At 42.6% G+C, this 550,883-nt stretch overlaps 4 protein-coding genes across 6 annotated transcripts; 3 read left to right on the top strand and 1 right to left on the bottom strand.

Moving 5' to 3' along the window:
• The first annotated feature begins 26,888 nt into the window (after positions 1 to 26,888).
• On the top strand, positions 26,889 to 63,554 carry LOC145347968 (nucleus accumbens-associated protein 1-like). Its single transcript, XM_080195994.1, has 6 exons — positions 26,889 to 27,005; positions 42,012 to 42,809; positions 45,542 to 45,715; positions 47,704 to 47,809; positions 51,821 to 51,918; positions 60,293 to 63,554. The coding sequence occupies exons 2-6, from the start codon at positions 42,035 to 42,037 to the stop codon at positions 60,625 to 60,627; spliced, it is 1,488 nt and encodes a 495-aa protein (XP_080052120.1). The 5' UTR covers positions 26,889 to 27,005; positions 42,012 to 42,034; the 3' UTR covers positions 60,628 to 63,554.
• A 27,955-nt stretch (positions 63,555 to 91,509) lies between these two features.
• LOC145347967 (solute carrier family 53 member 1-like) lies at positions 91,510 to 419,758 on the bottom strand. The gene is made up of 15 exons (XM_080195993.1): positions 419,438 to 419,758; positions 401,407 to 401,458; positions 259,744 to 259,845; positions 232,170 to 232,390; positions 206,425 to 206,574; positions 203,540 to 203,623; positions 191,940 to 192,021; positions 184,855 to 185,036; positions 182,401 to 182,580; positions 167,567 to 167,732; positions 162,879 to 163,073; positions 109,821 to 109,987; positions 106,545 to 106,684; positions 102,760 to 102,969; positions 91,510 to 93,645 (listed from the first exon to the last, which is right to left on the bottom strand). The coding sequence occupies exons 1-15, from the start codon at positions 419,504 to 419,506 to the stop codon at positions 93,585 to 93,587; spliced, it is 2,061 nt and encodes a 686-aa protein (XP_080052119.1). The 5' UTR covers positions 419,507 to 419,758; the 3' UTR covers positions 91,510 to 93,584.
• Positions 419,759 to 427,967: 8,209 nt separating this feature from the next.
• LOC145348426 (interferon-inducible protein AIM2-like) lies at positions 427,968 to 458,871 on the top strand. Its single transcript, XM_080196644.1, has 6 exons — positions 427,968 to 428,068; positions 439,755 to 440,023; positions 444,153 to 444,244; positions 446,636 to 447,052; positions 451,957 to 452,160; positions 458,027 to 458,871. The coding sequence occupies exons 2-6, from the start codon at positions 439,774 to 439,776 to the stop codon at positions 458,033 to 458,035; spliced, it is 972 nt and encodes a 323-aa protein (XP_080052770.1). The 5' UTR covers positions 427,968 to 428,068; positions 439,755 to 439,773; the 3' UTR covers positions 458,036 to 458,871.
• Positions 458,872 to 489,281: 30,410 nt separating this feature from the next.
• On the top strand, positions 489,282 to 544,594 carry kiaa1614 (KIAA1614 ortholog). 3 transcript variants are annotated; one of them, XM_080195991.1, is made up of 10 exons: positions 489,282 to 489,345; positions 498,995 to 500,078; positions 506,667 to 506,739; positions 509,018 to 509,158; positions 515,652 to 517,564; positions 524,362 to 524,575; positions 525,703 to 525,940; positions 533,049 to 533,170; positions 539,259 to 539,440; positions 543,474 to 544,594. In XM_080195991.1, exons 2-10 carry the CDS (start codon positions 499,049 to 499,051, stop codon positions 543,683 to 543,685), a joined length of 4,125 nt encoding a protein of 1,374 aa, XP_080052117.1. In that variant the 5' UTR covers positions 489,282 to 489,345; positions 498,995 to 499,048; the 3' UTR covers positions 543,686 to 544,594. The 3 variants fall into 3 exon arrangements, with proteins under 3 accessions (XP_080052117.1, XP_080052116.1, XP_080052118.1); XM_080195990.1 differs by lacking the exon at positions 489,282 to 489,345 and adding an exon at positions 491,129 to 491,240; XM_080195992.1 differs by lacking the exons at positions 489,282 to 489,345; positions 533,049 to 533,170; positions 543,474 to 544,594 and adding an exon at positions 491,129 to 491,240 and having other exon boundaries at positions 539,259 to 539,346.
• The last annotated feature ends 6,289 nt before the right edge of the window (positions 544,595 to 550,883 follow it).

Here is a 550,883-nt window from a genome sequence, read left to right as displayed (position 1 = left end):
TAATCCAGCACCTAAATTTAGCACCAGCTGAATATGGGAAGCTTCTGACATGTCTGGGAACATAGTGTGAAGCAGCTGTCTAATGTTGAGTCAGCTATTCACAGTTGCCCCCTCCCTTTCTCCCTCGCTCTCTTTTTTACCCTCCCAATTTCAAAACGGCATGAGAAGACATTAGACATTCACTCCTTAGGTGATAAGAATTTAAATGAAGACGAGGAGCAAAGCGATCTGGACATGGAGATACATAAATCACTAAAAGTAACAAGGCAGGTTAATAAGGCCACAAAAATAATGTACGAAGATATGCCTCTGTAAGGACAGGGGAGGAATTATGTTAAACTTGTACAGAACCTTGGTTAGACCACACTTGGAGTACTGTGAGCAGTTCTGGTCTCTATATTATAAACAGGATGTTGAGACACTGGCAAAGGTGCAAAAAATATTTTACAAGGGTGATACCAGACGTGAGAGGGCATGGCGGTCTGGAAAGATTAAATAGGCTGAGGTTCTGTTACCAGGAACAAGAATGTCTGAATAACTTGACAAAGATCGTTAAAATTATAAAAAGTTTGTTAGGGTAAGCATGGAGAAACTGTTTCCAGGGGACTGCAAAACTAGGGCCATAAATATGAAGTGCTCACAAATAAATCCAACAGGAAGCATGTTTCCTTCTGATGATCTTGTTCTGATGAAAGGTCACCCCACCCTGAAATTTTAGCTCTGTTTCTCTCCACAGATGCTGCCTGCAAATCTGCTGAGCTTTTCCAGCATTTTTTGTTTCTATTTCAGATTTCCAGCATTGGTAGGATTTTGCTTTGATGCTTCAGCTGACCTTGGCTAAACTTCTAGTGGAAGAACCAAGAATAAGGAAAGAAAAAGATTTGCATTTGTGTAGCGTCTTTCATGCCCTCAGCATATCCCAAAACATTTTACTGCTAATGAAGTACTTTTGAAGTGTAGTGATTTTTATAATGATGGAAATGCAGCACATAATTTGATCCTCTGTGAGATTTGCAGTAACATCTTCTTCAGTGAAGACAATGCAAAGTGCTCAATAGGTACCTCAGCCTTTTGCTCTCCCTCTACAAGAAGGTGGATGTAGGAACTCCATACTTACCTGGCACTTACTGGGGTACGATTACACAAAAACAAAAATGCACACACCCACTCACACACTCATTCACGCATATTCACTCTCACACACTCATGTTCACTCACACACACTCAAATTCACATGTACTCACACTCAATCACACACACAGTCGTAAGGACGTATATTTGCGGTTACCAACATACTCAAATACATAATCCCACACACACATAAACTCAGGCATATTCAAATACATCCAAACTTGCATGTACTGAAACAGATATCCTCAGGGATATAGCCACAGACACACATTCTGACAGACACACACACTCACACACACACACACACATCTCATGCAGTCTTGCAACCACTTGCCATCCTGATTTGGAAATATATTTCTGTTCCTTCACTATCAGTGAGTCAAAATCCTGGAACTCTCTCTCTCTCTAAAAGCACCATGGGTGTACCTACACTACATGGACTGTAGATTCAAGAAGGCAGCTCGCCACCACCTTCTCAAGGGAATCCCTAGTGGGCAATAAGTATTGACTCTGCCAGCGAAGTCCACATCCCATGAACGAAGAATCTAAACTCCCCACGCTCAGAGACTTAAGCGCACATATTCACACTTAAACCCACAATATTTTGTCACACTGTCAGCAGCTGGAGCATTAGTCAGATCCAATGCTTATAATGGGTTTGAGTTTCTGTTGGTTTCCATTCGTTTTCTGCCCAGGTTCCAGCAGAATCATCTGAACCAGCGCAAAAGATTGGGGAATTTTAAATGTAAGTGAGTTATACCCACCATCTTATTAATGCATTTATTCTGAGATCTTTTCTGTTGGTTCGATATTCACTTTTATGAATCAACTCTGACAACACGAAACTTACCATGACTCTGGCACACAGGCACATTATAAACATTTTTCCATAATAAAACTTACTACACTATAGGTTACTCAGACACTGACCTGAGTATTCCAATGCAACTACCATTGTATCCTTTTTTTTAATGCTCATTTTCAAAGGTTTTAGATCAGGTCACTTGAAGGTGGAGGAGAGGATATTCTAATTAAAAATCCTCACTCTTTGCAAGTGTTCTTGTGACACGGTGGGTATCATCCCTGCCTTTGAGTCAGGGTCCAATTCCCACTCCAGAATGTGCATTCATAATGTGACCAAACATGCTGGGTATCAACTTGTGAATCCTCCCAATACACATCAATGATGAGCCGAGGAAATTCATGGTCAGCCATGTGATGGAAAAGAAAATTGAGCCTCTACCATCACTATTCATAGTTCCAGACTACAAAATGCATGGAAACGTGTGTTACCATAGCAACTTGGGCTCTTTAGATGACTACTGTCAATCTGACTGGGGCCAACAATGTGAAGTTTGATCCCTGTTCTGGATGGGGTAGATTTCGGAGTTGCCTCTTTTCCCTACCTATTTTGGAGACTGTAGTATTGTGGAGTGAAGGAAGAAGTTTTTTTGCAAATAAGCCCCTTTTCATAGTGTTAATGTTGTAACCAATATTGTCACCACTTTTAAATGCATCAAAGGAATACGTTTATATGAGGATAAAATGCATTCTTTCATACTGTCTATTTGCATGGACTCAGAAGATTTTACTATTGTAATTATTCAAATTAACTCGAGTGGAACATGAACTGTTATCTGAAACTATGCAATTTGGAGCCCATGTTGTGTGCAATTTCCTGACTATGCCCATAGTGGAATCTCTATCCCAATCTCTTTATCATAGAACCTTTACAGTGCAGGGGAAAGCTATTCGGACCATTGAGTCTGTATTGACTCTCCAAAAGAGTATCCCAGCCAGACCCTCCCGTCCACCCTGTCCTCATATCCCCACGCATTTACCATGGCTAATCCACCTAACTTACACATCATTGGACTGTAGGGGAAATTTAGCATGGCGAGTTCACCTAACCTGCACATCTTTAGACTGTGAGAGAAAACCAGAGCACCCAGAGGAAACTCACGCAGACATGGGGAGGGCATGCAAACTCCACACAAACAATCACCTAAGGCTAAAATCGAACCCAGGTCCCTGACGCTATGAAGCAGCAATGCTAACCAATGCCACTCTTTGGCCCAGGTTGCTGCCATGTCTGAGAGCCTCTCCATCATGGTAAAATAGCAGAATTGCCCAGAAATCGCAAGCCCTGTCCCTCCTGAACACGGCACATTTTTGCCAGGGGCAGGAATGGAGTGATTCACGTTTCATGCATGCACAGTTTAAGGGGGTGCAGCTGCCACTTAAATCATCAGCTGCCTTTGAAGTGGGATTTTGATACCTAGGAATGTGAAACCCGAAATAAAAGTAGAAAATGCTGGAAAATCACAGCAGGTCTAGCATCATCTGTGCGGAGAGAAATTGAGTGAACACTTCAAGGTGAAGAACTTCCAGCTCTGAAGAAGAGTCATTCAGACTCAAAACATTAGCTCTGTTCCTCTCTCCAGCAATTGAGGCAGAATTCCAGCATCTGCAGTAATTTGCTTTTATTTCAGTGTGAAACCCAAAGTGAGCAGAGTAGACTAGATTTGAATTTTGTGGATTCCTTTGGTTAGCCAGGGAAACCTTTTGGTAAGGCAAGGTACCACTTTGGAAATGGTGACAGCACTTATTATTGGGAAGTAAGGTGCCCTTTGCTGGAGGTCAGGTGCCCTTTGGGGGAATTAAGGTGCCTTTGGAATTGTTAAAATAGGCATAAAAAGTGCATAAATTCATTAACTGTCAACTGATGAACTGTCAACAAAACTGTCAAAATCAGCTGTCAAGACTATTAACGTGTTTAGAAGTCCTACCATTTAAATCATGAAAAAATGTCTGTAGTATTAAAAATAAATTTGCTCACTCTTTCACTCAGTCTGCTGACATACACCTGAGGATTTCCATTACTGGATTAGCACAACATGACCGATTTCACAACCATCCATTATCACAGTACTGTGCCCGCCATTTTATAGTTTTAACAAAAGTTACAAGTGGTTGCAAACTCTTTGAAAGGTGACTCTGAATTCCAGTACCTGTTGGTATTAGGGATTGTGGACTTGAATGAACAGTTTGATGTCAAAAAGCTTTACATAGTTGAAGGAATGTAACAGTAATAAATGTTTTTGTTATGAATAAACGTTTTTCAATGTATTGAGGTTTGCAATAGACACTTAGAACTTTACGTTATAAAACTTTACTCCATCCTAGTGTGGGTCCTGAGGTTTGTCAACAGTGGATACCAGGTGAATTGGCATGGTTGGTATAAGGGCAAAGGATGGTGACTGTGTCATGAGTTGGCACTAAGTTGGCATTGGGATTGTAAAGGGCCGTGTGGAATGGGTACAGGGGCCATAAGTGGCATGGATGAGGTATGGGGATTGTGGGCATAGAGAGTTTGTGGGGTGAAAGGTGAAAACTGGACACATTCCACCCAGACTGCCTCCATACACTCAAGCCTCCTCAGTTCTTCCGGCGTCAACTACCCCAACTTCTAATTGAGCCCCCCCCACTCCTAAATCCAACATACAGGCAGCTGTAAATTGGGATCACCAAGCATGGAATCCTCCCCATCTCTACTCATCTAAATCATGTACAAAATGTGGGGACGATCTTACCATCTCACCCCACTGGCCGATGACCAGCCTGTAAGATGACAAGAGAGCCGAGAAATTAGGTTCAGTTGCACCCAAGAAGTGCTCTCTTTTTGCAATCTTACCAGCACTTGATATCTGGCAAGATCAGCCCTTTCCAGTCTTTAAATTCAATGATAGTGGTGCCTGAGGAACTGGACCAACTGGGATGGGGCATGAACATGCGGGCCAATGGGGGTGGGGTGCTGTACACTCTGCAAACATGATTGAGGGGAATGGGGGCACAATGTGTGTTCTGCAACTTTAATCTGGGAACATATGGTGCGCTCTTCAATAAACAATTAGCCTGTCTGCCCACGGAGGGATGGGGAATGAGGGTGATCGAGCAGTCTTTCCAGGGTGAGAATTAGCTGCAGAGCACTACGACTGGGGGAGGGCTGCAATCAGCCATGAAAGCCAGCAGTAACTAGGGGAAACAGTGACACAGTCACAGACATATCTCTCTACTCACAGAACACAGAGATCTGCACGTTTGCAATTACGCCCTCTGCTGCAAGCTGCCAGCTTTTGGTGAACTTAGGCCCCGTCCCCTCCCTTGCTGCTGGGATACAGATCTTGTATTTTCTTTTGCAAAGTGAGTAAAGATTATATTTTGAACCCACTCTAAAAAAAAATTGTGATTCTTTCCCATTTTCACTTCCATTCAGCACTTAGAATTTTTTGGTAAGATTGGTCTCTTTGTGTTGGAAAGTGTTATTAAGAAAAAGGAGCAATTTCTTGTAACAATCTGTGGCCTCTATCTTTAAGGACGTTGAGATGTGACCCCTACCAGAGAGTATGGGCCATGTTACCGGATCACTGCCCGTTTGTGGACTCCTTATGTTTACCTCACCAGTGAGTGGGGTCAGTGGTGTGACACCTTACCCCACCTCCCCAACCTCCCAACGCAGTGCCCCAGGTAACTGAGTAACTCCGCTTCTCCCCGCACCCCCGCCCCGCCTCAAAATTGACTTTAAAAAGACCTAAACATCAAACCATCTCAAGGAGTTTTACACAAGGATCAGGAGACAGAGCCAGATGAAGGAACGTCAGCACCAATTGTGGGAGTGCCAGGCCTCTACTTGCCAGGAGTCAGAGAGGGAGAACTATTTTCTTGGGAGGCAGCCTTCCAATTGGTCACCTGCTTGTATTAGGAAACCTAAGGTAGTTTCAAGGGATTTATATTTTTATGGGTAGACCATGGGGCAGCGTGGTTCAGAAATCAGGGCTTGAGTCAGTCACTCAGGACTCGCTCAGTTTTGAATTACCAGCGTCAAGTTTTTAAAAAATTTTGATCGACCCCAGAGCAGCCGTCGAAGAAATTCTGAGCAAAGATTCAGAGTGCAAACTTGGAAACAACCCTGTTATGTGAGTTAGAAACTAGTGAGGAGGTAGGAGGAGAGAGAGGGCGGGTGTTAAAGTGGATGTGCTCAGTGTGGTCATTCAGCCAAGGCCAGTTTCCCATCACCAGAAACCCTTTATTGGAAACCAAAGGAAGAGCCGCATCCTCAATTACAGCAAACAAGTCTGAACCCAGGGACCTATGACAACAGTACTTGTTAGAGCGACTGTTTAACCTCCTGATGCTCACTTCCCATTGGGTGAACCTTCACTCCCTCAGTAATGGGAACTTGCACTCCACAAAGCCCATGGGGAGATCTATCGATGATTTCCCCCATGCCCTTCCTGACCATCGTAACACACGGATTGATAGCGCAGTGATTGTGGTGTCTGCCTCTTCAAGACACAACAGCACAAGACGGACACCAGGCTTGATGGACCAAAGGGAACAAACAGCGAGTGATCACCCCAGAGGGTGGAGTCCTTTCTCGGGCAGAATACATTGAGCAGCCATGTAGCCAACATGTAAAGGCTGGAGCTTTGCTCCAGGCAGCCTAGGGCTGTAATCCCCTGTACCTGATTTCTATTCATCGATAAATACATTTTGTTTCTAACCAAGCCTGAAGTGTCTTGACATTAGCAGAGGAGTGCCGTTCTATTACAGATAGAATGGGACAAGTTGTGCACTTTACAGTAGATAGTTTTCAGTCTTTCACATTTTTTATCAATGACTTGAATAAAAGAATAGTGAGCTGTGTATCTAAGTTTACCGGAAAACACTATGTTAGGAGGAGCAGCAAGTAGTGTGGATGGAACCAGCAAGTTACAAAGCGCCACAGTCAGATGGAACGAGTGGGAAAAACATTAGGTCCATGAAAGACCAATTGGAATATATCCTAAATGGTGAGAAACTAGGAATTGTGGAGCAATAGAGATTGAGGAGCTCGTGTACACAAAGAACAAAGAACAAAATCAGCCCGGGAAACAGGCCCTTCAGCCCAACGAGCCCGCACTGCCATCTCAACACCACCAGTCCCCCTCTCCCCCCACGACCCCTGTCTAATGTTTTATGATGTGGGTATGCCGGTGTTGGACATTGGGCATTGCTGCGACTGCCTCAATACTCAATGCTGACAACTGCCAGTTTCCAGATGCAATTTTACAACTCATCCGCTTTATCCTGGACCACAATGTCTTCACCTTCAACAACCAGTTTTTCATCCAGACACATGAAACAGCCATGGGGACCAAATCTGTACCTCAATATGCCAACATCTTCATGCACAGGTTCGAACAAGACTTCTTCACTGCACAGAATCTTCAACCGATGCTGTACACTAGATACATCGATGACATTTTCTTCCTTTGGCCTCATGGTGAACAATCACTGAAACAACTATATGATGATATCAACAAATTCCACCCCACCATCAGACTCACCATGGACTATTCCCCAGAATCAGTTGCATTCTTGGACACACGCATCTCCACTAAGGACGGTCACCTCAGCACCTCACTGTACCGCAAGCCCACAGACAATCTCACAATGCTCCACTTCTCCAGTTTCCACCCTAAACATGTTAAAGAAGCCATTCCCTATGGACAAGCCCTCCGTATACACAGGATTTGCTCAGATGAGGAGGATCGTGACAGACACCTCCAGACCCTGAAAGATGCCCTCATAAGAACAGGATATGGTGCTCGACTCATAGATCGGCAGTTCCGATGCGCCACAGCGAAAAACCGCACCGATCTCCTCAGAAGGCAAACACGGGACACAGTGGACAGAGTACCCTTCGTCGTCCAGTACTTCCCCGGAGCGGAGAAGCTACGACATCTTCTCCGGAGTCTTCAACATATCATTGATGAAGACGAACATCTTGCCAGGGCTATCCCCACACCCCCACTTCTTGCTTTCAGACAACCACACAACCTCAAACAGACCATTGTTCGCAGCAAACTACCCAGCCTTCAGGAGAACAGTGACCACAATACCACACAACCCTGCCACAGCAACCTCTGCAAGACATGCCGGATCATCGACATGGATACCATCATCACACGTGAGAATACCATCCACCAGGTACATGGTAAATACTCTTGCAACTTGGCCAACATTGTCTACCTGATACGTTGCAAGAAAGGATGTCCCGAAGCATGGTACATTGGGGAGACCATGCAGACGCTACGACAACGGATGAATGAACATCGCTCGACAGTCACCAGGCAAGACTGTTCCCTTCCTGTTGGCAAACACTTCAGTGGTCACGGGCATTCAGCCTCTGACCTTCGGGTAAGCATTCTCCAAGGCGGCCTTCACGACACACGACAGCGCAGAGTCGCTGAGCAGAGACTGATAGCCAAGTTCCGCACACATGAGGACGGTCTCAACAGGGATCTTGGGTTCATGTCGCACTATCTGTAACCCCCGTGACTTGCCTGGGTTTGCAAAACCTCACTTACAGTACTGTCTGGAGACAATCTCTTTAAACTGTGATCAGTGCTCCTTCCACTCACATTATCAGCCACTTCAGGTCTTGAACAGCAGGTTAGGTGTAAGGATTCGCATTCTAATCAGTAATCTCTAAACTGTCTGTGCTTTATATGCTCTGTCTGAGGCCAGAACTCTCCATTCACCTGACAAAGGGGCTAACCCCGAAAGCTAGTGAGTATATTATCAAATAAATAGGTTGGACTAAAGCCTGGTGTTGTCAGACTTTTCACTAATGTTTTATGGCCATCCAGACTGAGGGAAGCTGAGGAAAGTTAGTGGACAGGTACAGGCAGGAAGTAATCAAAAAGGTTAGGGGAACATTGGCCTCTATCAAGGTTATCAATTATCATGGGGCTAAATTGGGTAAATGGAGTTAAGGTACAGATCGGCCATGATATATTTGCTGGACCAGTAATCCAGAATCCTGCTCTAATGTGTCCATAAATGAATATCCCACAGCAGTTTGAGAATTTGAATTTAGATTTCAAGAAATAAAATGATTGTGAATTGTAAGGCTTGTGCAGTATAGACCTGATGGATTAAATATCCTGTAAAATTTTATCTAATGTAAAAGTCATCATGAAGCTGTTATTAAAAACTGAGCTATTTAATAAACATCCTTCAGGAAGGGAATCAGCTGTTCTTACCCTGTCCGGCATATATGTGTCTCCAATCCCACTCGAATGTGGTTGATTCTTGTGATAAGTAATATCTAAAGAGATCCCGTTCACCTCAGCCCCAAGCAGGATGAACATTGATTGTTGTCACCACGACAAAGGAGGCCGGTCACCGGGGCAACAAGAAATAAAATGCTTACAGAACAGAAGGTGGCCATTCAGCCCATTGTTGATTCAAGCCCCATTCCAGAAACTGGAGAGTATAGTCCAGATCAACATGATGCTACATGACTGAAGGAGTACTGCATTCATTTGGGTGATGTGTTAAAATGAGATCCTGTCTGCCCATGCTGATAGACACAAAAAATCTCCCTGGCATTTTTCTTTCAAAGAAAGAGCAGAGTAATTCTCCATCTCCCGGGTGATATTGATCCATTGTCCAACATCATGAAAACCATGGTCATGATCACAATGCAGCTTGTGGGATCTTGCTGTGCACAGCTTTTGCTCCTACATTTGCTGGATAAAGAGAAAGCCAGCCATTGAAAGTGCTGAAATTCTCAAACTAAAAGCAAAAAGGAGAAATGACATGTTTATTTTTCATCTGCAGACTATCCTGCAGAGGTTTTGTACTGGAGCCTAGGTCTCAAACATAAATATAACTGTCCTCCACACAGGTATTCAAAGCAGGAGTAGGCTTTTCGGCCCCTCAAAACTGCTCTGTCATTCAATAAGATCATGATCCCCAACTGCCTAGCCTCGATTCACCTCATTGCTTATCAAGAATTTATTTAGCTCTGCCTTAAAGATATTCAAAGACTCTGCTTCCAATGCCTTTTGAGGAAGAAACTCGCGACCCACCATTTCCAAATCCAACATCCAGGCAGCCATAAGTTGGGATCACCAAGCATGGAATTCTCCCATCTCTACTCATCGAAATCATGTACAAAATGTGGGGACGATCTTACCATCTCACCCCGCTGGCCAATGACCAGCTGGTAAGATCACCAGAGAGCCAAGAAATTAGGTTCAGTTGCACCAAAGTGCTCTCTTTTTTTGCAATCTTACCAGCACTTGATATCTGGCAAGATCAGCCCTTTCCAGTCTTTAAATTCTATGATAGTGGGGCCTGAGGAACTGGAACAACTGGGATGGGGCATGAACATGCGGGCCAATGGGAGTGGGGTGCCATACGGTCTGCAAACATGATTGAGGGGAATGGGGGCACAATGTGTGTTCTGCAACTTTAATCTGGGAACATATGGTGTGCTCTGCCAACAATTACCCTGTCTGTCCACGGAGGGATGGGGGGTGAGGGTAATTGAACAGTCCTTCCAGGGTGGGAATTAGCTGCAGAGCACTACGACTGGGGGAGGGCTGCAATCAGCCATGAAAGCCAGCAATAACTAGGGGAAACAGTGACACAGTCACAGACACATCTCTCTACTCACAGAACACAGAGATCTGCACGTTCGCATTTACGCCCTCTGCTGCAAGCTGCCAGCTTTTGGTGAACTTAGGCCCCATCCCCTCCCTTGCTGCTGGGATACAGATCTTGTATTTTTTTTACAAAGTGAATAAAGATTATATTTTGAACCCACTCTAAAAAAAAATTGTGCTTCTTTCCCATTTTCACTTCCATTCAGCACTTAAGAATTTTTTGGTAAGATCATCCTCTTTGTGTTAGGAAATGTTATTAAGTTTAAAGGAGCAATGTCTTGTAACAATCTGTGGCCTCTATTTTTAAGGATGTTGAGATGTGACCCCTACCAGAGACTATGGGCCATGTTCCTGGATCACTGCCCATTTGTGGGCTCCTCATGTTTACCTCACCAGTCATTGGGGTCAGTGATGTGACACCTTACCCCACCCCCCTGACCTCCTATCCCAGTGCCCCCGATAACTGAGTAACCCACTCCCCAGCCTCAAAACTGACTTTAAAAAGACAGTGGGAGTGCCAGGACTCAACTTGCCGGGAGTCAGAGAGGGAGAACTATTTTCCTGGGAGGCAGCCTCCCAATTGGTCACCTGCTTGTATTAGGAAACCAAAGGTAGTTTCAGGAATTTATGTTTGTATGGTTAAACATTAGAAGTAAGGTATAGTTTTTGGTAGGTGTACGGGTGCTCCTTGAGCTCAGCGGCCAGCCATGGGGTGGGAACAAAGCAAGGGGATGGGGTAAAAGGATGTCCTGGGAATATGTATTACATGTTCATATAGGTTGTGCAAAGTTGACTCTCTGAAGGGAGTGCTCCTCAATTTCTGGTTGCTCTTCAGCCACATGCTCCTGACCTTTGGCCGTTGGATGTGTGGGAAGTGGGAAATGGGCAGACCAGAGGATCTACTCTTGGGTGTACTCCTGGGTCAGGCCAAGGTTCAGGCAGCAGCTGTCGAGGGGTTTGTCTGGTCTGACTGTCTACCCCACTTCCAGAACTGCATTGTCACAGGGGAAGTGGGAGAAGTGCATTTGTCACTCCCTCACTCCTGTAAGCAACAATTTACATAATCTGATTTTGCATGCAGAGTATTATCAGCTCACTCTTGTGCCACTATTTGTGGGATCTTGCTATGCCTGCTGCATTTCCCTGCATTCCCACAGTGCTGATACCTTTAAACACTTCAATGGTTCTCCTGAGACAGGGAGACCCTCCAGGTTCCATTCTCTTCAGCTTCCAAGATGGTGGATCCCTCACCAAGCAGACCATGGGGCAGTGTGGTTCAGTTTGGAGTTTCCAGCTTCAAGTTTTTTAAAATTTTGATCAACACCAGAGCGGCCGTCGAAGAAATTCTGAGCAAAGATTCAGAGTGCAAACTTGGAAACAACCCTGTTATGTGAGTTAGAAACTAGTGAGGAGGTAGGAGGAGAGAGAGGGCGGGTGTTAAAGTGGATGTGCTCAGTGTGGTCATTCAGCCAAGGCCAGTTTCCCATCACCAGAAACCCTTTATTGGAAACCAAAGGAAGAGCCGCATCCTCAATTACAGCAAACAAGTCTGAACCCAGGGACCTATGACAACAGTACTAGTTAGAGCAACTGTTTAACCTCCTGATGCTCACTTCCCATTGGGTGAACCTTCACTCCCTCAGTAATGGGAACTTGCACTCCACAAAGCCCATGGGGAGATCTATCGATGATTTCCCCCATGCCCTTCCTGACCATCGTAACACACGGATTGATAGCGCGGTGATTGTGGTGTCTGCCTCTTCAAGACACAACAGCACAAGACGGACACCAGGCTTGAGGGACCAAAGGGAACCAACAGCGAGAGATCACCCCAGAGGGTGGAGTCCTCTCTCGGGCAGAATACATTGAGCAGCCATGTAGCCAACATGTAAAGGCTGGAGCTTTGCTCCAGGCAGCCTAGGGCTGTAATCCCCTGTACCTGATTTCTATTCATCGATAAATACATTTTGTTTCTAACCAAGCCTGAAGTGTCTTGACATTAGCAGAGGAGTGCCGTTCTATTACAGATAGAATGGGACAAGTTGTGCACTTTAGAGTAGGTGGTTCTCAGTCTTTCACATTTTTTATCAATGACTTGAATAAAAGAATAGTGAGCTGTGTATCCAAGTTTACCGGAAAACGCTATGTTAGGAGGAGCAGCAAGTAGTGTGGATGGAACCAGCAAGTTACAAAGCGCCACAGTCAGATGGAACGAGTGGGAAAAACATTAGGTCCATGAAAGACCAATTGGAATATATCCTAAATGGTGAGAAACTAGGAATTGTGGAGCAATAGAGATTGAGGAGCTCGTGTACACAAATGAGAAAAGTTAGTGGACAGGTACGGGCAGGAAGTAATCAAAAAGGTTAGGGGAACATTGGCCTCTATCAAGGTTATCAATTATCATGGGGCTAAATTGGGTAAATGGAGTTAAGGTACAGATCAGCCATGATCTATTTGCTGGACCAGTAATCCAGAATCCTGCACTAACGTGTCCATAAATGAATATCCCACAGCAGTTTGAGAATTTGAATTTAGATTTCAAGGAATAAAATGATTGTGAATTGTAAGGCTTGTGCAGTATAGAACTGATGGATTAAATATCCTGTAAAATTTTATCTAATGTAAAAGTCATCATGAAGCTGTTATTAAAAACTGAGCTATTTAATAAACATCCTTCAGGAAGGGAATCAGCTGTTCTTACCCTGTCCGGCATATATGTGTCTCCAATCCCACTCGAATGTGGTTGATTCTTGTGATAACTAATATCTAAAGAGATCCCGTTCACCTCAGCCCCAAGCAGGATGAACATTGATTGTTGTCACCACGACAAAGGAGGCCCGTCACCGGGGCAACAAGAAATAAAATGCTTACAGAACAGAAGGTGGCCATTCAGCCCATTGTTGATTCAAGCCCCATTCCAGAAACTGGAGAGAATAATCCAGACCAACATGATGCTACATGACTGAAGGGGTAGTGCATACATTTGGGTGATGTGTTAAATAAAAGCCCTGTCTGCCCATGCTGATAGACACAAAAAATCTCCCTGGCATTTTTCTTTCAAAGGAAGAGCAGAGTAATTCTCCATCTCCCAGGTGATATTGATCCATCATCCAACATCACGAAAACTATGGTCATGATCACAATGCAGCTTGTGGGATCTGGCACTGTCCAGCTTTTGCTCCTACGTTTGCTGGATAAAGAGAAAGCCAGACATTGAAAGTGCTGAAATTCTCAAACTAAAAGCAAAAAGGAGAAATGACATGTTTATTTTTCATCTGCAGACTATCCTGCAGAGGTTTTGTACTGGAGCCTTTGTTATGCACACAGGTATTCAAAGCAGGAGCAGGCCATTCAGCCCTTCAAGCCTGCTTTGTCATCAGTAAGATCATGATCCTCAACTGCCTACCCTCGATAACTTTTCACCCCAATGTTTATCAAGAATTTATTTAGCTCTGCCTTAAAGGTGTTCAAGGACTCTGCTTCCACTGCCCTTTGAGGAAGAGACTCATGACCCTCAGAGAAAAAACATTTCTCCTCAAGCCTGTCTTAAATAGGCACCCCCTGATTTTTAAACAATGGCCGCTATTCTGGATTCTCCCTCAAGAGATAACATTCTCTGCACATCAACCCTGTTAATACCCATCAAATGCTTAATGTGCTGATTGGCCCTTAGCTCTCAGCGAATGCGTCAAAATCAGATTATCTGGTCATTGTTACACTGCTATTTGTGGATCTTTCTGTTTCCAGGTTTGGCTGCCACATTTCGTACATTTGTAACAGTGGCTATACTTCATTGGCTGTAAAGCTCTTAGGGATACCTCGGTGGTTGGGAAAGGTAATATATAAATGCAAGACTTTTAGAGAGTGTTTTAAATGTGGAACCTACTGCAACAGGGATTAGTTGAGGTGAATTATATTAATGCTTGAGGGGTCTTATAGCTCAGTGGGCAGTGTCTCTAATTCTGGACCAAAAGCCCTGGGTTCAAGTCCCACTCCAGGACTTGATGACCATGGAATTCATAACGCAATCAAACAGGTTGATTATCAGCTTGTTAATCCTCTCAACATGCCTAATGGCAGGGAGTAAGAGCCATACTATACAGAAGACCACAGCAAACCATGGCAATAGTTCAGCAAGCATAAGTCTGCACCAATAAAAACACTAGAATTAGAAGCAGGAATTAGGAACTCCCCCATTCTATAAGTGCATGGTTGATCTGACTATAAACTCAGTCCCACATCCCAGCCTATCCCACTAACTTTTCACTCCCTGGTTAATCCATTGGAAACCCATGGGGGTGAAAGGTTATTAAGGCTAGTTAGGTTATTGAGGGTGAGCCCTCTTCAGGAATGGTACCTGGAGGAGGAGGATATAGGTTCTTTTGAGGGAGGCTGGAGGAGAAGGGAATAAAAGGCTATGTAGATCTGGTTAGATGAAGCAAAATCATCAAAGAGAAGACTTCTGTGCAGCATAAACAATAGCACAGATCAGATGGGCTAAAGGGTCAGATGCTCTGCTTCAATGTAAAGATACTGCCTGGACTGGGTGTTTTGGCAGGTGAAAGCGAGGGAAGTGAAATTCATATCAGTGCCACCAGGTGGAGCACCATCATGGTTCCTGTGGCACTATTCTCAATACACCGGGTTTCCCAAACCTTTCCAGCCACAGAACCCTTTTGACTTCCCAAGAAGGCTGACAGAATCCCGAAGAAACATTCCTCTTAGGCTAAATAATTATAACACAAAAATAATTGGTTTTACTGAACAATACAAAGATATAAAAACAGTTAAAAGGCTTGTCTACTTCTTTTGTGCATACATTCATTATAATTAAAAACTGCTCTTAGTCAACAAATGGATTCATAGAATCCCCACAGAGCAGACAGGGGCCATTCAGCCCACTGAGGCCCCACAACCCCACGTATTTACCCTGCTAATCCCCAAGACACTAAGGGCCAATTTATCATAGCCAATCAGCCTATCTCTAATCTGTGGGAAAAAACCAGAGCATTTGGAGGTAACCCACACAGACACGGGGAGAACATGCAAACATACAGTTACTCAAGGCCGGAATTGAACATGGAACCCTGGTGCTGTGAGGCAGCAGTTCTAACCACTGTGCTGCTGTCCAGGATATCCTCCGTCTCCAGGTGGGACAGGATGTCTGCCAGAGGAGGTGCAAAGGAGGAGGTGCAAAGGTGTGGCAGAGGAGGTCAACATAAAGAATGTAGCTCCAAGGACAATAGATTTGGTGCAGCCAGAACTTCAACAATCACACACAAGTTGTCGAGGTGGGTAAGTTCATCACCAGCTACCATATCCCAACAATTGGCCTCGTCTACTGCTCAAATCACTGCATCCCCACCAGCCACCGACCAACAATCTCTAACAATCAGCACACAACCCATCATTTCATTTGTTTTATCTCTGCCTATCACACTGAGTCCACCCCAAACTCACAGGTTACACTCACACACGCACACACACTAACAAACATACGCACAGATAGATACCAGCTATGACCTCTCAGCCCTCATGGATCCTTCTTTCTTGCAGAAGAAGGTAACACAAATCAAAGCAAATAAGAAAGATCTGAAGCAGGATAGTTGCTGATGGGTCTCTTCATCCTCACAGCTGACAATGTGTTGACCATCATGGGAAGGGGCACCACTGAGGTCATGACCACTGGCTGCAGTGATTGATGAGTAGATACGTAATCTTCCTCCTCTCATTTTCCAGCGTCTCTTCTGACTGAGCAGCTGCACAACCTGACCCTTGACCCTTTCTCATTTCAGGTACCCAATCAGTAGAAGTAGAGGCAGACAGTTCCAATAAACAGACAAATCACTTGATTGGACATTTGCTCGCAGACACCAACTCAGAGATTCAAACTGTGCATAGAGGCTGCAATGGAAGACATTCTTTGGTGGTAAGACACCAGGTACAAGTTCACAAGGCCAGAGAGCCACAAATCAGAGTGTGGATGACATTTTACAAGACAGCAAAGTTTCACACAAGCTCACACGATGATTTCAATGGGCCAGGTGACAGAATGGATGCATAGAACTAAATACTTAATGAACTCAAAAGCCTATGTACAATGTCAAGGAGATGGTGGCATAGTGATAATGCCATAGGACTAGTAATTCAGGAAGCCATGCTAATCCTCTGGGGACCCTGGGACCATGGGTTCAAATCCCACAATGGCAGCTGGTGGAATTTGAATTCAATTAATAAAAACATTCTGGAATTGTAATCTAGTCTACGGTGACCAAGAAACCATCATCGATTGATGTAAAAACCCTTCTAGTTCATTCATGTCCCTTTAGTGAAGGAAATCTGTCACCCTTCCTTCTCTGGTTTGGCCTACGTGTGACTCCAGACCCACAGCAATGTGGTTGACTCTTAATTTCCCCCTGAAATGATCAAGCAAGCCACTCAGTTCAAGAGCAATCAGGATGGGCAACAAATGCTGGCCTTGACAGCCATGACCCTATCCCTAGAAAGAAGATACTTAAAATGGGAGCATAGAGGAGTACAAGTTAGCTCAGCACCTTGAGAAGAGCTTGGAGCCCATGTCTTCCAACATGGGGACCATTTCCCATTTGTACAAATGCATTTTCTACATACATTCAATGACAAGGACACATCTTGAGAATGTCTACAATATTACCAGTCCCTTGGTGTACTGTGGAGGAAAGGCCTTAGGCAATGACCTTCCCACATTGCGTTTCTGCAGCAGCTGGCCCAAGCTTTACTGCATCTCTCAACATGTAGTCCTGGATCTTGGAATTTACCAGTCTGCAGTACTCAGTCGAGGATAATTCAACAAATTTTGAGTAGAGCAAACAGTGTTTTACGCTGAGTTGATGATCCTCCAGCAGCAGAAGTTGTGGTGTTTGTCTCGATGTGTGTCCCTGGGAACAGGCCTTACAGCAGAGAGTCATGCATCATGGATCTGCTCGGGATGAACGTTCGTACATTCCAGAAGGATGTGCACAATGATCTCTTACCCAGGGTGGCCGTTTCAGGGACAGTGTGTGGTGACTCAGAGATTTTACACAAATATGAAGGAGCTGACAGGGAGCACCCTTCTCACCATCAGCCAGTTGGTTCCAGCAGGATGTCAGCTGTAGTTGGCAGCTGGAACATCATCCATTATATCCTGGTTGATGTTCTGCCTGCATGCCCATACAAACCCCTTGACAACATCAGAAGTATGCATGCACATGTCAAAATTCATTTTTGAGTCTTATTATTTATTGGGTAAACTGGGGCTCTTCTCCTTAGAAAGACAGAGATTAAGGGGGGATCTGATAGAGGTGTATAAAATAATGAAGGGTATAGACAGAGTCAACAGTGGCAGGCTTTTTCCTAGATTGGAGACAAATATCACGAGGGGTCACGAGCTAAGGGTGAGGGGGGAGAAGTATAATTTGGATACTAGAGGGAGGTTTTTCACACAGAGGGTCGTGGGGGTATGGAATGCACTACCAAGTAAGGTGGTGGAGGCAGGCACGCTAGACTTGTTTAAGGTTTACTTAGATAGGCACATGAGTGACACAGGGATGGAGGGTTATAGGCAACGGTTTTAAAAAGGGTCAGAGCCTTGGGGCGTTCCTGGAAATCTAATGCTGCATGTTAATGTTTTGTCTCTTTTAATCCGCAGGTGTGTCGGTCCACCTTGTTGTCTAATGAGGGGCATGCACACGATGGGTCGTGCGTGGGCTGCTCTTGGATGTTTCGAGAGTGGCCTAGAACTTCGCGTCGTTGTGTGTGCTTAAAACTGGACCAGCAGATGGGCACCACAACAGCTCAGTGACTATCGCTGCTAGCTGTGCAGATACATGGATTTGGGCCAGTGTCTGTGGGAGTTTGCGCATTCTCCCTGTGGTTGCGTGGGTTTCCTCCGGGTGCTCCGGTTTCCTCCCATGCCCCAAAGATGTGTTCTTAGGCTGACTGGTGTAACAAATTGACCCTACACTATTCTCTCCTGAATCTGGTTACAATAGGGGTAAAATACGCATACACACGGGTCAAGGTAGGTGTAGGAAAATGCTTTGTTAAGATGGCGGCGTGGGCTCGTTGGGCCGAAGGGCCTGTTTCCTGTGCTGGGTTGTTCTTTGTTCTTTGTTCTATTAACTATCCGAGAAAGAGATGCTACAGGATCCAATCCAGCCCTCACTGAAGTGAGAATTGTGGGAAACCTGAAGCTAAATAAATAATCAGTCCTGGAAGCAAATCTATCTAATGGCAGTGTACCACACTTGAGCCCCTTCTCCCTGGCAAAGGTGAAGGTGTTTCACTAAAGATTGTGATCCATGGGGAGATCTTAAGATGGAGATTGTCAAGGTCCCAAACCTGTTTTTGATGTCTAATGGACACTACAATGTCAAAAGCCTTGGGAAAAAAGTTTAAACAAGGTCTTGTCTGCCATCCTCCTCCTCTCTTGAACAGTCCTCTGACACTATTTAAAAGGCAAAGGTGTTTCCTGTTGGCCCGGCCAACATTGTCACAAACAAAAGAAGACGATCTAGTCAATCACCTTGGCCAGAATTTTATGTCCTCTGCCTGGATGGGTTCAGAAATGGCGGCGTGGAACATGAAATTGCATAGGCAGGATTCCTTCTGGGTTCCAGTCCGCCCTGACTTGCTATTGACTTATGCTGATGAGTAGGGCCTTGGATGGGAAGCCCACGCTTGCACCAACTAATGGTCACTTATGGGCTGTTTTCTGCCTAGCATCAATGGCAGCTCGGGGCTGGGGAGGGGGGGAGGGGGTGCATGGGGAGGGGGCACAAATATAATTTGATCTGAGGGCTGAATGGGATGGGGCTTCCCTCAGAGTTCGCTTCTAACTGGGGCACCCTCCCCTAGGCTCGTTGACCTACACTCATTCCTTCCTCCTGGGCCTTTCTGGAGACCCTGATCATGTATGTAGCCAGGCATTCCATACCTTCCCATCCTGGGACCCCTGCCACTTACTTTGCCTTCCGGCTCCCAGGACTTAGTGCCAAGCAACTCTCGGCAGTGCCCCTTAGCTCCCTACTGATGGCAATTTGATTTACCGGCAGCTCTCCAGGTCAGGACTTGCTCCTGAGTGAGGTATCCCTGCCAATCACATTGATGCTTCTTGTCCAAGGCCCCACCTTGGAAAATCACCACCGGGTCAGGGCAGGTGAGAGCCTGGAGAGAATCCCGTCCGTGTAGGTTCACTCTCTGGCCTCTGCCTCAGAACCCACTGGGGAAGAGGGGGTAAATTCTGGCCAAGGTGATTGGCCAGATCATTAACTTTTGGGCGTTGTATGGCCATGGGCTTTTGGAATCAGAGGGAATTTGTTTCCTGCCAACTCAACGGGAAAATTCAGGCGTTTGGTGCTGTCTGTGGGATCCTACTGTGCATAAGTTGCATCTTGGGAAAAATGGATCAGACATTGTTAATGAACAATGTCAACTCGTATTGTGGGGAAGGTGAATGAGACCGGGGAATGATCTAGTCATCCCAGATTATCCTGGAATTACCTGGCATAGAAGATTAGCCTCCCAGACAACCATGGGAAGAAGATAAACAATTTGCAGCACTTTCTGCTTGAGAAGCAGCTGATTGTGCCACAAGCAGCACAGTAGAATTATTGAATCATAGAGTGGCACAGCAGAGAAGGAGGCCATTCGTCTCACTGTGCCTGTGACAGCTCATCAAACATTTGTCAAATTTCCTTTTGAAAGTTATTGTTGAATCAGCCTCCACCCACTTTTCAGGCAGCACACCCCAGATCACAATAACACAGCGAATTAAAACATAAATTTACTCATGTCAACTTTGCTTTTTCTGCTTAATTATCTATCCTTCCTGCCACTGGAAAAGTTTGTCCTCATTTACTCATAAAACCCCTTAGGATTTTGAGTATCTCTTACTAAATCTCCTTTTCACCTTCTCTGCTGTAAGGAGAGCAACCCCAACTTCTCCTGTCTCTCCACATCCCTGCTTCCAGTCTAGTATTACACTCAGATGAGGGATGGGCCGAATGGCTCCCCTCTTTTTCCCTCTCCTCATTTGACCGCAACAGGTTATTTTGAAAATGACATAATTGCCAATTTAGTGAATAGTTGAGTGTTTACCCACTGTGATCATAAAAGAACCAGACGGGTTTTAAAAGAGATTAACTTCATTATATTTAAACCAATCAAAGTAAAATATTAAAATACACTCCAGATTTCACACCACACACACACACACACACACACACACACACACACACACAGCAGCATGGATGTCCCTAGCTGTCTACAGTCAGAAAACAGGGTTCAAAGTTTCCAAGGTGGATTGGAGAGAGAGAGAGGGAGGAAACAATGAACTCGGGCCACCTCTCGTCAGTATCTCAGCTGCTTGTCCTCTTATTGCAGAGAAAGCAGGAGTTTAAACGCACAAAAGTGGGCTACTCACATGGCCATCACCCAATGATTCAAATGTGATCATGATTAGCGTATTCCCCCGTGTAACTTTTAATCAGTTCATGTCTGGGGACCCTCTCTTTCTCAGTGTCCCATTGTTCAAGTGATTAGTTTTTCCCACTGCAACTTGATGAGTTCATGTCTGGGAACTCCCGGTTGACTCTGCCAGGTGGTTGCCTTGATGCCTTGCTAATGGGGACAGGACATGTAGCTCATTCATATTCTCTTGAGGCCATTGCCCAATCCATAGCTTTGAAAACATGAACAGTAATCAGTGTGGAACCTTCTGGAACTGAGTTTCCTTTTAAAAATGGATCTTAAAACATAGCAAAAGGTAGCTGCCAAGAACCAGCTGATTTGGTCACTGGATTCAAACTACCACACTGTCTCGAAAGGACATAAGGATGCATTCTCCACTAAGAAGCATTGCCACTCATCTCCTGAAACCACACAAGAAGTGTTCCTTGACTTGAATGGGTGATTCTGAAATGAAGATGGTGGTTTTCTCAAACCCCCAGAGTGAATGGCTGCAAGCAATACCCAAGGTAATGGCAAACCCACTGAAACCCAACACTCCAATTGGAAAAGGGAAATGTGAGGCAGCCATGTTGCTCTCCCTTTTAATCTTCAAGTGCAATTGGCAAGATACAAAAAGGGCAGAAATAGCAGCAACAGAAAGGGCTACAACATATATGCCTTAAGGTCTAGAGACTGCAACATCATAAGACCTCCAAGCCTGTTTCTTTTCAAGTCCACTGATACAGAAAACTGATCTGCTGGTAATATAAAAATAGTTGACTTCATGACCTGCAGAAAGCCCATCTCTTCAGAGATTCCTGCAGTAACACTGGTACTCAATGTCAGGCTTTCAATTCAAGGATGTGGAGGCTTTGGAGAGGGTTCAAAAAAGATTTACCAGGGTGTTGCCTGGTATGGAGGGCATTAGGTATGAGGAGAGGTTGGAGAAACTTGGTTTGTTTTCACTGGAACAACAGAGGTTGAGGGGTGACCTGATGGAAGTCTACAAGATTATGAGAGAAAGTGCATAGTCAGAAGCTTTTTCCCAGGGTGGAAGAGTCAATTACCAGGGGGCACAGGTTTGAGGTGTGAGGGGCAAGGTTTAAAGGAGATGTACGAGGCAGATTTTTTTACACAGAAGGCGATGGGTGCATGGGACTTGTTACTGGGGGAAGTAGTGAAAGCAGATACAATAGTGACTTTTAAGGGGCGTCTTGACGAATACATGAATAGAATGGGAATCGAGGGATATGGTCCCCGGAAGGGTAGGGGGTTTTACTTAAGTTGGGTAGCATCGATGGTGCAGCCTTGGGGAGCCGAAGAGCCTGCTCTTGCACTGTAATTTTCTTTGTTCTTTGTTCTAACTACATTTCTGGAATGAGGAAAAACCTCACCAGGCCTGCACCGTGTGTTTTCCAAGTTGACCTCGTCTGCCTGTACCTTCTAAAAGTGCACTATTCTCTTTACCTGTACTTTCCTAGAGTCTGTATGGGTATATGAGAAGGTGAATGAATGACGTGCTGATAGATATCAAGGTGAATATATGAATAATAATCCTCTTTATTTAAAGCCACAAACGCTTGCTGCTGGCCGTTCAAATTTTCACATGCTCAGGGATTAAGAAACAAACAACACTCCCTTTTCAAATACACATTGATGACAAATGAAACAAGGGTTTCAGTTCTCTTTTATCCCTGTGTAACAGTCTCTGATTTGCTCTTGTAGTCACAGTATTTCTGTAGCTAGGCCAGTTCAGTTTCTGGTCAATGGAACCATTGGGCTATTGATAGTGGTGGATTCAGCAATGGTAATGCTATTGAATGTCAAGAGGTTAGAGTCTCTCTTGGTGGAGATGGTCATTGCCTGGCACTTGGGTGCCGCAAATATTTTTTGCTACTTATTAGCCTAAGACTTGATATTGTTCACAAGTTCATAAGATATAGGAGCAGAATTCAACCATTCGGCCCATCATGTCCACTTTGCCATTCGATCATGGCTGATATTCTCCTCATCCCCATTTTCCTGCCTTCTCCCCATGACCCTTCAACCCATTACCAGTTAAAAATCTGTCTAATCCCTCCTTAAATTTACTGACTGTTCCAGCATCCATTGCACTTTGGGGCAGCAAACTCCAGAGATTCACAACCCTTTGTAAGAAGTAGTTTCTCCTCAATTCTGTTTTAAATTTGCTACCCCTTATCCTAAGACTATGACCTCTTGTCCCAGAAAGCCCCACCAGGAGAAGCATCCACTCCACATCTACTTTATCCGTACCTTTTATCATCTTGTATACCTCGATTTGATCTCCCCTCATTCTTCTAAATTCCAGAGGCCTAAACTGTTCAATCTCTCTTCATGCAACAAACCCTTCATCTCTGGAATCAAGGTCTAGATCTTGCTATATTTGGGCATGGACTGCTTCAGTATCTATGGAGATGTGAATGTTTCTGAACAGTGTGCAGTTATCAGCGAATATCCCCACTTCTGATCTTACAGAGTCATACAACACAGAAAAGGCCCTTTGGCCCATCGATTCTGCATTGACAATAATTACCACTAAAGGCATGCTAATCCCATTTCCTGCGCTTGTTCCATATCGTTCAATGTAATGATATTTCAAGTGATCATCCAAATATTTTTTAAAGGTTGTAAAGTTTCCGGCCTCCACTACCTTCCCAGGCAGTGCGTCCCAGATTCCCACTACCCTCTACATGAAATCTGTTTTCCCTCAAATTCTTTCTGGAATCTCCTGCCACTCACCCTAAAACCATGGCCCCTTGTGATTGACTCCACAAACCAGGGGGACAGCTGCTCCCTGCTCACCCTATCCATACTCCTCAAAATCTTGTACACCTCAGTCATGCCTCCCCTCAGCCTTCTCTGTTCTAAAGAAAACAATCCAAGCCTATCCAGTCTCTCCTTATAGCTCAAATGCTCCATCCTAGGCAAAATCCTGGTAAACCTCCTCGCTTCCCTTTCTAGTGCTATCACATCCTTCCTATAGTGAGATGACCAGAACTGCACACAGTACTCCAGCTGCGGCCTGACCAACACTCTGTACAACTCCAGCATTTTCTCCTTGCTGTTATACTCTATACAACGACTGATGAAAGCAAGTGTCCCATATGTCTTCTTGACAATTCTATTCAAGTGCTTTGCCGCCTTCAAGGATCTTTGAATAAGTATCCAAGATCCATCTGTTCTTCTGAGCTTCCCAATCTCCCACCATTCATTGAATATTCCCCAATCTTGTTTCTTCTTCCACAGTGCATCACCTCACATCAATCAGGGTTAAATACCATTATCATGTTGCTGATTGTGGGAGCTTGCTGAGTGCTAACTGGCTGCCGCATTAGCTACATCACAACAGTGGTGACACTTTGTACTTCATTGGCCGTAAAGCTCTTTGAGACATCTTCTGCTTGTGAAAAGCCCTACATAAATGCAATTTTTTTTGTTTATGGGGAGGAGGAAGTGGCCAGCATTGACAGGGGAGGAGAAGAATATCAAGGGCAGCAGGAATATTTAGGGGTGGTTGAGGGAAGGAGAGGAAGCACTCAGGAGTACATAGAACACAGAACACTACAGCACAAACAGGCCCTTCGGCCCACAATTTGTGCCGATCATATCCATACCTACCAGGGCTATCTATAACTCTCAATCCCATTAAATCCCATGTACTCGTCCAGAAGTCTCTTAAAAGACCCCAACAAGTTTGCCTCTAACACCGCCAATGGCAGCCGATTCCACTCAGTCACCACTCTCTGAGTGAAAAACTTAGCCCTGACATCCACTCTGTGCCTACTCTCCAGCACCTTAAACCTGTGTCCTCTCGTAATGGCCATTTCAGCCTTGGGAAATAGCCTCTGAGAATCCACCCTATCTATACCTCTCAACATCTTATAAACCTCTATCAAGTTGCCTCTCAACCTTCGTCTCTCCAGGGAGAAAAGACCTAGCTCCCTCAACCTATCCTCATAAGGCATGCCACCCAATCCAGGCAACATCCTTGTAAATCTCCTCTGGACCCTCTCAATAGCCTCCACATCCTTTCTGTAGTGAGGCGACCAGAACTGCGCACAGTACTCCAACTGGGGTCTGACAAGGGTCTTATAAAGTTGCAGCATTACCTCCCGTAAGTAAGTAAGGCAAGGGGAGAGGGAATTTGAAGTGTCAAGAGAAGGAAAGGGGGAATAGGAGTGTCAAGGAATGTGTCAGGGGTGATTGGAGTTCTGGGTGAATAGGAGAAGGTAATGTAAGTGTCAAAGGAAACAAAGGTGGCACAGTGGTTAGCACTGCTGCCTCACAATGCCAGGGACCTGGATTCACAATACCGACCTTGGGTAACTGTCTGCGTGGAGTTTGCACATTCTCCCTGTGTCTGTGTGGATTTCTCTGGGTGTTACGGTTTCCTCCCACAGTCCAAAGATGGGCGGGTTAGATGCCATGCTAAATTGCCCCTTGGTGTCAGAGGGGCTATTCAGATAAATGCATGGATTATGGGGATCGGGCGTGGATGGGCTTGCTGTTGGTGCAGATGTGATGGGCCGAATGGCCTCCTTCTATACTGTAGATACTCTATGAAATATGAAATAGTATGTAATGGTGTGTAAAGGAAAGGGGAGAGGTAATTAGGAGTGGCATTAAATAAAGAGGAGAAAAGGGTAGGGGTAATGGGTGTGTGAGGGGGAAGAAGATAGTGGTGTGTGTCAAGGGAAAAAGAGGACGTCATGGGAGTGTGTGAATTGGGAGCACAGAGAGAAAGATATGGGACTGACAGTGGCGAGGGAGGAGGAAGGGGAAGTATTAAATATCAAAGAAAGTGGAAGGAAATGGGGCAGGATCTAGAGGATTAGGGCAGCAACAATACAGTTGTATTCTCTGGTGCCAGGCAGAAATTAGAAATGCCAACTTTCAGAGGTAGATTTAAGTGCTTAGCGCAGGCTGAACACACAAACAATTGCTTCTGCCTCACAAAAATAAATTGGGAGACAGGGTGGAAAAAATTTCCATTGGAAAATCAGACTTTTTTTTCATAAGCTTCCAGTCAATTAATTATTATTAACATCATCCAAGAAGAAAACTGAGAATGAGCCTCGAAACAGTGGCCAGGAGATTTGTGACTCTGTGCAGACATTTTGAGGAAGGATTTGAGGACAGCACACAGCACCACAGGGACCTGGCATGGCTGGCCTGTTATTGTCAGCACTCTGCCATGTCTGAGCTCATCACACTCGCAGAAAAAGTTACCCATTCCTAAAAGTTACAGAAATTATTTTGGGGAGTTAAAAAAAGGGATTTTTTTTTGTTTCCAAATCTTGCTTTCCAGTGGTTGATTGTCTAAAAGTATTCTGGAAATACCAGCCCCACACAAACAGAAGGACCTCTGTGCTGTACAGCAGAGGGAAAGATGTCAGGGCATTATGCAGACAGGAAAAGGCAAGTTGAATAGTTTTTGCACAAATTCTGAGAGGGGAGGATTTGCAAGGAGGTTTCCTGCCCACCTTGCTACATCTTGTATAAGATGTCCCTACTCATTGGCTCTCCCTTTCTCTCTCTCCTGTGCCATCTTGTTTAACATGGGCACTGGAGAGAGCGAGAGAGAGAGAGAGAGAGGGATGGGGAAAGACTGCCAGCCCCTGGGAGCAGCTATTGCGCAGACGCCGCCCGCCGCGATGGCCGCCGGGAGTAGTAGTTCGGGGACGGCCGGTTGCGCTGGGAGGAGGGGGGCGGGAAGACTACAGACCCCGGCGGCCCCTGCGGCTGGTTCTCCACCGCCCACCTCCTCCCCCTCTTGTGTGTGTGTGTGTGTGTATACCCTCACTGCAAGGATCGGCAGCAATGAAGGAAGACAGGAATTAACATCCAGCAGGAAAGAAACGGAGGAGCTGGCACAAGAGGGTAAGTGTAATGAGGGCACCCCAGGGTGGGGGGAGAGGGGGAAGGCTGGGGGTGGGGTGGTGTTGTGGTGTGGGGAGGCTGGGTGCTGGGTACAAGTGCCAGCTCCAGCAGGAATTACAATGTCTCACAGACTGGATACCTTTTATATACCTGCACCAGGGTGAGGTACATTATATTCACTCACCAAGAGGCAGACAGAGGGGGAGAGAGGAGACTAGTGTCCCACTCCCAAATCAAACTTCACAACTTCTCACAGCTCTCCCTCCTCCCAAACATACAGGTGTTTCCATCATTTGCTTCATGACAGGCCTCTCCTGTATACTTTCTTTCCATTTGTTATTTCCAGTATCTTAGTCCCAATTTTTTTTATTCCCCAACATTTTCCACAATTGAAACAGCAGTTTTATTACATGTCTTGTTCCATTAAATTGTCATAGAATCATAGAATCCCTACAGTATAAAAGTAGGCCATTTGGCCCATCAAGTCTGTACTGATCACAATCCAGGCCCTATTCCTGCAACCCCGCATAACTTACCCTGACACTAGGGGTAATTTAGCACGGCCAATCAACCTAAGCTGCACATCCTTGGACTGTGGGAACAAATCGGAACACCCAGAGGAAACCTATGCAGACATGGGGAGAATGTGCAAACTCCACACAGACAGTGACCCAAGGCCAGAATTGAACCTGGGTCCCTGGCGCTGTAAGGCAGAAATGCTAACCACGGTGCCGTCCCACTTGGGATGTGCTTCATGCACATTTCTTTTTGTAAACCCAGGATTTTGTTTTGTTCTTTCATGGGGTATGGGTGTCACAGGGTAGGTCGGCATTTGTTGTCAATCTTGAATTTCCCCTGAATGGATGGTGGTGAGTCTGCTCCTGAACTCCTCCAATCCATGTGGTGTAGGTGCACCTACAGTACTGTTAGGGAGCGAGTTCCAGGATTTTGACCCAGCAACAGTGAAGGAACAGAGATATATTTCCAAATCAAGATGGTGGTGACTTGGAGGGGAACTTCCAGATGGTGGTGTCCCATGTGTTTGCTTGCTCTTGTCCTTCTAGAAGGTAGGGTTTGGGAGATGGTTTGGAAGATGCTGCTGAAGGAGAATTCCTTCAGTGCATCCTGTAGATGGTACACACGGCTGCCGCTGTGTGACAGTGATGGAGCAAGTGAATGTTTGTGATTGGAGTGCCAATCAAACAGGTTGCTTTGTCCTGGATTTGTTTCACTTCTTGTGTTTTTAGAGTTGCACCCATCCAGGCCATTGAGGAGTATTCCATCAGACTCCCCACTTGTGCCTTGTAAATGGTGAACAGGCTTTGGGGAGTCAGAAGGTGAGTTACACACTGCAGGATTCCTACCCACTAACTTGATCGTGCACTATTTATATGGCTAATCCAGTTTGGTTTCTGGTCAATAGTAATCCCCAAGTTGTTAATAGTGGGGGATTCAGTGATGATAATGGCATTGAATAACAAGGGGCAATGGTGAGATTCAGTGTTGTTGGAGATGGTCATTGCCAGCAAGTAGATAAACTCTAATAGAGCTCTTTGGCCGAGTGGTAATACCCTCACCTTGTGTGATTGTTTTGGTAATAAATGCATGACCTGTTGCTGCTGCTAGTTGAATTAAAACTTGCAGTGGATGACACTTAAAACCATCCCCCTAGCACGCATGCATTCACCACCCTAACAATGACTATAACACCTGCGTCCTCTCCTTTCCTTCTCTATGTACGGTACGCTTTGTCTGTACAGCATGCAAAAAACAATACTTTTTACTGTAAACTAATACATGTGACAAATTAAATCAAATCAAAAACATATATACAGTCACTCTCCATGCAGTCACTGCTCATGTATAATACATATCATATAATATATAGAGATTAATGTCCTTTAGAAAAGGAAATCTGCTGTCCTTACCTTGTCTGGCCCTGGGCGGCACGGTAGCACAGTGGTTAGCACTGCTGCTTCACAGCTCCAGGGGCCTTGGTTCAGTTTCCGGCTTGGGTCGCTGTCTGTGTGGAATTTGCACATTCTCCTCGTGCCTGCGTGGGTTTCCTCCGGGTGCTCCGGTTTCCTCCCACAGTCTAACCCATGTGCGGGTTAGGTTGATTGGCCATGCTAAAAATTGCCCCTTAGAGTCGTGAGATGCATAGATTAGAGGGATTAGCGGGTAAATATGTAGGGATATGGGGGCAGGGCCTAGGTGGGTTATGGTCAGTGCAGACTCAATGGGCCAAATGGCCTCCTTTTGCACTGTAGGGCTTCTGTGATTTCTATGATTTTTACATCTGACCTCTCATCCACAGCACTTTGGTTAACTCTTAACTGCTGTCTGAAGCAAACCACTCAGTTCAAAGGCAATTAGGGATGAGCAACAAATGCTGGCCCTGCCAGCGAAACCCAGTCTGTAGAGATAAGAGATTGACTGCTGTCGTTATTGTTGTTGCACGTGAATGATACATTGGGGGAAGCGAACCAGGTGTAACTTGGACCATTACATCTAGAGGTTTCTATGTTACTGAAAGTCACATCTACTCCAGACATGGAAAAGTTGGGGCCAAGTACATGAGTCACTGTTTTGGGTATTTTATGAAGATTCTGCTCAGAACATTAATGGGCAAATGTCTTTCTCAAAGTGGGGGATGTTAGGGTGTCCAGTCCAACATTTTGTTGATATAATTGCTTACGTAGCCTTGCCTTCCTTTTCTCACTGATCTACATAAGCCCAGGTCTAACTTCAATTTTAAAATTCTCAACCTTGTTTTCAACTCCCTGCATGACTTCACACCTCTCATTTGTCATAATCTCCTCCACCCAACATTCCTCAGATCTCTGCCCTCCTGCAATTTTGGCCTCTTGAATATTGCTGGTTATAATTGCTCCACCACTGGCATCCGTGCCTTCAGCTGCTGAGGCCCTGAGCTCTAGAATTCCCTCCCTAAACCTCTCTACCTCTCTCTCTCTCTCCCCTAAACCACCTCCATGAGCCTAGCTTTAGATTCCCTGTCCTGCCAAGCCCTTGATGTGGCTTGGCACCAGACTTTGTTTGCTAACCCTCCTGGGAAAGGCCTTGAGACATTTTACTGCATGGTGGCGCAGTGATTAACACTGCTGTCTTACAGCGCCAGGAATCCGGGTTTGATTCCTGGCTTGGATCATTGTCTGTGCAGAGTCTGCATGTTCTCCCTGTGTCTGCATGGGTTTCTTCCGAGTGCCCTGGTTTCCCCTCTCAGTCCAAAGATGTGCTGGTTAGGTGCATTGGCCCTTAGTGTCAGGTGGTTAATTATATGGGGTTATGGGGATAAGATTTGGGTAGGATTCGGGTGCAGACTTGAAGGGCCAAATTGCCTCCTTTTATACTGTAGGGATTCTGTGATTCTAAAGAAAACATTTAAATGCAAGGTGTTGTTGTATTTGAGTCACAGTCACTTTGTGCCTTTCCAGCTCAGATAGCACATTGGTTTTACAAAGGAAGTCTACCTGAATATTATACCCAGCCTACAGAGCACCCAATACTGGCATAGCCTGTTGAGAATCTGAGAGAGAGATTGAGTGCCTAGTTCACTGTGAGGACCTTTTTTTGCAGGAAGATTCTCAGTCAGCTTTTGTCCCTAACCTTTCACCTTATAAAATCTTTGATTCCAAACAAAAGTATTTAGTATTGATTTAAAGCCTCTGTGGACAAGGCTGCCATTCTGTGCATGGTTTAAGATTAATGCCCTTGAGCTGCAACTTTCCACAAAGTTCTGATGGTTGACAAAGTCTGTGAGCTACTCTATGATGAGAGACTGAGTAAAGTGGGCTTATATTCTCCAGAGTTTATAAGAATGAGGGGGGTTAGACAGGGCGGACACTGAGAGATTGTTTCTGCTGGTTGGGGAATCCAAAACACGGGGCTACAATCTCGGGATAAGGGGCCGATCATTTAGGACTGAGAGCGGGAGAAATTTCTTCACTTAAAGGGTGAATTTTTGGAATTCTCTACCCCTGGAGTATTGTAGATGCTCCATCGGTGAATATATTTCAGGCTGGGGTAGACAGATTTTTGGTGTCCCAAGAAATCATGGGATCTGGGAAGCGGGTGGAAAAATGGAGTTGAAGCTTGAGATCAGCCATGATCTTTTAAATAGTGCAGCAAACCTGATGGGCCAAATGGGCTACTCCTGTTCCTATTCCTTGTGTGTTCTTATGCACTCTTGCTTAGGCTTACTGGTGGGGCATTTGAAGGGGAGGAGGTGAGGGGAATGTCACATTTTGTGCTTATGGCTCACTATCTGGAAATGCTCGCTAATTTGTTACCTCTGTTTCAGAACTTTCTCACTGTGTCTGCAGTGCCCTCCCTGCCTCCCTCACCTATGAGATTTCAAAAGGTGTGACTGCAGAAGAATAGCTCAACCTTCTTTCTCCTTCTGCTACCCTTTTGCAATGGCTCAGAAGGTCAGGGTTAGGTCAGGTCCCACCAGAAACTTAAGCACAACCTTCAGGCTGAGACTCCCGCTGAGGGAGTGTTGCACTGTCAGAGGTGCTGTCTTTCAAATGAGCCAAACTGATGTCTGTCCTCTCAGCGTGTAAAAGATCCCATGGCACTATTAGAAGAAGAGCAGGCGAATTCTTCAAGTGTACTGGTCAATCAACATCACTAAAATATCTTTTTATCTGGGCATTATCGCTTTGCATTTTGTCTGACCTTCCTGTGGACAGAGCGACTGCCACATTTCCTTCATTACTTCACTCGTACTTTGTTGGTTGTGAAGGACTCTGGGATACAATATAAATGCAAGTCTCTTTGACAATGATCTTGCTTTTTAAGTTCAGCCACAAATCCCTGACCTTCGCTCTTGGTTGCACATTGAATATTATTAACTTGTGCCTATTGTAATCCCAGTGTTGATGAATATGCGTATGTTCATTTAACCCTGAATAAACTGCAAATGCTTGTCTCTCTGTCCAAAACCTGATCCTTGATATGAACATAGATCTGCAGTCTCTGTTAATATTATTGCAAAATTAAACATTCTAACACAACCCTATCCTGTCCTTTGTTGGGTCCACCCCATGTTCATAAACCTGCTTCAGTGTATGCACTCTTGACTGACAGTATCTTTGTTTCCGAACTGTCCTCCAATGGATCAAAGATGGTTTTGTGCCATTCTATTTTCAGAGGTAGTTTTTTGTGTTTTTTTTGTCTTGTAACTCCTCTTCTTGGTGTCGACTTGTAATCTTGATGATTCCTTCTCCATTCTGGACTCATCAACTCATCCGACCTGAATGGACCTCACATATCACCTCAATGACTGGAACTGCCCCCAAGAAGTTCAATCCTCTGTCCCATGCCAAGCACTTTGTTTTAAACTCAGCCCTTTGTACAAAGTTCAGGTTTTCCCAAATCTATTTGAGGACGCTGATTATCTTGTCTCCTTGCACATGGAACTCAATGTGAGATTGAAAAATGAACTGTTTCTCTCTCTGTCTCTCCCTTTCTTGCTTACTAAGGACATCATATTTCCACAACATATTTCCATTAGTGTTGGCACTGGTTTATCTTTCTTTCAATCCTCAACTCCAACTTACTGACCTCCTCACTTTTCCTTCTACCTATATCCTCACTGTGTTGAAATCAGGACTGGTCACACAGTCTGCTTTTTATAACGTGTCATTTTGTTAACCAGTGAAACTCTGCCTCACTCCATCTCCTTTTTGACAGTCTCCAGAAACTCAACTCGGGCAACCAGATCAGTTCCTTAGTCAGAGGCTGAATGGGAATTTAATCTGGACATGGACTGCTTCAGTATCTGAGGAGTTGCGAACGGTGCTGGACATTGTGCAGTCATCAACAAACATCCCCACTTCTGACTTTATAGTGGAGGGAAGGTCACTAATGAAGCAGCCTTAACAAAGGGTCAGCTGAACTCAAAACATCAGCTCTTTGCTTTCCTCACAGATACTGCCAGACCTGCTGAGATTTTCCAGCATTTTCTCCTTTGGTTTCAGATTCCGCAGTAGTTTGCTTTTATCCAGCTGAAGATGGTTGTGCCTAGAACATTCCCCTGAAGACCCGCTGCAGTGATGTTCTGGGACCGAAATGATTGATCTCCAACCAGCACAACCATCTTCCTTTGTGCCAGGTGTGACTCCAGCCAGCAGAGAGTTTTTCCCGTGATTCTCATTGACTGCTGTATTGCGAGGGCTCCGTGATGCCACACTTGGTCAAATGCTGCCTTGATGTCAAGAGCAGTCATTCTCACCTCACCTCTGGAGTTCAGCTCTTTTGTCTATGTTTAAACCAAGGCTGTAATGAGGTCAAGAGCTGAGTGACCCTGGCAGAACACAAACTGAGTGTCAGTGAGCAGGTTATTGCTCAATAAGAGCTATTTGATAGAACTGTTAATGACCCCTTCCATCACTTTGCTGATGATCGAGAATAGACTGATGGGACGGTGATTGGCTGGATTGAATTTGCCCTGCTTTTTGTGTACAGGACATACCTGGTCAATTTATGAACGCACAAACAAAGAAGTAGGCCATTAAGCCTCGTGAGCCTGCTCTGCCATTTAGTAAGATCTTGGCTGATCTGATAGTAACCTCAAATCTGCATTCCACCCTACCACCACTACCGCTGCCACACACGCATGCACACCACCACCACCACCCCCCGCCGCCAACTTAACTGGAAGCTATCCGCTCTGCCATAAAAATATTCAAAGAGTCTGCTTTCCACCAGCTGTTCAGGAAGACTTCTGATTCTCTGAGAGAAAATATGTTACCTCATCTCTATTTTAAATAGCTGACCCTTTATTTGTAAACAGCGACTCCTAGTTCTAAATTCTTCAACAAGATCAAACATCCTCCCCACATCCACCATATTGAGACCCCTCAGAATGTTGAACTGTCAGAAAATGCTGGAAAATTGGTGTAGGCCTGACAGCAGAGAGAACAGAGTAAATCATAAAATCCCTACAGTACAAAGGAAGCCATTTAGCCATCGAACCTATACCAACCACAATCCCATCCAGGCCCTATTCCCAAAACCCTCATTTACCCTGCTGGTCCCCCTGACACGAGGGTCAATTTAGTTTGGCCAATCAACCTAATCGTCTTTGAAGTGTGGGGGGAAACCAGAGCACCCAGAGAAAATCCACACAGACACAGGGAGAAAGTGCAAACTCCACACAGTGACCCGAGGCTGGAATTGAATTCGGGGCCTTACTTTGCATGTAACACTGTGCTGTACTCGTCTTGGAAGTGTTTATTTTCCTACTTGTTACCCTTAACAAACTCAAGATTCACAAAGTAAATATTGAACTAAATGGGAAGTGGAATTTGGATGGAACACCTGCTAGATCCTGAGGGGAAATGGTGAAAATTGTGTTGTTATTGTGAAATCAGCTCTTGGCCCAATTAGACTTCCTCCCCTGTTGTGCGAAAACTTTCAACATTGTCGCGTGAACCGAGGCTACAAAGTATCCCAAAGGATGTATTGCATTGCCAGGTTTCATACAGCTGCTGAAAGGTAGCAAAAGGGAAAATGCTGGAAAATCTCAGAGGGTCTGGCAACATCTGTAAGGAGAGAAAAGAGTTGACGTTTTGAGTCCAAATGACCCTTTGTCAAAGCTAAAAGGCATAGAAGATAGGTATTTATAATGCAGGGTGAGGGAATGAAAGATGAGTTATTGCCACAGAAACCAGGGGAAAAGACTAATAATGGCTGTCCACAGGGAGAATAAAAGGTGTGAATGGCCAAACGGCAGAGAAGCTAAATTGTGAGGATAAGCTGTGACGGATTGTGTGTGTGTGTGTGTGTTGGAAGTACAACTTGGAAAAGGGGAAGGAAAGGTAAGGGAAGGGGGATAAAGTCAGGGGAAAGAGTGAGGAGGGAAGAAAAATGAAGAAATACAATAAAGAAGTAAAAGGTAGAAAACAGTAAAAAAATTAATTAAAATAGAATGAAAACAAAGGGGTCAAGGTAGCGTAGAAGAGCAAATTATCTGAAGTTGCTGAATTTGATGCTGGGACCAGAAAGTTGTAAAGTGCCTAGCTGGAAGATGAGATGCTGTTCCTCCAGATGGTGTTGTTCTTCACTGGAACATTGCAGCAAGCCAAGGACAGACATGTGGACATGGGAGCAGGAGCGTGTGTTAAAATGGCAAGCAACCAGAAGGTCAGGGTTGTGATTGCTTTGCTGAGCACCTTCTGTCAGTGCGCAATCACCCAGTCTACGCTTGGTCTCTCCAATATAGAGGAGATGACATTGGGAACAGTGTATGCAATGCACCATATTGAAAGAGGTGCAAGCAAAATGCTGCTTAACCTGGAATGAATGTTTTGGACCTTGGATGATAAGCTTAGAAGATGTAAAGGGACAGGGGTTACACCTTCTGCGATTGCATGGGAAGGTGCCATGAGTGATGGGAGAGGTGTTGAATATAGTGGAGGAGTGAACTAGGTTGGCCTGGGGAGAATGGTCTCTGTGGAATGCTGACAGAGGGAGTGAAGGGAAGATGTGTTTGGTGGTGGCATAACGCTGGAGTTGGCTAAAATGGCTCCTGGGTAGCTGTCTCTGAGTTTGTAATGCAGAGGAGGTTACACACTGGAAAGGGGAATGATATTATAAAACAGTCTGTCCAATGTATGTTCTCCCCCGTGTCTGCATGGATTCCCTCCAGGTGCTCCTGTTTCTTCCCACAGTCCAAAGATGCGCAGGTTAGGTTGATTAGCAATGCTAAATTGTCCCTCAGTGTCAGGGGGATTAGTAGGGTAAATATGTGGGGTTACAGGGATAGGACCTGGGTGGCATTGTTGTTGGGGCAGGCTGACTGGGCCAAATGGCCTCCTTCAGCACTGTCGATTCTATGAAAATACAAGAGCTTGATTGTGACACAATTTATCACAGAACTTGCAAGAAGTATGCGGCCACACATAGAATTGCTACATTACATACTGCCCCTCACATGCAAAATCCTGCCACCCTCGGCCTGCCCCTAGTGCCCTCGGGGAGGGGGCACCCCTCCCCCTGCTCCCTCTGGGGTCACGCCCCCCCCATTCTCTTGGGGGGCACCACCCCTTCGCTCCCTCGGGGGGGGGGCCTCCGTGCGCATCCACTCTTGACCACTCACACTTCTGCCAATATCACATGCGCACATTCTCTTCCACACATATATACTTCTTGGCACAGAAAGAACACACGTTCTTACACCCACATAGGCATATGCACACACTTAAACTCTTGCACATGGTCATTACCTGACATTTGTGTGGCATGAAATAACATTTGCACTACAACAGCCAGGTTGTGCCCATCTCTAACAAGGGTAAATCTAATTGTTAGAATGGGGAAATACTGTCTGTGCTGGGGACTACAGAGGCAGGCAGGATTTAGAACCAGTTGGAGATGGAAGAATACAGTAGGAGGCAGGAAAAAGAGAGCAGTGCGAATGTCAAAGCCAATGCAAACGAAATGGTTTAATGGCCATTTTCTGTGATTCCAATTTGATCACCATAGTTAGAAGCACAACACTTGCGTACAACTATGGGTCAGATCTCCCAGCCCCAATACTGGGAATTTGGAGAGCCATTATTGTCCAGATGTTTCCGCTCTGCCCATGACGATTCCTGCAAGTGTTGGAGCTGGAAAATGCCACCCTATATCTTCTGTAAAGCAGTCATTGTATGAGTGGTGCTTGGACCTGTATTTTTTAAACACATTATTATTTGACTATTCTTTCTCCTTTGGGCAGCATGGTGGCACAGTGATTAGCCTTGCTGCCTCGCAGCACCAGGGACCTGAGTTCAATTCCCAGCCTTGCGTTTGTGTGGAGTCTGAATATTCTCCTGTGTCTCTGTTTATTTCCTCTGGATTCCTCCCACAGTCCAAAAGCAGTGCTGGTTAGGTGCATTAGCCATGCTAAATTCTCCCTCAGTGTACCCAAACAGGTGCCAGAGTTTGCGACTGGGGGTTTTCACAGTGACTTCATTGCGGTGTTCATGTAAGCCTACTTGCAACCAATAAATAAACTTTAAAACTCAACCAATAAATAAACTTTAAAACTAGGCAATGATCAATTTTTTTCTGAATCACAGGGCTTTACCACGATTACAATCATTTTTTGAACAGGGACAAGCAGGTGGTGGGGGTAAAGCCATCACAGGCAGTTTCCTCCCCAGATGGTCAACTTTCAAATGGGAAGGAACAACCCTTAATCCAAAAGAGAGAGTGGGAGGGCTGAAAGGGTGATTTCTCAAAAGGTTTTGAGCGGGAGATGGCTAGGTTCCTGATTCTGTTGGAGATGTGAAGTCGGTGGGGGAGAAATGGGGGTGTGGGGGGGGTGGTGGTGGTGGTGCGTGTACAGTATTAAACCAGCAAATGGGAATGATTCCCCTGGTTAAACCTCCACCCTCAGAAAACAGAAACAAATCTTTGAGGCAGATTTGGAGTTCATTGACAGTCTACATTTGTATAGTGCCTGTTAGTGTGGTAAAACATCCCAATGGGCTTCACAGGATGGTACCCAAACAGATAGCAACGCTGAAGGCAGCTAGTCAAAAGCTTGGTCAAAACGGAGCATCTTTAAAGGAAAACAGATTGAGAGGCAGAGAGGTTCAGTAAAGGAGTGCCAGGGCTTAGGGCCCAGACTTGACCACTAATAGCAGAGTGATTAAAAAGAATCAGGGTTGGAGAATTATTCAAAATTAGAGGAGTGTAGGTATCTCGGAGGCTGGAGGGGAGTGGATATACAGAGTAAAACTCCCTCCACACTGTCCCCGTCAAACACTCCCAGGACTGGTGCAGCACAGGGTTAGATACAGAGTAAACCTCCCTTTACACGGCCCCCATCAAACATTCTCATTCTAATCAGTAATCTCTAAACTGTCTGTGCTTTATATGCTCTGTCTGAGGCCAGAACTCTCCATTCACCTGACGAAGGGGCTAACCCCGAAAGCTTGTGAGTCTATTATCAAATAAATCAGTTGGACTAAAACCTGGTTTTGTCAGACTTTTTACTGTGTTTACACCAGTCCAACGCCGGCATACCCACATCATGCCCGTCAAACACTCCAAGGACAGGTACAGCACGGGGTTAGATGCAGAGTAATGTTTTTCTACACTGTACTGTACCGGTCCTGGGAGTGTTTGATAGGACAATAGAGAGGGAATTTTACTCTGTATCATGAAACAGTCCCAGGAAAGGTATAGCACGGGCTTAGATAGAAAGTAAAACTCCCTCTACAGCGTCCCCAGTAGTTTTCAAATACTCCCAGGGCAGGTACAGCATGGTGTGAGACGCAGAATTATACTCAACCATAGAGTAGGGATATGTCAACCTCATGGCCTGACATATCCCTACACTACTGCTATCATAAAGCCAAGGGATCAAACCTCGTTCATTGAAGAATGCAGGAGGACATGCCAGGAGCAACACCAGGCAAAGCTAAAAATGAGGTGTTAACCTGGTAAAGCTACAACACAGGACTGTGTGCCGAATAGCAGAAGCAACAAACGACAGACAAAACTAAACCATTCTTCAACCAATGGATCTGACCTAAGCTCTGCAGTCCGACCACATCCAGCTGTGAATGGTGGTGGATAATGAAACAACTGGCTGCAGGGGGAGTCTCCACAAATATCCCCATCCTCAATGATTGAGGAGCCCATCCGTGCAAACAATAAGCCTGAAGCATTCACAAAAATCTTCAGCCAGAAGTGGCGAGTGGATGATCCATCTTGGCCTTCTCCGGAAATCCCCAGCATCACAGTTCCAGTCTTCAGTCATTTCAATTCACTCCACGTGATATGAAGAAACAGCCGAAGACACTGGATACTGCAAAGACTATGGGCCCTGACAATATTCTGGCAATAGTACTGAAGACTTGTGCTCCAGAACTTGCTGCATCCCTAGCCAAGCTTTTCCAGTGCAGCTACAACACTGACATCTACCCAGGTATGTCCTGTACACAAATTGCAGGACAAATCCGATCCACCAATTACCACCCCATCAATCAACTCTCGGACATCAGTAAATCGATGGAAGGGGTCATCAACAGCGTTATCAAGTCGTATTTAAGAACAAAGAACTTACTCGGCAATAACCTGCTCAGTGATGCTCAATTTGCCAGGGGTACTCAACTCCTGACCTCATTACAGCCTTGGTTCAAACATGGACAAAAGAGCTGAATTCCAGAGGTGAGGTAAGAGTGACAGCCCTTGACATCAAGGCAGTGTGTAACTGAGTAAAGCATCATAGAGCCATCGCAAAACTGGAGTCAATGGGAATCAAGGGGGAACTCTCCGCTGGTTGGAGTCACACCAGCACAAAGGAAAATGTTTGTGGTGGTTGGAGCTTAATCATCTCAGCTCCAGGACATCTTTGCAGGAGTTCCTCAGGGTGGTGTCCTAGGCGCAGCCATCTTCAGTTGCTTTATCAATAACCTTCCCTCCATCATAAGGTCGGAAGTGGGAATGTTCACTGATGACTGCACAATGCTCAGCATTTGGGACTCCTCAGATACTGGAATATTCCATGTCTAAATGCAGCGAGACCCGGACAATATTCAGGCTTGGGCTGACAAATGACAGGTAATATCTATGCCATTCAATTGCCGGGCAATGGCCATTTCCAACAAGAGGGAATCTAACCACTGCTCCTTGACATTAAATTTCATTGCCGTAGCTGAATCCCCCACTATCAACAACCTGGGGCGGGGGGTACCATTGACCAGAGAATGAATTGGAGTAGCCATAGAAATACTGTGGCTACCAGAGCAGGTCAGAGATTGGGAATCCTGCGGTGAGTGATTCACCTCCTGACTCCCCAAAGTTTGTTCACCATCAACAAGACACAAGTCAGGAGTGTAATGGAATACTGTCCACTTGCCTGATAAGTGCAGCTCCAACAACACTCTAGACGCTCAACACCATGCAGGGCAAAGCAGCCCACTTGATTTGCACCCCATCCACAAATACTGAATCCGTCCATCACTGATGCACAATTTTAGCAGTGTGTACCATCTACAAGGTGCCCTGCAGGAACTCACCAAGGTTTCTTAGACAGCACCTTTCAAATCCATGACCACTACCACCTAGAAGGACAAGGGCAACAGATACCTGGAAACACCACCACCTGGAGATTCCCCCTCCAAACCACACACCATCCTGACTTGGAAATATATCATTACTCCTTCACTGTCGCTGGGTCAGAATTCTGGCACTTCCTCCTGTGGGTGTATCAATACCATATTGGACTGCAGCAGGTCAAGAAGACAGCTCAAAGGCAACTAGTGATGGGCAATAAATGCTGGCTTAGCCAGTGACACCGCATCCCAGAATGGCCTCAGAATGAGGAAATTGTGAATGTTTAAGATGTTGGACATGCCGGATATTCCATGCTGAAGGTAACGAATTCAGAGCATGATGAGGAGGAAGTTCTGTCCCTGTTCCTGGTGAAGATACAAAGCTGTGCTGCTCTGTTTAATGTTAATGCAGTCAGTATAACCGTGTCAGACTCTGTTCAGTACAGACAGAATGAATACTGTAGGACTACTTTACCTGATTGGTGTAGCATGTGGGAAAAGGCGTGATGGTTTTTCAGAGAAATAATTAGACATTCATTTACCGTCATCTCAGTTGAGGCCCTCATTTGTTGAGGCCCGCATTTGATCACCCTTCCCAACCCGTCAATGAGCTCCACAGGGAGATAACTTAGTGATTCCCCATGGATCTCATAGGGTTATCACAGCATTACATGACTTCCACATACGTAAACTTTGGTTGCACAGTTCAAACTGTTGCCAAGTCCAACCGGGTTCACCAGAGAATCATACGCCACAGAGGAAGTTTGTTCAGCCAATCTTGTCAATACTGGCTTTTTGGAAAAGCTAACCACTCTGTCCCAAGTCCTGCTCCTTCCTCAATAGTTATTGATTAAGATGGAACCTTTTTCATTTTACCTGCTTGTCACAATGTTTCCAGAGTGTGGGATTCATCCTGTGCTGGGTCATCCATCAGCCACCAGTAGAAACTCTGCTCACTCTCTCCCTCCAGTGGTGGAAAGCAGACTGTGCAGCTGCATGACAATTGGATATTTTCGCTGATGTGGGTATGCCAGCGTTGGACTGGGCTGGGCACAGTAAGAAATCTCACAACACTAGGTTGAAGTCCAGCAGGTTTATTTGATAGCAGGAGCTTTTGGAGCGCTGCTCCTTCATCAGGTGAGTCTGATAAAGGGGCAGCGCTTTGAAAGCTCTGGTTACCAAATAAACCAGTTGGACTTTAACTTAATGTGGTGTGACTTCTTATTAGACAGGAATCTGAGACCAACTCCTCCCCAGTAGTGACCAAAGATGCTTTTTCTGTGTCCTGACACCACAAATACTGCAGACTCAGGATACAAACTACAGTATTACATAGTGCTCTGCATTGAAATATCAGCTTCCCCTCACACTCTTATCCACTTTCACTTTGTTTGTGACACCAGCAGATGTCCCTCAAAAACTGGGAGTGAGTTACAGACTGGAATCTAATTGAGCAATTTGGATGGTTTACATACTGCCGTCTCCCAGTCATGAACCCGGGTTTAATTCTGGCCTCGGGTCACGGTCTGTGTGGAGTTTGCGCATTCTCCCTGTATCTACGTGGGTTTCCTCTGGCTGTCCTGTCGTGGGCTCGGTGAGGGGGTGGGGGGTGGGGGGGGGGGCAGCAGGGTGGGGCGGGGGGACGGTGGGGCGGGGGGGGGGGGTGGTGCAGGGTGCCGACCTGTTGTGGGCTCGGTGCAGGGGGGGGGTGTGCTGCCCTGTCGTGGGCTCAGTGTGTGGGGGGGTGCAGGGTGCCGTCCTGTTGTGGGGTGGCGGGGGGGGCTGCGGTGCACCACCCTGCCGTGGGCTTGGTGCAGGGGGGTGTGCCGCCCTGCTGTGGGCTCGGTGCTTGTTGAGTGGGGGGGGGGGGGGGGGGGTGCTGCGTTATCACGCGAGGATTAATATGGATTTCACTTTTGCTACTTTGTAGGTTTTGAAGTCGTCCTCCCGACAATGGCTCAAACACTGCAGCTGGAGATTCCCAACTTTGGGAATACGGTGCTGGAATGCCTGAATGAGCAGCGGTTGCAGGGTCTGTACTGCGACACCTCGATTGTGGTGAAGGGGCAGACGTTCAAGGCTCACCGAGCAGTGCTGGCTGCCAACAGCTCTTACTTCCGGGATCTCTTCGCTGGGACCTCGCGGGCAGCCTTTGAGCTGCCGGCAGCCGTGCAGCCGCAGAGCTTCCAGAACATTCTCAACTTCTGCTACACGGGGAGGCTGTGTATGAAGGCGGGTGAGCAGTTCATGCTGATGTACACGGCGGGTTTCCTGCAGATACAGCGCATCGTGGAGAGAGGCACCGAGCTCCTGTCGAAGGTCAGCTCCCCCCGGTGTGACTCTCAAGGGCTGAGCGCCGAAGACCCCAGCTGGGAGCCTCAGAGCCCAGCTGCGCCCCTCCCCCTCCCCCTCGCCTCCCGCGTCAAAGTAGAGCAGAGCGAGGCGGGCCTCGGCCGTGCCAGACGTGCCCCTGAGGGCCCAACCCTGGGCGGTGCCAAGTCAGCCCGCCTGGCCCTTGAGGGAGCCAGCGGGCAGGCTTGCCCGGTCAGCGTACCCCGCGATATTGCCAGTCCCGGAGCCAGCAGTGTGCACCCCAGTGACAGCCCCTTCTCCTGCCAGAACGAGGAGGAGGAGGAGGAGGCAGAGGAGGAGAGCCTGGAAGACATGACGGAAGAGCAGTACGTCCAGATGTGCAGCATGTACAACATCATGAGTGTCCCACATGTTGGTAAGTTGCAGGAATTCCTAGTCTCAGCTAAGTACAGTCCGTAGGCAGGAGTCTCCCATCTCACCCACGGTGGGCGAGAAAACGGGGTCAACTGAAAATGTTCAGACTTAGCTTGATCGGATTTTCTTACACAAGGCGATTGAGCGTGAGGGAGGAAGCTGGAGAAATGGAGTTAAGGTGCTGATCAGCCAAGATTTGGTTGTTTGGTGAGGGGCTGAATGGCCTCCTCCTGTCCCTGTGCATAATCAGAGTCTGAAAGTGATTACCTCATTGCCTTGCTGGTTTTAGAATGATCAGCCTGCGATTTCAGTGAGGATATGTATCTTATCTGGCTGTGGTCAGGGGGGTTTTTAATAAATGAATATCTTTTGAAACAGTGCCGTGCTCAGTGCCCTGAATCTCAGTTAAAGAGAGGGAGGGACAAGGCAAATGACCTTGGATTAAACTCCAACCAGCTTTTCTATCTCTGAATTGTAACACCAGAAGGAGTTTGGGCACAGTGAGTAAATCAGCAGCAAGACTATCAGCAGTGGAAAGATTTATTCAGTCAATTTAACAGATTATACTTCCCTCTTGCAGCTATGGACAACAGGGAGCAGGAGGAGCCAGACAGGGTTTGTTTTGTTAACTTCCTTTTCTGACAATTTAAATTCTTGTAATTCCCTTTGGACTTCTGTCCCCTGTTAGGACTTCTTATCGGATCCAGGGGACAGCATATTTGAATCTGTTTACTCTCTGCTGCGCAAGAATGCAGGAAATAGGACCAGGACTTGACCATTTGGCCCATCGAACTTGCTCCACCATTCAGTGCAATCATGGCTGACCTTGGCCTTCAACTCCATTTTCCTGCCCATTCCCCGTATCCCTGAATTCCCGAACAGACCAAAGATCTGTCATTCCCAGCCTGAAATATATTCAACGATGGAGCATCCACAACCCTCTGGGCTAGGGAATTCCAAAGATTCACAATGCTTTGAGTGAGGAAATTTCTCTTCATCTCAGTCCTAAATGACCTGCCCCTTATCCTGACACTGTGCCCCTATGTTTTAGATTCCCCGACCAGCAGAAACAGTCACGCCATGTCCACCCTATTAAACCCCTTCAGAATCTTGCATGTTTCAATGAGGTCACTTCACAGTGGCACAGTGGTTAGCACTGCCGTCTCACAGCGCCAGGGACCCACGTTCGATTCCCTGTCTCCACACTGTCTCTTTGGAGTTTGTACTTTCTGCCCATGTCTACGTGTGTTTCCTCCTGCAGTCCTAAAAATGTGCTGGTTAGGTGCATTGGCCGTGCTAAATTCTCCCTCAGTGTACCAAGCAGGTACCAGAGTGTGGTGACTGGGGGATTTTCACAGTAACTTCATTGGCGTGTTAATATAAGCCTACTTGTGATGCTAATAAGTAAACTTTAATTCTTTGAAACTCCAAAGAAGCTCATCCCAAATTGCTCAGTTTTGCATCAACCTCTTCATCCCACGAACCAGTCTAATGAGCCACCGAACATAGTTTTGTTCTTATTTCTTAAAGCGTGAAGAGTTAATTAATTTCACTCTATGCCAGTTCAGTATATGCCAGTTCAATTAATAGTAATTTAATATACACAAGTTCATTAAATACTAGTTCTAATCAGACTGGTATATTTTTGTGCAGTTAGAACAATTATGCAAGCCAAGGTTACAAATGTTCAATTTAATTCTAAACTATAGTGTTTACATTTTTACAGAAATGTGTTAAAGCAACCGAATTTGAATACATTGGTTGATTCTTTCACATAGTATGGTTGTGAGGCATGCTTTTCTCTCAGTGCTGTGTCACACATCCGCCCACCCACCCAAAACATCCTGTTTGAAAGTGCATGTTAATGGGATACTAACGTCAGCCTGTCATGCTTGACTAACCCAAAGGTTCTCCCTGAAGGCTGGTCACCAGCGTGCTGTTAATGCTGTGTGACTGCAAGATACGTCCCTTCGCTCCTACAGGAGGGTCTACTGGAGGTGAAAGAGAGAATGGGGTACTGTGGAGCATCACTGAAAGGTATAAGTACCATAAGTTCAGAAGCTTCAGCAAGGCAGAAGTAGCGCTGCCTGGGCCCTGGGGGTAGGTTGACTGGCTCAGTCCTTGGGGGGAGGTTGACTGGCTCAGTCCTTGGGGGGAGGTTGACTGGCTCAGTCCTTGGGGGGAGGTTGACTGGCTCAGTCCTTGGGGGGAGGTTGACTGGCTCAGGCATAGGGGAGGAAGCTGTGTCTGACTGGGCCTGGGGAGGCTGTGTTGGGTCCCAAAGATTCATGAATCTATATCCAGCTGGTTTGACTTCAGCTGAAAGTGAAAGTCCTGTGGAGGGATTGTAGCCACTGTTTCCTTGGTTGATGTATATATACACTGACTGATGAAGATTCTGTTGTAAACTCCCAGAGCTGTCTTTGCTTGTTGCCAGCCTGCGGTAATGAAGACACAGATTCAAGGAGAGAGGGAATTCACAACACAGGAGGTGTCCCTAGCAGCTTCCTGCTTGTTTTACCATGTGTGGTATTTGGATTTAATTGTATAGAAGGAACCGTTGATCCCACTGGTTTGCTCTCATCATCTTCTTTGAGGCACATTGGCTATTTTATTAATGAGGGAACCACTTGGTATACAGACTGGGCAGTTCTCAGTCCTGGCTCTAATCCATTTGCCTTTGGCTAGTTTGAGCTTTTTTTTAACCTTTTCTATGTTGTTTTGCCCTTTCAGCCACCCCAGAGAGGGTGGAAGCTCTGCCTGATCATGTGGATGGTCGGTCCAGGATGAGGATTCGACATGACCTGGCGGTCTTGCCCGCTGACCTGATTAACCAAATTGGTCATCGCTGTCATCCCAAGCTGTACGTGGAGGGTGACCCATCGGAGAAACTCGAGCTGGTGACAGGTGAGAGCGCAAACCAAAGTACTGTCCAGCAATCAGCACAGGCCCACAGTGTACACCGTGTCAAACCCTAATAACCCAGACAGGACCGGGTTAAACTATCCCAGTCATTTTGGTGCGGGTGGGGTTGAGTTTGAATGTGAGTTTTGAACTGCTTTGTTGAGCAGGAGGGGACTTTTTTTTTTTGCAGGGGTTAGGGTATCAAATGCCCAATGAGATTAATGTGTGATGATGCACATCATGAGACAGAAATGGGTTTGGGAGGGGAAGAAGTATCAGCCAGCTTTCCTACTCCTGATGCAAAGTGCTGGAGTCTGTGTGCATGTGGGAACGTCAAGTTGCACTTTGCAGTTACAGCAGCAAGTTGTGTTTATATGTTGTTACAATCGCCCTGGAGATCAATAACTTTTCAGCAAGGTGAATACTCCCAAACAAATGCATGGACATAACCAAAGGCAAGGTTTCACATTTTAAGCCTTTTACAGTAGCACACAACGTAAAGTCAACATAATTCAAATATTAACTCAGGCAAATCATACATTAGTTTAACAAATAGGTAAATTTCTTTAACTTGGGTAATATCAAAGGGAAAGTCCAAAAGCTTCTCCCAGCCCTCTGGCTGAGATCAATTAGCCCTCCATGTATGGGGTCAAGTTGTCCAATGTCCTTTGCCAATCACTCCACTCACACTTGGTAAGGGGCTGCTCGTCCCTTACCAAGGCTGATGCATCCCACGTGGGTGGGATCTGATACTTATGCTGTACCTGTAGAACGTCTGATTATCACCAGCAATGTACACCTCAATGAATCTTCCTCTCCCTCAGGTCACGACCATCCAGAATTCCAGAGATTCTGGTATCCGGCCGTCTTAAATGCTCGGGTGAAACTGTTCTTCCCGAGACTTTCACTTCTGCTGTCCATCACCGTCTACAGAACAGAGATGATTTGTTCCTTGGAGGGTTCGAATTCCATCCTTCCCTGCTTCTTATCAACAGTTGTTTCTCTGATCTGTGAGCTTCTGTGAGAGGTGTTTAAAAGCTGCAATTTTTAGGTGGATTGGCCATGCTAAATTGTCATTTAGTGTCAGGAGGACTAGCAGATTAAATGCGTGGGGTTATGGGGCTATGGGGATAGGGACTGGGTAATAATGGAGCAATGAAAATTGGGGATAGTGAAGAGTCAGTAATGGGGGAAAACAGAGTCTTTGGTGGTTGAAGGGTTGGTGGAGATTACCAAGATAGGGACAGGAGAGGTATCTTGAAATTTGGAAACGGGTGAGTGCTTTATAGTTCACATGTTGGGAGCCAGTGTCAGTCAGCAAGCGCAGGGGTGATGGGCGAATGGGACTTAATGCCATTTAAGACATGGGTAACAGAGTTTCATGTGACCTCGAGTTTACAGATTGTTGAAAGTACGAAAGCAGCCAGTGGTTCATTGGAATAGTCAGGGTCTAGAGGTTAGAAAAGTATGAGCGAGGGTTTCAGCAGGGCTAAACTGTGACAGAAGTAGAATTAGCTGATGGTACAGGGTTAGTGACAGCCTTAGTGATGGCACAAATGTAAGGTTGGAAGTTGATCTTGGGATTGAATATGACAGTGAGATTGCGAAAGTGGTTTAATCTCAGGAAGAGGAATCTAGTTGGTAGGTAGGGAATGGGGCTTTTAGTGTGATTTTTAAAAAACAAGAACTTTCATTTCCATCTTCCCAATATTCAATTGGAAGGAATTTCTGCTCCTACAGCACTAGATGTAAGAGAAGCAGTCTAATAATTTTGAAGTGTTAAGAGAGGAAGAGATGAGGTTGAGCTGGGTGTTACAGGAACATGTGGTGACTAATGCTGTTTTCAAGCAATGCCATACAGTTGAGTGAAATTAGAGTGATTGTCCTAAGAGTTGGCTTGGAGATGAGTCAGTGGATAGTTACTCCACCTTGTGTGGACCTTCAGGAAGATCACTGTTGACCAACGGTTGCTGCTGCTGTTGAACCTGCAGGTACGAGCGTGTACATCACAAGAGCTCAGCTGATGAATTGTCATATCTGTGCGGGGACCAGACACAAGGTTTTGCTGCGGAGATTGCTGGCTGCATTCTTTGATCGGTGAGTTTAAACTTGGCAGTTGTCACTTGGGTCTGTGAAGTTCACTTGGTCCAGCAGTGTTACCACAACAAAACACTTGCTGAACTGTGTCAGTGTTTACAAAACATTTGTGTCTCCATGATGGGCTTGCCATCTCTGCATGGGGCAATGCCTGGAGGTTTCATCACACGATTCAGCGCCACACACCCACCGTTGATCCATCCTCCAGGGACACGGTCTTCCTGCAGGACAGGGATCATAATCTTTGTTATCCAATTGGATTAATATTGACCATTACTGAAAAAGTATGTCTGCATCTCTTTAGAACTAAGTAATGAAAAAACAGATTTTTAATTTCCTGATGATTTTTCTTCGGGGATTTTCAAATTACTGCATTGTCTTGGAAGTTAAATTTCAAATTTCAGAGATTCCTAGAGACAGTCTAGCACAATTGGCAACTTGATTCTGCAAAGTATAACTTTCCAAACCAATTATCGATTCAGGGACATCGTGACAAACTGATCTTTTTTTCACACCGTGTAGGATTTGGAAGTCTTTAGCGTATGATATGAATTCAGCTCTTTTGTCCATGTTTGAACCAAGGCTGTAATGAGGTCAGGAGCTGAGTAACCCTGGTGAAACCCAAATTGAACATCAGTGAACAAGTTATTGCTGAGTAAGTGCCATTTGATAGCACTGTTGATGACCCCCTTCCATCGCTTTACCTGATGTTTAAGAGTAGACTGAGTTGAATTTGTAAAGTAAGAAGTCTCACAACACCAGGTTAAAGTCCAACAGGTTTATTTGGTAGCAAAAGCCACAAGCTTTTGGAACACTGCCCCTTCATCAGGTGAGCGGGAATTGTGTTCACAGACAGGCATACATAGACAGAAACTCAATTTACAAGATAATGGTTGGAGCACGAGTCTTTACAGGTAATCAAGTCTTAAAGGTACAGACAACGTGAGTGGAGAGAGGGTTAAGCACAGGTTAAAGAGATGTATATTGTCTCCAGCCAGGACAGTTAGTGAGATTTTGCAAGCCCAGGCAAGTCGGGGGAGATTACAGATAGTGTGACATGAACCCTAGATCCCAGTTGAGGCCGTCCTCGTGTGGAACTTGGCTATCAGTTTCTGCTCAGCAATTCTGCATTGTCGTGTGTTGTGAAGGCTGCCTCGGAGAACGCTTAGCCGAAGAGCAGAGGCCGAATGCCTGTAACTGCTGAGGTGTTCCCCAACAGGAAGAGAACACTCCTGCCTGGTGACTGTCGAGCAGTGTTCATTTATCCGTTGTAGCATCTGTATGGTCTCCCCAATGTAACATGCCTCGGGACATCCTTTCCTGTGGCGTATCAGGTAGACAACGCTGGCTAAGTTGCAAGAGTATGTACCATGTACCTGGTGAATGGTGTTCTCACGCGAGATGATGGCATCCGTGTCGATGATCCGGCACATCTTGCAGAGGTTGCTGTGGCAGGGTTGTGTGGTGTTGTGGTCACTGTTCTCTTGAAGGCTGGGTACTTCCCCGGAGTGGAGAAGCTACGACATCTTCTCCGAGTTTTCAATATGTCATTGATGAAGACGAACATCTCACCAAGGCTGTCCCTATACCTCCACGTCTTGCCTCCAAACAACTGCACAACCTCAAACAGACTATTGTCTGCAGCAAACTACCCAGCTTGCAACTCATGCAAGCCAACATTGCCTACCTGATACGCTGCAGGAAAGGATGCCCCGAGGCATGGTACACTGGGGAGACCATGCTGACGCTATGACAATGGATGACTGAATACTGCTCAATAATCACCAGGTGTGAGTGTTCTCTTCCTGTTGGGGAACACCTCAGCAGTCATGGGCATTCAGTCTCTGATCTTTGGGTAAACGTTCTCCAAGGTGGCCTTCACGACACTTGACGACGCAGAATCGCTGAGCAGAAACTGATAGACAAGTTCTGCACACATGAGGATGGCCTCACCCCGATCTTGGGTTCATGTCACACTATCTGTAACTCCCATGACTTGCCTGGGTTGCAAAATCTCACTAACTGTCCAGGCTGGAGACAATACATATCTCTTTAGCCTGTGTTTAACCCACTCTCCACTCACATTGTCTGTACCTTTAAGACTTGATTATCTGTAAAGCCTCGTATTCCAACTATTATTTTGTAAATTGAGTTTGAGTCTATATATGCCCTGTTTGCGAACACAACTCCCACTCATCTGATGAAGAGGCAATGTTCCGAAAGCTTGTGGCTTTTGCTACGAAATAAACCTGTTGGACTTTAACCTGGTGTTGTGAGACTTCTTAATGTGCTTACCCCAGTCCAACGCTGGCATCTCCACATCCTGTGTAAAGGACAGACCTGGGCAATTTTCCACATTGCCGGGTAGATGCCCCAGTCGTGTATCTGTACTGGAACAGCTTGGTTAGGTCAACAGCTCGTTCTGAAGCACAAGCCATCAGTACTATTTCCAGAATTTTGTCAGGACCTATAGTCTTTGCAGTATCCAGTGCCCTCAGCCTTTTCTTGATATCACATGGAGTGAATTGAATTGGCTGGAGACTGACATCTGTGATGCTGGGGACCTCTGGAGGAGGCCAAGATAGATCTTCCGCATGGTATTCTGGCCAAAGATTGCTGCAAATGCTTCAACCTTATCTTGTGCACCAATGTGCTGGGCTCCTCCATCATAGAGGATGGGGATATTTGTGGAACCTCCAGTAAGTCATTTAATTGTCCACCACCATTCACAGCTGGATATGAAGGACTACAGAGCTTTGATCTGATCCATTGGTTATGGGATGGTTTAGCTCAGTCTATCATTTGCTGCTTCTGCTCTTTGGCACACAGTCCTGTGTTGTAGCTTCACCAGGTTAACTCCTCATTTTTCAGTATATTTGCTGTTGCTCCTGGCATGCCGTCCTGCACTCTTCATTGAACCAGGGTTGATCCCCTGGCTTGGGGTAATGGTAGAGTGGGGGATATGCTGGGCCATGAGGTTACAGATTGTGGTTGAGTACAATTCTGCTGCTGCTGCTGATGGCCCACAGTAGCTCATGGATGCCCAGTCTCAAGATGCTCAACCTGTTCTGAACTCATCCCATTTTACATGGTGGGCGTGCCACACAATATGATTGAGGGTGTTCCTGTGTGAAGATCGCTCATACCAGTACTATCGTGGTCAGATGTATCAGTGACAGGTTGATATAGAGTGGGAGCAGGGGGAGAAGGACAGATGGTAACATAGAAACCCTCAGTGCAGGAGGAGGCCATTCGGCCAATCAATCCCACTCAGGCCCTATCCCCACTTAGTTATCCCTAATCCCTATAACCTATTCACATCTCAGGACACTAAGAGTTAATTTAGAATGTCCAGTTAACCTAACCTGCACATTTTTGGGCTGTGGGAGAAAACTCACACAGGCATGGGAGAACGTGCAAACTTCACATAGACAGTGACCAAGTCTGGAATTGAACCCAGGTCCCTGGAGCTGTGAGGCAGCAGTGCTGACCACTGTGCCACCCCACGACTCACTGGCAGAACAAGGAAGTTGATGGAGGTGTCTGGGACATTGGCTGTAAGAAACGGCTCAGTGAGTGTAAGTATGTCTGTGGACAGCTCTCCAAAACTGACACAAGCTCTCAGTTATGAGTAAGAAGGGCTTTGCAGGGCTGATGTGCCTTTGTCCTTCCTAGTGCTGAGATAAACACCAGTTGGTGTGACTGGTTTCATTCTTATTTGATGTCCTGTGGCAGTTTGATTGCTTGTCCATTTTAGAGGGCAGTTAAGAGTCAATTACATTGCTATGGGATTGAAGTCACATCAGCACATTAATTGGGGCCTCTGGGTTGTTAGTCTGGTAATGTTACCACTGTGCTACCCTTCTTGTACTGCTTATTTGTGCCCATCACAGAAGCTAACTCCAAGGCTACATGAAGGATAGTCACTGGAAACCATCAGCTAGTTTTGTAAAGATGTGTCTGTGAATGTCGCTCACTTGTTTTGACTGCCTAATCTTCTGGATCCACTAGGAATACTCTGGCTAACAGCTGCGGCACTGGAATCCGTTCTTCACTCTGCGATCCCAGTCGGAAACCACTGGATAGCAGGATACTCAACGCCATTAAAGGTAAACAGGGCAGTGCTGTGTTTATGGAGAGGTGTTAATGGTGAAAAGGGCAGTGAGGAGAGGAACGGGCATTGAGTTGTCCAGAGAGGCAGAAACGGGTACAGTGAATGGGCTGAAGGGCTTTACGATGGGTGTGGGCTTGAGACACTCAGAGGCACGGACACTGATATCATAGCTGGAGGGTGTGAGGAGGGAGTCAGAGAGGTAGGAAGGGGCCAGACTGAATGAGGACAAGGGGTTTAAATTTGATGCCTGAGTCGAGGGAGGGGGGAGTGGTTTAGTCAGTCAGTCAGTAGGCGGAAGGATAATGGGGGGAGCCACATTACACCCTGGACAGTGAGAACAGCTGAATGTATCAGCCTCAGGAACCGCTGAAAGAGAGATGTCAAAGTAATGTTAGTGTTTCTGTCCCTAATCCAAGGGCCCATCACCACCCAGTGGAACCTTGACTGCCCAAGAGACCATTAATAGTCCTGCTCTGGTCACAGCCCCATGGGCTTGATCTCCACGAAGGCGCACGTGTGGAGATGTTGAATATGACTTGTCAGGTTTGGCTGTGATGCACTCTGCAGTCAAATAGCCACAGTCACATTCCCTATTGGATTTCTTGGTGACTATCTTATATTGGTGGCCTCTAGTTCTCCCCCACGAGGGGAAATAATCTCTCTTCATCCCCTCTATCAAAACTTTTCAGAATTTTAAAGATCTCTGTTAGATCACCCCTCAGTCTTCTTTTCACGAGAAAACAGACCCAACCTGTCAATCCCTTCCTGATTTCATACCCACACATTTCTGGTATCAGTCTGGTACATTTTCTCTGCACTCTCTTCACTGTTTCTATATCCTTTTTATAACATGGTGACCTGAACCACAGACAGTGTCTAATTGTGCGCTTAACAAAAGTTCAATACAGGTTTAGTATAACTCCCCTTCTTTTCAATTCTATCCTTCTAGAAATAAACCCTTATTCTTAGTTTGATCTTTTTCAGGCCTTGTTAATCTGTGACGCACCTTCTGGTCATTGATATATTTATATTCTGAGATCTCTTTGTTCCTCTACCCCACAGACACTGGCACCTTCCAAATTATCAGTGACCTCACTATTCTTCCCATCAAAATGAACTATGTCACATTTATCTGCGTTGATCTGCCAAAGTATTTGCCCATTCTGCAACTTAAGGGCCTTTTGAAACCCCAGATAAATTACATCTACTGCATTACCAATGTCTACTCTCTCTCTCTTCTCTTTCAGATCTTCAAAATATTCAATGAGCAAGATTTTCCCCATGTGAAATCAATATTGATTTCATTATTATATTTCTCATTTCTAAATATTCTCTCCTTTAGTCATGATTTCTTTATTTCTCCCACCTATTGTATTAAGCTAACTGACATATAATTACCTGGACAAATTTTGCCCCCCTTCTTAATCAGAATGCCATTATCTATCTGTTAGTCCCCTGGTACAACACCTTCATCTAATGAATTTTTAAATGCGAGTAATAATGTCTTTCCTATCTCTTCCCATGGAATTGTTAAACATATGTGAATACAGTCCATCTGCACCAGGAGTTTCACACTCTTTGAATTTGTTAGTTTATTCAGTACATCTGCTATTTCCTTTAAAATCATTTACCTTATTGTTTATCACATCTTTCAATTGCTATTTTCTTTTATGTGCTTTGATAATTTTATACATAGTTCCTCTTTGCCTTCCTAATTGTTTTTTGACTTCTCTCCTAATCTTTTTGTATTCTCACTTATCCCACACTCCAATCCTGTTTCTCTACTTAATGTCTGCTGCTTCCCAAGCCCTTAGTTCTTTCCATATGTCCATATTAATCCTCGGAGTCTCATTAGTGTTTAATGTTTAGTAATCCTTAAGCGCTTCAATTTGTGTCAACTTCAGTGTGTCTGCAGGTGCTTGGGATTCCTCCCACAGTCCAAAGATGTACAGGTTAGGTGGATTGAAAATGTTAAATTACCCCTTAGTGTCCCAAGATGTGCAGGTTAGGCGGATTAGCCACGGTAAATTCACGGGTTTTAGGGATGGAGTGAGGGAGGGCCTGGGTGGGAAGCTCTTTTGGAGAGTTGGTGCAGACTCAGTGGGCTGACTGGCCCCCTTCTGCATCGTATGGCTTCTATCGTCTTTGATTTATAGGAACCATCTGATAAGGTTCCACGTAACAAGTAGCAAATCTCATGGTATTGAAAGCCAAGTATTGACCTGGCTGGGAGATTGCTTGTTTAGATGGGAGAAGATGGGGATATAATGGAAATGGAAGGGATTGACTAGTGGTGACCCACCAGGATTTGTACCAAGACCTCTACTGTACACTGTGATTACTAATGATTTGGATATCACTTTACAGAGTCGCAGCTCCACATTTTTGCTGATGTACCAAAGACTGGTGGATTAATACGTAGTGTAGATAATAGCATAAAACTACAAAGCAGACAACAATAGATAAGACTATAAGACATAGGAGCAGAATTAGGCCACTCAGCCCATTGAGTCTGTTCCGCCATTCAATCATGGCTGATATTTTTCTCATCCCCATTCTCCTGCCTTTTCCCCAATACCCCAGACCCCTTTATTAATTAAGAATCTATCTATCTCTATCTTAAAGACACTCAATGACCTGGCCTTCACAGCCTTCTTCGGCAAAGAGTTCCACAGATTCACCACTCTCTGGCTGAAGAAATCCTTCCTCATCTCTGTTTTAAAGGATCATCCCATTAGCCTCAGGTTGTGCCCTCTGGTTCTGGTTTCTCCTACTAGTCAAAACATCTTCTCTACGTCCACTCTATCCAGGCCTCTCAATTTCCTGTAAGCCCACTCTCTTAACCTGTGGTACAGGGAGGCGTTCAAGTGGGGGGAGAAAAAGGAAATGTACTTGTAATTGGGGATGGTACAGTTAGAGGCATTGACACTGTTCTCTGTGATCAGGATCAAGAATCCTGAAGGCTATGTTGCCTGCCTGCTGTTCAAGTTAGGGATATCTCATCTGGGCTGCAGGGGAACTTAGAGTGGGAGTGTAAAGACCCAGTTATCGTGGTCCACAAAGGTAACAATGACATAGATAGAACAGGAGCAAATGTTCTGCTAAGGGAGTATGAACACCTAGGAGCTAAATTAAAAAGCAGAACCAAAAAGGTAATAATCCAGAGATGATTACCTAAGCGGTAATTACGAGCTAATTGGCACAGGGTCAAGATTAAGGAGGTAAATGCGTGGCTCAAAGATTGGTGGGGGAGGAATGGGTTTGAATTCATGGGATTTGGCACCAGTATTGGGGAAGACTTGTTCTGATGGGGCAGTCTTCATCTGAATCATGCTGGGACCAGAATTCTGTAGATAGGGCTTTAAACTAAATAATGGGGGAGACGCTTCAGTTGTCTGGAAAATTAGAAAATCAAAGTTAAAGGAGAGGGTAGCAGTGCAGGTTAATGGAATTGAAGGCTCAGGAGAGGTTAGTAAAGTTTCCAGACAACATAATAGAACAGAGAGTGTAGAAGGTGGCAGGAATCTAACCTCAGGCAGAGCTGCACAATAGAAATTCATTCCACGCAGGAGGAAACATGCTAAGGGGAGGGCAAGGCATCCATGGCTGGCGAGAGAAGTCAAGGACAGCATAAAAGCAAAAGAAAAAGCGTGCAAAGTTGCAAGAATTAATGGGAAGCCAAAGGATTGGGAAGCCTTTAAAAGTGAGCGGAGGACAACTAAAAATGCAATAAGGGGGGAGAAGATGAAATATGAGTGTAAGCTAGCTAGTAATATAAAAAGAAGATAGGAAGAGTTTTTTTTTCAATATATAAAAGGTAGGAGAGAGGCAAAAATTGACATTGGACCACTGGAAAATGAGGCTGGAGAAATAATAATAGGAAACAAAGAAACAGCAGAGGAACTGAATAGTTACTTTGCATCAGTCTTCACGGTGGAAGACACCAGTGAGACACCAGAGCTCCAGGAGAGTCAGGGGACACAGTTGAGTGCAGTGGCTATCACCAAGGAGAAGGTTCTGGGGAAACTTAAAGGTCTGAAGGTGGATAAATTACCTGAACCTGATGGACTGCATCCCAGAATTCTAAAAGAGATAGCTGAGGAAATTGTGGAGGCATTGGTGGTAATCTTTTAAGAATTACTGGAAGCAGGGAGGCTCCCAAAGGACTGGAAAGTAGCTAATGTAACACCGCTGTTTAAGAAGGGAGGAAGGCAGCAGAAGGGAAATTATAGGCCTGTTAGCCTGACTTTGATCATTGGCAAGATTTTAGAATTCATTATTAAAGATGAGATCATGGAGTACTTGGAAATGCATGATAAAGTAGGACTGAGTCAGCACAGCTTTGTCAAGGGGAGGTCATGTCTGACAAATCTGTCAGAGTTCTTTCAGGAGGTAACATGAGAGTTAGATAAAGGAGAACCAGTGGACATGATTTATCAGATTTCCAGACGGCCTCAAGCCCCCTAACATCCATGCTTTTCTCAACAGTAAATACTGATGAGAAATATTAGGATCTCACTCATCTCTTGTGGATCCACACATAGATGACCATGTTGATCCTTAAGAGGCCCTACTGTCTCTGTTACTCTTTTGCCCTTTATATATTTGTAGAATTTCTTTGGATTCTCCTTTGCCTGATGTGCCAAAACAATCTTGTGTCCCCTTTTTGCCCTCCTGATTTCTCTCTTAGCTCTACTCCCACACCCCCTATACTCTTCAAGGCATCCCAACTGCCTATGCATGTTATGTGCCTCCTCCTCCTCCTTGACCAGAGCCTCAATATCCTGAGTCATCTGGGATTCCCTACTTCTACCAGCCTTGTCTTTCACTTTAAGAAGAATGTGCTTATCCTGAATCTTAGTTAGCACGCTTTCAAAAGTCTCCCATTTACCCGATGTTTCTGTCTGATACCATCAAAATTGGCCTTAGGAGTTCCATGTACACAGATCTCTAAAATGGAGTAGGCAGGTGTTAAAACATAATCAAAAAGACTAAAGGAATGTTCAACTTTATGCCAAGGTGGATGGAATCTTTTTCCAAAAGAGAAAATGCTGGAAACTGTCAGCATGTCTGGCTGCATCTATAAAGCTTTGATTAAGGGTCATCTGGACTCAACACCAGCTCTTTTCTTTGTTTACAGATGCTACCAGACCTGCTGAGATTTTCCAGCATTTTCTCTTTTGGTTTCAGATTCCAGCATCTGCAATAATTTGCTTCTATCTAGAATTTCTTTTTGTTCATTCATGGGACATGAACATCGCTGGTTGGTCAGCATTTATTGCCCATCCTTAGTTGTCCTTGAAATTATGTTGATGAGCTGTCTTCTTGAATTGCTGCAGCACAAGTGCTGTGGGTTGACCCACAATGCCATTAGGGAGGTAATTCCAGGATTTTGACCCAGCAACTATGAAGGAATGGTGATATATTTCCAAATCAGGATGGTGAGTGTTTAGAAGGGAACTTGCAGGTGGTGGTGTTCCCATGTATCTGCTGCCCTTGTCCTTCTAGATGGAAGTGGTCGTGGGTTTGGAAAGTGCTGTCTAAGGATCTTTGGTGAATGTAAAGGGAGGAAGCTCTGCTTATTATACTGTGTACAGGTCTGGGGTCCACAGCTTAGGAAGGGTACGTTGGCCTTGGGAATAATGCAGTGCCAGTCCAGAATGTTATCAAGGGCTAGAGTAAGTTAGAGTAATGATAATTAGATGATTTTTAAAGAAGTTACAACAAAACTTGTATTCCCTGGGAGTGATTTGACTGAAGTTTTTGGATTTTGAAAGGCATAAATAGATGATTAGAATGGTTTTTCACTGGTAGGGGAGTGGAGGACAGGCGGCCATTTGGGCGAGAGGTTAGGAAACACTCTTTCCACACAGGAGGGTATAAGTCTGGAGCACGCTGTCACAAAAACAGTGGGTGATAGATCTATTAATTTTAAACCTGAGACCCATGCATTTTTGCCAGTCAGGATGTAAAAGAATATGAAGTCAAGGCAGGTTATTGAATTTAAGATGCAGATCAACCATGATTGCATGGAATGGGCAGAACAGGCTTAAGGGGCTGAATGGCCTCCTCCTTTGTAGATCACCTTCTCATCTATATACAAGCCTAACCCATGCGAGCTGGCTTCCTAAATTAACCCATTAAACAGACTACCATTCTGGTGAATCTACATGCTAGCCCCACTAAGAAGTGGTATAAAGGAGGGAGTGGATGATGGAAAGCTGGATCATTCCAGAGTTCAGTTGAAAAGAACAGTACTTGAGAACCGTGACTAGGACTGACCTTTCCTGTGTGTGAGAGGCTAATGCAGAAGTAGTGTTATGATCTCAGTCAATGTTATAACTGGAAGGGAAGATACCAGAATGGAACCCTGCCTCAAAGGACTGTAAACTTTTAATCAAACACAGAAGAAGAAAGTCACAGGACCACTAATTATTTTAACAACAAGAAAAAGTAATTTATTAAACATGAAAAATGGATTATAATACAAGACTCCTTCACTCCTCCTCTAACTTAACCAATAACACGGTTTTAAGTTTAACATAGATGACAAAGTACATTTGAAGCCACAATGGACTTGTTAGCGCACACACTTAATGTTTGTGGATTTGTCCTCAGAATTCCCCCAGATGATTATCATTTGGGAGTTTCCAAAATCCACTCCCAACATATTCCACGCCACATTTTCCAAAGGATTCATTTGACCAGAGCTTTCGCTCCACTTTTAGCAGTAAACCCATGCCAGGAGTTTGGATTAATCCTTTCAGGTTTTGACTGTTACACCAATTCTGATATCCAGTCAATACTTTATAATTTGTTTCATTTCAAACTTTAGGATTACTTGTAGAAAACCTTTCTCTAGTATCCTCACCAATCAATGTCTTCTCAGCCTTTTCTGGTATCCCTGAACAGAATCCTTTTCTATTTTTCTTCTTTTCTATAATTTTTTTCTATTTTCTATAGTTTCTTCTTTGTTCCCTTTAAGTCCACACCTTCTGGAAACCTTTTTTTTAATTTCTTTAGCTCCTTAACTTGTTGACCTTTAGATCTTTGGCACTGGTTATCTGAACCGTTACTACATTGTAGGATTTTTCTTACAGCAAAGCTAAAAAAGCTAGTTCCTCTTTAGTTTCCCCTAGCAGAGCTGAGAGAGTTGTTTATTGCTTCATGCTCTTTCTACAACTGCTTCTCGCTTTCAACTGAAACTAAAAAAAGAAACTGTTTGATTAACCTTAAGGAACCCCAAGTTGCTAAGCAATGATATTTATTCTTAATGCCGTAGCGCTTTCTGTCACAATCAAATCTCAGCTAGGACTGAAACTATCCTCCACACAAACACTTTTGTTCAGCATGAAATCTAACTATAGGTTTTTTTCCCTCTGGCACAGAAATATTAAATAAAACCTACCTAAACTAGACCTAACTAAACCTAATGTTTGCCCACGCAAGTATAAATCTGTTAAAACGATCTTTGCTTTCCAACAGCAGATGGAATAGAATTATTATGTAAGAAGCTGAGACTTTACTCTATCCCCAAAGAATGTTTCATGCTTGATGGTGGTGTTAGAATAACTAACAGTTGTAGGGTTTGGATAGTGAACACAGGGCAAAAACTGATAGATTAGCCAGTGACCAGAGGGCACAGACTTATTAGCATTGGTGAAAGAACAGAGAGGACAAGAGGAGAACTTTTATAACATAGCAAGGGTTATGATCTGAAATGCACTGCCTGAAAGCAGATTCAAAAATAACCTCCCAAAGGCAATTGGGTAAGCACCTGAACAGGAACAATTTAAAGGGCTGTGGGGTAAGGGCAGAGGTGTGGGACTAATTGGAGAGCTCTGAGATACAATGTGAATGGCCTCCTCTTATGCTGTCTGGGCCAGCTCCTTGCTTAAACACTGTTCCTTTTGTGAGACATCTCCTCTGTTAGCTGGGGCTGAGTGCGTAGAATTCTGACTTCTGAGTCAAGCCTCGCAGAGACCCAAGCAAATAATCCAGGCCGACACACTCCCTGCACTGTACTGAGGGAGTGCTACATTGCTGCAGGTGCCGCCTGTCTCCCAGGTGAGACATTAAACTGAGGTCTCTGTGCCCACTCAGATGGGTATAAGAGATTTCATGGCACTACATGGGAAGTTCCCATCGGTGCATCTGCACAATATTTGTCCCTTAACCCATACTATTAAAAACGGATTATCTGGTCATGACCTCATTGATGATTGTGGGAGCTTGCTGTGCATAAATAGCCTGCCACATTCCAATAGCAGGCCCACGTTAAATGTTTTGTTGACGGTACTGCGTGTTGGGACATGCTGAGATTGTGAAAGGTGCGAGATAAATGCAAGCTTTTGTCTTCTCTTTTGCAGTTTACTGTCAGAACTTTGCTCCAAATTTCAAGGAGAGCGAGATGAACGCCATCGCTGCGGACATGTGCACCAACGCCAGGAGGGTGGTCCGCAAACACTGGATCCCCAAGCTCAAACTGATGCTGGCTGAGGGAGACGGTGTTTATCGCTCGGTCATTACTGATGGAGCAACGGGGGCTTTGCCAGATGGGAGCCAAGAAATGGAGCTGCCAGGCGCCGGGCAGAGGCCTGATACCAATGGGATGAGGCCTGGTGCTTCTGGCCACCGTTACGAGACGGGTTTCCCAGAGGGTCTGGAAGACACTGGGAGCGGTATCATGGAGGCTCCAAACTAGTGGAGCCCAACAGTCATTCCCAGAAAAGGACACAATGCTGCGTAGGGGGTCAGTCATGTGGTGGGGCTTAGTGCTTGGGGATTGTTAGCGGTGACTCTATCTGGAAATTAGATAGGCAGTGTGTACTGGGCAAGGGCAAGGAGGGCATCACTGCACTGTGCCCGAAGCTTAACCCTCTCACTGCTGGATACCCTCATAATGCTTTGGATAAATTGCAACTGGGGTGGGATTGTCATGAATGTAAATTAAGAAAGACTTGCATTTCTATAGCGCCTTTCACCTCAAGACATCCCAAAGAGCTTCAGCCAATGAAGTATGTTTGAAATGTCGTCACTGTTGTAGGAAACGTAGCAGCCAGTTTGCACACAGCAAGATCCCACATACAGCATTGTGATAATGACCAGATAATGTTTCTGTGATGGTGATTGAGGGTTAGAAGTTGGCCGGGACACAGGGAGAACACCCTGCTCTTCTCATGGTGCAAAGAGATATTCTACATTCGCTTGAGAAGAGATACAGGTAATAATTCATCTGAAAGAGGGTACGCCTGACAGTGAAGCATTCCCTCAGTATTGACACTCTGACAGTGCAGCACTCCCCTCAGTACTGGCCTGCTAACAGTGCAGTACTCCCTCAGTACTGTTCTGGAGTGTCAGCCTGGGTTATGTGACCAAGTCTCTGAAGTGAGATGCACTCCCACAATATTGCAATCTGAGGCATGTGGTACTCACTGAGATTTGGCTGATACGTTAATGGACTTGACGATGCTGTAAAGGACAAGGCTGCAGATCTCTCATCACTAATGCCTGATAACTCGAAGTGTGTTGTGAGTAAATCACCAGAAATGCATAGTAATGTTTCCCCAGCCATATCCTGCATTTCCAATATTGCATACGTTAAATTACATTGAATTTACTGTGTAAAATTCAGGCCATTCTTCCCATATTCACCTGCTATCTCCATCAATATATCCTTTTCCTTTTTCCTTGATGAGCTTACCCACCTTCCCCTTAAGCACACCAACACCACACTGATGATTGGCACAGGTTTGGAGGGCCGAAGGGCCTGTTCTTGTGCTGTATTTTTCTTTGTTCTGTTTGCCTCAACCACTTGCTGTGATAGTGAGTTCTCACCACTGTCTGAGTACAGATGCTTCCCCTGAGCTGTTTATTGAATTTACTGGTACTTATCTCATTACTTCTGATGTACAGATATTGTGTCAACTCGCATGTAACTATTGTTTGGGTGTTTTTGTACATGCTTCCATTGTAGCTCCCCCAAACCAGTGGAGATCTACAAATGAAATAACAGATTGTACTTTTTTTTGTGGTGGGGGACAGCGTAACTATGAAGCAAGACTGTGCAGTGACTCTCGTAAATCAAAACAACAGAACAGCTGGGGAGAGTACTGTGGGATGTGCCCACCAAACCCCGGTCCTGTCTGTCTATTCAGCTGGGTGATGAAGAGAGGTTGGGTAGACTTGAGTTATTTCCCTTGGAGCAGAAAGGGCGGAGGGGTGACCTGATCAAGGTGTACAAAATGATGAGAGACATGGACAGAGTGGATAAGGAGCAGCTCCAGAGAATGGTGATAGTCTGGAATGCGCTGACTGGGAGGATGGTTCCCTCATATCCTTTAAAAAGTACCTAAATGAGCACTTCGCACATCATAACATTCAGGGCTGTGGGCCAAGTGCTGGCAGGTGGGGTTAGGTGGGAGTTCAGGTGTTTATCATGCATTGGTGCAGACTCGAGCTGAAGGGCCTATTTCTGCACTGTGTTATTCTATGATAGTGCTGTGGTACCATTTGAGAAACAGCAGGGATTTTGCGGTGGAGGCATTCATAGAACCCAAGCAAAACTTCATTTAAAGTGTTGCTGTTGTGGGATCTTGCTTGTACAAAGCAGCTCCCATTTTCACTTGTGTGATTGCAGTCAGTCAAAGAAGTAATTCATTGTCAGGCACTTTTGAGATGTTTGAGGGATGTAATAAAATGCCTTATAAATGCAAGTTTCTGTCTTTTCAAATGAGCAGGTATGTAATGCCTTCTAAAATTCATTTTGCTTGGCGATCTTCACTGTAAACAAACAACCTTGTGATAATTTATGGCCTGGTCATTGGGTCTTGTCTAGTTTCTCTCTGGTGCCATTGGCAAGTTTCCTGGCCCGACCCTTTCTTCCTGTCTAAAATACTAACAATTAAATATGTTGCTCACAAAACATATGTAATCCAAACCAGCACCATGGCTACTCCAGGTAAAATGGTGGTGGTGGTGGGATGGGGAGAGGAAGAACTTTAATATTGGCAGCAGGAGTAGACCTGGCAGAGGTGGGAAACATGTTGGCTTGTTTGGCAGAACATGTTGGAATGAATGGAGACGATGCCCAATCAGTGAAGGTGGAATGCTGCACTACTTCAGGGGGCTCCTAGCTTACACCACAGGTATGACTGGACATTGAAACATACCCCGCCTTGCTGTGTGAAATGTTTCTGGGACGTGCGTTGCACGTAGACTTGACACATTTTGGGCTTGGGGGTGAGAAACTGCCTCTGTTGCAATTCAGAATGGTTTTCACTCCTTGTTTATGTGGATGGGCCGTCAGCAGTGAAAACCTGTGTTTTTGACAATTTGGATTGTGAAGTGTATTTTGAACTCCGGTTTCTGATGAACGCAGACAATTTTGAGCTTTAGTGTTTGGAAGCCCTTTCCTTTATTGGAAGATTGACTGTGAGACATGCTTCGTGAGTTCTCCCTTTTCTACAGCTGCGCGTGGGTGTTCAAATCACTCTGATGGACACATTCAATCTCACATCCCTTTTCCAGTGGCCTTATTGACAGAATGGGACAGCAGCCCATTTATTCCTGGTATGGAATAACCCGCTAATTGTTAGTGCGACTCTCTCATGGTGCTGCAGTTAATGTTTGTGTATGTATGATTTTAAACAAGTAACATGTATAAATACAAATGTAACACAGCAGTTCCATACAGCCTGGTGCTTCACACTTTAAGCTTTAGCCAAGCATTGGTGTTTCATGGTGTTGCCCTGTGGCAACGCGGTAGCTTCCTCCTATGGATCATTCTGGATGTGCTGTGGGAGCAAGTTATAAGGTGCAGGATGCTTTTGCATCTCAGTATTGCCACCCCCCCCTCAAATCACCACTGAAACACAACCCAGAAACTGGGCCAAGCAAACAATTCGTGCTCATTGTGCCTTATTGCAGTTGAGCAGGGATGCGGGTGAGACTTTGGTTAACTGTTCCCTACAAGGAAAACAGACTGAGTGCCTGAGCTTGTGAGGCTCAACTGCATTGAGTTTATAGGATTTTTAAATCCATTTTTGGGATGTGGTTCTTCACTGGCAACATTTCTATTTATTACCCAACCCTGATCACCCTGACTGAGTCACAGAGAGTCAACCAATTGTTGTTGGTCTGGAGTCGCGTATAGATCTTTCTGAGGGATGAGGAAGTCATTTACTTAGAAACTTGATGAGACTACACCTGGTGTATTCAGCGGAGTTTTCGCTTCCTTATTACAAGATAATGTGACAGTGAGTGCAACTAAGTTTTATTAGACTGAGGATGGTGAGTAAAACATTTTGGAGAGAGAGGTGATCTTAATGAAACATACAAGAATGTTAAAGGATATGATGAGGCAAATGTAGAGTTCCTATTTCCATCCGGGCTGAAGAGTCAAGAGATGGGGGTAAGACACCAGACATTTAGGATTGAAATGAAGTGAAAATTCTTCACGCGAGGTTATGAATTTTTTTGGCATTCTCTACCCAAGAAAGCTGCATATGCTCCATTATTGAATGTATTTGAAACAGAGATTGCAAAGCTTTTGGTCACAAAGGGATAGGAGGAAAAGTGGAGTTGATCTTATTGAATGGCAGAGCAGGATCTGCCTACACCAGTTCCTGTTTCTTATGTCAACTACATTGGGTAAGGATGGCCTGTTTTCTCAGGGCATTAGGGAGCTGACTGTTTTTGCAACAGTCCAACAGTGGTCACTCTTACTGATTTCAGTCATTCAGACTTCTAAAAACATTCCAATTTCCAAAATACTACAGGGGCATTTGAACCCTCATTCACTGGGTGATTAGTCTACGCTCTGGCTTACTAGTCCAATAACTACTACTTACAATACCACACCAGATTTGAATACCACAAAATCAATTGAATGTCGGCTGAAGAAGATACATTGCTGACTAATAAAATGCTCACCACACTGTTACGTCTACCTACAGCATGATTTGGTCAATTCAAATAGTCAGGCTTGCTTATATGTAGCGCCTTTTCTGACTCGGGGCAACCAAAATACCAATCGAATACATTTTTGAAGTGTGGTCACTATTGCAACTTAGAGAGATAGCGGTGAGTACACAAAAAAGCAATGTGATCATCTAGATATGGTGGAGTTTTTTTTTCAAAAATATTCTTTCACACAATATAAGCATCACTGCTTAGACCAACATTTATTGCCCATCCCTAGTTACTGTCAAGAAGATGGAGGTGAACCATTTCTTGAACCACTGCAGTCCATGTGGTGTGAGTACCCCTGTTAGGGAGGGAGTTCCAAGATTTTGATCTAGCGATAGTGAAAGAACAGCGATATATTTCCAAGTCAGGGTGGTGAATGGCCAGGAAGGGAACTGATGTTCCCATGTATTTACTATCCTTGTCTTTCTAGATGGTAAAGGCTACGGGTTTGGAAGGTGCTGTCTAAAGAGCCTTGGTGAGCTTCTGCAGTGTATCTTGTAGCTGATACAAACTGTTGCCACTGTGTTAGTAGTGGAGGGAGTGAATGTTTAAAGTGGTAGATGGGGTGCCAATCAAATGGGCTGCTTTGTGCTGGGTGGTTTTGAGCTTCTTGAGTTGTTGGGAGCTGCACTCATCCAGGCAAGTATGCCCATTCATGTTCTTGAATTGTGCCTTGTTGATGGTGGACAGGCTATGGGGAGCCAGGAGGTGTTACTTGCCACAGAATTTTCAGCCTTTGACCTGATCTTGTAACCATAGTATTTCTATGGCAAGCTCAGTTCAGTGGTGGATTCAGCAATGGTAATGCCAGTGAATATCAAAGAGAGATATTTTAGTTGGAGATGATACTTTTGTGCCTAAAATGTTACTTGCCATTTATCAACCCAAGCCTGAATATTATCCAGATTTTGCTGCATATTGGCATGGATTGCTTCAGTATCTAAATATGGTGCTGAACATTTGTGCAGTCATTAGCAAACAACCCCCTTATGATGAAGGGCAGGTCATTGATGAAGCAGCTGAAGATGGTTGGGCCGCGGACACTACCTTTAGGAACTCCTGTTGTGATATCCTGGACCTGACTGCCAATCACCACACCACCACCTTCCTATGTGTCAGGAATGACTCCAACCAGCAGAGAATTTTCCTCAATTCCTATTGGCCCTAGTTTTGCTGGGATTCATTGAGGCCACACTTAGGCAAATGCTGTCTTGATGCCACAGGCAGTCACTCTGGAGTTTAGCTCTTTTGTCCATGTTTGAACCAAGGCTACAATGAAGTCAGGAGCTGAATGATCTTGGCAGAGCCAAAATGTGTCAGTGAACAGGTTATTGCTGAGTAGATGCTGTTTGATCGCAATGTTAATGACCCCTACCATCACTTTACTGATGATCAAGAATAGGTGGCTGTGATGGTAATTTTTTTGGATTCAATTTGTCCTGTTTCTTGCGTACAGATATAGCAGGGCAATTTTCCACATTGCTAATGTTGTAGCTTACTGTAACAACTTGGTTAGGAGTGGGTAAGTTCTAGAGCACAATATTCAGTATTATTGCTGGAATATGGTCAGGGCATTAGTCTTTGCGGTATCAGTGGCTTCAGCCATTTCTTGATAGCAAGAAGCAGCCCTTCTGGTTGAGGCTGCCATATCTTATGCATGGATGTGCTGCACTCCTGCATCAGGGGGTGTGGACATTTGTGGAGCCTCCTCCTCCAGTGAGTTGTTTAATTGTCCACCACCATTCTGGGTTAGATGGGGGCAGGACTGCAGAGCTCAGATCTGATCAATTTATTGTGGGATGTGTATTATTTGCTGTTTGGCACAGTCAATGCAGAGGACGCCCAGGGCAATTTGCTCCCACCTCTCTCTTGCTGGTGCAACAAGACACATGCATGGACATTGGTGGTTGTGTCTGAGACATTATCCGTAAAGTATGATTCCATGTATGTGACTGTGTCAGGTTGTTCCTCAACTGGTCTGTCAGACACCACTCCCAATTTTGGTACAAGCTCCATCTCTAAGGAAGACTTACAAACAAGGGAGGTCAGTCATTCAGTCCCCTCAAATCTGCATCTGACCCTACTCCCCAATAACTTATCACCCCCTTGCTTACCAAGAAGCTATCAAGTTCTGCCTTAAAAATATTCAAAGGCTCTGCTTCCACTGACTTTTCAGGATGAGAGTTCCAAAAACTTAACACTCTGATTACAGAAATTTCACGATCTCTATTTGAAATAGCTGACCCCTTACTGTTAAACAGTGACCCCAAGTTCAAGGTTCTTCCACAAGAGAAAACATCCTCTCCGCATCCACCCTGTCTATATCTCTCACGCTCTTAAATGTTTCAATCATACCATTCTCTTCTAAACTCCAGGAAATACAAGTCTAACCTGATTAACTTTTCCTCATAAGACAACTCATTCATTCCATGGATTACTTTAGTAAACCATCTCTGAATTGCTTCCAATGCATTTACACCTTTTCTGAAACAAGGTAATATTGTACACAGTACTTAGGGGATCAGTTTTGTTCAGTTGGCTGGAAGGCTAATGGCTAGTTTGTGATGTAAAGCGATGCCAACAGCATGGGTTCAATTCCTGTAGTGATAGTTATTAATTAAGGCTCTGCTTTCACAACCTTGCCCCTCATCTAAAGTGCAGTGATCCTCCAATTAAATCATCACCAATCACCATATCTAATCATCTGGGCCCATGCAAACACGTATAAGGGAATAGTTTGCTAGGCCATTTCTGAGTTAACCATGTTCCTGTAGATCTGGAGTCACATGTAGGCCAGCCCAGGTAAGGACAGGAGATTTCCTTCCCTTAGGTACATTAGTGAACCAAATAGGTTTTTAATGACAATCGGCAATGGTTTCATCATCACCGTTACTGAGACCAGCATTTAATTTCAGTTTTAACTGAATTTAAATTCCATCAGCTGCCATGGCGGGATTTGAACCTTTTGACCCCAGAGCATTAGTCTAGGGCTCTGGATTTGACTTCACCACCACCGTCCCTAAAGGCCCGGCCACAAGCAATAAGTTGCCAGTTCTTCCCCATTCTATTTTACCTGAAAGGGCAGCTGATGCTGTGGGTTAATGTCTGATTTAAAAGAGAACGCCTCTGACAGTGCAGTACTCTGTCAGTACTGCACAGGGAGCAGCAGCATTTGTTGTGTGTTTAAATCTCTGGAAAGGGACTTGGAAGGTGCTCACAACTGCGTGAAGACTAACTTGGAAACTGAGGTAATAACTTATTTACTGCCAGCAACATATCAGCTATGAAGAGCGGCTGGATAGAATCACTACGGTGTAGGAGGAGGCCATTCAGCCCATCGAGTCTGCACAAATCTCCATCACAGCATCTTACCCAGGTCCACCCCAACCCTATCCATAACACCATAAGACACAGGAGTAGACTTAGGCCACTTGACCCATCAAGTCTGCTCTGCCATTCCATCATGGCTAATTTTTTTTCTCATCCCCAATCTCCTGCCTTTTTCCTATAACCCCTGATCCCCTTATTAATCAAGAACCTATTTATTTCTGTCTTAAAGACACTCAATGACCTGGCCTCCACAGCCTTCTGCAGCAAACAGTTCTACATATTCACCACTGGCTGAAGAAATTCCTCCTTATCTCTGTTCTAAAGGATCATCCCTTTAGTCTGAGGTTGTCCCCTCTGGCTCTAGTTTTTCCTACTAGTGGAAATATCCTCTCCACGTCCACTCTAAATAGGCCTCACAGTATCCTGTAAGTTTCAATAAAAGCCCCCCCTCATTCTTCAAAACTCTAAAGACTCAGAGTCCTCAACTGTTCCTCATATGACAAGCTCTTCATTCCAGAGATCATCCTTGTGAACCTCCTCTGGACCCTTTCCAAGATCAGCACATTCTTCCTTATATTCAGGGCCCAAAACTGCCCACAATCCTCCAGATGGGTGCCTTTGACAGCTTCAAAAGTATATCCCTGCTCCTGTATTCTAGCCCTCTCAACATGAATGCTAACAACACTGCGTTTGCCTTCCTAACTGTCAGCTGAACCTGCACGTAACCTTAAGATAATCTTGAACAAGAACTCCCAAGTCCCTTTGTGCTTCTGATTTCCTCATTTAGAAAATAGTCTATGCCTCCATCCCTCCTTCCAAAGTGCATAACCAAACACTTTTCCACATTGTATTCCATCTGCCACTTCTTTGCCCACTCCCTTAGCCTGTCCAAGTCCTTCTGCAGAAACCGCCCCCCCCCCTCACTTTCTCAATACTACCTGTCCCTCTACAGATCTTTGTATCATCTGCAAACTTACTAACAGTGCCTTCAGTTCCTTCTTTCAAATCATTAGTGTATATTGTGAAAAGTTGTAGTTCCAGCACTGACCCCTGAGGCACACCACTAGGCATCGGCTGCCATCCTGAAAAAGACCCCTTTTATCCCCACCCTCTGCCTTCTGCTAATCAGCCAATCCTCTATCCATGCCAGGATCTTTCCCTTAACACTATGGGCTCTTAATTTATTTAAGTCTCCTAGGCAGCACTTGTCAAAGGCCTTCTGGAAATCTAATTAAATCACATCCACTGGTTCTCCTTTAACTAACTTTCTCATTATCCCTGCAACCCCATATATTTACCCTCTATTCCCCTAACCTACACATCTCTGGACTGTGGGAGGAAACTGGAAAACCCAGAGGAAACCCATGCAGAGATACAGGGAGAACGTGCACTGTCATAAGGCCAGAATTGAACTTGGGTCCCTGGCGCTGAGAGGCAGAACTGCTAACCAGTGTGCCACCATGCTGCCCACTTGGGTATTCTTAGGACAGTAAAGGCTGAGGGGGGATCTCATTAAGTTGTACAAAATTGAGGGATATTTATAGGGTAACCAGGAAGAAACACTCCCTTTAAAGAGGAACAGATATGTAAGCAGATTTCAGCAAGATGTAAAAGTAAAGGATTGTTGTGGTGGGAAATTTTAACTTTTCCTATATTGACTGGGACTCACTTAGTGCTAGGGGCATGGATGGGGCAGAGTTTGTAAGGAGCATCCAGGAAGTCTTCTTGAAACAGTATGTAGATAACCCAACTAGGGAAGGGGCAATATTGGACCTGGTACTGGGGAATGAGCCTGGCCAGTGGTTGATGTTTCAGTAGGAAAGCAGTTCTGGAACAGTGACTGCAATTCAGCAAGTTTTAAGGTAGTGATAGATAAAGAAAAGTGTAGTCCTCCCGTTAAGGTGCTAAACGGGGGGAAGGCTAATTACAACAGTATTAGGCGGGAACTGAAGAATGTAGATTAAGGGCAGATGTCTGAAGGAAAATCAACATCTGGCATGTGAATAGCTTTCAGGTATAAGTTGACAGGACCGGCACTTTCCTGTAAGGATGAAGGAAAAGTATCGCAAGTTGTGGGAACCTTGGATAACGAGAGATATTTTGAGCCTAGTCAAAGAAAAAAAGGAAGCATTTGTCAAAGCTAAGAGGCTGGAAACACACAAAGCAAGTGTGGAATATAAGGGAAATAGAAAGAAGCTTAAGCAAGGAGTGAGAAAAAAAAATCATTGGCCAGTAGGATTAAGGAAAATCCCAAGTCTTTTTACATACGCATAAAGAACAAGAAGGTAGCCAGGCAGAGGGTTGGCCCACTCAAGGACAGGGGAGGGAATCTATGTATGGAGCCAGAAGAAATGAGCGAGGTATTAAATGAGTACTTTGCGTCAGTATTCACCAAAGAGAAGGACTTAGTGGATGATGAATCTGGGAAAGGGTGTGTGGATAATTTGAGTCATGTTGAGATCAAGAAGGTGGTGGTATTGGGGTTCTTGAGAAACATAAGGTAGACAAGTACCCAAGGGCTGATGGCACATACCCTAAAATACTGAGAGAGGCAAGGAAGGAAATTGCTGGGGCCTTGAGAGAAATCTTTGTATCCTCACTGGCTGCAGGGGATTTGGGTGCTGGGTTCGGGTTTGAGTGCTGGTTTGGCTGGATAGACTGGGACTTTTCTCTCTGGAGTGTAGAAGGCTGAGGGGTGAACTTATAGAGGTCTATAAAATAATGAGAGGCACAGATCGGTCAAATAGCCAATATCTTTTCCCAAAGGTAGGGGAGTCTAAAACTAGAGGCTATAGGTTTAAGATGAGAGGAGGGAGATGCAAAAGTGTCCAGAAGGGCAATTTTTTTCACACAGATGGTTGAGTGTGTCTGGAACAAGCTGCCAGATGTAGCAGTAAAGGCGGGTACAATTTTGTTGTTTAAAAGCTTTTAGCTAGTTACTTGGGTAAGATGGTTATAGAGGTATATGGGCCAAATGCGGACAATTGGGATTAGCTTAGGGGTTAAAAAAAAGGGCAGCATGGACAAGTTGGGCCTTAGGGCCTGTTTCCACGCTGTAGATCTCTATGATTCTTTTACTCCGCAGGTGTGTCGGTCCACCTTGTTGTCTAACAAGGGGCATGCATGCAGTGGGTCGTGCGTGGGCTGCTCTTGGATGTTTCGAGAGTAGCCTAGTACTTTGCGTCGTTTGTGTATGCTTAAAACTGGACCAACAGATGGGCACCACAACAGCTCAGTGACTATCACTGTTAGCTGTGCAGATACATGGATTTGGGCCAGTGTCTGTGGGAATTTGCGCATTCTCCCTGTGGTTGCATGGGTTTCCTCTGGGTGCTCCGGTTTCCTCCCACACCCCAAAGATGTGCTCTTAGGCTGATTGGTGTAACAAATTGTCCCTAAATTATCCTCCCCTTAATCTGGTTTCCAATGGGGGTACCATGGGGGTAACATGGGTCAAGGGTGGAGGAGGAAAAACACGTTGTTAAGTTGGTGGCGTGGGCTCGTTGGGCCGAAGGGCCTGTTTCCCGTGCTGTGTTGTTCTTTGATCTTTGTTCTTCTTTGACTTTATGATTGGAGAATAGCCAATGTTGTTCCTTTGTTTAAGAAGGGTAGCAAGAATAATCCAGGTAATTACAGGTCGGTGAGCATCATGTCAGTGGTAGGGAAATTATTGGAGAGGATTCTTCAAGGCTGGATTTCCTCCCACTTGAAAATAAGTGGACGTATTAGCGAGAGGCAATATGGTTTTGTGAAGAGGAGGTCGTGTCTCACGAACTTGATCAAGTTTTTCGAGGAAGTGATGAAGATGATTGATGAGCGTAGGGCAGTGGATGTTGTCTACATGGACTTCAGAAAGGCCTTTGACAAGGTCCCTCATGGCAGACTGGTGCAGAAGGTGAAGTCGCATGAGATCAGAGATGAGCTGGCAAGGTGGACACAGAAGTGACTCGGTCATAGAAGACAGAGGTTAGCAGTGGAAGGATGTGTTCCTGAATGGAGGGCTGTAACAAGTGGCATTCCTCAGGCATCAGTGCTGGGACCTCTGTTGTTTACAATATATATAAATAATTTGGAGGAAAACGTAACAGATTAGTAAGTTTGCAGACAACACAAAGGTTGGCGGATTTGCAGATAGTGATGAGGACTATCAGAGGATACGGCAGGATATAGGTTGGTTGGTGGCTTGGGTGGAGAGATAGCAGATGAAGTTTAATCCAGACAAATGTGAGATAATGCATTTTGGAAGGTCTAATATGAATAGGAAATATACAGTAAATGGCAGAACCCTGAAGAATATTGATAGGCACAGGGATCTGGGTGTACAGGTACACAGGTCACTGAAAGTGACAACGTAGGTGGAGAAGATAGTCAAGAAGGCATATGGCATGATTGCCTTCATCGGCCAGGGTATTGAGTTTAAAAATTGGCAAGTCATGTTGCAGCTTTATACAACCTTAAGCCGCACTTGAAATATAGTATTCAATTCTGGTTGCCACACTGCCAGAAAGATGTGGAGAGTTTGGAGGGGGTACAGAAAAGATTTACCAGTATGTTGCCTGGCATGGAGGGCATTAGCTATGAGGAGAGGTTGGAGAAACTTGGTTTTCTTCTCACTGGAACGACAGATTGAAGGGCGACCTGATAGAAATCTACAAGATCATGAGAGGCATGGACAGAATGCAGAGTAAGGAGCTTCTTCCCAGGGTGGAAGAGTCAATTACTAGGGGCATAAGTTTAATGCTCGAGGGACAAGGTTTAAAAGAGATGTACGAGGCAATTTTTTTTTACAGATGGTGATGGGTGACTGGAACTTGCTGTCGGGGGAGGTAGTGGAAGCAGATATGATAGTGACTTAAGGGGTGTCTGGACAAATACATGAATAGGATGGGAGTGGAGGGATATGGTCCCCAGAAGGGTAGGGGGTTTTAGTTCAGTCAGGCAGCAGGCTTGGAGGGCTGAAGGGCCTGCTCCTGTGCTGTAATTTTCTTTGTTCTTAGTTGAGGAGTCAATAATCCAGGGGCATAGATTTAAGGTAAATGGGCAGAAGATTTAGAAGGGATTTGAGAAAAAAAATTTCACCCACAGGATGTTGGGAATCTGGAACTCACTGCCTGAAAGAGTGGCAGAGGTGGGAGCCCTCACAACATTTAAGTATTTATTTGAGCACTTAAAACACCATAACATACAAGACTATGGACCAAGTACTGGAAAATTGAATTAGAATAGATTGGTGCCTGATGGTGGAGCAGGCTTGAGGGGCTGAACTGCCTGCCCCCTCTCCTGGTTTTTATGTTTGTATAAGTTTCTAATTAAATGCAGGTAGTTCTATCAACCTACTGGTGTCTCTTAGTTGTACTGGCTAGTGTGATCTGAAGTTTATTAAATGCAAGATGGCAGGTACTGATTACAAAGTCTGCTTGGCACATTTAGCACATGCATCAGTATTTAATTGAATGATGCCAGATGATAATTCCAGGTAATAATTGTTTTTAAAGTTCTTTTAATCCAGACTGTAAATGTAAATTGAATTAGAATAGATTGGTGCCCGACGGTAGATGTGGGAACCCTCACAGCATTTAAGTAGTATTTAGATGAGCACTTGAAATGCTGTAACATACATGACTATGGACCAAGTGCTGCAAAACTGAATTAGAATAGATTGGTGCCTGATGGTGCAGTGCAGGTATGATAGGCCAAAAGATGTCTTTGTGTGCTGTAAAACTCTATGACTCTGTCAGAACCATTTACAACCTGGATTAAAAGAACTTTAAAAACGATTATTACCTGGAATGATCATCTGGCATCACTCAATTAAATACTGGTGCATGTACTAAATGTGCCAAGCAGACTTTGTAATCGGTACCTGTCATAAAGTCTTTAATAAACTTCAGGTCACACCAGCCAGTACAACTAAGGGTTCACCAATAAGCTGATAGAACTACCTGCATTTAATTAGAAACTTTCATAAACATAAGAACTAGGAGTTGGTGGGGGGGGGGGCGGGGTGCGGGAGGGCAATTCAGCCCCTTGAGCCTGCTCCACCAATCAATTCAATCATGGCTGATTTTATCTATGTCCGAATTCCACCTTCATCCCTTATTAAAATCTATCTCCACTGCACTCTAGGATAGAGAATTTCACAGATTCACCACCCTTTGCATGAAAAATTCCTCCTCATTTTTGTTTCAATCCATCACCCCTTAGTTTAAAACCACATCCTCTTGTTCTAGAATGTCAACAAGGGGAAACATCCACTACATGTCAACCCTACCAATTCCCTTTAACATCTTATATATCTCAATTACATTTCCGTCTCATTCTAAACTCTGGCAAAGATGGGCCTAAACTGCTTGATCTCTCTTTGTAAGACAAGTCTTTCATCCCTGGCATCAATCTAGTGAACCTTCTCCAAACTGCTTCTGATGCATCTACATCCTTCCTCAAGTAAAGGGACCAAAACAGTGCACAGTACTCCAGATGCAGTCTCGTTAATGCCCTGTACAATTGAAACAGCACTTTCCTACTTTTATACTGTTAGCAATAAATATCAAAATTCCATTTGAATTTCTCATTACCTGCTGTACCTGCATACTAACTTTCTGTGATTCATGCACGAGGACACCCAGATCTTTCTGCACTGAAGCATTTTGGAGCTTTTCTCCACTTAGATAAGTTGCCTTTTTATTCCTCCAACCAAACAGATAACTTCCACTTTTCCATGTTAAATTCCATCCGCCAAATTTTGGCCCATTCACTTAAGAAATTTACAATTGGATATGGATTGGTTATTTCCTCATTGCAACTTGCTTTCCCACCTAGTTTAGTGCCATCTGCAATTTTTTAAAATTAATTTATGGAATGTGGGCATTACTGGCTGCGTTGGCATTTATTGCTTATCCGCAAGGACATTTAAGAATGGGTCTAGAGTCACATGTAAGCCAGACCTCGTAAGGATGGCAGATTTCCTTCCTTAAAGATCATTAGTGAACCAGATGGGTTTTTATGACAGTCAGAAATGGTTTCATGGTCATCATCAAGTCATCATAAACTTTCAGTTCCAGATTTTTATTGAATTCAAATTTCTGCTGTGGGGTCCCCTTGGATTAGTGGTCCAGTAACAATACCAATACACCATTGCCTGCCCTGCAGCCAAGCCATTAAAATAGATTGTAAACAGCTGGGGCCTGTAGCACAGCACAAATTACATCTTGCCAATCAGTAAAAGACTCTTTTATTCTCACTCTGTGCTTTCTGTTGGCTGCCATTCCTCTATCCAAGCTAATATATTACCCCTGGCCCCATGGGATTTTACCCTGTGTATTAAACTTTTGTGCGGCACCTTATCAAATGCCTTTTGGAAGTCCAGATACACTACATCTACAGGATCCCCATAGTAACAACACATTACTTGTATCATCAAATAACTATAATTACATCTGCAGCAGATAAACCACTCTTTACATTTACCACACTTTAAATATCTTAGACATGCCAATCAAGATTAATACCCTCCTCCCACTGTAATGGAGACAGAATGACCTCATTATAAAGTGTGAAATTTGATCAGGATTTGTGTAAGCACCCCAGAAATCCCAGATCAAAACCATACTCTACACTGAAATTTACAAATATTTAATATTTCAATACATCTAATTTTTAAAACTACTGATGGAAATCAATGTCTTGTTGTAACCACTGATCAGTATAAACTCAATCCTTACAAACTGCACAACTTTGTAATGCCAAAAAGCAACTATTCCAAATAGCTGCTTTACAACAACTCAACATCAATTAACAAAATTATTGGGACAAGTTAATTCAGAAACATCATAACTCTGGTGGAATATGCATTAAATAAAAGGAATGTGGAGAACTACAGCCAACAACCTTATTTTCAAAGAAGACTGATTACACAGACAATGGAGAAGAAATCTCAGCTCAGGCCAAAGTGTCCTGTTTGAAAATTTTCAAACATCCAACTTTTTTTTAAGAGTTCCAGATTTCTACCGTCCTTTATGAGCAAAAGTGGAAATTGAAAATTACATTGCAAATAGAATTTTGGCATTTATTGCTAAAGGAACAGAGTATAAAAGTAGACAAGTGTTGCTGCAACTGTACAAGACATTAGTGAGACTGCACCTGGAGTATTGTGCACAATTTTGGTCCCCTTACTTGAGGAGGGATGTAGTTGCATTGGAGACAGTTAGGTTCACCAGATTGATTCCAGATATGAGATTATTTTATGAAGACAGATTGAGCAGTTTAAGCCTAAAATCTCTAGAGTTTAGAAGAATGAGAGGAGATCTAATTGAGGTATATAAGATAAAGGAGATTGACAAAGTAGATGTAGAGAGGATGTTCCCTCTTATAGGGTAAGCTAGAACAAGAAGTCATAGTTTCAGGATGAGGTAGGAGATTTAAATCCAAGATTAGAACATAAGAACATAAGAAATAGGAGCAGGAGTAGGCCATCTAGCCCTTCGAGCCTGCCCCGCCATTCAATAAGATCATGGCTGATCTGTCGTGGCTCAGTTCCACATTCCCGCACTCTCCCCATAACCCTTAATCCCCTTGCTTATCAAAAACCCATCAACCCGCGTCTTAAAAATATTTAGCGAGGCAGCCTCCACCACCTCAACGGGCAGAGAATTCCAGAGATTCACCACCCTTTGAGTGAAGAAGTTCCTCCTCAACTCCGTTCTAAACCGCACCCCCTTTATCTTGAGGCTGTGCCCCCTAGTCCTACTGTCCTTTCTGAGCGGGAAGAGTCTCTCCACCTCTATCCTATCCATCCCATTCATCATCTTATACGTCTCAATGAGATCTCCCCTCATTCTTCTAAATTCTAACGAGTACAAGCCTAGTTTATTCAGCCTCTCCTCATAGCTCAACCCCCTCAACTCCGGTATCAGCCTAGTAAACCTCCTCTGCACTCCCTCCAAGGCCAAAATATCTTTGCGCAGGTGCGGCGCCCAAAACTGCACACAGTACTCCAGCTGCGGCCTCACCAATGCCCTATACAGCTGCAGCAAGACCTCCCTACTTTTATATTCAATCCCCCTCGCTATGAAGGCCAGCATCCCATTCACCTTCCTGACCACCTGCTGCACCTGCAAGCTGGGTTTTTGCGACTCATGCACAAGGACCCCGAGGTCCCTCTGCACCGTCGCCTGCTGCAGTTTTTCGCCACGTAAGTAATAGTCCTTCCTACCATTATTCCTACCAAAGTGGACCACCTCACACTTGCCAACATTAAATTCCATTTGCCATTTCCTGGCCCATTCGCCCAGACTATCTAGATCCTTCTGCAGACTCTCCACACCCTCCGCACAATTTGCCGTTCCCCCAATCTTGGTGTCATCAGCAAATTTCGACACCCTACACTCGGTTCCCTCCTCCAGATCATCTATGTAAATGGTAAAAAGCTGAGGCCCCAGCACCGACCCCTGGGGCACTCCACTAGTCACCATCCGCCAATCCGAATAGCACCCGTTGACCCCCACTCTCTGCCTCCTATTTGACAACCAATCCTCTATCCACGCTAACACCCTACCCCCAACTCCATGTCCCTCGACCTTCTGCAATAACCTCTTGTGAGGTTCTTTGTCAAACTCCTTCTGAAAATCTAGAAAGACCACATCCACCGGCTCTCCTCTATCCACTGCCCTAGACACATCCTCATAGAACTCCAGTAAATTTGTCAGACACGACTTCCCTTTAATGAAACCGTGCTGCGTCTGCTCTATCAAGCAATTCCCTTCAAGATGCCTCGCAATTTCCTCCTTAATGACAGATTCTAACATTTTACCTACCACAGACGTTAAACTAACCGGCCTATAATTCCCCACCTTTTGCCTGGCACCCTTCTTAAACAATGGCGTAACATTAGCCGTTTTCCAATCATCCGGCACTTCCCCAGAATCCAGCGACGTCTGGAAAAAAACCACCAAGGCATCCACTATCACCTCCGCCATTTCTTTCAGAACCCTCGGATGCATTCCATCCGGTCCTGGGGACTTGTCCACAATCAGCCCCTCCAGTCTGTCGAGCACCGCCTCTCTAGTAACAGTAACGTCATTAAGACCCTCCAGTCCTACCACCTTTCCATCGCTAACACCCGGCAAATTATTCACGTCCTCCTCCGTGAAGACAGAAACAAAAAAGTTATTCAATACCTTAGCCATATCCCCATCCCCTACCACTAGGTCCCCTTTCTCATCCTCTAAAGGACCAAAGTTCACCCTAGCCAGCCTCTTCCTTTTTATATATTTATAAAAACTCTTGCTATCCTTTTTTATATTAAGCGCTAGCCCAGCTTCATAGTTTCTCCTACCCTTCTTTATCAACTTCTTTGTCAATCTTTGTTGACGTTTAAACCTCTCCCAATCCTCTTCTCGCCCACTACTCTTAGCTACTCTGAATTCCTCCGCTTTTAATTTTACACTTTCCTTCACCTCCTTCGTTATCCACGGCTTATTACCTCTCCTCCTACGGTCCTTTTTGACCATCGGAATAAATTTCCGCTGAGCACCAAGAAAGATCTCCTTAAAGGTCCTCCACTGCTCCTCAGCAGACCCTCCCTCCAACGCGCTCCCCCAGTCCACATTTGCCAATTCTTCTCTCATCCTACCGTACTCCCCTCTATTCAAACAAAGTACGCGTGTCCGGGAACTCACTTTCTCCTCCTCCATCTGCACCAGAAACTCCACCATACAATGATCACTCTCCCCAAGAGGATCCTTCACCGCAAGGTCCCTAATTCTACCCACCTCATTACATAGCACCAGATCCAAGATAGCTCGCTCCCTCGTCGGCTCCAACACACACTGTTCCAGGAAACTATCCCAGCAGCATTCCAAGAACTCCTCCTCGAGCCCACCGCGTCCAACATGGGTCGACCAATCAATATGCAGATTGAAATCCCCCATAACTGCGGCCGCCCCATTCCTGCACGCCACACTTATTTGCGCGTTAACAGCCCGCCTCACCTCCAGATCATGATTCGGGGGCCTATAGACGACACCCACCAGCGTCTTCCTCCCTTTGCTGTTCCTAATCTCTACCCACAACGATTCCACGTTCTGCTCCCTGGCTCCAATATCATCCCTTGCTACCACCGTGATGCTATCCTTAATCAGCAGAGCTACGCCCCCCACTTTTCCCTCCTGCCTATCCTTCCTAAACACTTGATAGCCCTGTACATTCAGCTCCCAGTCTCTGTCACCCTGCAGCCACCTGTAATGAAGGAACAACTTCTTTCAAAAGGTCATGAAACTGTGGAATCCATTACCCCAGAGTGTAGTGGATGCTGGGTCATTGAGTAAATTTGAGGAGCTGAAAATATTAATTAGTAATAAATTGAAGGGTTATGGAGAATGGATAGGAAATTTGAGTCGACACCAAGATGAGACCAGCCATGATTGTACTTCTACTCCTACTTTTTATGTTCTTATTTAAGTGTCTTCTGTTCTGGACTGTCCCAGCAGACAAGGCAATTTCCATCTACTATATCAATTTAAACATCATAAACACCTCAATCAGATCACCCCCTAATTTGCTATATTCAAGGGAATAGAAGTCTGGTCTAAGCAATCTAAATTCATAACTTAATCCATTTGCACTGGCATTATTCTGGTGAATGTGTATTGCACCCCCTCAAATATATCCTTCCTGAGGCTCAGAACTTAATGAAGTATTCCAGAGAGGACTGAAACAGAGTTTAGTTTTAAAGTCAATGTAACATCCACCCTATTGTACTCCAGCTCTCCAACTTTCCATTCATTTTTAAACAATTTCTTTGATCAAAATCCAGTGGAGGTTGAAGGTAAGGTTGCCAACTGTAATTAAATATATGCACATGACTTACCTTTGTGCTCCAGCCACGTGTTGGCTAACACATTCATCCTTGTGATGTACTGCCTTACTGAGCCAATTAGAAAGTAAAAAGATTTATTACCCAACTAGATGTTGTGTGACTATCGGCCAAACATCCATTTTCAATATTGTTATACCCGCTAAAGAGAAATGTGCAAAGAAATTTTTAGAAATATATCTTTAGTGTCCTGATGATTTTTCTCCAGGGTCAAATAAACTGTGCTGGAGATTGATCTTCAATCCATGGAGACTGCAGGAGAATCCTGAACTGCTCCAGCTAGGATTATCGAGGCTCCAGGACAATCCTGGAGTCTCAATAATCCTAGCTGGAACAGTTCAAGTAGAACAGAATCAGAAGGCACAAGGTTAAATTAAATGATTAGTGATGCCAGGGAATTGATATATAATCCCTTTGCAAAAGTTGAGATGTGCTGAAATGGAAATGTTCTCATGAGAAGTTGAGTAGGCTGAGGCTAACTTAGAAGAACGAGAGGCAGTCTTTCTGGGACATAGAGGATTCTCAGGGGGCTTGACAGAGTAGATACTGAAGTTGTTTCCCCTTGTTGGAGAGTCTAGGACAACAGGGCATAATCTCTGAATGAGGGGTCACCCATTTAGAATCCATGAAATCCCTACAGTGCAGAAAGAGGCCATCTGCTCATCGAATCTGCACTGACTCTCTGAAAGAGCATCTCATCCAGGCCTACCCCTCTGTCCCATAACCCTGTACATTTACCATGGCTAATCCCCCTAACCTACCCATTTTGGAAACTATGGGGCAATTTAGCAAGGCCAATCCACCTAACCTGCACATCTTTGGACTGTGGGAACACCTGGAAGAAACCCATGCAGATAAGGGGAGAATATACAAATTCCAAACAGTCACCCAAGGTGAGATTGAATCCGGGTCTCTGGTGCTGAGGGAGCAGTGCTAACCACTGTGTCACCATGCCGTTTGAAGACAGAGGAGGAATTTCTTCTCTCAGAAGATAGTGAACCTGTGGAATTGTTTATTGCAGAGGGCTGTGGTGGTTGGGTTAAGTATGTTCGTGTCTGAGATGGATTTTTAATCAGTAATAAATCAAGGGTTAAGGGGTTAAAGCTGAAAAGTGAAGTTGAAGATCATATCTCATTGAATGGTGGAGCAGAGTCAAGGGGCTGAATGGTCTACTTCTGCTCCTATGACTTATGGTCTTCACTTATGTTTTCTCTTACGTGTGCTCATCTCACCTGCAATGTTCTCTGATTGTGCCTCAAAACATGGCCACACTTTGGTTGTGTTTTTGTACCTGGCGAGCCATAACTACTCAATATCACAACACTGCTTACCATTTCTGTAACTGACCTTTGTTGAGATTCGGATATAAATGTGAATGGTTGATGATGACTCTTTTGCAACACCAGTGGGGAAAGGCATGTGACATCAGGTCAATTATTCCAATTCCGAATGCAGGAGTAAAATTTTATTTCAGAACTAACGGGTAACAATTTGTGGTAGTAAAAATCCCGTTCAGCAGAATAAGATGCAGAGACGGTACAATATAAAATTTCACAAGTGTTAACATCGAAATCAGAACAAAATCTTCCCCTCATTGTCACCAGCACATCTCTGAGACTGAGAGAAAGTTGGGATCAGAGACACAGTCATCCCAAGGTAACATTAACCGGTTAAAGAGTAACTGAATAAATACAGATGGCATCAGGACAATTCTATTGAAACTAAAGACTATCAGAAATAGTACTAGGAATGTCAGAATGCTGTGATATATAAAATCAATCATGATCATCCCTATTTCTTGAAGAACATTTTTATAACATTCTAACTTTGAGGAACTGAACATTCAACGCTTCATACGTTGACCATCTCCCCAATTTGGGACTTGATTAGTTGGGGGAAGGTGAATGGCACTTTCCAATATTTGTTATTAGAAATGAAACAAGCCAAAAGCATTGTATCCTGACAGCTTGCATTAGCTTGCTAATTATTTACAAATCAAAAGAAAATTACAATCACTCCTGACTTTTAGAGGATTAAAATGTTGTACAAGAAAATACAGGTGACGAAGAGAAACAACTTCATTTCCTAGAAAGGATGGGAGTGGTTTGAAAAACCCACATATAGATCATCTAAAAACAAACTAACAAGAACAAATTTTACACCAATCTTTGTACATTAGAGGTAATACTGATTGCTGATCATTGATACTTTGTACAAACAAACACTGATTACAGCTGTACGATAGAAACCTTCACTAGTACAGGTTTATTTTTGATTGTAACCTCTTGAATTTTCTGGTGGGTTGTATTAAAAAATTGGCAAAAACAAAAGAAAAACTTGTCTGTTTAAGTGGACCACAGGAAGGTGAAAGGCAGTGCTGGCAAGATACACGCACTCGTGGCAATGGGAAAAGCTTTTCAAAGGGAACATATGCAATATACAACTCCAAGTTAGGCAGATGCACCAGTTAATGATATGGGAAAAGATTGGCATGAGGAAATATGTCATCACTTTACACTGGTCAAATCATGCTATGGCTACTCTTATAGTCCAACCATAGAAACTATCAGAGCGCTAAAAGGTTAAGGTGGAAACTTGAGAGGATGAACCTAAGTGGATTCTGGAGCAAAGTAGAGAGAGATTCCATCCTCGATTATCCTTTTACTCTACTTCCCTCCAACAGCACTCTGGAATCTATGTTATACGTCTAGCAACCCAATGCTGCAGTCATGATGTGCAGGCAGATTCATGCTGAATAGCTGTCTAAGAACCTCAGTGGTGGGGATACATGCTTAAGGTTAGATGACTTCCCTCAACAAGATAGACGGAACAGGAACTAATGGAAGGGATGAGCAAATCAAATGTCCTGCAATTTTTGTTTGGTCACTGGGAACGGGTTATCAACTTTGGCAAGTAAACTTGATTATTTAGATTTGCCACATCATCCTTACGGAATTTATTACATCAAATCCACGTTAGCTTGTCAAAAGAGCCATTTTAAATCAAACCTAACCATTGAAATTTGAAGATTATAGGATTCTCTTCAGGATAAAAATTCTACAGAATAGCCTTTATGGGGTTCCAATTGCCATAGAGTAAGGTCAGACCTGGTATTGCTGCCTTGTGGTGTACAACCCTAAGGGTATCAACTATCCCCAGTGCCTTGGCCAGTGAGTACCAGTGCATATTTGAGCACAAGGGCTTCTGATTGCCCATACTCACACATGGAGCTCCAACAGGACTTTCTGGATTAACCAGATTTCAAAAGCTGAGTCTTTTCCTCTTCCTAAGGCTTAGGCATTGAGGCCAACTATATGCCCCCTACTCCAGACCAAGAACTCAATTTGGAGACTATACTGTCCAATATCCTCAGCAACACTGCTTTCTGCAAAAAAAAACTATTGGTGCATGTGAGAGATTACATTCCAGATATAAATCTGGGTTTGCAACATTGCCATTATATAATTTTTTTTAAACACTTGACATTTTAAGGAAAAGTTAGCTAAATACAAGAGAGAAAGTAGGATTAGCGGAAGAATGATGATGGTGGCTCATTTGGATTCTGTTGAAAGTTGTCTATCAGCACTCTGACCTTTGGGATTTGGTTTTTCATAAAGATCTCAAGTTCCCTTTTATTGCAAATCACATTCCTTTCAACAGGTTAACAATAAAGTCAATATCTGATATAAAACTAAACCATGTAGAACAACTGGTTCCTGTGCTTGATTCTCAGTCTGCTGGTTGGTAACTGCAGGTAACAATTGGCATTAGACCATTCTTCACACTGTTAGTTTAGATAGCGACTGAAGTAGTTACATGGTACCAGAGTCCAGTCTAATCCTGTTCTCTCACACAAGCATGTTTGAGTGAGGAGCAGTAACCCTTTGTGGGTCTGCAGAACAGAAAACTTGCTCAGGAAATCCCACCATAGAAACAGACAGAGTGATGGGGAATTAATTGAAGCGGTATTACTGGGTTCACCTTAATTAGTGTAGGTGTTGGCATGTTCACAAGTCAGCTACAACTAGGGACTGACATTAGTACTAAAGTACTTTAGTATAATTACAGTAAAATAACATTTGCATAAAGAAGTTCAGGATAGCCAAAAGAAAATGAGGAAGGAGTTGTACATTTCAAGTGTTCCCCACTAAAAGAAAAATAAACAAAGGGGCTTATAAAACCAACAATGCCAGGATTGTGGTGTGTACAGAAATACAACTCAAGATCACCAGAAACCATCTGAATACAGTGGAGAAACCAATCACCATTTTTACAAGCTATTCTATTAAAGGGAAGTGGAGAAATTGCATCCTTCTCCAAGATAAACACTTAAACCACAGAAATCTATTCACCATCTATCTTCCACAGACATCAATTATCACAATGTGCATCATCAACAGGGCACGCCACAGACTACAAAGACCGCATGACAAGCTTTGCTTTTACATTATGGAATTGCAAGCAACTAGTCAGCAATAGTGAGGGGAGCAGGAAAAGAGAGCACCAATATAGGACGAATCACATTCCATATTCACTTTGTTCAATTAACAGGACTCAAAAGCATCATACTATCAACAGTGCTGTTGGCAGGGAAAAGCTACTGTACAAGTCAAACATGGAATAGTGTCCTTCAAAAAACAGATGAAATAGCCAAGGACACAAGTATATATATATATATTTGTTAAAATGCACTAAAATGTACTGCTGCATTTTTTAATAATCTATTCGTCATCTGGGCTCTGAATTTTGTTCTGTGGATGCTTGTAACTATCTGTGTGGTGGACACACTGGGATTATCTTACAGGGACTGGCAGTAAGTGCTAAGAGGAAATTTCAACACTCACTGAGTTTAAAAATTGTGTGTGCAGGAAAAGGAGCAAGGTGATCCAGATCTGAAATGATATAGCAATGATCACTAATTGAATTAAGATCCCCCTATCCCTGTACCAGCCCTGGGAGGCATCCTATAATTGGACTTCTGTGTCTGTGCTTAATGATTTTACCCGCTAATACAACCATATACTTTTGAAAATATTTCAGTTTTGTATCTGCAAGGTTACTGAATGTTGTTACTGATTTCTCTTTTAAAAAGTTACGGATCAGTGAATGGAGGCTGTGCTTTTAAAAAAAAGGATTGTATCCCTTTAATGATTGACTTTACTCCTACCAAGATGATCACAATCACCCTGTGCTGTTTAATCCCACGTGAATTATTAGTGCATTAGGAGCTGGGAATTCCAGAAAGGGAAGGACACAATTAAATTAATGTGGTGAGAATATTCAACATGATGTAATTTAGCAAGTGCTGTGATAATGTGAAATTTCCCTTTACTAAACCACTTTAAGAGAACTGTTCAAGCAGAGTTCCAAGCATTTTGGTAAAGCCTACATAGAAATTCAGGCAACTCTCCTGGAGTAAGCCGGTAGTTAGATAATGTGAGGTGTTTTTAGATGGATTTATTTTAGTGTGTGAAGAGAATCGTGGGTGTTTGGTGGTCCCAATTAGTCACTCCAGGGTTACTAACCTCACTATAGGAGGGGGGCAATAAGACGTTGGGATACAGGAACATATGAGCAGAGTGGTTTGAGGCTTTTAGTTAACATGTGATCCAGGACTGCTAAAAGCTTGCACAAAAAAGAAGCAAGTTAGGTGGGACAAAAATGGAAATCGTGCATTTACGCAGAAAATCCCAAAGTGACATCCCAAAGTGATTTTCAGCCAATGAAGCAGTTTTGAAACGTACTTAATGCTATAATTTGTAGGAAACAACTAATCTTGCTGAGCATCAATAAATATTTACACCATCAACTTACGTATATTAGTATAATAATAAGCTTCTTAAAGACCACCATCTAACCCAATTTAGTGAAAATTTGACCATTAGGACCATGTTCTAACTGATGATCATCTTGTCATTTTATTAACCGAAACTCAAGAGTTATTGACTTTCACTGGTCATGTGACAATTTTCTCCATTTAAAGAATAGCATAAGGATGTCAGCTTTCGAGCACTGTATTCATAAAACACTGTGGTCACTCATTTTGACCCCTAGGATCATAAGTAATGATTAATCAGTTCAGATGGTGGCTCAAGGGTGCAATGCCAAATCATAAGATAGAAACATGACCATATTACTTTCTAAACTCTCTATTAAAATGCAAATACTATAGATTAAATTACCATAGTGATGCAAATCAACCATGATGGCAGCATGTTTGGTTTGCTGACTTTTGACCTGTGCTGTTGGAGTGGCACTTATAGCTCCTATTAACATGGATCAGATCTATAGAAACCTATTCTACTCAACCTCAGAACTAAACCAGTGCCAGACAATGCATCGAGGAATCTTGCAACCTAATTGAAAATATTACAAATAAGCAAAAAGAATGTGGAAATATTTAGATCTAGGAAGCACTAGTTACGACTCAAAGGCAACAACCTGCAGGAACATTCTCAATTAAAAAAAAACTTAAAACTAGTCTGTACTCCTTCTCAAGATAGCTACAAGAGTATTATCCCCAGTGCAGGTTCTAACCCAATACTGACTGACCTGTACATTAATTTGGATAGTAGACCAGAGCATGTGTGTTTGTGTGTGTGTGTAGTGTCATCACTAAGTTGGTTATTAATTTAATTGTGTTGGGGGGAGTGGTTGGGCAGGACAATGATTAGGTATTTAGGAAAATAACAGCTGCAATTATACAGGGGAAGGCGAGACAAAGGAAGTGATTCAGAGAGTGGGGGTAAAGCAAACACATCATTAACCATTTTTCATATTTAAGATCCCATTCCCTTTTACAGAGCTTTATGGAGATGCACTTGCAAATTTTGAGGCCAGTGTCAGCAGCATTGGTGAGGTGCAATTGAATGATGTGGTTTAATTCCAATCTCCGAAGGACCCCCACCACCCCTTCCTTTCTTCAAATTCTCAAACCTTCCATGCCAGTCTAATACTAGATTGTGGGTGCCTGGGCACTCTGAACCAGTGCTCAGTAGTATCCTGGCTGAAGTTGTCCTCTTAATTCTCAGTGTGACTACCTTTTTTCCTTTGTTAACATGCAGCTGTATATTTAGAGCCCAGATGTTAAATGATTACACAGCTCTTCATTCTTCTGCTCATCCTGTGTTTAAGGAATCTAAACACTACATTTTAAATAAATATAAACTAAAGAGAGAAAAAAAAACAGGGGTATCAGCTGTCTTCTCAGGTTACAGTGCTGCTGGTAGCTACAGCTGTCCCATCGCAGTATAGCTGTAAGTAACTTTGAAATGCATGTTTTTTTGCTGATGGGAAATCCTTAAAGATAAAGGCAACAGATTGAAGTTGAAAATAATAATTGAGATACTGCTACATTGGTGCAGTCTAGGAACATATCGCTCTGGTGTTAGCAATAGCTACAAGCAAAAATTATCCTAACTCCACAACTAAAGCTCTACAATTTGTTTGTCAACAGAGACAGACACAGAAAAAGCAGATTTTCGTTTAGGACATTTGCATCTGGTGAAGCGAAAGCAATGTTTAGAGCATAGGTGACAAAGAACAAAAGCAAAAGTCAGGCGTCCCAATAGAGAGTGATAACATTAGTAGAGGTGAAAGATGTGGGCCACTATTGGGAAAATCACTGACCCTGCTTTTTGCAAGGCTCAAGTCTTCTGTAATCTGTGCAGCACCATATAGCAGCATGAATACCCAAGACTACAGTTGGAACTAAAGCTGGCTTCAGAATATTTACAGATGAGACTTGCTGTTTTATTAGTAACTTTTTTTTTGCAGTTTTTGAGAACCAGCTCAACTCCTGAGACACTGATTTAATGCAGTATAAATGGTCCAGCTATCAGAGACTAATGAGTGAGCACCTTTAAGGTTAAAAAGGTCCAGTAGCTTAGCAGCCAGGGTCTTCTGGATAAGACAACTAGACTCTAATGCCACTTTGCACAGCCGAGCCAAATTCATGTTTCTGCTCTTCATTCTACACTCCAGGGTTGGGGGAACGAGGATGGAAATGATGTTGTACTGAGCCCAGGCTCTTCCCAAGAGAGACAAAGGGTCAGAACCCCAGATTGCATACCTCCCAGAACTGGCTTAGCAGTATCAGGAACTGAAGTGCTGTGCCAGGTTCATCCCTAGTGTCTGAGGATGTGGTGCTTGTTGGTAAGGTGAAAAGGCATTTGTGGGGAAGGAGTACGGCCAGTTTAGCAGACTTTCTAAAGCCAAGTCCATTTAAAACCAGACAAGTGAATCAGAATAGAACACCAAGAGGGAGTGATCAATACGACTGCACCAGTAATAAAGCTGAGCTTTCGTCATTTGGGTTTTCAAATTGGTTATAACTGTGTTAGTTCTGTCACATAACTGGAGTTAAGGATGTATTAATTACAGTACAGGTGAATTAGGACAAGCTGACTGCTCAGGAGGTTATGATCCTTTGCAGCTCAGCAAGGCTTAGTACCATACAAGTGAATTAAGTTTTTCATGCACCAAATAGCAGCTCAAAAATGCTCACTGTGGATGTTTGGTAGAAGATTAACAAAGGTATATTTTTGGGACCAAGAGTGGATGCACAAGGTCTCCAAACTTGCATCTTGTTTTCACAATAACATCCAGTTTCATTTATTTAACATTAGGTAAACGATTTTGCAGGGTTAATTTTTGAGTTAGGTTATTAAGCAGGTTGGCACTTAACCAACTGAAAATAATGACTTTGTGAAAACACCAAATTATCTGTATGGACCAGATCATATCTTTGCATTGTGTGATCATTTAGGTTTTAGCCTTAAATCTCTATCTCCCAAGATAATTTGCCACTGTTTTGGGTGGAATGGAATGATCACAATTGTGGACAGCTTTGATAATGCTTGTGCTTCTCTGCTGCTATCCAATGCCAAAAAAGGGAGAACTGCTATCCTGCAGCTGTCCAAATTTATTATTTGCACTCTTAATTTCAGACAGAGTTACTGCATTCTTAGGTCCTTCGGCAGGAAAGTGTGGTGAATGGTACTGACGTTACTTATGAAATCACATCAAGCCAGGCGTCCCTTGCTTTCGTTTCTACTTGCACTCCAGGACTGGTCAATGGAGTTTTTTTTTGGAGGGGCATGGTTTAGGGTGTAAGTTTCGTCCAAGTCCAACTGATTTAGAAACCAATGAGCCAAAGAGGGAGACATGGCAGATTTTTTTTGAAAAGGGGACAACTTTATATCAATAATTGAAGCGACTTACCTTCTAGTGCTGATGTCACAGCTTCAAGGCTCCCTCTGTCTGTGCTCCAACCCTGCCATATTGCAGTAGGAACATTTGGTGGTCACAGAATCAAGCTTCTCTAAGTAATTTCACATCTTTATAAAGAGTCGTTAGAATCGTCAAACACAATGTCAGTTCATAGATTTCTCCCTTTCCCTGGAGTAGAATGTTCCAGCTTGTGGCCTACTTAATAGTGACCATTCTCTCAGTTGATCAGAAATATGATATACTGACTATGGGCTGACAGTTGATGAGAGGTAGCTCATGAAATAGAGCACAGCCGTCTAAAGAATAGGCAAAACCAGTGACTCAATCAAACAATATGCCCATCTCAAAGGTAATTAGGAATGGGCAAGTTTTTGGTTATAGAGGGGTATGTGTAATAGAATAGGCCAGTTACTAATTACAGAGGAGTGTGTTTAGAATGGATCAGTCACCGGTTACAGAGGGGTGTTTTTAGAATAGATCAGTCACTGGTTACAGAGGGATGTGTTTAGAATGGGCCAGTCACTGGTTACAGAGGGATGTGTTTAGAATGGATCAGTCACTGGTTACAGAGGATGTGTGTTTTAGAATGGGCCAGTCACAGGTTCTAAAGAGGGGTGAAGTCATTTAGAATGGGCCAGTTGCAGGCTCTAGAGAGGGGTGTGTTTTAAAATGGTCCTATCACTGGTTATAGAAAGATGAGTAGTTCAGAATGGACTAGTTGTACCTCTGTCCAAGAACAGAAGTCATCAATGCTCATGGATTTGATTCTCATTTTGTTGAAGTCTGAATGAATTTATTTAGGTTTCCGGTTTTCTACACACAACAAAGCTTTGTAGATTGAGCCTGCCCTCCACAGTGACTTCAAGCAATGCTGTGGTACTATCCCCTTCAACTGTATGAAGTATAATTATTCCCATCCTGAAGGATTATGTGTCTTTGTATATTAACAACAAAAAGGAGACTGATCCTACACTTGGTCTCCTTGTTCAAAGCTTCCAACAATGAAAGCTTCCAACAAGCAAGGTGATGAATTTAGGTTTTGGGTGGCTGTGCAAAGCAGGCACTGGAATGCTCCATGTCCCTCAATCAAAAATTATCCAGTCTCTGTGAGGAACTAATAAAGAAGGGAGAGGGATGAGACATGAGTTCAGTAACCTTCAAATATCAACAGCTCTTCTGCTGCTCCCCATTATTACCTTCACCATTACAGTATGCTACCCACAGATCTAGGATTTTGTAACTAGCGAGTCTGCAAAGGTTTCCTGGCTTTTATTTGTACCTGTGGGTGGAAGGAGACCGGAAGGGTACACTGTATAGATTGGGCCTGTCAGAAATTCAGCAAACCATAGCCCCAATTCAGAAAAGAAAAAATACCATGCTTGTTTAGATTTTTTTAGTGAAAGCTAATCATTCTGTGTCACAATTCAATTTAGCAAATTGAGCCCCAGATTAAAATAAAGGAAGGAAAGATACAAAATTGCTCCCCGAAAGATATTTGGCAATCTAGGCTTGCGGTTCACTTTTTGTACTTACATTTAAGTTTAGGTTGAGCCTCATTCATAAGTTGGTTACGATGCTGGATTGAACCCAAACAGAGATCAAATAATGCCCATTCATACTGCATTAATTCTGAACTTTTGAATGGCTTCACCAAACCTCAACTCCATTGTTGGTCACAGAGCACTGTATTTGTCATAATGGTTGCCTAACACAGCAACATAAATAATGCTAGAGCGCATACATATCTTTCCCTGGCTAGCTTTCTCAAGGTAATATAAGCTCCCTTCTAGCTCTGCTTCTTAGCATCACATACAGGACTTACTCTACATACATTTGCCCTATTGCTAAGCAGTACAAAGCTTCATCCAGCATTCATGTGAGGCTGGATTTACCAATCTGACTGGCTGCTTTAGTCTGCACAATTGCCCCTTATTGTTGAGTCTTCCCCCACAATATAAAGAAGTCAGATTCAACAATAACAGGAACTCACTCCATTATGGAAGTGCTTTCAATGGAAGCAGTCCCAGGATATAAAAAGAAGTTCCCAATGCTTACACTGTGGAACTGCCTGAATCTGGTTTGTTGAGCTACCATGTTCACAGACACGTTCAAATTCAGCCTAGTGACATGGTATCCCTTTTCTTCCCCCTTCCTCTGTAGGTATCACAATATGACTTAATCACATCCATTTTCCGTACACTTTATTAACAGAAGGCAACAGGAATGTGAAAATTTTGTATAAAACAAGCTATTGCTGCAAACCGAAACATGGGTGAATGTTGTGAATTTCTGCCAGTGAGATTTGGAAAGGGTTTTTTTAAAGCCGTTATTTTGTTTATGAATGATTCATTCACCAAAAACTTTGATCATATCCAATGCTCACGCATTTGCTTCAACTTACAGTTCCAAATGATTGTGCTAAGTTATACTCTGTTGTGAAGGCAGTCCTGCATCCAAGCATGCCAAACTCATGGATCCTTTACAATGAAGTCTTCCCCTACCCATGTGACATCTGTAACAAAGTTTGTTCTACGAGGCTCAGCCATGAGATGTAGAGTTCTTCTGACACAGAGCCAGAACTTACCTTGATCGCCTTTGTGTACGTCCAGGATCACAGGTTCTTTGTTACAATGGAGCCCTCTTAAGACTATCAGAAGAGAATCATTATTATACTTTCTGAATGTCCCAATCCAGCTAAATCAACTACATTTAAAAAAATCCCTGTAAAGATTAGATAAATGGAATGAATTCAGAACGTGACATGAGCGATTAATGAACAATTCCCAACTTCACTATTACTAATTTTCACAGTGACATACATTAATAGCAAATTCTGAACCCTGAAATGTGCAGCCAATCATTGGCACAATGGTCATAACCCACTGCATTGAAATCTCTCCACTGATCTAGGTTTTGGCCAACTGAATTGCATCTTAAGATGGCTCCACTGAAACATCCGCCCACGGGGCTAAGGGTCACATGCTGCCATGAATCTAAGTTACTGGAGAAACTCATTGTGGCACTCTCTCCAGGAAGTGAGAAGGGCAGCTCTTACAACGATAGCACTGATGGTTCCTGGGAAAATCTTCACTGCACCAATCAACATTCCAGCTCCTATGACAGGTTGGGCATGTAGCAAGAAAGCAGCGGGATCCAGCAGTGGTATCAGAAAATGAACAACAAGATTGACAGATTAAACTGATGCACTGAGGGAATCCATCATTTGACATTCAAACTTTGGCCAAAAACTTTATTCATGCGAATTTCCAACTAAATTTCTGGGGTATGTAAATTGTTAAATTTCACAAAAAGAAGAATTTGAAATGAAGAATAATTTCTTTGCAACAGTCCTTGATACCACTGGCTGTAAATATGGGCCAGAATTTTCTGGTCTTGTATGGCCCAGTGAGAACAGAGAATTTGACATTCAGTCAAATCTCCATTCACTGCAGCAGGACCAGAGAATCCCAGCCGCATGTGAGGTTAGAGAATTCTGGCCATGATTTATAAATAATACAAACATATTTTGTGGTATCTGCAAAGTTTTTTGTTAAGCTAGCCTGTCATAGGTAACTTGTACCAGTGGAATGTAGCTTGGTGGTCTGTGTTGGATGCAGGACTTCTGCATTTGACAATTCTGCAGGAAGAGCACTTCAAAGAAAGCTTTGAAGTGCTCTTAATAAAGATGCTTAGCTTTCTTGCAAGAGGAAAGCTAACCACTGACCGAAACACAAAAATAAAGTTCAACGAACATTGACACTAAGTTCTGCATCAACAGACAGGACACAAGTTTCTTTCATAAATAATATGAACATTTCCAATTGGAACAGAACAAATGCATATCAAAATGAATTTTTTAAACACCATAACTTCACGTAGGAAGTACAATTAAGTGCACTTTCCCTGCAAGTGCAACCAGGGCCATGAGCCAGTCAGAAAGACTTGAAGAAACCAGTTTAAACCAGCCCTAGCTATACTGAGCCTGAGAGAGAGAAAAAAAGTACAAGACAAAACAAAAAGAAAATTGGTATTTTCCAGCACAGAGTTTGTTCTGTTTGATTTGATCCTTGTGGATATGTTTTGCTGTCAGTTGTAAAATTGTTCGTTACAACACTTATTTTTAAATCGGTTTAAATTAATATATTAAAACAAAGGGGAAAAAATGGAATCGAGTCTATTGCCACGCACAGTGGCAGATTGTGTTCAGTGCCTGGTAGAACTGGAACGTGTGAAGGACAGTGACTGCTTGGTGTTGACTTTCATGTGTACGCTTCATCATCTGTGTCTTCGATTAACACGGCCGCATCACGGGGCCTCACTCTGGGGGTGAGAAACAGGTCAATGTAAGAATTAAAGACCAGAATTCATAGCATCAATCAAATCACTTTCGTACCTACACCTTGCTCTCCTGAAATCTCTGCTCTCTCATGGAATTACAGGGAATTTATGGCACAGAAACAGCCCATTCAGCCCATGTGAACTATGTCAATGTCTATCCTCCACGCGAGCTTCCCTTTCAGTTCACCCTGTCAGTACATCTTCCTAATCCTTTCTCTCTTACTTACTTAGCTAGTTTTCTCTTAAATGCATCCTATTTGATTTTACTATTCCATGAGCTTGTGAGTTCCACATTTGAACTACTCTCTGGGTAACTAGGTTTATTCTGAATTTCCTATTGAATTTACCAGTGACCATCTTACATTTAATTGCTCTTAGTTTTGAACTTTCTTACAAGTGGAAACAATTTCTGTGTACCTACCCTATCAAGTCCCTTCCTAATTTTATAACCTTGATTTGGTGGCTTCCTAAAGGAAATGGGACCCTACCTGTTTAGTCTTTCCTGGTAGTTATTTATTTCCAGTTCTTGTATCATCCTTGCAAATCTTCTTTGCATCCTCTCTAATGTTCCTGTATCCTTTTTTGTAGTAGAGAAGACCAGACCTGACATGGTGTTCTGAAGTGCATCTAAATAAGGTTCTTTATAAATTTAACTTGACTTCTCAGCTTTTGATTTCTACTTCTCTAGTCTTGAACCACAGTGCTTTGTTTGGGCTTTTTACAACTTTGGTTTGACTTTTGCCAGGGGTTCAGCGAACTTGGCTGCCCATTTGTGCCTTGCCAACAGAAAACTTCCTCATCTGTGAAATGACACACCCAAGCTATGCAGTCGAGGTATTTAGGATGTTAGAAGTAGATGCAGGCAATCAAATGCTTGTGATAGGGAAGGGCACAGGCTTAAAATTCGTGTCAGGCCACCAAGAGTGAAAACACAAAACTGTTAAAATCTGAAACTCTTTCCCCCAAAAGGCTGTGGATGCTAGAAGTCAATTAAAATTTAGAAGACTAAGATAGACATATTTTTGTTAGGTTACAATCTTAAGGATTATGGTGCAAAAGCAGGCAAATGGAGATGAGGTACAGATTTTCCATGATCTAATTCAGGAGTGTCAAAAATATGGCTTGGAATACAGTTGTTTCCTGCAGCAAACTGAGCTAATATTGTTGTGAATTGAACCTAAAAACCCTGGAATTTAGGGGATGTCAGGTGATCTCATTCAAACAAGTATATTTCTTAAAGAGATTGACAGTGCAGATACTGGAAGGGTGTTTCTCCTGGCCAGGTAGTGCATCTTGTAGATGGAACACACTGCTGCTACTGTATGTCAATGGTTAAGGGAGTGAATGTTTGCAGATGGAGTGCCAATCAAGCAGGCTATTTTGTCCTGGATGGTGTCAAGCATCTTGACTGTTGGAGCTACACTCATCCAGACAAGAGAGTATTCCATCACAATCCTGAATTGGTTCACAGGTTCTGGTGAGTCAAGAGGCAAGTTACTGAATTCCTAGCCTCTTACCTGCTCTTGTAGCCACAGCATTTGTATGGCAAGTTCAGTTCAGATTATGGTCAATGTTAACCCCCAGGATGTTTATAGTGGGGGATTCAGTGACAGTAATGTCACAGAATGTTGAGGTGCGATGTTTAGATTCTGTCTTGTTGGAGAAGGTCATTGTCTGACACGTGTTATGCAGGCAGAGGTCAATCGTTCAAGGGAACTGAGAGATATGGGGATAGTCCAGGCAAGGAAACTGAGGTAGAAGATCAGCCATAAATGTCAGAACAGGCTCAAAGAGCCAAATGGTCTTCTTCTATTTTTCACATCCTCCCGAGTGCTGCTTGTAAATGCTGTGTAGGACTACAGCTGACTGAAACCTGCAGATTTTGCAAAAGGCAAACAATAAAAGATTGTGACTACAGGTAGATGAATGGATGTGGAAGAAGAGGAAGGAGGCCAAAGATTCTCACTGAGCTCCAGAAACATCTTATGCTCCAATAAATGGGGGAATGAGATACAGGAGGGTAAAGTATGGGTTGGCAGCAGTGAGGTGGAGCTGGGAACAGCACTCTTGCTTTTCCATGGTCTATATAAGGAAGTTTAAAAATAAACTTCCATTATTTTTTCAGCAGCTACTGGTTAGGCTGTATAGCTGGAAAAACTGGTAGCTTAACAGTGCATGCTCCAGCATGTCCTTGATATGTGCTGTAGACGAGTTTTGAAATAGATGCAAGGTCCTTCTTTTCATGTTTGAAGTGACCAATGCTGATCACAGGCAACCATCAAGGGTCAGTAAGATGGCAGCCATGTATTTGTTGAACATTAGATTCAGGGTATACATTGTACATGTTCTTTCCCCGAAGACAAACACCTACACCTGGTGTGTCTAAATAGCTGTTACTGAACGTGACCCTCACTGAGTGCTGGGAGATTAAATCAGGTCTGCCATGTATATGGAGTGTGACTGAATTGAATGATGGACCGGGCTCAAGGGGCTCCTGTTCCAAATGAGCAAGTACCACAGGCAAATGGTACTAATGGGAGATTTGCAGAGCACAAGACCCTACTAGTATCACATACTAGTAGGAAGATGATTTCAGATTATCTACAGCATTTAAACTGCACGAAAAGCAATTTAATTGCTTGATTGTTTTAGTTTTCAGATCAATGCCATTTAAAAAGTCTATTTGAATTGGGTACAATGGAAAATACTCTTCTTCTGAGTTGAGACAGTAAATATAAATCCAGTAGTGTGTTAAAACTGCCAGTGGACTTAGAGAATCAGGTTCTCATTTCAGCCTTAGTCTCGCAGGGAAATTTACACTTTCACATATGATACCATTTAGATAAGGGACATTCCTGCACCTGAAGGGCTCTCATTCACAAATACAACAGTCATCAAAACAAATGGTTTCATTAAGAGAACTGCTTTTCCCTTCCATTTCCATTGGTCTCCTGAGGATGCTTAGTGCCTTGCTCACCCTCACTGGCAATCATATTAGGAGGTAAACTAGTGTAAAATGTACATCAAAGTGAGCAATTGGCAGGATGTTTGAATGAAATGGTATCACTGATCCTGATCTCTCTCGTTGTTCACAAATCCTCGAGCTTTAGGAGGAAACAACCCTGGATAGCAATCAACAGTGGGAACTCTATTCTCTCTTTACTAATCTGGGAGTGTTGTGGCCAGCTTTAGAATTCTTATTGCCAGCTCTATGCACACACGAGAATCTGCATTCCACATTCAGACTAATACTCCCCAGAGAAGTGTGAAGGAAGTAAATCATGGATCTTACAAATTTCAACATACAATTTTGTTTTTTCAAAACAATAAATAAAGAGAACTTTAAAAAGTACCCCTCTGAATAAATCATATAAACTCTGGAAAAAAATGATTATGCAGAACAGACTGCCACTGCAGTGCAGATTCGCACCATATGGTGCCAGTATGTTCCCTCCAAATTGCACTAAAGAAAGAACTCACATTTACATAACATTTTTCACATTGTCATTCAAAGCCCTTGACAGCTAATATGTACTTCAGAAATGCAGTGTAAATATACCTCAAAGCAACTTAAGGCAGGAAAGAGGGAATAGATTGGAAGGAAGGGATGGTGCAATCAGTGAGAACAACAACTTGTATTTACATAGTGCTTTTAACTTGATAAAATATCCCAATGTGCATCACAGGGGCATTAAAAAACAACTTGACATGAGCTACATAAAAAGAAATTGGACGCATGACCAGAAAGTTTACCAAAGAGCTAAGTTTTAAGGCCAGAGAAGTGGAGATGTAGGGAGGGAACGCCATAGTTTAGGGCCTAGTCAGCCAAGGCCATGACCGCCCTCAGTGCATAATTAGAACAGAGCATGTTCAAAAAGCCCAGAATTAGAGGAGCACAGATATCTTGGGAAGTTTTTGGGGGCTGGAGGGGATTATAGAGCTGGGGAGGAGTGAGGCATTGGAGAGATTTAAAAACAAGGATGAGAATGTTAAAATCAACGTATTATGTAACTGGAGACAGTGTAGATCAGTGAGCACCGAGGCGATGGATGACTGGAATTTGGTGCGAGTTAGGACACAGGCAATTGAGTTTTGGATGACCTTAAGTCTACCGAGTGTAAAACATGGAAGGCTGACGAGTAGAAACATAGAAACTAGAAGCAGGAGTAGACCATTTGGTGCTTCAAGCCTGCTCTGCCATTTATTCTGATCATGGCTGATCATCGAATTCAATATCCTCATCTCCCCTTCTCCCCATATCTCTTGATTCCTCTAGCTCCAAGAGTTACATCTAATTTCTTCTTGAAATCAGACAATGTTTTGGCCTGAACTACATTCTGTGATAGTGAATTTCACACATTCACCACCCTCTGGATGTTAAGGAACTTGGGGATTAAACACTGATGTCTTGAGGAGTGTACATATTACAGAGGTGGTGGTGCTGGAAGTCTTAAAGCGCATCAAGGTAGATAAATCTACGGGACCTGATGAGATATATCCCAGGACGTTGTGGGAGGCGAGGGAGGAAATTACGGGTCCCCTAGCTGAGATATCTGAATCATCGATAGTCACGGGTGAGATGCCTGAAGATTGGAGAGTGGTAAATGTTGTGCCTTTGTTTAAAAAGGGCCGCAGGGAAAAGCCTGGGAACTACAGGCCAGTGAGCCTCACATCTGTGGTGGGTAAATTGTTGGAAGGTATTTTGAGAGACAGGATCTGCAGGCATTTAGAGATGCAAGGACTGATTAAGGACAGTCAGCATGGCTTTTTGAGTGAAAAATCATGTCTCGCAAATTTAATTGAGTTTTTTGAAGGGGTAACCAAGAAGGTAGATGAGGGCAGTGCAGTTGATGTTGTCTACATGGATTTCAGCAAGGCCTTTGACAAGGTACCGCATGGTAGGTTGTTGCATAAAGTTAAATCTCATGGGATCCAGGGTGAGGTATCTAAATGGATACAAAATTGGCTTCTTGGCAGAAACCAGAGGGTGGTTGTAGAGAATTGTTTTTCAAACTGGGGGCCTGTGACCAGCGGTGTGCCTCAGCAATCTGTGCTGGGCCCACTGTTATTTGTCATTTATATTAATGATTTGGATGAGAATATAGGAGGCATGGTTAGTAAATTTGCAGATGTCACCAAGATTGGTGGCATGGTGGACAGTGAGGAAGACAATTATCTCCAATTGCAATGGGATCTTGATCAATTGGGCCAGTGGGCTGACAAATGGCAGATGGAGTTTAATTTAGACAAATGCATTTTGGTAGATTCAACCAGGGCAGGGCTTACTCAGTTAATGTTAGGGCACTGGAAAGAGTTACAGACCAAATAGATCTAGGGGTACATGTTCATAGTTCCTTGAAAGTGGAGTCAGAGGTGGACAGTGGTGAAGAAGGCATTCGGCATGCTTGGTTTCATCAGTCAGAACATTGAATACAGGAGTTGGGACATCTTGTTGAAGTTGTACAAAACATTGGTAAGGACACATTTGGAATACTGTATGCAATTCTGGTCACCCTATTATAGGAAGGATATTATTAAATTAGAAAGAATGCAGAAAAGATTTACTAAGATGCTACCGGGACTCGATGGATTGAGCTATAAGGAGTGGCTGAATAGACTGGGACTTTTTTCTCTGGACAGTAGGAGACTGAGGGGTGAACTTATAGAGGTCTACAAAATAATGAGGGACATAGACAAGGTAGGTAGTCAATATCTTTTCCCAAAGGTAAGGGAGTCTAAAACTAGAAGGCATAGGTTTAGTGCAAGAGGATAGAGATACAAAAGTGTCCAGAGAGGCAATTTTTTCACACAGAGGGCAGTGAGTGTCTGGAACAAGCTGCCAGAAGTAGTAGTAGAGGCGGGTACAATTTTATCTTTTAAAAAGCATTTAGATAGTTACATGGGTACGATGGGTATGGGCCAAACGCAGGCAACTGGGATTAGTTTAGGGATTAAAAAAAGGGCAGCATGGACAAGTTGGGCCGAAGGGCCTGTTTCCATGCTGTAAACCCCTATGGCTCTGGCTGAAGGAATTTCTCCTCCCCTCAGTTCTAAAAGGTTTACCCCTTATCCACAAAGTATGACCCCTAGTTTTGGACTCCCCCACCATTAGGAACATTTTTTCTGAATCTACCTTGTCTAACCCCGTTAGAATTTTAAAAGTTTCTATGAGATCCCTTTTCACTCTTCTGAACTCCAGTGAATATAATCCTAACCGACTTAGTCCCTCCTCATATGACAGACCTACCATCCCAGATATCAGCCTGGTAAACCTTCGCTGTACCTCCTCTATAGCAAGGACATCCTTCCTCAAATAAGGACACCAAAACTGCACAAAATAGTCAAGGTGCGACTGCACCAATGCCTGTACAATTGCAGCAAAGCATCCCTATCCTTATACTCAATATATGAAGTCCAACGTACCATTGCCTTCTTTGCTGCCTGCTATAACTGTGCACTTACTTTCAGCATCTGATGCACAAGGACTTCAAGGTCTCGCTGAGTATCCACCTCTTTCAATTTACACCCATTCAAGTAGCAATCTGTTTTCCTATTATCATTACCAAAGCAGATAGCCTCACATTATCCACATTATGCTGCATCTGCCGTGCACATGCCCACACACAAAGCCTGTCCAAATCACACTGAAGCATCTTTGCATTGCGTTGGAATATCATGTTTACAGGCTTCGAACTGCTGCTTCACAGCGTCAGGGACCCGGGTTCGATTCCCGGCTTGGGTCACTGTCAGTGCAGAGTCTCCATGTTCTCCCTGTGTCCATGCGGGTTTCCTCCAGGTGCTCCGGTTTCATCCCACAGTCCGAAAGACGTGCTGGTTAGGTGCACTGGCCATGCTAAATTGTCCCTCAGTGTACCCGAACAGGTATCAGAGTGTGGCGGCTAGGGGATTTTCACAGTAACTTCATTACAGTGTTAATATAAGTTTATTGTGACACTAATAAACTTCAAACAAAGAGGACTTCAGATGTTGAAAAGTTGAAGCAAATGTGGAAATAGGTGGTCTTATGGATTGATGGTATGAATATTTGATTAATAGTTCTTCTCAGGATCAAATATCAAGATTATGAGCAATCTGATTCAGACAATAACCAAGGAGAAGGAAAGTGTTGGTGTCAAGGGATTGAGTTTCAAGTGCAGTGGGAAAAGATGGTGGAAGAGGAAATTCCTGCTAATCCAGTGTTAAACCAGTAGTTTGACAATTTTGACAATGGAGAGGTCAAGAGGGGCAGTGGTGAGGTTGAGCCAGTTGTCGTACATTTGAAAGCTAATGCTGGGTTTTCAGATGTTACTGTTGAGTTGCAGCCTGTACTGTAGATGAGAAATAGAAGGAGCCAAGGATTGATTCCTGGGGGACACTGGTGTGGGAGCAGGAAGAAAAGCAACTGCAACTGATACTCTTTTTCTGGTTAGATGAAGAAGAGTGGAACCAGGCAAGTGAAGGTCCACTCAGCTGCACGACGATGGAACAGAGTTAGAGGAGGATGGTGTGGTGAAAGGCTCCAGACAGATCAAAAAAGAGGGATAAGTTGCCTTTGTCACAGTTACATAGGGTATCATTTGTGACTTTGCTGAGAGCTGTTTTGGTACTTTGACAGGGGGGACTCAATTGATTGGAAGAACTCAAATATAAAGACAAACATGTATTTGGGAGGTGACTGCACATTAAAGGGCTTGAGAGAAAAGACAGTTGGAGATAGGGCTAACGTTCACAAGGATGGAGGATAATCATGGGGTGTTTTTTGAGAGAGGTGAAGACAGCAGATTTGCAGGACAAGCCATGAACAGAGTGCTACTTACAGTATCGGCTAACAAGGAGGAGCTGGGTGGTCAACCGTTTAGTGGGAATAGTTGGAGGGAGCGGGAGGTGAGTTTGGAGAGGGTATGAGCAGAGATAGGAGAGAAAGAAAGGATGCAAGTTCAGGGCTAGGAAAGGGATGGATCCTTAGAAGAGGACTTCCAGCTTGGTTGGCCAAGGGGATGCAAGGAAGTGGCAGAGGCAGCTGACCAGATGATCTCAATTTTTCATGACAGAGAAGTCATTGGACAGGATTTTCTGGCCACACTCACCCCAAGGCGAGGGAAATTCCCACCCAAGGTCAACAGAAATTGCACGGTCCACCCCTGCCTGCTGTGATTCCAGTAGTGCACAGGACAGGAAAATTTCAACCCTTGAGTTTTAAAGCAAATATTTAGGAGAAAGAAAGCAGAGGATCATAGTAAGGAGTACCGCAGGCAAAGACACAGTACTTTGAAAAGTGACAATAACAAGGAGTAACCTGGAGTCAGAATGTGGAAATGGCCAGCTGAACAAGGCCACAAAGATTTCAAATTAAATGAATGAAGTTCATTTACTGCGAGTCTGGGAAGCTGAAGGGCTTGGGAAGGACAGAGCTGACGGGAGTGCAGTAAGGTTGAAGATATGGGACATGTTGTTGCACAGAAATATGATTTGTGCAGCCAGATGAAGTAGCTATGGAGAAGTCAAAGACTTAGTCTCCAGGGCTATCAATTTTCCATCCTTACACTGACAGCCCCCATCAGATGGAATGGGATGGTAGTCTCCCTTCAATTGTGCACCATCCCGTCCAACTGCTGCTTTCCTGTCTCTTGATTTCCCACCCTCTCCTAATCTTCAAACATTGCAATGATAAAGAAAGTTCCTTTATCATAGTGCATGCTATCTGGGAGGCAAGCTATTTGTGAATGGAGTACAGTGTATTTCACTGCAGCCAGGGACAGCACCTTTTGGGAAGTGGGATTAAACCTAAAAGGCGATCATGGGGCTAGTGTGATTTCAGTTCTCCCTGAGACATGACCAAAATTTGTCAGCAGCACTAACAAAGATTATTTGCAAGTTATTGCTGTGTACAAACGGTTTGCTGCATCTTCTATGTCACAACAGTGATTGCTTTAATTGGCTGGAAAACACTAGCTGAGGTAGAGAAAGGTGCAGAACAACTAAGTTAATTTGTTGTTTAGCATGTTCTGTAAAAGTGTTATTCTTTCCCTTCCGAGTTCTCTCGGTGCTGCAGTTACTGTGCAACCTGAGAGTGAATCCCTTGAAATCAATACGTACAATGTTTTACGCAGAGAGATGCTATAAGTGCGTTTCCACACTCTGCTTTTTTGGCGATTTCGCACTCCATCCTCAAGGTCCATCATCTGCTCCAGCACAGTCTGGTCATCGGCATTGAGGGGTGCCACCGAGATATCACGTACGGCACGGAATTCACCACAGTTGTTCAGGTGTTCGTTCTCCAGACGGAAGAAATTCCACACAAACCGGCTGTAGTGAAACACAATTCAGTATTAGTGAGCAGCAGTGTGGTGATGGCAACCACAAAATGCAAAGTACTATGAAGTGACTCATGTGTTTGCTCAAATGTTTGAGCCAAGTCTTAAATGCAGCTAGCTGCAGAGACTAAAATCCTTAAAAATTGTCCATAAGCTGGCTCACTCTACTCTATTATCATAGAAACCCTATAGTACAGAAAGAGGCCATTCAGCCCATCGAGTCTGCACCGACCACAATCCCACCCAGTCCCTATCCCCATATCCCTACATATTTACATCCCCACTAATCCCTCTAACCTACGTATCTCAGGACACTAAGGGCAATTTTAACATGGCCAATCAACCTAACCAGAACATCTTTGGACTGTGGGAGGAAACCGGAGCACCCGGAGGAAACTCATGCAGACACGAGGAGAATGTGCAAACTCCACACAGATAGTGACCCAAGCCAGGAATTGAACCCAGATCCCTGGAGCTGTGAAGCAGCCGTGCTAACCACTGTGCTACCATGCCACCCTATTGTGATAACTCAGCAGAGGAGAAATGTTTTAGCTTGCAGTATACACCAACCTGTTCATAAACAGTTCGACATTATACTGGTTGCTGTTGCAAGCCAATCTAAGGGTGCGAGCACTTAGTGTACTTATGAGTTTTAACAAATTCTGGCTTCCTTTTAACACAAAATGTCTGCTAGCAGCTTTATTCTCCAGGCCTTTTTTGCTTATTCTTCAGGGACTGGGCACAATGCTTTTTATTTTTACATTAAGAAGTTTTTTTTGTAATATATTGGGAGATTGAGTGTACTCCATCCACCAGTGGAACCCAACCTTGCTTTGTCTGTTCCCATTTCTGCATTCTTCTTCCAAAGCTATTGTCTACAAAAACATCAAAATCACGTAACTGGTCATCACCTTCAACATCAACATCGTAAATGCTCACTTCCAGGATCTCCATTGCCATTAGGGCTTTCCCATCATGTCCTCATAATTTTTCTTTCCACTACATCCTTCTCAAGGCCTCAATTCTCCTTTTTACTCCTGACTATTTTTCTTCCCAGCTCCCCCTTAACTACCAACACAAATTTCCAACTCTACCCAAGAGCACTGAATCCTTGTTGACAAGACTGGGTTTTCAATGCCCTCATTACCAGAGTCCTGATGGTTTCTCAGCCACAAAACAGCCCCAATAAAACAGCCACCTCATGCACGGTCTATCTATGGTAAACTAGCATGTACATATTGAGATATTTGACAATTCCTGGCACATCTGACCAAGGAAGATTGAAACACGGGTAGGCAATTAAGTCCCTTGAACTTGATCTGCAATTCAGTGAAGTTATGGTTGATCTGTGATCTAACTCCATCTTCCTGTCTCTGTCTGTTATCCCTTAATATCTTTGGTTTACAAATATAAATCAAACCCACTTCTAAAACGAATTGATCTAGTATCAAATCATCCAAAACCTTCTGAAGTCCAGGGAACACATCTCCAGTTTGTGTCATCTCTCCTCATGATTTAACCTACATATTACTCTAATAAATCTATGCTGTATTCCCCTCCCACAATTATTCAGTGTTCCACATGTGTGTAACAAAGGCTGTGTATAACTGAAGCACAATGTCTACCCTCTTGTATTCAAGTACTCTAGATATAAAGACCAGCATTCCATTAGCCTTTTTGATCAGTTCCTTGGGCTCTATTGTTTCTTTTCTTTTGCCATCTGTAAAGTACTCTGTTCTATTCTTTTTAGATCCAAAGTGAATGGCCTCACATTTGACTTTATTGAAATCAATTGGTCCCAGTCATTTAATCTGTAATATTGCTTTGTAATTCTGTGTTTCCATCTATGTTGTTTACAATGCTGCCTATCTTTGTGTCATCAAAAAAATTGGATATGTGGCTTTTTAATATTGGATACATGACTTTTTAATCCAAACATTTAAGTTGTTAATTAAGACGATGAATAGTTGAGGTCCCAACACATATCCTTACAGGACACTAGTCACAGCTTGCTAATTAATGCGTTATTCCAATCTCCTGCTGCTGAGTCAATTTCCTTATCAGTTTATTAATTTGGCTTCAATTCCATGAGCATCAATTTTTGTTAATAGTCTCTACTGAGGGATTTATCAAATTCCATCTGGAATTCCATATAAATATCATCCATGGGCATTGCATGTTCACTCCTTTAGACACCTCTTCAAAATAAGCTCAATCAGATTCCTCCCTTTGTGAATCATGTTGTCTCTTCTTGATCAGCTGCAAGTTTTCAAGGTATTCCTTAATTGTAGACTCTAGTAATTTCCTGATTCCAGATATTATTCTAACGGGTCTATAATTCCCTGACTTTACCTGAGAAAGCTTTGGAAGATTACATAGTCAGAGCATCTGCAGTATTCTCAACTATTTCCTTTAACATCCTAGGACGGAAACTATATGGTCCTAGGGATTTATTACTCACTAGTGTCATTTTTAAAATTATTGTTATTTTGTTTAAGTTAATCTTGGTGAGTTTTCATCCCTAACTCAATATTAGTTTCATTGGAATGGCCAGTTGACATCTTCCTCCACTGTAAGTAATGATGCAAAGTATTCAACATGACCAGCATTCCCTTTTCTTTGACAAAATTCACCAATATCAGTTTTTGAAGGGACCACATTGCTCCTGACCGCACTTTAATAACCTAATAGTAAAATCGTTTTAATTCTGATATTGCTTGCAAGTTTCTCTTCATACACCCTTTCTGCAGTTCTTCAAATAAGTTTGGTCATCTATAGTTCCCTTTGCATCTTCCCCAGTTGCCAGGTTGTGGTTTTAAAAAAAGTGCATGATCTACCTTTTCATTTTATATTGCTCTTAGCTCTTTAGTTGCTCATGGCTGCTTTTGACAAGTAAATCTCTTGCTGGTTCTGCATCATATTATTTTTTTAAAACCCCTCCCATTAATCCGTCATTTTAACAATTAACAGATTTTCCTAGTTTACAGTGGACAGTCTATGTCTCATTCCATTGAAGCCAGCCGTATCTAAATCTAGAATCTTCGTAGCTGTTTTGAGTTTTTTTTCAAACATTTCATTGATTGCATTATGTTTGCTGTTAGATAAACCTTTTTGCAGTTAGGCTATTAAATAAATCTGGTTCACGGCCTGTCCGTGTTGGCTCTGGGATATAATGCTGCATGAAACTACCTCAGACAGGATCCTCACTGTGCTGCCAAACCATTTTGTAGGACAAGAACACAAGAACTCTGCTCCATCTGAAGCTGCCTACTCTAACCCACCTACTCTTGCTCTCCATCCTTACTTCTGACATTCAACTCCGACATCTCATGGATTTGGTGGGTTTTAAAAATCTGCTTTGGATGCAAAATTCTAGAATAGTTGCAAAAGAAAAAAGGCTTTCTACTCTCACATAATATCCTTAATCTGGCACCCTTCCAGGCTGCAGCAGGCTAGGGATCACCCTGTTCTACACTGAATTTAATCAATATTATCGCTATTGTCCATATCACTTCCACACCTAACCGAGCATCAATTTATTCATCACAAGGTTTTAAATTATGTTACCGGAAGACTTCCAATGGGGCCAGCACAGTGGAAATTATGTCTCCTGCTGAAGCAAAAGTGCTCATTGAGGTGATGGAAATCTGCACAGTCCAAGCAAATCGCAGGATGACATCCTCTACTATGGCACAGTAGTAATAACTCTGTAAATAAAAGAAAAATATCAATTCCTCAGTACACTTTCAGGTTGTAATGGGATATAAGTGCAAGTCTGAACAAACCAATTTCCTTTCCTTTTCTTCCAAGCTTGAGTAAACCAGTAGCAGAGAGCTTACTCATAGTCCTCTCAAAATGTTTCTTAATAACCAACAAAAACTTCCATTTTAGCAGCTTTGATATATTAAAACATTCCAAAGCATTTCCATTGAAGCATTGTCAAAACAAATGTGATATTAAACAACATAAACTGATGTTATGATAGAAAGATTGGCTAAAGAGGTATGGTTAAAGGAGCATATAAAGGAAGAGTGGCAGGTGGAGAGGTTTACGTAGACAATTCCAGAGCTTCGGGCCTTCACAACTCAAAATATGACCACCAATGGTGGGACAAAGGAAGCTGGCAACAAGGTGTGACAGCAATACATTCAACAATCTTGTACTTATTATGTAATAATAACTACAACTGAGAATTTGATCGACATCAAAGATGTTGCATTGAAAATTTTGCCTCTCAATCTATATATCATGAAGGCTATTACTACATCCAACCTGGTGTTGGCTTCAGGAAACTTCAACCAAGCTTGAATCTGGGGTGATTCATATACAGAAATTCTTCACTAAGTCATCCCACTTAGTCATTTCACTTTAATGTTTAGTCTCTAGGGCCCTGTTATTGATTCATGCCACTATTTTTACATTTATGTTGTCTGAACTCTGACTGTACCCACCCTACGGTCATGTACTAATGCCATAGGCACCAGAATCCCAAGCTGCTGGGAGACTGAGCCTTGAGATCCAGGAACTGGATTCAAGAGCAGGGACAGAAAGCTGCTGGCCACTGATCATGTGATGAACTGAGAATAATCTAGGAGAGAGGGAGAATCAAGGGCTTCAAGCTACTTCTCACCTCTCCCTGCCCCCCACCCCCACAAAACACCCGCAGAGAGTGGGAAAGGAGAGACACAGACATACATGCAGAGTGAAAAAAGAGAGGAATTAAGTATTACAAAGAGGAGGCAGGAAAGTGGGCTTAATGAGTGTTAGCAGCCATGGTCTTACTAAATGGCGGAGCAGGCTCAAAAGGCTGAATGGCCTACTACAGTTCCAGTTCTTATGGAGCGAGGTAAAAGCAGAGTGGGAAAGAAAAGCAAACAAAAAGTTAAGCAAGTTTCAGGAGTGCTCTGGGTGAGACACAGAAGCTGTAATGTTCAGGTCTTTTTTGGGTGATTTTGTGTTATCTAATTTAAATGTATATAGTATTTCTTTTATATTCAGTGATTTATTTCATATTCTAGCTAGGATGCGCAGTGCTGCATGTATGGTACAGTATTTCAACTTGTACATTGCTTTTTTACAGGCAAGAAATGTATGAAGGAACCTAACTCCAGCTTTAACATTAATTTCTATAGGAACCCATGAGATGTGAACTACAGGAATGCCACCACAACTACGCTTACTGTATTATGAAGCAATGTTTGGTAAACTGAAGCTAATATCAACATCTTGCAATAATATAATGCCCTTAATGCAGTAAGACATTACAAGAGGCAACTGATCAAAATTTCACACCAAACTACCAATGTTCCCTCTAATTATTTTGTTTTGAGAGGATATGCAGACACGGTAAATTAGAAAAATCAATTTATGCTTGGCTTGTGCAAGGTCTTCTGGGTTGTTGCACAGTTGCGCAGTTTAGAATTAACATTGCAAGCTATGCAAGAAGATAGGTCAGGTGATCAAAAGCATGATCAAGCAGGCAGATTTTAAGGAACACCATAATCTGAGAGCAGAGGTAGAGAGGAGGAGCAGATTAAGGGAGGAATTGTAGTTCCTGGTGCCTAAGCAGCTAAGACACAGCCACCAATGGCAGAGCGATGAAAATTGGGTTTGCGCAAGAGACCAGATTGAAGATAGTAAAGTTTCATAATGCTGCCGGAGAGGTACCTGGTTATGGGCTCTGAAAGAGATCTGGAGGTTCAACACAATCATACCTCAATGGTTGTATTATGGTCTAATGGAAGACATGACTTTGCCTTGTTCTTTCTAAAGATGACCTCGCACACTGTGTGGATAACAACAGAGCAGAGGGAGGTCGGGAAAAGTGAAAGGGCTACTGTTGTCGGTGCTTTCAGAGTGTGCACACTGGCAGATAGTGTGGGGGAACATTGATGCGCAAAATATGCATGAGGGAAAAAACGGTCTTTCAACTGGTTCCAGGTAGATATTCTGACGAGAGACTGGGAAATGGATGACAATCCATAAGTGTTACACAGCTTAGGGTCGAAATTGCAGCCCAGGGATGGGTGTCTCATTCCTATGAGGGCACAATATATATTAAGCAGAAGTGGTCCAGCTTCTTAATTGCAGGCAATATGAGGGCATAATACAGAACTTTGAAATGAGAATTTGTGCGCTAAAACACTATGTCTAGTCAGTAATGAGTTACGGATGTGAAGCTTAGAGCATTAGGAAAGAAAATCAAGAGCTTCGAAATGTGGTGCATAAGAATGATCCTAAGGATAAGTTGGCTGGTGAAAATGATTAATGAAGATGTACTGAATGAGACAGATAAAGCAAGAGAATTCCAAATAAAATCAAAAGAAAATAAACGGAGTTCTTCAGACACATTATCCATGTAGAAGGGCTGGAGTGTCTAATTACCACTGGAAGGATTAAGTTAAGAGCACAGTAAACAGTGGAAAGGCGAAACACATCTCAACTGTGGAAAGTCTCTGTTCCAACATTAAAGTGCCAATATTTGCCTAAAGATAATGTCCTTGACTTCTGCTGATCTGTTCCCCGGTTTTCTCTCCACCTTCAAGGCACGGACTCCTGTCAAGATACAAAAGCTAACCTTTGGCAACTGTGATGCCAGGAAGGAGGAGAGCATCAGACAACTTACTCATCATGTGGAGGTGTATCACAGCCAAAAATACCCTCCTGTGTATACAGGTACACTTCCCACTAAGAGTCGCCCATATTAATTTGGATCTTGATAAATGTTTGGAAATACCTAGCTACATATTAGTCTGTACACCATGTTCCACAATATTGTTGGCCCAGGTTTCTACTAACCCAGAAGCCAGAATGAGCAATGCTTGGAATGGTTCAAACACATACTTTCTGAGGGTACACAATCTCCTCACGCAGGAAGGTATTCTCTCCAGCATTTTTGTCAAAGAGACCCCAGTCCATCTTCAGGTCCCAGGTGAGAGTGTAACAGGAGCTGACCAACAAACAAGCGATCCACAGGTAGAGAAACACCACTGCGTCGTCATGTTTCTGTTCTAAAAGACAAACATAAGCAACACCATTATCTTCTGTCATATGGACATAGCCTTTACATTCAACTCATGTGAGTCATAAAAGAAGGTACACTGTGGAGTTCCCCAGGAGCTGCACCACAGTTTTCCTGATCTATATTACTGACATAGACTGGGGTGAGCAGGGCACAATTTCAATATCTGTAAATGACATAAAACTTGGAAGTACTGTGAACAGTAAAGATGCTACTAAGAGCACAAAAACATGCTAGTGCAATGGGTGATCACATGATACATGAAATTCAATGCAGAAAATTGATGCGTTTGTGTCAGAAACCATTTAAAAAAAAGTTTATGGGATGTGGACATCACAGGCTAGGCCACCATTTATTGCCATCCCTAAATGCCCTTGAGAATTTGGTACTGAGCTGCCTTCTTGAATCACTGCAGCCCATGTGATGTAGGTACACCCACAGTGGTGGTAGGGAGCGTTCAGGATTTTGAACCAGCGACAGTGAAGGAACATTGATATATTTATAGATTAGGATGATGTGTGGCTTGGAGGGGAACTTGCAAGTGGTGGTGTCCCTATGTATTTGTTACCCTAGTCCTTCTAGATGGCAGCACAGAACATAGAACATAGGACCCTACAGTGCAGAAACAGGCCCTTCAGCCCATCAAGTCAGCACCAACCACAATTCCACCCAGGCACTACCCCCATATCTCTACACATTTACCTGCTAATCTCTCTAATCTACGCATCCCAGGACACTAAAGGAAAATTTTGGCATGGCGAATCAACCTAACTCGCACATCTTTGGACTGGGAGAGGAAACCGGAGCACCCGGAGGAAACCCACGCAGACACGAGGAGAACGTGCAAACTCTACACAGACAGTGACCCGAGCTGGGAATCGAACCCAGGTCCTTGGAGCTGTGAAGCAGCAATGCTAACCACTGTGCTACTGTGCCGCCCGTGCCGTGCAGCAGCTATGGGATTGGGAAGTTCCAGAGAAGGAGGCTTGATGATTTCTGCAGTTCATTTTGCAGCTGGTACACATTGCTGCCATTATGCATTGATGGTGAAGGGAGTGAATGTTGAAGGTGGTGGATCGGGTGCTGATCAAGTGCGCTGCTTTGTCTGGATCTTTTTGAGTGTTACTGTTGGAGCTGCACTCATCCAGGGAAGTGGAGAGTATTCCATCACACTCCCGCCTTGTGCCTTGTAGATGATGGACAGGCTTTGGGGAATCAGGAAGTGAGTTACTAGCTGCAAGATCCCTTGACTCTGACCTGTTGTTGTGGTCACAGTATCTACATAGCTAGTCCAGTTCACTTTCTGGTCAATAGTAACCCCATAATGTTGCTAGTGGGGGATTCAATGATGGTTATGCCATTGAATGTCAAAGGACAATGGTTAGATTTTGGTTTATTTGAAGATAGTCATTGCCTGGCACTAGTGCAGCACAAATGTTACTTACTCCTTGTCAACCCAAACCCGAAAATCGTCCACATTTTGCCACATTTGGACATGTATCTGAGGAGTTGCATTATGATACTGAACTTTGTGGAATTGTCAGTGAACATCTCAACCTCTGACCTTACAATGGAAGAAAAATCATTGAAGAAGCAGCTGAAGGGAGTTAGGCCTAGGAACTCCTACAATAAAAATGAAGGATAAAGGGGATGCAGGAGCAGAGGAATCTCAAACTGTTGAAGGTGGCTGGGCAGGTTGACAAGCGGTTAGAAAAGCATATGGTATCCTGTACTTTATACGCAGAAGCATAGAGTATAAAAAGCAAGGAAGTTATAGTGACCCTTTGCAAAGCATCGGTTTGGTCACAACAGGAGCACAGCGTCCAATTAGGGAGACTTTTTAAAAATGAGCAATTTGCCTAATATGAGCTTGAAATACTTAATAGGCAAGTTTGTTTTTTCTGGAAACTCCTCAATGTTTTGTTTCTCTAGGAACCAGCAAGAGGAACAATAAGAGAAATAGTTGAATCCAACGGCACCTAGCCCAAAAAGGGGGCCATGGAAAATGAGACCTAATGGGAGGAAAAACAGAAACATAGGACAAAACTGCCTTTGACTTTTCATTCAATTTTGCTTGATTGAATGCTGGAATGTAAGCTAATTAGTGCATGAAAGTGGAATTGAACTTAGTGAATCACTTCATAGTTCAAGTTTCATAAGAAATAAGAACACTGCAACTGAACTGCCATTATGAAAAGCTTGTTAACAGGTCTTACAAACAGCCCGAGACATAAATAATTGCTGGTGAAAGAAACAGAAATAATGAAACTACTGTGCCAGAGTTGACCAGGGAAACTAGATAAGGAATGGATGAGGTAAGAATGATTTATTAAACACCAATGCAATTTGTATATGCAGCTTCAGCAATCATTCCTCATAAAAAATATAGTATATAAAACCACTTCCAAGTAATTGAACAAAGTTTACTCCCAGAACTAAAATATTGACTTATTTGCACCACAAATTTATGTATTAAAAACAGAAATAATGTTTTGATTCCTTCTTCCAATTCTACGGTTCTATTTGTAAAGAATGAACTTACACCTTTCATAACCTCAGAGAATCCCAGTGTTTCACAGCCAATGAAATGTTTTTTGAAATGTAGGGCCTATTGTAATGCAGGAAATGCAGCAAGCAATTAAAACACAGCCAAGGTCCCACAAACAGCAATAAAAAAAATGACCAGATAATTTTGGTGGTGTTTATTGAGGGATAAAAATTGAAGACTTCTCCTGCTCTTCAGGGGATCATTTACATCCACCTGTGGGGTCAGACAGAACCTCGGTTGAATATCTTATCCAAACAAAAAAAATGACACCATCTGACAGTGAAACACACTCTCAATGCAGCACTGAAGTGTTAGCCTCAATTATGTGCTTAGGTCTTTGGACTGTAATAGGAATACATGACCTCTGACTCGGAAACAAATACACTAAGGGTGACTCAGGTTGACTCTAAATTTCCAGACCTTTGTAGTGACAATTGGAATAACATTTCGTACTTTATCTGGTCAAACACATCACATTTTTTATACTTTTACTGGATATATTTTAAAAGCAAGTTATTGTGTCCTGCACTGTTAATCACTAGTTATGCAAAGTAGATAATATTAAGTCTCAAAAGAGGTTGAAACAATAACATTCGGTGTTTGAAAATGTGAATTTGAATTTGGCACATATTTCAGTGGGTGGAATGTACATCCAGGATGGTATTCCTCATCCAGTAGATCAGCTTGACTGGTTAATCTCTGGATAAGAGTCAGAGACCAAGTTTTTTGGCAAAGAAAGGATGGACAGAAACATACATGGGATGGGTTATCAAACTTTGTAAGGAAGTTAGACGTAAACTCTTTCCTTAAGCTTAAGTTACGTGGTAGGAAAATGCTCTTCAGTAATCAACAGGACAGTGTAGCATGCTTTGTTATTTTCAGTTACGAGAAGCATAAATATAGCTTTGCTCAAATTATTTCAAAATAAACTGACTTGTCAATTTATAATTGGCCTGATCTCACCAAGGTATCTTCCAAGGCAACAGTCTGCCTTGGAAGGTAGCAGTAAAGTGCATGTATTTGATACATACTCACAAGGCATTTATTCAGTCCCAATAATACTATTATGCAACTAGCAATGGGCAACGAAAACAAATTCCTGATGCTAAGATATAGAATATAGAACATTACAGCGCAGTACCGGCCCTCGATGTTGCGCTGACCAGTGGAACGAATCAAAAGACCCTCTTACCTAAACTATTCCAATGTTATCTATATGCCTATCCACTGCCCTTAAAGTTGGTAAGTCCACAACTGCTGCAGGCAGGGCATTCCACGCCCTTACTACCCTCTGAGTAAAGAACCTACCTCTGACATCCGTCCTATAATTACCACCCCTCAATTTAAAGTTAGCCATCACTATCCGAGGAAAAAGGCTCTCACTGTCCACCCTATCTAACCCTCTGATCACCTTGTATGCCTCAATTAGGTCACCTCTTAACCTTCTTCTCTCTAACGAAAATAACCTCAAGTCCTTCCGCCTTTCCTCATAAGACCTTCCTACCATACCAGGCAACATCTTGGTAAACCTCCTCTGCACCCTTTCCAATGCTTCCACATCTTTCTTATAATGCGGTGGCCAGAACTGTATGTAATACTCAAAGTGCAGCTGCACCAGAGTTTTGTACAGTTGCAACATGATCTGACAGCTGCAAAATGCAATCCCTCTACCAATAAAAGCTAACACACCGTACGCCTTCTTAACAACCCGTATCAACCTGGGTGCCAGCTTTCAGGGATCTATGCACATGTACACCAAGATCTCTCTGCTCGTCGACACTACCAAGAGTCCTTTCATTAGCCCTATATTCTGTACTGCTGTTGCTCTTACCAAAGTGAATCACCTCACACTTTTCCGCATTAAACTCCATTTGCCACCTCTCAGCCCAGCTCCGCAGCTTATCTATATCCCTATGCAAACTGTAACATCCATCCTCACTGTCTACAACTCCTCCGACTTTGGTGTCGTCAGCAAATTTACTAACCCACCCTTCTACATCCTCATCTAGGTCATTTATAAAAATGACAAACAGCAGTGACCCCAAAACAGATCCCTGAGGTACACCACTTGTAACTGAACTCCAGGCTGAATATTTCCCATGAACCATCAGCTAGCCAATTCCTGATCCAAACAGCTAAATCACCCTCAATCCCATGCATCTGCATTTTCTGCAGTAGCCTACCATGGGGAACCTTATCAAACGCTTTGCTAAAATCCATGTACACCACGTCAACTGCCTTACCCTTATCCACCTCTTTGGTCACCTTTTCAAAAAACTCGATAAGGTTTGTGAGGCCGACCTACCCTTCACAAAACCGTGTTGACTATCCCTAATCAATTTATTTCTCTCTAGATGATTATAAATCCTATCCCTTATAATTCTTTCCAAAACTTTGCCCACAACAGAAGTAAGGCTCACCGGTCTATAATTCCCAGGATGATCTCTACTCCCCTTCTTAAACAAGGGGACAACATTTGCTCTCCTCCAGTCTTCCGGCACTATACCTGTAGCCAATGACAACATGAAGATCAAAGCCAAAGGCTCTGCGATCTCCTCCCTAGCCTCCCAGAGAATCCTCAGGTAAATCCCATCCGGCCCAGGGGACTTATCTATTTTTATACTCTCAAGAATTGCTAACTCCTCCTCCTTATGTACCTCAATCCCGTCTAGTCTAAAAGCCCGTATCTCAGTATTCTCCTCGACTACATTGACATTTTCCTGCGTGAATACTGATGAAAAGTATTCATTTAGTGCCTCTGCTATCTCTTCAGGCTCCACACACAACTTCCCACTACTGTCCCTGACTGGCCCTAACCAATCTTTTATTCTTGAATCTTGCCCTAACCGATCTTTTATTCTTGTGTGAAATATGGAGTGAAATCTTCCCAGGCAGACTTCTGGCATGCCCTTCTGTCATGACAACCCTTTGCATAGCCCTCCCTGCCCCAACTCCCCCCTTGTATATCACCCTCTGCATGTCATCCCACTGACAATTCCCCCTTGCAGAGTTCACCCCTTCATAAGCCCCCTTTTGTTGTGCAAAGAACAAAGAACAACCCAGCACGGGAAACAGGCCCTTCGGCCCAACGAACCCGCACCGCCATCTTAACAAAGCATTTTCCTACACCTACCTTGCCCCGTGTGTATGCCAATTGTACCCCTATTGTAGCCAGATTCAGGGGAGAATAGTGTAGGGTCAATTTGGTACACCAGTCAGCCTAAGAGCACATCTTTGGGGTGTGGGAGGAAACCGGAGCACCCGGAGGAAACCCATGCAACCACAGGGAGAATGCGCAAACTCCCACAGACACTGGCCCAAATCCATGTATCTGCACAGCTAGCAGTGATAGTCACTGAGCTGTTGTGGTGCCTGTCTGCTGGTCCAGGTTTAAGCACACACAATGACGCGAAGTACTAAGCCACTCTCGAAACATCCAAGAGCAACCCACGCACGACCCACCATGTGCATGCCCCTCGTTTGACAACAAGGTGGACCGACACACCTGTAGATTAAAAGAGACAAAACATTAACATGTGGTATTACATTTCCAGTATCATCCTGAGGCTTTGACCCTTTTTAAAACTGTCTTCTATAACCCTCCATCCCTGTTTCACTCATGTGCCTATCTAAGTAAACCTTAAACAAGTCCAGCGTGCCTGCCTCCACCACCTTACTTGGTAGCGCATTCCATACCCCCATGACCCTCTGTGTGAAAAACCTTCCTCTAGTATCCAAATTGTACTTCTCCCCCCTCACCCTTAGCTCGTGACCTCTCGTGATAGTTGTCTCCAATCTAGGGAAAAGCCTGCCACCGTTGAATCTATCTATACCCTTCATTATTTTATACACCTCTATCAGATCCCCCCTTAATCTCCATCTTTCTAAGGAGAAGAGCCCCAGTTTACCCAATCTTTCCTCATAACCCAGTCCTTCCATACCAGGCAGCATCCTGCTAAACCTCCTCTGTACTCTCTCCAGAGTCTCCACGTCCTTCCGGTAGTAAGGTGACCAAAACTGGACGCAGTACTCCAAATGCGGTCTAACCAACATTCTGTACAACTGAAGCATTAGGCGACAGCTCTTATACTCTATACCCCTTCCTGTAAAGGCTAGCATTCCATAAGCTTTCTTTGCAACCTTCTCCACCTGTGTTTCCACCTTCAGACACTTGTGCACTTGCACTTCCAGGTCCCTCTGCATTTCTATACTCTTAATTGGTCTACCTTCTATCACGTAACTCCTCCCTGCATTATTCCTTCCAAAATGCATCACCTCGCATTTGTCAGGATTAAATTCCATCTGCCATCTGTCTGCCCAGTATACCAACCTATCTATATCCTGCTGTGTCACCTGACAATCTTCCTCGCTATCCGCCAATCCTGCCATCTTGGTGTCATCTGCAAACTTGCTGATCACACCACGTACGCCCCCTTCCAAGTCGTTCATATATATTACGAAGAGAAGAGGTCCCAGTACTGAGCCCTGCGGCACACCACTGGTGACAGGCCTCCTTCCACTACTACTCTCTGTCTCCTGTTGCCTAGCCAGTTTTCAATCCATCTAGATACCTGTCCCTGTATCCCATGTGCCTTAACTTTTTCTACCAGCCTACCGTGAGGGACTTTGTCAAACGCCTTACTAAAATCCATATAGATGACATCAACGGCTCGCCCATCGTCAACCGTTCTTGTCACCTCCTCAAAAAATTCTACCAGATTTGTAAGGCAAGACCTCCCCTGAACAAAGCCATGTTGCGTATCCCTAATCAGATCGCAACGTTCCAAATGCTTATACATCCTATCCCTAAGAATTTTTTCCAATAATTTTCCTACCACTGATGTCAAACTCACTGGCCTATAATTACCAGGGCTATCCCTATTGCCCTTTTTAAACAGCGGTACCACATTAGCTATCCTCCAGTCCTCTGGGACCTCACCTGTGTCCAAAGAAGAGACAAAGATTTGCATCAGAGGCCCAGCAATTTCATCTTTCACCTCCCTAAGCAGCCTGGGATAAATACCATCAGGCCCCAGAGCTTTATCAGTTTTAATGCTACCTAAAAACCCTAACACTTCTTCCCTTGTAACGGATATTTCTTTCAGCTGATCTACAGCTCCCTCCAAGACATTACAAGACACCAAGCCCTTCTCCTTTGTGAATACCGACGCAAAGTATTCATTCAGGATCTCCCCCATTCCCTCAGACTCGATGCATAGCTCCCCTCCTTTGTCCCTAAGAGGACCAATTTTCCCTCTAACCACTCTCTTGTTCCTTATATAAGAGTAAAATGCCTTTGGATTTTCCTTAATCCTATCAGCCAAAGCCATTTCATGCCCCCTTTTTGCCCTTCTAACTCCCCTTTTAAGCTCCCTCCTGCTCTCTCTATATTCCAGCGCTCTCTCCGTTCCCAGTTGTTTAGACCTAACATATGCCGCTCTCTTCTTCCTGACCAAGCCCTCAATATCCCCTGTAATCCACGGCTCTCTAATCCTGCCTTTCCCATCCTTGCACATCCAGGTCACCTTATAGCACCGCCTCCATAGGCCCCACTCCATTAGCACTGCCCCTGGCATGCTTATGGTGCCTAACCAAGACAGCCAGACTGCCACGTGAGCACTGCCCAGCCATACCCTCTGGAGACTTCCATGGCTTATGATCTCCCAGTGTGGCCCTGGTGCCTGGCCGCCCCCTACTAAGGTCACGCCAGCAAGGCAGAAGATTCCAGAAGGTGGGAACTAGCCATGCAGGGGAAGGTAAGTTCTTCTAACTTAGATCAGTTTTATGTAAATGTTCGCCAGCAAAACCGTCCAAGAGGATAAAAAGGCAATTTGCATTTTTTTACCCTCACCTGCTATCTTCCTGGCTCGCCACACTGATTGACCAGCATAGCAAGCCGGTAAGATCACACCTATGCAATCCACCAAAAGGTGATATTTATTGATATAATAGCAGAACTAAGTTATGCATACTAGAAGTTTCAATTCGATGACACAGTGGTTACCACTACAGCCTCACAACACCAGGGACCCGAGTTCAGTACTGGCCTCAGGTCACTGTCTGTGTGGAGTCTGCACGTTCTCCCCGTTTCTTCATGTGCTTCCTCTGGGTGTTCCAGTTTCCTCCCAAATTCCAAAGATATGCTGGTTAGGCTGACTGACCAGGATAAATTGTCCCTTTGTATCAGCAGGACTAGCAAGGTAAATATGTGGGGTTATGGGAATAGCGCCTGGGTGGGATTGTTGTCAGTGGGACTTGCGCAAGGATATACTGGCCTTGGAAGGAGTGCAGAGGAGGTTCACTAGGCTGATACCGGAGATGAGGGGGTTGGACTATGAAGAGAGACTAAATAGACTGGGTCTGTACTCGGAGTTTAGAAGGATAAGGGGGGATCTTATAGAGACGTATAAGATAATGTAAGGGATGGATAGGGTAGAAGTAGAGAGATTCTTCCCGCTTAGAAAGGATAGCAGGACTAGAGGGCACAGCCTCAAGATAAAGGGGGGAGGCAGTTTAGATCGGAGTTGAGGAGGAACTTCTTCACTCAAAGGGTAGTGAATCTCTGGAATTCTCTGCCCGTTGAAGTGGTGGAGGCTACCTTGCTAAATATATTTAAGTCATGGGTAGATAGGTTTTTGACAGACAAGGGAATTAAGGGTTATGGGGAGAAAGCAGGAAAGTGGAACTGATCCACTTCAGATCAGCCATGATCTTATTGAATGGCGGGGCAGGCTCAAAGGGCTAGATGGCCTACTCCGGCTCCTATTTCTTATGTTCTTATGTCAGTGCAGCTCAATGGGCCGATTGGCCTCCTTCTGCACTGCAGGGCTTCTATGAATTCCAGTCCTCTATTGAGTCAGCTGATCGCAGCTGTGAAGGGGAAATAATGATGATGGTTTATTGTAACAATTTATTAGAGAAAGAATGGGTATGACTTACTAAGGTATTCTGTTTTTAAGGGTTAAATGATTGCATCAGAAGGGGCTAGGGCATCTATGTAATTTACTAAAGGGACTTCTAGCAGGAATTGATGAATATATGGTTGTATTACGAAAGACTTTAAGTAATTTTCTGCACTTGGTGAAAGACACCAGCCAGTTAACATGCTGACGTGATCAAGACAGTAGCACTACTAGCTGGATGCTTACGTAGTTAAACAGCCTAGTATCAGTAAACTTTGGACGCCTTCACGGCTGGATATTTACCTGGTTAAACAGCCTAGTTTCAGTAAACCGCAGATGTCTGCAGGGCCAATATCAATAGCCTGAGTATCTGCTGATCTTTGTAATCCTCAAACACCTGATTTAGCAAACCAGTTCAAAAGAACAAGGCCAAGCCTGGTAGCAACAGACACTGGAAAAAAGATTAAGATTAATCTGTGGGAAATTTGGGGGGAAGTTGTGGGGGTGGGGGGAGGAAACAGATAATGCCTGGGATAGTAGACATTCTACAATCAAAGATATTAAACAAACAATGTTGGAATCTAAGCAATGTACTGCTTATACACTTCTCAATGTACAAATGACCTCATACGAAAAAGGCATATGGGACACCCGTCTTTATCAATCGAGGCATAGATTACAAAAGCAGGGAAGTCATGTTGGAGTTGTAAAGAACTCTGGGAGGCCACAGCTAGAGTAGTCTGTGTGCAATTCTGGTTGCCATTATTATCTGAAGGATGTGGTTGCACTGGAGGGGGTGCAGAGGAGATTCACCAGGATGCTGCCTGGGATAGAACATTCAAGTTATGGATAGAGGTTGTGTAGGCTTGGGTTGTTTTCATTGGAGCAGAGAAGATTGAGGGGCAACCTGACTGAGGTGTACAAGATCATAAGAGACATGGTCAAAGTGGATAAGAAGCGACAATTCCCCTCAGTTGAAAGTCAGTCACAAAGGAACCTGGTCCAGGTGGGATGTGACGATAAACTTTTTTTTAACCCAGAGGATGGTGATGGTCTGGAATGTGCTGTCTTGGAGAGTGGTAGAGGCAGGTTGCCTCACATCCTTTAAAAAGTATCTGGATGAGCACTTGACACATCATAACATTCAGAGCAATGGCTTCTAATGTGCGATCTTGATGGGCTGAAGGGCCTCTTCTGCACTGTACAATTCTATGATAGAGGGAAGGATGAAGCAATTGAGTATGATTCAGCCTAGGCCTCTACTCCGAAGAACTACTGCGGCGTTGCCCTGGGACTGAGATGATTGACCAACAACCACAACCATCTTCCTTTATTCTAGTTAGGATTTTAACCAGTGGAGAGTTTCCCTTAATTGCCAATTACTTCAATTTTGTTAGGGCTCTTTGAGGCCACACTCAGTTAAATTCTGCCGTGATGTCAAGGGCAGTTGCTCTCACCTTATGACTTGAGTTCAGCTCTTCTGTCCATGCTCGGATCAAGACTGTAATGAAGTAAAGAGCTGAGTGGCCCTGACAGAAGCCAAACTGAACATCAGTGAGCAGGTGTAAGTGCCTTTTGACTGTCATCACTTTGTTGATGATCAAGAGTAGAATCCAGGGTGATAATTTGTAATCAAATGCTATAAACGAAAAGTAGTGGTTCAAACAGAAGGTCCATTACGATCTTGGGGAACTAGGATTGGCAATAATGCCGAATTTGCCATAGAGAGGAAAATGAAATTAAAAAAAAATTATTTTGAAATTACCTTCACAACAGCCAGCAAAGGGCAGCTTCAAGCAAGGTTTAGTTTAAGCTAAAGACTGTTCAGAAAATATTTTCTTGTCGTTGTATGTATATATCTATTTGAAAGATGAAGCCATCTTGTAAAACAGAACCTAACAACAAATCAAAAGGCTAAAAACTGTTCCTATGTTGAGATAGAGAAAGAGCAATACTTAAATTTTAAAACAATGACACAAAATAAGCCATTGTGATGAATCATTTAGATGTTGAGGTAGAATTAACAGAGCAATAAAGGCAGGGGAGAAGGGGGAGAAGACAAATGATAGCTGAAAGAAAAGAAAACTGGGTGAAGTTTGGTGAAATCAATGTAGTGAAACATTTGTATTATTGCAACCAGTTAATTCAATAACGTAAGTTCTTGAGATGGAACAAAACAATAGGTTATAAGCACGTGTACAAAATATCCTGAAAGAAATTTCCAGAAGGTGCTTGATAAGCGAGGGAAGCAAAATAATGATTGGGGAAGGTATAATCTAGATGGAAAGATGGTAGGACAGGAGGGTCTCAATGACATTATTGTTACTAGAGAGGCAGTGCTTGACAGACTGGAGGGACTGATTGTGGACAAGTCCCCAGGACCGGATGGAATGCATCCAAGGGTTCTGAAGGAAATGGTGGAGGTGATAGTGGATGCCTTGGTGGTTATTTTCCAAACGTCGCTGGATTCCGGGGAAGTGCCGGAAGATTGGAAAATGGCTAATGTTACGCCGTTGTTTAAGAAGGGTGGCAGGCAAAAGGCAGGGGATTATAGGCCGGTTAGTTTAACGTCTATTGTAGGTAAAATGTTAGAATCCGTCATCAAGGAGGAAATAGCGAGGCATCTTGAGGGGAATTGCTTGATAGAGCAGACGCAGCATGGTTTCGTTAAGGGGAAGTTGTGTCTGACAAATTTATTGGATTCTATGAGGATGTGTCTAGGGCGGTGGATAGAGGAGAGCCGGTGGATGTGGTCTTTCTGGATTTTCAGAAGGCGTTTGACAAGGTACCTCACAAGAGGTTATTGCAGAAGGTAAGGGGGCATGGAGTTGGGGGTAGGGTGTTAGCATGGATAGGGGATTGGCTGTCAAATAGGAGGCAGAGAGTGGGGGTTAATGGGTGCTATTCAGATTGGTGGTTGGTGACTAGTGGAGTGACCCAGGGGTCGGTACTGGGGCCTCAGCTATTTACCATTTATATAGATGATCTGGAGGAGGGAACCGAGTGTCTGGTGTCGAAATTTGCTGATGACACCAAGATTGGTGGAACGGCAAATTGCGCGGAGGGTGTGGAGAGTCTGCAGAAGGATCTAGATAGGCTGGGCAAATGGGCCAGGAACTGGCAAATGGAATTTAATGTTGGCAAGTGCGAGGTGGTCCACTTTGGTAGGAATAATGATAGGAAGGACTATTACTTATGTGGCGAAAAACTGCAGCAGGCGACGGTGCAGAGGGACCTCGGGGTCCTTGTGCATGGGTCGCAAAAACCCAGCCTGCAGGTGCAGCAGGTGGTCAGGAAGGCTAATGGGATGCTGGCCTTCATAGCGAGGGGGATTGAATATAAAAGTAGGGAGGTCTTGCTGCAGCTGTATAGGGCACTGGTGAGGCTGCAGCTGGAGTACTGTGTGCAGTTTTGGTCGCCGCACTAACGCAAGGATATTTTGGCCTTGGAGGGAGTGCAGAGGAGGTTTACTAGGCTGATGCCAGAGTTGAGGGGGTTGAGCTATGAGGAGAGGCTGAATAAACTAGGCTTGTACTCGTTAGAGTTTAGAAGAATGAGGGGAGATCTCATTGAGACATATAAGATGATGAATGGGATGGATAGGATAGAGGTGGAGAGACTCTTCCCGCTCAGAAAGGACAGTAGGACTAGGGGGCACAGCCTCAAGATAAAGGGGGGGGCGGTTTAAAACGGAGTTGAGGAGGAACGTCTTCACTCAAAGGGTGGTGAATCTCTGGAATTCTCTGCCCGTTGAAGTGGTGGAGGCTGCCTCGCTAAATATTTCTAAGACGCGGGTTGATGGGTTTTTGATAAGCGAGGGGATTAAGGGTTATGGGGAGAGGGCGGGAAAGTGGAACTGAGCCACGACAGATCAGCCATGATCTTACTGAATGGTGGGGCAGGCTCGAAGGGCTAGATGGCCTACTCCTGCTCCTATTTCTTATGTTCTTATGTCATAACTGGTTCATCTCTGAATCAGAAAACTAAATTGCACAGGATGATTCAATACTGACCAGGTGGTCCAGCTTCATCGTCATAACTATTTTTAATAGCATTATTAATTTAAGTAGAAATTAACATCACCATCAGGTACAATTCATAAACTACATGAGAAACCGTTTTTTTAAACCAGCAGAACGTACTGGGGAGTCACGATTGTGCTGCATCTAATTTTCTGCCCATTAATATTAATGGTGGACAACGTACCAATTATTTCCTGATATCAAGGTTCTTCTTTGGCAGCACAGAAGAAATTTGCACCGTACTCCTCAAAACTAAATTTTGAATTGAGTTACATCATTTAAAGCTGAACCAAACTAAGCTGAAAAATGCATTGTTAACTTAAGTGTGTTATTAGGTAGAGCCTAGTTTGTTACTTAGCCCACTTTTTGCACGCGTTATATCAAAATGGAATACACTTGTCAACCTGACTTGCATTATACTAATGTTACTACATTGTTAAACCTAGTTAAGTTATACTCAGATGGAGTCTGCTTCATTCTCCTGAACCTGGTGTAATCAAGTTCAGTAAGTGGTGTGGATTATTCCAAAATGGAGTCTGCAACACTAACCTGAGTGTGTTATACAAAGCTAACCCCAACTGTGCATGGAATTTGGATTTCAACCTTAGTAAGCGGTTTGGTTTACCAAACAGGTGTACAATTCTTTGACCACAGCATTAACAGTAACTTGCTACAGTGCCTTTAAGCTAGTAAAATATCCATGGCTCTTTACAACAGCATAAATGCTGAACCAAAGGAGATGTTAGGACAAGTAACCTAATATTTGGTTAGGTTTTAAACAGCATCTTACTGAGGACAGAGAGGCCAGAATATTTGGGACCTCATCATTAAATCTGCCCCATCAGAAAAACTACACCACACTGGACATCAACTATTAAGTCAGTGTCTTGCAGTTGATGCATCAAATTTGACATAGTGGATGGCGTTCTTGCTCAAGTCCCACAACAAAGACTTTCTGGTCCTGACGCTAGTGCACTACTGAAGGAGTGCTGCATTGTTTTGAATGACACATTAAACCAGGCCCAGTTTGCTCTCTCAGGTGGAAGTACAGGTTTCTGTGAGGCTATTCAAAGAACGGCAGGGCGGTTTTCCTGCTTTCCATGATTCATTTCTGTTGGAATGAACTTGCCAAATGCAACTGGCCTAAACCGTGACATTCACAGCATTTTGAAATGCGAATACCAACATCTCTGAGACTGATTAAATGAACCAAATCAAGAGCACTGGATTATGGCATTGATGATATACCCAAAGTATCAAGTGACCCCCCTATTGCTAAAAAGAATCAAACAATGGGAAAAAGTGCATCTTTTCATTCATGAAAATAACATAGGACTGTAGACAACTAGAAATGTCCATCGTTGTTCATCTGGCCAATCAGTTTCTATAGATAATATCTTTGGAAAGATACAGTTTAATTCGGGATAGTCAGCACGGTTTCGTGAGGGGTAAGTCCTGCCTCATAAATCTGATTGAATTCTTTGAGGAGGTAACTAAGTGTGTGGATGAAGGTAGACCAGTTGATGTCATATACATGGATTTTAGTAAGGCGTTTGATAAGGTTCCCCATGGTAGGCTCATGAAGATAAGGATGTCTGGGATAGAAGGAAATTTGGCCGACTGGATAAGTAACTGGCTGTATCATAGAAGGTGGTGCTGGAAAATTTTCAGACTGGAGGCCAATTACCAGTCGTGTACCACAGGGGTCAGTGCTGGATCCTCTGCTATTTGTGATTTTTATCAATGACTTGGAAGAGGGGTTTGAAGGGTGGGTCAGTAAATTTGCTGACGATACCAAGATTGGTGGAGTAGCAGATGAGGTGGAGGGCTTTTGCAGGCTGCAAAGAAACATTGATAGGATGCAGAGCAGGGCTGAAAAGTGGCAGACAGAGTTTAACCCTGATAAGTGTTAGGTGATTCATTTTGGTAGGACAAACTTGAATGCAGATTACAGCGTCAACAGCAGGGTTCTGAGGAATGTGGAGGAACAGAGAGATCTTGGGGTTTATATCCACAGATCTCTGAAGGTTGCCACTCAAGTGGATAGAGCCGTGAAGAAGGCTTACAGTATGTTAGCATTTATTAACAGGGGGTTTGAGTTTAAGAGCAGTGGGGTTATGCTGCAACTATATCAGATGTTGGTGAGACCACGTTTGGAATACTGTGTTCAGTTCTGGTCACCTCACTATAAGAAGGACGTGGAAGCATTGGAGAGAGTGCACAGGAGATTTACCAGGATGCTGCCTGGTTTGGAGGGTAGGTCTTATGAGGAAAGGTTGAGGGAGCTGGGGCTTTTCTCTTTGGAGCACAGGAGGATGAGAGGTGACTTAATAGAGGTTTATAAGATGATGAGAGGGATCGATAGAGTGGACGTGCAGAGACTATTTCCTCGGGTGGATGTAGCTGTTGCTAGGGGGCATAACTTTAAGGTTCATGGTGGGAGATATTGGAGAGACGTCCGAGGTAGACTGTTTACCCAGAGAGTGGTTGGCGTGTGGAATAGACTGCTTACTGTGATAGTGAAATCGGACACTTTAGGAACTTTCAAGTGGTTATTGGATAGGCACATGGAGCACACCAAAATGATAGAGAGGGGATAGCTTGATCTTGGGATTGGACATAGCTCGGCACAACGTTGAGGGCCGAAGGGCCTGTACTGTGCTGTCATGTTCTATGTTCTATCTCATGACACTGCTCATATCATGTACCAAATATAAGAACATAAGAAATAGGAGCAGGAGTAGGCCATCTGGCCCTTCGAGCCTGCCCCGCCATTCAGTAAGATCATGGCTGATCTGTCGTGGCTCAGTTCCACTTTCCCGCCCTCTCCCCATAACCCTTAATCCCCTCTCTTATCAAAAACCCATCAACCCACGTCTTAAAAATATTTAGCGAGGTAGCCTCCACCACTTCAACGGGCAGAGAATTCCAGAGATTCACCACCCTTTGAGTGAAGAAGTTCCTCCTCAACTCCGTTCTAAACCGCTCCCCCTTTATCTTGAGGCTGTGCCCCCTAGTCCTACTGTCCTTTCTGAGCGGGAAGAGACTCTCCACCTCTATCCTATCCATCCCATTCATCATCTTATATGTCTCAATGAGATCTCCCCTCATTCTTCTAAACTCTAACGAGTACAAGCCTAGTTTATTCAGCCTCTCCTCATAGCTCAATCCCCTCAACTCCGGCATCAGCCTAGTAAACCTCCTCTGCACTCCCTCCAAGGCCAAAATATCCTTGCGTAAGTACGGCGCCCAAAACTGCACACAGTACTCCAGCTGCGGCCTCACCAATGCCCTATACAGCCGCAGCAAGACCTCCCTACTTTTATATTCAATCCCCCTCGCTATGAAGGCCAGCATTCCATTCACCTTCCTGACCACCTGCTGCACCTGCAAGCTGGGTTTTTGCGACTCATGCACAAGGACCCCGAGGTCCCTCTGCACTGTCGCCTGCTGCAGTTTTTCTCCACGTAAGTAATAATCCTTCCTACCATTATTCCTACCAAAGTGGACCACCTCGCACTTGCCAACATTATCTTTCCAGGTACATATCTTTCCAGGTACTCAACCAAGTCTCTTAGCTGATGTTGTTTGGGCTGTTCTTCTTCGATTCATAGCCCTCTTTGTAAATATATGAAATGAGTGAAATACTATTAGCCAATTCCAGAGATTTAGATGGCAACTGCAGAAAACAACTGACATAGCAGTATCTTTCCATGTTGAATCTGTTGAAGGATAGTTCAAGGGTTGGTAATCCCTCTGATATCTCAACAAAGTGATTCAGGAAAAGATGCGGACAACAAAAGGTGTACTCACCTAAATCACAAGGACACATCTTCCAGCCAGAGCTGCTGGATAGCATTCAGGAGTGGAAAATTTGGTTGACTTCTAATTCCCTGTCCAAGAGTTCAACTGTAGTGCCCCTAACTGCTGCTATGACAGTGTTTGCAGTAAGATGTTGTTGCAAGTGAACACAAAGCCCCACTGTCCAATGCAAATATCAATACATTGCTGCAGCTTTGGAAGGAGTTGCCATTTACTATAAACAACTTTGGGTGGACCTTCTGCTAGTTTAAGTTGGAGCAGGTAAGGCCACCAGAGAGCAAATTCATGTCAAGTGAAAGAAACACTTACACTGATAATGTTTTACCCTCTTTTTACTTAAATTTCTAGAAATCAACATATTTTTCTTCCGAACAATGCATTTCCAAAAGCTATGATTGATTGACTATGCATAAGCAAAATTTTAAATTCTAAATGTTCATTGAGGCAGATGCCTGGTAATGGTAATGAGCCTTTGTATTTGTCACCTCATCTCATATTATTAGCCTTGTTCTACCTTGAGATAGGAATTTAAATCCCATGTCCTACTTTTCTAATAAAACAATTCTAAGAACTTGGGCTTCACTAGCATAACCAACATTCATTCTCCATCCGTAGTTGTCCTGAGCAGGTAGTGGTGGGCCTTCTTTTTGCATGAGGTTTGATACAACCGAGTAGTTAGGTAGGCCACTTCGAAGGGCAGCTAAATGATAAAGTTTAAAATACAGTGCGGCCTGTTATAATGGCTGGGGTTCATAAAATGTTATCGCGAAAGAAGTGGGGTCGTGCTAAATCGGGGTTCAAGAAAATCAGCATTCAAACTGATTAAGCAGAAATGGAGGAGAACAAAAGCATCTTTCACTGTAATTGTGATTTGTGACAGAATCACTGATTGTACCCTAAGCAGAAGCTCTATCTCACTACTCTTGTATTCATTTACTACAAAATAGATACAGTGCGGCCCCGTTATAAGAAAGAGCAGAAAAAAGGTCCAATGATTCATAGCATTATATCCAAATTCACGCTAAATTGGGGCACGTAAAATCGGGGTTCCACTGAATATTATTTTTAATATTTTAACTCACATTCTTGGAATTTGTAGCCCAGGATTACTGGTTTCATAACCTAATCATCAGACTAACATGCCCACTTATCTTAGTTTTACAACTATGATGTTATAAGACCTTGGCAACCTGTCTCGGCACAACGTCCAAGCTTGAACCACCTAACCTGTTGTGCATCCCTATTCCCATCTCCTGAATGCTCCATTAGCTGTGGCAGAACTATAATTAATAACAAGCATTATTAGTAATTAACTATGGATTATAATTATTGTAAAAAGAAAACTTTCCAGAAACATTGCAGAAGTAACTGTAAGACACTTTGGTCTGACTCATCCTTTAAATTCCTTGTTGGCACTATTAGTTAGACTGATGCCCGAACTTTTCAGCTTGAGGTTTTTTTCTAACCTGCTGCAAGTTTAAGCTTATAAAATTTCTGGACCTTGATACAAGTGGAACCACAAAACCAATGAGAATTGAATGAGAAATAAACTGAAGAATGACTGAGGAGGAGGGCAAAATTAAGTCAAACGAGCTATGTAAAGAGAAACATGGAAAGGGAACAAAATATTGGACTGAAAGAGAAAAAAGAGAATGAAAGAAAAACTACGAGCATAATGCAACAATTTAAAATTGGATATTTTTAAAAAATCTCCAGCAGCAATTTACAACCCGCAGAAATAAGATTGAACGGATTAACTGATCCTCATTCCAAGCTAGAGTGTTTGATTGGCAGCACATTAGCAATCATCATATTGTTAAAAAATAAATACGCTCACATAACAACCTTTGACGTGGGAGCAGTATGGTCTGGGGACGTGCAGAGCTCTATCAAGATGTTGCCTGGGATGGAGTATTTGAGCTATAAGGAGAGACTGGATAGGTTTGGATTGTTTTCTTTAGAGCAGAGAAGGTTGAGGGGGGCATAGCATCCCTATAGTATAGTACGGCCCATCAAAGTTGTACCAAACACAATCTCACCCAGGCCCTACTCCCGTAATCCTCATTTACCTTGCTAATCCCTCTGACATTAGGGTCAATTTAGCATGGCCAATCAACCTAACCCGCACACCTTAAAACTGTGTAAGGAAACCAGCGCAACCAGAGGAATCACACGCAGAAACAGGGAGAAAGTGCAAACTCCACACAGACAATGATCTTAGTTCTGGTCACCCTATTATAGAAAGGGTATTATTAAACTAGAAAGAGTGCAGAAAAGATTTACTAGGATGCTACCAGGACTTGATAGTTTGAGTTATAAGGAGAGGCTGGATAGACTGGGACTTTTTTCTCTGGAGCGTAGGAGGCTGAGGGGTGATCTTATAGAGGTCTATAAAATAATGAGGAGCATAGATAAGGTACATAGTCAATATCTTTTCTCAAAGGTATGGGAGTCTAAAGCTAGAGGGCATAGATTTAAGGTGAGAGGGGAGAAATATGAAAGTGTCCAGAGAGGTAATTTTTTCACACAGAGGGTGGTGAGTGTCTGGAACAAGCTGCCAGAGGTAGTAGTAGAGGGGGGTACAATTTTGTCTTTCAAAAAGCATTTAGATAGTTACGGGGGTATGATGGGTATAGAGGACAATGGGCCAAATGCGGGCAACTGGGATTAGTTTAGGGGTTTAAAAAAAAGGGCCGCAAGGACAAGTTTGGCCAAAGGGCCTATTTCCATGCTGTAAACCTCGAAGACTCCATGATGTGAGGCTGGAACTGAACCGGGTCCCTGGTGTTGTGAGGTACTGTGCTACTGTGCCTCCAGACATGACTGAGGTGAATAGGATTCCTGACCTACCCTGCATGAATAAAGATGAACACATTGTGGAAATGTGTAGATAAGTAGTGCGACTGATGCAAATGCTTGTGGTAGTACAAGATGTATCCTGGTGTATTGGCTGTTTAAAGTGAAATTTACATTTTCATTTGCCTGTTAACGAGTATAATTTCCATTCGTTCCAATGTTAAAGTAAAAGTTACAGAAGTGAGTGTGTTAGAAATTTCTTCATTTGTGGGTCATTATTTGTGACACTAATAAACTTTAAACTTTATGGGGACTGTGACATTCTTAATGACTGGACTTAATTTTCTGGTGAGTTTAATGATAAAATAACATGGAAATTCTTAATAATTGGGAGACAAATAATGAAGCAGCAAAAGCCAACCAGCAAGTTTGAGAGATTCACAACTCGTGTTGCATCTCAATCATCTGAACTTGTTGACCAGTTTGTGTGCTAACAACAGTAAGCCTTAGTCACATGCACTATTTTTCCAGTAAGATCCAGCCCATTATTGCCATCTGTTACTGGACAATGTGGCTTGCTAGAGGCAAGATGATGAAAGACTTATTGGTTACTTTATTCAAGTCAGCATTAAGTACTGTTCTGACAGATATGACAAAATCTGTTTAACCACTTTAACCACTGGAAGTGTTCAAGTTCCACAAATGCTAATGGATGATGACAGATCAGCGCCTGGACTGGGACATATTCACGCTACTTTCTACGAACCATTCTAGTTGAATAAGTGTTACTCGATCAATGGCAATTGGCTTGAAAATATGGCCCATTAGGGAAATGTAATGCACCAGGTTTTGAGACAATGGAACAAACTGACATGTCACGCAATACCACATTCAGAACCATCACTTCCTTTTCTTTTATCAAGGCAAGTTCCGACAGATCGAATCATAGCTATTTATAATTTTCAACTCACCAGGATAGATGCAGGAATAAGAGCTTGTTAAGTTGAAATTTAATTAGATAATGTTGCATGTGTGCTCTTTGCTGTTTACAACAGCAGTAGACGTGAAATGTTTAGTTCTCAGTACAGGTCATAAACTTTACATGTCAAGAGGGAGAGAAGTAGAACTAGGAGTTTATCCCTCTTTTTGTCATCTAACAAATTCTATCCTCCACCCATCACAAACCTTCTCTCACATCCCATTCTTTCCAAGGGTCTGTACTTGGTTATAAATAATTAAATCTCTCACTTCCTCCAGCTCTAATGCAAGGTCACCAACCTGAAACATTACTCCTGATTCACTCTTCACAAATGCTGCCTTGCCTCCTGAGTATTTATTTCCAGGGTTTTCTTCTTTTATTTCACATTTCCAGCATTTGAAATATTTTGCCTTTGTTCAAGAATTAGAAAATCTGACTGAGAGTGCAATGTGGGAGGGGAAGACACAACATATATTAAAAAAATCAAGGGGAAAGGGAATGAGTCACATGGCTAATGTTATTCCATTATTCAAAAAGGAAAATTCACAACACCAGGTTAAAGTCCAACAAATTAATTTGGAATCATGAGCTTTCAGAGTACTGTTCCTTCGTCAGAGTGGAGAGTGGCAATCATAATTTTGGTGGGTGGAATAAAGAGACCATCTATTCCTGAGTATCTTCCTTTAGTATGTTTTTTCTGCTGTTTAGCAAGGATGCAGTCCTGTGTTTTGGATTCACCAGGTTGGCACCTCATTTATAGGTATGCCTGGTGGGGCTTTGTTATACCCGGATTGGCTTATTAGTAATGATAGAGTGAGGGATATAGTAGACCATGAGTTTACAGATTATGCTTGAGTACAATTCTGTTGCTCATGGCCCACAGCATCTCATGGATGCCCAAACTTGGAGCTGCTAGCTACATCTGTTCTGAACATATTCCATTTAGCACAGTGGTAGTGTGACAACATGTTGCAGCATGTCCTCAACATGAAGCTGTAACTTAGTTTCCACAAGGACTGTGCGGTGCCTATTCCTATCAATTTTTGTGTATATATTTCTTACAATGTTACCATTACATTGTGGAACATGTTCATTCAGGGATAAAGCAAGATTTTGATTAAGATCGTCATTTACAAAATAAGTTCATCAAGAAACACTGAACGAAGATAGTAAACAAATATCCCTCCAACAGAATATTAACTTACTTACCTACATTATTTATAATTAATCATTTGTCAATGTTTCATTCCACAAAATCTATGCACTAAATTGGATAGTGGGCAAATTGATTTTTTTAAGATGCACTCAACAGATGTTTGTTTTGGTTTGGAAACTCTCACAATTTCCAGAAATTTCTATAAATTTAATCAGTCAACCATTGTTTGTGTGTGAATTCATTATGTAAGGTATTGATAAATCGTTTATCATTAGGAAATGAAATGGTTGGACTTTAACGACAATCCGAGATCCCATTCTCCTCTTTTCTTTTTCTGCATCCAAGTGCTGGGAGAGAATGGTAATTCCTCAGTTGAACTAAAATGTCCTACGTTGATTTTTTTTTTAATATCTAAAATATTCCACCTTAGGGTTCATCCTTGTATAGTTAATGGTATTGGGCAAATACGTATTGGGTGCTTGCTAATTATTATTTCCAACAGACTCCTGACTGTTTCAAGTTGTTCTTTCTCACTATGTTTAGAACAATATTTTCCACTTTCTCTCCGACTCTCCTAAAGCTGCTGACTCTCACTGGAGTACAATTCCATGGACCACAGTTCCCTCCTCTCCTGAAGGTGCTGACTTTCCTTGGAGTACAGTTCCATGTACCTCAGTCTTCCTCCTCTCCTGAAGGGGCTGATTCTCACTGCGATACAGTTCCATGGACCTCATTCAGTGTGGGTTCAGTTTTAGAGTTACCAGGCTGCAATTCTTTATGTGTGACCGAAGACAGCAAACATATATAGCTTATTTAATTGTGAGAGGTGCTGAGGTTTGCATCAAATCTGGTCCCAATCTATTCCTGACCCAATATTCATGCACACACATTCCAGCAGGATAAAGCAATGAAGAGTGGGAAGCTTTGTTGAATACTAATCTTCCTGGACTTGTTCTGTCATATCTTCCGTGGCTCAGATCAGTTAAATTAGCAGGAAGCAAAAACAGGTCATGAGAACTTAGCATTATGCTACATGGTCCAATTTCTCACTTGGGGGAGGGACTTGCTAAAATAGAATTCCAATGCTGTAAATAAAAGGCACATCTTTCATCAGTGGTCCATGGAACTGTACAGCAGTGAGAATCAGCAACTTCCCACTGGGAGGAAGGGAGTGGGGTGCATGGAATTGTACCCCAGTGAGACTCTCTTTAGGAGAGTCGGAGAGAAAGTGCAAAGTATTGTTCTGAACATAATGAGAAAGAACAACTTGAAACAGTCAAGAGCCTGTTGGAAATAATAAGTAGCAAGTACCCAATATTTATTTGCCCAATACCATTGACTAAAGAAGGATGAACACTAAGGTGGAATATTTTAGATACAAAAATGAACTCAACATGGGACATCTTTGTTCATCTGAGGAATTACCATCCTCTCTTAGCACCCAGAAGCAGAAAAAAAAATCAACTTACCTACTATCCAAGGGTATTGCTCTACCCTTATGCTGAAACTAGATGTTGTAAAGTACTTCTGACATTCAGCTAAATCCAGGGGTGATCCCTAAAGGATAAAACATTTATAAAGCAAATAATGCACATCAAACATGTGCTCAGGAGGGTTTAAAAATTATTTTTTATTCAGCCAGAATGTGAGGAGACAGCAGCAGAAATTCAAACATAGTGGTTTAGATCAGCCCGAGGCGAGAGCTATCCCTGGCATGGGTACTGCAATTCGTCACTATCTCTGAAGGTAGTGGTTCAGGCAGCATTCAGTGGCAGAGAGAAGTTGAAATTCTAGACAAATTTGGAGCAGACAGCAATGTTGACTGAACGTTGACATTGAATTGTTAGGGATGAGAACAGAGGAAGAGGTGGATTGCAAACACACACTTTTATTTTGTAAAACATGCACTAAAGGAGGTGCATTTTTAAATAAGAATGAACATGCCTGGCTTGAATTGAGTAAGAGATCCTCAGTCTGCACATACAACTAGAAATGAGGCTTATGTGTGGGTTTGTGTCTATCGACTGCTCTTTGATGGCAATCGCTCCATAAATATCTTGTCGTAATGAACCTTCCTAACAACTGGTGTAATTACAGCAGGCTGATGAATCTGTGAGTCAGAAGGTTGTGTGTTGAAGTTCCACACCAAAGACTTGAGCATAAAATCTAGGGTGACAGTCCAGTGCAGTACTGAGGGAGCACTGCACTACTGGAAACCAAAAGAGAAAATACTGGAAAATCTCAGCAGATCTGGTAGCACCTGTCAAAGCTTTGCCATGAGGTTGTCTGGACTCGGGGCGTCAGCTCTTTTCTCTCCTTGCAGGTACTGCCAGGTCTGCTGAGATTTTCCAGCATTTTCTCTTTTGCTTTCAGATTCCAGCATCTGCAGTACTCATCCTTCAGATGAAATCCTGAACTGCAACCTGCCTGCTCTCATGTGGGATTTAAAGATCCCATGGCATTACATGGATGGTCTGGATACTCTCTTGGGCAATAATATTCCTCAATTAGCAATAGTAAAAACAAAATCTGGTTATTATCACATTGCTGTTTCTGGGAGTTAAGGTATTTAAGGTCCATTAATTGGTTATCATATTTCCTTCAACACAACAATACTTCAAACCATTATTCCTACAAAACTCATCTCCAAACTCTGTGGCCCGGGTCTCAGCTCTTCCCTCTGCAACAGGATCCTGAACTTCCTAACCCATTGATCACAATCAGTAAGGATACACCTCCTCCATAATCATCCTCAACACTGGTGCCCCATAAGGCTGTGTTCTCACCCCCCTACTATACTCCTTATACACCATACTGTGTGGCTGGGTCCCCCTCCAACTCGACTTTCAAATTTGCTGATGACACCACCATGGTGGATCAGATCTCAAACAAAGATGAGACAGAGTACAGGCATGAGATAGAGAATCTGGTGAACTGGTGCGACAACAATAATCTCTCCTTCAATGTCAACAAAATGAATGAGATTTTCATCAACTTCAGGAAGTGTACTGATGAATATGCCTCTGTCTACATCAATGGCAATGAAGTAGAAATGGTTGAAAAATTCAAATTTTTAGATGTCCAGAACACCAACAACCTGTCCTGGTCCCTCCATATCAACACTATAGTTATGGAAGCCCACCAACCCCTCTAATTTCGCTAAAGACAAAGGAAATTTGGCATGTCAGCTATGACTCTCACCAAATTTTACAGATCTACCAAAGAAAGCATTCTTTCTGGTTGTATCACAGCTTGGTAAGGCTCCTGCTCTGCCCAAGATCGCAAGAAACTACAAAAGGTTGCGAATGTAGCCCAATCCATCACGCAAACCAGCATCCCAGCCACTGATTCTGTCTAAACTTGCTACTGCCTTGGAAAAGCAGCCAGTATAATTCAGGACTCCACACACTCTGGACATTTTCTCTTCCACCTTCTTCCATTGGGAAAGAGATACAAAAGTCTGAAGTCACATACCAACTGACTCAAGAACAGCTTCTTCCCTACTGCCATCAGACTTTTGAATGGACCTACCTTGCATTAAGTTGATCTTTCGCTGCACCCTAGCTATGACTGTAACACTACATTCTGCACTCTCTCCTTTCCTTCTCTATGAATGGTATGCTTTGTCTGTATAGCACACAAGAAACAAAATGTTTCACTTTATACTAATACATGTGACAATAATAAATCAAATCAAAGCAAAGGCTACATGTCAAAAGTACTTTAATGGTTAAAACGCCATTTGGGAAATCTTGAAGTTGTAAGAGGCATGATATAAAATTTAAGATTTTATTTCTTAATAGTAAGGATCTTCCTTCAATTAGCTTATAATTACATTACTAGCTTTCATGTCCGATCAAATGAGCCTCAGCTTTGACCCTCAGCGACAGAGCAGAAATCGGACACAGTCTCTTCCATGTTTATGGCTGTTACTACTGCTGCAGCAAGACATTTACACAAGGAACGGTAAAACCATCAGCAGTACACCCAGCTTTTGGTGCTTTCTTTTATTTAGTAATTTTCTTCCTCCATTTTATCTCATCACTATTCAGAGCAGGTTTTTAGAGCTGTTATCGCCACAGGCAAGCAATTACAACTCAATCATAGATGACTTGTCCTCGTGCCCCTGCACACTGCCAGCATTAGGGAAAAAAAACAAGAGCATTGGTATTCTGCCCTGCCATGCATTCCATTTATTACACAAAAGCTCATAAAATCATTCCATCTTTACTGCAGGGCACTTCACAGCTACACAGCTCGCTTGAATGATAATTTCCATTGCTTGTCAATCAAATAAATAACACCAAATGATTTATGCACCAGTGGCTTCTGTGCACCAGTTGAGATTTGTATTTCTTTGAGCATCTAGATTATATTTTTTATCTAAAATTGCAAATGTTAATTATAGCAAATAAGCAAGTTTTTTCAGTTTTCATATTCTATGTTGTGTAGGATCCCAGAGGCAAATAAGATGGCTTAATTTTTTTTTGATTAAAATGGTGGGTTTTAATGTGCTAATTTTGGAATATTCAGCATTTAGATTTCACCTAGGATAATCTTCCCAGAGATCTAGCAACAATAGGTACTTGTATTATTGCAAAGAAAACTAATACTTTCATTGTTCTTATTGCATCTTTGAACATCTAGGAAATGCTCTACATAGAAACACAGTGACTATTTAGCAAAGACTTCCATTTATTCAGCGGCTTTCATGGCCACCAGACGTTTCAAAGCACTTTTTAACCAATGAAGCACATTTGAAGTGTACACACTGCTGTAATGTAGAAAATGTGGCAATCAATTTGTGCACAACAAAATTCCACAAACAGCAATGATAATGCTAATGACCAGATTTTTAAAAATGATTGCTCTTAGAATCATAGAAATCATAGAAACCCTACAGTACAGGAGGAGGTCATTTGGCCCATTGAGTCTGCACCAATCACAATCCCACCCAGCCCCCACCCCCATGTTCCTACATATTTACCCACTAATCCCTCTAACCTACACATCTTCAATATATATCTATGAGGTCTCTTATGTCCACTCAAATAAGGTCTTTACATCTCATTTGGAAAATGGCACTTCCAACAGTTTGGCACTCCCTAAACAGTGTAATGGAAATGGTAGCCTTAACTCCACAACATTTTAACTCAAAGGTGATAGTACTACGCACTGAGCCATAGCCAGTAGGCTAACATTTAATTGGAAGGAATGTTAGAAATCTGAAAATGCGAGGTAATTTCAGAAGTACAAACAGGTCAACCAACAAGAGAAAAGATGGATTATGATGTTACTGAATTTGTACTCTTCATCATTTGGACAGTCAGCACATGCCTCAAAATATCAAAACCTGCCTTTTCTCTTCACAGATACTGACTGGCTTGCTTTTTATTTCCAGCATTTTCTGCTTCTACCAAATGGAAGTTTTAAGTTACTTTAGCTCTTTGTGTGTACAGTGTGCTTTAGCGGGTTCAAAACAGCTAATTTGTCAGAAAGTGAAAATATAACACTAATTTCTACTTGTACCTACTGCATCCCATCAAGTGATTGAAGCTTCCCCATTAAACCATGGATGTTAAGGAATTTGGGGAAATAACTAGTGATGACTTGAAAGTGTACATATAACCAAAGAGAAGGTGCTGGAAGTCTTAAGGCGCATCAAGGTAGATAAATCCCCAGGATCCGATGAAGTGTATCCCAGGACACTGTGAGAAGCTAGGGAGGAAATTGCGGATTTCCTAGCAGAAATATTTGTATCACCGATGGTCACAGGTGAAGTGTCTGAAGATTGGAGGGTGCCAAATGTTGTGCCTTTGTTTCAAAAGGACTGCAGGGAAAAGCCTGGAAACTACAAGCTGGTGAGCCTCACATCTGTGGTGGGTAAATTGTTGGAAGGTATTTTGAGAGACAGGATCTACAGGCATTTAGAGACACAAGGACTGATTTAGGGATAGTCAGCATTGCTTTGTGAGTGGAAAATCATGTCTCACAAATTTGATTGAATTCTTTGAAGGTAGATGTGGGCAGTGCAGCTGATATTGTCTACATGGACTTTAGCAAGGCTTTTGACAAGGTACCACATGGTAGGTTATTGCATAAGCTTAAATCTCAAGGGATCCAGGGTGAGGCATCTAAATGGATACAAAATTGGCTGGATGACAGAAGACAGAGGGTGATTGTTTTTCAAACTGGAAACCTGTGACCAGCAGTGTGCCTCAGGAATCAGTGCAGGATCCACTGTTATCTGTCATTTATATTAATATATAGGAGGCATGATTAGTAAGCTTGGAGATGATACCAAGATTGATGGCATAATTGACAGTGAAGAAGGTTATGTCGGATTGTAATGGCATCTTGATCAATGGGTCAGTGGGCTGACGAATGGCAGATGGAGTTTAATTTAGATAAATGTGAGGTGATGCACTTTGGTAGATTCAGCCAGAGCAGGACTTACTTAGTTAATGGTAGGGGACAGTTGGGGAGACTCACAGAACAAAGAGATCTAGGGGTACAGGTTCATAGCCCCTTGAAAATGGAATATAGGTGGACAGTGTGGTGAAGAAAACATTCAGCATGCTTGGTTTCATCAGTCAGAACACTGAATACAAGAGTTGGGATGTCTTGTTGAAGTTGTACAAGACATTGGTAAGGCCACACTTGAAATACTGCGTACAGTTCTGGTCACCCTATTATAGAAAGGATATTATTAAATTAGAAACAGTGCAGAAAAGATTTACTAGGATGCTACCGGCATTTGGTGGTTTGAGTTATAAGGAGAGGCTGGACAGAATGGAAATTTTTTTCTCTGGAGCATTGGAGGCTGATGGGTAATCTTATAGAGGTCTATAAAATAATGAGGGCGTAAATCAGCTAGATAGTCAATATCTTATCACAATGTAGGGTAGTCTAAAACTAGAGGATACAGGTTAAGGTGAAAGGGGAGAGATACAAAAGGATCCAGAGGGGCAATTTTTTCACAGTGGGTGGTGAGTTTCTGGAACAAGCTGCCAGAAGTAGTAGTAGAGGTGGGTACAATTTTGTCTTTTAAAAAGCATTTAGACAGTTACATAGATAAGATGGGTATAGAGGGACATGGGTCAAATGTGGGCAACTGGGACTAGCTTAGGGATTTAAAAAAGGGCAACATGGACAAGATGGGCCATGACTCTAAGACAGCAAATTTCACCAACTTTACACTGCACATCCCACAGCTGCTTCCTGTATAAATTGGATGCTAGAAATTTAGGATCTACTCACTGATATATAAGTGAACCTGAGGGCTTTATGTTTAACAGCCCTTTAATAGCACTACCTAATCATACTTGACCATAATAGAGGGGATGTAATAATAGAACTTGTATTTTGAATTGGATAGAATGCTTTTGTGTATAGTTTTCTCCAATCTTTACAAACTGGACTTATAAACATTTGGTGGTGAGGCCAAATGCAAATTGTTGCACTGTTTTATTTTACAAACAGCAAGCGAACATAGGAAGCAGCAGCATCAGTGTTAGTATGGTTCAGTTAGTAGCACAATAGCCTTTGAAGCACAAGGCTCTGGGGGCAAGTCCAACTGGGCTTGAGCACAAAAATGAAGGCTCCATAACTGAGGAGCAGAGGAGTTATCTTTGGTGTCCTGATCCTCAATTAACATAAAGAAAGATTACCTGGTCTTATCATTGCTGTTTGTCAAGTGTAAACTGGGTGCCACATTTCTTGCATTACAACAGCGGCAATACTTCAGAAAAGTATTTTATTGGCTGTAAAGCACTATATCAATGCAAGCTTTTTCCTCTTTTAAGTTCTACTTAGCGCTTTCTTCAATCAAATAGAATCAAAAATTGCACAAGTCATCCTGCCTTTCTTGGTGGTCATCAACAGTGCCATCAGGAGGCAGTTGCTCAGCAATAAACTCTCTGCTGGTACAAAAGAAGATGGTTGTAGTGATTGAAGGTCAATCATCTCAGCTCCAGGACATCACTGCAGGAGTTCTCAGGGTAGTGTCCTAGGCCCAATTATTTTTAGCTGCTTGATGCACAATGTTGAGCACCATTTGCTACTCCTCAGATACTGGAGCAGTCCATATCCAAATACATCAAGGCCTGAACAATATCCAGGCTTGGGCTAGCTGAACCAAGCCTGGATATTCACACTACACGTCAGGCAATGACCATATCCAACAAAAGAGGATCTAATCATCGTCCTTTGACTAGAAATCGAACTGGAGTAGCTATATAAGTACTGCAGCTACAACAGCAGGTCAGAGGCTAAGAATCCTGTGGTAAATAACTCACTTCCTGACTCCCCAAAGCCTGTCCACCATTGACAAGATACCTGTTAGGATTGTGAAGGAATACTCTCCACTTGCCTGGCTGAGTGTAGCTCCAACAAGAAATTCGACACCATCAAGGACAAAATAGCCTGTTCGATTGGTACCTTTTCCACAAACATTTAATCCCTCTGCCACTGTCGGACAGTAACAGGCATGTGTACTATTTACAAGGTGCAGAAACTCACCAATGCTCCACTGGTAGCACCTTCAATCACATGGTTGGTACCATCCAGAAGGACAAAGGCAGCAGATAACTGGGAACATCACCACCTGGAGATTCCCCTCCAAGTAATTCCCCTGATTTGGGAATATTTCACAACTCCTTCACTGTTGCTGGGTCAAAATCCTGGAACTCCCTCCCTATCAGGGCTCTAGATGGAGTTACACTACACAGACTGCAGCAAGTCAAGAAGGCAACTCATCATCACCTTCTCAAGCGCAACTAGTGATGACGAACAAATACTGGCCAAGCCAGTGATGCCCATATCCTGTAAGTGAATAATAAAAAAAGCTGGTTTTTGACATGACCTCTCTCTCTCTAGACAACTATCTCCTTCATGATAGCATTGGAAAGAGATAGGATCAGGCAGGCTAGGAAGGTGTTTGTCTGGAGTAAGGGGAAATATGAAGACATCAGGCAGATAATTGGATGAATAAACTGGAAGGAGGCGTTCTTGGGGAAAAGTACAGAAGGAAGGTGGCGGATATTCAAGGAACGTTTGACTGGAGCTCTGCACGATAACGTTCCAATGAGACAAGGAGGTTTTGGTAGGGCGCGGGAACTGTGGTGCACGAAGGTTGTGGTGAACATAGTCAGGAAGAAAGGAAAGGTGTATAAAAGGTTCAGAGAGCTAGGAGATGTTAAGGATCTAGAGGAGTACAAGGCTTGTAGAAAGGAGCTTAAAAAGGAAATTAGGAGAGCCAGAAGGGGTCATGAAAAGGCCTTGGCAGGTAAGATTAAGGAAAATCCCAAGGCCTTCCACAAATATGTGAAAAGTAAAAGGATGAGAAAAGAAGGGATAGGACCTATAAAAGGTGAAGGGGGAAAAGTCTGTGTGGAACCGGAAGAAATGGCAGAGGTGCTTAATGAGTACTTTGCCTCGGTATTCACGGTGGAAAGTGATCTGGGAGGTTGTACTACAGGTTTGCGGCAGTCTGAAAAGATTGAGCATGTGGATGTTAAGGAAGAGGATGTGTTAGAACTTTTAAACTCTATCAAGATAGACAATTCGCCTGGACCGGATCGGATGTACCCCAGGTTACTGTGGGAGGTGAGGGAAGTGATTGCAGAGCCCCTGGCGATGATCTTTGCGTCGTCGATGGAGATGGGAGAGGTTCCGGAGGATTGCGGATGTGGTTCCTATTTTCAAGAAAGGGAACAGGGATAGCCTGGGAAATTACCGACCGGTGAGTCTGACCTCGGTGGTTGGTAAGTTGATGGAGAGGCTTCTGAGGGACAAGAGTTATGTGCATTTGGAGAAGTTTAGAATGATCAGAAATAGTCAACATGGTTTTGTCAAGGGCAGATCGTGCCTTACGAGCCTAGTTGAGTTCTTTAAGAATGTGACTGAACACATTGATGAAGGAAGAGCGGTAGACGTGGTTTACATGGACTTCAGCAAGGCGTTTGATAAGGTCCCCCATGCAAGACTTCTTGAGAAGGTGAAAGGGCATGGGATCCAGGGGGCTTTGGCCTTGTGGATCCAGAACTGGCTTGCCTGCAGAAGGCAGAGAGTGGTTGTGGATGGGTCTTTTTCTGCATGGAGTTCAGTCACCAGTGGAGTGCCCCAGGGGCACTAGGTTCTAGGACCCTTGCTGTTTGTCATTTTCATAAACGACCTGGATGAGGAAATGGAGGCATGAGTTAGTAAGTTCGCAGACAATACGAAGGTTGGTGGTGTTGTGGATGGTCTGGAGGGATGTCAGAAGTTGCAGCGGGACACAGATAGAATGCAAGACTGGGTGGAGAAGTGGCAGATGAACTTCAACGCAGATAAATGTGTAGTGGTCCATTTTGGCAGGACCAATGGGATGAAGGAATACAATATCAAGGGTAGGAGTCTTAGCTGTGTTAAAGAGCAGAGGGATCTTGGGTCCGGGTCCATAGGACTCTTAAATCGGCCTCGCAGGTGGAGGATGTGGTCAAGAAGGTGTACGGTGTACTGGCCTTCATTAATCAAGGGATTGAGTTTAGGAGTCGGGAGGTAATGCTGCAACTTTATAAGACCCTTGTCAGGCCCCACTTGGAGTACTGTGTGCAGTTCTGGTCGCCTCACTATAGGAAGGACGTGGAAGCTATTGAAAGGGTGCAGAGCAGATTTACAAGGATGTTGCCTGGATTGGGAGGCATGCCTTATGAAGATAGGTTGAGGGAGCTGGGACTCTTCTCCCTGGAGAGACAAAGGTTGAGAGGCGACCTGATGGAGGTTTATAAGATGTTGAGAGGAATAGATAGGGTGGATTCTCACAGGCTATTTCCCCGGGCTGAAATGGTCGCTACGAGAGGACACAGATTTAAGGTGCAGGGACGCAAGTACAGAGGAGATGTTAGGGGTAAGTTTTTACTCAGAGGATGGTGAGTGAATGGAATCGGCTGCCGTCGGTGGTGGTGGAGGCGAACTCGCTGGGGTCTTTTAAAAGACTTTTGGATGAGTATATAGGATCTAATGGGATTGGGGGTTATAGATAGGTCTATGGCTTAGTAGGTATAGAAGTGATCGGCACAACTTGTGGGCCGAAGGGCCTGTTTGTGCTGTAGCGTTCTATGTTCTGTGTCCTACAACTTCTAATTGCAGGGCCTGACTGACTTCTTTGTTTTTAGCTTCCAGTTCTGGGCCCAGTTTTACACCTCTCAGCCTTCTGATTAAAAACCTGCCTGTCTCTGTATCATGTCCTTTCCATTAATTCTAACCCCTGGAAGTTTGGGAGGTTGAGGGTTGTCCCTGCATTTCCCCATAAAAACAGTCATCATTCAAGCTTTCAATCAAACGGACTACCCCTTCTCCCAGGGATATATTCTCCCTGTGAAACTTTCTATATGACTAGAATCATCCTAACCACTGTGGGCATGAATGCCTGTCAGTCCCCCACAATGAGATGGACAGCTGTTTAACTTTCCTAGCTAATGAACTCAAGATAAGTCATAAGTCATAAGAAATAGGAGCAGGAGTAGGCCAACTAGCCCTTCGAGCCTGCATGGCTGATCTGTTGTGGCTCAGTTCCACATTCCCGCCCTCTCCCCATAACCCTTAATCCCCTCTCTTATCAAAAACCCATCAACCCGCTTCTTAAAAATATTTAGTGAGGCAGCCTCCACCACTTCAACTGGCAGAGAATTCCAGAGATTCACCACCCTTTGAGTGAAGAAGTTCCTCCTCAACTCCGTTCTAAACCGCGCCCCCCCCCAATAGATCCTCATGCAATCAGTCTGAAACAGACTTACAACAATCCTCCAGGCCGATACGTCGAGTTTGATCATCTTGTGCAGCGAATTCAGCATTTCAACGCATAGGTGTGTCTACGCGTATAATTATTTTCTTATTTTATCTCATGAATTCCCAATGTGCACATGCACGCGCACACACACTCCCCTGTAGGCTTGGGGTTATAGGTTTAAGAATCACCCAATGCACCAATTTATGGCCACATCAACACTCGATAAGAATGAAACTATACAATACGAATCTGCAAATCAGGATGGGGAGATTGGGCCAGTTCAGTCCTTCCCTATACTTAAGTTACTGTAGAAAATTGGTCAAGAAAAATAAATCAAAGTATTGAGTATAAGAGTTGGAATGTAATGGTGAGGTTGTATAAGACATTGATGAGGCTGAAATTTGAGTATTGTGTGCAGTTTTGAATGCAAGCAGGCTTTTTCCACTGAGGCTAGGGGAGAAAAAAAACTAGAGGACATGGGTTAAGAGTGAAGGAGGAAAAGTTTAAAGGGAATATTGGGGGGCGGGGGGAGGTTTTCTCGCACAGTGGTGGGAGTGTGGAATGAGCTGCCAGATGAAGTGGTAAATGCGGGCTCATTTTTGTCATTTAAGAAAAACTTGGACAGGTACATGGATGAGAGGAGTGTGGAGGGATATGGTCCAGGTGCAGGTCAGTGGGACTAGGCAAAAAAATGGTTCAGCACAGCCAAGAAGGGCCAAAAAGCCTGTTTCTGTGCTGCAATGTTCTATGGTTCTTAGAATATTATCCTTGTTTTGGAATTTGTGAGAATTGAACAGTTGAAACCATTGCCTTTCAAAAGGAGCAGGGGCTCTGTCTCTCCATTCAGGCAAACACAAATTACCCCACTTTATATTCATGCTCACCTTTCAACTGAAGACGAGCATATGAAGGGAATCAGACCATTGACAAATCTGCCATTTCTCTCCTTTTGTATGCCACAGCATCCTGTGAGTACTTGTTCCATTTTTAAGCATACAGTTTCTTTGCTTTCTATTGATGTCAAAGCACTTTCCACCTTTTTTTTAGCATGTTGCTTTACTTTTTATATTGCTACTTGTTTAGGTTGCATTCTAGTACCATGCATCAGCCTGTTAGTTACATAACCAAATCTGACTCTTCCCACTGGTGGTGGATTCCCAGTCACTGCTGTTGCCATTATGTGGGATTAACATTGCACCAACATCTCTTACAATTCCGGTCTTGTGCGACAGTTACCCCAGTTTAAACCTGCTTGAATTACTAATACAAGCAATGGGGAGAGAACGAGCCTGAAAATGCAGTGTGTTAGCACCTCCTGACATGATCAAGGTGGACACAGTAAGAAGTCTAACAACACCAGGTTTAAGTCCAACAGATTTATTTGATAGTAAACTCAGAAACTTTTGGGGTTTGCCCCTTCTTCAAGGTGGACCATGTTATTTAAGCTGTTTGTTCTTTATTCTTCTATGGGATGTGGAGTCATTTGTTGCCCATCCCTAATTTCCCTTGAATGGAGTGGCTTGCTAGACCAATCCAGAGGGCACTTGGGAGTCAATCACCTAAACTATGGGCCTGGAGTCACATGTAGGCCAGACTAGGTAAAGACATCAGATTTCCTTACCTAAAGTGAACTAGATGAGTTTTTACAACAACGGTGATAGATTCATGGTCACCAGAGCTTTATATTCCAAACTTATTAAATTAATTTAAATTCTGCCAACTGCCACGGTGGGATTTGAACTAGTGTCCCCAGGTCATTACACTGGGCTTCTGGATTACTAATCCAATGACATTAGCACTAAATTCCTATCACCTGCAAAATGTCACTTGCATCAGCAGAAATGGTGTATGATTATTAATAACAGGGTGTTTATGGCTGTTGAATCCAATGCAGCTCCTCATGATTCTGTCATCAATAGCATAACTGATGGCTGAGGATATACACCAGCTATCAGACTGGCTTCAATTGAGATATAGTGGATTGCGTAAGTTTTTTACTAGAACTATATGTGGTAGGCTATGTTACTACAGTGACAGCATTGTAGAGTGGTAAGAGCACCGACACTGGGATTACAGATAAACATGCCTACTACATCCTGATAAAGAACGTAAATTCCAGCTGTCAATACAACACAAAAATGCTCGTCATCAGTCTGAAAACAAGATGGATGCATGATACACGCTGTAGGGTCACTGGCTCAATGAGAATCTATGGACTCCTCTTCCAGGGTTACACTGAGTTTACAGGCAATGTTTGATTTAAAACTTACACGTCGGCAGATTGACACGTTGTACAAGGTGCATACAATCTCTGTAAGCAGCATTCTGGTTTGTTAGGTGGTATCTAATTTTCCAGTGAATCATTTCAAGTATATAAAGAGTATAGTGTCCTAAAGTTAACTGACTCCAGCACAAAAAAACACCACTTCTCCATTTCTGAAATGGGGCCTTCTTACTTATGCTAAAACAGCTACTCATGAGGGCTGATATTACACTCATCATTCTCATGTCAGCAGGTCACCAATGATCTTTCATCTGAGGATATGCACTGGAATTCAACATAATTTTTAATAAACAGGATGCAGGTAGCCTAGTATAAGATGCTAAGTTTGACATCTGGTGTGTGTGTTGAATTAGCTGATGCCAAATCTTTAAAAGGTGTATAAATGGAAAATGATTTTAAATGTGAAGATGGAAGAGGAGGGTCATAGATAAAAGTAAATTCAAGATAGATGGTAAAGCTATTTGTGAAGGCAAGGAGAGCTCTGAAATATCCAAAGAAACTTTTAGCTTCTATAACGAGGAATGTTAAGGTCTTTCTGATGGGACAATGATAAGATGGACCAAATGACCTATCCAGCTATGAGACTTTATTATCTCAAATTTTTCTTGGCTAAGGAAGAAAAAATGTCCCAGGTTTCCTTTTCCTATCCAGCAGCATGCCACTGGAAAGCACTTTGTGTGGACCTTGTTCGAGATTAGGTGGGGCTCGGTCGCGATGACCAGTGGCACTTGCCAATGTTTATTTCTTCACCATGCTTAAAGATCCTGATTCAGTATCAGTTTCAACAGAATCATATCAATGCAGGGGTTGGTCCCTTCATTAGGGAAGGATATTAGGAGAAGCTGAATACAGATCACTGATTGTCAGGGAAGCACTACACTCTATTCATAGGGTGTGTATTTCTGCACTACTTCTAGAAAATAACCTGCCTACTTTAACAACTTTCGTGTAGATGAATGAAATGCAGCAGAAAAGCTTTTATCTTTACAAGACTCTTCATTTAACAAAACATCCCGTGGTACAAAATTGGAGCTACTATAGACAGCCTACAGGGGAATTGGCTGAAAGTGCAGTCAAATAGGTATGTTTTGGAAAAGATTTTGAAGACAAGTGATAGGACATGTAAGACTCAAGTTTTAGAATGCAAGGGGATGTGGCTGAAGGTTCCATCATCACAGTTTCCACCAATAGCGATGGATCAGGTAGAGGGAAAACATGATAGAAAAGCTCAAAAATAGAAGGCATAAGCTGTGACAGTGTTGGGGAAGATCACAAAGGTAGGACAGCACAAGACAAGGAATGAATTGAAGATGAGAAGGATTTTTAAGTCCACATATGGTGGCAGATGAGGCTGATGATGACATGCAAGCAGTGTGCTAGATAGAACATAGGATGCATCACAACTCCATATAGTTCTACTAATGTGATTTGGGTGATTGGTGGAGGGGGTTAAGCAAAACAACAAGTAGATAGGGCCATAATAAATTATAAATCAGTTCGGTGATATGACTCTTGCCTTTTTTTTAAGGACAACTAGAGACAAGAGGTGCTTAATTTAAACTGATCTGACTCCAGGAGAATCAATGATGAATATCACTGGAGATGAATGTCTTTGGTGGGGCATTAAACTGAGAATGTCTACCTCCTCAGATAGATAAAGTGAAGCAGGGATATTCTCCTCGTGGCCTGGCCAAGGATCACCTATCAACTGTAACCAGCAAAAGTAAATGAAACAGAAAAGTAGATGAACAGATGATTTTGGTAAGACTATACTATCGGATGAATATTGAGGCAATAGAATGTGTACAATGCTGATTCATTAGTATGCTGTTTAATATAAGCAAAATATAAATAAGAACACTTGAAAAATTGAGACAGCATTTGTTAGTGGAGGTTTTAGGGCAATGTATAGTGTGTGTATTACTATGATGATAATTGTTGCAATACTTTTTTATGTTTAAGAGGAATGTTTTAAAATTCTGTTTTTTTTGACAGGCAGACAATATGTCTGGCAGGACTGCAGCTCAGATGCTAGGAGAGCAGGATAATTATTCATTTTAGCCATGTACTATTTACTTAGAAGAGCTAGTGGATTTTTGTTTATAGATGAAGATTTCCCCTGGGGTTTTGATTAGATCATATAATAATATGGTTTATGGGAGAAGCTAGGCAGAGAAAACGGCTTTCAGTTCTAGCTGGGGTTTATTTAAAGACAGAGGTCTGTAAGCTGCTCTGAAACTCAATCTCACTCTGAAAGCTTCAAGACTGACTACACCTCCTTATAGCAAGTATATTTATGGTTGCTAACTGTATTTAAAGTGGGATTTTAAGGCTAAGAGAATATTGCTTATTTGGAACTCAAATAGTGATAAGTTAGAAATTAAAGTTGTTTCCTTTTTTTTAGCTATCGTTCAATGTTAAGAATTAAATTGCTTCAGTGTTATGAAATAAAGCTTGTTTTTATTATAAAAGATTTGTCAGCAGAATTACTCCTTGAATGAAGCACCCTATCCTCACATTTATGCTAAAATAGAAAAACTGTTGCGGTCTAATCTGGCTTCCTGATGTAAATTAGGACCCTGGTGTGGTTGCTAACACTACTACAAAATAATAGAATAAGTTAAATAGGAATATGCCTTGTTCTGCTATTAATGCATTCTTACTAGGCTGATACCGGAGTTGAGGGGGTTGAGCCATGAGGAGAGGCTGAATAAACTAGGCTTGTACTCGTTAGAGTTTAGAAGAATGAGAGGAGATCTCATTGAGACATATAAGATGATGAATGGGATGGATAGGATAGAGGTAGAGAGACTCCTCCCGCTCAGAAAGGACAGTAGGACTAGGGGGCACAGCCTCAAGATAAAGGGGGGGCGGTTTAGAACGGAGTTGAGGAGGAACTTCTTCACTCAAAGGGTGGTGAATCTCTGGAATTCTCTGCCCATTGAAGTGATGGAGGCTGCCTCGCTAAATATTTTTAAGACGCGGGTTGATGGGTTTTTGATAAGAGAGGGGATTAAGGGTTATGGGGAGAGGGCGGGAATGTGGAACTGAGCCACGACAGATCAGCCATGATCTTACTGAATGGCGGGGCAGGCTCGAAGGGCTAGATGGCCTACTCCTGCTCCTATTTCTTATGTTCTGAGTTACCTTTCATCATTGTTTTCACTTTATTTAGTCTTTAACATTACCATCAACACTCCCTTTGACTTGTGTCCAATGACATCTTTGGCAATCTCTCCTGCGCTTCTACTCATCCCTGACCTACTCTGCTCCACCTTCTCTGACCTAAACGAGGAATATACATAGCAATGGTATACTGAATAATGCCAAAATAATGCATTATGTACTGAATGGCATGGTGGTTAGCACTGCTGCCTCATAACTCCAGGGACCTGAATTCAATTCCTGGCTTGGGTCACTGTCTGTGTGGAGTTTACATGTTCTCCCCATGTCTGTGTGGATTTCCACCAGGTGTTCTGTTTTCCTCCCACAGTCCAAAGATATGCGGGTTACATTAATTGGCCATGTTAAATTGCCCCTTAGTGTCCTGAGATGCGTAGGTTAAAGGGGATTAGTGGAGTAAAAATGTGGGGTTACGGGGATAGGGCCTGGGTGGGATTGTTGTCGGTGCAGTCTCGATGGGTTTGAATGGCCTTGTTCTGCATTGTATGTTTCCTTCTGTTACACCACAAGGAATTTATAGGTTTGATAGTATTAAAATGTATGCTATCCTTTCCCTTTTGTCCTTTCACACTCCTCCCTACCATTAGAAAGATTCAGGCCCCTTTCAAGAGCAGTTTTGCAACTTTACCAATGTGTAGTGCCACATACTTTTAAGACTAAGGTAGCAAGGAACAGAGATTAAAAATACCTTAAATAATTGAGAACCTTATCCTCACTCTCCTCCCTCCTTTCCTAAACTCACTGTCCTTGCTGGGTTAGGAATTATTTCAGATTCTAAATCAAGGGGAATAGCTATAAAGGGTAATGAATGGGAGGAAAGACCATTGCCAGGCGTCCAAATTAATGAACAATTTCTAGTTTGTTGAAAGGGACAGCTTCACAAAATATGAGTAATAAGTACTTAAGCTATTACCATTGGATCTTGAGGGTTGAAACTTGTTGGGTTGATTTGCCTTATTCTTATTTGATATTACCTGTACAGCTCTCATGTCAGTACTATTGGTGACAGTAATTTTTCAGGGTATAATTAGAGCCAGAAGAACTCCCGAATGTTTTAGACAAAATCTTGTCCAGTCTTTTCAGAGTCTTGGATGAAGTAATTGCTATCTGAAAACACTCCCAAGTTACCTATTTAATCTTGCATCAGGGCAGATGTAGGAAGGCCTTGAATTGCATGAATACATTTGACCCATTACGAAGTTATCGAAGTGGGGGAAGGGGCACAAAAGCATACAAATAATTTTCACACACACAAATCACAAAAACTGCACATAATTTGATCTTTTGTGCAGTGTTTTACTTGCATCAGATCAAGAACAGTTTTATACGCAATTTGCATGCACTAGCAGTCCCTGATACTAGGGCTGAAGATCACTGCAACCTCTAGATCTCCTACCACATCTCTCCCCCATAGAATCCCCTTAATCCCACATTCCTCTCAATCCCTCTGTCTCCCCACTTGCTCCCTCAATCCCCTGTCTCCTCACCTGCCACCCCCTCAATGCCCTGTCTCCTCAACTGTCCCCTCTTGGTTTTAAATGTATTTTGTATAACTTCAGTGAGAGGGCGTAGGAGAGGTGTACAAGATGTTTAATTATTTGTAAAAGGTGGACCTTCACACAGCACACAGAATTATCTGAGCTGCAGCTACAGATCAATGTTACAAAAGGAAAGATAGTTTTACAAAGCTACCTCAGTTCCCGTCTCCTCACCTGCCCACACCGTCCCCCACTCTCAGTCCCCTGTCTTCTCACCTGTCCGGCTCTCAGTCCCCATCTCCTCACCTGCCCAGCTCTCAGTCCCCTATCTCCTCAGTCCCCTGTCTCCTTACTGCCCCTCGCACCTGCCAACCCCCCTCCCCCTCCCCACCCTCTCCCCGGGCCCCTCACCTGCCTGGCTCTTCCTCTTCGTTCCCTGACTCCTCACCTGCCTGGCTCCCAGTCCCCTATCTCCTCACCTGCACCCCCATTCAGTCCTGCCTCCTCACTGCCCCTCGTGCTCCGCATCCCCCCCCTCCCCACCCCCCTACCTTCCAGTCCCCTCACCTGCCTGGCTCTCAGTCCACTTTCTCCTCACCCCCTCTCCCCCAGTCCCATCTCCTCGGCTCTCAGTCTCCCCTGTCTCCTCACCTGCTCCCCACCAATTCCTCTGTCTCCTCACCTCCCCCTTTCAATCCCTTGTCTCCTCACCCCCCCCCCCCCTCAGTTCCCTAAGGTGGTGAGTTGCTTTTTTGAACTGCTGCCATCCCCAAGTGTAGGTACATCCACAGTGCAGTTAGGGTTGGAGTTCCAGGATTTTAACCCAGCAGTGAAGAAACAGCGATATGTTTCCAAGTTATGATGAGTGACTTAGAAGGAAATTTTCGGTATTCCCATGTATCTGCTGCCCTTGTCCTTCAAGGTGGTAGTGGTCGTGGATTTGGCAAGTGCAGTCCAAGGAGCCTTGGTGAATTCCTGCAGCACATTTTTTGGATGATACACACTGCTGCCACTGTTCATCAGTGGTAGGGGGATTGAATGATTATGAATGGAGTGCAATCAAGTGGGCTGCTTTGTCCTGGATGGAGTCAAGCTTCTTCAACATTGGAGCTGCACTTATTCAGACAAGTAGAGGGTATTCCATCACACTCCTGATTTGTAACTTGTAGATGATGGCGAGGTTTTGAGGAGTCAGTTGAGTTTCACATTGCAAGATTCCTAGCTTCTGACCTGCTCTTGTAGCCACAGTATTTACATAACTAGTGCAATTGTGTCTTCACCCAACATCTGTACAATTATGAGGATGCCAACTGATCTTTGTATCTTTAGCCCAATGGGACTGCGATTATTTGTAACATCCGCAGTATTTTAATACAGGTCAGTAAACCAGGGATGAACTATGTGCCCTTGTGACCAGTCTGGCTGGAGATCCTCATGGAACCGCTAGGGGGCTGAGTGTGCACGATTTGTGTCATTCTCATGATATTTTCTGATTATCTTGGATTATATTTGGCATAACAAGCCTTTGAAAGGAATTAGGACATGGCCAGTTCCTTAATACTAGGTTTTCCTGTTCGTAAATTTGCTGATGACACAAAGATGAGTGGAAAAGCAAATTGTGCGGAGGGTGTGGAAAGTCTGCAAAGGGATCTGGATAGGCTGAGCGAGTGGGCGAGGACCTGGCAGATGGAGTATAATGTTAGCAAGTGTGAGGTTATCCACTTTGGCAGAAATAATAGTAGGAGGGATTACTATTTAAAGGGCGAAAAGCTGCAGCATGCTACGGTGCAGAGGGACCTGGGGGTCCTTGTGCATGAGTCGCAAAAACCCAGTCTGCAGGTGCAGCAGGTGATCAAGAAGGCAAATGGAATGCTGGCCTTTATAGCGAGGGGGTTAGAATATAAAAGCAGGGAGGTCTTGCTGCAACTGTACAGGGCACTGGTGAGGCCGCAGCTGGAGTACTGTGTGCAGTTTTGGTTGCCGCACTTGCGCAAGGATATTTTGGTCTTGGAGGGAGTGCAGAGGAGGTTCACCAGGCTGATACTGGAGATCAGGGGGTTGGACTATGAAGAGAGACTAAATAGAGTGGGTCTGTACTTGTTGGAGTTTAGAAGGCTGAGGGGGGATCATACGGGGATGTATAAGATAATGAAAGGGATGGATAGGGTAGAGGTAGAGAGGTTCTTCCCGCTCAGAAAGGATAGCAGGACTAGAGGGCACAGCCTCAAGATAAGGGGGAGGGGTCAGTTTAGAACGGAGTTGAGGAGGAACTTCTTCACTCAAAGGGTGGTGAATCTCTGGAATTCTCTGCCCGTTGAAGTGGTGGAGGCTACCTCGCTAAATATATTTAAGTCACGGGTAGATAGGTTTTTGACAGACAAGGGAATTAAGGGTTATGGGGAGAAAGCGGGAAAGTGAAACTGATCCACTTCAGATCAGCCATGATCTGATTGAATGGCGGGGCAGGCTCGAAGGGCTAGATGGCCTACTCCTGCTCCTATTTCTTATGTTCTTATGTAAATTGATGGAAACGTATCCTTTCTGCACATATTGTACAATACCTTTCTCCCAAAGTGGTAAAAAATTGCCCAGTTGCCGCCCCAGTTAGATTACAGTATTGGTGACAATCTCCTATAGGAAAGTAGATAAATATTGCTTCTGATAAGAGAGTACCCATTCTGACACATTCCCACAGGTCACCCTTTAGCTTTGATTTCACTATGTAGCAATGGTGACTTTTTTTTCCTCATTCTACACTTTTTGTTTGACAGGCTGATTGCTTTGCCATGACCTGCATGTGGGATTGTAACTTTAAGTCCATCTATTACAAGTTCTTGCTTATTGGCTCTTTATGTATCCTGAATTTTAATCATTTGTAGCCATGGCTTCAGCTGGCTAGGTAGTCCACTCTAGAACGCCCTCCCCAAACCTCTATGTCTCTGTCTTTCTGGCCCTTCTTTCTTTTAAGGCGCATCTTAAAACTTGCCTCTTCAGCCAAGCTTTTGGGCACCTCGAGGGCCCAAAATTGCCCTCCCTAACTGCAATGTGGGTGTACCTTCACCTCATGGACTGCAGTTATTCAAAAAGACAGCTCACTACCACTTTCTCCAGGACAACGAGGGTTGGGCAATAAATGCTGGCTGAGACAGTGATGCCCACATCCCATGAATTAATTTTTAAAAAGCTGTTTTCTTGTTTCTTGTATTGGTTAGAAGCAGAGTTGGAACCAAATAATAACACATTGTGATCATTTACTTGAAAAACCAGCTTGTGTGTTTTCAGAGTGCTGTTAATGCTTAGGGAGATATGTTTTGAAGTTAGCATATAATCTTGCTTAGCAGTTGCTGCTGTGGGTCGAAGGGTGACACTGAATTTGTACTAAATGATTTTGTTAGAACCTGCAAGCAGAGGTCAGTCACCTGCTGTGAAGGGAAGGAAAATCAGTGGAACAAATCACTTTCTGTTTCACTATCTTCGGATCTAATTACAGAGCAGCTTTGAATGAAGTTTAGCAGCCAGTTCACAGTAGTAAGCAACCAAGAAACATAAGAACATAAGAACCAGGAGCAAGAACTACGCCACCTGGCCCCTCGAGCCTGCTGCGTCATTCAATAAGATCATGGTTGATCTTTCTGTGGACTCAGCTCCACCTACCCACCCAGTCACCATAACCCTTAATTCCTTTACTGTTCAAAAATTTATCTATCCTTGTTTTAAAAACATTCAATGAGGTAGCCTCAACTGCTTCACTGGGCAGGAATTCGACAGATTCACAATCCTTTGTGTAAAGAAACTCCTCCTCAACTCAGTCCTAAATCTGCTTCGCCTTATTTTGAGGCTATGCCCCCCATTTCTAGTTTCACTCGTCAGTGAAAACAACTTCCCTGCTACTATCTTATCTACTCCCTTCATAATCTTATACGTTTCTATAAGATCTCCCCTCATTCTTCTGCATTCCAATGAGTATACCCCCAGAGTACTCAGTCTCTCCTCATAAACCAACCTTCTCAACTCTGGAATCAACCTAGTGAATCTCTTCTGCACCCCCTCCAGTGCCAGTATATCCTTTCTCAAGTAAGGAGACCAAAACTGTACACAATACTCCAGGTGTGGCCTCACCAGCACCTTATACAGCTGCAACATAATCTTGCTGTTTTTAAACTCCATCCCACTAGCAATGAAGGACAAAATTCCATTTGCCTTCTTAATTATCTGCTGCACCTCCAAACCAAGCCCTTGAGATTCCTGCACAGAGATACCCAGGTCCCTCTGCACAGCAGCATGCTGCAATTTTTACCATTTAAATAATAGTCCATTTTGCTGTTATTCCTACCAAAATGGATGAACATGGGAGAACATACCTTAAAAAGATGGACAGTAGTTTTGGGTGGTACAGTGTTTAGCGCTGCTGCCTCATAGCGCCAGGGACCTAGGTTCAATTTTTGCCTCAAGTCACTGTCTGTGTGGTGTTTACACTTTCCCCCCAGTGCCTGCGTGTGTTTCCTCAGGGTGCCCTGGTTCCCTCCCACAGTCCAAAGATGTGCGGGTTTGGTTGATTGGCCATGCTAAATTGACACTAGTATCAGGGGGATTAGCAGGGTAAATGTGCGGGGTTACAGAAATAGGGCCTGGTGGGATTGTGGTTGGTACATAATCGATGAGCCGAATGGCCTCCTTCTGTTCTGTAGGGGTTCCATGAAGTTGGAGTTATTCCCTTAAAGAAGGCTGAGAAGAGATTTGATAAGGGTTTTCAGAATCATTAGGAGACTAGGCAGAGCAGATAGAGAAAAACTATTCCCATTGAACATCCCATTCAAAAGGGAATTTAAAATGCATCAGAAGAGAAAAATTTGTAGCGCTACAAGGAAAATGAAGGGAAGTGTGACTTGTTGATTTACCCTCGCAGAGAGCCAGCACAGACGCAACATGCTAACTGGACTCATTCTGTGCTATGATTTTATGAAAAGAGCAAACATTAATTGAATTTAGGAATGCAAATACCACAACTACTCAAGAATAATCGATAAAATTACAAGAAAAAACCCACACTGTTCAAATCCCACACAGCTTAGGTCAAGGCTGCATTCTCAATTTCTGAAGTACCAGTCATATGATTTTCCACTGAATTGTTGCAGCTTTCTTCCTGCTTAAGTCACACTGTTAATGTCAGGAGGTCATTTACTTATATGGAGCATCATAGTTGGAAGCTTTCATGTCAATGAAGGACAAAGTAGAGAAAGAATCTCTATTTTCTGTTTCCCTAGTCCTGTGACACAGGCACAAACTGCAGAAGCTGCACTGCTGCCATGACTGAGATCAGTTATCTCATTGCAGACTACATTTTAAATCATAAACCTTCATGGTATGTATGAAGAGTCTCACAGTTCAGAAGTAATGGATAAATTTGGACTATACATTGTACAAATCTTCTTGCATCATCATCCTGAAAACTTGTTTACAGTGCCATCTTCAAGAGCAGAACATTGCAATACTTACATTCAATTCCATTTTTATCAATGATGCAGACACAAAACACGCCTGGAATCCATTACGTATGTGCAACAGGCCTTGTCTATGTTCACATGGTTGGCTGCACATGATAGATCAAAACTGGATGTGACAATAATCCCTTCACTTACATTGTGGATTGCTTCTTTACATCAATTGAAATGTTGTTGTGCCCATCAATGCAATGAATTAAGTCATTATTGCAATCAGTGCCAGGATCAAATATTCTCATGTCACTTATTTTAAAGCCAAATATAGCAAAAAACTTAATTTATATTATGCCGATATATTTTAAATTCCTTGTACACTAACGTAAATTTTACAGCATTCCACACATCCATCCATTTATGTGACTCCTTGTGAATTAGTACTGTGTTGCCCAATGAAAACTGAGTTCAGACCGTCCTAAGTCAATTTTGTAACATAGACGAGATTTTCATCCTGTTATTAAAATCATTGCTTGTCTTTTTCAAGGAATATAAGGACAGAATCCCAGGTGTGATCTCAAAATACTGGTAATCTCATAATCCTGTGTAAGGGAAATGGAATTTGTCTTGTTCAGTCACTTTGGCCCTGCATCTAAAGTCTCTACTGTCACCAAAACGATGAGGTTATTTGAACAAGCAAATGGAAATCAACTGTCAAATTAGCTTGAAAATGATGATGAAAAATCCTCTTCCCTAATTATGCACAGAAAAGAGCAAGACCTTGAGAAAACGGTCTGAACCTTTCCAGTCCTGCACAGATGAATGTAATGCCTTTTCAAATTAAACACACCTATGACAAGATTAAATGAAGCAATTAAATGAGATCAGCTACATTTACTACACGTGTGGGTTCATGTTTGCTGCTAATGGAGGACACTCATGAAGAACTGATTGACAGCATTTTGATTTCTACAAATGAGGATACTGCAATGCATAAACAATAAAGCCATAAACAATTCTTCAAGCAAGGAGGCTGCAATCAGCATCAAAAGAGTTTGTTGTCTCATTTTTGCATTCTTTTTTTAATTTTCACTCCTCTTGAAGCTACTGATTCACGGCACTTTTAGCACACAAGGAGACCTTTCAACTCATCATACGTAGATTGCTTCTTTAAATTCTTTATTAATTCCTTTTTAAATTATCTTATAGTCTCTGCATAATAGCAACTCGTGATAAAACATTCCCTGTTCTGGGGTGGCATGGTGACACAGTGGTTAGCACTGTTGTCTCACAGCTCCAGTGATCCACATTCGATTCCTGGCTTGGGTCATCCTGTTGTGTGGAGTTTGCACGTTCTCCCTGTGTCTGCGTGGGTTTCCTGAGGGGGCGCTCTGTTTTCCTCCCACAGTCCAAAGATAGGTGGGTTAGGTTGATTGGCTACATTAAAACGCCCATAATGTCTCAGGATGTTCAGGTTAGAGGGATTAGCGGGGTAGATATGTGGGGTTGTGGGGACAGGGCCTGGGGTGGGATTGTTGTCAGGCTGAATGGCCTCCTTCAGCACTGTAGAGTTTCTATGACTTCTTTCTATGATTTCTAATCATTAATTTTAACAACAAAGGCGGGCATTAAGTATGCTGGCTATTTCAGACTGTTCTGCGCACAGAAACATAGAAAGGTTACAGCACAGAGGGAGGCTACTTAGCCTATCTTGTCCATGCCAGTCTAAGGACAGCCAGGTGCTCTTTCTGATTCCTCCTTCGTGCACCCGGCCCATAGTCCTGTAGCTTACAAATCCAGGTACTGAAAAAAAAATTTAGGGTCTCCGTCTCCACCACCAACTTGGGCAGCGAATTCCAGACACCCACTGTCTCTGCATAAACAAGTTCTTCCACAAGTCTCCCCTACACCTCTCTCACTTGTCTTGAATTTATGTCCTCTGATTGTAGAATATTTTGGCAAGGGAAACAATCTTATCCTGTCCACTCCATCTGTTCCCCTCATAATTCTGTACACCTTAATCAAGTCATCCCTCAACCTTCTTTGTTCCAGGGAAAATAGCCCCAACCTATCCAATCTCTCCTCGTAATAAACTTTTCTAGACCTGGCAACATTCCTGCAATCCTCCTCTGCAATTTCTCCACAGCAATTATGTTCTTCCTGTAATGTGAAGATCACAACTGTACAAAACTACAGTTGTGGCCTTCCCAGTGTTTTATACTATTCCAACATCATATCCTTACTTTTATTTTCTATATCTCTGCCAATGAAGGACCGCATTCCATAGGCTTCCTTTACAACCCTGTCTACTGAACTGCTGCCTTTAGGGACTTGTATACTCTACCCCTCTAAGTATATTCCTATCTAATATATACTCCCTAAATATATGACCTCACACTTCTCTATGTTAAAACACATCTGCCACTTTACCACCGACTCCACTAAACTATAGACATCAGTTTGGAGATTACAGCCATCCTCTATAGTATCAACTACTTGGCCAACCTTCCTGTCACCTGCAAATTTCCCAATCATGCCGCCCATGTTCATGTTCAAATCATTAATATATAACACAAACAGTAAGGATCCCAACACCGAATCCTGTGGACCAAAGAACAAAGAAAAATACAGCACAAGAACAGGGCCTTCGGCCCTCCAAGCCTGTGTCAATCATGATGTCTGTCTAAATTAAAACCGGATGCACTTAACGGAGTTAGTATCCTTCCATTCTCAAACTATTCATGTATTTGTCTGGTTGCCCCTTAAATGCCGCAATCATACTTGCTCCCACCACCTCCCCGAGTAGTGCATTCCAGACATTCACCACCCTGTGTAAAAAAAACTTGCCTCACGCATCTCCTCTAAACTTTTCCCCAAGCACCCTAAATCTATGTCCCCTAGTACTTAACTTTTCTACCCCAGGATAGAGTATTTGACTATCCACTCTGTCCATACCACTCATAGTCTTGCAGATTTCTATCAAGTCACCCCTCAACCTCGTTCCAGTGAGAACAAACTGAGTTTATCCAACCTCTCCTCATAGCTAATATGGTCCTCCAGACCAGGCAACATCCTGATAAACTTCTTCTGTAACCTCTCCAAAGCATCCACATCCTTCTGATAGTGTGATCAACAGAATTGTACACAATATTCTAAATGAGGCCTAACTAAGGTTCTGCATAGCTGCAGCATGACTGGCCCATTTTTATACTCAGTGCCCCGACCAATGAAGGCAAGCATGCTGCATGCCTTCTTGACTACTTTATCCAACGGCATTGCCAGTTTCAGTGATCGGTGGATATGTATGCCAGATCTCTCAGCCTGTCAATACTCCTAAGGGCTCTACCATTTACTGTATAATTCCATACGTGTTGGACCTTTCAAAATGCATCACACTTTGTCCAGATTAAACGTCATCTGCCATTTCTCCACCCATGTCTCCAACCGGTCCATATCTTGCTGTATCCACTGACAATCCTCTTCACCTTCCGCAACCCTACCAATTTTTGTGTCATCTGTGAACTTACTAACCAGGCCAGCTATATTTTCCTCCAAATCATTTATATGCACTACGGACAACAAAGGTCCCAGAACTGATCCCTGCAGAACTCGCCAGTCACAGCCTTCTATTCAGAAAAGCACCCCTCTACTGCTACCCTCTGTCTTCTATGACCAAGCCAGTTCTGCATCCATATTGCCAGCTCTCCTCTGATTCAGTGTGACTTCACCTTTCGTACCAGTCTACCATGAGGTACCTTTTCAAAGGCTTTACTGAAGTCCACATATACAACACCCATTGCCTTTCTCTCGTCTACCACCTTTGTCACTTCCTCGAAAAACTCGATCAAGTTAGTGAGGCATGACCTTGAAGCAACTTTCCATTCACAAGAGTATCCATTAACCATTACCGTTTGCTTCCCAATACTAAGCTAACTTTTGATCCAGTTTGTCACATTACGCTGAATCCCATGGGATTTTACTTTTTCCACCAATTTGTCGTGTGGAACTTTGTCAAGCACCTTGCTAAATTCTGTGTACCCAACATCCATTGTACTACCTGAATCAAACCTTCTTGTTACCTCCTCAAATAATTCAATCAAATTTGACAGGCAAACTTGTTAACAAATCCATGCTGACCATCCCTGACTAGTCCATGCTTTTCTACGTGACAGTTAATCCCATCTCTCAGGATTGATTCTACTAATTTGCCCACTACCGATGTAGGATTAATTGGCCTATAATTGTTGGTATTTCCCCGATTTCTTTATAAACAACGGAATTACGTTTGCATTTCTCCAATCCCTCCCCTGTATCTAGTGAGGATTAGAAAATCATCCTCAGAGCATTTGCTATTTCCTCCCTGACCTCCTTCAGCAGCCTCGGAAACAATCCATTGCCACAGACGTTGCTTGATCTGCTGAGTATTTCCAGCATTTTTATTATTTTGTTTTTGCCTTTTCTTCTCTATGTTTGTCAACATCTTAATTTTTAAGTTTGCGTCCTTATTTTCAAATGTTTTCAAGACCTGGCCCCTTCCTATCTCTGTAACACTATCCAGACTTAAAATCCACCAAGATATCTGAGCTCTTCCAATTCTGGCATCGTGTGTGTTTGTGTGTGTGCGTGTGCACGTATATATTATACACACACACACACACACATCCCTCCCTTACACAATCCTCAGTATATCTAATGATTGACCTCTGGAGACATAACCATAACACAAAACATTTTGGTTCTTAAGTGAACTGTTAATTTGTTTTTTATGCCAGGACATCGCATGGTATGATTTCACCTCACGAATTTATTTCAAAGCTAGTTCACTTTGATGGAATCAAAAGTCACCCATTTGTGCTTTTTTAGTCCTTCATGAGTCCTGACTGCCACTGGCAAGACCAGCATTTGTGGCCCATCCAAATTGTCCTCAAGCAGTTGGTGGTAAACCATCTTCTTGAACTGCTATAGTCCAAGTGATGTAAGTAAATCCATAAAGATGTTAGGGAGAGAGTCCTAAGGATTTTGAACCAATGACAATGAAGGAAGTGTGATATTCCAAGTTAGGATGGTGAGTAGCTTGGAGTAGAACTTGCAGGTGGTGATGCTTGTATGTATCTACTGCCCTTATCTTTCTAGGTGGTAGAGGTCATAGGTTCAGAAGGTGCTGTAGAAGGCAGCTTGACGTGCTACTACATTACATCTTGTAGATTGCACACACTGCTGTCAGCGTGCATCAATAGTGGAGAAATGTTTCATGCGGTGGATGAGGTGCTGATCAAATGGCTGCTTTGTTCTGGATGGGGTTGAGCTTTTTGAATTTTGGAACTGCAGTCATACAGGCAAATATATGGTATTTCATCCTGACTTGGGCTTTGTCAATGGTGGACAGGCTTTGAAGAGTTAGAAGGTGCATTGCTTGTTAAGGAATTCTCAGCCTCTGATCTGTTCTTGTTGATGCAAGTTTTCTGCATGAAATAACCTGAATTCTATCCCTGTTTTGTTTGATCTCACTGCTTAAAAATCTGCAAAGGCTAAATACTGTAGCAGAGATCTAAAATATAAACAGAAAACACTGGAAACACTCAACAGGTCTGACAGCTTCTGTGACAAGAGAAAACACAATTAACGTTTCCATTTATTATCTATCATCAGGATTGGAAGAAGTTTATTTACCAGTTTATTAGCAAGCAAACAGCCTGAGTAAAACTGTTAAATCCGTAACTAGTTTCACTTGAGATGAAAGAGCATCGACCTGAAATCTTAACTCTGTTCTCTCTGCACAAATGCTGCCTGGCCAACTGAGTATTTCCAGCGTTTTCTGCATATATTTCTTGTTCAACTCTTGTTCACAGACTACAGCATGGCGTATGTCGCAAGTGATACAATGGCACACTGGTACAAAAGGTGCAATGATCTGAGTGTAGGGCTGAAGCATATTGCTAGGGTACAAATTTAATTGAACCCAAAAATACTCGTTAAAACATTAATTTTCCCATTTTTATCAAACATTTTTGAATTCAGATAATAGATGGAGATGATGATTTGAGATTTTCTATAAATCTAAAACATGATCTGTAAAACTGGCACACAAGAACAAACTTGTAATGTTTTTGCAGCTGCACTAATAAGAAATTCTTATTAGCCCTGTGACTTCTAGTGGTTTATTATACATTTACACAATCCCTTTATTCTGATCTCAGGGGGACAAACCATAAGAGAAACCTACATACATCAGAACTGCCCACAGGCACTAAATGCTTTTCATCACATTGAAAGTGGATTTCAGAGACTGCGAAGGGAAATGAGAGAAACAGCAGATTAAAGATAGATCTGTTCACATCATACTATGAAGAAGGCAATATCTGAGGAACAATAACATTAGTTACCACTTTCCCTTACTGAATCACATTTATCATCACATTTTTTAAAATCATGGTCCTTGAACCAATCAGATTTCAAATTATCAGTGCATAGGGTAGGGAGAGCAATTTGCTTCTCATTGTCTTACCTTTGTGTGTACTGTAAAGAGCAGCAAAGGTCACCACAAAGAAGGTGGTGGAATACTTCCCGGCATTGACCAGATGAGGGAATGCTCGCTTGGTGTCTCGGTAGCGGCGCAGGCACTGGGTGAAACGCACCCAAGCAGGCAGACACTGGATGATGGCTCTTACTCCATAGGAGTAGCTGTGGCACACCTGATCGCCTGTAACGAGCAAAAAGGAAATAAAATCAGCAACTGCATAAACATCAGGTCTCAAAATCTTTCATTGTCCCCCTTTTGGTCTGCCCATCCTCTTTAGTCTGTTTGCAAATTAGCCATTCTCCCCATTTATATTTTGACCAAGATGCCAATATAACAGCAATAGATGGTCAGGTTAAACAAAAACGTTTTAAATCTGCACTGACTAATCTTTCCTACCACAAAGATCAACAATGCCTTGCTGCAGAAGCCAATCTCAACAACGAGTTGCTATAACTACATAATGCTTGAACTCAAGCTATGCGACCGATCTTAATTGTATTTGTTTAACAAAATAAGGAACACTTGCACAAATACTTGTAACTTGGACGGGTTCATGGATGAGAGGGGTATGGAGGGATATGGTTCAAGTGCAGGTCAGTGGGACTAGGCAAAAAATGGTTCGGCACAGACAAGAAGGGCCAAAAGGCCTGTTTCTGAGCTGTAATTTTCTATGGCTCTAATTTTCTAAATGGAAAGCTAACCAAACTGGAGAAGAACCTGATAATACTTTCCTCACACCAAATAGGCAAGTCTTCCAGTTACAACCAGCCACTTGTGCCAGTTGAAGGAGACTGTCCCATAGTTTATGCTTTTGTTCAACACTGTATAACTGTCATATCAAGAGATAATCAAGTATGGTGTAATCATGTTGTTGATTCATTTTTCTGTATCATCTGTGTCACTAAATCATAAAGGGATCTGAATAGGTTTCCAATTGAAAGCACTTAAGCTACAATAGGAGAAAGCAACAAATGAGACAAAAAAGATACAAGAGGATTTTAAACCTAGAGGAAAAGAATACCATAACCCACCCAAAGATGCTGTTACACTGGGTGCAGTTCCATGGGCACACACGATCCTCTGATACCTTTCTCAAAGTGGTCATTCTCCATGTTAGTTTGACCTTATGGATGTCAAAACATTAACATCTGGTGCATTCATCATTTTTCAAAATGGCACAGTTTGTAACCCACACAGAGTCCAACTTGACTGCACAATGTGTGTAGCTCACTTCCCTCAGACCCAGGGACCAACATAAAAAAATCCTAATGAGCACATAATATATATTTCAAGTGGATAACGCAAATGGATAGCTAATGCTTACATCCAAAATCAATTTTGAGCATTCCTCATAATAGACAGTTGAAGATCTTCTAGTCACATTCTGAAATCTGGCCACATATGCAATTATATAAATTCCCCTGGCTCCCACAATTCTGAACAGATTATGTTTAACAGTAATAAAATATACCAAGCATGAAATAACTGTGTGTTGATGACAGATGCATTTTGTATCGATTGAACCAAGTTAAACCTTCCCTTGCAATTTACAAACCCTTCCATTGGAAATCTTAATAGAATTATTGGAAGCACTGGCTCAGAATTGTTTTTGAATCACTGCTGAGATGAATTAAGCAACTAAAGCTGCATTTTTCTTAAGCTTCCTTGCATCATCCCTTTGCCAGCACAGAGGATTGACTGCTACTTAACAGAAGGCAAATGTTTGTAGTTCTGAATCATATGGATCAGCACCAATGCTCCGTCTAATCTGCATGGCAACCCAAAAGTTGGCTCCTTTTGGTCACCGTGCATGCAAGATTGTACAAAAAAATTTAAAGAGCCCACACTTTGAAATTAATAGACTGGGTACAATAAAAAAAATGGGGAATGTTGGTGAACATGCCCGCCAATCGGCAATTCCTTCTGTTTCAACAGGCACACATCTACCATGTTTCAAATAATGTGTCACCTAATGCCTTGAACATAAGAACTAGGAGCAGGAGTAGGCCATCTGACCACTTGAGCCTGCTCCGCCATTCAATAAGATCATGGCTGATCTTTTTGTGGACTGAGCTCCACTTACCCACCCACTCACCATAACCCATAATTCCTTTACCGTTCAAATATTATCTATCCTTGCCTTAAAAACATTCAATGAGATAGTCTCAACTGCTTCACTGGGCAGGGAATTCCACAGATTCACAACTCTTTGTGTGAAGAAGTTCCTCCTCAACTCAGTCCTAAATCTGCTTCCCCTTATTTTGAGGCTATGCCCTCTAGTTCTGGTTTTACCTGTCAGTGGAAACAAGTTCCCTGCTTCTATCTTATCTATTCCCTTCATAATCTTATATGTTTCCATCAGATCTCCTGTCATTCTTCTGTATTCCAATGAGTATAGCCCGAGTCTACTCAATCTCTCCTCATAAACCAACCCTCTCAACTCTGGAATCAACCTAGTGAATCTCTTCTGCACCCCCTCCAGTGCCAGTATATCCTTTCTCAAGTAAGGAGACCAAAACTCCAGTACTCCAAGTGTGGTCTCACTAGCACCTTATACAGCTGCAACATAATCTTGCTGTTCTTAAACTCCATCCCTCTAGCAATGAAGGACAAAATTCCATTTGCCTTCTTAATTATCCACTGCATCTGCAAGCCAACTCCTTGAGATTCCTGCACAAGGACACCCAGGTCCCTCTGCACAGCAGCATGCTACAATTTTTTACCATTTAAATAATAGTCCATTTTGCTGTTATTCCTACCAAAATGGATGACCTCACATTTACCAATCTGCCAGGCTCTCGCCCACTCACTCAGATTATCACTTAGATTATTCCCTTTGCAAACTTTCAGCGTCCTCTGCACACTTTGCTCTTTCACCCATCTTCGTGTCAGCTGCAAATTTTCACACACTACACTTGATCCCCAACTCCAAATCATCTATGTAAATCATAAACAATTGCGATCCCAACACTGATCCCTGAGGCACACCACTAGTCACTGATCGCCAACCAAAAAACACCTATTTACCTGTACTCTTTGCTTTCTGTTAGTTAACCAATCCTCTATCCATGCTAATACATTACCCGTAACACTGTGCACCTTTATCTTATGTAGCAGTCTTTGGTGCAGCACCTTGTCAAATGCCTTCTGGAAATCCAGATACACCACATCCACAGGTTCCCCATCGTCCACCGCACAAGTAATGTTCTCAAAGAATTCCACCAAATTAGTCAAACATGATCTGCCCTTCATGAACCCATGCTGCGTCTTACCAATGGGACAAGTTATATCCAGATTTCTTCCTTGATGATAGATTCAAGTATTTTCCCTACTACAGAAATTAAGCTAACTGGCCTATAGTTACCTGCCTTTCACCTACCTCCTTTTTTAAACAGTGGCTTTTTGAAGACTTTGGGATGGAAAAGATTTCCTTCCCTTCTCTCCTGAAAACAATCATGCTGGGGTATAGTTGTATGGGTACTTGTAGCCATCTGATACTTTAGCCAAATAGTCATGCTTGATGAATGAGTAGGAAGTAAGCTATTCCACTATGTATCTCAAAGCAAAGTTTATTTTTGTACTTGTTCAACAAATTGTGCATTTAACTAAGCGGCAAACAACAGTGGGAATTCTGGTTGCTTCTTGACTTCAATCAGATCAGCCACAGTGACCTAAAGAGCTGGGGCACCTGGTCGATTGGGGAGATACCTAACCCATCAGAAATGAAAAGGTCATTTTATTGGGAAATTCAGTGGCTTCCAAAAGGATTATTTAGTACTGGAATCTAGAATGATTGCTCGCATGTACTTAATCAATTGCACTTTATTTTAGAAGCAGTTTGAATGTTGAGTGTAATTAAATCTTTGTATTTATGTTGTAGGCATTTGCAGATGAAAAGATGTTTGGAATGCTCAGTGAAAAACTTTGATCTCCTGCAGCTGGTAAGTGAAGCTTTATTTAAAAAGAAAAACTGACCTGGGATAGCTCCATGAGTCAGATCAGCGAACTCAGGAATCAATGCCAGGAATCACAAGGAACTCAGTTGGTTTCAGTAGGTAAAACCAAATCACATTGTATACTTGACTACTCAGAAGTAGGTCATTAAGCTCCTCAAGTCTGTTCTGTTATTCACTAAGATATTAGTTGATCTTTAGTTTGATTCCATTTATTTCATTTTGCTCCATACCTCTCAATACCTTTACCTAATAATAAATATGTTGATTTTAATCTTGAAAATTTAAATTGACCTAATACCCACAGCCTTTTGGGTGAGACAGTTCCATATTCCTGCTATCCTCTAGGTATTTCCTAATTTCAATCCTGAACATCTTAGTTCAAATTGTAAGACTTTGGCTCTTCATTCTGGATTTCTCCACCAGAATAGTTCCTCTGTTTCTATTCTACTGAACCCTTCTCATTTTAAACACCTCAATCAGATTACCACTCAAACGTGTAAACACAAGGGAATACAACACATTTGTGTAACCTGTACTTATAATTTAATCCTTTAAGCTAAGGTAGAATTCTGAAGAATGTGCACTCACTTCCTCCAAGGCCAATATATCCCTCATGAGATTCAGAATTGAACACGCCAAACTGTTAGCTTTTACCAGCTATTTGTTTTAGATGCAGAAACCATACTGATTTAGAGCCCCACTGTGCCTTTACATTACCTGGAGTATTGAGAAGACCCTCACTCAAGCCCCAGTTCAGTTCAAAGCTATAAAAGCAGATCATGTACTCCAGGTCCATCAGGATCGTAGCCAGGCTGTTCAACTGGTCGGCCAGCCAAAAATCTGCAAACTCTACCTTGTGGAATGGAGCTGTGAAAACTCTGAACTATGGAAACAAAAGGAAAAAAGATATCAGCAACAGTTTGCAGGGACTGTCCCACTCCCCTTTCCCTTCATATGCTATGCTACTCCTTCAGATAGCAATACCTTGGTCACTATGCTGCCACTTGTTGGATCTGTGGACATCCTATGACTGTCAAGCAATCATAAATGTTTTGTGTGCAGCAACGACAAAAATATCAAATAAAAAATATGCTAGTAGAACGGACAACAGAGACATGTAGTTAACTAGGTGAGAATGTTACCCAGGAAGTATCTGTGAAGGTTATTTTTCCTGAAATTAAGAAAATCCCATTCTGAGAACATTTGGGTGTTTTCAGAGAAAGGAATATAGAGACTGCCAGCTTTTTGTAAATAACAAGTGTTTCAAATGATTGAAAATCATTTTTCAATATGCCACAGGTGGAATTGTTCACTCATTGGTACTCTCGTTTCTCTTGATCCTATAAATATTTTAGTGTCACAAACTGATATTGTACTAGGGAAACTTGGGCACAGCGTCCTTTCAAACCTGGGGTCTGGGTTTAAATTCAGTCCTACTAGAAGATTTTATCACTCTGCTGGCTCCAAGTTTGGATATTTCCAACTTGAAATTGGCGTATCACCCTTACATGGATGACTAGTGTGTGAAACTGAATTGCCACAACACAGAAAAATGCTATGCCAAAGCTACAGGTTTTGGTAGGTTAAGTGGAATAAAATGGATGATGATATAATCTGCAGATCCCTTGTGGAGTCTGCTTTGAAGGGTTGTATTGTCCCAGGACCAAGATAACATTCATTTTTTCAAAAACTATTTTCACTCTCAGCTGCTGAAGTAATTGACTTGCTGATGGACACTGTCCCATAGATTCCCATTATCCTATTTAACTTTGTCCCGGTACCCATTATTCTTCCACGATGTTTGATACCGAGTGTCAGCAGAGGAATCCTGCCCTCCACTTTTAAGCAAATCTGCAATGGGGAATCTGGTCATCTCCAGAATTGCAAAGCTTCTACTACAGTCACAGTTGAGAGCAGGTAACTAAGCACTGACCACAGAACAAAGCTGAGTAATGTTTGGTTACATGATCCAGCAACTCATTAGATGAGTCATTGAGCTATTGGTGGCATGGAGAACAGATAGCTTCTTAAATGTCTCTTTCTGGTAATTGTAGCTGGTTTGCGATTCAGTTTAAAAAGCCAAAATCTATTTGAAGCTTTTAATTGAAGATCATTTACTTAGAGTTCTAAAAATAGACAACTTAACAATTCACACGAAAACACACTATTTTAAGAACTAAAATGATGTCACGTCAGTGAAAGCATCACTTCATATCTCCCTACCGGATCTTCCTCTGTGGTTGAAACTGTGGCATGGATTTGTCTATGAGCTCTGGTGAACCTACTTTTATGAATCAATGGAGACATGGATTCTGTTAAACCATGGCAAAACTGCTGTCACTTTAGTATGGGTATACCCCATGATTTCTCAGTCTCTTTCGCACTGTTGTGGAAATCCAAGAATACTTCTGAAGCAAGACTGTTTCCTGAAACTTAAGATTTTTCTGATTTTCTGGATGGCTACTTCAGACTTCACACCTTCTCCCAACACAGAGCTGTTTAAGGATGACTTCCCCACACATTGCCAACACAATTCAGCTCAACATCTTTCCATAACTGTTCTTTTTTCCTTTCATCTTTAATTCCATTGCCCTCAACAGACAATTGAATTTACCATCTTTAAAATACAAATATCTTCCATGATATTCCTAATGCCTCTTCTTTCAGGTCAAAGAAAACGTAATAACCTTCCCTAGTTTACTTCGAAAACTGTAAAAGCCTTTCACTCTCCTTTAAAATTTAACAGCTGAAAAAAACAGGTCCCTATCTATCTCCTAATACTACTTTCTAAATTTTGTTCATTTATTTAGAAATTTACTTCATCTTGGTTTTGTTAAAAATGCATGCATTTAGCACCTCTACTCCTTTTCATCTCTCAACTCTCTGAATGGAGAGTTGTCTCAATTAACTTTTTCCCAGCTTTTGAATGTCTTATACTTCTTTACAGGAAAACAAAACATGCCCCCAAAATATCTGAAAAATAACATCCATCTTTTGCGTGTGTAGAAGGTAGCAAAGCTGAAAATACAAGACATCATACAACGGCATATACTTCATTACTGTAGGACAATATAGGGTTACTAGAACTTTGTAACAATAGATTAACAGGAAATACACTAACAGATTCCATAATGTATGTTCAAGAACAGCTTCCTCACTGCTGCCATCAGACTTTTGAATGGACCTACCTTGCATTAAGTTAATTTTTTTTACACTGTAACATTATATTCTGTATCCTCACTTTTCCTTCTCCCCAATGTACTCTATAAATGGTATGCTTTGTCTACATCGTACGCAAGAAACAATACTTTTCACTGTATATCAATCCATGTGATAATAATAAATCAAAGATTAGCTACCATGTTCAATTAAACTGCAGACCTTGAAATGGAATGTTTTAACTGAATACTACAAATAGTGACAGTGAGGTGGTGAATATACTTGGTTGCAATGAATAATCATTAACTGATAAGTGCATTACTTTATGAATTATAGAATGTTCCCTGCTTCATTTTTACACAAAATCGACCTGCACATGCATTCAAGAGGCGGAGGGAGTGGCCCCCCTTTGCTGACAGTATGTGCACATGCACACTGGGATTTCGTATCAGAGCTGACCCTAATGTCAAGTTAATTCTGTGAACTACGGCTACTTGGTGGCGTATCCTAATGGCGATTCTTCAGCATAAGAGGTGACAAAACATAGGAGAGATTTAAAGCAAAATGATGGCTCTTTGGAACTGCTATTCAGCGACTACTGTGGAACAGCAGTAGCGGAAAAATAACATTACTTCTAACACTACAAGGGTAGCTCAATTGTTTAGATGTTTTTTCCTCTCCATAATTTATCACCGGTTAAATACATTATTGAAGCACGTAGAAATGCTCAACAGCTTTTGCAGAATTTGTATTCTTTTAAAAAGGTACAGTGCATTCAATTCATGCAATTACTAGCCTGTCAATCATCTGCCATTGTTTGTAAATGTGCATTATTACACTCTATTAGAAATTCTGCACCCAGCCAGCTGCCACAGTGGCCTTTCAGAAAACTAATCACAAAAACGCACTCAATTCCTTTCATTCCCTCTCAGCACATTCTCTTCACACAGCATCTACAAGAACAATCTTGTGTAAATGTATTACAGATTATTGACACCTACAGATCCTGATCAAAATGGATGATCACATAGATAGCAATGCAATTTTTCAGGCTTAAAGTGCAAACTTTGGGAACTAAGGCCAGGGTTAATGCATGGGTCACTTACTCTTACCCATCCAAAGATATACAGGTTAGATTGATTGGCTATGCTCAATTGCCCTTTAGCATCAAGGATATCAGCAAGGTAAGTATTTGGGCTTACGGAGATAGGGCCTGGGTAGGATAGTTGTCAGTGCAGGCGCAATGGGCCAAATGGCCTCTTTCTGCTTTGTAGGGATCCTATGACTGTCTAGAATCTCCGGAGATTGAAGACTTATTTCATGGACATTCCTGTGGGCAAATAACCTGGGAGTTAAAAATCATTGGAGCTTTGGAAAAATGTTTTCTTTCATTTTCTTTGAACACTTTCATTTTTTAGTTATAAAAATATTGAAGATGAGGAATGAAAGCTATTTGACTGGAATAGAAGCAGATAGGAGGTTACATCAAGTAACCTGCAGGAGAGACTGTGTCAGGTTTTAATAACCTGTAGTTTAAAGTAGAAGTTGAAGCGACAGATATGGGAAGTGGGCAACACATCACTGTTCATGATGATAAAAACCAACGCCATGAGCTGGTATAATCCCTCAGGCATGAGGTCAATCACCATCATCAGTGATACAACTACTTCATGCTCATGAGATCAGTAAAAAGTCTGACAACACCAGGTTTTAGTCCAACCGATTTATTTGATAATAGACTCACAAGCTTTCAGGGTTAGCCCCTTCGTCATGAATGGAGAGTTCTGGCCTCAGACAGAGCATATAAAGCACAGACAGTTTAGAGATTATTGTCTCCAGACAGCACAGTGCTGTCTGGAGACAATACACATCTCTTTAACCTGTGATCAATGCTCCTTCCACACACATTGTCAGCCACGTTAGGACTTGAACAGCAGGTTAGGTGTAAAGATTCGCATTCTAATCAGTAATTTCTAAACTGTTTGTGCTTTATATGCTCTGTCCGAGGCCAGAACTCTCCATTCACCTGACGAAGAGGGAAACCTCGAAAGCGTGTGAGTTTACTATCAAATAAATCGGTTGGACTAAAACCTGGTGTTGTCAGACTTTTTACTGTGTTTACCCCAGTCCAACGCCGGCACATCCACATCATGACTACTATTGGCCTCACAGTGCCAGGGACCCAGGTTCTAGTGTGGAGTTTGCATATTCTCCCCACGTCTGCGTGAGTTTCCTCCGGGTGCTCTTGTTTCCGCCTGCAGTGTGAAAGATGTGCTAGTTATGTGCATTGACCATGCTAAATTCACCCTCAGTGTACCTGAACAGGTGCTGGAGTGTGGCGACTGGGAGATTTTCACAGCAATTTAACTGCAGTGTTAATGTAAGCCTACTTGTGACACTAGTAAATAAACTAAAAAAGTAAGGAAGAGGGAAATGGAGTAGGAGAGGTAAAAAGGAGGGGGAACAGGAATGGAGGGAGAGGAGGGGTAACAAGGTGGAATAGAAGAGCAAGGAATAGAACAGCTGGGAGGAAAAGAGCAAGCATGGGAGTAAAAGAGGAACCTGAGAGAATCATAGAATCCCAACAGTGCAGAAAATGACCATTCGGCCCATCGCATCTGCACCAACTCTCCAACAGAGCACCCCACTTAAGCCTATCCCTGTAGCCCCATGTATTTGCCCTGTTAATCTCCCTACTGTACATATCTTAGGACACTAAGGGGTGATTTATCATGACCTATCCACCTAACCTACACATCTTTGGGCTGTGGGAGGAAACCAGAGTACTCGCTGGAAACCCTCGGAGATACAGGGAGAATGTGCAAACTCCACACAGTCACCGAAGGCCAAAAATGAACCTGTGTCCCTGGTGCTGTGAGGCAGCAGTATTAATAATTGTGCTGCCCTTAAGAAAGGGTTGGAAGAGTGAATTGGGCCAGATAAGTACGGAAATAAGAGAAACAATAGGGAAAAAAAAGCAAGAAAAAGAAATGGACAGAGGGGAAAACACGGCGGAAAGAGTGAAAACTAGGAGGGAACGAATGGAGAGAGAAAATATGAAAGAGTAGAAGTTGGGAGAGTCAATACTGAGAATTGTTAAAGACAGGAACACGACCAATCTCATTCCCTATTGACTCCCCCTAAACAAACAAACATACACAAGGGTGGCATGGTAGCACAGTGGTTAGCACTGCTGCTTCACAGTTCCAGGGATCTGGGTTTGATTCCTGGCTCTGGTCACTGTCTGTGTGGAGTTTACACATTCTCCTCATGTCTGCATAGGTTTCCGCTGGGAGCTCCAGTTTCCTCCCACAGTCCAAAGATGTGCAGATTAGGTTGATTGGCCATGCTAAAATTGCCCCTTAATGTCTTGAGATGCTAGGTTACGGGGATTAGTGAGTAAAATATGTGGGGATTTGGCAGTAGGGCATAGGTGGAATTGTGGCTGGTGCAGACTCGATGGGCTGAATGGCCTCTTTCTGCGCTGTAGAGTTTCTATATAAAAAACACACAACACACCTTACTGACTCCTCCTACACACATGTACACACACACACTCCTGTTTTATTTTCTTAGGGTGCAGTACACACTGTGGACGAACTTGGTCTGCATTCATTTTGAATGCACACTACCTCAGGCAATTCTAATTCCATTAAATTTAAAACATCTCCAATTAGTTAAGAAAATTAAATTATAATTGCAAAGATTGTTTATATATTCATAACATGCATTGGAAGAAACAATTACAATATTGAAGATTTCCCCAGGGATGCATATACCAGCCTCACCCTTTGACATAACAACACTGTCAAAAAAAAAATCCATTGTATGAGCTGTGCGCTATTATAGTGGTCATTTAATAGATCTGCTGTGCCTGTAAAACAGTGGTTACACCCAGCTACAACTACTCTTCAGTTCATTTCAAGTAACTCCAGTAGCAGCCAGATTCTACCCTGCACAGCTCATCTGCTGTTGAAACCCTCATTCATGCCTTTGTTAATCTCTAGTCTTGTCTACTCCAAAACACTCCAGGCCAACTTTGCATGTTCAATCACCAGAAACTCAAGCTCATCCCAAACTCTGTAGAAATGCACCATAAAAAGCATTCTTTCTGGTTGTATCACAGCTTGGTATGCCTCCTGCTCTGCCCAAAACCGCAAGGAGCTACAAAAGATCGTGGATGTAACCCAATCCATCACACAAATCATCCTCCCACCCATTGACTCTGTCTACACTTCCCGCTGCCTCAGCAAAGCAGCCAGCATAAATAAGGACCCCATGCACCCCAGGCATTTTCTCTTCCATCTTCTGCTTTCAGGAAAAAGATACAAAAGCCTGAGGTCATGTACGGCTCTTGCAGGCTGCAAAGAGACATTGATAGGGTGCAGAGCTGGGCCAAAAAGTGGCAGATGGCGTTTAACCTGATAAGTGTGAGGTGATTCATTTTGGTAGGACAAACTTGAATGCAGATTACAGGGTCAACGGCAGAGTTCTGACGAATGTGGAGGAACGTGGAGAAACAGAGAGATCTTGGGGTTCATATCCACAGATCTCTGAAGGTTGCCATTCAAGTGGATAGAGCCGTGAAGAAGGCATATAGTGTGTTAGCGTTTATTAACAGGGGGTTTGAGTTTAAGAGCCATGGGGTTATGCTGCAACTATACCGGACATTGGTGAGACCACATTTGGAATATTGTGTTCAGTTCTGGTCACCTCACCATAAGAAGGATGTGGAAGCATTGGAGAGAGTGCAGAGGAGAATTATTAGGATGCTGCCTGGTTTGGAGAATAGGTCTTATGAGGAAAGGTTGAGGGAGCTGGGGCTTTTCTCTTTGGAGCTCAGGAGGATGAGAGGTGACTTAATAGAGGTTTATAAGATGATGAGAGGGATTGATAGAGTGGACGTGCAGAGACTATTTCCTCAGGTGGATGTAGCTGTTACTAGGGGGCATAATAATAAGGTTCATGGTGGGAGATATAGGAGGGATGTCCGAAGTAGATTCTTTACTCAGAGAGTGGTTGGCGTGTGGAATAGACTGCCTGCTGTGATAGTGGAGTCGGATACTTCAGGAACTTTCAAGTGGTTATTGGATAGGCACATGGAGCACACCAGACTTATAGGTAGTGGGCTAGCTTGATCTTGGGATTGGACATAGCTCGGTACAACATTGAGGGCTGAAGGGCCTGTACTGTGCTGTAATGTTCTATGTTTCTATGTACCAACCAACTCAAGAACAGCTTCTTCCCTGCTGCCGTCAGGCTTTTGAATGGACTTACCTTGCATTAAGTTGATCTTTCTCTACACCCTAGCTATGACTGTAACACTACATTCTGCACTCTCTCGTTACCTTCTCTATGAATGATATGCTCTGTCTGTATAGCACACAAGAAACAATACTTTTCACTATGTTAACACATGTGACAATAATAAATCAAATCAAATCAAACTCTGCTGCCCATGTCCTAACTTGCACCAAATTCTGTTTGCCCAACATTTCTAGTGTTTGCTGATCTGCACTGGATTTCAGTTAAGCAACACTTGATTTTAAAATTTGTATCTTTGTTTTCTGGCCTCCTCTTCTCTCTATCTCTGTAGTCTTCTCTAGCCCTACAACCCTCTGAGCTATCTGTGCCATACAATTCTGGCCGCTTGAGCATTCCCAATTTCAGCTACCAAGGCTCTAAGGTTCTTTCCCTACATTTCTCCGTCTCTGTACATCTCGTTCCTCCTTTAAGGCACTCTTTAAAACCTATCCCATTGAACAAGCTTTTGGTCATTTGTCCCGATTCTTCCTTATGTGGTTCAGCATCAGATTTGGTTTGATAGTGTTTCTGTGAAGAAAGTTTTGCTACATTAAAGACACTTTCCAAATACAAATTGTGTTCTTAATTTTGATTGGACTATAGTTATACCGGCTGCTTAGGGCACACTGCTGCATAATAACAGATAATTTCACTTCAAACCACTTTTTGTTTATAAACGTCAACTCAGTGTTACCATTAACTGTCCATTGCAATAATTTTCCTTTTAAGCACTTGACTGCTATACCATTATTGCAACAGGCAAAATAAATGTAACATTACAATTTTCCACTGTACTACAGAGGCACATCTGATAATTGTGTTCTGCACAGTTTTTGCAGTAATCACTAGCTCTGTTTTTTGATCTCCAAATTAGTGGATGCTACTCCTCCACAAAAGGCAAATTCCCTGCAATCCCAGCCTAATGGTACAGATAACATGAATTTCTTCACATTTGCTAATTTCCAATATCTGACCCATTTGGTGAGCTTGGTGTGGTTGTGTTTGAGGCTGGATGGAAATCCCATCTCCTACACATAACACTGTTCACATTGATTAGATTCATTCTTGTTAGAAATAACAAAAAACAGTACTTTGTCTGGGTTGAGTTCAGTAAGGTTTAGAACAATGTCAAGTACTTTTTAACTCTTAGAATAAATTGACAAATATGATGATCCGCTTGCGCTCATTGTTGAAGATTCTGTAGGGGATCTTTGGCTGGTTAGTGCTGAAGAATGTAAACTCCTGGTGACTATTTTCTGCTTTATCTTTCTTTTCCTTTTCTTCCCTTTCAACTGGCGCTACGGGACTTGGTCCTTCACTTGAATTACTCAATAATAAAGAACAGTGCCAAAAATCTGTGTTGAGAATAAAATCTAATGGTTGTACAGATTCCATCAACCTTTCAATCCCATGCATTTACACGCACCCAGTCAATGTGAAAAAGCAGCAATGAAATAATATTGCTCATTTAAAAGAGTAGAACACTACTGCATGCATTCTCATCATTATGATTAGTACATTAACCATGTAGAAGTTGCAACTTTGGGAGCCACAACAGAGTTAAAAAAAAGTGGTTGAGCAAAAGGACTTTTAATAAAGGGAAGCTTTAGTATTCCTCTATTAGTGAGGGGCCCATACAAACAGCACATCAATAGTTTTGCTATATTAGTGCTATAGTGATATTAGATGCTTGATTTGATTAAATCCACTCTTCCTCCCCAAAGAATCCTCACTCGTTATCATAGAAACTGCTAACTTGTCCCTCTGAAATAAATAAATCTGTTTGTCTGAATGGAGTATGCAACTATAAATATTGGCAGCTCCAAGTACTGAAATCCACAGCAGTGCCAAGTTGTTACATGCACCCAGCAAACTAAATTACCAGCAATATTGCTTCACTAATCAACCTGAGTTATTGTTGCTGAGGATTGAAAAATAATGTGTTATATGTCAAATGTAAGAACGTCATGTCAGATACAGCTGCAAGAATAAAACTCCCTTTACTGTGACTCCCAATGCAGAGCGATGCTAATAGCAAGGGTTCAATTCCTGTACCGGCTGAGGTTATTCATGAAGGCCCCGCCTTCTCAACCTTGTCTGAAGTGTGGTGATCATCAGGTTAAAATCACCACCAGCCAGCTCTCTCTCTCAAAAGGGAGGGCAGCCTATAGTCATCTGGGAATATGGTGACTTTATTTTTTTAAATTTCTTGTGGTCTGCAAATTTGCCAAATCTTTGCAGTTTCGTGTTTCGCTTCAGAAGGAATTCTTCAAATGCAGACAATAAACATAACAAAGCCTACTCCAACTTATAAATCAAAGAAAGGGTTTAATAAAGAAACTTCATTATTCCAGACTTGGGGTCTCGGTCTGGGCCAATCCATGTTCCCCACAATTCCCGACAGGTTCTTATTTATAGTGAGTCAGCTGACCATCACATAATTCTGTAACTGGTTCCATGATTTACTGGGGTCAGCTGACCCCTACAGCTTGTTACATTGGTCACATTATATTCAATACAAAGTTGTCACCGGTTATATTCTAACATTGTTCAGTGTCGCAGAAAAATTAAGATGGTGCTAATGCTGTAGCATTATAAAAATCTCCCCTTTTTGGCCCATTTTTTGCCACTCCCAGGAGATTATGCCTGTGGTAACCATGAAGGTAAGAAGAATTTAGTAGTTGGAAAAATGCTTGAATCCGTCATCAAAGAAGAAATAGCGAGGCACCTAGAAAAGAATGGTTTGATAGAGCAGATGCAGCACGGATTCGTTAAGGGGAAGTCGTGTTTGACGAATTTATTGGATTTCTATGAGGCTGTGACTAGTGCAGCAGACAGAGGGGAACAGAGGTGGATGTGGTGTTACTCGATTTTCAAAAGGCATTTGATAAGGTGCCGCACAAAAGGTTGCTTCAGAAGGTTAGGGGGCATGGAGTTGGGAGTAAGGTGTTAGCGTGGATAGAGGATTGGTTGTCTAATAGGAGGCAGAGAGTTGGTATCAATGGGTGCTAATCTGATTGGCGGTTGGTGACTAGTGGAGTGCCGCAGGGATCGGTGCTGGGGCCTCAGCTATTTAACATTTATATAGATGATCTGGAGGAGGGGGCTGAGTGTAGGGTGACGAAATTTGCTGATGACACAAAGATGAGTGGAAAAGCAAATTGTGTGGAGGGTGTAGAAAGTCTACAGTGGGATCTGGATAGGCTGAGCAAGTGGGCGAGGACCTGGCAGATGGAGTACAATGTTAGCAAGTGTGAGGTTATCCACTTTGGCAGAAATAATAGTAGGAGGGCTTACTATTTAAAGGGCGAAAAGCTGCAGCATGCTACGGTGCAGAGGGACCTGGGGGTCCTTGTGCACGAGTCGCAAAAACCCAGTCTGCAGGTGCAGCAGGTGATCAAGAAGGCAAATGGAATGCTGGCCTTTATAGCGAAGGGAGTAGGGAGGTCTTGCTGCAACTGTACAGGGCACTGGTGAGGCCGCAGCTGGAGTACTGTGTGCAGTTTTGGTCGTCGCACTTGCGCAAGGATATTTTGGCCTTGGAGGGAGTGCAGAGGAGGTTCACTAGGCTGATACCGAAGATGAGGGGGTTGGACTATGAAGAGAGATTAAATAGAGTGGGTCTGAGCTCGTTGAAGTTTAGAAGGATGAGGGGGGATCTTATAAAGACGTACAAGATAATGAAAGGAATGGATAGGGTAGAGGTAGAGATTCTTCCCGCTCAGAAAGGACAGCAGAACTAGAGGGCACAGCCTCAAGAGAAGGGGGGGTGCAGTTTAGAACGGAGTTGAGGAGGAACTTCTTCGCTCAAAGGGTGGTGAATCTCTGGAATTCTCTGCCCGTTGAAGTGGTGGAGGCTACCTTACTAAATATATTTAAGTCATGGGTAGATAGGTTTTTGACAGACAAGGGAATTAAGGGTTATGGGGAGAAAGCGGGAAAGTGGAACTGATCCACTTCAGATCAGCCATGATCTTATTGAATGGCAGGGCAGGCTCAAAGGGCTAGATGGCCTACTCCTGCTCCTATTTCTTATGTTCTTATGTAATTTAGTCATGTTGATCCTGGCCTCAAGTGAAGGACAGGAATGATGAACCAACTTTTCCTGTTCATCATTTTGGTACGTTATTAGTTAAGAAATGCTACGTTTCTGGTGTAGCTCACCTCTAGATAAAGCAAAATATGCAATGCACCCATAACCGTGTACATTCATCCTTTTCAGTCAACAGTCTAATTCCCTTCTGAATGCTTCACTTGAACCTACCTCCACTATGCCCTCAGGCAGTTGCATTCCAGACCCTAACCACTCACTGTGTCAAAAATGTTCTCTTCATTTCAATTTGCTCCTTTTACTTTAAATCTGTGTGCCCTCTTGTTGTTGATCCTCTCACCCCACCACAATGGGCCATCAGTCCTTTGTACTTAATATTACTACAGCTTGTTGCAATCTCTCTCAGTTACAGTTTAATATCTAACATGTGCTCCTTCTCTCTAACACATTGTCTCTTTAGTTCTATGGAGAATCAAAAAGATTTGAAACATTAACTCTGTTTTCTCTCCGTACAGATGCTGTCAGACCTACTAAGTTCTTCCAACATTCTCTATTCTTGTTTCAAATGCTAGCATCCACAATATTTTGCATATTTTAGGGTTTAATTCACTGCCATTTCTTTCCAGGACAACCTTTACCTGGACCTCACCCTCTGGCCTCTTACCTGCTCTTGATCTTTTCACTGAGAATTGTTGGCGTGACATCAGTTATCTCAATTTTTCTGTCCCCTCTCACTCACTCCAACCTGTTTCTGTCTGAACTTATTACACTGTGATCAAATCTGCTGACAAGGGTGGTACTGTTGTTGTCTGGCATGCTATCTCTAGAGATTGCATGTTGTCTGGCATGCTATCACTCTGAGATTGAGTGTCAATTCTCAGACACCTCCTCCTACCTCTCTCTGAACCATGACTCCAGCACCGAACATCAAGCTATGGTTTCTAAGACGGTCACTGACTTCATCACCTCTGGAGACTTTTCCCCCATAGCCTCCAACCTCTGTGAATTTTGAGGAGGAGGTAGAATCAGACCATATGGGGTTGGGAGACTGAGGTTGGAGGCTATGGGGGGGAAGATCTCCAGAGGTGATCCTCCAAAGGTGACCCCATATGGTCTGATTCTACCTCCTTCTCAAAATTCACAAACAATGATGCCCTGGTTGGCCCATCATATTAGTCTAATCCTGCTCCACGGAAATCATTTCCTCCCATCTTGACTCCATCCTCTCTCTTGTCCACTCTTCCCACCCACACTCATGATTCCTCTGATGCCCTCCATTTTCAGGCCCCATCAGCTTTCTCTTCACTCTTGATGTCCAATCACTCTACACTTCCACTCCCACTAGAAGAGTCTGAAGGCCTTCTGCTTCTTCCTTGAGTGGAGGCCTGAACAAACCCCCGCCCATCCACCACTACTGACCTCCAACTGGCTGAACTTGTTCGGTCAGTAAATAAAATTTCCTTTAACTAGTTTTGCATCTTGCAAATGAAAGGAGTGCTTATGGGTACCCATATAGGCTCCAATTATGCCTATCCATTTGTGGGTTATGTGGAACACTCCTTGTCCCTGTCCTAATTAGGCTCATTCTTATAGGTCTATCCATTACATCAATGACTGCATTGGTGCTGCTTCATATTCTTATCTGGACCTGAAAAACATGTAATGTTTGCTTTCAATTTCTACCTCTCTTTTGTCTTTACATGGTACATCTCTGACACTTCCCTTCCCAGCACCCGGAGGAACACACACAGACACAGAGAAAATGTGTAATTCCACAGTCACCCAAGGCCGGACCTGATGCTACCAGGAAATACATGTTCCCTTCACCACCACATCCTTCCCAAGAGCATTCTGCAAATGCAGAAGGTGCATCACCTGCCCTTTTACCTCCTCCCTCTTCACCATTCAATGTCCCTTTCAGGTTAAGCAGCATTTCAGTTGCATCTCCTACTATTGTATTCATTGTCCCCCATTGTGGTCTCCTCTACATTGGGGAGATTAAACGCAGACTGGGTGACTGCACTGTGGAACTCAGTGACACCAACCTTCCTTATTCTCATGCCCACATTCTGTCCTCACCCTGCTGCAATGCTCCAGTGAAACTTAAAGCAAGCTGGAGGAGCAGCATCTCATCTTCTAATTAGGCCTCAGGAATCAACACTGAGTGCAACAACTTCAGACTGTGATCTTTCTCTTTCATCTTAAACCCCTTTTAAAAAAATCCCATACATCTATTGACTCAATGCAAAAACCTCCCACTCTCTTCCACACCAGGTCATCTGTTTTTTGCTAAGGTTTCTACATCTTGTTACAATCTTTCACAACTACAGTTTAATATTTAACACATTCTTCTTTAGTTCTGATGAAGAGTCAAAAGGACTCAAAATGTTAAGAGTGTTCTCTCTCCCTACAGATGCTACCAGACCTGCTGAGTTTTTCCAGTATTTCTTGTTCTTGTTTCTGATTCCATTTTGCTTGTTCCCCTGCCTACTCTGTCCAGCCCCCTCATGATTTTAAATACCTCTAGCAATTCTCCACTAAAGAAAACAGTCCTAACTTCTCTAATCTGTCTTCATAACTAAAGGTCTTCATCCCTGGAATCACTGCTGTGTGATATCCAGAACTGAATGCAATACTCTAGCTGAGACCAAACCAGTGACTTGTGCAAATTCAACACAACCTTCTTATTCTAGTACTCTATGTCCCTATTAATAAAACCCAAGATACTGTATGGTTTATGAACTTCTCTCAACCTGTTCTGCCACCTTCAATGATTTATGCACATATACACACACATAAATATTGTTAAATAACTCTTTCACAGTGACAAATTTTCAAACCATATTCTGCTTACGACAAATGACAATCCTTCATTTACCAAGTTCACCAATAACATGTGGTTTTGAATAGATTGTCCAGTTTCTAAAAGTGGTCAAGCTGTACAGACAATTCAGTACTTTACTTTCACTATAAAAATATATTAATTCAGATAAAAATATGAATAAGCTGTAAGGAAAAAAAAAGCCTCCTAACTTACCAGAAGCTTTAACAGCCAGAACCTAGACTTGTAGTAGCAGGTTTTTGTGGGATTGATCAGAAACAGAAACATGAACCCATATAGTATGAGCGGGTTGACCTGCATTGGAATTATGTTGTATGACCCATACAAACTGATGAAAAGACTCAAACCCCAAAGGACACCTAGGAAACCAGCAATCTGTAAAAAGATAAATAGTTTTACCTATGTTGTATAGACAAACACACTTGTACATCAATAAGCCAGTTCCCCTCTACTATGCACTTGAAAATATGATGCAATTAACATCTAATCCACTTTGATTCCATTGTGTACATGGACTAGACGCCAGCAGGGCTGTGGCGAAAGGACTAAATAGCCCTCATGAAAAGAAAATTGTCTTGAATGGAACTTTACCAGATACATACGATGTAATGATCTAAGTTTAACAGAGTGTCCTGAACAAGGATACATAGATTTTGCCTTGGATGAGTAAAGGTGAATGCATGAACTTTTCTCCCCCTTTAGTTTTTGCATCTTCCAGATGTTTGCACCATTAGTGCAAGGCAACAGCTCAGTGACTATCACTGTTTGCTGTGCAGACACATGGATTTGGGCTAGTGTCTGTGGGAGTTTGCGCATTCTCCCCGTGCTTGCGTGGGTTTTCTCCGGGTGCTCCAGTTTCCTCCCACACCCCAAAGATGTGCTATTAGGCTGATTGGCAGTAATAAATTGTCCCTAAATTAGTTTCCCTCAATGTGGATGGCCATAAAACAATAGATAATGGGTGGAGGGGGGGACTGGTAGTGTTAAATTGGCGGCGCGGGCTTGATGGGCCGAAGGGCCTGTTTTTGTTCTTTGTTGTATTGTTTAATTGTTTGGATAATCATTGGTGGGCCTAACCATCTTCAGATGTGAATATATGTGTAGCACCGACATTTCCCAAATTTACAACATGGTAAAAGAAATCACAATCTGAAAATGGGAAATCTATTACCCAATAACCCTGAATAAGTATGTCCTTGATTATGCTGCTCAATGTTTATGATTTTTTTGTGCACCTACATTTTAAGGCAGGAACTTGAGCTCCAAAGTGCCTTCTATCAGGTTTAGTGAAAAAATAGATTCCTAATATGGGTGATGAAGGTAATAATTTAGAATTACTTTGTTCCTGGTCTATCTGTATTTCCAGGCCAAGAGGGTAATTAGTTCTCTCAAAAGTGTGATTTCTCATCTAATTTTTCTTTAGCCCTGTTTTTTTTAAAATCGTGCTTCAACTTTTTTCCAAATGTCATTTATACTCGATAAAAAGAAAAGTGGTCATGGTTACAAGCAATTCCACTTGCATTGAATTATTTTGTCATGGCAGCAAGGGTCACAGTTCCCAGACCCCACTTGTGGTCCTTATCTCCAAGCCATCCTCTATAGCTGCAGCAGGTTCTTTCAATTTGATGGGTGCCAGGATGCATGGATATTCTCCAAGAAAGAAACAAGGACCATAATGTTCCGAGACCTAAATATTAATTGAATTTAAACCCCAACCTCATGATAATCAGGCGTTCTTCTTTCCTGTACATGGAAGCTCTTGACACCTGCCACACAGAATTTATAAGATAGAGAAGACAGCAACTTAGTGTAACATGGGAGTGAATGTTCTGTTTTCCTGTGGAAAAAATGTCCTGCTGGAGGATAAGGCCGTGATAGCATTTATTGAAGTGTAAGACTATAAAGAAGGCAAAAAAGATCACCGTTCTTTACAGAGGATGGCTTGGAGATGAGGACCACAAGTGGGGTCTGGGAACTGTGAACCTTGCTGCTATGACAAAATAATTCAATGCAAGTGGAGTTGTTTGTAACCATGATGGGGCCCCATGCCAAACAAAGGCAACTGTTGAATGCCTCTTTGGCAGCAGGACAAGACCATGTGAAGCTTGGATAACTTTAATCCTTGACAGTGCGTTCAAGCTCTGGCATTACGTGAAGTGCTGTTGAATGATACTTTTCTAAGGTGGTCTTGTGCCCACTGGGGTTCTGTGAAAACAGTACTGTTTGAAATAAAGCCCAGAAGGAACGCATTAGATCATATGAAAATGTGAAAAACACTCTGAATAGACTACACAGACAACAAATGAAATATCCAATACAGACAGTGCACAGACACTCAGTGTCAAGGCACACATTTAAGAGAAAAATTTCCCCATTAGAAGCTGAATCTAGATTGATTGAGGATGGTTTTTCGGGGCTGACCCAAACTCATTGTCTACGAAAGTATGTGTAGCTATGATTAATACAAATAAGTAAGGTGAAATCAGTTTTAAACATGGGGGTATAAAATGTGATCATTGTAAGCATTGTAATTGTTGGCTAGGAGTACTGAGCAATTAAATTGGACCTAATGAATGAACAGATTAAGAAAACATCAAATCACTATGAAAGTTGATACTTGTGGTAGGCCTGTCATTTGAAATGACTAACCTCAAAGAGATGCTGATGAGACAAATTACTCCTGGGGTTCAGTTCAAATATTAGCACATGGTTAACTCCAGCCTGCCGCCAACCATATGTGTTGATGCCGAGCAGAAAGAGAAATTCAATCAGAAGGAATCCACCACGATAAATACGCACCAAAGGCCAAATGTTCCCATCCTTTGATTTAGCTGGAAAATGGAACAAAAAAATGTGAAAAGCAGCTGAGCTGCTAGGTAGACACTAATTACCTAGATGGAACCTGAGCTTTTCACATGACGACACAAGGACCATGCTGACAAATGTATTTTGACGCGTCACCCTCTGATCCACTTTCTCCAGCATCTAAAATTCAGTTATTTCTCCACATCACCATCTTATCAGACACTGCTTTGGTGATGAGTCGGCCTAAATGGATAGAGCAGGGGCAGGAATGGTTGCTGCAGGTCCCGGGGTTCAAATGTTTTAGTCGGAGTAGAGAAGGAGGTAGAAGGGGGGGGAGGGGTAGCATTATTGGTCAGGGACTGTATCACAGTGTCAGAGAGGACGTTTGATGAGGACTTGTCTGTTGAGGTAGTATGGGCAGAGATTAGAAATAGGAGTGGAGAGGTCACCCTGTTTGGAGTCTTTTATAGACCTCCTAAAAGTTCTAGAGAGGTTGAGGAAAGGATTGCGGAGACGATCCTGGTTAGGAGTGAAAGTAATAGGGTAATTGTTATGGGGGATTTTAACTTTACTAATATTGATTGGAATTGTTATAGCTCTAGCTCGTTAGAGGGGTCAGTTTTTGTACAAAGCGTGCAGGAAAGTTTTTTGACTCAGTATGTAGATAGGCCAACTAGAGGTGAGGCTATATTGGATTTGGTGCTGGGAAATGAGCCAGACCAGGTGCTAGACTTGGAAGTTGGTGTGCATTTTGGTGATAGTGACCACAATTCGGTTACGTTCACCTTAGTGATGGAAAGGGATTGGCATGAACCTCGGGCCAGTGGTTTTAGCTGGGGGAAGGGTAATTATGAGGCTATTAGGAGAGAATTAGGAAGCATAGGGTGGACTAGGAGATTACAGGGACTGGGAACGTCCGAAATGTGGAGTTTTTTCAAGGAGCAGCTACTGCGAGTCCGTGATAGGTATGTCCCTGTCAGGCAAGGAGGAATTGGTAGGGCTAGGGAACCGTGGTGCACCAAAAAAGTTGACTCGTTGGTTAAAAGGGAAAAGGAGGCTTATGTTCGGATGCGACGTGAGGGCTCGGGTAGTGCACTAGAAAACTTTAGATTGGCTAGGAGGGAGTTGAAGAGTGAGCTAAGAAGGGCTAAAAGAGGACATGAGAAGACTTTGGCTGATAGGGTTAAGGAGAATCCTAAGGCGTTCTATAGGTATGTCAAGAACAGAAGGTTGGTTAGGGCAAGATTAGGGCCAGTTATAGACAGCAGAGGGAAGTTATGTGTGGAACCGGAGGAGATTGGAGAGGCATTGAACCAATATTTCTCTTCGGTGTTCACGCAGGGGGACATGGATATAGCTGAGGAGGACACTGGGTTGCAGGGGAGTAGAATTGACAGTGTTACAGTTGATAAGGAGGATGTGCTGGATATTCTGGAGGGTCTGAAAATAGATAAGTCCCCTGGTCCGGATGGGATTTACCCCAGGATTCTCTGGGAGGCAAGAGAAGTGATTGCAGAGCCTCTGGCTCTGATCTTCACGTCGTCGTTGGCCTCTGGTATAGTACCGGAAGATTGGAGGTTAGCGAATGTTGTCCCATTGTTTAAGAAGGGGAACAGAGACTTCCCCGGGAATTATAGACCGGTGAGTCTCACTTCTATTGTGGGCAATGTTTTAGAAAAAATTATTAGGGATAGGATTTATAGTTATTTGGAGAGTAATGAAAGATTGGAGATAGTCAGCATGGTTTTGTGGCGGGTAGGTCGTGCCTTACTAACCTTATTGAGTTTTTTGAGAAAGTGACCAAAGAGGTGGATGGGGGTAAGGCAGTGGACGTGGTGTATATGGATTTTAGTAAGGCGTTTGATAAGGTTCACCATGGTAGGCTTCTGCAGAAAATGCAGATGTATGGGATTGGGGGTGATCTAGGGAATTGGATCAGGAATTGGCTAGCGGATAGGAGACAGAGGGTGGTGGTTGATGGTAAATATTCATCATGGAGTTCGGTTACGAGTGGTGTGCCTCAGGGATCTGTTTTGGGGCCACTGCTGTTTGTAATTTTTATTAATGATCTGGATGAGGGTATAGTTGGGTGGATTAGTAAATTTGCTGATGACACCAAAGTCGGAGGTGTGGTAGATAGTGAGGAAGGGTGTCATAGTTTGCAGGAAGACTTAGACAGGTTGCAGAGCTGGGCCGAGAGGTGGCAGATGGAGTTTAATGCGGAGAAGTGTGAGGTAATTCACTTTGGTAGGAATATCAGATGTGTCGAGTATAGGGCTAACAGGAGGACTTTGAATAGTGTAGATGAGCAGAGGGATCTAGGTGTATGTGTACATAGATCCCTGAAAGTTGGGAATCAAGTAGATAAGGTTGTTAAGAAGGCATACGGTGTCTTGGCGTTTATTGGTAGGGGGATTGAATTCAGGAGTCGCAGCATAATGTTGCAACTGTACACAACTCTGGTGCGGCCGCACTTGGAGTACTGTGTGCAGTTCTGGTCCCCACATTACAGGAAGGATGTGGAGGCTTTGGAGAGGGTGCAGAGGAGGTTTACCAGGATGTTGCCTGGTATGGAGGGGAGGTCCTATGAGGAGAGGCTGAGGGATTTGGGGTTGTTTTCGCTAGAAAGAAGGCGGCTAAGAGGGGATCTTATTGAAACATATAAGATGATTAGAGGTTTAGATAGGGTGGATAGTGATAGCCTTTTTCCTCTGATGGAGAAATCTAGCACGAGGGGGCATGGCTTTAAATTAAGGGGGGGTAGTTATAGGACGGATGTCAGGGGTAGGTTCTTTACCCAGAGGGTGGTGAGGGATTGGAATGCCCTGCCTGCTGCAGTTGTAAATGCGCCTAGTTTGGGGGCGTTTAAGAGATCCGTGGATAGGTTTATGGACGAAAAGGGATTGGTTTAGGTTAGTGGGTCATTGTTTTGTAACTGGTCGGCGCAACATCGTGGGCCGAAGGGCCTGTTCTGCGCTGTAATGTTCTATGTTCTAAATACAGCAAGGTCTTCACTTAGTCCAGCTTACACATCCTGAGTGCGCAGAATCAATGTTTCTCTCAGTAGAACTGCTGAATCACTATGTCTCAATTGCCTGCAAGTCCTTTAATTTGGCTTTGATCACTTTTTTTAACCTTGGAAGGCATGGTTATTTCAAATCTTCTGCAAATCAACAACAATTTGCATTTAAAGAGCTCATAGCAAAATGCCCATTGGTTCATTGGAACAGTGTCAACAAAATTTGAAATTCAGCCACTTCAGGCATTAGATCAAGTGGCCAAAAGTTTAGTCAAACAGGTAGGTTTTAAGGACTGTCTTAAAGGGGACCACAGTAGAAAGGCTTAGGAGAGGAAATTCAGAGCTTAGGTTGAACTCTGAAAATCAAGTGCAGGAGGGCATAACTGGAGAAGTTTAGAGGTTGGAGGGCTAGAGGAGGTTACAGAGATAGAAAGGGGCTAATTCAGCCAACAAGCTATTGTGCCTCACCTTTGATTACTTGATTCCTTTAACAAATACCCTTGGCTTATATTCTAACCTCAGGTAGAATTCCAACATTCAAAGCCTTGCTGAAACTGCTTCAAAGAAATTTGGATTCTACTTTACACAAAACATTATTTTCCCCTCAAAAACAATGAGGTTTCTGATAATTTGTACACAATGTGAATACTGTTCTCCTGTTTGGGGAGTCTGTGCTTTTATACTTTTCCTGGGCAAGACAATAAAAAGAAAGATTGGTACCTGATACTGAAAACAGAATACAGTGACCTGCTTAGTGCTTATCAATTCAACAACTCAATGTTGACTATTGTGACAAATCACAACGGCTGACAGTTGGAAATAGTTAGCTCAGTTAGGGATTTAAAATCAAATGGTGGACAATTGGAACAAAAACAGAAAATGCTGGAAAATCTTAGCAGGTCTGACAAATCTGTGGAGAGAAAATGAGGTTACGTGTTGAGTTAGGATGACCCTTTGTCAGGGCAAATTTTCCAGCATTTTCTGTTTTTGTTTCAGATTCCAGCATCCGCAGTATTTTGTCTTTATCTTAATGGATTATTGGATGTAGCTTACTTCTATTTTAAGCACATTGAATAGAACAACAAAAGAACCTAGCACGCTGGGTTCACTGTCAAAGAGTAAAAGAAGGAGCATCCCTTATTGTCAATTTGAAAGAGCGAAGAGACTAGCTTTTACCAGAAAAGAAGTACCTGACAGGTAATTTTAGAGAGATATTCAAGGTAATAAATGGTATAGACAGGGTAAATTTATAAAATTGATTATAATTAACCTGAATTAGATAGTAAGGGTAGTCAGACAAAAGTAGTAAATGATAATGCTAGAGTTGATATCACAACATAATTCCAGATGGAGAGAATATCTAATACTTGAATTGAGCTTCCAGGCAGAGCAGTGGTGATAAAGCCTCTAGAACTGTTTAATACACTATTGCAGGCAACAATGAGGTGAGTGTAAAGTCTTTTAGGATGGATGAATTAGGATCAGCCAAAAGGTGTTTCTCATCTGTGCACATTTTTTGATCTCACATTTAATGAAAAATGCCAGCAGCAGAAATTTCCTTCCCTCAACAACGTATCAAAGCATCGTATCTGTAGGAGACAGAGTTGCGGGAACTTGCAAGGAAAACTGTGCCACTGATTACTATCAGTTTCTACACATTTCTGTTATTCGTCCCAAATAAAGTCAAAAAATGTATTTTGTTCCTCTTTTTTTAATCTGTGTACTTGGGAAACTTCCTCTTTCTTCCTCCCCCTGTCCAACAATACTTCCCCACATGACATCAAAAACATGGAGTAATGTGGCACAGTGCAATACCACAGCCAAAATCCTTCATTCATCAGACCCTAATATGGGACATGGACCTAGTCACAGTAATGTTTGCACGTTGTGTGAGAATTGTCCTAGAACATCTGCTCATTCTTTTATTTTTAAGGCAGATTCAATTTTATTTCTTGTCAGTGTGCTCCAAGAGTCTTCCGCTGGGCAATTCAAAATCTGCATATAGGCTGTATAAACAATAAACTTTTCAATGTAGGCTGCAGCTGTGATTTATTACTAAGATTAGCCAACAATATTAGGGCAGGCCAAGGCAGTAAAAACTAATTGCAGGCTATTCAACCAAAGAAGCCAAACCTGGAACTGAATCACTGATTGGCAATCACAAATGAGAATACTGGTTAGTTCTCCCCTCCCTAGCTCAGTGGCCCTGAGGGCAACTTTATCTCCTCCACCAACTAATGTCTTGGCTGGGAACAGCTGATTCAGCACAGATGAAGTAATTCATCCTGGGATCTTTTTCATCTGTGTGACTCAGTATGGTTATTTTTACCTTGCTTCTGGTTTGTGGGGTCATGATGTAAAAATTATACACCACAGATTAGTCTTCTGATCTGCAAAACTGTCTTTTGGGAGGGCATAAAGATACAAAAGCCACAATATAAAGAGAGGATGCATACTACTGACTCACTGCACTGCGTGAGAGCCTGGGCACTATAATCTTGTTGGTTACCCGGTAAGGTTCATGTAATGACAGCACAGCAGAAGCTGCACCTCCGCAATTTGCTAGCTACCCTGTGTTCCTGTTAGTGATATACTTAGACAGTATTTTCTGCAGGAGAAGCAAGACTGACGTTAATGTGAATAAAATCATGACAATGATCCCCAGTTTAAAATTAGCGAACGCGGTCATCCTGATACCTTTTTCTTGAAGCTCTGGGAATGCAAGAGCATCACTATTAGCAATTAGGACAGCACGGTGCCAGGTATACGGGTTCGATTCCCAGCTTGGGCCACTGTCTGCACATTCTCTCTGTGGATTTACTCCGGATGCTCCAGTTTCCTCCCACAGTCCAAAGATATGCTGGTTAAGTGCACTGGCCATGCTAAATTCTCCCTCAGTGTACCTGAACAGGTGCCGGAGTGTGGCGCCTAGGGGATTTTCACAGTAACTTCATTGCGATGTTGATGTAATTCTCCTTGTGACACTAACAAATAAACTTTAAATAAACTTAAACTGAAGAAGTCATACAGACTCGAAAGGCTAACTCTATTTCCTCTCTCAACAGATGCTGTCAGGTCTGCTGAGTTTTCTAATGTTTTCTGTTTTTGTTATAATCAGCTTGACTCCATTACAAGCAGAACTGGGAACTTGAAATGGAACAAGAAATATGGGAAGTATAGCACACTGAAATCTTCTTAAACTGCATGACTTCAAATCATTACTGAACAGTATGTTATTATTGCTCACATTATTCGCTAGTTACTTCTGGACAGAAATTTTGCACATATTTAAAAATAATGGGGGACTGGATAAAAAGATACTGAGCTGTGCAAACCATAATTTCCTTTTTGTGTGTGCTGAGTTAGCTGGTCTCAACCCGCCATTACAATTGTTCTCAGTACTGTGGAGCTATGGCCAGGATAAATCATGGGGGGTTCTCACTCCTGATTCCAAACCAGTCATCCTTGCTGGGGAATTTGAGAATGTGTATGTCAAGTGAGGGCAGGTTAACGTTCAGCTGTATTAACATTCCCACAGTTGAATACTCAAAGACTGAGGTACCAGAAGGTGGCCAGCGCCAACACGAACTACCCCCCCAGAATGAAATGGCACCTGTATGGAAACCCAAGGAAAAACTGGTTGGAACTTGAAAGCAAATGGGAAAAAAACTTTGGTATGACTATATTAGGCAGGTCCCCAGAATATTATCCCCTATGAATTTATCAGACATATCCCTGAAGCAAGGTTGGTGGAGGGGTTGAATACCCATTCTGGTAGCACACCAATGTGAGAAATAACAGTATGCGGCATCATCACTTCAAAAAGGCTAGAAAATTTAAACAGACAGACTCACAAACCCAAATCCTTTTGAACACAGGTGACCTTTATGTACATGCTCCTGACACTTACCGACGAGTATCAGAGCAGCAAGTAGTACAACAAAAATTCCAAAGTACATTCCCACCCTGAATATGGTCCACGCAGGAGCTGGCTGTAAGAAAAGAAAGAAACAATGGAGCCACTAAGATATAGTAAAACACACAGGAACAATAACTCTTGTTAAAAGTATGAAACAACTCCAAATGTTCCTAAACAGTAATAATTCACATGCCTAAACTCCTTATACAAATCCCTGCTGAGCTTTAAGAATGCAAGGCACATTTTATTCAAATGATTTAACTAAAACAATGGGGTGAAATAACTTTGTTCTTTGCTGTAATTCTGGCATATTTGCGACATCCATGGTGACGTACCAACCAAACTTTGGAAGACAATGAAACACGTCGGGGAAGGTTTAAACTAGTTTGGCAGGGGAATGGGACCCAAAGCAGTATGGAGATAGAACAGAAGTTTGGGGACAGCACAGAAGTTAAAGAGAGCCCATTAAGTAGTAAAGGCAGTGTCAGTAATGCTAGTACCAGACAGATCAGGCAAAAGCAAGACAGAGAGCAAGGGAAGTTCATATTAAACTGCATTTATTTCAATGCAAGAGGCCTGACGGGCACGACAGATGAACTCAGGGCGTGGATGCATACGTGGGACTGGGATATTAAAGCAATGACTGAAACATGGCTAAGGGAGGGACTGGACTGGACTGGCAGCTCAATGTTCCAGGGTACAGATACTATTGGAAACATAGAACGAGGTAAAAGAGGAGGGGGTGTTGCACTTTTGATTAGGGAAATCATCATGGCCGAACTGAGAGGGGATATATCCGAGGTTCGGCCACTGAGTCTATGTGGGTAGAACTAAGTAATAAGAAGAGGGAAATCGCTTTGATAGGGTTGTAATATAGACCCTCGAATAGTCAGCAGGAAATTGAGGAGCAAAAGGGTAAGGAGATTACAGATAGCTCCAAGAAAAATTGGGTGGTAATAGTCGGAGATTTTAACTTTCCCAACATTGACCGAGACAGCCATAGTATTACAGGATTGGATGGAGAGCAATTTGTTGAATGTATTGAGGAGGAATTTGTCATTCAGTATGTGGATTGCTCGACTAGGGAGGGGGCAAAACTGTGACCTCCACTTAGGAAATAAGAAAGGGCAGGTGACAGAAGTGGTAGTGAGGGATCATGTTGGGATCTGTGACCATAATTCTATTAGTTTTAAGATAGCTATGAAGAATGATAGGTCTGGCCCAAAAGTTAAAATTCTAAATTGGGGCAAAGGCAATTTTGATGGTATCAGGCACGAACTTTCAGAAGTTAAGTGGGGGAGTCTGTGGGAAGGCAAAGGGACGTCTGGTAAATGGCAGGCTTTCAAAAGTGTGTTAATCAGGGTTCAGGATCAGCACATTCCTTTTAGAGCGAAGGGCAAGGCTGGCAGAAGTCGGGAACCCTGGATGAGTCAGGATATTGAGGCCCTGGTCAAGAGAACAAAGAGACACATGACATGCATTGGCAGCTAGGATCAAGTGATCCCTTGAAGAGTATAGGGGGTATAGGAGTAGAGTTAAGGCTCCATGTTTCATACTGGGCAATCAGGAGGGCAAAAAGGTGACATGAAATTATATTGGCAGATAAGGCAAAGGAGAATCCAAAGAGCTTCTACAAATACATGCAGGGCAAAAGAGTAACAAGGAAGAGTGTAGGGCCTCTTAAGGATCAATAAGGTCATCTACGTGTGGATTCCCAAGGAATGGGCAAGATCCTAAATGAATATTTCTCATCCGTATTTACTGTTGAGAAAAGCATGGATGTTAGGAAACTTGGGGGAATAAACAGTGATGTTTTGAGGAGTGTACATATTACAGAGAAAGAGATGCTGGAAGTCTTAAAGTGCATCGAGGTAGATAAGTTCCTGGGACCTGACAAAGTATATCCCAACATTGTGGGAGGCTAGGGAGGAAATTGCAGGTCCCCTAGCCAAGATATTTGAATCATTGATAGTCACGGGTGTGGGTGCCTGAAGACTGGAGAGTGGCAAATGTTGTGCCTTTGTTTAAAAAGGGCTGCAGGGAAAAGCCTGGGAACTTCAGGCCAGTGAACCTCACATCTGTAATGGGTAAGTTGTTGGAAGGTACTTTGAAGACAGGATCTACAGGTATTTTGAGAGGCAAGGACTGATTAGGGACAGTCTGCATGGCCTTGTGAGTGGAAAATCATGTCTCACAAATTTGATTAGAGTTTTTTGAAGGGGTAACAAAGGCAGTGCAGTTGATGTTGTCTCCATGGACTTCAGCAAGGCCTTTGACAAGGTACCGCATGGTAGGTTGTTGCATAAGGTTAAATCTCATGGGATCCAGGGTGAGATATCTAAATGGATACAAAATTAGCTTCATGCCAGAAGCCACAGGGTGGAAGCCTGTGATCAGCAGTGTGCCTCAGGGATCAATGCTGGGTGTACTGTTATTTGTCATTTATATTAATGATTTGGATGAGAATATAGGCGGCATGGTTATTACAGGAATTGGGACATCTTGTTTGAAGTTGTACAAGACATTGGTAAGGCCACACTTGGAATATTGTGTACAGTTCTGGTCACGCTATTATAGAAAGAATATTATTAAACTAGAAAGACAGTACTAGGATGCTACCTGGACTTGATGGTTTGAGTTATAAGGACAGGCTGGATAGACTGGGACCTTTTTCTCTGGAGTATAGAAGGCTGAGGGATGATCTTATAGACGTCTATAAAATAATGAGGGGCACAGATCAGCTTGATAGTCAATATCTTTTCCCAAAGGTAGGGAAGTCGAAAAGGTTTAAGATGAGAGGAGAAAGATACAGAAGAGTCCAGAGGGACAGTTTTTTCACACAGAAGGTGGTGAATGTCTGGAACAAGCTGCCAAAGATAGTAGTACAGGCGCGTACAATTTTGTCTTTTAAAAAGCATTTAGACAGTTACATGGGTAAGATGAGTACAGAGGGATAATGGGCCAAATGCAGGCAATTGGGATTAGTTTAGTGGCAAGGACAAGTTGGCCGAAGGGCCTGCTTCCATGCTGTAAACCTCTATGACTCTTATGTTTTGTCACTGTATTAGAAATGTGTGCCAAAGTGTTGTGAAGTTATAAGAAATGTTTTCCTGGATCTTTTCAAAGGTACCAATACCTGCAAGAACAAAATGGAAACCTATGGAGCTCCAAGCAGCATTTTTACACATGAAAGCTCCTGCTTTTAAAAATCCATTCATAAAATGTGGGGGTCATTGGATAGGGAAGGTTTATAACCCATCTTTAATCAGGTGGTGGTGGTGAGTTGCCTTCTGGAAATGCTGCAGTCCATGTAGTATTGGTACACTCAGTGTTGTTAGCAAGGGCTTTGCAGGATTTTGACCCAGTGACAGAAGGAACAGTGAAATATTTCAGTGACCAAAGTGAATGTTTGGGAACGGGAGCCAATCAAGCGAGTTATTTTGTTGTGGATGGTGTCAATCTTCTTGAGTTGTCAGAGCTACACTCATCCAGGGAAATGAGTATTCCATCACACTCCTGACTTATGCCTTGTAGATGATGGATAGACCTTGCAAAGTCAGGGGCTGAGTTACTCGCCACAGGATTCCTAGCCTCTGATCTGCTCTTACAGCCGCAATATTTATATGGTTAATCCAATTCAGTTGCTACTCATTGTTACTCCCAGAATTTTGGTTGGGTTGTGGGGGAATTTTGTGATGTTAATGCCATTAAATGTCAAGGGACGATGGTTAAATTTTCTCTTGTTGGAGATGGTCATTGCTTGGCACTTGAGGCGTGAATGTTACTTGCCATTCGTCAGCCCAAACCTGTATATTGTCCAGGTTTTGCTGCATTTGGACATGGACTGGTCATCTGGAGAGTCATGAATGGTGCTGAACATTGTGCAATCATCAGCGAACATTCCCACTTCTGACCTTATGATGGATGAAAGGTCATTGATGAAGATAGCTGGGCTTAGGACACAATTCTGAGAAACTCCTGCAGTGATGTCCTGGGACTGACTTGATTGACCTCCAACAACCACAAACATCTTCCTTTATGCTAGATATGTCTCCAACCAGCACTGTATTCCACTTGATTCACAGTTACTCCAGTTGTGCTAGCACACCTTGATGTCATATTTGTCAAATGCTGCCTTGCTGTCAAAAGCAGTCACTCTCACCTCTGGAATTCAGTTCTGTTGTCCATGTTTGAACAAAGGCTCTAAGGTCAGGAGCTTGGTGACTCTGGCAGAACCCAAACTGATTGCTTGTGAGAAAGTTATTGTGCTGCTTGATAGCACAGTTGATGATCCCTTCTATCACTTTACTGACGTTTGAGAGTAGACTGCTGGGGCAGATTGGATTTATCCTGTTTTTCTGTACAGGACATACTGGGCAATTTTCCACATAGCTGGGTAAATGCCAGTGTTGTAGCTGCATTAGAACAACTTGGCTAGTGAAACAGCAAGTTCTGGAGCACAAGTCTTCAGGACTACTGATAGAATATTGTCAGGACCTTTGCAGTGCTTCCAGCTGTTTTTTGATATCACATGGAATGAATCAAATTGGCTGAACACTCGCATTTGTGCTGCTGGGGACCTCAAGGGGTTGCCAAAATGGACCATTCAATCAGCACTTCTGACTGAAGATTGTTGAAGTGCTTCAGCCTTATCTTTTGCACTGATGTGCTGGGCTCCTCCATCATTGAGGATGGGGATATTTGTGCAGCCTCCTCTTCCAGTGAGTTGTTTAATTGTTCACTACCATTCACAACTGGATATGGCAGGACTGCAGAGCTTAGATCTCATTCATTGTTGTGGGATGGTTTAGCTTTGTCTATAACTTGCTATTTGGCACACAGTCCTGTGTTGGAGCTTCACCAGGTTAACACCTCATTCTTAGGTATGCCTGGTGCTGCAGCTGGCATTTCTAACTTCCTAGACTCTTCACTGAACCAGGGTGGATCCATGACTTGGTGGTAACGATAGAGTGGGTGATTTACCAGGCCATGAAGTCGCAGGTTGTGGTCAAGTACACTTCTACTGCTAATGGCCCACACTATTTCTTGGTTGCACAGTCTTCAGTTGCTAGATCTGTTCAAAATCTATCCCATTTAGCACAATGGTAATGCTACACAACATGATGGAGAGTATTCTTAATGTGAAGTTAGGACTACGTCTCCATAAGGACTGTGCAGTGGTCACTCCTTCCTTGGCTGAGGGGTCAATCATGAGGGGTAATAGTTTTAAAGTAAAGAGCAGGGGATTCAGAGGGGATTTAAGAAAAAATGTTTTCACTCAGAGGGGTGTGGGAATCCGGAGTGCACTTCTTGGGAAAGTAGTCAAGGCCGGAAATCTTGCAACCTTTAAAAAAATGTTTGGATGAGCACTTGAAATATCATAATATTCAAGGATAAGGGACAAGTGTAGGAAAATAGGATTAACATGTCTTTTGTGGTAGATATCGTCGCCGCAGATTCGATGGGTCAAAGAACCTTTTCTGCACTGTATGTCTGTATGATACTGTCATGGACAGATGCATCTGCTACAGTCAGGTTGGTGAGGATGAGGTAAAGTATGTTTTTCCCTCACCACCTGTCACAGACCCAGTTTTTTAGAACCTGGCCAGCTCAGTCTGTTATAATGCTACCTTGGTGATGGTCGCTGAAGTCCCCATTCAGAATACATTCTGCACCCTTGCCACCCTCACTGGTGTTCGACACAGACTATTGATTCATCAGCTGAGGGGGGAGGGGACATTTTTAGCAATCAACAGGAGGTTTCCTTGCCCATGTTTGACCTGATGCCATGAGACTTCAAGGGGTCCAGAGTCAACTCTCAGGGCAACTCTCTCCTAAACGTAAGCCACCTGTGGGATAGAACATAATGTGGTGATCCTGGTGTTGGACTGAGGTAAGCACAGTAAGAAGTCTCAGAACACCAGGTTAAAGTCCAACAGATTTATTTGATAACACAAGCCACATGCTTTCAGAATGCTGCTCCTTCATCAGGTGAATGGGAGTTCTGTTCACAAACAGGGCATATAAAGACATAATCTCAATCTACAAAATAATAGTTGGAATGCGAGTCTTTAGAGGTAATCAAGTCTTAAAGATACAGACAATGTGAACGGAGAGAGGACAGGTTACAGAGATGTGTATTGTCTCCAGCCAGAACAGTTAGAGAGATTTTGCAAGCCCAAGCAAGTCATGGGGCTTACAGATTGTGTGACATGTACCCAAGATCTCAGCTGAGGCCATCCTCATGTGTGTGGAATTTGGCTATCAGTTTCTGCTCAGCGATTCTGCGTTGTCATGTGTCAAGGCGGCTGCCTTGGAGAATGCTTACACGACGATCAGAGGCTGAATGCCCATGACTGCTGAAGTGTTCCCCAATAGGAAGAGAACACTCACGCCTGGTGATTGTCGAGCGGTGTTCATTCATCTGTTGTCGTAGTGTCTGATGGTCTCCCCAGTGTACCATGCCTCGAGATTTCCTTTCCTGCAGTGTATCAGGCAGACAATGTTGGCTATGTCACAAGAGTATGTACTGTGTACCTGGTGGATGGTATTCTCACATGAGATGATGGCATCCATGTTGATGATCCGGCTGGTCTTGCAGAGGTTGCTGTGCCAGGGTTGTGTGGTGTCTGGTCACTGTTCTCCTGAAGGCTGGGTAGTTTGCTGCGGACAATGGTCTGTTTGAGTTATGTGGTTCTTTGAAGGCAAGAAGTGGGGGTGGCATGTTGAAGGCTCCGGAGAAAATGTCGTAGTTTCTCTGCTCTGGAGACCCTGTGCAAGAACCTCTCCAGTACGTCATGGGCATCCTGAAACCCACTGTACAAAGGACCCCCTGCTTTTGACGTGACAAATACAGAAACTCAGCACACATGGAGCAATTGAACCAGGAGCACTCCTTGCCACAATGGATGTCTCAGCACTCTACACAAGCATCCTTTATAACGATGGCATTGCTGCAACTGCCTCAGTACTCAACATTAACAACTGCCAATCTCCACATGCAATTTTACAACTCATCCACTTCATCCTGGACCACAATGTCATCACCTTCAACAACCAGTTCTTCATCCAGACACACGGAACAGCCATGGGGACCAAATTCACACCTCAATATGCACAGGCTCGAACAAGACCTCTTCATTACACAGGAACTTCAACCGATGCTATACACTAGATACATCGATGACATTTTCTTCCTTTGGACTCATGGTGAACAATCACTGAAACAACTATATGATGACCTCAACAAGTTCAGTCCCACCATCAGACTCACCATGGACTACTCTCAGAATCGGCTGCATTCTTGTACACACGCATCTCCATCAAGGATGGTCACCTCAGCATTGCACTGTATTACAAGCCCATGGATAACTTCACAATGTTCCCATTTCTCCAGCATCCACTCGAAACACGATAAAGAAGCCATCCTCTACGGACAAACCCTCTGTATATACAGGATTTGCTAAGATGAGGAGGATTGCAACAGACACCTCCAGACGCTGGAAGATGCCCTTATAAGAACAGGATATGGCACTCGATTCATCGATCGACAGTTCTGACGTGCCACAGTGAAATACCGCACCGACCTCCTCAGAAGACACGGGACATGGCGGAGAGAGTACCCTTCATCGTCCAGTACTTCCCTGGAGCGGAGAAGCTACGACATCTTCTCCGGAACCTTCAACATGTCATTGATGAAGACGAACATCTCGCCATGGCCATCCCCACACCCGACTTCTTGCCTTCAAACAACCGGCATGGTAGCACAGTGGTTAGCACTGCTGCTTCACAGCTGCAGGGAGCTGGGTTCGATTGCCGGCTTAGATCACTGTGTGGAGTTCGCACATTCTCCTCGAATCTGCGTGGGTTTCCACTGGGTGCTCTGGTTTCCTCCCACAGTCCAAAGATGTGCAGGTTAGGTTGATTGGCCATGCTTAAAATTGCCCCTTAGTGTCCTGAGATGTGTAGGTTAGAGGGATTAGTGGGTAAAACATGGAGGGATAATGGGGTTAAGGCCTGGCTGGGATTGTGGTTGGTGCAGACTTGATGGGCCGAACGACCTCTTTCTGCGTTGTAGGGTTTCTACTTCTCTTTCTTTTAACCGCACAACCTCAAACAGATCATTGTCCGCAGCAAACTACCCAGCCTTCAGGAGAACAGTGACCACACCACACAACCCTGCCACAGTAACCTCTGCAAGATGTGCCGGATCATCGACACGGATGCCATCATCTCATGTGAGAACACCATCCACCAGGTACACGGTACATACACTTGCAACTTGGCCAACGTTGTCTACCTGACACGCTGCAGGAAAGGATGTCCCGAGGCAATGTACACTGGGAAGGCCATGCAGATGCTACGACAACAGATGAATGAACACCGCTCAACAATCTACAGGCAGGAATGCTTTCTTCCTGTTGGGGAACACTTCAGCAGTCACAGGCATTCAGCCTCTGATCTTTGGGTAAGTGTTCTCCAAGGTGGCCTTCATAACACTCGATGCAGAATCGCTAAGCAGAAACTAATAGCCAAGTTCCACACACATGAGGATGGCCTCAACCAGGATCTTGGGTTCATGTCACACTATCTGTAACCCCCACAACTTTCCTGGGCTCGCAAAATCTCTCTAACTGTCCTGGCTGGAGACAATACACATCTCTTTCACCTGTGCTTAACCTTCTCTCCACTCATACTGTCGCTACCTTTAAGACTTGATTACCTGTAAAGACTCACATTTCAACCATTATTTTGTAAATTTAGTTTATGTCTTTATATGCCCTGTTTGTGAACAGACCTCCCACTCACCTGATGCAGGAGCAGCGCTTTGAAAGCTTGTGCTATCGAATAGAACATACCCAGGGATGGTGATGGTGAGGTCTAGGAGATTATCTGCAAGATATGATTCTCTGAGTATGATTATGGCCAAGCTCTTGATTGACTAGTCTGTGGAAAAGCTTTTGGCACAAACCCCCAAATGTTAGTAAAGGTCAATAGGGCTGAGTTTACTATTGTCATTTCCGATACCTGGGCCACTGCCAGATGTTCTACTTTGTTTCATTCCTCATTGGCTTTCTCGATGTTTGATACAACTGAGTATCATTTAAGAGTAAATCTGGAGTACATGTAGGCCAGACCAGGTAAGGATGGCAGATTTCCTTCTCTGAAGGACATTAGTGAAGCAGATGGGCTTTCACAAAATCAACAACTGGACAAATCCAATCCAGCCAATTACTGTTCCATCATTAGACTTTTAATTGCAGATTTTAATTGATTGAATTCAAATTCTGCCATGGTGGGATTTAAACCCAGGTCCCCAAAGTATTACCCTCGGTCCCTCCTCCTCTGCTGCAAACTTGTACAGCAAGCTGAAGCTGCCTTCACTTGATCACGCAGTTGAATCATCAACATCTCTCAATTTATGAGGCTGACTCATTTGGATCCACATGTAGTATTACAGCACCAATCTGTATTGAATTTACCCTCAAAGGGATTTGAATCGAGTACCAAAATGGGTTTAGTGAACAATTATATCGGCAGTAATAAATATCGGCAGGGAAACACAAAATTGGTTATTCCATGAATTATACCTGTGTCTAAGAAGTAAAAGACCAGTGCATACCTACTGGTTAAAGGATCCATTGTGAGGGGAGTTTGAGTAATCTCAACCCAATTCCAAATGGGTAGAGTCATGGCTCAAAACTTTCCATAATTGGCAATCTCACTCAGATTATAGCTGGTATGGAAAATGTAAAACATCTTACTGAGTTAATCAGGGGTACTCTCCAGATGTGAGGTGCCTGAGGCACAATGTAAGGGACAGTAGAGGGAGCTTTATTTTGTGGCTATCTGTACTTTACCTGACCTGGGTGTGTTCAATAATAACAGTATATACCTGAAATTGAAATTGTGCCATTTACCAGCAAAGGAAAAAAGTTTGCATTTGTATAGCACTTTTCATATCAAGATGTCAGAGCCAACCAAGGACTTGTGAAGTGCAGTCGTTGTTGTGTATGCATACATACCTGATTGTGTGCAAATAGCAGGTTGCTCTCTCCCCAGGCAAAAGTGAGATAAGCAATCATTTAATTCATTTTGGTTGTGTTAGTTGAGGGGTAAATGCTGGTCAAGGGATAAACATTGGCCATATCACTCAGAAAACATCCCTGCTCCTTTTCTCCACAAAACTGAACTCAGCCAAAATTCTAAGATAAAAGCAAAATAATGTGGATGCTGGAATCATGATGTAGAGATGCCGGTGTTGGACTGGGGTAAACACAGTAAGGAGTCTCACAACACCAGGTTAAAGTCCAACCCGTTTATTTGATAGTAAATCCACAAGCTTTTGGGGTTTGCCCCTTCGTCAGGTGAATGGAGTGTTCTGGTCTCAGTTCTGGAATCATCAGGGCTCTGACAAAGGGTCATCCAGACTCGAAACGTTGGCTCTAGTCTTTCACCACAGATGTCATCAAATCTTCAGAGATTTTCCAGCATTTTCTGTTTTTGTTTCATTCAAAATTCTGTTGCCTTAATCCCCTGACTCATGCCAACACCCATCACCCCTGTGGTCACTGACCTACATGAGTTTGTAGTTTGCCTGAAATTCAACAATGTCATCCTAATGTTCAAATTACTTCCTCCCTATCTCTGTTACTTTCACCAGCCCTCCAAAATCTCAGTTTTCCTCCAATATGGGCCCTATTGTGCAGCCCCAAGTTCTATCTTCAGCTGCCCACACCCTCAGCCCTCGAATTCCAGAGAATAGAATCCCTATCGTGCAGAAGGTGGCCATTCAGCCTCCCTTCGCCTTATCCAGGTAACCTCACATACTTTGCATGGCCACTCCACTTAGCCAACACATATTTGGACACTAAGGGGCAAATTAGCAAGGCCAATCCACCTAACTTGCACATCTTTATACTGTGGGAGGAAACCCACGGAGAAATGGGGAGAAAGCACAAACTCCACACAGTCACCCAAGGCCGGAATTGAACCTGGCACTGTGAGGCAGCAGTACTAACCACTATGCTACAATGCATCTCCTCACTAATCCTCTCCGTCTCACTGATTTCTGTAAGATGCTCCTTAAAATCTACCTTTTTGAGAGAGCTTTTGATCACCTATCCTTATGTGGCTCAGAATGTAATTTTATCTACTAAAATTCCCGTGAAGCACGTTGTAATGTTTTACTACATTAAAGACACTATACAAAAGCAAATTGTAGTTGCACTATGGGATATTTTGTGCCTCAAGGAGGCAGATAAGGCCTCAGTTTAATAACTCATCTGAGAGATTCACCTGTGAAAATGATGCACTGCCTCAGTGCTGCATTACTTCTCAGTTTACAGTAAACCTCAGGTCCTGGGAGGGGGCATAAATCTGCAACCTACTGACTCAGGTATGTATGCCATCACTGGGCCAAGCAGATGCATCTTTCACCATGAGCACACAAAAAAAATCATTGAAAAAACCCAACTATTTAATATGCATACCATGTGAACTGACTACATCCTTAATATCACATCTCATGGCAAGAAACAATGAAAAATGAAAGCTACCTCAACTTGAAATGTAATACAACCAGGACTAACCTGAGCAGCTCCAAGGGGTGGTACTCGCAACCTCTTCATGGCTTTCTGTCTGTCACCTCCTTCCAATTCTGCGGTAACAAGAGCCTATGGAGAAAGAAGCAGATCAGGACAAGTCTCACCGGACCACATCAAATAAAAGCTGTAAATAATTGGTCGCCAAGCCTGAAGTAACTATTTCCTAACTGATACGTAATCATTACATTTCTTTTTGCAATGGTCACATTTATTGCCCAAAATTGCCAATAGCAGCTATTTCGCAAATGAATGGACATGAGTCGGTCACTAGCAGCAGGACCTGAATCAGATGCCAACATAGGTCTTTTTTGGAAAAGTGCTGCCTAACAACTGTGTGAGGCGGGGGAGGGACTCACAACTGAGCTTGCCCTGTCCACAGCTGAAATTACGGTCAATTTTTTGCTGCAATTCTGCAAATCGCTTCATCTATTCAACATCATTTCACAATCCGCCATGGTAAGTTTTGAACCTTTGGCCTCTAGGTTGCTGATCTACTATTACAACCACTACACAACTGTATTAATTTAATGTGAAGTTGTACTGCTTATGAATTTGATGAACTAAATAAAATAGTAATGTATTTTAAATTATGAGAGTCAGGTGGACTGAAATACAATTAGATAAAATAAATTAACATCCTGAACACTGGGTGTGTTTCCCTTAGAGCAGAGAAGAGTTAATAAATGTTCAAAATTATGGTTGGTTATAATAGAGAAATAGCAACCAGAGGAAACAGGTTATATAATAGGCAAAAAAATTCAGTGGAGGGCTTTTTCTTTGTACACGAAGCAAGTTGTTATGATCTGTAATGCATTGTTTGAAAGGGTTGTGGAGGTAGATTCACTAGTAAATTTGCAACAGGAAATGGGTAGATACTTTAATGGGAAAATATTGTCAGAAATGGGGAGGGGGAAATCAAAATGTTGATACAAACACAAAAGGTTGAAACATCTTTTTCTGTGCTGCATGCTTCTATAAATATTGAATACATAGCAAGCTGGACTTCAGAATGTGTACAATGGGCAGGTAGGGCATACTGTGCTCTGTAGGTTCCAGCCAATGTTTGCACTCCTAGTGGCTATCACAGTGACACACGTAATGATTTCCCTCCCTCTCACAAAGAATAGTGCACAGAAAGAGACCATTAAACCTGTTGCATCCATGCTGGCTCTCTGCAAGAACAACTCAGCTAATCCTATTCCGCCTCCCTTTTCCTGGAGCCCAGCAATTTTTCTCTCTTCAGATGCATATCCCATTCCCTTTTGAATCTGTCTCCACCACCATTTTAGGTAGTAGATTCCACATTTTAACTACTCACTGTGTAAAAAAGTTATTTGTCTTGTTGCTATTTGTTCTTTTGCCATTGTATTGCTGTCCTCTGCTTCTCAATCGTTATGGCCATGAGAATAGTTTATTTCTATACTCCTCAATCCCTAATTTTGAATACCTCAATGGAATCCCCTCTTGATCTTCTCATCTCCAACAGCATCCCAGCAACTCCAATCTGAAGTCCCTCATCCCTGGAATACTTCTGTAAATATTTTCTGTATCCTCTCGCAAGCCTTCACATTCCTCCAGAAGTATAGTTCATAAAATTGGACACAATGCTCAAGTGGAGGCCAAAACATTGTTTTATAATGATTCATATCTGCCTTTCTATGACTCTTTTTAAGATCCCATATGTCTCTTTAACCACTGTCCAATCACCTTGAATGATCTATACACATATAACCGTAGGCCTTTCTTTCCGGTACCCAACTTAGAATTGTACTCTTTGTCTTCTTCATTCTTCTTACCAAAATGAATCTCTTCACACAACTCTGCGCAGTGATCCTAATACTGACACCTGTGGAATCTCACTGTGTATAGTCCTCTAGTCAGAAAAATAGTCATTCACCACTACCCTCTGTTTTGTGTCACTATCCTAACTTAGTATCCATGTCATCACTGTTCCTTTTATTCCATGGTCTTCAACTTTGATAGTAAGTCTAGTATGTAGCACTTTGTTAAATGCCTTTTGCCTTGTACACCATATCAACCGCATTACGCTCATCAAGAGCTCAATCAAGTTAGTTGAACACATTTGGCCTTTAACGGATCTATGCTAACTTCCCTTAATTAAATCACATATCCAAGCGATTGTTAATTTGGCCCCAGATTGTTTCTAAAAACATTCCAACTAGTGAGGTTAGGCTGGCTGGCTTGTAGTTACTGGTTTCTTTTTAAATGTTTTTTTTTGAACAAGGGGATAACATTTGTGAGTCTCCAGTTCTCTGGCACCACCCCTGCATCTAAGAATGACTGGAAAATTAGGACCAGTTCCTCTGCAATTTCCCTAATTCCTTCAACATACTCAGATGCATCCCATCCAGTCCAAGTTTTACATTTAGTCAGTCTTTCCAATACTTCCACTTGATCAATTTTTAGCCCATCTAGTATCTCAACTGTCCTCTCTTTCAGTATGATTTTGGCTGCATCTTCTTCCTTAGTAAAGATAGACGCAAGGTATTGATTTAGTATCTCATCATTTCCTGTGTGCATGAATAGATCTTTTTTTGTCCCTAATTGGCCCACCCCACCTTTTTACTATTTATATGCCTATAGAAGACATTGGATTCCCTCCCTTTGTACAATTACCATTGATTCTATGTTAGGAGAATTGAAGTCCCCATTTTCATTATACATTTGTTTTTGCACATTTTTGTGATTTTCCTGCAAATCTGCTTCTCCATGTCTTTTCCATTAGTGGATGACCTATGAAATACGCCCAGAATTTGATCAAAAGACATAATACAACCTGTGGACAGAGCACTTTAAGATTATTGATTATAAGATTACTGGGCCTTCATTTTACCATACTGTGCTCTTACCTCTGTTTCACTGATCAGCTGGGTGATTTTCTTGCAGGTGTAGAATGGAGCCACCTCTACATGTGCCACTCTCCAGTCAGCACCACGACTTGTCTCCAGCATCTTATCATGCTTCTTCAGAATCTTTCTAAAACCGGTGAAATTCAGATTCTGAAAAAGTAAAACAGAGGGCATTTTATATTAGTCAGTTTGATTTTTTTCTACAGGTCTCATGTGGGCGCTCTCCAGTACTTGTGTGTCTGTGTTGTTATAGGGTTCCTTTCTGTTTCACTTCTTAGTACACAGTGCTTTCTCACAAAGCTCCTCCCAAACCAACTTTGCTCCCAATGCCCTCTACTGTACCCACAGCGTAGTCTTTTTGTAAGTGCTTTTCCAAGGACATTTTTTAGACTGCAAGTAGTGAAGTAGTACCATAGACTCAACCGTGAAATTAATAGATCTTATTAGGTAAGGACATCAAGAAGTGACAAGCAAATTAAATAGAGTTAAGGTGCAAATCGGCCATGGGTTAACTGAACGGTAGAACAGGTTTGAGGGACTGAAGGTCTCTGCCAATTCCTATGATTCTTCCTGATTGGTGGCATCATCAACAGCATACCTACAAGCACAGTTGGTTGAGATGGTTGAGTTGGTTGTGGCTCAGACAGTGAAAGGTCTAAACGTTGAGGGAAGGCTAACATTCATGTACATTGTGGTACAACAGCCAATGCACAAAAGCAATGCAGCATCCAACTGGTGTTGAGCTTGAAGTAGTCATTACAGGGTTTGTTAGCGTAATGGCTGTGCTATTAGTAACCCTGAGGTCTGGACTAATAATGCAGAGACAGGACTTTAAATTCCATAATAGCAATTTACAAAATTAAATCCAGTTAATTAAGTAAATCCAAAACTTAAAAAAAGCTAATGACCATGGAATTATCAGTCTGTCATTAAAAACCCAATGAGTCCATTCATGTCCTTTAGGGAAAAAATTTGCTACAGTCACTGTCTGGCTCCAAACCAGACAAACTTGAGCAAACTGGCTGATTCTTAACTGCCCTCTGAAATGGCTTAGCAAGTCACTCAGTTGTATAAAATCTCTACAAGAGTGCCTAGGTAACATCATTATTGATTCAACTTTCTGAATTTTGAAGGACACGGGTCTGATTGGACTTGTAGCAAATGATGACAGGACCAACTTGAATGAAGACTCAATTTAAGGAGAGATCCAACTTGATCTGCTTCTTACCAAGCTACCTGCCATAGCTGCATCGATCCATGATAGCATTGATGGAAGTGACTATTATATTCCTTGTGGAGGCAAAGCCCCCTTCTGAGGCTATCTTCCAAGATGTTGTGTAGTACTCCCACCATATAACTGGGCAGAATTAGAACAGATTGAGGAGCTCAAAACTGGGCATTTAGGTGCTGTGGTGCAGCAGCAGAACTGATTCCACCACAATTTGTTATAGTTAGACATCCACCAAGCCAGGGAAACAACCCTTACTCAATGAAGAATGTAGAAGATTATGCCAAGAGCAGCATAAGGCATAAATAAAAATGAGATGCCAACTTCATGCAGTTATAGAAAACTACATGTGCGCTAAACAGTGGAGATAAAATTCTATAAAAGAGCTAAGCAGTTCACAATCAACAGATCTGTGTCCGCCATATTCAGTAATGAATGTCAGTGGTTCCAGGAACACTATGCTGAATGTTGGTGGAGTCCAGAACACAAATGTGAGGCAAGGTTACAGTGGCCATGAGCATGTTCAGCCAAGAGTGTTGAGTGGATGATCCATTCTGACCTACTCCTGGGACTGCCATCATCATAGATGGTATTCAGCCATTTTGATATGCTCCATGTTATAGAAACTTCTGCATACAGCAAAGGCTCGGTTCGAGGACATCATTGCAGGAGTTTCTCGGTCAGTGTCCTTCCCTCAACTACCTTCACGGATGACTTCCCCATCATCATAAGATCAGAGGTGGGAATGCTTGTTGCTGATTGTTTAGTCTCTTCACAATTTCTCAGCTAATCGTACAATCCATGCCATAAGACTCTGATAACTTCCAAGGTGGGCTGAAATATAGCATTAATATCACACAAGCAACAGGCATTGGCCAGCTCAAGGAAGAAACAGTCTAACCAGCTGTCCATATTGTTCAACGGCACTACCATTATCAAGGGCGGTTAGCGATGGGCAGTACATGTTGGCTCAGCCAGTGATGCCCAAATCCCATAAATTAATTTTTAACAAAGTTACAGTTAATTTATTAGTCACAAGTAGGCTTAAAAATCTCTCAACATTCTGATAGGGTTGGCAGGTGAACATTGTCCAAAAACTTAACTGGACCATCCATGTATATACTGTGGCTACAACAGCAAATCAGAGTTTCAGCAATCTGTGGCAAGTGACTTAACTCCTGCCTACCGAAAACCTTTCAGCTAGCTACAAGGCTCCAATCACAAATGTGAAGCAATACTTGCCTCGCTGAGTGCAGCTCCAAAAAGACTCAAGCAGTTCAGTACCATCCAAGATAAAGCTGCTCATTTGATCAGCAGCTCACTTAAAACACTGACTCCCTCTACTAATGGTGCAAGAATCCTGCAATGTGCACTTACTGTCATAACTTTCCCAAGCATCTGAAACAGTAGCTTCCAAATCCTCAACCCCTACTACCTAGAAGGGCAAGGGTAGCAGGTGCATTGGAACACCACGCTCCAAGGTCTTCTCTAAGCTCTATGCCATCCTAACTTGGAAATACTTTACTGCTCCTTCATCAATACTTGTCAAAATTCTGGACCTCTCTATTTAAAAGCAGCGTGGCTGTACCCCCACTACATGAGCTATAGTGTCTCACCACCATTTTCTCAAGAGCTATTAGAGATGGCCAATAAATGTTTGCCATGCTGGTAGCACCCACATTCTGTGAATGAATAAAAAAATTGACGTGTCCAAGACTTGAAAGTACACAGACTGCTGAAAGTAACAACAGCAAGTTGAAACTGCAATTTTTCTTTCCGAAAATGGTTAAAACTTAACTGTGTTACTGAACACAGAACACTACAGCACAAACAGGCCCTTCGGCCCACAAGTTGCACCGATCATATCCCTACCTACCAGGCCTACCTATAACCCTCAATCCCATTAAATCCCATGTACTCATCCAGAAGTCTCTTAAAAGACCCCAACGAGTTCGCGTATGGAGACCCAAGCTGCAATTGAGACCCTGAGACCTTTAAACACAGTTAACATTTTTTTTTCATCCATTAGTGAATATAAGCAAATATTGTGAATGCCAAATATTGGGGAAGGGTTCCTCCAATTCTTTACAAAAAATGGACTTTTAGCAGAAAATTCACCCTGCTCAAAATTAATTGCCTACACTTTTGACAGCATTTAGAATATTAGTAAAGAATCTAAAGGGAAAAGTAATTTTTATTCATAATATTCTCCAAAAGATTTGTCTGGAAATATCTATACACAGGTACAGTTGTTACCTTTTAAATAAAGCATTATAAGATTGCAAGGAGAGGAAGGTGATTCATACCATCTTAATCCATCCTTCCAGAGACAGTCTATCTTCACATTGCAGCATCCATTTAGCTTTTATGTAAATCTAAGGTTACACTTCCATTAATCTATCTGAAAATAACTTCCTGATATCAGTCTAAATTTAACCTCACCTTTTGTCCCACAATTGCAATGCATTTTGAAGTAATTTCTCAAACTTACTTACCTGGCCCACATAATTCTTCCAGACCTCTCTACAAAATGGCCTATCAGTTATCTTCTTTTCAAGCTGAAAGGCACAAGTTTATCCAATCTTTCTTTGCAAATCAGACCTTTGACGTAGCAATCAGCCTTGTGATTCTTCTATGTACTGTCTGTCTCAATGGCTCACTTGTATCTCAGTGACCAGAATTAGTCACAGTGCTTGGGGTGCAACTTGACTCATACATTGTATAGTTTGATTAAGCCATTTTAGACGTTTACTTGACTGTTTGGCAATTTCGTAGAATCATCAAGTGAGACAAAATAGTAGACTGCCATTTGGCCCACTTTCCTTGTGCTGGACCATTAAAAGAGCATTCAAGTTAGTTCCACTCCCTTAAACTTCCCCAATAGCTCCACCAATTATTTTCCATCAACCATTTATTTAATTCCTTTACAAGAGTAACCATTGAATTTGTTTTTAATATCTTCTCAGGCAGCTTATTCCAGAACATTCTCGAACTCACTGGGTAAAATTTCATCTCAGGGCTAAAGTGTGGTTAACATTGTTGATTTTGTTAACAGGTGATCTGCATTGGGAGGACACCTTGCACAAATTGGAATTAAATTTTAAAGCAGAGTTCATACTTTGCTTAACACATTTTGTCATTTTGGGCTACCCTTCCCCGATTCAATTTTGTCTTATAGATCTGCTGCTCAATGAATTTGCTCTGGAGACGCCACTGACATGGAAGGGCCACACCATGACTGAGCTACTTTCCTTGAATGGCAACAGTGCAGCAGTTCTGAGAAAAGGAAATCCCAAAAAGGGAGCAAGTCTTCTTCCCCACCAAAAAAGATAATTGTATACTTCCATATAGCCACTACTCCACACAGAATTTCACTCCTTTGAATGCCCTATTTTCCTAGTAATTACTTTTTGATGACTGATATTAACAAGAATCTCTGCAGGAATTAAGCTGCTACTGGCATTCAAAGCACTGATGGCAATGTTACTGCAGGATTCATCAAATTGCTAGTAAAGTCACTTTGATTTACAGAAACATTCCTGGAATTGACAATGTTTTTCAAAACTTGCTGTGATTTGCTATTTACAGTGGAAGTGTCAATGTCTGGAATGGAATCTGGACTCCCACACTAGCATTCTGGAGTTAAACATCAGCATGAGGACAGATTTGGCCCTACTGGACCAGTCAGAAAGATTAAAAAATAGGACAGTTGATTGTCAGTGGTAGATGTTTAAAGAGATAGTCAATTTCTCCCAACTAAAATACATTCCAGAGAAGAAGAAAGATTGTAAAAGGGGAAAGAAGCAACCACGGTGAAGCAAGGAACTTAAAGATAACAAAGACAAAAACTAAGGCATAAAAGTACTGCAAAGGCCAGTGGCAGGCTGGAAATTGGGAAACTTAAAGATCGACAAAGGGTTACTAAAAAGTATGAAAGAAAACTAGCACAAAGTATAAAAAATAGCTAAAACTTCTATAATTATATAAAAGGGAAGAGAGTAGCTAAAGTGAATGTTGGACCCTTGCAAGATGAGGCTAGAAAGTTAATAATGGGAAACACAGAAATGGTGGAGATACTAAATTAGTATTTTGCCTCAGTTTTCACAGTGGATGACATTAGTACCATCCCAATTGTAACAAGAAATGCAGAGGCAATAGAAAGGGAGGAACTTAGAACAATCATCATCAATTGGGAAAAAGCACTGAGCAAACTATTGGGATTGAAAGCAGTTAAGTCCTCAGGACCTGATGGAAGTGACAACAGAGATAGTGGATCCACTGGTTATAATATTCCAAAATTCCCTGGATGCTGGAAATGTTCCAGTGGAATGGAAAAATGCTTATATAATGCTCTTATTCAAAAAGGGAGAGGGACAGAAAGTAGGAAATTATAGACCAATTAGTTTACCATCTGTTGTTGGGAAATTGTTAGAATCCGTTATTAAGGAAACAACAACAGGACATTTGGAAAGTCAAAACGCAATCCATCAGAGTCAGCATGGTTTTATGAAGGGCAAATCATGTTTGACTAATTTACTAGAATTCTTTAAAGATATAACAAGCAAAGTGAATAATGGGGTCCTGTTGATGTAGTGTATCTGGACTTCCAGAAGGCATTTGAAAAACATTTGTCGCACTAAATGATAGTACACAAGGTAAGGTCATAATGGGGTGGGGGTAATTTATTAACTTGGATAAACTTGGAGGACTAGCTAACTAACAGAAGGCAGAGAATCAGGATAAATGGGTCTTTTCCCGGTTGGCAAAATGTAACTAGTGGAATGTCACACAGTTCAGTCCTCAGGCTCTAACTATTTACAAACTATATTAAAGCCTCGGATGCAGGGATAGAAGGTACCACAGCCAAATTTGCAGACGACACTAAAACAGGTGGAAGTTGAGATAAAGAAATAAGCAATTTATAAATGGATATGGATAGGTTAGGTGAGTGGGCCAAAACCTGGCAGATGGACTTGACAGATGGAAAAGTGAGAGGTTATCCATTTTGGTTGGAAAAATAGAAAGGCAACTTATTATCTTAATGGAGGGAAACTTCAGAATGCTTTGGTGCAAAGGGATCTGGATGTCCTCATGCATGAATCACAGAAAACTAGTATGTAGGTATGTCAGGTACTAAGGAAGGCAAATTAATTTTTGGTATTTATTGCTAAAGATATAGAGTATAAAAGTAGGAACATGTTGCTGCAACTTTACAAGGCATTAATGAGACCGCACTGAAGTACGTACTCAGTTATGGTCCCCTACTTGAGGAGGGATGTAGTTGCATTATAGGCAATTCAGAGGAGGTTCACCAGATTGATTTCAGAGATGAGGCATTTGTTTTATGAAGCAAGATTGAGCAGTTAAACTTATACTCTCTACAGTTTAGAAGAATGAAGAGAGATTTAATTGAGGTATGTAAGATACTAAAGGGGAATGATAGGATAAACGTAGAGAGGATGTTCTCTCTTGTGGGACAATCTAGAATGAGGGGTCATAGCTTTAGGATAAGGGATAGCAGATTTAAAACAGAGATGAGGAGAAATTACTTCTCTCAAAAAGTCGTTAATCTATGAAATTCACTACTTCAGAGTGCGGTGGATGCCGGGACATGATTAAGGAGATAGACAGATTATGAAATAATAATGGGTTGAAAGGTTAACCCTTTATGGCACAGCAGGCTCAAGGGACTGAATTGCCTATTCCTGCTCCTAGTTCTTATGTTAGCTTATTTTTAAAATGTGGTGCCCAGAATTTGACACAATACTCAAACTGAGGCCCAAGCAATGTTTCATAAAGGGTTAGCACAACCTTTTGTACATTATGACCATAAAGTGATGAATCTCATATTTTAACAGCCTGATCGACTCATACCATTCCTTTAAAGATTTGTGTGAACAAATATCTGACACGTCCTTTAAAATTGTTTAAATTTAGTTTATATTCCTCATTTTTTTCTTCTAAAATGCATCATTTCATACTTTGTCACACCAAATTTCATCTGCCATGTGTCTGCTCAAAGAGATTTAATACTCAGGTATTTAGCACTTAAAAATACACAAGATACTAAAAAGCAGTCCTAATAAAGCAAACAATTTCAAAACAAAGAGAATGTTATTAAATGAGCTCAGTTTAACAAGATTTCTAGATGAACCAACATCAATAATGGTATCACAATGCATTGCTGTAGCTGTGAGGCCAAATGGGAGTCTTCGAATAAAGACTGCTCGAGACTGCATCTAGAAGACCACGTAAATGTATAGTCATTGCATATGAGAAAAATAATAACTGCAGGAGGAAGGATGTTTAGGTTACACAATTCGGGGATGCAGTAAGCTGGATGCAGCAAGGTGTTTTGTCTTGATTGCAACATAAAAGAATCAAAACAGAATTATAAAATGAAACAGCCAAAACCCAAAAACAATAAGTTATTTATGCCTCGGAAGCATTTTTCAATCAACAATGTTAGGTCTTTTAATCTGAAACACTCCTGGTTAGAAAAGTCATTGTCCTGGAACACTGAACAAACTGATAGACAAAAAGGACTTTTTACATCTAAGAACATAACAATAAGAATTAGGAGCAGGAGGAGGCCATCTAGCCCTTCAAGCCTGCCCTGCCATTCAGTCAGATCATGGCTGATCTGAAGTGGATCAGTCCCACTTTCCCACTTTCTCCCCATAACCTTTAATTCCCTTGTCTATCAGAAACCTATCTACCCATGACTTAAATATATTCGGCGAGGTAGCCTCTACCACTTCAACGGCAGAGAATTCCAGAGATTCACCACCCTTTGAGTGAAGAAGTTCCTCCTCAACTCTGATCTAAACTGCTCACCCCCCCGCCTTACTTTGAAACTGCGCCGTCTAGTCCTGCTATCCTTTCTAAGCGGGAAGAATCTCTCTACCTCTACCCTATCCATCCCCTTCATTATCTTATACGTCTCTATAAGATCCCCCCTCCGCCTTCTAAACTCCAACGAGTACAGACCCAGTCTATTCAGTCTGTCTTCATAGGCTAACCCCCTCATCTCCGGTATCAGCCTAGTGAACCTCCTCTGCACTCCCTCCAAGGCCAAAATATCCTTGCGCAAGTGCGGCGACCAAAACTGCACACAGTACTCCAGCTGCGACCTCATCAGTACCCTGTACAGTTGCAGCAAGACCTCCCTGCTTTTATATTCTATCCCCCTCGCGATAAAGGCCAACATTCCATTCGCTTTCTTGATCACCTGCTGCACCTGCAGACTGGGTTTTTGCGACTCATGCACAAGGACCCCCAGGTCCCTCTGCATCGTAGCATGCTGCAGCTTTTCGCCTTTTAAATAATAATCCCTCCTACTATTATTTCTACCAAAGGGGATAACCTCACACTTGCTAACATTATACTCCATCTGCCAGGTCCTCGCCCACTTGCTCAGCCTATCCAGATCTCTCTGCAGACTTTCCACATCCTCCATGCAATTTGTTTTTCCACTCATCTTTGTGTCATCAGCAAATTTCGTTACCCTACACTCAGACCCCTGCTCCAGATCATCTATGTAAATGGTAAACAATTGAGGCCCCAGCACCGATCCCTGCGGCACTCCACTCGTCACCAACTGCCAACCAGAATAGCACCCATTGATTCCAACTCTCTGCTTCCTATTAGACAACTAATCCTCTATCCATGCTAACACCTTACCCCCAACTCTGTGCACCCTAGCCTTTTGCAGCAACCTTTTGTGAGGAACCTTATCAAATGCCTTTTGGAAATCTAAAAACACTACATCCACCGGTTCCCTCTGTCTACCGCACTAGTCACATCCTCATAGAAATCCAATAAATTTGTTAAACATGAATCTGTGCACTAAATGCTCATACCTTTTCAGCATAGTTTTTGGAAAGATTAGAAGATGAACAGGATACACAAGAAAAAAGAATGAAGCAAAGCAATTAGGTTAGGAGATCATTCAGCCCTTCTTACTTGCAATGAATTAAGGTCCACCTTTAAGGGGCTGACAACACTCATGGCCACTTCTCACTGTCTACTTATTCCATTGTATTAGCTCAGTAGAAGAGTGAGGATAGATGCAGGAATGAAGAGAGAAATGGATCACATTATGATGTCTTGATGTTTGAAGAAAGCAGACTTGTAATTCTATCACTATCTTTATTATCCTGGAGACAGTAGCAACCTGGGCAGAATAAAACGGTGTCAGGTATATGGGTTGCCATCTCTTGTTGGATGTATTCCTGATGGTTGGGCGAATGGGCCAGGAACTGGCAAATGGAATTTAATGTTGGCAAGTGCGAGGTGGTCCACTTTGGTAGGAATAATGGCAGGAAGGATTATTACTTACGTGGCGAAAAACTGCAGCAGGCGATGGTGCAGAGGGACCTCGGGGTCCTTGTGCATGAGTCGCAAAAACCCAGCCTGCAGGTGCAGCAGGTGGTCAGGAAGGCTAATGGGATGCTGGCCTTCATAGCGAGGGGGATTGAATATAAAAGTAGGGAGGTCTTGCTGCGGCTGTATAGGGCATTGGTGAGACCACAGCTGGAGTACTGTGTGCAGTTTTGGGTGCCGTACTTACGCAAGGATATTTTGGCCTTGGAGGGAGTGCAGAGGAGGTTTACTAGGCTGATGCCGGAGTTGAAGGGGTTGAGCTTTGAGGAGAGGCTGAATAAAGTAGGCTTGTACTCGTTAGAGTTTAGAAGAATGAGGGGAGATCTCATTGAGACATATAAGATGATGAATGGGATGGATAGGATAGAGGTGGAGAGACTCTTCCCGCTCAGAAAGGACAGTAGGACTAGGGGGCACAGCCTCAAGATAAAGGGGGGGCGATTTAGAACGGAGTTGAGGAAGAACTTCTTCACTCAAAGGGTGGCGAATCTCTGGAATTCTCTGTCCGTTGAAGTGGTGGAGGCTACCTCGCTAAATATTTTTAAGACGTGGGTTGATGGGTTTTTGATAAGAGAGGGGATTAAGGGTTATGGGGAGAGGGCGGGAATGTGGAACTGAACCACGACAGTTCAGCCATGATCTTATTGAGTGGCGGGGCAGGCTCGAAAGGCTAGATGGCCTACTCCTGCTCCTATTTCTTATGTTCTTATGTTCTATGTTTTCACACATGGATCTCCAGCCATCCTACCCGTTCAAACAGCCTTTTATCCTATCTTCAACATTCTTATAACTAATGAACTAATGAATAAAGAAAGTGAAAATAATCAATGTTATTAACACTCCTTTGATTTTCTTCCTGATTTGCTTGCAGCAATGTTCAGGAGACTAGTCTTTAATTTCTGGAGATTCCAGGGCAATCTAGGAAGATTGGCAACATTATGGGATTTTTAAAATTCGTTTATGGGATGTGGGTGTTGGCTAGCCAGCATTTTATAGTTGCATCCCTAGTTGCCCTTGAGAAGTTGGTGGTGAGTTGTCTACTTGAGTCACTGCAGTCTATGTGCTGTAGGTACACCCACAGTGCTGTCAGGGACGGTGTTTCAGAATTTTGCCCCAGCAACAGTGAAGGAAGATGATATATTTCCATGTCAGGATGGTGAGTGACTTGGAAGGGTGCATCCAAGTGGTGGTATTCACATAAATCTACTGCCTTGTCCTTCTAGATGTTAATGATCGTGGGTTTGGAAGGTGCTACCTAAGAAACCTTGGTGAGATCCCACAGTGCACCTTGTACATAATACACACTGCTGCCACTGTTCGTCGGTGGTGGAGGGATTGACTATTTATGGAAGGGTTAGCAATCAAGCAGATTGTTTTGCCCTGGATAGAGTTAAGCTTCTTGAGTGTTGTTGGAGCCGCACTCATCCAGATAAGTGGAGAGTATTCCATCATACTCCTGATTTGTGCCTTGTACAGGCTTGGGAGATTCAGGAGGTGAATTACTACCACAGGATTACTAGCCTCTGGCTTGATCTTATAGCCACAGTATTTATATGGCTGGTCCAGTTCAGTTTCTGATCAGTGGTATCCCCCAGGATGTTGATAGTGGGATCAGCGGTAGTAATGCCATTGAATGTCAAGGATTGATGGTTAGATCCTCTCTTGTGGGGTTGGTCATTGCTTGGCATTTGTGTGGCATTAATGTTATTTGCCACTTGGCAGGCAAAGCCTGGATATTGTCCAGGCCTTGCTGCATTTCGACATGGACACTTCAGTATCTGAGGAGTCATGAATGATTTTGAACACTGTGCAGTCACCAGCGAACATCCCCCCCCTTCTGAGCTTACAATGGAAGGAAGGTCATTGATGAAGCAGCTGAATAACTGTCATCCATTGTGCCAGGTACGACTTCAACCAGTGGAGAGTTTAAACTAATTGAGGGGCTGGGGGGACACAGTGGTGCAGGGGTGGGAGAAATTACAAAATCTAAAGCAAAGGAGAGGTTACGGGTGCAGGAAAATGTTGAGGATGTCCCAATAATAAAAGGAGTAGGGGGCACGAGAGAGGTTAGTAGCATTTCTACAAATAAGGTCCAGATAAAAGCTGGGATAAAGACACTTCACCTGAATGCACGAAGCATTCGGAACAAAGTGAATGAGCTGATGGCACAGATCAGCACAAATGGATATGATCTAGTGGCCATTACAGGAACGTGGTTGCAAGGTGACAGGGACCGGGTATCAAGTGTTTAGGAAGGATAGACAGGAGGATAAAGGGGGTGGGGTAGCTCTGCTAATTAAGGGTAATATCGGGGCGGTAATAAGGGAAGATATGGGCTCCTAAGAGCAAAACGTGGAATCGTTGTGGGTGGAGATAAAGAATAGCAAGGGGAGGAAGACACTGGTGGGTGTGGTGTATAGGCCCCTAAATAATAACTTTGAGGTGAGGCAGGCTATAAACAAGCAAATAAATGATGCGTGCAGAAACGGAACAGCGGTAATTATGGGGGATTTTAATCTGCATATTGATTGGATGACTCAAGTCGGATGCGGTGGGCTTGAGGAAGAGTTCTTGGAATGCTGTCGGGATAGTTTCCTTGAACAGTATGTGTTGGAACCTACGAGGGAGCGAGCTATCTTAGATCTGGTGTTGTGTTATGAGGCAGGTCGAATTAGGGCTCTTCTTGTGAGGTATCCTCTTGGGACGAGTGATCATAGTATGGTTGAATTTTTGATGCAGATGGAGGATGAGAAAATAGGGTCCCAAACCTGTTTCCTCTGTTTGAACAGAGGGGAGTACGATAGGATGAGAGCGGAATTGGCGAATGTAGATTGGGGGCGCAGATTGGTAGGTAGGACGGCTGAGGAACAGTGGAGGATTTTTAAGGAGATCTTTTTTGGTACTCAGCAGCAATATATTCTGATGGTAAAGAAGGGCTGTAGGAGAAGGGATAACCAGCCGTGATTATCTAAGGAAATCAAGGAGAGTATTAAATTAAAAGCTGATGCGTTCAGAGTGGCTAAAAATAGTGGGCGATTAGAAGATTGGGAAAGATTTAAAAATCAACAAAGAATGACTAAGAAGGTGATAAAGAAAGGAAAGATAGAGTATGAAGCTAAAGTAGCACTAAATATGAAAAAAGGACAGTAAAAGTTTTTACAAATATATAAAGAAGAGGAGGCTGGCTAGAGTGAATGTTGGACCCTTGGAGGATGAGAGGGGGGGATTTAGCGGTGGGTGATGAGGAAGTGGCTGAGGCTTTAAATAAGTTTTTTGCCTCAGTCTTCAAGGAGGAGGACACGACTAGTTTGCCAGATATTAAAGATAGAAGAATGGTGGGAGTTGAGGGCCTAAATGCGATTACTGTCACTAGAGAGGTAGTGCTTGATAGGCTAATGGGACTGAAGGTGGACAAGTCCCCAGGACCAGATGGAATGCATCCCAGGCTTCTGAAAGAAATGGCAGAGGTGATAGTGGATGCCTTAGTAATTATTTATCAAAATTCGCTGGACTCCGGGGAAGTGCCGGAAGATTGGAAAAAGGCTAATGTTACGCCGCTGTTTAAAAAAGGTAGCAGACAGAAGGCAGGGTTATAGGCCGGTTAGTTTAATGTCTGTAGTTGGAAAAATGCTAGAATCCGTCATCAAAGAAGAAATAGCGAGGCACCTAGAAAAGAATGGTTTGATCGAGCAGACGCAGCACGGATTCGTTAAGGGGAAGTTGTGTTTGACGAATTTATTGGATTTCTATGAGGTTGTGACTTGGGCGGTAGATAGGGGGGAACCGGTGGATGTGTTATTTTTAGATTTCCAAAAGGCATTTGATGAGATGCCTCATAAAAGGTTGCTACAGAAGGTTAGGGTGCATGGAGTTGGGGGCAAGGTGTTAGCGTGGATAGAGGATTGGCTGTCTAATAGGAAGCAGAGAGTTGGTATCAATGGGTGCTATTCTGGTTGGCAATTGGTGACTAGTGAAGTGCTGCAGGGATCGGTGCTGGGGCCTCAACTGTTTACCATATACATAGGCGATCTGGAGGAGGGGGCTGAGTGTAGGGTGACAAAATTTGCTGATGACACGAAGATGAGTGGAAAAGTAAATTGCGTGGAGGGTGTGGAAAGTCTGCAGAGGGATCTGGGTAGGCTAAGCGAGTGGGCGAGGACCTGGCAGATGGAGTATAATGTTAGCAAGTGTGAGGTTATCCACTTTGGCAGAAATAATAGTAAGAGGGATAATTATTTAAAAGGCGAAAAGCTGCAACATGCTACAGTGCAGAGGGACCTGGGGGTCCTTGTGCACGAGTCGCAAAAACCCAGTCTGCAGGTGCAGCAGGTGATCAAGAAGGCGAATGGAATGCTGGCCTTTATAGCGAGGGGGATAGAATATAAAAGTAGGAAGGTCTTGCTGCAACTGTGCAGGGTACTGGTGAGGCCGCAGCTGGAGTACTGTGTGCAGTTTTGGTCGCCGCACTTGTGCAAGGATATATTGGCCTTGGAGGGAGTGCAGAGAAGGTTCACTAGGCTGATGCCAGAGATGAGGGGGTTGGCCTATGAAGAGAGACTAAATAGACTGGGTCTGTACTCGTTGGAGTTTAGAAGGATAGGGGGGGATCTTATAGAGACGTATAAGATAATGAAGGGGGTGGATAGGGTAGAAGTAGAGAGATTCTTCCCGCTCAGAAAGGATAGTAGGGTTAGAGGGCACAGCCTCAAGATAAGAGAGGGTGCAGTTTAGATCAGAGTTGAGGAGGAACTTCTTCACTCAAAGGGTGGTGAATCTCTGGAATTCTCTGCCCGTTGAAGTGGTGGAGGCTACCTCGCTAAATATATTTAAGTCATGGGTAGATAGGTTTTTGATAGACGGGGGAATTTAGGGTTATGGGGAGAAAGTGGGAAAGTGGAACTGATCCACTTCAGATCAGCCATGATCTTATTGAATGGTGGGGCTGGCTCGAGGGGCTAGATGGCCTACTCCTGCTCCTATTTCTTATGTTCTTATGAGTTTCCCACCCCTGATTCCCAGTGACTCCAGTTTTGCTAGAGAATCAACATCAGAGAGTGGCACTAGTCGAGATTTAAAGAAAAATAATAGAGACTTGGCCTAGGATTAGATAAACTAACAAGAGGAAAGACTATGTACATAATAAACAGAAACATACTGTAATAGTTCATTGAATCACAAAATCCCTATAGTGCAGAAGGAGGCCATTTGGGTCATTGAGGCTGCACCGACAACAATCCCACCCAGGCCCTATCCCCACAATCCCAGGTATTTACCCTGCTAATCCCCCAACACTAATGGACAATTTAGCATGACCAATCAACCTAATTTGCTCATCTTTGGGCTGTGGGAGGAAACCCACGCAGACATGGGGAGAATGTGCAAACTCCACACAGACAGTGACCTGAGGCTGGAATTTAACCCAGGACCTTGGTACTGTGAGGCAGCAGTGCCAACCCCTGTGCCACCATGCCGAATGATAGAAGAAATTGAATTTACAAGCACTGCAGTAAATGCAATAAGGATGCATTGAGATGAGAGCAAAATGAAGTGCTTTTACCTATGAGAAAAGATGGAATGTTCTGCAGTTGTGCGGCTGCCTTTTCTCAAGAGAAATTTAGAAATGCCGCAGCAGATACATTTTGGATTATGAAAGCATTTCATTGCCGAGGTGCAGAGAAAATGTATCCATTTGTGCAGGAGCCCAAAAGTAAGGGCAAGCCTTACAAATGGAGGCAGGACTGTTTCTACTAGAAATCTGACTCGGGGGAGAACTGACTGAAGTTCAGATATTCAAGGAGTTGAGCCCTTAATTGATTTGGAAATGGCTGAGTGTGGAAGCAAGTCAGATGAAGGATTCATTCAGATACTGCACAGCAGCTGGTTGACCTGAGGAGTTTGTGCCAAACCCTGCCATTGCATCACAAGAAAGCGAAGTGTGACAGGGGAGTTGAAGGACTTCTAGCCATGAGGAGGAAGAAAGAGATCCTCAGCCTGGAGGGTGGCAGGAGAAGGCCACTTTGTCATGCAGAAAGAATACCTCTTTGCTCAGTGTCATCTTTATCTGCCTCCAATTTCTTTCATCTCTCTTACCTCCTGCTCCTTCCCCACTGAGCTGTCCCCTTCCAGGGCTTCAGTGTGCTCAAGGTCCATACTAATCTGGAGGGCCATGTTATGGAGAGTGCAACAGACTACCACAGTGACCGAGAATATTGCACAGCATCACCCAACTGATTCAGGTACCAGGCCCAGTGCACTCTGAACTGTAATGCCCCACCAGTTGTGAATTTGGCATGTTGAATCATCTTGGTGAAAGAGCATCTGTCAACTGCTTGATTCACTGGTGCACAGCCATTTTCAGATTGCATTAAAAAAAGTAATGATGTCTATGGCCATCCACCCGGGCAGTTGCACATTCATTCTCAGTCATCTACAGGCCTCTGACTGTAGATCCTGTACTCAATGCAGTGTCCCCTTCAGCCTTCTAGTGCCCTTAGCTGTTCCTCGTCGCCAATGATTTTGATACAGGAGAGTGCTGAAACTATTTCCAAGTTGCAGCCCTCCTGCTGCTAAGATGGAGTCCGCAAGGTGCCAGGAGGATGATGACCCTCTGAACTAGCAAAGTTCTTAATTCTGACACCTCCCTTGACCTGCGATGGGCAGCTGCAATCTCTTGAAAAGCCCCTTCACATATGATCAGCCATTAATTACACTGATCCAATAAGGTTGTCTCTGAGATGATTGTCTGAAATCTCTCTGGTGCTAAAATCATCACTGGCTCAGCTCCCATTCAGCTCAGCAGGATGCAGTAAAAACATTGCAAAAATAAGATGTCCCTACTCACCGCACATAAGACATTGCCATTTCAAGTACTATCTTCATGGAAACTATGCCATGGCTTTGAGTCCACATGAAATTGCATAATGGTCAAATCAGGACTCGCGATAAAGCTGTTAAAAAACGAGAACTACACTTAGGAGCTGAAGGGAAGTTACTCCGAGATCATGCCATGCCCCGAACTGGATGGTTATAGAATGTGCATTGTGAATCCCTGAAATGCACCTAGGTGGTGGTAGCAGTGGGAACAAGGTTGTATGATTACACCTAAACATTCAGAAACTGTGCGCTCCTTGAAGTCGTAAAGAAACACAAGCGTTTTAGTTAAAATTCAGTTGCCACATTGCTACAATCCTGATACACAGTTTCTGCAAATATCAAGTAAAATCATGCAGCTTATGGGAAAGTCAGGACAGCAGAGGAGACTAAAAAATGCAAATTTCAAGATTAGTAAATAATAAATAGCCCTTAATGATTAACTTTCTGTCCGATCAGATGAGTTTATTTCACTGATGAAACACAAAACTATCTGGAGAGAATCAAACAGCAGCAGCAATTTCCATTGCCTTAGGCTCAGTATAGCTCTCCTTTCAAAAGCAACCTTTCATAATGAGCAAGCGTTCAGGGAGGTCTTCTCCCTTCCTTTTCTGCAGCCACTGACTTTGGAAGCACTAAAACCTGCAGCTCTGCCACCACCACGCCCTAATGGAGGAATCAGAAGCAGAGAATCCTAAAGCAATACAAAAACAAGTATCTGCAGGAGTAGGAACTGATGTCAAATAACGAGGAAATACAACAGTGACCTTACATCAGACTCTATCCTTTTTTAAGGTCTGGCATCATTATTGATCTTTATTTTCCTGTAATTTATTGTTTGGTCCATAATTGTCCTTCATTTCGCATTGAGTGGCAATAATGGAATTGCCTGCAAGCAGCACTGCATAAATCCCTGTCCTCCGCAATCATTCCAATTGATGGGAATTTATTCAGACCACAGATCGGCAGAGCTGAAGTCTCGCATTATTCACACACATCACCATCTTGGGTCAATACTATAGGGTAACTGTCACTGTCAAATATTCATTTCTGCAGTCACAACAGATCATCAGCAACAAGCATCAGCTAAGAATGATAAAGAGTCACAGAAGCAAGATTACAGTTGATTTTAATTCTGAGCAACAAACTGAAAACTATGTTACAAACAGAATTTGTTAGTTCTTTCAGTCCATAATCAGGATGTTTGTAATGTTTTGAATTTACTCACCCTCAGAGTATTTTTCCTAATTTAAAATAAATTCCAGCAGCCCTTTTTTGGGTGATTTTAAAAGTAAATCAGGTTATTTACCACACACACTATCACACATATAAAGATGAAATACAGAAAGCTATAATCATAAAAGTGGAATTTATAAATCAGTCTCCATGTCGATGGAGGCCTGTTGTATCTTAATTAATACTTTAGGTGGAACAAACATTTTTTAGAAAGAAAGGATTTACATGAAGCTACAAAGTCTTTTTTGGATGAATAGCCAGGAGATAAGTCCACCTGAGAACCTAGAAACTGGAACAAATATTTTGACCACCTAGAAGACTTTAGCTGTTTCAGATATTTCTCTCCTGGATTTGCTTTATTCAGTCCTTGAAGGTTAGTTTTAAACTGCAGTCCTTGCAAATTAGTTTCAATTCTGGGGTTCAGGCCACCAGATTACAATGGAATTTGACATGGTCATTCACTCAGTATCTCTGCCCAACTTGAGCTCAAATATTCTCCTTTGTTCAATATGGGATTTGTAGACCAACAGTCTAGAGATCCCATATTCCTCGTACGCTAATTCAGCCTTAAACAATGGAAAATGTTTATTATTAGTGTCGCAAGTAGGCTTAACATTAACACAAGTTATTGTGAAAATCCCCTAGTTGCCACATTTTGGCACCAGTTCAGGTACACTGAGGGATAATTTAGCATGGCCAATGCATCTAACCAGCACATCCTTCAGACTGTGGGAAGAAACCGGAGAACCCAGAGGAAACTCACGCAGACACGGGGAGAACATGCAGACTCTGCACAGACAGTGACCCAAGCCGGGATTTGTATCCCGGTCGCTGGCACTGAGAGACAGCAGTGCTAACCGCTCTGCCACTGTGCCACACTGCATGTAAACTTCACGTGTGACTGCAAAGTACCCTTAGTTCATAGAACTGTAGTATACCAATGCAGAGGCCATTCAGCCAATCAAGTCTGCACTGACTCTCCAAAAGAACATACCACCTAGGCCCTTCCCTACGAGCTAATCCTGTAACCCTGACATTTACCACTGCCTATCCACCTAACCTGTACATCTTTGGACTGTGGAAGGAAACTCTCGCAGGCACGAGGAGAATATGCAAACTTCACACTGTCACCCAAGACAGAGCGGGAAGGGGACAGAGAGAGAGGCAATGGCCGAGAGCAGAGAGGGGGAACAGCGAGCACCAGCTGACTGAGTTTTAAAAAATTGTTCAGATCCATTTTTAACTAAATATTAGCCACATAATCAAATAATTTCCCAATTTAAATTTCCATAGTCACATATAAATTTCCACCAACTTAACATGTTTTGGGCCAATTTTACAAATATGATCTTAGGGTCCATAATATCCACTATCCTCATGTTTGTGCTGAGCTTGGCAAATACTTCATAAATACATAACCATTTTACAGCTAAAGGAAACTAACAGGTCTGAAATTGTGATCTGAATGAACCTTCATCTTTCCTGTGGTTACTTATTTTTATAAGACATCTAACCAGACTCCCAATAGTGTAAAGGTATGGTTTGACTTTGGTGTCATATATGTTTGATTGATGTTTTGTTTTGAGCTTGCACATAACCACAGGTAGTTCACTATAAAATGAAAAAAACATCAATCTGGGTTTTCCTTGCTGGTCACTATTGTGGAAACCTGAGCTCACGTGCGAATATCAAGTGCTGTTGTGGTTTAGTAAGCAGGTCCTGCACAGGTAAATAGCCCAATGCCATTCTAATTGGAACTGATTTCTCCCTAGAAACATGTTGTAAGTCAAGACCATTGCCCCCATTTCCTATCACAAACTTCCTTTGCTAGCCAATGGCTTTAACCAGCTCCCTGGCCAAAGTGAAGCTGAATTAGACATTCAAAACCTAGTTGCCCTACTTGATTCTGAGCTGAGCTTCTGACTCCATATCCTCTCCATCATCATGGCCTCCTGCTTTCACTATCCATCACCCATTTCATTCCTATCTCAGCTCATCCATTGTTAAAACTATTATTCATGTCTTTGTTATTTCTAGACTCAGCTACTGCAGTGCTCTCCTGAGCAGTCTCCTACTTTGTTTCTTTCAAATACTTTGAGCTTATCCAAATCTCGGCTGCCCACATCCTAAGTGATGCTAAATTCACCCATCATCCCTGTGCTCACTGCCCTACATTAGCTCCCAGATTGGAAACACGTCAATTTTAAAATTCTCATCCTTGTTTTCAACTCCCTTCATGACCACTCTCCTGATCATCTATACAAAAGCCTCTATTCCTAAAACTCTTTCAAGAGCTGATTTCTCCAACTCTGGCCTCTTGCCCATCTCCAATTTTCATTCTCTACACTGGTGGCCTGCCTATACCCCAAGCTCTTGAGCTCCCTTCCTAAACTTTTCTGTTCCACTACTTCTTCCTTCTAGACATTGCTTGAAACCTATTTCTTTGACCAAGGTATTGGTTACCTCTCCAAGTATCTTGTGTTTTGGAGCCAAATATTGTTGGATAACATTTGTGAAGTACCTCGGGACAATTTAGTATAGTAAAAACACTAAAAGATGGAAGTTGTTACTGCTGTAAGAATTACTAATCAATGAACTCTATGGATATTATGGAGATACTGAAAGCATTCCACAAACTATAAAATCTCAAAGAACTGTGTGGATTATACACATCTAGGCCCTTTTAAAAACATTTTTCATATACCAGAGCAAAAAAACATGCTATTCATTCCCTTAACTGACAGATTGCATGTCAAATTGCGTGGAGGGTGTGGCAAGTCTGCAGAGAGATCTGGATAGGCTGAGCGATTGGGCGAGGACCTGACAGATGGAGTATAATGTTAGCAAGTGTGACGTTATCCACTTTGGTAGAAATAATAGTAGGAGGGATTATTATTTAAAAGGTGAAAAGCTGCAACATGCTACGGTACAGAGGGACCTGGGGGTCCTTGTGCACGAGTCGCAAAAACCCAGTCTGCAGGTGCAGCAGGTGATCAAAAAGGCAAATGGAATGTTGGCCTTTATAGCGAGGGGGATAGAATATAAAAGTAGGGAGGTCTTGCTGCAACTGTACAGGGTACTGGTGAGGCCGCAGCTGGAGTACTCTGTGCGGTTTTGGTCGCCGCACTTGCACAAGGATATATTGGCCTTGGAGGGAATGCAGAGGAAGTTCACTAGGCTGATACCAGAGATGAGGGGGTTGGCCTATGAAGAGAGACTAAATAGACTGGGTCTGTACTCAGAGTTTAGAAGGATGAGGGGGGATCTTATAGAGACGTATAAGATAATGAAGGGGATGGATAGGGTAGAGGTAGAGGGATTCTTCCCGCTTAGAAAGGATGGCAGGACTAGAGGGCACAGCCTCAAGATAAGGGGGGTGGCAGTTTAGATAGGAGTTGAGGAGGAACTTCTTCACTCAAAGGGTGGTGAATCTCTGGAATTCTCTGCCCGTTGAAGTGGTGGAGGCTATCTCGCTAAATATACTTACGTCACGGGGAGAAAGGTTTCTGATAGACAGGGGAATTAAGGGTTATGGGGAGAAAGCGGGAAAGTGGAACTGATCCACTTCAGATCAGCCATGATCTTACTGAATGGCGGGGCAGGCTCGAAGGGCTAGATGGCATACTCCTGCTCCTATTTCTTATGTTCTTTTGGTCTTATGTAAACGCTGAAACCATTGCAGCACTGACATTTTTGAAATAATTTTTTTTGAATGAAGATGTTGTTGTTGCCAACATGGCACAATAATATGTGCGCTGCTAAAGTACACAGCCTGCTGGCCTGTTCAGCAGCATGTCAACATCACAGAATGCAACTGCATTGTGTAGGTATAATTCCACAGATATAATTCAGCAACTCATGAGGCCACTAGCAAAATGCAAAATACTTTCCATCACTGATAAAACTGCCATTTGATGTTAGCTTTGATGCCTAGGACCGCAGGCAAACACAGGTGGCATCTGGACTGAGGCTGCACAAAGTCAGATTACAATGCTAGGACGCAGTCAACAAATTAGCACAGAATATCGACTAGTATGTTGATACTGGTTTGGTGATCAATGTCTCTGTGCACACTTGTGATCTATTTGTTCAGAGACTGTTCTTCAGAAGATAGCAGGTACAGATTCTGGACAATTAACATATTGTTGAAGCAATCAAAATGTTCACTCAGGACTCAACACATTGTAAAATTCTTATTTAAAGCAAGAAGGGATGCATTTTGGAAAACCAGCTTTTAAAATATAGCTGTAAAAGTAATTGTTTAGTAAGTATAGTAGCAAATGAACACAGGTTTCAACAGTGTTACATGATAAAACCTAACTTCTGGTCAATATTATGTCAGTTTCACAAGCACAGGGTCACAGTTTTCTGATTCCCTCAACATTCATCTCTATAACACTGTCCTAGCTACGACTCAAATGCTGCTCCTCAGCCCTAATATGCATTCATTGCTCCTCTAAATTTACACCTCTCATGCTGCCCAAACAGATGAAATGAATTATATGAACCACGAACAGGAAAAGGCAATTTAGCCTGCCAGGCCTGCTCTGCCATTTAATACAATCATAGCTGATCTCATCTTGGCCTCAACTCCACTTATACTGCCCGTTCACCATAGCCTTTCAAACCCTGAGTAACAAAAAATCTGTCCACCTCTTCTTTAAATTTACTCAAAGTCCCAGCATCCACCACACTCTGGGGTGGTTAATTACACAGATTAATGAATCTTGAAACTCACTAAAAATACACTTCGGGTATGGGTCAACGTTTTTGGCAAAAATGCAAATCTAGATACTGATTTTTTTTAAAAAAAGGATCCAGTTAACGTAGGGAGATAGGGCAAATTGACCTTTTTTAAAGTTTTAGTAGGTTGTTTGATTTTGAATGCTGTTGATTGTTTTTGCGGTCTCAGCTGCTTTGGTGGAATCTGTCACAGCTGTCAAAACATGAGCAGAGTTTTCAGAGCAGATTGTTGAATGTGGATTGGCCTCCTCTGAGCTGGAAACTATTAACAAGACTTTTTTTTTCAGCTTTGTAGTTTCACAGCATCAATCAGGCAGGGAAAAGCCTCAAAGGAGAAAAGTGTAATTGTTTTAATGTTAACACAGCTTGGTGGAGGTATGTGCACTGAGTGCCCTCTTGGAGGCACGTAAGAGTTATAGATAATGCAATGGGAAAAACTGTGACAAATGGATTGTCATATAGGTGTATGTGAGGTCACCCAGCTTGGACCTAACAGAGTACTTTCTAAATGATGAAAAACTAGAAAAGGTAGAGATCCAAAGTGAGTTTGGGTGCGTGATCCAATTATGTAGATCATTAAAATGTCATGAATAGGTATCAAAAAATAATCAGAATGACTCATGGAATGTGTCAGGTATGCAATCTTCATATCTGAAAAATTACAGCACAAGTGGATAGATGGTACAGCTCTAGTTAGACTATACCTGAACAATTATGAGCAACACAAATATGGAAGGTTGTACTGGTCTTGAAGGGACAGCAGCATAGATTTTTTAAAATGATATCTGACTCCAAGGGTTAAATTACAAAGAGATTAAAAAAGCCAGACTGTATTCTCTGGATTTCAGGAGATTAAACAAGGCATAAGTCAAGAATTTGATGAAATGATCTCCACTTGCCTGGAGTGGTGCAGCTCCAACAACACTCAAGAAACTCAACATTATCTAGGACAAAGCAGCCATTTGATTGGTTTCCATTCTCTACCTTAACGTTCACTTCGTCCACCACTAATGCACTGTAGCGGCAGTGTGTACCATCTACAAGATGCACTAAAGCAATTCATCAAGGCTTCTATGAGAGCATTTTTCAAACTCATGACCTATATTGCTTAGAAGGTCAAGGGCAGTAGATGCATGGGAACACCACCACCTAAGGATTCCCCTCCAAACAACTCACCATCCTGAAATATAACACCATTTCTTAACTGTCACTGAGTCAAAATCCTGGAACTCCTTCCTTAACAGTGCTGTGAGTGTACCTACACCAAATGGACAACAGTGGTTCAAGATTGCTCACCAATGCCATCTATTTGAGGGTAACTGGGAATGGACATAAATAGTGGCCTAGCCAGCAATACACACATCCCATAAAAGGATAAAATTAGAAGTCTAAAAATTAAAGCCAGAGCATTCTGTAGTGAAGTTATTAAACAATTCTGCATGCAAAGGGCAGTGAAAGTTTTGATCTGTCTTCTGAAAAAGGCAATTGACATTAGCGTTAATTGGATCCACACCAGGTGAAGTTAAAATGAAGACACAGTGGCTTTCTTTGCTGGGAGATTTTATTTAAAACCATTAGTGGTCCGAATACCCAGCAACCTACCCCATGAGAACCAAAAACAGAGGTGCTGAAAGACAAAGAGGCAGTGAACATCTGCTGGAGATAACATTTCGAGGACCTCCTCAACCAAGATACAGCCTTCAACATAAGTGCCCTCAACGCTATCCTGCAATATGCTACCCGTCACCACCTCAGCACAATACCAGCTTGCTGAGAGGTTCAAAAAGCCATCCCCCAACAGCCGAAAAACAACAAAGCCTCTGGCACAGATGGAATCCTGTTAAAGTATTAAAATGTGGCAGAGAGGCATTCTTGAAAAGAATCCATCATCCTTGTCTGGAAGAGAGCAAGCCAGGAGATCTCAGAGACGCCTTAATCATGACCATTTTCAAGAAAAGAGACAGGATCGACTATGGAAATTACAGGGGAACTTCTCTACTCTTGACTACAGAAAAGGTCATCACAAGAATCCTCCTCAACTGCCTCCTCCCAGTGACTGGAGATCTCCTCCCTGAGTCTCAGGCAGCTCCACTCATCAAGAGGCACAATGGACGTGATCTTCAGTGTGCAACAAATCCAGGAAAAGTGCAGGAAGCAATATCAATCTCTGTACACGGCCTTCTTCTATCTCACAAAGGCATTCACGGTGGGCTCGAGGAGGAGTTCTTGGAATGCTGCCGGGATAGTTTCCTTGAACAGTGTGTGTTGGAGCCGACGAGTGAGCGAGCTTTCTTGAATCTGGTGTTATGTAATGAGGCGGGTAGAATTAGGGACCTTGCGGTGAAGGATCCTCTTGGGGAGAGTGATCAGTGTATGGTGGAGTTTCTGGTGCAGATGGAGGAGGAGAAAGTGGGTTCCCAGACACACGTCCTTTGTTTGAACAGAGGGGAGTGAGAGAGGGGATTAAGGGTTATGGGGCGAGGGCGGGAATGTGGAACTGAGCCACGACAGATCAGCCATGATCTTATTGAATGGCGGGGCAGGCTCGAAGGGCTAGATGGCCTACTCCTGCTCCTATTTCTTATGTTCTTATTCAACTTTGTCAACCATGAGGAATTGTGAAACAGCCTCCTCAAATTCGGCTGCCACAAAAATCAACACTATTGCTCACAATCAACAATTCTCACAGCCCAGTGTCACAACTATCCCCATTTATAGGTGTTCCAATATCTTTCATCTGTTTAACCATATAATTGTGATTAAACTGTAACAATGTAATTCTCAATAATATTAACAATTACGTCAATGTTTATTTTAAAACTGAGTTTGATTGATTTTTTTGAAATAGGATATTAAGTATAATGCAACCAATCAGTAAGATCAAGTTGAATGGCAGAACAAGTTTGTGAGAATGAAGGTCTACGCTTGTTCCTACATTCTGGCCTTGTGAAAATACAAAATAAACCTGTCACTCATGCAGTTCTAAACGTGCCATTTTTCCCTAGCCAAGAGGTCACCTTCCATCAGTATGCGGGCAACGCCAATTTTGTAAAAGACCTTGCTCCAGAGCAGAGAGTTTTCTACAGCTGAAATGATGTCAATATACAGATAGAAGCTGAGCTCATGCCTCCAAAAATGTACCATGGTTAATTCTCATCTGCTCACTATCAGAATTCCAGTCAAAATAAAAGTTGCAGTTATATATATAGTTGAGACTGGAGACAACAGGTTCTTTTACAATCAAGTCATTTCACTGTCTGCAGGATTGGTAGGTGTTTCTTACCTGGTAGTTCTGGAGTAAGATCAGGCTGAGGTAGAACTCGCTGAAGGCTAACTTCAGGTCACGAATGTTCCTATGATGCACACGTTCCTTATGGGAAAGGGGGAACACGGTCCTCCGTTGGCGCAAGTTGGAAACTGTGCTGCGGTCCATCTGCACTTCAAGTGTTGACTGTAGCTCATTCTGAAGTGTGGCGAACCTGCGCTGAGCCTCGGCAAGCTTTTCTATAAGGCAAACAAATAATTGCATCACAGACATCCTTCCTCAAACCTGAATTGTCTTCCCAAGATTTGTCCTTCAGTTCCTGAGTCTCTTCTTCCTCATGATCACTATTTATGAACTCAACCACACAGTAGTTACTCTTGCTTCAGAGGCCATTATCTGTAAATAGCCATGGGTGATCCCAGAATCAATTCACAATGAATAAAGGAAAGGGTTCATGCCCTAATAATATCTGATGAAATGAGTGAAAAGTACTCATCTCATTGTTGGCTGTTGAGAACAGGGCCTAATATTCTCTGCAATCAGGCTCACCTGCCAGTACTCATCACTGAATTTGCATTTAAGCAATGGTGAGTTGGGAAAGGCGAAACTGACTATCAATCTGTGGAATCAAGGGAAAAGGGAGAAAATGAGAAGGGGAGATGGAAAACAAAATGGTTTGGTTGGAAAGTAATGGTCAAGCAACTTGCTCATTCTGCAGCAACAAACATGGGCAACCGATAGCTACTGTTACCTACTCAATGAAGGAAAAGATAATGTTAGGAACTTATGTTAGACAACTCTTGTCTTGAGTATCTGAAATGCATATTCATTCTCTCTTTTCACGCAAGGTTTAAGAATAGATGAACCAATTAAGTCTATGAATTCTGCCTGTTTCATAGAGGTACCTTCCAGAACCCTCAATTGCTATTCTTCAGAAGTTAATTTGTCAGATTAAGTTGCCTCCTTGACAGCTACAATCAGAATTCAATAACCTTGTGCTGTCCATTTTTCCCTCCTAGCTTCCTAAAATGCTCTTATATAATCCCTTGACCCAACATTGGCATTTTCACCAATTTGCCCAAGACAGACGGTCAATTCCTTCCCAATCTTGAGATTTAAATATTTTCAAAACACTATTCATTAAAATGCTACACCTATCTTCCTTAAAATCATTTCATATCTCACTGCTTCGTTCTATTCCTTTTCAAGAACAGTATTATTGTGTGCTATTATTTACTAAACAGAGTATCGCATGGTACTCCAGATGGGATCTGACTTACTCAGCAAAAATCAAAGCTAATGCTAAACATAAGCAAATTTTTGGCTAAGCTTTCACTAAATTATAGCACTTTAGGGAAGATGTCAAGGACACAGAGAGTTTACAATAGATTTGCTAAGAATGAAACCAGGGGAAAGAGACTTTTGTTTTGAGTAGAAACAAACACCCTTTAAAATGAAGAAATTAAAGAGATCTGATTGAAATGTTAAAAATTGAGGGACATTGATGAGGTAAATTAGTAAAAATATTATTTCCATATTAGACGAAATAGGATAAATTAGAGCAAAAACAAAGAGAGAAGTTGGAAGACTTTTTAATGCAGAGTGAACGCAAGCAATGAATGTTTGCTTTAGAACACGAAGTAAGAAATGGTGGAGCAATTAAAATTGGGGCTGTTCTAGACAGCCGAATTGGAGGAGTGCTGAAATCCTGCACGATTGTGGGGATAAAGAGATGGGTGATACAAGGCCATGGACAGATTAAAAAACAAGGGTGAGAATTTTAAAATTGCAACATTATTTGTCTGGGAGCCACCGTAGATCAGCAAATGCAGGTGTGATAAGGGAGCAGGATGAGTTAAGACATAGGCAGCATAGCTTTGGAGGACCCCAATACTATCCCTGACAAGCCAGGGATGTGTTGGAATAGTTGAGTCCTGAAATAACAAAAGTACGAATGAGGGTGTCAGTATTAGATAAATGAGATGGGCTGAGGGATGGAGTCAGTAGATAAGGAACAGGGATTGTGGACTGAAATCATTGACTGCCACCTTCCCAAAATTTAATTGAAGAAAGTTTCTGTTCATCCAGCACTACCATAAAGATTAAACATAAAATGTCCAGTGCAATGGCTTTAAATACAATATCTCAACCAAAGATGTCATACAGCTGATCTTTTCTTGAAAAAAAATGCATATCTTGCTAAATTATCAAGGCAGCAACATAGCTGCTGCAGCATACCACTGTTAAATGACAAGTACAATAACAATTTCTGTAGTAATTATAAATTAAGGCCTTCACTGCATAAATTCCACATTGGTTATTACAACAGAGGATGTCCATAAGTGAGTGCTGAGGCAGGGACTGCAAGAACATTTAAAGATGATCTGAGCAAGGACTTAAAGGAAGAAAATAAAAGGAAACAGGGAAATAGGACAATATAGAAAACCAACTGAAGAACTAACACAATAGTGCAATTTCTATGATTTTCTCAGAGATAGTAGACACCATGATTAGGCTCTTCAAAGCCTTTAAAACATTTATGATACATTCTAATTCTTCTCCATCACTTGTTGGAGCCACAAATGGAAACAGTACCATTTTGCCCTCACTATATTACTATTTCACAGCTTTCAACTTCATAACTATTAGCTTAGCTATCTTAGAATTTGCATCACTTAACTAATATATGAGTTATTAAAGGTTGATCACGCATTCTGACATTTCTCTCTACGTACTCAATTATTTAAACTTAATCAATTTAGTTTACAGGTTTTTGAAAACCAAACTATTACAAAAAAGCAAGAAAATTGTTTAATAATAGAATTAAGAATTTTCTCAGCTGACTGCAACATAGAGCAGCTTATTTGGATTTCCAAGTAGTCCCACTGGTTTAGAAATCTATTTTGGACACCATTTACGTGGATTCAATTTGCAATACCTTGAAAACTTGGGGCCTTTTTGAGGGAATATTTCAGTTAGTGAAGATTAATTCTTCCGGCTAATATTTTGGAATTAGACAAAATCAATATTGAACGCAACTGAAACATTGGAACAGGAGTTCACAACTAATGAACTAAGATCAGAAACAAATACATCAATTAAATGCACTAAAACCAGCTTTATGATGAAGGATGCAGTTTCAATTGCAATGCCTTTCATGGCAAAATAGACTACCAACACACACCATTAAGCACATAGATGAGATATTAGTGAGTGGTCAGTGCCCTGAACAGCTAAACTGGAGACAGCACACACGATGACAGTGAAAAACGTAAGTTTGAATAAATTTCCATTACAGTAAATACAGTTCAACCAAACTATAAATCTGAGGAGGTCAGTAACTGATTAAATATTAAACACTGTTTGCTTTTTCCTTTCTGTTACAGGAACTGTTTACAATAATGGGATCTGTTCGTGGGAAGCTCTGATAAATAGAAAATTAATTTAAATGTTCAACATTTCATTGACGAATGTCAAGAGATATATCACCACTAGGCTGAACACCTGCTAATCTAGTAAAGAAAGGGAGCAGTACAAACATTGATATTACAATTTAATATCAATGCCCAAAAAATAATAATGACACTGATTATCAAGGGTAAGTTTTGGAGCATCTGTATGAAAGTAATCATACATGTCAACACGGCTTTAGGAGACAATGAATGTCGATTGATGAATATATAAGATTCTTGAGGAAGTCTCTTCTAAGATGGATATTAAACGCAATCAACCAATATGGAATAATTTGATATTTAAAAAGCCTGTGATAAAATTGATTAGGAATTAAGCAATTCTCTCGATGCTGCACTGAGATAGCTGAAGGTGAAGCAGAAAGAGATCTGGTGAGTAATAGGTATGGTCAATTAATTAATAGGTCAATTGACTGTAGAGCAGTAATAAAGACAACAAACAGAATATTGAGTTATTTGGCTGTCAGATGATTACAAATCAAGAAGTAATCTAAAACCATTTGGTAGTCTGACCGAACTGAACTTTGAAGACTGCATTCAGTTTTGGCAACTAAGACACAGGAAATTATTCAAGTGCTAACAGAAGAGTTACAAGGCATCAATGAGGAATATGTGGAAACAATAATAAAAATGGGCCCCGTTGGAAATGAAAGAAGTCAAACTTATCTAAGTAGACAATGACCCAGTTACAATTAATTCAGAGAACTATTTCATATCACATTAAGATATTAAAGTGAGATGCATAAGTAAATTTAAAATAGATGTCAGGAAGAACCTATTTATACAATGACCGCTTGGAATTGCCTTCTGGGCATGGTAGAAAACTTTAAGACTCATTCAAGACACCAGCAGATGACAAAGTATAGATAAGCCAAGAGGGACAGAATAGATTTCCCTCAGTTATACTTACTTGTGGTCTCAAGAGTTTTAATGCTCAAAATTCAGTTTACAAGCAGAGTGATGCTCCAGTTATGCATAGAATTATATATAGTTAGATATGAGCAATAAAGCTAGTATAATGAGGGATTCAATTATATTTTGAATCATAAAAGGAAAGCCTGAATGACTTATAGATGTCATTTGAAACCAGAGGCTAAAATTGCAGTGTTATTTCTCACTACCACCCATCTATTATGTTTTTAGATATATTGTGTCAATTATAGCTTTATGAGTTACCTATTTACTAAGAATGCCCTCAGGAGAAATTAGATGCAAAGTCAATATGAAGCACTTAAAAGGGAAACAAACACTTGGAAAATACAGAGATGAAGGGACATGGAGAAAAACGCAGGGAACAGATTTTAAAAAATAGAGCCGTTATATTTAGCAAAGGAAGACTAATAGCTGTATGGCTTGTTCCATTTCCTCTGCTTCTCCTGGGCTCCAGAACAAACAAGAATTTCTTGACTTCTGATGCCAGGGAGGGAATTAAGAGAAAGTACCCAGGGGTGAAATAAAAATACAGAGTTTGGCATCACAATCTGCATTGGGAAAAATGATAATAAATGGCTGAGAATAATAAGGTTGAAATTTACTAGTTGGCTTGAGGTGAGGCTATGCTCCTATATTTGGGATAACATTATGTTTAAAATGTTCCAAACATTTTTGTTCAAGTTTCACCTGCCTGGAAACTAACGCAGTATGTTGAGTTTATGAACAGTCTGGTTCTGGCTGAGAAGAGGAATGTGAGAAGAGGAAACAGTGTGGCAATGGAATTTATGACAGGATCATGCCTTTAGTTTTATCAATTAGAGGCTATTTTGGTTCATCCAAGACCAGATGTTAGCTGATCAGCGTGAGAGCACAGAGACAGTGACAAGGTTGAAAGAGATGTGAAGAGGTGTAGCTGAGTGTCACTAATATATGGGAGCCGATCCCATATCTTTGGCAATACATAGAATGGGGAAGAGGAGGAAGCTATTTGGAACTCCAGAGGTAATGCCTTGTGTGTTGGAAAGAGAAGCCATTTCTGAAGATGCCACAGCAGTGATTGGATAGTTAAGAGCAAAACAACCAAGGGTTGCCCCACTGAGCTGAGCAACAGATGTGGGCTGTACTGTAGCAAACTGTGTCAGTCCATGCATAGTGTGATTGCTCCTTGCTTGAAATTAAAGATCCAAGATCCTATGAAGAAGATAACAAAAGAAAATGCACTCTAGTTACAGTAGTTTACGATGTCATTTTAAGACTTTGGGTCACTTCACTGTTGCAGCAAGGGTGGGAACCATGAAGGTTCAAACAGGGAGTTGTGGGTAAAATTTGGGAAGCAATATTTAACGATTGGATAGAAAGAGAGATTGGGGATGGATTGTAAGGACAGTGAAGAGTGAATTTTTTGAGGCATGAGATAGTTATGACTTTGAAAGTTGAAGTTCAAGCAAGGGATAAATCTGTTACTCTGCAAAGGCCAACATTTTGCACCTGCAGGTGCAGGCAGGGCAGATAGGTACAAGAATGGCCATCCAGTTACAGTCGACTCACTGTCAGCTATTTTTGAAGGAGATTGGCAGCACAGTAGCAAAATGGTTAGCACTGCTGCCTCACAGTGCCAGAGACCCAGGTTTGATTCCAGCCTTGGTTGACTGTATATTTGCATGTTCTCCCCATGTCTGTGTCATTTTCCTCCAAGTTCTCTGGTTTCCTCCCACAATCCAAAAATGTGCATGTTAGATAGTTTGGCCATGATAAACTGCCCCTTAGTGTCCCTAGATGTGTAAGTTAGGGGATTGGTGGGATAAACGTGTGGGGTGGTGTCCTCCGTAAATTGCTCTGTCGGAGGGCTGGTATAGACTCAATGGGCCAAATGGCCTCCTTCTGCACTATAGGGATTTTATGACTGGACCAAGGCACACTTTTTTAAAAACTGAAATTCAAGAGAATGTAACAAACAATATAGTCTTGCTTGGAAAATAAACTGGTCATTGTACTCAAAGTACAAAACGTTTAATTTAGCAGGGTAAAATGATGAAGTAGGCAACAATCTTTGAAGGATTTACATCTTTGAATATTTAAATGTAAAAACTTTTTAAATTAAATCAGCATAAATACTACTTAAATAAATTCAAACCTATCACATCCAGCCACAAGCAGTTTAGTGCTGCCAGGAAAATTAATAACTAAACATGCAGATACTGTCATTTATGAAAGATGCAATCAGTTTAACAGTATGCACTGCTTTACTGAAGAAACCCTGGGCAGCGGTCTTATGAGCCAAAATATTCCCTCTATATCTGCCACTCTACAGTTGATACACAAGCAAATTCCACAATCCTTTGCTGCCAATGAAGGCTGGGAGAGTCCGTCAAAGCTGGGGTTACCTATTTTAGCCTCAACTTTCCCCACCTTGAAAAGGTGAGTGTTCTGCACGGTGAGAGGTGACAGCTTTGGATAAGTCATTAAACCAAGGACCCATCTATTGTTGTGTGATTATAAAGTATCCCATTTAAAGAAAAGTAGAAGTGTTTTCAATCTCCTGGCCAAAGTTTTTACCTCAACCAATATACATAAAACAGTTTAATTGCTCACGTCTCTTGTTACTGTTTGTGATCTTTGCTACCTAGAAATTGGTTGTCAAATTTCGCTATGGCAATGATCACATTTTAGAAGTACTTTTATATGTATTTCAAAAGTATTGAAGCTGTGAAATATGTTAGATAGAAATAACTTGTTCTCATCACTTAGGCTATCAATCACCACAGGTTTGTAAAACTTTAGCCAATTTCTGACTCTCAATATTCATCAATTCCAATCAATATTTCACAACAAATAAAGAACACAAATAAGCAAGCACGATGTCAATGGGCTTGATACAAGTCATGGAAAAGCTGATGGCCAGGACTTTTGCTTGTTCAATAATTAAGATACATAGCAATGTTCTGAAAAGTGATTGTAAAGAAACAACATTGCATTGAAACTTAAGTGAAATTCTATCATATTATGGTCACTATTTCTCAAAGGCTCCTTTATTAATTAAAGGATATTAATTAGTCCTTTCTCATTAATTTTCCACAATTCCATTGCTTCTAATTGCAACAATCATATAACATGCATCTTACTAATCCTTGTTCAATAAATTGCCACAGCTGGGCAGATAGCCCAGCACTTTCCTTACAGACATCAGATTGCAACCCCAGGATTAGAATTTTAAATTACCTGGGTAAATTCTGGATTAGGTTATCTGAAAAGTATAATTGAAATTGGTCACCCATTCCAACACTATAGTTAAGAAAACCCACCAATGCCTCTACTTCCTCAGAAGACTAAGGAAATTTGGCATTTAAGCTATAACTCTCACTAACCTTCACAGATGCACCACAGAAAACATTCTTTCTGGTTGTGTCACAGCCTGGTATGGCTTCTGCTCTGCCCAAGATCACAAGAAACTACAAAAGGTCATGAATGTAGCCCAAACCATCACGCAAACCAGTCTCCCATTCATTGACTCTGTCTACACTTCCCTCTGCCTCAGCAAAGCAGCCAGCATAATTAAGGACCCCATGCACCCCAAACATTCTCTCTTCCAATTTCTTCCTTTGGGGAAAAAGATACAAAAGTCTGAGGTCATGTACCAACCTACTCGAGAACAGCTTCTTTCCTGCTGCTGTCAGATTTTTGAATGGTCTTACCCTGCATTAAGTTGATCTTTCTCTACATCCTAGTTATGATTGTAACACTACATTCTGCACTCTCTCATTTCCTTCTCTATGAACGGTATGTTTTATTCTGTATAGCACGCAAGAAACAATACTTTTCACTATATGTAAATACATGTGACAATAATAAATCAAACAAACCAAATCAACCATCCTTCCTTTTAAGAACATAAGAACATAAGAAATAGGAGCAGGAGTAGGCCATCTAGCCCTTCGAGCCTGCCCCGCCATTCAATAAGATCATGGCTGATCTGTCGTGGCTCAGTTCCACTTTCCCGCCCTCTCCCCATAACCCTTAATCCCCTCTCTTATCAAGAACCCATCAACCCGCTTCTTAAAAATATTTAGCGAGGCAGCCTCCACCACTTCAAGGGGCAGAGAATTCCAGAGATTCACCACCCTTTGAGTGAAGAAGTTCCTCCTCAACTCCGTTCTAAACCGCCTCCCCCTTATCTTGAGGCTGTGCCCCCTAGTCCTACTGTCTTTTTTGAGCGGGAAGAGTCTCTCCACCTCTATCCTATCCATCCCATTCATCATCTTATACGTCTCAATGAGATCTCCCCTCATTCTTCTAAACTCTAACGAGTACAAGCCTAGTTTATTCAGCGTCTCCTCATAGCTCAATCCCCTCAACTCCGGTATCAGCCTAGTAAACCTCCTCTGCACTCCCTCCAGGGCTAAAATATCCTTGCGCAGGTGCGGCGCCCAAAACTGCACACAGTTTCAGATAGCAATATAACTCCCTCTCGAATGCTTCAACTGAATGCCTTCATCACACTTTCAGGCAGGGCTTTCCAGATCCAAATCACTCACTATATGAAAAATGTTTTCCTCAAGTCTAACAACAAGGCGCAGCAAATTGATGGGAGTAATTTATAGGCCACCAAACTGTAGTGGTAGTATTGGGACACAGTATAAATCAGGAAATTGGAGATGCACGTGATGTAGATCATACAGTAAAGGGCAACTTCAATTTACACAGACTTGGTTAACTAAATAAGTGCTAATGCTATGGAAGATTAATTTCTGGAGTGCCTACAAGATAGGTTTCTGGAGCGTTACGTTGAGCAGCTAACTAGGGATCTGGCTACTTTGGATTTAGTGCTGTGTAATGAGAAAATGCTAATTAATAACCGTGCTTTGTAAAGGAGACTTTGAGAAATAGTGACCACAATATGATAGAATTTCACTTTTAAGTTTGAATGCAATTTAATTCACTCTGAAACTTGGGTCTTAAGTCTGAAGAAAGGATATTTATAAAGGTATAAGGGCAAGTTGGCTATGGTGGAAAACAAGATGAAAAGATTTGTTGGTAGAAGAGCAATGGCTAGTATTTAAAGAAATATGAAGGGTAAGCGAAATCAACCAAAGTTAAAGATTGCATTAGATCAATTTGGCCTTTATAAATCAGAGTATCGAATATAAAAGTTGGAGCGTTATGGCAAGGTTATATAAGGCATTGGTGAGGCTGAATTTAGAGTATTGTGTACAGTTTTGGTCACCTAGTTACAGGAAGGATGTAAATAAGGTTGAAAGAGTGCAGAGAAGGTTCACGAGAATGTTGCCGGGACTTGAGAAGCTGAGTTACAGAGACAGATTGAACAGGTTAGGACTTTATTCCCTGGAGTTTAGAAGGTTGAGGGGAAATTTGATAGAGGTGTATAAGATTTTGATGGGCATAGATAGAGTGAATGCAAGCAGGCTTTTTCTACTGAGGCTAGGGGAGAAAAAAAACCAGAGGGCATGGGGTAACGGTGAAAGGAGAAAAGTTTAAAGGGAATATTAGGCGGGGCTTCTTCACGCCGAGTGTGGTGGGAGTGTGGAATGAGCTGCTGGATAAAGTGGTAAACGCTGGGTCACTTTTAACATTTAAGAAAAACTTGGACGAGTTCATGGATGAGAGGGGTGTGGAGGGATATGGTTCAAGTGCAAGTCAGTGGGACTAGGCAAAAAATGGTTCGGCATAGACAAGAAGGGCCAAAAGGCCTGTTTCTGAGCTTTCATTTTTGATAGTTTCAAAGGAAATAGCTTATAATGATGTCAGAAAAAGTGGTAAGCTTGAGGAATGGGAGCAAAGGACTCAGGAAAGGAGGACTAAGAAACTGATTAAGAAAGGGAAAAAGAAAATACAAAACCAAACTAGTGCAGAATATAAAGGCAAACTGCCGATCTTCTTTAGGTTTGTGGGAGGCCCAATAAATGTGGGAACAAGAGAATTTATAATGGAGAACAAGGAAATGGCACAGAAACTAAATAGTTACTTTGAGTCCATCTTCACAGAAGGATATATAACTCCCCCAGAAATCCAGACAACTAAGGGACTTGTGAAGCCAAGGAATAAAACTAAATTAATATTAATGAAGAGGTTGTATCTGAAAAGAGATTTATGTTTAAAGTTGATAAATCCTCTGGACCAGATGAGCTTCATCACAGAGAATTAAAGGAGGCGGTTATAGAGATAATGATTGCAATGGTCATCATCTTTCAAAATTGTACAGGTTCATGTGAACTGGAAAGTAGCAAAGGTAACCCCACTATTTTGGAAGGGAGGAAGAGTGAAATCTCTCTCCTACAAGGAAAACAGTCCCATTCTTTCCAACCTACATAATTTGAAGTTCCTCATCCTTGGAACTATTTTCATTCATTTTTTTCTGCACTCTCTCTAATGCCTTCACATCTTCCCTAAAAAGTGATGCCCAGAACTGGGCACAATACTACAGCTGAGGCCAAATAGTATTCTATGCAAGTTTAATAATAACCTCTTTGCTTTGAAACTTTGTGCTCCCATTGATACAGCCAAAGATACTGAATGCATTTGGGGTCGTGCAGTGGTTAGCACTGCTGCCTCACAGTGCCAGGGATCTGGTTCAATTTCCGGCTTGGGTCATTGTTTGTGTGGAATTTGTACATTCTTCCCATGTCTACGTGGGTTTCCTCCAGGTGCTCCAGTTTTTGCCCACAGTGGAAAGATGTGCAGTTTTGTGGATTGGCCATGTTAACTTGCCCCTTAGTGTCAGGGGACTAGCTAGGGTAAATGTATGGGGTTATGGGGATGGGGCCTGGGTGAGATCGTGGTTGGTGCAGACACGGTGGGCTAAATAGCCTCCTTCTGCACTATATGATTCTATGATTCTATGATTAATTAACCCAAGTCTCAACCTGTCCTTTCACCTTCAATTGCCTAGATTATTAAAAGAGGGACACGGATGATATATGCCTAAGTGTATGCATCATTTTGAGAACTCACACTTTCTTGTGTGTATAGGTCTGTGTAGAAAACCTGTTCATGTCTATCCTTTAAAGTCAGTCCAAAAGGTTTAAAACACACTAAAAAATTACATTGTACAACTGTAGTATTGTGCCCAGTTCTGGGCACCACATTTTAGAAAATATGTGAAGGCATTAGAGAGAGTGAAGAAAAGATGAATGAAAATAGTTCCAAGGATGAGGAACTTCAATTATGTAGATTGGAAAGATTGGGACTGCTTTCCTTGTAGAAGAGAGATTCCATTCTCACTCTTCCTCCCTTCCAAAACAGTGGGGTTACCTTTGCTACTTTCCAGTTCACATGAACCTATAGAATTTTGAAAGATAATCACCAATGCAATCATTATCTCTGTAACTGCCTCCCTTAATCCTCTGGGATGAAGCTCATCTGGTGCAGGGGATTTATCGACTTTAAACCTAAAGATATTTTCTGATACAACTTTATTAATACCAATTTATTTTAATTCCTCAGCTTCACAAGTCCCTTAGTTGTCTGGATTTCTGGGACAGTTATTGCAGGAATGGGTATTTACATTGCATTTATATTTCAGATATTGTGTAAGTAAAGGTTTACTCTTCCTTTTGGTTTAAGCTCACCAGAAAACCCTTTTCATGCCTATCCTTTAAAGTCAATCCAAAAGGTTTAAAACACACTAAAAATTTACACTGTACTGCAAACAACCAAAAGGCGAGGGATAAGAGGAAAAGTTATCCCGAAACATCTCTCTCCGGCTGTAACAAATAGGGCAGACGCTTCGAGGGAGCACACACCAACAGTAAACTTTCAATCAGTCATCCGAACAATTAAATAACAGGTAAAGATAAAATGGTAATGGCACAATTTACTTCCTATTTGAATTAGTGTCAAAATAGTGTGCATGAAGAATATGATTGCCCATCTTTCCCACCACAATTATATTTCACCACTAAATTATAATGATTTCCCCTTAAAAGCATCCCATCAATCAAAAATCCTTTGCTCACACCTAACATTAAAGTTAATCACCCAACTGCAGGACAGATGTTCATTACTGAATCTCTCCTGAAGCAGACAACTTGAGTGAAATATAAGCATTTATGAATGGCTTTGGCACAAGCTACATCTTGCCCAGTCCTTTTTCAGGGACAGCAGCCAAAGTTTCAAGCAACAAAGACATCAAATGAGACAATGTTGAATCTAGCAGATCTAATTGTTGGGAATTTACTATTTCCAGAAACAAAAATAGCTGTTGGGGCTAATATAAGGGTCAGTTTGAAACATCCATCTCTCATTTAATTTCAAGAGTTTCAGGTATATAACATGGGCAGAAATTAATTTCTGTCCAAAGGCTACTAAAAATGTGACTCTTAATGGTTATAACATTACCTTATCCTGGGTACCAAAATAACTTCTTTTATAATTTTATTTTGGAAGCAAACAAGCACAAAGTATATTAATTCACCAAGGAAAGGCAGTATGTCAAACCCGTAAGAGGGGAAAACTACATACCAGACCACTCACTCAGCTAGAAAGACAAGTTATTATACTGAAAAATTAGAACAGCAGCAGGCCTCAATAAAAATGCAGGTATAAGCTGGCTTTCTTTACTCTGTTCCAGTTAGGGGAACAACAACCCTACAATAATCTAAAAGCATAATACTGCTGATGCTGGAAATCTGACATCAAAACAGAAAATCTGATATCAAAACAGAAAATCTATGGACAGAGTTAACATTTCAAATCTGCTTGGCTTTTTTTTCAGAGCTACACCCTACTGTGAAACATCTGCTTCCCACACAAGTTCCCCTTGTGGCCTAAGTATGGGCGGGAAGCATGCACCTTCATGACAAATTAAAAAAATAGTTCTGAGCTGCAACTTCGCTGAGGATGGAACTGGATTCGGAAAGATCAAATCAAATTCACTTAGGAGCCTCATTAGACATTCTCTCCATTTATAGTCTTTTCTCAGGTGAGGGAATAAATATTTGAAAAGTGCTGTAACATACTTTATAATTACCTGTGACTTTGGTTGAATGTTTAATATGAAAGATGACATCATCTATAGTATAGGACTCCTTTAATTCAGTCTACATGACCTAGGTGAACTTCCTTGAGTTCATGTACAGAAATGGGATCTCTGCCAATCTTCCAGAGATAAGAACATAAGAACATAAGAAATAGGAGCAGGAGTAGGCCATCTAGCCCTTCGAGCCTGCCCCGCCATTCAATAAGATCATGGCTGATCTGTCGTGGCTCAGTTCCACATTCCCGCCCTCTCCCCATAACCCTTAATCCCCTCTCTTATCAAAAACCCATCAACCTGCTTCTTAAAAATATTTAGCGAGGCAGCCTCCACCACTTCAAGGGGCAGAGAATTCCAGAGATTCACCACCCTTTGAGTGAAGAAGTTCCTCCTCAACTCCGTTCTAAACCGCCCCCCCCCCCCCTTTATCTTGAGGCTGTGCCCCCTAGTCCTACTGTCTTTTTTGAGCGGGAAGAGTCTCTCCACCTCTATCCTATCCATCCCATTCATCATCTTATACGTCTCAATGAGATCTCCCCTCATTCTTCTAAACTCCAACGAGTACAAGCCTAGTTTATTCAGCCTCTCCTCATAGCTCAACGCCCTCAACTCCGGTATCAGCCTAGTAAACCTCCTCTGCACTCCCTCCAAGGCCAAAATATCTTTGCGCAGGTGCGGCGCCCAAAACTGCACACAGTTGGAGAGGCTCTAAGAACATTCACCCCTTCCACTCTCAAGTCCTGGACTGGGGTTTGAACCTACTGGCTCAGAGGTGAACGTGCTACCACCGGATCAAACTGATTGAATCTTTTCATCTATGCTGCTCATTTCTTATTAACTACAAGTACTTCAGGCCTATAAAGCAGTCACTTTTCCCTTCCAAAACTGTTCCTTTATCAATGAAATGGACAAAATCCATCGGAAGTTAAATCATAAGTTAAAACAGTCCCTATCCAGTTTGAATTTGTGACAGAAAACATGTAAACTAAAACAATGATAAACCATGTTGCACTTGATGACCCCCTAAATGCTTGGCAGGTGAAAGAACATATAGTAAAGCCAGTATGAACCATTTGAGGCTGAGTAGAATTTCAGAATCAAACTTTTATCTGAAATACACCTTGGTAGTGAGTTACTTTATTTATTTGTTTATTCATTGTGTTGCATATCTCAAACACAAATTTTTCTCAATCATTTGTCAATTCTGAGATTTTTTTTCCATTTGCCACATGAAGGAAGATTTCAAATTTCAATTTGCATTTCCATTCCTCAAGAAACACTTTGCATTATCACAAGAGTAGGTTTAGGATTAAAACTATGATTCCATTTGCAAGCATGATTAGAAAATTATTCATTGCATGGGCATTACTTATCCCTGAGATAGCAAGAGGGGGATTTTTACAAACTGCACATGGAAACTTGCTGCCTACATTATCAATATGTTGATGGGTGTGCTGCATTTAACAAGGAAATTGGCAGGAAGAATGCACTTGGCAAAGAACTGAAAATGAGCAGCCACAGGCTAAATGTCTCAGGTTTCTGGTGCTAACACTCCAATGCGTTCCTCAAATATTATTGTCATAATCACAAGCTGGTTGCATATTACCAAATGCCAGCATCAACTAATTCTAAAGATTTACAGTTATCCAGCAGTTTAACACTCACTGTCTAGACATATTAAGAAAAGCTTCATTTGGGTGACGGCCAACTGTCAGGGAGATAGAAAAGTTGACATATTTCCTTCCAGTCAGTTACAAAGGCTTATTTTGCAGGACTTGATTGTCACTGGTTCATTTGAGAAAAACTCAACACTAATGGATTAGCATCAAGATTATACATAGTCTGAAGAAGCCGTGAATACATTCATAAAACATCCAGTGGGTTCTTAAACACGTGGAACATTTTGTGCAAAACGTTTACAAACTATTTTTACACATCCATGTTTACATGAAACATTTGTAATTCATTTCGTCAGGTAGAGCAAGGCTTTTTGCTATAGGTCTGATTCAGCTATTGATATCCTTGAGCCGAAACTGTTCAAAAGTCCATTGACTTTGGCAGAAACGGAAAATCCCACCAGTGGGAGGGGCAGTAAATTTTCACCCCTTGTTTTTGCAACCCGGTCATTATACTGAAAATTATATGTCTATACAATGAATGCAGAATGATGAAGCAAATTTTAAAATATGGAAGCTGGCAGTAAGAAATAAATGATTAAATATGGTCAGTTAAAGCTGAAATACTCCGATAATGCCACTTATGTTGATTAATTTTTTAAGTCAGTGTTCAGAGTCAGCTTTCCCAACGGTATCACAGCAATAACTGCAAATTAACACACAAATGTTTCATAATCCATTTCAAACTAAACCCTTCAGAAGAGGAAGCTGAAAACATGACATCAGAGAGCTTTCCACAGTCAATATTTATGACCAACAGCCAGAAGAAACTGATGGTTCAGTGGGATTGCAGTCCGTGGTGGTCCAGGTTCAGTCCCTGATCTAGATGACTGTAGTGGCCATGTTTGACTTTGGTTAATAACAGCACAGGAGAAGGCTATTCAATCCCATTGTGCCAGTGCTGGCTCTTCGAAAGATGTAGCTAATTGGTCCCACTCCTCTGTTCTTGGTCCAAAGCTCTGAAAAATTTCCCCCCTTGAAATATTTATCCAATATCCTTTTAATAATTATTACTGAATCTGATTCCATTATCTTTCAGTTACCTGGCCAAAGAAAGAGACAGAAAGGTTAGCCAGCAAATTCCCTCAAGACATCCATCCAGTAACCTTATTAGAAGTGTATGTTGATATAAGAAATACTTGGCCGACACTGATCATTTCCTGTTTTAATGCAGCAATAGAGGCATGTTTAAAGATGATGTCTTTGTGATGAGATTTTTAACCAAGGCCCCATCAAAGTGAATTCAAATGATGAGCATGGGCTTCTTTTAACCTTCTGGCCAACTTTCATCCCTCAACTACCATCAAACCAGATTAATCTGTCATTCACCTCATTGTTCACCACCACCAATTTTATCAGCACCAATTGGCTGCTACACTTTCCAGCTGTGACTGCACTTCAAATATTGCTTTGTTTTCATATTCTCTTTGGGTATATGATGAGAAATTTCTAGTCCAAGTTAGGGATGTGACAGATTCCACAGCACTTGTCACTGTATAATGATAGATACATGTAGGAATAGCATCTACATGCTGTATAAATTTAAAGCAAATGAGAGTCAATTTTATGATGGTTGATTGTTATCACTTATTCTGGCTATCAGGAATGTCCTTAGTGCTTGATGTTCAAGTTGATTCAATATTCAAATTGAGGCAGAAAAGTCTTATTTTGGATGTACAAACATTCTGAAAATCAATTTGAAAGATTGCAAATAAGTTAAGCGATGAAGATAATTTAAAACAAATCTACACTGTCTGACTGCACTGAATTTGATAGAAACTTCAGGAAAATCTTAAACCCTAGCAATGGGACAAAGTGCACACTGGATATGAGAATGGGCATTTGATTCATTGTGCTAAAGTTAGAAAGTGACTTGTCTACAATAGACAGAAGAGTGTAATATCAAGAGGCTTGGCCATTTAGTGCTATCAGTGAATAAGAACTGTCATGTTCTGTCTGTGAATTATTTGTTAGTATCATGTGAATAATCAGGATAACTCAATTCTGAGTCTCACAAATTGTGGTAGCGTTTTAATGTTTCTGTCTTCTGAAAAACTTGGTGTAAAGCAAGTGTGCAGAGGATGGCAGCCACCTGGAATTCCTGAACTTTTAGATGCAATATTTCCAAGAATAAGAGGTTTGGGTCACAGCAGATGAGAAATTCATTTACAAGGAGCACAGCAAAACCCTCGAAAGAGAACATGGCTTATTTGAACATCCTAAACCTTTCCCATAAGAGCATCTAAACTTTGTGTAACTCTGTGCCAAATAGTTTCTCAGCACAAAGAACCTTAGGGAGGCACTGTACAATTTTAATTGTTACCTAAAGCAGACTGGCGCCTGTGAAATTCTAATTCTTTATGACTGGCTCTCTTAATCATAGTACTCCAAACACCTTCATTAGCTAATGCACAGGTTAGCACTAATTGAAATGCAAAACAATAAAGATGCCAAATTCACTAAGGAGACCATATTTTAAATTGTCGCTTCCCAGATGATGGCCTTAATGAATAAAGCAAAGATATTCTGGTTTTGCCATAGGCTGTGCAATCCATGTGTTGAGAGTTGGTGATACCTTTCGAATTCTGGTTATTTCTGCTTCTCTCTTCACAAATGCTGTTAGTCCTGTTACATATTTCCTGCATTTTATTTCAGATTTCCAGCATCCCCAGTATTTTGCTTATAAAAAGAGTAATATATTTCATAAAACTAGTCCTCCTTTCAAACAAGCAGCGTGCTAAATGTGGCACATTTAAATGTTTTCTTCCTTGTGATTTATCAGACTACGTCCTCTGCTAAAGACGCCACTGACTGCACCATAATCTTACTGGCAGTACAGACAAATCACTTTCAACTATCCAGTGTAGCAAATAGTGAAAAAATTCTCCTCCCTCTCAAGTTTCCAAATGGAGAATGAAAGATGGATCTTCTACAGGAACCAAACAAGGTTTACTAAAGTAAAATGTATATTTAATTTCGCAGCGTTCCAGCCATAGTAAGCGTTTGGAACTTAGCCAATGTAAATTAATCTGCTTCTTATAGTTCCAAAAAAACCACGAAGCCTTTGATTAGATGTGAATGATAGAAATAACTTGAGAGATTTTAACTTGGTACAGGGACTATATACAAGTGTGTTCTTTATTCTGCCATTCATAATCACTGCATCTGGACAAATGCACTGTCTCTTTACTACAAACATTATAACTCATTTTCCCTTTTATTCCATGACATTTGTCATTGAGTGTTAACTGCCCTTTACCCTACCCCAGACCATTCCTTTGGCTTACACTTTCACCCTTCCAATGGCATAAAACTTATCATATTTCGATTTTCCTTCAGTTCTCAAGAGTCATATTCGATCTGAAATATTAATTTTTTTTCTTCTTTCCACAGGCGCTACCAGACCTGTTGAGTATTGGTTCTTATTTCAGATTCTAGTATCTGCAGTATTTAGCTTTTACACAAGAACAGTGAAATTGTTTCATAGTTGAAAGTCCTCAAGTTCATGAGTTGACTAAAAATACAATCCATATTAAATCAATTCTTGAAGTTTGATTTTATCTAATACATTTTTAAAAGCGTATGCTAAGCATTGTTGCCTTTATAAAACGTGATAAGTATTTAATTTGCTATATGGCACTGTTTCTACCTAATGTGTAAATAACACAAACAATCATTTCAGCCTGTGTACAAGCATGTTATTTATGAGGAAAAAAGAATTAAGGAATGGAACTTATTGGATAGCCCTTTCAAAGAGCAGCCAAAGACATGATGGGCTGAACAGCTTCCTTCTGTGTTGCATATACATGATTCGATAACACAGTGACACTGTGTTATTTCCTAACTTGATACTCAACTAATACTGAAAAGTACATTGCACATAGTGCTGTCCACCTTTATTAGAGTGACTTGAAAAAATCAGGCAGATGCATTTGAATCTAGCAGTGAGACTTGGCCATATTTTGCAACTCTCAAAATCATGAAAAGCTTTCAAGCTATTGAAAGGTTAGCATATTTATCTCTCCACCGACCTTCTCCCCCACCACACCACCTAACATGAAGGTATAAAAATCAATTGCATTTCTCTCAGTAGCCGTGAATAAATGATAACCAAAGTATCTCTTGTGTTTCCAGAAAACAACTGATGTAATGTTTGTTAAAATGCATCATCAGTCCCAGAGGCGGTCCTGGAGTAGAAGTGTAATTATTACTTACAGTACACTGGTGACCATTGGTGAGATTAGTGTAAACAGCTGCAGAATTTTCTTCATTACACCTCCTGGCGGTTAGCAATGTCATACAGATAAAGCCATCTGGTTGCATTGGTTTGCTTTATTTAAAATTAAATTAAAAACAGACATTTTGAAGCATGCCCATCAACACTCTGCTGAACATTAATTGCTTATGGTTCCAGTGCAGACTCAGATCTTGGAGAAGTCAGCTGTACGGAGTTCTACAGTTGTACCATTAATTTACACAAATGACCTATGTACTGCAAATACGTGGTCTGAATTTTGTGGTGATTTCTTAATAAACACCCAAAATATACTAAATTATATACGAATACAGAGCAGTTGGAAAAGGTGTGCAAGAGCTGCGTTCTTGCTGTAGGCAAGCACCTGACTACCAATCCCCTGAAAGACACTGCTATGTTACCATACTGGAGGCCAAACTGCAGAAGACCAGGGTTTATGTGATCCCCCTGTTCATTTTTATAACTCAAACAGGCAGAACTTTAGAAACAACATTTTCATGCACCATCAACATATAGCATTTATATGTAAATTTCACAGAAACTTGGAGTAGAAGTAGGCAATTCAGCCCTTCGAGCTTGCTCCACCATTCCTTTAGGATCATGGCTGATCAGCCAACTCAATAGCCTGATCCTGCCTTTCCTCCTTACCCTTTGAACCCTTTCATACAATTCTAATGCTTTGGTTTCAACTGCTTTTTGTGGTAGAGAATTCCACAGGCCCACCACACTGGGTGAAGAAAAGGTTTACCCCGTAACCTTACACTATGACCCCAGTTCTGGACACCTCCTCCACCATCTAGCCTGTCTAGTCCTGTTAGAATTTTATAGGTTTCTTGATGATCCCTCCTCATTCTTCTGAACTCCAGTGAATATAAACCTAACCAATCAATCCCTCCTCATACGTCAGTTCCGCCATCCCAGGAATCAATCTGGTAAATCTTTGCTGTGCTCCCTCTATAGCAAGAGCATCCTTCCTCAGATAAGGAGATTAAAACTGCACACAATATCCCAGGTGTGGCCTCACCAAAGCTCTGTATAATTGGTGCAAGACATCCCTGCTCCTGTATTTGAATCCTCTCACTATGAAGGACAACATATGCTTATCTTCAGCAACTGGTGTACCAGGACACCCAGGTCTCATTGTACATTTCCCCCTTTTAATTTATAGACATTCAAATAATAATCTACCTTCCTGTTTTTGCTACTGAAGTGGATAACTTTGCATTTATCCACATTATGCTGCATTTGCCCATTTACCCAGCTTGCCCAAATTAGTCTCATGAACCACCATGTAGATTGTTCAGGATGACCATATGTATAAAAAAAAGTAGTTTATCTACTCTCTGCTGAATGCAATTTTCAACTGTGGGTAAAATCTGGAAAATCCCCTTCCAATTAAAATAGTCCAGGTAATTTTTCTGGCCTTGAATTACCTGACACACCTACCCTAAAGTTAAAAGTGAAAGTTGATTTATTATTGTCAAAAATAGGCATAGATTAACACTGCAATGAAGTTACTGTGAAAATCCCCTAGCCGCCATACTCTGGTATCTGTTTGGGTACTCAGAGGGAGAATCTAGCGTAGCCAATCCACCTAACCAGCACATCTTTTGACTGTGGGAGGAAACTGGAGCACCTAAAGGAAAACCATGCAGACATGGGGAGAATGTGCAGACTCCACACAGACAGTGACCAAAGCCGGGAATTGGTCCCTGGCGTGTGAGGCAGCAGTGCTAACCACTATGCCACAGTGCCACCCTATCTGCCCCAAACAAAATCAGGTCCAACATTCACTTGAAGGAATTCAGTAAGTCAACTGCATTGCATTAGATGGTTTTAGATTGTTCTAGGGGCCCATTATTCCCTGTGGAAAGAGACTCTCAACATCTAACCAAGTTCTGGTCTTATACAACTTAAGATCATGTGCCCTGCTCTATCTAGTTGGAACAAACTGTCAACAAAATGTATTCCCTTCATTATTCTATAAATCTCAAACAGATCACGCCAAAATTCATCCTTCTTAAAAGTGCAGAATCCCAAATCTTTTAATCTATCTTGATAAGTAAGATGCTTTATACTGGGAACAGTTCTAGAAGACCTCCCGTGCACCCTTTCAACCACCATGCCAGGAGATCAAAATGGATGCAGCATTGATCAATTTCTTCCACAAGGGCAAGACATTTTTATATTCAACATACCCTGACAGACTATTTTCTCTAGCTATCACTCCATGGCATTGCTCATAAACCTTTAGAGATTTATGCACTTAGATCAGGCCTGTCCAACTCTTTCACTCCAGAACCACATTTGGATATTTTTCCCCCACTCACAATCCAACCGTTGCCATTGCTTGTTTCCTCGCGCTCTGCCCGCTATTACTCAGCTCTTTGGGCTTAAAACATAGAACATAACAGCGCAGAACAGGCCCTTCGGCCCACGATGTTGCGCTGACCAATTAAGAGAAAAGCAATGACCCTCTAACCTAAACCAATCCCTTTCCATCCATAACCCTATCCACGGACCTCTTAAACACCTCCAAACTAGGCGCATCTACAACTGCAGCAGGCAGGGCATTCCATTCCCCCACCACCCTCTGGGCTTGGCCACCATCTGTTGCTCAATTCCCTGGGATCTGGTCTTCACTGCTCTCGTCCACCAACTTCAGCATACTGTTCACTGCTCTGCCAATCAGAGACTGCTTTTCTCTCTCATTTGCCACTGATAGTTTGACTAACGAGCCTACCAGCAGCAAACGTGGAACAGAAGCAGCCTGTGATTGGAGAAGCAGAATCTTACATTAAAATTAACTGATTCACAGAAATTTTGAAAACTGTAAGCATCCAGCTCCCAGGCCATACTCTGAATAAGCCTGCACTAAACCTTTCTCCATTTCTTTATCAATATTTTTCTAATGCTTTTCCAGAAGGGTTTACCGATATTGAGCATCTGTACCGCCCATATACATAACACTGCACTTATCCAAATTAAACATAATTTACCAAGCATGATCCTAATTTCACAACTCATTAAGATCCATCTTCACCTGTACTGTCTACAGTCTTGATTGTGCACTAATACCAGATCACTAATAAATAAATTTTAAACTTTAAATTAAACAGAAACAGCCCAATCCTGTTCCCAGTGGGACTCCATTGATGATCAATCTTCAAACAGATCTAAATCCATCTACAACTATGCTATGTCCATGCCCTATCAGTCAGATTTCAACCAGCTCAATATATTACCTGTAACAACAGAGATTTTAACCTTGGAGGGAATTTGTAACGTACTGTATCTTACTGAAAACCTTTTATAAATCTAAGTAGATAACAGGCTTCTCTCTCTGGAATCAGAAAAATACGCCAACTGAATTTGTTTTTTTCTGTTTGGTTTCTGGTAAGGACTTCTTAATGTGCATTTTAAACTTTAAACTGCCTCTCAGCAGCTCAAGCATTCCAATGGATGGCTTCCAGCAATCATACAATGTTATTTTTCATCTTTAAAGGGTCAATTTCACGGCTGCTTTAACTTACCACTGAAAATTATATGTAATGACTGATAATTAAAATCAGGCAATAGGAGTTCGCTGCGAAGATTTTGGTGTTGGCAATGCAACTGACTTAGGCAAACCATTGCTTGAGCCAGGCAAACAGTCCCTGAAAGCACCAAACCAGTCACACTGGAGAGAGAGACATAGCTGTGCATGCCTGATTTCTTGCTTGGTCTATTTTTTGGAAGTTGTGAGGGTTGGAAAAGAAGAGTAAAAAGGGAGAGTATGTTGTAATGAATCCAGCATTGAAGTTAGACAGAACTTGTAGTAAAATTGATCTGCATGTGGCACTAATATTGCGAGAATTACAGCTCTGATTCTCAACTACCATATTACACTGTTTGGAGGACCCCCTCTCACAGCCAGCCACCGCCTCTCAAATTAAGAATGATAGTGAATCCAAATCACAGACTCCTTTAAGAAACAGCAAAAGAAATGATTTTGAAAAGACAAGATCTAACTATAGTCCTTCTCTGGTTGCTTCACAGAAAATAAAACCCAAGAGAATTGCACGCGTTTTTCTCTCTCTATAGAATCCAGAAGACAAACATTTCTTCTAACTGAACCATTAAATCTTTCCGATTATACAAAGTTATACAGATCTTCTGACACATCATTCACAATTCTGTTTGCCATATTTTTACCCTCCTTTCCTAACCCTGGCATCTTTTTAATAGTCTTCCCCCCTCCTTTCTGAAAAACTGGTTTCTTTTTATGTTTTTCAATTCCACAGATGCAGCTTCCTGTCTGGTATTGTGAACAAGTAACCATTTCTTAAGCGTCAGAATAAGAAAATGGCTGCTGGCAGGCTAATTTGCCTGTAAGTTGTATCATTGTTGAGCCTCACTGGATGCCCAAATGCATAAGTGGATAATGGAACTACAAGTAAGATTTCCTCTCCCGAGTCCAAAGATGCTGAGACTGAAACAAACATTGTTGCCAGGGATTAGATGTTGGGATCAGTTTATTCAGCAAAAGCTGAGAATGAAACATTGGATTTTCTGAAGAACAGCTAGATTTGACTCGAAACATTGGGGGGAAGATTACCAAAAAAATTCTTTAAAATTGAAAATGAGAGTATTCCACACTGGTCTTTTAGGCGAGCTTGGCAATGAAATCTTCCCACACTCATCAGCTTTTCTGACAGCTGGGAGCTTTGCACCAGTAGGGGCAAAATGAGCTGGGGAGGTCAGCTGCAAAGTGCTCGGGCACCAATGTGTTATGCACCCTGATCTCCTACTGAATTGCGAAACTTTCTCTCCTTCCCCCGCCCCCCTCATTGACAGCATTGCCTGACTCCACACCAACATGGATCACCGGTATCAGGACCCTCCCAATGAGTCTCAGACATCCCCTCCCCCAGTCCCTGCAGAGCCTCCCTCCCACTGACCACCCACCATGCAGAGCAGCCTCCTCCCGACCACCCACCTTGCGGAGCTATCCCCTGCATCAGCCACTGCCCCCCCCCCCCCACCCCGTTCCTCCCCCACATTATCATGCATAACCCCAACCATCTTAATCCCACCCCCACAGATCCCACACCCTTGGTATTGTTTCTGGCACATTTATAGTGCCCAATCATACCTGGGTAGGGTGCCAGGTGGGCACTACCTGATGGGCACAGCCCCAGACCACCCTGCAACTTCAATAGCCTCCGATCCTCCCCACACGGCCATGGCACCTAGTCCCCATTATTAGAGAAAGATTCTGGGAGGCCAGAAAAGGCTGTACTCGGAGCAAGTATGTTTTATGTTAATAGGCTTTGCACCCTGGCTGAGCATGAAACTGTTCTCGCTGGCAAAATAGGACTGGGAGAATATGAAACCGATTCTCCCCGCTATCTTTCTGGCTTGCCACACTGATTGACTAGTGCGGCGAGCTGGTAAGATTGTGCCCATTAACTCTGTCTCTCTCTCTACAGATGCTGTCAGACGTGTGAACATTTCCAGCACTTTCTGTTTTTACTTTAGATTTTTAGAATCAACAGTATTTTTGATTTTACTTATTTAAATTTTCTGGCCTGTGATCAGTACACCAACAGGTGAAATCTAACTCTTCTATTTCTACTTATTACTTCAACCTCCTTAAAGTGCTTCTGCGCTGTACCAATATCCTATCAAGAAAATGACAATTATATCTCTGATGCATTGATCTAGTATAGTGTATTTGCAAATAAAACAAAGTTGAAGTACAGGGGATAAAAGGTACAGCAGCACCACAGATACGAAGTTAGAGAGAGACAGGAAACAATAGTGATGAACGGCTGTGGTTTCAGACCGGAGGAAAGTGCATAGTTGTATTGTCTTCATATATAGCAATGACTTAGATTTGGGTGCGTAGGGCCCAAATTTCAAAATTTGCAGATGACACAAATATTGGAACAATTGTGAAATGGAAATTTGTGTGATGAGGTACATTTTGGTATGAAGAATGAGGGAAGATTCACAGTGCAATTCTATTGGGGATGCAGGAACAGAGATACCTGTGAAATCTGAGGGTGTATGTGAACAAATCTCTGAAGGTGGCAGAGCAGTTTGAGAAAATGGTTAAGAAGAAAATGGAATCCTGCATTAAATGAAGAGGGGTATATAGTACAAAAGCAGCAAACATTTATAAAATTCTGGGCACTGCATTTAAGAATGGATATGAAGGATTTAGACAGGGTGCAATAAAAATTTACAAGAATGGTTTCAGGAATAAGTAGCATCCATTATGCGGATAAGTTGCAGAAAATGTGATTGCCCTACTTAGAAAGAGAAGGTTCAGAGGAGATTTGATAGAGATTTTCAAAACCAAAGGTTCTAAACAAGAATAGATTTGGAGAAGCTGTTCTCATTGTTGGCGACATTAAGAACCAGAAGAATTCAAGTGATTTGCAAAAGAACCAATGATGACATGAGGAGCAATTTATTTATTCAATGAATGGCTATGCACTCACTGTGGTCGAGGAAGATTCAATCATGGCTTTCAAACCATGAATTGGAGAAGTACCTGAGAAAAAAGAAATCGTGGGGCAACAGACAAAAGGCATGGTCATGGGAGTGACTGGGTTTCTCTTACAGACAGGTAGCATGGACACAACAGGTTGAATGGCCTCCTTCTCTGATGTAACCATTCTATAATAAATGCTAAAATAGATATATTTGCTGCAATGTCTTTTTTAGTACGTTATGATCATGTTCGGGGGAAATAGATAATAAAGGTTGAGGTTTTAATATACATTGTGAGGTTTAAGAACGAACAAGAACAGGAAAGGATTACAGATTTCTTTGCTGCAAAAGTCAGCATCGAGCACATTCTAGCAGCATTTGTCATTTGTAAGACTTAAAAGACACTATATGTATTGTCAGATCAAAGTTTAAACATTGTTTGTGTAGGTGTGAAAGGATGGTATAAAGACGCGCAGTTTTCTGTAAACGCCAAAGTTTGGATCAGCTAATTGCTGAGCCAACTCTCTTTGCATATGTATGAAGAAACAATCATAACCTGCTAGAGAACAAAGTATTAGGTCACAGTGAGAATAAAGCATCCATTTTCATCTTCACACACGATGAGTAAAATTTAAACTTTGAAAAAGTGTGAAATCATGTTTAATTCCCAGTTTTAACACAGTTTGAATCAAGGTAGGCTGAAAAAATTGGGGGATGCAGGAACATAGATATCAGAGAGATTTGGAGGTGTATATGAACAAATCTCTGAAGGTAACAGAACAGGTTGTGAAAATGCTTAAAAAGAAAATGGAATCCTGCATTAAATAAAGAGGGGTACATAATACAAAAGCAGGAAATTTATGGCAAACTTTTGCAAAACTTTGGGCACTGCATTTAAGGAAGGCTATGATGATTATATGAGTAGACAGCTTGTTCCAATTAAATAGGTTAGGGAAAACCAAGAGGTCACATTTTTAAGTTGTGCAAGACTAGGTGCAGATTAGGTGGCCTTTTTCCCTGTGGGACTGCTGTCAGTTTGAGGGGAGGGTGCTGACATGCAGAATTTTTCTCCTAACATGCATCCCACACAGGTGGAGATTACCTTATTCAAAAGGTAAGTAACTGCAAGGAATTATCAGGGGCAGGGTGATCTCTGAGATAGTTTTGAACATGATGTGGAGATGCCGGCGTTGGACTGGGGTAAACACAGTAAGGAGTCTCACAACACCAGGTTGAAGTCCAACAGGTTTATTTGGTAGCAAAAGCCCATAGCTTTGAGAACGCTGGTCCTTCGTCAAAAAGAGCAGCGCTCCGAAAACTAGTGGCGTTTGCTACCAAATAAACCTGTTGGACTTTAACCTGGTGTTTAACCTGGCTTCTTACTAGTTTTGAACACCCAACAGAAGGAATTTCCCAGATTTTCCTCCAGAATTTGTCTGGAATTTTATCACATTTGCTTGCCTCGCCAAGGAGAGCATACTGTTTCAGGTGGGGTGGAAATTTTATATTAATTTGATAAACAAGTTATCACAACTGTGTGGGACAAACAGGACAAATGGAGGATCTTCTCTTATTTTCTTCATTGTCTATACATCCATAACCCTAGATTCACAACAATCCTTCCACGTAACTCACATCAGGGTGGATATGGAGGGAAACAGCAGATTTTTGTGTTACAAAAGCAACAATATTTAATTACATGTATATTTGTTCCTAATTTTTACAAACAAGTGTAAAATCTTGAACAAAAAGTACTCTACTTTGACTGTCCTTCTTTATCAAGCATTACCTGAATAGAATGTGTTAATTTTGGCAAGTTCCTTTTCGCAACACTGGAAGAATTTCTCTTCGAACTTGGCAAAGTATCGCTTTACTGTATCTTCATCTGTGACTGTGAAAGAAAAAAGTTTTATTTTAGTTAAAGTTTATCTGTGCATATTTCACATTCTGGTCTATTGTTTCGCTCAGGTTGAGTTGCAGCTGTAGGTGAACTGAGATATCTTATGTTTATTGGAGTTGACTCTTGGCTCCCAAGTATGACTTGGGGATGTAAAATAATAATTCTTCGTGTCTCAAGTCAGATATCAGTATTTCACATGCATTTCTTCAATTTCTCTAAAGGTAAGCTAAATGAATACCTGGAGAGAGCAGACTGGAGCCAAATCATCAAACTGCTTTATTTCTCATCAGATGAGCAACAACATTTATGTTGACATCTAAGTTACTCACCTGAACCACATTCTAATCACTCCAAGTGAAGGCATTCCCCCTTATCCCCTATTTGCATTCATTAGTAACTATACGATAATAGACAATGAACCAAAGATCAGCCTTCGAGCAGAGTACATATGACCTGTTCCTGTATTTAAAACCCTGCGTTTGGGACTTTCCCCAAACTGGAAACGTAAGAACACAAGAACTAGGAGTAGGAGTAGGCCATCTGGCCGCTCAAGCCTGCTCTGCCATTCAATAAGATCATGGTTGATCTTTTTGTGGATTCAGCTCCACTTACTCGCCCACTCACCCTTAATTCCTTTACTGTTCAAAAATTTATCTATCCTTGCCTTAAAAACATTCAATGAGGTAGCCTCAACTGCTTCATTGGGCAGGGAATTCCACAGATTCACAACTTTTGTGTTAAGAAGTTCCTCCTCAACTCTGTCCTAAACCTGCTTGTCCGTAATTTAGGCTATGCCCCCTGGTTCTAGTTTCACCTGCCAATGGAAACAACTTCCCTGCTTCTATCTTATCGACTTCCTTCATAATCTTATATGCTTCTATAAGATCTCCCCTCATTCTTCTGAATTCCAATGAGTATAGCCCCAGTCTACACAGTCTCTCCTCATAAGCCAACCCTCTCAACTCTGGAATCAACCTAGTGAATCTCCTCTGCACCCCCTCCAGTGCCAGTATAACCCTTCTCAAGTAAGGAGACCAAAACTGTACACAGTACTTCAAGTGTGGCCTCACCAGCACCTGATACAGCTACAACATAATCTTGCTGTTTTTAAACTCCATCCCTCTAGCAATGAAGGACAAAATTCCATTTGCCTTCTTAATTACCGGCTGCATCAGCAAACCAACTCCTGGAGATTCTTGCACAAGGACACCCAGGTCCCTCTGCACAGCAGCATGCTACAATTTTTTACCATTTAAATAATAGTCCATTTTGCTGTTATTCCTACCAAAATGGATGACCTCACATTTACCAACACTGTAATCCATCTGCCAGACCTTTGTCCACTCACTTCGACTATCTATATCCCTTTTCAGACTTTCAGCGTCCTCTGCACATTTTGCTATGCCACCCATCTTAGTGTCATCTGCAAATTTTGACACAATACACTTAGTCCCCAGCTCCAAATCATCTATGTAAATTGTAAACAATTACAGTCCCAACACTGATCTTTGAGGCACACCACCACTCACTGATCGCCAACCAGAAAAACACCCATTTACCCCCAACTCTTTGCTTTCTGTTAGTTAACCGATCCTCTATCCATGCTAATACATTACTCATAATACTTTAACCGTAGCAGTCTTTGGTGTGGCATCTTGTCAAATGCCTTCTGGAAATCCAGATGCATCACATTCACAGGTTTCCCATTGTCCACTGCACATGTAATATTCTCAAAGAATTCCACCAGATTAGTCAAACATGATCTTCTCTTCATGAACCCATGCTGCGTCTTGCCAATGGGACAATTTATATCCTGATGTCTCGCTGTTTCTTCCTTGATGATAGTTTCAAGCATTTTCCCTACTACAGAAGTTAAGCTAACCAGGCTATAGCTACCTGCCTTTTGTCTACCTCCTTTTTTAAACAGTGGCACCACATTTGCTGTTTTCCAATCTGCCGGAACAACCCCAGAATCCAGCGAATTTTGGTAAATTACCACTCGTGCATTTGCTATTTCTCCCATCATCTCTTTTAGTACCCTGGGATGCATTCCATTAGGACCAAGAAACTTGTCTACCTTTAGCCCCATTAACTTGCCCAACACTGCCTCTTTCGTGATAATGATAGTTTCTAGGTTCTCACCTGCCACAGCCTTCCTGTCATCAATTTTCGGCATGTTATTTGTGTCTTCTATTGTGAAGACCGACAAAATACTTGTTCGATGCCTCAGCCATTTTCTCATTTCCCAGTTATGCCACCTCCTTCCTCATCCTCTAAAGGACCAATGTTTACTTAGGCACTCTTTTTCATTTTATATATTAGTAGAAACTTTTGCTACCTGTTTTTAATATTCTGAACTAGTTTACGCTCATAATCCATCTTACTTTTCTTTATAGCATTTTTTGTGGCTTTCTGCTGATCTTTAAAGATTTCCCAGTCCTCTAGATTCCCAATAATCTGTGCCACTTCGTATGCATTTTCTTTCAAATTGATACTCTCCTTTATTTCCTTAGCTATCCATGGCTGATTATCTCTTTTTCTACAGTCCTTCCTCATTACTGTTATATACTTTTACTGAGCACTGTGAAAGATCGCTTTGAAAGTCCTCCACTGTTCCTCAATTGTCCCACCATAAAGTTTTTGCTTCCAGTCTACCATAGCCAACTCCTCCCTCATCCCTTTGTAGTCTCCTTTGTTTAAGCAGAGGACACTGGTATTGGATTTTACCTTCTCACGCTCCATCTGTATTTTAAATTCATCCATACTGTGATCGCTTCTTCTGAGAGGATCCCTAACTGTAAGATCATTAATTATTCCCGTCTTATTACACAGGATCAGATCTAGGATAGTTTGCTCCCTTGTCGGTTCCATTACATACTGTTCAAAGAAGCTATTGCGGATACATTCTATGAACTCATCCTCAAGGCTGCCTTGACCGACCTGGTTTGACCAATTGATATGTAGATTAAAATCCCCAATGATAATTGCTGTACTATTTTTACATGCATCAGTTATTTCTTTGTTTATTTCTCGCCCCACCATGATGTCATTATTTGGTGGCCTAATTTCCACCCAAATGGATTCAACGTTTTTTTTCCACAGAACCTATATCATCTCTCACTACCGCCCTGATGTTATCTTTAAATATCAGAGCTACATCACCTTCCTTACTTTCTGTTTCCCTTACAAAGTGTTCCTCCGAACAGTTTGATACCCCTGGATATTCAACTCCCAATTGTGACCATCCTGCAACCACGTTGCTGTAATGGCCACCAAATCATACTCGTTCGCAATGATTTGTGCTGTCAAGTCACTTACCAACATGCACTGCACACCTCCCATTACCAATCAATTCATAAGTTTAAAGACAGATAAGCCTCCTATTTTCTAAAGAAAATGCCCCAACATGAAAAAACTTTCCCTTCTTTTCACTCACCCTCACTGCTTTTACGGTCCTTTTCATATTATATGAAGTACTCTAATATGTGGCCTGAACTGTGTGCTTTACAAGTTTAATACTTTTGAATTCTATACCCACAGAAATCATTCACAGGACTTTGTTACTATTTTAATTGCTTTGTTAACTTACAGTGCTGCTTCTAATGATTTGTTCAGTGGTAAGCCTTTGCTGTTCTACCCCAGTCACTCTCATATTTTCTGTGGAGTTAGTTTGCTTATACTCTTCATAGTGCAATACCTCACATTTACCCATGTTGACGTTCATTTGTTACTTAACTATCCAGTCTGTAAGCTTTGAGCCTGAGAGGCTGAGACACATGCAGTCACCAGTCTAGAAGAGACAGGCATTGCCTGTCCCTCAATCACTTAATTGTGGGTTTCTTAAACAGGAAGGGAACATAAATGATTGGTCAATTTGAAAGTGTTAAGCCATGTTATACTCCTCCCCTCATTTGAAGTAGTATTAAATGAAGTTGGATAACACCCTTTAGGATGCCCAAGAGATATCAACTACAGGTCAGCATACAGTGTATATGCTTATGACAGTGTTCCTTTTCAAAGAGTTGTTACCATCATAAATTTTACCAGATCCATACAGTGTGTGCATTCACATTTCGCCAATCACACATCCATGCCAACCATGCTAGCCAACTGCTAGTTCGAAATGAAACTTAACAACATTAGCAAGAGTAATGTAAACAGGAAACAATGGATATCATCCATTGAATTCATCTAGCCAATAAGATAACCCAATGTGAGCATGCTAGCTTTCCATTCCTTAAGAAGATTTGCTTTCAAATTTCTGAAATGCCTGTTTGTGTTGACTCATTGGATGTGCAGTGAATAGAGTTACCCAACACAATATCTCTATTATAGATTTTGCCGCCTAATTTTTATTCCACATTCTAAGTCAGATTTAACCAATGATGTTTGTCGCAACCTGTCGTTATAATCCAATGGGAGGCAACCTCACTTGGCTAATGAGTAGGCTCACCTTCATCTCAGTGGGCTGCAGACTGAAATCAGTTATATTCACTAACTCTTACCCTTGAACAAGATCAAATATATTTAATTCACGTTGAATATTTCACAACAACTTATACAAAATGCTTAATCATTCATATATTAATAGAATTATGCTCTGACCCAAACTTTGAATTCCCCTCTGGCCACAGGGGAGGTCCCAGTGGACTGGAGAACAGCTAATGTGGTTCCACTATTTAAGAAGAGTTGTAGAAATAAGCCAGGGAACTACAGACAAGTGAGTCTCACATCAGTGGTGGGGAAACTATTGGAGAAAATTCTGAAGGAGAGAATCTATCTCCACTTGCAGAGGCAAGATTCACAAGCATAGTCAGCGTGGCTTTACCAGAGGGAGGTCACGCCTAACAACTTTGACTAAAGTCTTTGAGGAGATGACCAGGTGTGTAGATGAGGGTATTGCAATCGATGTAGTTTATATGGATTTCAGCAAAGCTTTTGATAAGGTCCCACATGGGAGACTTATAATGAAGGCAAATGCACATGAGATACAGGCTAACTTGATAAGGTGGATTCACAATTGGCTTAGTTGTGGGAGACAGAGGATGATAACAGAAAGCTACTTTAGCGACTGAAAGCCAATGTTCAATGGCAAACCACAGTGACCCATGCTGGGTCCCCTGTTATTTGTCGCTTATATGAACACATAAACTATGTGGGGGAAGGATGAGTATGTTTGCGGATTATACAAAAATTGGCTAATTGATTACGAGCAAGGTTGAGTGTCTTAGGCTACAGGAAGATATAAATGGGATGGTCAAATGGGCAGATAAGTGGCAGGTAGAATTTAACCCTGAAAAGTGAGAGGTATTACACCTTGAAAGGAGTAATTGAAAAGGGAGTAGCATGACACTACAAAGTTCTGAGGAACAAAGTTGTCCATAGATCTCTGAAAGTGGAAGGGCATGTTAGTGGGTTGGTGACAAGAGAATATGGGACACTTGCCTTTATCAAGCAAGAAACTGAAATCAGTAATCTAATTTAAACAAAATCCAGCACTACAGGCGATCAGTAATTTAGCACTGTCACAATTGTACAGCAAAGAACTTACTTTAACAAACTTGTCAACTACATGAAGGAGAACTCTGGACTGACTATTCAGGCAATTAGGCTTTTTGCCAAGTGGTGATCCAAAAAATAAACTGCATGCTAGCTGAAAAATACTTTCCTTAAATTTTTAATTTACAGAAATCTGCCTAGCCAAACTATCACTTTTTTTTAATCATGCATTCACATGCTCTCAAATTCAGATGAAATTGAAATGAAATTTGAATTTGATTCAAATGAAATACAGTCTCTTATTCTTCCAATCTCCAAAGCTAGACACTGTTCTTTAAAAAAGTACCATGCATAGAAATTCAAAATATACAAAAGCATTACTGCACAAGGCCACCTTTACAGCTAGAGACTGCAGAGGAATGACATTTACTTCAACAAATCTGTCAAGCTACAGGAACACAATGAACCAAAATGAATGCAAAATCATTTACCCTCTTCTGGAAGAGATTTATTAACACTCACAATATTAAGTAACTGCAATATACACATATGCTTAAAAATCAATTACAATCCTAGCACACACTTGTATTGTCTTATGGTTAATTGAACAGAATGTTGATTTCCTAACTGGGAGAAATAGATTTACAAGCCACAGGAATACAACGGCCAGAATTCTCCAACCTCACCCGTGGCTGGGATTCTCCAGTCCCACTGCAGTAAATGGAGTTTTGGCTGAGCGCCAAATTCTCTGTTCTTGCTGGCAGTGGTGGTGGGGGAATGAGATCGGAGAATCCCAGCCATCATTATCAAACAAAATCTGGGTCACTGTGTTCATCAAAGAAAAGTAATCATGCAAATCCATCAGCAACTTATGGTGAGGAACAGATATATCTCATGAATTGCAAATCACTGCAGAAAGTTAAGGCTTTCACTATTATTTACTCTAATGTAACATTAATCCCTCAAATCAACAGCACAAAAACAGATTATCTGGTCATTATCACATTGCTGATCATGGGATTTTCCTCAGCACATATTGTTTCCTACAATACAACAGTGATCGCACTTCAAAAAGTACTTCATTGGCTGTAAAGCGTTTGAGATATTAGTGGTCGTATAAAGTGCTACAAAAATGCAAGCCTTTCAAATAAAGTTTATGATCCTACAATCATACTCAACCCTTTTAGCCTAGAAAGGGAACAACTGCAACTCTGCAGTCTCACTGCCACAGTAATGATTAGAGAATTTTGAAATAGAATCATAGAAACCTACAGTGCAGAAAGAGGCCCTTCAGTCCATCGAGTCTGCACCGAACACAATCCCATCCAGGCCCTACCCCCATATCCCTACATATTATACCCACTAATCCCTCTAACCTACGCATCCCTGGACACTAAGGTGCAATTTCTTAGCATGGCCAATCAACCTAACCTGCACATCTTTGGACTGTGGGAGGAAACCGGAGTACCCGGAGGAAACCCAAGCAGACACGAGGAGAATGTGCAAACTCCACACAGACAGTGACCCGAGCTGGCAATCGAACCCAGGACCCTGGAGATGTGAAGCAACAGTGCTAACCATTTACTGCAGTGCTACCGTACTGCCTATGTGAACGCCTTTTTTTTAAAGCAACTTGTTCCTTTTTCCTCTCATTCTCATCTTTCTCTTTCTGTACTCGTGACGCTGATTCACTTATTTCTTTCTCTGTAATTCCCATTTCTTCCCAATGTACAAATACAAATTTACAGGGAGGCAGTGGCAAAGTGGCACTGTCACTAGACTAGTAACCCAGAAACCCAGGGTAATGCTTTGGGGACCTCAGTTCGAATCCCACCACAGCAGATGATGAAATTTGAATTCAACAAAAATCTGGAAATAAAATTCTAATGATCACCATAAAACCATTGTTGACTGTTGTTAAAAACCCATCTGGTTCCTTTAGGGATGGAAATCTGTCGTCCTTACCTGATCTGGCCGACATGTGACTCCAGATCCACAGCAATGTGGTTGTCTTTTAAATGCCCTCAGGAATGAGCAATAATGCTGGCCCAGCCAGCAAACCCACATCCCATGATCGAATATATATTTTTTTTTAAATTTCCTTGGTCCCTTAGTTCATCAGGGTTTCAGCTGCCCCATTGTCTCATTGCACCATTATCAGCTTGCACTTCTAGCAACTTGCAGAGTAAAACTTTTCAGTGGAGGGAGTGAATGAAGAAATTCAGCTCACTGAACACGCTATCATGATGCCACAACTCCAACCAAATCTAGATAATATAGTACAATAAATCAGAACTGTCCAAGCACCTGTGTTACTGACTCAACAAAACTGACAATTCTTAAGCTATCCCAAACAATTACTGAAAAAGGCATCCATTAAATTATGGTTTTAACAAAGCTGTCCAGTCTGTGCTGAGTTAGTGGATCTCAATGGGAAAGCAGTGGGATGACAGACTGCAGCTGGACTTAATATCCTAAATCCTGCCACGGCTCCCACTTGTGATGGTTTTCCGTGGGCCATGCTGGAAAGTGCGTATGCATGGGGGCAGGTGCTTGAGACAGAGCCTGAAGTTCAGACTCCTTCCAAAATCTGAAAACCTACCAACACTAGCTAAATCCATATTTTAAAGAGGTACAAATAAATAGAAAATTCTTAATCTCATACAAAGTTATGGTTATCCATTCAAACAGGCCAGCAGTGCATTACAATGATCAGTAGTGCATTGTAACTAAGATTGAAGATAATGCTTTATTTGACCTGCTGTGAAATGTCTTTCTTTCCATCTGGGATTGGGAAGGGGGTAGAATTTAATTAGATTGTTTGCTAGGATTTTTCCCTGGGGATGTGTGTTCTCATCTCAATTCACTTCAACCCTTCAGCAGTTGCTCAGCCCCTGTAAAGTACGAGAGAAACTGGCGAGAGTTTTATTACAAGAAGGATTCCAAATGTGAGTGATGTAATTACGACTAATAAATTTAAAACTGATTAGGAAAAATCCCTAATATTCTTGTGGGTAAAGATACTGTTTGGCATGGCACTAAATCATGCAGATCATAAAATGTCTGGTTTAATTTCCAGTTTGGGCTGGTCAGTTATTGCTGCACCCTGGACTGCAAGGTCCGAGAGCTAAAACGTAGAAAAATCAGGTCTGTTTTGTACTCCCTCCAGAACCTTGAGCAAGTAATCCAGGCTATCAAACCAGAGCATTATTGAATGAGCGCAGCACTGAGAGACTCTGTTTGGAAAATATATTCTCAGACTGGCACCAAATCAAATAAATGATTATTAACTCCATTTGCTATGTTTTCCCATGATTGTTTGCAACCTTTTCATTCCCTGACAAAAGTGACTACGCTTCAGTAAACAATAGTTGTACAGCATGAAGTTGTTATTTAAATCAGAGGGAGCCTGGAAGCTTGGCGAGAAATCAAGAAATCCTTAGCCACCAAGTATCATTCTCCAGCCTGTGCCCATTGATGCCACTATTATCAAGTAGGTGGAAAAACAGAACTCAGTGACAATCAGAACTCCTTTCATAACATTTGTAAAGATCATACCTAATGTAAAAATTACTTTTTAAAGTCAGGTTTACATTGCTCAACAGGCTTCTGCAGTACATGGGCAATGGAAATTTAAATGTTAGCATGTTCCTTGAGACAGTCATGTGAAAAGTCTCAAGATCCTTGTGAAACAGAAACCTTTCTATTTATATTACAGAGCAGCTTCCAGAGCAAAAATGATAGATTCTCCCTTTTATTTCCAAACACAAACCTCTCCCAGTTCCAGGCTAAGTAGCGACAATCAATTTGGTTTTGTGATGGACAGTCTGATTTTGAAGGTGGCTGCCAGTATTTTTGAACTTACAAAATGGGACAGAAAAACAACTTGTCTAATATGCTGCTTTTAAAAAGGTTAAAAATATTCCAAGGTGATTTCTAGATGTGCAAAGAGATTAAAAAAAATCAAAACTTCTGGATCAAAACAGGAAATGTTAGGGAGGAGAAACTGGCAAAGGTATATCAAGGAAGGAAATTTCAGAGCTTATGGTCTAGGCAGCTGAAGGCACATGCACCAATGGTGGGGTGAAGACGATGGGTGATGCACAGTATGTCAGAATTGGAGGGATGCAGCCTTCTCAATTAATCAAAGGACTGAAAATTTTCAGGTTGTGGTGGACTAGAAACCAACGAAGGTCAGCAAACACAGGAAATGACGCCCGAGCATGAATTGTTGCTGGATAGGAAACATTTTCTAAATCTAGGCTGATGTTCGAGTGCAGTACTGAGGGTGTGATATACTGTCAGAGGTGCTTTAAGAGACAAGACGATAAACTAAAGCCCCATCTCCCTTTTCAGATGGATGCAAAACACCCCACAGCACTATTTCAAATTGCAGGGCAGTTCTACCCAGTGCCCCGGCCAATCCTTGTCACTAAACCAAAATTAAAACAGATTATCTGCTCTCTACCTTAATTGCTGTTTATGGGAACTTGCTGTGCACAAACAGCTACTTGTTTCTCTCTACATCATAATAGTGACTAACACAAAAAGGTTGAATAAGAAGTAGAACAGATATCATCAGACCTCATGTTTTTGGTTTTTATTGTCCAAAAGGAAACATATAAATAAGTCAGGAAAGTTGCACAAAGAAATATCCTTGGAGGATTCCAAAGGTGACAAGGTGGAGGCAGAAGAAGCCAGAGAAATACCCAGTTTTTAGTAACTTAGTTTCAAAACAGTCAACCCTGCTTGTGGTGGTCTGTTTTGTGTTGTACTTGCTCAATGAAGACAAATCAGTTTTTTGCATACATCTTTGGTAAAAAAACAGCTCACCCACCTTTCAACTAGTCAAACAGTGTAGAATCTGTGAAATGGATTCAAACAAGTCAGCAATCAAGAACTAAACCACTTGATCAATCTCTTTTGGTCCAGAAGTTTCGATTTTTTTTTACCTCTTTGCACATCTAGAAATCACCTTGGAATACTTTTAAACTTTTTAAAAGCACCATATTAGACAAGCTGTTTTTCTATCCCGTTTTGGAAGATCAAAAATACTGGCAGCCTCCTTCAAAATCAGACTGTCCATCACAAAACCAAATTGATTGTCACTACTTAGCCTGGAACTGGGAGAGGTTTGTGTTTGTGTATGAAAGACTAATTCATTAAGCAAACTAGTAGGTAGAAAGCACGACTGCTTTCACCGTCCGTGGCAATGATTATCCACAGACAGGTGTTAAAGTGAACTCTGTGAATCTCAGTCTTCTTGCAGAGTAATGCTCCCCACTTACTTCACTGTGCTGCTGCCCCGTTTAGAAATATGGTTGGAGGTACTGCACTAAATTAATTCCAATATATGGCTGTATAGTAACACAGCCATTTGCGCGAGAGACTGTAAGAGTTTTTACAAGTAAAGAAGGAGAATAGTTGAAGCAAACATCTATCCCTTACAGACAATCATGTGGAATGAGTAAATGGCAGAGAAACTCAATTAATATTTTGAGTGGAATTTTCTAAGAAAAATTTTAAGTGCCGAATGAGTGAGAAAATGGGAGGTTTTCTTGCCCATTTTTCCAGCCAGGTGAATGGTGGTAATTTGCAGCATTCTGTGCAATATAGTGGCCCTTAATGTGATTCCTGCCATAGGGGAACGGAGCTTATTCACACTGGGAGCCAGCTACAGACTGCGAGACATGGCGTCCCAATCTCCCAGTATGCACGATTGATGGCCTCCTGCTAACTGCCACCCCCTCAGTCCCAGATCGCCGGCCCCACCTCCTGATTGCTGCCCCAATGACCACCCTCCACTCCTAATGCAGAGATCCCACTTTGCTCTCCTCCTATGGATCTCCACCACCCCTACTCCGACCTCCTCCCACTGCCTCCCCATCTGACTCTGACCTACCAGACCCCGCCCACCCCTCAGGTCCTACTATTTGGCACTACCTGGTGTCCGGTGGTCAGTGCCAGGATGCCAAGCTGCACAAGCAACTGGGCGGTCTTCAATGGCCTCTGGTCCTACTGATGAGGCTATCATATCCCCGTTGGCGGGAACCATCTGTGAACCTCGCCAGTAAGGACATCCACTGGCGAGGTCAGAAAGGTAAGTGAGCCTGGACTATTACGTCCTGGGCTCTCTAATGACATGCATAGCAGCCAGCAATACTGGGAGAGGTGAGAAATCAGACAGGTGCCTGATTTTTTGCCTCTCACTCACATTTCCAACCCCGCTACACTACTCGACCGGCGTAGTGGGGCTCAAAAATCCCACCCACTGTATCCGCCTTCACAGTAGAAGTAACAAATTAGATACCAGAAATAGCAAGTAAGCAAGGAGCTAATAGAGGTAAGGAGTTTAACATCATGAATATTAGTAAAGAAAAAGTATTGGAAAAACTTGCCAACAGATCTCCTGGATTTGACAGCCTACACTTTGGAGTTCTGAAAGACTTAACTGCAGAGATAACGGATGTACTGGTTATGACTTTCCAAAGTTTCCAGTGGATGTAAGCAACTGCAATACCCCTGTTCAAAAAAGGAGGAAAAAAGAAAACAGGAATCTACATGCCAGTTAGCCTGAGATTAACTGTTTAGAAAATATTGGAGTTTATTATTAAGGCTGTCTTAACAATGCACTTTATAATCAGACAGAATCAGCATGGTTTTACAAAGGGGAAATAATGTTTGACAAATCAATTAAAGTTTTTTGAGGATGTAACTAGTATGGTAGATAAAAGGGAATCAGTGGATTTGGTATATTTTGACTTCCAAAAAACATTTGGTAAGGTGTCATCCAAAAAGGTTAATAGGCAAAGTAAGGCACATGACGCTGGGGGTAATACATTAGCATGCTTAGGGGATTCACAGGAAACAGACAGTAGAGGTTAATGGGGCACTGCAAATTGGCAGCCTGCAACTAGTGGAGTGCTATAGGATCAGTGCCAAGACCTCAGCTATTTACAACCTATATGACTGATTTAGACAAAGAGACCTGAGAGTAATATATCCAAGTTTTCAGACAACTTAAGATGTAAGCTATGAACAGGCCATAAAGAAGCAAAAGGCTGCAAAGAGATATGGACAGGTTAAGTGAGTGGGCGACAGGGTGGCAAATGAAATATAATGTGGAGAAATGTGAGGTAGTAAGAACAAAAAAAGCAGAAAAGGTGTGAAACTTCTAAATATTGATGTTAGGAGACAAGGAACACAAAGTTAACATACAGATACATCAAGCAATTAGGAAGGCAAGTGGTGGGTTGGCTTTTAATGCAAGGGGATCGGAGCACAAGAAAAGAAAGTCTTGCAACAATTGCAATGACGCTACATCTGGAATGCTGTGTGCCGATTGGTCTCCATATCCAAGGAAGGATATACTTACATTGGAAGAAATAAGGTAAAGGTTCATTGGTTTGGTTCCTGAGATAAGAAGTTATTCTATGGTGAGGGATTTAACAAATTGGGTTATAATTTCTGAAGTTTATAAGAATGGAAGATAATGTCATTAAAACACATGAGATCCTGAATGAATAAAAACAGAAAATGCTGGAAAATCTCAGCAGATCTGACAGCATCTGTGGAGAGGGGACAGAGCTAACATTTCAGGTCTGGATGATTCAGGCTCGAGGCATTAGCTCTGTCCCCTCTCCACAGATGCTGTCAGATCCCCGCTGAGATTTTCCAGCATTTTCTATTTTTGTTTCAGATTCCAGCATCCACAGTAATTTGCTTTTATCTTGAGATCCTGAAGGGGTTTCAGAGTAGACAAAGAGGATTGTTTCCACTGGTTGGAGAATCTAGGACATGGAAGTACAGTATAAGGACTGAGATGGGGAGATATTTCTTCGCTCAAGGGGTGTGAAACTTACTGGAGTTCTCTACCGGAGAGTGGTGAATGCTTAATCATTGAACATATTTACGGCTGGGATAGATAGGTTTTTGGTCTCTCAGGAACATGAAAAGCAGATGGGAAAGTGGAGTTAAGGCAGAAGATTAGCCTTGAGCATATTGAATGGTGAAACAGGCTCAAGGGACTATTCCTGCTCCAATTTTATGTTCCTGCGTTCTTAAGTGAAGTATACTCCAGCTGGAAAAAACAAACCAAAACTAAAGCATCAAAAACATCTAACTATAAAGACTCGAGATTGTTTACTACCTTGAATTAAAAATAAGTGTTAAATACAGAAATGTTTAAAACACTTTTAAGCCGTTACTTCATGTTAGAAGTTGCTGTTTCAGAAGTATTGTGATTTCAGTGAAGCCTTTTCTAAACTAGGCTACTGCTCTTCCCTGGGCAAATACAATGTATGCATTCAACCAACTGGTTTGTGACAAAGATGATAAACCAGCTGAAAAAATGGGAAATAAGCAGTTCCTTAGGTGAATAGGTCTTTCTTGGCAAATTTCATTTTACGAACACTGTGAAAGCACTCTGATGAACAATTATCAGCAAAGATATGACTGACATGCCTTTAATATGCAGCGAATAATGTTTCAACCCTCTGAAAGTTCTTTGAAATCCTACCATCTGAACAGCACAGCACTTGAAAGAAAATATTTAAAAATGACAGGAGTCTGCATTAAAAGCATTTTTATCTGTTTAAAACAGTTCCACAAGCAAATACAGCTGAGTTAGCACACTACACTGATTAATTTCTTCAAACATCTCTGAAAAATAGCAGTGTTACTTGATAGCACTGTTAGCAGCACCTTCCACAATTGAGAACAGACTAAAGGGATTGGAATTGGCCAGATTGAATTTGTCGTGTTCTCTGTGTATAGGACATTCCTGGGCAATTTTCTACATAACTAAGTAGATGCCAATGTTGCAGTTGTAATGGAACAGCTCGACTAGGGATACTGCAAGATCTGGAATACAAGTCTTCTATTATCAGAATATTGTCAAAATGTTCATAGCCTTTGCAGCTTTCAATGTCTTCAGCAGTTTCTTGATACCACATGGAATAAAATGAATTGGCTGAACATTGGCATCTGTGATGCTGTGGACCTCAGAAGGCAGCTGAAATGAATCATCCACTCAGCACTTCTGGCTGAAGAGAGCTGCCTAGATGCAAATGCTTCAGCCTTGCATTTATGTGCTAGACTTCACCATCATTGAGAATGGAGACATACGTAAAGCCCCTCCTCCAATTAGTTAGTTGTTTAATTTTCCACCATTGTTTACGACTGGATGTGACAGGACTGCAGAGTTTAGATCAGATTCATCAGGGCAGGATCACTCAGATTTCTCTCGTGCTGCTTCTGCTGTTTGATATGCAACCAGTCCTATGTTGTAGCCTCACCAGATTAATACCTGATTTTTAGGTGTGCCCGGCACTGCTTCTGGCATGCCACGACAGATCAGCCATGATCTTATTGAATGGCGGGGCAGGCTCGAAGGGCTAGTTGGCCTACTCCTGCTCCTATTTCTTATGTTCTTATGTTCTCTTATACTTTTCATTATAGGAGTGTAGTAGTGAGGAGGATGTGCCAGGGTATCAGATTACAGGTTTTCCATTTTTCAAGAGCAATTTCATTAGGCAACTCTGCCCACCTTTTCCCCGTAACCCCGCAATTTGTTTCTCTTCAGGTGTCACCCTTATTGAAAAGCCTCCACCATACACTCAGACAGTGTATTCTAGACCTTAACCACTCACTGTATAAAAAGGTTTTCCTTCTTGTCGCCTCTGACTTACTTGCCAATCACCTTAACTCTGCGCTCTCTGATTCCTGACCCTTTACCAGCGGAAACTATTTCTCTTTATCTAAGCCCCCCATGATTTTGAAATCTCGATCAAATCTATTCTCAAACTTCTCTTCTCTAAGGAAAACAACATTAGGTTTGTTGTTTTATTCCAAGAGTAATTTTACAGAGTGAACACATTTAAATTTGACTGAAACATTATTTAAATGCATGTAATTTTACTTTCCATTTGAAAAAAAATCACTGTTCTGCTGAGCTCCCAATTTCCCCATCCAAACCATCTACCTGATTCTATTGTAAACACGCTCAATTCAATACAACTGTCTGGGTGAAAGAGCAAAGTTGCAACTCCACATTCAGTTCCATTATTGCAGAATCCACCTCAAAACACAATCGAAATAGAATCAGTCACAATACCTCATTATACTGGAAACAGTTCTATAGTATAGAAGGTTTACAAGATTGTTGATTCAAGCAGTACTTGAATCAATCGTCAATTTGGAGTAAAGTAATATAAGCAGGGCAAACAATGATCCTTGCAAAACCAAACGAATAATTCAATTTTGATGGTGTCTCTGATTCAGAATCAATGCAACTAATTCACAGCAAATGTGATTATATTTGGAGTATTTACTAGTGCACAATGAAAATATACATACATTGTATACAAAAGCTACACTGGCAGTTATTGAACTTGCATCACAGGACACTGGCATGTGTTTGCCACCTATGTTCATGGTTCACAATTCATTTATAAATGACTTATAAGTGTATTCAAACATTTATCTGATGCCAGGATCAAAAATTAATTATGCAATAAAACTAATTTAAAATTGCTGCCTGGAGTTGAAAAGTGTTGTGCCTATTTGTTTTGACCTGACTCCATATAGTTTGTATTTCCTGCAGCAGTAGTCACAAAGTTCCTATACCAGGTCAGTGCTATTCAAATTAGAGTCAGAAAGTGAATTCACAAGTTCATAGAGTCATAGAATTCCTATTGTACAGGAGGTGGCTTTTTGGCCCATCGAGCCTGCACCAACAACAATCCCACCCAGGCACTATCCCTGTAACCTCACATGCAAACTGAACCAGAGTTCCTGGTGCTGTAGTCAACAGTGCCACCGTGCTGTCCTAGATTGGTGGAATTTTTCATATTATGCGTCCCCAGATACATTTTTATGTTTTCCTTTCCCAAGTACCTTCCCATGGAAATCATCTGCCCTCCAGTGCCTTATCCAATTGCCAATTCTTCCTTTAATCTGGAGAGTGAAACTTTGGCAGTCTTTGACAGACATCACAGCTGAGTTTAATCCTGTCTATATCCAAAGATCTAACGTGTACTTTTCAATAAGGGGCACTGAGCAGGGTCAGTTTACCAGTCCCCACGTCAGGAGCAGTAATACCAGTTGCATCAACCTTGCTCCAACCCTAACTGAAATCAGATTTTAGAACACACTGTGGATTCATTTATACTATCAACGCGTATGATTCTGAGTGAAATGCACACACAAGTGGCAACATTTCAAAACGATTACCAGTACACTAAATGCTTGAATAAAAGCTCAGAAGAGGAGTCATATGGACTTGAAACATTAACTCTCTTTAGCTCTCCAAATGCTGCTAAGCCTGCTCAGTTTTTCTGTTTTTAAGTTAAATACATGAGATGGGGAGGTCATCGCTCAATGATTTAAGTTTCCAAACTTTGCAGCATTAAATCAGCTCGTCTCCTGTAGATTATTGTGGCTGCCTGTGAAGCAGCATATCACAAAGGGTAACTGTGCCCTCCTCGCACTTTTATCTTTTAAGGTTATTTGTAATGTATTTCTAAATTTTATTTCTTTTACCAAATTGAACATTTATGCTGAGGGTCAGTTATGTGGCCAAACAGGCCACCTAAGATGGTGGTTTGTAAGAGCACGCTGGAATAACTGGACAAGCACTGAAACAGACAGGTTGCAACCTCAAAAGAAATTGGACAGAGATAAACAGGCTGCAGCTGCAAGAGCTGGCATACACAAGTTGTAGGCCATCTCCAGGACAAAGGACACTTTTGGTCAAACTGGGTTGTTTATCAGATATAAAGGTACCTTAGCCCCTTACTTGGGAGGAAGGTATGTGACCTATGTGCCTCCAGCATCTACAGGCATGGCTGTTGCATACAAGATAGGCTGGGCGAATGGGCCAGGAACTGGCAAATGGAATTTAATGTTGGCAAGTGCGAGGTGGTCCACTTTGGTAGGAATAATGGTAGGAAGGATTATTACTTACGTGGCGAAAAACTGCAGCAGGCGACGGTGCAGAGGGACCTTGGGGTCCTTGTGCATGAGTTGCAAAAACCCAGCTTGCAGGTGCAGCAGGTGGTCAGGAAGGCAAATGGGATGCTGGCCTTCATAGCAAGGGGGATTGAATATAAAAGTAGGGAGGTCTTGCTGCGGCTATATAGGGCATTGGTGAGGCCGCAGCTGGAGTACTGTGTGCAGTTTTGGGCGCCATACTTACGCAAGGATATTTTGGCCTTGGAGGGAGTGCAGAGGAGGTTTACTATGCCGGAGTTGAGGGGGTTGAGCTATGAGGAGAGGCTGAATAAACTAGGCTTGTACTCGTTAGAGTTTAGAAGAATGAGGGGAGATCTCATTGTGACATATAAGATGATGAATGGGATGGATAGGATAGAGGTGGAGAGACTCTTCCCGCTCAGAAAGGACAGTAGGACTAGGGGGCACAGCCTCAAGATAAAGGGGGGGGCGATTTAGAACGGAGTTGAGGAAGAACTTCTTCACTCAAAGGGTGGCGAATCTCTGGAATTCTCTGCCCGTTGAAGTGGTGGAGGCTACCTCGCTAAATATTTTTAAGACGTGGGTTGATGGGTTTTTGATAAGAGAGGGGATTAAGGGTTATGGGGAGAGGGCGGGAATGTGGAACTGAACCACGACAGATCAGCCATGATCTTATTGAATGGCGGGGCAGGCTCGAAAGGCTAGATGGCCTACTCCTGCTCCTATTTCTTATGTTCTTATGTTCTTATACAGTAATAAGTCTCATAACACCGGCTTAATGTCCAACAGGTTTATTTGGTAGCACAAGCCACTAGTTTTCAGAGCGCTGTTCCTTCATTAGATGAGTGGGAGTATTCACAAACAGGGCATATGAAGACACAAACTCAATTTACAAAATAATGGTTGGAATGCAAGTCTTTGCAGGTAATCAAGTCTTAAAGGTACAGACACTGAGTGGAGAGAGGGTTAAGCACAGGTTAAAGCGACGTGTATTGTCTTCAGCTAGATGGATACATGTCCATTGGGTACCGTTAGGTACATACCCAGAGATCGGGTGTGGCAGCACTTGATTGGACCTTATCGATCAGGGTGACTAAGTCCTGGTCTATTGATTGGCAATGGCCAAAAAGGGTGCAGTATAAAGGCTGCTGCGCAACAGAAGAATATATCTCTCTCTCTCCCCCAACGAACGACAACAATGGTGACCGTCACCAGCAACAACCAGCCCAAGGAGAGCCACCACATCTAAGGAGGAAGACCAGAGCCAGAGTGTCAGACCAGACCAAAGGACCAGACTACGCAGAGGACTATGGAAATCAACACGCTGATAAAGGCCAATATCTGCCTGGGTACTTGCCAGTCACGCAAGAGCTACGTCAAGGACTGGTATTGGATTTGAACTTTAGTATTCTATAAGATAACTTATTGTTGATTCGTTGGATGATTAATAATAGTGTGTAAATAAAATTATTGTACTAACCAGAAGCCTATCCTATCACATAAGGATTAAAACAGACTTTGTGGCAAGCGCAGCAACAGTTAGAATGTTATGTACAATATATTGTCATCCCAATGATTTACTATCAAGCAATGTTAACAGATGAGAAAAAAAATCAAATTTATAGCACTAAAAATAGATTTACTGCTTCCGTCCAGAAATGTGACTGCAATCTTCAAAGTTAAATGGTTTGGGTAAGTAATTATTGAATTTCCTTGCTTCTGATGAGATGGTGAAAGATGGCTCGGCAGATGAGAAGACCAAAAGCCAAATCTATATCATTGAGTATGCCTTAAAGCCCCAGAAACAGTGCATAAATATTCACTGCCATGAGGCTGGGACGAGGATTCTTTATACTGAAACAGTATGTGTGATAGTGGTTGTTGGATGTAAAACGTTTCTAAGGCTGAGATGCTGCTGAGAATTGCCAAATGCTCAGGAGAACTTGAGGATAAATGGTTTTTACTTGGTCCGTGAGTTTTTTTTATTCATTATATAGAAATAAAAATTAAGATAAAATATTAAAACAAAACCCTCAGATATTGCCCACAGATAAAATTATCGATGGATCACTCATCTCTTACTGGAACTAATTACTCTGCTTAATATTAAAGATAACAAGATTGAATGTCCAGTGGGGATTAAATAAAGACCATCACAAAATTAATAGCCACAGAGATTAAATTCAATATTTTTGAACTGGAAAGCTTGTTATCACAAACTCAATACATTTACTATATATTGCTCCAGTTCAGATTAAATAAATACTTTCATCAGATCACAATTCTCAATCTAACATATTTATACCTGCCATATTATTGGAAGTTACCCTGTAGCATAGATAACCCTCAATAAATGCCTTTAAAGTCATTAAGACCTGCACAAGCCACGATCATCTTCCAACTTGGTTAAAAAAAGTCATGAATAGTAATTTTATAGAGAGGTTCCATGGTACAATAGGAAACATTTGGAATTCAACAGTTCAACATTTCAAAAAGCAGAACACTGGATGCTGGAAATAGAATCGTACAGGTTTACAACATGGAAACAGGTTCTTTGGCCCAACCTGTCTATGCTGCCCAGTTTTTATCATTAAACTAATCCCAATTGCCCACATTTGATCCACATCCCTCTATACCAATCATACCCATGTAACTGTCTAAATGGTTTTTAAAAAACAAAATTGTACCTGCCTCTACTACTACCTCTGACACTCACCATCCTGTGTGTGAAAGCATTGCACCTCTGGAGCCTTTTGTATCTATCCTCTCTTATCTTAAACCCACACCCCCTAGTTTTAGACTCCCCTACCCTTGGGAAAAGATGCTGACTAAAGTCTTATCTATGCCCCTCATTATTTTATAGGTCTCTATAACATCACCCCTAAGCCTCCTACACTCCAAGGTAAAAAAAAGTCCCAGTCTATCCAGCCTCTCCTTATAATTCAAATCATCTCCAGCCTGTAGTTCCCAGGCTTTTCCGTGCAGCCCTTCTTAAACGAAGGCACAACATTTGCCACCCTCCAATCTCCAAGCACGTCCCCTGTTGCTGTCAATGATTCAAATATCTCTGCTAGGGGGCCCACAATTTCCTCTCTAATCTCCCAAAACATTCTAGGATACATTTCACCAGTCCGAAGGATTTATCTTTGATGCGCTTTAAAGCTTCCAGCACCTCCATCTCTGTAATGTGTAGGCTCCTCAATTTCCCCAAGTTCCCTAACATCCATGCTTTTCTCAACATTAAATATTAAGAGAAATATTCATTTAGGAGCACACCCATGTCTTGTGGATCCACACACGGATGACCTTTTTAACCCAAAGAGGACCTATTTTCTCCTTAGTTACTTTTTTGCCCTTTATATATTTGTAGAAGCTCTTTGGATTCTCCTTTACGTTATTTGCCAAAGCAATCTTGTGTCCCCTTTCAGCCCTCCTGATTTCTCTCCAATTCTACTCCTGCACCCTCTACACTCTTCAAAGGATCCACTTGATCCCAGCTGCCTATGCATGTCAAGAACAAAGAACAAAGAACAAAGAACAACACAGCACGGGAAACAGGCCCTTCGGCCCAACGAGCCCGCGCCGCCGTCCCACTGTCTCAGTGACCTATTCATGATTTTAGTCTACGCCTAATGTGCGAGCATCAGGGAGGTCCAATATAGGGACAATTTAGTACCCAATCAATCAGCCTAAAAGCACATCTTTGGGATGTGGGAGGAAACCGGAGTACCCGGAGGAAACCCATGCAACCACGGGGAGAACGTGCAAACTCCCACAGACACAGGCCCAAATCCATGTGTCCGCACAGCAACAGAGATAGTCTCTGAGCTGTCATGTTGCCCTCGAGATGGTCCAGTTTAAGCACACTAACGACATGAAGCAATAGGCAACTCCCGAAGCAACGTCCAAGAGCAGCCCACTACAACCTGCCGCATGCATGCCCCTTGCTGGTCAACAAGGTGGACTTAAATGCCTGTGGAGACAAAAAATTCATTATTAAACAGGCAAAGACTGTAACATCCCTGAGGCAAAAACGTAATCCCAAGCCTACAATGTTTAGTAAGGCCTGCTATATCCCCCTATATGTAGACCGCTCATGTGGCTGTCTAAGTGACTCTTAAACAACCCTAGCGTGCCTGCTTCCACCACCTTACTCGGCAGTGCATTCCACACCCCCACTACCCTTTGCGTGAAAAACTGCCCTCTAATATTTGTCTTATACCTAGCCCCCCTCACCCTAAGCCCGTGACCCCTCGTTCTATCCATTTCTAATAGCGGAAAAAGCTTACCACCATTTACTCTATCTATCCCCTTCATAATCTTATAAACCTCTATTAGATCCCCCCTCAGCCGACGTCTCTCAAGGGAAAACAGCCCAAGTTCGTTCAATCTTTCCTCGTAAGACAGCCCTTCCATACCAGGCAGCATCCTGGTAAATCTCCTCTGCACTCTCTCCAGGATCTCTACATCCTTCCAGTAGTACGGCGACCAGAACTGGACGCAGTACTCCAAGTGAGGCCTAACCAACGTTCTATACAACTGCAACATCAGACTCCTACTCTTATATTCTATACCCCTTCCTATGAAGGCTAACATACCATACGCTTTCCTCATCACATTCTGCACCTGCACCGACACCTTCAGGGACTTGTGCACTTGCACCCCCAGGTCTCTCTGCGTATCTATACTCCGGATAGTTCTACCTTTTATCGTATAACTCCCCTCCACATTATTCCGGCCAAAGTGCATCACCTCGCATTTCTCCGGATTAAAATCCATTTGCCATCTATCTGCCCAATCTACCAGCCTGTCTATGTCCTGTTGCATTGCCAGGCACTGCTCCTCAGTACCCGCCAATCCAACCATCTTAGTGTCATCAGCAAATTTGCTGATCACACCACCTACCCCCTCTTCCAAGTCATTAATATATACCACAAATAGAAGAGGTCCTAGTACCGAGCCCTGCGGCACACCACTGGTGTAGCCTTCCACTACTACCCGCTGTCTCCTCCTCCCAAGCCAGTTCTCCACCCATCTACATACCTGGCCTTGTATCCCATGAGCCTTCACCTTTTCTATCAGCCTACCATGAGGGACCTTGTCAAACGCCTTACTGAAATCCATATAGACGACATCAACGGCTTGTCCTTCGTCAACCGTTTTTGTCACCTCTTCAAAAAATTCCACTAGATTCGTAAGGCACGACCTCCCTGTAACGAAGCCATGCTGCGTATCCCTGATCAGATTGCAGCGCTCCAGATGCTCATACATCCTATCCTTGAGGATCCTCTCCATTAGCTTGCCTATAACTGAAGTCAAGCTCACCGGCCTATAATTCCCTGGGTTATCCCTCTGACCCTTTTTAAACAACGGTACTACATTTGCAATCCGCCAATCCTCTGGGACCTCACCTGTGTCCAAAGAAGAGACAAAGATTTGCGTCAGAGGCCCAGCAATTTCATCCCTCACCTCCCTTAGCAGCCTGGGATAGATGCCATCAGGCCCCGGAGATTTACCCGTCTTTATACTGTCTAAAAGTCCCAACACCTCTTCCCTCGTGATGACTATTTCCCTCAACGGATCCTCAAACTCCTCAAGCACAGCACCAGACATCAGGCCCCTCTCCTGCGTGAATACCGACGCAAAGTATTCATTCAAGATCTCCCCCATTCCCCCAGGCTCCAAGCATAGTTCCCCTCCTCTGTCCCTGAGAGGACCAATCTTCCCTCTAACCATCCTTTTGTTTCTAACATAGGAGTAAAATGCCTTAGGATTTTCTTTAATCCTACCCGCCAAAGCCATTTCGTGGCCCCTTTTTGCCTTTCTGATGCCCCTTTTAAGTTCTCTCCTACATTCTCTGTATTCTTCTAACACTATCTCTGTCCTCAAATGCCTAGATCTAATGTATGCCTCCCTCTTCCTCCTGACCAGGTCCTCAATATCCCTAGTTACCCACGGCTCTCTAATCCTACCCTTCCCATCCTTCCTCTTGACCGGCACGTCGTTCCTGCAAAGATTTTAGTTTTCCCTTGAGAGACTCCCACATACCCAGCGTCGACCTGCCATCAAACAGCTTACCCCAGTCCGTATCTTTAAGATCCTGCCTAATCCGGTTGTATCTAGCCCTACCCCAGTTTAACACCCTCCCCTTAGGACAGGCTTCATCTTTATCCATTAATATCTTAAACCAGACAGAGTTGTGGTCACTGTTAGCCACATGCTCTCCTACTTCAACGTCAACCACCTGCCCAGGCTCATTCCCCAGAACCAAGTCCAGTATAGCCCCCTCTCTGGTCGGGCTATCCACATACTGCTCCAGGGATCCTTCCATTACACACTGTACAAATTCCTCCCCGTCAGCACCCTCTGATCTCGGCACCTTCCAGTCTACCCCGGGGAGATTAAAATCTCCCACTACCACCACCCTATTCTTCCTGCACTTATCTAGAATGTCCCTGCTTATCCCTTCTTCCACAGCCCTCGGGCTGTTGGGCGGTCTGTAGTACACACCCAACATAGTAACATCTCCCTTCCTATTCCTCAACTCCACCCAAAGCGACTCGATTCCTATATCCTCTATACCTCCCTCCCTCTGCACTGCTATGATGCAATCCTTAACTAACAACGCCACTCCCCCACCTCTCAGCGACCCACCCCTATCACGCCTGAAGCACTTATACCCAGGAACATTCAACTGCCAGTCCTGCCCTTCCTTTAACCAAGTCTCTGTCACCGCCACCACTTCCAACTTCCTTTCGAACATTAATGCCTTCAGTTCATCTGTTTTGCCAGTCACACTCCTAGCATTGAAACACATGCACCGAAGACCCTCAGAAACAATCCGATCCTTCTTCCTACCCTCTGGGCTTACCCTATCCCCAATCCCCAATGTCATATGCTTTCTCCTTTTTCTTGACCAGAGTCATCCAGGGGTTCCCTACTTCTACCAACCTTACCCTTCACTCTAAAAGGAATATGCTTACTCTGAACCCTGGTTAACATATCTTTGAAAGCCTCCCACTTACCAGACGTCTCTTTCACTTCCACCAGACTCCCCCAATTAACTTTTGAAAGTTCCTGTCTGACACCATCAAAATTGGCCTTGCCCCAATTTAGAATTTTAACTTTTGGGCCAGACCAATCATTCTCCATAGTTATCTTAAAACTGATGGAATTATGGTCACTGGTCCCAAAGTGATCCCTAACCAACACTTCTGTCACTTGCCCTTCCTTATTTCTCAAGAGGAGGTCAAGTTTTGCCTAAGCTAAAAACAAAAATGCTGCTAATAATCAGCTGAACATCTGTGGGAGAAAAACGGTTCATCTTTCAGATCCATGACCTTTCATCATTTCTTCCTACGTTGGCTCTCTTTTCTCCTCCCCTATTCTAGGCTCTCCCTATCTCTATTTGTGACTTTTCTGACTCTTTGTCACTTTAAAAGTTTCCAGTTTCCCTAACCTTCTCCCTTTTAACTTGGGCATCCAATCTCTTTACACCTCCATCTCCCACCAGGATGGTCTAAGAGCTTTCCACTTCTTCCTTGAGTGGAAGCCCAACCAGTTTCCATCCACCACTGCCATCCCCTCCACAGCTGGCTGCATTTGTTCTTTCATTGAACAAATTCTCCTATAACTCACTTATTTCCTCCAAATTAAAGGTGTTACAAAAGGTCCTAAGCTATGTCTGCCTTTTTGTAATATGTGCCACACATTTCTTGTTCTAATCCTACAAAAACCCCATCCCTCAAATTTTTCCAGTGCATTGATGACTGTACATTTAGTGCTATGTCCTGCTTAGTGTTCAGTGTGAATTGAGAAACTTATGCTTCCAATTTCCAACCTTCTTAGTTTCTCAAGATTCATCCATCCTTGACTTCTCTGTCTCTATTTCTATTAGAAATAGATTATCAACCTCTATTAGGATATCAACTAATATTCATTAGAAATCCTCCAACTCCCACAGCTACCTTGACTACAATTTCGCCTTGTAAGGATTCCATTCCATTCTCCCAGTTTGTCCATCTCTATTGCATCAGTTCTAATGATGCTATCTTCCACAATAGCGTTTCTGTCTTCTTTTCCCTCAGCACAGCTTTGCACCCCACCCTCTCAACTCGGCAGTTGACAGGGCCCTCAACCTTGCCCACACATTCCCTGCACTTCTGCTCTCACCTCTTCCTCTCACTGCCAGAACCTCAGCAGAGGTCTCCCTATCCTCACACCCCACATCTCCAGTGTGATTCCACCATCAAAGATATCTTCCTTTCAACATTCCAAAGGGATTGTTTCTCTGTGATAACCCTGGTCAACTCCTCAGTCATCCTCAGCATTCTCTTCCTACATCACCTTTCCATGCAGAAACACAAGACTAGAATTGCTGTGTCATAATGAGGGGGACTCAGGTTTGATTCCCCGACTTGGGTCACTGTGCAGAATCTGCACATTCTCTTGTGTCTGTACGGGTTTCCTCCCACAAGTCCAAAAGGTGTGCTGATTAGGTGCATTGACCATGCTAAATTCTCCCTCAGTGTATCTGAATTGGTGCCGGAGTGCGGCGTCAAGGAGATTTTCAAAGTTACTTCTTGCAGTGCTAATTGTGACACTAATAAATAAGATTTAAACCTGCCCTTTTACATCCTCCCAAACACTCCTTCCAGATGAAGATGCGATTTACAAGTACTTCTTTCAATCTAGCCAATTGTATTTGCTGTTCACCACGTACTTGCCTCTAAAACCAAACACAGAGTAGGGACTGCTTTGCAGAACACCTTGGTTCACAAGCATACCTCCAAGATTCTGGTACACTATCATTTTAATTCTCCATCAGGCTCTCACACTGACAATTCTGTCTATTTTGCACTGTTCCAGTGAAGCTCAACGTAACCTTCAGGAACAACATCTCATCTGTCAACCAGGCATTTCACAGCCTTCTGGACTCAACACTGAATTCAACAATCTCAGACCATAATCTCTGTTCCAGTTTGTTTTCTTTTCTTTATTTGTTTTGTTTTTGATTCAGTCAGCACACGTAGTTTAGGCACATCTGTTGTTTCTTTTCTTGCCCCATCACCATTTTTTTGGCTTTGGAAAACTATCTTTTCTATCATTTAATCTCTCTTGTCTTTCATCCTACTACAGACCTTCCTTTTGTCCTTCCCCCAATCATCTCCTTGTCAAAAACCATTACATCCCATTACTTACGCTAGTTCTGATGAAAGATAATAGACCCAAAATGTTAATTCCGTTTCTCACCACAGATCTGGCTAAGAATTATTTCTTGTGTATGGATACAAATCTACAGTTGTAGCTATAATGGGTCCTAGGAGATGGTGAAAACTAAACAGAAGTCAACTGGCTCACAACAGACAGTCATTTCAAATTATTTTTGAATGTCTCAATAGATGTAGTTTTCGGATTATTGTATAAATGAAAAAGGACACCACAAGGTGGCACATTCTGTTCAGCACAGGTTCAGCAGATGCCAGTGATAAGGCACCAGAGAAAAGAAGAAAGTCCAATATGCCACAGGAAGTAAACTACATCCCTGTCACATACACATCAAATGATGGTGTTTCACAGTTGTCCTTGCTGGTCACCTAGATCACTCCTATTTGCACTTAGCAAAATGCGACATTCTTTGACCGTGAAAGACTACAGTATTGTAATATGTCAATAAGGACTCCTCTTAATTCAAAACAATTATTAAACAGAGGTATTTTGTATCTCAATGTGCTGGTTTAAAAAATGGGCAATTCAAGTTACTTGGGTATTTGATTTATAATGAATATTAAAACAGCTACACACTTGAAAACTTGAAAAGATGTGTCATATGCCCAATAACACACATCTATAGAACAGTTGTGCTGGACAGCTCCTAGGTCATGCATGCCATTCGAAGCATTAACTGTCATGCATGACCTAGGAGCTGCCATCAGGGAAGCATAAAACATTACCCTCTATTGTACTGGCTCTCCAGAACAGCACACTGCAAAACAGGCCTCTATTTGCATACCATTCTCTTCCACATGCCACTGTCATCAAAACGTTTTCAGATATTTTGATGAAGAAATATAAAAGAAAAATTAGGCTAATGTATTGAACTGAGATTGTCCCAACAGCAGATCTGAACTTACTTCTGAATAGTAAGCCCTTAATCAAACTACTTCTGTATAGCAACCTTTTGAACTTTCTGTACAACTAAGCCAAGTTCATAATGAAAATTCAAAAACTAAAATGCATAACAGAAGCAATGGTTGCTAAAACATGTAGAAGAAATTCAGTTAATCAGAAACCTCACACCCAAAGTGGGCCATTTGACAATAACTTAATCAGAAGTTACACTACCTCGAGACTCCAAGCTCAAAATGTTCAGAATCTGCAATAATGATCTTTAGTCAAGGTCTACAAAATTTAAGAAAGATAGTAAAAGAAAATTTTGTGAATGTCACTCCTTCCATGATCATTTGTCACTCACCTACCCTATCACAGATATCACACAGGCCATTTTATCACCAGTGAAACAGCTGATGCACTATATTCAGGACGTTAAAGCTGGGATTAACATTTATTTTATTTATTCAAGGGATGTGAGCTTTGCTGGCTCGCATCCCTAATAACCCTGGAGAAGGTGGTGGTGAGCTGTCTTTTTGAACTGCTGCAGTCCATGTGGTGTCGATGCACCCACAGTGCTGCTAAATTGGGAGTTCTAGGATTTTGACCCAGTGACAGGGAAGGAACAGCAACATATTTCCAAGTCAGGATGATGAATAGCTGGGAGGGAATTTCCAGGTGGTGGCATTCCCATGGATCTGCTGCCCTTGTCCTTCTAGATGATGATCAGGGGTTTGGAAGTTGCTGTTTAAGGAGCCTTCTGCTTCTCAACCAGCGCTTGTGCATCTTGTGCTTAGATTGGTGTGGAAAGTTCCTTTTACAAGGCTAATTATGCTGAAATATATGTTAGTTCATTGGCCATTTCATATTCTTAAGTGCAATATTCAAATCAGTCATACCATAACTTGATTCTCAGCTAGTGATGCACTCAACTTCTGATGTGTGCTGCTTTCTAGAAAAAAACTGAATATTCTTTAGGTGCATCACTAAACCACACAGACCAGAAGTCCCTGGGTTTGATGCCAGTTGAGATCAAAACATTGGCTTCAGTGCTCCGGGACCAGGCTGAAAAAAAAATCATAGGAACAAAGGAATTAGGGGCAGAAGTATGCAAATTTAGTCCTTCAAGTCTGCTCCACTATTCAATTAGATGGCTGATCTCTCCCTGGTCTCAAACCTCCCCACCTGTTCTCCATATCCCCTTATCCCCTTTTTTTATTAGAAATGTATCTATTTCCTTCTGAAACCATTCAATGATTCAAACTCCAAAGCACTATTGGGCAGTGAGTTCCATAAATTCACCACTCTCTATGAGTAGTTGTTCCTTCTCATCTCAGTTTGGTGAACCTCCTCTGAACAGCCTTCAATGCCACCACATCCTTCCTCAAACAACGAGACCAAATCTGGACACAATATTCCAGATGTCTCACCAAAACCCAATATAATTGCAAGAACACCTCTCTACTTTTATACTCCAGGCCCTTTGCAATAAATGCCAACATCTCATTTGCCTTTTTATTACATGCTGCACCTGTATACTGCTAAAGATACTGCTAAAGCTAGAGTTCTGGAGCAGCAGGGTAACGCATACAGCAAACCCCTGGTTTATGCATCTCACTGTGGTTGCTAGATGTTGCTATCCAATTTACTCCTTAATAATGATAAGCGACAATTGCCAACATACCTCATTATGCTCAGTTTTGTTTATTATATGCCAGCCATACCATATTGTTAGAATTCTTCAAAACTTTGAAATAGAGCTACCACAATCCATTTAATTGTAAAGATAATTACCTTCACAGTTAAAAACAACCAATTTACTCATGTTCACAATTTTCCCAATTGAATGGCAGTTCAACTCTCTGACCAGTCTTTATAGTCAGAAAATTTTAATCACAATACACAAAGGAATTGCAGTATAAATCCTAAAAGAAAGGACCTTTTCTTGCCTTGCATGCACACTTTATTGAAGCATTACTACGGTAAATTTGAAGAAAGAGTTTGATTTGAATCCTGTCAACTATGCAAATATTGGAGGGAATGATGAAAAGCAAAAAACACTCCAAGTGGATAGCAACAGGGCACATGGACAGGTTATAAATTGAATTCTATGATTTAAGGAGAAAGAGGGGAGCTTGTTTTTATTTTATTAGTGTCACTAGAAGGCTTACATTAACAGTGCAATGAAGTTACTGTGAAAATCCTCTAGTCACCACACTCCAGTGTCCGTTCGGTTGCACAGAGGGGGAAATTAGCATGGCCAATGCACCTAACCATCACGTCTTTTGGACTATAGGGGGAAACCCACGCAGACATGGGGAGAATATGCAGACTCCACACAGACAAGAAACCAAGTCCGGAATCAAACCCAGGTCCCTGGCACAGTGCTAACCACTGTGCCACCTTACCACCTCACAGGTTGATTGGGGACATCGTCAAGTCCTTCTTAGTGACAGAGGAACTACACACTGAGTGTCAAACCCAGCAGTTTCTTGAGGTGGTGTACTGGTAGCTAGCCAGGGAGGCATGAGGGGATTCTGTTCTTACCCTGCCAACCAGAGCAGTATTGATCGATGGGCCACAGCTGTAGCCTTTGGCCATTCTGTGGAGGGATGTAACCTGATAGTTAAGACCAGGATTTTGTTTTATTTCAAGCACCTCAAGATGGAGATGTTCTCACAAACCACAGCCTGCAGACTTTAAAAATCAAACTGTCAGTGTTCCGAGTGGTAACTACTGTTTCAGAAATTCAGGGAGCTTCTTGCATTTCCAATTAGGCATTGGGAAAATTCTCATTATTAGAGCATTCAGTACGGTACGGTACCAAATGATACAACATTTACTGCATTAGATCTTTTTTATTATTGTGAGATTTGACCAAGGGCCAATGATCATATGGTTGTATAAGGCATAGACAAAATCATAAAAGATTATAATGGAAGATTTGGAACAGTGCAACTGGCAGTTTTGCCGGGCTGCATGGTTGTCTCATGGAAATGAAACTTTTTTTTGCCGTCTGATGCTGAACCTCTGACACACATACAAACACACAAAACTTACAACTTAAACAGCCTGGCCAACACCAGCCTTAGCTGGTCAGTGGCAGGTAACAGTTGTGCCACAAAATTGTCAGGTAATGAGTATCTCCCATAACAGAAAGCTTAAACATTTTTCAAAAAGACCACAATTATTACACACCCATGCCCATCATCAAAACTTTGATGATCATTACTGACCAGAAACTTAAATGTATCAACCATATCACAATGTGCCTATCACAATATCCTAGAGATGGGGTTCTCGTGATGAACAGCTTCTCCTGACCTTCAACACCTTTCTATCATGTACAAAGTTCAAGTTAAGGAGCAATGCAAATTATTTTACCACTTTACCTAAATGAAGCTGTGTATGTAAATCTGTCTTTCTTCTTTTTATGGACACAATTGAAGTCTGTTGAAAAGGGAAAGGTGGCTTCCAAGCAAAATATACAGCTTTTGCCTACAAAAGTTTTAGTCTTGATCCAGATAATGCAAGTGAGCAAACTTTTTCTTTCAGAGAGCAAGTGCAGACTTGATGGGCCAAATGGCCTCCTTCTGCTTCTGCCTTATAAAGATTCTGTGAAACAGCAATAGCAATATTTGACTGAAATGTAATAAATTTTTTGGATGAAATATTAAAATTAAGTTTTTTTCTGCTTGTTATAATGATTCAGGTATGTTTTAAGATCTCTTGGCATTGTTCAATGAGGACTGGGGAGTTCTGGTCAAATTACCAAGCAAAGCATATACTAGCTGTAGATTCCTCTGATTGCTGCTTGTGAAAATTTGTGATACAGAATGTATGCTCTAGATCGGAACAGCCCTACTCAAATGGTGATTGAGTGAAACCCTTCAAAATACTACCATTTTATAAATACTGAAACATTAGAATCAATAACTTTAGATCGTAACTTTTGCCTCCTGCTGGTTTAGTTTTGTTTTGTCCTCTTGCTGGTTTAGTTTTGACTCGTATTTATCTTTATTCCTTCATGTTGCATTTGGACAACTGCAATGCAACCAATCGCACCAAATTTAGATTTTTTTTACTATACCCCTTACCACCCTCTTTGGTTTTTGTCCGTGAAATCCTTCTTCCATTTAATCTCCCCTGTGCTCCAACCCATCACAGACTGCTCTCACTGCCCCCTCCCTCTTTCCAACTGCCCAAAACCTATTACAGAATATCACCCTTTAAATTGCCCACTTAATGTTGTTTGGTGTTCTTTACTATTTGTTTTTCAGATTTATATTGCAATGCACTTTTTTGCATTGTCATTGCTGTTAGACACATTACGCATCAGCAGTTTGTTTAGTGTTGATTTGACGTCAGGTCCAATGACCCAACCTGCAATTTAATGAAGTAAGCAAGCTAGTTTCTGCAGAAAGAAGGAAGAAAGAATAACCAAGCAAAAAGTTGAAGCCTTCATTTCTTGAGTTTGCAAGCTGATTTCAATTTTGGAGTTTCAGGAGCGCTTGTTCTGGGCAAGGCACAAAAGCCATTTTAAAGTTTGAGAGAGATCAAGGCATTTGCTACTGTACTCAGGTTGTCTCAGGCCTTGGTTGGGTGAAAAATGCAGGGTACACAGTAGTTTTCCTTTAGGAGGATGACTCTGCAATCATCTGAACATCCCTGTTTACCATCTGCTAACGACCACTAGAAATTTAACATGCACGGTTGTTAGATCAGGATGTGATTGGGATGGCTTTTGTGGTAGAAAGGTTTGACTAGAAAAGGCAAAATAGATAGCATCCATACTACTGAGCCAGAAACTCTGGGTTCAAGTCCCACTCCAGGACTTACCAGCCAAGTAAGGTGCACTCATAAAATGCCCAAACAAGTTGAGTATCAACTTATAAATTCTTCCGACACATGCCAATAGAAGGCAATAAGAGTAGGACAGATTTCTGGTCAGCAATGCAATGGAAAGAAATTGGAGAGAGATAGAGTCAATAACAAGGGAACAGACTTTGTAAGAACGCCCAAAGACAACAGTTTGTATATAATATTAGCTGGAGGAAATTTCTGTCAGGTGTCCAACAAGCAGACTCTCAGCTTAGTCTGTGGAAGGGTCAAGATCTCGATATCAGTAGTGGACGTATGGCAACTGACCATGTGTTTTCAAGAAGCAACATATCAATGATAAATGTGAGAGGGGCCAAGGACAGATCTTTGGGGGAAACCAGAGGTAATGGGTTGGGAGCAGGAGGAGAGGCCAATGCCAGTAATTCTTCAACTAGAAAAATGGATCCTAGTGACCAGCAGTCAGAAGATGGCAGGAACATTGGAACCACTCTTTCCTCATATCTTTGAAAAGCTTTTCCCTTCAAGCACGCACTCTCAAAATAAATAGAACTGTTTTTTTACAGATTCGGGAGGATGACTGTTTTGCAGCACTTCAGATTGAAAATGGATTTATCGCACTGGGAACAGCAGATCTACTTGCATGTATCAATTAGTATAATGGTAAATACAAGGTGAAAAAGACCAATTCCATCATTATTCAGTACAGTACCCTCGCCCAATATAGGTCATGGGTTCTTGTCCCAATCCACAGTCCAACATGTGCACAGTGGAAAAACAATCACAAAACACAAAGATCAAAGATCAAAAGACAGCAAGCAAGCTCCTGAACATTTAGCAAATTTTACAACACCACCAGTAGTTCCAGCAGAAATAAAACTTTTATTTTTTTAAATTAACCTTCAGGTGTGATTTTTCATTTTGGCCCTTCATGTGCCAAAGTACTTTTCAAATTCTGAATTCTTTATGAAAATCATTATCATATTTTATCAATTTGAGCAGAGCAAGATTCCACAAACAGCAACGAGATAAAGGACAAAATTATGCGCGCAAATTGTACCACAAAGATGGTGCTCTCAACTGATTGAGAAGTCCATGGATAGAATCTGGGGAATCACAGACTGGAGAACATAATTTACTTTGCTAGGTGGTGGGACGGGCAGGAGGGAGAACAGGCCGGTGGGCCAGGGCAGCCGGCAGAGCGGGGCAGGACAGGATGGGATGGGAAGGCCAGCGGGGCCAGGACCCCAGCAGAGTGGCCGGGAAGGCAATGGATAGGATGGGAGAGGGGCCAATGGGACTGGGGGACCGGGGACAATGGGACGAGGAGAGGGGCCAACAGGATGATAGTTACTGGGCAATATTTTGGGAAATGGCATATTATGTTGGAAATTGTGGACTTGATTTTAGCAGGATGAGTGGAAAAACAATACATTTAAATTGATGTACAGTACAGTACAGGGGGTTTTGAATCACACAAAGTTGCAGGTACAGCAAGTGATTGGGATGGCAACTTGAATGTTGTCATTCATTGGAAGAGGAATGGAATATCAAAGAAGGGACAATTTGCTACAGTTTTATAGGGGATGGGTGACACGGTAGCACAGCGGTTAGCACGGCTACCTCACAGTGCTAGGGACCCAGTTTTAATTTGTGCCCGTCTGTGTGGAGTTTGCACGTTCCGCCAGTGTCTGTGTGGGTTTCCTCTGGGTTCTCCGGTTTCCTCCCACAGTCCTAAGATGTGCAGATTAGGTGAAGTAGCCATTATTAAATGTGCAGGATTTTCAGGATGGGGGTGTTTGGGGTGGGGTTGTTCTGACAGTCAACCCAGTTCGATGGGTCTGATGGCCTCTTTCTGCACTGTAGGGATTCAATTCCATTTTGATAAGACAACATCTGGAATATAGTGTACAATTTTGGTCTCCTTACTTAAGCAAGGATATCATTTTATTACAAGCACTTCAAAGAAGGTCACTCAACTGATTCTTGGGTCGAAGAGAATGTCTTATGGAAAAGATTGTTCAGGCTGGATTTGTATTCATTGGAATTTAGAAGAATGAGAGGAGATCTTATCACAAAATATAAGTTCCTAAGGGGACTTGATAGGGTAGATGCTGAAAGGATGTTTCATTAGAATTAGGTGATACAGTTTAAAAATAAGGGGTCTTCCATTAAAGATGGAGATGAGGAGATTTTTTTCTCTCAAGAGGTTTATTTGTTCTGTGGAACTCTCTTCCCCAGAAGGAATGGAAGCAAAATCATTGAATATCTTGAAGGCTGAGTTGCATAATACAAAAATGGCAAACATGTCAAAGATTATATGCAGTAGACAGGGAAGTAGAATTGAGGTTACAGTCAGATACACCTTGATCTCAACAAACAGCGGGTGGGTAGTGGGAGAGCAGGGAAAGAAGTGAGTGAGATGATCAATACTAATTCTAATTTGCAACAGTCAACTTGTAATGATTGCCACAACTAAGAATCCATTAATGCTGCTATGCTGCCATATATGTTATGGGGAATTATAGAGAAATGGAGAGATAGAGAGAGAGAGAGAGAAAGAAAGAAAGAAAAAGACAGCCAAACTTGCATTTTAAACAGCAATCAGAATGTCACAAAGTGTTTTTATGGATACTCATTCCCTTTCAGAGTGCATACCAATAACAGGTATTCACTTTAAAGCAGTTTTACAATAAGAAAGCTTTCCCAAAAACTACAGCCACCAGCCACAACCTCTACTTCCATTCAGCATGGTTACTGAGCATGCATCAAAAAGCAATTTGGTCAGTTGTTACTGAGCATGTTTCACTATACTATCTGCAGCCATAGATAGGTCACTTTATTTCAACTGGATCTTGAGAAAATGGGTTTTACGTCACAGTTAAGAGACTCATTAGTCTAGCTCTACAATTTTAGACTGTTGCTCAAGTAGCTCCCTTGACGTTGCTGTTCTATTGAGGTCCAAACTTGGACCTTTAGATTGGCACCAACTCTGGCACTCCCACCATGTCTGACATCAGGGCTCAACTTTGAGGTGGACGAAATTTATACTTTGTCCAGGTCTCTGTGTAAAATGGCAGTAAATAGGATTTTGAGAAAAGATTCCACATTCCCTGGCCCTGTCAGAAATCTTACCTCTACAAGTCCCTTGGGGTTCGACTTCCACCCCCTGAGCCCACAGTCAAATAATTTTGGTCCTATCAGTTTGGCAAGCAATTTGATGTGTCACAGCACCCTGTAACCAATCACCCGAGTTTCTACATTTTGGTGCACGTTTGGTGAGTCATTTGTTGCTCATGCATGTGTTTCTCATGTTTTTTAAATAAAAAATACAGAAAAATAATCAAATGTAACAGGTCAGGGACGTGATCCATCTTTGTTACATGCTCTGTCATGGGAAAGTTACTTTAGCACAATATGTTCAGGAGCACATTAGGTGCATTATACAGATATTTTGTTTCACTAATGTTGGTTGAACAGTAAATATTGTGAGAATAAGAAAGATGATTTTCATTTGATTTATTATTGCAACATGTATGAATATACAGTGAAAAGTATTGTTTCTTGTGCGCTATACCGTACATAGAGAAAGAAAGAAGTGCACAGAATGTAGTGCTATAGTCATAGCTAGATTGTAGAGAAAGATCAATTTAATACGAGGTAGGTCCATTCAAACTTGTGGCACCAAGGAAGAAGCTGTTCTTGAGTTGGCTAGTACATGTCCTCAGACTTCTGTACATCTTTCCTGACGGAAGAAGGTGGAAGACAGGATGTCCGAAATGTGTGGGCTGGTTGATTATGCTGGCTGCTTTTCCAAGGCAGTGGGAAGTGTAGATAGAGTCAACGGATGAGAGGCTGGTTTCTGTGATGGACAAGGTTTCATTCCTGATCTTTTTTAGTTTTTTGCAGTCTTGGACAGAGCAGGAGACATACCAAGCTCTGATACGAACAGAAAGAATGCTTTCTATGATGCATCCGTAAAAGCTGATGAAAGTATAGAGGACATGCCAAAATTTCTTAGCTTCCTGAGAGTGTAGGCGCATTGGTGGGCTTTCTTAACTATAGTGTCTGCATGGAGGGAACAGATCAGGTTGTTGATAATCTGGACATCTAGAAACTTGAAGCTCTTGACCATTTCCAGTTCATCTCCATTGATGTTGGTAACGACACGTCCTCCACCACACTTCCTGAAGTTCATGACTATATCCTTTGTCTTACTGACATTGAGAGAAATTGTCATGGCACCAGTTCACCAGATTCTCGATCTCTCTCCTGTACTTCGTCTCTTCATTGTTTGAGATCTGACCTACTATGTGGTGTCATCAGCAAACTTGAAAATCGAGGTGGAGGTGAATTTGGCCATACAGTCATAGGTGTATAAGGAGCATAGTAAGAGGCTGAGGGCGCAACCTTGTGAGGCACTGATGTTGAGGATGATCAGGGAGGAGATATTGTTGCCTATCCTTACTGATTGTGGTCTAGGATCCAGTCACAAAGGGAGGAGCCACAGAGTTTGGAGATGGGTTTCGTACGAATAATGGTGTTGAAGGCTGAACAAATAGGAGTCTGACGTAGGTGCCTCTGTTGCCTAGGATTGAATATAGGGCCAGGGAGGTAACGTCTGCTATGGACCCGTTGTGGTGGAAGGCGAACTGTAGTGGATTGACGCAATCTAGGAGGCCGGAATTGATTTGTGCCATGACTATCCTTTCAAACCACTTCATAATGATGGATGCATGAGCTATTGGATAAGCATCAATAAGGCATGCTGCCTGGCTTTTCTTTGGTACCGGGATGATGGCCATCTTCTTGAAACAGAGGGGGACCTAAGATTGGTGTAGAGAGAGATTAAGGATGTCTGTGAATACCAGACCAACTGGTCCATGCAGAATCTGAGCTCTCGACCAGGTACCCCATCCAGGCCAGTCACTTTGCATGGGTTGATTTTCAAGAAGGTTGTGATGTCTGCGATGGCGACCTCGGATACAGGTTTGAGGCTTCCGGGGTGGAAGGCGTGCTCCCATTAACTTCTTGCTCAAAACAGGCATAGAATGCACTGAGCTGCTTGGGAAGGAGTGCATTAGAGCCAGCAATTTTACATGCCTTCATCTTGTAACCTGTTATGTCTTGCAGGCCTTGCCAAAGTCAGTGGGAATCTGTCTGGCTAGCCTGGGCCTCTAGCTTGGTCCCGGTAATGTCTTTTGGGATCTTTGCTGGATCTCCATGGATCATACCTGTTTCTTGTATAGGTCGGGGCTACCTGACTTGAATGCCTCAGACCTGGACTTCAGCAAACAATGCATATCTCTGTTCATCCATGCCTTCTGGTTGGAAAACACACAGATTTGCTACTTTAGCACAGAGTCTTCTACACACTTGCTAATGAAGTCAGTTACTGTAGTGGCGTACTTGTTCAGGTTGGTCGCAGAGTTTTTAAAATATGGCACCTCCAACAATGCATCAGTCCCTCAGTATTGCAATAACTGCCTGTCATAATTACAAACTCATGTCTCTGGAGTGGAGTTTGAACCCATGGCCTTGTAATTCAGTGGAAGCAAAGCTGCCACTGAATCACAGGTAACATTTTGAAAATAACCCAAGTAAGGATTATGGGCGTCCAATATATATTGTGAAACACAGAGTGAAAGAGGGAGAGAGAGACATATGCATGCAGACAAATAGGACCCAGTTGCATGTTAAAATCTCTTTTCTAACACTAATCAAGTACTAACTTGAGGCTTGTCAAAGTCGAGGAGAAGGAGATTTGAAGAATAAATAAATAATACTATCTGAAACTCTATGTCAGGGAACTCAGACTCCTAACATAACAGCCAAGTTTGTCCAGGAGGATAAATACAAAAGGGATAAGAAAAGGTCATCTGGCTCTTTGAAGCTTATCCCTTGAGTACTTACTTTTAAGAAGCCATTACAGCATTCAGCCAATGAGCGAAAGAAGCAATCTTAAATAAAAACAGAAAATGCTGGAAATACTCACCAAGTCAGGCAGCATCAGTTTTGATGAAAGCTCGTGACCTAAAACATTAACTCTGGTTCTCTCTCCAGCTGAACAGCTGAGTATTTCCAGCATTTTCAGTTTATATACGCTACAATTTAGAGTTGTCAGTCTGATATGCTGTCATCATTGTACAGTTATTTTACAGAACAGTTCAGCTTCATTGAGAAACACTGAAAATCAAATTGCCATCCAGTCAAATTAATGTAAGATGTTGAATTCTATTCGGATGAGTGAGTGTTCACACCCTAATACCTTCAACCTAGACACTGCGCATTTTAACAGCATGCTATTTCTCCAAACTGAAATTTGTCTTCTTGAGCCTTCTAAACAGAACTCACACTGCAGCAAGACAATGAATATGAAACCCAGTGTTCAATTTTATGCAATAGGCCTGGACAGATAAAAGAAAATGCTCTGATTTGGGTTAAAAATTTGCCAAATGTAGATTTCAAAAATTGAGATCCAACAAAATTTACAATGTGATTTTGCAAATAATTCTATTCAAATAAAACAAGAAGTGGAGGAAAGAACACAACATTTAATGCAGTGAGTCTACCAGAGAAAACTCAGATATGACCCCCAGTTTGAGGTGAGATCAGTAACATAGCAAAGCTAAGTTGGTGTGCTACATTACTCTTGGACTGGGAAGGCAAGAGAAAAATAGTTAATGGAATGAGATATAATTGCCTTTCATCCTCATTTAGCTGTCATCCTGATTTAGTGGCAGCACTCTGAATCCATGACATCTGCTGCCCAGAAAAACAAGGGCAGCAGGCACATGGGAACACTAACACCTGCAAATTCCCCTCCAAGTAGCATTCTACCCTGACTTGAAAATAAATCATTGCTCCTTTATCATTGCTGAGTCAATGACTGTCAGTTAGGAGTGACATGGTTCCCCATTGCAACAGGGGAAGAGTAGGGCCAATTAGGGGCCATTTGGCAATCTGTGCATGGACTAGAAGGCATGGGTACAGTCCTCAATGAATACTTTGTGCCAGTCTTTTTAATGGAAAAGGATGCAAGTATAGACATCAGAGAAGAGGACTGTGAAATATTGGAGGAACTTAACAAGGGGATACTAGCAGGTTTAGCAGCATTAGAATTGGATAAATCCATAGGCCTGGATGAGATGTATCCCATGCTGTTGAAGAAGGCAAGGGAGGAGATATCAGGGGCACTGGGAGTAATTTTCAAATCCTTTCTAGTCACAGGTGAGGTGCCAGAGGGCTGCTAACATTGTCCTATTATTAAAAAGGGAGGTAGGGGATTTATAAGTCAGTCTAACCTCAGTGGTGGGGAAAGTTACTAGAAAGAATTCTGAGGGAGAGAATATATCAGCACTTGGATACACACGGATTAATCAGGAATAGTCAACATGGATTTAAGGGTAGGTCATGTTCGACAACCTTAACCAAATTTTTGAGGTGGTAACCAGGTGTGTTGATGTGATCTATATGGACTGCAGCAAGACTTTTGATAAGGTCCCTCATGGCAGGCTGGTGAAGAAAATAAGGCCTATGGGATCCAAGGCAAAGTGACATACTGGATCTAAATATGGCCAAAAGGCAGGAAGCAGAGGGTAGAGGAATGCTTCTGTAATTGGAAGTCTGTTTCAGTGGGGTTCTGCAGGGCTCAGCACTGAGTCCTTGTTGTTGTGGTGCACATTAATGATTTGGACTTAACTGTAGGGGGTATGATCAAGAACTTTGCAGATGACAGAAAAATTGGTAAGGTGGTAAATAGTGAGGACAGCTTAAATTGTAGGCAATATCAATGGACTAGTCAAGTGGGCAGGGCAGTGGCAAATGGAATTCAACCTGGAAAAACGTGAGGTAATGTACTTGGGGAGGGTTTAACAAGGCAAAGGATTACACTAAGAATGGAAAATACTGAAGATCAGAGAGACCTTGGCATGCACATCCAGAGATTCCTGAAGGTGGTAGGGCAGGTAGACAAAATGGTTAAGAATGGATATGGGATATTTGTGCTTATTAGTCAAGGCATAGAACACAAGAGCAGGGAGGTCATGCTGGAATCATACAAACTGCTGGTTAGAACACAACTGGAATAAAGCATGCAGTTCTAGTCACTATGTTATAAGGAGGATGTGACTGCATTAGAAAGGTTACAAAGGAGATTTAGCAGGGTGCTGGAGGGTATGAGCTATGAAGAAAGGTTGGGTAGGATGGAGCTATTTTCGTTTGAGCAGCGAAGATTGAGAGGGGACCTGTTAAAGGTGTATAAAATTATGAGGGGCACAGAGAGGATGGATAGGAAGCCACCTTTTTGAGTAATAGAGGGGTCAACAACTTAGGGGAATAGATTTACGGTAAGAGGTAGAAGGCTAAGAGGAAAGTTGAGAACACACTTTTTCACTTACGGGGTGGTAAGAGTCTGGAACTCTCTGCCTGAAAAGCTGATCGAGTCAGAAGCTCTCATAAAATTTAATAAGTATTTAGATATTCACTTCTTCATCCATAACTTCCTTTGGTTATGGGCCAAGCACTGGAAAATGGGATTTGTGTAGTCAGATCTTTGTCGATTGGCTTGGAAATGATAGACCGAGTGGCCTCCGTCTGTGCTGTAAACATGTTGAAGCTATGACACATTGCTGATTGTAATATGTTGCGATTAGTTGGCTCCTGCAACTCATTAGATAATATGTGCCATATATTTATTAATTAAAGCATGTTTCATCTTTATAGGTTTAGCACATAGTAATTATGGTGATGCAATGGGCACAGCATTGGCTTTGAACACTGAATTGAACGATAAAATTCTTGTTCCCTCATCTTTAATGAGTCAACATCCAGGAACACCAAACTTAGTAGGCACTCCTGCACCGTACGGAATTCGGAGAAAGGGAGGGGCAGCTCAAGTTCTCCATTATCCTGCTGTAAAGTACCTGTGTGACAATCCAGTGAGAATTACATCAGGCCTGTTCGCAATGCCCTCAAAGAACACCACATGGGATGAATAATGAGTTGCAATGAACTACTAGAGGATGGCCTGCATCTGTGACAGTGCACCTCACATCAGTTAATCTTTTCAGGAGGCTGTGGGACAAATAGGAATTATTTTGATGTGGGAAGGAGACCAGCAAGTGGTTTTCAGCTGCCAAATTCCATATGGTGCAGGTGCTCTCACTGTCCAGTTAAGTAGGAGATTCTCTGAATTACTAGGAAATAGGTCACATATAACAAGATGTAAATACCTTGGGAATGTCAGGTTTAATTTATTCCGTTAGGAAATATCCAGAAAATGGCTTAGGGCGGCTCACTGAACAAACCATGCTGCCATAAAAGATTACAAACTCAGTTCCAATTAAATTATACATCAAAAATGCTTACAAGATCAGAGAATGCATAACTAACAGATAATAGGAATAAGTAAATGAGGAAAACAGAATGTCTATTTAATGCAGCCTTCCACTCTTCCAACGGAAAGCTTCAAGAATAAGGATTTTTACATCACAGGAGCACTCAGGTGCAAAGGGCAATGCCGCAGAATTCATTATTGAGTGATTATCGTAGTTATGTCAAAACAGTAATATTTCAGATTAGAAAGCCATAAAAAATTCGCAAGTAATAAACAGATCAAGATCACCAAAAAAAGACTAGGACAAAATGCTCAAGCTCCAGACTTTTAGAGGTTAAGCTTATAATAAATATATTGTAGGAAATAATTTGTAAACTGCTTTACTCAGTTTACTGCAAACCTACTTCAACCAGCCATTACTGGTTAGCTAGCAATACTATATTGAAATACACCTTTTTGTAATTGTCTTTATATTTGGCAAGCTAAGGATAAGCACATGAATACAGTAAAGGAATTTTGATAAACGAATGTTTCTATTATTGGCCATACCTACAATATTGAACCAGCACCAAGTTTTCACATTTAATCTTTTGTAGATATCCACTTATTTGTTCAGGAAAACCAAGTAACACTGCAAGGTTACAGCTATAATAAACACTAACAACCCTCAGAAGATGGTGGTGAGCCCATTTTACCTGCTTAAAATTCCTCTGCTGATGTTTCCAATATTACGTGGAAAATCTCCAGATTTGAACCCAACAGCAATGGAAGGATGGCAGTACATGTTAGAACATAAGAACATAAAAAATAGGAGCAGGAGTAGGCCATCTAGCCCTTCGAGCCTGCCCCGCCATTCAATAAGCTCATGGCTGATCTGAAGTGGATCAGCTCCACTTTCCCACTTTCTCCCCATAGCCCTTAATTCCCTTGTCTATCAGAAACCTATCTACCCGTGACTTAAATATACTTAGCGAGGTAGCCTCCACCACTTCAACGGGCAGAGAATTCCAGAGATTCACCACCCTTTGAGTGAAGAAGTTCCTTCTCAACTCTGATTCTCCCTGTGCTTGCGTGGGTCTTCTCCAGGTGCTCCGGTTTCCTCCCACACCCCAAAGATGTGCTGTTAGGCTGATTGGCAGGAATAAATTGTCCCTAAATCAGTTTCCCTCAATCTGGATGGCCATAAAACATTAGACAGGGGTCGTGGGTGGAGAGGGGGACTGGTGGTGCTGAGATGGCGGCGCGAGCTCGTTGGGCTGAAGGACCTGTTTCCCGGGCTGATTTTGATCTTTGTTCTTTAAACTGCCCCCCCCCCCCACCGCTTATCTTGAGGCTGTGCCCTCTAGTTCTGCTATCCTTTCTAAACAGGAAGAATCTCTCTACCTCTACCCTATCTATCCCCTTCATTATCTTATATGTCTCTATAAGATCCCCCCTTAGCCTTCTAAACTCCAACGAGTACAGACCCAGTCTATTCAGTCTCTCTTCATAGGCTAGTCCCCTCATCTCTGGTATCAGCCTAGTGAACCTTCTCTGCACTCCCTCGAAGGCCAATATATCCTTCCACAAGTGCGGTGACCAAAACTGCACACAGTACTCCAGCTGCAACTTCACCAGTACGCTGTACAGTTGCAGCAAGACCTCCCTGCTTTTATATTCTATCCCCCTCGCTATAAAGGTCAATATTCCATTCGCCTTCTTGATCATCTGCTGCACCTGCAGACTGGGTTTTTGTGATTCGTGCACAAGGACCCGCAGGTCCCTCTGCACCATAGCATGCTGCAGCTTTTTGTCTTTTAAATAATAATCCCTCCTACTATTATTTCTGCCAAAGTGGATAACCTCGCACTTGCTAACATTATACTCCATCTGCCAGGTCCTCGCCCACTCGCTCAGCCTATCCAGATCTCTCTGCAGACTTTCCACACCCTCCACACAATTTGCTTTTCCACTCATCTTCGTGTCATTAGCAAATTTCATCACCCTACACTCAGCCCCCTCCTCCAGATCATCTATGTAAATGGTAAACAGTTGAGGCCCCAGCACCGATCCCCGCGGCACTCCACTGGTCACCAACTAACAACCAGAATAGCACCCATTGATTCCAGCTCTCTGCTTCCTATTAGACAGCCAATCCTCTATCCACGCTAACACCTTACCCCCAATTCCGTGCACCCTAACCTTCTGCAGCAACCTTTTGTGAGGCACCTTATCAAATGCTTTTTGGAAATCTGAAAACATCACATCCACTGGTTCTCCTCTGTCTACTGCACCAGTCACATCCTCACAGAAATCCAATAAATTTGTTAAACACAACTTCCCCTTAACGAATCCGTGCTGCATCTGCTCGTTCAAACCATTCTTTTCTAGGTGCCTCGCTATTTCTTCTTTGATGACAGATTCTAGCATTTTTCTAACTACAGACGTTAAACTAACCGGCCTATAATTCCCTGCCTTTTGTCTGCTACCTTTTTTAAATAGCGGCATAACATTAGCCGTTTTCCGATCTTCCGGCACTTTCCCAAAGTCCAGCAAATTTTGATAAATAATTACTAAGGCATCCGCCTTAGTAAAACATAGAACTGCAGGCCAGTTAGCATGATATGAATCATCAAGAAAATGCTGACTTTACCATTAAGGAAGTCTTGACAATCAAGTTAGAAAATTGTCTGGTCAGACAAAGTTAGCTTAGTTTTACAAAAGGGCAAGTGTGTTTCACAAGTTTATTACTGGTTACATCTTCAAAAAACCTTTCAAGTAGATAAAGGGAAGTCAGTAGATATAGCACATTGGATTTCCAAAAGACATTTGCTAAGGTGTCTCAAAAAATGTTAACATGTAAGATAAAAAGACTCATGAAGTTGGGGGTAACAATATTAGCACAACAGAGCATTGGTTAATAGCCAGGAAGCAAACAGTATGATGAACATCCCATGGATGAACTGGAATACCCACTGCCTGCTGAAGTCCAGGTCTGAGGCATTCAAGTCAGGCGATCCTGACCCATACAAGAAAGCCAGATATGATCTACAGAGATCCATCAAAGATGACAAAAGATAATACTGGATCAAGCTAGAATGCCAGACTAGCCACACAGACTCCCGTCAACTATGACAAGACCTAACAGGCTACAAGATGAAGGTGGTAAAATCGCCAGCACCAATGCACTGCTCCCCAATGAGCTCAATGCATTTTACGCTCATTTTGATCAAGAAGTCAGCGAGAACATGCCCTCCATCTCGGAAGCCTTGTATCCATGGTCACCATTGCCAATGTCCGAGTAGCCTTCTCAAACGTCAACCCACGGAAAGCAACTGGCCTGAATGGGGTACCCAGATAAGCACTCAGGTCCTCCGCAGACCAACTGACAGGGGTATTTGCAGACAGCTTCAACCCCTCTTTACGCTAAACTGAGGTTCCTAACTGTTTTAAGACAATGACCATCATCCCGGTACCAAAGGAAAGCCAGGCAGTGTACCTTAATGACTATCGTCTGGTGGCTCTGACATCCATCGTAATGAAGTGTTTCGAAAGGATAGTCATGGCGCAAATCAATTCCTGCCTGGGTCCTCTACAATTCACCCATCACCACAACAGATCCACATCAGACGCTATCTCCCTGGCCCTACACTCAATGCTGGAATACCTAGATAACAAAGACACTTATGTCAAACTTCTATTCATATACTACAGCTCAGCTTTTAACATCATTACTCCTAGGAGACTCATCTCTAAACTCCATGGCCTGAGGCTCAGCTCCTCCCTTGGCAACTGGATCTTAGGCTTCCTAATCCACAGGCCACAGTTAGTAAGGATAGGCAGTGACACTTCCTCCATGATCATCTTCAACACCATTGCTCCACAATGCCGTGTCTTCAGTCCCTTTCTAAACAAACCTCCCATGCATTGACACTGTTTACACTCCCCGCTGCCTCAGAAAAGCAGCCAACATAATCGAGGACTCCACGCACCCCAGACATACTTTTTTCCACCTTCTTCCATTGGGAAAAAGATACAAAAGTCTGACATCATATACCAACCGACTCAAAAACAGCTTCTTTCCTGCTGCCATCAGACTTTTGAATAGACTTACCTTGCATTAAATTCATCTTTCGCTATACCCTAGCTATGACTCTAACATTACATTCTGCACTCTCTCCTTTCCTTCTCTATGTGCGGTATGCTTTGTCTCTAAAGTGCGTGAGAAACAATACTTTTCACTGTATACAAATACACGTGATAATAATAAATCAAATAAAATCAAGTATGAATAAACAGAATATTTTCAAGTTGGCCAACTGTGAATAGTGAAATGTTGTAAGCATCAGTGCTGGGGCCTCAGCTTTTTACAATCTATATTAATGGTTTGATGAATAAACCAAGAACAATGCATATAGGTTTGCAGATGATACGAAGCTAGATGGGAAGTTGTGAGGAGGAGAGACAAATAAAAGCTGCAAGGAGATATAGACTGGTTAAGTGAAATAAGCAACATGGTGGCAGATAGAGCAGAAAGGCACAAAACTTGTAAACGCTGATGTTCAGAGGACTTTGAGTGTACCCATGCAAGGAATCACAAATCTTGCATACAGGTACAACAAACAATTAGGAAGACAAATGACATATGGCCTTTATTGCAAGGGGATTGGATAAAATAGGTCTTGCTAGAATTGAACAAGGGTTTGGGTGGCCACACCTGATATACTGTGTGTAGCTTTGGCCTCTATATCTAGACAAAAATAGGAGACGATACAGCAAAGGTTCACCAGATTAGTCGATGGATTGAGATGGTGTGTATGCTTTTTCTTTTGCTTTCATGCTCTACTTGACTTCCGTCAGTCATGGATGCCTCGTCCTCCCATTAGCAGGCTTCCTCCTCCTTGGGGTGAATTTCTGTTGCGCCTCCCGAAAACCCCCCAAAAATTCCTGCCATCGCTGTTCCACTGTCTTCCCTGCTAGACTCCCTTTCCAATCAACTCTTGCCAGCTCCTCCCTCATGTCTTTGTAGTTATCTTTATTTAATTGTAATATTGTTACATCTGATTCCAGCTTCTCCCTCTCAAGCTGCAGGATAAACTCTATCATATTGTGATCACTGCTCTCTAAGTGTTCCTTCACCTTAAGTTTCCTAATCAAGTCTGCCTCATTACACACCAAATCCAGAATTGCCTGTTCCCTAGTAGACTCTGTCACAAGTTGCTCCAAAAAACATCTCAAGATATTCCACAAATTCCTTTCCTACCTGATTTTCCCAGTCCACCTGCATATTGAAGTCCCCCATGATTATTGTAATATTGCCTTTTTTATATGCCTTTTCCATGTCCCGATTTATTTTCTGTCCCAAATCCTGACAACTGCTAGAGGGCCTGTACCATAACTCCCATCAGGGTTTTTTTACCTTTGCGATTCCTCAAGTCTACCCACAGAGATTCTATGCCTTCTAATACTATAATCACTTCTTGCTATCACTTTAACTTCATTTCTTACTAACAATGCAACCCCGCCTGCTTTGCTATCTAGCTGATCTATGCCCCTCATTATTTTGTAGATCTCTATAAGATCACCCCCAAGTCTCCTACGCCCCAGGGAAAAAAGTCCCAGTCTAGTGAGAATGGTGTTGAGAAACTTATCAGCCATGTTCGAATGGCGGAGCAGACTTCATGGGCTGAATAAGCTAATTTTGCTCCTATATCTTATGGTTATCCAGTGATGAGAAGCTGAGGAAATTGAGTCTATACTTTCTACAGTTTGAGAATGAGTGGTGATTCTATGAAACATATAAGATTCTGAAGGGCAAACACAGAGGTTGTTTCCTCCTGATTGAGGAATCTAGAACATGGGCACACCAAGGGATAGGGACCAATTATTTAGGAGGACAAAGGAGGAGAATTTTGTTCACTCAAAAGCTTGTGAAACTTACTCCATCACTGAACATGTATAAAAAGGTATGATAGACAGATTTATTGCCGCTCAAACAATTAAGGAATATATGGACCATGTGGAAAAATGAGGCTGAGGCAAAAGATAGATGCAATCATACTGAATGAAGGAGTAAGTTCAAGGGGCCATATGCTCTTCTCCCATGCTTATTTCTAATCTTTTAAGTTCTTAATGATTTGACGCTTTTGGAATTCCCATAACTGGGACTGGCTGTCTAGTGTTATATGATGCAGGTGCCTACTGCTCGTAATCAAGACTATGAATGTCAAAAGGTTATTTGACCACAGGGCCATTAAAGCCTGTCTGGTAAAACAAGGAAATCAGTGTTTCCTAAATAGGGGATAAAGAGCAGATATGGGAGGCAAATCCACAGAGTGGAATAGGTTAAAATTATTCCCTTAATGAATGCAAAACATTAAGGAGTGATTAATAAATCACTTTGTATCCGGAAGACCAAAGGGGGCTAGATTCATACTGTTTTCCAAAGTTTTTAATTAGGTTTACAGCATTTGTTAATTAGAGTTGTCAGATTTTACTGTTACAACATTAGGCTAAGGTTACAGATGGGACACTACAACCAGCTCAGAGCAGACAGAATCAGAATGGTTTCTTGCTCTTCAGACTTATTTGGGGTATCCTGCTGGATATCATACTTCTAGCATATATTGCTGAGGCCAGATTTGAGGTCACTGTGAGAACCCCAATGACAGAATTTTTAAAATTCATTCTGGAGATGAAGGTGTTACTAATAAAGGCAGCCCATCCACAGCTGTGTTGACAACTGAGTGGTTTGCTGAACTACTTCAGAGACAGTTGTGGATGTGAAGCTGGAGTAATATATAGCCAAAATGGGCAAGGATAGCAGGTTTCCTCTCTTCCCTAAAGGACAGAAGTGAATCAGTTGGGTTTACGCAACAATCCAAACAGATTCATAGGCACTTTTACTGACACCAGTTTCCTATTTCCAGAGTTTATGAACAGAATTCAAATTCTCAAAGTTCCATAGTGGGATTTAAACTCTCATTCTCTGGATTATTCACCCAGGCTTCTGGATTATTAGTCCAGTAACATAACCACAACACTACTTTTTTAAATAGAGGTGGTGCCATAGTGGTATACTGTCGGGAAGAAGTTGCCCTGGGAGATCTGAACGTCAACTCTGGGCCCAATGAAATCTCATGGCACCAGGTCAAACATGTACTGTGTACCCTCAGTTGGTGATTCAGTACTCTTCCATGTTGAATGCCACTTGGACAAAGCAATGAGGATGGCAAGGGTGCCTTAGAGTGAACAGAAGTGTTTTCTTTTTAAATTATGGGTGCATGACTAGATTTAATGGCTCAAGCAGATGTTTTATCAACATAGGATGATAACTGGTAAGATAAATAGCTGAAGAAAAGGGGAACAAAAAGGATTCGGAAAAATGGCAGGCTCCTGGGATTAGGATTTAGGACACTCTTGTAAACTGCTTTAGGATGTAGCACTAAATCAACGGCACTGTGCAAACACATGTAGTGGTTGTTGTTGACAATGTATTCCTGAAGATTTCTGCACCAATAAACCCAAAGCAACATGAAACATGTTCAGTCACTGTCTCCTGGGAACTGCATAATAATCACCAACTAACACCGCATTCATTCTGCCTCCCCATACTGAGGAAAGTAAATATTGATGTTGTGCTAAAATACAAACAAAAGCCCTTTTCAATGAATAGAGCTATCCAGAACTTTGAAAGAAGAGATGAGCCTGCATTTTCCTGCGTTGTCATGTATCCAACATGATTAATTGATTCAGTGTACAGGCAATTCCATCTAATGACACACTGAGCTCTCAGGTTAGCTTTTGGCCTTGCCCTTCGTTGACTGCAAAAAACCGAGATTGAGTTTTATTGACTAAAATTTGATCGCCTAGATTTTAACATTCTTATAAATTCTACTGAGAACATAGCTTGAATCCAGCCTGGACAAACAGGATGGAACAGCCCTCTTCGCTTGCTGGCAGCAAGTCTAATGCAAACCGGCAGTGTTCAAACTGACCCTTTCATCAAATTCAACTTTTCTCTGTTTCAGGGACACTTCAGAAATCCTTCCAGATTCTACAAAAACATGGAACTGATTAGTCTGCATTTGCTTTGTTTACACTACGGAAACTGTGATGCCAGCACCCTAACAGACCCACGGGTCACAACTGCGCTGCCCATTGAACCTAGAAACTGCAGGTGCACTGAGACTAAGTGTGCTTGTTCCTAACTTTGAGGCCTTGTGCCAATGACAACAATCTTAAAGATAATACTCCTGGATTTGCTTATGCCAGAATGCACTTTGGAAACAAAGATAAGCATGAACTAAATTCAACATAAAAGTAGCTCAAGATAATTACAAACTTACGATAATTAAAAGGATTAAGCAGAAGCATCAACTTACAGTCTTCGCTACAAGTCTTCCTGCTTTAACTCAGTAATATGTTTGCTTATCAGGATTTTTTTTTTCAATTTACATCACCAATTTCAATTTTATAACAACTGCATTGTGGCCTGGCCGCTGCAGGGAGAACTCTGTGCCAGCTGCGATCACATTCTGATACCAGAACCATTGCAGTCATCACAGGCTGCAGGGAACGAGAGTGAGGCATAAGATCACATAGGCAGGAATGCAGGCAGGGTCAGAAAAGTGTGGGTCTGTAGGGATTCTACCAATTCTTTCCCCTCCACCTTCTTTCCCTCCTTCTCCCCCATCGTCCCTGCCTCCTCTCCCAAATCTCCCCCGCCCCATCCCACATCCTCCCCTGCCCGCTCCCATACCCTCTCCTGTTCCATAGCCAATAAAAGTCAGATATGAGGCAGGGGGCATTGAGGAAATTCTCCACTCCTCCAGCAGCAGTGTCTCATCTATATTCATCTACCTGCTTCAAGAAGACGACCATCATCCCGGAATCAAAGAAATGCCAGGCAGGGTCCCTTAATAATAATGTCTGGTGGCTCTGCGGCATGGTAGCACAGTGGTTAGCACTGTTGCTTCACAGCTTCAGGGACCTGGGTTCGATTCCCGACTCGGGTCACTGTCTGTGTGAAGTTTGCACATTCTTCCCGGGTCTGCGTGGGTTTCCTCCGGGTGCTCTGGTTTCCTCCCACAGTCCAAAGATGTGCAGGTTAGATGGATTAGCCAAGCTAAATTGTCCCTTAGTGTCCCGGGATGTGTAGGTTAGAGGGATTAGCGGGTAAATACAGGGATAGGGCCTGGGTGGGATTGTTATCGGTGCAGACTCGATGGGCCAAATGGCCTCTTTCTGCACTGTAGGGTTTCTATCGTTTCTATCATTATGAATTGCTTCGAAAGGTTAGTCATGGCACAAATCAATTCCTGCCCGCCACACTGCCTGGACCGGCTACGGTTCACCGCAACAGGTCCACACAGATGCCATCTCCCTGGCTCTATACTTAACCCTGGAACACCTACATAACAAAGATGTCTATGTCAGACTCCTATTCATATACTACAACTCAGCCTTTAACACCATCATTCTTACAAGACTCATCTCAAAACTCCGTGGCTGGGGCTTGGCTCCTTCCTCTGCAAATGGATCCTAGACTTCCTATACCACAGACCGCAGTCAGTAAGGATAGGCAGCAACACCTCTTCCACGATCATCCTCAACACCGGTGCTCTGCGAGGCTGTGTCCTCAGCCCTTACTATACTCCTCATACACATTTCATCATATGGCCAAATTCCCCTCCAATTTGATTTTCAAGTTTGTTGATGACACCATCGTTGTGGATCGGATCTCAAACAATGATGAGACACAGTACAGGAAAGAGGTAGAGGATCTGGTGAACTGGTGCGATGACAATAATCTCTCCCTCAAGTCAACAAAACAAAAGGAGATAGTCACCGGTTTCAGGAAGCGTACTGAAGGGCATGTCCCTGTCTACATCAATGGGGATGAAGTAGAAATGGTTGAGAGCTTCAAGTTTTTAGGTGTCCTGATCCACAACCTGACCTGGTTTAATCATAGGTTAAAGAGATGTGTATTGTCTCCAGACAGGGCACTGAGATGTTGCAAGTTCAGGCAAGTCATGGGGTTTACAAATACATGGGAGAGACAATACACATCTCTTTAACCTATGCTTAATGCTATCTCCACTCACATTGCCTGCACCTATAAAACTTGAATAGCAGATTAGCTGTAAAGAGTCACATTCTAATCAGTATTCTGTAAACTGTGTGTGCCTTTATATGCCCTGTTTGTGATCAGAACTCCCCACTCATCTGACGAAGGAACAGCATTCCGAAAGCTAGTGGCATTTACTACCAAATAAACCTGTCGGACTTTAACCTGATGTTGTGAGACTTCTTACTGTGTTTACCCCAGTCCAACGCTGGCATCTCCACATCTGGTCCCTCCATGCAGACACTGTAGTTAAGAAAGCCCACCAAAGCCTCTACTTTCTCAGGAGGCTAAGGAAATTTGGCATATCTACTACAACTCTCACCAACTTTTACAGATGCACCATAGAAAGGATTCTTTCTGGGTTTATCACAGCTTAGTAAGGCTCCTGCTCTGTCCAACACCACAAAAAACCTCAAAGGATCGTGAATGAAGCCCAGTACATCACTCAAACCAGCCTGTCAACCACTGACACTGTCTACACTTCCTGCTGCCTTGGAAAAGCATAATCGGAAGGACTCCGCTCACCCCAGACATGGGCTCTTTCACCTTCTTCTGTCGGGAAAAAGATACAAAAGTCTGAAATTATGTACCAACTGACTCAAAAACAGCTTCTTCCCTGCTGCCATCAGTCTTTTGAATGAACCTACCTCATATTGATATTTATCTACACCTAAGTATGTCTGTAATACTACATTCTCCATTCTCTCCTTACGTTCTCAACATTCGGTATGCTTTGTCTGTATGGTGCACAAGAAACAATACTTTTCACTGCATAGTAATACATGTGACAATAATAAATCAACTCGAATCAAAACATTACAGCCCATGTTTACAGCTGTATGTGTAAACTTGCTGCAAGTCTGTTAGATACAATGAAGATCAGATGCATTGTACAGAGTTGCAACATTATATTTTCAAAAAACAGTGGCACTGAAAGTTACCATATTAATCTGGTGATTAGTAGCAGAGGTATACAATATAACAGACTTTTCTTTGTAAGGGGGCTTTAAAGTCACAAATAAACAATAGAACTAGAGATAAAATGTTCACTGAAAATCAATTGGTTGGATTGCTTTAGGAATCATTTGTTTAGCTACCAGTCTTGTGGATTTAGGAAACCTAATAACAACAGTGTCAATGAATAAAGCTTGTGCAGGATGATTAAATGTATCTTACATTGTGGTATTGAATCACAGGCTATATATAGCTAATGGACCAGCACTAAGTCCAAATAGATTTAAGGTTCTAAGTACAAATCTTCATTTATGATGAGGTATTTGAATTCACACAGGTATAATGAAGATTGTACAACTGGCCCTGGTCTTGGGTCAAGGGAACTGGCAGCAGAGTTGGGAGAAGGGAAAAGAAAAACAACTAGTGTGCTTATTCCTAGTTGCTGTCCAATGATTGCTGGCAAACATTTTGTGTATATGGATGTTCAAAGAGGGCAAGGCAAAGTCTGGCTATAAACAATCTTCCAGCACTCACTGGGCTCACAAAAAAATGTTACTTGGCAGTGGCATCTGAAAGCCTGTTGATGCTTGTGAACCCAAACCACAGCGAGAACCATCACTCTCAGTAAAAGTAAAAGGGAAGGGAAATTAGAAATAGACCTCGGAGATTTGCATTTTTGCATTATGTATTGAAAGGAGAACCATGTATAACCATAATCCATATTAGGAGAGCTTAGTAATGCTACATGCAAAATCTTCACAAGATACTCGCTACTTCTAAACAATTCAATTTCCCTGCATATCCACTGTTTCAATGCTTGTCTAATATTACTTCAGGAAACTTTTCTATCTTCCTTTACTGCTTGATGGGCAGTCAATATCCTTTGCAGCTTAGGACTCTATATTTAGAAAGCTGTAAAAATCAATAATTAGAAAAAAATGGAATTTACTTGGCTGACTTGAAAATGGACTTTTCCTAGGTTTCTTTACTGCCCGCACTAGAATAACTCTGTCAGTCGGACACTTATTGCCAATTGGGATCATAAGCTAGACAGGGTGAACTAGAGCCAAAATGTGTGTTGTACATTAATGTAGAACTGCCTGGGGATTGTGATATCTGTAAAGTAATTCCACTTCTCAGAAAATATTAAAATTAAGCTGACAAAGCAGACACAACAGCTCACAGCCTGCAGCGGAAAGTCCCCAGCGCAGAGAAGTAAAGAGAGGAGAAAACATATGTGAATGTGGATGAAAATGTGCAGACGGATAAAGGCACAGGCACAGCTCATACTCACTATCTGAAAGCGATGTGGCATTTCTCTAAAATGAACAGAGAATGTGGTAAATGTGTGAGGAGAAAAGATCAAATCCCCCAAGAATGACAATCAGCTGTTTTCATTCAGTTTATTGATTTCAGTCAATGTTGTAGGCTTGAGCAATAGTAAGTGCAGAATTTGTGAATATTGCAAAAGGGTTACAGCACCAATCTTATTTAATACACATTACTGACACACAAGATAAGTCAACCACATGTAAGTTCTCTACCAAATGCAACTGACAGTGAAAAGCTTTATACCAACAACTGGAAATTTACTGGAAATTATCATCAAGATCAATATTCTTCAAATGCAAAATTAAATATAGTTTGCTAGTCCAACTGGTGTTGCACCTTGTGCAGAACAGGCATTGCAGCTTTAAACCATACTGTGTATCCAATGGACATTAAAAACAATACCAGGCTTGCTCTAGTTTGCTGTTCATCAAAATCATTTTTTTCTGTCCATTAAAACTTCTCATCAATTATTTGCCAGTCCTGATCAAATGTCAAAGACTGTTGTCTAATGACCAGCTGTTTAACAGCCAGAGGTATTTCCATCTTTGGTCACAATAGCAGGCTACATCATGTATGCAGCGACGACTTCAGAAGAATATTTTCTAAAAGGAATTCCCTCTTGGATTAGTGAGCCAAGACAAAGAAGTAAGGAAGGTTTTATATTTGATCTTTGGCCGATCTGAAATTAGCTAATCTCAGCAGCATTCACTAGGGGAGGCTTCAGAACCCTTAAGCTGCTGAAGTGGGGGTGGAGGGAGTTGTGTGGAGGAGAGAACAGCAAAACCCAAGGATTTTGTTCCTCACTATACAATGACATTGTTGAGTATCTGCTGTTTGTGGATTCTGCATGACAGCTGATTGGTTTTAACTTTGATGGGCTCATATTGTCTAGATCACCATCAACTGTCAAGGATCACATGCAGATAATGGTCATTTGAGAAAGATACTGGAGACTACCCCACATCTCATGGGACCAAATCTCTTAAAGCACCAATTCCTTTAAGGGGAGAGGGAAGACTAGTGTGGGCTACAAATAAAAGTAAGAGAGATTATGGTTAAATGAGTGTGATACAAATTGTTTAGTACACAAACATCTTATTACTTATTTCCCCCCAAACTCTGCAGAATTCTTAAGGTTGTGTCATAGTTCATGAATATTCCAATGCCGATCCAAATGACAGAACAGACAAACACACACACAATGTGGTGTGATGCTCAGATACAAACTCAGAGATTTTTTTTAATTGTATAGTGCACTTCGGATTCATCAAGTGGCCTTGTGTACTGTGTGTTTGGTGGGCGAGGAGAGGGGTGGTCTCTGTAAACCAAAAAGCCTGTGAGCTTTCATTTGCAACTGGATGAAATATGAATCCACTGCACCAGGAGTCAGCTGAGTCGGAAAAGGGGAGGCAAAAATTGTAAATTATAAAACTGTGGAAGAAAGAAATGAAGAGAATATTTAGAAACAAGCTTAAATGTCACGATATATAATCAATTTATTGTTCTTTATACTGCTGTATGAACCAGCCCTGGGTTAGTAAAAAGTTTATAGATTTCAGATAATTATCTGAAGAGAAAGAAAATCACGGCTACTGAGAAGAGGCAGGCGAAGAGACCACTTGAACTGCTTTCGAAGGGATTTTATAGGCTGAATAACCTCCTCCAATCTTGTAACTATTCTATGGCTCAATGAATTTTCTTCTTATTAGTGGGAAACTTGATGCAACAGAAGGACTGCATAAAATACTTCAGGATACAGCACAGACAAGTGTCTGTAAATTTAAATGCAATAGTAATGGCTGAAGGCTGACATAGCTGATATAAAATCACATGAAATTAAGTTTGCGGATGCAAAAATTTGATTTTCCACTGACAGCTGCTATTATTTTCCATTCCCTCTTCTGTCATTCTCCAAGATTGAATTAGTTTGTTTTTATTCCAAACCAATTATAAGGCTGAAATATACAATTCTGCATGAAGCAGAACTATGGAATAATTCATAAAAAGCATTCCAAATGCATTTTTCCCCAATTAGATTTACAAAATATCAGCAGGATGGTTTACTTCACAATCATTATGATTGCTTCATGGCCTCAAGGAGAACAGCAGCAGAGGGTGAGGAGGAACATCAGCCAGGCTTGCTAATCTTGTTCATACTATTTGGTTGGAAAACGCCTCTGTTTCAGTGCTGGATCATTAACAGGAATTAAAAATAAAGTTCTCTAACTAGCTTTAATGAACAATATAAATTTACAAGAAAATACAAGTATTAAGGACACAGAATAAATAACAGCTTCTATTTATTCTAAACACTTTTAATGTAGAAAAACATCCCTCAGTGCTTTAAAGAGGTAGAAGGGAACAAAAGAGAGGCCAGGTGATAACATATGCATGCAGTAATGTGTGGTTTTGAAATTGGTGTGAAGTTCTTGGAGGGTAAAGGATGGGAAACTGATTTGATTTGATTTATTGCCATATGTATTAATATAGAGTGAAAAGTATTTCTTCTTGCATGCTATAGAGACAAAACATACCATTCATAGAGAAGGAAATGAGACAGTGCAGAATGTAGTGTTACAGTCATAGCTAGGGTGTAGGGAAAGATCAACTTAATGCAAGGTAAGTCCATTCAAAAGTCTGACAGCAGCAGGGAAGAACCTGTTCTTGAGTCGTTGGTACATGACCTCGGACTTTTGTATCTTTTTCTTGAAGGAAGAAGGTGGAAGAGAGAAGGTCCAGGGTGCGTGGGTCCTTAATTATGCTGGCTGCTTTACCGAGGCAGTGGGAAGTGTAGACAGAGTCAATGGATGGGAGGCTGGTTTGCATGATGGATTGCGATCTTGGGCAGAGCGGGAGTCCTAACAAGCTGTGACACAACCAGAAAGGATCCTTTCTTTGGTGCATCTGTAAAAGTTGGTGAGTCTCAAAGAGGCGTTGGTGGGTTTTCTTAACTATACTGTCAGCAAGCGGGGGACCAGGACAAGTTGTTGCTGATCTGGGCACCTTAAAACTTGAAGCTCTCAACCATTTCTACTTCGTATCCGTCGATGTAGACAGGGGCATGTTCTCCTTTATGCTTCCTGAAGTCGATGACAATCTCCTTTGTTTTGTTGACATTAAGGGAGAGATTATTGCTGCCACACCAGATTCTCTATCTCATTCCTATACTCTGTCTCGTCATTGTTTGAGATCTGACCCACTACGGCGGTTTCGTCAGCAAACTTGAAAATCAAATTGGAGGGGAATTTGGCTACACAGACATTGGTGTGTAAGGAGTATAGTAGGGGTCTGAGAACAAAGTCTTTTGAGGCACCGGTGTTGAGGATGATTGTGGAAGAGGTGCTGTTGCCTATCCTTATTGATTGTGATCTGTGAGTTAGGAAGTTCAGGATCCAGTCGCAGAGGGAGGTGCCAAGGCCCAGACAAGGAGGCTACTGGAGAAATTTAGTCTGCAGGAAACAAAGATGTGAATGAATGCTTCAAAGGCAGATGGGTTAAGACGGGTGTTGTCACGGAGATTAAAGTAGACAGTCTTTATGATAGAGAACGTTGAGTTAGATGGTCTAACTGAAATCAAACAGCACACTGAAACTGAAAACAGTCTGGTTTAGCCTGAGACATGGGCAGAGGAGAAGAACAGAATTGGTGACAAGAGTTAGCATGAATATTGTGGAAAAGCCAAAGACTACAGTTTTTGTGTTCCTGATGTTTACTTGGAGAAAGAAACAGCTCATCCAAAATTAGATATTGGACAAACAGTCTGACAACATGAGAGGGGTTTGGCAAGAGGTGAAGAAAAAGATGTAATCGGTATGCAAATGAGAGTTGGCCCTATGTCTGCAGATGATGTTACAACGGCAGCATGAAGAACGGGAAAGGGGGATGCTTTGATGATTACAAAGCTGACAGGTTTTCTCCGAACTCGTCGACTATTGCTAAAGAGCCCAGGCAATCCTCCAGACCTAGGCAAAATGAGAGATTGTGGAAATTGAGCATGCAACTGAACTTATTAAGGAATTGCAGCAAAGTGTGGCCATAAATGTGGAAAGTGACAGCATATTTAAGCATCTTGGAGAGGAAGGAGAAGCTGGAGATGGAGTGATTGCTAATGACATCAGATGGATCGATAGAGATGATTTTTTGAGGAGGGGGTTAGTGGCAGTGGTTTTGAAAGAGTGTAACAGCTCCGAAGGTGTACCAGCTAGTGCAGATAGCAGAAAATGAAGTGATTGATTGAATTCAGTGGGAATAGAGTCAAGGGAGGATGTTCATCAGAGAATGAGTGGGGATTAGGGAAGGGAGATGATTACCATTAAATCAGTTTTACGCATGCCACCTTCAGAAAGGTAAAGCTAGAAGATATAGCTCATCACATTGTTTGAAAGATGTTGAAGCCCTTACAAATTGTTTAATTACAGTAATACTTTCCATAATAATCCTAACATGAAGACTGAAAATAGCTCAAATTTCTTTTCGTTATAGAAACAACAATTATCGGATGCATTTATTTTTACAGCTGCCAGCCTACAACATGTGTACAGCCAACTACATAAGTCATCATGTAGAACTGGCCACCACACCCTCCCAAACATAAATTACTCAGATTTTAATTAAATAAAGTTCAATTACAACAGTCTTTCAAATTACATTTCCAATAAAATTATTCAATACTTCTCAAAAAAATTCTCCCTCGCTCACATGACGCAGGGTTTAAGTATATCTCATTAGCTGCTTCCAACTGTTCTTTTAATTTGGATTCCAGAAACACTTCTAAATCTAGGGAAACAGTTTTAACAGCCTATCACCTGGAATTGATTCCCAGAACATAAATTAAAATATAAATGTAGCTTATAGGTGGCACTGAGCTATAAAGATCATGAAGTCCTAACTTTGACTGCGGCAGCATTGCTCCTGATTAACATAACTATATATCAAGGTTGTACTCCAAGTATCTGTGGAGCCATATTGCAGCTCTTCAGGGCCCTACAAATAACTAACTAGGCAACAGTAAGGAGAGAAATAAAAGAAGGCAACTTGCATTTATAACAGCACCTTTAAACATAGTAAAAACCCATGTTGCTTCACAGGAACATAATCAAACAGATTCTGACACCAAGCATCACAATTAGATCCTGGGACAAATAACCAAAGAGACAGGTTTTAAAAAACATCTCAGGCAAGACAGAGGTAAGGAGATAACTGCACTTTATTAACTTACCTTCTACTTCAGCTTTTTCAGCACTGAATGCCAACTTTGATGTTTAATATTTGTGTTGCTTAATTCAAATTATTGGATATTTAAATTTTATAACAAAAAATTGTGAATGATTAGCACACTGTATTAATGTATGTATATTCAGCCCTGCCACTGTACGACTTAGTTAGTTATTTAAACATTCTAGGTTTAATCAATTACAACACAGGCCAGCTGGCAAATGTGGAGGAAAACACATTACTTTCCGCAATTACTTTATTAACTTCACCCTTTCTTTTGTGAACAAAATGGAATAAATGGTCCACAAATTCAAATCTGCCATGTGCATCTCAATAATATAAACAATTGTTGTCAAATAAAAACGACAGATACAAAAGGATAAGCTGTGAATGGTGGGAATCTAAAGTATTAGAAGCTCAGAATTCACAAGGTCTTCAAATCTCTTCTTGCTCTGTATTGCCAACATTCCTTATCCTTGTTATTAAATGAAGACAATAGACAAGGTTGAGGTCCTATTGCTACTTATGCAATTGGTTTGATTTGGAGCAAAAATTGAATTAGGGTGATGTTTCATCAACTGACATTGATTTTCAGGTTTTTTTTCATTACAAACAAAGTAATACATTTAAACATTCAACTTATAATAACAAGGATAAGGAATGTTGGCAATACAAAGCAAGAAGAGATTTGAAGAACTTGTGCATTCTGAACTTCTAATACTTTACATTCCCACCATTCACAGCTTATCCTGGGTAATGAACCAGGCCAAGTGTTAGACTTGTTTGTGGTAGAGCACTTTGGAGATAGTGAACACAATTCAGTGTCTTTCATTATTGCAATGGAGAGGGATAGGGTCACACGGCAGGGCAAGGTTTATAATTGGGGCAGGGGTAACTATGATGCGATTAGGCAAGAATTACAGAGCATAAGATGGGAACAGAAACTGTCAGGTATGGGCACAAACGAAAAGTGGAACTGGTTCAAGGAACAAATACTGCATGTCCTTGATAGGTATGTCCCCGTCAGGCAGGGAGAAAATGGCCGAGCGAGGGAACCATGGTTCACCAAGGAGATTGAATGTCTTGTTAAGAGGAAAAAGGAAGTATATGTAAGGGTGAAAAAACAAGGTTCAGTTGGGTTGCTTGAGGATAGCTAGGAATGAGTTTAAAAAAAGGCTTAGGAGAGGACATGAGAAGTCCTGGGTGGGTCTGATAAAGGAAAACCCCAAGGCTTTTTACTCTTATGTGAGAAAGAAAAGAATGACCAAGGTGAGGTTAGGGCCAGTCAAAGATTGTAGTGGGAACTTGTACATGGAATCAGAAGAGATAGGAGGGCATTGAATGAATACTTTTCTTCAGTGTTCACTAAGGAGAGGGGTCATGTTTTTGAGGATGAGTGTGTGATATCAGCTGAAAGGATGGAGGAGGTAGAGGTTCTGAGGGAGGATGCATTAACAATTTTGAAAAACTGGAGGGTCAATAAGTCCCCTGGGCCAGATGGGATACATCTTATGATACTTTGGGCAGCAAGGGATGAGATTGCAAAGTCTTTAGCTTTGATCTTTGGGTCCTCACTGCCCACCGGGATTGGGCCAGAGGACTGGAGAGTGGCAAATGTTGTTCCTCTCTTCAAGAAAGGAAATAGGACTGACCCCGGTAAGTACAGGCCAGTTAGTCTTACTTCGGTAAGTTAATGGAAAGCGTCCTGACAGATAGGATTTATGACCATTTCGAAAGATGCAACTTAATCCGGGGCAGTCAGTATGGTTTCGTGAGGGGTAAGTCCTGCCTTACAAATTTGGTTAAATTCTTTGAGGAGGTAACTAAGTGCGTAGATGAAGGTAGAGCAGTTGATGTCATATACATGGATTTTAGTAAGACGTTTGATAAGGTTCCCCATGGTAGGCTCATGAAGAAAGTAAGGAGGTGTGGGATAGAAGGAAATTTGGCCGATTGGATAAGTAACTGCCTGTCTCATAGAAGACAGAGGATGATGGTGGAGCGAAAACTTTCAGACTGGAGGCCAGTTACCAGCGGCGTACCACAGGGATCAGTGCTGGGTCCACTGCTATTTGTGATTTTTATCAATGACTTGGAAGACAGGGCTGAAGGGTGGGTTAGTAAATTTGCTGATGACACCAAGATTGGTGGAATAGTGGATGAGATGGAGGGCTCTTGTAGGCTGTAAAGAGACATTAATAGAATGCAAAGCTGTGCAGAAAAGTGGCAGATGGAATTTAACCGTGATAAATGCAAGGTGATTAATTTTGGTAGGACAAACTTGAATGTGGAGTACAGGGTCAACGACAGGGTTCTGAAGAATGTGGAGGAACTGAGAGATCTTGGGGTTCATATCCACAGATCTCTGAAGGTTACCACTCAAGTGGATAAAGCCGTAAAGAAGGGTTATAGCATGTTAGCGTTTATTAATGTGGGGTTTGAGTTTAAGAGCCATGGGGTTCGAGTTTAAGAGCCGTGGAGTTATGCTGTAACTATACAGGACCTTGGTGAGACCACATTTGGAATACTGTGTGTAGTTCTGGTCACATAAGAAGGATGTGGAAGCATTGGAGAGAGTGCAAAGGAGATTTACCAGGATGTTGCCTGGTTTGGAGGAAAGGTTGAGGGGCTGGGGCTTTTCTCTTTAGAGTGAAGGAGAACATAAGAACGTAAGAAATAGGAGCAGGAGTAAGCCATCTAGCCCTTCGAGCCTGCCCCGCCATTCAATAAGATCATGGCTGATCTGAAGTGGATCAGTTCCACCTTCCCGCTTTCTCCCCATAACCCTTAATTCCCCCGACTATCAAAAACCTATCTACCCGTGACTTAAATATATTTAGCGAGGTAGCCTCCACCACTTCAACGGGCAGAGAATTCCAGAGATTCACCACCCTTTGAGTGAAGAAGTTCCCCCTCAACTCTGATCTAAACTGCCCCCCCCCCCCTATTATCTTGAGGCTGTGCCCTCTAGTCCTGCTATCCTTTCTAAGCAGGAAGAATCTCTCTACCTCTACCCTATCCATCCCTTTCATTATCTTATACGTCTCTATAAGATCCCCCCTCAGCCTTCTAAACTCCAACGAGTACAGACCCAGTATATTTAGTCTCTCTTCATAGTCCAACCTCCTCATCTCTGGTATCAGCCGAGTGAACCTCCTCTGCACTCCCTCCAAGGCCAATATATCCTTCTGCAAGTGCGGCGACCAAAACTGCACACAGTACTCCAGCTGCAGCCTTACTAGCACCCTGTACAGTTGCAGCAAGACCTCCCTACTTTTATATTCTATCCCCCTCGCTATAAAGGCCAACATTCCATTCGCCTTCTTGATCATCTGCTGCACCTGCAGACTGGGTTTTTGCGATTCGTGCACAAGGACCCCCAGATTCCTCTGCACCATAGCATGCTGTAGCTTTTCACCTTTTAAATAATAATCCCTCCTACTATTATTTCTGCCAAAGTGGATAACCTCACACTTGCTAACATTATACTCCATCTGCCAGGTCCTCGTCCACTCGCTCAGCCTATCCAGATCTCTCCGCAGACTTTCCACACCCTCCACACAATTTGCTTTTCCACTCATCTTCGTGTCATCAGCAAATTTCGTTAACCTACACTCAGCCCCCTCCTCCAGATCATCTATGTAAATGGTAGACAGTTGAGGCCCCAGCACCGATCCCTGCAGCACTCCACTAGTCACCAATTGCCAACCAGAATAGCACCCATTGATACCAACTCTCTGCTTCCTATTAGACAGCAATCCTCTATCCACGCTAACACCTTACCCCCAACTCCGTGCACCCTAAACTTCTGTAGCAACCTTTTATGAGGCACCTTATCAAACGTCTTTTGGAAATCTAAAAACACCACATCCACCGGTTCCCCTCTGTCTACCGCACTAGTCACATCCTCATAGAAATCCAATAAATTCGTCAAACACGACTTCCCCTTAACGAATCCATGCTGCGTCTACTTGTTCAAACCACTCTTTTCTAGGTGCCTCGTTATTTCTTCTTTGTTGACGGATTCTAGCATTTTACCAACTACAGACGTTAAACTAACCGGCCTATAATTCCCTGCCTTTTGTCTGCTACTTTTTTTAAACAGCTGCGTAACATTAGCCATTTTCCAATCTTCCGGCATTTCCCCGGAGTCCAGCGAATTTTGATAAATAATTACTAAGACATCCACTATCACCTCTGCCATGTCTTTCAGAGCCCTGGGATGCATTCCATCCGGTCCTGGGGACTTGTCCACCTTCAGTCCCATTAGTCTATCGGAGGATGAGAGGCGACTTAATAAAGGTTTATAAGATGATGAGGGGGATAGATTGAGTGGATGTGCAGAGACTATTTCCTTGGGTGGATGTAGCTGTTACTAGGGGGCATAATTTTAAAGGTTCATAGTGGGAGATATAGGAGGGATGTCCAAGGTAGATTCTTTACTCAGAGAGTGGTTGGGGTGTGGAATGGACTGCCTGCTGTGATAGTGGAGTCGGACACTTTAGGAACTTTCAAGCGGTTATTGGATAGGCACATGGAGCACACCAGAATGATAGGGAGTGGGATAGCTTGATCTTGGGTTTGGACATAGCTCGGCGCAACATTGAGGGCCGAAGGGCCTGTACTGTGCTGTACTGTTCTATGTCCTATGCTCTACATCAAAAATATGATCCACCAGTTGTGTTCACAAGCCTAAATGTAGTCTTCAGGTGAAGTAGAGACGGGGGAATTAATAGACTAGGATTTGGCAGATGCAATTCAGTATCCATTTTGAAGTTATTGTTTCAGAGATAGCATAATGCAAGACACAAATTGTTAGAAAGCAAACTGCATCGGCAAAAACATACTTGTCATCCACAATATTAATCTAATGCAGAAGTGTAAAATGACACTGCGTCTATGTTGTTCCAACAATGAAGAGTTTTCTACCTCGTCAGTGGCAAATCACCTACAGAGTACATGGACAGACCATCAATGCTTCTGTACCTTGGTTAGCTCAGTTGGCTGAATGGCTGGTTCATGATGCAGAGCGACGCCAACACGTGGGTTAAATTCCCGTACCAATTGAGGTTATCCATGAATCTCAGATAACCTTTAGGCTAAATCACCACAAGTCAGCTTTCTCTCTCAAAAAGGGGAAAAGCAGCCTACGGTCCCCTGGGGCTTGAGGCTTTCATTTCACCTCTGACTGTAGCCATTAACAAAGATACCACAATGTTAAAAATGCACAAGTTGTGTGCAGTGTTACAGCCAGAAAATAGGTCACAAAGAGCCATGTATGTTGTGGACTTCTCTGTAGGTTTGCTACTTGACTTTTAATTTGATTTGCACCACTTTCTCATGAATACTACTAACACAGAGACTTTGTGCTGCACATTCACAGAAAGCTGGTGCAAGTCTCCAATTTCACAGTGATCATTACTAAATGCGACAACTCAATTCTGGAGAACTTGCTTTAAAATGGCTTAGCACCATCACAATTTTCTGGTTTACAAATATAATTTGTAATAACAGTGGAGGTCTCCCCTTTATTTATCCCTCAACCAATGTCACTAAAATAGATTATTTCATTGCTGGTTATGGGACTTGGTACAAATTGGTGGTCACACTTCTTTCAACAGAACAGTGACTACACTTAAAATACATAATTAGCTTTGGGACAATTGGAGATTGTGAAAAAAGAATTGTAATCACGTATGGATATTGCATCTGCGAAATACAGATCTTTCAGTTTGTCCTCGTAGCCAGTCCTTTCAGCATTTAAGCAAGGCATTTGATTTAACATTTCCTGCCTATTTAACAATAACATACAGACCCTCATTAGGCATAGGGAAATGTACAGACTCTCCCCCAGCACTGGGAAATGTACAGACCCTCCTCCAGCACTGGGAAATGTACAGACGCTGGGAAATGTACAGACCCTGCCCAGGCACAGGGAACCTGCAGACTTTCCCAAGGCATTGGGACGTACACAAACTGCAAAGTTAATAATGTTAAAGTATTACTTCGACACAGAGCAAGAGCAGGCCATTCAGCTCACTGAGCCTCCTCCACCACCATTCAGATGACCATGGCTGACCATCTAGTTCAAAGCCACTTGCTGCACTATCCCCATATCCCTCGATATCATTAGTATCTAGAAATATATCAATTTAGGTGTTGAACATGTCTTATGATTGAGCTTCCACAGCCTTCTGGAGTACAGAATTCCAAAGATTTTGAATGAAAAAAAATCTTAGTCTCAGTTCAAAAATGGCCCTGTCCTTATTCTGAGACTGTCATGGAAAACATTCCACCTACATATACCCTTCATGTACTGTAATAATTTTACAAACATACAAATTAGGAGTAGGCCACTCAGCCCCACAAGCCTGTTCCACCATTCAATAAGTTTATGGCTGATTGTAACTTCAGCTATACATTGCTGCCTACTCCTGATAACGTTTTACCGCCTTGTTTATCAAGATTCTATTAGCTCTATTTTAAAAATATTCAAGGAATCTTCTTCCACTGCCTTTTGAGAAAGACAGTTCCAAAGACTCACAACCCTCAAAGAAAAAAATTCCCATCTCTTGTCTAAAATGAGCAACCACTTAATTTTAAACCAAGAACCAAGTTCTAGATTCTCCCACAAGACGAAGCATCCTCTCCACATCCACCCTGACATGTTTCAATCAAGTCACCCTTACTAAACTCCAATGGAAACATGACCAGCCTGCCCAACCTTTCCTCAACACAGCTTGCCCGTTCCAGGTTTAGTCTAGTAAACACTTCTCTGAATTTCTTCTAAAGCAATTAGATATTTCCTTAAATAAGTAGACCAAAACAGTACTACAGATGTGATCTCATGAGTGCCCGGTACAACTGGAGCATAACCTCCTTACTTTGTAATCAATTCCCTTCACAATAAACAGTAACATTCTATTAGCTTTCCTAATTACTTGTTGTACCTGCATACTAGCATCCACCCAGACCCCTCCAAACCTCAGAGCACTGCAATCTCTCACCATTTAGAAAACGGCTTTTTTTTATCCTTTCTACCAAAATGTATAATTGCATATTTGCCCACATTAAACTTCATTTTCATCTCAATCTTCAAAATGCTAGAAAATACAGGCCAATTGTCCACAACCCAACCATCATAGGGATTAGTCCATTGCAAGTATATTCTTCCTTAGATAAGAGGACCAAAACTATACACAATGCTTCTGATGCAGTCCCACCAAAGGTCCATACAATTGCAGCAAGACATCTTTACTCCAATACTCAAAACCCCTTGCAATGAAGGCCAAAATTTGCCTTCCTCATTGCCTGCTGCACCTACATGTTATCTTTTAGTGACTCATGAAAAGGATGTTAAACTAGGAAGAGTGCAGAAAAGGTTATTAGAATGCTACCGGGACTTGATTAATTGAGTTATAAGGAGAAGCTGGATAGACTGGTTCTTTTTTCTCTGGAGCGTAGGAGGTTGACGGGCGATCTTATAGAGGTCTATAAAATAATGAGGGGCACAGATCAGATAGATAGTCAAAATCTTTTCCCAAAGGCAGGGGGAGTCTAAAACTAGAGGGCATAGGTTTAAGGTGAGAGGGGCAATATTTTTTACACAGAGGATGGTGAATGTCTGGAACAAGCTGCCAGAGGTAGTTGTAGAGGCTACAATTTTGTCTTTTAAAAAGCATTTAGATAGTTACATGTGTACGATGGGTATAGAGGGATATGGGCCAAATGCAGACAATTGGAATTAGCTTAGGGGTTGTAAAAAAAAGGGCATGGACAAGTTGGGCTGAAGGGCCCGTTTCCTCTATGATTCTATGCCAGGTTCTTGCCCATTCACTTAGTCTGCCCAAATCCCCTCGATGTCTCCTTGCACTCCACAATTTATATTCCCACATAATTTTGCATCACCAGTAAATTTAAAGATATAACATTTGGCCCCTACATCCAAATAATTTATCTAGATCAGGAACAGCATGGATCTTTGCAGTAACTCATTAGTAACAGCCTGCCATCCTGAGAATGACATATTTAATCTTACTCTCTTTTTTTTAGCCAATTCTCCACTTGTACTATTATCCCCAATCCTATGTACTCTAATTTTGTTCACTTAACCTCTTGTGTAGGACCTTATCAAAAGCCTTCTGAAAATCCAAATCCACTGGTTCTCGTTAATCTATGCTACAGGTAACATCTTCAAAAAACTCCCAACAGTTCTGTCGACCATGATTTCCCTTTCAAAAATACAAGTTAACTCCGCCCAGTCATATCTTTATTTTACAAGTGTCTAGTTATCACATCCTTTATAATATATTCTAACATTTTCCTTCCTGACATCAAACAGGTCTGTTGTTCTCGGTTTTCTCCCTCCCTCCTTAAGCAGAGGTTGTATATGCTAATTTCCAGTCTGCAAAAATCTTTCTAGAATTTATAGAATTTTGAAAGAGAACCACCAATGCATCCATTATCTCTATAGCCACCTCCTTCAACATTTTGGAAAGTAGTTTATCAGGGCCAATGGATTTATCAGTCTTGAATTCAGTGTTTTTTCAGTACTACCTCTTTATTAATACTAATTTTTTTCAATTCCATATTTCACAAGCCCCTTGGTTCCTAGTACTTCGGGGAGATTTTCAGTATGTACCTCAGTGAAGACAGACACAAAGTAATTATTTAGTTTCTCTGCCTTTTCCTTATCCTCACAGGGAGATTTGCTAGTGCTGCTGGAGAGGTTTTAAAACTAGATTGACAGGGGAATGGGAACCTGAGAAAGAGCTCAGAGTGGAGGGAAGCAAAACTGGCAAACAGGAAATAAAAAGGCAGGAAGGAAAATCAGAAGGCAGATAAAGCAAAGGCAATCATAGAATTCCTACAGTACAGAAAGAGGCCATTCGGCCCATCGAATCTGTGCCAACCACAATCCCACCTAAGCCCTATAACTGCAACCCCAGACATTTACCCTGCTAATTCCCTTGAACTAGAGTCAATTTAGCATGGCCCATCAACCCTAACCCGCACAACTTTGGAGTGTGGGAACAAACCGGAGCACCCGGAGGAAACCCACGCAGACACGGGGGGAAAGTGCAAACTCCACACCAACAATGCCCCGAGGCTGGAATTGAACCTGGGTCCCTGGAGCTGTGAAGCAACAGTGCTAATCACTGTGCCAGCCATGGGATCAAAATGTGGAATAATGTTAAAAAGACAAAGTTAAAGGCAATCTGTCAGAATGCATGCAGCATTCACAATAAGGTGAGTGATTTAAAAGTACAAATAGAGGCAAATGAGTATGATCTAATTATGATTTTGGAGACATGGTCACAAGTTGACTGGGACTGGGAACTCAATATATTTAAGGATATACGTCTTCTAGAGAGGATAGGCAAAATGGAAAAGGAAGTACTACTAACAAGGAATAAGGTCAGTATACTAGTGACAAAGGCTTTTTGATTCATAGTTCAATATGCAGAATCAATCTGGCTAGAGCTAAGAAACTGCAAGGTGCAGCAAACATTGGTGGCAGTTGTTCTTAGATCACCAAACAGTAATGATAGCAACTGTACACATTATAAATCAGCAAATTAGAGCAGGAAATACAGTAATTGGCAATTTCAATTTACATATGGATTGGGTAAAACTAACAAGCACTAACACTGTAAAGGGGCCTTTAGAAAATAGTGAACATAATATGATAGAATTTTTACATTAAGTTTGAAAGTAATATAGTCCATTCGAAAACTATTGTCTTTAGTCTGAACAAAGGAAACTATGAAATACCAGGGGCAAGTTGGCTATGGTGGATTGGGAAAATACATAACAATTTGATGATAAACAGGCAATGGTTCATATTTAAAAAAGTATTACATGGTCTACAACAAATATGCATTCCTCTAAGACACAAGAACCCAATAGGGAAGGTGAATCAACTATGGCTAACAAAAGAAGTTAATGATTGCATTACATCAAAGAAAATGGCTATAAGATTGCCTGACAAAGTGGTAAGCCCAAGGATTGGGAAAGATTTAGAATCCAGCCAAAAAACTGAAGGAGGAAGGCAAACCATAAAAGCTTCCTTAGGTGTGTGAAGAGGAGAAGATTAGCAAGAACAAACTGGGATCTATTACAGGCAGAGACTAAAAGATTTATGGTGGAGAATATGGATGAAGTTGAGGCCTTTTGCAAGGACAGATCATTTAGGGTGAGAGAGAAGATTGGAGCGTATTATAGCACTGGTGAAATAGGAAGTAGGGATATAATCAGAGGGAGGTGAAGGGGAAGAGAGATCCAGAGGGGTGCTGAAACGAAGGGCATCTCATTTACTTCATTGGTGGCATCAATCTTGAGGCTGTCAACAGAGGAGATTGCACGAGGAGTTGACTGCATTAGGCAAACAGGCTCCTACTGTTTTCAGTAGCTGCATAGCTCACATTAACCCCATCAAAGCCACTGACGAAGCTTTGATCAAGTAGCTTGTTTACACATCAAATAAAGCTTTAGAAATGACCTAGCAACATAAATAATTACTCCTTATGTCACGATGAAGATGGGACAGTGAATTGTGAACAGCAGTTTTCACTTGCAATGCCCCGATTGCAAAATATCTGCCACCAATGAATTGTTTAGACAAAATACAAGTAAATTAACTAACACACACTGGCAAGCCCACAAGTACCAAGTTTCCCTTTTAAAAAACAAACTGAGTAATTCAATCTAAAAAAAACCTTTTAACATTGAGAAGTGTGCTTGACACGCAAAACAAAACAATGTAACAGAAGCTGGGCCATTACTACAGCTGTAATGTCAATAATACGTAACAGCAAACCTGCCCACGTTAATAAATACTTACTCAACAAATAACTATTCAATGTCCCATACTCATCACAGCAACTGAAAAGAAATTTTCAATGCTATTCCACTTATTAGTCATAACTGCAAAGACCAACAACATGTGGTAATTATAATTGTGAAACTGGCAATGTAATTTTCTTTTGTGTGCCTCAGGTTTAAGCATTGTATGAAATACCTGAAGCTATTCCAGATTGTCAGGTTAGACAACACAAAGACAGCATCGCTAATGCAGTAAAAAGGAGTTTTACAGCAGCATAATCAAGAAAGAATTAGTAGGAAACTAGAGGATTGGGAAAACTTTAAAGGTCAACAGAAAGCCACGAAAAAAGCTATAAAGAAAAGTAAGATGAATTATGAGAATAAACTAGCTCAGAATATAAAAACAGATAGCAAAAGTTTCTACAAATACATAAAACAAAAAAGGGTTGCTAAAGTAAACATTGATACTTTACAGGAATGAGAAGAGGGATTTAATAACAGGAAATGAGAAAATGGCTGAGGCACTGAACAGATATTTGTGTTGGTCTTCACAGTGGAAGACACAAATAACACGCCAAAAATTGATGACAGGAAGGCTATGGCAGGCGAGGACCTAGAAACTATTATCATAAAAGAGGTAGTGTTGGGCGAGTTAATGGGGCTAAAGATAGACAAGTCTCCTGGTCCTGATGGAATGCATCCCAGGGTACTAAAAGAGATGGTGGAGGAAATAGCAAATGCACTAATGGTAATTTACCAAAATTCACTGAACTCTGGAATGGTTCCTGCAAATTTGAAAACAGCAAATGCGATGCCATTGTTTAAAAAAGGAGATAGACAAAAGGCAGGCAACTATAGGCCAGTTAGTTTAACTTCTGTAGTAGGGAAAATGCTTGAATCTATTATCAGGGAAGAAATAGCGAAACATCTGGATATAAACTGTCCCATTGGTGAGACACAGCATGGGTTCATGAAGGGCAGGTCATGTTTGACTAATTTGGTGGAATTCTTTGAGAGCATTACATGCGCAGTGAACAACAGGGAACCAGTGGATAAGGATTTTCAGAAGGCATTTGACAAGGTGCTGCACCAAAGACTGCTGCATAAGATAAAGGTGCACAGTGTTAAGGATAATGTATTAGCATGGATAGAGGATTGGTTAACTAACAGAAAGCAAAGAGTGGGTAAATGAGTGTATTTTGGTTGGCGATCAGTGACTAGTGGTGTGCCTCAGGAATCAGTGTTGGGACCACAATTGTTTACGATTTCCATAGATGAATTGGAGTTGGGGACCAAGTGTAGTGTGTCAAAATTCACAGATGACACTAAGATGAGCGGCAGAGCAAAGTATGCACAGGATGCTGAAAGTATGCAGAGGACGCTGAAAGTTTGCAAAGGGACATAGATAATCTAAGTGAGTGGGCGAAGGTCTGGCAGATGGAGTACATTGTTGATAAATGTGAGGTCATCCATTTTGGTAGGAACAGACAGTAGTCTCACAACACTAGTCCAACAGGTTTATTTGGTAGCACGAGCTTTCGAAGCGTTGCCCCTTCATCAGGTGACCGAAGAGTTTGGTTCACAACAGGGCACATACAGACACAAAAGCTATTACAAGATAATGGTTGGAATGCAAGTCTTAACAGGTAATCAAGTCTTTACAGGTGCAGACAATGTGAGCAGAGAGAGGGTTAAGCACAGGTTAAAGAGGTGTGAATTGTCCGAGCCAGGACATTAGTGAGATTTTGCAAGCCTAGGCAAGTTGTGTGACATGGACCCAAGATACTGATTGAGGCCATCCTCATTTGTGCGGAACTTGGCTATCAGTTTCTGCTCCGTGATTCTGTGTTGTCATGTGTCGAGAAGACAATTTTGGAGAACGCTTACCCAAAGATCAGAATCTGAATGCCCTTGACTGCTGAAGTGTTCCCCGACAGGAAGGGAACACTCCTGGCTGGTGATTGTCGAGCAGTGTCCATTCATCCTTTTCTGCAGCGTACCAGGTAGACAACGTTGACCAAGTCAAAGAATATGTACCGTGTACCTGGTGGATAGTGTTCTTGCATGAGATTATGGCATCCATGTCGATGATCCGGCAAGTCTTGCAGAGTTTGCTGTGGCAGGGTTGTGTGGTGTCGTGGTCAATGTTCCCCTGAAAGCTGGGTAGTTTACTGCATACAATGGTCTGTTTGAGGTTGCGCTATACATTACATACATTGATGACATTTTCTTCCTTTGAACTCATAGAGAATAATCATTGAAACAACTACATGATGACTTCAACAAGTTCCATCCCACCATCAGATTCGCCATGGACCACTCTCCAGAATCAGTTGCATTCTTGGACTTGCGCATCTCCATCAAGGATAGTCACCTCAGCACTTCACTGTACAGTAAGCCCACCGATAACCTCACGATGTTCCACTTCTCCAGCTTCCACCCCAAACACATTAAAGAAGCCATCCCCTATGGACAAGCCCTCTGTATACACAGGATCTGCTCAAACAAGGATCACAACAGACACCTACAGATGTTGAAAGAGGCCCTCATAAGAACAGAATATGGTGTTCAACTCATCAATTGACAGTTCCTATGCACCACACTGAAGAACAGCATAGACCTCCTCAGAAGACAAACACGGAACACGGCAGACAGAGTACCCTTCGTCGTCTAGTACTTCCCCGGAGCGGAGAAGCTACGACATCTTCTCCGGAACCTTCAACATGTCATTGATGAAGACGAACATCTCGCTAAGGCCATCCCCATATCTCCATTCCTTGCCTTCAAACAGCCACGCAACGTCAAACAGGCCACTGTACGCAGCAAACTACCCAACTATCAGGAGAATAGTGGCCACGACACCACACAACTCGGCCACAGCAACCTTTGCAAGACGTGCCAGATCATTAATATGGGTGCCATTGTCTCACGTGAGAACATCATCTGCCAGGTATATGGTACATATTCTTGTGATTCAGCCAACACTGTGTACCTGATACACCGCAGGAAAGGATGTCCCAAGGCATGGTACATTGGCGAGACATGCAGACACTATGACAATGGATGAATGGACACCGCTCGACAATCACCAGGCAGGGATGTTCCCTTCCTGTCTGGGAACACTTCAGCAGTCACGGCACCCAGGCTCTGATCTTCAGGTAAATGTTCTCCAAGACGCCCTTCACAACACATGAGAATGCAATCGCTGAGCAGAAACTGATAGCCAAGTTTCGCACAAATGAGGACGGCCTCAACCGGGACCTTGGACTCATGTCACACTATCCACGACTTGCAAAATCTCACTAACTGTCTTGGCTGGAGACCATTCACACCTCTTTAACCTGTGCTTAATCCTCTCTCCGCTCATACTGTCTGCACCTGTAAAGACTTGATTACCTGTTAAGATTCGCATTCCAACCATTACCTTATAATTGAGTTTGTATCTATATATGCCCTGTTTGTGAACCAAATTCTTCACTTACCTGATGAAGGGGCAACACTCCAAAAGCTCATGCTACCAAATAAACCTGTTGGGCTTTAACCTGGTGTTATGAGATTACTTATTGTGCCTACCCCAGTCCAATGCTGGCAACTCCACATCATTTTGGTAGGAATAACAGCAAAATGGACTATTATTTAAAGCTAAAAAATTGCAGCATGCTGTGCAGAGGGACCTGGGTGTCCTTGTACAATAATCACAAACCGTTGGTTTGCAGCAGATAATTAAGAAGGCAAATGGAATTTTGTCCTTCATTGCTAGAGGGATGGAGTTTAAAAACAGCAAGGTTATTTTGTAGCTGTATAAGGTGCCATGAGGCCACACCTGGAGCACTGTGCACAGTTTTGGTCTCTTTTCTTGAGAAAGGATATACTGGCACTGGAGGGGATGCCGAGGAGATTCACTAGGTTAATTTCTGAGTTGAGAGGGTTGGCTTATGAGACAGGGGCTATACTCATTGGAATTCAGAAGCATGAGGAGAGATCTTATAGAAACATATAAGATTATGAAGGGGATAGATAAGGTAGAAGAAGGGAAGTTGTTTCCACTGGCGGGTGAAACTAGAACTAGGGGGCATGGCCTCAAAATAAGAGGGAGCAGATTTAGGACCAAGTTGAGGAGGAACTTCTTCACACAAAGGGTTGTGAATCTGTGGAATTCCCTGCCCAGTGATGCAATTGAGGCTACCTCATTGAATGTTTTTAAGGCAAGGATAGATACATTTTTGAACAGTAATGGAATTAAGGATTATGGCAAGCGGGCAGTAAGTCGAGCTGAGTCTACAGAAAGATCAACCATGATCTTATTGAACAGTGGAGCAGGCTCAAGGGGCCAGGCAGCCTGCTCCTAGTTCTTGTGTTCTTATTTTTAATTGACACTGAGCAAAGGACGGCATGGTGGCACAGTGGTTAGCACTACTGCCTCACAGCGCCAGGGACCCAAGTTCAATTCCGGCTTGGGTCATTGTCTGTGTGGAGTGTGCACATTCTCCCAGTGTCTGTGTGGGTTTCCTCCGGGTGTTCTGGCTTCTTCCTACACTTCCTACATCTTCAAAGATGTGCAAGTTAGGTTGATTAGCCATGCTAAATTGACCCTAGTGTCAGGGGGATTAACGGGGTAAACGTGTGGGGTTACAGGAGTAGCACCTGGATGGGATTGCGGTCGGTGCAGACTTGATGGCCTGAATGGCCTCCTTCTGTACTGCAGGGATTTTATAAGAGATATTAGGTAAGAATTTTCATTAATCTGGAAGGTTTTAAGAATAATTTAAAAGAAAATAAGAGGTGAGGAAGAAATCCCAGAGCCTAGGGTCTAAACCAAAGGTTGGCAGCCTTTTTTACCTGAAGAGCTATTTCACTGTTGGGACATTTAAGGCAAAAAGATTAAGGAATAGAGTGAAAGCATTAAAATATCTTAATGAAAAACCATTCACCAAGAATCTAAGGCATATTTATGCACTTACTTGACACGGTAAAAATTAATTGATTTAACTTCTGACACTTATAAACATGATGGTATTTACTGCTGAATACCATGTAATTTCAACCTTGTACATAGATGAGGTAAAAATCCACTCTTACATCCTGTGAACCTTCGTATCTCCAATCCATCCATATTCATGTTTTTGTGTGTTATCCATAGTGCAGCTATACTACTTGACTTGGTTCACTTGGAACACAATGATATTTGTTGTTAATCATTTGAAACCATAAAGTGCAGCATAATGATTAGCATTTATCTTCATCATAAAAAGATGGCTCTCAAATCTTAGGCAAGTGAGATAATGACCCTGAAAGATATTGCTCCTAATATCGTTTGCATAATTTAGTAAATTTGTGTTTTAAATAATTGGAAATGATCAAATCTATAACATTTATGAATTGGATCATAAATAAACTGTAAACACTAGGAGGTCACACTGTTAAGTATAGTTTGAGCTTTTTTACCTTTGTAAGAGAACAATTACCACATATTTTCTGAAATTGTCCCTAAAATGCTATTTTGAAGTCTGACAATATAGAAGCTACATTTTTGATTAACCAAATGAGTTGCCAACCGGTTCTTCACTTTCTTGAGTTAATTTTTTTTAGACTTTTTCATGTCAATGCATCTGACTCTAAAAGGTTGGGAACCACAAATGAGATCTGCTGTTCCAGAGGCACAGGTTTTCAACCGCTGACCTAGACTACTGAAGATACAGTGGGGTAAAAGGAATTTGGGATTGACAAGAAGCCAAAATTGGAAGAATATAAAATTCTGGAGTGAGCTACAGCAAGCCAGAAGGACCCAAAACAAGGATAAAGAATTTGTTTTACAAAAACTGATTCTGTTCTGAAATTGAAACCTAAACCTCTTCTTAAAAAAACATTATTTTACAAAGCAAATCAATGTCAGAGTAGCTTTATTTAATTACAAAATTAAACCAAAAGCCAAGGATGCACTGTTTTGGAATTGCTCCCAGGCAGAAAAACGTCAATTATGATAATTATCAAGTACAAATTCATCCATCAAATCAAAAAGCCAGAGGAAACTAAGCATGAAAACTAGTTTGACCAGCTTATAATGGAAATATTGAAACCATGCAGCGGGAGTGGAATAGATCCCATTATATGCCAACATCATCTCATCTGTCCATAAAGACCAAGGCTATCTGGTAACCAAATCTTTAATGAACTCTCCAGAGATATCAATAATGCAGGGCTGATTTACAACACCACTATCTTCACATTCCGGACACCTCTAATCTATGAGATTGACTGCTCTAAAAGTCCCAAACGTTAAAAAGCCTTCTTGGCTAACACATACCTGCCTCTAGACCCATCACAAAAGTAAAAGAACATAAGAACATAAGAACATAAGAAATAGGAGCAGGAGTAGGCCATCTGGCCCTTCGAGCCTGCCCCGCCATTCAATAAGATCATGGCTGATCTGTCGTGGCTCAGTTCCACTTTCCCGCCCTCTCCCCATAACCCTTAATCCCCTCTCTTATCAAAAACCCATCAACCCGCTTCTTAAAAATATTTAGCGAGGCAGCCTCCACCACTTCAACGGGCAGAGAATTCCAGAGATTCACCACCCTTTGAGTGAAGAAGTTCCTCCTCAACTCCGTTCTGAACTGCCCCCCCTTTATCTTGAGGCTGTGCCCCCTAGTCCTACTGTCTTTTTTGAGCGGGAAGAGTCTTTCCACCTCTATCCTATCCATCCCATTCATCATCTTATACGTCTCAATGAGATCTCCCCTCATTCTTCTAAACTCTAACGAGTACAAGCCTAGTTTATTCAGCCTCTCCTCATAGCTCAACCCCCTCAACTCCGGTATCAGCCTAGTAAACCTCCTCTGCACTCCCTCCAAGGCCAAAACATCCTTGCGCAGGTGCGGCGCCCAAAACTGCACACAGTACTCCAGCTGCGGCCTCACCAATGCCCTATACAGCTGCAGCAAGACCTCCCTACTTTTATATTCAATCCCCCTCGCTATGAAGGCCAGCATCCCATTCGCCTTCCTGACCACCTGCTGCACCTGCAGGCTGGGTTTTTGCGACTCATGCACAAGGACCCCGAGGTCCCTCTGCACTGTCGCCTGCTGCAGTTTTTCGCCACGTAAGTAATAGTCCTTCCTACCATTCTTCCTACCAAAGTGGACCACCTCACACTTGCCAACATTAAATTCCATTTGCCATTTCCTGGCCCATTCGCCCAGCCTATCTAGATCCTTCTGCAGACTCTCCACACCCTCCGCACAATTTGCCTTTCCCCCAATCTTGGTGTCATCAGCAAATTTCGACACCCTACACTCGGTTCCCTCCTCCAGATCATCTATATAAATGGTAAATAGCTGAGGCCCCAGCACCGACCCCTGGGGCACTCCACTAGTCACCAACCGCCAATCCGAATAGCACCCATTGACCCCCACTCTCTGCCTCCTATTTGACAACCAATCCTCTATCCACGCTAACACCCTACCCCCAACTCCATGTCCTCTGACCTTCTGCAGTAACCTCTTGTGAGGTACCTTATCAAACGCCTTCTGAAAATCCAGAAAGACCACATCCACCGGCTCTCCTCTATCCACCGCCCTAGACACATCCTCATAGAACTCCAGTAAATTTGTCAGACACGACTTCCCTTTAATGAAACCGTGTTGCGTCTGCTCTATCAAGCAATTCCCTTCAAGATGCCTCGCAATTTCCTCCTTAATGACGGATTCTAACATTTTACCTACCACAGACGTTAAACTAACCGGCCTGTAATTCCCCGCCTTTTGCCTGGCACCCTTCTTAAACAACGGCGTAACATTAGCCGTTTTCCAATCCTCCGGCACTTCCCCGGAATCCAGCGACGTCTGGAAAATAACCACCAAGGCATCCACTATCACCTCCGCCATTTCTTTCAGAACCCTCGGATGCATTCCATCCGGTCCTGGGGACTTGTCCACAATCAGCCCCTCCAGTCTGTCGCGCACCACCTCTCTAGTAACAGTAATGTCATTAAGACCCTCCATTCCTACCACCTTTCCATCGCTAACACCCGGCAAATTATTCACGTCCTCCTCCGTGAAGACAGAAACAAAAAAGTTATTCAAGACCTTAGCCATATCCCCATCCCCTACCACTAGGTCCCCTTTCTCATCCGCTAAGGGACCAACGTTCACCCTAGCCAGCCTCTTCCTTTTTATATATTTATAAAAACTCTTGCTATCCTTTTTTATATTAAGTGCTAGCCCAGCTTCATAGCTTCTTCTACCCTCCTTTATCAACTTTTTTGTCAATCTTTGTTGACATTTAAACCTTTCCCAATCCTCTTCTCGCCCACTGCTCTTAGCTACTCTAAATTCCTCCGCTTTTAATTTAACACTTTCCTTCACCTCCTTCGTTATCCACGGCTTATTACCTCTCTTCCTACTGTCCTTTTTGACCATCGGAATAAATTTCTGCTGAGCACCAAGAAAGATCTCCTTAAAGATCCTCCACTGCTCCTCAGCAGACCTACCTTCCAACGCACTCCCCCAGTCCACATTCGCCAATTCTTCTCTCATCCTACCATACTCCCCTCTATTCAAACAAAGGACACGTGTCCGGGAACCCACTTTCTCCTCCTCCATCTGCAACAGAAACTCCACCATACAATGATCACTCTCTCCAAGAGGATCCTTCACCTCAAGGTCCCTAATTCTACCCGCCTCATTACATAGCACCAGATCCAAGATAGTTCGCTCCCTCGTCGGCTCCAACACACACTGTTCCAGGAAACTATCCCGGCAGCATTCCAAGAACTCCTCCTCGAGCCGGAAGAGGCTGAGGATGTCCCAAGTGGTGGCGTTGCGGCAAATAGGGTCCAGAAGAAGGCTGGGATGAAAGCGCTTTATCTGAATGCACGAAGCATTCGGAATAAAGTGGATGAGCTGGTGGCGCAGATCGACACAAATGGATACGATCTGGTGGCCATTACAGAGACGTGGCTGCAAGGTGACAGGGACTGGGAGATGAATGTACAGGGCTATCAAGTGTTTAGGAAGGATAGGCAGGAGGAAAGAGGGGGTGGCGTAGCTCTGCTGATTAAGGACAGCATCAAGGTGGTAGCAAGGGATGATATCGGAGCCAAAGAGCAGAAAGTGGAATCGTTGTGGGTGGAGATTAGGAACAGCAAAGGGAGGAAGACGCTGGTGGGTGTCGTCTATAGGCCCCCGAATAATGATCTGGAGGTGGGGCGGGCTGTTAACGCGCAAATAAGTGCGGCGTGCAGGAATGGGACGGCAGTAGTTATGGGGGATTTCAATCTGCATATTGATTGGTCGACCCATGTTGGACGAGGTGTGACAACAGAAACCTAGAAAACACCATTATCAGCTCAGATATACTAATCAGCTAAACCCCACAATACACTTTTAAAAAGGGAAAACAATTAAAGGACAAACTTGCATTTTATGTATCAGTTTGGAGACATTTAATTACATTATGAAGTGCTGCCAGTATAGGTGGGTTCACAAACACAACAGCCAATTTGCATACATGAGAAATATGTCTATTTTCAGAGGTATTCACCACAGAATCCCTACAGGGCAGAGAGAGGCCATTTGGCCTACTGAGTCTGCATCACCTCTCCAAAACAGCACTCACCAGACACACCCCCCTCACCCTATCCCCATAATTCTGTATGCTTGCATGATTAATTTATCTAACCTACATATCTTTGGACACTAAGTGGCAATTTAATTTAGCGTAGCCAACCCACCTCACCAGCATGTCTTTCGACTATGAGGAAGCCAGGGCACCCGGAGGAAACCCACACAGACACAGGAAGAATGTGCAAACTCCACACAGTCACCTAAGGCCAGAATCGAACATGGGTCCCTGGCGTTGCGAGACAGCAGTGCTAACCACTGTGTCACCTAACAGTGCCATTCCCATTGGTCAGGAAAACTCCATTTTCTTGGAACAACATTATAAGATCTATTATCTCCATGTGAGTAGGCTGTAGGTACTTCAATTTAAAATCTCATTCAAAAGACATCACATCAGACAGTGCAGCACTTCCTCAGCAATGCACTGAAGTGTTAACCAAAATTATATACTCAAATACTGGGCTGGGCTCGAACTCTCAAACTCCTGGACTATGGAGGGGGATGCTACTGCAAGTCAAGTTAGCTTTCAAAAATGCAAGCTTGTATTTGCATCTCTTTACTTTTGGAGTGTATACAGCCACTGTGGAAGAGATTGACAGAAGAGGAGTTACTACATCTGAGGTTAGGAATGCGCTAGATGTGCATATGCTTGGTTGAAGTAGCACTCCTGTGGATTAATGGTTCCATCTTTACCCATGGTAAATCAGCAGCTAGCTCAGTGATTCCTCCAAGCCAGCTCCCCAAGCAGATATTTATTGTTTGGTATTTAAGAAAATAGCTTTAGTAAACATTTTTTTGGCTGATTTTTTTTTAATGGATGATAAGAGGATTCTAAGCCATTCACTGAGGATGGTTCATCCATTTGACAACTATAAATACGTAGGCATATTTGATATTTCTCACATGAAAATACTTAGATGATTGTGAATTTTGTCACAATCTACATGATCAGATCACAACAGTCAATAGTTCTGCAGTAAAGATCCAAAGGAACTAGAAAAATAAGAGAAGCAAATGCAAGCTGCTGGCATTGCTAGGGATTAATTCATATCTGATGCAAAGCAGTAACACATGCCCTGCCAAAATGATTAACATCGATATATCCTTTTCTTTGCAATTCAAATGGTAAAAGATCTTAAACACAGAAGTATATGGAACAGCAGCTTCCCCACCATTTGTGATGTAGGTTTCCCCAAGTATTGCCTGTTGTCAATACTGGTATCAGCCAGGTTTATTTAACACTCCAAACATGGCCTGAATATTCATACTGGAATAAAGTGCCTCTCTTAGTCAAGTTGAAATTTACAATGTTCTCAAAGAATGTTACCAGTTTTTAACTAAAAGAGCCCAGGCTTTGTTTTTGGCGGGGAGAGGGAGAATGATGATGAGGAGTGTACTAGCTAGTGCCACAGAGAGGCATATGTCAAACATATTTAAAGAATTCAAATGCTCTGTCAGAAACACAAGCAGGTTGTTTGTGATGGAAAATGCTTCATGGTGCACCACCTGCACTTGCTGTCTGATTTGGCCATAGGAAACAATACTTATGGGGAGGACCTTGCCAGATTCAGTTTTACAATTACTGCATGTTTCTCATAAACAATTGTTTTATATCTGTGAATACTTAGGTCGTGGTTGTGTTGAAAGAAACCTGTTAAATAGCAAAACTGCGACAAGTTTTGTGCACTGATATGTACAATCATAAAAATTTATGGCATAGAAGGGGGCTAATACAGCCTGATTACACTTTCCAGATCTTGTTCTGTAGCCCTGAAGGTTGCAGCACTTCATATGAATACCCAAATACTTTTGACTTGACAGTTTCTGCCTTAACCTCTTTTTAAGTCATTCCAGAAAGCCTTACCCTAGCTACCCCAAACCACGCCCACTCTCTGAGACAACAATTCTCAACCCCGTCCCTCATCCAACAATCCTTCCATCAATGAATTTAGATCTTTTTTGATTTTTGACTTCGCGGCTAAGGTTAAATCAAGTCCCTCCTATCCACGCTATCTAGGTCCTTCAATTTTATACACCCAAATTTAATCTCCTCTCAGCCTTCTCAACATATTCAGTGCCTGAGCCTCTTCACTCAGAATTGTGAAATTCTCTACCACTTCAAGGTTACGGAGGCCAAGTCACTGAATGTATGTAAGAAAAAAATGATAGATTTCTAGACATTAAAGATGCCACGGGGTATGGGGAGTAAGTAGGAGTATGTCATTGAGATAGGGGATCAGCCACGATCACATTAAATGGTGGAGCAGGCTCGATGGACTGAATGGCCAACTCCTGCTGCTATTTTCTGTGGGGTAGAAAATTCCAAAGATTTACCAACCTGTGAAGAAATTCCTTCTCATTTCAGTTTTAAATGGCTTGTTATTTTGAGACCATGCGCACCTGATTCTAGACCCTCCCCCCACTTCAAAACCAAGAGAAACATTTTTCCTGTGTGTACCCTGTTGAGCCCCATAAGTTTTATGTGCTTCCATGAGGTCACCTCTTATTCTTCTAAATTTAGAGAATACAGATCCAGTCTCATCAATCTTACTCATAGGACAATCCTGCCATCCCAGAGATTAGTCTGGTGAACTATTGTTGTACTCCCTCTATGGCCAATGTAATGTGCACACAGCATGTAATGCTTTGTAGGACATTCCAAAGGACTTTACAGTCAATGAAGTATTTTTGAAGTGTTTGAAGCACTGTTGTACGTAAGAAACGTAGCAGCCAGTTTGCACACAGCCTGATTCTGCAAACATCAATGTGATAATGCCCAGAGAGTTTTTTTTGTGATGTTGAATCAGGAGCAAGTATAGACCAGCAGACCACCATGATAACCTCCCTGATCTTCAAGATAGCGGCACAGGACTTTTTTCATTCACCAGACAGGGCAATCAGGGCCGCTATTTAACGTCAGAAATAAATGATGGCACCTGCAACAATATAGCACCCTCTCAAAACCACATTGAAGCGTCAGCCGATGTTCTTACTAAAGGTTTTTTTAGATTTAAAGGTTTAAAGTTTATTTATTAGTGTCCCAGGAAGGCTTCCATTAACAATGAAGTTACTGTGAAAATCCCCCAATCACCACACTTTGGAGCTTGTTCAGGTACACAGAGGGAGAATTTAGAATAGCTAATGCACCTAATCTGCATATCTTTCAGACTGTGGGAGAAAATTAGAGCACCCGGAGGAAACCCACACACATTCTATCCAGGTCCTACCCCCATAATCACCCCGCTAATCCCCCTAACCCACACATCCTGGGACACTAAGTGGCAATTTAGCATGGCCAATCAACATAACTTGCACATCTCTGGCCTATGGAGGAAACCGGAATAGTTCGAAGAAATCCACACAGGCACAGTGTGAATGAGCAAAGTCCATACAGTCATCTAAGACTGGAATTGGTCCCTGGCGCTGTCAGGCAGCAGTCTAAACACTATGCCACCATGCTGTCCTTAAAATTAAGATTTAATAATCTTAAATTGATTGTTATTGCGATTCTTCACATATTCAGAATTATTCAGCAAGTGCTGCCCAATCGGCATGTCACATCTAACATTAGACGTTATGTTCTGAATTTTGCAAGCACAGGCTGGTTAAGTATAGTCAGTATTCTGCCTATCTCAAAGAGACGGAGGAATATGCTGTTTGATATGGTCTGCCAATCCCTGGGACATATGGCCTACGTACCTGACATTGTATGAGCATTGAAATCCATATACCACATTACTCAATTGTGTGATAAGCAAAATGTCTTTGTAGCTTAGCAACAGTGCCTTGTTCGTAGAAAAAAAGCATTTGTGTTGCTACTGCATTGTGGCAGAATGAAACAGCTGCTGCTCAAATATTTGAGATACCTTACCCTTCAAGGGTAATCTGAGGCAAACTAGGTACTTTTCAGGTCTCAAAGTGGTGGTCTTAGGCCCTCATAAATCGGGCTCATTTGCTCACTGTGCAAGTCTGACACTGAAATTGGGATGCATCAAAGCTATGCTGCAGGAAATTGACTACTCCGATCCGATCACTGTTTCACTGTGTATTGCATACTCATGATTAGGCCGAAGCCACCACTTGATCTTTGTGTTCAAGACCTGGAGTCATGATGCTACTGTTCCTGTCAAGTCTTAATTATTTTTCTCCTGACAAGATGGTGTGTCAGAACAATATCACACTATAGTACATCAAAGACATCCACTGTGCAATTATCAGCACGCTTGCAGAACTGCCTTGGTCTATCACAGATGCAAACCATACAAACAGTACGTATTAGCAGAAGGCTCCATGAGTGCCAAATATCCTCTGGTACACCCTGAGAGGTCAGTCTTCATGTGCACAACGAGATAGTGATATGACAATATTCATTACAAAGTGCACCATTAAAGAGCCAGTTACAACTCTTATCTGATGTCCACATGCACAAACTTCTACAGTGATCAGGAATGGGACTGATTTTTCCCCTCTGTAACCCTAAGGCGCAATGGCTAACTGTTGAGCTTCCAATGCAGCTTTAACAGAAAGCAGTTGATAGAATATAGACCAGGAATTGAGCTCATTGGACTTTTAAGTTTGTACAGTTTAATTATATAACTATAGTGGGTCAAATCTCAAACAATGATGAGTTGGAGTACAGGAAAGAGATAGAAAATCTGGTGAACTGATGTGACTACAATAATCTCTCCCTCAATGTCAACAAAACGAAGGAGATAGTCATTAACTTCAGCAAGCCTAGTGAAAGACATGCCCCTGTCTACATCAATAGAGACAAAATGGAAATGGTCGAGAACTTCAAGTTTTTAGGCGTTCAGATCACCAACAACCTATCCTGGTACCTCCATGCTGACGCTATAGTTAAGAAAGCCTACCAACGCCTCTATTTTCTCAGGAGGCTAAGGAAATTTGCATGTCCGCTATGACTCTCAGCAACTTTTACCATAGAGAGCATTCTTTCTGATTGTATCACAGCTTGGCATGGCTCCTGCTCTGTCCAAGGCTCCAAATAAACTACAAAGGGTCATGAATGAAGCCCGGATCATCATGCAAACCAGCCTCCCATCCACTGTTTATGTCTACACTTTCCGCTGTCTCAGAAAATAATCAAGGATGTCACGCACCCTGGGCATATGTTCTTCCATCTTCTTCTCTTGCAAAAAAGATGCAAAAGTCTAAGGACACATACCAGCCGAATCAAGAACAGCTTCTTCCCTGCTGCCATTAGACTTTCAAATGGATCTACCTTGCATTAAGATGGCCTTAAAAATGATGTGGAGATGCCAGCGTTGGGCTGGGGTAAAAATAGTAAGAAGTCTCACAACACCAGGTTACCGTCCAACCAATTTATTTGATAGTAAACTCACAAGCTTTCAGGATTTGCCCCTTCGACAGGTGAATGGAGTGATCTGGTTCTCCACTCAGCTGACAAAGGGGCAAACCCCGAAAGCTTGTGAATTAACTATCAAATAAATTGGTTGGACTTTAACCTGGTGTTGTGAGACTTCGTACTGGGCAAAAAAAACAATGCTTTTTAAATAAGAGTTAACAGCTTAAGGAGGTGGAATATAAGCAAAATGACTTGTGCAGTTGGAAATAATAATGGAAAATTCAAATTGCTTTATGAGTAACTCCCCAGTTATAAAAGCCAGTTTCACTGTATGCTAATACATGTCAATAATAAATCAAATCAAATACATCGTGGTTCATCTATAGGCTTCTCTGAAAGTACACTATGCCAAATGAAAGAGAATTTGTTGTACAAGTTGCAGAAGATGTGTAGCATTTGCATGATAGCTGGTCATAAGAATTTGTGCAAGAGACTTGGTGACTAACTAGAAATTAAGGAGGGCAGAGAAAGAAAGGGGAGATAAGACATCTTTAGCTGGTAAGGATTCCAACAGAACGTCTTCCACGAATTTTAAGAAATTATATCAAATTAAAACAAATTGTTTTTTTCTATTTTTCATTTATCAATAACTTATTGCATTGGTGAAGCAACATGGTGAATACTAAAAGTCGATTAATCATGCCATATCACATATACTCCATTCATTAAATTCGGGCTCATGGGAAGGTTACAATGGAGAATAAATTGAAAGGAAACATTAAAGTGCATGATAATTCCATTGAGAGTTCTGAACCTATGGAATATTTGAATGATCAGGGTTATGGCACTGAAAGTGAATGCGATAGGGCTTTTTTACCTGCAGAGGACATCATGATCATGCCAATTCTTCCCTTCTTGATATGCACATCCAGCTAAAGTGACTGGATAGTGATGTAATTATATTGTGCTGTTGATATATTTTATGTTTTAGGGAATTGTTTTAGAGTTCAGCTTTTTTTAAACAGACAGTTGGTATATCTCGGAGGAATATAGCTTAGATGCTTGGAAAGTGGGGTAATTTTTCATTTTAGCCATGTAAGTGTTTATTTAAGATGGGGTTAATGGACTCTTGCTTACAAAAGAAAAGGCTCCCTGGGGTCTTTTGATTAAAGGAATGGAATGTGAATTTAAGTATACAGGGTCATGTGGTAATTTGTTAATGGGAGGAACTAGGTATGTAGCAGAGACAGAAACAGCTTTGTTCGGTTGCCGGTTAGGATTTGTCTAAAAACTGAAGTCTGCAAGCTGTTCTGAAAATGAAAACCACCATTAACACCATTTATAGCAAGAGTGCCTGGGTTTGTTGAGTGTACTTAAAATGGACATTTGAGTCTCAGAGGAAAGTTGCTTATTTCGAACTGAAATAGTGATAAGTTAGCAATTAGAGTTGTTTCCTTTCATTTTTTAAATAATCTTAACAACTGTTATATGTTAAGCTGTTTTATTTTGTTAGAGTTATATTTAAACTGTGCTATAAAGTTTGTTTTGATAAAAGATCCCCAATTTGTAAGTAGAATTATGCCTAACCAGGCACAATCAACCTCTCATCCTTTGACTCTGTCTATACTTTCTGCTGCCTTGGCAAAGCAGCCAGCATAATTAAGGACCTCAAACACCTCGGACATTCTCTCTTCCAACTTCTTCCGTTGGGAAAAAGATAAAAAAAATCTGAGGTCATGTACCAACAGACCCTGCTGCCATCAGACTTTTGAATGGACCTCCCTTGTATTAAACTGATCTTTCTCTACACCCTAGCTATGATTGTAACACTACATTCTGCACTCTATTTCCTTCTCGACGAACAGTATGCTTTGTCTGTATAGCCAAGAAAAAATACTTTTCACTGTACATGTGACAATAATAAATCAAATCCAATAGTGCGAAGCACCCTATCCTCACATTTATACAAAAACAGAAAAACTGTTGGCTTCACAATATACTTTGGGATTTCGGTCCAAACAGTGATCAGAGAAGTCTCTCACCATCCAGACTCCTCAAGGAAGCCCATCACCAGTCACAGCTCACCTCCCCCCTCCCATCTGCCATATTCCCAGATGACAAAGAACAAAGAACAAAAACAGCCCGGGAAACAGGCCCTTCGGCCCAACAAGCCCGCGCCGCCATTTTAACATTACCAGTCCCCCCTCCACCCATGACCCTTATCTACGTTTATGGCATTCCACACTGAGGGAAAACTAATTTAGGGACAATTTATTACCTCCAATCAGCCTAATAGCACATCTTTGGGCTGTGGGAGTAAAACCGGAGCACCCGGAGAAAACTCACGCAAGCACGGGGAGAATGCACAAACTCCCACAGACACTGGCCCAAATTCATGTGTCTGCACAGCAAACAGTGATAGTCACTGAGCTGTCGTGTTGCCCAGCATCTGGTCCAGTTTAAGCGTACACTAACGACATGAAGTACTAGGCTACTCTCAAACATCCAAGAGCAGCCCTTGTACGACCCATCGCGTGTATGCCCCTCGTTGGACAACAAGGCGGACCGACTTAAAACCTGTGAATTAAAAGAGAAAAACAGTAGTATCATTCCACATCCTTATACATTACCAGGGACGTCCCAATGCTAATGAACCTTATTTAAAACAATCTCCTATATCCTCCCATCTCTAACCCACTCATGTGCCTGTCTAAGTAACTCATAAACAGCTCCAGCGTGCCTGCCTCCACCAGCGTGCTTGGCAGAGCATTCCATACTCCCACTACCCTCTGTGTGAAAAACCTCCCTCTAATATCCATGTTATACCTCTCCCCCCTCACCTTAAGCCCGTGGCCCCTCGTACTGTGTGTCTCTAACATAGGAAATAGCTTACCACTGTTTACTCTATCTATACCTTTCATAATCTTATATACTTCTATTAGATCCCCCCTTCAGTCGCCGTCTTTCAAGGGAAAACAGCCCCAATTTGCTTAATCTTTCCTCATAACCCAGTCCTTCCACACCAGGCAACATCCTGGTAAACCTCCTCTGCACTCTCTCCAGAGTCTCCATGTCCTTCCGGTAGTAAGGCGACCAGAACTGGACGCAGTACTCCAAATGCAGCCTAACCAACGTTCTACACAACTGCAACATTAGACTCCAGCTCTTATACTCTATATCCCTTCCTGTAAAGGCTAACATACCATAAGCTTTCTTCACAACCTTCTCCACTTGTACTGCCACCTTCAAAGACTTGCACACTTGCACCCCCAGGTCCCGCTGTGTTTCTCTGCTCTTTATAGGCTTACCCTTTATCATATAACTCCCCCCTACATTATTCCAGCCAAAATGCATCACCTCACGTTTATCAGGATTAAACTCCATTTGCCATACATCTGCCCAATATACCAGCCTATCTATATCCTGTTGTATTGCCAGACACTGCTCCTCACTGCCCGCCAATTCAGACATCTTAGTGTCATCTGCAAATCTGCTGATCACACCACTTACTCCCTCTTCCAAGTCATTTATATATACTACAAAAAGAAGAGGTCCCAGTACTGAGCCCTGCGGCACACTACTAGTGACAGACCTCCAGCTAGAAAAGGACCCTTCCACTACTACTCTGTCTCCTTTTACCAAGCCAGTTCTCAATCCATCTAAATACCTGGCCTTGTATCCCATGAGCCTTTATCTTTTCAACCAACTTACCATGAGGGACTTTGTCAAATGCCTTACTAAAATCCATACAGACAACATCAACGGCTCGTCCTTCGTCGACCGTTTTTGTCACGTCCTCAAAAAATTCTACCAGATTCGCAAGGCAAGACTTCCCCTTTACAAAGCCATGCTGCGTATCCCTAATCAGATCGCGACGCTCTAAGCGCTCATACATCCTATCCCTAAGAATCCTCTCCATCAACTTGCCTACCACTGACATCAAAATGACTATTGGATTCTCTCCCCTTCGAAGGGGAATGCTAACTGGTGATGATTTTAACTTAAGATTCGCAACAGCACAGACAATGGGCAAGATTGAAAAGGCAAGCCTTTATCAGTAGCCTCAGCAGGAATTTCTGCAGTTCACATGGTGAAGATACTCCGACAATACTGTTAGATAGGAAGTTCCAGGATTTTGACCCAGCAACAATTAAGGAATACCAATGTATTTCCAAATCAGGATTCTGTTAAACTTGGGAGGGGCTCTTGGAGGTGGTACTCTCCTGCACCTGCAGTACAGGTCCTTCTACATGTTAGAGGTCACCGATTTAGATAATGCTGTTGAAGACATTTTGGTGAGTTGCTGCAGTTCATCTTTTCTTCATATCTGTTAATGGGATGTTGGTGTTGCTGGCAAAACTGGCATAAACTGCCCATTGATAATTGCCCTCGAGCAGCATGTTACTCACAACAACTGACTGCGGTCGAAGAATCAATCCAGATTGATCTTTTAAGTTCAAATCAGTTTTTTGTAAGATACTTCCTCAGTGCTGCCAACCTGTAAGAACCTCTCCACCCGAAGTGATCTAGTTGTCTCTATTTCTAGGACAACCAAAGTTGCATGTTTAACTAGCAACTTCCTTGACAAGGTCATTGCCATACACTGCGATTAATAGTATATTGACATGGTGGAGTGGGTGGATGCTGATGACAATCAGCGGATTGGTTTATTCCAGAAGGTGTTGAGCTTTGAACATTATTGGAGTTGCACTTATCCAGGCAGGAAGAGAGTATTCTCTTACTCTCCTGTAGTTGCTGGAAAGACTTTTGGAAGTCAGAAGGCGAATCACTTACTGCAGATGACCAATTTTCTGAAAAACAGACCAAGCACTGGAAAAACTCTGCATTGTAGAGAGAAACAGAAAAAGTTACAAATCGAATATGACTCTTCTTCAGAAGAACAGTCATATTGGACTTAACACATTAACACATTTCTAACCCTCAGATGCTGTCAGCAAACCCGCTGAGTTTTTCCAGCATTTCTATTTTTATTTCCAATTTCCGACATCCAGGGCATTTTGCTTTTATATTACCCAGTTTCTGACCTGCTGTTGTAACTGTTGTATTTACATGGCAGCTCCAATTAAATTTCTGGTCAATGGTGATTCCTTAGATGTTGATGGTGGGGGATTCTATGTTGGTACTTCAACGGAATATCAAGAGAAGGTGATTGGACACTTGTTGGGATGTGTGACATGAATATTATTTACCATTTATCAATCCAACAATCTCAGGTTCAAACATACAATAAGGGAAGGTTATTGATGAAGCAGAAAAAGATCTTTGGGGCACTGTCCCTTGTCAAGGCAACACAACAATGAACCAACAGACTACAGCTGATCCAACTCCCAAAGAAGTTCCTACTCAACTGAACCAGGACAATGCACCTCACTTCCAATTGGAGTTAATAACTAGATGCACTGCAAGAGTTAACAGCTGATCCCATATTACAAACCAAAAAGAAAGTTTCATTATCCAATTAAAATGAAATCAGCATCCAACCTAAACGTTAGAGTTCAATGAAACTCCTCTTGTTTTAGATTAGGATTTAAGGTTTTGCCAATGTAAGCAGTTGTCCATTGCAGCCATGTCTTGTAAGTGGAATGTTTGGTACTGACCATTTTTAAGGATTGAGGAATTAAATACCTAACAGTGGATGTTATAAAGGGAACAACTGGAAAATGCATATGAAGATAAAGCAATGAGACAAACAGCAGATAAATCTTCTTTACTCCATCCCCTCCTTAAGCTCGGTGGCCATTTTTACCTTGTGTCTCAATTAAACACCTTGGGACATTTTTTAAGGAAACATAAAAGTTTCTCCATAAACTTAAATTGTCTGCTGAGGAAGGGATGTTGTCCAGAATCCTAGGAGAACACCCTACTCTTCTTTACATGATGCCAAGGGCTCTTTAATGTTTACCTAAATCAGCGTATGAATCACCTTAATGTCTCACTGAAGGATTTAGTGTAATTTGCAAAACATATACAGCTCTCATATTTGTCAGAACACTAAATATGATTAAAAACTCATCCTGGATAGTCACCAGTTAAGGTCATGCAATGATTAAATTCTGTTTCTTGATAATGCCTACAACCAGAGTTGTCCATTCCTAATGGTACATTCCACCAGAGCTGTCATTCCTAATTACAATCCAACACTGTAAACAAGAGTCACAGTCACATAACAATTCTAGACAACCTCAACAAGGTGATTTCCCGACACCTACAGCCAATTTGCAGATGAAATTCAAGCAGCAGTTCGCAACCAGTTGAGCATATTCGACATACGGGATGAGGAAAAAGCCTATCATTTACACTTGCACACACACAAACTTACACACAAAACAATGGGGAGTTAATACCACCAGTTTCAGGGTTTTTTATTCATTTTGGATTAAAATCCTTACAGTTAACTTAAACATACTGTGCCACAAAATAAAAGGAAATGTAAACAAACAGTAGCTTGCCAAACTCAAACATGGATGGGAATAGTGCCAGGTATAGGTTGGCAAATGCAGGAATGGAACAAAAATACACAACAATAAACTTACCAATCTATATTGGAATCACCTTGGGTAGTTCCTGCGAATTGAGGAATACTTGCTTCCACTCTAATTCAATGGGTTCTGAGATGATAAAATGGTCAATAAATCCAACTTGCAATCTGCAGAATAGGCCACACATGAGACAAGTTGGGTAGGTGAGGTGTTTGGAGGTCTGTGAACACTCTCTGATGCCTTGACCTCACCCCTGAATGTTCCTGATGGAGTGTCTCAATGTTTGATGGCTTCCCAAATGAATATTCTCCATTTTGGTCCATCACAAGTCCAGGATTCCCATGAGTTGATGGGTATATTTGACCTTTTCAGGAATGCTTTGATTATATCCCTCAAACCTTTCCACTGTCCTCCTGGAAGTCCCCTGCTACACTGAGTTCAAAATAAATTTGGGGGGCAGTGTCAGGTAATGACATGTCCCATCTAGCTGAGATATTTGGAGTGACTAGCACCACGATGCAAGGCAAATTGGCTTAGGGAAGAATGCTGCGGTTGAGCCTTCTTTCTTGCCATTAGATTTGGAGGCTCTTGCAAAGGTGACACTTCTTCCGTGCTTTGAGATGCCTGCTGTAGGTATCCAAGTTTCTGAAGTATATAACAATGAAAGGATCAATGCTGCCCCTTAAACCATGATCTTAATTTTGGATTTGAGATCCTGGTCCGCAAATTCTTTTCCTCAATCAGCTGAAAGCTAAGCTGGCACATTGGAGGCAATGATAAGTTTCATCATCTACACCTGCCTTTTTGAGAGGAGGTTCCCAAAATGCAGAAAATGGTCTACATTTTCCTGCACAGCAGCATAATCCAAAACAGAATTTAAGAATCTTGCAATATAATATGGAGAAGAACTATGTTGATAATATAGAATATGTTGACACATATGACTCATTTCAGTGGAAAATGGCAAACAATACAGGCATGTTATGGGTATATTTTCTTAAGCATCTACTGCCTTTCATTTTCCTCTTTACTTGTTTGGGTTCTAGCATGAATTTATCAATCCTAGCCCATCTTAATTACTTCTCCTTTCTTTGCTTTCCCAACTTTCGTGGACACTTTGTATGCAGGTATATTTAGTACCCAGTCCTGCCCTTTTTAGAGCCACATGTTGCTTTTCACCATAGTATCATATTCCTGGTAGTGGCTATTTGCACCTGCAGCTCACCAAGCCTATATACCACATTCTGAGTATTTACATACGAACACTGTTAACCTGATCTAAATCTTACTGTACTTCTACTTAGTCTGATCCCACCAAATACCTTGCAATTTCTAACTCTGGGTGAGACAGTTAGCACTCAATCTCCTGCACAGCTTATTTCTTCTTATCACAGATTGAAGATAATTGGCAAAAAAAAACAACATAACGGAAAACAAAAAAGAAAACACTGAAAAACTTGTCTTACAGCAAGAGATCAGAATCTGAAATGCGCTGCCTGAGATTATGGTGGAGGCAGGTTCAATTGAGACATTCAAGAAGAAATTAAATTATCTGTAAAGAAAGAACATGCAGGGCTACAGAAGGCACTAGGTGAACTGCTCCTTCAGAAGGCCAGCACAGATACAACTGGCTGAATGGCCTCCTTCTGTACTGTAACCATTCTATGATTCAAAGGCGCATTAGCAGCAGTTGAGTAACAAAAGGAGATTACAGCCGTGTAATTTCATTTTCACAAATCAAGATACACAGTTGTTTTCCAATCGATACAACAGATTATTATTTAACTGCAAAATACTGATGACAAATCCTGACTGTACCTTAGGAGTTAATGGTTTTTCCAGGTACTGTGGATGATCTTTGTTTTGAAAGCTGTGAAATAACACTGCATAATAAGCTAGCAATTTCAATGAAAGAACCAAAGGACAGAAACAATTTGAAGCTATTCATGCTGTGTCCAAGGATACGAGCATTACTGCCTTGTGTTTGGGGAACAGACATCCTCTCAAAACTGACCTTCACGAGAATCTGGCTGTCTGCAGATAATTGGTGTTGGATAACTACCACTCAAAAGAAATGGCTTATAACGGTCATGTGATTTTTCACTGGCAATCACCCCAGGTAATACAAAGCTGTCTTTGTACTGAATGATTGGTTATGAAGATCCATAACATAAGAACATAAGAAATAGGAGCAGGAGTAGGCCAACTAGCCCTTCGAGCCTGCCCCGCCATTCAATAAGATCATGGCTGATCTGTCGTGGCTCAGTTCCACATTCCCGCCCTCTCCCCATAACCCTTAATCCCCTCTCTCATCAAAAACCCATCAACCCGCGTCTTAAAAATATTTAGCGAGGTAGCCTCCACCACTTCAACGGGCAGAGAATTCCAGAGATTCACCACCCTTTGAGTGAAGAAGTTCCTCCTCAACTCCGTTCTAAACCGACCCCCCTTTATCTTGAGGCTATGCCCCCTAGTCCTACTATCCTTTCTGAGCGGGAAGAGTCTCTCCACCTCTATCCTATCCATCCCATTCATCATCTTATACGTCTCAATGAGATCTCCCCTCATTCTTCTAAACTCTAATGAGTACAAGCCTAATCTATTCAGCCTCTCCTCATAGCTCAACCCCCTCAACTCCGGCATCAGCCTAGTAAACCTCCTCTGCACTCCCTCCAAGGCCAAAATATCCTTGCTTAAGTACGGCGCCCAAAACTGCACACAGTACTCCAGCTGCGGCCTCACCAATGCCCTATACAGCTGCAGCAAGACCTCCCTACTTTTATATTCAATCCCCCTCGCGATGAAGGCCAGCATCCCATTCGCCTTCCTGACCACCTGCTGCACCTGCAAGCTGGGTTTTTGCGACTCATGCACAAGGACCCCGAGGTCCCTCTGCACCGTCGCCTGCTGCAGTTTTTCTCCACGTAAGTAATAATCCTTCCTACCATTATTCCTACCAAAGTGGACCACCTTGCACTTGCCAACATTAAATTCCATTTGCCAGTTCCTGGCCCATTCGCCCAGCCTATCTAGATCCTTCAGTAGACTCTCCCCACCCTCCGCACAATTTGCCTTTCCACCAATTTTGGTGTCATCAGCAAATTTCGACACCCTACACTCGGTTCCCTCCTCCAGATCATCTATATAAATGGTAAATAGCTGAGGCCCCAGCACCGACCCCTGGGGCACTCCACTAGTCACCATCCGCCAATCAGAATAGCACCCATTGACCCCCACACTCTGCCTCCTATTTGACAACCAGTCCTCTATCCACGCTAACACCCTACCCCCAACTCCATGCCCCCTGACCTTCTGCAATAACCTCGTGAGGTACCTTGTCAAACGCCTTCTGAAAATCAAGAAAGACCACATCCACCGGCTCTCCTCTATCCACCGCCCTAGACACATCCTCATAGAACTCCAGTAAATTTGTCAGACACGACTTCCCTTTAACGAAACCGTGCTGCGTCTGCTCTATCAAGCAGTTCCCCTCAAGATGCATCAAACTAGATAACAAGATAACATCAAACTAGCTGTCCAAATTTCAAGTATGACATTAGTGTACCTTTAAGAGTTATTTTTAATCATGTACTGTGCAGTTGTAAGCAAACTTTTTCAGTTTGTTTTTCTCATTGTCACTGGACTGTCTACAAAAATCTTTCAATTGCTGCTTAAATGGGTTTGTTTATGACTCTGCATTGTTAGAAGGAAAACTGGTTGGCAGGTCAGCTGATAGTTTTTTTTTCATTTTCAGTTTGGGGCTGCAGGTTTGAGTTTTAGTTTTAGGAACGGCATCAAGCTGAAAACAACTGCCCCCCCCACCCCCCTGCGTTTTGGAAATTCTGTTGGTCACCTGAAAGCAACATCCCGCCTTTCTGAAGGGAGAATCTGCTTTTGGTGGCTTGCCTAGAGTCCCTGGTGTTCTGGGAAGCTGTGCTGACTTCAAACTGTTCTGACTCTATCCAAACTTTAGTTGATAAAAGCTCCCTAGTGGGTCATTTGAATCATACCTGAAGTGAAACATATCATATTTATCCTAGCAAAATTCAAGACGGAAACTTATGATCCAGGCAGGCTACATAAAACACTTTGGAGTTTCAGACCTGAATCATAACACAAGCCACAGTAAGAAATTTTAAAGTGAATTAAAAAAAGGACATGTCCAGTAACATCCACTGGATACAATGTAAAGTCAATGAGCACAGCTTACTAATTACATTTATGAAAGTGGAGTCCAACAGCTCCATTATACAAATGGCAACCCCAGCAAGTTTAAACTGAGTCCTACAAAGGAACTCTGATTCTTCAGTTTACCATATATACAGGTTATGTGTAAAACTGCTTTCAACTGTATGTACACTTTGGGGATGAATATATGTATAATATGTATGTTGTTGGCAACAATGAGAAACAGCAACTTGCTTAATTACATTTTTATTCCATGTCAAAGGAAGATCCATAAAAATTAGCAATATAGAAACATCAATGCTGATTGAATGTGTGTGCCCGAAAGCTTAACATTTAAAAGATAGACCCATGGCAATGGCACTTGTCAACAGGAAAACTATCTCCTGAGAAAGGCTTGTGCAGTTCTAACAGCACTAGCCAACACCAGTTCACTTGTGCCACCCAGTTATCTCAGACAGTGTGCCTGTCATTACAACTAAGTGTATGAAGCAAACTCGGTGTAGGGCTAGTGCCTTGCTATTTCCTACATTAAATTCTTCATACAGAGGATTTAAATTAATCCATACTTGGGCACATCACAGAGAACTAACAAACCTAACTAATAGTGTGTTGTGCTGGCCACACAACAGATGACCCTGGCTTAATCAGTGTTAATTCTGTTTTAACACATGCACCAGGTGCAAAATCCACTTAGGAAAAATGAAACTAATTCATAAGGACAAACCATCTGTGTGTCAATGTTTCAGTGCTTACCATAATTCTTCCAGTATAGTACACTCTATATTTCTCCAAAAAAAACCATAAGATGTTCATTATACAAAGACATAAACAACATCTATAAATATGTTTCTTCACCAAAAATTTGCAGCACAAAATGGGATAACAATAATTAAATAGAGGTGTACAGCAAAGAATGACAGCTTTCTGCATTAATGACTGTGTTCTTTGTTTAGTTTCACTGCGTCCTTCTGCATTTTGTTTTCTGCACTCTCATCTGGTACACAGTGCCCTTCTGATAACTCAGTGGGTGAATGCAAAGCATCAATGAGCCATACAAACCCAAGGGGTTTCAATTTTTGGCCTTGCTGAGTTAGCTGATGAAAACTGAGGCAATGGTAGGAATGACAATTTGGGGCTCAGTGGCTCTGGGGAAATTAACCAAGATTCCATCTCCTGATCTTAATATGTTGGATCATGACAGGATCAGGTATGATCCAGCTATCTCCCACCTCCCCCAACAGACAATTCAATATTCTGCCAAGACACATTTCTAGCTTTGCACATGAAGAATGGTGGCTTAGATGAGATATGGAAGAACTGTCGACACTCCTGGAATGCCGCCTTAATAAGACTTAATAGTTTTAGGAGGTGGAATAAAAGCAAAAAGACTCATGCAGTTAGGAACAATAATGGCAAATTCAAACTGCTTTATGAGTAACTCCCCAGTTATAAAAGCAGTTTCTAATCTAACCAAGAATACATCTATTGGGTTGATCAATGGCAAACTGTAACACACAACTGATGTGGCACCCAAGATGTCACATTTTACAATTATTGATCTCTCAATGAGGGGGAGCAGCAATCCGTACCATGTAACGTTCCCACCAACAACCAATGTATTCAGTTGTATAAAATCATCTTCACAAACCTGTGTCCTACCATTGTGCAGTACAGTGTGCTCAATAAATGGGTCCACCAGGTACAGTTACAAGTATAAAACCAAACTTAAGACTATTCGTATCTGTAAAACAAAGGAGCCATTGTATAATTCAATAGTTGAGAGATTGTTACGCCAATTATTGTAAATATTAAATTCTAAACTATTAATTGATGGTTCATGTAATCATTTCTTTCCTTTCCATTGGACTGTCAGGAAATTTTAAACAAGAACATAAGGAATAAGAGGTCATTCAGCCTCAAGCCTGCTCTGCCATTCTGTACCTCAACTACACCTTTCTACTCTATCCCCACATATCTTGACTCCTCGAGTTGGCAAAAATCTCTCAACTTCTAATTTGAATAAACTAACAACTGTGAATTCTCTTCTCTTTGCAGTAGAGAATTTCAAAATTCAAGAATATCATAAAAGTCTATTTACTTTGGAAGAAAAAGTAATGTGAATGCAGTCACTGATTGCAAATTGGCAACTCTGCATCAGAATAATCACACAAAATCATTCGTAGGTACAGAATTCAGGCACAAAAACAAAAATTGCAAAGAAAAATCTATATTGAAAGTGCAATTCAGGATGAGGTGGACATATGTTGTACAGTTATAATTAAGTAGTCAGAGCAGGTGTAAAATGTTGAGAGTGCAACTTCATTTCTGGTCCAGTTATTACTCATGGCAAACATTGACTTTTTTGAATTTGGAACAGCACTACAAACACAGGCTGTGCAATGCATCACACACGATTGTAAATTCACAGTGCCACAATGAGTAATGCAGTAAACTAAAATTCCCAATACAGCTACAGCTACAGCTACAACACTGCCATCTTCCCAGCAACATGGACAATTGCTCAGATATGCCCTGTAAAAAAGAAACAGGACAACTCCAACCCAGCCAATTACCACCCCATCAGTCTACTCTTGATCATCAGCAAAGTGATGGAAGAGGTCATCAACAATGCTATCAAGTAGCACTTACTCAGTAATAACCTGCTCATTGACACTCAGTTTAGGTTCCGCCAAGGTCATTCAGTGCCTGACTCATTAGAGCTTTGGTTCAAGCATGTACGAAAGAGCTCAACTCCAAATGTGAGGCAACAGTGACTGCCCTTGACATCAAGGCAGCATTTAACCAAGTATGGCATCAAGGAGCCTCAGCAAAGCTGGAGTCAATTGGATTCAGACAGAAAGTTGACTGGAGTCATACCTGGCAAAAAGGAAGATAGTTGTGGTGGTAGAAGGCCAATCATCAGAACATCACTACAACAGTTCCTCAGGATAGTGTCCTAGGCCCAACCACCTTCAACTGCTTCATCAATGATCTTCCTTGCATTATAAGGTCAGAAGTGGGGGTGTTCGCTGATAACTGTGCAATGTTTAGAAACATTCACAACTCCTCAGATACTGAAGCAGTCTACGCCCAAATGCAGGAAGACCAGGACAAAATACACAGGTGGACTGACAAGTGGCAAGTGACATTTGTGCCACACAATGCCAGGCAATGGCCAGGCCCAAAAAGAGGATGTAACCATCACCTCTTAACATTCAATGGCATTACCATCACTGAATCCACCACTATCAACATCCTGGGTGTTACCATTGACCACAAACTAAACTGGACTAGCCACAGAAATACTGTGGCTACAAGAGCAGGTCAAAGGCTAGGAGTCCTACAACTCACCTCCTAATTCCCCAAAGTCTGTCCTCTATTCACATGGCACAAGTCAAGAGTGTGATGGAATAATTTCGATTTGCTCAGGCAAGTATAATTCAAACAGCACTCAAGAAGCTCGACACCAAGCAGAACAAAGCAGCACACTTGATTGCTACCACTTCACAAAACATTTAATCCCTCCACCACTGCTGAACAGAGGCTGCGATGTGTATCATCTATAAGATGACTGTAGGAACTCACCAAGATTCCTCAAGTAGCACCTTCTAAACCAACAAACACTAGATGGGCAAGAGCAGCAGATCCCCGAAAACACCACCATCTAGACATTCCCCTTCAAGTCATTCACCATCCAGACTTGGAAATATATCGTCATTTCTCCACCGTTGCAGGATTAAATCCTGGAATCCCTCCCTGATAGCATGGTGGGTGTACCTACAGCTCAGGAACTGCAGCAGTTCAAGACAGCAGCTCCCCACCACCTTCACAAGGGCAACCAGGGATAGGCAATAACTATTGGCCCAGCAAGCAACATCCAAATCCCATAATTCTTTTTTAAATGACAAGGATAATCTGATGTCATGCAACTTGGTGAAGCTATCAAACCAAGGAATAGGAGTTGCAATGGTAAAGTTGGCGGGCGGGCAGGGCGAGAATTCAACTAGAAATTACAACATGGATGGAGAATTAAAGGAATTGATAGGCGGTTCTGTGGGCAAAAGCGGGACTCCAAGACGGTAGTCTGCCTCCCTGGAGCAGGGGTACAGGATGTTTCGGAGAGGGTAGAGGGAAATTTGAAGGGCCAAGGGACCCAGGCTGATGTAACTATACACATAGGAGAGAGAGACGTAGGAAGGAAGAGCAGGGGGGATATACATAGGCAGTTCAGGGAGTTTGGGGCCAGGCTGAAGTGCAGGGCCTCCAGGGTGGCATTCTCTGGGCTGCTGCCTGTGCCCAGTATCAGTGGAGCTAAGAATAATGAGATCCTACAGCTGAATGCGTGGCTGAAGGATTGGTGCAGGACAGAAGGTTTTACTTTTGTAGACCATTGGGAAGTCTTTGTGAGGGAAGGGCACCTGTACAAGTGGGATGGAGAACATTTAAATGGGAAGGGCGCAAATATTTTAGCTGGGAGATTAGCTGGAGTGTTTCAGCATGGTTTAAATTAATATGGGGGGGGGGGGGGTGGGGAGGAGACAGATAGCTCAGTAGGCACTGGGATTGGGAGTGAGTTGGGTGACAGGGTAAGTCTAGATGAGAGGAAATTCTCCCAGGAGAAGGAGGATCCGAGTGGGCCTGTAGGTCTTCAGTGCATCTGTTTTAATGCGAGGAGTGTGGCAGGTAAAGCGATGAACTTAGGGCCTTAATGCTCGCGAGGAATTTAGATGTGGTGGCTGTGATGAAGACGTAGTTAAAGGAAGGGCAGGACTGGCAGCTAAATATTCCTGGGTATAAGTGTTTTAGGCACGAAAAGAGGAGGGGGAGTGGCGCTGTTAGTTAAGGAGCACATCACAGCAGTGCAGAGGGAGCATAACATAGAGGGGTTAGGAATTGAGTCTCTGTGGGTGGAGTTGAGGAATAGGAAGGGTGCAATTACTATGCTAGGGGTGTACTACAGACCGCCCGACAGCCCGCGGGCAGTGGAAGAGGGTATATTAGCAGGCATTTTGGATAAGTGTAGGAAGAACAGGGTTGTTGTAGTGGGAGATTTTAATCTCCCTGGGGTGGATTGGAAGGTGCCTAGAGCCGGGGGTTCAGACGGGGAGGAATTCGTAAGATGTGTATTGGAAGGGTCCTTGGAGCAGTATGTAGATAGCCCGACTAGACAGGGGTCTATACTGGATTTAGTTCTGGGCAATGAGCCGGGTCAGGTGGTTGAGGTTGCAGTAGGTGAACATGTGGCTAATAGCGACCACAATTCTGTCTACTTTAGGATACTAATGGAAAAGGATGAGTGCTGTCCTAAGGGGAGGGTACTAAATTGGGGGAAGGCTAGATACAGCCGGATTAGGCAGGAGCTTAGGGATACAGACTGGGGTAGGCTGTTCGAGGGCAAGTCCACATTAGGTATGTGGGAGTCTTTCAAGGGAAAACTGAAATGGGTGCAGGAAAGACATGCGCCAGTTAAGAGGAAGGATGGGAAAGGTAGGATTAGAGGGCTGTGGATGGCAATACAACAGGATACAGATAGGCTGGTATATTGGGCAGATACATGGCAAATGGAGTTTAATCCTGATAAACGTGTGGTGATGCATTTTGACTGGAATAACGTAGGGGGGAGTTATATGATAAAGGGTAAGCCTATGAAGAGCACAGAAACACAGCGGGACCTGGGGGTGCAAGTGCGCAAGTCTTTGAAGGTGGCAGTACAAGTGGGGAAGGTTGTGAAGAAAGCTTATGGTATGTTAGCCTTTATAGGAAGGGGTATAGAGTATTAGAGCTGGAGTCTAATGTTGCAGTTGTGTAGAACGTTGGTTAGGCTGCATTTGGAGTACTGCGTCCAGTTCTGGTCGCCTTACTACCGGAAGGACGTGGAGACCCTGGAGAGAGTGCAGTGGAGGTTTTCCAGGATGTTGCCTGGTGTGGAAGGACTGGGTTATGAGGAAAGATGAGCAAATTGGGGCTGTTTTCCCTTGAAAGATGGCGACTGAGGGGGGGATCTAATAGAGGTATATAAGATTATGAAAGGTATAGATAGAGTAAACAGTGGTAAGCTATTTCCTATGTTAGAAACGCACAGTACGAGGGGCCATTGGCTTAGGGTGAGGGGGGAAGAGGTATAACACGGATATTAGAGGGAGGTTTTTCACACAGAGGGTAGTGGGGGTATGGAATGCTCTGCCAAGTACGCTGGAGCTGTTTAAGAGTTACTTAGTAAAAAGTCTGACAACACTTTTTACTGTGTTTACGCCAGTCCAACGCCGGCATACCCACATTAAGAGTTACTTAGACAGGCATGTGAGTGGGTTGACGATGGGAGGATATAGGAGATTGTTTTAAATAAGGTTCATTAGCATTGGGACGTCCCTGGTAATGTATAAGGATGTGGAATGATACTACTGTTTTTCTCTTTTAATTCACAGGTTTTAAGTCAGTCCGCCTTGTTGTCCAACAAACGGCATACACGCGATGGGTCGCACAAGGGCTGCTCTTGGATGTTCGAGAATAGCCTAGTGCTTCATGTCGTTAGTGTACGCTTAAACTGGACCAGATGCTGGGCAACACGACAGCTCAGTGACTATCACTGTTTCCTGTGCAGACACATGAATTTGGGCCAGTGTCTGTGGGAGTTTGCGCATTCTCCCCGTGCTTGTGTGGGTTTTCTCCAGGTGCTCCGGTTTCCTCCCACAGCCCAAAAATGTGCTATTAGGCTGATTGGAGGTAATAAATTGTCCCTAAATTAGTTTTCCCTCAATGTGGAATGCCATAAGCATAGATAAGGGTCATGGGTGGAGGTGGAACTGGGAATGTTAAATGGCAGCACGGACTCCCCCGGGCTGTTTTTGTTCTTTAAAGTGTATGGCAGCTGTGGCTGTTGGATGAGGGAATTACACCATGTTAATGCACTGCCTTAAAAGGCTGCCAACCCTTCTGGGTTTTCCTGGAACCTCCAGGAACTAAAAATTCATCTCCCAGCCACTGCTGCAAACAATACAGGAGATATATTCTCAAAGAATCTTGAACAATGAATCAGATTTATTAACTTCTTATGAATTCAATACATTCTGGAGACTGTAATTTAACAACTCATTGACATCTATCATTATTCATTCACACTGGCTTAATGATTCACAACACACCATAAAGTTAGTGCCTTCCAATAAAACGTTCTAGAATATTTCCAGAGTTGGAAACCTTACTAACCAACCAGCTACCTGGGTGGCTGTTTTTTTTCTGGAGCACACCTTTAATTCCAATGAAGAGAATACAAATATCAAGGTCCAGGACATGGTGTAAACTATTCAAAATCCATCTCAAAAGTTACTTCATCCACTCCAGTGTCAGTTCAATCTTGTCACAAGGATGGGCAGGAATGTCTGGCATATTCCTGTCATCCCACAAAAGGAACTGGTTAATTAAATGGAACGGTCTGATTGAAATTGGCTTGGGTATCAGCCATGGGACTTACTGCAGCAGTCAGCAAAGTCCACATTAGCAGTGGCTGGAGTGGGATGCATAAACAACAACTGAAAAGTAAAATTCAATTAATACAAGCTTGCTTTTAATGATTATAATAAAATGTGTTTCTTTAGACCCTTTGGAAGCTGATTTGTCTCAATTAACCAACTGTCTCACCTATTAGGAGTTAGACGACTGACAGCTTGCTTTAAATCTGTTAACTACAAATAATCAGTATTTGTTTAGTACTTCATCATCGCTAAGTGCTACATTTATATTCATTCATACGTGTGTACAAAATCTATTAGGGCAGTTCATAAGAATGTGATTCTGCAACAAATTAAGTGCCTGAACATTGTGTTTTTTGACATATGAGCAATATCGTGGCAAAACCTTCAGTAAATTTAAAATCATGCAGACATTTTGTCTAAGTTTTAAAGCAAACTATTAGCTAAGACAAGAGAAGATTTGCAACCTTTTCAGAAGAATGATGATCCAACAAATAAGGTAGTCAGGGTGTATTCTAATTTGCTTAGGGGCAATTTTCATACTGTATGAACATGGAAAAGGTCAGTATTCAGAAAACGTGAACTTTAAAATGCCCTAAAGTGATTATATTTTCCTCAACTTGCAAACCTTTCTTCCAAACCTAGTGTGGTGAACCCTAGAATCTAGATCTTATAAACTTTGCTTTTAATTTTTTGGACTCAATATTGACAGTAACCAAAAGACTATGGGATCATACATATAGCCCTATTTTCAAGATCACTTCCTTCACTCCAAGATTAGAGATTCTTAGCAAGTACCCTTCTCAAAATAAAAGTGAAGTAACCAATTCTTTATACCATACCTAGACAAAACTGTAGAAAAGCAACAGTAAAGTGTCTACTTGCTGGAATTCAAAGTAATTGCAATCCTTTTGTTTAGATGCCAGAATATAAATGCGGGGATGCATTTCAAGTTCAAAAGACATAGGCGCACATCAGTGTTGGGAGGGAGGGAGGGACACAATGTGATGGGAATAAGATAAAGAAAGATTAAAAGCATTGAAAGTCATTTTTTTTCCTTGCAAGCCAATGTGTCAGAACAATAGTGCACTATACATCAACATCATGTACCACTAAGCAATTATCAGTACACCTGCAGAGTAGTTTTGCTCTTTCAGGGCCACAGATCATGGGCTGACTCCCATTACAACACGGTCAACTATCTGTAAAGCATGAAAAAAAATTGTGGCACAACATAGAACATGCAGTATGTTTCAGTCACTTTTACTTTCCACTTTCGAGAAAATAAGTTTGATTTGATTTATTGTTGCACGTATTAACATACAGCAAAACATATTGTTTCTTGCACGCTACACCGACAGGACATACCATTCATAGAGAAGGAAACGAGAGTGTGCAGAATGTAGTGTTACAGTCATAGCTAGAGTGTAGACAAAGGTCAACTTTATACAAGGTAAGTCCATTCAAAAGTCTGATAACAGCAGGGAAGAAGCTGTTCTTGAGTCAGTTGGTACGTGACCTCAGACTTTTGTATCTTTTTCACAATGGAAGAAGGTAGAAAAGAGAATGTTCGGGGTGCGTGGGGTCCTTAATTATGCTGGCTGCTTTGCCGAGGCAGCAGGAAGTGTAGACAGAGTCAATGGATGGGAGGTTAGTTTGCGTGATGGATTGGGCTACGTTCATGACCTTTTGTAGTTTCTTACGATCTTGGGCAGAGCAGGAGCTATGCCAAGTAGTGATACAACCAGAAAGAATGCTTTCTGCGGTGCATCTATAAAGTTTGGTGAGATTCATAGCTGACACATCAAATTTCCTTAGTCTTCTGAGAAAGTAAAGGCATCAGTGGGCTTTCTTAACTATAGTGTTCACATGGAGGGGCCAGGACAAGTTATTGATGATCTGGACAGCTAAAAACTTGAAGTTCTCGACCCTTTCTACTTCAACTCCATTGATGTAGACAGGGGCATGTTCTCCTTTACGCTTCCTGAAGTCGATGACAATCTCCTCTGTTTTGATGACATTGAGGGAGAGATTATTGTTGCCGCACTAGTTCACCAGATTCTCTACCTCATTCCTATACTCTGTCTCATCATTGTTTGAGACCCGAACCACTATGTTGAGTGGCACAAGGTTAACAGCTGCTATGGCAAACCGGTGTTGGGGATGATTGTGGAGATGGTGTTGTTGCCTATCCTTAGTGATTGTGGTCTGAGAGTTAGGAAAGTCAGGATCCAGTCACACAGAGAGGTACCAAGGCCCTGGCCACAGAATTTGGAGATGAGTTTTGTGGGAATAATAGTGTTGAAGGCTGAGCTGTAATCAATAAATACGAGTCGGACATACGTGTCCTTGTTATCTAGGTGTTCCAGGGTTGAGAACAGGGCCAGGGCGATGGCGTCTGATGTGGACCTGTTGGGGTAATGGATCTGGGTAACCCGGGAGGCTAGAACTGATTCGTGCCATGACTAGCCTTTCAAAGCACTTCATAATGATGGATGTCAGAGCCACCGGTCAACAACCATTAAGGCACACTGCTTGGTTTTTCTTAGATACTGGGATGATGGTTGTTTTTTTGAAGCTATTTGGTTAAAAATTTGCTTTATTAGGTTTGGTAGCTCAGCACCTAAATACTGCTTAAAAAGAGGTTTGATGTCAAAACTTTTATTCTTGCACTCATCAGCAAGTTTACCAAATTTCAAAAGGAGCAATAATTTGTACTGCATGAAAAGAGGTTGCTGATTGGTTGGCAAGTGAGCAAGGTGTTGACGTGGGGAATGCACCAGGGAGCAATTGTTCGCCATAGTCTTATTTAATTCAAAACAGGTGCAATGACTAGACATGTTCCTCATGCTTGCAACAGTTAGCTCCCTGCTTATGAATATGTGTAGGTGATAGCAAGTATGAACAAGCCATATTGCAAACCCAGCTAATAATCCTAGAATCCCTAAAGTGCAGAAAGAGGACATTCAGCCCATTAAGTCTGCACTGACTCTCCAATAGTGCATCCTACCAAGGTCCTATTCTCATAATCACCCTGCTAATCCCCCTACCCACACATCCTGCCTCACCAAGCAGCAATTTAGCATGACCAATCAACCTAACTTGCACATCTCTAGACTATGGAAGGAAACTGAAGTAGCCCAAGAAAACCCACACAAATATGGGATGAACGTGTAAACTTCACACAGACAGTCAACAAAGGCTGGAATTGGTCTCTGGTGCTATTAGGCAGCAGTCTAAACACTATGGTCACCGTGCCACCCTTAAACTAAATTAAGATTTAATAATCTTAAATTGATTGTTATTGCGATTCTTCACATACTTCTGAAGGGATCTGAAGGGATCTGAAGTGGTTCAGTTCCACTTTCCTGCTCTCTTCCCATAACCCTTAATTCCCTTGTCTATCAAAAACCTATCTACCCATGACTTAAATATATTTAGCGAGGTAGCCTCCACCACTTCAACGGGCAGAGAATTCCAGAGATTCACCACCCTTTGAGTGAAGAAGTTCCTCCTTCTTATGTTAGACTTATGAGGGCCTAAGACCACCACTTGAAAACCTGAAAAGTGCCTAGCTTACCTCAGATTACCCTTTAAGGGTAAGGTATCTCAAACGTTCCAGCAGTAGCTCTGCTACAATGCAGTAGCAACATAAATGCTTTTTTTCTACTAACAAGGCGCTGTTGCTAAGCTACAACGATATTTGCCTATCACACTACTGAGTAATAATGGTATACGAATTTCAGTGCTGGTGTAATGTCAGGTACACAGCTTTAACAGAAAACAGTTGATAGAATATAGAGCAGGGACTGAACTTATTGGGCTTTTAAATCTGTACAATTTAACTATATAACCACAGTGAGTCGGATCTCAAACGATGATGAGAGGAAGTGCAGGAAGAGGCTGGCTAGGGTGAACGTTGGTCCCTTAGCGGATGAGAAAGGGGACCTAGTGGTAGGGGATGGGGATATGGCTAAGGTCTTGAATAACTTTTTTGTTTCTGTCTTCACGGAGGAGGACGTGAATAATTTGCCGGGTGTTAGCGATGGAAAGGTGGTAGGACTGGAGGGTCTTAATGACATTACTGTTACTAGAGAGGTGGTGCGCAACAGACTGGAGGGGCTGATTGTGGACAAGTCCCCAGGACCGGATGGAATGCATCCGAGGGTTCTGAAAGAAATGGCGGAGGTGATAGTGGATGCCTTGGTGGTTATTTTCCAGACGTCGCTGGATTCCGGGGAAGTGCCGGAGGATTGGAAAACGGCTAATGTTACGCCGTTGTTTAAGAAGGGTGCCAGGCAAAAGGCGGGGAATTACAGGCCGGTTAGTTTAACGTCTGTGGTAGGTAAAATGTTAGAATCCGTCATTAAGGAGGAAATTGCGAGGCATCTTGAAGGGAATTGCTTGATAGGGCAGACGCAACACGGTTTCATTAAAGGGAAGTCGTGTCTGACAAATTTACTGGAGTTCTATGAGGATGTGTCTAGGGCGGTGGATAGAGGAGAGCCGGTGGATGTGGTCTTTCTGGATTTTCAGAAGGCGTTTGATAAGGTACCTCACAAGAGGTTACTGCAGAAGGTCAGAGGACATGGAGTTGGGGGTAGGGTGTTAGCGTGGATAGAGGATTGGTTGTCAAATAGGAGGCAGAGAGTGGGGGTCAATGGGTGCTATTCGGATTGGCGGTTGGTGACTAGTGGGGTGCCCCAGGGGTCGGTGCTGGGGCCTCAGCTATTTACCATTTATATAGATGATCTGGAGGAGGGAACCGAGTGTAGGGTGTCGAAATTTGCTGATGACACCAAGATTGGGGGAAAGGCAAATTGTGCGGAGGGTGTGGAGAGTCTGCAGAAGGATCTAGATAGGCTGGGCGAATGGGCCAGGAAATGGCAAATGGAATTTAATGTTGGCAAGTGTGAGGTGGTCCACTTTGGTAGGAAGAATGGTAGGAAGGACTATTACTTACGTGGCGAAAAACTGCAGCAGGCGACGGTGCAGAGGGACCTCGGGGTCCTTGTGCATGAGTCGCAAAAACCCAGCCTGCAGGTGCAGCAGGTGGTCAGGAAGGCGAATGGGATGCTGGCCTTCATAGCGAGGGGGATTGAATATAAAAGTAGGGAGGTCTTGCTGCAGCTGTATAGGGCATTGGTGAGGCCGCAGCTGGAGTACTGTGTGCAGTTTTGGGCGCCGCACCTGCGCAAGGATATTTTGGCCTTGGAGGGAGTGCAGAGGAGGTTTACTAGGCTGATACCGGAGTTGAGGGGGTTGAGCTATGAGGAGAGGCTGAATAAACTAGGCTTGTACTCGTTAGAGTTTAGAAGAATGAGGGGAGATCTCATTGAGACGTATAAGATGATGAATGGGATGGATAGGATAGAGGTGGAAAGACTCTTCCCGCTCAAAAAAGACAGTAGGACTAGGGGGCACAGCCTCAAGATAAAGGGGGGGCGGTTCAGAACGGAGTTGAGGAGGAACTTCTTCACTCAAAGGGTGGTGAATCTCTGGAATTCTCTGCCCGTTGAAGTGGTGGAGGCTGCCTCGCTAAATATTTTTAAGAAGCGGGTTGATGGGTTTTTGATAAGAGAAGGGATTAAGGGTTATGGGGAGAGGGCGGGAAAGTGGAACTGAGCCACGACAGATCAGCCATGATCTTATTGAATGGCGGGGCAGGCTCGAAGGGCCAGATGGCCTACTTCTGCTCCTATTTCTTATGTTCTTATGTTCTTATGAAAGAGATAGAGAACCTGGTAAACTGGTGCGACGACAATAATCTCTTCCTCAATGTCAACAAAACGAAGGAGATAGTAATTAACTTCAGGTACCGTGGTGGAAGACATGCCCCTGTCTATATCAATGGGGACGAACTGGAAATGGTCAAGAGCTTCAAGTTTTTAGGTGTCCCGATCACCAACAACCTGTCCTGGTGACTCCATACTGACACTATCGTTAAGATAGCCTATTAATGCCTCTATTTTCTCAGGAGGCTAAGGAAATTTGGCATGTCCGCTATGACTCTCACCAACTTTTACCATAGAAAGCATTCTTTCTGGTTGTATCACAGCTTGGCGTGGCTCCTGCTCTATCCAAGGCCACAAAAAAACTATAAAGGGTCATGAACAAAGCCCAGATCATCATGCAAACCAGCCTCCCATCCATTGTCTATGTCTACACTTCCCGCTGTCTCAGAAAATAATCAAGGATGTCACGCACCCTGGGCATATGTTCTTCCACCTTCTTCCCTTGCAAAAACGATGCAAAAGTCTAAGGACACATACCAATCGAATCAAGAACAGCTTCTTTCCTGCTGCCATCAGACTTTTAAATAGACTTACCTTGCATTAAGTTGATCTTTCTTTATATCCTAGCTATGACCATAACACTAGAATCTGCACTTTCTCCTTTCTCTGTATACTGAGCAAAAAGCAATGCTTTTTAAATGAGAGTTAATAGCTTAAGGAGGTGGAATATAAGCAAAATGACTTGTGCAGTTGGAAATAATAATGGAAAATTCAAACTGCTTTATGAATAACTCCCCAGTTATAAAAGCCAGTTTCATTGTATGCTAATATACGTCACAATAATAAATCAAATCAAATATATCGTGGTCCACCTACGGGCTTCTCTGAGAGTATATTACGCCAAATGAGAGAGAATTTGTTGTAGAAGTTGCAGAAGATGTGTAGCATTTGCATGATAGCTGGTCATAAGAATTTGTGCAAAAAGCTTGGTGACTAACTAGAAATTAAGAAGGGCAGAGAAATAAAGGGGAGATAAAACATCTTCAGCTGGTAAGGATTCCAACAGAATGTCTTCCACGTATTTTAAGAAATTATTTCAAATAAGAGCAAATTGCTTTTTTCTCTTCTATTTTTCATTTATCAATAACTTATCACATTGGTGAAGCAACATGGTGAATACTAAAAGTCAGTTTATCGTGCCATATCACATATACTCCATTCACTAAAATTCAAGCTCATGGGAAGATTCCAATGGAGAATAAATCCAAAGGAACAATTTAAAGTGGGTGATAATTCCACTGAGAATTCTGTACCTATGGAATACTTGAGTGATCAGGGTTATGGCACAGAGTGAATGTGGTAGGGCTTTTTTACCTGCAGAGGACATCATGACCACGCCAATTCTTCCCTTCTTGATGTGCACATCCAGCTAAAGTGACTGGATAGTGATGTAATGATACTGTGCTATTAATATATTCTATGTTTAAGGGAATTGTTCAGCTTTTTTTAAGCAGACAGTTGGTATATCTGGGAGGAATACAGCTTAGATGCTTGGAAAGTGGGATAATTATTCATTTTCGCCATGTAGTGTTTACTTAAAATGGGGCTAACGGACTCTTGCTTACAAAAAGAAAAGGTTCCCTGGGGTCTTTTGATTAAAGCAATGGAATGTGAGTTTAAGTATACAGGGTCATGTGGTAATTTGTTAATAGGAGGAACTAGGTATGTAGCAGAGACAGAAACGGATTTCTTTTCGGTTGCTGGTTGGGGTTTGTCTAAAAACTGAAGTCTGCAAGCTGTTCTGAAAATCAAAACCTCTGAAAACTTCAACGCTATTAATACTATTTATAGCAAGAGTGCCTGGGTTTGTTGAGTGTACTTAAAATGGACATTTGAGTCTCAGAGGAAAGTTGCTTATTTCGAACTGAAATAGTGATAAGTTAGCAATTAGAGTTGTTTCCTTTCTTTTTTTACCAATTGTTCAACTGTTATATGTTAAGCTGTTTTATTTTGTTTGAGTTATATTTAAACTGTGCTATAAATAAAGATTGTTTTGATAAAAGATCCCCAATTTGTAAGTAGAATTACGCCTAATCAGCCTCTCATCCACTGACTCTGTCCATACTTCCTGCTGCCTCGGCAAAGCAGCCAGCATAGTTAAGAGCCCCAAGCCACCCTGAACATTCTCTCTTCTAGCTTCTTCCGTTGGGTAAAAGATAAAAAAAACTGAGGTCACGTACCAAAAGACTCAAGAACAGCTTCTTCCCTGCTGCCATCAGGCTTTTGAATGGACCTCCCTTGCATTAAACTGATCTTTCTCTACACCCTAGCTATTTTTGTTACACTACATTCTGCACTCTGTTGTTTCCTTCTCTATGAATGGTATGTTTGTCTGTATAGCCCACAAGAAACAATACTTTTCACTCTACACTAATACATGTGACAATAATAAATCAAGTCAAATACAGCGAAGCATCCTATCCTCACATTAAACCAAAATAGAAAAATTGTTGGGGCCTAGTCTGGCTTCACAATATACCTTGGGGTTCGGGTCCAGAACCCAGTGATCAGAAAGGTATCTCCCCAATCAGACCTCTAAAGGAAGCTCACCACCAGTCAAAGCTCCTCTCCCCTCTCCCACCTGTCCACAGCTTCGCCCACTCCCACCAGCTGCAATGGCCAATTCTCCACTTCCCAAACCACAACAGCCAAGCTCTCACTTTCCATTCTTAAGTTATGATTTCCAACCAATCCCCTCTTGACTTCTGAGGCCATCCCCAAGAGTCCCCCATCTACCAACCACAGGCCAGACTGTTGACCTAGCTGGTTGTAGGGCAAGAAACAGAACAGTCCATGCCAGAATCATGTTTATTTCAGCCTTCCCACGCTGGATCCTAAGGATCTATATCAGAGCTAAAACCGCTTGTAATCTTGAAATCAAAAATGCCAATGATGTGCAATTCCTTTATTTCATATAGTTTGAAATTCTCAAAGGATATAGTCCCATTGGAGGCCTGTGACTACAAAGAATAATGACTGCTAATTGGATTGATACTCTGTACACCCACCTCTGCAGCTCAACTAGTATCCATAGATCTTCCATAAATATTGGGATCATCTACAGGAAGAAAACTATAACTGTCACCTACATTATTGCTCTCGTGTTGTCAGATCTGCTTTCCGGTGTAAATGAGATACATGTTGCACCAATAGAACATTGGTCCACAATATAAAGGAGGGCTTTTGAGATTCACTTTGTTAAAATTAAAAATGCCTTGCTTAGAGCCATTGATTTATACAGAAAAGGACAGTTCATTGGCACCCATCCCGTACCAGGCCAATGTCAAGTGATCTACTTAATTGAAGTCACTGACACTTGCAAATTCTTGTTGCACAAATGGTTCCTCTTCAAGAAAGCAATGGATTCAGGATTGTGTAAAATTGTGTCACTCAGCTCCTGGTCTCAACTACAAGGCCTCACATCTCAGTTTCCCTTCAGGCAGCTCTTGAAGATGTCTCTGCGTTGGTCTCTTGCACTTTGATCTTTTCATATATACTCAAATACACCATTCTAACTACAAATGATCGAAGTCTTTCCTTTAATTCCCTCATAACTCAAAGCCTATATTAAGATATTAAGTTCTGTTATTCTGTGCAAACCATGCCAGCACTTTTAAATATGCAGACCTCAAACTTAAATCGCTGTGTGTATCCATTCATTCCTTGATCATACAGGAGTCAAAATAGTTACATATAAAGTAGCCCCTTAGTCAATGGTTACAGCTCAGGTCACATAACAATACAATCCCCGGATGTGATCAGACTAAAAGGTGCAATGCAAAATAAGTTATTATCTGCACTCAAGGTTTATAACGCTAATATCAATGCTATATTTATGATTTATTACAAACTACTTATTCCATTAACCCAGAAAGAATTAACAATGGTCCCAAGTTTCAGCTATCAATATTCAAACAGAGGGAAAAAGCTCAATTCACAAACTTGCATATAAAAAGGAATAGCCTATTAATACTGCTCAAAAAACAAAACAAGCAGAATGCTTTACAAAACAAAGAACACAGGTAACAGTCTGGGCATGAAAGGTAATGTGGACTAATTCTGTCATGTTTCTTTCCTTACTTCAGTAAGATATTACATCATACAGCAACACACAAGGAAGTGAGTAACTTCAGCCCCTCATTGCTGACATTGTAAAACCCACAAAGTACAAGTCACCCACTCAGCACAATATCTGCTCCACAAAGCAGTTTTCAATAGTAGTAAATCATCTACAATTCATAATTTGCAGCAGTCAAAATGTATGTGAATCCTTCTTTAAAACATGCCAGGTGGGAAAAGTATAGGCACTGCAGATTTTGGATGAACTGTATAGACACATTCAGCTTTGATTATTTTCAGTTTACTGCATCTGAATCCTTAGCTATGCAAATAATCTGAAACATCCTCCTGCTTATCCATTATCTCCCGCAGGTTTTGACAGTTGTCCCAAGCTGTCAGGCAATCTGCCTGCTTGCTTTATCATACATTTAACACTGTTCCAAGTCATTTTTCCCCCACTTGCCACAGCATCAACATTCTAGTGGTGTGTTAGAACCATAGAAAATTTACAGCTCAGAAACAGGCTTTTGGCCCTTCTTGTTTGTGCCAAACCATTTTTTGCCTAGTCCCACTGACCTGCACTTGGACCATATCCCTCCACACCCCTGTCATGCATGAAGCCGTCCAAGTTTTTCTTAAATGTTAAAAGTGACCCCGCATTTACCACTTTATCCGGCAGCTCATTCCACACTCCCATCACTCTCTGCGTGAAGAAGCCTCCTCTAACATTCCCTTTAAACTTTTCTCCTTTCACCGTTAACCCATGCCCTCTGGTTTTTTTTTCTCCCCTAACCTCAGTGGAAAAAGCCTGCTTGCATTCACTCTATCTATACCCATCAAAATCTTATACACCTCTATCAAATCTCCCCTCATTCTTCTACGCTCCAGGGAATAAAATTCTAACCTATTTAATCTCTCTCTGTAACTCAGCTTCTCAAGTCCCAGCAACATCCTCACGAACCTTCTCTGCACTCTTTCAACCTTATTCACATCCTTCCTGTAACTAGGTGACCAAAACTGTACACAATACTCTAAATTCGGCCTCACCAATGCCTTATATAACCTTACCATAACACTCCAACTTTTATACTCGATATTCCGATTTATGAAGGCCAATGTACCAAAAGCACTCTTTACGACCCTGTCCACCTGTAACGTCACTTTTAGGGAATTCTGTATCTGTATTCCCAGATCCTTCTATTCATCTACTCTCTTCAGAGTCCTATCATTTAGCCTGTACATTCTACTTTGGTTTGTCCTTCCAAAGTGCAATACCTCACATTTGTCTGCGTTAAATTCCATTTGCCATTTTTCTAGTTGGTCCAAATCCCTCTGCAAGCTTTGAAAACCCTCCTCACTGTCCACTACACCTCCAATTTTGTATCATCAGCAAATTTGCTGATCCAATTTACCACATTATCATCCAGATCATTGACATAGATGACAAACAACAACGGACCCAACACTGATCCCTGCGGTACACCACTAGTCACAGGCCTCCACTCAGAGAAGCAATCCTCCACATCACTCTATGTTGCCTAATGTTTGTTCTCTCTGTTCTTAGACTCTGCCTCCAGACCAGGTTTACAAAGTTTATGATATTTAATAAACCTGTCCAACCCCCTTTTAGGTCAGGTTTAAACTGTTCAACATACTGTATTGGAGATGCTTTTTGCCCATTCCCATCTTCTGCTAGCTAACTGCTAAGACTGAGGAAGATTGAAGAAGACTAAGGGAGGCATGGTAGCACAGTGGTTAGCACTGCTGTTTCACAGCTCCAGGGACTTGGGTTCGATTCCTGGCTTGGGTCTGTCTGTGTGGAACTTGCACATTCTCCTTGTGTCTGCGTAGGTTTCCTTCAGGTGCTCCGGTTTCCTCCCATAGTCCAAAGATGTGCGGGTTAGGTTGATTGGCCGTGCTAAAATTGCCCCTTAATGTCATGAGATGCGTTAGATTAGAGAGATTAGCGGGTAAAATATGTAGGGATATGAGGGTAGGACCTCGGTGTGATTGTGGTTGGTGCAGACTCGATGGGCCAAGTAGCCTCTTTCGGCACTGTATGGTTACTATGATTCTAATATCACACTATTTGATTCACATCATACAATCTCAGAGTGATCAGAACACTAAGTGAGTTGGACAAGGGTAACACCCCTCACAGATGAAATATATGATGCAATGTCTGATTGTTAGAATTTGCTGCTTTGTTCTTGTTGCAAAATAAAGGGATTCAAGTAATATCAATTCTAAAAAACATTCACATCAGACTGCACTCATTATTCATTTTATTGTCTTCTGGTTCTAAGAGGTTTTCTCTTAAAACATCAGTGTTCTCAAACAGAAATGGAATGAATCCTTTACCAAAGGATTTAGCTAAATTAATTTTGAAATTATAGGATGCACTGCCTTAAAATTACATTTTATGCCAACAATGTCCAAACATTTGGAACTGAGGGTCAGATAACCATGTGGTCCATCTTATTTTACAGAAAAACAAGTCCCAATTTGCAGAAAATTCAAATTCTTTCCAGTCTACTCAGTACGCTTATGTCTCAGCACACAGATACACTAAAAGCTTGCACAATGCAATGTGGCCAATGTTGGAAATTAATGTGGGCACAAGTGGACTTCATAGGCTTACTGTGTTCATCTATTTTATTCTGATTAGAGGGAAACAGTTCAGCTATTCTTTACTGGTGCATTTCATGAACTTGATTGGGGAAGTCAGCATCATCTTTAGGCAACAAACATTTTACACAAAAGTTGTGTGCATCAGCAATCATGACTGCACATTTGGCACTTCTGCACATATTGAACCCTATCTGCAACTCCTCTGGCCCAGAAGTTAATTCTATTTGTTAAGTTTATTTATTAGTGTCACAAGTAGGCTTACATTAACAGCACAAAGAATTTACTGTGAAAATCCCCTAGTTGCGACACGCCAATGCCTGTTCGGGAACACAGAAGGAGAATTTAGGATGGCCAGTGTACCTAATCAACATGTACTTTTAGACTGTGGGAGGAAACCGGAGCACCCGGAGGAAACCCATGCACACACACAGAGAATGTGCAGACACCACACAGGCAGTGACCCAAGCCAGCAACTGAACCCAGGTCCTGGCACTGTGAGGCAGCAGTGCCAACAAAGTTCCAAGATCATTCCAATTCTGGCCTATTGCACATCCCCTATTTTTCTTCATTTCACTTTTGGCAGCCATGCCTTCAGCTGGAAAGCTTCATCATCAAATGTCTCCACTTCTCTCTCCTTTGTTAAAATGCTCTTTAAAACCTGTTTTTTTGACCAAATTTATGTTTTTGTCTCAATATTTCTTCATATGGCTCAATATCAAATTCTACATAGCACCTTAGATAGTTTATGATAGTAAAAGTGCTATATACATGCAAGCAGTTATTGTTGTTGTTGATACCAGTGTCGCATCTAGTTTGATTCAATTACATGGATAAGTGCCTGAAGTACGATCACAGCCCGGCTTATGTAAAATCCCAATTTGTGCCATAACTGATTTCACCTGCATTATTTACTCTCTTTGCAGCCACCTCGGAACTAAGATTTGAGATCTGGTGTAATTGTACAACAAAATGGCATTGCTTTAGTTTCTTCTATAAGCTTGTCTTGAAAAGGTTCTGCCTATTGTTTGAAGGTTTGTCAGCAAACCCTGTCTGATATTTTTAACTCAGTTTCTTGAGAAAGCCGGAGAGGCCCAAATAAACAATAGAATATTTGATACTCTTCTGTCCTCCTAACTTAATCTAGAGATTTTGTCTCAAAAACAGCAGTAAGAAAGAAGCCTTAAGCAACACTGAAGACTTTTTAACCAAAAAGATGTAGTCAGGCCTTTATGTGAAATAATGTCTTTAGAGAACACTGTTTTCACATTTGGCTTTTCCAGATCTATCAAGCCAGGCATAATGAGAGGGAATTTCCTGTATTCAGAATCTGATGGCTAAAATTCACTCAACCTATAATCCAGGCTGGGTACTTGGAAGCAAGAAAGTGAAAGACATTTATGAAATATCCAATCTCTTCCAGAAACAATACATGATAGCATAATTAAGCAACACCACAAAACATTTAATTCGCCAAAAAAAAGAAAAAAAGTTACATAACACTGTGGCCTAAAAACATATAACAGCATTATAAAATCTAATTTTAACACTGTATGGAACTTATCTGCTCCGACTGCCAAAGATGCTACTGCAAAATAAAAGCAACTAGAAAGCTATAAATACAAGATGCAGCCAGTCACAACATTCACTGCATTCTTTAATATTTCTATCTGAATTACTCCTTCAAGAATGCTTAATGTTTTTAATGCTATATTTGTACTACAGTTTAAATTGGCTTGTAAATTGCAGAATTTCACATTCTTCAGGGTGACTGACTGTTATACCAACAGAAAAGTGTAGTTTCATGGTTAACCAGGGATATAAAACAGTGATCCCAGAACAAATTGCTCCTTAAACCTCAACAATGCTGTCCTCAAAGTTCAGGTAAGTCAGTCAAATTGTGCCTTTGTTTCTTGATTGTTGAATAATCATACCTGAAATTTGAAACATGAAGGCTTGAAAAAAGTTTTGTCCGAATATCAATTAATCCCAACTTGGAACACATTGTTTGCCTCTCCTGAAGATGGTTTCTTGTTAGGATACATGGTACAAACAGTCCTCTGGTAACTTGCCCATGTGGCCAATCTTTTTGTGTGAAACTGTTTGATCACAGCAGGCATCAAGCTGAGCTGTCCTTCTGTAACAGCCATGTAGGTACACTATCCAGCAGATGCCATTGGGCAATAATTAGAAATGGAACCTGTAATTTTTCTCTCCCTATTTAGGGGCATTGAGGAAGAGATAATTGAATAATGTCAGCTGACCAACAATCCCATACCCAAACAAAATTTAACACCAAATCACATTAACATCTTCAAAACAAAGAATAATTAACCTGTGCAATAAACCACCAATATCCTGGAAATCAACCACAACTTGTTGATGTAGGTCTGGAATGATAGTATGGTCACATATTTGAGTGGTATAATAAATTCCCTTGTGACACTGGGCAGATGTATCACATTGTGTAGTACTGAAACATGAAGACAAAGTAGTCCCCAAGATATTGTTATCACTGGGACTTGATAATAAACATTTGCACCCTTGTATTGATGGGAGGCAGTTGGGAAGAAAAGGAGGAGGCAGTCTAGCCTTCCACACCTGCACATCAGTGATCCATACAGCAGGAAGTACAACTTATCAGTGCAAAATCTCCCAGCAATTCTCACTTCTGACTGCCATCTAATAACACACATGTAGACTGTCACTGAATAAGTTCACAGGTTGAGATTAGCTATATTAGCCCACCACAAGTAAGCAACTTGCCACCAAGCACCATCAAAGCTCACTGAAGAAGAATAGATGCTTGGGTAAGTTATTAGAAGGCAGTCAGCAATGTATTCCAGCAGGTGAATTCACAGACTTATTGGCAAGGTACAAGATGGGGAAGGAAACAGCCAGAAGAATGAAAATTGGCATTCCTTAGAAATAGTGTCAATGTTTTTTAGGCGTGCATAGTCAACTTGTCTAATTTATTTTGCACAGCCATACGTGGTAAATAAAAGGGGCTGTCTTGTGTGTGGCCTGCGTGGGAACTTTCAGGTTGCTGCATCATCACTCAATGTAAAGATACCATATTTTTAGAACCATCTTGAACATGAAAATTGCCAAGAAACTGCTCCCCTGCCAGCCATCAGTGCTGCAGAATACATAGCACAAGACAACTCAAGGAGAGGGAGAAGGATATATTTTAAGCATAACAAATGCAGCTTTCCAGATCATATTTTAATCTAGAAAAACCAATATAGTTGCAATGAAGGCTCCTTTAACATTGTGACTGGAGCTTTAGAATTTAAAAGTTCTACAAAATAGAATTTAAAGTGCAGAACCTGAAAATTCTGTCTACACCAGCCTTCTCCCACTCCACTGATTTCATATTCTTCTATTCCTGCACTTTCATGTACTTATCCAGATTCCCCTTAGAAGCACCCATGCAATTCGTTCACATGGCAGCAAATTCTATGTTGTCAACATTGTCTTGATACTGAATTTGTTATGGAAATTATTAGTGAATTTTCATGCATTAGCTGCAATCCAAAGAGAAAGTTGGCATGAAACATAGAAACTGGTCAGACAGCAGCTATTGAAAAAGGAAGCTTGGGTTAACGTATCAGGACAGAAATTATACAGATGTACAGTTTACGAGGAGAAACAGAGCCAGGGAAGGGGTGAGGACGGCAAAAAAAGTTTATAATTTGGAGTGATGAAATGACAAGATGAAAGGAGGCAACAGTTAAAGAAATAAAGGATGTATCTGAGGTCCAAAACATGCGTGCGTGGTTACAGAGTAGCACAAGGAAGTGAGGGTGGAAAATTTTCTGAACAAAGCAAACGCCTGTGGCCCTGTGGTGTCGAAGAAAGAAAAGGTGAGTGGCCACCTAGTCTACAATGTAGCCATTGGACAGGTTCCCATTTCAAGATCCAGCCCACAATTTCACCCATTCTCAGAAAAACTGGTGGACCCATCCTACATTGTCAGTACTTGCGGTGTGAGAGAAAAAGAATAGGGACTAAGGAAAAGATTGAAGTTGGTCATGTCAAAATTAAGACCAGAGAATTATAAAGTACCTACTAAAGAGATGAGGTGTTATTCTTCTTATGTTGGGACTATATAGCAGAGTGTAGGAGGTTAAGGACAAATGTCAGAATGGTAGCTAGAGGGATTTAAAATGGCATGCAATTGGAAGTTCAGGGTTACACTTATGAACAGAATGGAGCTATTCAGCAAAGTAATCACACGTACTGGTATACAGTGAAAAGTATTGAAGGAAAGGAGACAGTGCAGAATGTAGTGTTAGTCATAGCTAGGGTGTAGAGAAAGATCAACTTAATGCGAGATAGGTCCATTCAAAAGTCTGATGACAGCAGGGAAGAGGCTGTTCTTGACACGGCTGGTACGTGACCTCAGACTTTTATATCTTTTTCCCAATGGAAGAAGGTGGAAGAGAATATGTCTGGGATGTGTGGGGTTCTTGATTATGCTGACTGCTTTTTCAAGGCAGCGAGAAGTGTCGACAGTGTCACCGGATGGGAGGCTGGTTTGAGTGATGGATTGGTTGGAAGAAGTACAAGTAAATCAACATCTCACAGACACAAAATTTTTTTTCTTGGGTTGCAACTGGCTACACGATACTTGCATGACATTGCTTAGATGTCTTTTACATTTTTATTAGCATGTAGGATCGTAGCTATGGAGTTAATAAAGCTAATCTTGCATTTTTTCTTTTTATTCTAGATTCTTTTGATTCTCAGAAATTGTAGTGTGATCCTTTATACCCCTCTTCTATTACACTTCATTTATAGGATGCAGAAAGTGATTGCAATGTCAGGACAACTATAGTCCTCCATCAGGTGAAGATCTATTTCAGATCAGCAATGATAAAATCACAATAGCGTGTGTACGGAAGGCCCACTGGCCAACATAAAAGGATAACTCAGCGAAGAATAGCCATTCGCATGTGGTCAACGGCACTTTGTCCCTAGAAGCAAAGAATAAAACTCTCTACTTATTGATGCTCTATAATATAAATATAGCAGTATTATCATATGCTTTTTGTTAATGTCTGCATTTAATCATATCAAAACAACTTAAAATGCTCCCCAGAATCGACTGCTTTTGGATCTGGGGGCAATGACTATGGAGAAGGGAGGAAGCAGGAGAATTTATCAACATGAAATTTCAAAAATATCTACGTTTCTTGTGCATGTACATGGAGCTGCGGTTTGTTTAGTAGTATAGTTGGAAATGTTGTAGAGTAACTATTAAATGAGCCAAGCAACCAAGATGATCAGCCCGGAGAGAAAAACACACGCTGGCATCCTCAGGCAGAAAATAGGCATAGTAAACAGCAACCATATGGGATATTTATATTGTTAAGAAATGACTCACTTTTTCCCACAAACATATTTAATTCTAACCAACATACTGCAGGTTAAATTACATGGACAAAATTAATGTTGCAACACCATGCCTAAACACATAACGAGTAACAGAGTTACTTTAGATAAGATTACAGACGTGCAAACAATGAAGGAACCTGATTTATTCCAAAGCCATCAGTAAAAATAAACAACCAATCAATGCAGAGTGGAATAATTTTTGTGGTTAAATACAGAGTGTAGCCATAAATTATGAAAACCCCAAATTCCCCTACATGTTCTGAATTCTTTTGCTGTACTTTTGAAGTCTGAAACATTGTACAATGTTCACTTTAAAAGGAACCTTATCCATTCATTTTATTTACACAAATCAACATGGACTTAAACCACATCAAAAGTAGTTTAGATAAAGTATGTATTTGCTTCAAATTTTATCTAGAGAACCTTCCCCTAGCTTTACATCATAACCAAAGTTTTCAGGTGAATTTTTTCCAATCATCAATTTAAAATGGCCATTTCAAAAGTTATGCAAGTGTAAAAGCTATTCTCATCCATTATATTATTCATACATAGCAAAATCAACCTTGTCACAGCTGTCTCTTTAAATAACCAGAACTAATCAAAGTTCTTCAGATTCTAACAGGTAACATTTATAACTTGAACAATCCCACAGAAGAGGAATCAAGTCACCAACTTCATTTCAGAATTTTTTAATAGAAGTGCAAGAAACATAAATATGAGTTGAATTTGTAGTTCTTGTGTATTTAGATTATTCCAGCAAGGCAACACATATTATACCACTTGTGGTACTTGCTCCAGAAAATAAGTCTGTGGAACAGGTTGCTGACTCAAAGAGTACTGAGTCACTTTTTTTTGGCTAGGGTATGATTATATCAAACAGGTACCAGATAATGTAAGTAATGGGCATTGTCTCCTGGTAGACTCAAATGAATGGTTCACTGAATAAAAACAAATTACTGTGGATGCTAGAATCTGCAACCAAAAGAGAAAATGCTGGAAATCTCACAGGTCTGGCAGCATCTGTAAGGAGAGAAAAGAGCTGATGTTTCCTATTCTTTTTCCTAATCAACAGTTTTTATTTGGGCTTTTCATCTCTCATGGTACCTGAGAAATGAAGAGTTTAAGTAAGGCATTACAACTGTATGGGACAGGCTCAACAGACCAGCTGACCTTTTCCTGCACATTTCTGTATGCCCTGGACTAGAAAAGGGGTTCGTATTGCTCATTGCTATCTAATAACCTGATCATGAGAAACAGCATGTCCAGACATTAGATGAGGTCAGTCATGATGCTCTCTGTGGTTGAATAGTCACCTGGGTTTACAATTGGACAAGACACTAGAGAGCATAGCTGGAATCAACGTAAATGTAATCCAGCTTTATAAGAAAGCTGAACAAACCAAATATATCAATACAGCTTGACTGAATAATTGTTCTTTATACAGACCTGGAAAATGTGACATTTATACAAAATATTGTACACAAAACTGGAAATTAGATTTAAAACATATAAACAAAAATGCAACATTAATCGTAACTTTAAAAACTTCTTTTGGTATTACTGACCTATAATACTATCACGGTTTTTTCCAAATTGTTGGGACTGATAGAGAAAGGGGAATACTCCCTCAACTTCCAAACATACCACACATTCAATCAATTTCATGAAATTCAAATGAATCAGTCTAGCACTTTCTTTGGAATCATTCCAATTTTAACCTCAACTGCAAAGTCACCAATACTGTCATGATTAACATTAACTGAGACGCTACTTAAGCATTTTAATCATGGGACTGGCAAGAAAGCAAGTATAAAGATTGCACTAAGGCACAAACTTTCTAAGAAACAAACTTTCCATGGGAACAACAGTTGCCATTTGCATGCTATTTCTAAACTGAAACAAACAGATAACCAGACAACATTCTATTATGACTCACTAACTGTAATGATTGATAGATCTAAACATTACATAATGTACAATATATAGTAAATATACATTACTTATAAACTTACAGTATGTATTATACTTCAATATTCCTTTATACATAGGCAGTAAGCAAGTTTTAAAACATAAACTCCTTTTTTCACATGTCACCCTCCTTACAAAATATCACTATCAGCACAAGTGAGTTGCTTCCTCATCTCAAGCTTCACTCTAACAAATTTATCAGGTGATGTGGTAGAGTGATTTCAACTCCTGTTTTCCCTTCAGAACCTCCTCCTGATTGTCCATCCATGATGAGGAATTATCCCATAAGTGCACTTGATAGTATTCACTGTACTTAGCTTGGATAACAGAATTTCGCTATTTAATCATGGAGTTTACTGTAAAGCCCAAAAGAGACATAATACTACAAAATTGATGTTAGCATATTCTTTTGATGAAACTATAATCATGAATCATATTTTTGAAACCATGCAAAAGTAACGTCATTCATCTTAATGTTCACAGCAACTGCCTCTTCCGAGGCTGCTGTTTTGCAATTAATTCAAATGAAGAAGTGGCAGTAACATAGGAATCGATAACATGTCTAACTGAATGCAAGAACATGAAGGTGGGATGGGGGATGGGGGATGGGGGAAGGGGTAAGGAAAACGACCAGCTGTCAAGCTGCAAGAAAAATACACATGCTGAATGCTAATCAGCACTCCTGGAATTTCATATCACAAATTATTTATCTTTGAGATTTGTCCAGCACTTCTTTCCACATGCATGGCTATGAAACAAACACCTACAACCCAAAACAGCACATTTCACTCTGCTAGTTGGCATAATTATCTGTGATTGTAGAAGATTGCTCACTGGAGAAAATGTGGGATTGCAACACATCTGCCAATTCAAACAACAGAAAATGTCACTCCCTCAAATGATTCTATACATGCTAAGCTACAGCTCTGATTTAGTTACAAATATATAAAGAGCACATGCAAACAGAGAGATGCAAAATACTGGAGAATCTATTGAACAGTTTATGCTAGACGTAAACTGGGTTTGGCAGCTCGAAGAGTCCACAGAATCCATCACTTGAACACTTCTCGAAAGGTCAGTCTCTGATGGTACATATATAAGCACTACTTAAAAAAATCCAAGCCCATCTATAATCCAAACATAAAAACTGAAAACAACCTTTTCTTTATTTGATCATGGAATCAGAATGTCACTGTCCATCCCTCCAACAAACATACTGATAAGCTGATGATCCAATGTTTCTTGGTACCGTTCAAAATTCACCTCGACCAGTTTCACAAGCCGGCAGTTGGAAGTTATATTTTTAGGCTATTAGCAAGATTAAGTCATAAAAACTAGCCCTGCAGAGGATCCATTGAAACTAAATGCAATGTGTTTTCAGGAATCAGAAAATATTGAATAATTTTAGTTAAATTTATACATGTAATATGTTCTCTGAGATACATGCATGCACATTTCTCTTTGTTCTACAACATTAGTACAACATAATTGCTACCACCGCCATAGCTGGCGGAAACCATTTTAACCATGACAATTTAAATATTACTAAAGTGAAAGAAAAAATCCTATTTTCATCACATACATTTCTGCAAGACATGATTATACTGACTTTAGCCAAATTTTTTTTACAATGGATTAGTAAAAGACAATTATATAATGAACAATAAATCACAGAAAGGCACAGTAAGCCTCTTGGAAAGTGAAAATAGACAGACTTGTGTTTCAACGAGGTCCTTTGTCTAACTAAAGAAACATCACGCTCAAAAATGTGCCATTCCATTCAGATACAAGTGCCCCAGCTGTGTACTTCCATCATCTTCTGTTTTGAATTCACATTTCTTTTTTATCTTTACTTTATAAACTTGCACAATGTGAAGTACACAAACTTCTATTTGATATTGCGCATATATGTTTCTGAAGCCTTAGCCACATTTATTTTGTATCACAATAATTCTTGGTCTGCACACTGATGGCAAACCTTTCAATTTGCAATCACAGTGGATGTCTCATGGTCTCCTAGGCAACCCTTCAACCTACACATAGATTAAACCTAAATTAGCCTGTAGTTTCCCCCTGCTCATCTTCACACCATGCTCCCTTGATGCTACCTCTACTGATATAAACCTGGCTTCTAAGCAATGTGTATTCTACCCCAGGCAGCTCAGATCCTCCAGTCCTCAATCATTTGGTACAGCTACAGACAAAGAAAATATTTGGAGACATTATTAAATATTGAACTCTTATTCCAAGACATTTGGATCATTTTTCTCTCATTTTCAAACACACACACATTTTTGATTACACATTTTAAATTCAGCAAAAATTTATTAATCTTTGATAACTTCATTTGATAACCGCATATAGAAAAGAGGATTTCATATGCAAGTTTATCTGCATTAATACGCTCTGTTATTACAGTTAGTGATTCAAAGAGAATAAAGTATTCTTTGAGAGACAGAGTTTACATTTTTAATTTTAAAATTGCAACAGTAGTTACTTCAATGGCTGAGACGAAAAATCTCCATCACTGAAGCACACAGATCAGGTAAACCCCTGATTTAATCCACAGCCCATACTACATTTATAACAATGATACAAATAGCCAGAGCACCAAAGTTACAGAAGGATCAACCGGCTCACCCGGCTCACCCGGCTCACCCAATAGCTAAAGTATCCCATCCTAGAGATGGATATTGGGCGAAGACTGAACAGGATGGAATTATCTTCACCCACTACAATCAAGGTTTATACATGTACAATGGCCACTGTGCAAAGTGCTGAAAGGTAGCCAGTCTTGGAAAAAGATTGAATCAAGGGTGCCAATGCCTTCAGCAAAGGAGAGAGGAGAGGGCTGCAAAATTAATCAAAGAAAAATAAAAATGTAACCAGTACACGGAGGTTGACTCTTTTCTGTGTGCTATATAGTCAGTGCACTGATTAGCAGACTTGCCAAATTCCTACGTACGCTATTTTGATAACAACATTAACCCACTAACCCAGGAAGACAAATCTTAATTTAGACCATAAAGTTCAATATTTTATCATTCCCCGAAATAGGGCCTTTCAAAGCCTATAGTTTGAAATCAAACAAGCTTTACAATTAAATATTTAGGTTGACCCTCAAAAGGTGTGATCTAATTAAACATCTGGAGCTTATCTTCCATGCTATTTGTTTTACAGATTATAATTTTTGGGTCTTCTTGGACTGTATTTATGTATCATTAATCCCATCAGATTAAGTGGGCAGGCACAGAGTATTCAATGTTAGCTCCTAAATTGTTCAGAATTCTTTTGAGCGAGGGGTGTCCTAAATGGTGTAGGGGATAAACATGTAGCGTAGTGCGCTACTAAACCATAAAGAAACCACAAAGATCCTAAGTTTGGTCACTATGCTGTGACAAATTGACTGATCTCTAGGCTGGACAGGAATGGAATACAGGAAAATTACAGTGATCCTCCTTCAAATCTCTTTCCAGTGATTCCAGCTCTTAATGATCTCTACCGTGGCAGAAGTTATAACAAGATAAAAAATTATTTCTATATGGGAGATGAGATAAAAGATTGAATACTTCACAAGTGCCAGGCATTCAAAACTGGAAAATGAATTTGGACAATCCTGAACACTGTATGTCAAAGCCTTAGTGTTAGGAAACTCCAGTTCTTACTTGATTTATCTAAGAAGGCACTGCTAGTACACAAATGTTCTATACCAACTTCCTCATCAAAATTAGTGCAGATAACAACTTTACTCTGACAATCAACTTGGGGGAAAAAAAACACAAAAGCTATGTCAAACAGATTTGAGTGAGTGTTTTAAAGGAGAAAGCAAGGCAGAGAAGGTAGGAAAGGAATTCCAGAGCTTGGGGCCTAAGGGAACTGAAGGCACAGCCATCAATGGTGAAGCAATTAAAATTGGGAATGCACGAGAGACCAGAATTAGAGAAACACAAATTTCTCAGAGGGCTGGAGGAAACTAGAGAGACAGGAAGGGTTGAGGTCATTTGAAAACAAGGATGAAAATTTAAAAATTAACACATTGCTTGACCAAGAGCCAATGTAGATCAGTGAGCACAAGGGTGATAGGGAAATAGGACTTGGTGCAAGTTAGAAAACAGGCAGCAGAGTTTTGAATCAACTCAAGTTTACAGAGGGTAGAATGTGGGACAGCAGCCAGAAGTACATTGTTACAGTCAAGTCCAGAAGTAACAAAAACATGACTGAGGATTTCAGCAGCAAATGCACTCATTTTAACAGCTGAAGTATATTTAGATAGATTATATGCCAGTTATTCTTACTAATCTGCTATTGTACCAGAGCTATCAGCTTGGTTTATTTTGATGATCTTAGTGTTCATCAAGGTGAGGGACATCATTGTTGAGGAACGGGAATAGTTTTGGTTGACCTGTATGACCTGCGAATCACTCTATAGCTACCATTCCAGCATGTTCACCAGCTACATTTGGGCTAAACAACAGCCAGGAATCTCTTGAAAAACAGATCTTCCCTGTTTCTGGTTCCAGCAAGCTACCTTTATGAGGTTGACACTAAAGTCGGAGGAGTTGTAGACAGTGCGGATGGATGTTACAGTTTGCAGAGGGACGTAGATAAGCTGCAGAGCTGGGCTGAGAGGTAGCAAATGGAGTTTAATGCAGAAAAGTGTGAGGTGATTCACTTTGGGAGGAGTAACAGGATTACAGAGTATTGAGCTAATGGAAAAACTCTTGGTAGTGTGGATGAGCAGAGAGATCTCAGCGTACATGTGCATAGATCCCTGAAGATTGGCACCCAGGTTGATAGGGTTATTAAGAAGGCGTACGGTGTGTTAGTTTTTATTGGTAGAGGGATTGAGTTTCGGAGGTCATGTTGCAGCTGTACAAAACTATGGTGCAGCTGCACTTGGAGTATTGTGTACAGTTCTGGTCGCCGCATTATAAGAAAGATGTGGAAGCATTGGAAAGGGTGCAGAGGAGATTTACCAGGATGTTGCCTGGTATGGTGGGAAGGTCTTATGAGGAAAAGGCTGAGGGACTTGAGGTTGTTTTCGTTAGACAGAAGAAGGTTAAGAGGTGACTTAATTGAGGCATACAAAACAATCAGAGGATTCAATAAGGTGGACAGTGAGAGCCTTTTTCCTCAGATGGTGATGGCTAACACGAGGGGACATACCTTTAAATTGAGGGGTGATAAATATAGGACAGATGTCAGAGATAGGTTCTTTACTCAGAGGGTAGTAAGGGCGTGGAATGCCCTGCCTGCAGCACTTGTGGACTCGCCAACTTTAAGGGCATTCAAATGATCATTGGATAGACATACGGATAATATTGGAATAGTTTAGGTAAGAGGGTCACTAGATTGGTTCCACTGGTCAGCGCAACATCGAGGGCCAAAGGGCCCTCTACGTTCTACGTTCTTGGTGGCCACTTATTTGCTACCAAATAAACCTGCTGGACTTTAACCTGGTGTTGAGGGACTTCTTACTTGTGGAAGACCCAAGGCTTAGGAGCTGCTGGTCTAAAAATATTACAAAAGCACCTAGCTTCAACTGGGCTACATGTACATTGCAAGTTTACAGAAACTAGATTTAATGGTATTAGCAATGTGAACCAATTTATAAATGCTGGGTTCCCAGATTCAGAAAGACAAATACAAAGATGATTTTAGTTGAAGCATTGCATTGTTGAAGCTCTATAGCATAGTTACATGTTAAGTGGTTCCACTACAAAATAAAAAGCTGATCATCTGTCTAGTCATGTATGTACACAGTGCTGCCCCTCTACATTGAATGTTTTCCATTTGAGAAGCCAGGTGTTAAGGCACTCTGAGCAGAGGGATAAGCACTCCCAACAAATAGCAACGGGAACACAGAGGAAGCCAAACAAAGCAATGAGATGGTTAACGCTAATGGAAGAAGTCTCAATGAAGTCTTGAAGACTCTTGAGACAAGACGGAAAAAAAAAGCAAGACAACAATTTACATTAAATGACACTACGGCAGTCTGCCATTATAAATTCACCAAATATCACCTGAGACCGATTTATATCTGTCTACGTCTGTTGTCACAGAATGCCTCTCAATGCATCACGTTTAGCACTGTTCCCCTAGCAAGTGGACAACAGTTACTACCTTATGTTATTGTGCCAGTGCTTAAAGGTATCCAAGATTTTTTCTATTTATTATTGTTTTTCCCACTGGATGATCTGTATTGCTTTATTTTTTGTACTCCGTGCTTTTGTCGGAATATCGTGTTTTGTCATACTTCCCTGCTCTAATATTACATGTTCTAATACTTGCTCCCAAAGCTAGACTACGATTGAGGCCTTTCATCTCACTGTGCAATCTGGAACGCTATTAAGAATAAACTAATTTTATTGGGGGCAAAAGCACAACAACCGAGAAAGACATGGTTATTACAAAAGGAACAGCACTTACAAAATATCAGCCCCATCAGCCATTCAAACAGATAACTGTAATGAATAATTTATACAAGCACTTTCATCTGCACTAACCCAGCATCTTGGGGGGGGTAGTAGTAGTAGTTTGATTTGCCAATCAAATGCCACCATCAGCAGGATTTCTTTTGATACCACAATCTAGCAACCTTTTGAGGGCCATAAATAATTTCCACAAATTATAGAGCGATCGGTAAAGACAGCAGCTCCCCGCAAAAACACACACATTTATGGCTCACTGTGTTTTCTTTAATAAAGTCTGTATTTTGAATGGAGAAAAGGGGAACATTGAATTCTGTTGAGAACAATGAGAAGTGCATGAAGACTGCATTCAATCCATGAAGGCTACTGGATGTTATTATCTTTATGGGAACTTAAAAAACTTCTGTATCAGTATTTAGCATCACAGAACACAGAAAAGGGTCACAAGCTGCAGCAGCTGTCAATAAAATTTATGATTCAGACTTTGCATTTTTCTATATTCTTTTTTATCTTAATTCAAAGTGTGACATGTGTAATACAAGGGGAGAGTTATAGATCAGCAATTCCATTGTACAGACATTATTACATACTACAAGGTTAAAACCTGAAAGGATTCAGTGACCTCTTTAAACCCAAGATGCATTGCAACATATGCCCAATTATTTTGCACTACAGCAGGGAGGTAGTGGTGTACTGGTAGTATCACTGGACTAGTAATTCATCGGCTGTGCCAGATAAATACTGTGACTACAAATCCTGCATTGAGTAACTCACCTCCTGACTCTCCAGAGTCTATCCACCAGCCACTAGCTGCAAGTTAGGACAGTACAACTCTAACAACACTCCAGAGCTTGACACCATCCAGGACAAAACAGCCGCTTGATTGGTACCCCTTCCACATTCAATCCCTCCACCACCGACAAACAGTGGCAGTGGTGCAAAGACTCAAGTCTCCTAAGGCAGCATCTTCCAAACCCACGACTACAATCACCAGGAAGGACAAGGGCATTAAACACATGGGAGCACCAACACCTGGAGGTACCCCTCCAAGTCACTCACCATCCTGACTAGGAAGTGTATCGCCGTTCCTTCACTGTCGCTCGGTCAAAACCCTGGGACTCCCTCCCTAACAGAGTATATCCGATATCTTGGCGACTGCAGCAGTTCAAGAAGGCAGCTCACCACCACCTTCTTAAAGACAACTAGGGATGGGCAACACATGCTGGCCTAGCTAGCAATGCCCCCATCCCAATACTGATTTAAAAAACAGGGTAATTTCTGGGGATCATGGCGAAACTTACATTCAATAAAACCTGGAATTGACAACATTGTTATAAAAACCCATGTAGTATGTAATAACGTCTGTACAATAGAACTCATCACTAACATCCTTTAGCAAAGGAAATCTGTAGTCCTCACCTGGTCTGGCCTACATGTGGCTCCAAATGCAAACAGTGTAGTTGACTTTGAAATTGTATTGTCATATCTATTTTAACGATTGTGGGTTTTTAATAAAAAGAAAAATGTAGCTTGCACTTGTATATTCAAACTAACAATAAGTTTTATTATAAAAGCTGTGGCCTGGGCAGAGAACAAACTGAAATTAAAAGCAGGAATGTGTGAACCTCCAGTGACTTCACCATCAAATCATACGACCAGTTCTTAAAGCAATCGTGCAACAGTTAAATATATAGCCTATGTGGCCTAGCAAATCACTCAGTTCAAGGACAATTAGGGATGAGCAATAAATGGTGACCCAGCCAACAACACCCACATCCAATGAATAAACAAAAAGAAATTTTATACATCAAAGACCAAAGAGATTGACATAGCTTGGCTTTGATGTATCAAAATGTTTGCCCCGTCCCAGTTCTATTATTCTATTCTCTCAGTCTACAACTAATAGTACTTGCACCAATCTCATCACACCAGATGTAAACCTGACCCAAGCTACTTAACGTCAATACCATAGTATACTTCACATTACTTTCCAGATCAGTTTATTGCTTCCTCGCTTTCCTTGGTTAGCATGAATGATGTGAGGAACAGGCTGACTTGGAACAGTGAGCACTATTCTTATCCATCTCATTAGGTTTATCTGTTTGAATTAGACAGGTCTCATGAAGTCAATGGCATAAATAGGAAAACACTGCCTGTGCATCTTGTGCTGATTGGGTGCCAGAACAGCAGATTGGGAGTGTGCCAAATCAGGACTGGCCAGTAACACAGGGAACTAGCACAGCAATTATTTCTGTTGCCTTGTGTTAAGTTGCACATAGTAGCCTGAGGGATTTGGGGTTTGGCAATGAAGTGGAATTTGACCATGAGCAGGTGAGTGAAGCTAAGAACAGCAACAAAATAACTTTGGATATATCAACGTAAAATTAAATATAATTTGATCCTGAGAATTGGAAGCACACAAAGATTTTAGAATAAGATATGTTAACATTTTGCATGTGAAATGTTGTTTGCCCTTTCTCCATCTTCACTGCCTCGTAACTTGTTTACTTGAAGTTTTAAAGTTTATTTATTAGTGTCACATTAACACCGCACGAAGTTACTATGAAAATCCCCTAATTGCCACACTTTGGCACCTGTTCGGGCACATTGAGAGAGAATTTAGCTTGCCCAATGCACATCTTTCAGAGTGTGGGAGGAAACCGGAACACTCAGAGGAAATCCACACAGACGCAGGGAGAATGTGCAAACTCTACACAGACAGTGACCCAAGCCAGGAATTGAACCCGGGTCCTTGGCGCTGAGAGGCAGCAGTGCTAACCACTGTGCCGCCCTATTTGCTACTATTACTAGATAATTGTCAAGTGGGTGAGTGAAACTTTAAATCTTTGGCCACTCAAAGTGTGAAGAACATTCAACAGTATAACTATAGATTTTGTACATCAATATGCAATTCCTGATTGGAGAATATTTAGAGCTACATGAAACCAGACTGAAATATTAAATTCCAAACCTATCACTGGTCGGATGACAAAATAATTTTCATGACACAACTTTAACGGGTATTGACTTAAGTATAGTGTTTCCAAAACAGGTTTTCTTTTAGTGTCATGCCAGCCAGTTATAAAATCCATTACGCCCATCTAACATTGAAGAACACTGGCATCAACGTACTACACAAGTCTAATGACAACAACAATCAGTTTTATATAAACACATTTGCAATATTTATAGAACCAAAGAAAAACTTCAAATATTTCATTAAGACAACTTAAGACAAGTTGTTAGCTGTATGGAAAAGATTAGTCACATCAGGCCAGAAGAATGAAGTTGCAGTCAAATGCACATTATCATCCTGTCATTAGTATGTCAAAAATGAAATAACCAAGGATTACAGGGCAGCATGGTTGATATTTATAGCACTTTAACATTTCTAACTGCTTGGGAACAGGATGCCCAATGGTGCCACTGGCACACAAATAAATGACCTTCAAATGGCAGTTACAGTTAATTATTCAGTTAACAACAACCAGCAGAAATGAAAATTTAGAAAAATGAACTTGTATTTATATAGTGCTTTTTACATCCTTTGGACTTGTCAAAGCATTACACAGGCAACTGATTAATACTGGAGCGTAGCATGATCACTGTTGTTAGGAATGCAAGTATAAGACCATAAGACATAGGAGCAGAATTAGGAAATATGGCAGTGAATTCATGCAGTGGGTTTCAAACATGAAATAGATAATTGATCAGTTGATCTGATTGAGGGCTAAAAGCTGCTGAGGGGTGCAAATAATGCTATGAGACCTTTTACACTCACCAGAACAAGCTCAATTTCACTCAAGTTGTTCAAAAGGTGACATGTCCGACACTATGTTCCTTAGAATTCCATTGAAGTTGTCAGCTTAAACTATATGGTCGAATCTTGGTGTGACATCACAAGATTTCAAAATTTACAAACGAGGCAAAGATTGCAAATGTTGCCAGCTGCAATGAGGATGGTCTTGATCTTCAAAAGAACATAGACATGTTGGTGGATTGGGCAGACAAGTGGCAGATGAAGTTCAATGCAGTGAAGTGTCAGGTAATTCATTCGGGCAGGAAGAATATGGAGAGACAGGATAAACTAAAGAGAGAAACTCTAAATGAGGTGCAGTTTCTGAGGGACCTCAATACATATGTCATTGAAGTTGGCAAGGCATATTGAGAGAGCAGTTAAAACAGCATATAGTACCTTGGGACTTTATTAAGAAGAGTATTAAATACAAGAGTAAAGCGGTCATGCTGACTTCGTATGAGACATTAGTTAGGCCTCATGGAACTGCATCCAGTTCTGGGTTCCATACTTGAGGAAAGATATGAAGGCACTGGAGACAGTATAGAGGAGATTCACAAGAATTATTCCAGAGATAAAGAACTGTAGCTATGATGAGGCTGGAACTGTTTTCCTTGGAGAAAATAGGACTGAGAGGAGACTTGATAGGGGTGTTCAAATTCCCAAGGAATTATCACTCCAAAGTATATCAGGAGTCCCAGCATTCAAGTCTTCAGTCTCAAGACTGATATTCTATTCATCTGAATTATATCGGAGGACAACAGATCTCAGATGTCAGCGACAGCACGCCTTCCATCCTGGAATCCTCAGGCAAACCTGGATCCGAGGTCACCATTGCAGATGTCAAAGCAGCCTTCTTGAAGATCAACCATGAAATGGGGTACCCCGGATGAGCACTCAGATCCTGCTCATCTGGATCAGCTGGTGGGGGTATTCACAGACATCTTTAATCGCTCTTTACTCTGAGGTCCCTATCTGCTTCAAAAAGATGACCATCATCATGGTACCAAAGAAAAGCCAGGCAATATGCCTTAATGACCATCATCCAGTTGTTCTGGCATCCATCATTATGAAGTGCTTGTAAAGGTTAGTCATGGCACGGATCAATTCCAGATTGATTCTCACAGATTGCCTGGATCCACTACCTAGTTTGCCTACCGCCACAACAGGTCCACAGCAACACCATCTCCCAGAACCTACACTCAACTCTGAAACACCTAGGTAACAAAGACACCTATGTCAGATTCCTATTTATTGGTTACAACTCAGCCTTCAACACCATTATTCCTATAAAACTCATCTCCAAACTCCGTGGCCTCGGGCTCGGCTCCTCCCACTGCCACTGGATTCTGAGCTTCCTAAACCACAGACCACAATCGGTAAGGATAGGCAACAACAACTCTTCCACTATAATCCTCAACACCGGTGTCCCACAAGGCAGTGTCCTCAGCCCTTTTATATTCTCCTAACACACCTATTCCTCTCCAACTCAATTTTCAAGTTTGCTGATAACACCCCCGTAGTGGGTCAGATCTCAAACAATGACGAGACACGGTACAGGAATGAGATAGAGAATCTGGTGAACTGATGCGGCAACAATAATCTCTCGTTCAATGCCAACAAACAAAGGAGGTTGTCATCGACTTCAGTAAAGGAGAACATGCGCCTGTCTACATCAACAGGGATGATGCCGAAAGGGTCGAGAACTTCAGGTTTTTAGGTGTCCAGATCACCAACAACCAGTCCTGGTACCCACCCCCCGCCAATACTATAGTTAAGAAAGCACACCAACGCCTCTACTTTCTCAGAAGCCTAAGGAAATTTGGCACATCTGCTACAACTCTCATCAACTTCTACAGGTGTATCATAGAAAGCATTCCTTCTGGTTGTATCATGGCTTGGTATAGGTCCTGCTCTGTCCAAGACCACAAGAAACTACAAATGGTCACGAACGAAGCCCACTCCATCACTCAAACCAGCCTCCCACCCACTGACACTGACCGCACTTCCCGCTGCCTCGAGAAAGCAGCCAGCATAATTACGGGCCCCAAGCACTCCGGACATTCTCCCTTCCACTTGCTTCCATCAGGAAAAGGGAGGGTGGGGGTGCAGGCAAGGGCGGCAGGGGCAAGGGGGCGCGGGCGGCAGGGCAGCATTCAACTTATTATTTCCTCACAACCCGAGTCACAATTCCTGATTCATTTTCCTTTTTATTGCTTTTTACTTCATTTCTTATTTCCTTAAAAACCATCTTAGGCTTGCCAGTCTTGCAGTTTCCAATTCTGATAAAAATTAAAAATTAAACCATCATTGCTCTTTCAACATACAGGCAGATCAGCTGTCCATTTCCAGCATTCTGTTTTCATTTCAAGTGGTCTTACTATGCAAATTACCATGTTGCATTTATAAAGACTGCTGATCTATCAGCTAAGGTGAACGTTTCAAAATATCAGGGGACACAATTTAAAAATTAGATCATGAAATGATATTAAATGGTACAAAAGGGTATTCAACTTGTGAAATAATCTGTCAGGGAAGGCCACTGAAACCAACAGAATGAATGGTTTCAGATTATGCTTAGACACATTTCTGATGGGTGACTGAAGGAACTCAGACTTTCCTGCCTTGAAGAGAAGCACCCAAAAGACAAAGCAGCTGACAAGACAACTTATAAGTAAATCTGGAAATTTTTAAACGGTAACATGAAAATGGAACTAGGGAACAGTTAAAAATAAAATTAAAATTTGCATTTTCATATTGAGATCAGGAATTCCTAAATTAAATATTTTTGAAGTATGGCCATTGTTGTAATGCAGCAACCAAATTGCACACATATGCTCCCATAAACAGCAGTGTGATAATGTCGAGATAATATGGTGTTGTGGTGCTTTGAAGGATTGATATTTTACTACTTTTCTTTGAATAGTCTCCTGGGAATTTTTGCATTCATCTAAAAGGGCAGATAGACTCTCAAATTGAAGTATCCTCTGAAAGCAAGCATGCTCAATAGTGCAGCACTCCCTCAGTACTGCACTGGAGTATCAGCCTACATTATATAGAACATAAAACAGTATAGTACAGTACAGGCCCTTCGGCCCTCTCATGTCTCTGGAGGGAGTGGACTCCAAGTCCATGATCTTCTGAATCAGAGGCAAAAATGGTACCAACTGAACTCAGGTTGATGAAAAGTTAATTGAATAAAATCAAATCTGGAAAACATATCAAAAAATCTTCCTTCACACAAAGCGGAACTAGTAGATGGAATGGAATAAACAACGGAAGAAGAACAATGGACATCAGAAATCCAGGATCATTTTGGTCACATTTTTCCTGAGCAGATAAGATGGAAATGCATTCGGTTATCTTCCTTCTTCATAATTATCTTGCCTTAATTATCAGTTTCTTCCCTTTAGTTTGAAAATATTAGTGCAGCTTGGTTTTTATAAAGTTCCTTAGTAAGGAGTTACCCATGGGCAAAAAAGAATGGTATAAATACTTGATCTGATTTTAGCCTAATAGACCATAATCTGAACTGTAAAATCTCCTAAAAGCTAGAGAAGGCACCAGGGAGGATAGAATTTTTTGCAGCCACAGAGAATTATATGGGATTACAGCACTGTTTAAGCAAAGCTGCAGCAAAAGATAAATTTCTCTCTCCTGAAAGGCTTATAGAAGCTGTTGCTTTTAATACTTAGTCCCTTTCATCTTGCTCCAATTTCAAGGCCTTGCATCAAGGAATTGTTTCATTCGAGAGCTTTGAACGTTTAATTAACCTTCAGAAAAGAATTTCAGTTTATAGTAGAGCCCAGCACACACTGTTTGGCAAACAACACTGCTATTGTAAAAGAGGATTAACAGGAACAAACAGAAAGGAATAATTAAAGTCACTATATAACCTCAAAGGGCTAGAAAAGAACAACTGCATCTAAACAGCTAAAAGTCTGACAACACCAGGTTTTAATCCAACCGATTTATTTGATAGTAAACGCACAAGCTTTCGGGGTTAGTCCCTTCGAAGGGACTAACCCCGAAAGCTTGTGCGTTTACTATCAAATAAATCGGTTGGATTAAAACCTGGTGTTGTCAGACTTTTTACTGTGTTTACGCCAGTCCAACGCCGGCATACCCACATCTAAACAGCTATACAGAGCCATGTTTCCGCCCCTGGAACACATAGAAATACCAATGGTAACAAGAAATATTTGAAATTTATGTTTCTGTGCTATCTTGCAATATCAATTTCTTTCTGTTTATGACAAACTTCCTACTACAAGGACCCTCATCTCCATGCAATCTCCCATCTGAGACAGTCCAGTTAAAATCACCAATGCTCAACATTATTAATTTATGATTTTCATGGAAAAATGGACAACTGAGAAAGGGCAGATAAGCAATTTAATGACAGACAGTAGGTGATCATTGTGATTGTGAGAACAAGAGGTCTGAAGTTTAGTTCAAGGTCAAATAAGACACAAGTTTGAATGGAATTTCCAAAATACCTGGTGCAGAACACGAAATGATGAACAAGGGCAGCGGTTCCATGACTTTGGTCCAAATGAAAACAGCAACACTGGAACTGGAACTCAAAACCCTCTGGCTAAGAGATTGTGGCACATGCTGCAAGAAGACAGGCGGCACAGTAGCACGGTGGTTAGCACTGCTGTTTCACAGCTCCAAGGACCTGGGTTCGATACCTGGCTTGGGTCACTGTCTCTGTGGAGTTTGCACATTCTCCTCATGTCTGCATGGGTTTTCTCTGGGTGCTCCGGTTTCCTCCCACAGTGTGGGTTAGGGTGATTGGCCGTGCTAAAATTGCCCCTTAGTGTTCTGAAATGTGTAGGTTAGAGGGATTAGTGGGTAAACATGGAGCAATATGGGACTAGGGCCTGGGTGAGACTGTGGTCAATGCAGACTGGATGGGCCAAATGGCCTCTTTCTGCACTGTAGGTTTCTATAGTTCGATAGTAAGACCATTTTCATCGAGGCTGGAATTCCATAACTTAGTAATGGCACTCTACCAAACTAATTAAAAACGCTTGCACTATTCAATTCTTAATAGCAACTATTTTACACAAGATGCTTCTCATTGAATAGAAAGAATACAAAACAAAGATGCTTTGTTTAAATAGAAGTTGTTTGTGAAGTTTAATGAATAGTGATAACCACATTAGAAATTATTAGAACTTGCGTGACTTAATTGCACTGCTCTTATGCAACATTAGTTCATACGGAATGCAACCAAATAAAGCACACTCCTGCAAAAGAACAAAGGTACTTCCAGTACGATTTCACTACTTAATTACGATAATACATTTCATAGGAGTTTTAGATTTCCAAAAGGCGTCTGATAAGGTGCCTCACAAAAGGTTGCTACAGAAGGTGCACAGAGTTAGGGGTAAGGTGTTAGCATGGATAGAAGATTGGCTGTCTAATAGGAAGCAAAGAGTTGGTATCAATGGGTGCTATTCTGGTTGGCGGTTGGTGCTAGTGGAGCGCTGCAGGGATCGGTGCTGGGACCTCAACTGTTTACCATTTATATAGATGATCTGGAGGAGGGGGCTGAGTGTAGGGTGACGAAATTTGCTGATGACACGAAGATGAGTGGAAAAGCAAATTGTGTGGAAGGTATGGAAAGTCTGCAGAGAGATCTGGATAGGCTGAGCGAGTGGGCGACGACCTGGCAGATGGAGTATAATGTTAGCAAGTGGGAGGTTATCCACTTTGGCAGAAATAATAGGAGGGATTATTATTTAAAAGGCAAAAAGCTGCAGCATGCTACGGTGCAGAGGGACCTGGGGGTCCTTGTGCACGAGTCGCAAAAACCCAGTTTGCAGGTGCAGCAGGTGATCAAGAAGGCAAATGGAATGTTGGCCTTTACCGTGAGGGGGGTAGAATATAAAAGCAGGGAGGTCTTGCTGCAACTGTACTGGTGAGGCCGCAGCTGGAGTACTGCGTGCAGTTTTGGTCGCCGCACTTGCGCAAGGATATTTTGACTTTGGAGGGAGTGCAGAGAAGGTTCACTAGGCTGATACCGGAGATGAGGGGGTTAGCCTACGAGGAGAGACTGAATAGACTGGGTCTGTACTCGTTGGAGTTTAGAAGGCTGAGGGGGGATCTTATAGAGACATATAAGATAATGAAGGGGATAGATAGGGTAGAGGTAGAGAGATTCTTCCCGCTTAGAAAGGATAGCAGGACTAGAGGGCACAGTCTCAAAGTAAGTGGCGGGGGGGTGCAGTTTAGATCGGAGTTGAGGAAGAGCTACTTCACTCAAAGGGTGGTGAATCTCTGGAATTCTCTGACCGTTGAAGTGCTGGAGGCTACCTCGCTAAATATATTTAAATCACGGGTAGATAGGTTTCTGATAGACAGGGGAATTAAGGGTTATGGGGAGAAAGCAGGAAAGTGGAACTGATCCACTTCAGATCAGCCATGATCTTATTGAATGGCGGGGCAGGCTCGAATGCTAGGTGGCCTACTCCTGCTCCTATTTCTTATGTTCTTATGAGTCCATGAAGTTTGAACCAGTCTAACTATTTAGTATTGTTGCTAGGATTCAGTAAATTGTAATGATGCATGTGGGCTATTTTCATTCTCTGCTCACCTAAACAGTGGATAAACTCCACAAAGCATTTACAGATATAGTCCTTCCACTGCTTGCATTTGGGGAGAACATTCTACCATAATATTAGCTAAATACTGTTAGTAAAAATGAGCTGACAGATTAAAAACATCATACGCTGTTAAATTGCAGTGTAAAGAACATAAGAACATAAGAAATAGGAGCAGGAGTAGGCCATCCAGCCCTTCGAGCCTGCCCCGCCATTCAATAAGATCATGGCTGATCTGTCGTGGCTCAGTTCCACATTCCCGCCCTCTCCCCATAACCCTTAATCCCCTCTCTTATCAAAAACCCATCAACCCGCGTCTTAAAAATATTTAGCGAGGTAGCCTCCACCACTTCAACGGGCAGAGAATTCCAGAGATTCACCACCCTTTGAGTGAAGAAGTTCTTCCTCAGCTCCGTTCTAAACTGCCCCCCCTTTATCTTGAGGCTGTGCCCCCTAGTCCTACTGTCCTTTCTGAGCGGGAAGAGTCTCTCCACCTCTATCCTATCCATCCCATTCATCATCTTATATGTCTCAATGAGATCTCCCCTCATTCTTCTAAACTCTAACAAGTACAAGCCTAGTTTATTCAGCTTCTCCTCATAGCTCAACCCCCTCAACTCCGGCATCAGCCTAGTAAACCTCCTCTGCACTCCCTCCAAGGCCAAAATAAAGTGAAATTGTGTTATCTTATCAGGACAATGTGACACCAACAGTGTGAAGTTAAGGTCAGAAACAACCTAACTAGAACCCAGCTCTAAAGCTCAATCAACTCAGACACAAGGAGAAAACAGTTTTGTGGAAATGATGCTCGATTCCAATACACCTCAAAAAGCCATCCCCTGCCCTTGAATCCTCTTATTGCTTTAGCCAGAATTTGCAGAGTATAAAAGAACAAATTACAATACAATCATGCACTAAAGATGTATTTGTTTCTGCTGATTCCAAGAAAATGCCACTTCTTTGCATTGTCGCTCATCAGCCACTTCTCAGTCTCTGCACATCATTCTGAATTTGCTTCGCCTTTTCTCTTTTGCTTGAAATCTTTCTTCCTGCCCTCAGACCACGTTCTCCACCCCACAAAATCAAAATCTGGTGTCATCTTCAAACTTAAAGCAGCTTTGGTTGGAGTCAGCATACATACATACCTTCTAAACAGCACTTGCTTGATAATTAATCTGTCCAAAGTCCAATACTGACACCATGCTTCATGACAACCATGTATAGACTCTTTGCTTCAGCTTTTAATCTACTTCAGATACTTATATTCTATTCAATTCCATTTTACCATGTGCTTTAATTGTGTTGCAAGGTATGACTGGTTAGAATCAATCATTTTTCCACTGAAATGTAAACAACTTTTAATTGTTAAAGATAAATCCAGTTTAGTTCCTGTATTCCCTCTTCCAATGCAATGTATTCTCTCAATTTTTCTTTCAGTTTCATTTTATTATGGTGTGAAACTGGTAGGCCCATAAAAGACCCGTAAATTGGGTTGCAGATATTAAGTTTTGCAAACAAAAGCTGCAAAAACCAGTCTTGTTCATCAGAGAAATTACATGAAAATCCATTACCTTCCAAAGATGGTGCTTGGTCTTGGGCCGCATACAGCATCTCTTTGAAAGCCTGTAGTACAAACATTTCAGAATTAAACACTGAATATCATTAAAAACAGAAATGATCAAAAATCCAGCATCAATAAATTACCATATAGGGTATTGCTTATCACAGGTTGCCGAGTCAGTGATTATTTGCTTAAACTGCCTCTTTCTTCCAATACAGATATTATAAGCCAGCTTAACCATCAACATTATATGCACAGTCCAATCTATTACTGTATCTCACAGATCAGAAGTTCCAGGTTTAATTGCTGAGTTATCTAATCTCAGCTAACTGCTACAATTGGTGGCAATGAAGGTCAAAAATCAACTCATCCTGACTGCTATGCTGGAAAGTGAAAATATGTCATCAGTTGAGGACAGATAGGCTTGCCTGCTTTGCTGGCTATGGTCAAAAATGCCTGCTGACATTCATCACCAAGGCTGCCATGTAAATTGATGTACTGAAAATGCTGCCAGCACCAGTGACCGGGAAAAAGGAAAAAAACAGATCCAAGTGACATTCTGAATATTGAATTTCCAATTTCACATTCAGAAAATGCAGCAAGATCACTGCCTGGAGGAGAGAGAGGGAGAATGGGGGTATTTGTAAGTAAGATGATTATAGTGAAACAAATCTAGGGTGAAAAGTATTTCCTGGTATGAAGGTGAGAAGCTTCATTGGTTCAATTTCCAAGGAATAAGCAATATACTCGCAGCAAACATTACAATACTACTTTGAAAATTATAAACATAAAAACGGTAAATTGCATGACTAGAATGCAATTGAGGAAAGAACATTTTAAAAAAACCATTTGGTACCAATAATTTTGTATTATAATATCAAGCACATGCTTTAGAATACTTGCTTAAAAGAGGCCCAGCAGTAATATTTGCACATTTGCATATGTTCACCACCATACTACAATCAATGATAGAGATAACAGAAGCACATGGTAAACAATAATTTACCCATCACCTACAAGTATACATTGTACTACATTGTGTGCATTTTAAGTGCTCTCCTTTTTGAGAATCCAATCTACAACATACATGAAATACTGATTAACTGGAAATACTTCCAAGTATTAATGAGTTATCTGCTTTGGCATAACTTTACACTCTTCCACATTTTGTACCATCTGCAAAAGAAAGCTGCTGAAAAACGTTTCAAAATTAATTACACTTTTGCAATGCACTTCTACAAATTCAGAAGTCCCTTTCCTCTTCCCCTGAAGTAAAGCATCTCACCTGCTTCTTGATGACAAGAAAGTCTTAGATCCACACTTGATTAATGCTATGTTGGGACTTGCAATGCTTTATGGCTAGTATTCTTCCACTTCCTTGTTTAAAATTAAATAGCTGTTAGAATTTCCTAATGCAGAGTGGTTTACTGTTAACTGCACTAGACAGTATTTAAAGACAACTAGAAACCAAGCTGTTGGTCAATTTATGACCATGACTCCCTGAAGAATTTGTTAATAAGGCACTCCAGGTTGGAAAAGTCAACTTCAAAATGAATTATTTGCAGTTCCTTGTGTACATTAATTTAATGCAAGTACGAATATTCTGCAATTTGTAAACTGCACTGTACTTGTCCTGTACTTTTTCCCTCTGAAATAGAAGTGCAATTCATTTTATTTAACAGATGAAACAATAGCTAGTGGCACCAGAACGTAAACTGTGAAATGAGAAAAGACTGTTCAAACTATCAAACCAACTCCTTTTAATTGGCTATGTTATTTTGGTGTGACAAATCTTTGATTGAATCTTTGATTCTATGCTATAGTATAGCTAAGTAGCTGCAATAAGTTCCAAAATAGAAGAAAGGAAAAAATCCATCTTTGATAAACAAGCAAGATTGTTGAGCAGAAAATTAGTTAAGACAATAACCCTCTGTACTTTGCAATTTTGGGTTGTACTGAAATGAACATTTAAAGATGGGCTTAACAACCAAATGCGTGCTTAACAACTTAATGGCATGCAGCCTCACAGACTGCCACTTTGACAATGTGTGAATGCCAATGAGACATTTGCAGTCTGAGCAAACTGCTGAAACTAACAGCACTCACTAGCCCAGATTTCCTGTTCAGGATCAGGAACCCTGGTCAGTCAAAAAATTCCACATTTACCTTCCTCCAGTTTTTCAGAGAAAACTTCTAATGCAGGATGCTCCACACCTCCCATAATGCAGAAAATATTTTTAATGGCACTAGCTGCCATACTCAGTTAACTAATTAGATTAAATGTCCCAAAGTTGCTTTGAAAATCAATGGGTTGAAAAGGGGAGTAGGATGGCACGGAGGCAAGACGGGTCATCAGATCAGGTCAGGGGCTAATTGGGACAAGTAATAGGGGCAATCGCATGGGAGTAATTGAGGGAGGGGTGAGTCAGCTGGATGGGTAAGTGGGTCAGGGGCCAGGATGGGGGTTGGCAGACAGGCCGGGGGGGGGGGCAAAAGAGCCGGGAGCGATGAATCGGAGGGAGGTGGGTGCGGGTGAATGTGGCTGACTAGTTAAATATTCTGGATAATTAGCCATAGTCGCAAGCGATTCAAGAAAGTGCTTCACCACACATTCTGCTGGGAAACTGGGGATGGGCAATAAATGCTGGCCTAGCCAGCGTTGCCCACACCCCACAAAATGAACTTTTTAAAATTGTGCTGAAATTAATTTACCAATTATGTTCTCATTTTGTAAGTTTATAAATATCTGTGAATCATAGAATGCCTACAATGCAGGAGACCATTCGACCCATCCAACCTACACCAACAACAATCCCAACCAGGCCCTATCCCCAAAACCCCACGTGTTTACCCTGATAACTCCCCTGATCCCAAAGGCCAATCCAACTAACCCAAACATCTTTGAAGTGTGGAGGTACCCGGAGCACCTGAAGGAAACCCACACTGATACAGGGAAAATATGCAAATTTCACACAGTCACCCAAGGCCTGAATCAAACCCAGGTCCCTGGTTCTGTGAGGCAGCAATGCTGACCACCGTGACACCATGTCTTGAAATTTGTCTCAGTTATCATCCATTGATTATTCCTCCAATTTAGTGTGATCTGCAAGCTCAGAAATTGTGTTCCTGGTTCCATAAATTGCAAAAACATTGGTCCCAATCCTGACTTGTTATATCATGTTTTGTTCTGGTCTGAATGGTGACCCTTCATGCCTACTCAGGTTTCTGCAGCCAGAAAACTATCCCTTCTGATACCTAACACTTGATTCTCAATACTGTTGCCTTGTTGTTCATCTATAATGTGGGACCTTAATCAATGGTCTTTTAGAAATTACATACATTATACACCTTGCATTACCCATGTCTACTCTTTTATTGTCTGAGAACATTCAGAGCCTAATCTAGCAAGGCTTTTCCTTTTGAAATGCACGCTGACTGTTTATTATTTTATTTTTGGTTTCCAGTTGATTTTCTCTCTTTTAGCCAGGGTTCCTTTGCATTTCCTATCACCAATGTTAAGCTGACTAATATAAAGTTCCCTAGACCATGAGCTATCTGCCATTCCTCTGAAATAACACATTTTCCAAACAAATTATTAAATATCTGAAATAGTGCACGTGGCAATCAGTCTGCAACCCAGGCTTTTATCCTCTTTAGACTGTATTTCAATAGTTGTCTTTTTATTTTAAATGTGGCAATATGATTTATTTAAAATCTCATCCTCTTTTGTCATTTCTACCTAATCAATCTCTCTAGTAAACATTGAAGCAAAATAATTAATATTTGATGCATTTTGCTATCGCTGCCATGATTTTATCTTGACTACCCTTAGTAGTCCTAAAGCCATCACGGCTTTTCTTTTTTAAATATATATGTTTGTTAAATATTTAACCACAAGGGTTGGTTAGCTCAGTTAGCTGGATGGCTACCAGATGGTTCAGAATAATGTCAACAGTGCAGGTTCAATTCCCATTCTGGCTGAGGTACACTTGGGAACTGCCTCGCCATGCCCCACACTTGGTGCAGAGTGGTGCCCATCAAGGTATAAATGCCTATGTCTCTTGCAACTATGGCTAATTAGCGAGTTACCTACTTAGAATATTTTACTAGTTTTAGTTACGCACTTCGATTATTTAATTTCATAGTTCCTCTTGCCTTCATAATTTTTTTTGATTTATCTCCGTATTCTCCCATGTCATACTCTCCCCTGATGTCCATGTACTTAGTTTAGGCTTCTTTCCTTACTTTCAATTTTTCCTCTATGTATTTATTCACCCATAGTGTTTCATTAATGTTTAGTTTGTTCTTGCCTTTTAATTGAATATATTTTTCCTTCAAACTCTGCTGAGCACCTTTTTACATGTTTCACACTGCTGCTCCACATTTTGTTTGACAACATTGTTGTCTATTTTATTTTTCTATGTTTCTAATTACAAGTTACAACGATACAATAACGCCTTTGGAAATTTTGTGTGTATTGGCTAGCACCGTTCATTCATTGTTGACCATAAAATCAGGCCATTAAAACCAGAAAACATGTTAAGTCTTTGGGAGTCTTCAGCTCCTGTCTAAACACAGCAAAATCAATAGGTATGTGAAGCTCACAGCTTACATTTGTAACGTTTCCTCCAATAAAACCGCAAAGCTCCACTGCCTTATCGAGAGAGCCATTAGATTGTCACTAAACTAGTTTTCTGAAAAGGAGGTGCAATTGATATAAGAGAAGGAGTAGGCAATTCACCTATTAAGTCTGCACCACCATTCAGTGTGATCATAGCTGACCTCATCTTGGAATCATCTCCAGCTTCCTGCCTGCTCCCAGAACTCTTCCTCCCATTATTAAAAGCCTATCTATTTCCTCTTTAAATTTATTGAGTATACTGGTGTCCACCACACTCTGGGACAGAGAATTCCACAGACTCATGACCCTTTGAAAGAAGTAATTTCTCCTCGCTTTGGTTTTAAATCTGCCACTGCTTAGACTAAAATAATAGCCTCTTGTTCTAGAATGTTTCTTTAGATTATAATAAATTCAACTATGATACTGAATCAAATCATTCTTCTTTTTAAATCTAGAACTCCATGTAGGCATTAGTTTTGAATGTACAGACAGGTTTGGTTCTTTCCACCTTCTAAATTGACTGAAAAATTATTTTCTAACATGCAATACCAGGGCAAAAAAATTAGATATAAGCAACATTAATCTACACATGGAAGAATATATAGTCATAGTTTCTGATTAATAGGGCTAGTCTAATTATGAGATCATTCAGAAAATGCTGCCTCTATTAGCTTTCCCAAATTTTGGCAATCGAACAAAATTGTGAAGGCAAAGCGTTTACAATTTTCTCCAACACCCAATTGGTAAAGTTACGTTATCATTAACAGTTTTCAATATGAGCAGCTGCATTCTACTGTGAATTTGATTTCACTACCTTCTCACATCAGTATATTTAACAGTATATTTTATGTGTTTCTCAAAGTTAATGAATTCAGTCTCAAAAGCAGAAAAAAAGGGATATTACAGTAAAAAGCAATAAAATTGTGTTTTTCTACAGAACATATTTGGGTTGGGAAAGGGGAAAGCAAATAATGTAAAAGTAGCTCTGGGATCACTTCAAATGAGGACAAATTAATTTCAAACGGAACAATCCCAGTTACGTGCAAATTTTCCTTTTACTAGCTAGTGATGCCGTCCTTCAAAACCCCTTTAAATCATAATTTATACCATCTCATGGGAGATGGAGCAAAATATGTGATTAAATGTTAAAATATTTATCTGGGCATTGAAATTCATATACATTGGACTGGCAGCTCCCCAGAGCTCAAGGTATAACAGTAACTCAGCTGAGGTAACTTCTAGCAGCTGTCTTCTAAATAGCCTGATTCAGCAATTAGTCATGCTTTTCCTGAACACGAGCAATATTGTGAAACACCATAAATACACAGATATTTTAAAAAATAAGTAACCCTGGTTATTCATTTAATGCCTGTGAGTATATTGGCAGTATATTCTGAAAAACCTCTTGTGAAATTTACATTTCCTGTTTCCCCATTCATTTATATTCCTTATCAAAGGTTTTCTAAGTATTCAAATACATAATCCTTTCTAACGTTCACTTATAGAAGTATCTTAACGCAATAGTGTGTCCCTATGAACACTTTACAGGGACAAAAATAACCCAACATGTAGCAGCAGTGATTAGTTAAAGTATATTTATTAGTCACAAGCAAGGCTTACATTAATGCTGCAACAAACTTACTGTGAAATTTCCCTAGTAGCCACGGTTCGGCACCTGTTCAGGTCAATGCACTTAACCAGCACGTCTTTCAGAATGCAGAAGGAAACCACAGCACCCGGAGGAAGCCCATGCAGACAAGGGGAGAACGTGCAAACTCCACACAGACAGTGACCCAAGCCAGTAATCGAATCCGGGTCCCTGGCACTGTGAAGCAGCAGTACTCACCGTTGTGCTACCATGCCGCAGCAAAAATTTTAAATGAAGAGGTAAGTTTTAAGGAGGGTTTCCAAGGTAGAGCATTCAAACAAATGAGCTCCACAGGAAACCCGAGTTGACAGCGTGCTTTTTTTATTTTTATTTATTAGTGTCTCAAGTAGGTTTACATTAACAGCGCAACGACTGTGAAAATTCCCTAGTTGCCACACTCCAGAGCCTGTTCCAGTACACTGAGGGAGAATTTAGCACAGCCAATACTCCTAACCAGCACATCTTGCAGACCGTGGGAGGAACCAGAGCACCCGGAGGAACCCAAAGAGACATGGGGAGAACATGCAGACTCTGCATGGACAGTGTCTTAAGCCGGGCATCGGACTCGCGTCTCTGGCGCTGTGAGGCAGCAGTGTCAACCACTGAGCCACCCGATGTGAGACCATAAGATGCTAATAAAGAGGGAGGAGACAACAGAGAGCTTTGTAGATGAAGACAGGAATCTGCCGATCAATGTACTGCAGGGACCAATAGCAAAGGAAGGTTGTAAGGGCTGACAGAAAAGCAAAACTTAATTCAAAATTGAATTTATCCAGTGAAATTTTAGAGGAATTTTATGCTATCAAGTGCAAAACTTGAGCAAAAGCTGCAGGGACTGATCAAGCGAGCTTGTGACAAAGCCATGGATAGGAGAGCAAATGACAGCAAAAGTAGGACTGAGACAAATAACACTGAGAAGATCTCAAGGACACTCCAAGCTTGCCACTAGGACACAGACAAAAACTGACCAGGTGACCACCTTCTCAATTCTTCCTCCCCATGGGATCCGTTCCTGGTGTTGGTTGCTTCCACTCAACACCTCCCTTTCTTCCGCTTAAGGACAAGAATATCACTGTGGAAGATAGCTGCAGGCATGGCCAAATCTACATCTTTCCAGTCAAATAGACCAATTTACTGCACGAAAAGTTTACTTTAAGCATGCATGCTTCTTAACAGCACTGCACATGCATTTTTCAAAATTAAGATGCTAAAGATTTTTCACCATTTGTTTCTTTCCATGCTCCGAAAGACAATGACTTTTACTGAGATACAGATCCATAGATCAGGTACTACAGTAGTAGGCAATTCTTTGTGTACCACTGGATAGCAATCAGGAGTAGGGCATCTCGCTATCATCCTTAGTTTCTTACCTAGCTCAGGGAAGTTAATTTTAGTTTCTCACCTGAGATCAGTTAATTCAGCATAGATCATCCTCAACACTGATGTCCCACAACGCTACGTTCTCAGCCCCCTTCTATACTCCTCATACACCTATGACTGTGTGGCCAAATTCCCCTCCAATTTGATTTTCAAGTTTGCTGATGACACCACCGTAGTGGGTTGGATCTCAAACAATGACGAGACAGAGTACAGGAATGAGATAGAGAATCTGGTGAATTGGTGTGGCAGTAATAATCTCTCCCCCAATGTCAACAAAACAAAGGAGATCGTCATCGGCTTCAGGAAGTATAAAGGAGAACGTGCCCCTGTCTACATCAACGGGGACGAAGTAGAAAGGATCAAGAGCTTCAAGTTTTTAGGTGTCCAGATCACCAACAACCTGTCCTGGTTTCCCCCACCCACATGCAGACATTATAGTTAAGAAAGGCCATCAACGCCTCTACTTTCTCAGAAGACTAAGGAAATTTGGCATATTAGCTACGACTCGCACCAATTTTACAGATGTACCATAGAAAACATTCTTTCTGGTATTGGCTTGGTATGGCTCCTGCTCTGCCCAAGACCGCAAAAAATTACAAAAGGTCGTGAATGTAGCCCAATTCATCACACAAACCAGCCTCCTATCCATTGACTTTGTTTACACTTCCCGCTGCCTCGACAAAGCAGCCAGCATAATTAAGGACTGCACGCGCCCCAGACATTCTCTTTTTCATCTTCTTCCATCGGCAGAAAGATACAAAAGTCTGAAGTCACACACCAACTGACTCAAGAACAGCTTCTTCCTTGCTGCTGTCAGACTTTTGAATGGACCTATCTCACATTAAGTTAATCATTCTCTACACCCCAACCATGACTGTAACACTACATTCTGCACACTCTCATTTCCTTATCTATGAATAGTATGTTTTGTCTGTACAGCATGCAAGAAACAATACTTTTCACTGTATGTTAATACATGTGACAATAATGAATCAAATCAAATGAATAGCATTCAAAGCTGTGACCCTTAGGTCTAAGTAACTCAGCATCATGCCAGCAGGGATGATTTCCTCTGTGTGCTAGCTAGGTGCGACTAATTTATAAAAGTATTCTTTGCAAACATATTTCAATTTTGCTAATCTACTACACAGAGAAAACTACACCAGATGATGCTTCACCTAATAGATCACTGGGAAGGCTCAAACTGTAGTCATCCTAAATTTGCTGCACCAAACTTTTACAGGTGCTCAGCAATAATCCAGCACTGAAGTAGAAGATCAGGTCAGAAAGTTCACTTCATTCAAATATTGTAATGGTCCTAGACATTTATTTGATTTAATATAATTTCAGCAGAACACAAAATGTCAGTTTTCTAGACTCTCACATTGCAATAAGCTTTAAAAAGATTGTTAAAAGATAGTTCCCAAAGAAACTCTGCTGTACCGATTTAGCAGTTGGATTAAACAGGCAATTTACAATCAGTCACTGGTGAAAATAAGGAGGTAAATCATGTAAACAGAAGCTATGTTTGTATTAAGCAGACAAGTTCAAACACCTTCACAATCACTGTTTATGTTATATACAGTAAACCTAGCATGTCGATATTTACCACCATTATTTCACATCTAGCTACTTTAAGCCAGTGGTATGATCAGATCCCAAAAGAGATCATTTAAAATAGCTGCACAGTATAAAGATTTATAAACATGTCTGTTGCTGGCACAGTCAATGCAACTAAAAAATTATTACAGTAAACATGGATTTTGCTGTTGTTTTGGAGAACATACTTCATGACTGTCACTTTTTCTGTGAGTATAGTTATATGATCTTTTACTATAGCACTTATGGATACCTGCTGCTGATGTAGTGGACAGTTGAGGTAACATGCTTTATTTACTCATCTGCATGGATAGTTTATATTCAACTGGTGGCTTTAAATCACATAGAAAACATTATACTAACTTGGCATGAAAACACCCACTTCTACGTGTGGATGGGTAATTGGTTCAGCATTGGGACCGTTGTTCTTTCAGATACATACTAATGATTTAGATTTAAGTGTGCAGGATACAATTTCAAAGTTTGCAGATGATGCAACACTTGAAAGCATTGTAAATTATGGAGGACAGTGTAGAACTTCAAAAGGACAGATAGATGACAAATGGAAATCAATGTGGATTAGTGTGAGGGGATGAATCTGAGTAGGAAGAAGATCTAGGTCTAGTTCACCTGATGAAGGATCAGCACTCTGAAAGCTTGTGATTTCAAATAAACCTGTTGGACTATATGGTGTGGCATGACTTCTCATCTTGTCCAAAACAATGAGGGGGTTGGACAGAGTAAATAGGAAAAAACTGTTCATAAAAGGATTGAGAATGGGAGGGCATAGATTCAAAGTACAAAAAAAGCAAATGTAATGTGAAAAAAAACATTTTCATACACCAAGTGGTTAGGGTCTGGAATGCCTGGATGTGTGGTGGAGGCAATCAAGGCATTGGATCAAGGCAGGTTCAATTCAGAATGGCATTGGATAATTATTTGATTAGAAACAATGTGTAGGATTACAGGGAAAGCAGGAGAATGGCACCAAGTAATAGTGTTTATTCAGAGAACCAGTGCAGACATAATGGGCCTCCTTCTGCACCATAACAATTGTCATTTCCTATGAAATCTCCCCAACATTCTCTGTGTTAAAAGGAACAACCCCAGCTGCTCCAATGTAAACATGTAACTGAAGTCCTTCATTCTCATGAATCTTTTCTGCACTCTCTCACAACCTTCCTAAATGTGGTGCTTCGTATTGGACATAATACTCCAGTAAAAACGTATGCAATGATTGTTCCATCTCCATTGTCCTTGAATGACTGCAAAATAACATAATTCACTCAGTGTACTGAATAAACTGCCTGTTCTGCACTCAGCTGTACGCCCATAAGCAAACCAATAACATTTCCTCTCCATTGTGATGATGGCCCTATTCTAATAAGACTATTTAACAATCTCTGTTGTATACACAGCACAAAGTTGACACTCAGCACCTCACTTTGTACCGAATCAACTGTTATCCAGTCTCTTACACTAAGTGGCATTCTGCCATGATCATAAATACTCTGCTTCACTACAGTCTCACTTACGATCTGTCCAATTCACATTGTTTTATAGCATTTCACATACAATAGATAACAATAAATTAGTAATCTGTTACAGAGCTCAAATCTCTTGAACTTGAGTGAAAAATTCTACAATGCATCACTGATCATCTTCAAAGAATATTGTTAACACTCTCTCTCATGATCATCTCTTGGTCAAATTATTTGGGATGATCCAAAATAAAAGATTATCTTGTTTTTCCTGCTCTGCTATTTAGTCGGTCACTTTCTGGAACTCGTGTTAAATGGTATGCTGCATTTCAATAAGCAAGTGTATATTGTAAACAATTAAGCAAAAACAAAGGGGAAACTTGAAGAAATACCTTGACTGGAATAAGACAGAGACAGGCTTAGACCTTGGACAATATTGCAGATGTGAAAAGTAATCTCTTTCTTTATAATGAAAAGCTAAGGGTGGCAGGTGGCAACATGGTAGTGAAGAAAGTAGTGCTCAGCTGAAAGTCAGGTACATGGTGGAATGTGAAGTAATTGAAATACACTTATGGTAGCCTGTCAAACATTTGCCTCTGGGACCACACATGGTATAATTTCTTCTCAACATATAATTTTATCAGATTACAGCTCTGCACCCCAGTAAAGGAGTATGGAAACAACTCATTCAATAGCACAGATGCCTGTCACACTTCACACCTTGACTGAATTACTGAATGTGCTGACTACTGTCTCTCACTCGTATTTTTTCATTTACCAAGTGTTTAAAGCATGTAAACCCATCATCATAAACAAGAGTCTCTAAACCAACAGACTGAAAATTCGTACAGGTAGAGAGAGCTCTGTTTGGCCAACAAAGGTAAACAACACTGTGCCTTAGAAATATGCCTCACTTACTAAAGCCAAGGTGCCACCTGGTAACAATCCATGAATGAGCATTCTCAGAGGTGTTCAGGTGTACAACTGGGCATTTAACAGGCTAAAACAGTGCAAATTACCAGAACAGAGTACTCTGTGCAAGGATCCTACTGGCTTGGCTAGCTAGAATTGCTATCCTGCCATAGCAGGGTTTTCAGAAGAGAGGAAGAAGTGTCTTTTCAGTCATCATCAAAAAACATTGCAATAGAAATCTGGATCCAATGTATCTGTTCAATGATTTCGTGGCACAGCCTGGATTATCAAATATGCCATGGCAATGAAAATTGATTTTCTTGACATCTAAAATTCACTAATTTTCCTGCAATATATAATAGAAGCTGGCCACCTGGATTATTCAGGCAGTAATCCAATTTTAGGATTCAACCAAAGAACAAGCCACAATAGCTAAGCACACAGAATTGCTGACATCATCCATATACTTCAATTGTGCTATATATATAAGCTGTGATAACAGCATCCCTAACCACTCATTTCAAAGTTCCTGCTGAATTACCAAGGTGTGTTCCTCTCTATAATTATAGATACAGAGTTTCCTTTAGCGTAAGCCACTATTGTCTGCAGTCAAAACCAAAACTTGCATTTTTTATGTGACTCCGGAAATATGCACATCATCATATAAAGTCCCAGATCAGATTTAAGTTACTTTCAAATATCTGTAGTACAGAATCCTATAATGCATTCAGTACAATTTGCATTCACAATGTGATTTCAATATAAAGACGACTCATCAGAAAGGTATGAAAATTAGGTACAATGCCAGGGAGAGAGGTTATGAGAGTGACAAGGAACTTGATCAAAGAGATGGATTTTAGTCCTTTCTAATGGAGCAGAGTGAACTAGGTGGACTTGGGAAGAAAATTCCAGATTTGGATCAGCTCAATTGATGGCGTTGTTACCATTATTAGGCTAAAGGAGATGATATAGAAGAGGCCTGAGTCAAAGGAACAATGCTCATTGGGAGAGGAAGAGACAGAGGTTATTGAAGAGCTTTAATGTTGGGGGCTTGAATAGCAAGATGATGGGAAAACAAAGTTTAGTGTGGGACAGCATGTGTCTTGCTGAAGTTGGAGAAAGAAAAGACAGCAAGGAGAAACTTGCGGTATTCAAGCTATAAGATCATGACATGTATGCTTCACCAAGGACATAAAGTGTGGAGGCAGACAACACTGAAGAGGTGGAAACAATCTTCCTTTCTAGCACCAATCGTGAAGGTCTGAAGCTAAGCTCAGCTGAATAGGACCTGACAAAGTTGAAAGTGATTCAGCTGATCCCAAGACAATGACTGGAAAGTGGAAGGAATCAACAGCATGAGAGCAGGGTAGTGGCCAAAATCATTGCTTGCGGTTTTCTTGAGGACCCTCTGAACAAACCTAATATACAATAACGCAACGTGTTTAACCTTCTAAAAAAGGTACTGCCATTTAACATTCCAGACCTGACTGACCATGAATTCCAGGCTACAAACATATAGTTGTGGGCCACAAATGAGGAAGTATATCTTACAATTATTAGTGGGAGAGTGGGGAGTGACATGCTCTCATATCTTTTCATCGCCCAGATTTTTTTTAAAAATTAGCAAAATATTGGAAGTTTTTGTTTCATACTGACTTTCCACTACCATCCATTGATATGAGCTATGAAATCAGAGGAGAACACAGCTCTTCACTCACCTGATGAAGGAGCCTGAGACTCCGAAAGCCACTGTTGCCAAATAAAACTGTTGGATTTTAACCTGGTGTTGTAAGACTTCTTAGTGTGCTTATCCCATTCCAACACCGGCATCTCCACATCGCAGGAACAATTGAAATCAGGAATGCTCAAGAGGCCAGAATACGAAATTGTGGGCAGAAGGAGAACACGTAGATAAAGAGGGTCAAGGAAAGAACAATTTGAAAACAAGGTGATAATTTTGAAATAAAGATTTTGCTCAACAGGGAATCGATATGTCAGCAAGCACAGGAGTGATGAGTGAACAGTACTTGAGTGTGAATAAGGATGTGGGCAAAAGTGTGTCTCTGGAAGGTATAATATGAAAGGCTGGCCAAGATTATATTCTCCAGCAATTCAAACTTTGCAACCATTTGCGCAGCTGTGCTGTAGTTATGAAGTCAAGAAGAATCTCTCAACATAAAGCCAAGAAAATACAATCCCCTTTGCAGGCTATCATGATATTAAAAACTGGAATAGGATACACATGTCATTCTTAGGCAAGTAATCAACCATCACCAAATCAACAATTCAAAGTGCATTAGATTAATTGCAGAACCAGCACTTATGACTTAATTAGGTATGCCAGTCTCCACTATATAGTTATTTATAATTCAGTACAGTATAATGCTATCATTATTCTAATGTCTGGCACATTTTTGTAAACATTCCACCTCACCTCTGCAAGAGCTGCAACAATATTTTGTAAAAATCATGCCAATATCAAAGGGGAGCCACCAAGGTAATAGAACACAAGCTAAATGCTTATGATTCAAACTCTCCCCTGCTTGTTGAGTTTGGCTTGGAATCAGAAAGTGGAGTTTCAAGGAACAAGATGAGAATTCAGCTTTCATTACACGTATTCTCAAATAACTGCTGCCTGCTTCATTCTAATATGAATGTGCAGTTTTACAAACTGCATTACTGTATGGCTAGTTTTTATTTCAGAAAATGGTGGTACAGTGGTTAGCACACATGTCTCTTAGCACCAGGGAGCATTATTCAATTCCAACCTTGGATGACTGGGTGGAACTTGCACCTTATTCCTCGAAGAAAAGCATAGGTTTCCTCTGGGTGCTCTGGTTTCCTCCCACAGTCCAAAGATACGCCAGTTAGGTGGACTGGCCATGCAAAATTGCCTCTTAGTGTCCAAAGAAATGTAGGTTAGGTGGATTATCTATGGTAAATGTGTGGAGTTATGGGGATAGTGGGGGGTAGGCCTGCATAAGATGCTGTTCCATAGAGTCAGTGCAGGGTAATGAGCCAAGTGGCCTCCTTCTGAACTGTAGGGATTCTAATTAAAAACATTATGTACACCGTTACTCATCAATACATTGGCTCCAGGCCACACAAATTTATTTTGCAGGTGAGATGGAATCCACGTACGCCAACAAAGGTAAAACTAAACTTTAGAATAATGATAGCATTATACTTTGCTGAATTATAAATAGCTATATGTTTGAGAATAACATATCTAATTAACTCATAAATGCTGGCTCTTCATTAAGTCCAATGCACTGACAATTGTTGGTTTGGGGTTGTTTAAAGGATGATGTGACTATCCTATCCATGTCTTCAAAAGCACAATAACCCACAAAAAATATCTTTTCTCCTCCTTCTATTTATAGAGTTCCCTGGGACCAGCAACTTTTTTTGAGTCAAGATGGTAATGATTAACAAGTTACAAAAAAGTGTTTTGTGCAAGTTATAACAATGTGGAATATACTGCCTGAAATAGATGCAGATTCAATAAGTTTCAAAGGGCACTGGATATATAATTAAGGAGAAGATTGACAGGGCTACAAGGGAAAACAGAAGAGTGGATAGCTGTTTCCAAGAACCGGTACAGCTAAGCTTTGCCAAATGCTGCCTTTTGTGCTGTGTGATTCTATGAGGTTATTCAACCATTAGGAGCAAATAAATATACAGGCACGGGTCACAGCAAAACTAGGGCCACGGCTGATGAGTTCTAACTGGGGCTGCTAAGACCAAGGATAGCACCTCAATTATTGTTTACCCTTTCTCTCTCATTTCTTTGTAGATGTAACCTCTTTCCTGCCGAATACTGAAAATCCCAGAAGCACACCACTCATCATGCCGTGCTGCGAATATATCCCAGCATTTACAATTCTAGGACTTTTACATCCAATATTAATTACCCTCTCCAATCTTTGCAGACACAAACTTAGATACAATGTAATAATTTTGATTTAGAATCTATACAAAACTATCATATTCCCATCTATCAACTAATCAAATACATCACAATATCACAAGATTTTTTGGTCATATAATGATGCTCGTTCATAGAGATTTGCTATTTGTCTCTGTCTGACAGTTCAATCCCACTCCCCAGCAGTGACACAAAGATGCAAAAACAAATCCACTAATAGCTTACACTGAAAAATTTATTCCAAAATAGATCTGAAAGCAGCCACACGTGAAAGGGTTCAGTAAACTGTTCAAGCTGTTTATACAATCTCAAACCATAATGTCTTGGAACGTAATACAAATTGTGTTTGTTTTTCACAACACAGTGCCTGCACTTTCATCCCTCCAAGATCAATTTACTGTATCCAACCCTTAACTCAATTATATGAAAATCTCCTCCCACACTTTATCACTGGATATTGTTATCTGCAGTTCTTAGCATATTCTATAGGTCATTAATATTATTACGCTTTGACCACAATCTCAATCTCCATCTCCAACACTTCACCGTTTCCCCCTCCTCAGACCATCACCATCACTCACTTATTCACTTTCCACTTTGAACACTCCCTTACCCTGTGCTCCAACCGTCCTATCCCAATTATCCATATCTCCATCCCACCCCCAGATTTCTTCCATTCCCCCCACCATTGTGCATCCTCCAATCACCCCTCAAAACCCCCTCTAGTCCTCCAATCCTTCACTCCCAATTTCCAGCCTCTCACACCCTCACCCTCCAGCCCCTCTTTCACTTCATCTCACCTACCAGCCCCTCTCAGCCCTCCACCCATCTCCCTCTCACCCAAGCTCGCCCTCCTACCTCTCACCCACCATCTCCCCTGCCCTATTACTCTCCCCTGCCCCATCTCCCATCCCGCCCGTCCCTGCCACCCACTGACCCCACCTCTCAACGCCCCCCCCATTGCCCTCAGACCTCCCGCCCACCCCATCACCCACCGAAACCACTTCCCACCCCACCTTGCTCCAAACAACCCTCCCACCCCGTCGCCCTCTGACCACACCTCAGCCGCCCTGTCGACTCCATATCCTCCTCCCACCCCGTCACCATCTTCATCGTCCAATTCCACCTCTCACTCCCATTGCCCCCAGGACCCCTCCTGCCCCGTCACCCTCGGATCGCCCCCAGGACCCCTCCTGCCCCGTCACCCTCGGATCGCCCCCAGGACCCCTCCTGCCCCGTCACCCTCGGATCGCCCCCAGGACCCCTCCTGCCCCGTCACCCTCGGATCGCCCCCAGGACCCCTCCTGCCCCGTCACCCTCGGATCGCCCCCAGGACCCCTCCTGCCCCGTCACCCTCGGATCGCCCCCAGGACCCCTCCTGCCCCGTCACCCTCGGATCGCCCCCAGGACCCCTCCTGCCCCGTCACCCTCGGATCGCCCCCAGGACCCCTCCTGCCCCGTCACCCTCGGATCGCCCCCAGGACCCCTCCTGCCCCGTCACCCTCGGATCGCCCCCAGGACCCCTCCTGCCCCGTCACCCTCGGATCGCCCCCAGGACCCCTCCTGCCCCGTCACCCTCGGATCGCCCCCTCCCTCCTGCCCCGTCACCCTCGGATCACCCCCTCCCTCCTGCCCCGTCACCCTCGGATCACCCCTTCTGCCTTATCACCCTCAGAACCCCTCCCCCTGCCCCGTCGCCCTCATAACCACCCCTCCTGCCCCGTCGCCCACTGAACCTCCCTTCCTTGCCCCATCGCCCTCAGAACCTCCCTCCTTGTCTCTTCACCCTCTGACAATCCACCTGCTCTCTCACCCTTCCGCACCCCACTTGCCCCCTCATGCTCCCGCACGCCGCCTGCCTCCCTCATGCTCCCACACCCTCTCACGCTCCCACTGCCTACCTGCCCCCCTCACCCTCCCACTGCCTACCTGCCCCCCTCACGCTCCCACTGCCTACCTGCCCCCCTCACCCTCCCACTGCCTACCTGCCCCCCTCACCCTCCCACTGCCTACCTGCCCCCTCACCCTCCCACTGCCTACCTGCCCCCCTCACCCTCCCACTGCCTACCTGCCCCCCTCACCCTCCACTGCCTACCTGCCCCCCTCACCCTCCCACTGCCTACCTGCCCCCCTCACCCTCCCACTGCCTACCTGCCCCCCTCACCCTCCCACTGCCTACCTGCCCCCCTCACCCTCCCACTGCCTACCTGCCCCCCTCACCCTCCCACTGCCTACCTGCCCCCCTCACCCTCCCACTGCCTACCTGCCCCTCTCACTGTCCCACACCCCTTCCTGGCTCCCCTAGTTCTCACTCATCCTCCAGCCCCCTTCAGCTTTGCGCCTCCTCCCCATGTTCCACCGGCATTTCCCCTCACCCTCCATCCGTCTCCCATCCCCTCAGCCCCCTGACCCTCTCAGCTGCGAGCTGTCCATTGTGCCATTAACCCATTCGCCTCCCTGTCGCTTGCTCACCTCATACTGGATGTACTGTTTGCGCCATTCCGGCGTGATGTGGGCTGAGAGATGTTCTGCGAATTTCATGATTGGTGCTTTCTGAAGATGATTATTTCTTTTCTTTAAAAAAAAGAAACACAACAGACGAATTAAAAATCCCAGCAGTGAGTTGGGGGCTTCCGTTCAACAACCACCATTCCTGATGGAGACTCCGGGGAGGGGTTGTGGGGGTGGGGATTGCGGATCTCTCTCTCTGTCTTGTTGATGTCGCTCGCTGCCCTCAGACGGAACAAGGGGACTGTCACTCACTGCCGATCAGCCGCCATCTTACTGACAATACTACACAACAAGGGCGCGCGACAGACAGGGGGAACGGCGCGCGGTCACGCCTCCGCAGAAGGCGCGCCTGGCCGTGCGTCACTGCCCGCGGCCAGAGCGCGCACGCGCGCCTCCAATGAGGACGCCCCCGTCACCTGCCAGCTGACCCCGCCCCCCTGCCCACACCCCGCCCCGTCCCCTCCCCTCCCCCCCCGCCCCGTCCCCTCCCCTCCCCCCCCGAGCCCCGACTTGAGTTTGAAGCGTACCCCAGCGCTCGCTTTGCCTCGGCCCCTCCCCTCCCCCAAGCGCGCTCTCAGAGCTATAGAACGGCCGACGGTTGAGTTGAGCTGCTGGCGCGCGCATCCCTCAGGGGGTGAATTAAACCGTGTTTTTTTATTAGTATAACGTGCAGAGATAACGTGTTCACTCGGGACTGCAAGTTAATGTGGCTGACCGCCCACTCACTGTCCCCTTGGCTGGCACTAGCTTCGTGCAATCCATCAAAATGAGTGGAGAAAGTAGAAGCAAGTGCCCAAAAACTAGCCTCTTTAAATGTATTTTTTTCTTCATCTTCCTGATAGGCTTTGGTTAACTAATTTTGTTGTTTGATGATAGCATCCTTCGAGAAGGCAACATTGGATTCCTTTCTTAAACTAGAAATTGATTCAGAGTTTCTCCATCATCCAGACGGACAAGGGCAGCAGATGCCCAGGAACACCACCACCTGCAAGTTCCCTCCAAGTCTCTCACATCCTGATTTGAAAATATATTGCCATTCCTTCACTGTTGCTGGGTCAAAACTTTGGAACTCCCTCCCTCACAGCACTGTGTGTGTACCTACGCCACATGAACTGCAACAGGAAGGCAGCTCATCATCATCTTCTCAAGGGCAATTAGGGGTGAGCAATATATGTCCATGTACTGGGAATAAGGTTTAAAAACATCAAAAAGAACAGTACAGTAAGTGAGGTTTTGCAAACCCAGGCAAGTCACAGGGGTTACAGATAGTGCGACATGTACTGTCTGGAGACAACACACATCTCTTTAACCTGTGATCAGTGCTCCTTCCACTCACATTGTCGGCGACTTTAGGACTTGAACAGCAGGTTAGGTGTAAAGATTTGCATTCTAATCAGTAATCTGTAAACTGTCTGTGCTTTATATGCTCTGTCTGAGACCAGAACTCTCCATTCACCTGACGAAGGGACAAACCCTGAAAGCTTGTGAGTTTACTATCAAATAAATCGGTTGGACTTAAACCTGGTGTTGTCAGACTTTTTACGGAGGAATGTTGGCCAGGGCTCCTCTCCCATTCCACCCTCAACACACACACACACGCGCACCAGCTCCTCATTGAGACAGTAAGAAATGGCTTCTTGTATCAAGAAGAGATGTTAATAAGTATTGCAATGTTTAACGTTATGTTTTGCTTCAGCTGTTAAACCAGGTCTATGCTAATTCACGAATTAAAATGAATTTGCATTTATATAGCACCCTTCATACCCTGAGGATGACAGCTGTTGAATTACTTATAGTGGAGTCACTATAATGGAGGTAAGCGTAGCATCCAATTTATATAAGAGACTTAGAAAATGTTATCGTACATGAAATTAAAGGCAATCTTTTGATTTAGGCAGTGAATTGATCAGGAGGTATGGAACAGAATAGGCATATAGAGTATACACACTGAAAGTAACTTGCAATTTCTCCTAAGGATCTGTATTGGAATCTCAGCTTTTCACTGCACATATCAGTGATTGAGATGTAGGAATACAAAGTTGTATGTCCAAGTTTGTTGTTGACACTTAAGAGACACACTAAGTAATGTAGATGGAAGCAGGAAATTAAAAAGGAACATTGACAATTAAATGAGTAGGAAAAACTGTGAGATCAACCACTTTGGACCTAAGAACAATAGATCTGAGTACCTTCTAAATAGTGAGAAGCTAGGAACAGTGGATGAGTAAAAAGACTAAGGAGACCAAATTCAGAAAGCACTGAAAACTAGCAGTACAAAAATATCATGTATACTCATGTAAAGTCAAATTTTTGAAATTTTTTTACTGTAACAAAACCCCACTGATGTTATGTGTGAGAGTGTTCTAACCTGAAACGTTGGTTTTGTTTTTTTTTGGGGATATTAGTGGGAAACATTTGCAGAAACAGTAAGACGTCAGACCTCTCTTTTGTTCATCAAACAAATGCAAGTATTTATTGAGTAGAAGAATGATAATAAAAATACAAAGAACAATCAACAGATTAACAGTAAGCACTAAGTCCCCCAAAGACTGAAAACCCAGAAGTATCTGTTTCCCCTGTAATCCTAAACTCTGCTGAGACACTGTTTCCCAAACAACAACCATAAATCTATTGGTCAAATCTAGCCAATGATTACCACACCATACAGGTTAAATGACCATGACTTTGGAATAGCCTCCAGTTCAGGAAGGAAAACAATCTTTTGCACAAACTATTTTTGCCTTCAGCATTCCATCTCTAGCTGAGGTGTTTTCTGAAGATGGCTGCTCCCCTCACTCTGCTGCTGCTTCTTTGATTCCCCATCTGTATCTAAACTGCTTCCTAGAGCACAGCACTCTGACATCACTTGTGCGGTGTGCATTGTTTTGGTGATGGAAACAGTATTGCACTGAATGGGTCTGTCTGGATCAAGGAAGGAACCAGGCTAAAGGGATTATGTCTCCATGAAATATGCTTTGATATTTTTAATAAAAGTTTTGTAATAAAAAGGCCAAGACTGTAGGTCTGGCACTGCAGTTATCAAAAAGAGTCAGGAAGGGTCAACATGATCCACAGACCCACAGCTCACAAAGGAATAACCACCCACACGGGGAGTTGTAGGTATCAGCCAGATCCAAGGGATATTGGGGCTGAGGCTTAATGATAATTTATGAGTAGCCACCAAATCCTAAGGGAGTTTGAGTTGAGCAGTTAAAGTTTGGGCAGAAACGTGGGGTTTTGCTTGTGATCTTTAAGTTGAGGCTTTTATTAATAAGTTGTGGTTTGGAGTGTTGTGTGGCATCATCATACTAGGTTAGAACTCTTGTGTAAGAGTTTTTTTAGTGAACAAGTTTCTGGTTGAGCCTAAAACCCTGTGTCTGTGTAAGTTCTCCCCACCCCCTCCCCCATCTCTCCCTCACAACATCTTAGGAGAAGACACAGTAGCAGCAGCCAGACCTGTGGTTTCAATGGGAAGGAACTGAAAAGACTGTGCCATGAGAAAGTATCATACTGGTGGTCCCAGCCCTTGATCTAGGCTTTGTTTGAAGGGTATTTCATTGAGCAACCACTGGCAAAGGCCTACTTGGCCAGGCCTAAGCTTTCTCTTCTCTCTTCTTCCCAGGAAGGCTGAGGACACTGCTGGAGGACAAAAGTCTCAGCCGTTCGTTTATTTTGAAGCTGACTACTGCATCCTGTTTCCATGTATGCTGTTTATTTCTCTCCTCCAATTTATCAGTTCCTCCCTATTAGAAATCAAAACTGACCTACATTATTCTTGTCTTGACAAGTAGGAACTGCAGAAATTACAGTAGGTGTAACTTTTTTTAATGAATAATGAATTAAGGTTTTTGATATAATTGTTCTTTGCTTCTGAAACTTTTGGACTTTGATTCCTAAAAAACTAGGGTCGATTTTTACAAAAGGTACGTGAAAATTTACAACTTTGCAGTCAATCATGTGGTTGACTTTTATGTGAGGTTGACTTTTACGCAAGAACATAATAATTTGAAAGATTAATGAAATGTTGACCTTTATCTGAGCAAGTACATAGACCACATCTGAATTGTGTAACATAACCAAAATATTGCTGCTGGAAATCCAAAATAAAAACAGAACATGCTGGAAATACTCTGGCAGCATCTGAGAAGAGAGAGGATTGACATTTCAGTTTGATAACCTTTCAGCTGATGAAGCATTAATTCTGTTTTCTTTCTGCTGCCAACTCTGCTGGGTATTTCCAGCATCTTCTGCTTTTACTACTGAAGTCCTGTGTTCAGTTCCAGGCACCTAACCTCAGGAAGAATATATTGGCCTTCTGGGAGGTTCAACATGGAATCTATTTTTGAGGGTGTTTATGGTCTGATTGATAACTGTAACCCCAGAAGAATTGCTCTGCTTGTCTTCATCAACTTGAACAGGTAGGCATGGCCTGAGATGGATAGTATTTCTGAAAGTGCAGCACACCCTCAGTAAAGCAATGGAATGTAAACCAAGATTTTCTGCTCAAGTCAATTGGGACTGGAGTCCGCACTTTCCAAACTTGAAAGTGAGAACATCACAAAATGGCAGACAAATTCATTTAACAACTTGTTCTTTCTGTTATTACAGATCCTTGTAATGATTTTGAAACACCTTGTGAAACTTGATAATCCTGATTTTTATAGAATCCCTCTGATGCAGAAGGAGGCTCTTGAAGTGTTTAAGACAATTAAAGGATTTGATAGATAGAATACAGTACAGAAGAAAACCATTTGACCTGCCATGATCATGACCGTGCTGGCTATTTGCAGGAGTAATTCAATTTATCCCATTATCACCTCGCTACCCCTCTTCTCCACACACACACACACACACACACACAGACACACACACACACACATAGAAACACATATACCTCCCCTGTACCATCCCCACTTTTTCCCCATAACCCTGTAAGTATTTCCTGTAGAGAGGCAGTAGGTGGTGGTTGGGGAGCCCAGAACAAGGGGCATAACGTTAAAATTAGAGCTAGGCCATTTAGGGGCGATGTCAATCGGCACTTCATAAAAAAGCCAGTGGAAGTCTGGAATCCTCTCCACAAAAAAGCTGTTGAGGCATGGGAATCAATTAAAAATTTCAAAACCAGGAATGATAGGTTTTTATTTGGCAAGTGTATTAAGGGTTACAGGAACATGTGGCGGTGGTGGATAAAATACAGAGAATAATCATGATCTAATTAACTGGCAGTGAAAAAGGTTGAAAGGTCCAAGTCCACTCCTCCTGTTCCAAAGAAATAACTAACTACTGTAAATTTTAATAATAAATGACTCAGTAGATCTTACACAAAATGGAACTTAACAGCTAAACCTGATCTTATTTCTGTTTGCTAGCCATATTGCATTTTGCAGCAGGGTCACTGCAAAGCATCCTAAGGGAAATTCAGTTGAGAAATACCAGACCACTAGCAATAGCTCCATCTACAGATGAAAAGGCAAAGCACTGGCTAAATATCAACTGCAGGGGAACAAGGCCTTAAATAATCACTAAAACAAAGAAAAGTTGAAGTGAATGAAAGGAAACGTGTTAACTGCCTGACTGATTCAAATATCTTAATAAATGAAGATTGTTTTGTGCGTTACAACTAAAGTTAGACTTCGGAACATAAGAACAAAGGAACAGGAGTAGGACATTCAGCCCACTGAGCCCGCTGTGCAATTTAGTGTGATCATGGCTGATCACCCACTTCAATGCTTTTTTCCCATACTATCCCTTTGTGTCACTGGCATCTAGAAAACTGTCAACACAGTCATTGACTGAGCTTCCACAGCTTTGTGGAGTAGAGGATAAAAAAGATTCACTGCCCTCTGAGTAAAAATATTATCCTCAACTCAGTCCTAAACGGTTTCCTTCTTACTTTGAAATTGTGTACCCTGGTTCTAGACTCTCCAACCAGGGAAACATCTTACCTTTATCTAGTCTGTGTATTCCTTTAAGGGTTTTGGGTGTTTAAACCAGATCATCTCTTATTCTGCAAAACCCATCCAGTTTCCCTAATTGCTCTTCATAAGACACTCCCGGGAACAAGTCTGGTTAACCTTTGTTGCACTCCCTCTATGGCAATAATATCCTTCCTAAGGTAAGGAGACCAAAACTGCACACAGTATTCCAGGTGTGGTCTAGCCAATGTTCTATACAATTAAAGCAAGACTTTGCTACTCCTGTACTCAAATCCACTTGCAATAAAGGCCAACATACCACTAGTCTTCCTAATAGCTTGCTACACCAGTATGTTAACCTTCAGTGACTTGTGGACAAGGATAACAGGTCTCTTTATACATCGACACTTTCTAATTTCTTGCTATTTAAAAAATACATCTGTTCCTTATACTAAAGTGGATAACCTCATTTTTTTCATATTATATTCCATTTGCCATGTTTTACCCACTCACCTAAGTCTGTCGAAATCCCCTTTCCACTTTCATCTTCCTTACAGCCCACATTTGTGGCTTTGTGTCATCTGTGAATTTGGAAATATTACATTGGTCTCCACCAACAAATTTTTGATATGTATTCTGAACAGCTGGAGCAGATCGATGTGATAACCCACGAGTTTCATTTAATCCTACTCTCGGTTTTCTATTTGGTAAACAATCCTTAACCCATTGCCTGTAGTTGACCTCCTATCCCATGTGCTTTAATTTTGCAAACCAACCTCCTGTGGGGGACTTTATCAAAAAAGCGTTGTGAAAATCCATGTTTACTTTATCAATCCTGTTTGTAACATCCTCAAAAAACTCCAACAAACTTATCAAGCATATTTCCCATTCATAACTCCATGTTGACTATACTCAATCAGATCATTATGTCCATTTAGCACATCATTTATAATATATTCTATCATTTCCTTCCTAATGATGGAAGGCTAACTGGTCTGTTGTTTCAATTTTCTCTTTTCCTCTCTTAAATAGTGATATTTGCTACCTTTCAATCTGCAGGAACAATTCCAGAATCTCTAGAATTTTGGAAAATCATCATCAATGCTCTATTATCTCCATAGCTATCTCTTTCAATAACATGGGATGTAGATCATCAGGTCCCAGAGACTTATCAACCTTCAGTCCCATTAATTTCTCCAATACAACCTTCTCACAAAAACAAATTTCCTTCAATTTTTGCTAGGGAAATACATCAAATGCTTCATAAAATTATAAAGTTTTCTCACTACTGATGTAATTGTATTCTGAATCTGAGTTGATGGTGACTTTCTGAGTACCATTTAAAGGAATAATATCCTCAGAGGGACAATGGTGGTTGTCTGCTTTGGCACATCTTGGGAGAACATGGATTTAAATTAGGTTGAATGGCATCCTTTCTTTTTAGATGATATATGACCTTCTACGTTTTTTTTAATTCATTCATGGGACATGGGCGTCACTGGCTGGGCCAGTGTTTATTGCCCTTGTTGCCCTTGGAGGGCAGTTGAGAGTTAACCACATTGCTATGGCTCGGAGTCACACGTTGGCCAGACCAGGTAAGGATGGCAGATTTCCTTCCCTAAAGGATATTAGTGAACCAGATGGGTTTTTCCAACAATCAACAATGATTTCATGGTCATCAGTAAATTCTCAATTCCAGATATATTTTATTGAATTCAAATTCCATCATCTGCCATGGCAGGATTCAAACAAGTGTCCCCAGAACTGAGTTTCTGGATTAATAGTCTAGAGATTATACCAAGAGGTCATCACTATTCTGGCAAGTCATGTTGTAAATTTGCTTGGTGTCTTGTTAAGAGGTCTGGAGACTTGTATGGCTAAACATAAACCATTTATTAATAACCCACAATTTCAGCCAAGTATTTGTTTACTCTCTTATTTTCCAATCCATTTTTAAGATTATGAATCTTTTCATTCAGCTCAGCAACTACCCTAGTGAGTTCAGTTGTCTCTGTTTCAAAGTTATCTGCTTTTAAGATCTGGATTTGATCTTCCATATTTATTTCTGTTCATTGTTTCTTTGTCTGCAGCAGAGCTTTGTCCTTGTCATAGAGTCATAGAGCAATACTTGGTTTCACTGTTGGCCAGGTCTGTCTCAGCGAAGTCTTTCAAGGAAAGCACTTTTTTGCATACCTTTTCTGCATGTATTTCTAGTTGAATTATGGCAGAATCTATCTCTCAAAGATTGGCCTCTTTGATCTTCCACAAAGGTGTACCACATGACGACTTGACATCTACAATTAATTTGTTTGCTGCATGTCTGTCATGTTTCCTAGATGGAAGGATGTCATAAGAAGTCGTTCTTGTTTTTGCTAATGAGCCACCTGTGTTCCTCAGCTAAAGTTGGACTACTTAGTCTATTCAATCTATATGATAATTTTCAAGCCAATTTGTAGAATGTTTTTATCACTAGAATGTAATTTAGACCAAACCCCTAACTGGAGCAAGACAAACAAAGCTGAAATCCAATCAACTCAAAGCCTTCCTGTGACATCACATTTCAAATTTGCTCTCACTGCTGACTCCTTCCCGCTCCTCTCTCTCCAGGAAGAGGCACCGAATCTGAGTTTTAATTTATCCCTTGCCGCAATTTGCACTGCCAATTCTCTCTCTCCAGGTAGGTGAATGGCCCTAAACTTTAGATCAACTTAACCTTCCTGGCTATACATCATTCAGACAATTGATAGGTCCCTAGGCCTAGTTTTCAGTTTATCCTCTCCTAGTTGTTTGGTCTGCTACTGCAGCCAACTCTCTCCCGATGAGTGTTGTGCAGGTAGAAACAACTATGGCTTTCAAAAGATAATTGGATAAGCACCTGAAGAATAAACATTCACAGAGCTACAGGGAAAGGATAAAGTATTGGGACTAACCCAGCAAACCAGCACAAATATATCAGGGGGAATCCCTTCCTTCAGTGTTGTAATCATCCTGTAATTCACCTATATAAAGAGCTGAATTGTCAAGGTGAGGTGAGTGCCCTTGACACCACACAATATTTGGCTCAGTGTGGCATCAAAGTAAAATTCAAGTCAATAGGAATTAGGTGGAGTCATGCATACCACAAAAGAAGATGGTTGCGATTGCTGGAGGCAATCATCTCAGCTCTGAGACATCACTGTGGGATTTCCTTCAGGGTATCCTAGGCCCCTACATATTCAGCTGCTTTATCAAAAGCCTTCCCAACATCCAAAGGTCAGATGTGGGGAACTCAATGATGAAGTCACCTTCTGACTTCTCAAAACTTGTTTAATATCTACAAGGCACAAGTCAGGAGTATGATGAAATAGATTCTACTCACCTGGATGAGTGCAGCTCCAACAATACTCAAGAAACCTGACACAATACAGGACAAAGGCGTCTGTGCAATTGGCAAATCATTACTGGGCAATAGTGTGATGCAAATGTTAGCTTGCCACTTTTCAGCGCAAGCTTGGATATTGTTCAAGTCTTGCTACATGGGGACACCATCTAAACAATTATGAATTGATTTAAACATAGAAAATAGATGCAGGAGTAGGCCTCTTGGCCTTTCGAGCCTGCATCACCATTCAATATGATCATGGCTGATCATGCAGTCTCAGTATCCCACTCCCGCTTTCTCTCCATATTCCTTCATCTCTTTAGCCGCAGGGACTACATCCAGCTCCCTCTTGAACATATCTAATGAACTGGCTCCAACAGCTTTCTATAAAGTATGTAATATATCTTTAAAACAGAAGTTTAGTAGGAATCATAAACTTATTAGAATTAATAATGAGAATAAGTGATCTTTTGTCAGAACTTACTATTGAAATTTGAAACTGACTATAAATTTTAGGCTGCATATCATGATAATTCAATTTCAATTCTCTTCCTGCATCTAGTGGTGCACTAAAACAGACTTCCGTCTATTTCCAAAGGTAGTAATTCCTGGAACAGGTCACTAGTCTGTCACCAGGGGCCTATACTTGAGAAGTGCCACTACACACAGCAAACATGGCTGAGCAGGGGCATCTCCGCTCTTACCACCAGCTACTGGCATGTTTGGACAGATTTGCAGGTTGATATATTCAACCTATTTGACCGCATTATGAATGCACCTTCCTTGACCATCAGTTCATTGGGTGAGACTCAAACCCAAAGCTTCTGGCTCAGAGGCAGGGACATTATCCACTGTGCCACAAGACTTTCTTATTTAATGATAAACACATTCTGAACTGTCTCTATTCTTGAATTAATACACTGGTGTCATTAGACTTTCAATAGATGGTAGTGAAGGGAAACTTTATTAAGTATTGCTGAGAAAAGAGTCATGCTGTCAAAGGACAGATACAAATATGTCAGATTTCCAACTGAGCAGCAATTAATACTGCATGAGGAAAGGATACTGATAGGTTGACGAGTCAACTCTAATTGGTTGAAATATTGCCATGGGGAATGCTTCAAGGAATCAGCGCACCCCACACTTATTTAATTCATAAAAGGCAGAATTTCTGGATATGTTTCTTTTGCTTACAGAGAATGGGTGACAAAAACCTGTTGCTTCTAACAGTGTGAGCCAGACTGAAAATCTTAAATAGATTGTTAGAGTAGCAGCAATGTAATATTGGATAATGCAGATCAGCTGTGCATTATTGGATAATATAGAATGAGCCAGCAATGCAATATGGGACAATACATGAATTGGCATGAACAAAGGTTCATCAGAATTGAGTGACTATTTATATTCACTCCTACACAATATCACTTCAATCAGCTATTTTCTCCAAACTAATTACACGTTTTGATTTGGTTTAATTTATTATTGTCACATGTATTTGGATACAGTGAAAAGTATTGTTACTTCGGCATTATACAGACAAAACATACCATTTACAGTGCATAGAGACAAAGGAAAGGAAAAGGTGCAGAATATAGTGTTGCAGTCACAGATAGGGTGTGGAAAAAGATCAGCTTAATATATGGTAGATCCACTCAAAAGTCTAATGGTAGCAGGGAAGAAGCTGTTCTTGAGTCAGTTGGTACGTGCTCTCAAATTTTTGAACCAGATAAATAAACATAATCTGAAAAATATTACGTTGTGACAAAATGTGATACTAAATTAGCAGTCAGAGCTTCAGGCCTGCTGTGCATGCACCTGCTAGGAAATGTGCTGTTAATTTATTTTTATGTTCTTAAGTCAAAAACCTGCCCTATGCACGTATGCAGAAAAAAATAGTTAAACTGCATGAAACTGCGGATTAGGTGACTTGAATCAGAAGTCCATTGCAGGAAGTATGTTCCAAGAAGCAGGACAAGGTGAGAGTGACAGCAAAGAGGTCCCAAACAAGGGACTGGGACAGAAAGAGATTCCAAAATAAGGCCCCAGGCAGGGACAAAAACAGAGATCAATGCAAAATCCCATTGCGTCAAGATAAATGACAGAGGCAGGGAAAAAGGATCCAAGCTAAAGAAAGAGCTGCGGGAAAAAGGTGTGAAGATAAGTGGGCTCGAGAGAAACTCAGAAGATCTGAGTGGGTAGTCAAAGCTTGATGACTGTGTGCTGCAGGCCATAAAGCAAAGGTATACTTTTGGAATGGTGATGTCCTGCTTGGCACAGCTGAAGGTCTGATTTGTGCTTGGAAGTTCAAGCTTGAGTGTACACAGAGATTCAGAGGAACAAAATCTCAGAAGGTAAAATTGAAAACGTGGAAATGGATCCTTGTTGAAATCATCTGAGTGGTAGAGACATTTGGAGAGAATTCTAAGGTGAGTTCTTCAGATGTAAGGATTGGAAGCCCTCTTGAGAACAATAACATTTCAGTGAGTTAGTTCATAGTGTGATGTTATCTTGGTATGTTGTTGAGAAGTCTGCAGAATCTACTTTGCTCACATCTATCGTTTGCTTTGGAGCTTGAATGTTCTGACCACAGTTCACCTGTTACTTCACCTATACCTCATACTTACCCTAAATATAGGATAAATATTGTAAATGTTTTATTTATTTGTTTGTATCTGTAAAGGGAATAATGCAACTTGAATCACATTCTTATGTTTGTATTGAGATCTTTCCAACCTTTTTTTTCTGGTGTGATATAGTTTTTTTTTGTTTCATGATTTTTTTTCTTGTGTTAAAAGTTAATCAGAAGACACCCGAGAATTTGTTTAGTTACTTTCCTCCACGGTTTCAAAATAAAAGTTAGGATCTATCAAGCCAGGTTTCACTCTGGGATCTGATTTGTCCAGTGTTAACATCAGTTGGAATTGTAGTAAAGTGGGGGCTTGTCTGGGATCAAAAATCCTTGACTTTAAGTGGGACCTATGAATTCTTAAAGAAACAAGTATGCGGAAATACTGGGCATTGTAACAGGATTTGCTGTGAAGTATATTACACTGGTTGGAACTCAAATGGTAATTACAAGGACTTTCTCGGAATGGAAGATGTGACAGTAGTTTATTTGAAATCCTTGACTAAGGCTAAACTAAGAGAGCAGGGAAATTGCATGTAAAAATAAATGCAGGGTTTTGTAAGGATTATTTAATTAAAGTAATTACCCAGAATTTAGAATTAAAGGAAAGAAACCTGAAACTGACGTATCAGAGCTAGAGTTAGCTAAAGTTCAGTTGCAAATGAAGCAGCTTGAGATAGAAAGCAAAAGAAAAGCTTGAAGTTGAACTTCAGAAAGAAAAGTTAGCAGAAGAAGAAAGAGAAAGAATGAAGATTATAATGGGAAAGGAAAAGAAAGATTGAAAGAAATGGAAATACAAAAGCCTGAGCTAGAGAGAGAAGTAAATCAGACAGTTTGATCTAGCTAGAAAAAAGCATAGAATAGAAGAAGAAATGAGAGATAATGGTTTTGAGGATGATTTTGACTCCACCTAGAATTTTGATTTAACTGAAAATCTCCATTTCGTGCTGTTTACATAGAATGGAATTGAAAGATGTTTTAAAAAGATGGCTGTGAGATTGAAGTTGACAAAAGATGCTTGGAACTTATTGTTACAAATGTCCTGATAGGTACAGCTATGACTACATACACTAGTCTGTCAGAAGAGCAATCTGTAGGCCTTGGAGCAGTTGAAAGGGCTAAATCAATGCTTATGAGCTTCTCCCTGAAGCTTATTAATTAAAGTTTAGAACCATAAGGAAAAATCTGAATCAGAGGTTTGGGAATATGATGGAAATTATAATTATGGAAGCTTTCCAGGAACCATTAAAACCTATTTAGCTGAATGTTAAATATCAAGGATCTGAGAAGCAGCAATTTTGGCTGATACCTATGATATCTCACACTACAGTTATATGTGGTGAAGTAGTCATATCAGAATTAACAGGGAATTGGAGAATAATAAAATGTATAATGTCATGAAGAAGGCATAAGATGTTCCAGTCAAGAAACATTATAGTAAAAGTGATGTAAAGAAATGAGTATGCTTTTAATGTCATAATATGGGCATTTCAAAGTCTGTTGTTGGAAATTGAATGGTAAAGCAGTGGCAGTAATAAGAATATTTAATGAAACCTCAGGAAAGGCTATACTAGAAAAGAAAATAAGTTTTAAGACCACAGCAGTGGCATAGATGAAATGTGTTCCCTCAGAACGTACTAGAAAGGGGAGTGTGGTTCAGGATTATGCAGAGAATTCCTCCTCGACTACTGTTAAAGGGAGTCAGGCTACTGGAGGTTCTGAATGTTTTATCTCAAAGAGAGAATTGTTCCCGTACTCCTTAAACAAAGTAAGTAAAGCAAATTAAAATTTAAAACGATACTGTGGCAGGTCAGTCATTAATAGTTATTGATGCAATTTGTATTTCAAGTAGTTCGAAGAAGGGAAAAGTATTAATAGGAGATATATTCATGGACCGAGTAAATTGAATTATTATATTGGGAATTATTCCTGTGTCACCTGTTCAAGTGGTAGATTTTATTCTGGATAATGATTTGGCAGTAACATGGTGACGACTGTATTACAGCAGGCATTTGATCATGCTGACCTTATCAAACTCCAAAAAAATCATTGTGACCAAATACAAGAAGCTCATTGACATTATGAGCTATTACAGGCAAACCTGATCACTGTGGAGAAACAACTTTCATGCACAAAAGGTGAGTGAATTTGCCAGTGAAAAACTAGAATTAATTAGAACAATTGAACATCAGTCACAGGAAGCAGAACATTTGAATGGGGTGGTTATTTTCCAGATGTCGCTGGATTCCGGGGAAGTGCCGGAAGATTGGAAAGCGGCTAATGTTACACCGTTGTTTAAGAAGGGTGCCAGGCAAAAGGCAGGGAATTATAGGCCGGTTAGTTTAACGTCTGTTGTAGATAAAATGTTAGAATCCGTCATCAAGGAGGAAATAGCGAGGCATCTTGAGGGGAATTGCTTGATAGAGCAGACGCAGCACGGTTTCGTTAAGGGGAAGTCATGTCTGACAAATTTATTGGAGTTCTATGAGGATGTGTCTAGGGCGGTGGATAGAGGAGAGCCGGTGGACGTGGTCTTTCTTGATTTTCAGAAGGCGTTTGAAAAAGTACCTCACAAGAGGTTATTGCAGAAGGTAAGGGGGCATGGAGTTGGGGGTAGGGTGTTAGCGTGGATAGAGGATTGGTTGTCAAACAGGAGGCAGAGAGTGGGGGTTAATGGGTGCTATTCGGATTGGCGGTTGGTGACTAGTGGAGTGCCCCGGGGGTTGGTGCTGGGGCCTCAGCTATTTACCATTTATATAGATGATCTGGAGGAGGGAACCGAGTGTAGGGTGTCGAAATTTGCTGATGACACCAAGATTGGTGGAACGGCAAATTGCGCGGAGGGTGTGGAGAGTCTGCAGAAGGATCTGGATAGGCTGGGCAAATGGGCCAGGAACTGGCAAATGGAATTTAATGTTGGCAAGTGCGAGGTGGTCCACTTTGGTAGGAATAATGGTAGGAAGGACTATTACTTACGTGGCGGAAAATCTGCAGCAGGCGACGGTGCAGAGGGACCTCGGGGTCCTTGTGCATGAGTCGCAAAAACCCAGCCTGCAGGTGCAGCAGGTGGTCAGGAAGGCTAATGGGATGCTGGCCTTCATCGCGAGGGGGATTGAATATAAAAGTAGGGAGGTCTTGCTGCGGCTGTATAGGGCATTGGTGAGGCCACAGCTGGAGTACTGTGTGCAGTTTTGGTCGCCGTATTTATGCAAGGATATTTTGGCCTTGGAGGGAGTGCAGAGGAGGTTTACTAGGCTGATACCGGAGTTGAGGGGGTTGAGCTATGAGGAGAGGCTGAATAAACCAGGCTTGTACTCGTTAGAGTTTAGAAGAATGAGGGGAGGTCTCATTGAGACGTATAAGATGATGAATGGGATGGATAGGATAGAGGTGGAGAGACTCTTCCCGCTCAGAAAGGATAGTAGGACTAGGGGGCATAGCCTCAAGATAAAGGGGGGGTGGTTTAGAACGGAGTTGAGGAGGAACTTCTTCACTCAAAGGGTGGTGAATCTCTGGAATTCTCTGCCCGTTGAAGTGGTGGAGGCTGCCTCGCTAAATATTTTTAAGACGCGGGTTGATGGGTTTTTGATAAGCGAGGGGATTAAGGGTTATGGGGAGAGGGCGGGAATGTGGAACTGAGCCACGACAGATCAGCCATGATCTTATTGAATGGCGGGGCAGGCTCGAAGGGCTAGATGGCCTACTCCTGCTCCTATTTCTTATGTTCTTATGACTTGAAATGGCCAAATAAGGGTTTCTCGAACTAGGTTCAGCGGGGTTCTGTTGGATATACACAGGGGCTGTGCAGTAGATCAGGCTGATGTTATCATCAAAGATGATGTACAAAATTTGAAAAGTGGTATAAAGCTGCTTGTACAATCAGAGCCTGGTTTCTCCCTTCATTGGCTGCTGATATACTCAAAGGTCTAGGTTAGGGGGAAAGTGAAGAAAACAGCGGCAGCAGAGTGAAGTGAGCAGTAGGCAAGAGGGGAAACGGCATTGGGGGAGAGAGGGAATGGCCATGGGGAGGCAGGCGAGGGGAGGATATTTAGAACAGCCATGTGTGGGGGAGGGGAAGCAGCCATGTGGGCGGGCGGAGGGGAAGCGGCCATGTGGCGGGGGGAGGGACAGTGGCCACGTGGCAGGGGGAGGGGAAGCGGCCATGTGGGGGGAGGGGAAGCGGCCATGTTAGGGGGAGGGAGCAGCCACATTGGAGGGTGTGAATGCATGTGTGTGTATGTATGTGAGAGAGGTGGGACTATGAAGACTGCTTCATGCTCTTCTTGCAGCATCCTTTCAGGGTAATAATGATAGAATACATGTAATCTGGTAAATATTTAAGGTTGTGGAATGGGTGACAATCAAGTGGGCTGCTTTGTCCTGGAAGGTGGTAAATGGACAGTATTCCATTACACCATTACTGGTGCCTTGTAGATGGTGGACAGGCTTTGAGAGTCAACAAGTAAGTAACTTGCCACAGGATTCTGAGCCTCTGACCTGTTTTTGTAGCCATAGTTTTTATATTGATAGTCCAGTTCAGTCTCTGGTCAATAGTACCCTCCAACATATTGATGGAGGATTTGGAGGTGGAAATGCCATTGAATAGTCAAGAAGTAAAGGTTAGGTTCTCTCTTTTTGGAGATGGTCACGGAACTATAAAAATCCCAATGCGTATGTTAACCAGTGAAGGTAGGCCTGTCATAGACAGGATTTCTCAATTAGCACATTGAAGAAAGGTAGCTTGTTAGACTGCTCTTTTAAAGTGTGTAAGGAAATTCTTACAGCTACAGATTTAAATATACAATGGACTTTCTTTAAACATTCAAAGTTTAATCTGAGGACCTGCATATTTAATGCTATCTGCTTAACGTTGTGAATCTTGGTTTAATTTCATGAATTAATGAAATTATTTGAAGAATAATTTTCACATTTGCTGGAAGTAAGTACAATGTTAATTGTTACTTATCTCTGCCGCAATCATGGGTTAGCACTCTATGATAGACAACTGTTAACAGTCTGAATTAAGGCTGCAACCTATCGCAAATTTTGTAGGCCCCAATCATGACGGATGTTGAGGTCAAGAATAAATATACGAACACCCTAGAGAATGTCAATATATTGAAAGAGGAAGTGTTGGGTATCCTAAATTGCATGAAGATAGACAAGTCCCTGGGGCTGAATGGGATCTGTCCCAGGTTATTGCGGGAGACAAGGGGAGAAATAGCTGGAGTCTTAACAGATTTCTTCACATTCTCTTTGACCAAAGGCAAGGTTCCAGAGGACTGGAGAATAGCCAATATTGTTCCCTTGTTTAAGAAAGGCAACAGGGATAATCCAGGAAATTATAGGCCGGTGAGCCTGATGTCTTTGCTTTGTGAAGGGGAGGTCGTATTTCACGAACTTGATCGAGCTTTTTGAGGAAGTCACGAAGATGATTGGTGAGGGTGCAGTGGATGTTGTCTACATGGACTTCAGTAAGGCCATTGACAAGGTCCCTCATGACAGACTGGTGCAGGTGGTGAAGTCGCATGGTATCAGAGGTGAGCTGGCAAGGCGGATACAAAACTGGCTTGGTCAAAGAAGGCACAGGGTAGCAGTGGAAGGATGCGTTTCTGCATGGAGGGCTGTGATAAGTGGTGTTCCTCAGGAATCAGTGCTGGGATCTTTGCTGTTTGTAATATATATAAATGACTTGGAGGAAAATATAACTGGGCTCAAGGTGAGAGGGGCGAGGTATAACCCAGATATCAGAGGGACATTTTTTACACAGAGGGTGGAGGGGGCCTGGAATGCACTGCCAAGTAGGGTGGTGGAGGCAGACACGCTGGCATCGTTTAAGACTTACCTGGATAGTCACATGAGCAAACTGGGAATGGAGGGATACAAACGAATGGTCTAGTTGGACCAATGAGCGGCACAGGATTGGAGGGCCGAAGGGCCTGTTTCCTGTGCTGTACTGTTCTTTGTTCTTTGGATTGATTAGTAAGTTTGCAGACGACACAAAGGTTGGTAGATTTGCGGAAAGCGACGAGGACCATCAGAGGATATAGCAGGATATAGATCAGTTGGAGACTTGGGCGGAGAGGTGGCAGATGGAGTTTAATCCGGACAAATCTGAGGTAATGCATTTTGGAAGGTCTAATACAGATAGGAAATATACAGTAAATGGCAGAACCCTCAGGAGTATTGACAGGCAAAGGGATCTGGGTGTACAGGTACACAGGTCACTGAAAGTGGCAATGCAGCTGGAGAAGGTAGTCAAGAAGGCATATGGTACGCTTGCCATCATCGGCTGAGGTATTGAGTTTAAAAATTGGCAAGTCATGTTGATGCTTTATAGAACCTTAGTGATTTGGAATATAGTGTTCAATTCTGGTTGCCACACTACCAGAAGGATGTGGAGGCTTTGGAGAGGGTACAGAAGATTTACCAGGATGTTGCCTGGTATGGAGGGCATTAGCTATGAAGAGAGGTTGGAGAAACTTGGTTTGTTCTCACTGGAGCGACGGAGGTTGAGGAGAGACCTGATAGAAGTCTACAAGATTATGAGAGGCATGGACAGAGTGGATAGTCAAAGCTTTTTCCTAGGGTGGAAGAGTAAATTACTAGCGGGCAAGTTTTAAAAGAGATGTACAAGGCAGATTTTTTACACGGAGAGTGGTGGGTGCCTGGAACTCGTTGTCAGAGGAGATAGTGGAGGCAGGTACGGTAGTGACTTCTAAAGGCGTCTTGACAAGTACATGAATGAGATGGGAATAAAGGGATATGGTCCCCAGAAGTGTAGGGGGTTTTAGTTAAGTCAGGCAACATGGTCGGTGCAGGCTTGGTGGGCCGAAGGGCCTGTTCCTGTGCTGTAATTTCCTTTGTTCTTTGTTGTTCTTGTCTGTGGTGGGGAAACTTTTGGAAAAGATACTGAGGGACAAGATATATGCACATTTGGAAGAAAATGGACTAGTTGTTGATATGGGGAAGGTCATCTCTCACCAAACTAATTGCATTTTGAAGCGGTAACAAAGATAATTGAGAGGGAAAGACTGTGGATCTAGTTTATATGGACTTTAGTAAGGTGTTTGACAAGATCCCACATGGCATTCTGATGGAAAAACTAAAATCACATGGGATTCAGGGCAGGCTGGCTAGATGGATATAGAACTGGCTTGGTCACAGAAGACAGAGAGTAGCGGTGGAAGAGTGTTTTCAGAATGGCGATCTGTAGCTAGTGGTGTTCTGCAGCAACTAGTGCTGGGATCTCTGATTGTACTTTATAAACTGATCTGGAGGAAAATGTGGATGATCTGATTAATAATTTTGCAGTTGACACGAAGATTGATGGAGTTGCTGATAATACAACTCCACCAATCTTTGTGTCAGAGGATACTAGAGGATAGATGAATTGGAGACTTGGGCACAGAAATGGCAGATGGAGTTTCATCCAGACAAATGTGAAGTGATGCATTTTGGAGGATCAAATTTATGTGTGAATTATACTCTAAATGGCAGAACCCATAGGAATGTTAACATGCAGAGAGATCTGGGTGTGCAGGTCCATAATTCTCTAAAAGTGGCAACTCAGGTAGCCAAGATGATTAAGAAGGCATAGGCATGCTTATCTTTATCAGCTAGGGCACTGAGTACAAGAGTTGGCAAATCATATTGCAGCTATATAAAATCTTGGTGAGGTCACATTTGGAGTATTGTGTGCAGTTCTGGTTGCCACACTACCAGAAGGACATGGAAGCTTTGGAGAGAGTGCAAAGAAGGTTCACCAGGATGTTGCCTGATCTTGAGGGCGTTGGCTGTGAGGAATAAACTAGGATTGTTTTCACTGGAAAGATAGCGGCTGAGGAGAGACCTGATAGAGGTCTGCACAATTATGAGAGTCATAGACAGGATGGATAATCATAGGCTTTTTCCCAGGGTAGAGGTGTCAATTACAAGGGGACGCAGGCGCAAGGTGAGAGGGGGAAAGTTTAAGAGAGATATGTGGGGGAGGCTTTTCACGCAGAGCGGTGGGTGCCTGGAATGCACTGCCAGAGGTGGTGGTGGAAGCAGGCATATTAACAACATTTAAGGGGCATTTGAACGGGAACATGGGAATAGAAAATACGATCCGAGTAAGGGCAAAAGGTTTTATTTAGTTTAGATAGGGTATCATGATTGGCACAAGAAGAACCTGTTCCTGTGCTGCACTTTTCTTTGTACTTTGTTCAATCAGTGATCACTGAGGAAATAGAAGAAATTATTAAATTAATAAAAAGTATACAGTAACCTATTCATTCATACGTTTATACCTAATGTTCATCAAATTCTAAACATATAACACTGCTATTGTTTAAATTGTCTACTTTGTAACATGTTTACATTGTGTTCTGACAGTGGAGGATTTTGTTTCAAAATGCAAAAGATTCGAGCAAAACTGTTAGGAACTCTTGAAGAACTGTTAAATGAGGAATATGAAAAATTTAAATTCTTTCTGGAAGATGAAGATACGAAAATCAAAATTCCAAGAGGAGAACTAAAAGACATGTCAAAACCAAAGCTTGTAGATACATTAATTAATTATTTTGCTCACAAACGGGCAATCAAGGTTGTGGAAAACATTTTGTCAAAAATACCTCGCAAAGATCTTCTTCCAATCAAAATTGGTGAGTAGTGCCGTTTGTTGGGTTCTGAGGTGCACATGAGGCTGAATCAGGCCCCCTTAGGACCAGAAGTTCAACTTTTTCTTCTTTTACACACTGGAAAAAAGCATGGGCTCCGTAGCCAATTCTCAGAATTGGTGGCCATGACCATTCCCTGGTCTAAGCTAGAGAACCTTAGTGCGAAGGCCTGTGAAAGTGATGAGAATCTCAGACATAATGGATGGTGATGAAGCGGGCTACTAGTCACCACTAGAACTGGTGTGGCGCATGTTTGGCTCACAGCTGAAGCTGTTGAAACATTAAAATAAGTACTTAGTCCTTACTCTACTGGGGCATCAAAGAAGCTAAAATGGGTGGAACGTTCCCATCTAAACTGACCCATTTGAACAGAATGTCACATTAGTGCCAGGTCCAAAGCACTCCCTTAGGACCTGGCACTTCAACTTGGGCCACCTTTCAATATTTCCCTCAATGCCATTCCATTGTATACCGAGAGGATTCCTGTACAGACTGCTCCTGCACACTCTCCACTTCTTTTTACTGGTTGGCCATTCAAATATGTCACTGCATACCATCTTGTCATCTGAATGATGAGGCTGCCCCCAGAGGAGAGCTTTTTCTATTGGGAATTTGGCAAGGAAAGATTTCTGGAGGACACTTACATGCAACAAATAAGAAATAGGAGCTGGAGTCAGCCATAACACATGCTCTGGTATTCAATAAGATCATAGCTGATCTTCTACCTCAACACCACCTTCCTGCAATATCCCCATATTCCTTAATTCCCTTATTGCCCAAAAATCTATTAACTTCTGTCTTGAATATATGCAACTGAGTGTCCACATCAGACTGGGGTATAGAATCCAAAGGTCCACAATCCTTTGAATGAAGAAATTTCTCCTTATCTCAATCCTAAATGGTTGAACCTTTATCTTGAGGGGTATCTCATAGAAACCTATAAAATTCTAATAGGACTAGACAGAGTAGATTCAGAAAGGATGTTTCCAATGACCCCAGAATAAGGAGTCATAGTTGAAGGATACAGGGGTAAAAACTATAGGCCTGAGATAAGAAAGTTCTTCACCCAGAGAGTGGTAAGCCTGTGGAATTCCCTACCACAGAAAGCAGTTGAGGCCAAAACATTGTGGGCAGAATTCTTCATCTTTGTGAGGCAACCGGACGGAATCTCGATGCCCCACTGAATGGGGCGACAACCAAAAATAGGGATTCCCAACGTGTGTAAAGGCAATATGGATTCACCTGAGTTGCGCTGCTGACTCCATTCGGTTTCTGCTCATAGTGGGCGGCTACCTGATAATTAGACAAACCTGCTAATTGTGATACAATTTGTAGGTTTGATGGCCCATTCACCAGCTGCCCGCCATGCACCCAGCCATCCAGGGATAATGGCCCCAGGTGGGCTCTGGTGTTGCTAATCCCAAGTGGGAACATGACGTACTGGACTCTGGATGGTTAGGGTAGCACCACCAAACCCCTCAGAAAAGAGGGCATCCTCCTCCTCATCCCTCAAATCACACATCAGACCTCTCCCAACTCCCCCAAAAAACCCCACTGCACCGGTATGAGGGTGATCCAAACCAATCCCTCCTCAACCACCCCCCCCACAGACCCCACACTCAGCCCCTTCCCCCCTCAGATTCCCCCCACTCAGGCCTGCTTAGCACCAACCCCCCCTTAGATCCCCTCCTCCCCTCAGACCTACCCACTAGGCCCCATTCAGGCCATGTTCTTTGGCAGTGTTAACAGTGCACTGCTCACTGGCACTCTGACACTGACATCCTGACATCCTGTCTGGTAATAGTTTGAAGAGTACTATCATTGCACCCTTTTACTGGAATTTAAAAGGAGAATTTAAAAGAAACTTCATATTTGAGTTAAGCATTTTCACAGCAAACCATGGCAATGAGTTTTCTCACAGTTTTTTCTGAGATTGTGGGCACACCACTAAAGATGACAATCAATTGAAATGCTTTGGTTGAAAAATTAGTATGCTAAAGAATGGGACTGGAGGGGAGGGTGGGAAAAGACATTGGGATTAATTCAATAGACATTAATATAATTTTTAGAATGACCTATTCCTATTCCTGTGTTCCAATATGGTCATGATGTGGGTATGCTGGCGTTGGACTGGCGTAAACACAGTAAAAAGTCTGACAACACCAGGTTTTAGTCCAAACGATTTATTTGATAATACACTCACAAGCTTTCGAGGTTTCCCTCTTCGTCAGGTGAATGGAGAGTTCTGGCCTCAGACAGAGCATATAAAGCACAGACAGTTTAGAGATTACTGATTAGAATGCGAATCCTTACACCTAACCTGCTGTTCAAGACCTGAAGTGGCTGACAATGTGAGTGGAAGGAGCACTGATCACAGGTTACAGAGATGTGTATTGTCTCCAGACAGTACAGTAAGTGAGGTTTTGCAAACCCAGGCAAGTCACGGGGGTTACACATAGTGCAACATGAACCCAAGATCCCTGTTGAGACCGTCCTCATGTGTGCGGAACTTGGCTATCAGTCTCTGTTAGCGACTCTGTGCTGTCGTGTGCCGTGAAGGCCGCCTTGGAGAATGCTTACCCGAAGGTCAGAGGCTGAATGCCCGTGACCACTGAAGTGTTCGCCAACAGGAAGGGAACAGTCTTGCCTGGTGATTGTCGAGCGATGTTCATTCGTCCGTTGTCGTAGCGCCTGCATGGTCTCCCCAATGTACCATGCTTCGGGACATCCTTTCTTGCAACGTATCAGGTAGACAATGTTGGCCGAGTTGCAAGAGTATTTACCATGTACCTGGTGGATGGTATTCTCACGTGTGATGATGGTATCCACGCATCTCCATTAAGGACGGTCACCTCAGCACCTCACTGTACCGCAAGCCCACAGACAATCTCACAATGCTCCACTTCTCCAGCTTCCACCCTAAACACGTTAAAGAAGCCATTTCCTATGGACAAGCCCTCCGTATACACAGGATTTGCTCAGATGAGGAGGATCGTGATAGACACCTCCAGACCCTGAAAGATGCCCTCATAAGAACAGGATATCGTGCTCGACTCATAGATCGACAGTTCCGATGCGCCACAGCGAAAAACCGCACCGATCTCCTCAGAAGGGAAACACGGGACACAGTGGACAGAGTACCCTTCGTCGTCCAGTACTTCCCCGGAGCGGAGAAGCTACGACATCTTCTCCGGAGTCTTCAACATATCATTGATGAAGACGAACATCTCGCCAGGGCTATCCCCACACCCCCACTTCTTGCCTTCAGACAGCCACACAACCTCAAACAGACCATTGTTCGCAGCAAACTACCCAGTCTTCAGGAGAACAATGACCACAATTCCACACAACCCTGCCACAGCAACCTCTGCAAGACATGCCGGATCATCGACATGGATACCATCATCACACGTGAGAATACCATCCACCAGGTACATGGTAAATACTCTTGCAACTCGGCCAACATTGTCTACCTGATACGTTGCAAGAAAGGATGTCCCGAAGCATGGTACATTGGGGAGACCATGCAGACGCTACGACAACGGATGAATGAACATCGCTCGACAATCACCAGGCAAGACTGTTCCCTTCCTGTTGGCGAACACTTCAGTGGTCACGGGCATTCAGCCTCTGACCTTCGGGTAAGCATTCTCCAAGGCGGCCTTCACGGCACACGACAGCGCAGAGTCGCTGAACAGAGACTGATAGCCAAGTTCCGCACACATGAGGACGGTCTCAACAGGGATCTTGGGTTCATGTCGTACTATCTGTAACCCCCGTGACTTGCCTGGGTTTGCAAAACCTCACTCACTGTACTGTCTGGAGACAATACACATCTCTGTAACCTGTGATCAGTGCTCCTTCCACTCACATTGTCAGCCACTTCAGGTCTTGAACAGCAGGTTAGGTGTAAGGATTTGCATTCTAATCAGTAATCTCTAAACTGTCTGTGCTTTATATGCTCTGTCTGAGGCCAGAACTCTCCATTCACCTGACGAAGAGGGAAACCTCGAAAGCTTATGAGTGTATTATCAGATAAATCGTTTGGACTAAAACCTGGTGTTGTCAGACTTTTTACTGTGTTTCCAATATGATAACAGCTTTTGCATTACAGGTCCATTAAAACGCAAAATATCTCAAAATAGACCGACCAAACTACAGAAAAACCAAAGTGCAAAGAAACGAAAAATTGACTCAACACCAAAGGTACCATTCATTACAATTTTAATATTGAAATAATCAGTATTAACAGTGTGTATTGCATGGTATATCTGGCATAAAGCAGATCATTTCACCCAGTAGGTCAAGTGCTGGTTCTGCTTCAATGAATCTCTGCCTAAAGCTCTTTAACACACCCCATCAACACATCCTTTCTCCATAACATAGCTTCCTCTTAACTGCATCATTATTATTCACTTTAACCACTCCTTTATAGTGAGTTCCATACTCCAGTCTCCGGACTTCTCTTTTGTATTCCTGATTGAATTTATTATTGACTATTTTATATTTAGGTCTAGTTTTGGTTTCACCCACAAGTAGAGACATATTTTCTGAGTCAACCATATCAAAACCTTTTATAATCTCATAAAAAGTGCCCCATCAGATCACCTTCCAGTATTCTCATTTCTAGAGAGAAGAATCCAAGTATGCTTAATCTTTCCTGATTAGTATGACTTCCAGTTCTGATATTGTTCTAGTAAATCTTTTTTGCAGTTTCTCCAGTATCTCTGTGTCTTTTTTTATAACCGTAGAATGGTCATAGCACAGAATGAGGCCATTTGGTCTGTTGCGTCCAGAATGGCCCTCTGCAATGATAGCTAGCTAGTCCCACTCCACTTCCTGTAAGCCATGCAATTATTTTCTCTTTTTGTAATCCTCCAATTCCCTTTGGAAAGCTGCAATTGAATCTGCATCCAGCTCACTCTCAGGCATTGTATTCCAGATCCTAATCACTAGCCTATGTTTCATGTTCTTGTTGGTTCTTTTGTCATTTACATTGAATCAATATCCTTTTGATCGAAATCCTTCCATAAATGGCAACAGTTTCTATCTACTCTGTCCAGACCCTTTCTGATTTTGAACACCTCTGTCAAATCTCCTCTCAACCTTCTCTTCTCTGAGGAGAACTGCTCCAACTGCTCCAATATATCCATGTAACGGAAGTCATTTGTCACTGGAACCGTTCTTATGAACATTTTATGCAAATTCTCTAATGCCCTCATATCCTTTCCAAAATGTGAAGCCTAGGTTTGGATATAATACTCCAGTTTAGATTGATCCAGTGTTCATAAAGGTTCACCATAACTTCCTTGTTGTCCTCAATACATCCATTTATAAAGCTCTGGGTTCCAAATGCCTTTTTAACCATTCTCTCAATATGTCCCAACCCCTTCAACAATTTATGCACATAAGCCCCCAGGGTTCCACTGCTCTTGCATCCTCTTCTATAATTATATCCTTGATATTAAATTACTTCTCCTTGCTCTTCATACTACATACTTTTACACATTAAATTTCATGTACTACATTCCACTTCCACAAGCCTGTACATATTGTCATGAAGTTTATCACTGTCCTCATCACTGTTCACAATATTCCAACTTTTTGTGTCCTATAGAGACCAGAAGTGTATACAGTAGCCCAAGTGTGGCCTTCCCAAATTTTTATACAAGTTTAGCATAACTGCTTTGCTTTTTAATTTCACCACTCTAGAAGTGAGCTCTCGTGCTTTCTTGCTTTTTTAATAGCCTTATTAAACAACACAATAGTTTTAGTCCTTTGTGTATCTGTATGTTTAGACTCCCCTGTTCCTTTACCCTTTTTAGATTCTTACAAAGAGTATATAGTCTCCTTAATCTTCCTTCTAAAATGTACTACCTCACATTCATTTATAGTGAAGTCAATTTACTAACTAAATGCTCATTACACAAGTTTATGTATTTCTGTATTTTCCTATGGTGTTAACTATAAAACTCCTCTCCCCCACTTTGCTATCAAATTTTGTTGATAACAAGCTCTCCAGATCTCACCCTAGTGGTCAATATTTCATCAACCGAAACAGTGAGGGTCACCAGACTGTGGGACTATGCAGAGTTTGACAACCAAGTCCATCCTTGTCTTCACTTAAGGTGAAGAGGACTGTTTCATAACACTGAAAATGAAAATCAAGTGAACCCTTGCCCTTCTGCTGCATAAGAGGTTTCTGTCCTCCCTGAACATTACAGTGTAACAAGTATATCACCCCAGTCAAACTCCCAACCTGCCCCTGTCCCCAAAGCAATTGATTTATTTTACCTGCCCATCTCAGAAGGTGGATGGTCAAATGCAGCACTTCTGCCTCAGATCAGTTTACTCAATATCAATAAAACCTTCTGTTCTCTGTGGCTTGACGTTATAGCCAGTGTTGATTTGTAGCACTAGGCCACTAAAATTTGCTGTAAGATATATTATCTGTTAACAAAGAAATTGATTAAAGGAGTGCCTTCTGTTTTAAATCATATTGATAGATTAAAAGACAAACTTTTGGAAGATGTGTTGATCAACAATAATGGGGATTTCTATATAAGTTTACCAGCCAATGAATTGTATTTCATACAGTTTCCTGGATCTCGCATCATAACTTTAAGCGAACTAAAAGCACTGGAATTAAATGACATGCGTGATCTGAAAGGTCTGACTGTCAGAGGGAAGATTCTGGAGAAGGTGAACCACAATTACATTAACAAACAAGGAAAGAAAATGAAGGTCTTCCATGCAACAATAGCAGATGAAAATGACACCGCTCAAGTGAAAGTGTACAACAGAGAACAGAGGGAATTTCGCAAAGGTGCCAACATTCAGATCACCAATTTTAAGTATTCAAATGGAGTAATAGATGTAATGAGATACTCACAAATCAACAAGCTGGCAAGCAAAGCAATCAAAGCAACAAAAGAGGTGCCAGTCCTCAGTCTGAGAGAAATCAAACAAAAACCTGAAGGAACATTTGTAAATGGATCTTTCAAGATCACAAAGGTATATTTCAGTAAGTTGTCCTTTCCCAATTGTAGACTAGTTTGGGAACATTGCACACTGCATAAGTATACTACATAGTGCATCAGTGAGCCCCATGTCAGCCAGACTGGTCTCAGGTTTGATTCATCATTTATAGCAAATGTTGGGAAGTAGCTATAGTGGGTTTGGGGGCAGGGGACTTGGAACGGGGACAACAGGCTTAGAACAGAGGCAAGGGGCATAGAATGGTTACCGTATACATTCAATAAATTTGTTGGTGTTCAATAAAATACTAATTAAACCCATTTAACCATTTAAGAGAAAAAGTAACAAGAAAAAAATTCTGAGGATCCTGGAAACAGGAAATGCTTAACAAAAAATGCTGGAAACACACTCCTGCTCAGGTGGCATGTTTGAGAAAAAATGAGTTCTTGTCCAGAAATGAAACAGCTTAAAGATATATCATAGAAGATAAATCATTAAAGGATGTCATTTAATAATGACTGTGTCAGTTCTTTAAAAGAGCTATCAGATTAATCTCCTCCCCTCCCCATACACTTTCTTGCAATACTCTAAGTATTTATTCCATTTCTTTTTAAAAATTGCGAATGGATCTGCTTCCACCAGCCTTTCAGGCAGTGTGTTCCAGATCATATCACTTCTCTGTAGGACTTTTTCTCCGATCATGTCATCTCTAGTTGTTTAGCAATTATCTTAAATTTGTGGTTCGGGGTCCGACTGCCACCAAACACAGTTTCTCTCTATTTACTTGATTTAAAAACCTTAATTATTTTGAGCACTTTTATCACATCCATCTTAACCTGCCCAATTTGAAAGCAAGACACCTGGTTTTGCTCATCTCTCCACATAACTGAATGACAGTTTAGTTATTCTCGTGTAGCTTCTATAAGATGTAGACAGCACTTCCTAAAGTAAGGATTCCAGAATTGTCCACAATCCTTCAGTTTAACTTGAACCAGTATTTTTAGCATAGGTTTAACATAATTTGTTGCTTTTATACTCTGTGCTGCTATTCATAAAAGTACAGCTTTTAACATCCCTTTCAGCAGACTTCTCAATTTGTGCTGCCACCTTCGAGTATATGTTCCTGCACCTTTTAAAATTGCATCATCTATCATGTGTTTGCCATTTCTTCCACCTTTTTATGGTCTGTTACCATGTTGAGTTTTATATGAAAAGTCTCCAATTATTATCTGGCATACTGTATTCAAATCCAGGTCATTATAGACCTTTTGTTTTAAACCCTAAGCTACTCCCAATTGCCCGCATTTGGCCCATATCCCTCTATACCCATCTTACCCATGTTATTGTCTCAATGCTTTTTAAAAGACAAAATTGTACCCACCTCTACTATTATCTCTGGCAGCTTGTTCCAGACACTCACCACCCTCTCTGTGAAAAAATTGCCGCTGTGGACCCTTTTGCATCTCTCCCTCACCTTAAATCTACGCCCTCCAGTTTTCCACTCCTCTACCTTTGGGAAAAGATATTGACTATCTAGCTGATCTATGCCCCTCATTATTTTATAGATCCCTATTGATCACCCCTCAGCCTCCTATGCTGCAGAAAAAAAAATCCCAGTCTGTCCAGCCCCTCCTTATAACTCAAACCATCAAGTCCTGCTAGCATTTTAATAAACCTTTTCTGCACCCTTTCTAGTTTAATAATATTCTTTCTATAATAGGGTGAACTGTACACAGTAGTCCAAGTGTGACCTTACCAATGATTGTTCAACTCCAACAAGATGTCCCAACTCCAGTATTCAGTGTTCTGACGAAATAAACCTGCCGAATGGCTTCTTTTCCAATCTGTCCATTTGTGACTCCACTTTCAAGGAGCTATGAACATGTACCCCTCAATCTCTTTGTTCTATAACTCTCCTCCGTGCTGCACATTAACTGAGTAAGTCCTGCCCTAGTTCAATCTACCAAAATGCATCACCTCGCATTTATCTAAATTAAACTCCATCTGCCATTTGTCCGCCCACTGGCCCAATTGATCAAGTACCCATTGCAATCTGAGATAATCTTCTTCACTGTCCACTATGCCACCAATCTTGGTGTCATCTGCAAACTTACTAACCATGCCTTCTATATTCTCATCCAAATCATTAATATAAATGACAAATAAAAGTGGACCCAGCATCAATCCCTGAGACACACCACTGGTCACAGGCCTGCAGTTTGAAAAACAACCCTCTACAATCACCCTCTATCTTCTGTCATCAAGCCAATTTTGTATCCATTTAACTACTTCACCCTGGATCCCATGAGATTTAACCTTATGCAACAACCTACCATGTGGTACCTTGTCAAAAGCCTTGCTAAAGTCCATGTAGAAACATCAACTGCACTGCCCTCATCTATCTTCTTGGTTACCCTTTCAATAAACATAATCTTTGCGAGACATGATTTTCCACTCACAAAGCCATGCTGACTGTTCCTAATCAGTCCTTGCATCTCTAAATGCCTGTAGATCCTGTCTCTCAAAATACCTTCCAACAACTTACCCACCACAGATGTGAGGTTCACAGCCTGTAGTTCCCAAGCTTTTCCCTGCAGCCCTTTTTAAACATTCGTATAGATTAAAAGAAAAGTGGTTCCCTAGGGAACACTAGTACACTCACTTCCTAAAAAAGGTAATTCTTCACCCATACTCTCTGTCCCTTAACCAATTCTGAATCCACACAGTTACTGTCCCTCCAATCTCATAAGCTTTGTGGCATCTTTTCTGGCGGCAGAGATGGCTCGCCCATCCCACCACTGGGGAACCCACCATGCGAGGTCACCTTTGGTAGGACTGGAAAATCCTACTGGCAGGAAGACTGGAAAACCCCATCTTTCAGTTTTCCTAACAAGATTATTATGTGGCACTTCATCATTTTGAAAAGTCCATATTCATACTATTAATCTTCTCTGTTACTTAATCAGTCAAATTAGTCAAATAGAACTTGCTTTTTATAAACATTAGTGCTGACTTTCATTTATTAAGCCATATTTTTCCAACAGTGCTTAGTTTTGACCTGGATTATTGTCGCTAAAAACTTTCCACAGCGATGTTAGAATGGCTGGCATCCAAATTGCTGGGATTATACTGCTCTCTTTTTTCGAACAGAAATGTACAATCCTCCACTCCTCTGACAGCTCCCCCATATCAAACAAGGATTGGATTGAGAGCCTACATAATTTCCAATCTTAATTCATTCAGCGGCCTTAGATGAATTCTGTCTGAATCTGGTAGAATCATAGATGGTGTATTTTCCTCCTTGGTTGCTGCTAACCTGTTAAGTACCTCGTTATCTACATTTGTGTTCTATCCATTTTTCTTCATTTTTACTGTGATGCTAATATTTAGCATGTTTTAAGCAAATGCAGAGCAAGGAAATGGGTTGGCTGGGAAAAAAATTGGATATGTCTTTGTTTGGCAAAAATGATTAAATGGCAAAATGAATGATGATTTGTGGGGTGGGGAAATAATGAAACAAGAAATAAAAGGCAATTCCATGGAAGGTGTAAGTAGTTACAGCAGAGGCACAGTGTTAAATTGCTGGGAAGTAGCCAATAAAACAACAGTGATTACTTCAGCATCAATTAATTCACGCAAAGTGCTTTGAGTTGAACTGAGGATGTGAAAAGCATAACATAAGTGCTTGTTTCTTTCTTTCTATTTATATACATACAAGCAGACAAAAGAGAAGCAGAATTAGGTCTCGAGCAGCTCTGCCATTCAATAAGATATTGGCTGATCTGTTTTGAATTCCACAATCCCGTCTCCCCTGTTAACCCGTGATTTTCTCATCTAACAAGAATCTGTCTACCTCTGCTTTAAAAATGTTCAATGATTTCACCTCCATCACCTTCTGAGGTAAAAGAGGTGATCTCACAGGCTTGTGCCTGGTTTCATGACTCTCGCGATGTTACTGGCCCTGTTTGCTGGTGAAATCAGTTGGGCGTGAGGCTGATTTACATATTCGTTTGTTAATTTCAATGTAATTAGTAAGTCCTGGATACAGTTGTCTGGTCTCACTTGTCCTTATCTGCTCGCCAGTGGAGGTCCTCACTGGTGAGGGTCACATATGGTCCCCAAAAACGGGAACCTGACATAATGGCCTCGCCGGTGGGACTGGAGGATATTGAGACTCCCACGATAGTTGGGGCAGGGCGGGCGGTGCCCAATGTGCACCCTTGCACTGCCCACCGGACTCCAGGTGGTGCCAAGGTGCAGGATCTAGGAGGAGGGGTGGTACCTGAAATGATGGGCCTGTGATGGGGGGGCGGGGCCATGATAGGGAGATAGGAGAGCTCCATGGGGAGTGAACTCTGCATCGGGGCTGGAGTGGGGTAGGGTTTGGGATTGGCTGGGGCAGCAATCAGCTGGAGGAGGGGACAGGGGCGGTGATCAGCTGGAGCCGTGGTCAGGAGCAGGGGGCAAGATTGGGAGTTTGGGGGGAGTGATGTCTCATGATGAATGGTGGGGGCAAAGTCTGGGGGGGTTGTGATCGGGATGTGATATCTGGGAGGGAGATCAGGGGTGGGGGATATATGAGGGATGATTAGGTGGAGGAGAAGTGATGTCTGGGGGGGAGTGACAGATATCCCAATGCACTGTGTACACACTGGAAGCAGCTGGCTTCCCAGAGTGAATATGCTCCGCCCATTTCCCCCTACTGGAAAGAATCGTGTTTTGCCTAATTTTTGTTTCTAAGTGCTACAGATACATCTGGGAACTTCTCAAGGTTGTTCAGGGTCTTGTGTGCTTCAATCAAGTTATTAAATATTGTAATTTTGATTCATTATTGTTTACTGAACAAGACAAGGTCAAGTTAAAATAATTCTTAAATAAGAGATACACATGCAAACTGTTGTATATTTGAATAGCTTGTATTTATGTGTGTTTTGTTACAGTTTTCACATCCAACCAAGGAAAAAGATAAATCTCCACTTCGTATCACTATAACGGATGGCTTCGATCAGATTAATGTTATCATATTCAAACCACCAAAAATATTGTCATGTGAAATAGGAAAATATCTGAAGATGCTGGGGATTAAAGTGGATGTGTACAAAAATGAGAAACAACTTCGGCATCGGTGTGATACTTATGTCAAGGTAAAATGTTTTTCATTTGCTGCTGATATTTATCATGAAATGGATTATGTGAATAGAGATTTCAAGAATACAATATAATTGAACCGTTAAAGATGGATGAGGTTAGGACCCACAGCTATAAAGAAGAATGAAAGCTGTACGGAAACAGTAACCTAGATTTCCTCTCATCTTTCAGTGGGCTACACCTTGTAATTATTCACTGCTCTCAGTAAATGAAACTACCATTCAATCTTACCATTCCATTGAATTTGGCGAGGGAAGGAGAATCAAAAGTGCCATTCATTAAATTCTTGAATCACAGGCACTATAGGAATATGAAAATCTTGGGATCTTCCTCCCTAGATAAAGGGCATCAAATTCAGATCCAAATCTGAATAATTCCACTTCCTGTGGAAAAATGGCACAGTGGCAAACTGTTGAATTCGGTATGTTTTAATAAGTAATGGAAACATTATAACTTAGAAATTACTGCTGGCCATATTAGCAAAGGAAACTTATCTGCTTTTTATGATGTTCCACCATAAGATGTATGTTCCGTACATGACATCATCTTTTAAAGTAACAGTCAAAATGATGTCATGAGCAAACTAAATCTATTAAATCACTAAATCTAAATATGATTTCAACTAAACCCATGAAGGTTAATGAATTTTGGAATACTGTTGTGAAGTTGAGTTTGTGAAGTTGGAATGTGTTGTTGATAAAAATGTAAAAAGTTGTAAAAATACTCGAGGAAAAAAGTTAAAAGCTGGTTTTGATTCAAGGCTTGGAGGTTTAAAATGCAAATACATTTAAAGTCCAAGCTGAAACATTTGTACCAAAACGTCAAGCGGTAGCCTTGAAAAAGACCAAGCTGGTGTTGTTTCAATTTTGCCCAATCAATTTCAAGCAGGCACTCAGCTACCAAGAACCTATAAGATTTAAATTTGATGATGAAAAAAATCAGAACAATCCTATTGTAGGAAAATTGACAGGTCATCACAGGTAGAAAAGAGAGAGCAAGAGGGAAAAACAGGAGTTAGCAACTGCCACCTCTCAAATCTCAAGTGGGAGACAGCAGCTTTCCACCCTGCCAGCTTTATATATCTGTTAAGAGAATGCACCATCTAATCAGCAAAAGGTACCAAATCAAAAAGAACTTTCAGACAGAGAAACCAACCAAGAAACTCCAGAAGGTTCAGAAAGACACAAAACCTGGTTGTTTATTTTTTGAGGGACTAAATTTTATTATTACTTTTTTGGCTGATGAATGGATATTGTACTTACTTGAACAGGATTCCAGTAAAATCTTATTTTGTTTGGTTACTTGTTTAAAGTTACCTGTTAATTAAATAAATAAATTGTTAAGTATTCATTTTAAAGTGAGTGTCAGTATTTCTGTTAGTTAACCACAAAATGTTACTGAAGGACAGTTCACCTTCCCACATACTTTTTTAACAGATTATGAGGTGAGGTATTCCTCTTTGGGAGACTCAGAGTTATGTCTAAAAAGGGATCAACTTTCATGTCGTAAAGTATCCTTGAATACTTCCATGAAATAAAATACAATATTGGGCATTATAACCAAATAGAAGTTAGAGAGACTTAGTTCCAGTTGTAAAGTATTAAGTCTGACCACAACTCTTTCCAGTGCTACCATTTCAGAATAGAGAAAGCCAAGCCCCAGAGATGAGTGACAAGGCTCACTTCCAACAATAAATGTTTGGGTTATGAGGAAAGACATGGGGAAATAAAGGCCAGCCTTGACAGAAAGTGACTGAGAGTTACTGTATATATTTTATAAAATTATAAATGTTCTAGGAAATTCTGAACATCGTTTCAAACTAAACTGTAATTCTATAACAAGGCAAGCTAGGTAATATTAGTAAAAAGTGAATTTAGAGTTCTTTGATGAATGAGTGAGTGTTGTGTTATCCGACATACAAAGATCATTTGTATCTGTTGGACAGTTTGGAGTAACTTCATTACATTAGTAAGGAAAAATAAAAGTAAGAACTGATTAATAAATGACCTGGCTAATATATTGGTAAAAGCAAAATTCATAACAGCTTCTAAAAGAGAAGTTGACATGTAATTTAAAACAAAAGTTTAAACGAAGAAGTAGAAAGGACAAGGGATATATCCATGGCTTTACGATTTATGGTGCTTCTGTAGCTGGTGGTAAACCATGTCGACCATTTCAGAGCATTGAGAGTCAAGTAGCAGATAATACTTGGGATAAATTTTATTTTGTTAGCTTGAACAAAATGGGGCAGGATAGTTGCAAAAATAATAGGAGGCCTACCCCAACCTCCAAGCCCAAATCTCCATTTACTTTCCCCTGCCACTGGCAAGCATTTCCCCAGCTACTGAATATAAATTACAGCTGGAGTATGGACCAATGTTTTAGCTAAACTGTGTCAGCATGTGACTGTCCAAATGTTCCTGTGCAGGCAGGCCACATGTCTATCCTACTGCACATGCCTGTCCATCTGTTCAGCCTGCTTCTATTAATACAAGATGTTGAAGCTAAATGGTGTCATTATGAATGTTTGGCTGAGCTCCAAGACTGACCGATACATTCAGTTCTGAAGGAGAGTGATAGATTTGAATGATTGATGCTTTTATAAGGTTGTAATGAGTTTTTCTTTCACTTTTTCAATGCTTGTTTGTATATTTGTATAAGATTAGGAGAGGTTAAACTGACTAAAGCCCTTTTCAGTCCTACTGTGAATGGCTGTGTTTGATTGACACTTTTATGAGGTGGTAAGAGGAGTTTTTTTTTCAAGGGGGATTTCAGAGAATGTTTTCTTATTTTGTCAGTTTCAGGACAATTTCAAAAAATTGTCAATGTTACTTTATGACATTTTCCTTTTGCACATAGTGAGTATGGAGGATACACAAGGGGCATTGAAGTAGATGGGGGTTAGTGGAATGGGCTTGAGAGTTTGGTGATGATATAAAGTGGGATGGAAGGGTCATGCCAGTTACAAAGGAACATTGGTAAGATCTTTTGAACTGAGTTATCAAAAGCTTCCTGACTACACAGCAGACATCCCCAAGGTTCACAAACTGACCAACTGGGGGTTCCCACAATCTTCAGGAATGGACCACCTCAGGAAAATACCATAGGAAGGAAATCCTGAATTTCCAATGGAGACTTAATTTATGAGCCCAAAGTCAGATAATGACCTACTACATTTTCAGACCTGGGGATTATGGCAGATGGCAGGAATAGCCTGGCAACTTTGAAATTGTAGCCCTGCATGCCTCAAATTTCACCCTCCCAACATAGATTAACTGAGCATCAGGAAAGGAAAATCCATGCATTTATGAACAGAATTAACAAATAGAAAGGGATTTAAGGCTATGATGAGCATTGTGTCGCGATCCCCTGGTAGTAGTTGTGAAGTGGTAAATTGTATAAATGCAGAAATTAAAAAGTATTTGGCATTTACAGCTGTGCAATTTTAAAGGAAGATAATATCAATTGGAATAAGCAGACTAATGCATATCAGAAATTTCTTTAGTGTGTTCAGGATAGTTTTCTGTACTAATATGTCCCACAATAAACAACAAATACATACTGTAGTAGCTTTAGTATTATTTAACAAGCTAGATTTAGTTAACAGCTTCACAGTGCATGAATATTTATTTAATAGTGATCAAGGTATGATTAAATTCAATATAGTATCTTAAAAGGATAAAGACTAAACAAGTAACTTTCTAGGTTTAGGTAAGGCTGACTCAATGGGATAAGTTAGAGACTATCCAATTTAAAATGAGAAAGTCTTTTAATGGATAAACAGGCCCTTTGGCCCTCCAAGCCTGCACTGATCATGATGCTTCCTAAACCAAAACCATATGCACTTACGGAGTCCATATCTTACTATTCCCATCTTATTCATATATGAGGCCGCAACTGGAGTACTGTGTGCAATTTTGGTCCCCTTATTTGCATAAGGTTATATTGGCCTTGGAGGGAGTACAGAGAAGGTTCACCAGGCTGATACCGGAGATGAGGGGGTTAGCTTATGAGGAGAGATTAAATAGACTGGGCCTGTACTTGTTGGAGTTTAGAAGGCTGAGGGGGGATCTTATAGAGACTTACAAGATAATGACGGGGCTAGATAGGGTAGAGGTTGAGAGATTCTGTCCGCTTAGAAAGGAAAACAGAACTAGAGGGCACAGCCTCAAAATAAGGTGGGCCAGTTTAGAACAGAGTTGAGGAGGAACTTCTTCACTCAAAGGGTGATGAATCTCTGGAATTCTCTGCCCATTGAAGTGGTGGAGGCTACCTCGCTGAATATATTTAAGTCACGGGTAGATAGGTTTCTGATAGGCAAGGGAATTAAGGGTTATGGGGAGAAAGCGGGAAAGTGGAACTGACCCACTTCAAATCAGCCATGATCTTATTGAATGGTGGGGCAGGCTCAAAGGGCTAAATGGCCTACTCCGGCTCTTATTTCTTATGTTATGTACCTCCTCTCATCACCTCCCCCATGCAGCACATTCCAGACATTCACCACCCTCTGGTTAAAAAAAACCTGCCTTGCACATCTCCTCCAACTTTTTCCTATGCACTTTAAACCTATGTCCCCCTAGTACATGATTTTTCTATCCTAGAAAAGAGCTTCTGAGTATCCACTCTGTCCATGCCACCCATAATCTTATAAACCTCTATCAGGTCACCCCTCAACCTCCATTTCATGAGAACAAACCAAATTTATCCAACTTCTCATAGCTAATACTCTTCAGACCTAGCAACATCCTGGTAAACGTCTTCTGTAGCCTCTCCAAAGCATCCACATCCTTCAAATAGTGTGGTGACCAGAATTCTACACAATATTCCAAATGAGGCTTAACTAAGGTTCTATACAGCTGCAGTGTGATCTGCCAATTTTTATTCTCAATTTCCCGACCAATGAAGGCAAGCATGCTGTATTCCCTTTTGACCACCTTATCAATTTGCATTGCCACTTTCATTGATTTGGGGGACACGTACATCCAGATATCTCTGCCTGTCAATACTCCTAGGGGTTCTACCATTTACTGTATAATTCTTGCATGCATTGGAACTTCCAAATGCGTTACCTCACATTTGTCCAGATTAAACTCCATCTGCCACTTCTCCACTCAAGTCTCCAACCAGTCTACATCTTGCTGTATCCTCTGACAATCCTCTTCACTATCCACATGCAACTCTATCAATTTTTGTGTCAGCTGCAAACTTACTTATCAGACCAGCTACATTTTCCTCCAAATCATTTATATATACTACGAATAACAAGGGTCCCAGAACTGATCCCTGTAGAACACCACTAGTCATGATGTGGGTATGCCGGCGTTGGACTGGCGTAAACACAGTAAAAAGTCTGACAACACCAGGTTTTACTCCAACCAATTTATTTGATAATAGACTCACAAGCTTTCGAGGTTTCCCTCTTCGTCAGGCGAATGGAGAGTTCTGGCCTCAGACAGAGCATATAAAGCACAGACAGTTTAGAGATTACTGATTAGAATGCGAATCCTTACACCTAAGCTGCTGTTCAAGACCTGAAGTGGTTGACAATGTGAGTGGAAGGAGCACTTATCAGTTTTCTAACATTTGTTTCAGTAAGAAAGGTTCACAGCCAATCCTGCCATCTCTAACTCTAAAAAATTTGCATAAATTGATATGATCTGATATTGCATTCATTTCATAGTTGTAGGCGAGCTTATTATGAAAACATGAAATTATTCTGCAAGATCCAGCTATTGCATGGCTGTCTTATTTGTGGGATGGGAGTTGTTTTAACAAAGTATCCATAGGTTTACTTTTAAATTGTCAACGTTGATGTAATTTAAACATCAGTATATTCTCTAATGTTATTTGTTCTTTCTTTAGGTCCAGTGACTGATGTCAGGTCATCACCTGAAAGAGTGTTTGCTGCATTTCACAAACCTTCATTTGAAGAACTTCTATCTATCTACACTTTAACTATGACTGTAACATTACATTCTGCACCCTCTCCTTTCCTTATCTCTGCATAGTATGCTTTGTCTGTATAGCGCGCAAGAAACAATATGTTTCGCTGTATACTAATACATGTGACAATCAATCACTCAACTTATTTTAAACAGTGTTTCGAAGTTGAGTTTTATTAGAGGCAGAGAACAAGAATCAGGTTTGTCTTCAAATCAGGAACCCACCCACCACGTGGCTATGCCCTTTTCATTTTGAAAAATTATTTTTCAGCTTTCAACTGACTTGGAAATTTTGCAGTTTGAAATGAGACCGAGCAAATTACTTAAAACTGCAAGGCCACCCTCCAAAGTAAAGATGAAAATGCAAACATGGAACCCTCTGTGGCTTGTGGAGCGAGGGAAATTTCTTAATCAAAGATCCATCAAAACCCATCAAATGCCAAATGATGGGTATTGAAATGCTGGATATTGAAACAATGGCTGTAACAGACAGACCCAGCCAAAACTCTCTGGAAATGTACAATGAATGAAGTATAAAAGGCCAATCTGCAATCACTGCAGAGATTACAGATGAGACAGGGAGTGTCAAGAAAGGTTCCAGCTGAAACAGGCTGAAAATTTCTCTCCCTGACTCTCTTCTAGAAAATGTGTGCGACATCCAGTTGGAGAAGTCAACCTACCGGCAAACTGAAATCTCACAATAATTACAAGATCTTCTACATCTAACCGCACTGGCAGTAATCTATGCTTCAAGGACAAGTAAAGGACATTTAATTATATATTATTTTATCTCTTATTTGACTCTAACTTTCCTCATTTCTGATATCTGCATCTGTGTGAGACACCATGGTTTTATTATAATTTTCTTCTAACAAATGTATTTTTATAACTCAAGAAAACCTTGTTTGATTGGTTCCTTATTGCTAACTGAATAAAAAAATTACTCTAACTATACTCATAATGTCCCGAATTAACATGAGTTAAGTGAGAATATTGTGATAAATATAAACAACAAATTGCACATTAAATGGCAAATGCAACTAAGATTGACCTTACCAAATGTCACTTCAGATATTGGTGATTTCTCAGTTACAAAGTCCTTCAAACGCTGCCTTCCTTGCAAAGTATTTCAGTTCCTTTCCTTCTGTGAGATAGTTTGATCCCCAGTCTACAGAAGTGCATAACCAACCTGAGTTCCAGAGGCTCTTCATCACACATGGCACATGTCAATGTGAATGGGATTGACCCACCAATGATATCTTCCAAATGACTGTGAAATGCCCAATGTCACCACTATTAAACCATGTGACCATTAAAGCAATCATGCAACAACTTAAATATTGTCCTTTGATGCTTTGAAAACATTGATCTGTTTATTAAAGATTTCTGCTTATTTGATGATGGGAGATTTATGGCTTTGATCTAAGCTCATAAATCCTTTAGCAATCACTTCAATTGCTGCCCTGTTTGTGCTTCACACTCTTGTGTGAAACAGACTTATTTATGGTTCCCATAACGCCACTAAATAAAAATTAAATCTGATATAATGTTTCTGTGAACAGGAGGTCATTGTTAATGTCCCCTTTCTTTTGAAATCTTGTTATGTTCTTACCTTCACTGCAAATTAAGTGAACCATGAGGCTTCGGTTGAACATTTCTTAGAAAAATGGCACCTGCAACAGTGCTTTACTCCCTCAGATTTGCACTGGAGTTTCAGCCTAGATTTTGTGCTCAAGTCTCTGGAATGGGGTTTGAACTCAAGTGAAAAACAGACTAAGCCAGGATAGAGGGGGAAGAGGCCACAAAGGGACTTCAACAGAATGTTGTTATTCAGGCCTATCTGGGTTACACAAGAGCATGCAGGTATTTGAGATAGATGTACTCAGCTGAGAGTACTCTTCTCAGAGTCTTTGTCACCTGCAGATATGCACATGTTAATGTGATTTATTTCTCTGAGTTTAGGATTCATTTAACTGATGGAAATCTGATCTAGTTGTTGGCTTGTTTCATGTTTTGTTCTGGGTGTGGAGGAAGAAGTCATCAGGCCATCAGCAAGTCCCTGTTCCCCTCCCCCACCCCCCTCCCCTATTCGTTCATGGGATGTGGGCGTCACTGATAATGCCAGCATTCATTGCCCATCCCTAATTGCCTTTGAATTAAATGGCTTGCTTGGCCATTTCAAACTGCAGTTAAGAGTAAGCCACATTATTGTGATTCTGGAGTTCTATGTAGTTAAGGACAACAGATTACTGTCCCAATAGGCCATTAGGGAACCAGCTGTACTATTACAACAATCAAGTTGTAAACATTCCAAATTTATTAATTTATTTTAAATTAGATGCTCAAATTTGAACCCTTGTCCCCTGGACATGAACCTGGGCCTCTGGATTACTGGTCCAGTGATGATGCTAGTTAGCACCCCATCTTCCCATTGTTTCAAATGTCTTTTAATATGTTTATGGAGTATGAGAAGGAATTTGCCCCTCTGTTTCACAGGACAAAGAGTAGCCCGAAGGTAGGAAAGCACTGACAGATGAGCGGTTAGAAAACAGTGAGTGCGACACATGGAGAAATCAAGCAATGTAATATGACAGACAGAGCAATGTAGAGGACATTGAGAGCGGCAATGAGATATGTGCATGGAAGATAGAAGGAGACAGAGACAGAAACTTAGACCAATCCATAATTGGGCCAAATGGAATGTGATATTCCATATATGTGTATTGTTTATTAAAGTATTTCCTGCAACCTTTAGCTCAAATACAATTTGCATTGTAACTTGCTCAAAGCACGAGTCTATAATGACAAAGGTAATGGGGCATCAGGGATCTCAGTAAACGATGGACTAACAGTGTACCTCCTGAAAATTTCAGGATCAAGAATGTAACTGGAATTAATTCAAGTCAAGTGAAGTACAGAAGAGATATAGAGAGGCCAAAATCTAAGAAAAAATTTAAATTTAAAATTATACCTTTTAAAACATATTTAAGATTTTTCAACCTTCAGGAATAAGGTTAAATAAATTTCATTCAAAAATAAATGAGGTAGCACTGTGGTTTGCACTGCTGCCTCACAGCGCCAGGGACCTGGGTTCGATCCCCTGCTTGGGTCACTCCACAGAGTCTGCACGTTCTCTCTGTGTCTGCATCGGTTTTCTCCAGATAGTCCGGTTTTCTCCTACATCCGAAGATTTGCTGCTTAAGTGCATTGACCATGTTAAATTCTCCCTCAGTGTACCCAAACAGGCACTGGAGTGTGACAACCAGGGGATTTTTACAGTAACTTCAATGTAGTCTTTATGTGATTTGAATTATTATTGTCACATATATTAGAATACAGTGAAAAGTATTGTTTCTTGTGTGCTATACAGACAAAGCATACTATTCGTAGAGAAGGGAAGGAGAGTGCAGAATATAGTGTTACGGTCATAGCTAGGGTGTAAAGAAAGATCAACTTAGTGCGAGGTAGGTCCACTCAAAAGTCTGATAGCAGCAGGGAAGAAGCTGTTCTTTAGTCAGTGCCACATGACCTCAGATTTATGTATCTTTTTCCCAATGGAAAAAAGTGGAAGAGAGTATGTTCTGGACGCATGGGGTCCTTAATTATGCTGGTTGCTTTTCCAAGACAGCGGGAAGTGTAGACAGAGTCAATGGACGGGAGGCTGGTTTGCGTGATGGACTGGGTTTCAGTCCTGACTCTTTTATGGTTAATTGGGGTCTTCGGTAGAACAGGAGCTGTACCAAGCTGTGATACAGCCAGAAAGAATGCTTTCTATGGTGCATCTGTAACAGTTGGTGAGAGCTGTAGCGGACATGCCAAATTTCCTTAGTCTTCTGAGAAAGTAGAGGCGTTGGTGGGTTCTCTTTACTGTAGATGTGGGGCTACTTGTGACACTAATAACTAAATAAATAAACAGAAGATACTTGCGCTTTTAAGTATAAGCCTTGACTTTCTGCGGCAAGTATAATGGGCAATTAATGCTGAATTCATTCAGCAAGTTCTTAAGGATAATGGAGCAATTGAGAGCCAGATGCCCATATTTTTTATCAGGCAAACGGCAGGGCAATGTAAATCACCCAGCAAGTTCTGAAGATTTATAATTCACATTGAACATCTTAAGCTCGCTGATTAATTTGCACATTAATGACAGTGTACATCATGAGCTCTCAGTTATTTTTCCTTGAGGATTTAGCCCATTTATGTACCCACAGATATAGGATTCTCACTAAATGGGCTTCTTTCTTACTGGAGAGAGTTAATGGTAAACATCAGCCTCCCTAAAAATAGCACAGCTTCATTGAAAAAAGAAATGAGGCCAGTCGAGAGTAAAATGGATTTGGTCTTTCATTTTGTTTAATGTCTGTTGCTTGTTATTCAATTCAACACAGCTACTGGAATATATGCCAGGCAGGACTAAAGATTTAATCTCCGCCTGCCACATGCAGAGTGGCCTTCATGAACTCAGAATTTCTATCAATAAAATCAAACCAACAATATCCTGTTGCAATATTTTCTTATCGATTTTTCAGTGCTGAACAATATTGTGATATGTGACCGAAATGGGAAGGGAGGTAAAAGCGAGAGAGAACAGGGACTTCATTCCTTAATTCATTAATGTGGGTAATTTCAGTCACCGGCTTTGAGGACAGTTCCAGATGGGAAGCTGCAGCTGCTTTTATCTGGGAGCTGTAAATCTTTTTTTTTTGAAAACCAGTTTTCATGACTAAAATTGCATTTGAGAAAATGATAGGCTTTCACTGATAGTGCAGATTAAAGTAATTCAGGCAACAGCATGCTGGGAATAAAAAAAAACACACAAATCCCCTACCACATTTTACGGGATTAGTAAACCAATCAAAAATATTAAGCTTTCAACAGATCTCACTGGGCATTCTGGGACTTGCTGATAGAAAGGAGCAAGGAGAGGACATTTGCTCGGCAGAAATCGAGAAACAGTCAGCAAAAATATTAACTTTGTATAGTGGAGGTACAGAGCTGCATGATCCATGAATGAGTCAAATTGCCAAATAAGGTGTTGAAAGCCTCCAGTTGGTAGGTGTTTAAATGTCATTCTAAACTCCCTTAATTCCCACTACCCCAAAGCAGCCGTATGTAAGCAGAAACTAGGGGTTAACAGAAGTGAAGGAACCGTACTCTCCCTGGATGTGAGATTCCCTGAACCTGTGTTAAACTATTGGCAAAGTATTGACCTCTCATCCATCAGGAAGTGTTGAAGAATTGTGTTTCTGGTAAGTGATGAACCAACAGTTTACTGATCTGTTGGGATATGTGAAACCACTGAAAGTTGCCCTCTCTCTGTTTTTCTTTATTGTTTCTAATACTGCCACGTGTAATCCTAGATGATGTAGAGGGATGCCTTAATCTGCTGCTTGCCACGAATGACTCAGGCTGTAAGATTTTGCCAGGTTAGGGTATTCTCACCATTGCATGAGTGAGCTTTGAGAATTTAGTTGTGCTTATGGTCTAAGATTAGCTTAAATTTTCAAGTGAGAACTATCTGGGAATGAAATGGCTGCACAACTGTGGTTTTTGTGCTGGGTCATTGACTAGATAAGAGTATTGACCTCATCTCTTTACTCGCACCAGTGATACCTATTATTCTACTTTGTAGGGAAGTGGAAGCAAGAAATCCCTTCCTCAGGGCAACTCTTGTCCTCTCTGCCAAAGAGTAGTGGCTCCAGGATTAGCCTGCTGAATCATCTGACTCAAATGATGCAACCTGGCAGATGACATCCTCATCTCAGGGACTGCTGGCTGTGAGGATCACAATGATGATCTGAGTGTGATCAGGACTGTCAACTGGCATACTGTTATGATGCCCAGAGAGTGATAACTAAAGACGTTTGAACTTTCAATGGTTGACCGAAAGAGTCACACAACAAAATGTCAAGCATTGAGCCTTTTATTGTAACAAATGAATTAAAAGCAACATTCTTAGGCAACATGTACTTTAAGCCACAGAAAAGAACTTTCCCCCTTTATCTTTTAAAACAACCAAAAATCCCAAGTTGCATTCATACTTAATGCTGCCTTGGGAGGACACTTCCTTCTCCTGAAACCAGTCCGAAGTGATTCTTAGTCCTCAAGGGGTTGCCTTCCTTTTGCCCTTTCAAGTTGGGTAACTTTTAATCCCAAAATTGGAGGTTATCCTGGAGATTCCTCCCTGTAGTTTAAGCTAGACAAATCTTTGACCCTTAGTAAATCCTCACCAACTTGGGGCAGAATTCTCCAGGTCCCCCATGCAAGACTTCTTGAGAAAGTGAGAGGGCATGGGATCCAAGGGGCTGTTGCCTTGTGGATCCAGAACTGGCTTGCCTGCAGAAGGCAGAGAGTGGTTGTAGTTGGGTCTTTTTCTGCGTGGAGGTCGGTCACCAGTGGAGTGCCACAGGGACCTGTTCTGAGACCCTTGCTGTTTGTAATTTTCATAAATGACCTGGAAAAGGATGGGTTGGTAAGTTTGCTGATGACATGAAGGTTGGTGGTATTGTAGATGGTTTGGGGGGATGTCAGAGGTTGCAGTGTGACATAGATAGGATACAAGGCTGGGCGGAGAAGTGGCAGATGGACTTCAACCTGGATAAATGTGTAGTGGTCCATTTTGGCAGGTCAAATGGGATGAACGAGTATAATATCAAGGGTAAGACTTTTAGCAGTGTAGAGGATCAGAAGGACCTTGGGGTCCGGGTCCATAGGATTCTTATATCTGCCTTGCAGGTAGAGGATGTGGTTAAGAAGGCATATGGTGTACTGGCCTTCATTAATCGAGGGATTGAGTTTAGGAGTTGGGAGATAATGTTGCAGCTTTATAAGACCCTAGTCAGACATCTCTTGGAATACTGTGCTCAGCTCTGGTCGCCTCATTACAGGAAGGATGTGGAAGCTATTGAAAGGGTGCAGAGGAGATTTACAAGGATGTTGCTTGGATTGGGTGGCATGCCTTATGAGGATAGGTTAAGGGAGCTCAGTCTTTTCTCCTTAGAGAGACAAAGGATGAGAGGTAACCCGATAGAAGTGTATAAGGTGCTGAGAGGTATGGACTGGGATTCTCAGAGGCTTTTTCCAAGGGCTGGAATGGTTGCTACGAGAAGACACAGGTTTAGGGTGCTGGGGAGTAGGTACAGAGGAGATATCAGGGGTAAGTTTTTCACTCAGAGGGTGGTGGGTGAGTGGAATCGGCTGCTGTTGGTGGTGATGGAGACAAATTCGATAGGGTCTTTCAAGAGACTTCTGGATGAATACATGGAACTTAATAGAATTAAGGGTTATAGGTAAGCCTAGTAGGTATGGATATCATCGGCGCAACTTGTGGGCCGAAGGGCCTGTTTGTGCTGCAGTTTTTCTATGTTCTACAAATTCTCCGTCCTTGCTTACAGCAGCGGCGGGTCATGAATGGTCGGAAAATTCAAGTCTTAATCTTTTTCATGGAAAATTTCACCCTAGGTGTCTGACTCTTTTTCTCTCAGATTTGGGCAGAGTGACCTGATTTTGTCAGGTTCAGTAATAGCTTAAGAAAATCCAACCCTACAATGGATTCCCTTGAATTCTTGCCCATTCAAAGCCCATCTCAATTACAATGTGAATCACATGGGAATTATATCCATTCTAATTAGCTCTGCACTAGGCACCTCAGTATCATTCCATCTTGGAATTAAATTGACAGTTTAAAGTATAACTACTTGTATAGCCTGACTTTCCTTCCACTCCCTGTAAGACTTGAAGACTAACACTCCACATACAGTCATCACAGATGCTCTTGCCATTGTCCACAATTGTGAATGTCTTGAACTCTGTTCCAAATAAAGCAGTCTGGACCTCACTGTCCCATAGCAACCAAACCACCCAAGCTTGTTGTTGGACAGAGTTCAGAATAAGTCACACACCCTCTTCATTCTTCCATTTCACTCTAAATTAAGGAGACAATTAAAACATAACCTTCTTACAAAGTTCATATTTGTAACACCTACCCCTGAAAGATGAAAAGTCATCACGCAAGTGATGAAATTTCCAGAACATAATGCAAAATATGATAACCAGTAACATTCAACACATTTTAACAGCTAATTTATTGCATATTTCTCGTTCAATCTTTTGTTCCATCTCACCAGTACACAATCCACATCAACACTCTTACACCAGGCCAGAAACTCCATGGTGTTTCATGAAGTTAGCCTGGACCCTAGGTTTTACATTTGATTTTGGCATAGGTTAAGCATAAGGTGTTTCACTCCCAAGTATGATCCAAGTGACCCACTTGGAAGCTTTTATCAAACAAAGTTTATTTAAGAACACCGTTAAAATATAATAACAAGGATTAGCATAACTTTTAATGTTACAAAATTCAAACATGACACAATATAAACTTTAACAGCCAGCTATCAATATTTTTCCAAATCAAACATCATCCCATGGACATAGACCCTTTCCCAGACCTGGCACAGAAACAAGTCTGCTCACGTGATGCTGGATTTTCAGCTTTTCAGCTGCTGTGAATTGGTCCTTTGAATGTTGAATTAAATCTCTGAGACTTCCCAATCCTGGAACTTTCCATAAAGCCTCTGGCAAGAAACAGAGACACTGCCTTCTTCCACCAGCTTTTAGCAGCAACTGAGAAATGAAACTAAAAATTGGACTTTTCTGTACAAAAAAACTGTCCCCAAACGTATCACCTGACCTGTTAGTCATCCCCAAATCAAGCTCCACTCAGCAATCCCCAAAGGACCATAAAATCCCAAAACACTGCATTAGTCCAGATTAAAATCAGCATGATGTCCATTATATTGCTTCAGTAACAATTAGAGGACACCAGTTACAGACATTATGGCACCAATAAAATGCTAGAACCTGCTTGAAAACCCTGCATAGAAACATGATTAAAATATGTTTCTTCACAACACAGTATCATCACACAGAGATTAACTCATCATCACCAATCATATGTAAGAGTTAGGACTTAAAGGGCGTGATTTTATAATCAAGTTTCGCGCTTGTTTTCAGGTGTGAAAACTTGGTAAAGTCGGGTGTGAGGCGAGTAGCTTGATCCGTGTCCCCCTCTGCGCTGGTCCTTTATCATGAGCCAAGAATGGCCTCAGTCGGGACCATGCCCGAAATATATTTGCCTGCATTTAACTTGATTTAATGGGCCATATGCCCAAACTTACCAGCACTTCCCCCTTTACAAGCGTGTTCACCCGTCCAAATTTGACACGAAACAGACATGGTCTTCAAAGGTCCAATTTGGGCGCTCCAGCTTCTGAGGAGGTAAGTTCAGAGGTTCCGGTGGCTCTCTGACTCAGATCAGTGGTGGCGGGTATGGGAGGGGGTGGGCCAGATGGCTTTCTGATGGAGGAGGAGGGAAGTGGGTCAAATGGCTCTCTAGTCGGGGGGGGGGGAAGGCAGGTCAGATGGCTCTTTGATTGGGGGGGCAGGTCTGCTGCCACTCTATGTGCGATCGGTGTGGGGGAAGGACGTATCTGCTGCCACTCTGCATGTGATCGCTGGGGGGATGGGGCGGTCTGCTGCCACTATGCGTGTGTTTGGTGCAGGGGAAGAGGGAGGGGCCCATGATTGGTCTGGGTGGCTTGATGGTGGGAGGATAAGTGGGTCAGTTATGTTGTGGGGGTGGGGCAATGTCTGTGGGGGCCAAGGGGAGGTATTTTCCCGCCCAAGAGCAATGTGGCACGGGAGCGTTTCTCAATCTTTCTTTTCTGCACATGCGCAGTTGAGGTGCCAATCGGAGCTGCAGGGGTTTGGGTGTGTTAATCCCCACCCATAGGCTTCTGCAGTGCAATTCAGAACCGCTGCTATTTTTTCAGGCAGACTGTGTATGCGGGTGCCTGAGAAAGATCTACAAGTCAGATCTGAAACACTTCCAGTTTCAAGTCCACCCAGCACTTAGAATTAAAATGGTAAAACAGGGCCCAAAGTCTAACTTTTATGAGTTTTTAAAGATCTTTCTCCCATATAAGTATGAATTTGCTTTACTGCTAATGACTTCACTCTTCTGTTATGTGTTAAAAGATATCACTCTTTTCTCTTTGTGCCGTTTCTACAGTTTTTCAGGATTCTTGATTAAAAGGTAGAGCAATTTTATCAATCTGGGTAACTTTGTCAAGAAATGTTATTTGCTGACAATTCCATTAGGTGCAAACTGTAAATCGAGATGAAATCTTCCGTGACGTCTCTTCTCGTGGCTTCAGTAAGTCCTTTTGTCCTTATTTAGAACCAGGCATTGTCTTACCTTTTTTACAAGTCTCCCATGTGAGACCTTGTCAAAGGCTTTGCTGAAATCCATATAAACAACATCAACTGCACTATCTTCATCTACATCCCTGGTCATCTCCTGAAAAAATTCAATCAAATGAGCTCCTTTTGACAAAGGCACGCTGACTATCCTTGATCAAACCTTACCTCTCCAAATGGAGAAAGATGCTCTCCTTCAGAGGTTTCTCCAATAGTTTCCCTACTAATGATGTGACACTCATTTGTCTGTAGTTCTCTGGTTTATCTCTGCAACCCTTCTTAAATTATGGTTCTCTTTTGCTACTTTAAGGCATAGTGGCACTGCTGCCTCACAGCAAATGGGACCTATATTTGATTCTTGGCTTCAGTCTCTGTCTGTGCAGAGTTTGCACATTTTCTCGGTGTCAGTGTGGGCTTCCTTTGAGTGTTCCAGTTTCTTCCCATGCTGTAAAGATGTGCAAGTTAGATTGGATTGGCTATGTTTGACTAATTTGCTAGAGTTCGTTGAGGATGTAACAAGCAAAGTAGATAATGTAAATGGACTTCCAGAAGGCGCTTAATAAGGTGCCACACAAAAGTTACTTCACAAGGTTAGATTACATGGGATTAGGGGTAATTTATTAGCTTGGATAGATGACTGGCTGATGGGCAGAAGACAGAAAGTTGGGATAAATGTCTTTTTTCTGGGTGGCAAGAAGTAACTGGTGAGGTGCTTGGGCCCCAGCTGTTTATAATCTATATTAATGACTTGGATACAGGGATTATAAGGCTCTACAGCCAAATTTGGAGATGACACAAAAATAGGCGGGACAGTAAGTTGCAATGAGGAAAAAATAACCTTATAAATGGATATAGCTAGGTTAGGAGAGTGGGCCAAAATGTTTAATGTGGATAAATGTGAGGTCATGCATTTTGGTCAGAAAAATGGGAAGGTGACTTATTATCTAAGTGGGGAGAGACTTCAAGGTGCTCTGGTGCAGAGGGATTTCGATGTTCTTGTTCATGAGTCACAGAAAAGGAGCATGCAGGTACAGCAGATAATAAAGAAAGTGAACGGAATGTTGGCATTTATAGCAAGGAATAGAATATAAAGGTAAGGAAGTATTGTTGCAACCATACAAGGTACTGGTGAGGCCACACCTGCAGTATTGTGCACAGTTTTGGTCCCCTTATTTGTGGAAAGATGTAGTGGCATTGGAGGCAGTTCAGAGGAGGTTCACGAGATTGATTCCAGAGATGAGGGGTTTCTCATATGAAGCGAGATTGAACAGATTAGGCCTTTAATCTCTGGAATTTAGAAGAATGAAGGAGATCGGTTTGAGATATACAAGATGGTAAAAGGTATGGATAAAGAAGATGTGGGGCGGATGCTTCTGCTGGTGGTGCATTCTAGGATGAGAGCTCTAAGGATAAGGGGTAGCAAATTTAAAAAGAGTTGAAGAGAAACTACTTCTCCCAAAGCATTATGAATCTGTGGAATCACTACCCCAAAGTGCATTGGATGCTGGGACAGTCAGTAAATTTAAGGAGGAGTTACACAGATTTTTAATTGGTAATCGGTCGAAGGGTTATGGGGAGAAGGCAGGAAAATGGGGATGAGGAACATGTCGGCCATGATCGAATGGCAGAGCGGACTTAATGGACGAATGGCCTAAGTGTGCTCCTATAGTTTATGAACTTATGACAGTTTGAAGGCATGGTTGCCAATTATTTGACAAACGAAATAGGGAATGTGCAAAAGACGACACGGCATGGGTGGCATGTTAGCACAGTGGTTAGCACAGTGGTTAGCACTGCTGCTCCAGGGACCTGGGTTCAATTCCCCGATTGGGTCACTGTCTGTATGGAGTTTGCACATCCTCCTTGTGTCCACATGGGTTTCCTTCAGGTGCTCCAGTTTCTTCCTATGGTCCAAAGATATGTGGGTTAGGTTGATTGGCTATGCTAAAAATTGCCCCTTAGTGTCCTGAGATGCGTAGGTTAGAGAGTTTAGTGGGTGAGTGTAGGGATATGGGAGTAGGGCCTGAGTGGGATTGTGGTCAGTGCTGACTCAATGGCCAAATGGCCTTTTTCTGCACTGTAGGATTTCTATGATTCTAATATCACACTACTTGATGCACATCATACCATCTCAGAGTGATGAAAACACTAAGTGAGCTGGACATGGGTAACACCCCTCACAGATGAAATATATGTTGTGTATACAGCAGAGATTGTTAAATAGTCTTATTAGAATAGGGCCATCATCATAATGGAGAGGAAATGTTATTGGTTTACTTATGGGCCTACAGCTTACTGCAGAACAGGCAGTTTATTCAGTACACTGAGTGAATTATGTTATTTTGCAGTCATTCAAGGACAATGGAGATGGAACAATCATTGCATACGTTTTTACTGGAGTATTATGTCCAATACAAAGCACCACATTTAGGAAGGTTGTGAGAGAGTGCAGAAAAGATTCATGAGAATGAAGGACTTCAGTTACATGTTTACATTGGAGCAGCTGGGGTTGTTCCTTTTAACACAGAGAATGTTGGGGAGATTTCATAGGAAATGACAATTGTTATGGTGCAGAAGGAGGCCCATTATGTCTGCACTGGTTCTCTGAATAAACACTATTACTTGGTGCCATTCTCCTGCTTTTCCCTGTAATCCTACACATTGTTTCTAATCAAATAATTATCCAATGCCATTCTGAATTGAACGCGTCTTGATCCAATGCCTTGATTGTCTCCACCACACTTGCAGGCATTCCAGATCCTAACTACTTGGTGTATGAAAATGTTTTTTTTCACATTACATTTGCTTCTTTTGTACTTTGAATCTATGCCCTCCCATTTTCAATCCTTTTATGAACAGTTTTTTTCCTATTTACTCTGTCCAACCCCCTCATGGTTTTGGACAAGATGAGGAGTCATGCAACGCCGGGTTATAGTCCAACAGGTTTATTTGAAATCACAAGCTTTCAGAGTGCTGATCCTTCATCAGGTGAACTACAGCGAGAAACACAGACACAGAATACCTCATGATTTTGAACACTGCTGTCAAATCTTCTTATAGCCTTTTCCAAGAAGAACAGCTCTAATTCTCTAACCTATCTTCATTACCGAAGTTCCTCATCCCTGGAATGATTCTGGTGCCCAGAACTGTACACAATACTCCAGTTAAGGTCTAGCTAGTGTCTTCTACAAGTTCAGCATAACCAGCTTGCTCTTGTACTCTGTCACTATTAATAAAGCCTAGGATACAGAATGCTTTATTGGTTGCTCTATCCACTTGCCCTGCAACCTTTAGTGGCTTGTGCACATATACACCCAGGTCCTGCTGCTCCTGCATCCTTTAGAGTTGTGCCCCTCATGTTCTTCCTACCAAGATTAACCCCTCACACTAATCCACATTGATCTCCATCTGCCATCTATCTGTCCTTTTGAAGTTCTACATTGTCCTCCATAATTTACAATGCTTTCAAGTGTTGCATCATCTGCAAACTTTGAAATTGGATCCTGCGCACTTAGATCTAAATCATTAATATATATCTGAAAGAACAACAGTCCCAATACTGGACCAACACCACTGCAGTGGTTAGCACTGCTGCTTTACAGCTCCAGAGACCTGGGTTTGATTCCTGGCTTGGGTCACTGTCCGCATGGAGCTTGCGCATCCTCTTCGTGTCTGCAATGGTTTCGTCCGGGTGCTCCAATTTCCTCCAACAGTCCAAAGATGTGCGGGTTAGGTTAATTGGCCATGCTAAATTGTCCCTTAGCGTCCCGGGATGCATAGGTTAGAGGGTTTACTGGATAAAATATGCAGGGATATGGGGATAGTGCCTGGGTGAGATTGTGGTCAGGGCCGACTCAATGGGCCGAATGGCCTCTTCCTGCACTGTAGGGTTTCTATGATTCTATGAAGACCATCTATCTCAAAAGGGTTGTAGGACTCGAGGAGACTACAGAGATAAGTAAGGGTGAGGCTGTGGAGAGATTTGATGAGAAGTTTAAAATTGAAGTGCTGTTTTGTAGTAGAGATTGATTTAAAATCTGATCAGGTTAAAATAATAATAATCCATCATAAACTCTTGATATTAAAGTAAGCCATGGCTGTTTCAGGTTGAAAGTAGAACTTACTGTGAATCCTAATATTGTTCTGTGTGCTATATAGTAGGTTTATATGTTTGGCCTCCAACAACCATACCCATCTTCTTTTGTGCCAGGCATAACTCCATCCAGTGGAAAGTTTTTAAACCTGATTCCCATTGACTCCAGTTTCATTAGGGCTCCTTGATGCCACATTCGGTCACATACTGCCTTGATGTCAAGAGCAATCACTCTCACCTGACCTCTGGAGTCCAGCTCTTTTGCCCATGTTTGAACCAAGGCTGTATAATGAGGTTGGGAGCTGAGTGACCCAGTTTGGTGGAACCAAAGTGTCAGCAAGCAGGTTATTGCTGAGTAAGTACCACTTGATAGCACTGATGATCGAGAGTAGACTGATGGGGTGGTAATTGTCTGGGTTGGATTTGTCCTGTTTCTTGTGTACAGGACGTACTGGACAACGAAAATCGTCCCATTAGAATGCTACAAGAACTAGGAAAAAGGGAAAATGATTTGGAGCGAAGGATTCAGGGGCAAGACGAGAAGAACATTTTTTACATAGCATGTGGCAATAAGCTGGTGATAGTTGTTCATGAGAATGGTGCAAGTTGAAACAATTAATGATTCAAAAGGAAATTGGATGGCAACTTGAAGAAAATAAAGCTGCAGGGAATGGGACTGTGCATGTCTCTACAGAGAAATGGCACGGACTCAATGGACTGAATGGCCTGGCCTCCTCCTGTGTCATAAATGACTATCTTATCGAAATAAAACCACATAGAATCCCTGCAGTAAGAAGGAGACCATTCAGCCTGCACCAACAACAATCCCATCCATAACCCCTGCTAATCTCTCTGACACCAAGGGTCATTTACCATGGCCAATCTAACCTGCACATCTTTGGAGTGTGGCAGGAAACTGAAGCACTCGGAGGAAATCCCTGCAGAGACAGAGAGAATGTGCAAACTCCACACAGTCAACCGAGGCCGGATTTGAACCCGGGTCCCTGGCGCTTTGGGGCTACCCACATATTGACATGGAGCCTGAAATGTAATTTGGTCAGAATCCAATCAGCACTTCAGTGAAGCAAGTTCATGTATGATCAGAGTGATGTGCTTCTTTTATGATTGCTGGATTGCTCTGTCACTTATCTAGACAGTGGTCAGAGAAAAGTGCACTCTGGGTCAGAGGTCACACAGAATCCAATTGTTAGGTGGTTGGCAATTTGAACTCAAGCAAATATCTCAGGTAAAATGGCGACATTTATAGAAAGTGTCTTTAACTGACTGTGACTGTATATGTGGTGGCACTTCTGATCTTGTATCTAATTGTGTTTGTTCAGTAGGATTGCCAAAATGTTGTTGGATTTATAGTGCTGACGCCTGGACTAATAATTTGTAGTTATGGGTTCATATTCCAAAATGACAGCTAGAATCCATAGAATCCTACAGTGGAGAAGGAGGCCATTTGACCCATCGAGTCAGCACCGATCACCCAGGCCCTATCTCCACAATGCCAGTATTTAGCCTAGCTAATCCCCTTCACACTAAGGGCAAATTAGCATTACCAATCCATCTAACTCGCACATCTATGGATTATGGGAGGAAACCGGAGCATCCGGAGGTAACCCATGCAGACACGCATAGAACGTGCAGATTCCACACAGACAGTGACCCAAGCCGGGAATTGGACCCAGGTCCCTGGTGCTGTGAGGCAGCAGTACTAACCACCGTGCCACCTACTAGGAATCATAGAATCTAAGGCACAGAGACAGGCCCTTTGGCCCAAAATGGTCCATGCTGACCAAAATGCCCATCTAAGCTAACCCCATTTGCCTGCATTTGGCCCATATCCCTCTAAACCTTTCCTATCCATGTATCTGACCAAATGCCTTTTAAAATGTTGTTCAATGTCCCTACCTCAGCCACTTCCTCTGGCAGCTCATTCCACATATGGACCATCCTCTGTGTAAAAAAGTTGCTCCTTGGCTTCCCATTTATTCTTTTCCCTCTTAACTTAAACCTATGCCCTCTAGTTCTCAATTCTCCAACCCTGGGAAAAGACAGTACATTCACTCTATCCATGCCTCTTATGATCTTATAAGTTAAATTTGATTAATCAAAATAAATTCAAATATTTTTTAAAAACTAGAACCAGTAATGGTGAGCGTTCCACACACTGTGTAAAATGACTACTGCTTTAAAAGCCTTTACTTACAAAAGATCACACCAGAGGTCACACAAGTATGGCAAGCCACCAGGAGGGATTTTCCTCCCCCTCCGTGGCATGTTTTGGGGTGGTGGGAGGTGGCACACAACTCACTGGTGGCAGGATCCATTGGTCTTGACATTGTCAATGGGGTTTCCCATTCCCGGGAAGTCGAGGATATGCCATTGGCAGGATCGTAAGATCCTGCTGGTGTGAAAGGCAGCAAGATTTTGGTGACTGTGTACAAAGCCCTTTCTCCAAACAGTGACCATGAAATGAATTGATTGTTATAAAAACCTGTCAGATTCAGTGATGTCCTTCAATGAAGCAAGTCTATCGGATTTACCCATTCTTTGTATACCATGTAGGTGAGTCCAACCCACAGCACTGTGGCTGCCTCTTCAGAAAGAATAAGAAACAGAGAATCAGGAAGGATTCATCAGTGCTGTTCAGCTTGTTGTTTTTAAGTTCGGCTGAGGATTTCGGAAAACAAAAGGCAAACAAGAATTCCGCATCGAAGTGGGGTGATGAAGATAGGTGCTGTTGTAAATAGTGAGTCTGAGATTACAGGATGATATAGCTGGGGTGGTCAGATAGCCAGAACAGTGGCAAATGGAATTTAACCCTGAAAAGTGTGAGGTGATGCATTCTGGAAGCTCTAAGGGAATACACAATGAAAGGTAGGATGCCAGGAAGTACAGACGGCCAGAGATACCTTGGGGTGCATGTCCAAAGTCCTGAAGACATTGGGTAGATAATGTGGTTAAGAAGGCATATTGGATACTTGCCTTTATTAGCCGAGGTTTAGCATATAAGAGCAGAAAGGAGCTATATAAAATGCTGATCATGCAGCAGGTGAAGTAGTGTGCGCAGTTTTGGTCTCCATACAATAGGAAGGATGTGATTGCACTAGTGTGGGTGCAGAGGAAATTCACCAGGACATTGCTTGGGCTGGAGTGTTTCAGCTATGAAGCAAGGCTGGTTAGGCTGAGATTATTTTCCTTACAGCAGAGAAGGCTGAGGAGGGACCTGATTGAGGTGCACAAAATGATGAAGGACATAGATAGGATGGATAGGAAGAAATCTTTCCCCTTGGCAGAGGGGTCAATAACCAGGGGGCACATATTTAAGGTAAAGGGCAGGAGGTTAGGGGGAATTTGAGGAAAAGCTTTTTCACCCAGAGGGTGGTGGGAATCTGGAACTCACTGCCTGAAAGGGTGGTAGAGGCAGGAACCCTCACAATATTCAAGAAACATTTAAATAAGCACTTGAAACACCACAGCACAGAAGGCTATGGACTAAGTGCTGGAAAGTGGGATTAGTATGGATCAGTGCTAGGTGATTGGCACAGACATGATGGGCCAAAGGGTCTCGTTCTGGGCTGTTAAATTCCATGACTCTAGGATGCAAAATCTATTAAGAGGGTCAATAACGATAAGTTTGGAGGAGTGGTTTTATTACAGTTGTATTCATTATGCAAGGGAGAGAAGAAAGACTGTTACTGATGAAGGGTGTAGGGGCTAGACAGCAAACTGCCAGAACAGCCTCTCACATACTGGAAGAGCTCAGCTGGTCTGGCAGCAACTGTGGGGAGAGAAACAGAGTTAAGGTTTAGAATACGTATGAATCCTTGTCAGAGTTTTTATTTCAGATTTCCAGCATCTGTAGTATTTTGCTTTTATCTCAAATGCAAGCATTGTATTCACTACCTTCAGGGAAATCTCAAACATATATCAGACTGGAACATAAATGGTGGAACACACAGCTGTTAAAAAGAGATGGCTGCTTGTGTGATGGGTTATTCACTGCACAAAAAGAAATACCATTCATCACCATCCATCTCAGAACTTTAACCCTTGGTATTTTTCCAATTAATAATACTATGCCCTCTAGTAGGACATAAATTAGTTTACACTAAATCAAATCTTTCATGTCATTCTGCTGCGCTGTCATTGATATAACACAATTTTTATGGTTTCTTTCCACATACAAAAACATTTACAAAAGTCTGATTGAAAGAAGGGCCCCTCGTGCTGTCCAGACATTCCAAAATGCTTCACAGCTGGTGACATATTTTTGAGGTGTAGTCACCATTCAGTAATATGTACAGCCCCACATACAGCAATGTGATAATGACCAGGTAATTTGTTATAGTAATGTTGTCTGCCAGCACATCAGAAGAATCTATTTTGTCCTGATTGGGATTCCTTCTGCCATGGTTTGACAGGGTCTTCGATTATGCCTGTTTTGTGACCTGCCCGTTCCCCTCCCCTCGCTCTCTTCCATGTTAGGGTCACCGCACCCTCCCCCATTCTCACCATATTTAATGTATTTAATTTTACTGAGCTTCATTTGAACAGTGCCACAGATTGAGGACGGAGAGATCAGAGTGGGAGTGGGGCTGAGAATTAAAATGACAGGTGACCAGACAGTTGAGTGCAGTGTCTGTGTCTGGGGGTGTTCTGCAAAGTAGACTCCCAATCCAAATTTAGTCTCCTCGATGTGGAGCAGACCACATTCTGATCGGAGATTACAGTCTTCCCCAGCCTCCCATGGCAGTCCCCTCACCTCCAATCCCTTCAGCCAGGGTAGCTTCATTTTTGGGGTCCCCATGCCTTTCTCTTTTCTTAATGCCACTAACCCCACCCCTCCCAATCCTGCTGCCGCCATTATTGACACCAACCATGCTGTCTTCTCCCCTCCCCAATCTCCCTAGCCTGAGTAACTGTTGGACTCCCCTTACATTCCCCTATTCTTTTTCTCTATCAACAACGGTCCTCAAGCCACACACCATCATCAACCATTGGCATCGCATGTGCATCATTACCTGCTGTCCTTCCTGTGCCCCACATGCTGCTGCATGTGTTGTAGTTGAAACTGGTAAAAAAAAAGTGATTGAGATAGCGTGATTTCTTTGAAGGACAGAAGAGATACTGGGGGCAATTCTCCATCCCAAGCAGTGGGCTGGGAGAATCATGGGGGTCAGCCAATTTGCAAGACTCCCGTGAGCATTCACACCGCACTTGTGTCACCAAGGCCTGGACTTCTGGTGGCATCTGTGCAGCACTGGAAATCACTTGGGTTGCAGGCAATTTTACACGCTATTTAAATACTATTAGTGGTCAAACCTACACACCTTTGCACACTAAGGGGCAATTTAGCCAGATGAAGTGGTAAATGCAGGCTCACTTTTAATGTTTAAGAAAAACTTGGACAGGTATATGGATGAGAGTGGTGGGGAGGGATATGGTTCAGGTGCAGGTCAGTGGGACTAGGTTCAGCACAGCCAAGAAGGGCCAAAAAGCTGTAATATTCTATGGTTCTATATCCCTGGCCTATACAGAGGCGGTGGGGGTACAGTAGAAATGTGGTTATATTCCAACACCGAAAACCTCCAAACTTTTCCACAGCTGGGATTCTCTGGTCCCGCTGCAGTGAGTGAAGTTTTTTGCTGAGTATTTTCCAATACTCCGTTCTCACCGACAGCGGGTAGAAACAGTCATGATCAGAGAATCCCACCCCATATTCTTTTAATCCAGATGTCTGGATATAAAGATCTGAACATGTGAGTTCAAATCCTTTCTTAGGACTGAGGAATTTAAATTCATTTAACTAAATTTGTTTGAAATTAGAAAGCTAGTATCAGTAATCGCGACCATGAAATAACCGGATTGTGACTAAAATCCTATCTGGTTCACTAATGTCCATTAGGGGAGTAAATCTGTTGCCTTACTCGGTCTGACCTATATGTGGTTCTTAACTGCCTTCTGAACTGGCCTTTCAGTACATTCTGTTGTGTTCAAGAAGGTCACAACACCTACTCAAGGGCAATTAGGAACAGACAATAAATGATGGTCATGCCAGCTACTCCCACATTGTCAGAATGAATTCAAAAAATTCGAACCCCTTTAACCATTCCTGAAATCTGACTAATTGATTTGATTTCTTATTGTCACATGTACTGGGGTACAGTCAAAAGTATCGTTTCTTGCACACTGTACAGGCAAAACATATCATTCATGAAGTACTGTACATTTGCAAGAAATCTAGGCCCCAAAGTTTACCAGGAGTGGGGTTCATGCCCCGTTCACACTTCCCCCCCTGCCCTGGCTTTTGTCCTGTTGAGTAATAACACCATTTTCTGTGTCCTGTGTAGACGTTTTAGTTCATTGCTTTCTCTGACTGGAGGCCATTTTGACTCTGAATGACAGAACAAAATAATATTGATTTAGCGGAAGATTGTCCGTCACGCCTGGCTGAAGTCAAAAGTAATAAAAGCAGTCAAGATGTAAACTGGCAAACTGAATCAATATCACCTTTCGTCCAAAGTAAAACTCGCCACTTGTCTAAAACTCGACTGTTGTCTCCTGTGCAAGGTCACTCAAACGGCTTAACCATCCCTTCTCCTCTACCTCAGTACTGTACATTGGTTATTGTATTCACACCATCCGTCCCTTTTACTCTGTCCCTGTTTAAATCCCATTCATTGGTGGCATCTTCCAGTTATGATGACGGGCCACTTGTACCTAAATCCTCTCCTTGCCTCCACTCCAGGAGGAGGAGTGGATCATTCGGCCCATCGAGCCTGCTTCACCATCCAATACGATCAGGGTCGATCTCGCGCTTCAATCCCATTTTCCTGCCCACTTCCCATATCCCATGATTCCCTGAGAAACCAAAAATCTGTCAATCCCAGCCTTAAATATATTCAATGCTGGAGCATTCACAATCCTCTGCGGAAGAGAATTCCAAAGATTTCTCACAGCAAATGCAGCCTCCAGGATTTACTATCAGGTCAGACAGTCAGGGTGGGATTTTAAAACCTCTGTGCCCATTTTGCGGCTGGAAAAAGTTGTAAAATCGGGAGTGATCCGACTAGCGGGAATGACTCCCGCTTTTGCGCACGCTCCCACTTCACTACAAAAAAAATGAGCACAATCGGGTCCCGCCCAAAAAGGAATCACAGAAGGTATCACAGAGACAGAATCATAGAACCCTACAGTGCAGAAAGAGGCCCTTTGGCCCACCGAGCCTGCACGGAACACAATCCCATCCAGGCCCTACCCCCATATATTATACCCACTAATCCCTCTAATCTACGCATCCCTTGACACAAAAGGGGCAATTTCTTAGCATGGCCAATCAACCTAACCCGCACATCTTTGGACTGTGGGAGGAAACCCACACAGACAGTGATCTGAGCCGGGAATCGAAGCCAGGACCCTGGAGCTCTGAAGCAGCAGTGCTAACCACTGTGCTACCGTGCCGCCCAGGGCAAAAAGGGCAAAGGACAATTTGCATGTTTTTGCATTCATCACAATGTAATTAGCGAGCTTCACTCCCAATCGTCCCAGCTCACCTGCCCTAGCCAGCTTGTTCGCTTTTGCTGCAGCTGGAACCAGCGAGGAAAACATCTCCTCTATAAAAGTCAGATTCAGGCGCTGGAACAGTGAGGGTGAGCAAGGAGGTAAGTCTCTGCTTTCAAATGGCTGCTGGGGGGAGTTGTTTTGTGGCAGCCATGTTGCATTTGGGGTCAGGAGGACCTCCGAGTGTGTGAGGGGCTGTTCTTGCTCATGGGGTCCAACTTCGGCTTCTCAGCACATACCGGGTCTGAGTGCTGACCTTGGGTATTAGCGTTGACTCTGGATCCTGGTGCTAGCAACAGCAAGCAACATTGGTGGTGGGGGCTGGGCTGGAAACTCTCTGAACTAACAGTGCTGCAACCTCAGGATATGTCCAGCAGCACTGTCTGGTGCCACTACTGCATGGGTTCTGGATGTATGTGAGTGGGGGGGAGGGGCGGGCGTTGGGGGGGTGGAAATAGGCTGTGTTGCCATTCTGGAGGGCTGTGGGGACTGTCCGTTTCGGGGGAGGGGGAGGAGGAGGAGGAGTGAGTAGAGTTCTCTAACTTCTCCATCTGTCTCTCCCCCTCCCCAATCCCTCCCCCAACAGATCCTCCAGATTGACAAGATGGCTTTTGCGATGCAACCCATTGATCTTGCTGTTCTTTCGGTTGCTGCTGGAGCTGAGGAGGAGGACATGGAGGATGAATTGTGGACGGAGAGGGCTAAGGCTTTACCACTCGCAGGAGGAAAGGGAAACGACCATTGGAGGCACGAAGTGGCCATTATTCACCAGGAGGAGAGAGAGGAGACCCCGGCAGTTCCGCATGTGAGTGTCCTTCGAGCAACTGTTGGACGTCACGTGTCACTGCCAATAGTTCTGGCTCCAAAAGGAGACAGTGCAACGCTTGTGCCATTTGTTGCAGGATTTAGCACCTCGGGGCACCCACTCTCTGTGGCTGTGAAAGTGACGGCCACCATAAACTTTTACACCATTGGGTCCTTCCAGGAGACCTTTGTGGCATCTTACAGGCACTGTGCAGAAGTGCGTGAAGGAGATCATGGATGCCCTGTGTGCCCGGGAGTTTGACCTGGACCAGGCCCAGCAGGAAGCCTGGGCTGCAGAATTCGAGGCCATCATGGGGCTGCCAAATGATTGCACCACCCTCAAGGTCCCTGAGAAAAACCCTGGAAGATTAACAAACAGAAAGGGTTTCCATTCCATCAATGTGCAGTTGGTGTATGACCATCAGCTGAACATTGTTAATGTCTGCATCATATATCCTGGCAGTGTGCATGACAGTTTTATATTGAGGAGCTGTGGTGTCCCGGAGGAAGACCTCCAGGGTGCAGGGATGGCTTGTGGGGGACACAGAGTATCCGCTTCAGACTTGACTGACAATTTCTGTGCAGAGGACCGAGATCGAGACGGAGACTCGATATAATGAGGCCCATGTTGCCACCCATTCAATTGTGGAGAAGTGCTCCTGAAAGTACATTTCAGGTGCCTGGACCACTCTGGCAGGGCCCTACAATATAACCCCCTGATATCGTCACACATTGTGGTGATGTGCTGCACCCTACACAACGTGGCGCATCAGAGAGGAGACCTTTTCAAGGAGGAGGAGGACATGGAGGCCGATCAGTCAGGCATTGCTGGGAAGGAGGCTGCCCAGCAGGAGGTGGAGGAAGGGGAGGAGGTGGAGGTGGAGGAAGGGGAGGTGGAGGTGGAGGTGGAGGTGGAGGAAGGGGAGGAGGTGGAGGTGGAGGTGGAGGTGGAGGAAGGGGAGGAGGTGGAGGTGGAGGTGGAGGAAGGGGAGGAGGTGGAGGTGGAGGTGGAGGAAGGGGAGGAGGTGGAGGTGGAGGAAGGGGAGGAGGTGGAGGTGGAGGTGGAGGAAGGGGAGGAGGTGGAGGTGGAGGAAGGGGAGGAGGTGGAGGTGGAGGAAGGGGAGGAGGTGGAGGTGGAGGTGGAGGAAGGGGAGGAGGTGGAGGTGGAGGAAGGGGAGGAGGTGGAGGTGGAGGTGGAGGAAGGGGAGGAGGTGGAGGTGGAGGTGGAGGAAGGGGAGGAGGTGGAGGTGGAGGAAGGAGAGGAGGTGGAGGTGGAGGAAGGGGAGGAGGTGGAGGGAGGGGAGGAGGTGGAGGGAGGGGAGGAGGTGGAGGGAGGGGAGGAGGTGGAGGGAGGGGAGGAGGTGGAGGGAGGGGAGGAGGTGGAGGGAGGGGAGGAGGTGGAGGAAGGGGAGGAGGTGGAGGAAGGGGAGGAGGTGGAGGAAGGGGAGGAGGTGGAGGAAGGGGAGGAGGTGGAGGAAGGGGGAGGAGGTGGAGGAAGGGGGAGGAGGTGGAGGAAGGGGGAGGAGGTGGAGGAAGGGGAGGAGGATGACGATGACGTACTCCACCCAGGTGCTGGAGGGCTGGCAGCTGCAAGGGGCAAGCATACGAGGGAGGCCCTGATTGCCATGCACTTTGGTCACTAGGGGCCTGTGTTCCTGCACTGTGCACTCCCAATATCCCCTGATGTAAACTAGCCTGACTCCTACCTGAGCTCTGCATGCACGCTGGCACCTGGGCCCACATCTGGGTGGTAGGTAAGGGAGCACTAAACCCCCATGCAGGGCCTCAGAGTGGTGGGGAGGAAATCTCCCCGGGGTACAGGGGATTCCATGGCAGATGTTGTAAGTTGCTGCCAATGCGTGCCACCTACTATAGCCAGTGAACAATTTGAGCACGTTGATTTTCACAGTAGCAGTATGCTGAGGGCCCTCCTCCACTGACATCTACGTGCAGGGTCCCTCCAGCAACCACTGGGGTAAGTACATTCCTGTTGGAGGCTAGTTAGAGCAAATTAGTCACAGCTGTGGGATGAAATAACATTTATTGGTGCCAAAAAAAGTGCCATCAAAATAAGTGCTAATGTTAAAAACATGTCAAAGAGAAACTTCAAAGTACCTAAATTTTCTATCTAACTAGCGTTCTCCTTCTTGGTACCGCTTGAGCCTCTTAACTTTATATGGCCTACCACTATGTTTCGGTGTCTTCCCAGAATGTACATGAGGTGGAGGTGGCCAGTTGCCTACCACATCCTGTGGCCTGTGATGCCCTTGGCGATCATCCTCTGGACAGCCTAGACCTTAAGGGGCCTGGCCACTTCCAGGTGTCACAGATGTATCCGTGCAACCCTGCTTCTCCTGAGACGCCCTGGTGTTAGGAAGGGAGGAGTCAGAAGGTGCAGCCACTGCCGCAGTCTCCTGGGTGGAAGGCCCTGTCGTGGGCTGGAGCCCTTCCTCCCTCCTCAAGGTTCCCGTGGGCTCCTGGGTCACTCCATGGGATGGCAGTATTTCTGCAGTGAGCTCCAGAAGCTCTGGTGTTGTCTGGCCTGCCAGTCCTGGAGGACCACATTCCTACCCATGGTGGTCAAGCCCCCACGCCTACCTGAGTCAGGGGCCACCTGTCAATGGTGGCAGCAAATGCCCTCTGAGACTGGGCCACACTCTGCAGCCTCTCAGCCATGACCTTCTGTGGCTGGACCATGCTCTCAAGGGCTGCAGCCATACCCGCTGGTTCATAGCGCTGTCCCACTGGGTGTCTTGCAAGCTCTGTAGCCGCTCAGCCATGGGCCACAGAATCTCAAAAGTCCTGCTGAGGCATTCAGCTGTGGTCCGCGTGATTCAGCCACCATTTGGAGCCTGCCACTCATGGTGAGGATGCCCCAGAAAGCCCCAGGCTCTCCACCGGGGACACCACCCTTGCAGTGCTGGCCTGGGAACCACACAAGACAGGCAATAGCTGGTCTACCTGAAAACTTTGGGACTCTTCCCAACAACTTGGGAAGTTGGTCCAGTGTTGCTGTCAACCTCTTCTGCATTGCCTGGCTGTTGCTGTATCCCCAGCAGCTAAGGGAGAAGCAATCTTGGAGGCCCAGCATGTAGCCTGTGGCCACTGAATCCTCGTCTCCTGCTGGCCCTCACATGCCAGAGGTGAGGAGGTTTTCACCTCCATCCAATGTATATCAGCAGATGTGTCGTGCTCACCAAAGAGTGGCCCAGATGTCTTGTCACTAATTTGCTAGAAGGCCCCAGTGCATCTAGGTTCAATTCCTGCGACACAGAACAGAAGGTTAAGTGCAAGGGAGGGACAGGAATCTGGACTGCATGCAACTTCCTTCAGATATCTCCAACAAGTGGAGGATTGGCAGGTGCTCGCTCCTATGTTCCAGTCCAACCTGGCTGTTGCTTATGATGTAGATCCCCTCCAGCAAGCTCCAGTGGTCGGTCCTCAAAGGAGGTGAGGACCCAGATCTTAGGCACACCGCCCCCTGACTTGGCCCTCTCCTGGCGATTATGAGCATTCTTTTTCTGTGGGGACAGCAGGACTTATGTAAAATCTGATGACACAAATCCTACAGGGTATCAGGAGGTGGCTGGTGGCTCTCAGAGGGCAAGGGTTGTGATATTCTTGCGGGGGGGGGGGGGAGGGGTGGGAAACGAGGAGGGAGGTGCTTGGAGGTCAGTGTGCTGGAAATGTGCAGGGTGGGCTTGGGGGTGGGGTGATCTTGGGGACCTTCAGTGGGAAGATGCTGGATGAGGTTAAACACTCACCCTTGCTGCCCAGATAAGGTCATTCAGTTTCTTGCGGCACTGCTTCCCAGTTCCCCTGGCTAGTGCCCTGGAACTCACACATACTGCCACCACCTTCCAGGCTGCATTTTCATCCCTTCCCCTGGGGTGGCATCCTGCTGGGGGGGGGAAAGAGGGTGGCCCACCTTACCTCCACTGTCTCCAGCAATCTGGCTAGTTGTCCATCGGAAAATCAGGGGGAGCTGTCTTCCTCAAGGCCATTTTTCCCTGCACTGCCTGTCTTTTTTGGGGTTTTTAATCGAGCTCTCCCTTTTTAGGGCAGGACAGCTGTGGGCAGTTTGGGCAATCGTATGCCCGTTAGAACATTCCAGTAAGTTTAATGCAGTTTGCCTTGGAGGGGAAGCCACCCAGGCCCTATTCCCGTAACCCCACATATTTACCCTCCTAATCCCCTGACACTACGAGGCCATTTAGCATGGTCAATCGACCTAACCTGTACATCTTTGGACTGTGGGAGCAAACTGGAGTATCCGGAAGAAACCCACGCAGACACGGGGGAGAATGTGCAAACTTCACACAGACAGTCACACAAGCCCAGAATCGAAGCTGGGTGCCTGGCGCTGTGAAACAGCAGTGCTTACCACTACGCCACTGTGCCGTCCAAATAGATTGGTACTTGATGGCTGGCACAGACAGGATGGACCGAAGGGCCTCCTTTTGTGCTCTGAAACTCTATGGCCAGAATTCTCTGGCTGTTCACATCCCACCACCGCTGCAAGTGAGCATGGAGAATCTGGCACTCATCAAATCTCCACTGGCTGCAGCAGGAGCAGAGAGCCCAGCTGGTGTGGATGACCAGGAAACTCCAGCCGTTGACTTTACTTAAGGACGCCATTGTTGTAATGTAGGAAACACAGCAAGATCCCAGAAACAACAATCAGATATAGAACTAGTTAATCTGTTATAGTAATGTTCGGGAAATCAGCAGGAAATGCTCCTGCCCCTCTTTAAAGTAGTGGACTGGGATCTTTCACATCCAACTGGGAAAGCCATCAGATCTCAGTTTAATATCTCATCTAATAGATGGCGCCTTGGACAATCCAGCACCACACTGGGTGTGTCAGCCTGATTTTGTACTCAGCTCTTTAGAGTTAAGCTCAAACTTTGGGCCTTTAGAGCCAGAGTCATGTCTGCTACCACTGATTAATTGGTTAAAAAGTATTACAAGGATTAATCAAATAATTTCAGGTCTAGTGAAGCCACCACTTCATAAACGAAACATTTTTAAAAAGCACATTGATACAGAGACTTCTTGACACGTGTAGAATCTTTGTTAATTAGTTAGAATTGGCCTTCATTAATTAAGTGTGGAACTCCAAACCAGCCCTTCTTTCATGTACATGCCCAGTTCAGTCAGAGATCAACATTGCCCCTCAGAGGACAACATAGGTATGGCAGCATCTCAAAACAGTTCATATATGTTAGAAATATTCATTCTTGCCCAAGTCATTTTCAGGATATCAGCATCATCTGGTAAGGCCAAGTATTTATTGCCCATCACTACAGGGAAGGTGATGGTGGTACAGTGGAAATGTCACTGGGTAGGTAATCCTAAGGCCAAGGCTAATGCTCTAAGAATATGGGTTTAAATCCCACCATGGCATAAAAAGCTAGTCTCCATCATGAAACCACTGTCAATTCTCCTAAAAACCAAACTGGTTCAATAATGTGCTTTAGGGAAGGAAATCTAGGTAAGGACTAGACCATCCTTACCTGATCTAGTCTACATGTGACTACAGACCCACAACAATAAGACTCTTAACTGCCCTCTGAAATCATCTAGCGAGCCATTCAACTGTATCAAATCACGACAAAGCATCAAAGGAATGAGCCCAGGTGGACCACTCAGCATCAACCTACGTATCAACAATGGCAAACCCAGCCCCATCGATCCTGTAAAGTCCTCTTTACAACATCCTGGGGTTTGTGTTAAAATTGGGACAGTTGTCTCACAGACTACATCAGCCATGATTGAATGGCGAAGTAGACTAATTCTGCTCCTATGTCTTATGGTCTTACTAGTCAAACAGTAGCCTGATACAGTCATACTCAGAGAATCATAACTTGCAGATAATATCCCAGGCACCACCATCAACATCCTTGGGTTTGTCCTGCCTCAAAACCCAGCAGAAGTGAGTGACACAATGGTATACAGTTGGGAGGGAGCTGTCCTGGGAGTTTTCAACATTGACTCCGGACCCGTGAAGTCTCATGGTACCAGATCAAGCATGGGCAAGGAAACCGCCTGCTGATTACCACTTACCACCATGCCTCAGCTGATGAATCAGTTCTCCTCCATGTTGAACACCACTTTGAGGAAGCACTGAGGGTGGCAAGGACACAGAATGTACTCTGGGTGGGGAATTCAATGTCCATCACCACGAGTTACTCAGTAGCACCACCACACACCGAGCTGGCTGGGTCCTAAAGGACTGGGACTGCAGCAGGTGGGGAGGGAATCAACAAGAGGGAGAAACATACTTGACCTCATCCTCACCAACCTGCCTGTTACAGATGCATCTGTCCATGGTAGTATCGATAGGGGAGACCACTGCACAGTCCTTGTGGAGGTAGAATCCCATCTTCACATTGAGGATACCCTCCATCATGTTGTGTGGCACTACCACCGTGCAAAATGGGATAGATTTCAAACAGATCTAGAAACTTAAAACTGGGCATCTATGAGGTGCTGTGGGCCATCAGCAGCAGCAGAATTGTACTCAACCACAATCTGTAACCTCATAGCCCAGCATATCCCCCACTCTACTATTACCACCAAGCCAGGGATCAATGGTTCAATGAAGAGTGCAGGAGGGCATGGCAGGAGCAACAGCAAATAAACTGAAAAATGAGGTGTTAGCCTGGTGAAGCTACAACACAGGACTGTGTGCCAAAGAGCAGAAGCAGCAAGTGATAGACAGAGCTAAACCATCCCACAACCACCGGGTCATATAAATATTTGAAACTAAGAAATAGGAGCAGAAACAGGCCATTCAACCACCTCTCCCAGCTCAAGGCTGCACCGCCATTGTATAAGATCATGACTGATCTCTTTGTGTTTCAAGTCTCACATCCCCCATCTAGAATCATAGAATCCACACTGTGCAGACACAGACCATTTGGCACATTGAGATAGCACTGACAACCATCCGACCCAGACCCTATCCCGTAATCCCACATATTTATCCTGCTAATCTCCCTGACACTAAGGCACAATTTAGCATGGCCAATCACCCTAACCCGCATATCTTTGGACTGTGGGAGAAACTGGAGCAGCTGGAGGAAACCCATGCAGACACAGGGAGAACATGCAAACTCCACACAAAGAGCCACCTGAGGCCAGAATTGAACTAGGGTCCCTGATGCTGTAAGGCAGCAGTGCTAACGAACGTGCTGCCCATCTACCTTGATAACTCTTGATTCCCTTGCCAAACAAGAATCTAACTACCTTGACCTTAAAAATATTCAATGCCTTACCTCCAACACAGTGAGGCAGAGTTCCAAAGTCACACAATTCCCTGAGAGAAAACAATTCTCCTTCTCTGTGTCCTGCAAGAACGACTCCTGGTTTTAAATCGGTGCCTCCTTGTTTGGACTCACCCATAAGAGGAAACATCCTTTCCATGTTCAACTTGTCAAGACCATTCAGGATTTTATAGACTTGAATCAAGTCATTCCAAGTTTATAAACTCCAGTGGAAACATCCCCAGTCTGTCCAACGTATCCTTGACTCATGCACAAGAAAACATAGACCTTTCTGCACCTTGGAATTCTGCAACAGTTCAGTGTTTAAGTAACACACTGTCTTCTCATTCTTCCTGCCTAAGTGAACAACTTCATGTTTTCTCATGTTATACTCCATTTGCCAGATTTTTGCCTGCTCACTCAACCTATCTATATCCATCTGCAAACTCCTTGTGTCCTCTTCACGCATACTTTCTTACCTCTTTGTGTCGTGTGCAAATTTAGCTAGCATTCCTTCACTTTCCTCATCTAAGTCATGGATAAAAATTGTAAAAAGTTGAGGCCCCAGCTCAGACCACTACAGGATTCCACTCATCACTTCCAGCAATCAGAAAAATACCCATTTATGCATGCTCTCGGTGTTCTGCCAGCAAGCCAACCTTCTATTCCTGTGAATATGTTACCCCCTAAACTATAAGCTTTTATTTTCCACAATAAATTTTGATGTGGCAAATGCCTTCTGGAAATGTGTTAATGTAAGACTTACGTGTGACTAATAAACTTTAAACTTTAATATATCTACAGACTTCCCTTTATCTACAGCATATGTTACTCTGCCAAAGAACTCTAATAAATTGATTCAATATTTTCCTTTCACAAAATCATGTTGGCTCTTCTCATTACTTTGCATTCTGCTATGCACCCAGTTATAACCTCCTTGGTGATCAATTCTAGCACCTTTCCCATGATAAACATCAAGCTAACTGGCCTATATATAATTTCCTGATTTCTGCCTCCCTCCCTTGGAGGGCTGATATTTGTTCTTTCAAGTCTAATGGGACCACTTCAGAATCTAGTGAATTATGTTTTCTCTACTAACAGAGCCCAAGATACTGTGTGCTTCATTAACTGCTGTCCTGCTATCTTCAATGATCTATGTACAGATACATGCAGGTTCCTCTCCTCCCGCACTCCCTTAAGAGTTGAACTGGTTGCGTGAAATCAGACACATTGAGGATTCAGGTAAGATTTTGATCTTTTTATTCAAGCAAATGCAATGACAGTATGTCTTAGTCCATCCAATACATGTCCATACTCTGCTCTCTGAATTGTTACGTTGTCTTTTATACAGTTAGTACCTGTCTTTTTGTGACTGTGGATGTATTCTTGGCTACAGGGGCTCACAATCTGTCACAGTGGGTGCAAACTGTTTCAGATCAGCTGTCCCATTCAGCTGCGTGCCTGGGTATCCCAGTGACTGGCACCTCGCAATTGCTGTTACCATGAGCTTCAAGTGTTGTAGATCTCCTGTCTCATCTTCCTGAGCGTTCTAATGACTGACACCTATTTATCTCTAATCACTGTGTCCACATTCACTGTGGGATAGCCTGCACTAACTTTTGCTGTATCCTTTGCTGAGACTAACATATGTCAAGTATCCCAGCAGCCTCTGCTTTACAAGCTCCTACCTCAGCTTTTCATGACTAAAGCTACTACTGCTGTCATGCTGCACTACCAAACACCTGGGGCACCTTTGTAAACAAATGAAAAGCACCTTGCGCACTCTAACAGTACACCCTAACAAACACTTTTATTTTAAGTTGTCTCCCCATGTTCTTCTGGCTAAAATGAATCACCTCACCTTTCATCCTCCTCCTGTCCACCAATTCCATCAACCAGTCTATGTTCTTTTGAAGCTCTACAGTGTCCTCACAGTTTATTGTTCTTCCAAAATTTTGTATCATTTGCAAATGTTGAATCTGACCCCTGCATACTAAGATCTACATTGAAAAAAAATGAAAATAAAAACTTTTACTTGCTATCCACGCTTCAGCAAGATTTCTCTCCCTATGTTTTGCTTGCTGTGAAGGTGCCAGTGTTGGACTGAGGTGGGCACAGTAAAAAGTCTCACAATACCAGGTTGAAATCCAACAGACCCAATCACCTGATGAAGGAGCAGTGCTCCAAAAGCTCGTGATTCCAAATAAACCTGTTGGACTTTAACCTGGTGTTGTGCACCTTCTTACTACGTTTTGCTTGACCTGTCTTTATTCCTGCAATCTGCAGGCCTGTCCAGTAGTTCCAGGCCAAAATGCATGCCCCAAGCCTACCCTGCAGGGTTTTTTTATTCCAAAAATATACATTATTCATAAAAATCTCAAATAAACTATTGCAAATCTACTTGGCTTTGAATTGCAAACAATGCACAATCAAAACATTTTTACAGATTTATACAAATTACAATCATTACAGTTCAATACTTAAAACTATATACATGCCTCAATAAATTACTGTGCGCCGTTATTGCTCAGATTGGCACACAGTTACGCAGGTCTTATCCTACCTACTGGCCCCATTTACAGGGAAGAACAGCAATTAGAAGAGAGAGTGGAAAGTGCCAAAACCTCAGCTGCGAAACCCAGTGAGCCTTGTTGACATTAGCGGGATTAATCTGCACATCAATCTCAAAAGTGTAGTCCCTTTTAGATCTTTACGCGCTGCAAACTCTGCCTTGCAGGTGTAGCATTACAACAACACCACTCCTTAAACTGAACCTCAGCAGTCTCAGGAAACGAATTCATTGGCAACTGAACTCTTCAGGCTGACTCTGGGCTGCCTCCAATCGTTTACTCGCGTCAGTTTTGCTTGTCACCATGGAGACGAGTTAGATTTACAGACATTTTTGCCTTTTATAGTCAGTCGTCTCTCGCCCCCCCCCCCCCACTCCCCCGCCCCCGGCGGGTATTAGTTGGGTGCGTTGGTATGCAGTTTGAACTAACACAGCGACTCTGCCTCACACACACACACACGCATCGCGTGTCTGCAGTCACTGGAAGAAAAGTTGTTTTGTTTTGGAAAAGGGTATTTTGGTAATGCTGAGAAATCCACTTTAAGATGGCCGTGCACGAGAGCTGAAGGTGAGGTGACTTTTACATGTGTGAGAGAGAGAGAGAGAGATTTGGCTGTGCACCAGAACTTGCTCAGGATAAACAGTCGTGTTTGTTAATACTCACCTGGAACAAGCTCAGATAAAGAGCTCACCTGCCTTCTCCTCATGTGTGTGTGTGTGTAGTCAAACATTGTGCATCTCTGATTACGCGCTGTCTAACATATCCTCAGCAACATTTCCAAATCACCTCTAATTAGGCTGACCAGATTTTCGAAAGGCAGGCGCGGAACTACGTCGAAAAAGCCTTGGGAAGGTGGGGCTGCATGATGATTGACATGGTGGGAGACCAATAGTGGGTGTCTGGGGGCGGGACAGGTGAAGTGGGAGGCCAAGGTGATGGCCTAAGATCATAAGTAAAAAGGCTGACAACACCAGGTTTTAGTCCAACCGATTTATTTGATAGTAAACTCACTAGCTTTGGAGGGGATTCCCTCTTCTTCAGGTGAATGGAGAGTTCTGGCCTCAGACAGAGCATATAAAGCACAAACAGTTTAGAGATTACTGATTAGAATGCAAATCTTTACACCTAACCTGCTGTTCAAGTCCTAAAGTGGCCGACAATGTGAGTGGAAGGAGCACTGATCACAGGTTACAGAGATGTGAATTGTCTCCAGACAGTACAGTAAGTGAGGTTTTGCAAACCCAGGCAAGTCACGGGGGTTACAGATAGTGCGACATGAACCCAAGATCCCTGTTGAGACCGTCCTCGTGTGCGGAACTTGGCTACCAGCCTCAGCTCAGTGACTCTGCGCTGTCGTGTGTTGTGAAGGCCGCCTTGGAGAATGCTTACCCGAAGGTCAGAGGCCGAATGCCCATGACCACTGAAGAGTTCCCCAACAGGAAGGGAACAGTCTTGCCTGGTGATTGTCGAGCGATGTTCATTCGTCCGTTGTCGTAGCATCTGCATGGTCTCCCCAATGTACCATGCTTCAGGACATCCTTTCTTGCAACGTATCAGGTTCCCTTCCTGTTCCCTTCCTGTTGGCAAGCACTTCAGTGGTCACGGGCATTCAGCCTCTGACCTTCGGGTAAGCATTCTCCAAGGCAGCCTTCACAACACACGACAGCGCAGAGTCGCTGAACAGAGACTGATAGCCAAGTTCTGCACACATGAGGACGGTCTCAACAGGGATCTTGGGTTCATGTCGCACTATCTGTAACCCCCATGACTTGCCTGGGTTTGCAAAACCTCACTTACTGTGCTGTCTGGAGACAATACGCATCTCTTTAACCTGTGATCAGTGCTCCTTCCACACACATTGTTGGCCACTTTAGGACTTGAACAGCAGGTTAGGTGTAAAGATTCGCATTCTAATCAGTAATCTCTAAACTGTTTGTGCTTTATATGCTCTGTCTGAGGCCAGAACTCTCCATTCACCTGAAGAAGAGGGAATCCCCTCCAAAGCTAGTGAGTTTACTATCAAATAAATCGGTTGGACTAAAACCTGGTGTTGTCAGACTTTTTACTGTGTTTACCCCAGTCCAACACCGGCATATCCACATCATAAGATCACAACACAGTAAGAAGTCTCACAGCACCAGGTTAAAGTCCAGCCAATTTATTTGATAGTAAACTCACAAGCTTTCGGGGTTTGCCCCTTCGTCAGGTAGTGAGACTTAGAACATAGAACATAGAACACTACAGCACAAACAGGCCCTTCGGCCCACGAGTTGTGCCGATCACATCAACACCTACCAACCTACAGACCTATCTATAACCCTCAATCTCATTAAACCCCATATACTCATCCAGAAGTCTTTTAAAAGACCCCAGCGAGTTCGCCTCCACCACCACTGACGGCAGCCGATTCCATTCACTCACCACCCTCTGAGTGAAAAACTTACCCCTAACATCACTTCTGAACCTCCCTCCCCACACCTTAAATCTGTGTCCTCTCGTAGCAACCATTTCAACCTGGGGAAATAGCCTCTGAGAGTCCACCCTATCTATTCCTCTCAACATTTTGTAAACTTCTATCAGGTCGCCTCTCAACCTTCGTCTCTCCAGGGAAAAGAGTCCCAGCTCCCTCAACCTAACTTCATAAGGCATGCCTCCCAGTCCAGGCAACATCCTTGTAAATCTCCTCTGTACCCTCTCAATAGCTTCTACATCTTTCCTATAGTGAGGCGACCAGAACTGCGCACAATACTCTAAATGAGGCCTGACAAGGGTCTTATAAAGTTGCAGCATTACCTCCCGACTCCTAAACTCAATCCCTCGATTAATGAAGGCCAGTACACCATACGTCTTCTTGACCACCTCCTCCACCTGCGAGGCCGATTTAAGAGTCCTGTGGACCCGGACCCCAAGATCCTTCTGCTCTTCAACACTACTCAGACTTCTGCCCTTGATAGTGTACTCGTTCATCCCGTTGGTTCTGCCAAAATGGACGACTACACATTTATCCGCGTTGAAGTCCATCTGCCACTTCTTCGCCCAGTCCTGCATCCTATCTATGTCCTGCTGCAACTTTTGCCATCCTTCCAGACCATCCACAACACGACCAACCTTCGTGTCATCAGCGAACTTACTTACCCATCCCTCCACTTCCTCATCCAGGTCATTTATGAAAATGACAAACAACAAGGGTCCCAGAACAGATCCTTGAGGCACTCCGCACTTCTCACTGTGTTTACCCCAGTTCAACGCCGGCATCTCCATATTATAAGATCGTAAGACATAGGAGGACAATTAGGCCAGACAGGGCTGCTCCACCATTCAATCATGGCTGATATTTTTCTCATCCCCATTCTCCTACCCTTTCCCCCTAACCCCTGATCCCTTTATTTCTCCTGAAAGATGCCCAGAGTTGGAGACACTATTCTGGAGACCATTAATAGGTGTCATCAGCTCTGTGGTGCCAAAAGGGAAAAGAACAAAGAAAATTACAGCCCAGGCGCAGGCCCTTCAGCCATCCAAGCCCGCACTAACCATGCTGCCCACCTGAATTAAAACCCCTACCCTTCCAGGTAGTGACAACTCCCTTGGAGGTGTAAAGGGGATGGTGGGGCGTGGGACACAGGCCCACCACATGGAGGCCAGTGTGACGTGAGGAGTGTTTATAGGAACAAGGACAATATTTTCCACAGATTTTCTTCCTCCACAGGCCCAGTTTATATCTGACAGGTTGTGAGAGGTTGAAATAGGGGATATTTGAACTATTTTTAGGAAAACAAAGAACAAAGAAAATTACAGCACCGGACAAGCTCTTCAGCCCTCCAAGCCTGCACTGACCATACTGCCTGTCTGAACTAAAACCCCCTACCCTTCCGGGGACCATATCTCTCTATTCATAAAACATGGGAATGTTTTAATGAAAAACTGGGATGTCTGCTCAGCCGAACTCTTAACATCAAAACATATCCCAAGAAGGTCCTCACAGGCTCAAAGATACGTAAAATGCATCACCAAGTTGGAGACGGGGTTGTTAGGGCAGAGAGGTTAAATGCTTGCTCAAAGAGATGGTTCGCAGGGAAAGTACTGAATGGAACAGTGGCAGGTGGAAGGATCTTAGGGAATTCTGGCTGATGTCTAACTGCTGATGGAGTGAAGGCTGGGAGCAGGTATGTAGGAGAGTCAGGAGAATGCTCAAGGCAGTGTTGGGAAGTTGTATGGTTATATAAGAAACAGGAGCTGGAGTAGGCCATTCAATGAAAGTGTGGCTGATTTCCATGTTCCTGCAGTATACCCACACCTCTTGATGTTTTTAATATGTAAACATCTATTGATCTCGGTTAGAAGAAGTCATAAAGATAGAGAGTGACAAGGATGTGCATGGGGGAGATTGAAAATGTCAGAATTATAAAGGCACAATTTGATGGAAACATTCTGAGATAGAAATAGGGTCTTGTTGTGTGACTCAGACCATTATTGTGTTGGGCTTTTTTTATTCAAGCATTGCTGATGGAGGCGTGAGTAAATGAAGTTTTAAAGTTTATTTACTAGTGTCACAAGTAGACTTACATTAACACTGCAATGAAGTTACTGTGAAAATCCCCCAGTCGCCACATACCGGCACCTGTTCAGAAGAATTTAGTGTGGTCAATGTACCTAACCAGCATGTCTTTCGGACTGTGGGAAGAAACCGGAGCACCTGGAGGAAAGCCACGCAGATACAGTGAGAACATGCAGACTATACAGAGACAATGACCCAAGCCGGGAATCAAACCTGGGTCCCCGGTACTGTCAGGCAGCAGTGCTAACCATTGTGCTACCCAGGGCCTAGTGCCTGCTTTCAGGCCCATTCGCTGCTATTCAATGTTACAGGAGCTGGGCCTGCACTGCTTAGCATTCATAAATGTTTGTTAGACAAATGTCACCAGAAGTTAAATACATCTTAGCTGTGAAGCCAGGAAGGGCCATTTCTCACCTAACCTTGGAGAGGCAACTGGCTTGAAATTCATCTCTTCCAGCAGGCCAAGCTGACTGTGGAGAAGTTACAGGCCACATCAACTTGCACCTTTACTTTTAATGAGGACTGAGGCTCAAATTTGAGCCTAATGCGAAGTGTGGATTATTTTGTTAAAGCCAAAGGAAACATACATTTACAGGGCTGCGGTGGATCATTCACCTGTAAGACACAATGTTGTGATGATCTTTGACTCAGATAATACTGTAAGAAAAATTGGTAATTTATTTAAAATGTCTGTGGAATCTATAACTGGTTTTAGGAATGTTTGAAAAGGACTTTTGCGTCAATTGTAAAGAAATCAATTGGAATTGTGTTGAATAAGATATACTGGCTCATATGACCTTGTGACCCTTGACCTGGAAGCAAGAGCAACAGGAAGGCAATGAGGACAAAAAGCCTTCTGGCCAGACATAACGGAGAACTGTAGATAGAGGAGAACAGAAAAGGCACATTTATGAGCAGTTTGTGTGTGTCTGATTACATTTAAACAGGACTGAAGCCAAAGAAAGGGGGAAAGCAGAGATTGCCAATTGGGCAATTTCATTGCTGCTCCTTCAGTTTTGCAGAGCTCCCAGGATTATTTAGTGGTATATATCTAAGTATCAGATAAAGGAGTTTCTGGGTAATCTGTGCCACCAAAGCTGCTGTGAGCCTAGTTAAGGAGATCCTGCAGGAATATGCCATCCTATGGTGAGCATCTCATGGGACCTCAGATGGAATACGATTGCCAGTGAATGACACTCAAGGGCAGAATCAGTTGAGAGATCTTATGTACCAAAGGCCGAATTAGAGAACCTCGGAACTGCACATAGTATCACAGGGGCGGCACGGTGGCACAGTGGTTAGCACTGCTGTCTCATAGCAGCCAGGGACCCAGGTTCAATTCCAGCCTCGGGTCACTGTCTGTGTGGAATTTGCACATTCCCCCCATGTCTGTGTGGGTTTCCTCCCACACTCAAGGCTGGAATTGAACCCAGATCTCTGTTGCTGTGAGGCAGCAATGCTAGCCACTGTGCCACTGTGACACTTTTACAATTAGAAGAAGTCCAAAAAGTACTTTATAGACCATGAACTCTAGATCCTGTTGTAATTTGGGCTCAACCATATCCCGCAAACAGGAAGCCAGTAGCTCTTGCAGCATGGCATTTCCTCAATGCTGCACTGAGAACTTTAGCCCAAGTTGTATGTTTGAGTTAAACCCACAACTTTCAGACTCAGTGGTGGGAATGCTGCCCACTGACACACCACTATCATATCAAAGGGAATACTTCCTCCGTGAACTTGGTATGACAGAACCTTATATTTCCTCTGTGAGCTGGGTATGACAGAACTCTAAATACACTGACCAAGATCAGGCTCAATGATTCAGAACATTGAGAAAATCCCTCCCTGTGCTTGGTCCAATGAACTTAACACTGTCTTTCAGCAAAACAGCCCGAATTCTTTATTATTTACACTGGAATTGATAATTGGCTAAAAGACCAGGGTCAGTTGAGTTCACTGTCTGCCACCCTGATAGAAGCAGGATACAACTTCACAGCTCCAGGGACCTGGGTTCGATTCCCGGCTCGGGTCACTGCCTGTGTGGAGTTTGCACATTCTCCTCATGTCTGCGTGTCCGGGTGCTCTGGTTTCCTCCCATAGTCCAAAGATGTGCAGGTTAGGTTGATTGGCCATGCTAAAATTGCCCCTTAGTGTCCTGGGATGTGTAGGTTAGCGGGATTAGCAGGTGAATGTGTAGGGATATGGGGATAGGGTCTGGGTGGGATTGTGGTCGGTACAAACTCAATGGGCCGAAGGGCCTGTCTCCACACTGTAGGGTTCTATGATTCTATGAACACGAATGGAGCTGTTAGCTCCCTGTGCTAGTAGCTTTGGTAAACAGGAATCTCCAGCACTTGTCCTCTCAAATCTCTCATTCGCTTTATCGCAAAATATTATTTATAGAATGTATTTTTATCTGATTGGCATCCTGCTCACTGAAATCTGCAGACCAAAGCTAAATGCCGAAAATCGGGAATGAAATGCTGGAAATTCTCAGCAGGTCTGGCAACAGCGGTGAAGAGAGAAACCTTCCAGGTTAATAATCTTAGCCCATAAGATACAGGAGCAGAAATAGGCCATTCACCCATCAAGTCTGTTGAGCCATTCATTGAGATCATGACTGATCTGACGTGATAGTTCTCAATTCTACTTTCCCATCTTATCCCACTAAACCTCGATTCCCTTACTGGTTAAAAATCTGTCTCTCTTCGCTTTGAACCTTAAGCCAGCCTCCCATCCATTGACTCTGTCTGCACTTCCCATTGCCTTGACAAATAATGAAGGACCCCATGCACCCCGGACATTCTCTCTTGCACCTTCTTCCTTCAGGGAAAAGGTACTAAAGCCTGAGGTCATGTGCCAACCGACTCAAGAACAGCTTCTTCCCTGCTGCTGTCAGATTTTTGAATGGACTTACCTTGCATTAAGTTGATCTTTATCTACACCCTAGTTATGACTGTAACACTACATTCTGCACCCCCTCGTTTCCTTCTCTATGAACGGTATATTTTATCTGTATAGCACACAAGAAACAATACTTTTCACTGTAAGTTAATACATTACAATAATAAATCAAATCAAATCAAAAAACATACTGACTGACCCTCTACAGTTCTCTGCGGTAATGAATTCCACAGATTCACTACCCCTTGAGAAAAGAAATTCCTCCCCATCTCTGTCTTAAATGGGCGACTCCTTACTCTGAGACTGTGCCCTCTGGCCCGAGACTCTCTCACAAGGAGAAATAATCTTTCAGTATCTACCCTTCAAGCCCTCTGAGAATCCTCCATATCTCAATAAGAGATTATTCTTATTCTTCTAAACCCCGATGAGGACAGATCCAACCTACTCAACTTTTTCTCATAAGAAAATCCCTCCATGTCCGGAATCAGCCCAGTGAACCTTTTTCGGACTGCCTCCAATGCCAGTACACTTTCCCTTAGACAAGGGAACCAAAACTGTGCACAGTATTTCAGCTGTGACTAGAAAGGTTCTGATGATAGGTTACTGACCTGAACTCTATTTCTCTTTCTCCACTGCTCCTTCCATAATAAACTGAATATTCCCTCGAGATTTTATTGTTGAACTGCAGATTTGTTTCAAACTTATCTCCTTTCAATCACAAGCTCAGTCCTCTTGTTCTACCGTTCCAGGCATTTAGTAAATATCACAAGTAAAGGATTCATGAAATCCGACAGGTATGAACAGTAAAACAAGAAACATTTTTCTTCACCTGTACTTGACGTTCTATTTGTTTTCTTTCCAGATATATTTAAATCATTATAAACCTCGTCACTCTCAGAGACTGTGGGATATCAAGATGGCAGAGAGCAGTGTCTCGCCCAATGGGCAGTTTCCAAGATCACATGACCGAAGAGGTACCGTTGGACTCACTCCTCGCAAAGGGAAGAGAGTGGCAAACAGTGAGTCGGAGGCAAACCTGTCCTCAGAATTCTCCAAAAACCGCCTCGTGACCTGCCATCGGACACCGGGTTCGACCATCACGGCCCTCCAGCCCACTCAGCGGCTCTGGAAAGCAGCGGACACAGGCACTGCCCGACAGTCAGAGAGCCAAGGCTGTCTTGACCTGGGCAAACCAGGCGACTGTGCCCTTTCAGAAGATGGGCAGAAGGACAGATGGCAGGAGGGAGAGCTGCAGCCCCCTTTACAGAAACGGACCTACTTAACGGACAGGATCCTTAGCTGTGAGGATGCTCTGCCCGAAGGAGGCAAGAGCACCTTAAGAAAGTGTACCAAACAGGGTGTGCCGAGAGGAGAAGCGGGAAAGGCCAATTCGGAAAACCCTCCTTGTCCAATCGGGGAGAACCCTCCTCAAACATTGAATGCAAAGAGTTGGAGTCCTCCAAAAGGATTCTGGAAAGTTCTAGAGTCGGAAAGTGTAATGTCGCGTGACAGGGTGGATACTTTTGACAATGAAATTCTCCAGAAGGAAACTTGGAGGGCCAATAGCCCAGTGCATCCCAATGCTGATTATGATCATGGGTCTGTTCCGTCGGAGGAGCTGCCTAGGGCTGACAGCTTCGACACTTCCACCCTCAGATATGGAGAATTGACTGCAGAGAAATGGAACGCAGGCAAATTAGGCCATCTGGAGGGCCTTTGGAGGACAGACAGTTGGGAGAGTGTCAGCAGTAATGCCAGTTTGTTATCTCTGACAGATAGAGTGGAGCTGAACCGCTCCATCCTCAAGCGGACACTGAGATCTGCTCAGCCTCAGCCGAGCTCTGATCCTGACAGTTCACCCCAGGAGAAATCCACAGCATCTGGCTGCCAATTCCAACCACATCTACTAGATGCCGTCTTATCTGGGAGCACATCTATCAAGCAAGGTAAATAGTATTTAAAGTGTCTCAATCATTCAATGCTCCTTCAATAGATTAGCTTTGTTTGTACATGGTACTTTCATTGTGCTACTAGCATGCAGTCATTTTGTTTCTTCTGCATGAGTCCGTATCCTGGGATTGCCCACCCAACATCTTCACTGAAGGCCCATTATTGCAATGTTCTGCCTTTCACTTAGTATGGATATTGCAGCTGCCTTTTAGTGGCCCTCAGCAGCTTAAATAAACCAGAGAGAGAGAGTCCATGATAGTGCAGATTATGGATATTAAAATTGAACGGGTTCCACACCTTGTAAAGCTAACCTTACAAGGAGCTGAATTTGTTCAGATATTGCTCATGTATTCTAGGCATTAGTAGAATATTCTCCATTTCCCTGGATGAGTGAAGCTCCAACAATATTCAAGAAGCTCGACATCATCCAGGACAAAGCAACCAGCCCACCACTACCTTCACCATGCAGTCCCACTGACACACAATGGCAGCAGTGCAAACCATCTACAAGATGCACAGCAGGAACTCACCAAGGTTCCTTAGAGAGCACTTTCCAAAACCATGAGCTTTACTGTCCAAAAGGACCAGGGCAGTAGATGCACAGGGAGCACCACCACCTGGAGGTTCCTCTCCAAGTCACTCACCATCCTGATTTGGAAATACATTGCTGTTCCTTCACTGTCGCTGGGTCAAAATCCTGGAACTCCCTCCATAACAGCACTGTGAGTGTACCTATGCCACATGACCTGCAGTGGTTCGAGGAGGCAACTCACCACCACCTTCTCAAGGGCAATTAAGGATGGGCAATAAATACTGGGCCTAACCAGTGAGACCCACATCCCATGAAAAGAATCAAAAAAATTAGTTCCACACTGAATCCATTTACTCAGCTCACAAGAGGTCTCCCCTTGTTTGAAAGAAAGGTTTGCACTTCTGTTGCACCTTTTACAGACCTCAGGACATCCCAGAGTGTTTCACAGCCTCCACACGCCTGTGAATTGTTGCAGGGCACGAGAGGAAGCAGCCAGCATGATCACAGCAAGATCCCATAGACAGCACTGAGTTATTGTTGTAGGTAAAATGTTAGAATCCGTCATCAAGGAGGAAATAGCGAGGCATCTTGAGAGGAATTGCTTGATAGAGCAGACGCAGCACGGTTTCGTTAAAGGGAAGTCGTGTCTGACAAATTTACTGGAGTTCTATGAGGATGTGTCTAGGGCGGTGGATAGAGGAGAGCCGGTGGATGTGCTCTTTCTGGATTTTCAGAAGGCGTTTGACAAGGTACCTCACAAGAGGTTATTGCAGAAGGTCAGGGGACATGGAGTTGGGGGTAGGGTGTTAGCGTGGATAGAGGACTGGTTGTCAAATAGGAGGCAGAGAGTGGGGGTCAATGGGTGCTATTCGGATTGGCAGATGGTGACTAGTGGAGTGCCCCAGGGGTCGGTGCTGGGGCCTCAGCTATTTACCATTTATATAGATGATCTGGAGGAGGGAACCGAGTGTATGGTGTCGAAATTTGCTGATGACACCAAGATTGGTGGAACGGCAAATTGTGCGGAGGGTGTGGAGAGTCTACAGAAGGATCTAGATAGGCTGGGCGAATGGGCCAGGAACTGGCAAATGGAATTTAATGTTGGCAAGTGCGAGGTGGTCCACTTTGGTAGGAATAATGGTAGGAAGGATTATTACTTACGTGGAGAAGAACTGCAGCAGGCGACAGTGCAGAGGGACCTCGGGGTCCTTGTGCATGAGTCGCAAAAACCCAGCTTGCAGGTGCAGCAGGTGGTCAGGAAGGCGAATGGGATGCTGGCCTTCATAGCGAGGGGGATTGAATATAAAAGTAGGGAGGTCTTGCTGCAGCTGTATAGGGCATTGGTGAGGCCGCAGCGGGAGTACTGTGTGCAGTTTTGGGCGCCGTACTTACGCAAGGATATTTTGGCCTTGGAGGGAGTGCAGAGGAGGTTTATTGGCTGATGCCGGAGTTGAGGGGGTTGAGCTATGAGGAGAGGCTGAATAAACTAGGCTTGTACTCGTTAGAGTTTAGAAGAATGAGGGGGGATCTCATTGAGACGTATAAGATGATGAATGGGATGGATAGGATAGAGGTGGAGAGACTCTTTCCGCTCAGAAAGGATAGTAGGACTAGGGGGCACAGCCTCAAGATAAAGGGGGGGGCGGTTTAGAACGGAGTTGAGGAGGAACTTCTTCACTCAAAGGGTGGTGAATCTCTGGAATTCTCTGCCCGTTGAAGTGGTGGAGGCTGCCTCGCTAAATATTTTTAAGACGCGGGTTGATGGGTTTTTGATAGGCAAGGGGATTAAGGGTTATGGGGAGAGGGCGGGAATGTGGAACTGAGCCACGACAGATCAGCCATGATCTTATTGAATGGCGGGGCAGGCTCGAAGGGCTGGATGGCCTACTCCTGCTCCTGTTTGTTTCTTATTGACCAGATTAATATCTGTTGAGGAATAAATATTGACGAGGTTATTGGGGAGAACTCCTCTTCACTTAGTCAAGTGAGAACCCTGAGAGGGCAGGTCGGGCCTCGGTTTAATGACTTGGCTGAAAGATGGCACCTCTGACAGTGTTGAACTCCTTCAGTAATGTTCTGGAGTCTCAGGCTGGATTATGCGCTCAAATCTGTAGAGTAAAACTTGAGTCTGTGATCTGACTCGGAGGTGACAGCGGTACACACACAGAGCCCCCTTGTCACATCCTGTGTTGTTTATCTTTGCATTGTCCTCCCATCAGCAGCCGAGGCTCATTGTGGTGGCTGTCCTATTGGCAGTCCTGATCTTCATTGGTGGGCTAAGGAACTGGCAGACACTTAGTTTCCATGTTAGTAGGAATGTGAGGCTACACCTCCCTTGTCTGCTGGGTAAAACATTCAGCCCAAACCTAGCAAATTCTTCCTCCTTAACAACTTCTTCAATATTGAATCTGCTTCCATCACCCCTACCTACAGTGTAGTTTCAATCAGAGTAATACATTGTGTAAAAAGAAAGTTTGTATATCCTGAGTGGATTTTTGCCCATTAGCCCATAGCCTTTAGTTATTAATTTTATTTACTCGATCAGAACTTGAATCTGAAAAGAAAATATGTTGGCGAAGTTTCTTATCTTGCATTCATCAGGACAAATGCAAGAATACCAAATTTTAAATGATCATAATGATTCACACAAGGGAAAAGGGTGCTGATTGGTTGGCAAGTCAACTCTGATTGGCTGAGGTGGCGCCATGGAGAAAGCAGTAGGAAACTATAGACTCCTCAAGGTCCCAGATTATTCATAAAAGGCGCGAAGCTTGGACATATTCCTTTTATTTGCAGAGTGTGGATCCCTGTGTATGAATGCATGGATGAGTCGTTGCTTTCTCCATGGCCATGCCTTAGCCAATCAAATTTGCCAACTAGTCAGGACACTTTCCTCCTTCCTTCCCTCCAATTTCTCCTTCACTTTTTGCTCCCCCTTTCTCTTTGCCTCTTCTGCCTTTTTCCCTCCCTCGCCACCTCCCCTCTTTCTCCTCTCCAATTCTTTCTCCCCTTCCTTCTTTCCTGCCCCCTCCTCCTGTCCTTCCTCTGTCCCCTTTCCCCTCCCCTTCCACCTTCACTCCCTTTTCCCTTTTCTTGCCCACCCTCGCCTTTTCTCTCCTCTGACTTCTTAACTCCAGCCCCTCCCCTTATTCTCCTCTCTTGCCCTTCACCCTCACTCCTCTCAATTATCCCTCCTGTCCCATCCCACTCCTCCCTACTTTCTTCCTCTCCACTCTTCACTTCCTTTCTCACCACCCCACCCCCCCACTCCCCATGCAAGCTTTACCTCCCCAATCTCCATGCTCATTCTTTCATTCTTTTATGTGATGTGAGTGTCGCTGGCTAAAGCAGCATTATTGCCCATCCCTAATTGCTCTTGGGAAGGTGGTGGTGAGCCACCTTCTTGAGCCGCTGCAGCCCAAATGGTGTAGGTACACCCATGATGCTATTAGGGAGGGAGTTCCAGGATTTGGACCCACCGACAGTGAAGGAGTGGTGATATAATTCCTAATCAAGATGGTGAGTGAGATGGAGGAGAACCTCCAGTGTTGTGGTGGTCCCAGGTATCTGCTGCCCTGGTCGCTCCAGATAGTTTTGGGTTTGGAAGGTGCTGTCAAAGAATCCTTGCTGCAATGCTTCTTGTAGATGGTACACACTATGTATCAGTGGTGGAGTGAGCGAATGGTGCTGGGGAACTAATCAAGCAGGATGCTTTGTCTGGATGGTGTCAAGCTGTAGAGAGTTTTTGGAGCTGCACATCCAAGCATTTGTTGCATTAAATCATTTCAAGTAATTGAAAGTAATGATTAAAACTCATCATTGATACTGATAATTGAAATCTTTATATTTATGGTGGTGAGCAATGTGACGCTTAAGGTATTGTTATTGTGTGGTGTGGACTGGATAAACTACTAGGTTTTTAATTATTTGTATATTGATTTAAATGCAGCTGTCATTTTTTGAATATCTCAAATATAGAAGTGTTAGAAGTTATCCACCGTAGACTGATGCAGTTTTAATGTATTAAGCTGAGGCACATGAAGTAGGTTCCAACCTGTTTTCTATTTAATTGGTTGCATGATTGCTTTAAGAGCAGTCACATGGTTTGATGGTGATGTCACTGGGGTGTTTCACAGGCTCTTGGGTTAGTGTAATTTTCTATTCTGTATAGGTAACATCTCCCACAATAAGTCAACTGTTGTTATTTTGAATCTATGTGTGCAAACCATGTCTTTTTCTTTGTGTTTAAAACCCATAACCCTTAAAATAGGACTTTACACAATCTATGAGATCGCAACTGTTTTTCTCAATGTTGACTCTACTAGGGTTCTTCTTTCACACCTTGAAGGATAACTAGTTGGGATTCATTTAAAAAGGCTTTTTCATCATGCATTTCAGATGCAACAATATAGTTCTTCTTAGCCAACAGTCAACCAGCTTCATTTACATTCAAAAAAAGAGTAGGCACTCAAGATTTATATTGCAAGTCTCCTGATTTTTAAGATTTGTCCCATGAGTTGTAAGGGGGTGAGGTTGATACTTAATGCATGAGTATCTAGAAAGTCAGGAAGATAGAGAGGTGAAGAGGTTTAGGAGGGAATTTCCAGAGTTGAGGCCAGCCTAGGTAGCTGCACGTACAGGGCAACTAACAATCAGGCCTGACAAATTCAGCAGTGGTGTGAAGGCCTGTGAACCCGTACAAAAAACAGTACAGTGCAGGAACAGGCCCTTCGGCCCACCAAGCCTGCGCCAATCATGATGCCTGCCTAAACTTAATCCGTGTACTTCCGGAGTCCGTATCCTTCCATTCCTGTCCTATTCATGTACTCAACTAGTTGTCCCTTGAATGCCACTATTGTACCTACTCCCACCCCTCCCTGGGCAGCACGTTCCAGACATTAACTAACCTCTGTGTAAAAAAAACATGCCTGGCACATCTCCTCTAAACTTTTCCCCATGTACCTTAAACCTATATCCCATGGTGTTTGGCTTTTCTACCCTAGGAAAGAGCATCTGATTCTCCACTCTGTCCATGCCACTGATAATCTTGTAGACATCTATCAGGTCTCCCCTCAACTTCCATCATTCCAGTGAGAACAAACCGAGTTTATCCAACCTCTCCTCATAGCTAATAACCTGCAGACCAGGTGACATCCTGGTAAACCTCTTCTGTACCCTATCCAAAGCATTCACATCTTTCTGGTAGTGTGGCGACCAGAATTGTACATAATATTCCAAATGAGGCCTAACTAAGGTTCTCTACAGCTGCAGCATGACCTGCCCATTTTTATACTCAATGCCCCGATCGATGAAGGCAAACATGCAGCATTCCTTCCCAACTACCTTATCCACCTGAGCTGCCCATATTGCCCATTTTACATTGAATAAATCAAGCTCTTAACTATCTGTGTGCATTTACGCACCTCTTTACAGTAAGTGTACACTTCCATTCCTTGTTTCTCATAGATCCTCATAGAACCCTACAGTGCAGAAAGAGGCCCTTCGGCCCATCGAGTCTGCACCGAACACAATCCCACCCAGGCCCTACCCCCATATTATACCCACTAATCCCTCTAACCTACACATCCCTGGACACTAAGGGGCAATTTCTTAGCATGGCCAATCAACCTAACCCGCACATCTTTGAACTGTGGGAGGAAACCAGAGCACCCAGAGGAAACCCACGCAGACACGAGGAGAATGTGCAAACTCCACACGGACAGTGACCCAAGGCCGGAAATTGAACCCAGGACCTTGGAGCTGTGAAGCAGCAGTGCTAACCACTGTGCTACCATGCCGCCCAAACTGTTGACCCCCCAAACTGTTTCACCCCCAAACTGTTGACCTCTCCTCATTAACTTGTAGCTGCCCCCAGCCAGCCCATTCTCTGTCCCGTCTTTGTCCTCCAGTCTTTCACTGTCCGACCTCTCTGTTTTCTGAAACTGCGCCCTGCCTTTGTAATGGTGGCAGTTTCCTCACACTGTGTTCCCCAATGCTGGGTCCACGTTGCTGACGTGAACAATATTTCACTTCTGTGTCCTTTCTCCCCTAGGCTGTGGGGCGGCACAGAGCGACAGTGACTGGGATTCAGGGATTTCACTGCAGGAGTCTGACCGAGGAATGAGGTATGGAGAATTTCACACGATTGCCAGGGTTTAGTACTGAGCTACAGGCTGCTATGCCAATGGGATCACCTACAGGAAGGGAAGTAGGTTCTCCTGTCTGCTCCTCAAGAATATTTACCCACTTTTTCTCCTTACTCAACAATATCTAATAACACATTTTGGAAAATTGTACATTGGGAGGAGAGAGTTCTAGATTTTTTCGAGTCTTTGTGTGAAGAAATGCTTTCTGATTTCACTTCTAAGCTTGAAAGTTAAATTTGTGTTGCCTCATTCTGTAGAAGTTAATTCTGATCTGTCTTTTAATCATCTTGAAACACTTCAATTAAATCATCTATGAACCTTGTGTACATAGTCTAATCACAGGACTGGATGTCAGTATACACAGTCTAATCCTGGGCCAGATGTCAATGTACACACTGTAATCCCAAAATGGGCGTCAGTGTACACAATCTAATCCCAGAACTGAGTGTTAGCATACACTGTTTAATCCCATGACTGGGTGTCACTGTACACAGTGTAATCCCAGACTGGGTGTCAGTGTACACAGACTAATCCTGGACTGGGTGTCAGCGGACACAGACTAATCCCAGACTTGGTGTCATTGTACACAGTCTAAACCCGGACTGGGTGTCAGTGTACACAGTATAATCTGGGACTGGGTGTCAGTGTACACAGTCTAATCCTGAACTGGGTGTCAGTGTACACAGTCTAATCCTTGGCTGGGTGTCAATGTACACAGTCTAATCCCGGGACTGGGTGTCAGTATACACAGTCTAATCCCGAACTGGGTGTCAGTGTACACAGTGTGATCCTGGACTGAGCGTCAGCGTACAGTCTAATCCTGGACTGGGTGTCAGTATACACAGTGTAATCCTGGACTGGGTGTCAGTGTACACAGTGTAATCCTGGACTGGGTGTCAGTGTACACAGTGTAATCCTGGACTGGGTGTCAGTGTACACAGTGTAATCCTGGACTGGGTGTCAGTGTACACAGTCTAATCCCGGACTGGGTGTCAGTCTACACAGTGCAATCCCGAACTGGGTGTCAGTCTACACAGTGTAATCCTGGGCTGGGTGTCAGTGTACACAGTGTAATCCTGGACTGGGTGTCAGTGTACACAGTCTAATCCTGGACTGGGTGTCAGTGTACACAGTGTAATCCTGGACTGGGGGTCAGTGTACACAGTGTAATCCTGGACTGGGGTCAGTGTACACAGTGCAATCCCGAACTGGGTGTCAGTCTACACAGTGTAATCCTGGGCTGGGTGTCAGTGTACACAGTGTAATCCTGGACTGGATGTCAGTGTACACAGTCTAATCCCGGACTGGGTGTCAGTGTACACAGTGTAATCCCGGACTGGGTGTCAGTGTACACAGTCTAATCCTGGACTGGGTGTCAGTGTACACAGTGTAATCCGGGACTGGGTGTCAGTGTACACAGTGTAATCCTGGACTGGGTGTCAGTGTACACAGTGTAATCCTGGACTGGGTGTCAGTGTACACAGTGTAATCCTGGACTGGGTGTCAGTGTACACAGTCTAATCCTGGACTGGGTGTCAGTGTACACAGTCTAATCCTGGACTGGGTGTCAGTGTACACAGTCTAATCCTGGACTGGGTGTCAGTGTACACAGTGTAATCCTGGACTGGGTGTCAGTGTACACAGTCTAATCCTGGACTGGGTGTCAGTGTACACGATCTAATTCCTGGACTGGGTGTCAGTGTACACAGTCTAATCCTGGACTGGGTGTTAGAAATTATGAACAGAATTTGCCTCCCTGTTCTGGTGTATTTTCCTTTGAACGGTTTGTAATTTGGGCACTCTCTCTTGTCTGGGCGGAGATGTTTTCCTGGGTTTATACTCACCCCCTGAGGGTCTCCACTTCCAATTGCAGCCCATTCCAGCAGTGAGAATTCAGCCCAGGTCTGACGGGGCCTGAGTGCTGGGCTATTAACAGGCTGGCCAATAGAAAGCAGCTAGCCTGATGAATCTGTCCTGCAGCCTGAGGCCTGGCTCTGTGTGCATTCTGCTGCCTGTTTGTCTCGCTTTTCTCTGACCTGCTGCTGTTCTTTATTTTGATTAAAAAAAACTGTTCTCCACAATTAAGTTGTCCTCTCGCTTCTTCAAGTAGAGGATCTCCAGGCTCTTTCTTTAGCTCTCTTAGTGACACAGAGGTTTATCGAGACTGTTTGCCTGTGTGTGTGTGAGCGTATATATGTACTGCCTTTTGGCTTTGTTAACTCTGTTAATCACTGTGTGTCCCTAATCTACCCTACAGAGTCTTTGTGTCGTCCAGCCAGCTGCCACTGAGTCGCAGACACGAGCAGGCCAAGCGACTGCTGGAGAGAGCTCGAATGAAGGCGCGCACCAGCCCTGTCAAAGCCGACCACAGCATTCTACCCGTAGAGAGGAGCTCTCTGTAAGTGCCACTCTCGGCTTTCTTCAAGCCCAGCGTACCTGCCACGCAGGCACAGATTTAGCAGGGTGGGCCTCAGTATGGCTACAAACAATGCTCGACTTATAGTTAATCTCAAAATAAAACTGTGAGCAGTCGCTGGGCTTTAAACATAGGAACAGCAGGAGACTATTTTAACCTGTTGAGCCTCCCTGGGTGGGAGCCACATCTAATGTCATCCACTGCCCTACCTGTGAGGGTGGGCTCCACTCTGTTAGCTCCCTTGCTACTGGGATACCCGAGGAGGTTTGATTCCAGTGCCTGACAGTGAAACAATAACCCTTTGTTTGGGACGATGGCCTTTCTCCATCAGTGATCCTATTAAAGAAATGGGCAATTATTTTTATTGCTTCATGGTATGTGGGGCATCGCTGGCCATGCCAGCATTTGTTGCCCAGCCCTAGTTGTCCTTGAACTGAGGGGCTTGCTTGGCCATTTCAGAGTCAGTTAAGAGTCAAACCGTATTGCTGTGGGTCTGGAGTCATGGGCCAGACCGGGTAAGGATGGCAGCTTGTTCTTTACTAAGGGGCGGCCCAGTGGCAAAGTGGTTAACACTGCTGCCTCACAGTTCCAGGAACCCGGGTTCGGTCCCCGGCTCGGGTCACTGTCTGTGTGGATTTTGCATGTTCTCCCCATGTCTGTGTGGGTTTCCTCTGGGTGCTCGGGTTTCCTCCCACGGTTTGAAAGACGTGCTGGTTAGGTGCATTGACCCAAACAGGTGCCATAGTGTGGCGACTAGGGGAATTTCACAGTGACTTCATTGCCATTTTAATGTAAACTTCACTCAGAGGGTGGTGAGTGAGTGGAATCGGCTGCCGCCGGTGGTGGTAGAGGTGAACTCGTTGGGGTCTTTTAAGAGACTTCTGGATGAGTACATGGGATTTAATGGGATTGAGGGTTATAGATAGGCCTGGTAGGTATGGATATGATCGGCACAACTTGTGGGCCGAAGGGCCTGTTTGTGCTGTAGTTTTTCTATGTTCTATGTTCTAAACCTTCTTGTGGCACTAAGAAATAAACTTTAAAAAAAAGAGACCAAATGGTTTTTTTCATAGTTACTAAATTCCAGATTTTTAATTCAGTGAATTTAAAATTCACCAGCGATGGGATTTGAATCTGTGTTCTCAAACTGTCTGGGGCATCTGGATCACTAGTTCAGTGACATCACCACTATGCCACCACTTCTGCAGCTACTGGAGCTGTGCCCTGGCAGCTGTGGGAATGTGAAGGTGAGGGGGGGGGGGGGGGGGGGGAGTGGCGGGGGGCGGTTTGCAGGAACAGAAAGTAAACTCTGAGGGAACTTTTCACTGTTTAATGACAATATGATGGATCATAGAATCCATAGCATCCCTATAGTGCAGAAGGAGGCCATTCGTCCCATCGAGACTGTGCTGATCACAATCCCAGCCAGGCCCTATTCCCATAACTCCATACATACTTAATCTGCTAATTCCCCCTGACAATAGGGTCAATTTAGCCTCAGCAATCAATCTAACCAGCACATCTTTGGACTATGGAAGGAAACCGGAGCATTTGGAGGAAACCCATATAAACACTGGCATGAACTCCACACAGTGACCCAACCTGGGAATCAAACCCAAGTCCCTGGCACTGTGTGGTAGCAGTGGTTAGCACCCATAAGACCGATAAGACAGCTGGGAAGAGTTCTGCAGGCCGTAACGCAATTATAGCAGCACCACCGATTTACTTTGGTTGCAAAGAGTTGATTTGTTTAGGTTTTTGGGCCCTTTAAATTTTTGTGCAGGAACTTAAAATGGCTGCTTTGTGTGTGGCCTGTAGTGCAAGAGGCAAATAGTTACAAGGCCTCACAGCTTTAAGTGAATATTGGCAACATGCCTTGTTCAAAGCCAGTTACAATAATCTGGAACAGAGTATCCGGACATAGATTCAATAATAATTTTCAGATAGGTTGGATAATCAGTTTAAACAGAAAGCAGTTTTGAGGATTGATCGGTGATCTTATTGAAATGTATAAGGGGACTTGACAGAGTGATGCTGAGAATACGTTTCCCCTCGTGTGGGTCTCTGGAATTAAGGGAAGTGCACCGTTTAAAAAGAGGGACCTCCCATTTAAAGATCAGGATGAGGAGAATTTTTTCCTCTGAGGATCTTTTGTCTGTGGAATTCTGCCTCCCAATGAGAAGAGAAGGCTGGGATGTTGAATGTACTCAAGGTTGAGTTAGACATATTTTTTGTTCAGCCAGGGATTGCGGGCGTGACTGGAGGTCAGGCAGGAGCGTGAAGTTGATCAGTCAGCGATGACCTTGTTGTTTGGTGAAGGAGGCTCAAGGGGCCAAATGGCCTACTCCTGCCGTGTGAAACGTTTGCAGGCTTCATAGTGTTAGCGCGGGAGGGTGGAACTAACTGGACAGCCTGTCAATGTGTTGAATGGCCTCCTTCTGTGCAGTACTATCCCATGCTTCTAGTTGTGGCCATGTTGTTGTATCAGCGCACAGACTATAGGGGATGGTTTATGAGCTTTATATCCTTCCCCCGTGTGATAATTCTGATTCACTGGTCAGGTAAATAATATTTGTAATGTTTATTCACAGCTAACTATAATACAGAGGCTTGTAGCCTCTCAACTTGTAGCATCGAACAGATACAAAAGCTTGCGCTCTCTGGGGTGACCCTCACCCTGATTGGTTACTCAGGTCATGTGGCTCAGCAGATCGCCTCATAGCAGGGACAAACACCACATCCCTCCCTCTCTAAGTCCTTCTTTACCTCGATGATAATTAAGTTACTCAATTCCCCAATAATGAGAACATTAAACACATGCATTCATTCCACCACAGGTGATGTCTGTCCAGTACAGTACAGTATTCTGTAAACTGTGTGTGACTTTATATGCCCTTCTCTGATCAGAACCTTCCACACACCTGACAAAGGAACACCGTTTCCGAAAGCTTGTGGGTTTACTATCAAATAAACTGGTTGGACTCTAACCTGGTGTTGTGAGACTTCTTACAGTGTTTACCCCAGTCCAACGCCGGCATCTCCACATCAGTCAGGCCATTCCCAGGGCTGCAGTGCGGCTGTAGCAGGCAACCTTTGTTGTTGCTGGCACTGTTCACAGTGTTTCACTAGATTCTCAGTGTCGGCATCAATGCCAGACCACAAGACATGATCATTCGATATACTGATGGGAACACTGTGCAATTCAGCTAGGAGCAATTCTCTTCCTGGTATAGGGATAACTATTCTTGGTTCCCAAAGTATGATGCCATCTTTGCAACTTAATTCATCCTTTTGTATATAACATGGTTTCATCTCCTCAGAAACTGCCTCACTGGGCCAACCTATTAGTATCCTGTGCTTCACTTTGGACAACACCAGATGCCTGTTTGTGAAAATTTGATTTGCTGTGCTAAAACTGGCAATGTCTCCAAGAAATTCAATGCTAGGACAATTTGCAGTGGTACTGAAGGAGGTGTTACATTCTCTGATAAAGGCAGTGACTAAGCTCACCCACATTCACAATATGTGTTTCAGGTCGGTACTTGAATGCATGTTCATAGGTGGACAGAATTAATGCCCAATGCTGAATTCTTGTCTATAGTCTCGTCTTCTTTAAAATGACCCAAAAGTGGTTTGTCATCCGTGGCAATGGCAAATTGCCTCCCTCCTATGTCCTGGTGAATTTTCTTTATCCCAAATGCTGTTGACAAACCTTCCTTTTCAATCTGAGAGGGCCCTCAAGACTTGGTCTATGGGTCTTTCAGATCCATTGTCTGTCTTATGGGACAATATTGCACCAATGCCAAATGGAGAGGTGTCACAGGTTAACATCAATTCCTTAGGTCAAAATGCACCAATAAACCTGATGGACATAACAATTTGCTTTGCTCTGTACTTTCTGGGGCTTCTAAAACCAACACTGATGTTTCTTTAGCAGCATACGCAAGGGGGCCAATAGCATCAACAGATGTGATAGAAACACCTATAGTAATTCACCAGTCCTAAGAATGACTTGAGCTCAGATGTGTTTCTGGGGGTTGGTATCTTCTTTATTGCTCTGACCTTATCTTATAGAGTGTAATCCTTGTGCATATGCGCAATATCCCAGATAGGCTACCTCAGTGACTTGAAAAATACATTTCTCCTTCTGGAGGTGAACTCCAGCCTCCCGAAATCTCTTTCATACCTCCACCAAGTTAGCTACTTGCTCAGCTTTGGTCAATCCAGTTATCAAAACTTCATCCAGGTACACTACAGCTCGTTGCAGTCCTTGCAATAAACTTTCCATTGTTCTCTGGAAAATAGCTGATGACACACCAAAGGTTAGGCGTGTATACTGAAATAAACCTTTGTGCATGTTTATTGTAACATAACCTCGGGAAGCATTGTCTAACTCAAGTTGTTGATAAGGTAGGCTCATACCGTGGTCTGTATAAGACTGGCCTCCCCCCAACTTTACACACAAATCTTCAATCTTCAGGATATAACTTGGCAGCCTGATTAACTATGAATTTGTAGTCTCCACAGATGCAGCGGGTCTTGTCAGGCTTTATCACGGGGCCAGTGGGTGTTGCCCACTGCAAGTTGAACAGGCTGGATAATACCCAGTTCCTCCAATCTCTTCAATTCCATGTCCAACCTTTCTCACAAGGCATATGGCACTGGACTTGCTCTAAGAGAGGTGTTGCCTCCGAATCTACATAGATATTCGTCAGGAGGCCTTTTATTTGACCTAATTTGTCACAAAAAAACTTCTCATTTTTCATATTTCTTTATTAACTCAGGCAGTTCCCCCCCCACCACCTTTTCATACTTGGAAGATCTCCATCCAATATAACTTGATTACTTTGAGCCAATCACAGCCCAAAAGACTTGGCCCTTGACCTGACACTTATTACTCGGAGCTGAGTACACTACTGCCAATAGCTTACAGGTATTGTGGTAATACCCTTTATCTTGATGGCTTCTCCTGTGTAAGTTGTTGGTTTTGTTGCGCCGCCCCTCATTGGCTGGACTCCTTCTTGTAGATATCAGAATGTGTGTTCTCCTGTACCCCAGTAAGTGTCAGCAGGAGGGAGGGGAAGTCATAAAAGAGTAGGACAATCCACATTTTGATCCCTGAATCTATAACTGAGTTGTGTTCATTCTTTTTTTTCCCTGATGCAAACTAAATGCTTCCAATTAAGTGATCTGTGCTGGAGTTGTCCACACAACTGGAGTTGGAAATGACTCTATATGTATTCAAAAATGTATTCCTGGATGGGCAGGAAAACAGAAAAGGATGACCAGATTTTATAAAGGAATTAAGGAGATGAGAATGGGTGCATTCCTGTTGGGACCAGACCCGTTCTTTTGTCTTTATATTTCTGTTTTCAACATCAGCATTATTCCCTTGCACAGGGAAAAGTTTAATGAAGATAATGTCCTGAAGATTCCCGTCCCACCTTCCACAGGAATCATAGCAGATGGGACAGAGGATTTGACGGACCACGGGAATTTCTAGTCTTGGGACATGTGTGGCTGGATAATCCTGCCCAAAGAGACAGGCAAACAGAGAACCTTACTCTCAAACTCATTCTTCTTTGAAATAGTGCTTAAGCATCTACACTTTTCATTTGGAAAGTGGCAACTCTGACAATGTCGCACTCCCTCAGTATTGCACTGGGAATTTAAACCTGGCTTCTGTGCACAAGTCTCTGGCAGCCACATGCGGCCTGAGTGTGACCCACGAGACATTTTGTTAACTGTTGCCCATGTACAGGGTTTTTAATTTATTTATTCGTCATAAGTAGGCTTATTGCAATAAAAATCCCCTAGTTGCCACAGAAGCCCATGCTTGCTTGGGTAATCCCCCACCTGTGTCCCTGATTGGTTACCGGGGTTAATGACCTTCTTGGCAGATCGCCCCATAAAGGGATCAGAATGTAGTGTTACAATCATAGCTAGAGTGATTTTGATTTTATTTTCCTATTTGAAGTTGATGATAGTTCTAGTAATATAAAAACGATGAAGCATATTTTATCACTCATTATGAAATATTCAGTCTATATTAAATGTAATAAAATTTATTCATGGTCAGTGAATAAGCTGATTTCACTCAGCAGCTCACAGAGATGAAGGAGGGCCACTCATTTAGCCCACTCACTAGCCAAGGTTGTCCCTCACTGATCAGGAGTGATTACATGATGTCACCTTCTAACTTCCAGGGCAAGTGTAGTGCCATGACTATGGTGAACAATAATTTTCTTTCTGTTCTCCATTCCATTAGTTCCAGCTGACCCTGTGACTTTCCAAGAATGTGTGAGGGACTTAATATGGGGTCACCATCAGAAGCAATGTATTGCCACTTTGTGGCACCGTGCATTGTTACCCACATTATGCCACCCATCTGCCCGGGTACTTTGCCAGGCTGGACTCTTGGTTCTGTAATGGCGCAGCTTGCTAAAATAACCACTCGTTTCCGCTCACTCCACAGGGAAACCAGTATAGACGATATCTGTTCACCAAGGAAAGGCCCATACTCCAGGGATGGACTCTCCTCAAATCCCCACAACAGTGGCAACCTCAGCGATTCCTCCAGTGGCGAGTCACATTGCGGACTGCGGAAGAAGCGAAGTCAGTCACCCAGCCGGGTAAGGTTCGAGGACGAGTCCACGCAGGAGGCTGAAGTCCGTTACCAGCTGCGGAGGAAGTGCGGCATTGAGTACTCAATCCGCCGGGGCCCGAGGGGCTCGGTACCAAAGCCTGGCCTTCCGGTGTACGGGTTGCCCAGGAAGGAGTGCTTGCTGAAGGCTGGCTCAGGAGACACCAGTAAATTTCCCTGTAAAAACACGCAGGGACGGGCAACCTGGAGAAGTGGGAGCAACACGTTAACCAATGGAGAAAAAGTGCCGGACAGGGCAAACGCCCCTCAGTTCAACACGGCAATCTGCATTGATGGCAAGTGCAGTTCCTGTGGGTCATACATTATATCAGACTCCAAAGCTAGAAACTATGAGCCTCCTTCTTATCAGTTTCCAGACATTAGGATGCCCCAAGACAAGGAACTCTACCTGCCCAGCCGGCATGAACTTCCCCAGGATACTGCAATGGGCTTGAAGGCTAATCTGACGGTGGAGGCTGGAGAAGTTGGGCCTTTGACTCCCAGAGTCATTCCATGCTGGGTTCTTCCGTCGGAACGCAGGGTCAGAATTGAACCCATCAAGGAAACGTATATTGGAGACGTGACTTCCATTGATGATGTCTCTGTGATTGACGGTGGAGCAGTGGCTGTTTCTTGCCAAGACAACACCGCAGGTAGAAAAGGCACTAAGACCTCAGCATACTGCTATGCCATTGTGTCAGGTAGCAATGGGAGGACTACAGGCGTTTTGGAGCCAAATGCCAAAGACATTGATCATCCGAGGAGAAGCAATGGGGAGAACAGTGTCACTTTTGAACCTGGAAGCATTACAGTTGACTGTAAGTCTAAGTCTAGAAGGAAAACCATGGAGGGAAGGGGAGACTGCACCCAACAACTCCACTGCCAAAGAGAAGAGCCTGTTGAGAGCAGTCAGGAGCTCAGGAACTCTGCTGATCTCAAGGCAGTGGTCAGTGTTTGCGTGTCAAAGGACAATCACATAGCCAGTCCAAGCTCAGAGTGGGTTTCTGACATCTCTTATGGACAGCAGCTCACTCCGCACTCCCCAACCCCAACAACAGATCAAAATTCCAGGCAGAGCAGGAAGACCTCCACTGCACACGACCCTCTGCTTCCTCAGAGAAAGGATCAGGTCAAGGAGATCCCGTCTCCTCTCCATTCCCAAACCAGATCCAAGGTGCTCAGTTCACACCTGACTGACCCACAGTCTACAGGTAAGAGTTGTTGTCAACATCCACTTCTCAAAAGGCCAATGATTAACAAAGCTAACCTGATAGTCCCATCCACTTGTCAACAGAACAATCCTGTAACGGACCTTGATACCTGCCAGTCTCCTCAGTATCGCCTCATTCGCTTAGGTCCACCGGACGATGACAGAAAGCCCCCTCACTCCAATGCTGTTCCGGAAACTTCTTCCCTCCAACCTCAGCAACTGATGCCAAGTGACCACGCTGTTGCCTTGTGCACTTCAGACTCTTCCTCTTGCTGTCTGTCGAATTCTGCCATTCGACTGCCAAGGAGCACAGTGACCAGTGGCAAAGGTCAAAGTTCAGCAAACTGCAGGTCAGAGATCGGGATGAGAAGCTCACAGGTGGCCAATAAATTCATTGATCCACAAGAGGAGTTATCGTACTCTGAGTGCCATGACTCCATTGAACTTCCCAAGAACAGAAACTGTCATACCAGTGCCAGTGCAGAGACTGTCTCCTCGCCTAAAGAGCATGTTGAAAAACAGGACAATAAAACAGGTGAGTGGACAATTGGTACCATATCTACTGATTGATCAGTGCAACAACTGTATGGAGATGATGGCCTAGTTCACAGTGGCACGTACTACCTTTGGGGGTTTTGAATGGTGTACTGTATGTCTAAGATGGTGGCCAGGAAGTGGGCAGCCTGCCAGATTGGGTGAAATAGATCTAAGGAAGCAAGAATAGAAATTGCAGGGGCACTGGCCATAATCTTCCAGTCTTCTCTACACTCAGGGGAGGGACCAGAGGACTGGAGAATTGCAAATGTTGCACCCTTGTTCAAAAAAAGCTGTCAGGAAATGCCCAACAATTACTGACCAGTCAGTTTAACATCAATGGTGGGCAAATTTCCAGAAACAATAATTCAGGATAGAATTAGCAGTCACATGAAAAAACGTGGATTGATTAGGAAGAGCCAGCATGGATTTCTAAAGGGGAAATTGTATTTAACTAACTTGCTGGAGTGTTTTGAAGAGGCAAAAGAAAGGGTCAATAAGAATCATCAAATCCCAACAGTGCAGAAAGAAGCCATTCGACCCATCAAGTTGCACCGATTCCCTGACAAAATGTCTTGCCAGGCCCTCTTGCCTTCCTATCCTTGTAACCCCATTCATTTACCATGGCTAATCCATCTCACCTATTCATCTTGGGACACTAAGAGGCAATTTAGCATGGCCAATCCACCTAACCTGCACATCTTTCAATTGTGGGAGGAAACAGGAGGAAACCCGTGCAGACACAGGGAGGATGTGCAAACTCTACACAGTGACTGAGGCTGGAATCGAACCCAGGTCCTTGGTGCTGTGAGGCAGCAGTGCTAACCACTGTGCCACAGTGCCATCCATAGACCGATATCAGTAAATCCCTTTTTGTTTGTTCTGAAAGAGCATTACTGCTGGATTTCAGTGTATCCCAGAGTCAGAGCCAGGTTACAGCGTATCCCAGAGACAGTGCCGGCTTATAGTTCACCCCAAATTCAGCCATATTTTGCGTGGACGTTTATGTGGATGCCTTCATCCGTGTTTGATCAGGAAGCATCTCTATATGATGCTGTCAGGCATCCATCATTGGTGGTGCATGAATGCTGCATCTATTGCCCATCTCTAGTTGCCTTTGAGAAGGCGGTGGTGAGCTGCCTTTGTGAACCACTGCATCCATGTGGTGTAATTACATCCACCGTGCTGTTAGCGAGGGAGTTCCAGCATTTTGATCCAACAATGAACCAATGATGAAATATTTCTAAGTCAAAATAGTGAGTGACTTCCAGGTGGTGGTTTTTCCACATATTTGTTGCTCTTATCTTTTTGTGGGTTTGTAAGGTCCTGTCGAAGAAGCTTTGGTGAGTTGCAGCGGTGCATCTTGTAGATGGTACGCACTGCTACCACTGTCATTGCTGGTGGAGGGAGTGAATGTTGAAGGTGGTGGATGGGGTGTCAGTCAAGCAGGAATGCTTTGTCCTGGGTGGTGTTGAGGTTCTGGAGTGTTGTTGGTGCTGCACTCATCCAGGCAAATGGAGAGCATTCCGTCACACTCCTGATCTGTGCCTTGTAGATGGTGGACAGGCTTTGGGGAGTCAGGAATGTGAGAAACACAGCTCACAGTTAAACAATTTAGTCAAGTTCTGAAGGAGCAAGATTTTATTTGACGTTCTTGCAAGACCAGGTGTCCAACAAAATAGGCACACCTTACATAGATTTGCAGCACATTTTATACTTTTTTACAAGCATTGTAATGGTTTTTCAATGTGTTGTTCTCCCCTAATTGGTGGTCCCTGTCCCATCTATGTGTTGTCATTCCCCTATTGGCTCGAGGTGCCCCAAGTTCCCATCCCCTCTACTCTCCATCTAACAATGTCTCCTGTTATCACAAGAGTGCATTAGTAAACTCATCCATCTTATCCAACACTGTTACATGTCCAGTTCAGATTGGCGGTAATCAATCCTTTGCCAACTTAATCACTGCTGTCCCAACCATCTCAGTGACCTTTTCCCCCTTTTATGCTTAGTTGTAAAAACAACACATCTTGCAGACCATTTGCTTTTTGTAACTTGGCCTCTTACATTCCTGCAGGATGTGGTGTATGCTTCACTGCACATCACATCTCTGATGTTATCTCCACATTACAGGCAGTCTTTTTATTATCCCTAACTAATGCTGTGTTAGCAGCATCGAACCTTATGTCCTATGTTTATGACTAAACTCACAGTTGTTTCCATAATGTAGGTTATCAATGTGCCTGACTACATCCAATCTATTTAACTTTAAGCTATTTCTCTATGCTCTACAGATACATGCGTTAACAGCATCTTTACCTATTGCTCACAGGAAGTGAGTTACTTATCCAGCGTCTGACCTACTCTTGTTGCCACAATATTTAAATGGCTAGCCCATCTCAAAGCAACCCCCAGGGGAACTTTGCAAAGAAAAGTTTGTGGTGGAAAAATGGGTGAAAAAATGAATACCAGTTCCCAATCTGATGCTATACATAAGAACATAAGAAATAGAAGCAGGAGTAGGCCATCTAGCCCTTCGAGCCTGCCCCGCCATTCAATAAGATCATGGCTGATCTGAAGTGGATCAGTTCCACTTTCCCGCTTTCTCCCCATAACCCTTAATTCCCTTGTCTCTCAGAAATCTATCTACCTGTGACTTAAATATATTCAGCGAGGCAGCCTCCACCACTTCAACGGGCAGAGAATTCCAGAGATTCACCACCTTTTGAGTGAAGAAGTTCCTCCTCAACTCCGATCTAAACTGCTCCCCCCACCCTTATTTTGAGGCTGTGCCCTCTAGTTCTGCTATCCTTTCTAAGCGGGAAGAATCTCTCCACCTCTACCCTATCTGGCCCCTTCATTATCTTGTAAGTCTCTATAAGATCCCCCCTCATCCTTCTAAACTCCAACGAGTACAGGCCCATTCAGGTTTGTGCTGTATTTAGGTACGTTCGCCTACTGTTTGAGCACATTGATCAAGAACTGATGTGACAGGTGTAATCTTCATTAGCAGCTTGTATGAGGGAATTCTGCTAATGTTACGGGAAATTGCAAATGATGTGTTGCAATTAGTGCTGATTTAGTCACAGCACAGATTGCTGGCAAGAGGCCCATTTCTGACTAATGAGCTGCGGCTCACTTCCTACGGGGATGTATGTAAGAGAAACCGCTGCCCACCAACTCACGGTGTTGATGCTGCCCACCATTCAAAGCAGGAAATCCTGGCAGACCCCTCAATCTCGTCCCCCTCCACCATGTGACTCCGACTGAGGTAAGGCTCCTTTTCCTACCCGCCGCTTCACGGAACTTTGGCTCATTGCTCCCATTAGAGGAACCTTTGTGCCATCTGCAATTCTCCATTTTAAATGGATTTAAATTTAAATGGGGCTCCATTTTAAATGCCCCCACTGGCTTTGCTGATCATAACTCTTCCAGGATTACCCTCATTGTCTCCAAAACTGACCTCCAGCATCAGCGGTGTGAGAAATCTTAACTGGTATGATGCAGCATGCAACTGCATGCCACTATCATGTAAAGTGAGACTGGAGAACAGCGCTGCCCACAGCATGGTGTATAGAGTCACATAGAATCATAGAAATCCGACAGTGTAGAAAGAGGCCATTTGGCCCATTGACAATCCCACCCAGGCCCTACCCCCATATCCCTACATGTTTACCTGCTAATCCCTCTAACATACACATCTCAGGACACTAAAAGGCAATTTTTAGCATGGCCAATCAACCTAACCCACACATCTTTGGACTGTGGGAGAAAACCGGAGCACCCGGAGGAAACCCACGCAGACGTGAGGAGAATGTGCAAACTCCACACAGACAGTGACCCAAGCCAGGAATCGAACCCAGGTCCCTGGAGCTGTGAAACAGCAGTGCTGACCACTGTGCTACCGTGCCATCACATGTTAATAGACTGCTAACAGTAACAGCAACATGCATGATGATTATCTTGGAAATGTACATATTTAAAGACTAACGATAGATGGTTCATGTTTAAACTTACAAGTTTCAAGACCTAGAATCATAGGATCCATACAGTGGAGAGGGAGGTCATTCGGCCCATCAAGTCTGCACCAACTACAATCCCACCCAGGCTCTGTTCCCGTAACTCCTCATATTTATGCTGCTAATCCCCAACACTAGGGTTAATTTAGCATGGCCAGTAAACCTAACCCACACATCTTTGGACTGTGGGAGGAAACTGGAGCACCCGGAGGAAACCCACGCAGACATGGAGAGAATGTGCAAACTCCACACAGACAGTGACCCGAGGCCGGAATTGAACTCGGGTCCCTGTCACTGTGAGGCAGCAGTGCTAACCATTGTGCCACCCCGATCAACTGAGACATCAAACAAATCCATAACACATAAGTATCAAAATCAGGAAGTGCTGGGAAAACCCAGCAGATCAGGCAGCCTCTGTGGAAAGGGAAACAGGGTGAATGTTCAGAGTCTACGATCGCTCAGTATAACAGAACACATTAGAAATATAACAGGTCTCAAGGAAATAAAAGGGAGGAGGGTGGACAGAGGAAGGTCTGTGATTAGATAAAAGTTTGGAGACAATAGATAAGAGTTGGTGGGAATAACCAAAGGAAATGTTAACAGGATTGGGTAAAGAAACAAACAATGTTCCTCATGGAGGAGTGAATGGCAGAATGATGAACAAATGCCATCCAAAAAGCTAAAACAAGATTATTTTTCCTTTCACTTGCACTTTTTGGCCTTAATCTCATTATTCTCATAGTTTTGCTTGGCATGAATGGGGCAATGGTGGCATGTCTTCTATGAGGGAACATTAAGGAGGGGCTGTGTTAGAGTCACAGAGTCATAGAGGTTTACAGTATGGAAACAGGCCTTCAGCCCAACTTGTTCATGCTACCCTTTTTTTTTAAAACCCCTAAACTAATTCCAATTGCCCTTATTTGGCCCATATCCCTCTATAACCATCGTACCCATGTAATTATCTAAATGCTTTTAAAAATCAAAATTGTACCTGCCTCTACTACTACCTCTGACTGCTGTCCCTGACAAACAAGACCAGGCCTCAGCACACCCACACTCCTCTCACACTGTGTTACAGCTCATCCTGCGTGAAGAAATGAAAACCCCAGTCACAATCAGCTTGAGTCCGGTGTGCTCCTCTGAAATTGCTAGCGCGCTAATCTGGAGAGTCCGAGAGGTGAATCCGGCCTGTTAACTTTCTCTCTCCCTCCCCCACTCCCCTCTCTCCTCTCCCTCCCTCCTCTCCCCTCTCTCTCCTCTCCCTCCCCCCCCCTCCTCTCCCTCCCCCCTCTCCCCTCTGTCCTCTCCCTCTCTGTCCTCTCCCTCGCCCTCTCCCTCGCCCTCTCCTTCCCCCCTTCCCCTCCCCCTCCCTTTCTCCCGTCCCCTCCCTGTCCCCCGTCCCCCTCCCTCTCCCCTCTTCGTCCCCCCTCCTCCTTCCCTTCCCTGTCCATGCACCCCCCTTCCCCCAGTCCCTCACCCTCTCCCTCCCCGCCCCCCCCTCTCTTTTTCTCACCCCCGCCACCCTTCTCCATGATTAGAACATAGAACACTACAGCACAAACAGGCCCTTCGGCCCGCGAGTTGCGCCGATCACATCAACACCTACCAATCCATAGACCTATCTATAACCCCCAATCCCATTAGATCCCATATACTCATCCAGAAGTCTTTTAAAAGACCCCAGCGAGTTCGCCTCCACCACCACTGACGGCAGCCGATTCCATTCACTCACCACCCTCTGAGTGAAAAACTTACCCCTAACATCACTTCTGTACTTGCCTCCCTGCACCTTAAATCTGTGTCCTCTCGTAGCGACCATTTCAACCCGGGGAAATAGCCTCTGAGAATCCACCCTATCTATTCCTCTCAACATTTTATAAACCTCTATCAGGTCGCCTCTCAACCTTCGTCTCTCCAGGGAGAAGAGTCCCAGCTCCCTCAACCTATCTTCATAAGGCATGCCTCCCAATCCAAGCAACATCCTTGTAAATCTCCTCTGCACCCTCTCAATAGCTTCCACATCCTTCCTATACTGAGGCGACCAGAACTGCGCACAGTACTCCAAGTGAGGCCTGACAAGGGTCTTATAGAGTTGCAGCATTACCTCCCGATTCCTAAACTCAATCCCTCGATTAATGAAGGCCAGTACACCATACGCCTTCTTGACCACATCCTCCACCTGTGAGGCCGATTTAAGAGTCCTGTGGACCCGGACCCCAAGATCCTTCTGCTGCGGAACAATTCCAGCTTCCTCTGCTTTTTTTCCCAGACTTCCAGCAGCCGCAGCATTTTGACTTTTAGAAAATGAAGATGGGCGATTTACAAAGGATCCTCTTGTTTTTGAACGTTTTGTCCGGTTGGAGGGTGGCTGGAGAGTGCGGTTTGAGCAGCGCGTCGGGTCGATTCTGTCGGTAACCACGGGGCCATGAGAAGGTGGAGAAATGGATGTGTCGCTAACCAGTGGCCCGTGGTTAGATGGCAGATGTGGTTAAATTATAGATTATTCCAGAGGAAGGCCATTCAGCCCATTGAAAGACTAACTAACCCCACTGCTCTACTCTTTCTATGATGAAACCTTTAGGAGGACATCCAATCAGAGTTGGGGGCCCGGGTGAACAGTTGAAATTGTGGCCTAGATGTTTATTCTGTGCACTGAGTGTTATCCAAACACTGTTTTACCTCCAGTCCATTTGCTGGCCCCGTATTCTCATCGTCTTTAAATTAGAATCACAGCATCCTGACAACATTTTGTTACAGTTTCTCTCTCCCTCTTTCCTTCAAGCACAAAGACATTCCACGATGGTGAAGGTTCGGTCCCGGGACAACACTACCAGCCAGGAGGCTCCAGCTCCAGTCCTGGGGAAGCACCACAGTTTGGCGCAGCCTCCTCTGCCAGGACCGAGTGCCAGCGAGCCAGGGACCAGAGCAGGCTGCTGTGGGGAGGAGCCCAGCCACCACCTGGCCAATGGGCCTTCAGAGAACCATCAGGTATCAGGGTGAGTCTCAGTGTCACTGCACTCTCCACAGACCCGTGAGATGACATTGGCCAATCTGTTCACCCTCCCACCCTCCCTCCCGGTGTAGCCCACCCTTCCTCACTCCCTCCCTCACTCCCGGTGTAGCCCACCCTCACTCCCTCCCTCCCTCACTCCATCCCTCCCTCCCTCACTCCATCCTGGTGTAGCCCACCCTCACTCCCTCCATCCCTCCTTCACTCCCTCACTCCCTCCCGGTGTAGCCCACCCTCACTCCCGGTGTAGCCCACCCTCCCTCACTCCCGGTGTAGCCCACCCTCACTCACTCCCTCCCTCCCTCACTCCATCCCTCCCTCCCTCACTCCATCCTGGTGTAGCCCACCCTCACTCCCTCCATCCCTCCTTCACTCCCTCACTCCCTCCCGGTGTAGCCCACCCTCCCTCACTCCCTCCCTCACTCCCGGTGTAGCCCACCCTCCCTCACTCCCGGTGTAGCCCACCCTCACTCCCTCCCTCACTCCCTCCCTCCCTCACTCCATCCCTCCCTCCCTCACTCCATCCTGGTGTAGCCCACCCTCACTCCCTCCATCCCTCCTTCACTCCCTCACTCCCTCCCGGTGTAGCCCACCCTCCCTCCCAGTGTAGCCCACCCTCCCTCCCGGTGTAGCACACCCTCCCTCCCGGCGTAGCACTCCCTCACTCCCTCCCTCATTCCTAGTAAAGCACACCCTCCCTCACTCCCAGTGTAGCCCTCACTCCCTTCCTGCTCACTGTTTGGATTGTGGGACCTTTTCCCTTTCTCTGTCTGTAATGTAAAGTATTGATGAGCCTCTGTCTGTGTTAGTGTGTGTGTTAGTGTGTGCATGTCAGTGTGTGCATGTCAGTGTGTGTTAGTGTGTGCATGTCAGTGTGTGCATGTCAGTGTGTGCATGTCAGTGTGTGCATGTCAATGAATGTGTGTGTGTATTAGTGTCAGTGAATGTGTGTATTAGTATCTGTGTGTGTGTGTGTGAGTGAATATGTGTATTAGCGTCTGTGCGTGTGTCAGTGAATGTGTCTATTAGTGTGTGTGTGTGTGTGAATGCGTGTATTAGTTTGTCTGTATGAGTGTGAGCTGCATGTGACTGACACTCTGCCTTCTCATTCAGTGTCACTGGGAATAACCCTGGAGCTCAGCACGGTCCAAAGAGGCAGAAATCCAGCTCCGCCCTGCGAGCGTTCTTCTCCACGCTGGGACACAGTACAGTCAGCAAACTGAGCAGATTCCGATCGTCCAGCCTGGAGCAAATTAACAGCCGCTCAGCAGAGAATACGTCTGGGGAACTCTGCTGTGAGGAGATTCACGCCAATCTGAGGAAGACCCCCTCCCTACAGTCCCTTCGGCTGGTTTGTAATCCGGAGTACTTGTGTTCACTGAGACATAGCATTAAAATACAGAGTGGTTGTATTAAACTGGTGTTAGATCTTAGTAATACCACACAAGGAACTCTTGCCTTTATTATAATCAAGCTATAGAAGCACAGGAGAAGATAAACAGCAAGATTGACAAGTGTGACACTGAAATATATAACAAACAGGAATACCTGGGACAGGGAGACTGCGAGGTGATCTGCTGAGAGTGAAGATATTTCCTGTTGTGCAGACACCAGGACTGGGAGAGTCATAAACATCAAACAGGATCATAGGGACAGGAGGAGGCCATTCAGCCCCTTGAGCCTGTTCCAGCATTAAACTAGATGAGGGAAGACCTGAAACTTAACTCCACCTGGCTACCTGTGATCGTCACTCACTGATAAATCCCATTGGGAAGTCAAAATTTACCCTGTGAATCTGGTGAGAATGTGGAACTCGCTATCACACGGTGAAGAGCATTAATCCAACAAATAGGGGAGAAAAGAATAGAATGATATCCTGCCAGGGTGAGACGAAGAGGAGGTGGGAGGAGGCTCATGTGGAGTACAGACACTGGCAGAGAGCAGTTTGGGCTGAATGGCCTGTATCTGTGCTGTCTATTTGCTCACCTTGAATATGAACAGCACATCAGCTCCACCTGCTGGGTGTTATAAGAATAGGCAGTCTTGTTTTGGAATGGAGCCGAGTCTCAGCTACGATCACCCAGTGGTAATGTCATTTCAGTAATCTGATGATCAGTACAAGAACCCCAGTGTCCCTTTAGTCACACTGCCCAGCCTGTGCCTTGCTTGTGACTCCAGACCCTACGCACAATGTGATCAATACTCAGGGAATCTAGAGTTAACGCTGAGATTGGACTGAACCCACTTCCAGTCAGTTTGAAGGCAGCCATAGCACCCTATCACTCTTGCCCAATGCCATCCCATCTCCACTGCTGCTCAAACCCTTGTCGTTATCCCTGTCCCCTCCTGTAATCACTGACTTACATCGGAGTCAATTTTAAAATTCTCACTCTCATGTTTAAATAGTTTTTTTTTGGTCCTTACCTCTACAACCCACTGTAGTCCTCTGACCTTCCCCAAACCCTGGCCTCTGTATACCCCCTATCATCTCCCTCTCCCTGACTGACTCCACATCTGGCAGCCATGTTCTCAGTTCGGCCTCACCTTGTGAGATTTCCACCGCTCTCTCTCCCCCTTCCTCCTTTCAAACACTCATTCTACTCTTTCTATCTCCTTTTTGGTCTGAGCTCCTGTTATATTGTGCTAGGCCTCTGTGAATCGCCTCGGGAAATTAGCCGATGTTAAATATACAGGCATGTTTTTATCTGAGTCAAGGGATAAGAATGGGTGACGGAATGAGGCACAGAGCAAACTCTAATCTATCATTTCCCTATTTGGACATCGGACCATGGGAATGGGAGCAGTGAGGGGGTGATGGGGAGGAATCACTCTGACTTTGGAGGAGAAAGAATTTACATTTATATCACATACCCTTCGAACACTTCTCTGTTTATTTTTGAGTAAAGTTGCTGCTGTTATGTAGGAAAACACCTCCAATTTGTGCAGCACGGTAGCACAGTGATTAGCACTGCTGCTTCACAGCTCCAGGGACCCTGGTTCAATTCCGGCCTCGGGTCACAGTCTGTGCAGAATTTGCACATTCTCCCTGTGTCTGCCTGGTTTCCTCCGGGTGCTCCGGTTTCCTCCCATAGTCCAAACACTTGTGGGTTAGGTGGATTAGCTGTGGCAAATTGGCCCTTAGTGTCCAAAGATGTCTCAGTTAGGCAGGATTAGCCATGGTGATCCTTGTATTCAACTTTCTAATCTTGTTTACCCTGTGCTAATTTGCTTGTGGATCAGTAAGTAATCCAGAGATCATCACCTTTGTGGTTCTGCTTTTTTAGTAAAGCCCCTAGCTGCTCATAATCCCTTAGCTGCACCTCTTCCTTGGTCCTGCGTACCCACATGGACCATGACAACTGCATCCTCCCCCTCTCATTGCAAGTTCTTTCTTTCCCCTCAGCAGATGCCCTTAATCCTGGCACCAAATAAATATCATAGCCATCAGCACTCAAGAATATAGATCCTTCTAACTATAATATCCCCTACTACAACTACATTTATTTTTACTCGTCCCCACGTGATTGGCAATCTGATCCATGGTGCCGAAGTCAGTTTGCTCATCCTCCCTGCAGCCCCCACCCTCGTCCGCACACACTGCAAGTACTTCGGACCTATTGGTCAAATAACAAGGCCTGCATCTCCTGCATTACTCCCTTTTGGGTCCGTATTCCTGCCTCTCTCTCAATCTGACCGTCCTGTTCCTGACCATTGACCAAGCGTGAAGTACCTTGCCTAAGATATGTGACTCCCCCTGGTGTCTGGTAACTTTGCCCTTCCCCAATGCATTGCAATGTCCGGAGCTCAGACTCCAACACATCAACTCTGAGCCCAAGTTCCTCGAGCTGCAGACTCAGAAACCAGATCAAACCATAAGTAGACTCCACTTACATGCAGAAGTAGTTTCCATCAGACTGGTGTTCACCAGACCCCACATATCACAGCTGCAACACATCACCTGCCCTATCGTGTTTTACTTAATTAAATTTCAATTTTGGAATATCACCCAATGATTATCCTTTGTTATGCTATGGCATTTAATTAGGTTTCTGTAACTTCATCAAAAATTTCAGCTAGATTAGCCTGCCTGCTGTACAGCAATTGTACAAAGTACTGGTGAGGCCACACCTAGAGTACGGTGTACAGTTTTGGTCCCCTTATTTAAGAAAGGATATATTAGCTTTGGAGGGGGTGTGGAGAAGGCTGACCAGGTTGATTCACCAAGAGTTAGCTTATGATAAGAGATTGAGTAGACTGGACCTGTACTCATTGGAGTTTAGAAGGTTGAGGGGAGATCTTATAGAGACATGTGAAATAATGAAGGGGCTAGACAGGATAGGAGCAGTGAGATTATTTCCACTTATAGTGGAAACAAGAATTAGGGGGCATAGCCTCAAAATACGGGGGAGTCAATTTAGAACAGAGTTGAGGAGGAACTTCTTCTCCTAGAGGGTGGTGAATCTTTGGAATTCTCTGCCCACTGAAGCAGCAGAGGCTACCTCGTTAAATGTGTTTAAGTCACAGGTAGATAGATTTTTAACCAATAATTAAGGGTTATGGGAAGTGGGAGGGTAAGTGGAACTGAACCCACTATCAGATCAGCCATGATCTTATTGAATGGCGGGGCAGGCTCAAGGGGCTAGATGGCCTACTCCTGCTCCTATTTCTTATGTTCTTTTACAAATCTGGTTAAATAACTTAAAGCTCTCAGAGTGCAGGGTTAATTTTTCTTTTTCTTGGCTTCCAAAACCTTACCCATCACTGATGTTAAACTGACTGACCTGTAGTTGCTAGGATTGTTGTCAGATTTGCCACTCTCCAATCCTTCGGCACTTCCTCACAGAGGGAAGATTGAAAGACACAGAGGGAAGATTGAAAGATTATGGCAAGCTCTTCCACTCTCTGAACCCCTACTTGTAAGCCATCTGTACCAGGGGAACTATCCATGCTAAGCAAGAGCATTCTTTCCAGTACCTCCTCCATTTCAGCTTTCACACTATCTATTGTCTTTGCTATCTCCGCTTCCATCGATATTTTGTCATATCCCTCCTCCTTAGTAAACACTGATACAAAGAACTGGTTCGGTATTCCAGCCTTGCCCTGTGCCTCTAAGCATGGATCACCTTCTTTGTCCCTAGGAAGACTTTCTCCATCTCCAACTACAATTTACATGCCGTAAAAAGAGTTTTGGATTCCGTTTTATGTTGATTGGCATTCTATTCTCATATTTTCTTTTTGCCTGTCATATTTTTCTCTTCACTTCCCTTCGTAACCTATTATATTTGTCCTGGTTCTCACTTGAAGAATTCACATGACGTGCATCATACTTTTTAAATTCTTAATCTCTATCTCATCATCCAAGGTGCCCTGTTTTTGGCTCCCTCTCCTTTCATCCCAGTTTGAATGTACCTTGCCTGGCCTGAAGTATCTCTTCCTTAAAGACCACCCATTGTTCCATTACTGTTTCTCCTTGCAGTCTTGCGTTCCATTTTACTCTCAGTTAGATCCTTTTTCGTTGTATTGAAATGAACCCTGTTTTAATTTAGTAGTTCTATATTAGATTGTTCCTCGCTGTTCTCCATTACTATGTTAAATCTTATGATACAATGATCACTGTTTCTCAAATGCTCCCCCACAGACTGAGTCCACTTGGTCCATCTCAATTCACAGCACCAGATTCTTTCTAGTTGGGTCAAGAACATATTGATCAAGGAGGTTATCCTTTTTAAGTTTCAGTTTATTAATACTGTGGCACAGTAGTACAGTGGTTAGCACTGCTGCTTCACAGCTCCAGGGACTTGGGTTCAATTCCTGGCTTGGGTCACTGTCTGTGTGGAGTTTGCACATTCTCCAATTGTCTGTGTACATTTCTCCGGGTGGTCCAGTTTCCTCCCACAGGCCAAGATGTGCGGGTTAGGTTGATTGGCCATGCTAAAATTGCCCCTTAGTGTCCTGAGATGCATAGATTAGAGAGATTAGTGGGTAAATATGTGGGGATATGGGGGTAGGGCCTGGGTGGGATTGTGATCGGTGTAGACTCAATAGGCCAAATGGCCTCTTTCTGCACTGTAGAGTTTCTATGATTCTAATTAGTGTCACACCTTAACACTGCAATTAAGTTACTGTGAAAATCTCCTCATTGCCACACTCCAGTGCCTGTTCGGGTACACTGAAGGAGAATTTAGCATGGCCAATCCACCTAACCGACACGTCTTTTCAACTGTGGGAGGAAACGAGCATTCGGAGAAAATCCATGTAGACACGGGAAGAACATGCAGACTCTGTACAGACAGTGACCAAAGCTGGGAATCGAACCCAGGTTCCTGTCTCGCTGTGAGGCAGCAGTGTTAACCACTGTGGCACCATGCCATCCATCTGAACATACTTCAGAAATTCCAACCTCTCCTTATCTGCTACTCTAACATTATCCCAATCGGTATTTGGGGAAGTAAAGTCCCTCAGTATCGCCACTTCTTGTCTGTCATTTCCCTGCAGATTTGATTTCTCTTTCACACCAATCTAAAGCCTTTGGAATGCCCCAAGTTGAGGGAAACTTTTACTTCTGAACTCCAACCAAATGGATTCTGATCTTGTCCCTTCAAAGATATCTTGTCTTTCCATCATTGGAAAAGTTCTGGAGAAGGTGCAGGAAAAAAACTTCACCCTCCAGAAGATGCAACTCTTGGGAAAGGCCTGATAGAGGCCTTTAAAATTGTGAATGGCTTTGACAGGGAGGCGGGACAGGGAGTAACATTCCACTTTTGAAGGAATCCAGAATAAAGAGACACAAGTCTGAAGAGATCACACCAAGGTGTTTTATGGAAGGTTTGGTGAAAGCGTGACTGAGAACAGAGGGAGACAGGGGATAGGATGGGAAGGGGTCATTAGAGTGCAAGGAGTCTTGTATGCTATATAATCACCAAGACCAGTTAGGCCATAAGCCCTATTTCTGTGCTGCACTATTCAGAGGGAGCAGAGCTGGGATATTTAACTTGGAACAAGTTCAGATTGGAGAGAAGTTAGAGGCTGACAATGTCCCAGCCATTAGCTGCTGAATGATACATTATTCATCTTGATGAGATAGGAAAAACACTTTTTCGTGTTGCTATTGTGCTGCTGAATGTTCTGTCTGTGCTTGAGAGGCAGTCTTATAGAATTGCAAATGTGAGGTCCAGAACAGTTTCAGTAAATCTTTCCCATCCATTCTTGACATTCCACGGGGATCTCTAGGGATGTCTTCACTGAATTCCACATTGAAACCTTCCAGAAAACTGGTCAACTAGTAATACCAGATATCAAATGACTTGTAGCAGCCATCTTTAGTGAGTGCCTGTTTCCTTTTTATAAGTCCTTAATAAACAGCTTGAGCAGCTGATGTATTAGCGATTAATATCACTCATGCACAAGGTACATTATTGTGGCAGTGGCTCAGATACTTGGCTCAGAAACAGTTATATATTTAGCCAGAAACATTTAACATTAGAACCACATGAGCATAGAACATTGATCCTTTATATGTTTTCCTAGCTGACTCTCTCTCTACTGGTAAAGTGTGTATGGAAGCCACAAGTGGACAGAATGCACAATGCAATTGTCAATAAACTACAAACTTCTGATCAGTCCCTGATTCCAAAGTAAATGGGAATTTCTGGCTGGGAGGCAGAGAAATGTCAGTTCTCATAACTATTGTGAAGTGTAAGAGGTAACGAGCCTCCTGGCGTCTTGCTTGATAGCTCCAGGGAACGAGGAAAGAATTTTCCAGTGTTTGTCCTGAATTGAACGTTGAATTTCTCTTTACTCCTTAATCCTGTCAGTGATGTTGGGACTGGGGGGGGTGGGGGGGTGCAGGAGGTTTCACTGACCAATAACTCATTGGCATTAATGATTCTGCTGCCCAATAATAACATGAAAAGGATGTGATTGGGGGGGGCGTGGGGGGTAGAGGAGATTCACTAGGACATTGCCTGGGCTGGAGTGTTTCAGTTATGCAGCGGGGCTGGTTAGGCTGGGATTGTTTTCCTTGGAGCAGAGAAGGCTGAGGGGGGAACCTGATTGAGGTGTACAAAATTGTGAGGGACATAGATTGGGCAGATAGGAAGATACTTCTCCCCTTAGTAAAGGAGTCAACAACCACAGGACATAAGGTAAGGTAAGGAGATTTTGAGGGGATTTGAGAAAAAAAAATTCACTCAGAGGGTGGTGGGAATTTGGAACTCACTGTCTGAAAGGATGGTAGAGGCGGGAACTTCACAACATTTAAGCAGCATTTAGATAAGCAGTTGAAATGCCACAGCACACAAGGCTATGGACCAGGTGCTGGGAAATGGGATTAGGATAAATAGGTGTTTGATGTCCGGCACAGACATGGTGGGCTGAAGGGCCTCTTTGTGCTGTGAAACTCAAGTGATCGGAAATGCAGGGAATGGCTGGATAAGTGTAGTTCTGTTATCTCCCACTAGGTGTCCCCATTGGCTCAGTTGAGGAAAGCTTCATCGTTTCAGTCTCTTCACTTCCAGAAGAAGAAGAATCGATATAGTTCATACCTGGTGGGGGAGTCGGCAGAGAGCGGCCTGGCACACAGGTAGGCTGGTGATGGAAAAACAACAGGATTGTTGCGATGGGCAATTTTAACTTCCCTAATATAGACTGGGATTTCTTTAGTGCCAGAGGCTTGAACAGGGCAGAGCTTGTTCAGTGTGTCCATGAGTGCTTCTTGAGGCAATGTGTAGTTATTCCAACTCGGGAAGGGGCCATCTTAGACCTGGTTCTGGGAAATGAGCCCAGACAAGTGATTGATGTTTCAGCGGGGAATCATTTGGGAACAGTGGTTACAATTCTATAAGTTTCAAGTTATAAGAACATAAGAAATAGGAGCAGGAGTAGGCCATCTAGCCCCTCGAGCCTGCCCCGCCATTCAATAAGATCATGGCTGATCTGATAGTGGTTCAGTTCCACTTACCCGACTGCTCCCCATAACCCTTAATTCCCTTATTGATCAGGAATCTATCTACCTGTGACTTAAACATATTCAACGAGGTAGCCTCCACTGCTTCAATGGGCAGAGAATTCCAAAGATTCACTACCCTCTGAGAGAAGTAGTTCCTCCTCAACTCTGTTCTAAATTGACTCCCCCTTATTTTGAGGCTGTGCCCTCTAGTTCTTGTTTCCTTTCTAAGTGGATATAATCTCTCTGCCTCTACCCTGTCTAGCCCCTTCATTATCTTGTATGTCTCTATAAGATCACCTCTCAGCCTTCTAAACTCCAATAAGTACAGGCTCAAGCTACTCAATCTCTCCTCATAAGCTAACCCCCTCATCTCCGGGTATCAACCTGGTGAACCTTCTCTGTACTCCCTCCAAAGCCAATATATCCTTTCTTAAATAAGGGGACCAAAATTGTACGCAGTACTCTAGGTGCGGCCTCACCAGTACCTTTCATAATTGCAGAAAGATCTCCCTGCTTTTATATTCCACCCCGCTCGTGATAAAGGTCAACATCCCATTCGCCTTCTTGATCACCTGCTGCACCTGCAGACTGGGTTTTTGTGATTCATGTACAAGGACCCCCAGGTCCCTCTGCACAGCAGCATGTTGTAATTTTTCACCATTTAAATAATAGTCCGTTTTACTATTATTCCTTCCAAAGTGGATAACCTCATACTTGCCAACGTTATACTCCATCTGCCAGATCCTCACCCACTCACTTAGCCTATCCAAATCTCTGTGCAGACTTTCTGCGCCCTCCACGCAATTCGCTTTCCCCCTCATCTTTGTATCATCAGCAAACTTTGTTACCTTACACTACCCTACCCTACGCTACAAGTTACTTGTAGAGAAGGATAGAAGTAGTTCCAGAGTGAAAGTACTAAACTGGGGGAAGGCTAACTACGACAGCATTAAGCGGGAGTTACGGAATGGAGACTGGAGGCAGCTGTTTGAGGATAAATCCACATCCGATATGCGGGAGTGTTTTAAAAGTTAGCTGTTAACTATTCAGGACAAGTATGTCCTTATAAAAATGAAGGATAATGATGGCAAGATTCGGAAACCTTGGATGACAGGTGAGCTTAGTAAAGAAGAAGAAGGAAGCATACATAAATTTCAGGAAATTAAAAACAGATAAGGCACTTGAGGAATACGAAGATAGCAAGAAAGAGCTTAAACAGAGATTTAGGAGAGCTAAAAGAGGCCATGAAATGTCCATGGCAGGCTGGATTAAGGAGAATCCCAATGCTTTTTTATGCGTATGTAAGGAGGAAAAGGGTAGCTGAGGAAAGGGTAGGTCCACTCAATGACAGTGGAGGGAATTCGTGTGTGGAAGCAGATGAGGTGGGTGAGGTCCTTAATGAGCACTCTGCATCAATATTCATAAAGGAGAAGGAAGTGTTGGATAGTGAGTGTAGAAAAGAGGCTGTTGACAATCTAGGACATGTTGAGATAAAAAGGAAGGAGATATTGAAGGTTTTGAAAAACATTAAGGTGGACAAGTCCCCAGGGCCAGATAAGGTTAATTCCAGAATACTGAAAGATGCAAGGAGAGAAATTGCTGAAGCCTTGCCCAAAATCTTTGTATCCTCTTTAGCCATGGGCGAGGTACCAGAGGATTGGAGGGTAACTAACATTGTTGGTCTGTTTAAGAAGCACAGAAGAAACAATCCAGGAAATTACAGCCTTACATCAGCAGTGGGGAAGTTATTGGAGAAGATTCTTAGGGACAGGATGTACTCGCATCTGGAAGAGAATAGGCTTATTAGCGATAGGCAGCATGTTTTGTGAAGGGGAGGTCATGTCTCACAAACTTGATTGAGTTCTTTGAGGAAGTGACAAAGAAAATTGACCAGGGCAGAGCAGTGGATGTTGTATACATGGACTTTAGTAAAACCTTCAATGAAGTTCCTCATGGCAGGCTGACACAGAAGATGAAGTCATATGGGATCTGAGGTGACTGATAAGATGGATACAAAACTGGCTTGGGCATAGAAAGCAGAGAGTAGCAGTGGAAGGGTACTTTTCTAATTGGAAATCTATGACAAGCAGTGTTCCACAAGAATCAGTGCTGGGGGTATCTGTTTTATAGGGGTCTCTATATTCATACATATAAATGATTTGGAGAAAAATGTAGGTGGTCTGATCAGTAAGTTTGCAGACGATACAAAAATTGGGGAAATAGCAGATAGTGAGGAAGATTGTCAGAAAATATAGTAGGATATAAATCAGCTGGAGACCTGGGCTGAAAGATGTTAGATGGAATTTAACCTGGACAAATGAGAGGTGGATGCAATTTGGAAGGTCTACTGCAGAAGGAAAGTTTACAGAAAATGGTAGAGCTGTTAGAAATATTAGTATTCAGAGGGATCTAGACATGCAGATCCACAGCTCCCTGAAGGTGGCAACTCAGGTGGACAAGGTGGTCAAGAAGGCATATAGCATGCTGGCCATCATTGGCCGGCGCGTTGAGTATAGGAATTGGAAATTCATGTTGCTACTGTAAAAGATTTTGGTTGGGCTGCATTTGGAAAACTGTGTATAATTTTGCTTGCTATACTACCAGAGGGATGTTGATGCATTAGAAAGGGTGCAGCAGAGATTTACCAGGATGTTGCCTGGTTTGGAGGATATGGACTATGAAGAAAGATTGAACAAACTTGGATTGTTTTCATTGAAGATGAGGTGGGAACCTAATAGAGATTTACAAGATTATGACAGGCTTGGATAGAGTGGATAGAGAGAGTTTTTTTTTACTAGGGCCAAAGCGTCAATTACTCAGGGACACAGGTTGAAAGTGAGAGGGGAAAAGTTTAAAAGAGATATAAGGGGCAAGTTTTAACACACAGGGTGATGAATGCCTGGAAGTGATGGTGGAAGCAGATTCTATAAAATTGTTCAAGAGGCATCTGGATAGATACATGAATAGGTAGGGAATAAAGGGATATGGACCACATGGAGACAAGGAAATATTAGATTCAAGAGGCATTTGTGAAGGCACAGACATGGTGGGCCGAAGGGCCTGTTCCTGTGCTGTACTGTTCTTTGTTCTTTATGGCAATCAGGGTTAAGCAATGGTGAAGGGGTGGGACAGGCAAGGATGAAATGGGAGCCTCAGTGAACTGCCTCTATCCCTGCCAATATATCTCTGCCGCTATTGAATGAAGACCAACAACCTTCCGAGATCCCTGACCTCTCCCAATTTTTATACTTGCCCAGTTTTAATTTCAATTTTATGACCCCTTGTTCTGGAGCTCCCCTCCACCCACCGCCCCCCCCCAACTCTTTCCATGACTTGAAGAAATTGTATCTCTCTGTCTAACCCTGTCAAGTCCATTAGTCATCTTACATAGCTCAGTGAGACCGATCATCTATCTTCAAGGAAAGCAAGCCTAGTCCCTCAAAACGTAGCTCCCTCAGCCTCATGACATTTTTAAAAATACCATTCGAGGGAGGTGGGTGTTACTGGCATTTATTGGCCCTCCCTCAGTGCCCTTGAGAGGGTGATGGTGAGCCGCTGCCTTAGACCGCTGACTGTCCATGTGGTGAAGGTGCTCCCACAATGTTGATATCACCCAATCCAAGCTGCAAGACCTCCGTGGTGGGTTTTTTTTTAACACAGCTTTACTGTAACAGCCTATCATTTATTTTAATGTTCTTACCCCGGCATCATCCACAATTCCATTTTGACCAATTCTAACCCACTCTTTCCCAGAAACTGGATGGCTGTTATGGGCTGAAGTTTGAGCTGTTGTATCTCTTGTAGCTTTGAGACCAGATGGTGAGAGCTGACTGGTTAGCATTGGCTGGAGAAGTTTTGTTTTTAACCTGGGGTATATTGGAGTAGAATATTTTCCCAAGGGGAACGTCCGAGCTGTAACTCAACATGGGGTTGAGAATTTTCTGAGAGGGTGTTTCCTCCTCCTAACTCCAGCTCTGATTGGCTGATGCTTTTTCCCCTTTGGAGTGATCCATGCTATTTGTTATCTATTTAAATAGTCCCTTTAAGAGTCAGTCACATGATTCAATGGTTTTGTCGTTAGGATGTTGCACAAGCTGCTGTTTTGGTTTCAGTTTTTCTGTAACAGCAGCAGCTCCTTTTAATAAATCTGTTCTTGTAAGTTTGAATCTTCATGTGCAAACCACATCTTTCTCCTGTTGTTGAAAACCCACAACCCTAAAACATATTTAGAGCATTACAATATTGGTATCAGCTATGATAGCACTTTAACCTCTTAGTCAGGAGGTTGCAGGTTCAATTCCCACCTTGGAGATTTGAGTCTAGAATCCGGGCTGCAGTTCAGAATATTTAATCAGGAGGGCTGCATTGTCAGAATATTAAATGAAAGTAAAAGATCCTGTGTTCTCCTGGGTAACCTGGTCAAGATTTACCCTCAAACAATGTCACAAGAAAGCAAATCACTCTCACCTTACTGTTTTGTCTCTACATAACTTCACATGATGGGAGCTGCCGTTACTGGGGACAGGCGCTCAACCCTGCTGGGGTTTCTTCAGCTCTGTATCCAGAGGCAGGCCTGACACAGAACCATGACGGGCAGGACACGGAGAATGGTCACAGAAGGCAGGTCAGGATCAAACCCCATGCTACTAGCATCAATCTGATCCACATCAGCCAGCCAGGCAACTGGACCAAAACCCAAGCTCCACAGCCAGGGACGCAACCCACTACTCCATAGACCTCCCATGCTAAGACTAGTAGCTAACAAATCCCCTTACTCAATGAAAGGCAGGAGCATCACAGGCCTAATCAGTTCACTCTGACCACTTACTTTAATTATTTCTTCTTAAGTTTCTCTCTTCAGAGTGCTGATTCCTCCAGACAAGAGGAAGGCTCACCACCACGTTCTGTCAGGCGTTAGGGATTGACCAATAAATAACAGTGAGGCCTACATCCTAAAATTTTAAAAATATCACAAGGCTTAGAGAACCTCTAAAGACAGGTTGTTTAGACTAGGCTTGCTTTGCAGTGAGATTAGAAAGATTGAGCTGGTGACCGAATTGAGGGTTTATGATGTGGGAAATTTGGAAGCCAGTTCATGCCCAGCAAGCTCCCACAATGAGATAATGACCAGGTAATCATTTAGTGACGTTAATGAGGGATAAATATTGTTCAGGGCATCAGGGGCAAACTCACCAGCTTTTCCTCCTATAGTGTCATGGGATGTTTTACATCTGCCTGAGAGGGCAGAGGAATCATTGTTTTATCATTTCATCGGAAAGACAGCACTTCTGACAGTGCAGCACTCCCTCAGTACTGCACTGGAGTGTCAGCCTGAGTCACGCACTCAAGTCTGGAGGCAAGTCTGAACCCATGATCTTTGGATTCCAGGGCAAGAGTGTGACCTGTCACACCAGGAGTGACCAGGAGTTTCTGTTGACCTGTGTTACTGGGGAATCGGACAGAATGTGATGGGCCATCCTTCCGTTCTTCCACTTCATTTCCTAGAGATTTCAAAGGGAACAAAGGTCTGAAGTGTGACAGGAAATGATGTAACTGTGCCAGTGTGGGTCTGCGTCTGTAGGAGAGGCACCAACATAATTGTGTGGGTCTCTCTCACAAGGTAATGTTCAGTTGGGAGGGTCTCCACAGAGTATTGGAGGCGGGTGTAGTTGTGTTGTGACATGTATGCTTCATGCAAATGCCTTCCTTTTATTATTGACAGTGAGGCCAAGCCTTCTGGACACAGGCCAATCACATCCCTCAGCACGGAAGATATTGGCCCGCCCAATCAGCTAAGGGCTATCGGTCAGGTGACGCAGACATTCACTGACGCCAGCTTCATGCTTGAGCTGTCCAAACCGGCCCATGGACCCTTTGGATTTCTTATCTCCAGATCGTGTGGACGTGAGTACGGGCATGTGGAGTTTAGCCTTTGTTAATGGTTTCTTTTCATTTATAGGACCAACTGTTAGCTATGAATGGCCTGAAGTTTGCTTAACACTGACCCTTTCCACTACTGGAACCTTACTGGGAAGTGTGTTCCACGAATGTGGAACAGGAGTAGGCCATTCAGCCCCTTGAGCTCATTCTGCCGTTCAGTTCAAACTTACATACTCAAGTTGTCAGCATGTTTCTGAGAAAGGACGTTCTGACGAAATTCTGGGGCTGATGTTCCACTCAGAACTTCAGGTTATTATTTGCCTTCTCTCTCAGATTCCACACACAGCCTGTAGAAGGACCAGCCCCTCCCAAAACATCGCAGTTCTTTGCTACATGGTCTGATTAGTCCTCTAACCCCAATTTAACTGTCGACATCTAGGAGGTTACCATTGACAAAAAATTGAATTGGACTAGCCTTATAAATACTGTGGCTTCAAGAGAAAGTCAGGAATTCTGCAGGCAGTAACTCATCTCCTGACTCCCCAAACTCTGTCCACTGTCTATAAGGCACAGGTCAGGAGCGTGATGGAAGATTCTCCAGTTGCCTGGATGGGTATAGCTCCAGTAACAATCAAAAATCTTGACACCATCCAGGACAAAGCAGCCGGCTTGATGGACACCCCATCCGCAAACACTTAATCCCTCCATTACCGATGCACAGCCACAGCAGAGTGTACCACCGACAAGATGCCCTACATGAACTCACCAATCTTCCTTAGATGACACCATCTAAGTCCACGACCACCACCATCTAGAAGGACATTGGGAACACCACACCTTGGAGGTTTTCCTCCAAGCCAGTCACCATCCTGATTTGGAAATATAGCATCGCTCCATCACTGTTGCTGGGTCAAAATCCTGGAACTCCCTCTCCCACAACACTGTGGGTGCACCCATGCCTCAGGGACTACAGCGGCTAAAGAGGCGGCTCACCACCACCTTCTCAAGGGCAACTAGGGATGGGTAATGAATGCTGGCCCAGTCAGTGATGCTCACAGCCCAGAGTAAATATGTATTTATAAAACTAGTCTTTTCATTTATATACATTGTGTAGATATATATTAAAATATTCACCACAGTTATTTCAATTGAATTGTTTGTGGTTCCATATGTAAATATAACAGGAACCAAAATGACAGTGAGGTGAATGCTCAGTTGATTTGCTTTTGATGTTGATTTATCTGTGTGAGGAATCTTGGTAAAACGTCTGACAACACCAGGTTTTAGTCCAACCGATTTATTTGATAGTAAACTCACAAGCTTTCGAGGGGACTCGGTAAATACTCTTGCAACTCGGCCAACATTGTCTACCTGATACGTTGCAAGAAAGGATGTCCCGAAGCATGGTACGTTGGGGAGACCATGCAGACGCTACGACAACGGATGAATGAACATCGCTCGACAATCACCAGGCAAGACTGTTCCCTTCCTGTTGGCGAACACTTCAGTGGTCACGGGCATTCAGCCTCTGACCTTCGGGTAAGCATTCTCCAAGGCGGCCTTCACGACACACAACAGCGCAGAGTCGCTGAACAGAGACTGATAGCCAAGTTCCGCACACATGAGGACGGTCTCAACAGGGATCTTGGGTTCATGTCGCACTATCTGTAACCCCCGTGACTTGCCTGGGTTTGCAAAACCTCACTCACTGTGCTGTCTGGAGACAATACACATCTCTTTAACCTGTGATCAGTGCTCCTTCCACTCACATTGTCAGCCACTTCAGGTCTTGAACAGCAGGTTAGGTGTAAAGATTCGCATTCTAATCAGTAATCTGTAAACTGTCTGTGCTTTATATGCTCTGTCTGAGGCCAGAACTCTCCATTCACCTGACGAAGAGGGAAACCTCGAAAGCTTGTGAGTTTACTATCAAATAAATCGGTTGGACTAAAACCTGGTGTTGTCAGACTTTTTACTGTGTTTACCCCAGTCCAACGCCGGCACATCCACATCATGAGGAATCTTGGCCAGGCACCTAGAGATCTCCCTATTCTCTTCCTATTAATATGTTTGAACTTCTGCATCTCCCAGATCTGGAATTTTAAACATCCTATGCTACTCGTCTTGCCTTTGATGAGTTTGCTGTGCTTCATCATGGTGCTGACAAACTTTCCCTCCAGCTTCTCCCTCCTCCCCTTACCCCTTGTACATTCTACACTACCATTGACCCATCCCGCCCATTTAATCCCCTCCCACGCCCCATGTACACACTATACCTGCATAATCTAAATTATCCAGCTACCTTTACAGCCAAATAGATTCCTTACTGACCAGGAGCCTGACCTTGTGTGAAATTGTTTTACAACCAGATACTCATGTACCATATTTTATTTAGCATTAGCAATTACCATAAGGAAAGGGAACAGGAATAGGCCATTCAGCCCTTCGAGCCTGCTCTGCTATTTAATAAGAGCACCCATAATGTAACACCGCATCTACTTTCCTGGCTTCTCTCTGTAACCCTTAATTCCCAACTGATTAAAAAAACCATTAATCTCAGCTTTGAAAATATTCAAGGACCCAGCCTCCCCACCTTCCTGGAGTAAAGCATTCCAAAGATTCACCACTCTTGGGAGAAGAAATTCTTCCTCAAATCTGTCTTAAATCAGCACCCTGTAATTCTGTAATCTATGTCCTCAGATCCTACACCACACACCCCCCCCCACCACTCCTCGCCCCAAAGTGGAAACATCCTCCCAACATTTACCCTAGCTAACCCCCTAAAAATGTTATATGTTTCAATCATTTCACCTCTCATTCTTCAGACCTCCAGGGGGTACAGACCCAATTTGTTTAATCTTTCTTCATACGGCAGTCCCTCCATACCCCGGATCAGCCTAATAAACCTTCTCTGTACAGCCTTCAGTGATATCCTTAAATAAGGGGACCAAAACTGTACAGAGTATTCTAAATTTGGCCTCATTAGTACCTTGTACGATTGCAGCAACACCTCTTCACTTTCATACCAGTATAAAACCACCCACTCCCCATTGTCCCATCAATGCCAGCGTATGACCCATGCCCATCCTGAATGGCCCCTCCTATTCTCCATTGCCAACTCACACTCAATCCCTATGGCTCCTTGTAGCTCCCATATTGACCTAATGCCACCTTATGCAAATCCACCCATCACCACCCTTTGATGTTACACCCTCTGTGCCAATTCACACAGTATCCACCATAGACAGACTTCATGGGCATGTTAAGATAAAATAAAGTTCTAACAATGCATAACAACATGTTATGGTATTAGAAAACATTAAATGCACTCAAGTCTCTAATCCCTTATAGAAATAGGCAAATCAGAGCCAGCTACCTCTTTGAGCTGTCAATCAAACTGTGAACTTAGGACCCCCTACTAAGATAATGATAGGGATAATGTGGAAAATAGCCAAACATTAATTAATTATAACATAATGATATCCCTTGGGGTAATGTGAACAAACGTAACTGTGAGAAAAGATTTTTTCAACTCTCAATGACATAGGCAGTCTATTTTTTTCATTTTAATGGGCTGATGATTTAAACAATTTCACAGCTCAAGTGATTTTTGACCTCTCACTGATACATGCAGCCTGTTTATTTTAACTTTAAAGGGCTGGGGATCTGAGTACCTTTATAGTTGGACAATCTACAGAACTTATCCACCCTTCAACAGCATTTATGTTTACTCCATAAATGCGCAACTCCTATACTCTGGGAAAAATCCCTAGCTCCAGTGAAAATGGGGTCTGATCAACCTCAGGACTGAGTTCAGATGGCCCTGCTGAACTTTGGTGAATCACATGAGGGAAACTTCTTTCTCACAACCGGTGAGAATGGGATCCATTGGTAATGCAGGAGGAACTTAAGGATCTGTGTATGACCTACCATTTTTAACGGTCTGTGGATTCTCCACAACTCAGTGAAAATCCAGGGCTTTGCCTGTGCATTTTTTACAAAGTTAATTTATACATTTTTCTTCTTCCCCCCTCCCCCACCAAACCACCACCTCTAGGTTTATTTATTCACCAAATGGCAGACCAGAATGCTGAGAAACTGTACGCTGGATTGCTGGAACTGGGGGATGAAATTCTGGAGGTCAATGGGGAACGTGTTGAAAATCTCAGCTTCAGTGAGGTGAATAGTCTGATGTTACAGGACAGCACCGTGTCTCTTTGGATCAGAAGACATAATCGAGCCAAGCGGCAACGGGAACCCTCACAGTAATAACGAGTGGCTTGGATTTACAGTCACGGCAAGCTGTTCATTCAAAGTACTAGCAGGGTCGACAACAAACAGACGCACAAGGATAAAAATCATATTTGACCTGACCACACACCATGGTGCTTCTAAATCCAGTATTTACCCGGATTTGTCTTCATACCTAGAACATGGGTGAGGGGCAGTAGCAGTGGCCGTTCTGGGTGCCCTAAGACTCTGAGTAGCATCAAAGTTGAACATCCTTGTCACACAAAACTTTTTTTTAACAGTCAACCTCTATCTATGACTCACAGCAGTGCTGTGTTCATTTACACGGGTGACTCCTTTTCCTGATCTCCGGAACCTTCTTCAATGCCTGACTGAACAGATAAATCTGATTTCTCTATGGTGAACATCACCTTCTAATTCTGTAGAAATTGGATTATTATTTTCTCCCCATTCAGACAGACCCGTTCATTTCCCAAGCGCACTTTGTTACCAAAAGAGAAAATGGTGGAAAATCTCAGCAGGTCTGGCAGCATCTGTGAGGAGAGGAAAGAACTGACGTTTGGAATCCAGATGACCCTTTGTCAAAGCTCCTTCTGTTACTTTGTTACTCCCATAGCATCAGGGAGTTTAATGGACCCAGTGTACTGAGAATCTCAAACATGGAATGGACCAGGATTGTACCTTCCTCACAGACTACATTAATGACTAAGTTAATTGGGGAATTAGTGTTGGACCAAAGCTCTGAGCCTTTTTCCTGTCAGAAGGTTTACTGTCAACTGGTTTACTGTCAACCATCACTTTGCCATCCTTTCCAATTGATCTTCACACACTCTCACCTTCAGTCTTTGCTCCCTATGCCTACAGTTGGAATGGTTTCATAATTGTAACTGCTTCACCTTCCCAGTAATACTTAATAAAATTCCATCACAAATACGTTATTCATGAAATAAAATTGCTATTTATTTAACAGCAGTGGCAACAGCCTCTTTAATAAATGGAAAGAAATACTCATAGAACAATAAATTACTGCAAATGCTAGAAATCTGAAAAAAGAAACAGCTGGAACTGGTGTGATCAGCAAGTTTGCAGATGACAAGGAGATGGCTGGTCTTGCTGATAGTAATGAGCAGTGTCAGGCAATACAGCAGGATATAGATAGGCTGGTACATTGAGCAGAGAAATGGCAGATGGAATTTAATCCAGATAACTGTGAGGTGATGCATTTTGGAAGAAATAATGTAGGGGGGAATTATACAATAAATGGTAGGACTATTAAGAGTATAGAAACACAGAGGGACCTAGGTGTGCAAGTTCACAAGTCCTTGAAGGTGGCAGTACTGGTGGAGAGGGTGGCGAAGAAAGCTTATGGTATGCTTGCCTTTATAGGAAAGGGTATAGAGTATAAAAGCTGGCGTCTAATGTTGCAGTTGTATAGAACGTTGATTAGACCACATCTGGAGTACTGCATCCAGTTCTGGTCACTGTACTACCAGAAGGATGTGGAGACCCTGGAGACAGTGCAGAGGAGGTTTACCAGGATGCTGCCTGGTATGGAAGGACTTAGCTATAAGGAGATATTGGGCAAATTGGGGCTATTCTCCTTAGAAAGACGGAGAATGAGGGGAGACCTAATAGAGGTGTATAAGATTATGAAGGGTATAGATAGAGTGAACAGTGGTAAGCTTTTTCCCAGGTTGGATACGAAAATTACAAGGGGCCACGGGCTTAGGGTGAGAGGGGCGAGGTATAACTCAGATATTAGAGGGAGGTTTTTCACACAGAGGGTTGGGGGGCCTGGAATGCACTGCCAAGTAGGGTGGTGGAGGCAGGCACACTAGAGTTGTTTAAGGCTTACATAGATAGGCACATGAGCAGACTAGAGATGGAGGGATACAAAAGATTGTTCTAAATAAGGATCAAGAGCCTCAGGACGTTCCTGGGAATCAATAGATTTCTATGGTCCAACATATTTTATGGCTCATCTGTCTTATGTTTGAGCTTCTGGGGATTCCGTGAATGTCTGTATACGTTGTGTATGTTTATTGATGTCTTTGTTTTACATCCACAGGTGATTTGGTCCGCCTTGTTGTCCAACAAGAGGCATACACACGGTGGGTCGTGTGAGGGCTGCTCTTGGATGTTGCTTCAAGAATTGCCTAGTGCTTCACGTCATTAGTGTACACTTAAACTGGACCAACTGACGGGCAACACGACAGCTCAGTGACTATCACCGTTTGCTGTGCAGATACATGGGTTTGGGCCAGTGTCTGTGGGAGTTTGCACATTCTCCCCGTGCTTGTGTGGGTTTTCTCTGGGTGCTCCGGTTTCCTCCCACACTCCAAAAACGTGCTCTTAGGCTGATTGGTGTTAACAAATTGTCCCTAAATTAGGTGTCCCTCAGTCTGGTTATAAATCCTTTATTGTGGAGTCCAATAGGCATAGACAAAGGTCATAGGTAGAAGACGGCACTCACAATGTTAAAGTGGCGGCGTGGGCTTGTTGGGCCGAAGGGCCTGTTTCCTGTGCTGTGTTGTTCTTTGTTCTTTGTTCTAACTCAGTAGGTCAGGCATTCCCACACACTCTCCATATATGTAGATGACTTAGACACATCATAAGTATCTAAATCTGTCAATGACACAGGAGTAGGAGGTTTGAAAAACAATGAGGAGCAGCGCAGAAGAGTTCGGGAGAGATTGAACAGGTAATGGGCAGACAGGCGGCAACTGCAGTTTAAAATAGAGATGTATGAATCTTGGGAAGATCAAACATTTTAGAAATCATAGAAACCCTACAATACAGAAAGAGGCCATTTGACCCATCGAGCCTGCACCGACCACAATCCCACCTAGGTCCTACTCCCATATCCCTACATATTATACCCACTAATCCTCTAACCTACACACCTCAGGACACTGAGGGTCAATTTAGCATGGCCAATCAACTAACCCAGACATCTTTGGACTGTGGGAGGTAACCGGAGCACCTGGAGGAAACCCATACAGACACAAGGAGAATATGCAAACTCCACACAGACAATGAGCCAAGCCGGGAATCGAACCCAGGTCCCTGGAGCTGTGAAGCAGCAGTGCTAACCACTGTGCTACCGTGCCACCCAAACTTTTAACGAAGTTAAAGAAAGGGAATGGATTAGGAAAGAGACCTAGTGTTCCCAACACCATTGGCAGCTCGATGAAGCCATAACAAAGGAATTGGGCCATGGAGTGCCAGTGATGGAACAGGTTTTGGCAGAATTGGTAAAAGAGAATTACGAGACTTGCACACATTTTTTATTTTTGATTTGTTTTTATTTTGATTTTCTATTCTATTGAAGTCAGCGGAAAGTAAAATCAGATGGGATACAGAGGTGAGATGAATTTCACTGCCAGGAGGTAATGCTGATTTTGTGGCAAAATGGTTAGGAGAAGATTTGAGTAGAATGTCTATTTTTTGATGTTAAAGCAAAAAGAGCATGGAGCACGATTAATCTGAATTCTGCCAGGGTGTTAAACTCTTAGTTATAAGAAAAAAGAATGGAGATTATGGGATTGTTTCTAATGGAGCAGAGAATTTAAGGAGGAGATTTGGCGCAGGTTTAAATGTTACGACGGTTCCTGATGAAGTGAATAGGGAAGACCTATTTCCTCTGGTTGGAGGAGTGAGTGATAGGGGCATCCGTTTGGAATGTCACAAGGAGAGTGGAGAAAGGTTTCTGTGTCTCAGAGAGTTGAAAATTAATCTCTGTGTGTAAACTCAGGAGAGAATGCATCAGAGGTAAAAAATAATCACTTCATCATGAGCGTGGAAGGTGACCAATGTGGAAGAAGGAGCAGTGCAGGGCAGTTGGCATATGATCTTTAGTAATGTATCCAGCGACGTTGATGACCCAGATGGGACCGACAGTGAGTGGGAGTAAATTATTTGGGTGTCACTGTTGGAAACGGGAAATCCATTTCCAACAGGGAAATCTGCCAACTTCCCAGACTCTCATCTTCTGAGGTGGATCACTAGATGGCAGCCAGGAGGTTTCTCCTTCACCGCTTCAGAGGCATTAAGGTGAATTCGTGTGCTATGTATGTGTGCATGAATGACTCAAGTTATTGCCAATTCCAGCTGTGCTCACCCCAAAACTGTAAAATCCCACCTGAGGTCAATGGACCTTTGCATGATCCACGCCCCTTGCCCACTGCAATTCCCATGAAGGGTGGGATGGGAAAACTCCCGGAGTGGATACTGATCCTTTCCCCATCTCCATAGCTCAGCTACCCAGCCTGACTCCCAATTTTTATCAGATAGGGAGAGCTTCCTTTTGTAACCATACAGTTGATATTCCCATTTCAATGAAGGATAACTGGTGCTAAAGCGTCTGATGTGGATCAGCTGTACACACAACCTGAGTCAGATGTGCAGTTCACACCATAGTGTTTGTCTACTAGTGGAAATCCAGGTCTAATGTGCCTTTCATGGGGCTGCAGAAGGCTCCGATCAACAAGATAAGCTTCCAAAAATACTTCATTAAATGAGAGCCAGGGAAGATCTGGAGATCCTTTCTCTCTCAATCATCCTTCACATTCACTCACATCATTTAACCCCCCCAGCCTGATCATTCTCTCAAATAGCCCTGATCGTTCACCCAAACCCTGCCCCTCGACCCCGTCAATCTCTCTCCCTCGCTCCTCGAGCATTCTCCTCTCAATTTTTCCCCAATCTATCCCCAGAACCTGCCTTCCTCTCCCACCAACCCTCATCTCAACCTCTCCCTTGCTCACCCAGTCAAACCCAGAAGGAAAACACAATTTGGACCAGTGTGCTTATTTCCCCATTTCATCGTTTCTTTTTATTTATGGAAATCACTCCCTTGACTCCCCAATTCCTCCTCATGGGTTTCTTCCGGGTGCTCTGGTTTCCTCCCACAGTCCATCGATGTGCGGGTTAGGTGGATTGGCCATTCTAAAAATTGCTCCTTAGAGTCCTGAGTAGGTTAGAGGATTAGTGGGTAACTATGTAGGGATATGGGGCTGGGGCCTGGGTAGGATTGTGGTCGGTGCAGACTTGATGGCCAAATGGTCTCTTTCTGTACTGCAGGGTTTCTATGATTCTATGGTCTCTCCATCAAATCCTGTATTCCTTCCTCAACCTCCTGATCATTCCAAGGACCCTCTTTCTGAGCTCTTCAACCCCTTTCAATCATTTCCTCAACTCCACCTCCCCCCCCGCGCTGCACCTCCCACCCCCCAACCACCCCCCCAGCCCCACCCCACCCCACTCCCCACTTCAACCCTTCTCTCAACCTTCCAGTTACTCTCTTGAAGATCCTCACCAATATCTTTCCAACAACTGATCCCACCCTCCAATCTCTCCCACGGCACCAATCAACACTCCCTCTCTTCCCTGTCCCCTCCACGCACACTCCAGATTTCTTGCTCAAATCCCACTCCCTCACTTTTGCAGGATCATTCCCTCAACACTCTGATGCTTCTCCTAGCCAATTCCAATCTGTCCCTCATTTATTAACTGGATAGAGAGCCATATCTTCACGATCACTGGTGTCACAATGATACACTGCAGGCTAACCAATTAGAAAGAGATATGGGTCGATCAATTAGGCGGCCAAAATTGTGGCAAATGGATTTCAATATAGACAAATATGAATCCTCCACTTTGGATTTAAAAAGGATGTAGTAGGAGACTTACAAATTACTGCAATGCATAAAAACAGTAATAGAAGATTTTTTTAAAAATGTTAACGACAGGCACAGGACATAATTAAAGAAGGTATGGAATACCATTGCATATATTGAGAGAATCCAACTTCAAGTAGGTTTACAAGTTGGGTATTTAACTATTCAAAGCTCTGCTTAGACCATGTGTTCACCTCTGGGCATCATTCTATAGGGAGGGTGTACTAGCCATCAGAGGGAGATTTTACCATAATAATATCTGGACTCCAAAGTTTACATTACAAGAAGGGATTACACAAATTAGTGCAAAGTTTCCAAGAGGAAATGATAAAGTAGAGGGAGAGATTAGGGGCACAGACCAAAAATTAGAGCAACTTCTGGCAGGATTGAAATAAAGGCTAGCATTTATTAAACGCAGTAAGAAGTTTCACAACACCAGGTTAAAGTCCAGCAGATTTATTTGGTAGCAAAAGCCACTAGCTTTCAGAGCACTGCCCCTTCATCAGGTGAGTGGGAGTTCTGTTCACAAACAGGGCATATAAACACACAAACTCAATTTACAAAATAATGGTTGGAATGTGAATCGTTACAGGTAATCAAGTCTAAAAAGTACAGACAACCAATGTGAGTGGAGAGAGGGTTATGCACAGGTTAAAGAGATGTGCATTGTCTCCAGACAGGACAGGTAGTGAGATTTTGCAAGTCCAGATAAGTCGTGGGGGTTACAGATAGTGTAACATGAACCCAAGATCCCAGTTGAGGCCATCCTCATGTGGGTGCGGAACTTGGCTATCGGTTTCTGCTCAGTGAATCTGCATTGTCGTGTGGTGAAGGCCATCTTGGAGAACGCTTATCCGAAGATCAGAGGCCGAATGCCCGTGACTGCTGAGGTGTTCCCCAACAGGAAGAGACTGTCTTGCCTGGTGATTGTCGAGTGGTGTTCATTCATCCGTTGTCGTAGTGTGTGCATGGTCTCCCCAATGCACCGTGCTTCAGGATATCCTTTCCTGCAGTGTATCAGGTAGACAATGTTGGCCGAGTTGCAAGAGTATGTGTCGTGTACCTGGTGGATGGTGTTCTCACATGAGATCTGGCATGTCTCCCAAAGGTTGCCGTGGCAGTGTTGTGTGGTATCGTGGTCACTGTTCTCCTGAAGGCTGGGTAGTTTGCTGCAGACAATGGCCTGTTTGAGGGTGTGCGGTTGTTTGAAGGCAAGAAGTGACAGTGTAGGGATGGCCTTGGTGAGATGTCTATCTTCATCAATGATGTGTTGAAGACTCCAGAGAAGATGTTGTAGCTTTTCCGCTCCGGGGAAGTACTGGACAACAAAAGGTACTCTGAATGGTGTTGTGAGGCTTCTTACTATGTTTACCCCAGTCCAATGCCGGCATCCCCACATCATTTATTAAGCAGGCAGGCGTCACAAAGTACTTTACAGCCAATTCAGTACTTTTGAATTCAAAGCAATGATGTAATGTAGGAAACCAGCAAGAGCAGGAGACACTGCAACACAAAATCTGGTAGAGATTTGGAACGCT

This window comes from Carcharhinus amblyrhynchos, chromosome 9, assembly GCF_965287045.1.
Source record: "Carcharhinus amblyrhynchos chromosome 9, sCarAmb.v2.hapA, whole genome shotgun sequence".
Taxonomy (NCBI): Eukaryota; Metazoa; Chordata; class Chondrichthyes; order Carcharhiniformes; family Carcharhinidae; genus Carcharhinus; species Carcharhinus amblyrhynchos.
This window is presented reverse-complemented; position numbering and strand designations above follow the sequence as displayed.

Coding starts and splice junctions, on each gene's coding strand:
- LOC145347968 (XM_080195994.1), top strand. CDS start 42,035: ATGGCTCAAACACTGCAGCTGGAGATTCCCAACTTTGGGAATACGGTG. Junction 42,810..45,541: donor CATGAGTGTCCCACATGTTG/GTAAGTTGCAGG, acceptor TTGCCCTTTCAG/CCACCCCAGAGAGGGTGGAA. Junction 51,919..60,292: donor GATACTCAACGCCATTAAAG/GTAAACAGGGCA, acceptor TCTCTTTTGCAG/TTTACTGTCAGAACTTTGCT.
- LOC145347967 (XM_080195993.1), bottom strand. CDS start 419,506: ATGAAATTCGCAGAACATCTCTCAGCCCACATCACGCCGGAATGGCGC. Junction 232,391..259,743: donor AATTAACACATTCTATTCAG/GTAATGCTTGAT, acceptor TTTGCCTTATAG/AAAAGCTTGCCGAGGCTCAG. Junction 163,074..167,566: donor GGGTCTTCTCAATACTCCAG/GTAATGTAAAGG, acceptor TGCTCGTTACAG/GCGATCAGGTGTGCCACAGC.
- LOC145348426 (XM_080196644.1), top strand. CDS start 439,774: ATGCAAAAGATTCGAGCAAAACTGTTAGGAACTCTTGAAGAACTGTTA. Junction 444,245..446,635: donor AAATTGACTCAACACCAAAG/GTACCATTCATT, acceptor TATTTCATACAG/TTTCCTGGATCTCGCATCAT. Junction 447,053..451,956: donor GATCTTTCAAGATCACAAAG/GTATATTTCAGT, acceptor GTTTTGTTACAG/TTTTCACATCCAACCAAGGA.
- kiaa1614 (XM_080195991.1), top strand. CDS start 499,049: ATGGCAGAGAGCAGTGTCTCGCCCAATGGGCAGTTTCCAAGATCACAT. Junction 525,941..533,048: donor CCCTACAGTCCCTTCGGCTG/GTTTGTAATCCG, acceptor ATCTCCCACTAG/GTGTCCCCATTGGCTCAGTT. Junction 533,171..539,258: donor GAGAGCGGCCTGGCACACAG/GTAGGCTGGTGA, acceptor TATTATTGACAG/TGAGGCCAAGCCTTCTGGAC.